General features: G+C 43.9%; 2 protein-coding genes across 2 annotated transcripts; one reads left to right on the forward strand and one right to left on the reverse strand.

The window, feature by feature from the left end:
* Nucleotides 1-30,827: 30,827 nt before the first annotated feature.
* LOC115083250 (histone deacetylase 4-like) lies at nucleotides 30,828-426,428 on the forward strand. Its single transcript, XM_029587058.1, has 7 exons — nucleotides 30,828-30,914; nucleotides 31,485-31,624; nucleotides 109,586-109,704; nucleotides 311,443-311,576; nucleotides 333,177-333,261; nucleotides 379,945-380,098; nucleotides 422,653-426,428. Exons 1-7 carry the CDS (start codon nucleotides 30,828-30,830, stop codon nucleotides 422,690-422,692), a joined length of 759 nt encoding a protein of 252 aa, XP_029442918.1. The 3' UTR covers nucleotides 422,693-426,428.
* Nucleotides 426,429-526,233: 99,805 nt separating this feature from the next.
* Nucleotides 526,234-528,300, reverse strand: TWIST1 (twist family bHLH transcription factor 1). The gene is made up of 2 exons (XM_029589043.1): nucleotides 527,426-528,300; nucleotides 526,234-526,916 (listed from the first exon to the last, which is right to left on the reverse strand). Exon 1 carries the CDS (start codon nucleotides 528,119-528,121, stop codon nucleotides 527,501-527,503), a length of 621 nt encoding a protein of 206 aa, XP_029444903.1. The 5' UTR covers nucleotides 528,122-528,300; the 3' UTR covers nucleotides 526,234-526,916; nucleotides 527,426-527,500.
* Nucleotides 528,301-576,716: the final 48,416 nt, after the last annotated feature.

Raw genomic sequence — 576,716 nt, forward strand, 5'->3', positions numbered from 1 at the left:
ATTTATTGATTTTAAGAGATAGATAGACTCCTCCCTATGAACTTGATTTTGCAAACTTCCTGAAATGTGTAAATGGCAGAATATCTGGAAATATTCAATATATGACTTTGTCCTTCATGTTGCAGAAAATACAGTTCAAGCTGACACATAGATTCACTCATGCATGTGTATTTTTGCACACCCCAGAATGGAGATCAATGTGAAGGAAGATAATTTTTAATCAAATTCTATTTTGTTTTTATATTATTTTGGCAGTTTTGAAGCAACATTAAAATGCATAGTTTACTCATTAGTAATATGAGTAAGTACTTTCCTTGTCTTTCACTGTCAGTGGTATTTATGTACAACAGATTAAATATTCCCAATCCTGTTTGCTTTAGTTTCTCTAGTGAAACAGTACCTTTTAAAATGTGACGTCTGGGTTCATGTTTTCATTGATTTGAATGTATGACCAAACCTCATGATTGTACTTTATTAGATGAGAGAAATGGGAATCCACTGAAAGTGGTATACAGAATTATACATGGTTAGTTTTACTGTATGGATAATTCCTAACCCAAACATTACTAATTCAAATAAAAAGCCCTGACCATATAAACCTACAAACTGAAAAATGATCCTAAGAAGAATTATTCAATGGAAAGATATATCCTTTTGGATTCCAAAGAGGGTAATCATTATGACTGTATTTTTCCCCATGGTATAGAGGTTTCCATGCTACAAGTTTCTTGTAGCTAAATGTCTGCTTTTATTGATCCCTGAAAACCACAATACTTATTTGGAAAGAAATTATTCTTTTACAGTGCTTTTCTAAAAGACTGTCGTTCAAAACATATTTCTTATTTAGGTATGGTTGTCTTCCTACTAGCTTTATGTGCCACTGATCTTTCATAAGCTTTTCGTGAGTTAATGACGCTTGTGCTTTAGTGATGAGACGGGTTTGTCATGATATTCTGTTTACTTAATATATGTTGTTATATACGGTATTCACAATAAGCACAGTAGTGAAGTGTGCTAATATTTCAAGAAGGTGACAGTACTTGAAAACAATGTCCTAGTTATCCACAGCAAAGGAAGAGTATGAGCAGCTGAAATGCAAGATTCTGCACACTGAGACACCAATATGCTTAGTGGCAGCCTTTGTCTATTTGCCACCTCAGGAAAATTTAGCAATGGGGTGAGTGGGAGGAAGGAAGCTGAGTTCAGGCTCACTTGGAGGCTCCCCCCACGCTGCAGTATGCCACTGGCTTCTCCTCTCCTGCAGGAGTAGCATGATCCCAAACCCAAATTAATTTGCATGTGCTCTGAACATCTCTTGCAAGTAGCACAGTCCACAGTGAATAGACATCAACAAGCAAAGATCCTGCTACCAAATTCTTGGGGTGTGCATGGCAAAAATATTCATTGTGTGTTGTTATGTCATTTCATTTCAAATTTCTGTTGTCTAGAATGTTTCTATAAGCAATATAAACAATATTTCATTATTTTTGTATTGTTTTGCATGGGAAATGATAAAAAAAATAATATAACAAATATTGTTGATATTTTCTAGCTCTGCACATAATAGGCTTAGAACACATTTCAGAAACACACAGCATTCTATTAAAAGAGGACTTTTTCCTATTCTGTGTTAACAGAAAACATTATTGAATAGACCTACTGGGTGTAAAACCAGAAACACCAAGTTATAAAGTCATCAGCAAGAGACCCCACTGTGCAGCACCTCCTTTCTTTTTTTTTTCTAATTTAATCTTTATTGAGTTCCCATTTTCAAAAAGGAGAAACAAAGGAATGTATGTTTTATCCATAACAATAAGACCATGATATTCAACATGAATAAAATATTCTAAACACAAAATCATTATCAAGTTCACATTTAAAGTGTTGCGCTGGAGGTGGACCCTTGGACTGGCGCTGGATAGGTATGGCCCTCTGGGGAGGCCCAGAGGGCGCCTGCTGCCAGGAGGCAGAGCACATGAGGAGACAGAGGCAAGCTGGAACGTCACCAATAAAGGCCTGGGGGCTCCGCGGGTTAAGCCCTTGGATTCCTGGGCTGTCTGGGCTTAGGTGAACCTCGGGAGTAGCAAAGAGAGAGTCCGAGTGAAGCACAAGGGTCAAAGCCAGGGTATCCATCCAACAGTGATCAGAGACAAACTGAGGTCAGTTCCAGGTATCAGTCCAAGCAAGGTCAGAGACAAGCCGAGGTCAGTTCCAGGTATCAGTCCAAGTGAGGTCAGAGACAAGCCGAGGTCAGTTCCAGGTATCAATCTGAGAGAAGTATGACCTGGGTTGAAGAACACAGAGAAGGAGATGGGAACGAAGGAACACAGGAACAGGTGTTGGAACAGAGGAAGGATCACGGGAGCACAGAAATGAGCGTAGGAACACTGGAACAAACACAGGAAAGCACAGGATGGCAACTAACACACTCAGTGTGATGACCCGTTGCCGAGGCAAGGAATTGAAGACTGAGCCCTGCCTTTAAGCAGGGCTCAGATGACGTCATCAGGAGGCGCCGCAGCCTGATTTCCCACCACAGCCCCTACAAAGGACTGCACCTGGGGCAGGGCCGAGGAGGCTGAGACCATGGAGTCCTGACAGGAACCACACCGCGAGGCCTGGGAGCTGGAAGGAGCCGAAGGTGCGGGCGCCGGATGTCTGGGGCGCAGGTGACTCGCTGCAGCAGCTGGAGAGGGGGGACCTGGACCAACGGAAGGGTGAGGGAGATGAGCAGGCCTGGCAGTGGCCCTAGCGCAGCCAGGGCGCACAACAGTACCCCCACTCTAGGCCTCCCCCTTCTCGGTTGAGGCTTCTCAGGATGAGAGCAATGGAAATCCTATAAGAGATTTTTGTTGAGGATGTTGTGGGAGGGCTCCCAGGAATTTTCCTTGGAACCGAACCCCTCCCAAGATAGGAGGTACTCCCAGCACCTCCTCTGCCGTCTGATGTCCAGGACCTCCTTTACTCGGAGAGTGGTGTCAGATTCAGCAGAAACTTGGGTTGGAGTTGGCGGATTTTGTGAGGGCCATGATAGGACAAGAGGCATGAGGAGGGACACGTGGAACGTGTTTTGTATCCCTAGACTTGGAGGAAGTCGGATCTGGTACGTCATGGCTCTGACTCATCGTAGTACCGTGAAGGGCCTCACTAACTTGGGCCCCAGTATCTGTGAAGGCAGACGTAGGTGAATGTGCTTGGTGCTAAGCCATACCTTCTGACCTGGAAGGAACATGGGGGTAGTGCGGCGATGAGCGTCAGTAATTCTTCTGCACCACTCGGCAGCTTGACCCAGTCGTTCCGAGACTTGTTCCCAAAGGCGTTGAATGGACTGGGCCGTAGCTTGCGCTGCTGGAGAGGGTACGGACAATGGAACTGGAAGCGGCAGATGAGGCTGCTGACCGTACGCAATGTGGAATGGAGCACTTCGTGTGGTGGCTGCAACATGGGCGTTATGGGCGAATTCCGCCCACAGAAGGAGATCAGCCCAATTATCTTGCTGGTTGTTCACATAGGAGTGCAGGAAGGTATTTAGGTATTGGTTGGTTCGTTCGGTTTGGCCATTTGCCTGAGAGTGATAAGCGGATGTGAGATTGAAGGTGATATTGAACTTGCGACACAATGATCTCCAGTACCTTGCTGTGAACTGCGGTTCTCGGTCCAATACGATCTCCTGAGGGAGTCCATGGAGCTGAAAGATGTGAGTTAGGAAGAAGTGCCCCAATTCAGGCGCGGAAGGCAGGCCAGGCAGTGGAACGAAGTGGGCAATCTTGGATAAATGGTCTATGGTGACCGAAATCACAGTGTTCCCCTTGAAGTCAGTAGCTATGTTGGTCCAGGGTTCGGTGGGCTCAGGGAGTGGCTGGAGGAGACCCCACGAGCGCCCTGTAGGCATCTTCTGCTGGGCGCAGTTAGTACAATAGTTGACGTAGTCCCAGGAGTCTTTTACCATGCTGGGCCACCAGTAATACCTTCGGAGCATCTCAAGAGTCCGGGCCCAGCCTAGATGGCTGGCGAGTCTAGAGTCATGGGCCCAGCACAGAACTCACTCCCGGAGATGACAAGGAACCACTGTCTTACCCGGTAGCTGCAAGACAGATGCATGCTGGATCTATAATATGGGTTGGTCCCTCGGGGTTATCCTCCGGATCGACCGAGCAGGAAAGTGCGTCGGCCCAGAGATTCTTGGATGATGGCCGGTAGCGCAACTCAAAGTGTATTCGTGCGAAGAAGATAGCCCAGCGGGCCTGTCGGGCATTCAGTAGCTGGGCCTCCTTAAGGTGTTCTAAATTCTTGTGATCCATGTAGATGGTAAATTTATGTTGGGCCCCCTCGAGTCAGGGGCGCCACTCTTGGAGGGCCAGCTTCATGGCCAAGAGCTCACGATCCCCGATCATATAGTTGCATTCGGCGAGTGAAAACTTATGCGAATAGAAGGTGCAGGGGACCCCTTTTGCGGAATAGTGGCTTAGATCTGCCCCTGCTCCAATGGCGGACATGTCAGCCTCTACAATAAAGGGCGGTCTGGATCCAGATGGCAGAGACATGAGCCAGTACGGAAGGCATCCTTGAGGGCCTGGAATGCAGACTCGGGATGTAGAAGGTCTGATGAAACTCTTGGCCAGATTATCTTTGACATAGTCCAACATGGCCTGGGTCTCAGGGAGCGAGAGCGGGTAAGTCCTCCCCTTGGGAGGTGAGGTACCAGGCAATAGTTCGATTGGACAGTTGAACTTCCAGAGAGGTGGTAAGATGTCAGGCTTGTTGCTTAGAGAAGACATCTTGGTATTCAGCGTAGGCCCAAGGTAGGCCCGGAAGAGTCGTGGTTGTTAAGACCGGCACAGGCGGGGCTACCCGCCGCAAACAATGCTTTTGGCACCAAGGGCCCCATTCGGTGAGCTGGAGCAACTCCCAGTCGAACTGGGGGTAGTGCTGTTGGAGCCAGGGTAAGCCGAGAACGATGGGGTGCATTGACCGCTTTAGAACCAAGAGGGAGATCTCTTAAGAACATAAGAACATAAGAAATTGCCATGCTGGGACAGACCAAGGGTCCATCAAGCCCAGCATCCTGTTTCCAACAGAGGCCAAAAACCAGGCCACAAGAACCTGGCAATTACCCAAACACTAAGAAGAACCCATGCTACTGATGCAATTAATACCAGTGGCTATTCCCTAAGTATAATTGATTAATAGTCATTAATGGACTTCTCCTCCAAGAACTTATCCAAACCTTTTTTGAACCCAGCTACACTAACTGCACTAACTACCTTCTCTGGCAACAAATTCCAGAGCTTTATTGTGCGTTGAGTGAAAAAGAATTTTCTCCGATTAGTCTTAAATGTGTTACTTGCTAACTTCATGGAATGCCCCCTAGTCCTTCTATTATTCGAAAGTGTAAATAACCGAGTCACATCTACTCGTTCAAGACCTCTCATGATCTTAAAGACCTCTATCATTTCCCCCCTCAGCCGTCTCTTCTCCAAGCTGAACAGCCCTAACCTCTTCAGCCTTTCCTCATAGGGGAGCTGTTCCATCCCCTTTATCATTTTGGTTGCCCTTCTCTGTACCTTCTCCATCGCAACTATATCTTTTTTGAGATGTGGCGACCAGAATTGTACACAGTATTCAAGGTGCGGTCTCACCATGGAGCGATACAGAGGCATTATGACATTTTCCGTTCTATTAACCATTCCCTTCCTAATAATTCCTAACATTCTATTTGCTTTTTTGACTGCTGCAGCACACTGAGCCGACGATTTTAAAGTATTATCCACTATGATGCCTAGATCTTTTTCCTGGGTGGTAGCTCCTAACATGGAACCTAACATCGTGTAACTACAGCAAGGTTATTTTTCCCTATGTGCATCACCTTGCACTTGTCCACATTAAATTTCATCTGCCATTTGGATGCCCAATCTTCCAGTCTTGCAAGGTCCTCCTGTAATGTATCACAGTCTGCCTGTGATTTAACTACTCTGAATAATTTTGTATCATTCGCAAATTTGATAACCTCACTCGTCGTATTCCTTTCCAGATCATTTATATATATATTGAAAAGCACCGGTCCCAATACAGATCCCTGAGGTACTCCACTGTTTACCCTTTTCCACTGAGAATATTGACCATTTAATCCTACTCTCTGTTTCCTGTCTTTTAACCAGTTTGTAATCCACAAAAGGACATCGCCTCCTATCCCATGGCTTTTTAGTTTTCGTAGAAGCCTCTCATGAGGGACTTTGTCAAACGCCTTCTGAAAATCCAAATACACTACATCTACTGGTTCACCTTTATCCACATGTTTATTAACCCCTTCAAAAAAATGAAGCAGATTTGTTAGGCAAGTCTTCCCTTGGGTAAATCCATGTTGACTGTGTCCCATTAAATCATGTCTTTCTATATGCTCTACAATTTTGATCTTGAGAATAGTTTCCACTATTTTCCCGGCACTGAAGTCAGGCTCACTGGTCTATAATTACCCGGATCGCCCCTGGAGCCTTTTTTAAATATTGGGGTTACATTGGCCACCCTCCAGTCTTCAGGTACAATGGATGATTTTAATGATAGGTTACAAATTTTAACTAATAGATCAGAAATTTCATTTTTGAGTTCCTTCAGAACCCTAGGATGCATACCATCCGGTCCAGGTGATTTGCTACTCTTTAGTTTGTCAATCTGGCCTACTACATCTTCCAGGTTCACAGTGATTTCGTTCAGTTCATCTGAGTCATCACCCCTGAAAACCATCTCCGGAACTGGTATCTCCCCAACATCCTCATTAGTAAACACGGAGGCAAATAATTCATTTAGTCTTTCTGCAATGGCCTTATCTTCCCTAAGAGCCCCTTTAACCCCTCTGTCATCTAATGGTCCAACCGACTCCCTCACAGGTTTCTTGCTTTGGATATATTTTAAAAAGTTTTTATTATGAGTTTTTGCCTCTATGGCCAACTTCATTTCAAATTCTCTCTTCGCCTGTCTTATCAATGTTTTATACTTACCTTGACAATGCTTATGTTTTATCCTATTTTCTTCGTGGAGAGTGCCCACGGTCAGTCGGATGGCTAGGGTGATGTGGGCGATGCAGTCTGGTAAGGGTTCTCCATGGATGGAGGCGATCTGCAGCGGAACCTCAAGAGGTTGGGTAGGAATATGGAATAACGTGACTAACTCTTTGAGGATAAAATTCTCACTAGCCCCAGTATCAATGAGGCCGGTTGTCGCAAACGTGTTGGCCTCCCGGGAGAGGGAGACTGGAAGGAGAGGGCCGGTAACAGTAGTGCCTAAGCGTGAAAACCCCACTGGGCTTAGGCTTTGGAGTTTCTCCGGATGCACCAATCAAGACTGGATATGGTGGCCTGTACCCCCACAGTAGAGGCAGAGACCAAACTTCTGCCTTCGGAGGCATTCCTCAGGAGTAAGACGACCATGACTGATCTGCATCGGTTCATCCGTCAGCGGAGGTACCACCGGTTGTGCCTTTGCTGGTCTGGGGCTAACGGACCGAGGTGGTTCCAGGGCCGCTCGTCATATGGTCCTTACCTCTCGATGCTGTTCCCACAGATGGTGGTCAATCCGCCCAACCGAGGTGATGAGGTCTTCCAGTTATGCAAGAATCTCCCGAGCTGCCAGTTCATCCTTAAGAGGAGATGACAGCCCCTCGAGATAAAATGCCTGCAGGCAAACCTCCTGCCATAACAGTTCCGTCGCCAGGGTCCGGAACTCAATGGTGTACTCAGTGAGAGAGTGGGACCCCTGGCAGAGATGGAGGAGACTATGTCCGGTGACTGCCTGCCGGCCTGGGTCATCGAAGGTGCTTCGGAACATAGAAATAAAGTGAGGGAGCTCCTTTAGTAGGGAGTCAGAATGCTCCAAGAGCAAAGAGGCCCATGCCAGGGCTCTCCCCTCCAGACGTGAGAGGATGAAGGTGACCTTCGTTACTTTGTCCGGAAACAAAGAAGGTTGCAGCGCAAACTGCATGTAACACTGGTTCACAAACTCCTGGCAGAGATGTGGATCCCAATTGTACCGGGGAGGAGCCAGGAGGGCCAGCAAAGCTCGCGAAGGCGGGGAATCAGAAGGAGCGCTACCAATAGCCATAGGTTTGGCCATTCTAGAAGTCATTTCCAATCATAACTGAACTTTCTCCACCAAGGTGGTCAATGCCTCGATGAAGCACTGCTGCTCCTGAATACGTGTAGCCAGGCCCGGAATAGCCTGCAAGATGAACAACTCCACTGAGTCCATACCCTCGGCAACCTGTTGCACTGGAGGTGGACCCTTGGCCTGGCGCAAGATAGGTACGGCCCTCTGGGGAGGCCCAGAGGGTGCCTGCCACCAGGAGGCAGAGCACATGAGAAGAAAGAGGCAAGCTGGAACTTCACCAATAACAGCCCGGGGGCTCCACGGGTTAAGCCCTTGGATTCCTGGGCTGCCTAGGCTTAGGTGGGCCTTGGAAGTAGCAAAGAGAGAGTCCGAGTGAAGCGCAAGGGTCAAAGCCAAGGTATATATTCAACAGTGGTCAGAGACAAGCCGAGGTCAGTTCCAGGTATCAGTCCAAGCGTGGTCAGAGACAAGCTGAGGTCAGTTCCAGGTATCAGTCCGAGAGAAGTACGACCTGGGTTGAAGAACGTAGAGAAGGAGACGGGAACGAAGGAACACAGGAACAGGCGATGGAATAGAGGAAGGACCACGGGAACACAGGAACGAGCACAGGAACACTGGAACAAATGCAGGAAAGCACAGGACGGCAACTAACACACACAGAGTGTGGCGACCCGTTGCTGAGGCAAGGAATTGAAGACTGAGCCCTGCCTTTAAGCAGGGCTCACGTGACATCATCAGGAGGTGCCGCAGCCCAATTTCCCACCACAGCCCCTACACAGGACCCAGTGGGGCATGCGTGCGCACCTGGGGGCGTGGCCGAGGAGGCCGAGACCATGGAGTCCCGACGTGAATCACGCCGCGAGGCCTGGGAGCTGGAAGGAGCCGAAGGTGTGGGCGCCGGACATCGCGGGTGCAGGTGACTTGCCACGGCAGCTGGAGAGGGGGGGACCTGGACCCAAGGAAGGGCGAAGGAGGTGAGCAGGCAGTGGCCCTAGCGCAGCCGGGGCGACCAACATAAAGGGAAGAAGTAAGAAAATTAAAAGAAAATAACCAAAAAAGGAAAAAAGATTTATAAAGAGCTCTCTATTACTATACGCTAACTACTCCAACCATATTTAAATCTAAGACAGATCTCCAGTCAGAGTCCTTTCTCTCTTATTAGAAATAAAAGTATCCAGATGAAGTGGGTCAAAAAATACAAACATTATTTTGGTAAGTGATAAAAAAACACATCCTGGAAACGTAAGAAAGAAGACGGCCCCAAGAACCAACACCTTCTGCTTTATTAAAAAGAATTGTTTCCTCCAAAGTTGAGTCACCCAGGAAACTTCTGGGAAACCCTTTATTTTGTAACTACAAAAAATAAAATCTTTATTCTTGAAATTCTTTGGAAAAATGAGATCCCTATCCTTATCAAGATTAAAGGAAACAATTAATGTAGCTCTACTGGGGATAAAATTCAATGAAGCTTCAAGAAAAGTAGACACTCCAGGACTTGCCATCAATGATTCATTTGGAACACTATTGTCTAAACTCACTGCCTTTTGCAAAGGCAGGTAATACATTTTTGAGACTATTGGTATTTTATTCTCAGGTATAGCCAGAGTTTCAATAAGGTTTTTCTTAAACGTTTCCAAAGGAGCCAACAATCATCTAATAGAAAAATTTAAAAAGAAATACAAGTTCCTTGATCGTACACAATTTTCCAAAATTTCCAAATGATTATGTACAATTGTACTATCCTTGATAGACTTGATGGACTTCTCCTTCAGGAACTTGTCCAAGCCTTTTTTTAAACTCAGATAAGCTAACTGCCTTAATCACATACTCTGCAATAATGACAACTGAAGGTTAAGTGTAGACACTCCAGGACTTGCCATCAATAAAGCTAGAAGTCAGAAGAATGCTGGGCTGTATAGAGAGGGGAATAACCAGTAAGAAAAAGGAGGTGATAATGCCCTTGTACAGGTCCTTGGTGAGGACCTGTTCAGTTCTGGAGATAGTATCTCAAAAGGGACAGAGACAGGATTGAGGCGGTCCAGAGAAGGGTGAAAAATGGTGTGTGTGTGTGTGGGGTGGGGGGGGGGGGGGTGGGTATCTCCATAAAATGACTTATGAGGAGAGGTTGAAGGAACTAAATATGTAAACCCTGGAGGAGAGGAGGTGCAGGGAAGATATGATACAGACCTTCAGATACCTGAAAGGTTTTACTGATGTACATTCAACAAACCTTCTCCATTGGAAAGAAATCAGTAGAACTAGGGGTCACATAATGAAACTCCAGGGAGGATGACTTAGAACCAATGTCAGGAAATATTTCTTCATGAAGAGGGTCGTGGATGCCTGGAATGGCCTTCTGGAGGAGGTGGTGAAGACAAAAATGGTGAAAAATTCCAAAGGGGCATGGGATAAACCCTGTGGATCTTGAAAGGCTAGAGGATGGAAATGAAAAAAAGAGTGCATGGGGGTAACTTGCTAGTGTGGCAGCTACTATCCTTAACCATTAAGCCTTCATAGTGTTGATGCAACTCCATTATTACTCTCTATTTTAACAGCAAGGGGGAAAGAGGAAAAGGGGAATTAGATTCAGACAGCAACCAATAAGGGCATTGAATTTTACTGTCTGGTAAAACAAATAAGCATGGGTCTAACTTGCTGATGTGGCTGTTACTACTGTTAACCAATAAGCCTTATACTTTTGATGCAACTACAACATTGCTGTCTGCTTCAACGGCAAGAGGTGATGGGGAATTGGACTCAAATAGCAACCAAGAAGGCCCATGATTTTGATGGTCTTGGAAATTAAGTATGGGGGTGACTTGTATGGTGCGGCAGATGCTACCGTAAGCTTGCTGGGTAGACTGGAAGGACCATTTGGTCCTTTTCAGCTGTCATTTCTATGTTTCTATGGCAAAGAACTTTCAAGTCCTTTTAGGCGTGTTTTTTGTTCCTGAAGTCTGGATCAAGTTTCAGAGGTAAATTTACAAAATTGAGAGAGAATAAGAGTCATACATTTGTTGAGCTTTGCAACAATCCTCCAAATATCTGCTATTATAACATCAATGGACTCCTGAATATCATTATCAAAACCAATATTGGTTAAAATAACTTTTGGCAATGGAAGCCCAGCAGGCAAATGAGGAGAAGTACTAATAGGATCTGGCACTACAACCTGAGGGGGAACGACCAAGGAGATCCCCCCCAACACCACCCTCAACAATCAGAGAAACAGCCCATCCATGATAGAAGGTAGCCTGAAACTTCCCACTTATAACAGGCTGTCCTATTGGCTGTAGTGGAGACTGGCAAACACCAGGACTTAATGAGACTCCTGAAGCAGAAGTCTCAGCACTCCTATACCTTAAAATATCATCAGCCATAGGACCTTGAACACTCCTTGGTGCTGGTAAACATGTCAAAAGCTTGCTTTTTCTCTTCTTCCTCATCTGGCAGTAGGGGCATGCCCCTTTGGCGTATAGCTTTGGCTGTGCACCGGCAGCTGTGCACTGCAGCAGTCACATTTAAATAGCGACAAGTGCCTCTGGCTGGTGACCTCACTTCGGGTAGCCAGGGACAGGGAGGAGCTATGCATGTGACAGTTCGAGCTGGCACTTGCTCTGATGTTACTTGCACCAGGTCAGGTCCCACAGCATTGCTCCCAGTTAATATAGTAATTCTCTTCAGCACCTTCCCCCACTCCTGTACCACAGCAGCTGCATTTAAAGAGCAAAAAGCGGCACTGGTTGATGACCTCACTTCGGGTAGCCAAAGAGGTGATAGTTCCTCCTTCCTTTTGTATTTCCAGTTCAATAAAAACATCAGAACATAAGAATTGCCATTCTAGGTCAGACCAAGGGTCCATCAAGCCCAGTATCCTTTTTCCAACAGTGGACAAGCCAGGTTACAAGTACCTGGCAGAATGCCAAACAGTAGATCACATGCTGCTAATAGCCAGGGATAAACAGTAGGGATGTGAATCGTTTTTGAACGATTAAAATTATCGTCAGATAATTTTAAAATCGTCCAAAATCGTTAGATACGCGATGTAATACAAATGCCCCCGATTTATCGTCAGGGGCATTTGTATTGTATCGTTAAATAGGGCGCGGGAAAACCGGCACACCAAAAAAACCCTAAAACCTACCCGAACCTTTAAAACAAACCCCCCACCCTCCCGAACCCCCCCCCCCAAAATGTTTTAAATTACCTGGGGTCCAGTGGGGGGGTCCAGTGGGGGGGTCCCGACGCGATCTCCTCCCGCTCTCTGGCCACTGCTGCGTTGAGAAATGGCGCCGGTGGCCCTTTGCCCTTATCATGTGACCATCGCCCGTATGACATAGTGAGGGCAAAGGTAGCACCGGCGCCATTTTGAAGATTGGCAATACGGCCTGCGTGCAGGAAGTCGCTCCCGGACCCCCGCTGGACTTTTGGCAAGTCTTGTGGGTGTCAGGAGGCCCCCCCCCCCAAGCTGGCCAAAAGTCCCTGGGGGTCCAGCGGGGGTCCGGGGGCGATCTCCCGCACACGTGACGTCGGGAGCCAGGAAACAAAATGGCGCCGGCGCTACCTTTGCCCTGTCACATGATAAGGGCAAAGGGCCACCGGCGCCATTTTTCAACACAGCGGTGGCCAGAGAGCGGGAGGAGATCACGTTGGGACCCCCCCACTGGGCCCCAGGTAATTTAAAACATTTTGGGGGGGTTCGGGAGGGTGGGGGATTTGTTTTAAAGGTTCGGGTGGGTTTTAGGGTTTTTTTTGGTGTGCCGGTTTTTTCGCCCTCCCCCGATTTACGATTTTTAACGATTTTTAGGAAAAAAAAAAACTTGACGATCAGATTTCCCTCCCCCCAGCCAAAATCGATCGTTAAGACGATCGATTACACGATTCACACCTCTAATAAACAGTAGCTTTTCTCAAGTCTATCTGGTTAATAAGAGTTTATGGACTTCTCCTCCAAGAACTTGCCAAACCTTTTTCCAGAGCTTAATTGTGTATTGAGTAAAAATGAATTTTCTACCATTTGTTTTAAATTAGCCACTTACTAACCTTATGGAGTGGCCCCTAGTTTTTGTCTTATTTGAAGACATAAATAACCAATTCACATTTACCTATTCTATTCCACTCATGATTTCATAGAGCTCTATCATATCCCCCCTCAGCCTTCTCTTCTCCAAGTTGAGGTACCATAAACTCTTTACACCTGGGAGAATTCTGCGCACAAAAATTTGAAATTCTGAATTCAAAACTGTAAAATTCTGCACACAAAAATGTAAAATTCTGCATATTTTATATTGGTTAAAATAACACAACATACATCACAGTCTTTGAGTATACTCATATTAATTTAAAATGTAATTCAGAAAAGATATAACTAAAAAATACAGAGTTTTAAATATTTTGAGCAGAATTTTCCTAGAATTCTGAAAGAGTGTCCCTTCTATCTCTCTCCCTATTCCTCTGTCCAGACCTCTTTCACTCTGCCCTCTCAGACCTTAAATCCTCCACCCTGCAATATCTCTCCCCCCTCCAAACTCAACTCCTTCCACTCTATTTCCAAACCCTAGCTCTCTACTCTCACACTTTGATGCCTTTCTCATAAAGCTCCCAACACAGGCTCCCTTTGTCCCTCTCATACAAACACACACACCTTCACAAGGCTCCCTCTCTCTCTTGCACATATATACACCCACACACACCCCACTAGCACATAGGCTCCCTCTCTCACATACAAACACATGCAATCCCTCTCGTACACACACACACACATGATCCTAATCTTTCACTCATACACACTCCCATACCATCTCTTCTCGCATGCGCACTCCCTCACACAGGCTCCCTCTCTCTATCTCTAACACAAACACACACACACAGGCACCCTCACATGCACACTTCCTCTTTCTCACACTGTCTCACGAGCTCAGCTTTCTTGCCTCTCACACAGGGCCTTCTCTATTGCCATGCCTGCTGATCTTCTCCACAATTGGGATGGGCTCTGCTCATGGCCCTGTTGCCTTCCTTTGGCTTCAGCTGTTAGCAGGACGAGCTTTGCTCGTGGCACTGCTGCCTCCATTGACTTTGGCTGCAAGACGGCTGGGTTCTGCTCGCAGCCTACCAGGCATCTTCAAATTCTACATGAAAAAATTAATTCTGTATAGAAGGGGACTTCTATGCAAATTCCTTGCTGCACACTGGCTGCAGATTTCAAAATATTTTCCACAACAACACCCAGATTCTTTTCTAGGCTGTAATTCCTAATATGGAACCTAACATCATGAAACTACAGTGTAGGTTGCTTTTCCCTATGTGAATCACTTTGCATTTGCCCACAATAAATTTAATCTGCCATTTGGATGCCTTGCAAAGTCTTCCTGCAATTTCTCAAATCTGCTTGTGATTTCACTACTCAGAATAATTATGTGTCATCTGCAAATCTTATCATCTTATTCATATTTCCCTTTTCCAGATCTTTTATAAATATATTTAAAAGTTCCAGTCCTTGTTCATATTCCTAAGGCACTCCGCTGTTTACCTTTCTCCACTTAGAAAGTTGACCATTTAGTCCTTCTCTCTGTTTCTTATCTTTTGACCAACTTGTAATCCACAATAGGTCATTGCCTCCTTTCCAATGACTTTTTATTTTTCTCAGGAGATCTCACCTTTTGTCAAACACCTTCTGAAAACCAATACACTATATCCACTGGATCACCATTATCCATATGTTTATTAACCCCCTTCAAAAAACTGTAGCAGACTGGTAAGACAAGACTTCCCTTGTGTAAATCCATGCTGTTTATCCCAGTAAACTATGCCTTTCTGTACATTCTGTGATTTTGTTCATTAGAATAATTTCTATGATTTTTCCTGGCACTGATATCAGGTTCAGTGGTCTATAGTTTTCCAGATCACCCCTGGAGCCCTTTGTAAATATTGATGTCACATCAACCATCCTTCAGTCTTCAGGTACAATGGACAATGTTAATGATAGGTTAAAAATTATTAGTAACAGATCTTCAATTTCATTTTTTAGTTCTTTCATAACTCATTATAAACCATTTGGTCCAGGTGATTTGCTATTCTTTAGTTTGTCAATTCGCCCTAGTATATCATCCAGATTCACTGTGATTTGTTTTTGTTCCTTCTAATCATCATCATTAAATACAGTTTCCAGTGTAGGTATCTTCCCAACAGTTTCCAGTGTAGGTATCTTCCCAACATATTTTTTCCTCATGTATCTGTTCTCACCCCTCCCTACCCCCTCCTTTGTCGCAATCACCCCCACCCCTCCCTCCCTTAGTTATCAACTTATTTACTCTGTTACTATTGTTTGTTACACACTGTTCCTTGTAAAGGCTTTGCCTATATATTTTTTGGTTTGTAAGTTATCTGTAAACCGGCACGATGTGCAAACGGCTGTCAGTATATAAAATTAAATAAATAAAATAAATAAATAAATAAAACATAAGAAGTTGTCATACTGGGTCAGACCAAGGGTCCATGAAGCCCAGCATCCTGTTTCCACCAGTAGCCAATCCAGGATACAAGTACCTGGCAAGTACCCATACATTAAATAGATCCTATGCTACTAATGATGATAATAAGCAGTGGCTATTTCCTAAGTCAACTTGACTAATAGCAGTTTATGGTCTTCTCCTCCAAGAACTTGTCCAAACCTTCATTAAATCCAGATAAGCATACTTCCTTAACCTGGCAACAAATTTCCAAGATTAATTATGCATTGAGTGAAAAAGAATTTGTCACTCAATGCATGTTAAGTAAATTCATACACATCTCTGTATTCAGCTGGTAATGATACAGTCTTTACATATTTACACTTAAGGTTAAAAAATAACTTGGGGGAGACCAAGATGGGTGCCAACTGAGAAGTGCTGCAGGAGCTCCCTCTGTCTGTATTACCTTATCTGGATTTAACCTGCTTTACAATACCTCATACTAAGCAGAAGCAAAGCTGAAGGAACTGGAAGAACATTACTAGTTCTCCCTCTCTGGACTCACATCAACCCGGATTGAGAATATTTTTGCAGTAATGCCAGTAACGAGTCCAGGAACGATGGTCACTGTGGGGACTGACAGAGGGCAAACACTGCCCCACTAGCTGAAGAGATCTCCTTAAGCCCCGGAGTGCTGATTACACAATCTTCCCCTTATTGTGTACTGCGGGGTGCTCAGACTTCTTACCAGCCTCTTCTGAGGTGAATCGGAGAGTGCCAATTTTGGAGGGAGTGGCTGCAGAGGAAGTTGGGAGCCTTGTTCCATCAGCTGTGGCGATGATCCCAGATGTTGCCAGAGAGGAGTGCCCTGTATCTGGGGCAATTGGAGCAGGAGGCTTCCTGGCTACGGCCTTGATATCAGCCTCATACGATGCTTATGGTGATGACATTGCATTGAGTGCAGGTGGTGCAGCGTTGGATAACCCGGCTTTGAAAATGGGACTTATTAAACCTCTTGTGATCATACTAGATCAGTGGTTCTCAACCCTGTCCTGGGGACCCCCCGAGCCAGTCGGGTTTTCAGGATATCCACAATGAATATGCATGAGAGAAAATTTGCATGTTATGGAGGCAGTGTATGCAAATTTTCTCTCATGCATATTCATTGTGGATATCCTGAAAACCCGACTGGCTGGGGGGGTCCCCAGGACAGGGTTGAGAACCACTGTACTAGATGCTGTTTAGAATGCATTGGGATCACGTGACACTTCTATTTCTTCTTTAACCAAGATTACTTTGCATACCAACTATCATATTTTGGCTAATGAAATATCGATTTCTTCTTGTATGACTAAAATAGAAACTATGGATATTCGGGTTGGTTCTATCAAGAAAGTTCACAATCTGAACAGATATACTCTAAAAAGCTTGAAAACATAGAGAATTCTTTGAGGAGCTTTAAGGGTTCTAAATTTTCCCTTTATAAAAATATCTCCTTTAGATTTGTCCTGGAATTATATTTCTCATGTTCTTGAAATTACAGCGGTAGCAATGCAGGTAGTAACCAAGGCATATTACTTGCCACAACTCGAAGAAGGAGCTGGTGGAAATCAGCCACAAGTATCTACTCTTGATCTTATGGACATTCTTGAATCTTCACAAGAGACTGAGATTTCCAAAAGAGGGACTCTGCTGGTATCTTTTGCCTTTCTGTCTGATAGAAATAATGTTCTCAGGTTTTTCTTTCATAATAGATTGCTTTTGTTCTATGGCCAGAAATTATGGATTTATCCTGATGTTACTAGAACAACCGGACATCATAGCAAACATTTTCTTTCTATACAATCTGAGGTGTTATCTAAGGGGGCCCAATTTATTTTGCAATATCCATGTAAGTGCCTTATAAGACACCTTAATGTAAATTATGTATTCTTTGAACCCTCACAACTTCGGCCATTCCTCAACTCGCATGCCCAAAGACATTCTTTTGCAGAATCAGCCATTTAGAAATATAAGCTGGTGTTTGTCTTCTTATTATTCTTTTTACCTTATTTTCATGTTAATTATTCACTCGTTTTCTTCTTGATCTACCCCCCTTTTTTTCCTTTTCTTTTTTTTTTCTATTTGAGGAATGTATAGATGTTTTTTTCTTATTTGTACTTTAGCTTTGTGTTATACTTTTTGTCTTGCATACCTCCTATTTTCTGGAACCAGGGATTCTTGTGTTTATGTGAAAATGTATGAAAAAAAAAAGATAACTTCTGCACTATATCTTGCTCAGCCAGTGGAACTGCCAGATGTGTATATATATGTAACCCCAACTATGATACATAAAATAAATCTTGATCCTTTAATTGATCACTAGGTTTCTTTGAAAATGGTAGGGCAGATGGTGTAATAGGCTGGGTTCATAGCTTGTTTTATACTAGACAGAGAAACATTCTCATCTGTGGTTGAACAGAAACTCCCTGCCTACCACTTCTCCTAAGTGAAATGGTTTCTTTAAGGCTAAAACCAGTTCACAGGCATTTCCAACTTAGGTGGACTCAAACACTGGAGAAAAACACAAAAATTAGGTTATCTTCAACAAGTTTCGCTTTCACAGTAAACAAAATGGACAATTGTAAAAATGCATGTCTTAGCAGCACCACAAATTCCTCTATTATAAGACATTCCTTTCTGACATAATTCTACACCATTCATCATAAGAAAATTCAGTCATTTATTCAGTTCTTCACAGCTGAGGCTTCCAAAAAGCAGGTTGTTTACTCCCAGGGGCTCTTCGCAAATAAACTAGATCTTAAGCCTAGGTGTAGAGTATTGGATTTACTCCCTCCATAAAGGAAAAAGAGACTTCCACTGGCATGCTCAACAGGGAGCAAGCAACAACTAAGAACTCACAGCTGAGAAAAAAATCAGACAAAATGGCACGCGTTCACTGCAAGTCTCATCCTTTATATTACTAAATGTCACTGCTGGCATCAGAGCTTAAAGGTAAAAACCCCATATACACACATTATTGCTGAGTCCATTGTTCAATGTTAAGGAAGTTTTTTAGATAGCGGTTAAGCGGTTTAAATAAAATTTGAAGATGGACCATTTGGGACCAGCATCACATATACTTTACTAGCTGAAAACCCCAAAACATTTGTGATTAAATTAGTATTTCCATCAAAATATCACTTTCTCTTACTGCTGTTCGTCCCTCTTCTACAGCTCCTCCCATCACCCATGTCACCCTTCCCTTCATGTAATCCTCTTCCCCTTACCCCTCTTCATCATTCATCCCTCTCCCCTCTTTTACCTCTTAATCGATTCCCCTCCCCTTCTCTTTTTCTCTCACTTTTCACCCCATCACCCTTACCACAAGGGCAACCAGTTTCCTCTGCTGCCTCTGTCTTGGGCTATTTGCCCGTACTAGATTTGTGGCCTCTTGCCTTGACATCATTCACACTCTGAGTTCAGCCCATGCTGCCAGTGGAGCATGCTAATGCAGTGCATGAAAGCTGACCATGTCTCTGACCCAGCAGCCTTCACCACTGGTAGATACCATTTCCATGCTCCAGACTACTTCTTCCAGTGCTAATGCAGCTCAGCTGTTGCTGTTTCATCTGTCCCACCTTTTCTCCAGCTCTAATCACCTTTCAGTAATAAGCTAAGATTATGAAATAATAATTGTTATCAATATAGACAGCTTTCATGGCAAAGATTTTTCCAGCATTGTCAGCAAACATATTCATGATAAATTTGTTATGATAATAATCTTGTATCTGTCCAGGAATTGTGAGGCTGCAATATCAGCAGTGGCCCAAAAGGTGTCAGTATCATCTGTTATAACAGGGTTACTGCAATATATGGCCCATGGACCAGAATGTGGCCCACCAAATGTTATTATGTGGCCCATGGACTGCTGAGAAAGAATGGCAAGCTGAATGCTATTGTAAACCACATCCTCTGTGCATGAGTCAACATTCTCATTGTGAACCTGTCCTCGACCTTGAGCCTTGGTACGCATTCAAAATATGTCCCTCTTTATTTTGTTTCAGGCTGGGCCCCTGTCATGGTTGCACCATCTGTCCCCATGCAGCCCAAACTTGCCACTGCTTTTCTCTCTTCTTTTTAGACAGCTCTATCAGTGGGCTCCCCTCCTCTTAAATAACTAATTGCTACACTGACTTGGCTTAGTAGGATGGGGAAGTAAGAGAAAATGGCAGAGTGCAGCTGTTCTTTACAGTTCCTCTGAGCCTCATAAAGTAAATAAATAAAAAAAGGTTGCTTGACAAACAGGGAGACTGCTGCAGATATCTTAATTCCTCTTAAAGTGACAGCACTCTGTCGCCAATGTTGGCGTACATACCCAACAATTATCCTATTTTTCTTTACATTTTTTTAAACTTGTGAGGTGGCTCTGCTAATGTTTTGATGCACAAGATTAGGAGAACCAATCTATTAGTTTCCATGTGTAAATGAGAAACTTCTTCTAGTTGTTTTCCAATCACTAGAAGAAAGCACATGATCATGGCAAGACTCTCATCTCCCCTATCCCCTCTGGAAAAAGGAGAAAAAGAGGATGATCATAGCTCCAAAGGTCTTTGTTTGGGTCCAAATTGATATGATTTTATAAACCTCCATCATATCCCCCCTTAGTCATCTCTTCTCCAAGCTGAACAGCCCTAACCTCTTTTGTCTTTCCTGATAGGGGAGCCGTTGCATCCCCTTTATCATTTTGGTTGCCTTTCTATATACTTTCTCCAGTGCAATTATATCTTTTTTGAGATGCAGCAAAAAGAAATGAACATAGTACTCAAGGTGCAGTCTCACAATGCTGCAAGAGTCATTATGACATTCTCTGTTTTATTCACCATTCCCTTCCTAATAATTGCTAACATTCTGTTTGCTTTTTTGACCACTACAGCACATTGAGCCAACAAATTCAATGTATTGTCCACTATGACACCTACATGTTTCCTGAGTGATAACTCCTAATATGAAACCCCAAATCGTGTAATTACAACATGAGTTATTTTTCCCTAAATATATTACCTTGCACTTGTCCACATTAAATTTATCTGCCATTTGAATGCCAGTCACTCAGTCTCTCAAGGTCCTCCTGCAATTTATCACAATTTGCTTGTGATTTAACTATCCTGAATGATTTTGTGTCATCTGCAAATTTGATCACCTCATTCGTCATTCCCCTTTCTAGATCAAATATATAGATCCCTACACAAAAAGTACAGGCTAGCAGAACACTTCACCTAAGTCACACATATAGAACATAGACAGATCCTCACCAAATACAGAATAGAGAGGACATAAACTATAAATATAAACATGCAGACAAAAATGAACTGAAAACCGCAACAAAGCCAAACAAGCAGTACAACAATGGAAAAAGAAAAACGTCACAATTCCTTATAAAACATAGAATAAAAACACATATAAATTATAATACTAAAACCATACTAATAAAAAGATTATTTCAAAACAGCTGATGAATAGAGAGAGCATCCAACAATCAAAAATTGAAAGAATTTTAAAATTTTCCTGATACCTATAAAATATTTTAAAACAGCAGACACATGAAATACCATCCAATAATTGAAAAGAATAAAGCATTAAAAAAAAATTATCCTGCTCTCCATATGTAGGAACTGTTGATTCCAGTCACCCTGAGATTGTTGTGAATTAGTCAGATGTGGTGACCTGCACAAACTTTTTTCTCTGTTTCATATATAGAGACCCTGTAACACACATGTTCATTCTTATACACACTCTCTCATATACTCACACATACAAATCTGACACTCACACATGCTGACTCACTGACTTGTTCACACACATACACTTATTGTTTGCACACATGCTCTAACGCCCATACACATACATGCTCACCGACTTTCACATTTGTTCTCTTTCTCATACTCACATACTGACTCATGCTCTCTCTCATCCTTACACACACACTCACTTGTTCACTGACACGTGCTGTCATGCTCATATGCATGCGCACAGTTGCACATGCTCACTGAATCATGCATTCTCACAGCACTCACTGACTCACACACACTCACTTTCTGTCAAAAAATACACATTCATTTACTCAGGAGTTTTCTCAATCTCTCTTTTCTCCTCTCTGAATAAATTTAAAAAAAAAGTTTTTACTTACATTGGTGGTCAGGGGGACCCAAGCAGGGACCCAAGATCCAAGTTGCGACGCAGAGTCAGCGACCGCGTTGGTGTTGGGCCTGCTGCAACAAGGATGACAGCAGGAGAGGCAGGGGTGATGGCAGCCAGCAGCGGCAGTGGCACTTCGGCCGCAGAAGGGCAGACCATGTCGGCAGCGGTTCCGACTGCTAAGGGGCTGGCTGCATCGGCAGCGGGTCCGACCGCGGGCCGGGGAGCAACCAAGCCGGCGTCCCACCAACGAAAGGTGAGAGGCCGCTCTTGGGCATATCCAGCGGTGACAATGCAACAATGGCCTAGTGACTGAGAGCAGGGTTGGCCTGCTCACTGTCTTCAGTTGGCTGCCGGCAGAAGCTTGTCGGCAGAGCTGCCTGTTGATTAGCCTGAAGACAGGGTGAGGCGGCCGGGGATAGAGGGTTTTGAAGGGCAATTTGTGCTGCCTCAAAATTTTGCTGCCTGAAGCGACTGCTTTACCCTGCCTCATTATACTGTAGAATCACCCCTGCACAAACCTGTTCAGTATACCACATGACAAAGCAGACAAATGTATTTCCAAATTTTAAAGTTTCAGTTCTTGCCCGTTATAGAGGTTGAATATTTTTATGAGGTACTCAGCAAATACCTCATCTGTTCAGGCAATATCTTTTTTTTTTTTTGTACTAAGCTGGATATTTATTGCTGCATGCTCCATTCAGGCCAAAAATAATTTGGGTGAAATGTGTCCATATGGCCTACATATTTTTACTAATTTCCATCTGAGTGAGAGCAAGCGAGAGAGAGATACTATGGGACAGTAACATCACAAGCCAAAAACAGGTCATAATTTTTAGGTTGACTATTTGGAACTGGTACAGAATCAGTAGTAGTTTCCCACACTGCACAGTACCTAGAGATTACGGTATTAGCAAGAACATTCCTTCTCTTAAGTAGAGCTGTGCCCAGGGAATAAATGTAGTGTAACTCAAGGGACAAAAGTTGTAATGATCATAGCACATCACTGTGATAATCTTCTCTGCAACCGTATTAGGTGGTATCTAACTGCGCCTATTGAACACAGGCCATATTAACAGAGTTGAACTGAAATGTGCACGACATGCTGACAATTTTTAAATCTTTAGTGCTATACTGCTGGTAATGAGGCTGAATGATCCTGTTCTTTTTAAATGCATGTTTTGGAAAGAATGCACTAGTATAATATTTTTTATTCAGTGAGGTATTACATCATGGTTTCACAACCCTGAAGAGACTGAAATGTGTCAACATCAGTTCTGCAACTAGTTAATAAAAGTTTTGCATCCTCATATCTCTCTTTAGGACTGCATATTAGTGGTAACCCTTGTGTCAAGGGGTCATCCCAGTTACGGTGATGGGTTTTTTTCAAGGTGGTCAATCCGATGATGTAGTAGACTTGCATGTGCAATACCACTCAAAATGAGGATCACCAATCCTTTCTGTAATGCATAATGTCCTGTGCTAAGACCCAGGAATAAGACCATACCTCTGCCAAAGCTGTAGTTTCAACACAGGTCTGCTTTGTTTACACAGGCAGATATTTGCCGGTTGCTTTTCAGAAGAGCAGTAAGTGACACAATTCTCAGGTAATGTGCAGAGCAAATCAGAGGTTTAAATTTTTCACATCCTATAGCAGTGGTTCCCAACCCTGTCCTGGGGACCCCCCAGCCAGTTGGGTTTTCAGGATATCAGATGAATATGCATGAGAGAAAATGTGCATGTTATGGAGGCAGTGCATGGAAATTTTCTCTCATGCATATTCATTTTGGATATCCTGAAAACTCGACTGGCTGGGGGGTCCCCAGGACAGGGTTGGGAACCACTGTCCTACAGAGATCATAGTGTAAGGGTACTGTGTGCACTGCTCACCTGCTGCCAGCAGAGATTCCCATTGGGTCATGTTACCTGCTGCTCAGTCCTCAAAGCCCTATGGCTTGGAGGTCCTGCTGGTGGTCACATTTCCTGCATTACCACAGTTTAAAAGCTGTCTTCACAGTAAATACCTCATTCAGTTTGGAGTCTTTCCACATCTTGTGGCCCTGATACTCTGTTTGCCTTAGTCTTAGCTTTGCTATTCTGTTTTGCCATAGCCTTGACTTGTTGTTCTATTGCCTTGTTGTATCTAGTTTGGTTCTTGTCTGTTTGTGTATTTGTATCTTACTGGCCCTAGTATTATAGCCTTCCACTTTGTCTGTGTTCTTTTGCAGCTTGCCTGTTTAGGCCCTATTATTGTGGCCTTCAGTTTTTTTTATTGTTCTGGTCTTGTCATGCACTTCCTTGTCCTGTCTGTTTTTGTTTGTGGGCACCCTTTTGTTCCCTGTTCTGTTTGCAACCAGACCTGTGTTTGTGGGTGTCCCACTTCTTGGTCCGGCGCTACCTTTGCCCTCACTATGTCATAGAGGCTGACGGTCGGCCCCTGTGACATTGTGAGGGCAAAGGTAGCGCCGGCGCCATTTTGAATACTGGCAATACGGCCCAAGTGCAGGAGGTCGCTCCCGGACCCCCGCTGGACTTTTGGCAAGTCTTGTGGGGGTAAGGAGGCCCCCCCCAAGCTGGCCAAAAGTCCCTGGGGGTCCAGCGGGGGTCCGGGAACGATCTCCTGCACTCAGGCCATATTGCCAATATTTAAAATGGCGCCGGCGCTACCTTTGCCCTGTCACATGGTAAGGGCAAAGGGCCATCGGCGCCATTTTATTTTAGCGCAGCTGATGGCCTGGGAATGGGAGATCGCTGCCCGCGGCCCCCTTGGACCACCAGGTATGTGTAAAAAGTTTTTGGGGGGGGGGTTGGGAGAATGGGGGAGGTTAAGGGGGTCATTTTAAAGGGTCGGGTGGGGGGTTTTTTTATCGGGCCATCGGCACCATTTATATTAGTGGCAGCCAAAATGGCGCCGATTACCCGAGAGTGGGAGATCGCGCCGGGACCCCCCCACTGGACCACCAGGTAATTTAAAACATTTTGGGGGGGTTCGGGAGGGTGGGGGATTTGTTTTAAAGGGTCGGGGTGGGTTTAGGGGTTGTTTTGGTGTGCCGGTTTTCCCGCCCTCCCCCGATTTACGATTTTTTACGATATATCGGGGGAATTTCTATAGTATCGCGACTCTAACGATTTTTGACGATTTAAAATTATCTGACGATTTTTTTTAAATCATCAAAAAACGATTCACATCCCTAGTTTTCTACAATCTGTGGAATAGGGGAATGCAGACATGGAGAGGAGTCAATTAAGATTCCCAGATTCCTAGCCTGATGGGAAATAGGAATATTGTAATTGTCAAAGAAAATAAAATACAGTTATCTTGCAAAAATGTTCACATGCTTGTGCGTTTTTCATATTCTGCCATAAAAAAAAAAAATTCCAGTAGAAATTTGTTTCACTGCATAATTATAGATCCCGAATATCTGAATAGAAAAATTTAACAGTCAAAAATAAGTGAAAACATGATAATCATTTTGACAGTGAATTATTTTATTCAAACATTATTGCATTTCAACCTGCTTGCCCACAAATCCCAGTTCTTCTGCCCCTACCCAGCACCAGTTTATCACTCAGCCCTGGAATCTCTCTCCCTTAGCCATAGTTTGCTCTGCCCTGAATCCCAGTTCCCATCCCACCAACAACAGTCTGCAGCTGTAGCTAACAGGGAGGGCGCCCTGTCAGAATAGTTACAATGTTTTACCATTAAGCAGAGCGACTCAGGATGAATTTGATGGCAGTGCTCAAGGGCTGGCTCTAGGACAAATGATGCCCTGTAAAAAAAAAAAAAAATCATTGCTGGTACCCCATCTCCCCAACTGATCACTGCTCCTCGGGGGCAAAGGGTAAGAAGGTCAGATGGGGGGGGGGGAGGGAGGGAGAAGGGTGAACAATCCCCCCTTTCAAGACTGGCATGGATTAGCAACGCTGGGCACACTTTCTTTCTCCTGCTGACCTCAGCACTCTCTCCATTCCCCCCAACTACTTCGGTGCTGGTCATAGAACTACATATTCTCCAGATATAGAAATACTGCAACTACAGAATTAAAAAGACATTTTTTTCATTTTCTATCAATCATGTATGCCTGGATTACACATCACCAGCAGAACTGAGCCAAAAAATCTCCAACACAAATTTCAAATTTTGTCTAAATAACCAAGTATAGCACACCCCTAGACTATGCATACCTTGGCCTGACATTAACTGTGTCTGGCACCTTGGCTAACAGACATTACAAGAAAAACTCCTAAGGGCCCTATATGTAATAAAGAAAGCCCTGACCATTTCTAGCCAGCTAGCAAAATTATTTTTTAAATCACTTGACAGCATTGAATCAACAATTTTAGAAGATGGATACAAGATATTATTCAGATGATATTTAATACCTCATAGATTACACAAAATATACTCGCAGGTGTCAGTTAACTGTTGGAGACAAATACAGAATAAAGAGACCATAAAGCATAAATAAAAATGTGCAGAGAAAAACTGAACCGGAAATTGCAACAAGCCAGATGCTATGCAGAGCAACATGACCGTTCCTCATAAAACATCAAACAATAAAATCAAGAAATATAAATCATAATCATAATAGTAAAACCATAATAATAAAAATAATAAATATTTCAAAACATCTGATGAATAGAGCATTCAATAATTTAAAAAATGTTATAAATTGCCCAAAACACCAATAAAATATTTCAAAACAGCAAACATCACATAATACCCAATAATTAAAAGTAAGCACTAAAAGATTTCTCCATACCTGGGATCTTTTGATTTCCAGTCACCCTGAAAGTATCATGCATAGGGGGAGAGGGGATGCATAAACTTTATTCTCTCACCTACTCCCTCTTCTCATACACATACTTATACTCTTACACACATTCCTTCTCTCTCACATACACAGGCTCTCAAACCTTCCCATATATATTCAAACACACATGCACAGGCTCACACACACACACACACACACACATACACACACACACAAATGCACTTATACATAGTCATTCTCTCTCTCACATACACTCACACACACACACACACACACACACAGGCTCTCATTGACTCACACACACAAACACACACACAATTTCTCAAGGTCTTCCTATCTCTTCAGGCTGAGGTGGGATGGGGTCTACTGTGGCCTTACCAGGTCTTTCTTTGCACAGTGGCATAATAGGTGATGCTTGTGGTGCCCAGGGAGACTGCCCAGTGCATTCTACCCAAAGGCCAGTACTGCTCGCTCACCAGTCACTGTCACCTCCTCCACCCAGATCAGTCTCTCTCACTCACCAGTCACTATCACTTCCTCCCCAACCTATATCTATGTAGATCCCTGGAAATGGGAGTGGTGCTACAGGATTTGAGAAGAGCAGTTGTGATCCTGCTTCATAAAAGTGTAGCAGAGAGGAGGCTGGAAACTACAAGCTGGCTAGCCTCAGTTCGGTGGTGGGAAAATTAATGGAGACATTGATGAAGGAAAGGATAGTAAACTTTCTACAATCAGGTGGGTTGCTGGACCTAAGGCAGTATGGATTCACCAGGGTAAGGTCCTGTCAGACAAATCTGATTAATTTTTCTGATCGGGTGACTAGAGAATTGGATCGAAGAATAGCACTCAATGTGATCTACTGGTATTTCAGCAAAGCTTTTGATACGGTCCCACAAAGGAGGCTTCTAAATAAAATGAGAAGCTTGGGAATGAGAGGCAAGGTTGTGGCATGGATTACAAATTGGTTGATTGATAGGAGACAGTGTGCAATGGTAAATGGTACCTACTCTCAAGAAAGAACCGTGTTAGGTGGAGTGCCAATACTGGGACGTGTTAGATGGAGTGCCAATACTGGGACGGTTCTATTCAATATCTTTGTGAGCGACATTACGGAAGGGATAGAAGGTAATGTTTTCTATTTGTGGATGATACTAAGATCTGCAACAGAGTGGACATGCCTGAAGGAATAGAGAGAATGAAAAGCAATTTATGAAAGCTTGGTCAAAGTTTTGGAAGCTGGGATTCAATATCAAGAAGTGCAGAGTCATGTATCTGGGATGCAGTATTCAAAAAGAGCTGTATTTGATGGGGGTGTGAAGTGCTATTGTGTATTGCATAAGAGAGAGATCTTGGGATAACAGTGTCTGGTGATCCAAAGATGGTGAAGCAATGTAACAAGGTGATAGCTAAAGCAAGAAGAATGCCGGGCTGCATAATGTTACGCCCGTTGTTCGCAGATGGCTGCGACCACTTCTGCTCACCTCTCTTTTCTATTCAATGACTCCATTGGAGAGAGTGACAGCCTCCGCTAGCTGCTGCTGACCCACCTGGCATTCCCAGGACAGCATGGGCGCTGCCGGCTGCCATCTTGACTCTAGGATCACATAGGCACGCGCGCACAGGTCAGGTTAAGCACTGCTTTTCGGGAACCTCAGGGGCATCCCCCGCTGATGATTTCTCCACTCCTGGATACTTAAGCCAACCAAACCTGACCACTGATGACTTGGCAATGAATTCCCTCATTGCTGATTCCACACCTCACACTACGGACTTCTGTTCCAGCTCTTACTCTGGCGAGACACCCTTGGGTACCTGCTCCTCGTGGGCCCTTTCTTGTCTCTGGCTATCCGCTCCTCGGAGGGCCTTCTGCCTTGGGCTGTCGCTCTATCCTGCACCCCAAGACTACTGCTGGAATGCACCTTGCTGTGAGTACTCTCAATCCTTGGAGTACTTCCTATCTCCGGTGTACCCTGTGTTGTGGGACACTACCACATTCACCTGCACAGGATCTCCTACGAGCACCTCATCCTATTGACCTCCTCCATTCCATCATCTGTGGGAATCCTATGGCGTACCCTGCACTGCGGGCCATTACCATTCCTGATCTACGAGAGGAACTACTCTGGTGTACCCTGAGCTTCAGGCTACTACCAAGCCATCTCTACGAGAGGACCTTATCGGTGTACCCCCACTCTGCAGACCATTATCAGATTGCTATTAGGAGGTATTCCCTCTGGGTTTAGCCCATCTCATGAACATTGTGCTTGTCTCTTGCACTGCCCACTTCTCAGGCAGTCACTCTCTCTCTAATAAAGATTCTATTCCACAGCTGTGTCTGAAGCCTGCTGAGACCTCGCCTCCCAATGGTGAGACTCACAAGGCTCCTCCCTGTGGGTGGTACCATCGCTCCTGTCGGCCCAGGGGCCCACAAACATACAAAACCCTAACAGATTGCCAAGTCATGGACCCGGCACAGGTCTTGGTGATACAGGCCACCCCTGGCCTGGCCCAACATATTACAGAACAGCAAAAGGTACTAGGACTTTGGCTAACGCCATTAATCAGCTAAGTATTTGGCTGGACGCTGCCTCAACGCCTGCCAAGCCTATTCCTGCTCCACAGGTGTCCTCATCCCGGCCTTCAGTGCCCTTATCAGCACCTCCTCGTTTTGCAGGTGACCCCTCCTCCTGTAGGGGTTTTCTGAATCTATGTAACATGCACTTCGCCTTACGACCTGCAAGTTTTCCTGATGTAGCTGCCAAAATTACATATATTCTGTCTCTCCTGGATGGAAAGGCTTTGGCTTGGGCATCACCCCTTTGGGAACAGATGGATCCAATACTCAATGACCTGCTGGGCTTTCTTGCTCTATTTCGCTCAGTATTTAATGACCCCGGTCGCAAGACCATCGCTGGATCCACACTCCTGCATTTGCAACAAAGTAACCGGTCGCTGACCGAGTATGTCATTGAGTTCAAGACTCTTTCCTCTGAATTATGCTGGGACCTGGACTGTCTGCGTGCCATATTCCTTGAGGGATTAAGTTCGAGCATCAAGGATGAATTAGCTGCATGAGAACTCCCTGCAACTTTGGACTCTCTTATCGACCTCACTGCATTGATCATCGGATATGAGAGCGATCACATGAGGTTAAAGGATCCAAGAAAGTTTTGTCAAGTGCTTCCCGCATCCGCTCAACATCTACCATCCAGATACCCGGTGTCGAGAAGGAAGAACCAGTACAATTGGGGAATAGTCATCTATCTACTAAAGAGAAGTGTCATAGACAAAAATCAGGCCTCTGAATGTGTTGTGGCCAATCAGGTCTTACCGTACCCTCCTGCCCTATCTGTATGGGAAACTCTATGGCCTAGGATCTGCTGGAGGACTCCCCCTAGGTCTAACAGCACCATCTCCTCCACTAACATTGCCCATCTCTATCAACTCGGACTCCTTGGAGTTTCACACATTGGCGCTTATGGATTCCGGGGCCGGTGGTAACTTTATAATGAGACAACTCGTGGAACACCTACAAATCCCCACTGTCCAGACACCTACTCCGCTGCTCTTGTCATCTATCCATGCTTAGCCACTACCAGGCGAAGTCACCCGATCCATGGCCCCAATCCAACTTCGCACTGGGTCGATGCACATGGAGACCATCTCATTCTTGGTTCTAGACAAGGCCATACAGCCCGTGGAGCTTGAACTGCCTTGGTTGCAAGTGCACACACCCCAATTCGATTGGGGTACATTACAGTTGTCTCGCTGGGGTGATTCTTGCCATGGGAAGTTTTTGAAGACAGTTTCTCCTGTGCCCTGTCTCACTACTACTACCTCCCTTCCGGGCCTTCCACCACAGTACTCTTCTTTTGAAGATGTATTTTCCAAGAAAGCCGCTGACACCCTGCCACTGCATCGCTCTTTCGACTGCACCATAAACTTAATACCAAACTCCGAGCCTCCCAGATGAAGGGTCTACCCACTTTCTCTGACCGAGACCAACTCCATGACCGAGTATATAAAAGAAAACTTGGCGAAAGGCTTTATTCGACCTTCTAAGTCCCCTGCGGGGGCCAGATTCTTCTTTGTAGGAAAAAAAGATGGCTCTCTCCGGCCATGCATAGACTACCGTGGCCTCAATGAAATCACTCAGAAGGATCGTTACCCACTGCCTTTAATATCAGATCTTTTTGACAGACTCCAAAGGGCCAAGATTTTTACTAAATTGGACCTTAGAGGAGCCTACAATTTAGTGAGGATATGCCGGGGCGACGAATGAAAAACAGCTTTTAACACCCGCGAAGACCACTTTGAGTATTTAGTCATGCCGTATGGCTTCTGCAACGCCCTGGCAGTTTATCAAAACATGATGAACGAAAGCTTCAGAGACATGCTGAACACCTGCGTAGTGGTATATCTGGACAACATTTTGGTTTTCTCTCAAAATTTCAGAGCCACCACTTAGATGTCACAAACGTCTTACAATGCCTAAGAGACAACCAGTTAAATGGTAAACTGGAGAAGTGCTCCTTTCACCAGGAGTCAGTTCCCTTCTTGGGCTACGTAGTTTCTAGTCAAGGGTTCAAGATGGATCCAAAAAAGACTAACAGCATTCGAGATTGGCCCCAACCCACAGGCCTCGAGGCCTTTTGAAGATTCCTGGAGTTCACCAGTTACTACAGATCGTTCATCAAGAACTACTCTACGCTAACCGCACCATTCACAGCTATGACTGTGAATTATTAGGAGCCAACCCTTCACAGTGGTCCTATTAGGAGCCAACCCTTCACAGTGGTCCCCTGAAGCCGTGACAGCCTTCCAAGAACTTAAGGAGGCATTTTTGCAAGAGCTATGCCTATGCCACCCAGATCCCCGACGACCTTTCATTGTCGATGTAGACGCATCAGACGTTGGGGTTGGCGTGGTCCTCAGCCAATACTCCGCCAATAACACATTACACCCATGCTCCTTTTTCTTCCAGCTATTCTCCCCCGCGGAGCACAACTATGGGATAGGAGACAAAGATCTGTTAGCGGTTAAGTTGGCCTTCAAGGAATGGCGCCTCTGGCTTGAAGGAGCACAGCATCAAATCACGGTCTACACCGACCACAAGAACCTCAAGTACCTGCACCACGCTCAACGCTTGAATCACAGACAAGTTCGGTGGTCTCTATTCTTTACCCGATTCTATTTCATCTTGCGATACCGGCCAGCAAACAAGAAAATCCGAGCTGATGCTCTTTCTCGATCATTCACCATGGAAGATGTTCCTGACACACCATGCCACATCATTGACCCAGCAAGGGTCCTCCTCACAGCCACACACACAGTGCCATCTGGGAATACTGTGGTCCCCCAATCATTCAGAAGGAAGATCCTTAGATGGGCACATGACTCTCTACTTACAGGCCACCCTGGACAGGCTAGGACGCTCTCCTCTCTACAAACATACTATTGGTGGCCCTCTATGAGAAAAGATGTCCAAACTTACGTAGAGTTATGTCCTACCTGAGCCCATCAAAAGCCACTGTCTGGCTGCCTGTTACAGTTTTGGCTGCAGTGCAACCGCCTCACCACCAGGGGTCCGTCTAGTGCTGGCTTTCCGGACAGGCCCAGTCCATCTTATCTGTCCACTCTGTGCTCTGGGTGTGTCCTTATAACCCTGCCTGACAGTTGCCTCGGTGCTTCGGCATCGAGCTCACCTGGGCTCCCTGCTCTAGCCTTGCGCGGCCTTCGGGCCTTTCCTTGCCTTGCGCGGCCTTCGGGCCTTTCCTTGCCTTGTGCGGCCTTCGGGCCTCCTTCCTCGCTGTTCTCATCTGGCCTACGGGCCTTCTGACCTGCCTCCTCTGCTTACGGTGTGTGGCCTACGGGCCTTCTGTGTATGTGTGGCCTACGGGCCTTCTGACCTGCTTGCCCTGACTACGGTGTGTGGCCTACGGGCCTTCTGACCTGCTTGCCCTGACTACGGTGTGTGGCCTACGGGCCTTCTGTGTATGTGTGGCCTACGGGCCTTCTGACCTGCCTGCTCTACTTATGGTGTGTGGCCTACGGGCCTTCTGTGTGTGTGTGGCCTACGGGCCTTCTGACCTGCCCTGCTCTGCTTATGGTGTGTGGCCTACGGGCCTTCTGTCTGTGTGTGTGGAGCCTACGGGCCTTCTGACCTGCCTTGCCCCGCTTATGGTGTATGGCCTACGGGCCTTCTGTGTGTGTGTGGCCTACGGGCCTTCTGACCTGCCCTGCTCTGCTTATGGTGTGTGGCCTACGGGCCTTCTGTCTGTGTGTGTGGAGCCTACGGGCCTTCTGACCTGCCTTGCCCCGCTTATGGTGTGTGGCCTACGGGCCTTCTGTGTGTGTGTGTGGCCTACGGGCCTTCTGACCTGCCTTGCCCCGCTTATGGTGTGTGGCCTACGGGCCTTCTGTGTGTGTGTGGCCTACGGGCCTTCTGACCTGCCTTGCCCTGCTTACTGTGCCCTGACCCAGCCTGAACTTAGACTCTGCTCATTGCCGCCTGCCCTGACCCAGCCTGAAATTAGACTCTGCTCATTGCCGCCTGCCCTGACCCAGCCTGAACTTAGACTCTGCTCATTGCCGCCTGCCCTGACCCAGCCTGAACTTAGACTCTGCTCCTTGCCGCCTGCTCTGACCCAGCCTGAACTAGACACTGCTTATTGCTGCCTGCCTTGACCCAGCCTGGAACCAGACACTGTTTCTAGCTTCCTGTCTCTCTCCACCTGGAGCCACCCTGCTGGGTGGTGTTCACGCCTCCTGACCGGAGCCCAAGCGTAACAGTATGCCGAAGCCATCAAATTTCCAGGGGAAGAGATAGGTCTGTGTCCTGCCGGTGAGTCAACTTTTTCACTAATTCAAGATGCCTCCTTCTTTAAAGTTTTATACCTGCAATTCCTGTCAGACTTTGAATTATCCAAGCTATCAGAACTGTCTAGCCTGTGAACTTGTTGGTCAGGAACACTGGTCATGCAATAATTGCAACAAGAAAAATGTCTCTGTCTATCAGGAATGTTTGAACTGTCTGGCTCCTAAACCAAGGTGGTGGAAATGCTCCTGTCTTCCGTGTTTGTTACCACCAGGCAAACCCTGCCCCCGGTGTTCTGCTCTAGGACCAGCTGTGCCATTAAAAAAAGCTATCAGCTCTCCTAACCAGTATTCTGTTTCTGGCTCAACTAAAACAGACATTTTTGCTGGCAGTTTGTGGATAGAAAAACCCAGGACTTACCTGGCCAAGAAGGCTTCTGTGACACCAGTGCTAGAGCCTCGGGAACAGGTTTCTCTCAAACGGAGAGAGTTGATTAACTCTAGCAGGGCTCTGCTGCCCACAGCTGCTGTTGAGACACTAACGAGCACATTCCCTAGACGTCCTAGAACTGCCTGTGCCTTCTCTAAACTGCTCCTCCAGAAACAAAATAAGGAGCCTCAGAGTGTGGCTCGAGGTATCAAGCCCACAGCAGTGCTACTTGAGTCTTCTATGTGCACTGCTTCAAACCTTGCTGCTCTGCCATCTGAGCCTGTTTCATCACCCCAGGGGGGGGCCAAGCCTGCTGCATCACCCCAGGAGGGGGCCAAGCCTGCTACATCGCCCCAGGAGGGGGCCAAGCCTGCTGCATCGCCCCAAGAGGGGGCCAAGCCTGCTGCATCGCCCCAAGAGGGGGCCAAGCCTGCTGCATCGCCCCAGGAGGGGGCCAAGCCTGCTACATCGCCCCAAGAGGGGGCCAAGCCTGCTGCCTCGCCCCAAGAGGGGGCCAAGCCTGCTGCCTCGCCCCAAGAGGGGGCCAAGCCTGCTGCCTCGCCCCAAGAGGGGGCCAAGCCTGCTGCCTCGCCCAAGAGGGGGCCAAGCCTGCTGCATCGCCCCAGGAGGGGGCCAAGCCTGCTGCCTCGCCCCAAGAGGGGGCCAAGCCTGCTGCCTCGCCCCAAGAGGGGGCCAAGCCTGCTGCCTCGCCCCAAGAGGGGGCCAAGCCTGCTGCCTCGCCCCAAGAAGGGGCCAAGCCTGCTGCATCGCCCCAGGAGGGGGCCAAGCCTGCTGCATCGCCCCAGGAGGGGGCCAAGCCTGCTACATCGCCCCAGGAGGGGGCCAAGCCTGCTGCATCGCCCCAGGAGGGGGCCAAGCCTGCTGCATCGCCCCAGGAGGGGGCCAAGCCTGCTGCATCGCCCCAGGAGGGGGCCAAGCCTGCTACATTGCCCCAGGAGGGGGCCAAGCCTGCTGCATCGCCCCAAGAGGGGGCCAAGCCTGCTGCATCGCCCCAAGAGGGGGCCAAGCCTGCTACATTGCCCCAGGAGGGGGCCAAGCCTGCTGCATCGCCCCAAGAGGGGGCCAAGCCTGCTTCATCGCCCCGAGATGGGTCCGATCCTGCTACAACGCCCGGAGAGGTGTTCCAGCCTGCTGTTTCATCCCGAGAGGGGCCCGAACCTGCTGCACTACCCCAAGAAGAGCCTGCTAAACCGGTCCTGCTGCCACCCCCGGAGGGGCTCAAACCGGTACCACTAACAGACTTTCTAACTCAGCCATCTGAGCCTGTTGAATTGCTCCAGCTGTTGTTGCCCTCGGAGGGGCCAGATCTCATCTTTGAGTACCCCCTGCTAAGATGGGACCCAGGAGGAGGGGGAGGCCTTGAGGAGGGGGTACTGTTACAGTTTTGGCTGCAGTGCAACCGCCTCACCACCAGGGGTCCCTCTAGTGCTGGCTTTCCGGACAGGCCCAGTCCATCTTATCTGTCCACTCTGTGCTCTGGGTGTGTCCTTATAACCCTGCCTGACAGTTGCCTCGGTGCTTCGGCATCGAGCTCACCTGGGTTCCCTGCTCTAGCCTTGCGCGGCCTTCGGGCCTTTCCTTGCCTTGCGCGGCCTTCGGGCCTTTCCTTGCCTTGCGCGGCCTTCGGGCCTCCTTCCTCGCTGTTCTCATCTGGCCTACGGGCCTTCTGACCTGCCTGCTCTGCTTACGGTGTGTGGCCTATGGGCCTTCTGTGTATGTGTGGCCTATGGGCCTTCTGACCTGCTTGCCCTGACTACGGTGTGTGGCCTACGGGCCTTCTGACCTGCTTGCCCTGACTACGGTGTGTGGCCTACGGGCCTTCTGTGTATGTGTGGCCTACGGGCCTTCTGACCTGCCTGCTCTACTTATGGTGTGTGGCCTACGGGCCTTCTGTGTGTGTGTGGCCTACGGGCCTTCTGACCTGCCCTGCTCTGCTTATGGTGTGTGGCCTACGGGCCTTCTGTCTGTGTGTGTGGAGCCTACGGGCCTTCTGACCTGCCTTGCCCCGCTTATGGTGTGTGGCCTACGGGCCTTCTGTGTGTGTGTGTGGCCTACGGGCCTTCTGACCTGCCTTGCCCCGCTTATGGTGTGTGGCCTACGGGCCTTCTGTGTGTGTGTTGCCTACGGGCCTTCTGACCTGCCTTGCCCTGCTTACTGTGCCCTGACCCAGCCTGAACTTAGACTCTGCTCATTGCCGCCTGCCCTGACCCAGCCTGAACTTAGACTCTGCTCATTGCCGCCTGCCCTGACCCAGCCTGAACTTAGACTCTGCTCATTGCCGCCTGCCCTGACCCAGCCTGAACTTAGACTCTGCTCCTTGCCGCCTGCTCTGACCCAGCCTGAACTAGACACTGCTTATTGCTGCCTGCCTTGACCCAGCCTGGAACCAGACACTGTTTCTAGCTTCCTGTCTCTCTCCACCTGGAGCCACCCTGCTGGGTGGTGTTCACACCTCCTGACCGGAGCCCAAGCGTAACACTGCCCCTCGGGACTCCTTCAACCGCTTCCTGCTCCAAGTGAACCATGGATGTATATAGCCACGGACTTCAACGTGGATTTACCTCCATCCAGTGGCAATAACACGATCTAGGTTACTGTAGACTGCTTTTCAAAGATGGCTCACTTCATGGCTCCTCCTGGTCTTCCCTCTGCACCAGAATTAGCAAAGTTATTCATCCGTCATATTTTTCGCCTTCACGGACTCCCAAGACACATCCTATCAGATCATGGAGTTCAGTTTACGGCAAAATTTTAGAGATCGCTATGCAAGAAATTTGACATATCTCTGGACCTCATATCTGCCTGCCATCCACAGGCTAATGGTCAGACAGAGAGAACGAATCGGTCCTTAAAGCAGTTCCTCCGGGCATATGTGAACACTAGGCAGAGCAATTGGTCTGATCTTCTTCCATAGGCCGAGTTTGCCTTAAAATCTCACCAGTCTGCCTCTACTGGTTCATCACCTTTTCAGATCATCTATGGACATCAACCTCTGCCACCTCTACCTTTACCACTGTCGGTGTCATCTCCAGCGGCACAGGTATCTGCACAAGAGCTGCACCAACTCTGGGAGCATACGAAACTACTACTGTAGCAAGCCGGTCTGGTTGCCGCATCTCAAAGAAGATATGGTTGCACTGGAGAGGGTACAGAGAGGGGCGACCAAAATGACAGAGGGGATGGAAAGGCTGGAGAGGTTAGTGCCATTCAGCTTGGAGAAGAGATGGCTGAGGAGGGATATGATGGAGGTCTAAAAAATAATGAGAGGTTTAGAATTGGTAATGTGAAACAGCACGTTTAAAACAATTCAGAGACAATTATTTTTCATTCAACGCATACTTAAGTTCAGAAATTCATTGCCAGAGGATGTGGTTAAGGCAGTTAGCTATTCGGGGTTTAAAAAAGATTTGGACAATTCCTGGAGAAGTCCATAAACTGTTATTAGTCAAATTGACTTAGGGAATAGCCACTGCTATTACTGGCATTAGTAGCATGGGATCTATTTAATGTTTGGGTATTTGCCAGGTACTTGTAATCTGGTTTGGCCACTGCTGGAAACAGGATGCTGGTCCCGACTTTTATGGTCTGGGGAACTGATAAGCACAGGGCTAACCTGCACAAAGCAGAAGTTACTATCCTTAACAGAAGGCATGGGATTACTACTTTTAACCAATAAGCCTTGATGCTTTTGATGCAACTACAACATCTCGCTCGGCTTTGACAGCTGAGGGGGGAGGAGGGCAGAGAAATTGGATTCAGACAACAACCAAAACAGGTCCTAACTTTAACAATTTGTGGTACTGATAAGCAGACATAAGAGAAAAAGAACAGCACTGCTTTTAATTCCAAGTCCATAAGCAAACTACATCAAGCAGCACTGTCTGAATTTTCAAGAAGGCTCATCAACCAGAAAAATATTGCTAGCAATACATTTTTTATGGGTTATCATATGGCTTGTGGATAACTGCATGGAGCACCAGTTACCACCCTTAAGAGAAACATACCATAAGAAGCTTGCTGGGCAGACTGGATGGACCATTTAGTCCTTTTCTGCTGTCATTGTTATGTTACAATGTATAGTTACCAGTTAGTCCCTGCCTGCACCTGCTCATTACTCAGTAAGACTATAAACTTGAATGAGCCATAGACTTGAATGGGAAACATAAATGAAGGAGCTAAACATTTTAGTTTACATTTTTCTGCATCTCCATTGTGTTTTAAGTCTATAAATTAAACAAAAATGGACTTATTTAGAGATGTGCGTCATTTTTAGCTTTCGGGTTGGGTACTTCTTGGAAAACTTTGTTTTCCAATGGTTCTTTTTTTTTTTCGGCAAAACAATCCAGAAAAAAAACCCCACCCCAACCCTTCAAATTTACTTAATGACAGCCCCCCCCCCCACCATCCCAATCCCCCCCCCCCAAGATTTACTAAAAGCCCTGGTGGTCCAGCGGGGTCCCAGGAGCGATCTCTCCCTCTCGGGCCGTCGGCTGCCACTAACAACCAAGCAACCAGTCTCTCACTCATTTCCTTAATATTATTCAATGCCCAATCCCTCCAGAAGAAAACACATATCCTACATGACTTCCTAACGGATTCTAAACCAGAAATCTGTGCAATAACTGAAACCTGGTTTAAACAGCATGACACGCCCCTTAACAACCAGCTCCTGATCGACAGTTACGACCTCTTCTCAATTCCACGCAAAAAGAAAAGAGGTGGTGGTCTACTTTTGGTGGTAAAAAAAGAGCTCAAACTTATATCCCAGAAATGTGACCTCCCCCCCCCCCAGTACGAAATTGGCTATTTCAAATCTGATTCGCTTCAAATTTGTCTCATCTACACCCCCCCAGGTATCCTAGAGAAAGACTCCTCCCCCCTCATTGAATTCTTTGCCAATGCCCTCTCCCCTGACCTACCCACGATTCTCCTTGGTGACTTTAACCTACATGTAGATGATTGCCCACAATCTCCAGCCTGTGAAACCTTCATTTCCTCACTGGAAGCCATGGGATACAAACAAATCGTCCACTCCTCTATCCACAAAGCTGGACACACTCTTGATCTCATTTTCATCAACTCCACAATCAATATCATCATTCCCCCATCATGTTTGGCAGTACCATGGTCGGATCACTCCCTGATCCAAACCACCCTCTCACTACCGCAAGCATCACTCAACAAGACAGCGCAACCTATCACGTTCAAATATCGCAAAACCTGTACAGTGGATACTCTCTCTCAAGCCTGCTCTGACATAGACAACCAGCTTGACCTCTCCTCTACAGACAATGCCTTCTCCTCCTGGGTCGACCTTACCCGCAACATTGCAAACAAACTTTGCCCTTTAACAACTAAATCTCTCAATCCGCACAACCGGAATAAAAAACCCTGGTTCACACCCGACCTCAGAGTGCTCAAGATGCAGATGAGAGCTGCTGAAAGGTGTTGGCGTAAACACCCCTCCCCTGCCTCCAAGAATAACTACTACCAACACATGCACAAGTATAGAAGCTCCATACTCCTCACCAAACGTGAATACTATTCTAGAAAGATACACGGCCTACAATACAACCCCAAAGCTTTTTTCTCAATGGTTGCTGACCTCACCAACTCCACCCACACACAGCCTGCAACAACTACCTCCAAGAACCGTTGCAATGAATTAGCTCACTTCTTTAGAGATAAAATCTCTTCCTTCACTGCAAAATTCTCTCACAGCACCAACAATGTCTCTTTTCCAATCATCAACTCTGCAGCTACCCTTTCCTCTTTTGATTCATTGTCCTCTCTGGAAATAGAGAACATCTTAAAAAAGATGAAACCATCCTCTCATCCCTCCAAAACTATCCCCTCCAAACTCCTCCTATCTATTCCCAAAGTAATTGCTAAACCACTATCCAACATCATCAACTGTTCCTTGGAGCAAGGCACAGTCCCTAATTTTCTCAAACGTGCAGTAGTTAAACCCCTACTCAAAAAACCTAATCTTGATCCTTCCACCCTGTCCAATTTCAGGCCGGTTTCCAACCTACCCCTCCTAGCTAAAATCCTCGAAAGACTCGTAAACTCACGCCTTTCTCTCCACCTTGAACAACACAACATTCTACCCTCAACTCAATACGGTTTCAGGAAGCATCTTAGTACTGAAACACTCCTACACTCACTTACTGACACCATCATCAAAGGAACTGATTCAGGCTCTTCATATCTGATCGCTATGCTAGACATATCGGCAGCGTTTGACACTGTCAATCACTCTATCCTTCTCAACATCCTCAGTACTATTGGAATTGCTGGAAACGCTCTCTCCTGGATACAATCCTACTTACAAAACCACCTTTTCACTGTCCTATGTGATAACACAGAATCTGAACCTATCAGTCTCCCCCAATGTGTCCCCCAGGGCTCCTCCCTCTCCTCTACCCTCTTCAACATTTACTTGCTTCCCCTTACCACTCTCCTCACCAATCTGCATATCAAGCACTTTATATATGCAGATGACGTGCAAATTATTTTTCCTTTCTCTGATTCCCTCCAAACTGCCCTACAAAACTGGGAATCCTGCCTTTCCTCCATTAACCAACTCCTCACAGACATGCATCTCGCTCTCAACCCCCAAAAAACTGAGCTCCTTATCATTTCCAACAAGCATCCACCGCCAGCAATCCCCCTCTCACACGCATCGACATCTTTCTCATCTCACACTCGCAACCTTGGTGTCATCATTGATAACCAACTCTCTTTCAAGCCCTTCATCAACGCTATCATCCGAGACTGCTATTTCAAATTCCAAACGATTAAAAAACTCAGACCACTACTACACTTCTCTGACTTTCGAACAGTTCTCCAGTCTATTATCTTTTCTAAAATAGACTACTGTAACGCCCTCCTCCTTGGCCTCCCCTCAACATATACTAAACCTTTACAACTGTTACAAAACACTGCTGCACGTCTCCTCACCAACTCCACAAAAAGGGACCACATCACACCAACACATTGAACTTCACTGGCTCCCTATACAATCACGTATATTATACAAAGCCCTCTCACTCATACATAAAAGCCTGACTAATGAAAACCTCAACTGGATTACCCCCCCCCTACTTCCACGCACCTCAATCAGACCCCCCCCCCCCCCGCCCTCCAAGGAACCCTCCGCACCCCGACAATCAAAACCATCAAACTTTAACTCTACCATGAACAGAGCATTCTCCCTTGCTGGCCCCACCTTATGGAACTCACTACCCCCTGATATACGCACTGAGATCTCGACACCTAAATTAAAAAAAAAACTAAAAACCTGGTTGTTCATACAGGCCTACCCACATGCTCCCCCTCCCAATGAAGAAGACCCTACAACAGGATAGCGATAGGATAACCCCTTGCATCGGACTCTCACCTCCCTTACTGATTTCTGCTTCTCCCTCTATCCCTATAGCCAACTCCTTGTAGCTCATGACCCACCCCCCCCATCCCTTTGTATGCCCTCCTTTGTTTCTCCTTTGTTTCTCTCTCCTACACCCTCTTATACCTCCGTTATGCTGTTTTTTCTCCGACCCATCCTTTTTAGGATCTCTGACTTACGCAGCTCCTCTCGGCTGTTTACCCTCTCTCATGACAACGTTGTATAGTTTAAGGTTTATTGTTGTGATAGCATTATGACCCCCCATCATAATTGCTCTTTTTAAGATATTTTTTATCAATTTAGTTTCTAAAATACCCTGTTTATACTCTGTTCTTATATACACCTATACCCATGGTTTTGTTGCTTAGATCTATTAATTATACGTATATCTCATGTATATTTGTTTTCATATTTTGTCTATTGTTCTCTGTAAGGGTGATGCCCACAAGTTATTAGCTGTATGTTAACCGATACGATGTGCAAACGGCTATCGGTATATAAAAAACTCCAAATAAATAAATAAATACATAAATAAATAAATAAATAATGAAAATGGCGCCAGTGGCCCTTTGCCCTTACCATGTGACAGGGGCTACCAGTGCCATTGGTCGGCCCCCTGTCACATGGAAGAAGCAATGGATGGCCCGCACCATTTTATAAGATGGCGCCGGCCATCCATTGCTCCTACCATGTGACAGGGGCCGACCAATGGCACTGGTAGCCCCTGTCACATCGTAAGGGCAAAGCACCATGGCGCTATTTTGATTCCTGGCAGGCCCGACAGCCCGAGAGTGGGAGATCACTCCCGGGACCCCCGCTGGACCACCAGGGCTTTCAGTAAGTCTTGGGGGGGATCGGGATGGTGGGGGGGTTGCCATGAAGTAAATTTGAAGGGTTGGGTTGGTTTTTTTTTTTTTTTAATAAATGTGCCCCTCCCCCCCCTCACGCTAACCCGAAAAATTATTTTTCCCCGAAATTTTGGGGAAAGCCCGATTGTTTTTCGGGTCCTCCAATCCATGCTGAATTTGACAATTTCGTTGAAATTTTCCAATTCGGTAAAAATGAATGCACATAAGGCATTTTAGCCATTTATTTCAAATGAATGCACATGCCTACTATGGATTTTATAGCAATTTTCAAAGAGAAAGTATACATGTCCTTTGCTTTGAAAATTAATTATTCCAATAAATCTATCCACACATATTTATATTTACACCTGCCAAGATGTACATACTGTTTTTCAAGAAAAAAAATATTGAACATACTTTTGAAAATCTAGAAATCCTTGTGAAGAGAATTTACCATCCCATCCATTTACAAAACTGTGAAGTTATTTCCCAGACAAGCCAAATAAAAATTAATGGAAAATTTGGGTGTATCACCTGAAGATTAAATTACTCTTTAATAAATTCTCTAGGATCAAAAGTTTCTCTTATTGATCATTTTTTATATGTCTCTATATGATCCCTTCTGTTTATATCAGTCATAAATTAGATTTTGGAAGATTCTACTAGTAAGTGTGACCTTTGATTGGGAGAGTTCTGAATTATTTTCTTTCAACTTGGCAATTATGTTCCTTAGTGGATAAGCAAGGATGTCCAAAATCTTCCTTCTCCTGGAAATTAGCCAGTGAACTCACAAACCCATTTATTATTTTCTGGCCCAGGAAGAAAGATTCCCACTCCCAAGCACACATCAAGCATTATTTCTCCTTTCCATCACTAGTTCCTCCTCTTTCTTCTGTCAAGCACGCATTACAATAGCACAACCAGCTGCTCTCATGCCAGTGGGTGAGTCACTAAATTATCCTTCCTATTGTACTTCTGAATTTGGTAAGCAGCTGGAAAAAGTATTTGATGATTTTTGCTATTTTTGAAAGTACCACATCAAAAATAGCATCCACTAAACATAACCTATAAAGTAATTGTTTTCAATAACTTTATAAAGAGTTCATTAAAAAGTTGGATAAACTAGAATGCATATTTTAATGTAACCACAACTTGTTAAACAAAACTAGATTTTTTTTTTCCTTTATATATTTACAAGGAACCAGCATTTCTTATTTAAAAGAATTATTACATCAGTATGCCGTTGTTATGTTCTATTGATAATCAGTGCTGATATAACAATTCTATAATTATGAATTAGAATATTAATATAAACACTCTATGGGTTTGTGTGATATACTCAAAAGTAAGCTGCAGAAAGCAGAAGTTGAAGACATGGAGGGTGTAGTCTTGGCTTGCCACCATTATCATAGCGACGGACTGGGCTTCCCTTTGCCTGCCTCCAAGCCTATGATGAAAGTACTGGCCTAGGAGTTGGGGGAGGTGGTGAGGAAACGGGTAATATTGCCTCTTTTTTCCCTCCCGCCTTTTCAGTTTACTTTCTGGGCTTGGTTCTTGTGGGAATTTCAAATCAAACAGGGGTCTGAGTGACCCCTGGTTGGTTGGAATCTCACAGGGTCAGATTGGAAGAGTGCATTCAAACCCCTTTTTAAATTGTGCTGCCCACGTTTTGGTTCCCCTGTTTTATTTGATATTTTGATTTCATGTTCTACAGTCGAGTAGAGGGTGACCTGAGCCCTAGTTTATTTTCTTATATAATCTCATTGTTTTTATGCTGAGCAAGTAGCACTGTTCATGTTTTTTGCTGGAGGAGGGGGGAGAAGAACTGCTATATTTAGGTAGCGGCAGATAGGTGTGGTCACCAACTTGGCTGCTGGACCTCATCCATTGGTATGCGGCAGGAATCTTGGGGTGTGGCGGTGGTTCGTTAGTACAGCTTTGGAAGCCGAGGTTCGCTGTTGGTGTTTTACTGCTGTGATTAAGTGGTGACAACCCTGAGGCTGTGAGGACTGAGTGGGTGATTTGGTTTCTCTTGGGTTGTTATGGTTTATATTACGTACGGGCTCGGGTTGTGTTCATGTCTTGCAGACAATAAACTGAGGCCTTGTATAAATCCATTAAGTAGTGTAGTGTGTTTTTCTTAAGGGGTTGGTTTGATAGGAGGAAGGCCAAAGTTTCCCACAGGCTTATGTTAACATTTACCATTATAGTATAACAAAATTATTATATTCTGCTGTAAGAATTTCAGTGCAGTTGACTATGATTTCATTTTTATTCCCATCTGAATTGCATTCACTCAGTTTGGTCCATAATTTGGATTGTCTTCTTAATGGTACCCCAATTCAAATTCTGTGCTATATTTATTTTCCTATTTATTATCCCCTGAAAGGGACCTCTTATTACTACTTCTCACTGGACTTTCACCAAAAATCCATCATGTAGTATGTCCAGTATTCTCCATTATTTATCCCATGTTCTCTCCCATATACAGGTTAAGTATTGCAATATCCTCTATGTAATAGCAAGATCTCTAATTACTACTTCTATTCGACTATTGGGCCATGATTAGAGCTGTACTTGGTTCATCCTCTGCCAAAGTACTGCTACTATTAGTTCTGTATCACCCCAGTTCCAACTGACCCAACCTGCAGGAGCCATAACCAGTGATACATATAGGTCTCCCACATGACAATCCAGCGCGAGGTACTAGGATGTTGAACTGACTCATTTTCTAAACAAAATATGTACATGAAAGTTCCAACTCCACCCCAATCCTGCCCCCCAGAATGATTCTCTCCAGAAAATTTCTCTTTGAAAATTCATGCAGGTGGAGAGAAACAGATACTCCGTACCCGCATAATTTGTACCAGTCTTTATTTTACCTCATTGCATGCAGGGACTTGTAAATATGATTGTCCCATTGATTTTGCTAAGAAAATCAGAAATATAAATGCATACGTACACTGAGTAAAAGAAAGACTAGATTAGTCTGTTCCTTTAAACAGAGAGCAAAGTGCAACCCTACCAGCAGGTGAGGGATAATGTGAAACAAGGCTGAGTAAGTGTGCATGTGTAAGTGTATGGGAGGAGTAACTTGAAGGTGAGAAGAAAAGTGTCTGCTGGGGAAGGTACCTCAGAGGGAGGGGAACTGAGGCTGCCAATGAAGTAGTGGTAGAAGGAAGGGGTGGGAAGGGCTTGAAATGCAAGGGAAACAGGTAGGAAGGGGGAATGAGGAAAGCCTCCAAGATAATGGAGGAATGGGGAGAGAAGCTAGTGCGGAGTAGAGCAGGCTGAGCCAAAGATTAGAGTGGGGAGTGTAGCAGGCCAGGGTGTGATCAGGAATGGAACAGATTGGGGATAGAGGGAAAATGGTGAATTAGGTGGGCTGGGAGGTAGGGATATGCAGAAGCAAACATTTCTTTAATTTTCAAAGGAAAATTTCATGGGGTATTATCCTATGACATTTAGCCGGCAGACCCCATGGTCAGTTGGAAAATTATTCTACATATAAGGTTTAATACTCTTATTTCCATTTGTTTTGCTTCACACACAAAAAAAAATTATATTATTTGTTCATTTGTTTCCCATTAAAGTCAATGGGGAAAACAATGTAGCTTATTTTGTGCTCCCAAATCATTTCCAAGGAAACCTGTGGTAGACATTATCAAAATGGTGAAGGGTACGCCAGCACATCAAGACTATATTAACATAGCACCAAAAATGGCAATAATTGTGGAATGAATAGCCCAAGAACCCCTAATGGGGTAAAATGGTACCAGCAGTGGCAGAATTTCTACAAGGCATTGAAACAAAAAAAGAGCAGCAGCAAGAATGGCAAGAATATCCCATGGCTCAAAAAGAGGGGCAAAGGACACCAACAAAAGTGGTTTGAACCCTATAAGGCTGAACAAAAGTGGCAAAGGGGCATCATATGTAATATGAACAGCTCGAAGCATCATGAAGTAGGAACAAAGCACCAAAACTGGTAGGAAAAACAGCCAAGCCATGAAGACTCCAAAGCACCAAGAGAGGTGCAAAACAGCCAACCCCAGTGGGAAGAATACCACAACGCTCCAAATGAGTGGCAAAGTGCACCAAACAGATTCTCTTGGATAAGCCAGAGGAAATCCCTGGAAGAAACTTTGTGTTATTTCCGTATGGAATCCTTAAGTGAAGGAAATGACTTTTTAGGTTTGGAGTTGGTTATCCCCTTTACTGTATATAATCTCAGCCCTGACAGTATAATCTACATCCTCTGCCAATTTACTGAAAGCTAAGATTCTACTGACTAAAGGTCCCAAATTCTCTTTGGCTACTAACTGTTCAAAATCCTGTAATTCAGGAAATCTAAGGCACAATTATTTTTCTGAATCAATTTTTGCAAATATTGCCTATATTACCTCAGAAGCAGTAATAATGGAGGCGTGCAGTCCTAGTTTTGGGTGGTGCATTTCTTCTTTATACCACTGCTTTTTGCTGTGGTGTAAATGCTAAATACTGATGAACCAGTTGTCAATAAGAACTGTAAGAGAAGGGAGTGTAAAGAAAACATTCAAGAAAGCATGAAACCATGAAAGATAACAAGAAAAGGTCTGTGTAAAGCATATGATTGCCATGGCAAGACCAAAAATCGACAAGAATCATAAGGGAAATGAACTTTGAAAGAACCTCAAAGACAGATGGAACAGAGGAGGAACCACCCAAAGGTAGCAACTGTGGTTCTGAGCAGAAGCAGCAGTGCTGGAAAATAAAATCAGAATTGGAAGGCACATAGAAATGTAGCAAGAATAATTGCAGTAAGGCCCCAAGATATACAGTGAGGGCTGAAGTAGCATATTAGTGTGTATAATTATGACTTTTATGAGAGAAAAATACTGTCATATAGTTATAGCTTTGAGTCACTAAGAAACAGTTTTGCTTCATGCTTACAAGGTCTTCATGCACACAGGTAGTCATCCTCCCTTCTCCCCCTGCCCATCTTCACACAATTACCCCACCTTCTCCCCCTGCTTCTGCTAGAAGCAGTCAATGGCCCTTTTCACACAATTCTCCTACTTTTTTCCCCTGCTTCTGCTTAAAGCATCTCATGCTCCCCTTCATACAATTTGCCTACCTTTTCCCTCCACCATGGGGATTCCCCCATTGCCCCGCTTCACATAGTTCTCCCCGTTCTTTAGCCACAAGAAGCCTGCTAGTTTCAAGGTCACAAACAGGGCAGGTTGTGTTAGGTTTAAAGACAATATAGTGATTATAAGCTGTGGACAAAAAGACAAGAAGTCCACCATTTTTAGAGTACATGCACAGAAAATTTTTCTTATCAGTAGTTTGGCAATTTTTCTAAAAAGGCTTCACAAAGACATCTAGACAGAGTATCTCCTATCCCAAGGGGCACAGCTTCACCCAGTACCTCAAACTTTAGATAGATTCCCTGCAGAGAACTCATGAAAGGAGTGTCCAAACAAGAACTCATTTGGCTGATTCACCTGCCGGGGGCAAGGAGACACCCTTTTCAGGAAAGGTGACAGCTTCTACTAGGCTCTTGCATAGAATTATGCCCTAATAACTGGGGAAATTATGTTTGCTTATTGTGCTGGTATATTTATTTTGCTTTATTATTTGTCTCAGGTGTTCTCATATGTACCTGCTTTGTGCATATGTTATAGAGGAAAATATAGCTTCTTTATTTCACAAAAGAAATAATAATAATCAATGCTGTTATTTTTTTAATCTGACCATGTGATATAGAGCACAGGGAAAATACTCCACCCTGAAAGACCCTACAACAAGCAGGAAGAATAACAGCATCAAAAGCCCATGGTACAAAGAGGTGCAAAGTGTAACAGGTGTGGCATGAAGGCCCATGGGTCCATGAGTGGTGCAGCAAGTGTGCATAGCACCAAACTGTCAGGGAAAGACCAAGAGTCAGCAAGTACTATAAGGAAAGTGATTTTGGAAATATCCTTAAAGACAACCTTAGTAAAAGGTACTAAGAGTAGCTTGGAACAGCAAAAGCAGCAGCAGCCTTGACACTGGCAATTAATATTACAAATGGAAGGTACAGAGCAATGAAAGAGTGAAGAATAGCACTGCTTATCAAGCAGAGTTAGAATGCTGAGCAGTGGTACTCATTGTCTACTGGTTGGCTATGTCTATGTAGAGTACTACAGTTGTACATACAAAGTACAGCCAGTAACTCTCACAGTTTGTGCAAAAAAGTCTCTCATAAACTATGTGTCTCCCACACTGTGTATCTGTACTGATTCCTTCTGCACATACATTAAGAGATAGAAGAAACAGACAAATATTAGGCTGGTATTCACTTCAATCTGCCTCTGAAGTTAATAGTAGGTGCAGATTAGAAGACAAAACAGCAGCATACAGAACGAAAAAGAAATACAGGGATGGCAGTATGGGAAATCACAAACAGAGCAAAGGCATCAAAACATCCAAGGCATACTGAATAGGGTATGGCAAACAGTACAGAGGCATCAAAATCACCCAGGCATAGAGTGTTATACATCACAAACAACATGGAGGCATCAAAACTCCCAAGTCATAAAGTATGAAGTATCAAAACCAGCATGGATGTATTAAAACCTCCAAGGTTTAGAGTGTACAGATCTGCAAACAGTGCAAAGCATCAAAACCTCCAAGGTATAGAATGCAGAGTATCACAAACAACAGAGGTATCATAACCCCTAAAGTACAGAGTGTGATGTCTTACAAATACCATGGAGTATCAAAAACCCCAAGGCTATAGAGTGGGGTTATACAAACAATGCAGGTGCAGGAAAGCCCCTAACGCAAGAGAGGCAAAATGGAAACACTGCATGAGAACATGTAAATTTTGTTTCCACCCTTACATCATTTCATATTGAATTTGCTTTGTTATGTCTCCTAAAAGAAAAGGAAAGATAAGGGTTTTTCCTTCTTTCTCCTCAAACCTGTTCAATCAGAAACATATCACCACTTACATGACTGCTGGAGCTAATCTGACCAAGGAGGAATTCCCTATTGTGAGCTGCACCAAGGGAGCATTGCACTTGCCAAGGGAAGATGTGTTCCTCAGCCCTCTTGATGTGTGTTTGCCACCAGCTGAGAGAGTTGGGCAAAAATGCGAGCTGTCCCTGTCACATTTGGATAACCTCACCAATGCATCGCGGGCAGAGAGAACTCGCATAAATACACCGCTGGAGTTGAGAGTATTCACTATTCTATCATGGCTGGAGAGTGCAGAGAATTCGGAGGCATCGCTTTCTTCTGCTGGTGAGCCACCTATGCTTAAGAACATAAGAAGTTGCCATACAGGGTCAGACCAAGGGACCATCAAGCCCAGCATCCTGTTTCCAACAGTGGCCAACCTGGGTTACAAGTACCTGGCAAGTACCCAAAACTTGAAGTAGATCCCACTGTCTAATGCCAGTAATGTAGTGGCTTTTCCCTAAGTCAACTTGATTAATAGCAATTAATGGATTTCTCCTTCAAGAACTTATCAATCCTTTATTAAACCCAACTATCCTAACTGCCCTAACTGCATCCTCTGGCAACAAATTCCAGAACTTAATTGTGCATTGAATGAACAATATTTTTTTTCAATTAGTTTTAATTGTGCTATCTGCTAACTTTATGGAGTGCCCCTTAGTCTTTCTATTATCCAAAAGAGTAAATAACTGATTCACATTTACCTGTTCTAGACCTCTCATGATTTTATAGACCTCTATCATATCTCCCCTCAGCCATCTCTTTTCCAAGCTCAGTAGCCCTAACCTATTTAGCCTTTCCTCATAGGGGAGAAATTCCATCCATTTTATCATTTTTGTTGCCCTTTTCTGTACTTTCTCCAGTACAATTATATCTTTTTTGAGATGCGGCGAACAAAATTGTACACAGTACTAAAGCTAAAGGTGCAGTCTCACCGTGGAGCAATACAGAGGCATTAAGAAATTTTCCATTTTATTCACTATTTCCTTCCTAATAATTACAAAATTCTATTTGCTTTTTTGACTGTCACAGCACACTGAGCTGACGATTTTAATGTATTATCCACTATGATGCCTACATTTTTTTCTTAGGTGGTAATTCCTAATATAGAACCTAACATTGTGTAACTACAGCATGGGTTATTTTTCCCTATATGCCTCACCTTGCACTTACGCACATTAAATTTAATCTGCTATTTGGATGCCCAGTCTTCCAGTCTCACAAGGTCCTCCTAGAATATATCAAAATCCGTTTGTGATTTAACTAATCTGAATAATTTTGTATCATCTGCAAATTTAATTACCTTACTTGTCAGATTCCTTTCCAGATCATTTATAAACATTTTGAAAAGCACAGGTCCAAGTACAGATCCCTAAGGCACTCCACTATTTACTCTTTTCCACTGAGAAAACTAACCATTAATCCTACTCTCTGTATCCTATCTTTAAACAAGTTTGTAATTCACAAAAGTGCATCACCTCTTATCTATAACTTTTTAATTTACTTAGAAGCCTTGTCAAATGTCTTCTGAAAATCCAAACACACTACATCTACTTGTTCAACTTTATCCACATGTTTATTAACCCCTTCAAAAAAATGAAGCAGATTTGTAAGGCAAGACTTCCCTTGGTTAAATCCATGCTGACTGTGTTGCATTAAACCATGTCTCTCTATATGCATTGTGATTTTGATCTTTAGAATAGCTTTTATTATTTTTCCCGGGACTGAAGTTAGGCTTACTGGTTAGCCCTTTATCATCTACCCAGATTGGCCAACTTTGTTTCCTGGGTGAGTTTCAACTTTCCCCAGTTAAACAGGCTGTCGTGACACTAGAAGTATTTTGAGATCTTATAGCTGGCATTAGTTCATCTATAAAGGATTGCTCTGCAAAAATTATTTTACTTTCTCTTCATTTAGAGCCAACTGTTAAAATTCATGAGGAACAGATTTCTGGCATTAAATCCAAAATCCAGTCCTTGGAGTCAGCTATTAAGGACATTTGTGCCTTTGATGCTTCTGTCTCTAAAGACAGGCTTTTTCTATCTTGGAGAATTGAAGCTATTGAAAACTGGAACCGGCATTTCAGTTTAAGATTGGTTAAATTTCCTATATATTTGGGGGAACTTCCTATTTCTTTGAAGAAATATTTCCTGTAAATTTTATCTTTCCCTGAAGATCAAGTTCCCTCTATTAACAAAGCTTCCTTCTTCCCCAACCCTACTTGTTCTAGGACCTTGAGGCCTGGTCAGCCTTCAGATGCTGTGCATCCATTTAATCTGTCTGCATTTCTTGAAAGTTTTGGACCAGAAATGATTGAACGTTCTACTTTACTTGTTTCTCTTATTTTTGAGCAGGATAAAGGGAAAATTACGAAGTCATTCTTTTGCCATATTAATGCTTTGTTTTATGGTAAGGCAGTAAAAATCTTCCCTGATAGCTCACATTCCACATAAGATAGAAGATGTGTTTTTCTTTCTATGAGACAGGACACAAAAGTTATTACAGTCTCTTTCCTCTTATAGTATCCATGTTGATGCACTATCATAATGATTTTTATATACATTTTGTCCCTTACGAATTAAGGTCCGTTCTTGATGCAAAGAAATCTCTTGCCATTTTGCTTTCTAGTTAGACACAATATAAATAATTTGGGTAGCTGTCTATGTTAAAACCAATACTCCATTATTCTTTTTTTCTTTTTGTCTCCTTTGTATTTCATCTCTCTGATGTTTTATTATAGTAACAAAGGCTTGGGGTTCCCAGTTAATAATATTATTTTTCCTATATTGTTATGTAATATTTTCCTTTTCCTTTTGAGACCTCAATGTTTTCAAAGTACTTGTACTTTGAAAACATTGAGGTCTCATTGTATTAATGAAAAATGAGGTCATTGTATTAATGAAAAAATGTATAAATAAAGACTTTAAAAAAAACCCCTAAGGCTTATATTGTGGAGAATCACAAACAGCACAGAGGTATCAAAACTCTCAAGTTGTAGAGTGAAATGTATCACAAACAACAAAGATGTGCTAGGCAGAGTGACAGCAAAACTTCCAAGATGCTTTCAGTCATCCTGTAACTTACATGGAAATTCTGGGAAAACCAGCAATGGCAGATTGATTTTCAAGAAGAACTTCTTTCTTATCAAGTCTGGCACCAGCCTTGAATGATGAGGGCTCACAATGTGCCCTGCCATTGAGAAGACATGTTAGCTAGGCATGCTGGCTAGTGAGCAGGAAAGATAATGCTGAGCCACTTTGGGCTGGTCTGGGCAGACCACAGACTTGTGTAGACAATGTGCCAGCAGATGTGTGGCCATGTCCTCAATAGCTGTTAGATAGCATGTTACAAAAATGTATGCTGATGTCTGCTTTGCTAGGGTGGTGCAAGTGTTCTTTTGCCAGCTGCTTTAGTTATTGCCAACCTCAAGAGAGACAGTACTGTGGGGGCAATGTGGTTCTGACATTTAGAAGTGAGGGAGTAATAGCTGACAGGATGCTGATCATATTCATACTACATTTTTGGGGTGACCATCCCATTGTTTCCTGTGCTACATCTCCACTGTGACTCTGGCACTCCCATTCATTCATCTTAGCTACCAGTTTCACCTCTATGTAATAGAGATGCTAGGACCAGAGGTCAAGACTCCCTTTTACCAACTGGTCACAAACTTTGGCAAGAATGTAATTTTCTATCAGAGCTTTCAGTCTTTCTTGCACCTGTAGTTGCAGGGATTCTACAAGCTGAAACAGCTCTGCTTTTATTCCCTGTTGTTAATGAAAGCCCTCTAACTTGTCTGTCATAAAATGTATTATGAAAATAATCCTGTGCATGGTGGCATGTCTGGCAATCAAATCTTCTTTGGTATCCTTGAAGGTCTTCAGGATTTGTACCAACTACCTCATCACTTCCTAATCATGAAACCCCAGGGGGTGATCCACACCTATCACAGTTTCCAGAAACATATCATGAAGGGATATCTGCTGCTGCACCAATCTCAGCAGAATCAGATAGGTAGAATTTCAGCTGATACGAACACCTTGAATCAGCCACTTATGAAGCCTTCAAATTCTTTACTGCTTCTCATGAAGAAGCTTCCCACCCTCATGCCACAATGCAAATGACCCGCTATTTTCCTGAACCCCTCTTTCAGGTCCTTCTGGCCTGGACTCCCATGCTTCTTTGGCCCCAGCCCCAGGGCATTCCTCACTGAAAGGTGCAACAAATTTTGCAAAGCAATGGATCTCCTAATAGCCCCTTCCACTGCTTTTATCATATTTTCCCACTTATCTGCACAGAAAAAAAAGGATGAACACCCCTACCTCTCCAGTCTAGCTGCCAGCCATCCAAAATCTTTCTTATCACTGTTAGGATTTTGCATAAAGGTTGGTATCCATTACCTGTGGTGTGCAGTACAGCCCACCTGCGCTCTGATGCCTAGTCCCCACTAGAGCTCCTGCCTGCCCCCGCCTCAGTCACCTATCACCAATGTGCTCTCTGGGAGAGGTAAGCATGTGTTTCATTCACTCATGTCCTGACATCACTGGTGAAATGCATTGCTATAATCTGGTATGGTTGTAGACCCTGGGTCGTAGTGAGAGCTGTCTCCACCCCCACAGGGAGGAGCCCTGTGGGGACTTACCACGATAGATGTGGCCTCAGCTGAGATGGACACAGATAGTAACAAGACTTTATTAGACTGGAAAGTAGGTGAAGTACCCATCGAGTGGGAAAGAAGACACAGTCCAGAGTAGTGAGGTAGCTCTGTGATGATATCCCTGGTAGTGGCCTGCGGAGCGGAGTACGCTGGGGAACTCCTCCTTCAAGAATACACTTCTCAGGGTAGATCTGGTAGTGGCCCACAGTGTGGGGTACACCGAGAATCAGCATTGTAGATGGTAAGAGAAGTTCAGGAGGACAGCAGAGCTAGGTAGATGAAGGTATTCAATCTGAAGTGTAGAAGATGGTTGCTGAGGCAAGCACGGTAGTGGCCCAAGACATGGGGTACACCGGAGGTTCTGTAAGCAAGATGGTATCAAACGTGAAGTGTACTCACAAAGCTGAACAAGGCTGAGTCCCAATCTAGAGTAGATGGATTCTCCAGGCAGGAAGGCCCTCCGAGGAGCAGATAGCCAGAATGTGACAAGGCCCCTGAGGAGTGGGTACCTATAGTGTCCAAGTCCCGGAGTTCAGGAACAGTTCAGAGTAACAAATAGTGATGCGTCTCCAAGTGGAGTGGAATTCAGCAGGAAGGAGGTGCTTGCTAACTCGTAGGAAGCATAAGCAGGATAGCTTAAATACACTGGCGGGTGACGTCATGCAGTGGGGACGCCCCCGAGGTTCCCGCCATGATGTGTATAAGAGAGGGCCTGGCGCGGGTGCACCCTAGGTAATCCCTGATTCAAGATGGCAGACGAGATCACCCACGTCATCCCGGGGACACAGAGGAAGGAGGTGTTTGCAATCAGAGGCTGCCATTCTTCCAAGAATCGCTGGTGTATGGAAAAGAGAGGTGAGCAACAGAGGTCATAGCCATATGCAACCGACAGGCGCACCAGTACCTCCCTTCTTAGGGCCCCTCCCAGGGGGTTTCGGCTTCTTGGATGAGTTAGGTGAAATTGTCGAAGTAAATCCTTGTCAAGAATGTTATTAGCAGGCTCCCAACTATTTTCTTTGGGCCCATATCCTTCCCAGGATATGAGGTACTCTCATTGCTTTCCACATTTACGTACATCAAGAATGTCATTGACGTGATGTCCTCTTCGGCAGTAAGAGGTTGCAGATCCAGAGTCTTTTTTGAAAACTCAGGGAGCATGAATGGCTTCAAGAGAGATACTGGAGAAGGTTTTCATGGGCAATCATTCAGATGGACTGAATTAAATCACGGTGAACCTAGAAGATGTGGTAGACCTGACTGACAAACTGAAGAGTAGTAAATCACCTGGACTGGATGGTATATACCCCAGAGTTCTGAAGGAACTAAAAAATGAAATTTCAGACCTATTAGTAAAAATGTGTAACCTATCATTAAAATCATCCATTGTACCTGAAGACTGGAGGATAGCTAATGTAACCCCAATATTTAAAAAGGGCTCCAGGGGCGATCCGGGAAACTACAGACCGGTAAGCCTGACTTCAGTGCCAGGAAAAATAGTGGAAAGTGTTCTAAACATCAAAATCACAGAAATAGAAAGACATGGTTTAATGGAACAAAGTCAGCATGGCTTTACCCAAGGCAAGTCTTGCCTCACAAATCTGCTTCACTTTTTTGAAGGAGTTAATAAACATGTGGATAAAGGTGAACCAGTAGATGTAGTATACTAAGGATTTTCAGAAGGCGTTTGACATAGTTCCTGATGAGAGGCTTCTAGGAAAAGTAAAAAGTCATGGGATAGGTGGCGATGTCCTTTCATGGATTGCAAACTGGCTAAAAGACAGGAAACAGAGAGTAGGATTAAATGGACAATTTTCACAGTGGAAGGGAGTGGGCAGTGGAGTGCCTCAGGGATCTGTATTGGGACGCATACTTTTCAATATATTTATAAATGATTTGGGAAGAAATATGACGAGTGAGATAATCAAATTTGCAGATGATACAAAATTGTTCAGAGTAGTTAAATCACAAGCAGATTGTGATAAATTGCAGGAAGACCTTGTAAGACTGGAAAATTGGGCATCAAAATGGCAGATGAAATTTAATGTGGATAAGTGCAAGGTGATGCATATAGGGAAAAATAACCCATGCTATAGTTACATAATGTTAGGTTCCATATTAGGTGCTACAACCCAAGAAAAAGATCTAGGCGTCATAGTGGATAACACATTGAAGTCATCAGTTGAGTGTGCTGCAGCAGTTAAAAAAGCAAACAGAATGTTGGGAATTATTAGAAAAGGAATGGTGAATAAAACAGAAAATGTTATAATGCCTCTGTATCACTCCATGGTGAGACCGCACCTTGAATACTGTGTACAATTCTGGTTGCCGCATCTCAAAAAAGATATAATTGCGATGGAGAAGGTACAGAAAAGGGCTACCAAAATGATAAGGGGAATGGAACAGCTCCCCTATGAGGAAAGACTAAAGAGGTTAGGACTTTTCAGCTTGGAGAAGAGACGGCTGAGGGGGGATATGATAGAGGTGTTTAAAATCATGAGAGGTCTAGAATGGGTAGATGTTAATCAGTTATTTACTCTTTTGGATAATACAAAGACTAGGGGGCACTCCATGAAGATTAGCATGTGGCACATATAAAAATAATCAGAGAACGTTCTTTTTTACTCAACGCACAATTAAACTCTGGAATTTGTTGCCAGAGGATGTGGTTTGTGCAGTTAGTATAGCTGTGCTTAAAAAAGGATTGGATAAGTTCTTGGAGGAAAAGTCCATTACCTGCTATTAATTAAGTTGACTTAGATAATAACCACCGCTATTGCTAGCAACGGTAACATGGAATAGACCTAGTTTTTGGGTACTTGCCAGGTTCTTGTGGCCTGGATTGGCCACTGTTGGAAACAGGATGCTGGCTTGGTGGATCCTTGGTCTGACCCAGTATGGCATGTTCTTAAGTTCTTATGACCTTCAGTATTGCCTCTTCTAGCCTTCTTCACAATGCATACTCTTAGCTAAATCCTGCTTACATGGGCATGTTCTTATGTTCTTATGGGTAGTCACAGTCTGTAAGTTACCGGTCTCAGGTGGCGGAGTATGGTAAAAGGCCCAATGTAGAGTGGAGCGAATCGAACAGATGGCAGCTTGAGATGGATGTACTTGGTACTGAGCCATGCCTTGTCTCCTGGTTGAAATTGAGGTGCTGCTCTGTGATGAGCCTCGTAACATTTCTTGGTCTGTAGTCCTGCCTTTTGTAAAAGGCCTTTGGTTTGTTCCCAAAGCTGATGAAGTTCTTCAGCCGAGGCCTGGGCCGAAGGAGATGAAACCGACAAGCGTATTGGTAACGGAGGTAATGGCTGACGGCCATACACTATTTGGAAAGGTGTTGATCCAGTAGCGGCTAATGGGTGTGAATTCCATGGCGGACTTGGCCCAGGGGAGCAACTCTACCCAGTAACTTTGTCTGGCGTTGATGTAGGAGTGGAGGAACTGTTTAAGTGTATGGTTCATTCTTTCGGTTTGACCATTCAATTGTGGATGGTATGCTGATGTTAGGTCTGAAGAAATATTGAATTTCTTACAAAGGTTTCTCCAGAACTTAGCCATGAACTGTACACCTCTATCCGAGAGGATATTCTTCGGCCTGCCGTGCAGGCAAAATATATGCCATATAAACAGCTTTGCCAATTCTGGGGCAGATGGTAGCCTGGGTAATGCCACGAAGTGTGCCATTTTCGAGAAGCGGTCTACTGTGACCCATATGGTGTTGTTTCCACTGGACACTGGGAGGTCAACGACAAAATCCGTCGCGATGTGCATCCAAGATTCCTCTGGAGCTGGTAAGGGCTGGAGAAGGCCCCAAGGGTGACCAGCCGGAGGCTTTTGTCTTGCGCAGGTGGTGCAAGATTCAATGTATGCTGGTACGTCCTCCTTCATCGAAGCCACCAATAATATCTCTGTAAAGTGGATAGCATATGGAGTTACCCAGGCTGACCGGCTAATCGGGAATCATGAGCCCATTTCAGAAGTTTCTTTCTCAGGATCTGAGGTACCACCGTCTTCCCAGCTGGAACGGAATGGGTAGCGGCCAGAATCACCTTCTCGGGATTGATGATATGGCGAGATTCATCCGGGACATCCTCTGAAGTGGAGTGTGAGAGAGCATCTGCACGGGTATTCTCGTCAGCAGATCGGTACTTGAGCAGAAAGTCAAACCGATTAAAAAACAAAGACCATCGGGCTTGTCTATGATTCAGTCACTGCACATGACGCAGATATTCCAAATTTTTGTGGTCTGTGTATACAGTTATCTGATGTTGTGCCCCCTCGAGCCATGGCACCACTCTTCGAATGCTAGCTTGATAGCCAACAGCTCTTTATCTCCTATACCATAATTTCTCTCAGCTGGAGAAAAATGCCTGGAAAAAAAAAGAACAAAGGTGCAGTGTATGGGAATCACTGTTCTGGCTAAGAACGGCTCCAACTCCGACATCAGAGGCATCAACCTCGACTATAAACGGTCGTCAAGGGTCTGGGTGGCGAAGGCAAGGTTTTTTGAGAAAAGCCTCTTTGAGGGTTTGAAAGGCAGCGACAGCTTCTGGAGACCTCTGTGAAGGGTTGGCTCCCTTCTTAGTCATGGCAGTAAGTGGTGCAGTCAAGGTAGAGTAGTGGTGGATGAATGTGTGATAATAATTGATGAAGCCGAGAAATCGGCGGAGTGCTTTGAGACCAGTAGGTTGAGGCCAGTCCTGTATGCTTATGGTCTTTTGTGGATCCATTTGGAAGCCCCTTCTGGACACCACGTAACACAAAAAGGGAACTGACTCTTGATGGAAGGCACACTTTTCAAGCTTAACGTAGAGACGGTTATCCTGTAGTCTCTGCAGGACTCTGGCAACATGTATTTGATGACTCTGTAAATCTTGGGAGAAAATTAGTATGTCGTCTAAATACACAACCACACATTGGTATAGCATATCTTGCAGGATATCATTCATCATATTTTGGAATATGGCCGGAGCGTTACACAGGCCAAAGGGCATGACCAAGTACTCGAAATGGCCATCGCGAGTATTAAAGGCCATCTTCCACTCGTCTCCTTGATGAATGTGGACCAGATTGTATGCCCCTGTTAGGTCCAGCTTCATAAAAATGTTGGCTCCCTGGAGTTTGTCGAATAACTCTGAAATCAGAGGTAAAGGGTATCGGTCCTTTATGGTGATTTCGTTAAGTCCTCTGTAGTCTATACATGGGCGAAAGGATCCATCCTTCTTGCCGACGAAAAAGAATCCAGCTCCGGTAGGTGACTTAGAAGGCTGAATAAATCCTTTTTGCAAATTTTCTTGAATATAGGCCAACATGGCCTCAGTCTCTGATAGAGAAAGTGGGTACACCCTTCCTCTAGGGGGCTCTGAGACAGGCTTTAAATTAATAGTACAGTCAAAGGACCGGTGTGGTGGCAATACATTGGCTGCCTTTTTAGAAAACACGTCTTGATAGGATGAGTGCTGTGGCGGCAAACCTGAGAGAGAAGTAGTGGTAGACATGCAGGGTGTAGGTGTTACTCTCTTCAAGCATCTTCATGACAAGTCGCTCCCCACTGAGATAGTTCCAGAGTGCTCCAGTCAAACTGGGGTGTGTGGTCTTGCAGCCATGGGAGGCCAAGTACTACTGGATGAATGGCTTTGTCAAGGACCAAAAATGAGATGGTCTCAGTATGAAGAGAACCAGTGCGCAGGCATATTGGTTGCATGGTGTAGGAAACCTCTCCTGGTAGTGGCTCGCCGTGTATAGAGGAGAGAAGCAGCGGAGTAGGGGTTGGCACGATAGGAATCCATAGGTGCTTTACAAGCCTTTTAAGTATAAAATTACCACCGGCTCCGTAATCTACAAGTGCCAGAGTTTGGAATTCAAGAGTCCCGGAAATGATTGAGACTGGGAGAGTCAGTGGAGGAGAGGAGTAAGACCTTGGAAGAGTCCTCCAAAGGATCCTAGGTCTGTGTGTTTCCTGGACAGATGGGACAGGATTGAACCACATGGCCAGGTTGTCCGCAGTACATTCAGAGACCTAATCTCTTACGGTAGCGTCTCTCCTTGGCGGTAAAGTAGCTGCGGCCTAATTGCATAGGTTAATCTTCTTCAGTGATAGGTGTTGCTTGTGAGTTCCTATTCCCTGATGGATGTTCCTTAGGACTCTTTATCTCCTGTGAATGTTCACGCAGGTGGCGATCAATTGTCCCTGCAAGGTCAATGAGAGAGTCCAAAGTGTCAGGTAATTCACATACTGCTAATTCATCCTTGATGCGGGAGTTAAGGCCCTCTAGGAAAATCACACGTAGGCAGCCCAGGTCCCAGTGAAGCTCTGAAGATAGGGTCTTAAATTCGATAACGTAGTCCGGAAGTGGCTTGGCTCCTTGTTGGAGATGTAAAAGAGCAGATCCAGCGACTGTCTTGTGAGCTGGCTCATCAAATATAGACTTGAAGAGAGCAAGAAAACCTGGCAAGTCGCTGAGGATGGAGTCATTGCATTCCCAGAGAGGTAAAGCCTAGGCCAAGGCTTTCCCATCTAAAAGAGACAGGATATACGTAGTCTTGGCTACTATATTAGGGAAGTAAGTAGGTTGTAGAGAGAAGTGCATACAGCACTGGTTGAGAAAACCCCTACACAATAGGGAATCTCCTGAGAAGCGAGTGGGGGCTGGTAAAGGTACTGCAGCTCATACAGAAACCACTTGCGGCGAAGCATCTTTATCAGACATAGTAGAAATGTTCAGTCAGGAATTCAACTGATTAAAAGCATTAGCCAATGTCTCAAAGGTCCTCTGTTGTTCAGCAATATGTTGCCCTCAATATGTCATATGGGTCGTATGACATAGTGAGGGCAAAGGTAGCGCCGGCGCCATTTTGAATATTGGCAATACGGCGCGAGTGCAGGAGGTCGCTCCCGGACCCCCGCTGGACTTTTGGCAAGTCTTGTAGGGGTCAGGAGGCCCCCCCAAGCTGGCCAAAAGTCCCTGGGGGTCCAGCGGGGGTCTGGGAGCGATCTCCTGCACTCGTGACGTCGGGTGACAGGAACCAAAATGGCGCCGGCGCTACCTTTGCCCTGTCATATGGTAAGGGCAAAGGGCCACCGGCGCCATTTCTATTAACGCAGCCATGGCCCGAGAGCAGGAGATCACGGGAGATCGCGCCGGGCCCCCCCCCCACTGGACCCCAGGTAATTTAAAACATTTTTGGGGGGTTCGGGAGGTTGGGGGGTTTGATTTAAAGGGTCGGGGTGGGTTTTAGGGTTGTTTTGGTGTGCCAGTTTTCCCACCCTTCCCCCTCCCTCGATTTATGATTTTTTGACGATAAATCAGGGGAATTGCTATTATATCGCGGCTCTAACGATTTTTGACGATTTAAAATATATCTGACGATTGTTTTAAATCGTCAAAAAACGATTCACATCCCTAATCCCTGGTAGTGGCCTGCGGAGCGGGGTACGCCGGGAAACTCCTCCTTTAAGGATACACTTCTCAGGGTAGATCCGGTAGTGGCCCGCAGCGCGGGGTATGCCGAGAATCAGCATTATAGATAGTAAGAGAAGTGCAGGAGGACAGCAGAGCTAGGTAGATGAAGGTATTCAATCTGAAGTGTAGAAGATGGTTGCTGAGGCAAGCATGGCAGTGACCAGAGACACGGGGTACACCGGAGGTTCCGTCAGCAAGATTGTATCAAACATGAAGTGTACTTCCAAGGCTGAACAAGGCTGAGTCCCAATCTAGAGTAGATGAATTCTCCAGGCAAGAAGGCCCTCCGAGGAGTGGATAGCCAGAACACTTCAAGGCCCCCGAGGAGTGGGTACCTATAGTGTCCAAGTCCTGGAGTTCAGGAACAGTTCAGAGTAGTGAATAGCGAAGCGTCTCCAAGTGGAGTGGAATTCAGCAGGAAGGAAGTCCTTGCTAACTCGTAGGAAGCATCGGCCGGATAGCTTAAATACACTGGCGGGTGACATCATGCAGAGGGGATGCCCCCGAGGTTCCCGCCCTGATGTTGATAAGAGAGGGCCTGGCGGGCACGTGCGTGCATGCCCTAGCTAATCCCTGATTCAAGATGGCAGATGGGATCACCCACGCTGTCCCGGGGACGCCGGGGAAGACTGCATTTGCAAGCGGAAGCCGCCATTCTTTCAAGAATTGCTGGTGCAGGGAAAAAAGGGGTGAGCAACAGGTGTTGCTGCTGGCATTATTTATTTATTTTATTTTGACATTTTATATACCATTGTTCCATGTACAGATCACAATGGTTTACTATAGTAACATTCATAGCTATAAATCTGCATTAGAGTTGAGGTTGAGGATTCACCATCAGGAAAAGGCCCAGGGGTATTATTCACACTCTCTACCTGCACTACCTGATCTTTCTGAGAGTTGCTCTCAACACTCAGTATTATCTACCTCTCCCACCTCTTCATTGGTTACTACTAATTGGATTTCCCAAATTCTTTTTGATTACTAGCTCTTTGATATCTTCTGATTCAAGGATTCTAAGACACAATTCTCCCTTAAAATTAATTTTTGAAATTATTATAATTATTATAATTATTTCAGAAGCAGTAATTATGCTGGTTTTGGGCATTATGCTTCTGCTGCCCTTGTCCTGCTGTCAGCCTCAGATGGCTCTTCCACCTTTTGTCCATGCTCTAAAGCAAATGGAAATGCATAGGCAATGGTGGCATATGTTCTCCCGATTTAATATCTTATAGTTTGAGTCAGCTTCCTCTCTTGGTTTTCTGCAGCTAAAAAAAGTACCTTTAAATTTAGGGACAAGACTCCCGTTTTCCCTCTGCTACTACTGCTTTTGTTTCTGAGAGGCTGGGTTGGCTGGTCTGGCTCTGCAGGAACTCCCAATTCTCTACTCCTGCCATTTTTATACCCATTGTCATCTCTTCCTCTCCCCTTTGCTTGAAGTTGCATCATGGAATTGGAAATCACTACTGGGGGGAGTTTGATATCACAGTATGCTTTATTGATATTGTGGAACTCAAAAGTATCACTCTAATACTGACGGAGTTGATATACTGAGTTCAGTTCAGTGCCTAGCAAGCACAGTGTCAATTTGACAAGCAGAATTAGCTGCTTGCTAATGGTACAAACTCATTGTTTCTCTTTCTAGGGCTTTCTCTCACAGTGTGTGTAAAATTGTCTCTTTGACACCTATACACATACACACATATACAGTGTATGTATGTGCACTGCTGACTAACTCCTTTCTCACACACAATGAAAAACTGCCAGAAAGAGAATAAACTGAAAAGGCTAGCAAGGCTGTGCTTCTGTTCCCTGCAGTCTGTCCGCAGATAAACAGTTTGGTGCACTGTGCAGAGTCAGATAGACACAAAAATCACTTCTGTTATCTGCTTCTGTACCTCCTGTCCTCTATCCTACCCCAGTGATCAGACAGAAAGCTGTGCCTCTGTTTCTCATACACAGTGAGAGCCCTGTGACTGCAGCAGTGAAGGTAACAAAAAGCCCTTTGCTGATGCTAAAATTATTCTCCTTTTTTAAAGCTTGTTTTTTTACTAGGTATGTGAATTGTGTGATCGATCGTCTTAACGATCGGTTTTGGCTGGGGGGGGAGGGAAATCTGATCGTCATGGGTTTTTTTGTTAAAAAATCGTCAAATCGTAAATCGGCGGGAAAACCAGCACACCAAAACAACCCTAAAACCTACCCTGACCCTTTAAAACAAATCCCCCACCCTCCCGAACCCCCCCAAAATGTTTTAAATTACATGGGGTCTAGTGGGGGGGGTCCCGGCGCGATCTCCCGCTCTCAGGCCACGGCTGCATTAATAGAAATGGCGCCGGTGGCCCTTTGCCCTCACCATATGACAGGGCAAAGGTAGCGCAGGCGCCATTTTGGTTCCTGTCACCCGACGTCACGAGTGCAGGAGATCGCTCCCAGATCCCCGCTGGACCCCCAGGGACTTTTGGCCAGCTTGGGGGGGGCTCCTGACCCCCACAAGACTTGCCTAATGTCCAGCAGGGATCCGGGAGCGACCTCCTGCACTCGGGCCTTATTGCCAATATTCAAAATGGTGCCGGCGCTACCTTTGCCCTCACTATGTCATACGACCCGCAGCCGTGGCCCGAAAGCGGGAGATCGTGTCGGGACCCCCCACTGGACCCCAGGTAATTTAAAACATTTTGGGGGGGTTCGGGAGGGTGGGGGATTTGTTTTAAAGGGTCGGGGTGGGTTTTAGGGTTGTTTTGGTGTGCTGGTTTTCCCGCCCTCCCCCTCCCCCGATTTACGATTTTTTGACGATAAATCGGGGGAATTGCTATTGTATCGCGGCTCTAACGATTTTTGACGATTTAAAATATATCTGACGATTGTTTTAAATCGTCAAAAAACGATTCACATCCCTATTTTTTACTATATCTGAGAGCTTCTTCAATGAATGACATTCCCTATGAAATTCAGCAGAGAAAATGGAGTTTCTTTGCACATACTCAGACCTTTCAGTGGGAGGACATCAGTGTTACTTTATCCAGAATCTAGGAATAGGCTAGTTTTTAAAAATGCTTCACATTCATTGGTCCTCCATCCTGTCTACTTGCCCACTTTTCCTGCCTCAGCTCCAACATGGTTGTTATCTTATGTAGGCATTGATAGGTTGTTATAAATGCCAATCTCACTGTAGCACTTTTCAGTGTGCCATAGAGTTGAATGGTAAATATAAACTATTGAAAAAAAAAGTTTGCTTAGGTTTATGGGTATCCTCCATTCATTTCAGGGGTCCACAAAGGAAATTAAAATGGTCTAATTTGCTACATTTTACTCATTTGTTTCAAATGCATATACATCCCTACTGGGATGGATTAAGCCTCCTGCCTCCTAAATATAGAAGTCTAACTATGCTTTTGATGGTGTGCTGCCTTTACTAGTTCTTTCGATGAAGAGTTTTAATACTTTTTCATGAAAACTTTTATTTTTATTTTCTTAATGCTGTCCAAATGTGTTGTGCTCAGGGGTCAACCCTGGTTCTGAGGCAGTGGAGAACTGCCTCCTGGTAGGGACCAGGAGGTAACTGCCCCCAGGGGGTGGAGCACTGGAGGAGACAGAGGCTAGGAAGAGCCTCACCACTGGAAGTCCAAGGTTCCCCCGGGAGGAGCCCGTAGGGACCCGAGCCACTTGGACTTAGGTGGGCATCCCAGGGTATCCTGGGAGAGTGGGAGTCCGGTGTGCCCACAGAGGCGGAGCACAGTCAAGTTCGAGACTGGAGGTCAGGTGGAACAAGGAGGACCAGAATAGCATAGGCAAGGCTAGGAACAGATCCAGAATCTGTAGACGAGGTCGAACAGGCAGAGAGTCCAGAAGTCAGTCCAAGGAATGGTCAACAAAGCAGAGGTCAGATACTGAAGGTCAGACGAGGTCACAGGCGAGCTGGGGTCAGAAGGCAGGCAGCATGAAGGTGAGCAGGCCCATGCGCGGGACGGGCGCGAGCGGGGCACGTAACAAAATGTTCCCTTGAAAAAGACATGAAGGCATGCTGAAATATAACTGTATCAGGGGGTTTTGTAGTCATATGTAAACTGGACAGAATGGATAGGCCAATAGATTTATTTCTGTTATCTTCTATGATGTTACTATGTTTTTTGTGATATATTTAATAAATATTGGGAAGCAATAATTACTCAAATTTGAACACTTTTATAGGCTATATACATACTATTGAAGTTTAGTTTTTCTTAAAAGTTGACTATTAGTAATCAGCAGTTTGATTTGCATATTTTTAATCATGCCTTGTGTTCTTTTGATCTTTCTTTATATATCATGTTTTCTGCCAAATTGCTTCTTTCAACAGAAAGTTAAAACAAACCACATGGCTTTAAAATGAGAGACAATTCATGAGATAGTGGAGGAGAAACAGACTGGATGGGGTGAGCAGGTGTAACGGGAGAAAGAGCTGCAGAGAAGGCAGGAATGGAGATGTGACGGGTCACAGAGAAGAGAGGAGGAAAGTAAAAAGAGGCACTTTGGAGAATGAGATGGGGAGTCCAGGTTCACAAGGAGGGAAATGAGCTGAATTTGGAAACTGGCAGGGTAAAGATGGATTGGCAAGGGGAAGGGAAGAAAAGGCTTTAGAAGGATAATTCACAAAGTTTTTCCCACAGGTAAACAGTTTTTACCCATGCAAACGACCATGCTGAAAATTGCCTCCTCACACTGTGGGTACTTTTACCCCTGTCAAAAAAGGAATAAAGAGTGGGTAGAGTAGAGTTGGGGAAGGGAAATTAAGGTCATGGCTTTCATTTTGAAAGTCCCATGGATACATTTATATCTGCTTCAAAGCAGGTGTAAATATATGCAGATAGTAAATAGCTACACTCTCCCCGCTGACTAAATTTTCAAAGGAGATTCCCCTGCAGGGTTTCCCTTTGAAAGTTTCTTATAGTGCTGTAGATACAATATATTTTAAGGAAGGCAGGCCCCACATTTAATTTAAAAATTGTCCCCGTCTAGAGAGGAAGGGAGAGATCAGCAGGGTTGGCATTGGATCGAGAGGCTGAAAAACAGTAAAGATGGGCTAAGTGGGAAGTGATAATCTTGGTAAGGAGGAGGAGATGGGTAAGAGAGATAAGCTGATGTATTGAGAATAGAAACTTAGAGCAGATAGCGAGAAATGCAAACCAAAAACAGAAAAGGGACAAAATAATATAAATTACAAAAGAAAGATATAATGGAAAAAGAAAAACAATGGAATAAATTGGATGCATATAACAAACGTGGGACAGCTATCTTACAAAATAAAAATACCGTAGAGTTGGAAATAATTTATTATACAACTGAAATAAAACAAGGTTTACTAATGCTATTATGTTGAAAAGGTATTTTACATTTTTTGAATAAGGTGAACATTGGACTGCAGCATGCAAGATTGTACGTATAGAGACTGTGGGCAGATTAAAGTTTACAGCAAATACCTTTGCAGCTTTCTTCAAGAATAAAAATCACCAAAATTCAGAAGGGTTTTTCACCTCTTGATCCCCTGAGTATTGCAGTGACTGAATTAGAGGGATTGAGGGTCTATAATCTTTCTACCCCATACCGAGTAAATTTTCTTCTTTGAATATTACCTCATTAACTGAAATCGATCCTTATGGTACCCCGCTTAACTCCATTCTCTCTTCAGAGAGAGTTCCATTTACCAACACACATTGTTTTCTGTCCTTCAACCAGTTTGCAATCCAGGCCACCACCTCGACACTCACTCCTAAGCTTCTCATTTTATTCACCAGTCTCCTGTGCGGGACCATATCAAAAGCTTTGCTGAAATCCAAGTAGATGACATCGAGTGCCCTTCCTTGATCCAGTTCCTTGGTTACCCAGTCAAAAAAGTCAATCAGATTTGTCTGACAGGATCTTCCCCTGGTGAATCCATGCTGCCTCTGGTCCAGCAATTCTCCTGACTGTAGATAGTTCACTATTCTCTCTTTCAACAGTGACTCCATTACTTTTCCCACCACCGAAGTGAGGCTAACCGGTCTGTAGTTACTAGCCTCTTCTCTGTTCCCACTGTTGTGAACAGGACCACCACCGCTCTTCTCCAATCACTCGGCACCACTCCCGTTTCTAGGGATCTATTGAACAGGTCACACAGCGGACCCGCCAGCACATCTCGGAGCTCTCTCAGATATGACTGATGAATTTCTCTCATTTGTGTCAATGAAAGGTACCAACAAATCAGCTCCTCTTTTTGATACCTTTCTTTGATTCAAATGATAGAAATTCATCAGTCATATCAAATTAGCAGTTAATTCTCCCAAACCCACCCCACTCCCCTAAATCGACCTGAGTTGAAAGTTTCCGTTACCTACTGCATTTCGCGCTAGCAGACTCTCATTTCCATTAACTCTTTCCTCTTCCATACTAAATGTTAAATTTGCATACTAACGTGTTGTGATATTTATCGCTAGCATTAGCTCCCTAATGCATTCTGATGAATGACCCGGTTAGATGGTTACCTTTGAATATATGCCTCATTATATTCACCTATCAAGCACCACTAATATTATGGAATGCTTTACCATTTGCTATTAGGATAAAACCAAATTATCTGAAATTCAGAAAACTGATTAAGGCACAGTTCTTTAGTCAAACATTCAATGCTAGATAACAGGCTTCTAAGATTGTATTTTTCTCCCAGCACTGAGCCATTCCCGTGTGTTTTTCTTCCTACAGGGCAGTACAGTTTTCAGCACAGTCTTTTGCTATAGTTGTGCAGTTCCAATATTAGATTAAGTTTTTGTATTTTGCAAGCTATTTCTTTATTAATTGTGTTGCAGTTGGACACTGCTGGAGAGATGGTGGACCCTTGGGCCGGCCTACCTAGGGAGACAGGGTAGGCCGGGGGGCGGAGCCACAAGCAGGAGGTGTTCACCCGGGAACCAGGGACCCCCCGGGAGGAGCCCGTAGAGCACCGGGTCCCCGGGACTCGGAATAGAGACAGAAAGTCCAGGGGCTGTGATAGGCTTAGGCCGGGACCAAAGCAAGCAAGGGGACCGGCTATACAGGGCCGAGGGCCGGCTGAAGGCTGGGCAGCGGGCGGCTGCAGAGTCTGTAGCAAACCGGATGCTGAAGCAGGCTGTAGGCTGAAGCGGAGTCTGTAGCAAACCGGAGGCTGAAGCAGGCTGTAGGCTGAAGCGGAGTCGGTAGCAAACCGGAGGCTGAAGCAGGCTGTAGGCTGAAGCGGAGTCGGAAGCAGGCCGGAGTCAGAGGCTGGCTGCAGGCTGAAGCGGTGTCAGAAGCAAACCGGAGTCGGGGCAGGCAGCAGGCTGAAGCGGAGTCAGAGGCAAACCGGAGTCGGGGCAGGCAGCAGGCTGAAGCGGAGTCAGAGGCAAACCAGAGTTGGAGGCAGGCAGCAGGAAGAAGCGGAGTCAGAGGCAAACCGGAGTCGGAACAGGCAGCAGGAAGAAGCGGAGTTAGAGGCAAACCGGAGTTGGAGGCAGGCAGCAGGAAGAAGCGGAGTCAGAAGCAAACCGGAGTCGGGGCAGGCAGCAGGAAGAAGCGGAGTTAGAGGCAAACCGGAGTTGGAGGCAGGCAGCAGGAAGAAGCGGAGTCAGAGGCAAACCGGAGTCGGAACAGGCAGCAGGCTGAAGCGGAGTCAGAGGCAAACCGGAGTTGGAGGCAGGCAGCAGGAAGAAGCGGAGTCAGAGGCAAACCGAAGTCGGAACAGGCAGCAGGCTGAAGTGGAGTCGGAAGCAAACCGGAGTCAGAAGCAGGCAACGTGGAGACCACCAGGAACGCAACTAAGAACAACTATGGAGTTGTGAACCTCAATGCAAGGCGATGAGAGAGAGTTTGAGCGCCAGTTATATCGGGACTTGGGCATGACGTCAGCAGCACGGGCGGGGCCAGGCTTCCGGGAGCTGAGCGCTCAAGATGGACGTCCTCGCGCGCGCGCGCGAGACTGAAGGGAAGCAGGCACGTAATGGCGGCCGCCACGTGGAGTGAGAGACGCCCCCGGGGTCCGGAGCGGGCGGAATGCAGTGATCCCTGAAGCGGAGGTAGGCGGGTTTGGGCCCTAACCGGAGGGAAGCGGTAGAGACCGCAACAAATTGATGTATGTGTGTGCTAAATTGTTGTTTAATTATGTATGTTTTTCAACAAGTGAACTTCCTTGATTATTGTATAAAACAGGTATATCAAATTAAATAAACTAAGCTAAACTAGGTTAGAAACACACACATACACACACCCAAAATTAACCACTGGGAAAATAAATGAGAGGGCACACTGGTGAGCATCATAAAATACCCAGCCCAAAGAGGAAAAGAAAAAACAATCCTTCTTACTGTTTCTTTTATAGCAATAAACTCCTTAGGGATTTTTAAAAGAATGTTCTTCAGTATGGCAACAGCCTTAAATGCACAAAGAACTAAGAACATGGCTACACGCTATTACATATAAGATCGTAAACCAGCTTTTATGCATTTGCCTAAAAAGGGAAAACCCAGTATTACTGCCGTCATACTTTATCCCAGTAAGTCATAAAGAAATGGGCTTCATGCTGAGTATTTTGGACAATTATTTATAAAAATGGTTTGTAGAACTTCACTTGCTCAAGGAACTAATGAGAAAACATCATTCCCAGTCCCTCCAAAATAAACTCGAATATTCTGACAATTAGTATTATAAAACATCTAAAAACCAATGAATTTAGAGGAATCTATTCCATCTCTTCCAAATGAGTTCCTCTGTCTGTTTTCTTTTCAGTGAAAGCCTTGGCCAACATTAGAAATGCACACATTTCTTCAAAATAGATTTGTTGAATTCTCAAGTGCTCAATGACTTAGAGGGTTACTCCTCAGTTTGTGTTAGGGCCTTATCGTGGGCTTTATGGCCCTAAGGCCCATGATAATGCCATAACACATGTGATGCACAATGAGGTGCATACACAAATTTAAAAAATTTAGTCAAATGGGAGAAGTTTATGAAAATGAGGGGTGCTTAACATTGTTTGCGATAGCATAACACATGCTATCATGGGATTTAACTCAGCAGTAACTACACCTTTTTTCCTGGTGTTATACCCAAAATGGTATTTGCGATAAATCTCACATATCCCATTTTGGGGAGAGAGAGAGATAGAAAGCCTCTGGGGAGGAACACTTATTAGGCAACTTTTTATACCGCTTAAGATAAGCTATTCTGAACTCGGGATGAGGTTTTGCTGTGGACTAGGTTTTGGGGGGGTGGTTTTACATGCACAGTCAGAGGTACAAACAGCACAGTTACCATCAGTGAAGATTTGATGTGATTTGGAGTGATAACAGGTACACAAAGATGAGATTTGTACAATGTACTTTTGACCTAGTTTGATGCACTCTCTACCTAGCTACTATCAATCTACATCGAGAGTACAATGTACAAATCTAATCTTTGTATACCTTTCATCACTTGAAATCATATAAAATCTTCACTGATGTCTACTGTGCTGTTCATATTTCTGACTGTGCATGTAAAATTACCCCCCAAATCCTAGCCCTCCACCAAAAATCTAGGTGCCCCTCTTAGTTTACGTATATGAGAACCTGATAAAGAGTCTCTGACTCTCTCCCTTTCTCTCTCTCTCTCTCTCACTCCTGGAAAATATCATGCTCCTTTTTTTTTTTAATCACAGGCGCTATTCTCGCAAAATCTATGATGAATTTAGCTCTTAGTTTTCTGAACCCTTTTGAAGAATCTGAAACACATCTGAAGAATTTAAAGTAGATGTCACAAGATTTTTGGATCTCCTTCAGATTTTTCATACTACTAAAATCTATTTTTCTAAACCTGCTTCAAAATTTTTACATAGCTGTCAAATTTTCCCCAGATCTGATGGTTAAAATTTGACAGATTTCCCCAGCGGATGTGGTGAAAATCTGAGAATTTCATGAAATTCAAACCAGGCTGAAATCTGCCTAATTCAAGCTTGTATACCTGAGGTCAACATATATCTTTATTTTAGCAAAATCTGACTTGTCCTTGTATGTATTTGTGTATGTATATATAAAAACACACATATTGCTTCATAGGAAAAGGAAAATTAGACATCTATGGCTCAAGACATAGATTATCAATGTTCCTTTAAGTAGCAAAATATAGGGGTAGATTTTCAGACGAGCGCGAATAGCCTACTTTTGTTTGCGCTCCAGGCGCAAACAAAAGTATGCTGGATTTTAGTAGATACGCGCGTAGTCGCGTGTATCGGCTAAAATCCTGGATCGGCGCGCGCAAGGCTATCGATTTCGTATAGCCTGCGCGCGCCGAGCCGCGCAGCCTACCCCCGTTCCCTCCTAGGCCGCTCCGAAATCGGAGCGGCCTAGAAGGGAACTTTCCTTTGCCCTCCCCTCACCTTCCCCTCCCTTCCCTACCTAACCCACCCGCCCGGCCCTGTCTAAACCCCCATCCTACCTTTGTCGGGGGATTTACGCCTCCCGGAGGGAGGCGTAAATCCCCGCGCGCGAGCGGGACTCCTGCGCGCCGGGCCGCGACCTGGGGGCGGGTACGGAGGGCGCGGCCACGCCCCCGGACCGCCCCGGGCCGTAGCCACGCCCCCGTACCCGCCCCCAAAACGCTGCCGACACGCCCCCGCAACACCGCGCGCTCCGGCCCCGCCCCGCCTCCCGACACGCCCACTCCGAAAACCCCGGGACTTACGCGAGTCCCGGGGTTCTGCGCGCGCCGGTGCGCCTATGTAAAATAGGCTCACCGGCGCGCAGGGCCCTGCTCGCGTAAATCCGCCCGGTTTTGGGCGGATTTACGCGAGCAGGGCTCTGAAAATCCGCCCCTAAGGGGTAGATTTTCAGACGAGCGCGAACAGCCTACTTTTGTTTGCGCTCCAGGCGCAAACAAAAGTACGCTGGATTTTAGTAGATACGCATGTAGTCGCGCGTATCGGCTAAAATCCTGGATCGGCGCGCGCAAGGCTATCGATTTCGTATAGCCTGCGCGCGCCGAGCCGCGCAGCCTACCCCCGTTCCCTCCTAGGCCGCTCCGAAATCGGAGCGGCCTAGAAGGGAACTTTCCTTTGCCCTCCCCTCACCTTCCTCTCCCTTCCCCTACCTAACCCACCCGCCCGGCCCTGTCTAAACCCCCATCCTACCTTTGTCGGGGGATTTACGCCTCCCGGAGGGAGGCATAAATCCCCGCGCGCCAGCGGGCCTCCTGCGCGCCGAGCCGCGACCTGGGGGCGGGTACGGAGGGTGCGGCCACGCCCCCGGGCCGTAGCCACGCCCCCGTACCCGCCCCCAAAACGCTGCCGACACACCCCCACAACGCCGCGCGCTCCGGCCCCGCCCCCGACACGCCTCCCGACACGCCCACTCCGAAAACCCCGGGACTTACGCGAGTCCCGGGGTTCTGCGCGTGCCGTTGAGCCTATGTAAAATAGGCTCACCGGCGCGCAGGGCCCTGCTCGCGTAAATCCGCCCGGTTTTGGGCGGATTTACGCGAGCAGGGCTCTGAAAATCCGCCCCATAGTGTTTTGCTATAGAAGTTTTTAAATAGATAATTGCCTGTGCTTATTTTATCCTCTGCTTTTTCAGACAAGCCTAAAGAATGATCAGCACACAGGGTGGATGTTTTATTCCTAACATTATGCATTTTGATTGCTAATAATGTAGTTCGAGAGCAACCCCTTTTGTAACAGAACTTAGGAAAATCTCTCACACAATGCCAACACTATTATTCATTTCAAAGAAAACCATTAAAATGATATTAAGCACACAAAAATAAGCTACAAAAGCCAATAAATTCAGTTCTGGGTGTCTCACCGCCCTTATCCCAGTGATATCTTGGCATTGCATCCAGTAAAAACATTAATATAGGAACAAATATTTACTACCATGAAAAATGACAAGAACTATTGCCAAAATACATTTGGGGCTTTCATAACTTGGGGCTTTTGCTCCTATATAAAATTCTAATACTAAACGGGATGGGATTTACAGCTCACTAATGCCTGAGGAATGTCCTCTCAGCTCTCAAAAACGCTGCATAGGGTCTCTGCTCTACGTGCCTCAGTTATGGCAGACCTTTCATAAGGACAATGTTTTCTCAGGGAGGAAGAGGATGCATGTAAGGCTATGGATTACCCTGGAAATTAAGCCCTTCCTACACCTTGTTGTTTTAAGGACAATGCTAAATGGGGTGAATTTTTAAAGAGTTACATGCATAAAAATTAGCACATATGTACATAAGTATTATCTATTTACTGATTTAAGAACATTTATAAACTACCTTATAAACTGGAACAATCTCTTAAAGCGATGAACATCTAACAGAGCATTTAGACATCAAAATAATAGAATGCTTAAGCAAAAGAATAGTAAGAAGAAGGACAATAAAACAGCACTCTTAAATTCAGTCATGTGATGATGACCTGGATGTCGATTGGCACTAAGACAAGATTGGTGGTCACCTGAATTCTTCAGGCCCTATATAAAATAGCATCTACTCACATACATGCTATTTTATTTTATTAAAATCAAACAATCAAAATGTGTGTATGTTTTGCTTTTGCGTTCACATATAAATGCGTAAAATGGGGGCGATCTAGAGGAGTTCCAGGGCAGGGCCAATATTTACATGTGTAAGTTGCTATTTTAGAAGACACACACATAGATTTGCCAGCGTACTTGCATTATTTTATAGCTTCTACATATCTGGCATATGTAATATTAAACATTTTAATACTGGCTGGGTGGGAGGTCTGGGTGAACTGTGTGGGGGAGACTAGAGTTCAGGCTGAAAAACCAGGAGGATCTTGACGATCTGGAGAAGGAGTAAAACTGGCAATGTTAATTACAAGCATGCTTTAAAATATACTAAATTGCATGCATAAATCAGGAATTACATAAGTCCCACTTGATTTTCACATGTATAACATACATGTGTATACTGTTTAAATAGGTAGAAAAAGTGCATATGTTCAATGGGGTAGATTTTCAGACGAGCGCGAATAGCCTACTTTTGTTTGCGCTCCAGGCGCAAACAAAAGTACGCTGGATTTTAGTAGATACGCGCGTAGTTGCGCGTATTGGCTAAAATCCTGGATCGGCGCGCGCAAGGCTATCGATTTCGTATAGCCTGCGCGCGCCGAGCCGCGCAGCCTACCCCCGTTCCCTCCTAGGCCGCTCCGAAATCGGAGCGGCCTAGAAGGGAACTTTCCTTTGCCCTCCCCTCACCTTCCCCTCCCTTCCCCTACCTAACCCACCCGCCCGGCCCTGTCTAAACCCCCATCCTACCTTTGTCGGGGGATTTACGCCTCCCGGAGGGAGGCGTAAATCCCCGCGCGCGAGCGGGACTCCTGCGCGCCGGGCCGCGACCTGGGGGCGGTTACGGAGGGTGCGGCCACGCCCCCGGGCCGTAGCCACGCCCCCGTACCCGCCCCCAAAACGCTGCCGACACGCCCCCGAAACGCTGCGACGACCGGGCCCGCCCCCCGACACGCCCCCGACACGCCCCCCTCCGAGAACCCCGGGACTTACGCGAGTCCCGGGGCTCTGCGCGCGCCGGGAGGCCTATGTAAAATAGGCTTCCCAGCGCGCAGGGCCCTGCTCGCGTAAATCCGTCCGGTTTTGGGCGGATTTATGCGAGCAGGGCTCTGAAAATCCGCCCCAATGTGTTTAAGCATACATGTGCGTATACTATGGGGGTCATTTTCAAAGGAGTTACGCATGTAAATGTGACATACTATCGTAGCAATTTTCAAAAGCTATTTACTCGAGTAAAGTGCACTTACTTGAGTAAATCCTATGGACAATTCAATGGCATATATTGTAGCAATTTTGAAAAGCCCACTTACTTGAGTAAAGTGTATTTACTCGAGCAAAAACCAGTTTTGCTCGAGTAAATGCTTTTTAAAATCTACCCCATTGTGAGGTAGAGATATGTTTATTTTATAATGTGTGTATGTGATACGCGCGGGTTATAAAATACTATTGTAAATCTACACACGGCCATATATGCACATATATGCTGCCGTGCGCAGTTGTTATCCTCCCTATCTTAAAGAAAACATTTGCATTACAAATCTGAATACATTTCTTGATGTCTTGCCTTTGTATTTTGGGGGTTGATTTTCAGAGCCATTTACGCATATAAAACCTGGTTTTATATATGTAAATGACTCTTACAAAGTAGACCTGATTACACATGTACTTTTATGTGAACTACAGAGATACATTCCAGGGGTCAGCATTGGAACTTACATGCATACATTCTATTTTTAAAAGTGTGCACATAAATTAATCCACACAAGTTCTGCCTTCCAAAGAGGAGCTGTGTTTTACATAAATTAATCTTTGTAAACACTGGGCCATTTATCTAAGTGTTTTCAAAACAAACTAATGCACAAAGGTTTCCTTTTTAAATGCTGGCTAAAGTCTGCACATACAAGTTGCATGGAGACTTTCACCCTACCTGCACAGTTATAAAATTATTCTCTCTGGGGCGGATTTTAAAAGGGTTACGCATGTAAGTTACACGCTTTACCCTTAAAACCCCACCCTGTGCGCGCCGAGCCTATTTTGCATAGGCTCAGCGGCGCGCGCAAGCCCCAGGACGTGTGTATGTCCCAGGGCTTGCAAAAATGGGTGGGGTGGGGCAGTGGGCGTGGCTGAAGTCTGGGGGTATGTTCGGGGGCGTGGCGGTGGTCCGGGGGTGTGACCGAGTGCCCCGACACTGCGGCCTGTGTTGGGGCCTGCCGCACCGGCAGACAGCCGACACGCGTAAGTTGCGCCTGCCAGAGGCAGGCATAACTCAATAAAATAAGATAGGGGGGATTTAGGTAGGGCTGGGGGGTGGGTTAGATAGGGGAAGGGAGGGAAAGGTGGGGGGGAACAAAAAAATGTTCCCTCCAAGGCCGCTCCAATTTCAGAGTGGCCTTGGAGGGAACGGGGAAAGCCATCGGGCCTCCCTTAGGGCTCGGCGCGCGCAAGGTGCACGTGTGCACCCCCTTACGCACGCCGACCCCGGGTAGCGCTGGGTAGCACGCACAAATGTACCCCGTGCACGTAATTTTAAAAATATGCCCCTCTGTGTATAACTTTTATTTTCTAGACTACTTGCATTTGAATGAAAATCAAGACTACGATTTACCAAACCTATCCTGGCAACCACACAGCTAAACTGGTTTTCAGGATATTGGCAATGAATATGCTTGAGATAAATTTGTATATACAAGATAGCCAATGTATACAAATTCATTATGGATATCCTGAAAACCCAACTGGCTGTTGTCCTGCTCTGACATAACATTATCATCAATAAGAATAAGCTCTTTGAGGCAAAAGTATTGTAATTCTGTGAATTATCTGATACAATATTGTGTAAAAATTGGTTGTTGTATTACTAATAATTCTTATTATTTAGGGTGTGATGAGTCACCTCAATCTTAACACAGTATCATCAGCATTATCAATTTGCATTACCAAGACACCATGGTTTTAAAGTCAGATAATGTAGCTCTGGATTATTGAAATTGATGGGAAATGTGACTAGGTACAATATCTGCATGTTCAGTCAGACATCGATACAATGTCAGTATTTGGGTATACAGTATTTCAATAACTGTATTTTCATCAGTGCCACTGTTTATCATTATCTCCAAAATGTATTGCCATTAAGAATAAAGTATATTAAGTTTTGGGCATAGTCTCATTTTCAAGTCATCTATGTTCATTTTTCTATGATATTATTATTATTATTATTATTTTATTTTTATACCGTCAATCTGGAAATTCAAACTTATTTATTTAGCATTTTTATATACCGACTTTCCAATAACAGAATTACTGATCAATTTGGTTTACATTCTGAACAATAACAGTGACAAGTAAATGTCTTACAATGAACAGGTCAAAATAACTTGGATTAAGATATATGGGGTTAATAACATAATTCAAAGATACGGTGCCTAATGTAGGCTAAATAGACAGGTGATAGGTATAAATTTAGGTTTTGATATTAGACTGCCAAAGTTCATGTGATTTCTAGAGGGTTACCACGGAAGGGATCAATGGCAGGGATATTCCGCATTTTGATGTTATGGGAAAGCTTTGTGGAATAACCAAGTCTTGAGTCTTTTTTTAAATGTCGTGGAGCATTGCACTTGGCGGTTTACAATATGTAAAGGAAGTATTTTATCTGTTGTGTTGTTGCATCTTTTACATAAGGGAGCATTAATTAGCTTATGATAAGACCATGGTATTATTTTTAGGTCGAGGTAGTTTAATACAATTGAGTCCTTGTTTTTGAATATCAGATCTAGACTTTGTCCTGCCTTATGTGTACTTTCCATATCCACTTGATCCTATCCCAGGGCATTCATAGATTCTAGGAAGGTTTCTCATGCTAAAGATCTAGGGATTTTATCAACATCTACGTTGAAGTCTCCTAAGATTATGGCAGGTTGATGATTAGGTATAGATTTCACACTAATTCTATTAAAGGGGAGCTATTGCACTGTTACAGACTGAGCAGGCAATAGGTTAAACAAAGGCTTAATTGTTCAGCATTCAGAATAATTGCTTCAAAAGGAGGCACAATGGAGAATTTCACAGATGAGAAACTGAGATCTTTGTTTGATATCACCATCAAGCCTCCGCCTCTACCACCTATCCTAGGGACTGATAAGACATTATAATGTGACTGGTTGATCTGATTTACTAAAACTGTATCACTTGTTTTTAGCCATGTTTCTGTAATACAGCACATATAAGGGTTCAAATCATCTAATAATCATTAGTTATATGAATCGTTTTTACTTTGGATTATGCATTTATCAAAAATAACAAAATAATCATGCAGGATGTTAGACAGTTATGCTGACTCGGGGGAATGTCTTTCTTTTGTTGCCTGTGCATTCCGAAAGTTTTCCTCTGTTTGCTTTTCAATTTCCTGGGAAGTTCCATCTCATGTGCATATTTTGAAACCTTCAGTACATTTATACATTGGGTACTGGTTCAGGTGTACGGGTTCCATTGTATTGTATACTATTTGGATGATTTTGTGTTTGTGGGTCCGGCAGCTTCAGAGTCCTGTGCTGAGGTGCTAGAGGCTTTTCTTCAGGTAGCAGAGTTGTTTGGAATTTCAATTGTGAAAGTGAAGACAGAGGAGTTAGTTTTGCATTTAGTTTTTTTGGGTATAGAGTTGGATTCTGTGTCCATGACTTTGCTGTTGCCGGAGGCTAAAGTGGCAGGAGTTAATGAATCAGGGTCTGCCAGCTAGTAAGCTCACATTATATCAGTTCAGTCACTGCTAGGAAATCTGAATTTTGCTTGTAGGGTGATTCCTATGGGGCGCATATTTTTGCACCATATATCTGCAGCATTCACATTACACGGTGTACGAAGAAGGATCTTGGAATTTGGGCAGCATTTTTAGTCACATTTATATGCATTTCAGTTTGGCAGGAGGAGATGTTTTCCAATTGGGAGTTGCAGCATTTTTCAGATGAAGGGCAGGGTGTGGGCTTTGGGGCATACTTTCAAGGTTCCTGGTGCATGGCTGCATGGTGGGTGCTACTAGGAACATCACCTTTTAGGAATTATTTACTATAGTAGTGTCATTAGTGGTGTGGTGCACCAGATCATGGAATCAGAAGGTGCAATAATTTGGGAGTAGTACAGGTGATTAAGTCAGCTGTGAGAGCACACTTTGCAGGTCTGCAAAGTGTGCTCTCACAGCTGTCTTGCCACAAGAATTTGTTTTGCAACATTTTCAGCTTAATGCAACCTTTAGCTTACAATAACAGATTTTTTTTTCTCGTTGTAAGTGGGAGCAGTTCTAGAAGCTGGTGCCTGAGGCGGCTCATGACGGAGCAGTCATTCCAGATTTCCTATGGAAGTTTGGTATCCAGAAGTGTGGATGTTGCTGTGAGCTTCATTATCTCCTTCTACTTGGGCTGCATATACCAGTGGGAGTAGGAAGATTGTAACTTTTTATTTTCTAAGGGGTGGTCGTGGGGTCTTTTATCAGATGATTTCTTGATGGATTATGTCACTCAGGTGAAAATGGTGGGTTTGTCCAGAGTGACAGCAGTGAGTCACATTTATGGTTTTTCATTCTTTATGAAAGCACATGACTGGGGGTATCCAGCCAGTTGTTTCTTGGTGAAGCACTTATTGGCAGGATGGTCCAGAGGTCTGTCAGTGACAGATGGGAGGCAATCCATTACACCTGAAGTTTTGCTTCAGCTTTGGAATGCTTTGCTGTTTGTGTGTTGTCAGTTTATGAGGCCTGTTTATTTCAGGTGGCATTTATGTTAGCTGTTTTCGAGGCCTTCAGGATCACTGAATTGGTCAAGAAGGCAACAGTTGTACAGGTTCCATTGGGCTTATTACTGGAGCATGTGATGCTAGATAGGGATACGGTTCGCCTACACATTCACTGTTCTAAAACCGATCAAGTCGGTTATGACATGTCATTGACTCTAAAAGCTCTAGCAGGTTTTGCAACATGTCTCATCCAGAATATATGGGCATATTTCGGACATTACTGTCCAAAGGGGGGGGGGGATGAACAATTTTTGGTTCATGTGAATAAAATCCCGCTTACCAAATATCAGTTTCTTGTGGTGCTACGTTGGGAAGTAGGTTTGGAGGAGGGGTGTTTCGGGACTCACTCGTTCTGAACTGGTGCTGCTACTTCGACAGATGTTTTGAGTTTGCCAGAAGGGGTCATTCAGTGAATTAACCACTAGACATCTGAGGCTTTCCGTACTTATATTAGGATAGGGGAAAAAAGCTAAGTGGGCAAATGGGGTACTGAGTAATGTTCTTTGTTTCTTAGGTTTTCAAGGTTGGAGCAGGATTGTCTTAATCATTGCTCACTCGTATATATTTATTTATTTCTCAGCTTTTCTATACCGCATAACAGAAAAATCTGGTCAGAGTGATTTACAATATAATAAAGAACAATATACAATCATATAAAAATATTAAAACATCCTTTTAAAAAACTTGCCATCTTAAAACCATATTGCTTTTACAATTTAAAACAGCCATGCCTTTACTTTCTTTCTAAATGTTAAATAATTTCTCTCCAACTTGATTTCCAGTGGTGCTAAATTCCAGAGTGCCGGCCCACAAATTGAGAACATCTTCCTTCAAAAACCCTCTGTTTTCATCACTTTAACCCCTGAGGTTATGAAAAGAGGGCCATTTGCTGAATGTAAATTAGTTAAAGAACCTGCTCCCTCATTATAATTCATTTTAAACCTTAAAGTAATGATCTTAACCTTTATTCTTGTATCAATAGGGGGCTAGTGCAGCTCCTTTAACAAAGGTTCTTACACTGACCCTTCTTGGATACCCATACACCAATCTCATTGTCATATTTTGCATTACTTACAGTCACTTCATGATTGCTCCCACCCTATCAATAACCTATTACAGTAATCAAATATGGGGCTGAATAACAATTCGAAAAGCCCCAAATTTAATTCTCCTGAGTTATTTTAATTTCATAAAAATCCTCCACACTGTCAGGGAAATCTGGGCTTCAATGGACAATCTATCATCCAATTGGATACCCAAATTGCAAACATTCAAAGTGTTTCAACATTTAATTTTCCTACCCCCAACTGTAGAGGTTTTTCTAATTCTGTAGCTGTAAAAATCATCCACTCAGTTTTACCCTCACCTCAAAACTAATTTATTTTCTGTCAACCAATCCATTAAACTCTTTCTTCAACCCTTCTTGTTCCTTAACCAACGATCTCTCTGGGACTCTTCCAAGGGGACACAATATTTTGACATCATCTGCAGAGATAAATCCCTTAAAGCCCAACATTTGAATTATTCGTCCCAAAGGTTGTACAAACATGTTAAATAGTAATGGCAACAACAGGGATCTCTGTGGAAGTCCACACTCTAAACAATAAGGAGTGGACTTCTTCCCCTTTATGCATACTTCCAACATCCTGTCCCTCAAGAAAGAGGAAATCCAATCTAAAATTTTTCATCCAAAGCCTAGTTCCCCACATCATATTACTAAATTTCTATGGTCTATCAAGTCAAAAACACTTGATAGATCCAACTGCAACAACCCAACCATCTCGCCCTTATCCAAATTTCTACAAATAAAATCCTGTACCACTACCAACATTGTCTCTGTATTATAACCAGTGCGAAACTGACTGGCATTCATCTAATAACTTATTCTCTTGCACCAATTCAGACAATTGAATGGTTACAATCTTTTCAATAACCTTCCTTAAAAAATTGATTTTTTTTGTCACTGGGCAGTAACTTGCACAGTTTTCATTATTCAACCCTTTCCTTTTTAAAAGTGGATGTAATTCTATTTTCTTCAATGCTACTTTAAATATTGCTTCCCTGACAGGCAGCTTTTAAAAGCGCTGCTCGCAAAACCAGCCCCATACATGTGTATGTGGAATAGGGATGTGAATCCCTATTGGGATTCACATCCCTGTCACATCGGAGGGATTCACATACCTGTCACATGGGAGGGAGCACTGGATGGCAGGCGCCATCCAGTGCTCCTTCCCATGTGACAGGGGCTGGCCAATGGCACGGATACCCTGTAATATGGTAAGGGCAAAGGCCATCGGCGCCATTTTTATTAGTGGCAGCCGACGGCCCGAGAGCAGGAGATCGCTCCTGGGACCCCCACTGGACCACCAGGTACCTATAAAATGTTTTTGGGGGGGTCAGGAGGGGGGGAAGCAAAGGAATTAGTTTTAAAGGGTCGGGGTGGGTTTTTGTTTATCGGCTCGGGCGCAGCCGATAAACAAAACCGAGATCGGGCCCGATGAAAAAAAACCCACATGTGAATCGGAACCCGAATCCGAACCGATTCTGGTTCCGATTCACATCTCTAATGTGGAACTTGCATAAGCAAAGCAAATTATAAGAAGCCAGGAAATACATACATCAAGAATAAGGAGGCAGAAAAGGAATGGGGCATGGGCAATCCCAAGACTTACACGCGTAACCCCAAATTTTGCAAAGGTTGATCATGGTGTGTGTTGGCATATTACCTGCATAACTTTACTGCTGGTCCTGATGAGGAGCGAGAGAGAGAGAGAGAGAGAGAAGATATAACACTAGATATCTCCCACTGTAAGAGGGGCACTTTCAATTCAGGGTAGGTTTTGGGAGGGGACAGTGTTACATTGGTCTGCCTAGGACACAAGGGTCTGTAGACCCTTTTAACACCACCACCCCCAAAACCCATCCTGAGTTGAAAGTGCCCCTCTTAAAGTAGAATATGCATAGAGTGTCATAGTCTCTCACTCTCTCTCTCATTTGAGTGTAAAGGCTGCATACATACACACATCAGGGATATTTTAAATGATATAAAATTAAGTGTATTTCTGCTCGCATGACAATGGGCACATGTGTGCTCCTTTTAAAATTTATGAGCCAGTAAGGAGCCATTTACAAACTTTTGTAACACCCTTTTTAACTGAATAGGGAAATTTTTCACTAAAACTGACGGGCAAGAGTCAAAACTACAATTAGTAGCATTCAGATTTTTCAAACTACCACAAAGTTCTCGTTGGGTCATCTCCTCAAATGCCTCAACTCCAACCCAATGATTCACTAACAGTGATTCCTTCTCCAATCTATTTATCTCCCTAACCAAAAGGGTATCTATAATCATTTAACCCTTCAATTTTGCTTTTCCAGAACTGAGCAAAAGTATTGCAATTTAACTTTTCTGGGATAATCTCCCATGGTACACAATGCCTTCCCAATAATTACTGTGAAATCTGAAATATTTCATTTGGATTATTCCCTGAAGCCTCAATATGATACTCATAGTAATCTTTTTTATCACTTTAATTTTTGCAGAGTATTTATTAGCAATTTTTCACCAGGTTAATTTATTAATCCAATTGTGTGACTTGATCCATACCTTTTCTTCCTCTTCACCAATTTCCACAGCTCCTTTAGTTCCGTAGTAAACCAAGGCGCCTTACCTTTTAACCTCATGCTCCTTCTCTTAATTTGGGCAACTACAATGAGGTTTTCAACTTTTCTACCATAATATCTACTCGTATGTAGTGTGGGTGCAGACACATGCTCAGCATAATCCTTATGGCCTGCAATTGGGCCTAGCACTTCAGGGCGAGAACGTGTACTGTTTTGGGAGATGAGGGATGCATTGGGACCAGCTGTTGTCATTCTTCCAGGAGCAGATGACGAGTTGGGCCTGGCCAGACATCTTGCTGCTACATCTGGGAAGGAATGATTTGGGAACTTGGGATGGTGGCAGTTGATCAATGCAGTTCGCAAAGATGTATTTATGTTGCAGATGCCAGGGATGAAAATTTATTGGTCAGATATCATTCCAAGGCCGGCTTTAGTTAATCATACTAATTGGGGATAGGGGAGGGCTAAAATGAATCATCAAACTGGATCATGGCTTTGCTTGCAGAGGGGAGGACATATAAAACTTCTTGGTCTTGAGATATGTGGCATGGATTGTTTTGATCTGAGGGTGTCCACTTGTCGGAGGCTGGGCAAGACCTCTTAAAAATAATTTTCAGAAGGCTTTGGAAGATGTACTGTGAGGAATTCTTAGGCCACAACATTGGGGGAAGGGGGGGGGGGGGGAGGAATGCAAACATTGTTACTGTTGTGTGCTTGTGGCGGAAGACCTGAGCAGATGGTGTGCTGGGTGTGGGACAACCACATGGGGGTGTGGGGTCAGGCTGCTTGGCTGCAATGGAACCTTGTGGGTTCAGGGTGATTGTGAAGTTCCTTGCTGGGTTCTGGTGGGAGCCTCATTGTTGTGACAGCCAATGCTGCTGGATGTCTGCAGGCTGGGTGGCCTGGGGTTGGTGCATTTTGCTGGGACATGGCAGATGCCCACAGGGGCAATTTAAGGAATAGCTGTGTTGTGTTCTTCTCAGGTACATATTTTGTGTGTGTTTCATTAATAAAGCTGCAGCCTTGTGATTCCCAAATATGTGTCTGGATCTTCATTCATAATAGGTAGGTGGGTGTGTGAAATTTAAAGGCAGGAGAAGGGGTAGAGGCCATGTATGTGTTCAGCTGCCCATATTATTTTTCTTTTTATAGTGTGAAAAATAATATTTTCAATATTTATCTCATGTATTTATGAAAAGCTTTCCTTATAAATGACTTATCTTTGTATCTTACAATATGCCAATGGAAGAAAATGTTATGTCAAAAAAACACTGAGGTGCACATTTCATTCACAGCTAAATCAGGGAGGTTGTGCCAAAGTTAATTAACTCCTGCACAAAGACCCCAGCGAATGATGTCACTTGGTGAAGAAGAATTGAAGAAAGAAAATGCTAAAGTGGAGCTCAAGGGTTGGACCTGACCTGGGACAGAGACCCATGCATCTGGACCCTGGCGTAGGCCTTGAAGATGAGACCCAGTCTCCGGCCCATGCTGGGGTGTTGAATCTGGGATCAGGCCCTGGCCATAGCATTGGGTCTGGGTCTGGGGCCCTGGCCTATCCCAAGCCCCGAGCCCCAGGCATCAGGTCTGGGTCAAGGTTGCTGTCAGGCCTGTGTCCAGGCTGAGGTCCTGATGTCAGAACTGGGCCAGGATGCAGCATTGGATATGGTAAGTATTGGGGGGGGGGGGGGGGGGGGTCAGGTCCCTGGAGGCAGTGCTTGCAATTTTACCTCCTGCATATTCATTGTGGATATCCTGAAAACCTGACTAGCTGGTGGATCCTCAAAGACAAGTTTGGGAACCACTGGTCTAGTGGGATCTTGAACCAATCTCTTATCTGATCTGATAATTGTCTATGCACCTCATTGACATAATCTTGCTGATCCTGTAACACACTGCATCACCATTGTCGTCGGATTTTAGAACAATCAAAGGGTCTGTGGATAAATTCTCTAGAGCTATTTGTTCTCTTTTGATAAATTAGATGAAAAATAGTTATTCTCAGATTCCTCACTTATCATATCCTTCAGGACAAACTTGACAAAATAGGGTGCATTGGATCTGGTGGCACCCATGTAGAATGGTTTCTTACTATAGATGTAGAAAAATCATCAAAAACTTTCCATGAGAAATATAACTTTAATGAACGTGAACATATTAATCTATTAAAGTCCATTCTAAATTGAAAGGGTTTATATGAAGTCTTTAGAAATGAAAATTTATTCTATTGGACAGGTATAAGAAGGTAATGGCCTAGAAGCAAGAGGAGGCCTGCTTAGTGTGAGGGATATACAGACATGTATCACAAGAGATTTGGGCCAGAGTACTAGTCAAGAAGACCAGAGAGATAAGAAAGGCAGCCCATGAATATATTTATAAGTGAATTCCAGAAGTTTGACTAGTATATAGAATCTGGCATTGGGCTGGTGAAGTGAAGCTAAGAGCGAGGAATCATGCGTAAGAATGATATTCCTCATCAGGAAAAAAAACCAGCATGAAGTAGAAGGCAACAGGCATCAAAGTCCAAAGAAATACAGAGAATAGCAAAGATAATGGTAGAGAGAGCAGAAATATGGGAATAAGAAGAGAAATAGAGATAGAGATAGAGTGACTCCTAGGTTCTGAAAAGAGTTAGAGAAGGTGTGTGAGAGAGAGAGAGAGAGAGAGAGAGACAGATAGATATTGAACTGTTAGATGAGGAATATCATCAGAGGCAGAGACACAGATGATTTCAGTCTTATATGAATTGAACAATAAAAAATCTGGAGTGTGGGTCTGGCCAGTTGCTCAGTAAGTAGTGCTAAGCACTGTCACATGAAGGATCTGGGTTTAATTCCTGAATCAGGTCTTCTGAGATGTTGCAGAGGCAGCATTCACAACCTGGTGGGAGGAACTCCCAGTCATTTTTGAACAGTGACACCTTGTGAATTGATTATGAGCTCTAGATTGCAGGATTCTGGAAGGCACCCTAAAACATGACCTGTTGCCCCTAGTTTGGGACTGTCACTGAACGACTGGTCTAAGTGAGTTGTTGGAGGTATATAAAATGGGAGCGTGGGAGGGACAGGACTGTGTCCAGGAAGAGACTGTAGACAGACAAGAAAAAAGCTTGCATGACATAGAGGAAAAATAGTAAGAAAATGAAAGAGATCTGCATAGCATTGTCAAATGAGTGGGGAATACCCAAAGGAGAAGAATAGCACAGCCAAGCTGTGTGTTTAATCAAGGAAGAGTTGTGGACTGAAGACAGATCCTTCTGGAACAACAATAGAAAGTGAAGCAAGTTCAGAGTAAGATTGAGTTATTAGAAAGGATCTTAAAGATAGAAAGAAAAGAACTTTTTGTAGACCCAACCACGAGAGTGGTATCGCGAACATTTTAATACTGACAGAAAAGTTGAGTCGAATGATGATAGTAGGGAAGTATGAAAGAATAGCCTTGTTGCACTATTTTATAAAAGCAAACACCTGAAGAATCAAGGAAAAGAAGAGTTTCAGTCCACAGGCAATCCAAACTTCCAGCAAGACAGGTTATATTGCATCAGAAATCTGGGAAACCAATTAAGACCACTTGTGGTGTCAAAAAGTATGCAACAGGAAATTACTCTATGAGTTCTGTGTATGCAGGCAATCTCATGTCATATAATGGCACCAAGGGAGCAAGTGAACCACTAAGACGTGAATCTGGTAGAACTCAAGACACAGGTTGTGCAAATGCCACTAGAAATGGGCATGTGGCCAAGAATGATTGATAGGAACTGGAGGATGACCTAGGATATGTCTCTTTATCTGTGGCAAAGACAAAAGCAAAAAAAAAATAAGACAAAATACAGTTTTAAAAAAACCTCCAAATACAACTTAGCGGCAAGAGGCATTCATGATTAACTGTTCAACATGATTAATGAAGTAGACATTGTATCCCATATTTCTCATAGACAGGTCACACAAAGGCCTGCATTTTTATATATGTATTGGATAAAAGTCATGAGACTGTTTATCTGTTCAAAGGCATCTGAAAATCTTTACCCATATGCTGATCTTGCTATTCTTTCAAAGAAGAATCAGGAAGACAATTTGTATATTCATTGTGGCCATTGATCTTTGAAGCCTGATGTCTGTGCGTGTGGGAATTACATCTAAACATGAAAAAAAGAAAATAAAAGACAGCAAGGTAGGTAGAGCTCTGACAACTTCAATGAGCGAGGCAGACTTCCCAATAGTATCTAAAGGTGCCAGCTCAATGTCCCCACGATTAGTCCGCTATTAGACTGCAACTGATGTTACAGACATACTTAAACTTTTATCTCTCTATGCTGAGCTTTATAGCTGTTTTCTTAGGCAGCAAAATGTGTCAACTTTTCATTTTTATGTTTAAAATTACAATGGCTTGACTGTCCTCCTAGCTGAGTCAAGTATCTGTTAGTATAAGAGGTTTGCACTGTTGCGTAACTCCTTGATTTATTAGGTTATGCATTTTCCTGTTATCTGCTAAAATGTTTTCCTCGCTGAGTAGTATATAAGTGGCTCAGTTACAGAAACACTTCAGCCGTGGCACAGCACGCTTGCCAGCATCTGACAAACTGAACTATTGAATCTACGTTCCAGGCCTGTCCCGCTCTGATCTCCCACTCGAGCACTTTAAAAATAATGTGGCACCTGGCACCTGCTGCTTGAAAGCATAAAGAAAGAGAAGGGAAGGCACAGAGGAGAAACAAGGCAAGGACACTGAAGAAAAGTGAAAGCAGGGGCTATGAAACAGGGAAAAAAAAAAAAAAAAGGATTCTCTTTCAGCATAATGCACCATGTCTTGCATTCTTCTCTTTTTCCCTGCTCTCCTCCATGCCCTCGCTATCCCATCAGCGTTGTGTGTTTTTATTTGGATTTTTAAGTGTGAAAAATGGAAGTAATTCTAAGATGACTAATTTCATGCAGCTCAACACATACTTTTCTCCCAGACAATACTTTATTTCTGTGCCTGGAACATGGTATAAGCACATGGCTCTGGCAAGTCAGCATGGATATGGACAGATGCATTGGCAGGAAGAAAGGCTGCTGAAATGTGTGTGTGAGTGAGTGAGTGTGTGTGTGTGTGGGGGGGAGGGGCGATTATTAAAAAATTATATACATGGCCAAACAAACCCTACTGACATGCAGTTATACATTGACTTTTTCGAATTGAGATTGTAGAGCTCCTGAGTCCCTTTCAGTTTTCCCACAGATCCCATAATAAAATGGAAATTATCATTGTACCGTTACCTCTGAGTCCTTGGTGTCTCATATGCTTCACTGACAAACACATATGAAAATCAGCTGGCAGGAGTTCAGGTCCCCTTTATACTCGCATATGTGCAATTCACAGAAAAGTCATCTGCTTTCTTACAGTTCAGTGTCTCATACTCTTGCACCTTACAAACCACAGCTAGTATCACTGTCTATTCCATATCCAAATATCTACATACAGTGTATCAGAAAGAATTACTGCAGTTTTCTCTTTACAACTTTTCTAATGCCTTGACTCCTTACAAACAGCAGGGGGAGCTGTGCAGTTTTCCAACATGACTAATTTACAGTGACACTGGCTGCAGTGGCAGAATCCTTATTTACTTGGTACAGTAGAAAGAAATCTGGTATATTGTGACTGCTAAATCAAAACTATTAGCAGGCAGTAGCTATTGCTTTCGTCCTTTTTCATCTGGAAAAGTAATTTTGATGTGGAATACTGTAGCTGTCCAGCAGGCTGAAGGAACTGTACTTCCAAACATAAAATAATTTGAAAGCTCTTAAGAGAAAAAGATTTAGGTGAGCTAAAAGGCAAGTTTTTTTTTTTAATGTCCTATTGAAACTCATTGGGGCCAAAGAAAGTCCAAGTTGTAGAAAGTAGAGGGCTAGTTTTGTGCCAAATAGGTGCAATAGTCTCCATTAACATTTCAACATTCTCAAGAGGGTGGTTTGGAAGGGAAATATGGGAAATACCTTAATCTTCAATTGTAAGCATTGTACTATGGAAAACTTATGGAGGCAAGCATTATACATATAGTATAGTACAGGAATGTGCAGAGGAAAATTTTTCATTTGGTTCATTCATTCATTCATTCATTCATTCTGTGGGACACCTAGATAAATTTCATTAGTTTCAAATGAAAAAAAAACTTGTTTTATTAGTATCATTCATATTTTGTTTCCCATTAAAGTCAGTGAGGGAAGCAATGCAGCCTATTTTGAGCTCCCAAACTGGGATTTTCTAATCATTTCTAAAGAAACTGGTGGGCAGACATTATCAGAAGGGTGAAAGCATGAGTATGTTAACGTGGCACAAAAAGTGGCATGAATAGTATAAGACACTGTAAGGGGACAGAACGTAAACCACCAGTGGCATGAGTTCTCCAAGGCACTGTTAGAGGAGCAGAGAAGTAGCTCCTCTGCTACAAAAGATGGCAACCTCGAAGGCTGCATGAGAGGCAAAATGACACTAAGAATGGCATCAACATCCTAAGCTACCATGAATGAAGAAGAAAAGGCAGGAAAATCCCCAAGTGACCGATAAAATGATAAAGTAGCACAAAGAATGGCATCAGAACACCAAGACTCCTAAAGTGTAGGATTAAGGGTGTAGCAGTAAGGCAGAGTGGTATGGGAGATGTCTTGTCTTCCTGTTGAAGCACTTGCCACTTGTTAGATTTAGTACAAGAGAATGATCTGTCATCAGTATTGTTTTTGTAATCTAAGTTTTTATTACATTCCCTAATTGAAATCAATCGATGCTGGGTAGAATTTTGGGATTCCTGTGAAATTTGCTTTCTGATTGACACATTTTTTCACAATCAGAACATGGACGTAGTCTCTCTTCAGTGTGATTTTCCTGGTTATTTGTAAGGTTTCTTTTATTAAGAAAGTTTTTCCCATATTCTGTAGACAGAATTTGGAATATGTTTATTTTTTGGTGTTGCATTGGTCTTTTTTTCCTAGTGAAACCTTTACCATATTCAAAACATGTAAAACGTATCACCACGGGAAATTTCTGGCCAATGGCCAATGACCAATGATCTGGCCAATGGCACCGATAGCCCCTGTCACATGGTAAGGGCAAAGGGACATCAGTGCCATTTTGTTTACTGGCAGCCAACATCCCGAGAGGGGGAGATCACTCCCGGGACCCACACTGAAACACCAGGGACTTTAGGCAAGTTTTTGGGAGGTCAGGAGGGTGGGAGATTGTAAGTAATTAAATCTGAAGGATTGGGGTGGGTTTGGGGTTTTTTTAATGTGCCCTTCCCCCCCCCCCCCCAAAAGTGATAAGAAAACCACACAAAATTTCATGGATTTTCTTATCGTTTTGGGGACCCCCCTCACCCCGAACATGATGAAATAGGAAATATTGTCTATATTTCCTATTTTGTCGCAAATGAATGCACATCCCTAAACATTTATGCATCTTGTGGCTGCATTTTTTACTAATGACTGAAGATTTTGGGGAAAATACATGCAAATGGCATAGCCATGGGTGACCTGGTTAGGCTATGACCGACCCACTTTAGGATCTGCCCAGAGGCAGGCGTAACTTCAACGATAACGGTAGGGGGGGTTAGATAGGGCTGGGGGGTGGGCTAGATAGGGGAAGGAAGGGGAAGGTGGGGGTGTGGAAGGAAAGTTCCCTCCGAGGCCGCTCCGATTTCGGAGCGGCCTCAGAGGGAACGGAGGAAACCTGCACAGCTCGGCGCACACAAATTGAACAATTGTGCATCCCCTTGCGTGCGCCGACCCTGGATTTTATAACATGCGCACGGTAGCGCACGCATGTTATAGAATCGGGCGTAGATTTGTTCGTGCCGGGTTGCACGAACAAATCTACGCCCGCGTGCAGGTTTGAAGATCTGCCCCATAGGCTCTTACTCTCACATGCTCTTATATGCAGTCTCCTATTCCTAAAGCACACACAGATGCTCTTGCTCTCACTGTCACATGCTTTTTCTCACTTGCAGCTTCCCATTCCCACACATATAGACTCCCACTTTCACATGCTGTCTCTCTCAATCAGCTCCCATTCCTCTCCACCGATACACACAGGTTCTCACTCTTATATGCTGTCACACATGCAGGCTCACACTTCCATAGTAACATAAACACACACACATTAATATTTTAGATGGTGCTTGCCTCTTGCCCCCAGACAGTGCTACAGAACATCACTTCATTTCCTCTATGGTGGTCTGCCACTTTGGATGTATGGCTGAGGACTGCTGGCTTTCCACCTGATTGCTGGAAGGGGCCATATAATCAGTTTTGGGAAAAGCCTTCTCATTTTCAACCCTTTTACATAAGACTTGCCATATTGGGTCAGACAAAGGGTCCATCAAGCCCGATATCCTGTTTCCAGTAGTTGCCAAGCCATGTCAAAAGTATCTGGCAGGATCCATAATAGATAGATCCCATGCTGCTAACAACCAAGGCTAAGCAGTGGCTTTCCCCAAGACTATCTGGTGAATAACTGTCATGGGTCACCTCTGATGTCACTCACAGGAGGGTATTCCAGCGCCACACTGTCCCCAGTCTCTCCCTTTTACAGGGATCTCCACTGCTGGGCTTAGCTGCCCTTCTCTTCTCCAGACCCTGCTGTGGGCCTCCAGGCCTCTGCAGAGCCTGCCCTTGTGCTAGGAAACTGCCTGGCAGTCAGTCCAGCCAAGCTCCCAATGAATAAACACAAAAACAGTTCGTGGTCAAAATGTATCAGTCTTTTACTTTTCTACACTCCCACTGCCAACCGCAGAAGGACCCCAAAACTCCCCCTTGCATAGGGACACACCGTCTGGCTCCTCCAGCCAACAAACCGCTCTGCCTGGGAGTTGCACAACCCGCCCCAACTCCCCTCCAGTTGTGCAGCAGGTTGCGGCCTTCCCACTCCAATAAACAGAAAAACACGATGTAGCCAAACTAAAGTAAAAATGTTCCCCAAAACACATTAAATTCCCCCTCCTTCAGTGGTATCACTCACTCCGTTTCCATGCTGGAGTCCGAGGGTTCTTCCGCTGAGGAATCAATGTCCATCTCCTCCTCATTCCCTGAGGAGCTCTGATTTTAAGGCCACACAAACCACTCTGGCACTGCTTCCTCCTCTACCACCATTGGTTTGGATGTGTCCAATCCACTGGAGCTCAGCTCAGCTGCCTGATCAGCATCTTCTATTGCCCATTGGCTCAGCTGTGCCTCTGTGAACCTGGGAGCTGTAGTTCTTCTGCGGCATTCAGGCACCCCCTGCTGCCTAACTTGGGTCTTGGTTCTCCCAGCCTTAATCCAGCCCAGGTTTTTCTGCCCCTGAGCTGGTTGAACTTCATCACATAACATTTATGGATTTTTTCCCTCAAGAACTTTTCCAAACCTTTTATAAACCCAGCTAAGCTAACTGCCTATATCACATTCTCTGGCAATGAATTCCAGATGTTGAAAGTACAGTCTCCTCCTTATGTCTTACTAAGAGGTGGTGGATGATCTGCTTTCTGCCAGAAAATATTCAACTAGAAGATTGCATGGTTTCAAATGGAAAAGGTTCTCATTTTGATGTATGTAGGAACAACTAACTGGATCCTGTTAGATGTCGGGGTGTTTTAACCAGTCCAGGAACAAACAAGACTCAAAAACAAGGCAGATCCATCGGTGAGGCACCACCGTCGGGCACATGGCCTTGCATTCTGTTAGATGTCGGGGTGTTTTAGTGTGCCCATGGGCCTCAGCCCGACCCCAGACAGATCCAGGACCGGACCGAGGGTTGATGGCGTGTTCCACCATGGCTGACGGTCTTACCCTCCGCCAGGCCTGCAAGCTCCCATGGCCAACAACAGATGATATTGGTAATTGAATTGTACTCCAACCATTCCGAGCCCTTTCGGACCTGCTGCATGGAACAGCATGGAGCAGCAGGCCTGGCCTGAGGATGAGGGCAGACGGGCCTTGACACGAAGACATAACAGCAGACTCGATGCAACAGCATCGTGGATGAGGACTTGACACCAAAGCTGATGCGAAGACATCACGGACCGATGGTCGATGCGACGGCATCCTGGACAAGGGTCGATGCGACGACATCAGGAACAAGACATGATACCAAGAGTGATGCAACAGCATCCAGGATGAGACGAGGAACTATCGAAGTCCAGACGAGACGAGAAGCTGGGCGTAAGGACATTGGCACTGTCTCTCAGGGTGCCCTACTCAGCCCACCCGCGGGACTGAGTTGCGGACCACCCTGTCCCACTGCACTCCCTACACAGCCCAAGGATGCTGGTCACGGACCACGCTGGGAGCGGGACAAGCACAGGGAAGGATCCAGTCGAAGCAGAACTCCAACGATGGAGCCGATGTCGTCCGAAGCTCCACCAATGGCTGGCAGGACATGACAGCTCAGGAGCACAGGACACCAGTCCACCTGCAGGCTAGTCCCCACTCGGGAAAGACGTCATCCGAGGGACTACCGGCCTACAGGACCAAAAGGCTCAGGAGCATTGACAAAACAGCAAAGGGCAGGACATCGAGGAACCAGGAACAACAGGAAGCGGAGGATCAAGACGAGACACCAGGACACCTGGACGAGGACCTCAGGCATGAAGACTAAACTTGATATGGCATGGCGTGACTTGATGTGACAACAACAAGAACTCCATGGAGAAGACAAAGAAGACCTGATGGAGCTCTGGCAGGCAGGAGCCTCCAGAGTGAAGCAACTCCGATGCAAGGCCAAGACTGACTGACAGAGCAGCCCTTTATAGGGCTGAAGCAGGAAGTCCCATGAAAGGTGGGGCCAGCACACGTCCTGTGTCTGGCCCTTTAAATGTAGCAGAGAGGCGCGGCCACGTGCCTAGAGGAAGCAGGAGAGGTGTGCAGGACCGCGGACAGCGGTGCTCTCCTGCACGCTGCGTCGGCAAAGCAGGGGAGGCAGGCTGGATACAGGCAAGCCCCGGGGCAGCCTCCAGGCTGCCCAACGAGGACCCCATCGATGGCATTGTGGCACCCAGCTGCAGGGGCAAGCTGATGATAGTGGCCTGCCACGGGGGCAGGCTTCGGGGCGGCCTTCGGACCGGAGAAGGAAACACAGTCCGCTGCTCCAGCCGCATGATAAAGACAAGGCCGTGGTTCTGTGCCACGAGGGAGGCCCCTGACGTCAGTGGCTCCATGCCGCGAGGAACGCCGGCAGCGCGAAGGGTGGCCTCATGCCGCGTGTTGAAAATGTCGGCGGCTCCGTGCCACTCTGAAACGCCGACGACGGCTGAGGTAAGCGAAGCCTGCTCGCGGGGGACACCGCGGGCAGGAGTATTCATAACAGATCCTTTCTTCTTTAGCCCAAGGGACTGGCTTCAGTTTCCTACTCTCATCCTTAGGCCTTATCAGCTCTTCAAAGTTTATCTCACTCTCAGTTAGAGATGTGAATCGTGTCCTCGATCGTCTTAACGATCTATTTCGGCTGGGAGGGGGAGGGAATCGTATTGTTGCCGTTTGGGTGTGTAAACTATCGTGAAAATCGTTAAAATCGTGAGCCGACACACTAAAACCCCCTAAAACCCACCCCGACCCTTTAAATTAAATCCCCCACCCTCCCGAACCCCCCCCCCAAATGCTTTAAATTACCTGGGGATCCAGCGGTGGTCCAGAACGGCGGCAGTCCGGAACGGCCCCCTCAATTGAATCCTGTTGTCTTCAGCCGGCGCCATTTTGCAAAATGGCCACCGCAAAATGGCAGCGGCCATAGACAAAAACGATTCGATGCAGGAGGTCGTTCCGGACCCTGCTGGACTTTTGGCAAGTCTTGTGGGGGTCAGGAGGCCCCCCCAAGCTGGCCAAAAGTTTCTGGGAGTCCAGCGGGGTTCAGGAAGCGATTTCTTGCCGCGAATCGTTTTCCGTACGGAAAATGGCGCCGGCAGGAGATCGACTGCAGGAGGTCGTTCAGCGGGGGTTCCGGACCGCCGCTGAATGACCTCCTGCAGTCGATCTCCTGCCGGCGCCATTTTCCGTACGGAAAATGATTCGCGGCAAGAAATCGCTTCCTGAACCCCGCTGGACTCCCAGGAACTTTTGGCCAGCTTGGGGAGGCCTCCTGACCCCCACAAGACTTGCCAAAAGTCCAGCGGGGGTCCAGAACGACCTCCTGCGTCGAATCGTTTTTGTCTATGGCGCCGCCATTTTGCGGCGGCCATTTTGCAAAATGGCGCCGGCTGAAGACAACAGGATTCAATTGAGGGGGCCGTTCCGGACCGCCGCCGTTCTGGACCACCGCTGGATCCCCAGGTAATTTAAAGCATTTGGGGGGGTTCGGGAGGGTGGGGGATTTAATTTAAAGGGTCGGGGTGGGTTTTAGGGGGTTTTAGTGTGCCGGTTTTCCTGCCCTCCCCCTTCCCCCGATTTACAATTTTTTAACGATAAATCGGGGGAATTGGTATTGTATCGTGGCCCTAACGATTTTTGACGATTTAAAATATATCGGACGATATTTTAAATCATCAAAAAACGATTCACATCCCTACTCTCAGTGCCATTGTGGCATATCACCAGCAGATGCAAGTGGCTCTAATCTATCTCCACCCTTTGGTATCAAAATTCATGTAAGACTGTGGCATGTAAAACCTCTGGTCAGTAAACCTCCAGTGCCTTGGGACTTCAATTTAGTACTAGCTCAACTCATAAAACCTCCTTTTGAACCTCTCAAGTCAGTGGACTTGACATTTCTCACCTGGAAAGTCTTTGATCTTGTGGTCTTCACTTTGGTACAAAGAGTAAATGAATTACAAGCTATGATAGTAACTTTTAAACTGGCACGTGAGTGCACATGTGTGCATTCATCAGCCCACTCCCAGGGACCGACCATTTTATAACATATGGCCATATATGTGTACATGTTATAAAATAGCCTGACCATGCACAGTTTTAAGTGGACACGCATCTATGTGTGCAAATGTCACTTCATAAGTGGATGGATTTTAAAAGACATGCACGCTAATGCCATTTCCAGTTTTCCCAGTGCGTTCTCAGTTTGCCCAGGTAAGGAATAGGACTTCCAAACCCTCCTAGTTTAATAGCCTCCCTTCTCTCCTGTTAGCCCGGACCCTTAAAACTATGCCAATCTGTCTATTTATTTTTATTTTATAACTTACATGCTATCCATAGCAGAAGAAAAGATACATGGTAGGAGATCCTGGTGCATGTCTGTGCGCATAAGTATTTACTCACTAATTTCAAGTTAAAATCCAGATACATCCATGCCCCGCCCCTTTTTTGGAACTTTTCATTTGTGTTTACAGCAGCAAGTATGTGTGAATCCAGGCGGCTTTTAAAATGTGCTTTTTAAAATGTGCACGCTGGCCCAACTTGTGCATGTATCTCCTGGTTTTGGTTGCACAGGGGCTTTTAAAATTCACCTTTATGGTTTTATATTCACCATAAATTCTTTTTTTTTTTGGAGTAGTTCTATGAACTCACCCCATGTTCCTTCTGAAAATGGTGTCTGTGTTCCTCATTTATTAAGCTATCCTGCTACCTACATTCTTTCCGAGACCACATGCACACAATTGGTCCTGATTTTAAAAAGCATTTACATACTTAAAATTGGGTTTTACCCATGTAAATGCACTTTAGTTGTGTAAGTGGACTTTTGAAAATTGCTATATTATATGTCATTGAATTGTCCATAGGATATTCATGTGTAAGTGCAATTTATAGGCTTCCAAGATAGTATTTTTAAACAATGTCCCTGCCTGATGTAAACTCTTAACCTTTGCAGTGCTCCTTTCAGTTTCATCCTAACCATTTTCTTAATTTTATCAAATTCTTCCTTTTGAAAGTTAAATGTTATCACAGTAGATTTCCTTATCGTTCGCTCTCCAGTTATCAAGTCCTATTGTCCTTGATTAGACACTTGATAGTGGCTGGTGGAAGATTTGATTTCCTCCATTCCATAGCTCCTGACATTTCACTGTTGTCCTGGAAACTGGAGACTATGAGTGATCCTTGAAAGACTGAATTCCCTGTATACTATTCTGTTTACTTGAAAGTGGATTCTTGTTTATCATTAGCTCTATTGCCTGATTCATTTATTCTGTAAGAGGTAAAGATGTGGTTTGTGTAAAAATTGCCCTTTTAATTAGTCTTCATTATTTTAAGTCCATGAAGATGTTATTGATTGATAAGATACAATTGACTTCTAAATAAAGTCTGTTTTGAAGTTTTATTCCTAATTGCTACATGCTATTCTTTTTCTTTGACATGCCCTTATTGATTAGACCTTAACAGATACCTAAATTATTTCCATGGCTCTGGAGGCAATGATCAGATAAAGATGTTGTTCCTTTCCAAGTTTCATTGCTAATGTCTAATTAATTTCATATTTCTCTTTAAGTTTGCAAATACTGTAGACTTGGTTACTGTCCTGATAACCAGTTAGTTTTACAATAGTAGCTTGAGAATGCTGTATTTTCCCCATTGATTGCTATAGAGTCAGGAGATGTAATTATTTATCTTCAACAAAGTCAATAATTTCCTTTCTCTCAGAAAATATATATGCAAATATTTGATAAAAGTCTCTTGTTTTCACATAATACTCTACTTTCAAGGATTTATAACCAAGAAGCACCATAGTCCAAAGGTTCAAAATCATAAATGCTTTTCTATCAAAAGGGATAAATTTCAGTAAGACAGTCAATTGGAGAAATAACAGATCTGGGAGGAGTCAGAAATCTGAAAGGAGGTCACATGAGTTTTCTTGCTAAGTAACAGGCCAATACAGTACAGTGCGCTCCAATGGAGTGTACTGTTAACCCGCCACTGGATGTGTGTTTTCCTTTACCGCTTATTCTGTAAGGGGCCAAAAACGTGTGTCCAATCCGCCGAACCTAATAGCGCCCGCAACATGCAAATGCAGTTGATGACCCTATTAGGTATTCCCGCGCAATTCAGAAAGTAAAATGTGCAGCCAAGCCACACATTTTACTTTCAGAAATTAGTGCCTACCCAAAGGTAGGCGCTAATTTCTTCGGGCACCGGGAAAGTGCACAGAAAAGCAGTAAAAACTAGGGATGTGAATCGTTTTAGGACGATTAAAATTATCGTCCGATAATTTTAATATCGTCTTAAACCATTATGGAACACAATACAATACAGATTCTAACGATTTATCGTTATAAATCGTTAGAATCGTGAGCCGGCACACTAAAACCCCCTAAAACCCACCCCCGACCCTTTAAATTAAATCCCCCACCCTCCCGAACCCCCCCAAATAACTTAAATAACCTGCGGGTCCAGCGGCGGTCCGGAACGGCAGCGGTCCGGAACGGGCTCCTGCTCCTGCATCTTGTCGTCTTCGGCCGGCGCCATTTTCCAAAATGGCGCCGAAAAATGGCGGCGGCCATAGACGAAAAAGATTGGACGGCAGGAGGTCCTTCCGGACCCCCGCTGGACTTTTGGCAAGTCTCGTGGGGGTCAGGAGGCCCCCCACAAGCTGGCCAAAAGTTCCTGGAGGTCCAGCGGGGGTCAGGGAGCGATTTCCCGCCGCGAATCGTTTTCGTACGGAAAATGGCGCCGGCAGGAGATCGACTGCAGGAGGTCGTTACCTCCTGCAGTCGATCTCCTGCCGGCGCCATTTTCCGTACGGAAAATGGCGCCGGCCATACGCGTATGGCCGGCGCCATTTTCCGTACGAAAACGATTCGCGGCGGGAAATCGCTCCCTGACCCCCGCTGGACCTCCAGGAACTTTTGGCCAGCTTGTGGGGGGCCTCCTGACCCCCACGAGACTTGCCAAAAGTCCAGCGGGGGTCCGGAAGGACCTCCTGCCGTCCAATCTTTTTCGTCTATGGCCGCCGCCATTTTTCGGCGCCATTTTGGAAAATGGCGCCGGCCGAAGACGACAAGATGCAGGAGCAGGAGCCCGTTCCGGACCGCTGCCGTTCCGGACCGCCGCTGGACCCGCAGGTTATTTAAGTTATTTGGGGGTGGGGGATTTAATTTAAAGGGTCGGGGGTGGGTTTTAGGGGGTTTTAATGTGCCGGTTTTTCGATTTTTCGATTTTTTTGATTTTTTTAACGATTTTCACGATTTTTCACGATATTTTACCCCCCCAAACGGCAACAATACGATTCCCTCCCCCTCCCAGCCGAAATTGATCGTTAAGACGATCGAGGACACGATTCACATCCCTAGTAAAAACTGCTTTTCTGTGCACCCTCCAACTTAATATCATGGCGATATTAAGTTAGAGGTTCCGAAACTTTCCAAAAGTAAAAAAAAAAAGAAAAAAAAATTGAAGTCGGCCGGCGGCTGTTGGGTCAAAAACCGGACGCTCAATTTTGCCGGTGTCCGGTTTCCGAGCCCGTGGCTGTCAGCGGGCTTGAGAACCGATGCTGGCAAAATTGAGTGTCGTCTATCAAACCTGCTCACAGCCGCTGCTCCGGTCCAAAAGGAGGCGCTATGGGTGGGCTAGTGTCCCTAGCGCCTCCTTTTGCCCGTTTCTATTGCCGGGCCTCATTTGAATACAGAATCGTGTGCACAGGAGAGCGGGCGTTTGCCCGCTCTCCCGCGGACTTTACTGAATCGGCCCGTAACTAAGGACCTTCATTTGTGGGTTTAATTTTTGTTTTCTGGGAATTTATCAGGGTTTATTACGACAAGACCAAAAATGAGAAAATCAGTGGGAAAATGTGACTCATTATTCTTCTGGGTAAATATAGGAGTTTATTTTGGTGGATAAAAGCCAGGTCAAAAAAACAATATTAAACATATTTTCCCATTTATCCACTCAGCTGCATTCCTATGTCTCATTCCCTAGCATGTCCCTTTCTCTCCCGACACTCCTGAGAATCTCCCTTTCTCCCAGACCCATTACAACAGCATTTCTTCTCACTAGTGGTGGCTCCAGATTTCTCTCTTCTTCAGCATCATATTTACTGAGGCTCCCATACTCTGCAATACTGCACTTCTGCTTTTGTGTGGGGGCAGGGAGCCTGTCAGGAAATGCTTCTGATAGGAATGGCCCACATCAAATGCTGTATTGGCATCACCAAGAAGAATTTAATTTGGTTTGATGGGAGGAGGGAAAGCAGGTGTTCGCTCTCCAGTGCCACATCAATGTCACTGGAGATCAAGTGCTTTCATTGCAAAGGAGGCCTTGAGACACTGCATCTACTAGAGATGTGAATTGTGTGCCCGATCGTTTTAACGATCAGGTTCGGATGGAGAGAGAAAAAAAATCAGATTGTTAGAGATGTGAATTGGAATCGGTTCCGATTCCAATTCACATCGTTAATTTTTTAGTGAGGCCTGAGCAGATAAAAAAAAACCCACCCCGACCCTTTACAAATGACCCCTTTGCTCTCCCACCCTCCCGACCCCCCCAAAAACCTTTTACATGTACCTGGTGGTCTAGCGGGGGGTCCAGGAGCCATCCCTTCAATCATACCCTCGGTGCCGGTGCTGGACTGGTTTGAAAATGGCGTCTATCGCCTTTGCCCTCACTTTGTCACAGGGAGTGATGGTCGCTCCCTGTGACATAGTGAGGGCAAAGGCAATCAGCGCCATTTTCAAACCAGTCCAGCACCGGCACCGAGGGTATGATTGAAGGGATGGCTCCCGGACCCCCCGTAAGACCACCAGGTACATGTAAAAGGTTTTTGGAAGGGTCGGGAGGGTGGGACAAGCAAAGGGGTAATTTGTAAAGGGTCGGGGTGGGTTTTTTTTATATCGGGCCATCGGCGCCATTTTTTATCAGTGGTAGCCAAAATGGCGCCGATGGCCCGAGAGCGGGAGATCGCGCCGGGACTGGCTTGGGGAAGAACCTCCTAGTATGACACATTTGAAGAATCAGATTCATGCTATGTGTATTAATGAAAAATATATTGAAACTTTGGACTTGATGAAAAGAAGAACGTTCCTGCTGACCTGGGACACTTACCTGCAATCCCTTCCGCTGAGGACGAGAAGCCAAATTCTAAATGACTATAGTGTTTCCAAGCGGGTGACACTCACATAATAATTGTTTTCTGATGCATGCAGGGGAGGGGGGGGGGTTGTTTGGGGTGTGGGGGGGTTGGTTCTGGTATCATGTTTCACATTGTACTAGTTCTTATAGCGGACTCTGGGAAGTGTACACCAGTGTTGGCTATGCTGTTAATGTTGTTAAAATGGAAAATTCATTAAAAAGTTTGAAACCTAAGAATGTTCTTAAAACACTGAGCTAGTGTCAGCTCACAAAAAGACCGTCTTCTTAATTCAAGACATTTAAAAGATAAGTTTCACAAAGTTTTAATTGCTTTAAAAAGAATCTAAAAAAATTTGAATTGTTGACCAATGATTATACTTGATCTTGCACTAAGATAGTAGATATATATGATATATGTTCTAGAGCTATTAGCTTTTCTTTTTCATCCACTTGTCTTTGGAACTCCTTAACTCTAAACATTCATCTTCAGAAAGAATTCTTAAAATTTAGGAAAGCAATTAATTCTTACTTGTTTGTACAAGTTTTTCACATCTGGGTAATATCTAAACTTGCTTGTACATGCCAACCACATTTGTTTACATTTGGCCCGATTTCCTGCTTTTCTGGTTATATTTTATTCTTTTGTATTGTTTTACTCATTTTATTTTTTATCTTATTTTTTTATATTGACCTGACTATAGGTTTTATTTTATCATTTTGTTATATTATGTTTTGCCTTTTTAATCTTTTTTATATGTTCTATGTTATATATTTGCTAGTTTTAAATTGTTAGTTTTGCTCATTTTAATTGTACATCGTTTTGTCTTACATTTGTAATTAATTATGATTAATCAAGTAAGAATAAATATAAACATAGGTTGCCCTTGCACAATCCAAGTAGCCACTTATCTAGCAGGCAAAATCATATGGGCTAGGCCATACAATTGAACGCTCAGTGTATGCTCCTAAGGAAGACAGCAAAAGGTAAAGAAGAAGTTTATTACTGGGGGGGGGGGCTTCCCAGTCTTTTGCATCGAGTGTCACATGTATGAATTTTTACCCACCAGTGAGAAGTTGTACATTGCATGCGATGCAAAGAGCTCCTGGCTCTCAGAGAACGAGTCCGATCTTTGGAGGCTAGAGTGGCAGACCTGAAGGAGCTGAGGCAGACAGAGAGGTATGAGACCTTCAGGGACATAGTAGCCAAATACCAACTTCAGACTGGCAGCCCTGGTGCAGCCTTGGAGGAAGAAGGTCTCATGATTGGAGAGCATCAACCTGGTGCAGCAGGAAAGGATCCTGTAGCAAGGACCTGCTCTCCAGGTGATGCACTATCCTTTCGTACCGAGGATATCTCCCCAAGGCCTACTGCCCAGGAGGGAAGGGTTAGGTCGGCCGTCATAGTAGGTGATTCGATTATTAGGAATGGGTGGCTGGTGGGCATGAGGATCACCTGGTAACATGCCTACCTGGTGCGAAGGTGGCGGACCTCACGCGTCACCTAGATAGGATTTTAGACAGTGCTGGGGAGGAGCCGGCTGTCGTGGTACATGTGGGCACCAACGACATAGGAAAATGTGGCAGGGAGGTTCTGGAAGCCAAATTTAGATTCTTAGGTAGAAAACTTAAATCAGAACCTCCAGGGTAGCATTCTCTGAAATGCTCCCTGTTCCACGCATAGGTCACCAGGGGCAGGCAGAGCTTTGGTGTCTCAATGCGTGGATGAGACGATGGTGCAAGTAAGAGGGATTCAGTTTTGTTAGGAACTGGGGAACCTTTTGGGGAAGGGGGAGTCTCTTCCGAAGGGATGGGCTCCACCTTAACCAGGGTGGAACCAGACTGCTGGTGCTAACCTTTAAAAAGGAGATAGAGCAGCTTTTAAACTAGAACAAAGGGGAAAGCCGACAGTCGCTCAGCAGCGCATGGTTCAGAGAGCGGTATCTTCAAAGGATACTAATGATGCATTAGAATTAGGGCATCCCGACAGTGAGGTTCCAATAATAAGAAAAGTAGTCCAAGTGCCTGTAACTAAAAACTCACCTGAGCTAAAAAAATTCTAACTTATCCCTATCAATTAAAAAGCAAAATGAAAATACAAACAAAAAACAAACTTTGAAATGTTTGTATGCTAATGCCAGAAGTCTAAGAAGTAAGATGGGAGAAATAGAATGTATAGCATGTTGCAGTCCAGGAAATTGCAGACCAGGAGTGAACCCTTGGGCCGAACTACCCCAAGATAGGGCAGGTCGGGCGGCGGAGCCACAGGCAGAGGTCTTCACCCGGGAACCAGGAACCCCCCAGGAGGAGCCCGTAGGGTCCTAGATCCTTGGGACTTAGGAGCACAGTGTAAGTCTCTATAGTAGCAGAAGGCCTGGGCAGAGAGTAAGGTACGGTAGTCCAGTAGACTGAGGCTAGTGGGGTCCAGCGGTGCTGGAGCAGAAGGTGAGCAGATACAGAGTCTTTAGCGTGCTGTGCACTGAAGCAAGCTGTGAGCAGGAACGGAGTCTGTAGCGTGCTGTGAGCTGGAGCAAGCTGTGAGCAGGAACGGAGTCTGTAGCGTGCTGTGAGCTGGAGCAAGCCATGAGCAGGAAAGGAGACGAACCCAAGTCAAGCTGGCAGCCGGCTGGAGCGGAACCAGGCACGAGCAAGGTCGGTGGCCTGCGGCGAGCAGAAGCGGAGTCAGGAACAGGCTGAAGTCAATGGCAGGTGGCAGACAGAAGCGGAGTCAGGAACAGGCTGAAGTCAATGGCAGGTGGCAGGCAGAAGCAGAGTCAGGAACAGGCTGAAGTCAATGGCAGGCGGCAGGCAGAAGCGGAGTCAGGAACGAGCTGAAGTCAAGTCAGGAACGTGGAACAAGTGAAGCGCAACTTAGAACTACTATCCAGTAGTGACCCTCGTTGCAAGGCAATGAGATGGAAACCGAACGCCGGTTAAATCGGGCTTGGGGCGCGGCGTCGTTAACCCGGGCGGGGCCCAACTTCCGGTGGCTGTGCGTCCATAGTGCGTGTCCTCACGCGCGCGCGTGGCGGCAGGGAGATGAGCCGGCAATGGCGGATGTCCTGAAGGGTCAGCAGAGCCGCGAGAGTGGCATTTCCACCACTGTAGGTAAGCGCAGTGCAGAGCGGGTAGAGGGGAAGCGGTGGAGACCGCAACATAGCAGTGAATGATGACATAGACTTAATTGGCATCTCAGAGAAATGGTGGAAGGAGGACAACCAATGGGACAGTGCTATAACGGGGTACAAATTATATCACAATGACAGAGAGGAGCACCCAGGAGGCGGTGTGGCGCTTTATGTCCGGGATGGCATAGAGTCCAACAGGATAAACATCCTGCATGAGACTAAATGCACAATTGAATCTTTATGGGTAGAAATCCCTTGTGTGTCGGGGAAGACTATAGTGGTAGGAGTATACTACCATCCACCTGGTCAAGATGATGAGACTGACAGTGAAATGCTAAGAGAAATTAGGGAAGCTAACCAAATTGGTAGTGCAGTAATAATGGGAGACTTCAATTACCCCAACATTGACTTGGTAAATGTATCATCGGGACACGCTACAGAGATAAAGTTCCTGGATGGAATAAATGATAGCTTTATGGAGAAATTGGTTCAGGAACCGACGAGAGAGGGGACAATTTTAGATCTAATTCTCAGTGGAGCACAAGATTTGGTGAGAGAGGTAACGGTGGTGGGGCCGCTTGGCAATAGTGATCATAATATGATCAAATTTGAATTAGCGACTGGAAGGGGAATAGTAAGCAAATCCACGGCTCTCGTGCTAAACTTTCAAAAGGGAAACTTTGATAAAATGAGAAAAATAGTTAGAAAAAAACTGAAAGGAGCAGCTACAAAAGTAAAAAGTGTGCAAGAGGCGTGGTCATTGTTAAAAAATACCATCCTAGAAGCACAATCCAGATGTATTCCACACATTTAAGAAAGATGGAAAGCAGGCAAAACGATTACCGGCATGATTAAAAGGGGAGGTGAAAGAAGCTATTTTAGCCAAAAGATCTTCATTCAAAAATTGGAAGAAGGATCCAACAGAGGAAAATAGGAAAATGCATAAACGTTGGCAAGTTAAATGTAAGACATTGATAAGACAAGCTATGAGAGAATTTGAAAAGAAGTTGGCCATAGAGGCAAAAACTCACAGTAAAAACGTTTTTAAATATATCCGAAGCAGAAAGCCTGTGAGGGAGTCAGTTGGACCATTAGATGATCAAGGGGTTAAAGGGGCACTTAGAGAAGATAAGGCCATCGCGGAAAGATTAAATGATTTCTTTTCTTCGGTGTTTACTGAAGAGGATGTTGGGGAGGTACCCATACCGGAGAAGGTTTTCATGGATGATTCAGATGGACTGAACCAAATCACGGTGAACCTAGAAGATGTGGTAGACCTCATTGACAAACTGAAGAATAGTAAATCACCTGGACCGAATGATATACACCCCAGAGTTCTGAAGGAACTAAAAAATGAAATTTCAGACCTATTAGTAAAAATTTGTAACCTATCATTAAAATCATCCATTGACCTTTTCCCTTAAAATGGGTCGATAAAGATATGAAGTACCTGGGTATACGACTCACAAGAGAGGTCCAGCATCTACATAAAGCTAATATAGATCCCTTGTACCAAAACATGTCTAATAAGTTGCAGGGATGGCGGAGTTTGCCCTTATCTCTTACGGGAAGGATCTTCTTGTTAAAGATGATGGAATTACCAAAATGGATATATGTGATGCAACAGCTTCCCATCTGGTTAACAAAAGCGGAGGTCCTACGCATTCATAGATTGGTAAGGAACTTTTTATGGGGGACGCATAAGCCACGATTGCCGCTGTCCACACTAATGCTGTCACGGGAACAAGGAGGTTTGGCATGCCCCAATTGGCGGGACTATAACCTTACCTGTATACTGCGGCATATTTATGATTGGATTAATGACACTAGTACATACTCCCCGACGCAGTTTATAAAGGATTGGATGTCTCCCCATAGGCCTCTGAACATCTTACAGATCCCGGGGAGGGATGTTCCCGATAGGCTTAAACAAAGCTTGGTAGTCCTCTCGGGTAGGGGGGCTTGGAGATACTTATGCCGGACGAAGTTGAAGATGGAGGGTACTATTACTCCATATCTTTCTTTTGTAGGAAACTCCCAGTTCCCAAGTGGACTAACATATCAGGTGTTCAAGAGATGGGAAACTCAGGGGCTAGACACCATACAGTGTTGTCTACATCCTAAAACACTAGTCTTAAAAAGTTTCCAAGAACTGAGGGACCAACTTGGCTTGGTCTCTCAGGACTTCTTTGCCTATCTGCAGATTAGGCATTATATGCTTTCCTTGAAGCATATATCTGCAGATTTCCTTAAGGGTCAGGACCTTAAGTCGTTCTTTATCACTATGGGGCGTAAACCAAACTCGAGTGGGACTTTCTCTCGAATATTGAAGGGAATAGGGAATACAAAGGCCATTGAGGGAATCCAGGACAAATGGACAAAGCGGGTGAATCTTTCCTTAACGACCGAAGATATCAAAGTCTGTATAGATAGCAACCATAAGTTGACTGAAAATGTAATTCTACGAGAGGTTCGCTATAAAGTGATGCATTGTATGTACATGTCGAAAACTCAGATGTATGCAGCTAAAATGTGTGATTCTGTTAAATGTCTAAAATGTGGGACTTCTGATGGAACCTTAATTCATCTACTATGGGAATGTGAAGGGATAACACAATTTTGGAACTCAATTTTGTTGATCGTTGGTGGGATCCTAGGGGTTGCCATCCCCAGGGACCCGTATTTCTGCCTCCTGGGGCTACCGCATAGAGCCATGGACATAGGGGATAATGTGGATGAATCATTTGCAAAAAAGGCAATGGTGATTGGCCTACAGACTATCCTGGCTAAGTGGATTGTGGAGGATAAGCCAGAGCAGTCACAATGGCAGACTAGGATGGTGAACCTCATGTGTTTCGAATATTTGTCGGCACGGAGGGCAACAAACAAACGTCTGGCCCTATGGGAGACGACTTGGCATAGATATAGGGACAGTCTGCCATCGTCCATACAAGCTGCGATTAAGCTTCAACTATACATGGATTACAAGGAATCTACTCGAGAGTCATGAGGATCCTGATGCATCTCGCCAGTTCTCACGACCTGGATACCCTATCTTCCATATTTTGGACTTATGATCCCTATTACTGCTGATCCAGACTTACTTTTCAGATTTGCTGGGGGGGTGAAAGGGGGGAGGGTGGGGGAAGGGTGGGTATGAAAAGTTGTTTTCTTATCTGTGATATGAGGCTTCTTGTACGTGTTGTAGTTATTATAAAATCTTAATAAAGAAATTATACAAAAAAAAAATCATCCATTGTACCTGAAGACTGGAGGATAGCTAATGTAACCCCTATATTTAAAAAGGGCTCCAGGGGAGATCCGGGAAATTACAGCCCGGTTAGCCTGACTACAGTACCAGGAAAAATAGTGGAAAGTGTTCTAAACATCAAAATCACAGAACATATAGAAAGACATGGTTTAATGGAACAAAGTCAGCATGGCTTTACCCAAGGCAAGTCTTGCCTCACAAATCTGCTTCACTTTTTTGAAGGAGTTAATAAACATGTGGATAAAGGTGAACTGGTAGATGTAGTGTACTTGGATTTTCAGAAGGCATTTGACAGAGTTTCTCATGAGGCTTCTAGGAAAAGTAAAAAGTCATGGGATAGGTGGCGATGTCCTTTCATGGATTACAAACTGGCTAAAAGACAGGAAACAGAGAGTAGGATTAAATGGACAATTTTCTCAGTGGAAGGGAGTGGGCAGTGGAGTGCCTCAGGGATCTGTACTGGGACCCTTACTTTTCAATATATTTATAAATGATCTGGAAAGAAATACGACGAGTGAGGTAATCAAATTTGCAGATGATACAAAATTGTTCAGAGTAGTTAAATCACAAGCAGATTGTGATAAATTGCAGGAAGACCTTGTGAGGCTGGAAAATTGGGCATCTAAATGGCAGATGAAATTTAATGTGGACAAGTGCAAGGTGATGCATATAGGGAAAAATAACCCATGCTATAGTTAGTTACACAATGTTAGGTTCCATATTAGGTTCTACTACCCAAGAAAGAGATCTAGGCGTCATAGTGGATAATAGGGGTGTGCATTCGTTTTGAACTTATATGTAAAACGCTACTTTTTTTTTTTTAACTTAAAAAAGTGATGAGGCGAAAACGATCGGATTTCCAACTTATTCAACATAGCTATGTTGAATACGTTGGAAATCGCGATCGTTGATCCTAAATAAAAATTTAAACCCCTCACCCTCCTTAATCCCCCCCGAGACTTACCAAAACTCCCTGGTGGTCCAGCGGGGAGTCAGGAAGCCATTCCTCTATTCCTTTGCGAGGAGCACGTGATGTCCGCGTCACGTCGGAGTGACGCGGCCGTCACGTGGTCCACCGCGGTTCCGCTCCTGAACCCCTCGTTGGACACAAACGGAACTTTTGGACAGCTTGGGGAGGTCAGGAGGCCCCCCCAAGCTGGCCAAAAGTTCCGGAACCGCAGTGGACCACGTGACGGCCGCATCACGTCGGAGTGACGCGGCCGTCATGTGGTCCACCGCGGTTCCGCTCCCGGACCCCTCGTTGGACGCAAACGGAACTTTTGGACAGCTTGGGGAGGTCAGGAGGCCCCCCCAAGCTGGCCAAAAGTTCCGTTTGCGTCCAACAAGGGGTCCGGGAGCGGAACCGCGGTGGACCACATGACGGCCGCGTCACTCCGACGTGACGCGGACGTCACGTGCTCCTCGCAAAGGAATAGAGGAATGGCTTCCTGACTCCCCGCTGGACCACCAGGGAATTTTGGTAAGTCTTGGGGGGTGATTAAGGAGGGTGAGTGGTTTAAATTTTTATTTAGGGAACCGGTGCACGTATGGACATAGACTCAACTTATGGAATTCTCCATATGTCCATATTGACTGAAATTGACCCCCCTTTTCGACTTATGGACTTATGAACATAAACTTTTTGTCTGCACATCCCTAGTGGATAACATATTGAAATCATCGGTTCAGTGTGCTGCAGGACAGCAATGGCGTCTCCCCCGCGGGGACGCCCAGGTTCCGACTCCACTTCGTTCCCAGCTGTGACAGACCCTCGAGGTAAGGGCCGGTTCTCGAGCCTCGTGGACCGGACCGCAACACTGATAATAAATATAAACAGACCGTGTTTTACTGGTCCGGATTTCCAGAACAACATCACAATAACTAAGGCATCGGATACTCAATGGACCAGATTTTAGTACCTACGCATGGACGTAGATTTGTGCGTGCAACCCGGCACGCACAAATCTACGCCCGATTTTATAACATGAAAAACCAAAGTGAAAGAGACAGAGAAGCCACGGGTAAACGCAAAAAGCAAAAATTTGAGTCTGTAACTGAGGGAGAATAATTAATTGATAAAGAAAGGAAATTAAATACATTTTTTGTGTATGGTTTATGATTTTAATTGGCAAGTTTTTTGCTATCATGCCATGCAGTTCTTTCCTTGTGACCAAGTGTATCTTTTATTCTGTAGGACTGTTGTTATGCCCATTGCCAATGAGTTTGTTCCAGAAATTGTCCTGGTATCAGCTGGATTTGATGCAATTGAAGGTCATGACTCTCCTCTAGGTGGATACAAAGTAACAGCTAAATGTAAGTAAACAAAAAATATAATGCATATTGCATAATTCAAGGCTATGCAACAGGTAACTTGGATTTCATACAGTGCCAATCAGTGGAACAGTAATTATCAGAAGCATAGCTGAGTACTATTGTGATAAATATATTACTAATCGGTCCACCTAATGAGTATTTCAGGACAGGTACTAATAGAATTAACAGATTTTCAAATCTAATATTATGCAAAAACTCTTATCTTAAAGTCCACCTATTTTTTATCTTCCAACTGTCACTAATGAGCCACTTACAATGGGGCCAATGTAATAAACCATGCTAAGTCTACTATGTTTTAGCGCAGGTTTTTCAGTGCCAACATTGCCCATGTATGTAATAAGGGCTTTAACAGTGAAAAAAACAATTGAAAATATCACAGCAAGCTGTGCAGGTGCATGCAAATTGCAGGTAATAGCCTAATTAGTACTCGATACATAATATTAATTTATTCACGCTTTCACTCTCTGCCGATTGGTCCTGCCACTGTCACATGTCAATAAAAGGACCAATCCCTTTTCAGAAAGCGGGCCTTTTACAGTTCTGAAAGAGGCTTGTTCACTGACGTATCAGTGGAAGGACCAATTGGAGGTCAGTGAGGGAAAAGCTCTGCCGAGAGGGGTCTTCTCTGGCAGTGGTTCCCGGTTGGGGAGGGGGGATTGGGTTTCAGAGTTGCAAGGGACTTTTTTTATTCAGAGAAGAATAATAGGATATGAGGAGGTTGACCAGTCTAATGGACTAGATCTGCTGGACAATTAAGGTGTGAGAGAGAGGGAGGGAGGGAGGGAGGGATGACCGACAGGACCAACAGAACCTCGAGAGCCTGGCCAGACAGGCCAAAGTTGGGAGCAATTCGATGAGCTGGGGAAGGAGGGAGGACTTACTGGGTATATCGGGGCAATTTTTTTTTATTAATGTGGGTTGGCATGCAAATAGACCAAGAATAAAAAACAAGACATTCTTTTTCAGTTTAGCACGCTTTTTTTTATGCCTGGTCTATTTGTATGCCATTAGTTTACTGTATATCCCATGGACACTACTCATTTTAGACCATCTGTAAAATTAACACCTGTGCTACAAGTTAATTCTGATTTTGGACAGGTTTTATTACATCGGAAGCAGGAAGCAGCAGATATGGTATCAGTTCCAGGCTACTGTCAATAATACTGGAGGGGCACACAGGTAGAAGAACTCAAATACAAACTGAGAGATATTACATGGTATTCTAAGTAGCTTGTGAAATGGCAGGATGAAGTATCATGCCTGAGGCTTACCTTCTCCCCAGAACGACTAACTTCCCTGGAGGAGATGGTACATTACACGATTGCTGAACACTGTCCAAAATCTGGAAACAGAATTCAGCTTTCATTCTGGTGGGAAACAAATCTTCCAAGAATAGGGGGTATTTTTCAAAAGGATTTACACACTATTATAGTAATTTCCTATGGACAATTCAATGGCATGCATTGTAGCAATTTTCAAAAGCCCACTTACACGGGTAAAGTGCATTCACACGTGTAAAACCCAATTTTAAGCATTTAAATGCTTTTGAAAATCAGGCCCAAAATGCATAGCTGTATCATAAACATCATTAGTAAAACTCTTCCTAATGCTACATTCAGACTTGCAAAGTACGGTTCTAAAGTAAATTATTTAAAGCATTGCTTTTCATGAAAATAGGTAAAGCATCTTTCCAAATGGGGATATACAAAAATAAGTGCAACACAAAAGATGTAACAACAGAACCAGATGCAAACTTCAATACATAAGATACATTTTATTTATCATAGTGGAGGCAGCAAATATATAGTTAAGCTCATCAATCATTGCAGATGAGAGATAAAGTGAGTATAACAGATGATTAGGCCTATTAATCATCAATAATATTATTTTCTGTATATTCAAGAAAAGGTCATATCATAAAAACATGACAATTCAGTTTTATTACATTTTAAGAATGTGCCACACTTCACAATGCCAATTTGGGGAGTAGCAATACATTTCCACCTGAATGCAATAGCTATTTAGGCTACTAGTAATAAAAAAAATGAGCTGTATTGGCTCCCAGGAGCAGAAACCAACAGACTTATGTTTTTCCATGGTGGGCGTCAATCTAAAACTCTTCACCTGGACTTAAGGTCTAGCTTCTTTTTGGAAGAACCTTTGGAAGGAATCACAGTGACACCACCATAGAGAACAGTGTCATTTGGACGTCTCATTATTTATCATAACTTCTGATTAGAGTAAGTGCCTGATTTTCGGATAGATGAACTGTGCTAGGATTATACCAGAAGTGAATCCCATGTGCTAAAGGAGTATGTTGCGTGACTAGGTATTTTTGTTCTTTATGCTACCTTCTGGCTGCTTTGCTGTGCAGTTGGAACAGTGTTTTGGGGGGTTTTTTTTCAGTGTATATAATACATTTTGGCAATATTACAACCACCAACATGATTCTGAACTGAGCTCTTTGTCCCGGGGTTTGGGCTCACCAGAGGCGGTAGACCCTGTGAGATGTTTTGTTCCTGAAGAAGCAAAAGAACTGAGGAGCTTGTCTGTTCCTTCTTTGTCCAGCAAAGAAGAAAAATCCTCCGATTCCAGTCCACTATATCATCTGATCAGCCATTTTTTAAGAACCTACTCAACAGGGTGCAGAATCTTAAATCCTTGGCACCATTGTTTCAATGCTATGTACCCCTGCTGGCAGACAGTTACACTGTAATAAAATGTCCAGGCATGTATCAGAAGTTGTACCCTTTTCATACCTCATTGTTACTGCTTATGGGGATCTGCTACAGAAGTGTTCCTTTTCTTCACTATTCCTTAAATTTGGAATCCCATATACATGGATTTCCCAATTTCAGTTGTAAATCTTATGGGACATGGAAGAGAAAAAAAAATGTTACAGGTAGAACTGTGCTGCCAGAGAATTCTTGAATCAGTACTTTCAACACAAAAATAAATTCTGTTCAAGCAGAACTTTCAATAGTAAAGTAAATGAGAAAATAACATTTTACATGTGTGAATCTTCTGTTGTCCCATACCAGCACTACACTTTATCACTTTCCGGCCCCTAGTTCTAATCCTCAGTGGTGCTACATTCGGAAGAGCCAATCAGCGGACATTCTATAGGATGCAAACACGTAGTTTTGAAATAAAGCAATGCCATGGGGCTTGTATTATATCTTAACTATGCGTGCAAAGCTCTCTGAAACTTGCAGAGAACAGTGGCCTGTTTTGCTTTACTATGGTGAATGCGAGGAATGTGCGATAAACACTTCTGTACAACTATGCCTAGCACATTTCTTAAAAGAATCACATTTTAATAGCCTATAAACTTTTTCCACAAAAAAAGTTATCATTTAATGGGTAGCATGCATCTTGCAACCTCTCTTAAACCTTTTTCTGATGCTTGTACAGCTTCAACTGTTACAGTGTAAAACAGTTTTCACCACTCTTTGACTCTGGGCAGCTGCAGTAGTGATGCTGAAGAGCTGGTTACCTGCTTATCCATTTTTATTCCTTATTCTGATTCATGACCTGGTCATTTCCTATGAGAGGAAAAATGCAATTTTTATTTTCTTTTTTTCCAGTGTAAAAATCATGGGATCCAGCCTGTGACACATTGTTTCCTTTCAATCTGATGCTATTGGAATGGTTTAAAAAAAAAAGTCTTAGGGGTTGCAAAAAAGCCTATTAGGAAGGCCATTTCTGGCCACTTTTGAAAAACCAGTGTTGGCAATCCCTACCTAGGCATATCTCAAACCACTATCACCCCTCTTACCTCTTCCTTACAATTACTCTCAGAAGTATATACTATTCTAAGCTCCCCTCTGCACATGCACTCACACACGTGCCCTCCTCTATGCACAGCATTAAACCTAGGAAAGCCGACAAAGGATGCCAAATCCCAAGACAAAATAAAGAAGAACATGTATTCATTGAAAATACATTTCTTTTGGCAAGATCATTTTTATTCTGTGGCTAGGATTGATTCCTTTTTTTTTTTCCTAGGGCGAGGTAGAAATAAGAGCACCAGGTTTCTGGAACCTGTGAGTGAGGTGAGGTGATTAAACTGTTGCTCCTGGAAGACAGCATGAATATGTCTTGGCAAGGCTGAAAAAGAACCACAAGGACAGTTATCTAGGATGCTTCAGAAAGGTGCGGGTGCTAAGCAGGAAAGAAAACAAAACAGTTCATATAGCTCCACCTCTTCACCTCCAGAGCAGACCCTAGGCCTAGGGAATTCACGCATGCATGCCTGTGTGCGGACATGGACCCTCTGGACAGGCTGTTCTGCACAGTCAGGGGAAAATAAAGAAGGTGGTAACAAAAGAAAAAAACAAACTCTGATACAGGAGGACAACAGTTACACTAAGAAGCACGAACAAAACAATGCAATGGCAGAATGAACAGAAAGAGAGAAGACATACAATGTAATCAAGAAAACCAAAGACGAGCGACATGACAGACACTATGCAGGGAACACAGCTAGCATATGAAAGAGAACTGTGCCCAAGACACAGATACATACACACTTTGATGTACAGAGAAATAGTTATGGAGGCCCATATTCAGCAAGCCCTTTAGTTGACAAGTTATCCAGCTACAGTTAGCCGGATAACTTGTTCCATACATTCAGCTGGATAAATGTCCAGCTGAATATACTTGCTGAAATCCAGATAACTTAAAAATCTAACCAGCTATGTTTGAATATAGTCATTTAGGTTTTTAGGCTATCTGGCTGGATGCAGCCGGATAACTTGCTACTTACCCAGATATCTTCAAAACATATCCAGATAAATGGTACTGCTATTTAGAGCAAAAAAAAAAAAAAAGTAAAGATATAAAAGGGCCTGTGGCTGATCAACGATATCTCTAATTAAATATATTCTGACCACGTCAGGCCACGCCTCTTCCACCCCCAACCCCATCAAAATATTTAAAAAGCTAATAGAACTCGCTGATCCTGCACCTGCCCCCTCCTTTCCCTGTTTATTAATAAGAAACTTATCTGGTCTATCCCTCCCCCCATACCCACATGACCTACCCACCCACAGGCAGTAGATACAGATCTATCTGCTCCCCCCTCCCCCCGATACTCCAGCCGGGAGCAAGGGACCTAGATCTCTGCTCCCGGGGCTTCCAATGCAGCCTCTGAGTGGCTGCCCTCCAAGCATAAGCTACCCAGGTGCCTCTGTCTTTCCTACCAAGAGAAAATCCTCATCCTCCACACCAGAGCTGCCAGTCCTTCTTCTTCTGCCCCCACCCCCCAAACCTCAGCTCTCAGGAGTCTCTCTCATCTCCGATGCCCTTGTGTAGCTCTCATCCCTTGCCACTTCCTTCTGTGTCCGAGGCCTCCGAGATCCCACTCAGCATAGATTGAATGCCCCTGCACTGAAGCACCAGATTAGATACCCAAGGAATCTCCCCAAAAGTAGTGGATATCCCAGGAAGAAACAATATATGTTCTATGCACATAGATTACCTTTCACCTGTTAATAAATACATCCTCACCTTTGTAACAGAGAGTTCCTTTCATATACAGCCTGGTGCGTCTGGCACTGTATCTCCTCTCATTTCTCCTCTCCCGTATCATTTGCCTTCTTCCCTCCTCTTCTTCATCATTGGGCAGGTCTTGGATTTTGGTCAGGTGACAGAGCATGCAGCAGGCTAAAATTATGTCAGAGACCTTCTTTGGGGTGAAGAGAAAATATCCTCCCTCATCTGTCCAAAGAGGAGAAATGTGTTTTGAGTAAGCCAACAGTTCTCTCAGTCACAGTCCTGGTCTGCCTGTGGGTCCTATAAGTAGCATTCGGCTGCTGCAGTCTGTGGGTGTATCAGAGGGATCATGAGCCAGGTTTTGAGTGGATAACCCCTATTATATGTTGGAGAGAAGACAGAGAAGAGAAGAGTGAGATATTCTGAACAGGTTTTCTGTGATGCTGGCCGATGGTAGAGTTTGAAGTGGCCCTCCTTGGGCAAGGCAGTAAAACCTCCTAGAGACAGTGGGAGACAAAAGGACAGAGCTTAGGTGCAGGGTCATTGTAGTGAGAGCAGCATACATGGCTAGAAGCCATCCCACAGTAATGTGGCCAGCTTAGAAATGGTTCCTGACTCTCAGAGGACGTAGGCATCATGACAGGACCTCCAGAAACCCAGGTTGTACATCCATGATGATCCCCTTGGCAGTGCAGACCACCTGCATGTTGAGGGACTAGAAGCCCTTGCTGTTGCAGAACATGTTCTTGCTGCCTGAAGATGGCCTAATGGGCATGAGTGTGCAATTGATAGACCCCCTACACCACGGGGAAACATGCAGTTTGGTAGAAATAATCAGTCATCATTTGGAGTTGTTGATGTGTGCTATGTGGGAACGATATATATACTGATGTTTTCCTGAGAAACTCAGTCAGAGACTGATCTATATACAGGGAAGTGGCTGACTAGCTTATTCCAGCTATGACCCCTGGGGGTATCTGGAAGATGCCAGTGGCAAAAAAGGACAGGGCTCTAGTGACCTTGAGGTGTACTGGGAAGGTGTGGCCTCTCTGAGTGGAAGGACACAGGTCCCGCTTTTAATGCTGGCATAGCTGTAGTATTGCTTCCTTGTTGAATCTGAACCTGTGTAAGACTTGCTCCTCAGATAGGCCAAAATACTGTGACTTGATCCTGTATATTCAATCTAAGGGGGGCCTCGTAGGGAGCTACATTTGTGGAGCAGCTAATGGCCACTGTCCCGGGCGGCCTCTGTCTCGCCCTGCCCCTCCCCCCCCGTCCCGCCCCTTTGAAGAGGCCTGGCACTTGTGCACGTACTGGGGTTTACGCGCGTGGCTGGGCCCCTTTTATAATTCGCCCGACGTGCACAAGGCCCGGCCACGCACATAAACCTCAGGATTTACACACGCAAGCCTTTTAAAATCCGGGCGTAAGTTTCAAAGGAGTTTTAATCCTCATGACTCTCTCTCCTTCCATAAAAAGCAGTCATTTCACACTGGTACACTTTCAGTATTGAACAGAAAAAAGATTTAAAAAGTTGTTGCTTTTTTTTACTTTGCACTTCTTCAGATATCCTTAGCTAACATTGCATTGCACTGTAGGTTGCGCCAACATGTACGTTTTTACCCTCCCAAGTGAAGGGCTGCAACTGGGATCCTATCCAGCGAGTCACTTTCAACAGACTATCACCTTCTGCCCATGAATTAAATACTCTAGGTTTTGGTTTTTTTTACTTTTTTCTATAGGATCAATTGCTTCATCAACTGACTAATACATAGAACCTAATCAGAAACTCCCAATATAATCTCTTCTCTTACTTCCCATTTGACTACCTGAAGTTCTGCTCCTTCTTGCATTGATTGAACTAACTTGCAGCTGAATCTGTCTGTCAGGCTACAAGTAATGCACAAATTGGAAATCCTCGTGGAAACACAAGTGTTCATGTGTCATGTTTGCCTGTCTGGCAGGCTATACATGGGAATTTGGAGGCAGATGTTTGGGCATTGGCCACTCTCATTATGGTAGCTGGATTATTACAAAAGTCAGTGGGAAGGGAGGGGTGCTAAGTATGAGCTGGATTGGGGATCTTGTGTGTTCATTTTCCCGGGGTGGTTTATAGATAAGGAGGATGATAGGGACTGCCCTGGATATCTATGGATTATAGGCAGTGATGTTCTTTGGCTAGAAGCTGGGATGTATCCTTGCAATGGCTGGGAGCACTGGTCAGTCTTTTTCTGCCATTATCTACTATGTCAGGGTGGCCAACTGAAGTCCTCAAGAGCCACAAACAGGCCTGGTTTTCAGGATATCCATAATGAATATGCAAGAGGTAGATCTGCATACGCTGCCTACATTGTATGCAATATATATCCCATGCATATTCAATATGGATATTCTGAAAATGAACCCTATTAGTGGCTCTTGAGGACTGGAGTTCTTTCTTTAACAGGAACTGAGGAACTCTGCATTTAGTATCAGGGATGTGAGTATACACTAAATCAAAATAAAACAAAAAAAAATACAAAAGCACATCCTTATTCACTTCTATTCACAGAAAATATCTCCCCACTTATCTTTAAGATCCCAGGGAAAATCTGATATTTTCCCTCAAAGATCTAAGTCTTCTACTGGGCAATCACACTCCTAAGAAAATCTGAAGGATGGACTGGCTTATACCAATTCCTTTTCGTCAATGTCCCTGTGGCAGAGCGTGCCAGAGAAGCCCTTGGCACACCTTAAAGGAAGGATCTGGCCTCAGTGTACCTTAAGGCAAGGTGTTCTGGGTGCAGGGTGAACTCCTCTGAGCAGGGATAAAGTGGAGGTTCTGAAGAGAGCAAAGGAGGCCCGGGGAAGACATGGGAGGGCAGCCCCAGCTGCTTTATTGATGTGTTTGTGAAGTACTGCAAGGTAAGCAATCTAAAATTCATGGTTATTGCTGTGAAGAATAAAGTTTGTGCAAAGAAGAGTCAGGGTCCTGAATGTGTTTGGCCTATGATAGGCTGTAAACCAGTTGTGCTATACCACATATAGGGGGGCCGATGCAATACAGTGCGCCTATTTAACGCGCGTCCAATGCGGAGTGAATGACTTAGCACTCATCACATGCAAATGCATGTGAAAGAGGCTATTACTCATTCACTCCAAATGCAAAAAATTAAATGTGCATCTCAGACGCACATTTATCTCTGGAGCAGGCGTTAATAGCTGAGCCCATTGAAAAGAAGTACAGAAAAGCAGAAAAAACTGCTTTTCTGTACATTTAAAAGTTAAAAAAAAAAAAACTCAGCCAGCCGCAATAAGAAGACTGTCACTGATATGCTTGGTGTCGGTTTTCATAACTGGCAGACTGCAGTTATGAAAACAGACACCGAGTTTATCATCATCGGTGTTCATAACCGGCAGACCGCCGGTAACCGCGGGGGTCGCGTTAGCAAGGAGGCGTTAGGGTCATGACCCTAGCACCTCCTTGCGAATGCGACCCCCTAATTATAATCTAGCATGGCACCCTCCCTTGCGGGCGCCATGCGCACATTAAAAAGCGGGTGCTGACTTTTCAGCGCCCGCTTTCCGTGCTTTTTTTTTTTTTACATAGGATCATGGTGTCAGGTCGGGGATTTTTCTGCTCTACGGAACTGTCTAGGCAGCCCAAGCCTCCAGGAAGAGGAATGTGTGAAAATCTGTTGGCTCTAAAACAATTATACAGAGCAGAGACTGGTATTAGAGGAATCTGAGTGATATAGCAGCTCGTGCTTTTCCCAGAGAAGGAAAAAAAATCACAGAAGAAAGGAAAGTGACACTTTTTTCCTTAAATTGAAAAATCTGGGCCTCACGAGGCACTGGCCAGATATATGCAGTGTGGAAAGTTCACACAGAGAAGATAATTTACCAGGGGCCTTGTTGCAGTCACAGTCTAAACCTTTGGAGTTAAAATGGGCTAAGGAAGGTAGTTCTGCCTAGGTAGTTACTATACAAAAGTCAGTAAGTGCTGGACAAGCAAGGGTTTTGGTTTTTTTTTGTGTGTTGCCTTTTCCCTTTCTGAAATAAAAGAAAGAGATTTTCTGCTGTGCATTCCTGTACAGGGCAGAGCCCTTAACACAACTTTGCTGCTGCCTTATTGCTTCCCCTGAAGGGAACGAGAAAAGTTTGTACCTATGGGAGAAGATATGACGGCTGGCTCAGCACAAAAATTAAAAATGGACAACTGCCTTGAAACCATCCTGGAGGAACAAAGGCAGTTACAAGGGAGGTTCCTAAAGCACCAGCTTTCCCGTGCTAAGGATAAAAGGAAGCTTGAAGCACAGTTTGCTCTTATCGCCTCCTGTGCAAAGGAGAGCTTGCATTACCCGGAAGCAGGGGAAGTGCAGGAACCCTGAGACTCACCTGATTGGGGTTGTACTCTTCAGGAACATAAAGACTGGGAGATACATAAAGAAGAGAAGGACAGTTTGACCAAGGCTGACCAGGGTTATCCCAGGGAGTGGCCCAATGAAGGTGATACAGGGAGCCCTGCCCGTGGGCCATAACGGAGCACTGGCAATAGCTCAGAGAGCCACTGCAGAGAAGCCAGTTGGAGGCACTGCAGGGAATGCAGAGAAAGACGCTGTGGGGAGCTAAGAGGTGCCACGGAGAGCCCAGGGAGTGGTGCCACGGAGAGCCCAGTGGGGGCCACCGAGACATGAGAGAGAGGTGCCGAAGGGAACCTGAGAGAAGGGCAGCGGAAATAACAGATGGCACTACTGCAAGAGCTGCTGGAAACCCCTATGAAGGTGGAAAAGACTGTGCAAGTCCCCATTATGGCGATATTGCTTGCACTCTTTGGTATTGTCTGGGCACTTGTGGGGTTCCCCTGAAGAGGGACAGGTCTCAGATGAGCAAATTACTTGAAAGAGGGACTAAACCAACCATCAGAAGGAGGGAGCATGTGGTTCAAGGCTTAAGGGATCATGAACCTTCTACCAGTTACCTGGGTTCAGGGGGTGTGACCTGGACGAGCCATTTTCAGAGTAACAGAAGGCAGAATTCATGGAGGATTTCTCCCCTGTTCGAGATGTGACTTATGAACTGAACAGTGTTGAGAGCAAAACTCTGGGAGTACCAAAGGCTGAAAAGGTGTCTGGATGCGAGCCCAGAGGATGTGGGAAAAATTCCAAAACATAGAAAATGCAAAACAGAGATCCCCGGGGGTGGGGGGGGGGGCATGCTAGTTTCCCAATGGCCCAAAAGAAAAACTGGGATTACACAGGGAGCCTTTAGCAAAGATCCCAAAAGGGCAAATAAAGGGCTTAAAATACGAGAGACCCTATGAGTTAGGGGCTCAGAACAAGAGTGAGCAGGTCCTAAGGTCATAGCCCTAGAAGGAGCAGTCGCTTAACCTAAGAGGGTTGAACTGAGGGGGAGGATATGTGGCAAGGAGTGCCAGAGAAACCCTCAGGACACCTTAACGGACAAGTTCCTGAACTCTGATCCCAGTCCACCTTAAGGCAAGGTATTCTGGGTGCAGGGAGGTTCCTCTGAGCAGGAATACAGTATAGGTTCAAAGGAGAGCAAAGGAGGCCTAGGAAGAGGTGGAGAAGGCAGCTCTAGCTAAATACTGCTTTGTTGACATTGTATTTGAAGTACTGCAAGGAAAACAGTCTGAAGTTTGTTTATTGCTGTGAATAATAAAGTTTGTGCAAAGAAGAACCAGAGCCCTGCATGTGTTTGCTCTCTGGCAAGACTGTAAGCTACTCATGCTATACCACAGTCCCAAAAAGAGACTCAGAGCATGTAGGAAAAAGAGCCACCATAGATTCTCCAAGGCCCCCTCAAATGCCAAACACTTTGGGGTGGATTTTATAATTTTGCGCGAGCGCGTACTTTTGTTTGCGCACCAGGAGCGAACAAAAGTACGCTGGATTTTATAAGATACGCACGTAGCCGCGCGTATCTTATAAAATCTGGGGTCGGCGCGCGCAAGGGGGTGCACATTTGTGCAACCTGCACGCGCCGAGCCCAGCACGCGCTGCCTGTTCCCTCCGAGGCCGCTCCGAACTTTCCTTCGCCCTCCCCCCATCTTCCCCTCCCTTCCCCTACCTAACCCACCCCTCCGACCCTATCTAAACCCCAGCCCCCTTACCTTTGTTGGGAGATTTACGCCTGCTGAAAACAGATGTAAATCTGCGCGTGCCAGCGGGCTGCTGGCGCACCATCACCCAACCCAGGGGCTGGTCCAGAGGCCTCGACCATGCCCCCGGGCTCGCGCCACGCCGCCAGGCCCGCCCCCGAAACGCCGCATCATGCCCCCGAAATGCCACGTCATTTACGGAACGGCCCCGACACGCCCCTTTAACGAAACCCCGGGACTTACGCGCGTCTGCGGCCTATGCAAAATAGGCGCGCGGGCGCGCGAGGGCCCTGCACGCATAAATCCATCCGGATTTACGCGCACAGGGCATTTAAAATCCGGCCGTCTGTCAAGATGCCGGGTCCCACGTTTACCAAGTTGGGTTGAGCCAAGCCCAGCCATGATCTCTCCAGATCCTTTCGATCTGCACCCATCTTCCCCCAGAGCATTCAGCCAGAGCTTGGGGTCCACACTGGACCCTACTTAATTCTTCCTTGGGAGTCCTAGGAGAAGAAAGGTACAGAAGTGATCCCCACACTCTTGTGCCACACTGTGACTCTTTAAAATTGCACCTGATACTGAAAGCAGCACCATAGTAACATCAAAATAGTGCTGTTCTTAGTGCCACCTAGAGCCATTTTCTTGTATAGCTGTACAAAGTATTCGCAGACTTTAGACATATCCGGGCTGTTATGAAATGACCCTCCCTACATAAATCCCCCCAAATTTAGGAATGTCTAAGACCTAAACCTCTATAAAATTAAAAGTACTAACTGTGATGGGGAGAGAAAGGCCCTCCAAGGAATTTGCTTGGTGAACCAGTAAGGGATTGAAAAGACCGTGTTCAGGAAAACTGTAAGCTGAGCACCTGCCACATGGAACTCCAGGGATGCAGCTGCTATCATCTCTTCAGTCAGGCAGACAAGAAACAAAAATCATGTGATGAGAATGTCTTGAAAAGCCATAACCTAACAACAAGGGTGGCACAGCAGAGGGATTTAAAGGTACCATAACAATTTCATACCTTTTACCACAGCTGACAGAGATAATTGAATAATGGAGACAATGAAGAACAGCCTATATAATAAGCCTAATAGGTGGGACAGGACTCCTTTTTGATGTGGCATAGCCAATCCAGATTTGTCTTTGATGTAAACACCTGTGGCTCTGTGAGTGACCCTCCTCTTTTATGAGCTCTGCAGAAGACATTTAATCATATGGAGTAAAATCTTTGTTCTATATACTGATTGAAAAGGCCAAAAGGGAATGCTTACTAGGTTTCACCTGACCAAGTTTCTTATCTCCCAGCTGCATGAACAGTTATGTGGATGCCTGGACTCTCATGCAGCCTCACTATTTATTTATTTATTTATTTATTTATTTATTTATGCATGCCATTTATGAATCGCAGATCTTCAGTGGACTCAAAATAATTACTTTCTTGTGGAAGTAATGGTAATGGTGATGACTGCACTTTGTTGCCTGACTACTGATTCATTTCAGAGTGTAAAACTCAACTGGCATCAGTCAGTCAATCATCTGTCTCCAGATATATAAGGTTGTTTATGGATGCCATGGTTGTCTGCATGCCTGACTACATACAATAAACATGCATTCAGCAGGATATGTAGGGGACAGAAAAGGGGCTTCTATGAGACAATTCACTTCCAATTGGTTATTGGAGCTATTGACTGAATTCACGTGGGTTTGCTTCCTCTAAGGCTCCAGAAAGTAATCTTTGGAACTGTAAACATTAGCAGAGTCTACATTCCAGGCGTGACTTCTGTAGTGATAGGATATGATAGCCCTGTTTCTCAGGTCCTGCCATGATGTCCATTTTTTTTTAATTTATGCATTTCCAAAAATAGTTACAAGACATAAACCTTGAAAGAAAAAAAGGAAATTGAAAGACACAAGTATACAAAAACCCCTAAAAACCTATGATCAGATCACTGCCATACAATCATTTCAATTTCCAATCTAAGTCCTCAGACAATGTGGAAATCTAATACACAACCCAAGGAAATAATATAAAAAAATAATGAGGAGAAAAAGATCAATATTTAAGCAGCACTACTACATGATAGAGAACTAATTACCAAAGATTTGGGATTGAGAAGTTTCAGAGGATCCAAACATTGCGGTTTTGTCACTCAAGAATTGGGTCAATTGCGGAAGGTGATAAAAAACATAAGAACTACCCTGATACTTAAGCATTTAGAAGGAAACTTGAGAAAAAAAAATTCCCCACTTGTTGAACCTTAGAGCGCATAAGGAGACATTGCTTCCATTTTTTCTGAGTCTTCTAGAAACATCAGGAAATACTTTCATTTTAAATTGCAAAAAAGTTCCCAATCTATGTCAAAAGAAAAGTCTTAATAGCCAGTCTTTATCAGGTTCAAGAACAAATGAAACAATCAATGTAGCTGGGCCAGCCATTTCATTATCTGAGGTCTCAAGCAAAGCAAATACATCCAAACTAGGACTTGTAATGGGAACTAAAGGCACTTGAACATCCCCATTGGCTTCTTAGAAATAGGAGGAATAGCATGCTCAGGTACATGTAAAATCTCAATTAAATATCTCCTAAACATCTCCTTTGGAAAAATTAAAGGCAATTTAGGAAAATCAACATATCTGAGATTTTTATTCCTCACTATGGGTCGGATTTTCAAAGGGTTACGCGTGTAAATCCGGAGGATTACACGCGTAACCGGGTTTATGTATGCCGGGCTTACTTTCAAAAGGCCTGGAGATGCGCGTAAAGCCCCGGGCCGCGTGTAAGTCCCGGGGCTTTACTAAAGGGGTGGGGAGGGGTGGGAAGGGGGTGGGAAGGGGTGGGTCATAGGTGGGGTCAGATGCTTCAGGCACAGTGGCCATTTGCCGCTGTGCCAGGGATCGCACGCCTGCAGTTGGCCGGCGTGCGCAACTTACTTCAGCCCCAGGGCTGAAGTAAGTTTTAAAACAAAAGACAGAAAAGGTAGGGGGAAGGGAAGGTGGGGTGGGGGGTAGGGAATGGGGAAGGCAGCACGGCTCAAAGCAGGCTCGGCACGCGCAAGGTGCACAAATGTGCACCCCCTTGCACGCGCCGACCCAAGATTTTATAACATGCGCGCGCCTGCACGCACATGTTATAAAATTGGGCGTACATGTGTGTGCACGCACATGATGCCCACATGCACCTTTTAAAATCTACCCCTATATTTTCAAAATTTTCCATTTTTGAAGCGAGATTTGAATTCTCTTTAATAATTGCCTCCTGGGTTATCTTAACTACATTCATATCAGTTCGTATCAAACCCAGTTGCTGACCCAGGTCCATTGAAGTATTTTCCAATACTTGAATTCACTTATCCAAATCCACACAGTTTTTAACCAAAGGGGATAATTGCTGACAAATAGAATTCCACAAGTTCACAATGGCATTCCAGATAGACGCAAGAGAAAAAGAAGAATGTCTTTTCACAGACAAGGATGGCTCAAATTGCAATTGTAGCTGACTCAACAATCCTGCATCGGAGCCTCTGTCTCTCCCCAGTCCTTCAGCTCCAGCAAAATCTTCACCTGGGTGTCCATAGACGATATTACCAGTAATTGCTGCAGAGCCTTCACCACTCCCCGCCAAGAGCACCACGCTGGCTTCTTCATCCAGCAATGCTCCACATGGTGCCCAGGAGGCTTGAACTGCAGCGGGATTCAGGGAAGGGTTCTCTCCGCCAGGCACAAAGGTGAAAGTGAGCCTGGGGGAGAAGGGAGCTCAAATCCCCTCCCACTCATCCAACAGCTGACTTCCAGGCATCGACTTACTGTGGACAACGTGGGCATTGGGCCCATCGAGAGATGCGTCAGGTGGGCTGCAGGGTAAGACCCAGGCTTCGGCTTCCTCTTTCTGCCCATAGCAAGTAAAAAGAGAAAGAAAGGCAAAAGTGAGGGCAAAAATGCTTGAGAGAGATTCCATGTTGCCGTCTAAAGGACATCAATCTTGGATCTCTCCATGATGACCATTTATTAAAGCAACTCTCTCTGCATAAGTATGTTTCATTGTTTGTGACTAGAAAACAAGAATTCTGTTGATATGCATGGGAGTGAATGAGTGCTGTGGAGGAAAGTATTAAGTGAGTATTGTCAGTGATCTGGTGTCCTTGTTATTGTGTACTTGTAGATGATAAGGTTATCCTCTTTGCCTTGGTTTCAGGCATGGAGTTGACCATCTTCTGACTTTGCAGAGTGCTAGAACATAGAAACATAGAAACATAGAAATGACGGCAGAAGAAGACCAAACGGCCCATCCAGTCTGCCCAGCAAGCTTCACATTTTTTTCTCACACTTATCTGTTTCTCTTAGCTCTTTGGTTCTATTTCCCTTCCACCCCCACCATTAATATAGAGAGCAGTGATGGAGCTGCAACCAAGTGAAATATCAAGCTTGATTAGTTACGGGTAGTAGGGGAAGTAACCGCCGCAATAAGCAAGCTACACCCATGCTTATTTGTTTTACCCAGACTGTGTTATTCAGCCCTTATTGGTTGTTTTTCTTCTCCCCTGCTGTTGAAGCAGGGAGCTATGCTGGATATGCTTGTAGTATCAGTTTTTCTTCTCCCCTGCCGTTGAAGCAGGATATGCATTGAAAGTGAAGTATCAGGCTTATTTGGAACAGTGACCATTTGTCTCTTAGTGTGGACAGAATAAAGAAAAAATGTAACCCCAATATTAAAAAAGGGCTCCAGGGGCGATCCGGGAAACTTTAGGCCAGTGAACCTGACTTAGTGCAAGGAAAAATAGTGGAAACTATTCTAAAGATCAAAATCATAAAGCATATAGAAAGACATGGTTTAATGGAACAAAGTCAGCATGGATTTACCCAAGAGAAGTCTTGCCTCACAAATCTGCTTCATTTTTTTGAAGGGGTTAATAAACATGTGGATAAAGGTGAACCGGTAGATGTAGTGTATTTGGATTTTCAGAAGGCGTCTGACAAAGTTCCTCATGAGAGGCTTCTAGGAAAAGTAAAAAGTCATGGGATAGGAGGCGATGTCCTTTCGTGGATTACAAACTGGCTAAAAGACAGGAAACAGAGAGTAGGATTAAATGGACAATATTCTCAGAGGAAAAGGGTAAACAGTGGAGTGCCTCAGGGATCTGTACTTGGACCGGTGCTTTTCAATATATTTATAAATGATCTGGAAAGGAATAAGATGAGTAAGGTTATCAAATTTGCGGATGATACAAAATTATTCAGAGTAGTTAAATCACAAGCGGATTATGATAGATTACAGGAGGACCTTGGAAGACTGAGCATCCAAATGGCAGATGAAATTTAATGTGGACAAGTGCAAGGTGTTGCACATAGGGAAAAATAACTTATGCTATAGTTACACAATGTTAGGTTCCCTGTTAGGAGTTGCCACCCAGGAAAAAGATCTAGGCATCATAGAGGATAATACAATGAAATCATTTTCTCACTGTGCTGCGGAAGTCAAAAAAGCAAACAGAATGTTAGGAATTATTAGGAAGGGAATGGAGAATAAAACAGAAAATGTCATAATGCCTCTGTATCGCACCATGGTGAGACCGCATCTTGAATACTGTGTACAATTCTGGTCGCCACATCTCAAAAAAGATATAGTTGCAATGGAGAAGGTACAGAGAAGGGCAACCAAAACGATAAAGGGGAATGGAACAGCTCCCCTATGAGGAAAGGCTGAAGAGGTTAGGACTTTTCAGCTTGGAGAAGAGACGGCTGAGGGGGGATATGATAGAGGTGTTAAAAATCATGAGGTCTAGAATGGGTAGATGTGACTCGGTTATTTACTCTTTCAGATAATAGGAGGTCTAGGAGGCACTCCATGAAGTTAGCATGTGGCACATTTATAAATAATCGGAGAAAATTCTTTTTTCACTCAACGCACAATTAAGCTCTGGAATTTGTTGCCAGAGGATGTGGTTAGTGCAGTTAGTGTAGCTGGGTTTGAAAAAGGTTTGGTTAAGTTCCTGGAGGAGAAGTCCATTAACTGCTATTAATCAAGCTGACTTAGGGAATATCCACTGCTATTACTGGCATCAGTAGCATGGGATCTACTTAGTGTTTGGGTACTTGCCAGGTACTTGTAGCCTGGATTGGCCACTAAGGATGTGAATCATTTTTCTGACGATTGAAAATATCAGACGATATTTTCAAACTCGTCAAATATCAGGGGGTCCCCGAAAGCGATAGGAGACCCCCGCTGGTACTCTGCTTGCTGCAGCTTACCAGGGGGGGGCAGAGGAAGTGATTCTGCTACTCTGCTCAGAAGTAGGAGGAAAGATACATGCCACCATGGGCACAATGGCACAGTGCAATGTGCTGGTAGGAGGAGCGGCTAAAAGCTCTGGGAAACTCCCACCTCTGATAAACTGAGGTGACCCAGAAGGGGGCGGGTCATGATGCACGATGGCAAAAAAAAGGGACAAAGGAAAAGAAAATCAAATAAATAAAAATTAAATTAAAGCACAGGAAGGGAGGCACTAAAGCAGCTGGGGGACCCTGAGCAAGTCCTACCCCTGAGAAAGCCCAGAAGTGCCAGCTAGCACTGCAGTACAAGGGGTCAAAAACAAGGAGTAGCCTAGTGGTAATAGCAGTGGGCTATGAACCAGGAGACCAGGGTTCAAATTTCACTGTCACTCCTTGTGACAGGTACAAAATTAGGGGGGTTATCACATGCAATAGGATGTAAATGACCGAGAGGGGAGGAGTTGCCGGCAGTAGCGTGGCAAATAGCACTTTTATGGTGGCACTATTTGTGTGAAAGGGTGCAGCCGGCCACACTGCGGCCGGCGAAATTGCATTGCTGTGGTGCGAACGGCTGCGGCCTTTTGCAGGCCCGCCCCCTTCTCCCTTGCCTCCTTTTTTGCGGGATATACCTACAGTACCTGAATGTAATCCACTTTGAAGTACTGAAAAAAGTGCAAAAAGTGGAATATAAATATAAATTAATTAATTAAAATAAATTAAAATAGAAAGCAAAGAAAACAAAGGGAACATTTCCAGAAGTAAAGGGCCCTAGGAAAGCCCCTGGTGTGCCTTTAGGAATTTCAAGAACACTGGAGGTGGATTACAGCACTGGCAAATATAATTTGTATAAATGAATGGGCAGTTACAGTGTTGGGGTGCCCTGCATAAGCTCCCATTACCTGTATTAATGTGTTGGGGTATATATGTTTGGCCAGGGGAAGCACATATACAAAGGCTCTAGTGTATGCAGGGATTCAATTCCAGGTTTTACCACTTGCAGCTCACCTAACTGAAGATTGCCATAGCAAGCATATCAGCACAAGGAATAGCCTTGTAGTTAAGAGAAGTGAATCGCTTGTGGAAGGACACAAGGGGAGTAAATTGACCAGCCCCTAGGATTTTAGGGGGACATCTCACCTACTTGAAAAAAAGGGCTCCTCCCTGCAGGATGCTTCAGCTCCACCTCAATCTAAGGGTCCACAAATTCAGCAATGCCCCTCACCTCTAGTCTGCTGCATCTCCGGTGCTGCATCCAAAGAACATGGCCAAACTTCCTGCAGCTCTGGACTCCTCTTATAGATCTTCTGGCCGGGACTTCCTGTGGTGCTGGCTGATGACATCATAGCCTGCATGAATTTTTTTATCCCTGCCCACCCCAACTAAAGAAAGCTATTGCTGTCCTTGAGTGCGAGCACAAGAAATAGATCTACTTTCTGAGATCTCATGGGTCTTTGCATCTCTAATTTCACTGTCAAGAGACTGGGTGCTGCTCTTGATGCATCTTGGCCTGACTCAGCATGGCATTTTTATGCTATTATATTCTTAAAACTGCTCTTTGCTTAGGTCTTGAATGTAAGCGTATCTGTACCTTGCATTAACCTTCCTCCCTCATGAAATCTTTGGGGAAAAGTGGATATTGGGAAGTTGGAATATATAATAAAATGGTCCTAGCTGGCCCCGAGACTGGTGCCATTTTGATGTTACTATGGCACCAATCCTAGGGCTGGTTGGCACCATTTGAAAGGGACAACCGAGATGAGTGGGAATTCTTCCTGCACCTTTCACCAAGCAAGACCCCCATGGACAGGGTAAGTGGGGGCCGGAGTGGTTCCTGCCCTCTGCACCTTTTTCAGGAAGGCAGGAGGGGCTCAGGAAAGCCCCGTTTCATTTTGGTTTTTTAATGTTTACTTCTGTAAAGAAACCAAACCCAAAAAAAACCCATTAAATGACACAAAACCCAGAACCTCTTTACCGCCCCTGAAAAAAAATGAAACTGAGGTCTGTACACCCCTAATATTCAGTGGAGTGTTGCCATTTAGGAGCACTTCTAAGTATAGCTAGATAAGTTTTATCTGACTAAGTAGGACTTTATTTGACTAACTTTAGGACTACTCTCCAGCATGACCAGACTCTGAATACTGGAGTTAGCTGGATATGTTATCAGGCTAACTTACCTCCACCCTGGTATGCCTTCATCTTATCTTTTAATAAACAGCCAGATAAATTGGATCTATTCAGAGTATCAGGAATTTAAAACCTATGGTTTGTCTGGCTAGGTCCTGAACTTACTCGGACATACCATCTGAATATTAACCTTAAAATGTCCAGACAGAAAAGGTAGCAAAAAAAAAAAAAAGTATTGTATTTTCAGTTTAGTAAATTGAATGTGTCAACTTTAGGGATGTAGTACATCTATTTTTTATTTTAAAGAAGTATAGCCTCCACATAGGATTCTCTTTGGTGAATGCAGACATACTGTATACAATATTAAAAAAACAAATCAGGATATCCTTGTATTTTGCACACTACAGGAAGAAGTGCATTTATGTTTCTCCTTTTCTGGCATTTCACTGCATGCGGTCTGCCTTCTTGGGGTTTCCAGTTCAGTTTTTGCTTGCATGTTTCTGTTTCAAATTTATGGTCACTTATTCTGTATTTCTTGATGGTCTGTGGATGACATCATCATGGTTTAAAGACACATACAGGTCCATATTCAAAGCCATTTAGATGGATAACTTACAAGCTATCCATCTAAATGGCAAGTTTTGGCATATTCATCAACTTATCTGGCTAAATTATAACTGGATAAAAAAGCCATTTCTGGGAGGAGTTAAGTTATCTGGCTAACTTAACCATTTTTTAATTATATCCAATTAAAGGGGTCATTTTCCAAAGGTTTCACACGCGAAAAGGGACTTTTCGTGTGCGATACTTAGATTGGGGTGAAAGTGGAGGAGTTGGGGCAGCACCAGGGTGAACGCTGTGAAGACTTCGCTGATGGCGAGAAGGTAAGGAATCTTATCACTGTCAGTAACGTGGCCAATAGCACCACCTTTCACGGTGGCGCTATTGGTTTCAAAAGCCGGCAGCAATAGCCCCCAGTTACCACTGGATTTTCTAAGTTCTGTGAACTTAGAAAATCCAGGCCTAAGGCCTGGATTTATCAAAATGTGATAAGTATCGCATGCAATAGCAAAAGGGGTGTTTTATGCTAATATACAGTTTATCGCAATTTGTGCTAATTACCTATGCGAAGAGCTAAGTTAGTGCAAATTGTGATAACATTTTCAGACTTTGTGATACGTGCCATACCTGTTGTATTTCCTGCATTCAACCACTGGAGGACCATTGTTAATGGTCCCAGGGAGCTCAGACACACGAGAGAAAAAGAGAGAGGGAGGGAGAGAGAGCGAGAGAAAGAAGGAGGCCTTTGGCTGTTTCTCTCAAAACCCCTATTAAAATTGGTATATGACCCTGTCGGGTTGTGTGCCCCCAACTCCCTAATACCCACATATCTAACAACAAAATATTCTGGGGTCTGCAGGTACCCCTTCCTTCCACTCCAGTTTATATTAGGGATGTGCAGAGGGATGCCATATGTTGCATTCAGGATTCGGATTCGTCGGGTAGCAGATACGTTGCTTTCGGCAAGGGGACCCCTGATACTTTTATATGTTAATTCTTATTCATCCCGGCTAAAATTAAATTAACTACAACCCTCCCCCCACCCTCCTGACCCCCCCCCCCCCCCAAGACTTGCCAAAGCTCCCTGGTGGTCCAGCAGGGGGTCCGGGAGCCATCTCCTGCACTCACATCCTCGGCTGCCGGTATTCAAAATGGCGCCGATAGCCTTTGACCTACTATGTCACAGGGGCTACCGATGCCATTGGTCAGCCCCTGTCACATGGTAGGAGCAATGGATGGCCATTTCGCTTCCCCACGAATACAACGAATATGTCCCTATATGTTGTGGATTGCCAATTCATAGGGAATGAATGCACACCCCTAGTTTATATATCTATAGGTATATCTATGTATATCTCTATATATTCACATACACATATGTGCTTCTGTCACACATCCTCCTACCACCCACAGTATGAAGTGGGTTCATAGTTATCTGGCTGCCTGTAGCCAGATAACTTTAGGCAAGTATATTCAACAGAATGTTTCTCCAGCTGAATATATAGGACAAGTTATCTGGCTAACTTTAACCGGATAACTTGTCCTCTAATCAGCTTACTGAATATTGGCTTCATACTTTTTTTCAACCCCTATTGCTTAACAAGGTAAATATCACTAATCAATTGGATGGAGATCTGGTAGAGGTTAAGAATCTCAACTATAGAGACCTACAATAATGTATACTTATAGATTTCTAGTGAAAACTGCCCAGCGTTGCTTGGGTTGTCTGATCCTTAACAACTGTGAATTTATAAATCAAGCAAAGGTGAAAATGATAGTAATTGTTTTATTTTGTTAAGTAATTAACAGCAAGCATATAGAAACATAGGGAACCGCCTCCCAATCTGGGATCTTCATCACGATGACTGGATTAAACATACATCAAAAAATAGAAAGGATGAGAGAAAAGGACCAAATGGTCCATCCGGTCTGCCCAGTATCTGCCGCGCCGTGCAGGTTACCCCCACGCTTATCAGTTTCCCAAACCGTAAGAGTCAGGGCCCTCGTTGGTTACTGTCTGAATCCAATTCCCTGTTACCCCTTGCCCTTACTGAGGGAGGGAATATAAAAGAGGGTGTGTGTGTGGGGGGGGGGGGGGGGGGGAATATCTAGATAGCTGCATTGTAGGCTCTTGATATCAGGCTCCCACCTCCCACCCCCAGTTCCAACTGAGCTAGAACCCTCAAACCGTTGAGACAAAATAAATACAATTACAAATATAAGGCCCCCCCCCCCAAGCATTTAATAGTGTCCCTGCTCATGGTGTTGTGTGCTGTATGTTCAGGGTGAGGGTGCACTTGTTCATGCGGCCAGAGCTGACAGATTTCCTGGCTACTGCTCTGCTTCTAACTGTGACAGTGCTCCCCTCCCCGCAAGGTACAACTGATTTCTTTTTTCAGTTTTACTTGTTCTTTCTCCCCACAAATTGCTATGAAGTTCTGCATCTTAAATGCTTATATTAAAATTAAATACTTGTTGCGTTGCAGCCTTAGCTTAAGCTGACATTATGACATAGTGCTAGTACCACTTCGTTCCAGATGTTGGTATTATCAGATGGCTGGCTTTGATTATTGGGAAAGAGATGTCATACCTATTGTAATGATGAAGATAATGTATTATATTATTTGGAGTGGGGCTTAATATAAAAAAAAAAATCTCACAAAAGGGATTTTACATGACTTTTTAGATACGCAGGCACTCTTATCTAAGATCTTGTTTCAAATAAAGGATCTGTTTGCCAAGCCTGGCATGTCATTGATCTCAAAAACTGACTCACTAGAAATGTAAGGCACGAGCATCAAATCATGACTTCCATCTCTTTTCTTATCCTCTTCCCTTTCAAAATCATCCACTGGGAGAAATGTTATTTAACACAAGCACTATATCCTGCAGACCTATCAAAATTAGCACATCATTTGCTGATGGACATTAAAAATCTGTCTAATTTTGAGCCAGGTACATAAATTTAATTTAAGCTATAATTTGCCAGCTACCAATATATAATTTGATTGCCTTCCTTTTTTTTTTCATATTTTACCCCTTTGGAATAATACAAAATCTTGCTGGGTTCTTGCTTAGATAAATAAAGGAGTTAAATTACAAAGAGTTTGAACCCATAGTGACAAAGCATGTGCAAGCAAGGAAAATGCAAATTTAATGATTTCCAGGTACTCCTCATGCTTGGACAATGCTTTCAAGACTTGTTAGTTTTGGACGGATGCTTTCAGACACATCACTTTAGGCTTCTCGTCCATTCAGAGCTCTGCCAATACTGACCACAAATTAACTACAACTTTTACTACATCAGATCTTGTGCAAATCTCGACTTCTAAGCTTGTCCTCTTGTTATTGCTATTCATTGAGGGAGTGACCTTGTCTTGGATGTGTAAACTCAGTCAGAACAGGAAATGCTCAAAGCTGATTATAGAAATAAGTTAGCAATGAAGGAAGGGATCATGACCAGCAATTGTATATGCAATCATAAATTCCAGTTTTAATCTGGGTATTCATCCATGGACAAGGATTTTTATTAAGAATAATAGTGAGAATTCATTACATTTTTTTGGAAAAATTACAAAATTCTCAAGTTGACTTCTTTTTACCGAGATTAAGTAAGTTTCTATTATTGTGACTAGCAAAATAACAGGATTGTAGGCAGGTTTTATGATTGTAATGATATTTCTGAATGCTAAAATATTTGTTTTATTCTTATAGTATTGTAAACATAGGCATCTATATTCAAAGTGTTTTGCTTCGAGACTTAATTCGGCAGACAGCAGGTTTTTAAAATCCCTCAGGGTTCTGTGCTCCTGACTTATCTGACTAAGAAATTAGAATACACATCTTAGCAATGAACAAAGTCCACATCAGGAGACAGTAGCTTCCCAAAAACAAGCAAAACCATCACTATTCAGTGGACCTATCTAAAATAAAAGTTTCCAAATGTGCTGGATCAAAGAAAATAAATTTATCCCCCTGGTGCTCAACTAGGGTTGCCAACCTTCCAGATTTCTTTCTGACTGTCCGGATGTTTGCTTTCATGTCCAGAAGCCAAAAGGAAGGCTAAAATGTCCAGAAACAGTTCAGATTTTAGTTCTCCGAGATTTCTTAAATTTTTGATGGGAGAGGTGGTGAAGGCGCTATCTGGTCTTCCTTCGCTGTAGAGGGAGCTTCACATCAGGACTGGGGGGAGGGGCAGTGGTAGCAGGGTAGTCCATTCTGCGTTCTCTTCATTTTCTGTACCCGGGGCTTCTTTTTGCTGCTGCAGGCATGCTGTGGCTGGTAGTGCGTTCAGCTGCCCACCATCAGCTAAAGGAAAAGGAGGGGGACGGGGACGACTCTCAACACTATCGGAATAGAGCAAGCAAAAAACACCCAAAGAAAAGAAGAACCCCCACAGGGCTGTCAGCAGACCCCATCCTGCTGGTAGATTGAAGAAGAGAAGACACCTGCTGTAGCTGTCAGCCAGAAGAAAGAAAAAGAGAAAGGCCCCGCAGAGCCATTGGCGGACTCCAATCTCGCCAATGACCTGAAGAAGAGGAAAAGCCCTACAAGCATGTCAGCCTAAAACAAAGGACATCCCTGTCAGGTTGCAGCAAAGGAGAGGCCACGCAGGCCCGTTGGCACGCCCTATCCTGCCGTCAACCTAAGAAGAAAAGAGGCCTGGCGCCGGCAAAGCTATCGGCTAGAAGAAAGAGAAAGGCCCCGTAGAGCAGTCGACGGATCCCATCCTGCCAAGAACCGAAAGAAAAGGAGGAGTCCGGACTGAGTTTGTATATGCGAGAGAGAGAGTACATGGGTTTGTGCATGAGAGAGAGAAAGAGGGCATGAGTGGCTAGGTTTGTGTGTCTGTGAGAAAGAGAGTAGCTGCATAGGTTGGTGGATATGTGTGAGTGACCATGTGCTTATATGACAGAGAAGAAAGTTTGTTGCTCTTCCCTCCACTCACTAATCTATGACAATCTCAGGGTGAGTGGAAATCAAAAGCTACCTGATATGGAGAGTGGGGGATTTTTAAAAGCCTTATTAGTTTTAATTATTGAGTGTTGTTTGATGTGTCTGCTGGTTTGAAATATTTTGTTGGTGTTTGGTTAATATTTTAAAAATGTTATATGAGTTTTTAATTATTGGATGTTATTCTATTTGTCAGCTATTTTGAAATATTTATTCTTTTGATTTATATGGTTTTCTAATTTTGCTTGATATTTTATATTTCTTTATTTTATTGTTTGATGTTTTATGAGCATGGTGATGTTTGCTTTTTCTATATTTACTCTGCATATAGGGGTAGATTTTCAAAGGGGTTGCGCGCATAAGGTACGCGCACAATCCCCGAAAACCTACCCCTGCTTCCCCCTGCACTCGCCGAGCCTATCTTGCATAGGCTCAGCGGCACATGCAAGCCCTGGGACACGCGTAAGTCTGAGGCTTCGAATAAGAATCTGGCTGGGGGCTTGTCCGGGGGCATGGCGGCGTGCCGGGGCATGTCTGTGGGCATGGTGGTGGTCCATGGGCGGTCTGTGGGCGGGGCCGGAGGTGTGACAGTGGGCCAGGGCAGGGCCGAGTGCTCCGGCATAATGGCCTGTGCTGGGGCAGGGAGCCAGCGGCACGCACAAGTTACACCTACCAGAGACAGGCATAACTCCACGAAATAAGGTGGGGGGGGATTTAGGGCTGGAGGGTGGGTTAGATAGGGGAAGGGAAGGAAAGGTGGGGGGGACAAAAAAAAAGTTCCCTCCTAGGCCGCTCCGATTTCGGAGCAGCCTCGAAGGGAATGGAGGCAGGCTGCTCGGCTCGGCGCACACAGGTTGCACAATTGTGCACCCCCCTGCGCACGCCGACCCTGGATTTTATAACATACGCGCAGCAGTGTGCGCATGTTATAAAATCACGCCGGGTTGTGCGAACAAATCTGCGCCCTCGCGTAAGTTTAAAGATTTGCCCCATAGGGTTTGGCTTTTGGTTTCCATTTCAGTTTTTTCTGCACATTTCTATTTATGCTTTATGGTCTCTTTATTCTATATTTAATGAGGTCTGTGTTCTACTAGCATGTAGTTTCTGTGTAGATATCTATAGCAGCTTGGTTTGTTCTGTTTTCCTGAGATGAGATACATTGGTATTTTAAGGACTGCAGTGTTGTCTTTTCATAGGTAGGGTTTAAGTTTGAGTGCTGGCAATTAATGCTGTTTTGCTATGGGAGGTTTATTACACTATAATTGAAAATGTTTACTCATGGCTTTCTGAGGGCCAAGCCCACACCAAACATACTTTACAATAGGCTTAATACCATATGGCTTCCAAGTGTATTTGTATTTATTTTTTTATTTTTTTTGCAGGGATTTTTGGTTGACACCACAGCTGTCTATATAAATATAATATACATGTTATTTTAAGTAATATTTTTACCTCAGAAGAGTGTACTTTGAATGTCCTTTTTTATGTAATATCTGTTATAAATGCATCATTTTTAATTGTGTGTGGAGAGGGCCATTGGGGGGGTTGCAGGGGGCTGAAGGCTGCAAGTTTCACCTAGGATGCCTAATACCTTGCACCATTTCTGATCGTGAACCACACATAGAAAAGTGCATGTGGAGAGAAAGAGGAGACCATAGCAGCACCCAGAGCCACACACAGGCAGAGAGAGGAATCAGAGGCATCAGGAGACTAGGAACTGGGCAAGAGATCAGAGATATATTCCCCAAATTGTTCAGCCTAGCAGTCTGACTGTGTTTACTGTATTAATGCAAGGAAAATGCTATCTGCCTCCCATAGTACAGTGGAGAAACTCACAGAGAGTCCAAAAGAATACAGACTTATACCCTAGACACAACGCATGAAAATCTCACTATTTGCTCTTAAATCTCACTCATTAGGATGGTCTACCCTTGGCACCTCTGGGGATGGGTTTAGTGTGTGGGCTGGGATCAGCCTTCCCTGTGCTCACAACTCTTTCTAATGGGCCTTTTTTGTTTTGTTCTCCCACCACTGAGAAGGGACCATGGGAGTGAGGGCGAGCGTAGTTCTGGCCCTTGTGAATGATTAATTAATAATAAAACCATCTCCTGAAGGCTGCTTGAATATTGAAATGCAAGCCAACAGTAGACTAAGCTATTTTTTAAAAAATGTTGTTGGTTTGGTTTCACTAATATGATGTTTTATATTTCGTGATTTTGTTGTTTGATGTCTTATGAAGAACAGGCAGATTTCTGGTTTTCCATTATTGCACTGGATAACAAGTTTGGCTTGTTGCATTTTCTAGTACAATTTTTGTTTGCACATTTCTATTTATAGTTATGTTCCCTTTATTCTGAATTTGATGAGTATCTGTGTTCTGCATGTTTGAGGGGTGGCCAACTGACATATTGCACGTTGCATACACTGGATATGAATCCAGTGAGTCTCCTAGAGAGTAGGGGTGCTGAGAAGAGGTAGCAATGAGAAAAGAAGGGGACTGCTGTAGGTTGTGGAAGGGCCGAAAGCAAGCAAGAACTTTACAAAGTGATACAGCAGTGCTAGGGCAGAGCGGCACTCACTGAGTGAGTCTATGAGCAGCACCATAACAGCAGAATGTGAGTGTGTGTGTCTGAGAGGCTGAGCATGTGTATGTCTGTGGGAGTCTTTCTGGCCAATGCTAAGTGTCTTTTCCATTACTATGTGGCATTAAAAAGGTTAAAAAAAAAGGTTAAAAAAGTAAAAAAAATACTTTGAAGAATGAACAGTTAAACATCTTGAAATATTTATGACAAACCCTATGATTAAAATATTTTTGAGTGGTCCATTACGTGTCACCTGGGTATTGAAAGTATCACCCTATATGTGAACAGAAAATAATGCATAGTCATTTTTGGACATTGGCTCTTCAATGAGGGTTTTCTCATTTCTCCAATAATACTGGCATTTCATATGATGTGGTTTTTTTTCATAAAAGGTGTTATATTTTTACCACAGATATATCCAGTTTCTTTCACAGGTCTATGTAATTATCAGCTTGAAGAACTGCTGATACTGAGGTCATTTTCAGCATACAAAAGCTCATATACTCGGAAAGACAAGGACTTTCTCAAGAAAATATAAAAAGGATGGTTGCACTGTTTTTCAGTTCAAAACAAATGTGACATTTTACAGTTAACAGTTTGTAACTTTTTAAGTCTTGATTTTTGTACTTGGTAAATTTTGTACTTGTACATAGTTTAAATATTGTTTAAAAACAATGTGAAAGGTTAGCAATAAAAAAATTAACTTTTTTACAGAGTGAGAAGTGTAAATCTTTATGCAAACTTACTGCACACAATCTGCCTCAGACTTTAACTCTTGCCACAGGAAATGAGGGGGGAAGCTTACGTCATGTGTGCCACTGGATCTGTCCCCACCCTGCTCCAAAACAGATTGGCCTTCCCAAGCTCCCCCATCCCTGGAATATTTGGGCCTTCCAAATCCCCTTGGCTAATCAGGTCTTCTCTCCTCCTCCTTCCCCACCATATCATCATTTTAATAAGGGCCTTCTGGGCCTGCAAATCCCCTTCTACACTCAGAACCACACTTAAATGCTCATAATCGCCCTTCACCCCACGACAAATCATAAATGGTACCACTGACACACTGACCTGGATACTGAGTGTCAGTGGTGTCATTTTGGATTTGGCAACACAGCCAATAGGAAGGAAACTAGTATCTTGCAGTCAAAGATTAGAGGTACACCTATGAGCATCTAAATAGGGATCTGGTGTTGGGTGGGGGAGTTTGTGGGCCTGAAAGGCCCTTAGATCTGAGGAGAGCCAGGACGGTGCAATTTAGATCCAGAGGGAGGCTGAGAAGGCTTCACTATTATGGGGTGAGTGTGGAATGGACAGGAAGGTCCAACTTCCAAACTTAGATTTGGAGGATGTAGGGGGAGGAAGGGGAATGTCTGATTATGCTGGAGGGCTGGGAAGGCCCTATCTGTTTCTGGTGAGTGGGTGACTCTATTGCTAACCAGCCCTTTCATTTTAAGCCAGTTAGCATGGAGAAACCCTAATATGCAGGGTGCAGCCTTAGTTACCGTGTTCAACCTTTATGCAGCCATGGTAACTCTATCACATTCCGTATTTTGTTACTTTCATACATAAGGCAATAAAGTCTGATATAATGCCAGCATTAAATCTAGTAGGAGCCCATACCTGGGAATCTCCAGATTTGACCCGGAGACTCCAGAATTCCAAAGGAATTGATGGGTCTCTGTGTCAACACTACAAAACTCCGGGTTCTGGTGCTGCTGCTACTTCTGCAGTTCAAGCTCATGAATGAGCCTGGAAGAGGAAGTCACTTGGGCCTGCATGGGAGGGAAGAAGGCAGAGCATCAGGCCCATGCTGGAAGGAGCAGGGGAGCATGGGGCACGGAAAGCAGCAGAGCATAAATAGGCTCACAGTGGAAAAATGAACAGGGGGAGTGTTGGGGCACGCTGAGCCAGAAGAAAGGGGCAGCACTGGCCCAAGCAATAGGAAGTAGAGATGTGCATTGGGTGCCCGATTGTTTCCGCTTTCGGTTTCGTGTAGCCTCAGGAAAAGTTTGTATTCCCCCGGATCAGCATTTTTTTTTCCTGTATAGAATCGTTTCCAGTTTAGCGCGCAGTAACAGGAGTTAGCGCGTGCTAGCTCCCGTTAGTGCGGGCTAACACAAACCCGTTAGCATGCCCCCCATTTAATTATTTACAATTATTTACCAAAAAAAACCCCAAACCCACCCCAACCCTTCAGATCTAATTATTTATAATCCCCCACCCTCCCGACCCCTCCAAAACGTGCCTAAGGTCCCTGGTGGTCCAGCAGGGGGTCCCGGGAGCGATCTCCCACTCTTGGGCCATCGGCTGCCAGTAAACAAAATGGTGCAGATGGCCCTTTGCCCTTACCATGTGACAGGGGCTATCGGTGCCATTGGCCGGTCCCTGTCACATGGTAGGAGCAATGTACGGCCCGCGCCATTTTTTAAGATGGTGCTGGCCCGCACCATTTTTTAAGATGGCACCGGCCGTCCATTGCTCTTACCATGTGACAGGGGCCGGCCAATGGCACCGATAGCCCCTGTCACATGGTAAGGGCAAAGGGCCATCTGCTCCATTTTGTTTACTGGCAGCCAACAGCCTGAGAGCGGGAGATTGCTCCCGGGACCCCTGCTGGATCACCAGGGATTTTAGGCAAGTTTTTGGGGGGTCGGGAGGGTAGGGGATTGTAAATAATTAGATCTGAAGGTTTGGGGTGGTTTGGGGTTTGTTCTTTCTGTGTGCCCTTTCCTCCCTCCCAAAAAAAAAAAACCCGATAAGAAAACCACACGAAATTTCGTGGGGTTTTCCTATCATTTTCGGGAACTCCCGATACATGACGGAAAAGGAAATATCGTACGATATTTCTTTTCATCATAAAAACGATGCACATCCCTAGTAGGAAGATATAGTAATCTCTTGGGCCACATAGGCTTAAAGGGCTGCTGCTACAGGTGGGTTCATACTCCAGAGAAAGGGAGAGCCAAGGGAGAGAGAGAGAGAGGTGTATGAAAATGAGCATGTATATATGAGTAAACATGTATGTATGAGTAAACATGTTTGTATGAGGGAGTAAGTGAACGTGTATGAGGGAGTGAGTCTGTGAATGGGCATGTATTTGTGGGAATGAGTAAGTGGGCTTGTGTCTGTGGAAGAGAGAAAAGTAGGCATGTGTATGTGTAGAAGAAAAGTGAGAGTGGGCATGTGTGTGAGTGAGTATGTGCATGAAAATGTGTATGTATCAGCGTGTGATAATGGGCATGCATTTGTGCAAGTGTGTTAGCGTGTGCTATATCCTTTCCAACCAGCTTCCTTCCAAATCTCCCCCCCCCCCCGCTAATCCTAATATATGAATTTCTTTTATCCAAAACAGATATTATATGTAAAAAAAAATCAGGGACTTCAGCCTGTGTTCTGTCATGAAGAAAAATAACTGTTATCCAAGACTTGGCACAGAACAGAGATCACACCCAGTGCCTCTGCTTCTTCTTGCCTTGCATACAAGCAAGTTGTTTGCAGATGCAGCCATAGCTGATCAGCAATGTTGTTCTATATCTCTTTGGAGCTATTCTGGCAGTGGTGATACTGGCAGAAAAGGAGCACAAAGATTGATAATAGTGTTACGAGCATAGGTCCTGGTGAGGCCCATTATCCAAAAACATACATGCTTTAGAGAAAAGTGTTGGAAAAATAAATCCAGCAGTGAAAAGGAAGAGCTATGAATGTGCCACCTATTCAGCAGAAAATGGAGATGCTTTAAAAACTTGATCATAGAGCAAGTGTTGCTAACCTCCAGCAAGAGTATGTTTTTTGCAAATGACAAGCTGTGATTCAAAGGCACAGAATTAACGGTAATGGCTAAATTCAAAACATTCCGAGGGCCTCAGAATTCTGATTTGGACAGCATGCTGTATGAGTAACAGTGAGGGTGTGCCTGTGTCTGGAGTTATCTTAGTAGGAAAGGCCAAGAGTTTTTCATGTAGAAATGAAGATTGATAGTGAATGTGACTGGTTGACCAGGGAACGTTGCAAAAATGTTGGACTCCCAGAAAACTGCAAGATTGTGTTGCTGCTGGACGACACTAACACTCACCCAGCTGCCCAAACATTGGTGACACTCATTATTTTTGACACCTATTTGTCACCCAACTGTTTCATTTTGATTCAGCTTATGTATCAAGGAATCATCAGGATCACAAAATGCCAATACCACAGAGGATTTGTGAAAAAGCTTAGGAATTGTGAAGGATCAAAGATGCAGTTTGATGTAATACTGTTGCCTGAGATGTTGTCCTGTCTCAAACTCTGAAAAAGGCATGGGAAAATCTGTGACCTTCTACCATTTTCGTATAGATAGAGGATGATGATGTTGATTTTGAAGGTTCAAGTTAATATAGGGAAAACCTGACATTGGTGAACTAATCTGATATGCTCACTAGGGGTATGCAGCCAAAAAAAAAAAAATCATATCATTTATTTCATTTCATTAATTTTTTTCCCACTCTCATTTTTTCTTTTGTTTTTAGCATGCTTTAATTTTGAGTTAGTGCGCACTACCTCGCATTAGTGCCACTAACTCAAAATTAGTGCACACTAAAAATGTCTGTCTATGTGGTCAGTAATTTTGTTTTTAAGAATGGCTTCTACCATTTTGCCTGGCACTGATGTCAGGCTCACTGGTCTATTGTTTCCTGAATCATCCCTGAAGACTGTTTAACAAAATGGTGTCACATTGGCCACTCTCCAGTCTTCTGGTACCGTGGCTGTTTTAAATGATAAGTTGCAAATCACCAGAGACAGGTTTGCAATTTCATTTTTGAGTTCCTTCAAAACTCTGAGATGAATACTATTCAGTCCCAGTGATTTGTTATTGTTTCATCTGTCAAGCTGAGTTATTAGTTCTCCAGTTTCACAGTGATATCATCTAGTCGCTCAGAGTCATCAAAAAAAATGTTTCTGGTGTGGGCATGACCTCGACATCCTCCTTAGTAAAGAGAATTATTCCTGTACTACTGGGTTTTTTTTTATTTTTGATCATACGCAGTTTTGTAATTACTAGCAACATTATAGTCTCAGCCTTGCACTTGTTTTTCCTAGAAAAAAACCTCAATATGTTAGATAAAAGATGCTGAAATACAAGCCTTTAGAACATTTTGAACTGATATAAGGTTAGTTTACATTCCATCTAAGATTATAGAAACATATCTAGAACTAGAACAAAGACCAGGACAATTGACATTCGATCTAAAATTATAGAAAATATTCTTAGAACAAGCACAAGGTTGCTAATGCTGACAAATTCCAAGAAAACATTTACATATGAGACAAGGATTAATTAACTTGGAGAATGAAAGCAAATTACCTTACAGCCAATCAGATTATTTGTTTATAATAGCCAATCAAAGAAATTTTGACAACTGAAATTCTGTATAATGCTGTGTTACCAGTAAAATCATTTGAGAAGGAGTTTATGCTAATGTCTTGCTTGGCACTCTTCCTCTCCATAAGGTACCTAATTATTTAGGGGTAGATTTTAAAAGGGAGTGCGTGGGTGTACATGTGCGCGTGCTACCCGGTGCGCACATGTTATAAAATCCATACAAGGTGGTGCACAATTGTGCAACTTGCACGCGCAGAGCCTGCTCCAAGCCACGCTGCCTTCCCCCATTCCCAACCCCCCCACCCCACCTTCCGTTCCCTTCCCCTATCTCCCCCTACCTCCCCTGCCCTTTCCTCCCTACCTTTGTTGATTTCTTTTATTGTTGCAAAACTTACTTCAGCGCAATCCCAAGCACAGCGGCAAATGACCGCTGTGCCTGGAGCCTCTGGCCCTGTCCCACTCAGCCCCGGGACTGCCCACACCCCTCCCCTTTTTGCAAGCCCCGAGACTTACACATGTCCTGGGGCTTTACACTCGTTGCTGGGCCTTTTTAAAATAGGCCCGGTGCATGTAACCTTTTTAAAATCTGGCCCTTAATTTTTAAGTTTTATATTATATCAGTTAATAAAAACTTTCTCTACAGCTAGTGGCTTTAATAATTCTTATTTTCAATAAACACAACATTGGAAATGGACACAAATAGTTTTCTAAAGGGGGACCATTGTGGATAACTTGGGTTGAAAGGCGCCCTGCCACCAGGCACCCTCGAACTGAATGCCCCCCCACCATCTTCGGGCACCTAAAAGCACCTCTCCACCGCCATGAAAAGGAAACAGGAGAAAAACATCATAAAAAAGGAACAGTGATGATAGGGAGAGAAACGATCTGAAGCCCCGCCCCCTGACATCACCGAGGGCAACACAGACGGTTGAAAGGCGCCCTGCCACCAGGCGCCATGCCCTGAAGGGGCGCGATAAAGGGGCCCTCCCCTTTGTGCACCCCTTCGTGCAATCCGTAGTGCATGTTCCAACTAATATCTTTGCAATTGATTGTCTCTTTTTTATTTAGTATGCTTCCTGGTATGCCTTTTGTTCAATTGTTAAAATTTATTTATTTATTTAAAAACCTTTCTATACCGTTGCTAAGTTAAATACCATCACAACGGTTTACAAGTAGGCACATATTTAATGTGGGTGAAAGTGTACTATAGAACATTCTAACAGGTGCCGTCAAAGGTTCGGTTACAATATATCGTTAAACATAGACATTTCTTGCATTTTGAAATTTTGTAAACCGTTATGATGGCTTTACCGAATGACGGTATATAAAACTCAAAAATAAATAAATAAATAAATAAAACTTAGGAAAGTGAGTTGGGGTGATGGGCCCTCTGTTAAGAAAATACTCTGGTTATTCCAGGCCTACAGAGAATCTGGGTTTAGAAACTTGATATGGAATGATGGTGATGAAGAAAGGTAAGAGATAACTGGGAAAGTGATATTGCCTGCATGCAAGGAGTGTAAGTGCAGTGAGGATATACTTGCTGCAGGAGTAGCATATGATGGTATAATTGTTGCTGAGGTGATGCCTATTATAAAAATAGATAATCAAAGGGCTTTAAAGGGATTTTAAGGGGAGCCAAAGACAAGCAAGGCAAGGGGGTGAAACAAATGCAGCCACCAGAAGGGGCCATGGACATCAGGCTCCAAGACTCTGGAAGTGTCAGTATCGCACAGTAAAATTTAGGTGTGGCAAGGCAAAGCCATGATGCTAGTGAGCCTGGATGTTTAAGGTGTGAACCAATGGTTCATGTCACCGAAGCCTATCCTTTTGCATAGGCTGAGGCAGGAACATGGGTATTCAGGGAATACTAGGATGCAGGCTGCCTTACTTGTGGCCAGTGTGGGCAGCAGTGTCCTTATGAGGAGGTGATACATAGGATCTGATAAGGCAAATGTTGCAGAACCTGAAACTTGGACGAACCCCCAGGGGCGGATTGGCCTATCGGGGGGATCGGGCATCCCCCTGTGGGCCGGTCGCACTAGTCACATGGTCTGCCGAGCGCGGCCGTGACAGAGCCACGCTCGGCAGACCACGTGGTATCTCCTGGGCCGGCCTGAGCTGCAAATCCCTGGGCCGGTCATCATCGGGAATCCGCCCCTGATGAACCCTGTTGTGAAAAGGGAATGAGATCCTAAAAGACAGTTTTTATTACCTGATCTGTGGGGAAAAGAGCCATAGGGTGGGCTTATGTCCCAAGGATCTGCTGATGGTGGGGTATACAAAGATGGTGGGGAGGAGAGGTCCCTGAAGTACCTCAGCAAACAAGTAGTGAGTGTACAAATATCTTCCTCTAATGTGTGTTTTGTGGTGAGAATAGTTATGAGGAGAAGATCTGCCTTTCTGATAAAGAACAGAATAAGGAGCCTTTTGGCACAGGGAAAGAAGTGAAAGGTGAGATGGTGTGTCCCTTGGGAGATCCTGAGAGAGAACACAGAAAATATAGGAGGGGAATAAGAGAATTTTTTAGCCAGGTTGAGCTAACTTCACAGAAGCCAGATGATGCCTTTACACAACAGAAGGATGTCCCCCTGGACATTGAACAGAAGTGTAAGAACAGAAAAGAAACAGAGAAAGATTTTATTTATATATTTATTTAAAAGGAATTTATATCCCGCACCCATCGAGGTTCGGGGCAGGTTACAAAGAGACATCCATAATATTTATCACAAACACAATATCAGTTAAAATAAATCAATAGGACATAAAATCTATATAAATAAAAATGTTAAATAGTTTGGACAAAATCGCTAATCTCAGAAACCACTGAACCGATTGCTTTCAAATTTGGACACAACCTTCATTTCGCATACAGGAAGGTTCTTCTTTACTTACATTACAGATATGTCACACCTGTGACAGGTGAAATAGGTTTAAAAATTGTTTCCAGAAAACAGCGACATCTGCTGGACGTAAGCGCCATCTGTTACACCTTACACTAACACACGCTACACTAATCATTTCGCCAGTCCAGGTCCACATTTCACTTCCATTTTAACACATTCGCACACTTTTTTCGCCGGAAGATAACTATTTCCTTTACAGATAAAATACACCCACCACCCTCCTCACGCCCCCCACACACATGCCAAATTGATTTACTTCCCAAGCCTCCCAACACACACAAAACCACCCTCCTCACACCCCCCACACACATGCCAAATGTATTTACTTCCCAGGCCCTCACAACACACACAAAACCTGACAGAAGTCCGGGAGGCTCCAGCGGGGGGCCAGGACCGGTCTGGGACACATCTCCTGCACTACGGCCGTCGACTGCCAGCAATCAACATGGCGCCGATGGCCCTTTCCCTTACTATGCCACTCGGGGACACCAATGGTGGCAGTAGTCCATGTGACATAGTAAGGGCGAGGGCCCCTCAGCGCCATTTTCAGGACTGGCAGCCGGCAGTCCTTTGCCCTTACTATGTCAGAGGACCTACCGCTGCCATTGCTCCACCCCACTGACATAGTAAGGGCAAAGGGCCGTCGGAACCCGTTTCAGTGCTCGTAGCCGACGGACCAACACCAATACTTCGCTCCCGGACCGCTCCTGAACGCCCGCTCCACCGATTGACATTTTTATCAGGTCTCGGGGGGTCTGGAGGGTGGGGGGTGGTAATGAATTTATTGCGAACATCTTGGGGAGGGGTCACGAGGGGGGGCAGGTTTCATTCATTCAGCAACTCTGGGGGGGCAGGGGGGCTACTGTTTTTCTCAGGGCTGGGGTGGAGGGGCAGGAGAGTGTGGGGTGGTTAGTTTAAGAGAACTTTTCTCATAGACACAAATACATACACTAAACTTGCACAATCTCGGGAACGCACCAAAATAGCCCTCCCCAGACCACAAAACAAATTTGGAAGTGCAAATTTGGTTAGGCACTCCCCTATTTGGCTACATAACACGCACAGACAATTTTAATTTCTCAGGTCTTGGGAGGGGGCAGGAGGGTGGGGGGTTATTATTTGATTTAAAGGGTTGGGATTGGGGGGTTTTTTTGGGGTGGGGGGGTTCCCACAGAAATAGAAAGACTAAGGTTTTCTGATCTGAAGGGTAGGCAGTAGGCGGGGGAGGTGACTGTGAGGGGAGGGAGAATGAGGGGGAGGTGAGTGTCAGGGGAGGGAGAATGAGGGGAGAGGTGAGTGTCAGGGGAGTGAGGGAGTGGGGACAGGGGAGGGAAGGGGGGTGAGTGACCAAGGGGGAGGAGGATGAGTGATTGAGGTAAATGAGCAAGGGGAAGGGGGAAGGAGGGTAAAGAACCTGACTCTGCCTCTGCAACGTGTGGCCGGGTACCGCTAGTATAAAATAAGACAAAATAAAACAGAAAAGAAACATAAAAATTCATAACAACATAAGAAATTGCCATACTGGGTCAGACCAAGGGTCCATCAAACCCAGAATTCTGTTTCCAACAGTGTCCAATCCAGGCTATAAGTACCTGGCAAGTACCCAAAAATTAAGGGCCAGATTTTATAACATGCACGCGGGCGTAGATTTGTTCGCGCAACCTGGTGCGAACAAATCTATGCCCGATTTTATAACATGTGCGCACAGCCGCGCACATGTTATAAAATCCAGGGTCGGCGTGCGCAAGGGGGTACACAATTGTGCAACTTTCGCGCGCCGGGCCGAGCAGCCTTCCTCCATTCCCTCTGTTCCCTCCGCCCCCCCCCCCCCCGCACCTTCCCCTCCCTTCCCCTATCTAACCCGCCCCCCAGCCCTAACTAAACCCCCCCCCGACCTTTATCGAAGAAGTTACGCCTGCCTCCGGGCAGGCGTAACTTGCGCGTGCCGGCTCTCCACCCTCCGGCCCGGTGGCTATTCCGGAGGCCTTGGTCCCGCCCACGTCCCTGTCCCCGGAATACCCATTTCTTCAAGCCCTGGGCTTACGCGCGTCCCTGGGCTTGTGCACGTCGCCGAGCCTATGCAAGATAGGCTTGGCGCACGCAGGGGGAGGCAGGGGTAGGTTTTCGTGGGTTACGCGCGTATCTTCTGCGCATAACCCTTTGAAAATCTACCCCTAAGTATATCCCACGCTACTGATGCTAGTAATAGCAGTGGCTATTTTCTAAGTCAACTTGATTAATAGAGGGTAATAGATTTCTCCTCCAAGAACTTATCCAAACCTTTTTTAAACCCAGCTACACTAACTGCACTAACCACATCCCCTGACAACAAATTCCAGAGTTTAATTGTGCGTTGAGTGAAAAACAAATTTTCTTCGACTAGTTTTAAATGTGCTACATGCTAACTTCATGGAGTGCCCCCTAGGCCTTCTATTATCCAAAAAGAGTAAATAACCGAGTCACATTTACCCATTCTAGACCTCTCATGATTATAAAGACCTCTATCATATCCCCCCTCAGCTGTCTCCAAGCTGATCAGCCCTATCCTCTTTAGTCTTTCCTCATATGGGAGCAGTTCTATCCTCTTTATCATTTTGGTCACCCTTCTCTGTAATTTCTTCATCAAAATTAGATCTTTCTTGAGAAGCGGCGACCAGAATTGTACAAAGTATTCAAGGTGCAGTCTCACCATGGAGAGATACAGAGGCATTATGACATCCTCCGTTTTGTTAACCATTCCCTTCCTAATAATTCCTAACATTGTTTGCTTTTTTTGACTGCCATAGCACACTGAGCCGATGATTTCAATGTATTATTCACTATGATGCCTAGATCTCTTTCCTGGGCGGAAGCTCCAAATATGGAACCTAACATTTTGTAACTATAGCATGGGTTATTTTACCCTATATGCAACACCTTGCACTTGTCCACATTACATTTCATCTGCTATTTGGATGCCCAATTTTCCAGTCTCACAAGGTTCTCCTGCAATTTATCACAATCCGCTTGTGATTTAACTACTCTGAATAATTTTGTATCATCTGCAAATTTGATTACCTCACTCATCGTATTCCTTTCCAGATCATTTATAAATATACAAGCCGTTAAGCCCGTTAAAACGGGCTACATCCCTCTGTCTCTCACCTCCCCCTCATTCTCTCTCCCCTACCTCCCTCATTCTCTCTCCCCTACCTCCCTCCCACCCACTCACCCACTCCTCCCCAGCCTCCCTCTCCTCTCACTCAGTCCCTCCCTCCCACTCAGTCTCACTCACTCCCTCCCCCTCTCTCCCTCACACTCAGTCCCACTCACTCTCCCTCAGTCCCACTCCCTCCCTCCCTCTCCCTCAGTCCCGCTCACTCCCCCTCACTCAGTCCCTCCCCCTCACTCAATCACTCCCTCCCACTCTCTCTCTTCGTCCCTCCCACTTAGTCCGTCCGTCCCTCCCTCCCTCCCTCCCTCTCTCTCTCTCCTCCCTCCCTCGCTACTGGCCGCTGCCGCTACCGCTGCCGCTACCGCCGCCGCCCGCCACCGCCGCCACTGCCGCCCGCCGCTACCGCCTCCGCTGCCGCCCGCTACCGCCGCCGCCGCCCGCCCCCGCTGCCGCTACCGCCGCCGCCCGCTACCGCTACCGCCGCCGCTGCCGCCCGCTACCGCCGCCGCTACCGCCCGCTACCGCTGCCCGCTGCCGCTGCTACCACCGCTGCCGCCATGTTTTTTGGTTTTTTTTTACGCTGCCTAAGACTGACGTGCTCGCCCGCACATGCGCAGTAGAGCTGCTCTCTACTGCGCATTTGTGGGCACGTCGGTGAAGCTTCATTTATCTAGTTAGATTGGTCATAGTGCAGATTATTAAGGCATTCCACTGTATACCCTTTTCCACTGAGAAAATTGTCCATTTAATCCTACTCTCTGTTTCCTGTCTTTTAACCAGTTTGTAATCCATGAAAGGACATCGCCTCCTATCCCATGACTTTTTACTTTTCTTAGAAGCCTCTCATGAGGATCATTGCCAAATGCCTTCTAAAAATCCAAATACACTACATCCACTGGTTCACCTATTTCTACATGTTTATTAACCCCTTCAAAAAAGTGAAGCAGATTTGTGAGGCAAGACTTGCCTTGAGTAAAGCCATGCTGACTTTGTTCCATTAAACCATGTCTTTCTATATGTTCTGTGATTTTGATCTTTAGAACACTTTCCACTATTTTTCCTGACACTGAAGTCAGGCTAACCGGTCTGTAGTTTCCCAGATCGCCCCTGGAGCCCTTTTTAAATATTGGGGTTACATTACCTACCCTCCAGTCTTCAGGTACAATGGATGATTTTAATGATAGGTTACAAATTTTAACTAATAGATATGAAATTTCATTTTTTAGTACCTTCAGACCCTGGGGGGTATACCGTCCAGTCCAGGTGATTTACTACAGTTTGTCAATCAGGACTACCACATCTTCTAGGTTCACATGATTTGGTTCAGTTCATCTGAACAATTACGCATGAAAACCTTCTCTGGAACGGGTAACTCCCCAACATCCTCTTCAGTAAACACCGAAGCAAAGAAATTGTTTAATCTTTCTGCAATGGCCTTATCTTCTCTAAGTGCCCCTTTAACCCCTTGATCATCTAATTGTCCAACTGACTCCCTCGCAGACTTTCTGCTTGGGATATATTTTAAAAAGTTTTTACTGTGAGTTTTTGCCTCTACGGCCAACTTCTTTTCAAATTCTCTCTTAGCCTGTCTTATCAATGACTTACATTTAACTTGCCAACGCTTATGCATTATCTTATTTTCTTCTGTTGGATCCTTCTTCCAATTTTTGAATGAAGATCTTTTGGCTAAAATAGCCTTCTTCACCTCACCTTTTAACCATGCTGGAAATCATTTAGTCTTCCTTCTACCTTTCTTACTGTGTGGAATACTAGACTGTTCTAGGATGATATTTTTTAACAATGTCCATGCCTCTTGCACATTTTTTACCTTTGTAGTTGCTCCTTTCAGTTTTTTCTATTTTTCTCATTTTATCAAAGTTTTCCTTTTGAAACTTTAGTGCTAGAGCCTTAGATTAACTTACTGTCCTCCTTCCAGTCATTAATTCAAATTTTATCATATTATGATCACTATTGCCAAGCAGCCCCACCTCTCTCACCAAATCCTGTGCTCCATTAAGAATTAGATGTAAAATTGCTCCCTCTCTTGTCTGTTCCAGAACCAATTGCTCCATAAAACTGTCATTTATTCCATCCAGGAACTTTATCTCTCTAGCAAGTCCTGATGTTACATTTACCCAGTCAATATTGGGGTAATTGAAATCTCACAAAACAAACGTCGCATAAATTATAATTTTTTTAATATTTTTTTTAATGTGCATAGAGTTTATCTAGAACAGTGGACCATCATAACACCCTTGGTTATTTAGGCAGTAAGCACATTTAATCGGAAGTTCATCTTTTCAATACAAAATCTAGGAGCATTTTTGCCTACAAAGCACGATAGCGCTGGAGATAATAGCGCAGCGGCACAGGATACAAAGGTCAGAAGCGCAGCGGCGCTCCGCACAAGTAAGGCAATTCCGTCTTTAAATATACTGCAAAAGATTTCAAAAGATTTTATTAATTACAAAAGAGAAAAAGAAAAAAAGAGAATATTTAATTAAAGAAGAAAAAAGACATTTAATGGACCGATGATTAAACATGACCCTGTAAGGTTAAAAGTGTGGCTTACTGCCTAAATAACCAAGGGTGTTATGATGGTCCACTGTTCTAGATAAACTCTATGCACATTAAAAAAAATTAAAAAAATTATAATTTATGCGACGTTTGTTTTGTGAGACAAGTGTAGTTCGTTGCACTTAATTAACTGTTTTCATATAGTGGTAATTGAAATCTCCCATTATTACTGCACTACCAATTTGGTTAGCTTCCCTAATTTCTCTTAGCATTTTACTGTCCACCTAACCATCTTAGCCAGGTGGATGGTAGCATACTCCTATCACCATACTTTTCCCCAACACACAAGGGATTTCTACCCATAAAGATTTGATTGTGCCTTTAGTCTCATGCAGGATCTTTATCCTGTTGGACTCTATGCCATCCCGGACATAAAGCACCACTCTACCTCCCAGATGCTCCTTTCTGTCATTGCCATATAATTTGTACCCCGGTATAGCACTGTCCCATTGGTTATCCTCTTTCCACCATGTCTCTGAGATGTCAAATAAGTCTATGTCAACATTCACTGCTATACATTCTAATTCTCCCATCTTATTTCTTAGACTTCTGGCATCAGAATTCAAACATTTCAAAGTGTGTTTTTTGTTTGTATGTTCAGTCTGCTTTCTAATTGATAGGGATAAATTGGAATCTTTTAGCTCAGGTGAGTTTTAAATTACAGGTACTTGGACTATTTTTCTTATTATTGGAACCTCACTGTTGGGATGCCCTAATTCTAAAGCATCATTAGTATCCTTTGAAGATACCTCCCTCCGAACCATGCACTGCTAAGCGACTGTCGGCTTTCCCCTTTGTTCTAGTTTAAAAGCTGCTCTATCTCCTTTTTAAAGGTTAGCACCAACAGCTTGTTTCCACCCTTGTTAAGGTGGAAACCCATCCCTTCGGAAAAGACTCCCCCTTCCCCAAAAGGTTCCCCAGTAGGGATGTGAATCGGGCTTCGGACGATTAAAAATATCGTACGATATTTTCAAAATCGTCATAAATCGGGGGCTCCCCCAAAACGATAGGAAAACCCCACAAAATTGTTCGTGGGGGTTCTCTTATCATTTTGGGGGAGGGCGACAAAAATGGCACACAAAAATAACCCCTAAACCCACCCCGATCCTTTAAAACTAATCCCTTAGCTTCCCCAACCCTCCCGATTCCCCCAAAAACGTTTTACAGATACCTGGTGGTCCAGTGGGGGTCCTAGGAGCGATCTCCCACTCCTGGGCCGTCGGCTGCCACTAATCAAAATGGCGCCGACGGCCCTTTGCCCTTACCATGTGACAGGGTATCCGTGCCATTGGCCGGCCCCTGTCACATGGAGGGCGCATTGGATGGCCGGCGCCATCTTTAAAAATGGCTGGGTAGCACGCACAAATGTACCCCGCACGCGCAAAATTTAAAATCGGCCCCATAATGAATACACTATACTGTGTGATAACTGTGATAACACACAATATTTTTCCTGTCATTAACTTTGTATGCAGCCTGAAATATGCCAGATTATTTTCACATGGCAATGTTAGTAAGTCATCTATAGTGGTTTAACAAATTTAGCACACTTTAGTATATCCATCCCGTTATATCCTTGTCTCTGCCTCTAGGTCTGGAATGCCTTATTTTAAGCTTCTTACCATTCACACAGAACCTGCTGTCTAATTATTGTTTGTAAATGTATTTTGGATGAAAAAATACTTTTAAAATATAGAGCAGTAACACTCATAGCTGAAAGTCACCTAAAAGCGTAATTGCTTTCTTTACTATTTTTATCATAATTAAGTATTAATTTAAGAGAGGCAGTATAAAACGTATATGATTATCCAATGAATCATATAAATGGAAGTTCCAATCCACTTTCCATATAGAATAGATTTTTGAAACATGTAACCGAAAATTGATTGGCACCCCCTAGATAAATGTACAAACCAAACTTATATACGTGCCTAATTGTAAACCGTTGTAATGGTGTATTACTAAACGACAGTATAGAAAAGTTTCTAAATAAATAAATAAATAGACCCTGACTGAAAGTATTTCTTTCCTTTTCTAGAAACGTATAGCTCATCTAATACTAGTTTATCCTTTAGGAGGTTCCCACTGTTCATGCCCGAGGTCCCTGCTGTTTGTGGTGTTTATTATTAGCCAAGCCGACCATCATCCTGTGATCTGAGAGCACCTGAGGTGAAAGGCCTGCAGTGACTGCTGAACACCCTCTCATTTGCAATTTAGTAATCCCTGTAACATTATCCTTATGTAAAGTACTTTCATCCTATTACCTTACCAAGCTTAATTAGAATAATGTCTAAATTAATCCCTCTATGCCTCATGGAAGTTTAGTTCATAAATAAACACTTTAGACAGCCACCAGCCAGTAATTGGTAGCTATTAGCTGGCTGCATAAGAGCTGTGGAATGTCAATTAAAATATCCTACCTAGTGTAGGGTATTTTGGAGAATGGCATCTACCTTCAGAACAACATTTACTTGAAGAATGTGTTAATTTTTAGTGCTTTGAATCCCCTTTCTAACCCGCTCCCTGAATCCGAAACAGGAAATCCACATTATGGTCAAAAATTAATTTGACAGTTGCTGTAGCAATGGAAATAAACATATTTTCAGCCATTTTAAATGTGACTCATTGAATAACATATCTAATAAATAGTGACAGGGGTCCAAACCATTTTGGCATTTGCTTGCCATTTCTTATTTTACTTGAGTCAGCAGCTTAATTATTTGGATTATCAACTTCTTCTAGTACAGTGTGCACATCTCAGTGATTGACACATTTTATGGCTTTACCCATGCAAGAGATGTCTGCTACAGAACACCCAGTAGTTGCCAGAGCAACATTTTGCTAGTACATTTGCTGGATTTGGGGGGGTTTACACTATATTTGTGTTTCCATTAATACAAAATTCTATTATATATCAGAGGTTAAAGCTTGCAGACAGCCAGGGCTAGAGATACGTGAAAAATATTTGCTACCAGAGCAACTGGAAAACCTAGTCCTTTCATCTTTGTGGAAAAATGTACAAAAAAATGCCTGCTTCTGCATATTTTTTTCACTGTAGAATTTAATGGGAAATGACTTTAACGTGACAGATAAAAGTAAAAAAAATATATATGTAGCCTGTGCTAAGCTATAAAAAAAATGATACTTTATGAATCCATAATTAAAACATTGCAGAAACAGCTTTCAACAGGAGAGGTGGATAAAGTGTTCCCAGTAACTCTTTGCATAAAAAAAAATGCTTTTGTTCAAAAATTAGCCACTAGCCAGTAACACATGTAAACTATCTTTTATATGCCAGCCAACTAATTAACATCTTAATTAATTTATTTTGTCCAGACCACAGTTCCTGCCATACCAACAGACCCTGATACCACATGAAAACTTACTTGGAACCACAATGCAGCCTGGCAGGACTGCAAATATGGAAAGCTAAATATGCATGGATTTTCTGTCCTGAGCCAACCACAGCTGGCCCTCCTGCCCCTTGTACCCCTCTAGGCCCTCCAGGATTTATCATAAGGGCATCCTTGAATCCAGATGATGGCACTTCTAGAAAGTAAGAGGCAGAATGCCCTGATATAGGTTCTGGATTAGCAACAGGATCTTTATAGCATCTAGGATGGTCTGAAGAATACAATAAAAGAGAACACTCTCGTTAGTTAAAAGTATGGAAAGGGCACAACACAGCATTTCTCCCTTTCACCCTGGCAATGGCAGCACATATTGAACCCATCGATAATGTGTGAGAACACTATACTTCACACCAATTTTTATATAGGAGAAGACATGGAAACTTATTGAAGCTGACAGGAGGACCCACCAGGGATCTCTTCTATTTCTCAGTCTGGGGGACCAGCTAGAGGAAGGAATGCAGCATTTGCTGCTATGGCAGCAGTGGTGCTGGCCAGTGCTGCTTTCCTGATTCATAGACATTGGGGCCGATACAATATTTGACCACAGAAAACAGGTGCTCAGTGTTGAGCGCCCGCTTTCCTAATGCACGCCCAGGCATCTCTCCTGGGTGCACGATACAATATTTAAATGAGGGGGTCGCGCTACCAAGGAGGCACTAGGGACAATTGCATGCCCCTAGCACCTCCTTGGCAGTGGGCATCCAGGAGAGGTTGGCTGTCAGTGGGTTAGGAAAACAGACACTTAATTTTACGAGTGTTGTTTTCCTAACCAGAGCATAGCAATGAGTTAGGAAAATGGACACCGGTTAATTGAGAGTCCATTTCCCTAACCTAACTGCCTGCAATTTTTTTTTTTTTAATTTCTTTTTGGGCTGCTAAAAATGTGCGGGTCTGGCACACATTTTTTTTTACATCAGGGGTGAATATCTAATAGCCTTGTCAACATGCATTTAGATGTGCTAATCCCCTTGGGGCAGATTTTCAAAGGGTTACGTGCGTAACCCCGAAAACCCGCTTCTGCTCGCACTAAGCCTATTTTGCATAGGCTCAGCGACATGCGCAAGCCCCGGGACACGCGTTTGTCCTGGGGCTTGAAAAACATGGGCGGGGAGTGGGTGGGCTGGGGCGGGGCGGGACAGAGGCCTCCTGCACGGCGGTCATGCCGGCGGCTCGTGTGCCGGCTGGTGCGCAACTTACGCCTGCCCAGAGGCAGGCGCAACTTCGCCAACAAAGGTGAGGGGGGGTTTAGAGAAGGCTGGGGGGCAGGGAAGGGAGGGGAAGGTGGGGGAGGGCAGAAGGAAAGTCCCCTCCGAGGCCGCTCTGATTTCGGTGCAGCCTCAGAGGGAACAGGGAAAGCCATTGGGGCTCCCCTAGTGCTCGGCGCGCAAGGTGCACAAGTGTGCACCCCCTTGCACGCACCGACCCTGGATTTTATAACATGCGCACGGCTACGCGCGCATGTTATAAAAGTGAGCATAGATTTCTGCGCGCCGGGTTCCACACACAAATCTACGCCCACGCGTAGGTTTAAAAACCTGGCCCTTATAGCCTAAGGGACTGTGGGCACACGTTCAAATCGCGCATCCAACCACGGGTTAAACAGTGCGCTCGGCTGAGTGCACTGTTTTGCTTCGGCCCCAGTAAGTGTGAGCACTTGATGACTGCCTTTTTATAGTGTCTAGTGCCATTGCTAGGATAACCTCTCAGACGTTTAAAGGGACCACATGATTTATGCTGTCTTTGAACAACAGACATGCTTCTTCTGCTTCTTTGTGACAAGTTCCCAGGAGACATTCAAAATGGGACAGAGCATGTGCCCACAGATGTGCCCATTAGGGATTTGCATTCGTTCAGGAAAATTAGGCAATTTCAACCAAATTAACTAATTCGTCCTGTTTCGGGGACAATGAATACCAAACGAAGTTTTCCTGAAATTTCGGGAAAAATTAATTTTTGGGTTAGTGCACACTAACGGGAGTTAGAGTGCGCTAACTGCCCGTTAGCGCACGCTAAATCCCGTTAACGCGCACTAAGCGCGCACTAACCTGAAATTTGGGTCCCCCAAATTTCAAAGGCCCAAACCGCGGGAAATACAATATTTCCCGCAGTGGGCTGAAAAGTGCCCATTGCTTTTCTAATTGTATGGTTATTAACATAACTGATGTCAGGAATTTCCATGCAAAGCAGAGAAGATGCAGCTAAGCTTTAGAGGTCACTATCCTAGTGTGGGTGATGTTCCAGGATCCTTGCAGGAAAAGCATCAATAAAGGCAACACAACCTTGTATTATTATACACCTCCACAGGAAAATGATATGGAAAATGTAGCATCACATTTAGGGGTGGATTTTAAATGGGTTACCTGCTTAATATTTATTTATTTATCGGGTTTTATATACCGTCATTCGAATTCATCATTATAAATCCATCATAACGATTTACAAATATGAAGATATAATATAATATAATATACACGTGTAACCCTTTTAAAATCCTCCTGCGTGCGCCAAGCCTATTTTGCATAGGCCCGCTGACGCACGCAAAGCCCCGGCACACACATAAGTCCAGGAGCTTGAAAAAAGGGGCGGGGAGTGGGCGGGGCTGGAGCCTGCAGGCACAACGGCCATTTGCCACTGTACCCGGGGTGGCAGGCTGGCCGGCGGCCAGCACGCACAGCCTATGCCTGCCCAGAGGCAGGCGCAACTTATAGGATAAAGGTAAGGGGGGGTTTAGGTAGGGCTGGGAAGCGGGTTAGGTAGGGGAAGGGAGGGGAAGGTGCGGGGAAGATGCGGGGGGTGGAAGGAAAGTTCCCTCGGAGGGAATGGAGGAAGGCTGGGCGGCTTGGCACACGCAAGTTGCACAATTGTGCACCCCCTTGTGCGTGCCGACCCTGAATTTTATAACATGCACGCGGCTGCATGTGCATGTTATAAAATTGGGCGTACATTTTAAAATCTGGCCCATAGGATAAAGGTAAGGGGGGTTTTAGGTAGGGCTGGGGGGGGCGGGTTAGGTAGAGGAAGGGAGGGGAAGCTGGGGAGGGAGCGGAAGGAAAGTTCCCTCCGAGGCCGCTCCGATTTATGAGAGGCCTTGGAGGGAATGGAGGAAGGCTGCGCGGCTCAGCACGCGCAATTTGCACAATTGTGCACCTCCTAGCGTGCACCGACCCTGGATTTTATAACATGTGCACACATGTTATAAAATCGGGCACCTTACTACCCTTACTACCCTTACTCAAAAAAAAATCTCTTGCATGGTTAATGCAACCCCAACATTGCTCTCTGCTTCAACGGCAAAGGGAAATGTGGAAAAGAGTATTTGCATTCAGATAACAACCAAAAAGGACTGAACTTCACAATCTGGGTAAATAAATAAGCATGGGGGGTAGCTTGCTTATTACGGCGGTTACTACCCTAAACCAATTAAGCTTGATACATCACTTTGAATGCATACCCAGCATTGCTCTCTGCTTCTACGGCAGGGGGTAATATGGAAAAAAGGATTAGCATTCAGACAACAACCAACAAGGACTAAACTTCATAATATGGGTAAACAAATAAGCGTGGGGGTAGCTTGCTTATTACGGCGGTTACTACCCTAAATCAATTAAGCCTGATACATCACTTTGAATACATATACAGTGCTGCTCTCTGCTTCTATGGCAGGGGGAAAAAAGTGGAAAACAGGATTTACATTCAGGCAACAACCAACAAGGACTGAACTTCACAATCTGGGGAAACAATCATGGGGGTAGTTGCTTATTATGGTGGTTAATACCCTAAACCAATTAAGCCTGATACATCACTTTGAAAGCATATACAGCATTGCTAACTGCATCAACGGTGGGGGGAAGTGAGGAAAACAGGATTTACATTCAGACATCATCCAACAAGGCATCAATCTGTGCAATCTGGGTAAACAAGCATCGGGGTAACTTGTTTGATGTGGCGGTTACAACCCTTAACCATAAGCCTTATGCTCACCTTTGATGGAACTCCAACATTACTCTCTGCATCAATGACAGGGGATAGCAGGAAATTTTAATCAAACAGTTACCAACAAGAGCCCTGAAGTTGGTGGTTGGTGAAACAGATAAGTATGGGAAAATAAGAGTGGAAGCTTGCTGGGCAGACTAGATGGGCCAATTGGTCTTTTTCTGCCGTCATTTCTTTGTTTCTACGTTTCTATAATAGCAGGTAATGGACTTCTCCTCCAAGAACTTATCCAATCCTTTTCTAAACACAGCTATACTAACTGCACTAACCACATCCTCTGGCAACAAATTCCAGAGTTTAATTGTGCATTAGTGAAAAAGAACTTTTTCCGATTAATTTTAAATGTGCCACATGCTAACTTCATGGAGTGCCCCCTAGTCTTTCTATTATCTGAAAGAGTAAATAACCAATTCATATCTACCCATTCTAGACCTCTCGTGATTTTAAACCCCTCTATCATATACCCTCTCAGCTATTTCTTCTCCAAGATGAAAAGTCCTATCCTCTTTAGTCTTTCCTCATAGGAGAGCTTTTCCAGTCCCCTTTTTATTTTGGTCACCCTTCTCTGTACCTTCTCCATCGCAATTATATCTTTTTTGAGATGTGGCGACCAGAATTGTACACAGTAATCAAGGTGCGGTCTCACCATGGAGCGAAACAGAGGCATTATGACATTTTCCATTTTATTCACCATTCCCTTTTTAATAATTCCCAACATTCTATTTGCTTTTTTGACTGCCGCAGCACACTGAACCAACAATTTCAATGTGTTATCCACTATGACGCCTAGATCTCTTTCTTGGGTGGTAGCACCTAATATGGAACCTAACATTTTGTAACTATAGCATGGGTTATTTTACCCTATATGCATCACCTTGCACTTATCCACATTAAATTTCATCTGCCATTTTGATGCCCAGTTTTCCAGTCTCAGAAGGTCTTCCTGCAATTTATCACAATCTGCTTGTGATTTAACTACTCTGAACAATTTTGTATCATCTGCAAATTTGATTACCTCACTCGTCGTATTTCTTTCCAGATCATTTATAAATATATTGAAAAGTACAGGTCCCAATACAGATCCCTGAGGCACTCCATTGCCCACTCCCTTTTACTGAGAAAATTGTCCATTTAATCCTACTCTCTGTTTCCTTTCTTTTAGCCAGTTTGCAATCCACGAAAGGACATCGTCACCTATCCCATGACTTTTTACTTTTCCTAGAAGCCTCTCATGAGGTTTCTAGGAAAAGTAGTTAGTGCGCTGTAAGTTGTATTAGGGTGCACGAACTAACCTGTTAGTGTGCACTAATGGGCTTTATTGCGCATTAACATCTAGCTAGTGCGCACTATCTCGTTTGTTGTACTGCACACTAATATGGAGATAGTGCACAGTAACTGGTTGTTAGTGCGCAGTAAGGCCCATTAGTGCGAACTAACGAACTTTGTTGAGAATTGCCGAAAAAAAAAAAGGAACTGTGGGAAACCGAAATTTCCTGGGGAGCGCCCGAACCAAAATGTTTAAACGAAGCACATCTCTATAAATTAGTACCTTCAAAATAAAAGCTTCCCTAAAATTAAGGAAGAAATCTGTTTCGTGGATCTCAGATGTTTTGAAGAACTTGAAGCATGAATGTAGGAAACTTAAGCATGTGTAGCGGAAGTCAAGAAATAGTGTAGATAGGCTGGAATATAAAAAGCAAGCCATGATCTATATTAAGACTATTCGAGAAACTAAGAACATTTTGATCTAAGTCAATTGATAATGCAATTGATAGACCCAAAGAGTTGTTTTCACTGGTAAAACAGGTTTTGGCCTAGGAATATTGTTCCTTCTCGTTAACATACACTACTGATTTGTGTAATCAATTTCCACAGCCTTCTTCGAGACAAGATTTCTAAGATAATTAAAGATTTTGAGTCTATGACAAACTCAGTCCAGCCTGAGAGGAATATATGATATCTTTAGAAAAATGAGGCAAAAGTAGTGCCATCTGATATAAACTGCCAGTTCATTCCAGTAAATGAACCTTTTGGCCCAGGTAAACATTACTGTGAAGCTGATCCATGTCTCTCATTTTTTAATCAGGGAGCAAGACTTCATGTAACAGAGAGTGGTAAACCTTGTTAATGCCTCTCTCCGTGAAGGCTTTTTTTCTCAGCTTCTTTAAGAGAACTTTAATTCACCTTTGCATTTTAAAAAAGGGTCTTCTTTGGACCCTCAACAAAAAGAAAATTGCCAGTTAAATTCAAACGTCATATATTGGAAAGCTGGTAGAAAAAGTTGTTTCATTTCAGCTTCTAGATTTTTTGGCAGAGTCAAAACTACTAGATATTTACCAGTCAGGCTTTCAAGCCTGCAGTGGTATCCAGGAGACATTGTTAGTGTCCATTTACATGATCTGCATCAGCACTTAAACAAGGGGGTGTGGCACAGAAATGAGCTGTCAAGGCTTTTTTTTCTCTTTATGAGGCAAATTTTCAAAGGGTTACGTGCGTAACCCCGAGAATCTGCTCCTGCACGAGCAGAGCCTATTTTGCATAGGCCCAGCAATGCGCGCAAGCCCCAGGATGCGCGTATGTCATGGGGCTTGAAAAAGGGGGTGAGCAGTGGGCGGGGCGGTCCAGGGGCGGGGCAGGGCCAGAGCTTCCAGGCATAGCGGATTTCGGAGTGGCCTCGGAGGGAACGGAGGAAGGCTGCATGGCTCGGTGCGTGCAAGTTGCACAGTTGTGCACCCCATGTGCGCTCCGACCCTGGATCTTATAACATGCACGCGGCTGTGCGCACATGTTATAAAATCGGGCGAACATTTGTGCGTGCCGTGTTGTGTGCACAAATGTACGCCCGCGCATACCTTTTAAAATCTGGCCCTTTATTTATAGTGCAAACAAACCAACAGTTTTCCATATTCATAATTCCAACTCAGACAGGTCAGCCATCTTGAAGGGGCAGCCTTTCCCTTTTTACACACATTCAATCTACAAGCTATTCTCTCCTAGTGTCTGGGGCCTCTTTGCTTTCGGTCTCAGCCCACGTTATATCCCTGGCCCAAAGGACACAGTCTGAACCCAGCATTCCCTGTCTTAAGTCGGACAAGGCCAGATAGCTGGGTCCAGTTCTTATGCTTTTTCATAGGGGGGAGGGAACTGTTACACTGATATGTTAGATTTTTCCTCCACTTTTAATACTATCACTCTTAAACTGCTTATTGACAGATTGAAGACTGTGGGTCTTCGAGATCCTGTTTTGATAGATTGCAGCAAGTAGTTATTGGAAACTGCCACTCTGATCCCTGGAAGCTTTTTTTGTGGTGTCCCACAGGAATCTATTTTATTGCCATTCTTGTTTAACTTGTGCATCAAGTCTTCTGAGAGATCTTCCAATGATTAGAAGTAAAGTACCATGTTTTAGTGGATGATGTACAAGTTTGCTTTCCTTATCGTGTTTTGGATCCAGGGATAATGGGTGAAATAAATGATTGACTCAGGTTTCATGCTGGCTCCAGGAACATAAGATGAAATTAAACACTTATTTAGATATTTATTTTTAAATATTTATGGCTCACTCTGTCTCAGAACCTTGCCAAGTTCAAAATCAGTGAAATTTCAGATAGGCAGGACAGATATTCCAATGTATTTATGCATTTCATTAACTGATTACCGGTTAAGAATTTAGGTGTCACATTAGATTCTAAATTAACTCTGACACAAATCATATAGCCTCTGTGACAACATCTACTTATGGTATCTCGAAGCTTATTCGACAACTTTGATCATTTTTGTAGCTAGATGATTTAATAAAACTTACAGTAGCCCTTCTTATGGCAAAACTAGATTACTATAATATAATTTTGGTTGGTTTACCTCAGAAATCTTTAAAACAGCTGCAGGTAGAACAAAATATAACAGCTTTTAGACATCTCATGTCTAATTTTAGAGATTAATTTCTACTTGAAAAGATTTATGTTTTGTACTTTTATACATTTAAGGTGAGGCAGTAACACAATAAATGACACCAGATAAAGACCAAGTGACCCACCCATTCTGCCCAGCAAGGTGCTCAGGGTTGTAACTGCCACTCAATGTAAGTTACCCCCATTCATAAAAGTTATCACATGTTACCCCAGTGCTTCATTTTTATCATCTTGCAACAAGGGATCTTCTGTGTTAATCCCATGCCCTTTTGAATCCATCACTGTTTTTGTCTTCACTACGTTCTCTGGTAGGACAATACAGTCCTGAAAAATATTTACATTATTCCTGAGTCTAGCCCCTGGAGTTTCATGTCATAACCTTTAGTTTTACTGCTTTCTTTCTTCTGAAAAAGTTATGTCTCTTATGCATTTTTAATACCTTTCAGATATTTAAAATTCTGTGTCATATCCCCCTGTCTCTCTTCTCTAAGTTATACATATGTAGGTCTTCAAGTCTCCTCTACCAAGTCTTTTAATGTAGAATCCATACCATTTTGGTTGCTTTTTTCTGGGCTGCTTCTGTCCTCTCCCTTTTCTTTTTGAGATATGGCCTCCAGAATTAAACACAGTACTCCAAGAGAGGCCTCATCACTTCCTTGTTCATGCTAGTTATGCTTTTCTCAATGCCGCCTAGCATCACTCTGGCCCTTGTCACATTGCTTCCCTATCTTCATATCATCAGATACAATCACCCCACAGTGTCTCTACTGATTTGTGTTCATGAGTTTCTCTTGCCCCCCCCCCCCCAATCGTATATGTGTTGGTTGGTCTTATTAGATCAGAATTACATTCAGCAACACTTCTCCAATATATTAAATCTGAAATGATTCCCCGAGGTTTACGGATTAATCTGGAACCTTCTATTTATGCAGACAATGATGAATTTGTTAATACATGGATTTCCATTTTAAATAAATGTTCACTCGACATAATGTTCCTATTGGTAGAAACTACAAATAAGTTGTCTGAATCAGTACGCACCGCTTGTAAAGAAGCAAAGTCTTATCTACAATAACATGAGCCGTTGGAAGATTATGATAAGAAATTGCATGAACACAATCAAGCTATGGAAAAATTTAGGATGGATTTAAAACAAAATAAGATTCTTAAATATAAAAGAGATGAGAAAAATTATTCTATGAGGGTATATTTATCCCTGGCAATGTCGGGCTAATAATCAATCTAAGAAGGTTGCCTTTGCAGATTCATCAGAAGATTCTTCTTCCTCCGGTTCCAATGATGATCAGTTACAGACAGGAAGTTCTCATAATTCAAATATAGGATGGGGTAATTACTGATCTGCACACAGATTTCAAGGCCAACATTTTTTCCGATATCCGCGCCAGACAACATGGTCCAACATGGATCATCGTCCACAGACTCGGTCTCAGAGTCGCAATTTAACAAAATTAATCACATTTGTCTTTATCTGAAGAACAATTGAGTGTTTTGAATAAGGGTCTCTTCTTTATTCCATACCACCATCATGATGCCTTCAGGTATAGATGTGATTTACACAGATTCTTTAGAAAATTACAAGTAACCCTGTTCTTTGCACAATGGGATTAGTTCTTTGACCTTTCGATCGTTAATCCTAAATCTAACTGGCTTCCACCTGGAACTATAGATCCATATATTAAAACTTTTATGGATTTAGTATTAGTAGATTTACAGGTTGTGGAAAGAGAAAAGAGTAAACCATGGTATAATTTGACAAAAATGAAATATTCTGCTCTACAGTTATTGAAGAATGATCATACAATCATCATAAAAAAGACAGATAACGGAGGATCTGTAGTGATACAAGACAGAGATAAATACATTTCCAAAGTCCTGGTTCATTTACAAGATCCAAGTAATTACAATATTTTGTCTACAGATCCTACGTTGGAACTATAATCCATGATTGAAGAATTGGTCGAAGAGGGAAAAGCACAAGGCTTTTTGACTTCAAAGGAGGCTAGGTTTCTTTTGGTCAAATTTCCTATTTCTCCAACTATATATATGATTCCAAAGATTCTCAAAAATTCAGTTGACCCTCCGGGGAGACAGATAGTCACCACCAGAGGATCGCTTTTAGAACCATTATCCACTTTTGTGGAACATTTTTTATACCCTTATGTGCCTCAAGCTCGTTCATATTGCAAAGACACTAAGGGGCAGATTTTCAAAGGGTTACGCGGGTAAGTTACACGTGTAACCCCGAGAATCACCTCCTGCATGCGCCGAGCCTATTTTGCATAGGCCTGGCGACGAGCGCAAACCCCAGGATGTGCGTATGTCCCAGGGCTTGAAAAAGGGGGCGTGGGTGGGGCGGGGCAGAGCTGGAGCCTCCAGGCAGAGCGGCCATTTGCTGCTGTGCTTGGGATCACGGGCCAGCCATCGGCCGGCACGCGCAACCTACACCTGCCCAGAGGCAGGCGCAACTTCTAAGTTAAAGGTAAGGGGGGGTTTAGGAAGGGCTGGGGGCAGGTTAGGTAGGGGAAGGGAGGGGAAGGTGGGGGGTGAAAGGAAAGTTCCCTCCGAGGCTGCTCCGATTTTGGAGCGGCCTCTGAGGGAACAGAGAAAGGCTGCGTGGCTCGGCACACGAAAGTTGCACAATTGTGCACCCCCTTGCGCGTGCCAACCCTGGATTTTATAACATGCGCACAGCTGCATGCACATGTTATAGAATTGGGCGTAGATCTGTGCGTGCCGGGTTGCGTGCACAAATCTATGCCCACTTGTAACTCTTAATATCCGGCCCTAAATATATGCTTACGAAATTACAGACCATTTCCAACATATGGCAAGCATTTTTAGTTACAATGGACATACAAGCTTTGTACACAAACATACCTCAAGAGGCAGCCTTGGAGATAGTTAAACAGATGCTAGATAAGAGACCATGTCCACAGCATATACCTACAGAATTTCTCTTTTCTTTAGCTCAATTAGCTTTTCGGGAAAATGTTTTCAGTTTCCAGGGGATTTGATACAAGCAGGTGCAGGGAACCGCCATAGGAGCCACCATGGCACCTAGTCTGGCAAATTTGTATGTAATGGCATTTGAAGAATAATTTTTATATAATTCCTCTCAGTTTCAGCATGTCTCTTTTTGGACCAGATATATTGACGACATATTCTTATGGCATTCTGATGAGACAAGTTTGGTACAATTTAATCATTGGATTAATACTCTGGATGTTCATTTGCAGATCACCATGTCATCTCACTTTCACTGTATTAAGTTTTTGGATATTTTGATTACTAAAGATGATGATTCTTTAGTTACTAACATTTACAGAAAACCTTGTGAAAGTAATGCTTTGTTACATTTCACCAGCTTTCATCCTTTCCATCTACGAAAAAATTTGCCTGCCAGCCAGTTTTTACATCTTCGACGTCTCTGTAGTACTAAGCAGGAGTTTAAAGTGCAATCTGAAGTGCCACTAATGCCACTAATGCAGAACGACAGTGGCATCAGTTCAAACACAAACACCACTAGTTTGCACCCTCTCTTATTCTGTTAAAGCAACTACTATAGCAGCGTTGATTTTACAACATTGGCTGGTGTTAAAAATTCATAGTCTTCGCGGATAGACCAATTATTGCATATAGTCGGGGTAAAAATATTGGTGATTACCTTGTGCATTCCTTTTTGAAACCTGTTCCAATGGTTGAAGAGATCAGACAATGTGGGCATTGTTCATGCCAGAATTGCAGTTTGTATGATCAAGCAATCTCGGGCACACATTGGATTGACACACAAGGAATCAAACATATAAGGGCAGATTTTAAGAGCCCTGCTCGCGTAAATCCGCCCGGATTTACACGAGCAGGGCCTTGCGCGCCGGTGCGCCTATGTTCCATAGGCCTACCTGCGCGCGCAGAGCCCCGGGACTCGCGTAAGTCCCGGGGTTTTTCGAGGGGGGCGTGTCGGGGGCGTGTCGGGGGCGGGGCCGAATGGTGCTGCGTTTTCGGGGCGGGACGCGGTGTTTCGGGGGCGGGCCCGGGGGCGTGGTTTCGGCACGGGGCGGTCCGGGGGCGTGGCCGCGCCCTCCGGAACCGCCCCCCAGGTCCCGTCTCGGCGCGCTAGAGGCCCGCTGGCACGCAGGGATTTACTTCTCCCTCTGGGAGGCGTAAATCCCCCGACAAAGGTAGGGGGGGGTTCTAGATAGGGCCGGGGGGGTGGGTTAGATAGAGGAAAGGAGGGGAAGGGGAGGGAACGGCGGCAGGCTGCGCGGCTCGGCGCACGCCGGCTACACGAAATCGGCAGCCTTGCGCGCACCGATCCAGGATTTTAGCGGATACGCGCGTATCTACTAAAATCCAGCGTACTTTTGTTTGCGCCTGATGCGCCAACAAAAGTACGCTAAGGTGCGCTTTTTGAAAATCTACCCCCATAGCTTATGATTACACGGACTGTTCTTCCAGTCATGTAGTGTATTTAATCGTTTGCCCATGTAACCTATACTATAGGCAGACGAGAGTGTGAGAATGTAGGGATGGCTTCTGGACTCACCGCTGGACCACCAGGGAGTTTTTGGTAAGTCTTTGGGGTGGGTCAGGAGGGTGGGGGGTTTAAATTTTTATTTAGGAGGCTGAATAAAACAGAAATCTGTTTAATACGTGGGGAGTCGCGATGCGTTTCGCCTCCCCACGTATTTAACAGATAGGAAAAAATAAGTTGCAGATTACAAATACGTGGAAAACGGATGCACATCCCTACTCAATGGTGGTAGCGAATTGGAGGCTTGAAATACCCAGAGGAATTGACGTCATGTGGTGGGGACACCCCCGAGGTTCCTGCCATGACATGTATTTGAGCGTAGGAGAGGTGTGTGCGCACGCCCTAGAAGGCCACGGGAGAGAGCATGGTGGCCTGGAATGCCCATGCTAGACTGGAGACACCGAGGCCCTCAGCACTCGGCACCGGAGGCAGCCATCTTGCCCAAAGAGGAGGAAAAGGGAAGAAAAGATGTAAAGCAGAGCAGTTGCAGCCAACTGCGACCGATGGACTCAACAGTAACCCCCTTCAAAGGGCCCCCTCCAAGACCTCTTCCAGGTGGTCTGGGTTTTCGTGGGTGTGCCAGGTGGAATTGACGAAGCATCTCCTTATCTGTAATGTTGACCAGTGGTTCCCAGGAGTTCTCTTCTGGACCATAGTTCTCCCATGAGATGAGATTTTCCCATGTCTTGCCTCTTTTATGTACATCAAGGATGTCATCCACGGCATATTCAATGTCATCTTCAGTATCCAGACTGGTAGGTTCTGGGGTTTTCCTGGAGAATTCGGAGAGCATCACTGGCTTTAATAGAGATACATGGAATGCATTATGTATCTTCATTGATGGAGGTAGTTTTAGACTGTACGTCAAATTCCCTAATTGCCGAAGGATGGCAAAGGGTCCTACATAGCGAGGTGCAAATCTTGCTGAAGGAAGCTTAAGTCGAAGGTACTTGGTACTTAACCAGACTTTGTCTCTGGGCTGAAACTGTGGTGCCTTTTGATGATGAGCATCATAAGTTCTTTTTGCCTTTAGTCCAGCTTTGAGGAGAAGCTCCTTCATTTGCCTCCATAGTTGAGATAATTCTGATGCAGTAGACTGGGCAGCAGGAGAGGCTACTGTCAATGGAATTGGCAGAGGAGATAATGGTTGTCTTCCGTAGACAAGCTGGAAGCAGGAAGCAGGTTGCTGTAGCAGGATGCAAATTAATGGCAAATTCTGCCCAAAGACAGTAGTTCAGCCCAGTCGTTCTGTCTAGAACTGACATAGGATCGCAGAAATTGTTTCAGCGTTCTATTCATCCTCATCAGTTTGACCATATAGACTGAGGATGGTAGGCAGAGGTTAATCCAAGGCGATGTCAAATTTTGACATAATGCTCTCCAAAACTTTGCAGTAAATTGTACTCCTCTGTCAGATAGGATATGGCTAGGCATCCCATGATAGGCGGACGATGTGTTTAATGAAGAGTTTTGCTAACTCTGTAGCAGAAGGCAATCCTGGTAGTGCTACCAAAAATGTTGCCATTTTGGGAGAAGCGGTCAACTGTGACCCAAATGGTGTCATTTCTGTTGGATTGAAGTCAGGTCCACAATGAAATTGGTTGCTAGATGCATCCATGGTTCATCCGGCAATGGTAGAGGCTGTAATAGGCCCCAAGGATGCCCGGGTGGTGGTTTTGTTGGCACAAACAGCGCAGGAGCCACATATGCTTGTACGTTCCTTTTTCATGGTTGGCCACCAATAGTATCTCTGTACCATAGCCAGTGTACGACTCTGTCCCGGATGGCCTACCAGATGGGGATTGTGAGCCCACTTCAACAGTTTTTTCCTTAAACTTCTGATGACCACCGTCTTCCTGGTGGGTACTGTGTGGGTGGCTGTGAGGACCACTCTTTCAGGATTAATGATGTGATGGGGTTCATCCGGCACATCCTGAGGGGAGAAGGATCATGAAAGGGCATCAGCCCAAGTGTTCTTTTCTCCTGGACGATACTTCAGAAGGAAGTAAAATCTGTTGAAAAACAGAGACCATCTTGTTTGACAGTGATTGAGTCATTGAGGATGTTGAAGGTACTCCAGATTCTTGTGATTGGTGTACACTACAATTTGGTGTTGTGCACCTTCCAGCCAAGGACACCATTCTTCAAAAGCCAGCTTGATTGCGAGTAACTACTTGTCTCCTATCCCATAATTTCTCTCGGCAGGCAAGAATCACCTTGAGAAGAAGGAACAAGGATGGAGTACATTGGATTTGCTGTACTGACTTAGAACCACCCCTACACCAATGTCTGATGGTTCGACCTCCACGACGGTGTGGGTCAGGGTGGCAGAGACACGGCTTCTTCTGAAAAGCCTCTTTGAGCATCAGAAAGGCTGATATGGCTTCTGGAGACCAATTGGCAGTGTTGGCTCCCTTCTTCATCATAGCAGTTAGAGGGACTGTCAATGACAAGTAGTTTTTAATAAAGGACCGGTAGTAATTGGTGAAGTCCAAGAAGCGACGCAGTGCCTTTAGGCCTGTAGGTTGAGGCCAGTCCTGGATACTTTCTAATTTCTTGGGGTCCATTTGAAACCCATTCTTAGACACAATATATCCCAGGAAGGGTACGGACTCTTTGTGGAATTCACGCTTTTCAAGTTTGTGTATAAGTGGTATTCACACAGGCGTCTTAGGACTTTCTTGACATCCTCTTGATGAGTTTGCAGATCTTGCGGAAAAGATCAGTATTTCATCGAGATACATTATCAATGTGTGGTAGTCTAAGTCCCTTAAGATGTTGTTCATCATATTTTGAAAGACTGCGGGTGTGTTACTTAAACCGAAGGGCATGACGAGGTATTCAAAGTGTCCATCATGGGTGTTAAAAGAAGTCTTCCATTTGTCTCCTTCTTGAATATGCACCAAGTTGTAAGCTCCCTTAAGATCCAATTTGGAGAATATTTTGGCTCCATGGAGCCTATCGAACAGTTCAGAAATTAAGGGCAGGGGGTACCTGTCCTTGATAGTAATCTCATTCAGACACCTGTAGTCAATGCAGGGGCGTAAGGTGCCATCTTTCTTTCCTATGAAAAATAAGCCTGCACCGGCAGGAGATTTGGAGGGTCTGATGAATCCCTTTTGTAGATTTTCTTGTATGTATGTAGACATTGCTTTAGTTTCGGTTACTGACAGAAGATAAGCTCTTCCTTTGGGAGGTTCTGAATTAGGTTTCAGATTTATGGCACCTGGAACGCCCATGCTAGACTGGAGATGCCGAGGCCCTTGGCATTCGGCACCGGAGGCAGCCATCTTGCCCAAAGAGGAGGAAAAGGGAAGAAAAGAGGTAAGGCAGAGCAGTTGCAGCCATCTGCGACCGACGGACGCAACAAGGGCAAAGCCTCAGACTTCCATCATCTGAGGCTGCAGTAGATTGTCTCAGCCTTGGCCTATGCAATGCTGAGGCTTCAGCCTAGTCCTAGACCCGATGCCTGGGCCTTGGCCAGAGCCCAGACCTAGGCCCAATACTGCAGCCTGGCCCAGAGTCAAGACCCGACGCTGGAACCTCGGCCAGACCCAGGTCTGATTCCGCCACCCGACCTGGAAGCCAGGCCATGATGCAGGGGCTTCAGCCTGGACCCAGGCCCATACCTCAGAACCCAAGCCTGGAAGTTCCGCTTCACTTATCCTTCTTCCCAAAGCACAATGATGGTGTCCGCTAGGGTCACGCCAGTGGATGGTGCCATTTAGATGTACAGCAATTGTATGGTAATTGTCACAATTACTGTACATCAAAATGGCACTGTTTGCTTGATAAATGTGCTAGAGTTAATTAACACTGGCATAATCCCAGTGGACGAGGTCATGGTTTTTTGGGAAGAGGAAAGAAGAAATGTGAAGAGGAGCTTCCAGGCCTGGGCTCCATGGCCTGGGCCTGACCCTGGGATGAAGCCCAGGCATTGGGTCCTGGCTGAGGCTCTGGCATCGGGCCTGGGTCTGGGCCTAGACCATGGTGTCAGGACCCAACCTCCAGGCTGGGTTGCGGCATTGGGCCTGGGTCTGTACCGAGGCCCCAAAATTGGGATCCGACATCCAGGTCAGGTCTCAGTGTTGGGCATTGGCCTGGGTCCTAGCCAAGGTCAAGGCCCCCGGTGTCACGACCTGGCCTCTGGGTCAGTTTGTGGCATGGGCCTGGGTCTGGGCCAATGCTCTGGTGTCAGGACCTGGCCTTTGTCAGTTACCCAACATATCAGGTAAGGTTTTTTGGGGGTTTTGTTTTTTAATTTTCAGGAGTCTCGGACGAGGCCCCATCTTCGGGCCTTGGCCGAAACCCCGACATCGCATTTGGGCCTAGGCCGTGTTACTTGCTTTGGGCTTTGGCCTAAGCAAGAGTGGGCAGCTGGCACCTCATCCTAGACCTGAAGCCTAGAGCATACATGCAGACCCTGCTTTGGGTCTTGGCCTATGCCGCAGGTGAAGGCCCAGATTCAGGACTAGAACTAGGCCTGATGCATTTGTTTAAAACAAAACAAATGAATAAGGTTTTTTTCACTTGAGGACCCCCTGATTAATTTTGGGGCTCCCCAAATGAATCTAATTAGCCTTATTTGTTGTGTTTTACACTTTTGTTGTAAACGAATACAGATCCATAATAAACATATGATACCAACTCATAAGAAATTGGCATTACAAAGGGAGTGCAATTGTGAAAGATCACATCTTGATAGCTGTTTCTGATTGAATCGTAACTGCCAAGCCTTAATCCTCAAGCTTTCTTAAGATCATTTCTCATTCTGTCTACTCCCTCAGGGTTGTCCTCTCTGTTACAGATCTTAGTATCATCTGTCAAAAGATAAACATTTCCTTCTAACCCTTCCACAATATTGTTAACAAAAATATTGAACAGAACTGGCACCAGTACTGGTTTGAATGTCTCTAACATATTCTATCTCTCCTATCCTCTAAGGCATATACTGTATATTTTATTCCTTAAGACTTATTTCATAGGGATGTTACTTGGTACAGCCTCTGTACCATTTTGCCAGCCCTTCTCTGGAACATCTGTTCCCTGATATGACCTCCAGAATTGGACACAATACTCCAGGTGAGATCTCACCAATCTTCTGAACAGTGTCATTATCACTTCCTTTTGTCTACTGGTTATATCTTTCCCCATGCATTCTATTTATTTATTTATTTAAAACATTTAGATTTTGCCTATATTGACTCTGTCATTCTAAGCAGATTCCAATTAAAACATAGTACAGCAAGCAAACATAAAACAATACACTAAAGCAATGCACAAAGAATACAAAAAACTAACCATAAATACTCTGCTAGCTAAGCAAATACTGCTGGAATGCTTCCTTAAACAAAAAGGTTTTCAGTGCCTTAGGTTAAGACGTTATAAGACCAAATTTTCTCTGTCAAGTTGTTCCACAACATAGGGCCATTAATAGAGGTTGAGCACCTCCTTGGTTTTTTTTTTCTGGAGATACTTCATGAAAATGGCCATTAGCAGACCATTGCAGTCTTCCAGGGACATAGCTCTTCCTTCGCATTCCTCTGGCCTTGGCCACCACCTTGCTATATTGTTTCACTACTTGCCACTGTGTCTCCTGCTTGGGGCAAATCAGTATCACACCCACTATCTTCTTGTACTTTCCTTTAGCTTTCTGTGCTCCAAATGCAGAATTCTGAACTTTTTTTAAATTTAAATTTTGTTGCCAAGCACTCAATCACACTTTGAACTTTTCTTAGATAACTCCTCACTATCAGGCCAATTCAGTAAAGTCCACGGGAGAGCGGACGAACACCCGCTCTCCCGGCGCACGCACCGGCCACTCGCCAGTGCGCGTGATTCAGTATTTAAATTAGGTGGTGCGGTAGAAACAGGCAAAAGGAGGCGCTAGGGACACTAGCGCATCCCTAGCGCCTCCTTTTAGCACGGAGCGGCGGCTGTCAGCGGGTTTGACAGCCGATGCTCAATTTTGCTGGCGTCGGTTCTCGAGCCCACTGACAGCCACGGGCTTGGAAACTGGACACCGGCAAAATTGAGTGTCCGGTTTTCGACCCGACAGCAACCGGCCCATTTTAAATTTTTTTTTCTTTAACTTTTTTTACTCTTCTGGACCTCCGACTTAATATCGCCATGATTTTAAGTCAGAGGGTGCACAGAAAAGCAGTTTTTACTGCTTTTCTGTGCACTTTCCCAGTGCCGGCAGAAACTAGCGCCTAACTTTGGGTAGGCGCTAATTTCTTAAAGTAAAATGTGCGGCTTGGCTGCACATTTTACATTCAGTATCACGCGGGCATACCTAATAGCGCTCTCAACATGCATTTGCATGTTGAGAGCGCTATTAGGTGCCACGGGTTGGACACACATTTTCCTCCCCTTACTGAATAAGGGGTAAGGGAAAACGCGCGTCCAAGGGCAGGTTAACAGTGCGCTCCGTCGGAGCACACTGTACTGTATCGGCCTGTATATCTACTTTATCAGAGGTATCCATTCTGTTTCGACAAAAATATAAACTTTTCCTGCTAACTACTCTGCAGTATTGCTTAAGATATGAAATAGAATTAGCCCAGGACTGATCCCTGAGAATTAGCCCAGGACTGATCCCTGAGGAACCCTTATTTTCTTGAAGTAAACTCCATTTAATAGTACCCTCCATTATCTAAAACTTTCCACTTCTTCTACTGCTACTATCACTACTATTTATTTATTTGTTTGTTACATTTATTTCATGCACCCTCCAATGGTTTGGGGGGAGGTAGAATACTACATGCATAAAAAAATACAATAAAAACCATAAGACAATAAGACTGTACCAAAGAATCGACAAAACAAATCAAAGCATCTAGACTATTTGCTTGCTAAAGGCTCTAAAAGTGATATAAGGGAATAGGGAAACAGCATAAGGGGTTGAATGGCCCTAGGTCGGCTAGTCAAATGGCATCTTCAAAAGGGCCTTAGATTCCTTAATGCTGCAAAATTCTAAGGGTAAGGAGTTCCACATTAGAGGACCTGAGTTGAAAAGGCCCTTTCACAGGCCTCGGATAGATGTGCAACACTGGAGGATGGGATGTCAAGAAGGTTCTGAATAGATGAACAGAGGGTACGTGTTGGAGTGTACATTTTTAATGTAGCTTTAATCCAAGGAGGGGTAACTTTATGCAGCAGATTATTGCTAGCTTATATTAGATTCTCCAATGTATGGGGAACCAATATAATAAAAACAAGACAGGAGTAATGTGCTCATGTATTCTGGTGTCTGTGAGGACTTATCATTTCTATAGCTCTACACAACATAGATAGCACTATACAAAAACATCTAAGAGATAGGTTCTTGTGCAGACATCCACCTTAGGTCCTGCCCCTAGACTATTCAGTTTATTTATTAGTCTTCTATATGGGATAGCATCAATAAATTTACTAACATCCACATCCAGTGCATTTCCAAAATCTAATTCTCTGATAACCCAATAAAATAAATTGATATATGTCTGATATGATCAACCTCTGAGTGGAGAGTGAAATTTAAAATCTTGATACTTATTTACAAACCTCTCAATAACATTGATGTCACTTGGATCAATTCCATTCTAGGGAGCTATACCCTATAAGCCAATATTCCTTGCAGTTCACAATCAAGGTCCTGAAACCAGTGTTTCACATATCACTGCTTCAGGGGACCTGTACAAAGAGGAAATGATGTATATTGGCATATAAAGACAAGCTAAGTATTCTTTTCTGTTTTCAAGACTAAAAGAAACATCTTGGATTTGCACCAAGGGGATATATATTGTTTTGTCATTAAATTAAAATGCAAAAAGAAAATTTGAACTGCAAATGATGGTGAGTTTGAGAGGTTTTAAGTTGTTTTGACTGCTGAAACTCTTGTTTGATGCCACTTATTCATAAGAAAAAAGAGAAACAAAGAAAATGTGATTTTTTGAAGTCTTGATACCTTCTTTTGTGTTACATTTTATACTATTGGGACTGGATTTTAAGATTTAGGCGTGGGCGTAGATTTGTGCGCGCAACCTGGCGCACACAAATCTACGCCCGATTTTAAAACATGCGCGCGCAGCCGTGCACATGTTATAAAATCCGGGGTCGGCGCGCAAGGAGGTGCGCACTTGTGCACTTTGCGTGCGCCGAACCGCATAGCCTTCCTCCGTTCCCTCTGCCCCCCACCTTCCCCTCCCTTCCCCTACCTAACCCGCCCCCAGCCCTATCTAACGCCCCCCCTTACCTTTAACTTAGAAGTTGTGTTTGCCTCCAGGCAGGCGTAGGTTGCGCGTGCCGGCTGATGGCTGGCCTGCGATCCTGGGCACAGCGGCAAACGGGATCTACAGGCCGCTGTGCCTGGAGGCTCCGGCCCTGCCCCGTCCCACCCACACCCCGACCCCTTTTTCAAGCCACAGGACATACGCGCGTCCTGGGCTTGCGCGCGTCGCCAGGCCTATGCAAAATAGGCTCGGCACGCGCAGGATGGGTTTTAAAGGGTTACGCGTGTATATTACGTGCATAAGCCTTTTAAAATCCGCCCTTTGGTGAATAGGTTTTTTTTCTCTTGTTGTTTCTTAGTTCTATCAAACTTACACGGTCATTTATCAAATCACGATAACTACCGCATCGCGGCCATAAAACTTAAATGAGGGAAAGGGGAGGGGTTAGGGTAGGGTTTGGGCCTGGTTGCTCGACGGGCGATAATGTTTAACACATTATCGCCGGCAGTAGCACCAGGAATAATTACACCTTTTGCAGGGGTGCTTTGGGGGCAATAGTGTGCGGCGCGGCCGCAACTGCGGTGGGCAAAAATGTACCGCCACGAGGCAGCCGGATGCACCCTATCTCCCCCTACCCCTTTTTTCTCGTGACTCATCATTCCGCTATAGTTATAGCGGAATGATGAATCCCAGGTTTAGTAGCATAGTACAAAGACTTGCAGACATTAGCAGTAAGAGCATTAGCAATCTATCCTTTGGGCAGAAGAGATTCTGAGCACTCTGTGAGCTATAAATGAAAACGTCTTGCATTCTAAAGTTAGAGGGAAAATTCAGTGTTAGTGAAAGATGTTGAAAAAGTCCCAGAAATGTGTATTCTCTAGACAAAAGAATTGTTTGATCTTTTGCAGTATTGGTGCACTGGGATTATAACTTCTTTTTGGGAATTTCTCAAGCCTTTATTAGATGAGCATGATTTATTTCTTAGAACTTCAGTTTTCTCTGTAATAAATAGAAATGTACCACAAGAATGTGCATAGTTGTGCCAATGGGAAAATTTCCTAACATATTGTCCAAGACTTAAAAAAAAAACAAAAAAACCTTAAAACAAGGCATTGACAATGACATGGAGGTGGAACAATTGTTTGTGTATCTCTAGGACTGTTGTACTTCTACATTATTTAGAAAAGATGCTTTAGACAAAAGCAATGCATTTCATTATATTTATAGGATGACAGCATGAAACTTTTGTTTTGAGCTCAAAATTCCATTTCTTGTGGCATTTTGTGTCTGGTATTTAAGGCAGATTGTAACCTTCAGATCTTATCTCTGAGCTGTTAAAATAAACAACCAGTTATGCTTTTATGATGGGTATTTCTAAAACTAACAGGGGATTAGAAGATATTAGCTAGAGTTTGTGGTTCCCTGCTGGACTATCAAGGGTTCCATGGAATTTTGTCCCAAATATTTCACAAAGAAAACACCTCTTATCTAAAGTGCTATTCTCACATTGGCCCCATGGTCGTGGACTTCAAAAGCTGACCACAGGGAGGGCCAGGAAAGCAGTAACTCTCAATGGAAAGGGACATGTCTATATTGGGACAGACAGGGTAAAAGGTAAGGCATATCTGAAGTTTGCTGCTGTGTTTTTAACCACCTGGGGTGACTAAGGGCCATCTGTCTTTTGGCCTGTTAACACATATTTTTTTTTACTGGTACAATAGCATTATTTTCTAAGTTTGCTTCCTTTTGAGCCTAAAAAGCAGGTCTATTATATATGCTTCTTAGCTAAGAAGTGATCATTAACAATTTATCTGTTTGGGGGTTAATGTTCAAAGGGACTTCTGCATGTAAAACATTATTTTGTGCACTGAAGTGGTCTTTTATAAAATTCCCTGCCTGATGCACAAGTAAACTTGCATGCGCATGTTACATTATTATATAAGATTACCTGGACTAGCAGAAGTGCTCCTGATGGCAGAGTTGGGCAGAGGTTTGGATTTTATAAAATACAGCAGAATGCATATAAGTTTTCAAGAAAAATCTGTGCACATCAAATAGCAGGTGCTGCTTAGGCGGGAGCATTTTCAATTAGACTAGACTTATGCATGCAAATCCACTTTGAGTGGTTTTGCTAACTATCCTATGCAGGCTGTTTGAAAATTACCCTCATTGTGCTTTATTTACACCATTAAAAAAAAACCCCAAATGAAGCCAAGATTTGGATCTTTTGGATTTAATTACTTGCATTTCCAAACCCATGCTCAAGGCAAGTTACAGTTCAGGTACAGTCGAAGGCTCTCGATCTAAACTTGTTCCTGAGGCAATGGAGAATGAAGTGACTTACCCAAGGACATAAGGCATGTCCATGTGAGAAGTGAGATTTCAACACTGGCTTCCCTGGTTCTTGGTTCATGGCTAAAACAAAACAAAAAAAAAACTTCTTATTCCTCCAATAACAACAAAAAACAACTCCAAAATTTGTGATCAAAGACTCAGTCTCACGTTGCTAAATATTTATAAAATGCGGTTCTTCATTCTTCTTATTTGGGAGATTTTTATACTCCGTGCGTGTCAAAGATCAAAATGTCAGCAGTTATATCTGTTATTATATCAGTTGTTATATTGTAACCTTGTCTTCTGCAGAGGAGATGAGTGGCACCCATTGCCCCTTTTCTTCCTATTTCCACACGGCCCATTTTTTTTTTTTTAAATCCATATTTCTTTAGTCTGTGCAGTACACAGATATTACCCCACTGCCTTACGCAACATTTCTTTTATGATCCAGGAAAGACATGCTTTACAAAAGAACAACATAAAAATTGTGAAATTCTATTACCCTTTTGTCAAAAAGGGACAACAGCCAGATTTGTAGTACTTGCATGTGTAAAGCTAAGCACATATTGTTATTGGGTTTTTTTTTTTTTTTTTCTTTTACTTTGCTAGTCCTTCCTAGCTGGCTCAATTTGAAGTACACTTGTAAAATCCACATCTGTAATCTGATTCTTCCCTAACCTTTCAGACTTACCCCTAATAGCAGCAATTCTGAAACACAAAAAGAGAAAGTGACTTTTTGACCACCAGTTTAGGGATCTCTGAGAATGGCACATTAGATAGCCATTGGATGCTAACACAGTATCAATTCCTCTTTAAAAGCAGGGACTTGCAAAAAGGTTTCAAATTTGAACCAGGTGGATTTCAGCCTACTTTGAGTTAGAAAAAAATAAATATGCAGAATTACCCAAGATCCACAGGAAAACTCTGAAAGTTGGGTTTTTTTGTTTTTTTTTTTGCTCTCTGGTAAACCCAACAAAATATGCCACAGATAGAGGAAATCAGATGATTTGGGGAAAATCTGCCATGGATTTCTGTGAATTTTCTGCAGACTTTGCAAACAACTGCAGCCTTTATTCGAAAAATGTTGCAAACCAATTGATGAATGCCTACATTTTTTGAGGTTTCGATGGATTAGTTTATGAACCTCCTCTGAGAAATTTCATACATCCCAGTTTTAAAAAATCTGTTCACTGTAAATCTGTGGGTTGTTTTTTTTTCTGGTTCATTCGCATATAAAGTGCCCATTAAGAGACTCATTCTGCCTTTCAGTTAATCAAGTACTGGTTTAAACTGAAGAGCAATTGGCAAATTTGAAAATGATCAATGATGACTGTTGATTTTCTTAAGGCCTGTGACATTGGTGTGGGACAAAGATTACCTCTGAGAAAACACTTAGGGAGTCCTGGGCAGTTTTAATAGCTTTGAGTGAAATCCAACACCAGGCAGGCTGTCTCAGTCCCCTTTGAACTTGATGCATCACATGGACATGAGGCTGTTATATTCCCTGATTAGTTATGTGGTGCCAGACTCTTAGTGGCACCTAATGAAGATAAGTGTTTACCCTGCCCTTTTAAAGAGAATGGGAAATTATCTGCTTGACCAAATTGAAAACTTTACTGCAGGCCTAATAAAGTTGAGTGCAAAAGATATAATGTTAGCTTGTGACTCGTGAATTGAACCAGTCCAAACTATTTCTGCTTACTCATATCCACCATGTGAAAAATATTACAATTTCATACTAAAAGACATTTGGATTCTCTGGTATATGTATGTAGTACCTTAACTGATGCATTTCCATATTAAGTTCTTCAAGGGACATACATACCTCAAGGTGATGCATTCAGTAAACTTATCATCTGCTGCTAGTTTGCAAGACTTTATTTGTATTAATTTAAAAATACAAAACTTATATATGTTTTCTGTTTTCTAGCACACAGCTGAAGTGGCTTTATAAAGCCAAGAACACTGCATAACTTAAAATACTTTTTTATCTTGAAAATTTTACTCCCCATATCTTAAGTGATGGTACTTAATTTACCCAGAGATTACAGGTCCATGGGTCCTTTGTAGCCATGGATCTGCAGGCTTATTTTCAAAGGGAAACTCCCTTTGGACTTCCCCTTTGAAAATGGCACCCGGGGTAGATACTTCCTTTGGGACCCCCTCCCAGATTTACTTCTCCTTCCCTCCTCCCCCCATTCACGTCTCGGTCCCTCCTCTCCCCCCCCCCTCCCCGTGATCTCCAGTTCCCCTCTCCCTCACAAAGGCGTTCTCTCTCTCTCTCTCTCTTGCACACACCTGCACGGAGGCTCCCTCCATTTCTATCTCTCTCACACACAAACATGCGCCGTCACTCCCATACACAAATACACACACACACACAGACAGACTCTAAAACACACGTAGACACAAACACACTCTCTCTCACTTCCTACCCCGCTCCCCATCAGAAGCACAGCAGCAGTTTCCTCCTTCAGCCCCTGCAAAAGAGGGGCATTCTTCATTTTTCTGGGGGCGGCATTGGGTCTGTTGCGACTCTACGTCCTGCATCTGCAGTGGGGAGGGTGGGGGGCAGCGCTGTTGCTCTTTCTCCTGTTTCGGGCCGCGACTACATGACCTTTCCTTCTTCCTGCCCGTGCGGACCCACCACTTCCTCTTCTGGGCTGCAGGGGGCGGGTAGAAGAAAAGGCTATGCGGTTGCCGGCTCCAGACTTGTGGTGCTCTAGGCGACCACCCAGTGCTCCCACCGCTCACGGCCCGGAGGCCACCCTCTTCTTCTAGTGCGAGTGGGATGGGTTCCTCTTGCAGCCGCCGACCTCCTGGCTGTCACCCGGGGCACCCCTGCACCCCCCCCCCCCCCTTAGTACGCCACTGGGTAGTGGGCCTGTGCCATGAGGATTCTTTACCTTGTGCACATTACAGATGCAACGTACCCAGAGTAAAGTATGCACAAGGATTTCAAAATGAAAACCCTGTGCATACTTAGGGGCACTGCCCCCTTTCCCTGCATAAGTGTGTGTGTGTATGTGTGTGTGTGTGTGTGTGTGTGTGTGTATGTGTGTGTATGTGTGTGTGTGTGTATATGTGTGTGTGTGTGTGTGTGTGTGTATGTGTGTGCAATTTTCAGAAGGTATTTTTCCGCAAGTAAACATTTGTTTACCTAAGGAAAACCATTTGGAAATGTACCCCTATATTATACCAATGTATGGCAACTTGCCATATATGAGGAGGCCACTGAAGATCCACATGATTTAGCAGGATAAGTATTTATTCAGCTATCTTGGGGCAGGCAATGGGCGGATTGAGGTAGGGCTACTTATCCAGTTACCTTAACCAGATGTACTGATATTCTGACTTAAATAAAGTTATACCTGCTCGATAGCAGGTCTAAAGTTAGCCAGATATCATTTATATGGTTAACTGGAATTTATCCGGGTATATTCAGTGGCATAGCTGTGCTGCTGAATATCCCTTCTAAGTTAGCCAGATAAGTTATAACCAGCTAACTTACAGTGTCATTCATCAAATCACGTTAGGGCCTCATCGCGCAATAAAAGGGGTCTAACACGTGATAAATGCACGATCTTTATCCCATTGTACGTTTGTAAGCAAATATTATAATGAGTATGCAAAATGTAGCTTTTTATGCAAATTAGGGACTCATACTGCATGTAGCGAAAATTTTATGTACACTAATGGGAATTTAACGTCAGAAATAACAACATCTTTTTTTTGGCGGTAGAGGGGGGAAAGTTTTTATTGTGGGATAGCCGCCGTTATCACTGGTCATGGCTCTTATGGCGGCTATTATCATAAGTGATAGAATGAGGGCTTTTCTCACACACTCCTACATAGTCCTACTGGGCCAAAAAAATAACCTTTTCTTACCTGGTCTGTCTTCCTAAATCTTCTATGTTAAGGAGAAGAGGAATAATTGCATGATACAGGTGATTCACTGGCCCACTTATGTGATGGAAGTGGGATTTGCACACACACACATACATTTCAAATAGGGTGCACATGTACGTGTTTTCAGCCTATCTGATACCGTGCATGCATATATGCGCCTATGTTATAATGGTGGCTGCCATTGTATTACATAGGCACATGTAGGCACTCATAGTACCAGATAGGCTGAAAGCACCTACATGTGCACCCTATTTGAAATATATGTGCACAAATGAGCGCAAATCCTGCTTCCATCATGTAAGTGGGGGGATGTTAAGGATGGGATAAGGGGTCACGTGGATTTGTTCTGGGCTGCAAGGGAGGGTGGTTAAGAGGAAAGATGAAGGTGAAAATGGCAAAGGTTTTATTGTTTTTCTGATTTGCCTTTGGAGTGCATAAGAGACAGTGCACTTTGGAGGTTTGTATATTTTGTAACGTTAGTTCAAAGTTTTACACTATAAGGGACATGCGCCAACTCCATTGCCAGTTTCACCAGTTTGTTCCCAGTTGAGTTTGCCCAGGCTAGATATTGGACTTCCAAATCCCACTAGTTTGGCTTCCTTTCCCACTGCTAACCCCAACCCATAATATCCCACTGACTAGCCTAGATTTTTTTCTTTTCTGATTTACATGCCATCCATAACAATAGTAATGTTAAGAGGCAGGGGACCTCAGCACGCACCTATCCATGTAAGTATATACATACATATCAATTGACCTCCTCTCACACACCTACACCCCACCCCTTTCTCAATACTTTCACATGTGCGCATAGTGGGAACACGCATACTCGGATGGCTTTGAAAACCCATTCTGCACATACCGACCTGACTTGTGCGCATATCCACCGTTTTGAACATGCGACACACTAATGAATCGCATACTGCAGTACTGCATCCCTCGATTCAAAAAATTATTGTGGGTTACGATTTTTACCTACGTGATAAGGAATGTCAACAATTTTCCTAACTACGTCCATTTTCTAAGCACAGCGGCTAACATATTCCCTCGATAAATATAGCAATTTGATGAATGTAGGCCTTAGATAGCTGGATATCTTTGAATATTGGGCCCAAACTTTTCATATAAATATAAAATATATGTACTTGCTTTGTAGAAATGATTGCAATTGTGTTTTTCTAACAAAGCACACTTTCAGGAAAGGATTAAAAAATTATCAATTTATCTCATACCTATTAATATAGCTATGCTGTACACATAGAAATTACTCTAGGACCTATAGGGTAACTGCCAGCATTAAATGTCATGAGCAAGGGCATATAATAGAATTATCTTGGTAATTATCCCAAGCCCCCTACCAAGGGGATTATCATTTTTAGATAATGAAGATGTAAATAAAGCAAATTATATTCTTGTTTTTCAGAATCTAAAAAAAATCCCAAAACACTTCAGTTGTGTACTAGTAGGCTTCTTCTCGCTGACTATTATTGCTCACTAATTTTAGTGGATGATTGGTTGGTGGAAAATTATCTTTCAAAAAAATATATAAATATATGGTTTTAATCAAAAGGATTCATTTGAACATGCTGTTAGAGCTCTTTCATTTTCAATTCTTTTTTTTACAAAACCACAAGAAGCTTTTGCTCACTAATATACTCAAATAAAAGTGGAATGCTGCATAATGGGGGATGGGGAGGGTGGTAGGAAGGTGGAGAGGGAGGGTAGAAATAAACAACAGAGTTTAGAAGGAAGACATTTGATGTCAAGCTGTCTGTCACGCAGTGAAGCTTCCCCACAAAGGGGGAAGGTTTTAAAAATTGCATAACAATTTGTGAATCAAGAGAACAAAAGCACAGTTTTATGATTGTTGTTAGGAGTTTTAATTTTCTTCAGCATTTGTTCCATGGTCGCAAAGAAAGCCAAGACTTCAAAAGCAAAGGCCATGTGTTATGAATCAGGACTTTAGCCCTGATGTACAACAGTCAGGGAGAAAAAAAAATAGTAAATAATTGTGATGCCCACTTCAAAAAGTGTTTTACAGTAGTTTTAAACTCGCTTAAATCCTAAGAGCATCATCATAAAAGGGCACTTCCTTAGCAGTTCTGGTTTCCCTAGGTATTGCAAAGAGCCATGCCAGGAGCTGGATATTGTTAGAATATTTAGGGCCACCTGTAGAATGACTAATTTGCTGAGAATACACCGCCTACATATAATGGACAAAAGTAAAAAAGAAAGAAAGAAATGGGTTCTGGAGTGATTTGTTTGTAAGTGTAAGAGGCTAGATGTGAAATATAAAAAAATGCAATTCTAGCCATATTATTAATGCTTAGGACTCAGGTGATTGCCATCTATCACTGTGGTATGTGCAAGGACTGCTTAAATTGCAGGTCTGGCAAATGATCCACTTACTGCATGTCATGAATTGAATTCCTCTGTATTTCAGCTGCTAATTCATTTAAGGCATGAGTCACCAAAATTCATTTTTACCTTAGGAGACCAAATAGAAGGGGGGAAAAAAATGAACTGCAACTGCTTGAGAAGCAAATATTAATACGGCACCTCCCAACTCCCCTTTCCTCCCCCCCCCCCAAAAAAAAAAAAAAAAAAAGAAAAACCCCAGATATTTATGGCTGTAGGAGGGGCAGTCATTTTAGATACTTCATTAGTACTGTCTACTTCACCAACAGACCTGCACCCAAACCCCCCTTCAGCCACATGCATATAGCTCTCTCATTTATCTTCTGCAGCTCTCCGGGGGCACACACTTACTTCTGCTCTGTGCTGGCTTGTGTCTGAGCTGGTGCCTGAGCCAGTTCTTTCCTGTAGGACCAACTTTGACATCTTTAAAAGGCTTTCATTGCTGATAGGTTTCCAGCCCTTTTCTTTTACTCTTTCCCAGCATCTTTAACAAAGCATGCCTGTTTAAATGTTTACATGCAAACGTTCCTTTTACAGGGACAGGAAGACTGTTCCAACAAGGGATTGCACTGCTCACTTTTTTAAAAAAATGTTTTACCGTACCCTACTTTTTACATTAGTCTGCAAAACAATTATATCGCACTTCTAGTCTAAGCATCTTTTACCACTTTATCCCCCACCCACAGAATCTTTCAGTTACTCCTCAGGCACCAACTTTGGTTTGCTACACCATTTCCACATTTAAACAAACACTTTAACCTCTCATCGTCCCAACATATTTATATATACACACAATAATTTCACTGAATGGGCCAGAGCATATCAGTCCTCTTACAGTTGTTGTAACAGAATATGAAAAAAGGAAAATCAATATATATCCAACAATCAAATATATCAAATATCTGTATTAGCATGATAAGAAAACCAAAATAATTAAACACCAATATGAAGATCTCCAAATGGGTTTACTTTGCACATCACTTTGAAAAGGAGGAAAAACTTCAGATGCCCGATCTCAGCAATAACTGCCTTTAATCAGGGAATTTTTGGCACCATCATTAGAAAAAGTTTCCTTAATAAAAATGGTATGTGTAATTATTTGTTTTTTTACTTTTCTGATATGTATTTTTTAGGGAGCAGCATCATTCTTTAAAACATTTTAGACAAGTGTCACAACTTGATTGTGAATCCTATATTGGCCCAACATTTTGTATTAAAGGACTTAATTTAAAATGAAATGTCCTTGCGCCTATTCAGCTCCAACTTCAGATTCCCATCAGACGCTGTCAGCATTTCACTCCATCAAGGCTGCATCAGGGAGAAACTCTCAAAACGACACTTGGTATCAATTGTGCAAACTTCTAAACACTACATTTCTTGCTTGTGCTGGCTTCAGTGCTTGAAAAAACGGCTGCATTGTAGCCAGCACAAACAAGAAACGTAAGGCCAAATTATAAAATGGCTGCATGCTTAAAAATCAAGACTTGTGTGTGTGGCCGGGCCCTGCGTGTGCCGCACGCATTTTCACTCTTCTTTGCTGCCGCTGCTCGCATCCCCTAATGGTCAGTGCCCTAGGCCCAGGCCTAGATCGCCCGACGCCTATTGCTTCTGCCCACCCTGGGCAAGTGGCACCCAGGCTGTCTAAAAACTCTTCTAGCAGAACCGCTTTGGCTACCTCCACCCAGTCTTCCCTTCCGGGCGCAGCCACTTCCAAGCAAAATCTTTAAGTCTGTGGAATAGGTTCCTTGGGTTTTCCCCAGCTTGCAGAACTTCCCACAGAAACTGCTCTCGGTAGGCTTCTGGGGTGAGTCCTACTCTCTCTATAATAAGAACATAAGAACATGCCATGCTGGGTCAGACCAAGGGTCCATCAAGCCCAGCAACCTGTTTCCAACAGTGGACAATCCAGGCCATAAGAACCTGGCAAGTACCCAAAAACTAAGTCTATTCCATGTTACTGTTGCTAGTAATAGCAGTGGCTATTTTCTAAGTCAACTTAATTAATAGCAGGTAATGGACTTCTCCTCCAAGAACTTATCCAATCCTTTTTTAAACACAGCTATACTAACTGCACTAACCACATCCTCTGGCAACAAATTCCAGAGTTTAATTGTGCGTTGAGTGAAAAGAACTTTCACCGATTAGTTTTAAATGTGCCACACGCTAACTTCATGGAGTGCCCCCTAGTCTTTCTACTATCTGAAAGAGTAAATAACCAATTCACATCTACCCGTTCTAGACCTCTCATGATTTTAAACATCTCTATCATATCCCCCCCTCAGCCGTCTCTTCTCCAAGCTGAAAAGTACTAACCTCTTTAATCTTTCCTCATAGGGGAGCTGTTCCATTCCCCTTATCATTTTGGTCGCCCTTCTCTGTACCTTCTCCATCGCAATTATATCTCTTTAAGGTCTTGACTTCTTGGTATGTGGTCCTCCCTTCTGGATTGACTATATGGAAGGCATCCTGACTACTGCCAATGAGTAGATTCCACAGATAGGTAGGCCATCAATTTTCTGCCCAGTCTGTCAGTTGAGCTGCATTTTTAAAGTTTTTCAGGAAACAATTTGGTGTCTTCCCCTGGGGTCATCTTAAGTAGTATTGTTGACAAGAGATGTGGCATGGTAACAGTGGTCTATACAACCTGTGCTACCTGAGTTAGCATTGTGTTTGCTGCTGGTAAATTTGAGTTTGTAGGGCATTCTGCAATTGCTGCTGCCCTATAGCAAGGATCTGGATTCCCTGCATCCATACTGTATATTTCTCTGGGGACCTAGAGAAAAGAAACACAAAAAATACCTGCTGGCCTGTCTGGCCCTTACTTATTCCTTGAACCCTGACTGCACATGTGTGGATAGACCCCTTGGCCTGCTAGGCTGGATAAGTGGAACTGTGAGGCCCCAGAAAAAGGATTCTGTAGGGGTTATTTTGTTCTCTTCTGCTGTGGCTATGGGCTTCTGCCTGTGCTTAAGCAAGAGATCCCACTGCTGCCACCATATGTGGTAATGTGTGAGCAGTTGTGGTTTGCAAAACAGCCAGTGGAATAAAGGAGGCAGACTCTGGCTGTTTCCTTATATACAATTTTATTTACAAAAACAGAAAAAATAAACAGCTTCCAAAGGCTGCTTCCTTCAGCAGTCCTTTCCTTGTAGTTCCAAAAGCATCAAATATAAGTCATCTGGTGATACTCTGGCTTTCTGCCTGTTTCTTTAACCCTTCTGGGCCCTGAGTGCTTATAGTATGGTGAGATGAGGGGAGCCTCCCTTCACCAAGAATCCCTTGTGGGGCTGATTCTTATGGAGGATCGGGCTAGATAGCTTCAGCCAGTCCCTTAAGGTGGTTTGAGGGAGTTTCCTGTATACTCCCTCACAGTATGTATTTGTTACTGCCTCTCCTGTTTCATGGCCCTTTTTGCTGATATGTTTCATTGAGTTGAAGAATGTTTGTTTACACAATGCATGTGTGAAAGCTTCCTTGGAAATTGTATTTTCCTCCTGGCTGCTATGAAATAGTGATGTGAAGAACTAGTGGTTTTACTCAGTCCTCTGCCATCTCCTTAATAGATAGCATGTGTAATTCTTTTTTAAAGGATTGGCTATTTCTAAGGGTCTATAAAAGAATTTGTATTTCGGGGCTAATTCCTCTGCCACTTCCTCAATCTTTTGGGTCCCAAGGAATGGGTTATTTTCTGTCAGGGTGAAAGATGTCCTTCCAGGCAGTGAAGTGAGATCCCTCCTGTTGTGTGCTATCATGCTGGATTACAGTGATGGTGCTGCAGGGAACAGGCAGGAAACAGCTTGAGTATTCAAATTAACTTTACTGTGGTTTCTCCAAACTAAATGAATGTCCACTCAAGTGATTAAATTATTCTGATTTACAACTGGGCTCACATTGGGGTATTTACATTTTGGACTACTCTTTTCTTTCCTGGTACTACTTCTGGGATGATGCTTAACTGTCCCGATGTGAATGGGCAATTGCTCCAGTTAGGCAATGAAATCCTAGTTATGAGGGGGAACTCCTTCATCCCCCAAAAAATCACACCTGATGTTCACATAAGTCCAGTTCTGCAAAGCTCCAGCCTGTGTCTTGTGTCCCAAAGGGTGGAGATCCAGATGAGGGTCTCCAAAATATCTTGACTCATTTCTCTGGACTCCTCTTAATGTGACCTCTCTTTGGGAAAGGTCTGATTTTGAAAGAAACCAGGCTATTATAGCCCAGCCCCAATGTGAGGAACAGTGGTAGAAACTTCCTCACAAATCAAAAAGGTGACAAAAACACTTTCAAAATCCCAGTTTCCTCTAAGTTGATGAGTTCTGCACCCCCTTCCCTAACAGGGAGGGAAGCTCACAGATCTTCAAACCTCTGATCTTCAGATACGGAGCTTGTCCCTCCCCTGGAATTAGCCAGGGTCTAACAAAAAATCTAAACATCTGCTGACAAAAGTACCTTTATCAAAAAATCTCTTCCCTTGCTGGAGGCAGATCCTAACAGGCCAGGGATGCACTGAAAGGAATCCTTCTGCCAGCACCAAGTTCTAGGCCAAAGGCCTAACTCAAAATCTAGCTCCTCATGCCTCAAAATCCAAAACCAAATTACTACACTTTCTAAATTCCTAACCCCTCCTTCTGGACTGGGACATAACCATCACAGCAATCCTCTAGGGAAGGTGCTGTTAGGAATAGTATCTCCCTCCTAGCTGGCTAACTCAAGGGCAAGGATCTAAGACTATCTAGTGGAGACCAGGGGGTCTCTACACATGATCATCTAACATCCCTTAGAACATGCTATATGAATGAGGCACATATTGGAGATAATTTTCAAAAGGATTTGTGTAAATGTAGCATATAGAGTAGCAATTATCAAAAGAGTAAAGTCCAATTACATGTAACCCTTTTGAAAATTCATTGAAATTTCAAAGGAGTTATGCATGTAAAAGTAGCCATTTTCAAAAGCCCTTTTAGGCAATTAAAGTCCATTTATGTGCGTAAAAACCCATTTTCACGCATGAAAATCCTTTTGAGATTTACCTCCATAGTATAGAAAAGATGTCATCATGTTTCTATGAGATAGGCTGCTTTTTTAATGAGATGTTAGCCTAAGAATGACTGTAGTTTACTATCCAGCTAGCATTTTCACAAGCACCCTAATGCCTCTCTTTTGACTAATAATCTGTTTAGTGCAGTATACCGTTGTGAGTAAATGGTATGATGGGAGTGGTGGAGTATAGCATGAATCCTCAGAGTTTTATAATGCACAGATGTGTTGCTTATAAAATGAATATACTAATAAATGTGAACTGCATCTGCTATTGGAATGAGGCCAATGGAAGTATAGATTGTGCATGAGATCCCTTTGTATTCTTGTATTCTTCAAATGTGAGATTTGCCTACCTATTTATAATAGCCATTGTAACATTATTCTAAATATAAATGTGTTTTGCGCACCCTGAATATGAAGACTTGTGATTTTTCCTTTTTTCACACTGAATACTATGGCATATGATCTCACGGGATGGACAATTTTCAAAGCCATTAAGAAGGGTAAATATGAATGTGTACGTATAAATTGGCAGTGTGAAAATTACTCTCCCTCAATAGGGCTAAAAGGATAGGCAGAATTCCACATGTTTAGATAGAGGAAAATAACATGCTTCGGTTGTGTTTTGCAAGTCTATGCACATAATTTTTCATGAAAAATAAGTACTCGCTCAAAAATCAAGTACAAATGTCCAAGTGAAAATCCATGTGTTAAATTCTCTTTGAAAAGTGATGTAAAGCCTAGAGATAAGATGTGCCTGCAGACTTTGTCCCAATAACAGTTTGAAAATTTCTCCTAAGAGGTTTGGAGCACTTGTACATGCAAGCGCCTATGTATTAAGCTAGGCTAAAATATTCCGTTAATGTGCTGATCATAATGCAGACAGCAGCCAATTTAACTCCTAATGTAAAGTCTTTAGTACTTGCAGTGCTAAAAGCATAATCCAGTATAAGGTCTGTCGGTGCCAGTTTGAATTTGACACCCGTGAGAGGCAAAAGGGAACTAACTCTCTCCTGCCTCATTCTTCCTAGAAACTCTGTCAGAAAGGGAATGCATGGGGGTGGTTGTGGGGTCCCCTGCGGGATACTTATAGAGAGGTTGGGTCTGCACTGGGGGAGGAGCTGGGATCTTGTCTGTAGGGTGCAGCTTCTGCATTGAGGGTCCTCCTTTCTCAGTGGTTTGGGAATTGAGACTAGTAGGTGGGAGAAATTCACTGGAGAAGGGTCTTGTCAAGTAATGTGGGAGACCTTCACCAGGGAACTCTTTCAAGGGCTGGGGTCTTGACTAAGGGGTGGGAGAAACCAGTATGGGGCTCATGACTTGGGGGGTGAGGGTTTGACAGAGAAGATCTTCACAAGGGTTGATCTTTATTTCAAAGATCAGGATCCTGTGGAGGGGGGGGGCTTAGGGTTGGGATCATGGCACAGAGTTAATTTAAAAATGTTTGTTAGGCCACATTATGCCTGTAGTAACAATAACATGAACTAACCTGAACTAATGCACTAACATTTGTTAAATAAAACAGTGTTGACATACAATAAAAAGTGAGTTTAACATAAGCGAATGCCTGCATTAATCTTAACACACTTTAGTACATAGACCCTGTATTTCCATAGTAGATGACAGTTGATTAGGACCATTTGTCCCAACTACTCTACCTAATTCTTGTTGCCTAAGAATATCCGAAAGCTTTACATTAGTTTCATATTGCTTGACTTAGCACAAAGATGAGCACACTTTGCCCTGGGGGCCATTTCCAAGTTGGTGGAGCCCTTTCATCCATCCCACTTGGTTTTTTTTATAAATTTGCCTTCTTACTGGTTCATTGATGCTTTAGTGTAATGCCTGTGCTGAAAACGTTGATAGGAGGTGGAAGGCCTCAAAGCTATGGAGTCAGTGTAAGTAGGAGCATTGTTTTTTTCTGCCCTTTTTCCCTTACCTCCTCATGCCCTGCTCATAGGATCTAGAGCAGCTGCTTCTTCAGCTACAGTGCCATTGCCTCTGCTCTACTCTTCCTGTTCCTGCTGCAATCATGTGGTTCATCGAGTTAGCAGTTTGAATCATGTGACGATGTCTCTACGGAGCACTGCCTGGTTCAGACAGCTAATGAGCGAACCACGTGGCTGCAGCAGGAACAGAAGGTGGAGAGCAGAGGCTCCGGCATTGCGGCAAGATTAGAAGTATAAGCCGGACGTGAGGGAGTGCCAGCAGTGGAGCTGTGGGAATTTCTGTAACAAATCTGGAATCGGTTGTGTCACAGTCTTCTCCTTACCCTCACCCTGGTTCCCTTTTTTATTCTAGGGGGATGTCCCCCTCGCCCAGCCCTGGAGTATGCAAAATGACAAATGTCACGCCAGGGGAAAAAGTTTGTCCCTCTTTGGTCTGGCTGGCTCAAATGTGGTGTTAAAGGCCTTATACTATGGGAGGGCTGGTGCAAGGGCAATAGGCACCCTAAGTGAACTTCCAGCCTTGAAATAACTTTCAGGCCACTTGGCCTGCCTCTGAGATTTTGATAATTAAACTCAATACATAATGACCCAAAACAATCCTGTAAAACACTCTCTTTTAAATATTAAACTTTGTTTCATTTACTTATTTATTAATTTATAGCCTGAAGGTGAATTATAGCAAATTTTAATCAGACAATTGTATCTGAAGCAACTTTACAGATGGACTAAAATTTACAGTTAGAATAGCATTGGGAGCCCAGTGGTGCATAATTTTAAAATCCTTAATCTGAATAGTTAGGTCAGGAGATTGAGGTTCTCTGCAAGGAAATCCTGGCTGAAAAGCCATGCCTTAGCTTTTTTTTTTTTTTTCCTGAAAATGAGGAACACGGCTCAATTAATTTGTAGGGGTAGTGATACCTTGTTCCAGATTTTTTTATTTTTTTATTTTATTTTTATTGAGTTATAACATTTAAACACAAATGCAATAATCCAAGAATTTCCAGAAAACTATTACCAATTACAATTTTCAATACATAATACATTTATAATCTAGCCCACATCTAGGGGGAAAAGGGAGTTCCTTTCTACTGCATGTCATCTTTCTTATGCAACCTTTTCTCCTAAACAAATACTTACTATTTTTGAGATTTATATTTAAGAATCGCTCCAAGTGTGTGGGATCTGTAAAAATAAACGTATTATTCTGAAACATTATATGACATTTGCAGGGAAATTTTAAGAAGAAACTTGCTCCTAAATCAAGAGCCTGTTTCTTAAAGGAAAGAAACTGTTTCCTGCGCACTTGTGTTGCACGAGAAACATCTGGAAATACTAATATGTTTTGCCCGCAAAATATAAAATCCTTATTTTGAAAATATTTTGAGAAAAATAAGTCTTTATCCTTTTTTAAAGAAAAGGAAATCAATAATGTAGCTCTAGTTTGAATATTGTCCATAGAGTCCTCCAAAAAAGTGGAGACTCCAGGACTATTCAAACTGTCTATACCTCCCTCTTGAGCTTGGAGCAATCTTTTAGTAGGCAAATAATATAAGTTTGACAAAACAGGAATTTTTCCAATTTCAAAGGATATTATCTCTAAGACATATGTACTAAATAATTCGATAGCTGACATTAATCTCGATTTGGAAAAATTCAATAATCTTAAATTGAACGACCTTAGTTTGTTCTCAAGAACTTCAATTTGATTATGTAGCATCAAATTATCTTTAATAAATGTGGTATTAGTGTGGCATACATAAAATTAACTTGAGGGTTTAACACTGCTACTGCTTACTCAAGTTTTGTAGTTCTAGTTTCTAGATCTTCAAATTTAGTTCTTACTTGCACAGAAAATCATGTACTTATAAAACAGACCTAGATAGTTTTTTTGTATCAATTTTTACAGAAAACCTCCATACGTCTAATAAAGCTACATTTTCTGGTTCAACATCATTTCTACCTCCCTCATTTGTTAAATAAGCAATTATCATTGGATATGGTACCAAATTATTATTAGCAGTTGCACTATCCCCTTGCATTACATGAATCGGATGTCTATTCCCTTCTGCAGTAGACTCATTTCCTTCTTGGGCCTGAGTCACTAACAGAGGGTTTTCAACAATATTTGCCACATTATTACCCTCCCTGAATGGTTGTAAGGGGGGTTCGTGGACCTGGGGCTTAAGGAAACCCCTAACTTGGAATTTCCTTCTATATCACCCCCTACCACAGACTCAGCCATATGTATTATATGGTCATCCATGGGTCCTTGTATCCTCGACAATGGAGTGGTTGGTGAGGAAGTCCATGTCTTAGATTTACGTTTCCTTCCCATAATCAAGAAAAAAGAAAAAAAATAACCAGGGGCGCGCCCCTTTGGCGCGCGGCTTCGGCTGCGCACCGGCAGCTGCGCGCCGCAGGGCCCTCACTTTATGCTGTCCCAGGGCACCTGTTGATGACATCACAAGAGGGCCATCCTCCAAGCCCAGACTTCCATTCTCCCTCGACCAGGAATTAGCAGTTCTTTTTGCTCTCTCTCTCAATGCTTCAGAGTGTCTGGTCTTGGGGTTCCCAGCAGGTAGGCGGTTCTCACCTTCTCCCCAGCCTCCTCACTGCAGGGCCTTCACTTTATGCTGTCCCGGGGCACCTGTTGATGACATCACAAGGGGCTGTCCTGCCGGCCCGGACTTCCCTTCTCCCTCAACCAGGAATTAGCAGTTCTTTTTGTTCTCTCTCTCAATGCTTCAGAGCGTCTGGTCTCGGGGTTCCCAGCAGGTAGGCGGTTCTCACCTTCTCCCCAAAAAGGACCAAACAGACTGGTACCATATTCAGATATTGTGCCATTAAACATACCTTATATGCAAAACCACATTCAAACAGTTGACACAGCAAGGAGAGCGGGCGGTGAAGACAGACCCAAACATTTAAAGAGCGGCACAATATCTGAATATGGTACCAGTCTGTTTGGTCCTTTTTGTTAATAATATTATTAATATTTTTTGTGTTTCAGTTGTTTAAAATATTTATCATCTACTGTCCCTCCCAACGCAGCCTTTTGGCAAAACATGGGGTCCATGTCAGGGGATCCTATTGAGAACTGTTATGTTTGACAGATGAGCAATGGAGTTGTCGTTTAGATTTGCTTTTTACAAATCTATTTAAGTCTGGACCTCCTCAATTTCTTTGCATCTCCTTGGGTGTTTGGATATCTTTTAATTAGTTAGCCAGCTAACTATAGCCAGTTAACTTTAGGACAGCTTTTTGACTCAACCAGACATAGCTGGCTAAGTCATCTGGCTAACTCTGAATATTGGAATTAGCCGGTTAACTTAGCCAGTTAACTCAGCTCCTCCCAGTTATGCCCCTGGACTGCCCCTAACTTATCTGGCTAAATTATAGCTTCCTAACTTATTTCTCAATTACAATTTAGCCAGACAAAGACTGAATATAGCCGGGTAAGCCATTTAGATGGATAAGTATTACATTATCCTTCTAAATGGCTTTTGAATATAGGCCTCTTAGTTGATGTGTATAAATATTATTATTATTCATGCTAAACCTTTTGGGCCCACATGATCAGATTAGCACATTTTTTAAAACTCTCGGGGCCTGATATTCAAAGATATCCAGTTATCTAAATTATCTGGATATTATGGCTATGCTGTTGAATATAACCGGATAAGTTCTAGTTGTCCGAATAAGTTATATCCAGATAACTTTAGACCTGCTTTCAAGCCCCTATCCACCCATTTCCCACCCATTGACTATCCAGTTATCTACTCAACTGGATAAGTCACTTATCCGGTTAAGTGGCGGCCACTGAACATAGCCAGATATTCAGCGGCCACCACTTATCTGACAAAGCAGCATTTCAGTATTGGCCTCATAATGTATTAGGATACCATTAACTCACTACATTGGAAGTTTAGTATCTTTTTTAGCACATGAGAAAAGAAAATATGTACTTATGCCTTGTTATATCAGCCCTAACAGGCCAATACAGTAATCTGGGCATTAAGAAACTGTGCGCTGGTTTTTAGTGCACATTTTTAATGTGCAGATTCTTTTTTTTTTTTTACTCCTGATGAAGTAAGCTAATAAAATGCAAATGCATCGGGAGTTAATAAAAATGAGTTTAGAGTAACGTGCGTTGGGAACAGGTCCAACACACACATTTTAACTTTGGAAGAGTGTGGGGGGGGGGGGGGAAGCATCCCTGACAAGCCATAAGTGATAGCAGCCTGCTTCCAGATAGCCGGATAAGTCTGTACTTATCCAGCTATCTGGCACAGGTAACCGCTACTTAGCTGCTGTGCTGGCCAGATGCAGTCTCTCTGTATCAGAAAGTTGTGCTTAATGCCCTCTTTTGCATGGTATTTCTAAGTGAGGGTGCTAAGCAGTACACCCATTTAGAAATGCACATTTTCTGTGCACAAAACTCCTTGCTGTTTTGGCAGTAAGTTTTTCATGCAGAAAATGCGCTTTGAAATGCAGGCAGAAAGGAGCATTTGGCTGAAGCAATGGATTGGAGTAATGACTTGTCCAAGGTCATAAGGAGAATCACCAGGTTCTGAGTAATGGTTTACATGATTCTCAGCCTTCTGCTCTAACCACTAGGCTGCTTCTCCAGGTAGAGCACAGAGAGAGCACAAATAGAGACTGCTGTTACAGGGAGAGCACAAATACAGAATAAATGAACACAAATAAGAAACACAACTGAGCTGACAAAAATTGAATTCTTCTTTGCTCTGCTGTCCACTCCGGGTTCAGCCCTCTCCTTCTGTTCCTTGCATGCTTTCTGGAAGTAGGAAGCAGAGGGCTGTTCCCTGTTACCTGAGATTCATGGCCAAGAGTCATAGGCGCAGAGTACTATGTGCTAATGCAGTGGGCCCTCTAATATGCAGGGCTCAGGGCAGCTGCTCCTTTTGCCCATAGGTAAAGGTGACTGAATAGATTTCATCATTGACACACAGCTTCCAAACCTGCGACCATTCTTAATTATTAATTCAGGACTCCACCCACTCCAGGTGCATCTAGCCTGTAAATAGACATATTTTTTCCTCGTTGAGGCAGTGTTGTGATTGAAGTGTGCACAAACATTTTTAACTTCTTGCCTTTCGCAAAAAAAGCTAATAGACGTGAGTTCAGCATAGCAAAGAGTGATTTGATAGCAGCACAAATGGTTGCAGAAGGTTGCTCACCCAACTTGTCTTTCAACGAGTTTGAAGTGAATTCCATTCGACACATTTAAGGCACTTCCAGCTTACTGGAGGGAAACTTACACGAGGATTGCAGTGGTTCTGTAGACTGTCACAGGATTAACTACAGATCTTGAGTTACTGTCTGCTAAACTTTCTCTCCTGCAATATAATCAGACTCACATGTCCATCACATCTGGACCACAGAGCATCTCAAGATGCTTATTTCCTGGCACTGCTAGATTTTTTTTTCTTTTATTATGAAGCACAATAAAATAGTTTGTACTGTCGCATGTTTGCAAAGATTTATCTAATTATCTAATTATTTAATTATTTTTTTTTATTTATTTAAATCTTTTCTATACCGTCGTTCGGCAGGGACCGTCACAACGGTTTACAATAAGGCACATAAAACTGATAAAAGTAATGATACTAAAATGTGTCAGTTTACAAAGGTGCCATAGGGTTCGGTACATAGTTTGTTATAAATGTTTAATTGTTACATGTGATGAATCATGTCCAGGTCATTCTCAGCTTTGGGTACAAAACTATCTTTAAACTTGTAACTTTAGTGATGCGTTATTTAATAAAAAAAACTACACCCTTAGTTGATCCTGCAGTGCGTGTGTGGGTGTTTGATTGTTCGTGCTTTGCCCTGCCCTGGCATTTTATTCTATTCCCTCTTCTCTTTTTTAAACACTTGTTTTAAGAGCCAGGTCTTTAAATTTCTCCGGCAAGGGTTTACCATTAACCGAGGACAATTCTCAAAGCCATTCACCAAAGTAAAGAGCAATTTACCAGGTACTTGACCTGTTTGAAAATCACCCTTGCTCAAGTCAACTAAAAAAGTATATGTGGGGCTTCCACTAGCATGCGTATGCTTGTAGCCGGATTGAGGGGAGACCATTTTGGGGGCGAGTTTTGGTTGGCATGAGAAAATAACATGCAAAGACTGGATTTTCAATATGCAATGTGTAATTTTCTGTGAAAGTTGTTTCTGCAGGAACTTTGCACCCATTGTACTTTTCATAGGGAATGTGGGCACATACTTGCCCTTTTGAAAATTGATCATGGCTGCAAAGGACCCATGGACTTTTCCTGCAGGTAGAGTTTGGATGGGAAGTGCGAATCATGGGTTGGAAAATCAAATTGACGTGGCACCCCAAACAATGCCCGGAGGAATGTCTCCCCCTAAAAGCAGTGAAACGTGCCCACATTATAAAACAATTTGTACCCTTTGCCCTTCATTGACGGGACAGTCTGGGTGTATTATTCCTTTTAAAAACACCTAGATTCTTTTGAATTATCTTTGATAGGTACCAGGTCTGTGGGTGCAAAGAATCAGTGAACATGAACCAAGATAGATAGCTTGATAATTACCCCCATAACAAAATATGAGTTATGCAGTACACCTGACTGAAGCAGCGATGCAAGTTGTGCTGCAGAAAATTTTAGATCACTTCATATTCTTGTGCAGCTGTAACAGTGAACTAGAAAAAGTGTTTTTTTTAAATAAGAGGGTTTTTTCTTTAAATAAGGCAAATACACTATGTATAACATCTGCTTTGTCTGAAAAACTACCCTATGTTGATAGAAATTCTACATAGAAAGATCTGAAAGTCATATAAAAGCAAATCTATATATTGAATTAATAAAGGATCATATATCTTTTTACATGGATTGTTTTTTTAGTTACGGACAGAGCTGTAATATGCCTAATACCTGCTGCTGCCTGCTGCTTCAAGGGGAGAGTGAGAGAAAGCATGTGTGTATGTGTAAGAGTGAGAGAGAGCATGTGTGTGGGAGAGAGAGAGCATGTGTGTGTAGTTGTGCAGGAGAGAAAGAGAAACAGCATGTGTATGGGGGAGAGAAAGAGAGAGCATGTGTTTATGTGTGTGGGAGAGTGAGTGGGAGAATGTAGGTATTTATTTATTTATTTATTTGTTGAGTTTTATATACTGTTATTCGGTTGAGCCATCATAACGGTTTACAAAAATATACATTTTTCTTATCAATTGTGTAACAGAAAAGCAATATGAATGTTAAACATATTCGTAGCAGTTGAGCAACAGCAAAAACCATTTGAACAATATCAGAAATAAGCATATCAAGTCCAGAGAGCATTATTAGGTTGGATGGGAAGGGTATGCAGGTTCAGGGAGAAGAGAATGAATTAAGAGGTTTACAATTGAGAGTTCAGTTGAGAGTTGGGATGATTAGACGTCTGAAAGTCAGTGAGGAATTTGTGGAACATTTAGTGTTTTTAGGTCCTTTTTGAAGGTATGTGTGTGGGAGAGTGAGAGAGTGAGAGAATGTGGGTATGTGTGTGGGCGAGTGAGAGAGAATGTCGGTATGTGTGTGGGAGAGAGAGCATGTGTGTGGGAGAGTGAGAGAGGAACCATGTGTGTATATGTGTAGGAGAGTGAGAGAGAAGGCATATGTGTATCTGTGTGGTACAGTGAGAGAGAGAGCATATGTGTATGTGTGTGGGAGAGAGATAGTGTATATGGGTATGTGTGTGTGTGAGAGAAAGAGCATGTGCGTATATGAGAGTGAGCAAGAGTATTTGTGTGAGATAAAGAGAGAGCACATGTGAGTGTGTGGAAGAGAGATAGAGAGCATATGTGTGGGAGAGTGAGAGAGAGCATGTCTATATGAGAATGAAATAGAGCATGTGTGTGCACAGCAACCCCATTTCGTTTCTGTTAATCCATGACAATTTCAGGGCTTCTTGAACTCAGAAAGTTCCCAGGTATGGATAAGGGGGTATCTTTTAAAATCCTTATTAGTTTTAATTGTTGGGTGTTATTTGATATGTTTGTTTTGAAATATTTTATTAGTGTTTGGAAAATTTGTATATGAGTTTTTAATTATTGAATGTTATTCTATTCATTAGTTTTGAATTTTTCTTTTTATTGGTTTACTAATTGTATTGTTTTATGAGGAATGGTAATACTTCTGCTTTTCCATTATTGTAGTGCATATAGATTTTGGCTTGCAGGGTTGACGCTAGCTTCTGCACTGCCATGTGTATAGAGTCCTCGCCGCTACCCCCATGCCACTGCGGCCCCCCCTCTGCACTGCCCTTCCCACCGCCATGCCACCTTCATCCGTGGTGGCACGGGTGGCCCTCTGTTTCTTTGGCTGCCGGAAGAGGATATGAGCTGGGGGCCAAAGGAGAGAGCGCCGCAGCCAGAAGGGGATATGAGCTCATACTCTCTTCCAGCAGTTCATACCCTCTTCCAGTGGTGACACTTACTCCATCATCTGCTGATGACAACCCACTGATCAGCCGGCCAACCACCTCCCCGGGTGTGCCGCTTGTGCAACTACACGGTTTGTACACCTGGTTGTGCCGGGCCTGTTGGCTTGTTATGGTTTCCAGTTCAGTTTTTGTCTGTACATTTCTATTTATTCTTTATGGGCTCTCTATACTGTATTTGAGGTATTCCAATAGTGTATAGTTTCAATGTAGGGATCTATTGCAGCTTGGCTTGTTCTGTTTTCCTAATAGGAGATGTATTACTATTTTAGGCCTGGTGTAATATCTGCAGTGTTAACTTTCATAGGTAGAGTTGTTGCTGTTTGAGTGCTGTTAGTTAGTGTTATTTCGATATAGAAAGTTTATTGCATTGTAATTCTGTTTTCTCGTGGCTCTCTGAGGTTCAATCCCATGCCCAAGATGCATTACAGTAGGCCTAATACTATATGGGCTCCAAGTGTCTCTTGTTTTTTTGTGGGATTTTCTGGTAGAAACCACAACAGTGCATGTAAATATAATACACATATTGGAAGTGATATTTTTACCTCAGAAGACTGTGCTTTGAAAGTCCTTTTTCATGTAAAATCTGTTATTATAAATGCACAATAATTAAATGTATGAGAGGAGGGGTGATGGGGTGGGGGGTGGGGTGAAAGGCTGTAAGTTTTTCCTAAGGCGCCTAATACCCTTGCACCAGCTGTGAGCATTTGACAGAGTCTCCCAGCTTATGGTGTCATGTGTTGAGTAATGGGTGAAGGTGCAGTTTTTCACTTGGTCATAGGCACCACATTGCCAAGCTATGGCTCTGGTTACGGACTGCATCCACTTTATTAAAAAACTGAGAGGTTAATGTACTAACTCGCAGTATTTACAATGGGTTCCCAACTGATTTGTACAATTTTGTGCAAATTTTGCAAACTTTCTCATAAAATGTTCTGCATTCCTAAACACAGCAATGCATGAGACATTTTGCAGTCTGGTGGCCCCCAGATTGGGGCTGCACAATTCAGATGAGGGTGCCCCCAAAGTGAAAGACTCTCTCTGGTGGGCCAGTGACCTACCCATGATCCTCAATCCCCTTATGAGGCAAAAAGTGCCATAGCAGCAAGGTTGTTACAATCTCCAACACCAATCCCTGCCCCATTGGTACCATATAAAAATAATTTAAAAAAAATTGTGAGTTCCCTTCCCCATGTATCTCCCCTAGTCTTCCCCATGCTTACCCACTTACTTTGGGGGGGAGGGGCTTCTGAGGAGCAACACTACTCACTGCTGCCTGCCGGCCACCATTATAGCACAGGCTGACAGGCAGACCGGGATGCGGGAGGAACCGGGGTACAGATTTAGTGACTATACATTTTTAAAATAAACTCTTCATGAACATTTACAACTGCAAAGTACATTCTTTGGCATTTATGTGCATTTGTGAGTGTTTTTGTGAAATTTCTCATGCAAAAAAAGTTTTGCAGCTTGGTACGTCTGTCTCTGAGATACTTGTCACCTTCCAGGCTCAGAAACAGATCAGCAGATCCAGTTCTTCTTTGATTGAGACATTTTCCTTGCCAATGGTCCTCGTGTCTGGTGAGCTATGAGCAAGGTCCCTGGATACCTGCAGCAGCTCAGGAGTGGTAGAAAATGATGCCACATGTTTTAGCATTTCTTGAAATTCTTTAACATATTATCATACATTTACATTCAATTTTTCATTATTGCAATATCCACAAAAAAAGATTTAATTGAAAAGCTTTCAATGATTATTTTCTTTTGGAAAATAAAATAAATAGCATCTCAATCTTTATGTGTTCCTCGATAATTTCTTTGTTGTACTTTCTATGTTTCTTTTCTTTTTAATTATTTTTTCCTCTTTTTTATTCCTGAAACTCCCTCTCTCTTTATTTTTTTATGCTGGGATCTTTTATTGTAATCTGTCTTCCATCTGACTTTCCTCACAGCTCTCTTAATTTAACCTCCCCGTCCCTCTCCTAAAGTCTATTCTCTCCGCTGCCTCTCTCCCCTTTTTATTTCAGGTTTCTCTCTTTTTACTTCCCACTACAATCTTTCCTCTCTTTCTCCCTTCCACTCTCTCTCTCTCTCTTCCTCTCCAATTTCTTTCTTGCCTTCCTCCCTTTCAATACGTATTGACGGCCCTTTGCCCATTCATACTGCATGAAGTGGCTGTGTGGCTCCATTTGCTAACTGTTTTTTCTTGTATGATGTTGGCAGTATTTCTGTGTTCTTGCACTTCACAGTTCAGAGTGAGAACAAGGAGAGGCTGCTGGAGCCGTGTGGTATAGCAATAGTAAAGAGAGCCGCAGGGCTGCAGCAGATGGCTTATACCACAGTTGCCACCGCAAGAGGCTGATTCTGCAGCAGCTGCTACGGCCAAGGACTCATGGCAAACTGGGAACTCTGGCTTTGTGAAAGATCGGGTTTAAAATAATAACAAAGTAGATGACAGCAGATAGAGGCCAGTTGGCCCTTCCAGTCTGCCCAGTTAAATAAACTGTAAATTAAATAGATTTGTTTTGACTTATGGTCAATTATTAATTTCAACTCCGTTTCCAACTAACTCACAGTGTGAAGAGAGGCAAATCCTTTTATTGCCTTCTGCCTTCATTTACTCTTTCTCTTTGAGCATGCATTTAATATTAAACTTACACTTTCTTTCCTTTCTCATTTGGAAACTATAAGGTAGATAAAGCCCTCAGGTTGCATGCAAGTTTCTGTAATATAAATTGAATACTTTCTTGGGGTTTCTACTTGGTTTAAATGCATTTCGATAACAATGGACGGATCTAAAGGTTGTGATTCATGAGCCATTCGGATTCTGATCCATAAACCCTTTTGGGTTTTGGAGGTCTACCCAGAGAGTCATAAGTCATGATGTGTTGTTCACAAATCATAATTCATGTTTTCTGAATCATTTACAGGAAATTTTATGTGACTAATTTAAAGAATGGCAGAACTTTTGAACTTTTTAAAGTAGACATATGACATCTGCAAGCTAAGGAGTAGAAACAGCACTTATTCTGATTCTTTCTGAGCTTTTCAGGAAATACAAAGTAACACACTAGTTTTGGAATGTAGTCTGTGATCATCCCAACTAACAATGCACAATGGGGTAGATCTTAAAAAAGTACGCTGGATTTTATAAGATACGTGCGTAGCTGCATGTATCTTATAAAATCCGGGGTCAGCGCGCGCAAGGAGGTGCACATTTGTGCAGCCTGTGCGCACCGAGCCCAGCGCGTGCTGCCTGTTCCCTCCGAGGCCTCTCCGATTTCGGAGCGGCCTCGGAGGGAACTTTCCTTCACCCTCCCCCCACCTTCCCCCTCCCTTCCCCTACCTAACCCACCCCCCCGGCCCTATCTAACCCCCCCTACCTTTGTCGGCAAAGTTACGCCTGCTGAAAGCAGGCGTAACTTTGCGCGCGCCGGCCGGCAGCCCCGCTCCGTTTTCCGGTCCCGGGGGCTGGTCCGGAGGCCTTGACCACACCCCCGGGCTGGCGCCATGCCCCCAGGCCCGCCCCCGAAACGCCGCGGCATGCCCCAAAACGCCGTGTAGGTTTCAGGAACGCCCCCAACACGCCCCCTCCCCGCCCCTTTTCCAAAGCCCCGGGACTTACGCACATCCTGGAGCTTTACACGCGCCGGCGGCCTATGCAAAATAGGCGCGCCGGCGCGCAAGGGCCCTGCGCGCGTAAATCAGGAAAGATTTACGTGCACAGGCCTTTTAAAATCCGCCCCAATTTATTTTATTTTGTGATCCAATTTATTTTTCGATTTTATTGTAATTTGAAGATGGATTCTGATTTTCCTAAGGGAAAACCAGTTCTATTCAATTGTGACCTTTTGATGCTGTCAAAAAAAGATGAATGTTTCAAGTTTACATTCTGTTTACTGACATTGCTTGAAGAATGGACTGTAAGAGTCATGAAAGCTTGTATCTTTAAACTATTAGGGGCCAATGAAAAACAGTGCGTTCAGCCGAGCACGTTATTTAACCCACTTTTGGACGCACATCTTGTGTATACAGTCCCTGCTGCTACCCCTATGCTGCTACATCACTTTTACCCACAGCAGCATGGACGGCCCTCTGTTTCTTCGGCCGCCGGAGAGGATATGAGCTCATATCCTCTTCTGGGGGCCAAAGAAGGAGAGCTAATAGCACTCATTGCAAAAAAAAAATTGTGCTGGACCTCCACATTTTTACGCTCAGAAATTAACGCCTCCCCAGAGCAGGCGTTAATTTCTGAATAGCCCAAAAAGTTGTACAGAAAAGCAGAAAATACTGCTTTTCTGTACATCCTCCGACTTAATATCATGGCGATATTAAGTCGGAGGAACCAAAAGTTTAAAAAGTTAAAAAAAAAAAAAGTATACGGATGCTCAGTTAACGAGCGTTCATTTTCCTAACCTGTGGCTGTGCATCGGTTAGGAAAATGGACGCTCGTAAAATTTAGTGTCCAGTTTCCTAACCTGCAGACTGCTGACCTCTCCTGTGTGCCTGCTGCCAAGGAAGCACTAGGGGCACACAATCGACCCTAGCGCCTCCTTGGCAGTACGACCCCTAATTTAAATATTGCATGTTGCCCTCAGGAGAAGTGCCTGGGCACACATTAGGAAAGCAGGTGCTCAACATTGAGCGCCTACCTTCGGCGCACTTTTATTGCATTGGCCCCTTAATTGTTAGCCTTACAAAGGAATCATCTTTACTCAATTACTTTGCTTGTTTTTGTTTAGCTACTTTTATTTTTGACAGGGTATGGTGGTTCTCCCATCTTGCTTTCTGATACATGGAAGTTATCACAATTTACTGCACAGATCTGAAGCTGAAATGCATTTTGACAAATATTCACAAAGTTCAAGGTGTTGCCTGATAAAAGAACTTTAATATTCCTGTCAGCCAGTATTGTTTGGAATGCATTTGCCTTATAGAATTTCCATCTCTCCTCAATTACACAATTGATTTTCATTTACTGAATTTTATATGTGGTAGGATAAGACTGTATTTGCTTTCATTTTTTTGTTTATCTAATTATTCAAATATTTATGGAAGCACTCTAAACCCAGTAACTGATTTCCTCTACCTCATGCTCTTCTCTTTTCAATGCAAGTTGCATTTTTAGGATATTAACATAAACTTTCAAGTTCAAAATGAACAATCAGTCCATAAAAATAAGGAACTAATTGACAAAGAATTGCATAGCGACAGTTATGAAAGGACAATCTTTGTAAGAGTTTTGCCACTGGTAAATGAAGAAATCCCTGTGAAATAAAATAAAATAATATATCATTTATTCACTGGAAATACTGAATTAATTCATCAGGATTGATCAGTTTAGGTCACATTTAAGGACTGGATAAAAGTAATGCAAAAAGACAAAAAGTCTGAAAGTCAGTTTGCTTGCATTTGTTTGAAACAACACATTTATTTCCTGTAAATTTAGGAAGAAAAATATTATCACAGCAAAAACCTGCAAAAAGATAATGCAGGCATCCGGGACATCGCTCGTTCGCATCCACCCCCGTTCACACCTTGAATAAATGCAACTGACAACAAACTTTGGGTTAACTGGGCCGCAGCTTTAATAACTTGGAGGTCCGAGCCATTGAATTAACATAACATTTTAACAACATCTCCGACCATCGTCCGCCACTCCTCTAGCAGGACGATCCCCCGCCAGCCATACGGCTCGTTCCTCGACCCTTCCCGGGTTCCGGCCCCCGCCATCTGCCAGCAAGGAGCCAACCCGGCGGCCCCCGCCGCTGGCGAGCAAGAGGCCAGGCCAGGGGACTCCCGCCACTGACGAGCAAGGAGCCAGACCAGGGGACTCCCACCACTGACGAGCAAGGAATCCACATCCGACAACTATCCCAGTTGTCCACCGTTCATTAATTACCACATAATTACATCTTACTCATTATGCTATACAAGCTGTACCGGCTCGGGCCATCCGCCAACTGCGACAAACAAGAAAACAACAAGTACAAACCAAACAAATTAGAAAAGGGTGGGTGGGAGGGAAAACAGTCGACCGGCTCTCAGGGCAGTCGCGGCGAAGTGAAACCAACGCCGCCCTGCCCCGAGACTCCACCCCCTCAAGATCCCCCTCTGGGCTTCCCACCAATTACGGCCTGCCAACACCGCAGCCGTGCCTTGCCTACCCCTCCTCCTTACTCCACGCCCTCTGCTACTTCCCCTGACCCCTGCCTGACCTAACTGCCTCCCTTATGTGCTCCCCCCCCCCCCCCGCTTTACCCTGCTCCCGACGCGCGCCTGAGCCTACATTATCCTGGCCAGCTGTGCACGGGGCCCAGCTGACCTTCCATAATGCAGGCATCCGGGACATCGCTCGTTCGCATCCACCCCCATTCACACCTTGAATAAATGCAACTGACAACAAACTTTGGGTTAACTGGGCCGCAGCTTTAATAACTTGGAGGTCCGAGCCATTGAATTAACATAACATTTTAACAACATCTCCGACCATCGTCCGCCACTCCTCTAGCAGGACGATCCCCCGCCAGCCATACGGCTCGTTCCTCGACCCTTCCCGGGTTCCGGCCCCCGCCATCTGCCAGCAAGGAGCCAACCCGGCGGCCCCCGCCGCTGGCGAGCAAGGGGCCAGGCCAGGGGACTCCCGCCACTGACGAGCAAGGAGCCAGACCAGGGGACTCCCGCCACTGACGAGCAAGGAATCCACATCCGACAACTATCCCAGTTGTCCACCGTTCATTAATTACCACATAATTACATCTTACTCATTATGCTATACAAGCTGTACCGGCTCGGGCCATCCGCCACAGACACGGGCATACATGTCCCGTGCCCCCCAAAGATGCGGCCCAACTACAAGGGAAATACCGTCTCCAAGGCCTCCTGAATTGAATTAAGGAATAAGTCCATTCCGATAAAGGACAGATGTACTCCATCCTTGCCAAAAAGTCCCGTGGCCGACCCCCAAGACCAATCATACTTAATATGCCGCCCGCCCCGGAAAACCAGCCACGAGCCAATCTGCTGGTTCGCCTTGGATCTGCTCCTGCGCCAAATTACCTTATCCAATTCAGCCGGCCTGGCGATAATATCCGACCAAAGCAAAACAGTGGACGGCAACAGCAGAGACACCAACATCAGATCCTGACGGACCATACTGATGAACTGCCGTCCCGTCATTTTGCCCCAGTCATTCCCTCCCAAATGAATTACCAACGCCCTAGGGGCACCGAGCCGCTCCAAACCCTCCCGCACGCAAGGAAGCAGCTCGGCCCACACCATACCCCGACGCCCCAACCAGTGCAAAGCAACCCCCCGCGTCTGTAAGTCCAGATGCGGCCCGTATGGCCGTCCGCAGGCATGCCTGTGCGCCCAATAGGTGAAAGAGTGCCCAAGGATCCACCCAGCATGTCCTGCAGACTCCGCACCTGGAAGGAAAAACAGAGTTAGACCCGTTCAAAACTGCCCCTGACCCGGACGCACATAACTGCGGAACGAGTCCGAACGCCACCGCCCAATCCTACGAATCACCTCCCCGGACAAGCCAGCGGAGTCCGCGGCAGTCGCCGCCCCAATCCGAAAGGAATGGGTCCCAAAACGACCAACATCCAAGCCCAATGACGACAACGCCGAACGCAGAACCACCTCAAACTGATACTTAGTCAGCGGGCGCAGGTTCTCATGAATCAAAAACTGCGCCGGCCCCGACGCCCGCCCCCGGCAATAATGCACCGCGTTGTCCACCGGGCACGATGGCAATTCCGGCACAGCACACAACACCACAGACAACCCCTTACCCTGCTGATCCGTCTTGGACCGCGGTATACAAATGGACACCGAACGATTAGTAACCGTCACATGCCTGGCCAATAAACCCGGAAAATCCGCACTGGTTGCGGACCGAGCCACCAACTCGCTAATCCGAAAAGCCCCGAAAAAGGCAAAAACAAACGCCACTCGGAAAAGACCCGTTGCGTAACAAGAAAAACATATACTCGGCAACGCAGCCAGCAATCGCAACAAAATATCATGCGTGATCGGGAGACGTTTGTCTACTCTCCTGCCCACCGCCTTAGCCCAACCGGCCAACACACGCTGAACCACAAACCTTCCCGAAGGAAAACCCCAGCCATGCGCCCTCATAAAGAAGGAAAAACCAGACAACTGCCGAGCCACCGCCGCTGTAGAAAAACCGGCCGCCTTACTGTGCTCCAGGAAGCGAAGAAGGGCAACATCCGAAACAGGGCCCCCACCCCATCCCGCCGCAGACAACACACCCGAAACCTTCCGAGCACCTCCCACGTAACTTGCCCACGTTGAAGGGGCTAGTGAAGCCCGCAGCATTCTCCAGGCTTCGGGGAACCCAAGCTCCAGAGGAAAGACGGTACCACTGCTCCGGAAGGATCCGCATCCGGGGCCAACTCTCGAAATCGCTCCCACTGGAAACGAGAAAGAGAGTCAGCCACACCGTTAGCAACCCCCGGCACATGACGGGCCCAAACTGTCACATTGCACGACATACAACGCAGCACCAACTCCCTCAACAAGTCAGACACCCGGAGGCACCTAGCAGCCCGCCGATTGATAACCTCCACCACGCCCATGTTATCACACCAAAACACAACCCTCTTGTCTCTCAAACTATCCCCCCAATGTGCAAGGCAACCACAATCGGGAAAAGCTCAAGAAACGTAATATTCCTTGTAGTACCAGACACCACCCAATCCTCCGGCCACGCCGCCGCGCACCACGCCCCATGAAAGTAGGCACCAAACCGAAAGAGCCCGCCGCGTCCGTAAACAACTCCAGGTCGTGGTTGGACAGCGGATCCTCCTGCCAGAACGCAATCCCGTTAAACCCAACCAAAAACCGATCCCACACCAGCAAATCTTCCTTCATCGAGCTGGTCACACGAACCCTGTAATGCTTCTTCCCCACCCCCGCCGTGGCCCTAGTCAACCGTCTCAGAAAAACCCGACCCATCGGAATCACCCGACACGCAAAATTGAGACTCCCCACCAGCGATTGCAGCTCGACAAGCATTAACTTGGGCCGACGCAACGCGGAGCTCACCAGACCCCGCAAACGCTCAACCTTCTCCAGGGGCAAATGCGACTCCATCGCGACCGAGTCCACCTCAATCCCCAAAAACACCAAAGTAGTGCAAGGCCCTTCCGTCTTGTCCCCCGCAAGAGGAATCCCAAATTCCAGAGCGACCGCCTGGAAACAGTGCAACAACTCCGCACATGCGTCCGTGTCCGCAGCACCCACCAGCAAAAAATCATCTAAATAATGAACAATGTTTGAAGACCCCGAGCGGCACTCCACCACCCAATGCAAAAAGGAGCTAAACGCCTCAAAATAAGCACACGCTATGGAGCAACCCATTGGCATGCACATATCAAAATAAAAGCCCCGCTGGAAACGAAAACCCAACAAACGAAAATTCTCAGGATCTACGGGCAACAATCGGAAAGCCGCCTCGATGTCAACCTTCGCCAGCAGCGCACCCTGGCCACAACGGAAAATCACCCGGACGGCCGAATCGAATGAAGCATAACACACCCTGCACAATTCCTTGGGAATAGCGTCGTTCACAGAGCCCCCTTCAGGAAAGGACAAGTTATGAATCAAACGATACTTACCCGGCTCCCGTTTAGGCACCACCGCCAATGGGGAAAGCACCAAGTCCGGAAACGGGGGCTCCGCAAAAGGACCCGCGATACGACCCAAACAATCTCTGCCTGCAATTTAGCCCGCACTACGTGAGGCAAACGGGTCACCGAAGGACAACGCAACCCCCCTCCCACTGGCCCCCCCCCCGAACACGGGATCCGAAACCCCCGTGTAAAACCCCGCAACAACACTTCCGCCATCCCTGCCATCGGGTACCCCTGCAACCACGGACGCATCGCTTCTATGCGGACAGGAGTGGCCGCCCTACCGAAACAGTTACTTACCTGCCCCTTTCGGCCCAGGAACGGGCCCCGAGCCATCTCCCGGCTTCCTAACACATTTGAACGCGGGGTGCCCCCCACCACAAGACGCGCACGCGTGCCGGAATTTGCAGTCCGTAAACATGCATTGGGATCTGTTGAACCGCCAACAGACGTCACTGCCCCCCGCACCAGCCTTCCCCGCACTAGCCGCGGGGGAACCCCGGACGAAATGGCCGAAAAGAAGCTACCCCCTGCGATGCACCCACCCCCAAACCCCCCCCCCCCGGGGACTTTGGAGGCCATTTGCGTCAACCACAAGCCGACATCCTGCGTACCCCAGGACATAAACCGGTTTTCTTCCATCCGGTCCCGGAAGCGCTCGTCGTAGTTTAGCCACAACCAGCCTTCATAGGTCTTACTAGCAGCCAAAATCGCATCCCCGTAAGCCAACAGAGGCCCATACTGCGAAGGGTCATAGTGACCAATCACGCTCGCCAGCCTCAAAAACGAACGCATCCAGTTATGGATATTCCGCGCAATCGGCACCCGCGACCCAGGAAAGCGCCCACTTTTGTCCCGTTTCTTCTTGTCCTTCCTCCTCCCCCGACGCCCCTCCAGCAGCTTAAAAATATCAACGAACCTACGGCGCCGTATCTTCTTCCGGACCGCCCGGGGCACCTCCTCCCATAATTCCGTAAGCGCGACCAAGGCCGGGGTACCCCGCACCGCCCCCCCGGACCTAGAAGCCGCCTTCACCGACCCCGCAGAGTCAGACAAGGAGGTCGAGGATGACGAAGAAGAAGACGAAGACCCCGACGAACTATCCCGTGCGCGCCGCCGTTTTGACTTGGACGTCTTCGCACGAACCTTCCTCGCCCGACCCCCCCCATCCTTCGGGTCAACCTCGCCATCCATGGGCTGCCGAACCCCCCCACCGACGTCCACTTCCACCCCATCCCCCCCGGGGTGTCCCCCCTCAGATCCCTCGCGAACACCTGCGGTGGGAAAGAAGACCAACTCACCCGGCGTCCTCCGATCCACTGCAAGCAAGCCTGGCGCTGCAGCCAGGGGCCTAGGCGCCCGTCCCTCCTCACCGGGTGGCGCATTCCGCCAAGCCTCCTGCCTCGACGACCCAGGCTCTTCCCACTCCGCACCCGTCAAGTCCTGCTGAGGAACACAAACAGGGACAGGAGAGACCAGCCCAAGCTCCCCGACCTCACCCGCCGCCCGTCCAGGACCAAGAACAGGAACCGCGGCTCCCGCCCCCGACTCCCCGCGCCCCGAACCAGGCCCAGACCGAGGAACAAAGTCCCCAGACCGACCCCTACCCCCACTGGAGCCTCGAGGGGAAAGGGAACCCACTGTGCCGGGCGGGAAAACAAGGGAATCCCGCATCCCCAACTCCCCGCCATTCACGCTCCACGCTGCCCCCCCCCGGCCTGCAACAGGCCCCTCCCGGGCCATCGGACCCCGCTCCCCCAGCCATGCAACAGATGGCTGGCCCGACGCCCCCCCCCCAGGCCATCAAGTCCTCCCGCCCCTCCTGCCAACCCAGCTCCCCGAAGCCCCCCCTCGCATCAGCCCGAGGCCACCCCGCCAGCCACCCCTCAGGGACATCCCCACCAAGGGAAACGGCATGCGAAGGCGGCCCAGAAGCTGCACGCCGACCTACCCCGCTCCGCCTCAGTGCCCTTGCCGGCCCCGCCAAGCCGCTACCCCCGGCTACACCCCCCGCAGCACCACCAGCCGACCCCAAGCCCTGCCCAGGACCTGCACACCCCACACCGCCAGCTACGCTCCACGCCAGCTCGGGAAACCGCGCCCCCCGTCCTCTCCCCCTGCCCGGCGCCCGCGATCGCGACCTGGAAGCCCGCACACTACCGGCGCCACGCCCTGCCCTCCCACGACCAGGACCGCCGTCCCGCCGCGGACTCAGCCTCACCCCGTCGCCGACACCCCCACCCTCCACCGCCAGCAGCCCCCCAACTCCGGCCACCCCGAGCGGCACAGGACTCACCCAATCCGCCGCAAAGGGGACGGACACGAGCTCCCGTCGCGGCAAGTCACCGCCCTCCTCCAGCTCCCCGGGCACAGAGGCAGCTTCCTCCGACTCCATCAGACCCGGCGCGAATGCCTTCAACACGAAGGCCCGGAGAGCCGTCCAAAGTCAGCAGAGCCCACCGCTCCAATCCTTCCAGCTGCCCACAAAATTATCACTTGCCTTGTTTTATTTTTATTTTATATATATTTTTTTTTTTTAAAGCGCAGCCAGAAAGAAAAAACAGTCGACCGGCTCTCAGGGTAGTCGCGGCGAAGTGAAACCAACGCCGCCCTGCCCCGAGACTCCGCCCCCTCAAGATCCCCCTCTGGGCTTCCCACCAATTACGGCCTGCCAACACCGCAGCCGTGCCTTGCCTACCCCTCCTCCTTACTCCACGCCCTCTGCTACTTCCCCTGACCCCTGCCTGACCTAACTGCCTCCCTTATGTGCTCCCCCCCCCCCCCCCCCCCCCCCCCCCCCGCTTTACCCTGCTCCCGACGCGCGCCTGAGCCTACATTATCCTGGCCAGCTGTGCACGGGGCCCAGCTGACCTTCCAAGACCATTCTAGGACTTCTTTCTTTATTACTTTTATAGACTGTGTTCCCGACTTCAAACAAACCATCCAAGGCAGTTTACAAGTTAAAAATAAAACATAAAACACCAACAAACACAGGCATCATAAAGATAAAAACAACATAGTCTATAAAAACAACACAAAGCATTCGGCTCATCATCACCATAAAACTCTATCCTCCTACCGTGAAATTCTTAGCTCACCAACAACTTTGCTTAAAGGTAACATCCTTCCCCAAATATCCACCATCTTATCACTCACAAAAAACCCCATAGAAAACACACCTCATTCCTTCAACAGCCCCCATTCTATTCCCTTCTGAAAGAAAAACTCAGTTCAGTTGCTTCTGAGAAATAGCCTATCCTACAGGCCAAAATCCAGTTATCTGAATTAGTTTCCTACCAGGGTTATACCAAGAGGAATAACCAAGTCTTAAACTTTTTTTTAAAAGGATAGAAAATGTTTCCCATGGCAGAGTTCCAAAGTATCAGAGCAGAAAGAGAAAATTGTGAGCTCTCACTCATGTCTTCTTTTGACCAACATTTACTAAATTTAAGATTTGGACAAAATTCTGCAATACATTTTGTAGAAGTTTTTGCTTGCCTATTATTTTCTATGCAAAGTTTTGTCCATTCTTTTTTTTTGCCCTAAAGTTTTCCAGATCGTTAAACCTGTCCTTTGGTGTTCTCTTGTAGGTTAAAATCTTGGTGTCAATGCACCCGAATTTGGGATTAAGAAAAATTTATGATCAATAAATATTTGGAGAATAACTTTCAGACATCTGCATGTGGCAGCATATATATGTGTATGTAGCCTCACGCATATTTGCTATAGTATTTTATAATATGCATATATGATATGTGAGTGTTTTATAAAATACATGTAATTCTGCAATGCCACATATCCTCGTACATAGGCTTATGCGTGAATACATGCAATTCATTGAAACCATGTATATCAATGGATTGAACACTTGTACTTTACCCACCTATTTTAAATATTTATGAGCATATATTTTATGTGTGAAAGTAAATTAGCACTTACTCGTAGAAGTACCAAATTACACGCGTCAATCAGCTAATTTTAAAACATACACACATCAAGCAACTTATCCAATTGACAAATTAGTCCAATCCTTCTCCAGATCATCAAGACCCTCCTGGTTCTTCAGCCTGAACTCCCCCCCCCCCCCCATTCCATCCAGACCTCCCACCCAGTCAGTACTACACAATAAACATGTTTATTATCATTTATGTCAGAAAATTGGCAGGTGTAAAAATACATGTTGGAAAATGTACACTAGTAAGTGTCTTTTAATATAGAAATGTATGCACATAACATTTAGCCATGCCCTGGAATACCCTTAGACCACCCATTTTTCCACACATATATTTATGTGCAGAAGTAGACATATACACATATTTTTTACTTTTATAAAATACAGAACACACTAGTAGACGTGACTTATATGTGCATATGCTATATTTTACATGTGCAACATTTTACATATTCACCTTTTAGAGAATTTAATGAATAAAGATAATGTAGATCAGAGGTGTTGCATTTCTCAGAAAAAACTGTTTAATCTCTCAATATTTGCATTTTTAGACTGTTCTCTTCTTTGTTTTGTACACTGCTTGAACAGCTTGATTACAATGTACATGAATGTCATTATCCCAGTCTGGATATATAGGGTTACCATCTACTTGTATTTTCCTTTACTAAAAATCTTAGCAACAATACAAAGAAAGTAAGCCTCAACTGTAAAAAAAACAAAAATAATATATAAAAGAAAACAAATATAGAAATGGATTAAACATTCAAATTCTATCATCATACAATTTTGGAATGCACAAATCCAGACTTAAACTAAACAGCAATGGGAGCCCTTAATCCAGATCTCAAAACCACTTTCCTTCAAAAAGTAAGAGATAACAGATCACAATTTGCAGATGAAGTGCACCCCTCTTGGACCACTGCTCTATTCAGCTTCCATATCCGTATGATATGGATAGCTGACTCTTTTTAAAAAAGGAATGCCGTAGGCATAGTTTGCTTGCTTAGTTTAAAGAGCGGGAAGGGTAAGAAGTAGGGAGGTCATACAAGTAAGGGGAGGGCAGAAAGGACCAATTCAGCACCAGAACCTGGAGAATTATGGGGAGCATCCCCCTCCCAGGCCTCTCCTTTCCCAAACTATGCCTATGAAGGCAAGTTTCTCCAATTGTTTTAAAATAAAGAGGAAAGAGATGGCATATTTACTAGAGATGTGAATCGGAACCGGAATCGGTTCGGTTCCGGTTCCAATTCAAATCATGCATTTTTTTTCGTCCGGCCCGATCGTTTGTTTTTTTATCGGCTGTGCCCGATCCAATAAACAAAAAACCCACCCCAACCCTTTAAAGCCGCTCCCTTAGCCTCCACCACCCTCCCGACCCCCCCAAAAACATTTTAAAATTACCTGGTGGTCCAGCGGGGGTCCCGGGAGTGTTCTCTCACACTCGGGCTGTCAGCTGATAAACAAAAAACCCACCCCGACCCTTTAAAACCACTCCCTTAGCCTCCACCACCCCCCCCCCCCCCCCCCCCCCCAAAACATTTTAAAATTACCTGGTGGTCCAGTGGGCCCTGGAAGCGATCTCCCGCTCTTGGGCCGTCGGCTGCCACTAATAAAAATGGCGCCGATGGCCCTTTGCCCTTACCATGTGACAGGGTAACCGTGCCATTGGCCGGCCCCTGTCACATGGTAGGAGCACTGGACGGCCGGTGCCATCTTTAAAAATGGCGCGGGCCATCCAGTGGACGCCCGGCGCCATCTTTAAAAATGGCACGGCCATTTCATTAGTGGCAGCCGACGGCCCGAGAGTGGGAGATCGCTCCCGGGGCCCACCGGACCACCAGGTAACTTTAAAACATTTTTTGGGGGGTCGGGAGGGTGGTGGAGGCTAAGGGAGAGGTGTTAAAGGGTCGGAGTGGGTTTTTTGTTTATCGGCCGACAGCCCGAGAGCGAGAGATCGCTCCTGGGACCCCCGCTGGACCACCAGGTAATTTTAAAATGTTTTTTTGGGGGGGGTCGGGAGAGTGGTGGAGGCTAAGGGATCGGTTTTAAAGGGTCAGGGTGGGTTTTTAGGTTGTGTCCTAACTCCCGTTAGTGTGCACTAACCCGATTAACGATTTTTTCACGATAAATCAGTGGAATTTCTATTGTATCGCACTCTTTAACGATTAATGACGATTTTAAAAATATCGGTCGATATTTTAAATCATCAAAAAATGATTCACATCCCTAATATTTACTAATTTCTTATCATATACAATATTATATCTTGTGGCCACTAATAAATGGTAAACTAGCTATATCTGCCTACTTGCCCTAGGCTTGATTTTATTTATGCCCTAATAATAAGTAAGTTCAGAGGATATAAAACAGGGGGAAAAATCCCCAAGTTATTTTGAATGAAGGTTCATGGCATTATATCCCAGCCCTGGTTCCGAATGAGCTGAAATCCCAAAGGAATAGGTGGAACCTAAATCAAAAGTATCTTTCTTTTGTTTTCATTTTTGCTGCTGGACTCAGAAGAATAGCAAACTTTAGGTGTCATTTATCAAATTGCTTTATGGTGTTTTCGCATGTGTTAAGGCATGGTGCAATGCTAATTTGGAAAAGGGGGGGGGGGGGAGAGTTTGGGGTGTGATTTCTGGCCAAGTGAGCTGGCTTTGCAAATCACGAAGCCATATCACACAGTTTTAACGCGGGAAATAACTACATCTTTTTCATTTGTGTTAAGCTGTGTGATATGGCTTTATCGCACTTTGTGATGTTTTTGCAAATAGCCTTTTCAGTATTTTAAGCTGTTGGGGAGAGAGAGAGAGCGAGAGAGATAGTAGCTATAAGGCCCTTATAGTACTTAGGTATTTATACCTCTATATGAGGCCCACCTAGTAACTTGAGGTGAGGTTTAAGTAGTAGTGTAGGGGTTAGGGGCCCCTTTGACATTCAGAGTAAGACGTACTAACAGAACAGTACACTCTTGTGAAGATTTGATGACCTTCGGAGTGAGGAAACTCACGCAAAGATGAGATTTGTACAATGTTCTCTCAACCTAGCTTGATGTTTCCATCTTTGCGTGAGATTCCTCACTCCGAAGGTCATCAAATCTTCACAAGAGTGTACTGTTCTGTTTGTACGTCTCATTCTGAATGTCAAAGGGGCCCCTAACCCCTACACTACTACTTAAACCTCACCTCGAGTTACTAGGTGGGCCTCATATAGAGGTATAAATACTAAGTACTATAAGGCCCATATAGCTAGTCTCTCTCTTTCTCTCTCTCTCTCTCTCTCTCCCCCCTCCCCCCCCCCTTGTGGTTATAGGTAGGAATTGCAACAATTGTGGTACTTAGTGCTAAGATAGTGCACTTTGTGATAAATAGGCTATTACCATAAAACACACCATTTTTCCTATCATATGCAATATTTACTGCATTTTGATAAATCTAGGCCTTTGTGTGCTTGCAGTTGGATTGTGCCTACTTTTCAAATCTTTTGTTCCCACCTTGATTCGGAGCCCCAGTTTCTTGGGGCTTTCATTTCACATGGCACAGTCTGAGTAACCAAGTCTGCCTTAGAACTATAAATAAGGAAGGCAATTTTCAACTGTCATATTACCTGTGCAAATTCTTCACCACTCTTTTAAAAAAAAAATCCAGATTTCTCCATGTGCATTATGCATAAAATTGCTATTTCTGTGTATGGCCAGATCGAAAAACAAAATATGAAAAGTGACCACCATCCAAGATGAAGGGAATCCTTTATTCAATTTACAAATTTTAAAATTAGATTGCCCTCATTTTAAAATTTGTAAATTGAATAAAGGATTCCCTTCATCTTAGACGGCAGTCTCTTTCATCTTTTGTGCTTTCGGCAATATGAGATCATCTTCCGCTTTGTGTTGTTGGACTGACCAGATCGAAAAACAAGACAACTTTGCATCCTGTCCTTGCATTAGAAGAACATAGTAAAAGACTATTTCCCCAGGTAAACAGGCCATCTGAAAATTGCCCACCTTCTATTTGAGTAAAAGTACATGCAGTCTTCCATAACACGTGGGCTTTTACTCACATTTCTGTGAAGGTGCTCCTGGGGTGGAGTTACGTTGGGGATGGTAAACAACACATAGTTTTGGTCAACAGGAAAAGCAGACGAAAACCTCTTGATACTTTTTATTTGGGAAATTTTCAAAAGGAAAGTGTGATTCAGAATCTGTGGGAAAAAGTACACACAGACCTTTTACCTGCTCACAAATTTTGAAAATTGTTCCCAAAACAGCTGTAGAGCTATCCGGTGCTGGACTATCAAGTTTGTCCAGGAACAGGCACAGTGTTGGTAAGATTTCCATGGCCAAGTCAACCAAAGAAGAGAATGATCAAGGCTAGGGGGGTACTTGGGAACAAGTGGTTGAAGAAAAGGATGATAGGTTTCCTTTGGCTCTTCCAGCCAAAAAAGAAGTGAAGATCCTTAGGCTCCACTAGCAAAATGAGAAAATGTTAACAGGGATGGTGGGGATCCCCAGCAGCCACAACTTAATAAGAAGAGAAACGGGGCTTCCAGAATTTCTCAGGCCCGACCAGCTAAATGAGAAGGATAGCAGGTCTAATGTGAATCCCTAGGTGCTTCCAGCCTACTGTTCAGTAGTTCTTGCAGAGTTCCCCAGGCCCTCACAGCAGATGACAAGCAGGGCTGGCAGAATTCTCCAGGTCTCCTGATTTTCAAGTAGATATTCATTTGACAGTAAGCTGCAAAGACAGAAGCAGTGTGGAAGCACCTCAGATGTGCCTTTAGTAAAAAATCTTGGGTGGCCACTAACACATCCCTGGAATACAGGTCATCCCTGAACTATAATACTATATGCAGGCAACTCAATAAATAGATAACTCTATACTATTTAAACTTAGTGTAACTGAGCTTTTCTTCACTGACCTGATGAAGAGGACAACTCTCAAAAGCTATTCACAATCAGGCCGATACAGTACAGTTAACCTGTCATTGGACGTGCGTTTTCCCTTACCAAGCCGCACATTTTACTTTCAGAAATTAGCGCCTACCCAAAGGTAGGTGCTAATTTCTTTCGGCACTGGGAAAGTGTACAGAAAAGCAGTAAAAACTGCTTTTCTGTGCACCCTCCAACTTAATATCATGACAATATTAAGTCGGAGGTCCCGAAGAGTAAAAAAAAGAAAAAAAAAAAGAAAAAAAAAATTTTGAAGTCATCCGGCGGCTGTCGGGTCGAAAACCGGATGCTCAATTTTTCTGGCGTCCAGTTTCCGAGCCCATGGCTGTCAGCGGGATCGAGAACCAAAGCCAGCAAAACTGAGCGTCGGCCGCCACTCCTGTCAAAAAGGAGGCGCTAGGGACGTGCTAGCACGTCCCTAGCGCCTCCTTTTGCCCGTTTCTACCGCCAGGCCTCATTTGAATACTGTATTGCGCGCACAGGCGAGTGGCCTGTGCGTGCACCAGGAGAGTGTGTTATGGCCGCCCGCCGCGGCAGCGCGCGACCGGGGCCAACTGTCATGGCGGCCGGTCGCGGCGGCCCGCGGTCGGGACCCGGCACTCACCCTCCGCATCGGACCTCCAGGGGGACTCCTGCGGGTGCAGGGAGCCTCAGACGCTGTTCCCCACGCGGCCAGGGCCGACAGGCGGCCGGCCGCAGGCTCCTGACTCCCTCCGTGGCTCCGCCCCCTTCCCGGACTGCCTAGGGCCGCGCGCGCGGCTGAAGACTATTCTTAAAGGGGCCACGACAGGAAGTGTCGTGGCTCCCTTTTGCAGCACTTCCCCTGGATTCGGTATTTAACGGCAAGGTCTGTCCCTCAGACCTTGCCTTGGTATCGAGGTTAGTTTGGATCTGCGCTTTTGGTTCCTGGTTCTTCGTCCTGCTCCTGCTTTGCCTTCCCTGCTGCTTGATTCTTTTGGTTTGGACTTCGGATTGGATTTGGACCCCTCTTGGACTCTGACTTCGGATTGGACTTGGATCTCGCTTTGGACTTTGATTCGGACTGGCTTTGGACCTCGCACTGGACCTTCGACCCTTGGACTGGCTTTGGACCACGATCTGGCTTTTGAACCCTGGACTGGCTGCGGACTACGGTTGTGTACCGACTCTGGGACCGGCTTGTTGGATTTTCCCTACTCCCCACAGAGACCTTCTTACGACCTGCTGGAGGCGCCAGCCGTCTGGAAATCACGACCTGCAGGAGGCGCCTGCATCCAGACCACCTTCTGTCTTCTGTGTGTCGCCTAAGTCCCAGCGGCTGTGATCCTACGGGCTCCTCCTGGGGGTTTCACGTGCTTCCAGGGCGAAGTTCGAGCCACGTCGTCCACAGGCCTCGCCATCTGACGGTAGTAGTCATCGAGGAGTTTCCGTCCTGTATCTACCGCAGAAACAAGGGTCCACGAACCAGCTCGTAACAGAATACCAAGGCCATGGATCCGGCAGAGGCCTCAGCCCGGCAGGCTATTCCTGGCATAGCCCAGAAGGTTATGGAACAACAGCGCATCTTGGAATCCATGGCAGCATCCTTGGAGAGACTGAACGCCAGGATGGACGCTATGGCCATTGCTCAGGCTACCCCGCCACCTGTGATTCCGGTGGTACCAAGTAATACCCGGCATATGATTACTCTACCTACCCCTCCGCGATATGCCGGTGATTCTCGTTCCTGTCAGGGGTTTCTCGACCAGTGCAGTATGCATTTCCAGCTACAAGCTTCCTTATTTCCAGATGACATCACCAAGACCACATACATTTTATCATTACTGGAGGGTAAAGCCCTTGCGTGGGCTTCTCCATACTGGCGACGTTCAGATCCAGTCCTCCGAGACCTGTCCAAATTCCTAGAACTATTTCAAGCAGTATTCGACGATCCTGGAAGGCAAGTGGTCGCGGGCTCCAAACTTCTACAGCTCAGACAAGGAGGAAGACCATTGGCCGACTATGTCATTGAATTTAGGACATTGGCATCCGAACTCCACTGGGAAGAGAATTGTCTTCGATCTATTTTTCTGGAAGGACTGTCACCCAGAATAAAGGATGAAATGGCCGCCCGGGAATTACCTCAACCCTTGGACTCTATCATCGAGTTAGTAACCCGAATTGACCGGCGTCTTCAAGAGAGAGCAAGAGAAGCATCTAGCACGAGGAGACACATTCCGGGGACTGCAGCTAATAGCCCGGTTCCGGTTTCCCACACCTCTAATAAACCTGAAGGATCCACTGAAGAGCCCATGCAGTTGGGTCGGGGTCCACTTTCTCCAGAAGAAAGACTGAGACGCAGGAAAGCAGGGCTTTGCCTGTACTGTGGAGAAGCAGGTCATCTGATTGCCCGATGTCCCACGCGTCCGGGAAACTTCAAAGCCTAGGCTCCATCGGGGGAGTTACCCTAGGCATCACCTCTCCGGCTCCCCCACTCACGCTGCATGTTTCCTTGGGGTTTGACAACCATCGATTCTCCGCATTAGCTCTAGTGGATTCAGGAGCTGGCGGGAATTTTATTCTTCAAGATGTGGTCCAACAACTACACATTCCTACGTGCTTATGTCCTAAGCCGTTGATTATCTCTTCCATCCATGGAGATCCCCTGCCGGGGAGGATAACTCATCACACCGTTCCGATGGACTGCCACATTTCTCCTAACCACTCTGAAAGTATTTCATTCTATGTCATTCAGAGGGCTATTCACCCCATAGTCCTGGGCATCCCTTGGTTGCAGCAGCACAATCCACAGTTCGACTGGACTTCTATGGCTCTGATCGGTTGGGGGTCCCAATTGTCAGAAAACATGTATCCCTGTACCCAATTCATCGCATAGTTTCATCTGTACCTCCCGATTAGAGGGGTCTGCCCTCTCAATATAAGCAATTTTCTGATGTCTTCTCCAAAAAGGCTGCGGATATTTTACCTCCCCATCGTGAATATGACTGTGGCATCAACCTGATCCCCGGGTACCACTCCGCCCCGGGGAAGAGTTTATCCATTATCAGCTTCCAGAGTCCCAAGCTATGTCTGAATATATTCGGGACAATTTACGGAAGGGATTCATCAGACGCTCCAAATCTCCTGCTGGAGCTGGGTTCTTTTTCGTGGGAAAAAAAGATGGAACTCTACGTCCATGTATAGACTTTCGTGGGCTAAATGCTATTACCATAAAAGACCGGTATCCGCTACCACTCATAGCAGAGCTTTTTGATCGTTTACACGGAGCCCAAATTTTCTCGAAACTTGACCTCCGAGGAGCTTATAATCTCGTCCGAATCCGAAATGGGGATGAGTGGAAAACCGCTTTTAACACAAGAGATGGACATTATGAATATCTAGTCATGCCGTTTGGGTTAACCAATGCTCCAGCAGTATTTCAACATTTCATTAACGAGATATTCAGGGATCTGTTATACGTATGTGTGGTCGTTTATCTGGATGATATCTTAATTTTCTCTCAGAATTTACAGGTGCATCGACAACACGTTATCCTAGTATTACAACGTTTAAGAGAGAATCACCTCTATGCCAAGCTCGAAAAATGCATCTTTGAACAAGAATCCTTACCATTTTTGGGGTACATAATCTCGAAAGAAGGCTTTCAGATGGACCCTTCCAAATTAAGATGTATACAGGATTGGCCTCAACCTACTGGACTACAGGCCTTGCAACGTTTCCTCGGTTTTTCTAACTATTACCGTAGTTTCATCCTGAACTACTCCAGACTAGCAGCACCTCTCACGGCCCTTACTCGCAAAGGCGTTAATAACAAAGTTTGGCCTCCTGAAGCCGAGGAGGCATTTCGGGCACTCAAGGACTCTTTCTCAAGAAGCCATGCTTGCGACACCCAGATCCTAGACGACCGTTTGTAGTTGAAGTTGATGCTTCTGCTGAAGGGGTAGGGGCCGTCTTGAGTCAAAACGTTCTCACGGGAACTTCTCATCCCTGCTCTTATTATTCTCGGAAATTTTCCACAGCCGAACGAAATTATTCTATTGGAGACAGGGAACTGCTCGCCATTAAACTGGCTTTTGAAGAGTGGCGGCAGTGGCTGGAGGGAGCGCAGCACCGGATTACAGTTTTCACAGACCATAAAAATCTGGTTTATCTTCAACAAGCCCAACGTTTGAACCCTCGTCAGGCCCGATGGGCTTTGTTTTTCACACGATTTGACTTTGAACTACGGTATCGTCCGGCTAGCAAGAATATTAAAGCAGATGCACTGTCCCGCTCATTTTTGGAAGAGGATACAGAGGAACCTATCCAACATATTATTGACCCAGCTCGTGTCTGCTTGGCCGCAACATTCACGGTACCACCTGGGAAAACGGTGGTGCCTAAGAGACTACGAAACAAGGTGTTGGCTTGGGGACATGACTCGCTGCTATCTGGGCATCCTGGACAAGCCCGGACGCAGGCATGTATTCAGCGATATTATTGGTGGCCGGGTATGGGTAAAGACATTCGCGCATATGTGGCATCCTGTCCAACTTGTGCACAACATAAAGTTCCTACAGGAAGACCGCACGGACTCTTGCAGCCATTGCCAATTCCTTCGAGACCATGGACACACATCTCGACGGATTTCATTGTGGAATTACCATCCTCGGAAGGCAACACTGTTATATGGGTAGTAGTGGATCGTTTTTCCAAAATGGCCCACTTCATTCCTCTACCCTCTCTTCCGTCTGCTCCCCGGCTAGCTCAGTTGTTTATGCGCCATATCTTCAGATTTCACGGACTTCCACTTCACATTGTTTCGGATCGGGGACCTCAGTTCACTGCTCATTACTGGCGTAACCTTTGTAAAAAATTTCGTATTTCCCTGGACTTTACAACCGCGTTTCACCCGCAAGCCAATGGTCAGGCGGAACGCACAAATCGGGGTTTGAAGCAATTTTTACGCCTATATGTCAATTCCTGTCAAGATGATTGGGCAACGCTTCTGTCTTGGGCTGAGTTTTCACACAACTCCCACGCTTGTGTATCTACGGGAGCGTCTCCTTTTCAGATCGTCTTCGGCCGGCAGCCCCGACCTCCCTTGCCGCTCCCGTTACCGGTTCCTTCCCCGGCGGCTCAACTTACGGCGGCTCAGATAAAACAGCTTTGGATCCGTACCCAGCGGCTGCTCCGTCGGGCAGCTCTTCTGGCCAAGAAATTTGCCGATAAGCACCGGACGCCCGGACCTCAAATCCGTCCTGGCGATAAGGTATGGTTGAGCACCCGACACATCCGCCTCCGTGTTCCCTCCATGAGATTGGCTCCGCGTTACATTGGGCCCTTTCCGGTGCTTCGCCAACTGGGACCTGTGACTTATCAGCTCCGATTACCTACGACTTTACGCATCCATAATTCCTTCCACGTGTCTCTTTTGAAACCTGTGGTCCTCACCTGGCCTTCTCGGAAACTGCCTGGGGTACCTCAGCTTCAGTCTGCAGATGAGTCCATCTACAGGGTACACGAGGTACTGGATGTTCGGAAACGTGGCAAGACATGGGAGTACCTTCTCTCTTGGGAAGGATTCGGGCCTGAGGAGAATTCTTGGGAGCCTGCTAAGAACATCTTGGACAAATCGCTTCTTCATACCTTTCACTCCGAACATCCGACTAAGCCCAAGCCTTCTCGGGGGAGGCTAGGGGAGGGGGTACTGTTATGGCCGCCCGCCGCGGCAGCGCCGCGGACCGGGGCCAACTGTCATGGCGGCCGGTCGCGGCGGCCCGCGGTCGGGACCGGCACTCACCCTCCGCATCGGACCTCCAGGGGGACTCCTGCGGGTGCAGGGAGCCTCAGACGCTGTTCCCCACGCGGCCAGGGCCGACAGGCGGCCGGCCGCAGGCTCCTGACTCCCTCCGTGGCCCCGCCCCCTTCCCGGACTGCCTAGGGCCGCGCGCGCGGCTGAAGCCTATTCTTAAAGGGGCCACGACAGGAAGTGTCGTGGCTCCCTTTTGCAGCACTTCCCCTGGATTCGGTATTTAACGGCAAGGTCTGTCCCTCAGACCTTGCCTTGGTATCGAGGTTAGTTTGGATCTGCGCTTTTGGTTCCTGGTTCTTCGTCCTGCTCCTGCTTTGCCTTCCCTGCTGCTTGATTCTTTTGGTTTGGACTTCGGATTGGATTTGGACCCCTCTTGGACTCTGACTTCGGATTGGACTTGGATCTCGCTTTGGACTTTGATTCGGACTGGCTTTGGACCTCGCACTGGACCTTCGACCCTTGGACTGGCTTTGGACCACGATCTGGCTTTTGAACCCTGGACTGGCTGCGGACTACGGTTTGTTGTACCGACTCTGGGACCGGCTTGTTGGATTTTCCCTACTCCCCACAGAGACCTTCTTACGACCTGCTGGAGGCGCCAGCCGTCTGGAAATCACGACCTGCAGGAGGCGCCTGCATCCAGACCACCTTCTGTCTTCTGTGTGTCGCCTAAGTCCCAGCGGCTGTGATCCTACGGGCTCCTCCTGGGGGTTTCACGTGCTTCCAGGGCGAAGTTCGAGCCACGTCGTCCACAGGCCTCGCCATCTGACGGTAGTAGTCATCGAGGAGTTTCCGTCCTGTATCTACCGCAGAAACAAGGGTCCACGAACCAGCTCGTAACAGAGTGGACATTCGCCCGCTCTCCCGCGGACTTTACTGAATCGGCCTGAATGTTAGTCCAATGAAAACGTATCATCTGCTCTAGAATTTGTTTGTTGACCCTTAATTCTACATATAACAGCAATACTAAGCATTACAACATTTAAAGACTGACTTTCTCGGCCTCCCTTCCTCTCTCAGAAGCATGGGTACAAATTGAACAGGGTCTACAAGTCTCTGCAGCTGCTCCTCCTCCTGACCCCCCCCCCCCCGCCCCCCATACTTCCTGATTACAAATGAAGCATGCACTATGAAAGAACAGCAGCTGAAATAAAAAGGCACACATGCCCTCCTTGTCCCCACCCTGTTGTCTTGATTCTAATCTACCTAGAGTACTGTGCCCCAAGGACCTGAGAAAAGGGGGAGATTGAGATAAACATTGTAGTGGGGTGATAGAGAAGAAACTGAGGAAGAAGGGAAAGATGGAAAGGAACCTTGGGAGGAGGAGGAGGAGGGGATGAATGGAGAAAATCTTAAGGGAAAGAAGGAGAGAGATAATACAAGGGCAAGGGCGCCATTACAACAGTGGACCCCTGAGCTGAGATGAGGTTGACACTACCTGAAGAGAAGATTCACTAGGTCCTCATCGTCGGGAGGTGGATCACGGAGCTGTGGTGATTCGGACCCAAGGCAGGGGTAAATAACAGAGTCTGGTGTGTAGTCCAAGGATGGAGACAGGAGGCAGGCAGCAGAATCCAGAAAACAGTCCATGGGTCGAGACAGGTGGCGGGCAGCAGAATCCGGTGAACAGTCCAAGAAGAGTTGAGACAGGCAGCAGACAGCAGTATCCAGAAAACAGTCCAAGAGTCGAGGCCAGAAATCAGTCTGAGGGAGACAGGACCAGGACGTCAGGGAGCAACGGAGAGAACGGGACCAGGAAGCAGGAAAACATGGTCAGGAAGAACACCAGGGCAGGAACACAAAGCAGAACATGGAATAAGGAACACAAGCAGCACAAGTAGCTTCCTGAGGAGATGACCTGTTGCAGAGGCAAGGCTGAGGAGCAGGGACTAGGTTTAAGTAGTGGCTACTTGATGACATCAAATGGGACCCATGGGAAATTTTCCTGCCGCGGTCCCTTTAAGAGCTTGAGAGAAACGCACCCACATACCTAAGCTGCTGCCAGCTGTCGGATGCTGGCGGCATTCCTTGCTATGGTGAAGAGGCGCAACGGCAATGGAGGTTTCCTGCTGCCGAGGAGAAGGAGGGAACAGTCCCGAAGCCCTGACAGGTGAGGGAAGCCGGCCATGGAGTCCCGTGGCCAGTGAGTACAACAGGGAGATGAAGAGCACCCCTCGTGTGGGGGCAGGAGGAGAAGAAGAAAAACCTTTAAGCTTTTGAGGAAGATATAAAGAGAAACATTGGGTGGGGAGGAGGAAGAAAAGATGGATAGGTCGTGAGGAATTGAAAATGAACTTAAAGTGATGGGAGATGGAGAGATATCTGACAGAGAAGGGTAGATAGGTAATACCCAGGGGAAAAGAGTGAGGAAAATAGAAATAGGAGGAGATAAATAAAGAAGATCCTATCAGGGAGGTGGATGGCAAATTATCTGAAAGGAGAAGAGAAAGATTGAGAAAGAGAGAGAAGAAGAAAGATGAAGAAAAGGTGAGAGTGAGAATGGGAAAGGAGTAGGGGTGACAATCATTCACCACATCAGCTTCATTCCATTTTATAAAAAAATATCCTAGATTTGTCCATGTGTTTTATGTTTGAAATGTCTATTACTTTGTATTGCCAGAATGAAAAACAAGACAGTTATGCATACTATTATTGCTTTAGAAGTATACAGTAAATTTCCATTAAAAAGCAGGGTGTTCTGTTACTCTTATATAAAGCAGGATGCCTAGGCCACTCTAGAAATGTTGGTAATACTGGTAATGTGCAAGGTAAGTGTAAGTCCTGGGCAGGATAGAACCAAAGTGCTGAAACCAGGGGCACACAGAAATAAGATAAGACCCAATATGCAACCAATTCTCCAGGATAGCTTCTACTTCTGAGCAGGGCCGGTGCAAGGGGATTAGAAGCCCTAGGCACCTTCTGCCTTGCGACCGCCCCCACCCTCCCCCATCGCACCACCCCCTCATTGTGCTGCCCCCACCCGTTCATGCTGCCACCCCTATTAGAGGGCAACAGCAAAGAGGTTTGCTACCCCCCCTCGTCACAGTACCCCACCCGGTCATGCCGCTACTACCTCAGTCCGCCACCACCCCCATTAGGGTGTACGAGCCATGTGGGGCCACAAGCAGTGATGCCGCAGCAGCAAAGAGGAGTGGAGATTGGCACCGCCGCTCTCAGCCCCACATGGTTCATGCCCCATAATGGTTGGCGCCCTAGGCCTAGGCCTAGTTCGCCTAGAGATTCCGCTGGCCCTGCTTCTGAGGTCTAGGGTCCCTGTGGGGAAAGTGTAATTTCAAGGCCCTTTTGCATTCTCCAAAGTACACAGCCCTTTTCCCAGTCTCCGTAGACAGCACTGATAATCTCCACAGTCTTTAACAACAAAAATCACACTGAGAGGCAATATGGTTGTCATGACTGGAGGTCTAGCTAGGACTGGGAGAACACAGGGACAGCAGAGGACTTCTAGACAGGGCAGTGCATAGTCTTTTTCATGGTCTAACCATCTCCCCTGCAGGTTGAGCCTTTGGGTTCTGTTGACCAGCAGAACTTAGCTGGAACTGGAACACAGCACCAGCTGGAAGCTGCAACAAGGCACCGACTGGGAACTGAAACAAGGCACCAGCTGTAGGCTGAAACAAGGTACAGGCTGTAGCTGGAGGCATGGACTGTGCAGGACAAGGCAAGGCCTGGGCTGGAGACAGGGAGCATAGAGACATGATAAGGCAAAGCCTGAGATGGAGACAAGGAGTATACAGGACAAGATAAAGCAGGGCCTGGGCTGGAGATGTGGACTGGATTGGACAGGACAGAGACTGGACTTGGCAGGATAAGATAAGACTAGACAAGGACAGGACTAGGACTAGACAGAGCAAGCAACAATAAACATGAAGGCCCAAACTGGGCATTAGGCTGGACTAAGCAAACCTAGTAGGCTTGAGGGCTGCAAGGCAGGACAGTGAGGTCCAGGAAGCCCCTGAGCAAGGTAGGAAGGCTCAGAAGGCCACAGAACAAGGCAGGAAGTCTGGGAAGGCCACATGACAAGGCAAACAGCCAAGGTAGGCCACACAGCAAGGCAGGAGGCCAAGATAGGTCACAAGGCAAGGCAGGAAAACTAGGTAAGTGTTGTGGATCTGTTACAGATTTGCTAGGGAGTTAGCAATCTATTGTAGATCTGATGTATTTCTGTTGCTCGAGTAGCAATCTGTTATGGAGAAGATGCTTGATGGGAGGAGCAATCAGATAGGAGGAGCAATCTATAGAGAAGGCTCTGTGTAGTGGGCTCCAGGAGAGGGAGGAGTCAGCAATCTTGTAGTGTCTCAGATATCATCTTACTAAGGAGTAGCAATCTGTAATGAATCTGATATAGTTGTAGGTGGATCCCTGGGCCGATGGCAGATGACCACGCTCTCAGGAAGATACCCCGAGAGGGACCACCAGCTAGGCTGGAGTATGGAGACAGACACACATTAGTTCTTTCATTAAACAGGTTATTAGAAACCACCAGAGGTGGCAGTAGTGAGCTGATATGCCCGACAGGGCTGTAGTCCCTCAGGTACTGGAACAATGATCCCAGGATGGCTGAGCTGTTGAGAAACTGTAGAAAGTGAGTAGGCAGAGTAGGCAGAGTTCATGAATAGAACTAGATGACAAAACTCACATAAGGTCTCAAGGAAGCTCAGGAACTGGGAAGGATTAGGCCCTCAAGGAGCGAGTACCTGGTTCCAGGGAAAGCTCTGAGAGAGCGATGGTAACTCATATTTGTTTGTAGCAGTGATAGCTTCCAGGCAGAAGAGAATCTTCAGAGTGTCCAGGAACATGGGCCCTCGAGGAGCGAGTACCGGTTCCTATCTGTAATCTGAAAATAAAGAAAGAGCGAGGCCCCCGAGGAGCGGGTACCTCTGGTAAGTCCGAGGAGGCAGAGTAGCTTGGATAGGGAACCCTCGTCCGTAACCTTATCCCTTCCTTGCTAACTCGATTTGTTAGCGTTTTCAAAGACCTTTAAATATTGGAAGCAGATGATGTCATCTCAGGGGGACGCCACTGAGGTTCATGCTCTTGCTGGTACAAGAGTCAGGACGCGTGTGTGCGCGCGCCCTAGGTATCAGGACAAGATGGCGGAGTTGCAGCATCGAGCCGGTCCTGGGACGCCGGGGTGAGATGGCATGGAGACGCCGTGGTAACCAGCTGTCCATCAGACCCAGAGGGAGTCGCCACAGAGGAAAGAGGGCAGAGTGAGGATGTCGAGCAACGATGGACGCAACAGTAAGGATATACAGTTAATGGAGCTGAGATGACTTGATGAAGAGGCAAGGAGGGAATGGACAGCTGGGTTAAGTAGGGCTGAAATCCACCTCATGGGATCAGCAAGAAAATGGCTAGAGCAGCTGTGAGGAAGGCTCGCTGATGACCTCTGTTGGCGAGGAGGCTGCGTAACAAGCAGAATTGTGACAATGGTTTCGAACTTCTTTACTGAGAGTTGAATAATGACTGAATATTCTTTATAGCACTTAGATTTTAATAAAAGTTGATTAACAATGATGAAGAAAGATTAATAAACTTGTGATCTCACTCATTCTAGCAAAGTCTCTGATTTTATGAAACCCAATACCCTTAAATATTGATCTCATTCTCCATTCTCTGTACTCAGGCTGACAAAGGATGAAAGCCAACTTCACAGTTTCAAATTTATCTTTGTCCTCTCCCCACTGTGAGGTGGTTAGAATTCAGTCCCAATTCCTTATCAGAATAAAACAAGTCCCAATTTTCATACCTTTCCTGTAGTATTCTCAAACATCTTAGATCTCCTTCTGAAAGTACCAGTGAGCACTCTCCTCTCAAATGCAGCACACTTGAGTTGGCAGCCACACAGCTCTTATATAGCATCTTCAGATCCTTCTCTCTTGCAATGGACAGGAACTCATTTCACCTCTTGTGAAACTTCATTCCTCCGTATATTCCTAGGTGAAAGATGCTTCTTCTCTTAATAGATTGGAATCTGATTTCATGGTAGCAAGGGCACTCAGTTCCAATTAGAACAAAAATTGACTTTGACTCAAAACAAGGGGAAAACAAACAAGAAACAGGAAGGGTGGGAAAAACTTTCTTACCTAAAAAATGAGGAAATAATCACTCAGAAAAACAACTCAAAGTTGAAACTCCTCTGCATCAGGTCACTGAGAGGTGTATTCCCTGGAGGAGTGATAGAACACTGCAGAATCTTCCCTACCCCTGATCTAACCTCCCACAGGGAAAATCTTAAAAATGGATAAAAAAGAATTAGGTCAGTCTAACAGATCTACTTTAAAGAGCAAAATAGTAAATCCCTCTCCAATATGTTAGCAAAATTAACAGAGAGAAGACGAGAGTTCCTGCCTTCAGGAAATCTAACAAAAAATACACACTCTCTCCACAGACGAACATTCTCTCTTTCATGACTGGACGGGATACTTGTACTGACTCTGATCAGGGCATACCACCTGCTGGCAGGATATGCCTCTTTATATTTTACATGTTAACAAAAGACGTATCACCGACTGGTTTAATTTCTCTACACTACTCCTTCCCTCTCCCATCCTATCCTACCCTTCCTCTCCCTTGACCCTCCCCCATCCCAGAACCCACAGCCCCGTAGCCCTCCTATGTAATCCTATTGTTAATTCCCTCTTCTCCCTCACCTACCCCTCCTGGTATGCTGTTCTACCATAACAAATTATCCCCCCTTAATCTCACACTAGAACCACACTAGTTCCGTTTACCCATCACTTTTCGGAAATAACTCTGAACTTTTTCTCTAAAGCTGATTTCATTTCATTTCGATTTCGCCTCCACTTTAATATTTGCTCTTTATTCTTTTAATTATTTATTTTGGTCTTTATATCCAATTTAATGTTTTGTTCATTATTTGCATCACATATTAGCAGCTTGTATTTAAATCCTGTATTTATCTTCCCAGATCCCAGTTCTGTTTAACCCCTTGTTCTATGTAATGCTTTTATGCAATACCCGTTTCACTGTAAACCGATGTGATATGTAATTTTGACATGAACGTCGGTATAGAAAAGTTCAAAATAAATAAATAAATAAATGGTGCCTGATGATTATATGCTGCTAGAGCACACCATCTGCAGTTCCCACATGGGGGAATCAAACTCACACCTCTGCTTCACTAAACCTCTCTGAACCTCCCCAGCTAGTTAGTACCTTTCTTTTCTTCTGGTGAGGAAACCATGGGTCCTTACACAATAATTCCATAATTCCAACATTTGAATGAAGGCTGCAGAAACAATAGAAGCATAGAAACATGATGACAAAAAAAAAAAAATTACGACTTATCCATCTACACAAATTTCTCAGCTGTATATTTCCTATCACTCCCTCTTTGTTTATCCTATGCTTTCTTGAATTCAGATACTGTCCTTGTCTCTATCACCTCCACAGAGAGGCTGTTCCTATCTGTAAATACATATTTCCTTATATTACACCTGAGTCTATCCCTCTTTTACCTTCATCCAATGAAACTCATTCTAAACCCTCCTTTTCTTTGAAAGAGGCTTTCTTCCTCTGCAAGGAAAATTTTGCATGGAAAATTTGGAAGTTTTTAAATGTTTCTATCCTATCTCCTTTATCATGCCTTTCCTCCGAATATGCATATTTAGATCTTTCAATCTATCCTCATATGCTTTAGAATGAAGACAATGGATCATTTTTATAACCACCCTCTAGACCGACTTCAACCAGTTTATATCCTTCTGAAGATTCAGTATTTAGAACTTTTATACAGTATTCTAAATGAGGCCTCACCAGGGACTTATACAAGGGCAATATTACCTCTTTTTTGTGCTGACCATTACCCTTCCTATGCACCCAAGCTTCTTTCTGGCTTTTGCTGTCACCTTATTCACCTTGTCCAACTTAGGATCATCAGTTTCAGTGACCCCCAGATCCCGCTGTTCTTTCATACTTAGAAGAATTTAACCCCTCAGTGTACCTCTCCTATAGATTTTTGCATCCTAAATGAATAATTCTGCATTTTTAGCATTAAATCTTAGCTGCCAGACTCTAGACCATTCCTTAAACTTCATTGGACCCCCTCCTCATATTTTCCATAGCTTCCTGCTTTCTACCCTGTTGCAGATTTTGGTTTCATTGGCAAAAAATAGACCTTTCCTGATAAACCTTCCTCAATGTTGCTCACAAAAATGTTTTAAAAAATATAAAAAGCAGTCCTTGAAACATCATCCCATAGTCCAGGAAGCCAAAATGCCCTCACTGGCACTATATACACAGCTATTCATTCATCTCCATAATGCGAGCTTCCTTGCCTTGGCTCATATGATGGAGGAGAATACCACCTGTGCACCTCTGTCCCAGAGCCATGAAGTCATTTTTGATAAATTCTGTGTGGTACTTAGCAGAATCATGTGTGCCCATATGAATGAGTAGCATCAGCAAGTAATCAGTAGGCTTGAGGATTTTTGGCAATTCCTTCATAATGTCTTGGATTTTGACAACCGGCAGACAGCATACTTCCTTGGACGACATGTCTGGTTTGCAGATTGATGCCTCCATGTGCCTCAGAAGTGAGTCACCAATCACCATTATCTTCAGCCTCTTAGGTGCAGTGATTGTTGAGCCTGCAGCTTTGAGGTTTGCATGTTTCAATTTCTCCTCATCCTGGGATGGTTCCTTTTCCTTTGCTTACAAAGCTGCATACCATTTCTTCAGCTTGAGGGAAATCTGAGTCATGGTGTAGTGCAGGGGTGGGCAATTCCAGTCCTCGAGGGCCACAAACCTGTCGAGGTTTTAGGATATCCTAATGAATATGCATGACATAGATTTGCATACAACTGAGGCAGAGTGCATGCAAATCTCTCTCATGCATATTCATTAGGGATATCCTGAAAACCAGACTGGTTTGTGGCCCTCGAGGACCGGAAGTGCCCACCCTTGGTGTAGAGTCTAGTAGCTAGCTTTAGTATCTGGGTCCAACTGTCATCTTGTGATCTAGTTTTATCTTTCCCTCTGAATTTTCCATCCTGATTCCTTTCATCAATGTAGCCCTCATTCTTACAGATGCTTCTCAGACTTCTCACCTCTTCTCTGTATTCTTCCATCTATTTCCTGAGAGAGTTGATCTGCAGACATCTTTCATACTGAGCCAGTTCCTACCTGTGGATCAGGACATCTCCCTGTACAATAGAAGTAGTAACAATAGTGTCAGCTTTGGTGATATGATGTTTCCCAGCCATCTTTCAACTGTTGGGAACTTCTGGTACCAATTTGCCTTTATTTTCCATAAAGTTTTAAAAATAAACATGCAGCATTTTTGATTATATGAAGAGCAAGTATCAAAACCATTTCCACTGATAAAGCAGTTTTTTTGAAAATTGACCACTCTGTATCCATTTACTTCTATGCTGCGAGGCCTTCTCAGGAGCAGGTTAGGGCAGGGAAGGCAACAACAGCAGAATTTTGGCAATAATCATAGCAAAACTGCATGCGTGGTTGTGCTTTGATTATTGATGCATTAAGTGTTGTCAGTTTAATTATTGTTCCAAAAGAGATACTGGTGAGACAGCTAGATTTCACAACTTTTACATTAATGTCAGTGGAAGGTCAGCTGGAGTTAGTTGGAGAGAGTTTTCTCTGAAAAGTCAGATGATGATACAAAGTGGAAGAGAGGAGTGATGCCAGCAGGATCCAAGAGAAGGTATGGAAAAAAGGAAAAGAGAGCGTGCAAGAGAGAGACAATATAGGTAAGAAAGAAGAAGTTGGTAAAGGGAAAGAGTTGTTTGGGAAAAGAAGAAACAATAAGTCGAGAGATGATTAAGAGAGAGATAAAAAGAGAAAGTGAGAAAATTGTGTAGGGAGAAAGTAAAAGAGAAAGTTGCATGGAAAGAGAACGAAAGAAAAGTACAGGAGAGAGAGATGAGAGAGAGAGTGTTGGGGATAAAAAGAGATGATTTAATTTAGTTATTTGCACCCTAGTTTCTTTAAAAAAAACAAAAAACTATCCATAGCAGGTAATTTAAAATCATCAATAAAACACGGTTACAGCAGTGTGATTCATGAAACATATCAAATACAATCTAAAACCATTTAACATTCAAGATAATTCAAGGTGCATGCATGTTATAAAATCAGGGGTCAGCGTGCACAAGGGGGTGCACAATTGTGCACCCTGTATGCGCCGACGCCCACGGCCTTCACCCATTCCCTCCCAGGCCGATTCCTAACCCCCTAACCTAACCTCCCTTCCCCTAACCCCCCCCCCCCCGACCTTTATTTTACCTCTGCACGCGTTCCTCCAACACAGCAGCAAATGGCCGCTGTGCCAGAGGTCTCTGGCCCCGCCCCACCCCCCGGACTGCCTCACTCCCTCCCCACCCTTTTATCGAGGTCCTGGGACATACGCACATCCCAGGGCTTTATGCGTGTCTCCGGGTCTTTATTAAATAGGCCCGGCGCGCGTAACCCCACCTAAGCGCATAAATGGATTGTGACAGTGTCTCTCCATGAATTTTTATTTTTCACCCCTACTATAAATTTAATAACTCACTAACCATCACTGCATACTTCTGCCATAAAGTCTGCTGAAACTAAGGATAAGAAGTACAAAACGTGCTCATTTTTCAATCACCATGCTGACTTATTTAAACATGGTCAAAACTATGCAATCAAATTCAATAGTAATCAATGACAGAAAGAATAAATAAAATAAACCCTGAATATATTTATTCTAGATTAAAAAAATATATCATAGTTATAAGGAAGATAAAAAGAACGCTAGAGATTACTTACGTATGCAGAAATCCCAAAACTGAAAAAAAAAGTTCTCAATATCTTTCATTCTGGTAAATTAATAACTGGCTAAACAAAAGATAACACAGACCCACCCAATATAATATACAAGAACCAGGGTAAATGTACAACATTAATTAATATACAATATCTATACAAAAAAACTATATTTAATAAATGTAATTCAGAATAAATAATCAATATATTTCATAAGTTAAATACAAAACAAAATACAAAAATACATTTAATTATCAAAAAACATTTTTAAAAAAGTCAAATTAACACTAAAGAAAATCAAAATTTACCCTCCATATGAAGTAGCTATCATAAAATCAAAACAAATTAATATCGTATTGATATACTGCCAACCTGGCTTACTCAAAAAAGATTGCTCATCCATTTTTTAACTCTTCACGAAAGAATTCTGTACTCCAGAAAAAACAATAATCTTAGAAGACTTTAATCTGCACATAAACGTTTCACCAAGATCTCCCGCTTGTGACGTTTTCCTTGATGCAATGGAAGCCTTAGTATGGACACAACACATCTTTGATGCCACACACAAAGCTGGCAACACACTTGATTTAATATTCACAAATCCTAATTACTATAATATAAGTACTAAACACAAGACAATTCCATGGTCTGACCTCCATCTAATCAAGGCTGATCTAATATATAAAAATCTAATAACTAAAAACATTCAGAAAGAAAATTAAAATAGATACACTAACTTAAACATTAGAGCTCAAAATTAATTAATTAAAACTGAACACCTGCTACGATGCATTTAATTCATGGGAAAATATGATCATTGAAATTGCAGATAAACATAGTCCCATACAAACAAAAACTATAAACAAAAATAAAGAAAATCAGAAAAAATGGAACCCCTGGTATACTGAAAAACTGAAAGATTCTAAAAAACTATTAAGAAATCTAGAAAAAGATGGTGAAAAAACCCTACTGATGTATCATTTAGAGGATACAAATCTCAATTATCCCACTATAGAACACAAATGAAGAAATCAAAAAAATATTACACAAAAAAATACATGGAATAATTTTTGACTCAAAACTTCTGTTTGAAACAGTTAAGACTCTAATCAAAGACCCTTCTTCATATCATACAATGAACATCATTTTTACAAAAACTTCATGTAATGATTATGCAACAGCACTAACAGAAAAAATTAAGATGCTGAATCAACAAATCACTTATTCCTACCTTCTAATAGGAACAGAAAATCTATCTGTACACGATAAATGGTTTTGACTCAAACAAATCATACTGCCTAATCTTAATTGGGGGACCCTCCTGACTCCCACAAGACTTGCCAAAAGTCCAGCGGGGTTCCGGGAGCGACCTCCTGCACTCTGGCCGTCAGATGCCAGTACTCAAAATGCCAGTACTGTGACATAGTAACATTTAAAAACATTTAAAAAGTAACATTTAATAACATTTAAAAAGAAATTAAAGACTTGGCTGTTCTGCCGAGCCTTCACCGACACCAGCCCAACAGCCTGACTTATAACTGTTCTAGCTATCATGCATATAAACTAGCACTAAATCATGTATATAAATTATTATGAGGACATTTACAAATTACCTTGAGTACTGCCCCTTGCCTCCCTCATATACTCCAATGTATATTATACTCTTTCTTCGTACCTCTTCTCATTTCCTACTCCAAGTTAACACATCCTGGTTATAATGTAACTTTATACTCCTTCAAACTGTCTCTATTTTTTGGTTGGTTATAGTTTCTACTTGTTCGATGTAAACCGAGTTGATTTGATTTGTATCAAGAAAGTCAGTATATAAAAAGCCTTTAAATAAATAAATAAATAGTGAGGGCAAAGGCGATCGGCGCCATTTTGAATACTGGCAGGCGATCGCCTTTGCCCTCACTATGTCGGTGCCATTTTGAGTACTGGCATCTGAAGGCCGGAGTGCAGGAGGTCGCTCCCGGACCCCTGCTGGACTTTTGGAAAGTCTTGTGGGGGTCAGGAGGGTCTCCCAAGACTTGCCAAAAGTCCCTGGTGGTCCAGCGGGGGTCCAGGAGTAACCTCCTGCACTCGGACCGTCGGCTGCCAGTAATCAAAATGGCGCCGATTAGCCTTTGCCCATACTGTGTCACAGGGGCTACCAGTGCCATTGGTCAGCCCCTGTTACATGGTAGGCGCACAAGATGGCACCGATGGCCATGTGACAGGGGCTGACCAATGGCACTGGTAGCCCCTGTGACATAGTAGGTCAAAGGCTATAGGCGCCATTTTGAAATCAGCACCAAGGGTGTGAGTGCAGGGGATGGCTCCCAGACCCCCCGCTGGACCACCAGGGACTTTTGGTAAGTCTTGGGAGGGTCAGGAGGTTGGGGGTTATAGTTATTTTAATTTTAGCGGGGGAACAAATTGAAATGGACGTATTAACGAATCGGGGCACCATATGGCCAAATGCAATGTATCTGCCCCCAAGACTTGCCAAAAGTCCCTGGTGGTCCAGCGGGGGTCTGGGAGAGACCTCCTGCACTCGGACCGTCGGCTGCCAGTAATCAAATTGTGCTGATAGCCTTTGCAACCCAAGTGCGAGGGAGATCTAAGGGTACAAATTGATGAAAATCTTACAATGAAAGCCCATACAAGCAAACTAATTTGATCTGACTTCTATAAGCTGTGGATTTTGAGCTGATTGAAACCTCTTCTAAGCACAAATGATTTCAGTTTTACAATCTCTCATTTTCTGAAACCTCGACTACTGTAATTCATTACTTCTAGGCCTTCTGTCTAGTCACTTAAGACCCCTGCAACTTCTGCAAAATGCTGCAGCTAGACTATTATCTGGAGCAAGAAAATTTGACCACATCACCCCAGTTCTGATGGCTCTACAATGGTTTCTAGTACAGTCTAGAATATATTATAAAGTTCTATTTATAATACACAACAACATTAACCTTAACAATAATGATCTGCTAGGAATAACATTTAAACCTCACATCCCCCGACGAACTCTCAGATCACAGAACAAAGGTCTCCTAGAAATTCTGAACTTGAGAAGCTCTCATCTTACACTAACTAGAGAGAGAGAGTGATCTTAATCACTGGCCCAAAACTATGGAATTCCATGCCAGAAGAAATTTGAACACTAACTGATAAAAAAAAATTCAAGAGACTTAAAAACTTGGCTATTCAAAAATGCCTTATGTTTGACTGAAACACACAATTCCCCATGACTCAGATAACATTATTATTTATTTATTTATTTATTTAATTTTATATACCGGCAACCGTTTGCACATCGTGCCGGTTTACAAGTAACTTGCAACAAAAGATATATAGGCGTAGCCTTTACAGAGAACGGTGTATAACATAAACGCAGTAACAGAATAAATAACTGAATAACTAATAAATAACTAAATAACTAAAGGGAGGGATGGAGGGGGGTAGTCGAGACAAATGGGGGGGCAGGGGGAGGGTGCAAAAAGACACAGGGATAGGATATGAGTTGGGATTCGAGGGAGAAATATGTACACTTGTTATATACAAAATTGTATGAGTCATTAGAAGGGGAGGGTATTGGGTGTAGGACCTGAACGGGGGATGTTGGAGAGAGATGAGGGTTGGGCTAGCATGTTAGTTGGTGGAGCTGATGAGGAAAGGGGGTAAGCTTGGAGGAAAAGCCAGGTTTTGAGTTTCTTTTTGAAAGTAGGTGTGGAGGTTTCGGTACGTAGGTCAAGAGGCATAGAGTTCCAGAGGGAGGGGCCTGCAAGGGAAAGGGCTCTATTGGTGGTGGAGATTAGTCTAGTGGATTTTATGGAGGGAGGGATAAGGGTTCCACGGCGGGAAGCACGGGTGGGTCTTGTGGAGGTACGAGGGAGGAAGGGTGGATTTAGCCAGTTGTAGTGTTCGTTAGTAATACTTTTGTGGATGAGGGTGAGGGTCTTGTAAATAATTCGTGAGTGAATGGGAAGCCAGTGGAGATCAATGAGGGTGGGAGTGATGTGGTCTCTCTTATTGACATTGGTGAGGATGCGAGCAGTAGCGTTTTGGAGGAGTTGTAGAGGTTTGATGTGGGTAGAAGGGAGTCCAAGTAGGAGAGCATTACAGTAGTCAATCTTTGAAAAAATTATGGATTGGAGTACTGTACGGAAATCGGAAAAGTAGAGAAGGGGTTTGAGTTTTTTGAGAGTTTGAAGTTTGAAATAGCAGCTGCTAAGGATAGATTTGATATATGGTTTGAAGGTTAGTTGGTTATCAAGTATAACACCCAGGTTTCTTGTGTCAGAGAGAAGGTTGGGGGAATGTAGGGTGGAGAGAGTGGGTGTGGCTGCATGTCTAGAGGAGACGAGGAGGAGCTCGGTTTTTTGCGGATTGAGGGCTAGGTGCATGTCAGTGAGGAGCTGGTTTATTGAGGCGAGAATGGTGTTCCAGTTTTGGATAGCAGTGAGAACAGAGTTTTTGAAAGGGATGAGGATTTGCACATCATCCGCATAGATGAAATGTGTGATACCAAGGTTGGAGAGGAGGTTTGTAAGGGGGAGCATGTAAATATTGAATAAGGTGGAAGAGAGGGAGGATCCTTGGGGTACGCCACAGTCGAGATTAACAGGAGGGGATGTAAAATTGTCTGTGAGGACTGTGTAGGTACGGTTTTGGAGGAAGGACTTTATCCAAGAAAGAGCAGTACCTGAAATTCCTATACTGATGAGGGTGTTGATGAGAATGTTGTGGTTTACGGTGTCGAAAGCGGCGGAAATATCTAGCATGGCAATGAGGTAGGAGTTACCGGCATCCATTCCTTTGATGATTGTATCTGTAAGGGAGAGGAGTAGGGATTCCGTGCTAAGGTGTTTTCGGAAACCGTATTGTGTTGGTAGGAGTATATTGGATTGTTCTAGGTATTCAGAGAGACGGGAGTTTACTAGTTTCTCAATGACTTTGGAGAGGAAAGGGAGATTGGAGATAGGACGGAGGTTAGATAGATTGGAGGGATCAAGGGAGGGTTTTTTTAGAATGGGTTTGACCACAGCTTGTTTCAGTGAGTTAGGGACCAGGCCGTGTTCTAGGGAGCAGTTCACGATTTTGGAGAGTGTGGTGGCTATTGTTTTAGGAATAGCGAGGAGAAGTTTAGTTGGGATGGTTTCCGAGGGATGGGAGGAAGGTCTCATCTTTTTTAAGATGTTCTCTATTTCTAGAGTTGAGGAGGGTTCAAACGAAGGGAGGATGGTGGCTGTGTGTGGGGTGGGGGGGGTTATGCTGTTGGTGTTTAGGGGGGTTTTTGGTATTAGGGGTGAACTTGGCAGTGATGTTGGATATTTTGTTCTTAAAGAAGAGGGCAATTTCATTGCATCGGGTCTGTGTGGAGGGGACTTGGGGTGTAGACATGTTGGGTTTGGTAAGGTTTGAGACTAGGGTGAATAGTGCCTTTGGGTTGAATTGGAGGTGGTGAATTTTTTTAGCATAATATTCTTTTTTGGTTGTTTGAATGGCGTTTCTATATGTGTGCATGAGTTGGTAATAGGTGGTTTTTGTGGCAGGAGAGGGGTGTTTGCGCCAGTGTCTTTCAGCTGCTCTAAGCTGGATTTTTTGGGTTTTGAGCGTATGGGTGTACCAGGGTTTTTTGGATGCTTTGGTTTGTGTGATTGTTTTTCGAATGATTGGGCATAGGTTGTTGGCGATTTTTTGGGTAGCTTCTGTCCAGGAGGATATGGCACTATCTGCTGACTCCAGGTCAATGTGATTTGGGATGTTGGAGCAAGCCGTTGCTAGGGTGTCTAGGGGGCAGGTTTTACGAAGTTGGAAGGATTTTGGCTGAGGGGGAGAAGATATGGATGGGGTTTGTAGAGAGAGGGTTGTATTGATAATGGAGTGGTCAGACCAGGGGACAGGGAGGCATGTTGGGTGGTGGATGACGTTGATGAGTGAGTTGGTGAAAATAAGGTCGAGGGTATGACCGGCTTTGTGGGTTGGGGAGTGGATAAGTTGGGTGAGGCCCATTGAGTCTAAGGATGAGATGAAGGCTTCGCATGGTGGGGATTGTGGAGTGGAATCGACATGGAGGTTAAAATCGCCAAGGATTATCGTGGGGATGTCGGGGGAGAGAGAGACGGTAAGGAATTCGATGAGGGGGGGGGGGGTCTTTTTCTAGAAGACCAGGAGGGGTATAGATTAGGCAGATTTGTAGAGATTGCGATTTGAAAAGGCCTACTTCGTATTGCTTGGGAATATTGCAGGTTTGTGGGGTGAGCTTGAATTCTCTTTTAGCTATGAGGAGTAGGCCCCCTCCTCTTTTCTTTTTGCGGGGAATAGAGAAAATGTCATAGGTTTCAGTCGGGAGTTGGTTAATGAGGGGGGTGTCACAGGGTTTAAACCAGGTTTCAGTTACTGCGAAAATTTCTGGTTTGGAGTCAGTTAAAATATCGTGGAGGAGGTGAGTTTTTTGCTTCAGGGATTGGGCGTTAATGAGAAGGAGAGAAATGAGGGAGAGGGTGAGGGCTTGAGAGTTAGGAGATATGGGGATGGGGGTTAGACGCCTTTTTTGAGTGTTGTGTTGGCTGTAGGGGGGGAGGGATAGCTTTGAGGGGTATCTGAATAGGTAATTGGGGGGACAGAGGTAGTCATGTGGAGGCATTATTGGATGGGGGGCAAGTAAATGTGTGTTGGGGAGAGAGATAGGTTGTGCAATGAGGGCACAGTAATGCTATTGAGTAGATTAGTGCGATTGAGAACAGATGATTGCAAGTAGTTAAAGAGATGCAGTTTGGCCGATTAATGCAGTTGACAGCAGCTGGGTGCAAGTGAACAGATGAATGCAATGGAACAGATGCAGTAGAACAATTGAATGCAATAGAACAGTTAAATACAATAGAACAGTTGAATGCAATTGAACAGTTGAATACAATTGAACAGATGAGTGCAATAGAACAGATGAGTGCAATAGAACAGTTGAATGCAATAGAACAGTTGAATGCAATAGAACAGTTGAATGCAATAGAACAGTTGAATGCAATAGAACAGTTGAATGCAATAGAACAGTTGAATGCAATTGAACAGATGAGTGCAATAGAACAGATGAGTGCACTGGAGGTAGATGAATGCAGGTAAGCTGATGAATGCAAGTGAACAGAGAAATGCAATAGTACAGGGAGGGTAGGCAATTAGGTAGCGTAGGTAATGAGATGCGGATACTGTAAAGTCATTTCCCCGAGACAGTCATTTGAAGGAGACACACTTACGTATTATGCGCTTGAGGTGAAGGTAAAGTGTGTTGGGGAATTTATCTGGAGGAGCGGTCTATGTTCTGTCTTTCGTGAGCGTAGATTCTCTTGGGGCGTTTTCTTGTTTTCGAGATGACAGGTGCGGTGGCTCCAGGCTGGGTCCTCTTGGCTTTAGTCGCGTTACTGGGTACAGGTTGGGAGGTATGAGAGGCTGCTGCTCGGGATGAGCGAGGGACGACACGAAGGGGCGAAACAAAGGGGCAGGCCCCTTTGTTGCGCTCCTTCGTGCACGCGACGCCCGGCGCGCGACGCCTGGGAGAGAGTCTGTTTAAATACGCCGCCGGTCGCGTATCCCCCCCTTACTAACCCTTTAACCCTGCTTTGTTTCTATATTAGAAGTCTACCATTATATTACTTCTGTTTCTATCATTGTCTGTCCACCTTATAATACTCATTTTATTTATGAATGTTTTACCTGTAAACCGCTGTGATTTAGGGCCTCATTTTCCACGCCACTCGCACGCGATAAGGGACCTTTCACACACAAAAAGTCCCTTATCGCGTGTCCAGGATGGGGGCGGAGTCGGGGGCGGAGTCGGCCCCGGAAGAGGAGGAGTTGGGGTGTCACCGGGGCTGACTCTGCGCCAACGCCACAGACAGCGAAAAGGTAGGTGCCTTTTCGCATCAGCTTTCGCTCCCAATAGCTACACCTCCTATGGTGGCACTATTGGGTGCGAAACCGGCAGCGATCACACCGCGACGGTGCGATCGCTGCCAGCTAGCACAGGCCCTCCCCCCATTTCGGCCTCCTGCCCCTCTTCTTCTAAAATATCGCAGGCCTGCAATACTTTATAAAATGAGGCCCTTAGTGATTCTCACTTGGAATGATGGTATATAAAACATTTAAATAAATAAATAAATAGATAAATAAATACATAAATACATAAATATTTCTTCCCTCTGACTTCCCACAACCACATCAAAAACACATAAACCCAACCATGCATAACTATTCAAACCTATCCTGTACAAGACCACACAAACTAATATAAAATAGCACCTTAAAAACACTTTTCCCAAATATCACACAATTATGCACCCATTCAATAAACTAATACAATAAAAAAACAAAAAATCAATTAATATCTATCCTCAGTCCTTGCAGTAACCCTCCAAACAGGCAGAACATGGAACAAATTAGTAACAAATTTGAAAAATAAGTAATTTCCCAACAGATCACTAAACAGCATACTTCAAACCCAAAGTTTCTTTCACAGGCTACTTAATGGAGAGTAATTTTCAAAGCAGTATCTCAGATACTTCTTTCAAATTCCAGGCACTTCCTCAAATGCTGGATTAACTTGGATACTTCCTTCAATCTTAAAGCTCTACTCCAAGTGCCAACAACTTCCAGAGTTACTGACCAGAGAGAGTTGCTCTTCAAATGCTATCAACTTCAAGCCCTGACCAGCACTTTAAAACCATCTTTCATGTGTTCATTATGTTAGCAGTTGTTGTGTACATGAAAGATGAGTGCTCTGTTAACAAAAAATATATTTAGGTATTTTTGTTTTCAGTTTTTATTTTATTTTTACTGCAAATTTATCATTGTATTTACAAAAAGAATATAAATGGGCAAATCTGTGGAAAAAAACTTGTCATTTTTCCAGATAAATATAATTTTTATTCTTATTTAACAAATATTGATAAATTCTCAGGAAAAATAAAATAAAATATGAAAATGAAGGTCCCTAAATATAGTGCAAGTTTATATAAAGTAGACTTTTCAGGCTGTAGTCCACCCTTCCTAGCAGGATACCCTGAAAGTTTGAAGTTTCGGGACTTGGAGAAAGTGTTTCACAAAACATATATATGCATTTGGAAGGCAACCTTGCTTTTCTTCAAAGCAGGGAATAAGCTGTTCTATAAGCATCAATCTATACTAACTGTAGCCCAACAGTGAAGGGGTTATTAATTATTACCAATATGAATGTATTTAGTTAGGACACGTAGTCTGATGACGCAGGAAATCATGTAAAAAAAAATGTGACCGAGTTAATTTTAGATGCTGTTGTTGGAAGGATATCAATGAAAATTAATCAACGAGTCATGAAAGAACCACAAGGATATAGTGCAGAACATTGGTGGGTAGAATCTTGGCAGCAAACATTGCAAAAGTTATAATGAGAGGAAAACACATTCTCAACTAAATTAAAGAGTAATGGCATAACTAACTTGTAAATAAGGATTAAAGGCAAGCCTGTAGGTCTATGACAATGATTGCAAGGACTCTGAGTTTCTTGCTGTAATTTATTTTAATTTGTAGAATTCCAAATAGTTCAGGGAGATGGCTGGTTCTTTGCAAATGAAAATAGCAATTGAGTAAGTGTTGTACTGAGAGATCTGAATAATTCACAATAAACCAGTCACCAAAATAGCATTCATTAGAGATTCAAATAGAAAGATATCAATGCAATTCGCAATTAAAGGCAAAAAGGCACAAATATCATAAGTGGAAAAAATTGCAAAGGGGCCATCATAACATCCATACGATTACGTGCCATTCAATTCTCCAGCACAAAATGCCCAGGCCATAGCTAATGAAATGTCCCATCATTATTAATTTTTTAAATATTTAAATGCAAATTAAAAAAGGAGACTTCCCTTAGTGGTTAGCACTATCCACAGCAGCCCTTGTTCAAAATGCAATCGCACCCGACATAACATTGTTTCATCCAGCACTGCATCGGGGGCACTCAAGGCAGCATCTTTCTTCATCAATGTCCATCTCCTAGTTGTCCTCTGTGCAGAACTGCGCTGGTGCCGGGTCCACCTCCATCTCCTCCAGACTGGGCTGTTGGGTTGCATTCACTTTTTCGACTCTCTTTTTGTCTTGTAATTCACAATAAAGAAAGACAGGGACAGGTGTTTCTAGTAGAAGACTTAGGAAGGGTCTTGGGTTGCAAACATTTCCTTCTCCCAACCAGCATCATCTAAAAAGGTAAAAAAAAAAAAAGAAAAAGATATTTCCTGTAAAATGGTGGTTAAGGAATATGCTTAATGTAACTTTAGTGTTCTAAAGATCAAAATCACAGAGCATATAGAAAGACATGGTTTTAATAGAACAAAGTCAGCATGGCTTTACCCAAGGCAAGTCTTGCCTCACAAATCTGCTTCACTTTTTTTTGAAGGAGTTAATAAACATGTGGATAAAGGTGAACCTATAGATGTAGTGTATTTGGATTTTCAGAAGGTGTTTGACAAAGTTCCTCATGAGGAGCTTCTGGGAAAAGTAAAAAGTCATGGGATAGGTGGCGATGTCCTTTCGTGGATTACAAACTGACTAAAAAGACAGGAAACAGAGAGTAGGATTAAATGGTCAATTATCTCAGTGGAAGGGAGTGGGCAATGGTAGGGATGGTGAATAAGACGGAAAATGTCATAATGCCTCTGTATCACTCCATGGTGAGACCATACCTTGAATACTGTCTACAATTCTGAAACAGAGAAGGGTGACCAAATTGATAAAGGGGATGGAACAGCTCCCCTCTGAGGAAAGACTAAAAAGGTTAGGACTGTTCAGCTTGGAGAAGAGATGGCTGAGGGGAGATATGATAGAGGTCTTTAAGATCATGAAAGGTCTAGAACAGGTAAATGTAAATTGGTTATTTACTCTTTTGGATAATAGAAGGACTAGGGGGCACTCCATGAAGTTAGCATGTAGCACATTTAAAACTAATCAGATAAAGTTCTTTTTCACTCAATGCACAATTAAATTCTGGAATTTGTTGCCAGGGGATGTGGTTAGTGTAGTTAGTGGAGCTGGGTTTAAAAAAGGATTGGACAAGTTCTTGGAGGAGAAGTCCATTATCTGCTATTAATTAAGTTGACTTAGAAAATAGCCACTGCTATTACTAGCAACAATAACATGGGATAGACTTAGTTTTTGGGTACTTGCCAGGTTCTTATGGCCTGGATTGGACACTGTTGAAACAGGATGCTGGGCTTCATGGACCTTTGGTCTGACCCAGTATGGCATGTTCTTATGTTCAGTTCCAAGAAAGAATCTATCTCATTTTTACAGCCTCACATGGCACAGCTTCAAGTAGCTTCAAGTGAAAAGTGTTTCCTCAAGTTTGTTCTGAAGAGCTGGCCTCTACCTTGAATGTACAAAGGGCAGAGCTTCTCAAACATATCCTTTTGCACTAATAGCCAGACAGGGTTTCAGGCTATGCATGCATCGGAGACCCAGTATTTGTAAATGTTTTTTTCCTGCTTATACACTGTGGATAGCCTGAAACCCTGACTAGCTGTGGGGGTCACTAGGGCAGTTTGGGAAGCCCTGCCATAGGTTGAAAACTTAAGGCTCAGCTCACATAAAACCATGATTTACAAACGTTTCCAACAAAAATTATTCAACAACTTTGATGAATAAAAATAATAACAGCCTATGTTATGACTCAGAGGTCCTGCATACTTTAGAAAGATAAAATAAACCCCTTTACCATGCTTTCCTGGACTGACATCTGCTCAGAATGGCATAATGCACATCCTTTGCTCGTCCAGCCAGGGCATTGCCACAACACAGAATAAGTATTATAGTAACTTTTCCTTCAATAACAGTGAGTAGTATATTTACTTCATTTATATGATCGCTTAAAATATTAATATCAATATTTTGTGGATAGCTGATTTGCTGTATGTTTGAAAGAGAGTAATGAATGTGTAGCTTATGGGTTGTTTAATGTTTATAGCTTATAATATTCTCATATCATAAGCATAATATTTAAATTTTGTCCTTCTTTCCATGTTTGTCAGATACATTTAAAACCCAAAACCCTTATGATGGTATTGGGTATTAGCAGAGTCTATCTGCTTCAACGGTACAATCAGCGCTGAGACTCGGTTGAGAATCAGGAGGCATGTGAAGTCCATCGTTTTCAGCTCAGTGCATCAGGGCTTTGCGGCAGGTGTTTCTTCACGGTGAAAGGTGTTTCTACATCTGCAGGTGCATTGCTGGAAGACTGGAGAGTAACTTGGTTGTCTGAGGCCGGCAGACTGGGGCCTCTCTGCACGTGCTCAAATGCCAGACATTTTGCCTGCATGTATGAGAGAACAGGCTGAATCGGGGTAGAGAAGAAAAGAGACTCCCCTCCTCCTTTATAACCAGTCGATTGAAACTCCGCTGGCATTCTAGATAGCACAGACACCCCTGAGGAAGCCTTGGGCGAGGAGTCAGAGGATTCCGAGTCCTCTTCCTCAAAATTTGTACTTCTTCTGCACAAAGCCTTCTTTAAAAAAAAAAAAAGAAGAAGCAGGAGGCAAGAGATCCTGTCCACGGGTGTCCCAGAGCAAAGCAAAGGTTGGGAGATTGAACCCTCAGGGGGATCAAGAGGAATGCCCTGTTTGCTTAGCTTGAAAGGACAGTCTGGGAGTGGGTTGGAGGACTCACAAGACTCCAAAGGGACAGGAGGGAATTTCTCGATGGTAATCCAGATATGGATTTCTCAGACCCCGATCATGTGCCAGTGGCAGAAGAGGATGGCCTGGAGTGGTCAGACTTTTTCGGAAGGAGGAATTGAGGCCGCTGATCCCTTATATATTGAAAGAACTAGGCATTAAGATCCCTTAGAAAGAATCTGCTCCAAAGAGGGTGGACCTTGTCATGGAGCGTTTGTGGGGAATGGCAAAGGCATTTCTCTTCCATAGAACGGCGAAAAAGTTGTTGGTAAGGGAGTGGAATACTCCGGAGGCTGTACTAAAGGTTGGAAAAGCGATTTCAAAGGTGTACCCCTTACCTGAGGAGGTGTTGGAACTCCTGATGCTCCCTAAAGTGGATGCTTTGGTTTCAGCAGTGACCAAGAAGACCACCATTCTGGTGGCTGGGACCGCAGCTTTAAAGGACATGCAGGTTTGGAAGTTGGAGATCCACCTTAAGAGGATGTTTGAGGTCTCAGCCTTGGGCATCCGTGCAGCATTTTGCAGTAGTATTTTGCAGTGAGCCTATATACGCTGGGTACAGCAGTTGCAGGCAAAGGGTAGGGGCCGTCAGCCCCTACCCTTTGCCTGCAACTGTTAAGCAGGAGGTCACCTGGAGAATTCCATAAGTTGAGTCTATGTCCATACGTTAAGCAGGAGGTCACCTGGAGATGGGAGTGGCTGTTAAGCAGGAGGTCACCTGGAGATGGCTGTTAAGCAGGAGGTCACCTGGAGATGGGAGTGGCTTATGTGTCAGACTCATTGTATGATTAAATTTGTATGTCTGCTAGGATTATGGTCTCAGTGGTGTCAACCCAAAGAGTTCTGTGGCTTTGGAACTAGTCAGCGGTTGTCTGGTCCAAGTCACAGATAAGTAATCTGTTATTGGTGAAGAACTGGAACAACTGGTGAAACACCTGGGAGAGTTGAAGGGGAATAAATTGCCTGAAAATAAGCCAAAGGGGAGTAGGATGAGCTTTCCTTCTCAATCGTAATTTTGTGATGAATGAAGATATTGTCCCAATAAGGGCTCTTCCTCATCTCAGAAGCAAAGTTCTAACAAGATGCAGTCCTTTAGAGGCCCACATGCATCTGAACATGAATGCAGCAGTCAAGGGGCCGGAGGAAGTAAACCTGCACAATGAAGTAAGGCTGGTCCCCCTCTTTGCTAGAAGTTGTAGGAGAGAGACTAGCCCTCTTTTACAAAGAGTAGACCAAGATCACAATGGATCAGTGGGTTCTGAAAGTGAAAAGAGATGGCTACTTATTAGGATTTGCTTGTTCAGTCCAAGAGGCCTATATGATTTCCCATTACGTATCCCCCATCAAAAGAGAGGTGGTTTACACCAAACTGGATCAATTTCGACATCTGGAAGCGATAGTTCTCATACCACAGGGGGAACAGGGAAGAGGAATAAATTCCATCTATTTTGGAGGTCCAAGGAAGAAGGGACCTATTGACCCGTTCTAGATTTGAAAAAAGTAAATGCAGCTCTAAGGGTGCAATGGTTTCGAATAGAAACCTTGCGATCAGCGATAGCGGTGGTGATTAAGGGGGAGTGCCTGTATTTAACAGAAACTTATCTGCACATCCCTATCAGGGATGAACATCAGAAGCTCCTCCAATTCATAGCCCTGGGGGAACATTTTCAGTTTTGTCTCCTCTCATTTGGGCTAGCGACGGCACCGCAAACCTTCACCAAAGTGATGGGGGATAGTAGCCGTAGCCTTGAGGAAGGAAGGTGTCTTAGTCAACTCTTATCTGGTCAACTTGCTCATTAAAGCGAAGCTGGTGACTCATTGTTAACAGTTAGTGAAGCAAGTCATTCAGAGGCTACAATCTCTGGGCTGGTGGGTGGTGAACTTGGCAAAGTGCACTCTGGTTTCAACTCAGACTTGGAGTATCTGGGAGCCTGGTTTGACACCAAACTAGGCAAGGTGTTTCTCATGGCAGACAGGGTGACAAAGTTACAGACCAGGTCCATCACAGATTGCAACTTTCAGTGCAACTTTCAGTGAGATTATTTACAGATCTTGGGTTCTATGGCTTCTATGTTACAGCTAATATCTAGTAGGGGTGTGCATTCGTTTTGAACTTAAATGTAAAACGCAACTTTTTTTTTTTTTAACTTAAAAAAGTGATGAGGCGAAAACGATCAGATTTCCAACTTATTCAACATAGCTATGTTGAATAAGTTGGAAATCGTGATCGCTTCGGGGGACCCTCGTTGCACCCAAAAGGAACTTTTGGCCAGCTTGGGGGGGCCTCCTGACCCCCCCTGGGTCAGGAGGCCCCCCCAAGCTGGAGGGGGGGGATCACGTGACCCCCAAGCAGGATCACGTCACCCCCCAAGCAGGAGGCGGGGAATCACGTGACGCCGCGTCACTCCGACGTGACGCCGACGTCACGTGCTTCTCGCAAAGGAGTTCAGAAATGGCGTCCTGACTCCCTGCTGTACCACCAGGGAGTTTTGGTAAGTCTTGGGGGGGGGATTAAGGAGGGTGAGGGGTTTAAATTTTTATTTGCACGTATGGACATAGACTCAACTTATGGAATTCTCCATATGTCCATATTGACCGCAAACGGGACCCCCTTTCGACTTATGGACTTATGAACATAAACTTTTGCTCTGCACATCCCTAGTATCTAGGGTGTTCGCACACATGAGACCACTTCAGAAGGCACTTTGGTCTCGCTGGACCCCACAGTCTGAGGACTTCCAGCTCTTGCTACCACTTCAGGGGGAATCCAGGTCCTGTATCTCATGGTGGCTTTCTTGGGTTAGTTTAGAGCAGGGGTGGACCTTGAAGTCCCGGATTGGATGGTTGCAACCACCAATGCCAGTCTGAAGGGTTGGGGGCCATTTGCCAAGGGCAAATGGCTAAGGATTGGTTGTGTCTGTCAGTTACTTAGAGACCAGGAATATTTGCATGGCATTGCTCTTCTTTTTACCATGGTGTGTGGTCGGGCAGTTCAGGTCCTATTGGACAATGCGACAGCAGTGGCATACATCAATCTCTAAGGGGGAACCAATAATCATTTGGTGTCTTAAGAGGCCCATAAATGTTTCAGTTGGGTGGAACAACACCTGGTGGATCTTGTGGCATCCCATGTGGCTGAGGTAGACAATGTTCAGGTTAACTTCCTCAGCCAGTGTTGCATTCGTGGACCCTTGGACCATGGTAGGGTTGACACAATCTACTGGGAGGAGCCCTGCAGGTCCCCACCATCAGCAAGTGGACCCGAATGAAGTAGATGCCCAATTGGAGCTTCTCCTTTATTAGCCCTTGTTCCCTCTGGTTGAGCCTTTTGGGTGCCAGGGCCAGCAGGTCTTAGGTGGGGGCCTCTGCTGATTGTGGCTAGATTTGTTGAGGTATCTGGGTTGATGAAAATGGAGACAAGGCAAAACCGGAGATGGGCTATGATCAGTGGCAGACAAAACTATACAGAAGCAGGCTTTAATTAGTGGCAGGCAAAGGTCAAGCGAGTCTGAGACCAAGCTGAGGTCAATACCAGGTATCCATCCAAAGGGAAAGAAGGATGGATAGGCAGGGCAGGCAGGCAAGGAGCAGAATAGGAGTGCAATGAGGAAGAACCTGAAGACCTGAAGAGATGAAGACAAAGATGATGGTCTGAAGACAGACACAGGAACTGAAGAACTGAAGACGGACACAGGAGCAAACTTGCACTGTTGCTGAGGTGTCTTGCTATTGGAAGTCTTCCCTTTTATATGGCAACGTAGACAACATCATTTATAGGGGCCATGGGGACCTTTCTCGTTGCGGTTCCTTTAAAGGGGAAGAAGTGACGTGCACACCTAGGGAGGGAGCACAACGCAGGAATCAGCAGCAGCATCTTGCTGCATCACAGACTGATGGTCAACTCAGCAGAATTTGATGTTGGCATCCTGCCACATGTGCTGGTGGCATCCTGCCATCACTCAGGCTGGCTCAGAAGTGAGAGTGACGGACCTTGGGGCAGATTCTGGATCACCAATCACCACAGCCGGCAGGCGTTAAACCCAGTGGAATGGGGGATGTCAGCAGAAGTAAGTGCTTTCATTCAAGCCAGGTGGGGCAGCCACAGTTGAATTTGATGGCATCACAGTAAAATGTCAAGGTGCACCGCTTTTTCAGTCACATGTGAGAGGTTGGATCAGAGGGGATAAACGCTCTGGTCCTCACATTTTCCTCCATGGCCCCTGATAGGAAGTGTGTTACAGCATGTCAAGAAGCATCCATGAAAGGTGATTCACATAGCTCCAAAGTGGTCATGTCAGTCTTGGTTCGCAGATCTGGTAAATCTTTCAGTTGACAGTCCCTTAAGGCTTGCGCATCTACAAAGATTGCTTCATCAGGGACCATTCATCTTGGAACAGGCAGATTGCTTTTATCTTGCAGCTTGGCTTTTGAGAGAAATTGCTTACAGATTAAGTGATATTCAGAAGAGGTCATTACCACTTTGCTTCACGCTAAGGGACCTTCCACCTCCCTGGCTTATGTCAGGGTATAGAGAGTGTTTGAAGCATGGTGGTTCAAAGAGAAAGTGGAGCCTACTCATGCTTCAGTCTCATATTTTGGCCTTTTTGAAGAATGATCTTGGGAAAGCCTTGCTTATAATTCCCTTAGAATTCAGGTGGCAGCCTTAGGTTGTTTTGGGGGGTATCCTTAACTTCACAGCCAAATATGGTTAATTTCCTCAGATGGGTAAAGAATTTGAGTCCTTCTTGTTGGAAAATGTGTCCTTTGTGGAATCTTAACCTGTTACTGAGGTTACTCTGTAGTCCCACATTTGAGCCGTTGAGACAGACGGTAGTGATTTGATAGGCCAAGAGGATTTTGGAACTTCAGGCCTTATCATGTCGAGATCCATTTCTTCAGTTTTCTGAGGACGGAATGTCATTGGGCATGGTTCACTCCTTTTTGCCAAAGGTAGTTTCCACATTTCACCTTGGGCAGATGATAGAACTCTCAATGTTTTGGAAGTTGAATTTGGTGGATCCGCATGCAAGGGAGCTCTGTTTGCTGGATGTTCAGCAAGCCTTGTTACATTATCTCAAGATTACCAATGGGTTCCAGTGATCTGATCACCTCCTCATTTTATTTAGTGGAGCGAAGAAAGGTTGTAAACCTGCCAAGGCTACAATTGCGTGGTGACTGAAGGAAGCAATTATGTCGGTATATATTTGTAAAGGACAACTGATTCCTGAAGGGTTACGGGTGCACTCTATGATGGCACAGGCAGCCACCTGGGCAGTCTGTCAGTTGGTTTCTCATCCCTTATTGGCATACATTATTTAAAAGATAGTGGCAGTAATGTATGCCAATAAGGGATAGTAACAACATACTGATGAGACTTTGCAACTAACAATCTACATATCAACAACCAAAGGCAATGCAGGGGTGGTAGTGAATATGAGGATGTCCGCCTGGTCACAAGCAACAGCAGGCCTCATCACTTTCTGCTCATAGGCAGTGTGTACTCTCTATACTCCACAGCTCCTTGACTCCTCTGTTATCACACTGACTTTCCTGCACGACACTGTGTTATAGGAGGCAGCAAGTACACTGAGGCCCATATTCATTAGGCTGGGTAGTGGCCAAGTTATCTGGCTGCAGTCAGCAGTAGAACCTGTCCCATTTATTCAGCAGCATAAATGTTCCACACTATCTACGCACCATAAAGTTATGCAGCTACATATAGCTGAGTGACTGTAGGCCTAATCGGGCAGCATGTAAATATGACTGAATAAGTTTAAACTGATTTGGCATTGTTTGTATGGCTGGCTCACTGTCTACTTACCAGGCTATCTTCTATAGATATCTGGGCAAGTAGCACTCCTCACAGAAAAACATTATATAAAATGGTGGTCCTTGCAGGCCTCCTGGCCCGCCCCCCCCCCCCCCCCCCAGGTTTCCTCAACCCGCTACCCAGACCCCTCCCACAAAGCCTTTATCATATGAACAGCACCATGCTGGGATTGGCCCTCCCCCTTTCCTCCATCCCTGTTAAAGATTACAAGTAGAATTTATATACTGCCCCCCCCTATGCCCCCCCCTAATCACCACCTCCTCTTGGTACCTGACCCTCTCCCACCCACCCACCCAGTACCTAAACAAATAGGCCCACTTAAGATGCTGGGTGGGAGAGTGCCAGGTTGGGGGGTGGGGGGGAGGTTGAATATGTGACATGATTCATTTAGAGGATTACCTTTTGACTTCTCCATCTAAATGGTTTTTGATTATGGACCTTGGTATTATTTAGTAGGATAGAGAAGGTGGTGTAGAATATACCCACTAGTCCAAGCTATCTGTGATGCAGGCAAGACACATATGCTTTCTATGTATTCCACAGCAGCTGTGATGGGTGTACAGTTCAGCTATACTGGAACACACAAAAATCTGTAGCTACAGGCGTGCTATGCCCACATTCTATACCTGCATTGCACAAGTGAAGCTAGGGCTAATTGGAACAGCAGGACAGACAGTGGGAATTATGTGTGAGTCCCACCACCCATTTGCCAAGCAATGGTGTTTTGCCATGGGCTGCTAAGTCACATCCAAGCAGCACCTTTCTGATCTGCTCACCTACAGCTCATCAGTATGCATGATGCATCAGCAGAGTGTACATGTAAAGTAAGGTGTTCATTAGTAACCTCCCCCACGAGGGTACATTTTACTGTACATGGGCCTTCTGTGCTGAAAAGCCATAGAATGCTTGTAAACTTTCTTGGGAAGGTTTACTTACAAGGACAGGAACAAAGTACAGTAGCTGATGTCTAGGCTTGGCCATGTACACGGAAAAATTACCAAAGTGTTAGGTGTACATCTTAACTGGAGATGTCCTCCACCACATCTATGCCTCTTAAACTACTGTGGTCCTGATGGAGTATATATTCAATACTTGTGGGTCAAGTCAAGGCCTTGGAAACAATGACACCCACAGTCCCTTTATGCAAATTGAGTAGTGGTAGCTTCCAAGCCAAGGTAAAGATATCATTGTGTAACTGTGTACATATTCAGAGAACAGGCAGGCACGCGTGTATATATGTTAGGGATGAGAATGTCAGGTTGTGTGTGTCTAGCTCTCTGCCACTTAGGGTGTGTGGGCTCAGTGTGTACCAAACTGCTTGCTATCTGCCTCTAGGGAATTGCATATATGCATTGCAAATGGACTCCTTTGGGCAACTTGAGTATCATCACAATGGTTCTTTACAGGCAGTGGGGAGCTGCCTGGTCACAATCCCTCATGTATATATGTGTGTGTTTTTTCCTGTATCATTAATACATCTCTGCTAATCACAATGCAGCCAAACTGCTTCACGTTGGTGGAAAGGACCTATTTGTTTGATATTAATATTGCATACAAGATTCCATTGACACATATACATAGGTATATGGGCTGCAAGTGAGCACTCAGAAACCAATGATCCCTCACACCCTGATTGCCAGAGAGCAACACAGATACCCAGACATACTAAGAGTGACAGTAACTGAGACACAAACACACCCAACACCCAGACCCTCTAAAAACATAGCAAGCCAGAAAGGCCACAGGCACAGTGACCTGCACATATCACACATACAGACCAGTGCAGAGATGTGGTGGCAACCCAAGGCACTGGTGGAGCAGTTCTTGAACCCTCATATTGGGGCCGATGTAATAAGGTGCGCTGAAGCTGCCAGGGATTTGTGTACACCTGTACGCATGTTTGTCCCCATGTTTTCCCGCGCAAAGCCCTATACGGGAATGTAATAAGGGTTTTGAGCGCGGGGGAAAAAAGCACTTACGAGCACACTTACTGACCCGCAGTTTTTCCTGCGTGAATGCATGCTAACAGCATGCAAAGGAGGCGATTAGCTAATCATAGGCAATGCAGGGAGCCGCGCTAATGCTAGTGTGGTCTTTTTAATGCGGGTTTTTTACAGCCATAGTCAGGGCACGAGTTAAGTGTCAGCGCCGACTCGGGGGGGGGGGCCTATGTCGGCATCCGAGCGTCCTGAAAACCACCTAGCTGAGCGCCTATCCTGGCGTCCGAGTGACCAGCTTAGCTAGGCGCTTTTCTCAGTGTCGGAATGGCCAGCTTAGGTAGGAGCTTCCCTACGTGCTTTTCTCAACGTCCGAGCGGGCAGATTTGCAACCAACTGAGCGCCTAGCTCAGCACCCGAGCAGCCAGATACATGGCCAGAGCTCAGCGCCTGAGCGGCAAGATTGCTAATTAGCTAGGCACCTTTCTGGGCGCCCGATTATATAGATTTGCGACCAAGTAAGCGCCTAGCTCAGCGCTTGAGCAGCAAGATTAGCTCGGCGCTTTTCTGGGTGCCTGATTGTATAGATTCATGACCAACTAAGCGCCTAGCTCAGCACCTGAGTGGCAACATTTGCTAGGCACCTTTCTGGGCCCCCAGAGCGTTCATATTCGCTCCCAGCTGAGTGCCTATGTCGGCACCCGAGCATCCAGATTGGTGCCCAACTGAGCACCTATCTCGTTGCAATGCCAGTGTGAATTAGCATCCATGAAAATATTTGCCATGTTTTCTGCGGCACAGTTATTTGAAATATTAAAAATACTTTCCAGGGTCATACTTTCAATTAATAGGGAGAGACCCGTTCGCTTGCTCACTTTTATGCGCGTATTATCGACGTGGGTTTTGAGCGTGGATGCAGCCACTTATTAGATAGGCCCTTACCATGCTTAGGTACGCATGCAAATCCTTTGCATGATTTATTTTTTTTACATCCCGTGGAAGCAGCATCTTCAGCTGCAAGCGGTAGTCAAAACCTGCACTCATAATTAGCACCTGTTTTGCTGTGGGTCCTATTACATCGGCCCCATTGTGAACTGATACTTAGCTGCTGATACAGCAAGCAGTTTCTCATATAAAAACAACAACAACTGTAATGTATGTTCATATTTGCGCCCTACCATGTGAACTCTATACAAATGAGGCCATTTTGTTTCACATTGTAACACAGCAAGCCTCTCTGGATGCACACAGATCCAGTTCATGTAAGAGCTTAAAAATTTAGGTGCAAGGTATGTATTACATTTCCAGTACAGCTATAATGTCACTTAACCTACCAGACCACAAGATTACACACTCAGCAGCTACTTTGCCTCCTAAGTATGTAGGTCTCTGCCTCTGTTGCGCAGTTCACAACCTACATTCTGGGAATTATCAAGATGTGGCTACATAGTGGCTTTAACAGCCCCATCTGAAGACTATTTCACACGCAGCGGGCAAAGTGGCACAAGATGTCAGAACTGTTACACTGCCAATGTTCTAACCCCCTCTTGGCTGATTTAACAGGATCAGGCCGAGATGGAATCTAAAGTGACAATGTGTGATAGCTTTTTCTCAAGGATTACACATGGCCATACCTGTTGCTTCCATCATAAAGGGTGGAAGCACTACTTGCTTGTGGATAAAGGCCATTGTGTGCTAAATAAAGTGCACACACACTGTGCACATTGTGATTTATGCATGGGCAAGCTAAGGAGGAAGTCACCATGACATATTCCCCCCCCCCCCCCCTCCACACACACACTTTATCAAAGAGCTGTTTACAAACTCCCTCCTGTACTTTAGTAACCTACAAAAGATATTTCTTTCCTTTCCTGCCCTGTTCATCATGAAGCATCAATGAAGTCTGGGCCAAGCTTGTCCCTACCTGCAAATTAGGTAGTCAGAGACATGGCTACTCCTCGAAGATTTTGTAGACCAGGAAGTCTGACAGACATCTTTTCAAAGCAAATATACTAGCAGAGTCTTTCTTGTAACACACATGGCCACCTCCAGGCCTCGGAGGCAAAAATGCTTTTATGTAAAGAAAAAAAATCAATGTTTGTGCAGAGAATATTTTTTATTTTATTTTATTTATTTAGATTTAAATCATTCATTCCACATGATATCTGAGTAAGCTTTTAGGCTAGGCAATCATCACAGTGGCAATCCTGAGAAAGAAGCTTGCTGTTGGCTCATGAGGTCATTAGTTGACAACACCTCTTGCCTTATTGCTATACACAGAGCTAATGATGAACAGTAGTGCAGCAAACCTGTCTTTCTACCTCTATCCACAAGGACAATATGCTCAATCACCACAGAAGCCACATCCTATAAGAGTGCCACTAAGCTATGTTGGCCAGATGTTATGTCATTACATGACCTTTTCCTTCTCCTGTGTGCCAGCCATATGGAAAACAAAGGGACACAGATCCGTATACACCTGTAAGCATGAGCCTCTGCTTGAAGATGATGATGATGATGATGATAGTCTGTTCCCCCTGGAGTCCAGAGCCATTGTCTTTTAAGGGTAGCCACATATTATAAAAGGACAATAACATATGCCAGCAATCGGACCCAAACAACAACTCTGCAGATTTTCTCTCTACCAACAGAATTCAGGGCTATATGCATAACCGAGCTGCAGAGGGAAAGGTCCTTGCTGAACCGTGATATTAGATTATTTCTCTATGGCTACCTGTTCCAAAAGACATTTTTTTTACAGCTTCTTCCAATGATTAGCCTTTGGTTCAATGAGCAGAACCGTTTTTATTGCACAAATGGGTGCCATTATTGTCGAATTAAAATAAATTATAGCCTATATAGTAGCTAATGACATACTTTCATTATGTTGCCTCACTAGGCCTAGGTGGTTTCAGTTACACACTGACCCTGACAGAGAAATGTTCACAAAAAGGAATATGTACACATGAGACGTAAGAATCATTCACCTGTGCTGCCTTCCATGCAATGGTAGGAAATAAATGATGAATAACAGGCAAAGTAGTGTTGTTATAACACATTGCCAAAGCTGGCTGCCAGCCTGTGTGCTCTCCCTGGATGTGCAGAGGACATCCCGGATCATCAGGTACATCTGAAACAAGGTCAACTGGGATGCCATAGCGTTGAGCAAGATTATGAAATACATAACAGACAAGTACTAACTCTGCTACTCTGTCTGGGCCATCTAGTAGAGCTCTTACTGTTTTGTCCAAACAGCAAGATTGACTTTTTAAATCTCCTAAGGTGCATTCAGTGACACAACGGGTGGAATATAAAGCCTCGTTGTACCTCCTCTCTGCTGGCGTTTTGGGAATAGCAACAGGTTAAGGAGCCAGGTCCTTCAGCCATATTCCGAATACTGTGTGCAATTCTGGTTGCCACATCTTAAAAAAGATATAGTTGCACTGGAGAAAATACAAAGGACAACCAAAATGATAAAGGGCATGGAATGGCTCTCCTATGAGGAAAGGCTAAAGAGGTTAGGGCTGTTCAGCTTGGAGAAGAGATGGCTGAGGTAGGATATGACAGAGGTCTACAAATTCATGAAAGGACTTGGATGGGTAAATGTGAAATGGTTATTTACTCTTTCAGATAAGGATATAAGAACATAAGAAATTGTCATTATGGGTCAGACCAAGGGTCCATCAAGCACAGCATACGTTTCCAACAGTTGCTAATCCTGCCTACAAGTACCTGGCATATATCCAAAAACTAAGCAGATCCCATGCTACTGATGCCAGTAATAGCAGTGGCTATTCCCTAACGGGCGGATTTTAAATGCCCTGCGGGCGTAAATCTGGCTGGATTTACGCGCGCAGGGCCCTCGCACGCCGGTGCGCCTATTTTGCATAGGCCGCCGGCGCGCGCAGAGCCCCGGGACGCACGTAAGTCCCGGTGCTTTCTAAAAGGGGCGGGAGGGGGCGTGTCTAAAATGACACGGCGTTTTGGGGCATGACGCGACATTGCAGGGGCGGGGCCGGGGCATGGCACTGGCCCGGGGACATGGTCGAGGCCTCCGGACCAGCCCCCGGGTCGGGTGATCGCACGCCAGCAGCCCGCTGGCGCGCGTAGATTTACGTCTGCTTTTAGCAGGCGTAAATCGTGGAACAAAGGTAAGGGGGGGGTAGATAGGGCCAGGGGGGTGGGTTAGGTAGGGGAAGGGAGGGGGGATGGCGAAGGAAAGTTCCCTCCTAGGCCGCTCTGATTTCGGAGCGGCCTCGCAGGGAACAGGCAGCGCCCGCTGGGCTCGGCGCACGCAGGTTGCACAAATGTGCACCCCCTTGCGTGCGCCGACTCCGGATTTTATAAGATAAGCGCGGCTACGCGCGTATCTTATAAAATCCAGCGTACTTTTGTTCGCGCCTGCTGCGCGAACAAAAGTACGCGATCACGCAAATTTAGAAAATCTACCCCTAAGAGAACTGAATTAATAGCAGTTAATGAACTTCTCCTCCAAGAACTTATCCAAACCTTTTTTAAACCCAGCTCACTAACTGCACTAACCACATCCTCTGGCAAAAAATTCCAGAGCTTAATTGTGTGCTGAGTGAAAAAGAATTTTCTCCAATTAGTTTTAAATGTGCTACTTGTTAACTTCATGGAGTTCCCCCTAGTCTTTCTATTATTTGAAAGAGTAAATAACCGATTCACTTTTACTCATTCTAGACCTCTCATGATTTTAAAAATCTCTATCATATCCACCCTCAGCAGTCTCTTCTCCAAGCTGAACATCCCTAATCTCTTTAGCCTTTCCTCATAGGGGAGCCATTCCATTCCTTTATCATTTTGGTGGCCCTTCTCTGTACCTTATCCAGTGCAACTATATCTTTTTTAAAATGCAGCGACCAGAACTGTATTCACTACTTAAGGTGCACTCTCACCATGGAGCGATACAGAGGCATTTTGACATTTTCCGTTTTATTTACCATTCCCTTCCTAATAATTTCTAACATTCTGTTTGCTTTTTTGACTGCCGCAGCACACTGAGTCAATGATATCGATGTATTATCCACTATGATGCCTAGACCTAACATTGCGTAACTACTGTATGGGTTATTTTTCCCTATATACATTGCCTTGAATTTGTCCACATTAAGTTTCATCTGCCAATTTGATGCCCAGTCTTCTAGTCTCGCAAGGTCCTCCTGCAGTTTATCACAATCTGCTTATGATTTAACTAGTCTGAATAATTTTGTATCATCTGCAAATTTGATAACCTCATTTGTCGTATTCCTTTCCAGATCATTTATAAATACATTGAAAAGCAGCAGTCCAAGTACAGATCCCTATGGCATTCTACTTTTTACCCTTTTCCACTGAGAAAATTGACTATTTAATCCTACTCTCTGTTTTCTGTCTTTCAACCAGTTTGTAATCCACGAAAGGACATCACCTTCTATCCCATGACTTTTTAGTTTTCTTAGAAACCTCTCATGAAGGACTTTGTCAAACACATTCTAAAAATCCAAATATACTACATCTACCAGTTTACCTTTATCCACATGTTTATTAACCTCTTCAAAGAAATGAAGCAGATTTGTGAGGCAAGACTTCCCTTGGGTAAATCCATGCTGTGTTCCTTTAAACCATGTCTTTCTATATGCTCCATGATTTTGATCTTTAGAATAGTTTCCACCAATTTTCCTGGTACTGTAGTCAGGCTAACTGGTCTATAATTTCCCGGATGCCCCTGGAGCCCTTTTTAAATATTGGGGTTACATTAGCTATCCTCCAGTCTTCAGGTACAATGGATGACTTTAAAGATAGATTACAAATTTTAACCAATAGATTTGAAATTTCATTTTTTAGTTCCTTCAGAACCCTCAGATGCATACCATCTGGTCCAAGTGATTTGCTACTCTTTAGTTTGTCAATCTGGCCTTCTTCATCTTCCAGGTTCACAGTGATTTGGTTAAGTTCATCTGACTCATCACCCTTGAAAACCGTCTCTGGAACTGGTATCTCCCCAACATCCTCATTAGTAAACACAGAAGCAAAAAATTCAGTTAGTTGTTCTGCAATGGCCTTATCTTCCCTAAGAGCCCCTTAACCCCTTGGTCATCAAAAAGCCCAACCGATTGCCTCACAGGTTTCTTGCTTCTGATATCTTTAAAAAGTTTTTATTTTGTTTTGCCTCTACGATCAACTTCATTTCAAATTCTTTCTTAGCCTGTCTTATCAATGTTTTACACTCAACTTGTCAATGCTTATGCTTTTTCTAATTTTCTTCAGATTGATCCTTCTTCCAATTTTTGAAGGTTGTTTTTTTTTTGGCTAAAATAGCCTCTTTCACTTCACCTTTTAACCATGTGAGTAATCATTTTGCCTTCCTTCTACCTTTCTTAATGCATGGAATTCATCTGGATTGTGCTTCTAAGTTTGTATTTTTAAACAATATCCATTAAAGATGGTGCCGGCCATCCATTACTCCTACTTTGTGACAGGGGCCGGCCAATGGCACGGATACCCTGTCACATGGTAAGGGCAAAGGGCCATCTGTGCTATTTTTATTAGTGGCAGCCGATGGTCTGAGAGCGGGAGATCGCTCCCGGGGCCACCAGGTAATTTAAAATGTTTTGGGTGGGGGAAGCTAAGGGAGATGTTTTAAAGGTCGGGGTGGGTTTAGGGATTGTTTTTGTGTGCCATTTTTCCCGCCCTCCCCCAAAACGATAAAAGAACCCCACGAACAATTTTGTAGGGTTTTCCTATTGGTTTCGGGGAGCCCCCGATTTCTGACGACTTTGAAAATATCGTACAATATTTTCAATCATCAGAAATATGATTCATATCCCTATCACAGACCACTTGCACATTGATGGAATGGAAGAGCTTACGGTTACGGTAGATCTCCTCACTGTGACGGGGTGGGATGACGGCTATGTGAATGCAGTCTATAGCTCCCAGAATATATGGAAAGTTTGTTAGGGCATAAAAACCTCTCTTCAAGTCCAGCAAGTATTGCCTTACACGAGAGAATTGTATGTAATGATGAATGTGGCGGCGTACAGCTCTTATGACCTGGCCCAGACAATGAGAAAAAGAGATTTGTGACATGCCCCCAATGCCCCCAACTATTGTTTGGAATGAGCAAGATGCCATAAAATGCAGCAAGGACAAAAGTTTGGTGAGACTAGGTATAGTGTGGGCCCCTACTGTGAATGGATCCAGCTGCCTTCTTAGTTCTTGATATAAATCCATGATAGCCTGAGAGCTCAGGCGAAACCTCTTAAACATGTAGTTCTCCGGTTTTCCCAGCAATGTACTGCAGGGATGAAAAACGCATTCCCTGTACCGCCAGGGTGCCCACCTGCATGGCAAGTCCTGACGTGAGCCATCCCACTCCACTAGCGGGGCTTGCAGCTCTGGTTCCGATGCAGGTACATCCCTAGGAGGTGTTTGAACCTCCCTTCCCTGTTATTGTTGTTGTTGTTGAGCTACCTGAAGCATCCAGTGTCCCACTACTAGTACAATTCTGTAAGGGAAGTGGACCCTTGAGCTGCGACTAGGTTGGTACTTCCACCAGGAGAGGGCCCCTGGTAGTTCTTGTCGACGGAAGGCGGAACAGGTACTGATGGCCCCACTGGAGCTTCGCCTATACTATCCCTCGTTCCCTGCAGGTTGAGCCCTTGGGTACCGGGGCTGGCAGGACTCAGGCTGGGGCCTCTCATGGAGAGAGTCCTGAGGAAGAAGCAAAGGGGGCATCAGGCTGGCTGGAGTCAAGGCAGACAGAGAACAGGCAGAGTCAGGAACAGGCCAGAGGTCAGAACAGGCAGCAGGCAGGATGAAGATGAAGATGAAGAAACAGGCTGGAGGTCAGGGCAGGCGGAGGTCACTCAGTCAGAATACCAGGCAGAGGTCACTCAGAGTCTGATTATGAGGTGGAGGTCAGGCAGGCGGAGGTCACACAGAGTTGGATTACCAGGCAGAGGTCGGGCAGGCAGAAGACAGTCCAAAAGGGCAAAAAGCAGAAAGGCAGGCATGGACGCTGGTACAGGAATCAGGCAGGAAGGCTGGAACAGGAATCATACTGGATCACACTAGTAGGACCCATTGCTGAGGCAAAGGGGATGAGGCAGGGCTGGGTATAAGTATCTGAGGCATCTGACGTCATCCCTGTGTGCCGAGGGGACTTTTCCCGCCGCTGGGCCTTTAAATCTGGTGGTGTGGCGCACGCACACACCTAGGGAGTCAGGCCCAGAGCAGCACGTCGGCGACGTGGGGTTGCCGCTAGAGTAGGCCACAGTCATGGCCTCTGCTGGGGAAAGGCAGCCGAGTTTAGTGTGGGTCTCCCGACGGTGAGGGGGCCTGACCGGAGTCCTCTATGGATGGGGACCCTAAAAACTTCCACCTATAATTCTGGCTTTTGGAAGAAAAGGCAGGCAAGAAAAGGTGTTTTTATTGGCTCATCAGGGCTGTGTAGGTATGTTAGAGAGAAGACCTCATTTTATCGCTTGCAATAATTTCCTCTATTCTGCAATAACTGCTGCTATGGCACTCACCTCCATGCAACCTTTGAGATATTTAAATAACTATATCACATCTCCCCTATCTCGCCTTTCCTCTAGAGTATACATGTTTACATCTTTAACTCTATCCCCTTATTCTATAGAATGAAGAGCAATGACCATTATAGTACCTACCCTCTGGACCAACTCCAACCGATTTATATCCTTTTGAAGTTGTGGTCTCCAAAATTGTACACAGTATTGCAAAGGTGGTCTCACCGCATACAGGGCAATATCACCTCCCTTTTTCTGCTGACCATTCCTCTCCCTGTGTAGCCAAGCATCTTTCTGGATTTTGCTGTCACTTTATCCACCTGTATGGCTATCAGATACAATCATCCCCAGATCCCAATGTTTTTTTGTGAATAGAAGAATTTCACCTCCCTTATTTATCTATTTATTTATTTATTTTTTAGATTTTTATATTCCACTTTCCGCACTTTTTTCAGTGCTTCAAAGCGGATTACATTCAGGTACGTAGGTATTTTCCTATCCCCAGAGGGCTTACAATCTTATGGGGTCATGCATCAAAGGGCGAAACATTAAATAAAAGGCGGATCATATAGGTTAAAAACAATATACAAAATAGATTAAATTTAAAATAACAAGTGCACTGTGTAAGTGCACTTTACACACATAAATGGCTTTTGAAAATTGCTACAATAGTATGTTACATTTATATGCTTAACTCATTTGAAAATTCACCTATGTGCATTTACTATAGAACCCGAGTGTACTACAGTCTGAGTGTGGATTCCCTACGTGTACACAGAAGCTAAAATCTCCAGAGAATGTACCTTTTCTGTTGCAGCTCCAGATCTTAGGAACTCTTTTTTTGGCTATTTTGTCAGCTATTTTTGGCCACTTTTTGGCTTTTTTTGGCTATTCCAAAAAGCCTACCCTGACAACAGTTAATTCCACTTCACCTCCAACGACCACTACCAAACAGATCCCTAACCCACACATATCCTACAATGATGACACTTAATAGTCAAATTAATCGGTAGCTATTCTACTGCCACAAAAAATAACATGTTTTGTTTCTAAAATGTTACAATTATATTCTCTACAATACTATAACTCGCTGCAGTTTCTAAAATGTTACAATTCTATTCACTATAATATTATAATTCTCTGTAGTTTTTCATCATCCCAATGTAAAGATAGTGTGACCTGCAATCACACCATCTCACTAATAATTATGTAAACCAATGTGATACCCTCGGGTAAATATCGGTATATAAAAACAAATAAATAGTCTTGAAGCTGTGCAACTGCCTTAGGTTTCTGCAGTCTAAATGCATTGCTCAGTCTGCATTAAATCTTAGCTGCTAAACTCTAGACCAGTGATGGCAAACTCCAGTCCTCGAGTGCCATATACAGGCCAAGTTTTCAGGATAACTACAGTGAATATGCATGAGAAAGATTTGCCTCCATTGTATGCAAATCTTTCTCATGTATATTCAATGTGGATATCCTGAAAAGCTGGTCTCTTTGTGGCTGTCGAGGACTGGAGTTCACCATCACGGCTCTAGACCATTCCTTGAGCTTCACTAGATCCCTCCTTATGTTTTCCATGCCTTCCTGGCTGTCCACCCTGTTGCAGATTTTAGTATCATTAGCAAAAAGACAAACCTTTCCTGACAACCCTTCCATAATGTCGTTCATGAAAATGTTGAAAAGAACTGGTCCAAGGGCAAATCCTTGAGGCACACCACTAGTAACACTCCCCTTCTCATAAACTCTGTATACCAAAACCCTTTATCACCTCCCATTCAGTTTCTAACCCAGTGACTCTAGGGCCCATACCAAGGATGCTCAATTTATTTATGTCACCTTTGCAGAATATTGTTAAAGGCCTTACTGAAATCCAAGTACATTACATCTAGCACTCTTCCTTGGTCCAACTCTCTAGCCACCCAGTCAAAGACATTGATCTACCTCTAGTAAAACCATGCTGACTCAGATCTTGTAATCTAATGGATTCCAGAAACAGTACTATCCTGTTTTACCAGTGATACCATTAATTTGCTCACCACAGAGATCAGGCTAACTGACCTGTAATTCCCAGCCTCCTTTTTACTTCCACATTTATGAATAGGAACCTCATCCACCCGTTTCCAGTCCTCCTGAACTACTCCTGACTCTAAAGAAGCATTGAAAAGGTCAGCCAGCAGAGCTGCCAAGACTGCTCCAAGTTTTGTTAGTAACCTTGGATAGATCCTATCCAGTCCATTTCCTTATCTCCCTTAAGTTTAGTTAGCTCCAGTTGAGATTTACCTCACTTCCAATCTTTATTTATGGGCCAATACTGTAAGGTGCGCTTGGCTGAGCAGTGTTTAACAAGCGCGTCCACTACCCCTTATACTGTAAAGGGTTTAGCGCATCAAAAATGCACGGCCAACACCCCTCCACCCCCCCCCCCCCTGGAAACTAATAGCGCTCATAACATGCAAATACATGTTGATGAGACTATTAGTTATTCACCCGGATACTGAAAGTAAAATGAGCAGCCTGAAAAACGTGTACAGAGAAAAATGCTTTTCTGTAGACACTCCGACTTAATATCCTAGCGATATTAAGTCAGAGGAACCAAAAATGTTAAAAGAAAATAATAAAAAATAAAAAAATAAATGTGCCGGCCGGTCAGGTTAGGAGAACGAATGCTCAATTTTACCGGCATCTGTTTTCCTAACCTATGGCTGTCAGCGGGTTCGGAAAACTGTCGTTTGTAAAATTGAGCGTTGGTTTCCTGAAACTGCTGACAGCCAACTCTCTTGGGTTGCCACTAATAAGGAGGTGCTAGGGATGAGCTATTGTCCCTAGCTCGTCCCTAGCGCCTAGTGTGACCCCCTTGTTTAAATACAGGATTGCGTGCCCAGGAGAGGTAGTTGGGCGCGCGATGGGAGAGTGAGCGCTCAACACAGAGTGCCTGTTCTCCCGTGATTCTTATTGAATTGACCTGTTAATGTGGTACTGCTTCTGGCCCTTCTACAGAAACACTGAACAGAAATACTTGTTAAGCAATTTCACTTTTTCCCCATCAAATTCTACATATTACTTAATCTTCGCCTCTAAGTCTCACAATGCCACCTTTCTACTTCTCCCCCTGTTTTACCATATTTGCTATTTTTCTTCTGTTTGAATGTTTTCATTTCTGACTACTTTCCCAGCCTCGTTTAGTTTTTTCAGAAATTGTCAACTGTCTTCCTCTTTTTGTGATCTCTTGAATGCTAACCTTTTCTTCCTTACCATTGTAGATACTTATTTAGAAAACAATAGGGGCCTCTTTTTCCTCTTCCCTTTATTTACTTTCCTAACAAAAAGGTTAGTTGCCCTTATATCATCTCTTTTTAGTTTTGCCCACTGTTCCTTTCCCTAGATTTTCTCATCCAGCTAACGACTTCTTGAGACACTCCTCCATTTTAACAAAGTTAGTTTTCCTGAAGTCTTGGACCCTCTCCTTTGAATTAATCTTCAACTCCTGCATTCTATTACTGAGCCACACCATCCAATGATTGCTGGATCCCAGGTGATTGTCAACTACAACATCAGAGATACTGTCTCCATTGGCAAGCACAAGGTCCAGTCTCATCCCCTCCTGTGTGGGTTCTGTTACCAGTTGACAGAATTCAACAATTCTCATTGCAGAGAATCCAGGGTTCCCTGCTTCTAGAAGACAAAGAAGCTGGGATATCCCAATCAACATCCATCAGATTGAATTTCCCTACTAATAGTGCCTAGAGATGTGCATTTGTTTAAAATAAAAATGCAAAACACAACAAATCAGGCTAATTAGTTCCATTCGGAGGGCCCTGAAATTAATGGGGTGCCCCTCAAATGAATCAAACCTTATTTGTTCCATTTGTTTTAAAATAATGCATGGAGCCTAGGTCTAGGCCAGAAGCCATGGCCTCGCCTAACGCATAGATTGTGGCCCAAAGCAAGGGCCATGGCCTATGCCCGAATGAGACACTGGTGCTTCAGCCTTGGCCCAAAGCCGGGGCCTCACCTAGAGCATAAGCCGAGGCCTAAAGCAGGGGCTGTGGCCTAGGCCCAAGTGAAAAGCTGGGGTCTCAGTAGAAACACAAGCCAAGGTCAGAGCCCGGCTAAGACCACTCAAAAAAAAAATTACCTGATCCATCAGGCATCCGAAGAAAGCCAGGTTACTACCCTTAAGAGAAACATGTGGGTAATTGCACGGAGCGGCATTTACTACCCTTAAGAGAAACATGGGGATAACCCGCATGGAGTGGCAGTTACTACCTTGGTAAGTTTGCTGGGCAGACTAGATGGACCATTTTGGTCTTTTTCTGCCGAGATTACTATGTTACTATGACCTAAGCCAGAGCACGGTTCCAGGCTCGATGCTGTGACCTGACCCGGAGGCCAGGTCCTGATGCCAGGGCCTAGGCCCAGACTCAGGCCAGATGCCAGGGCTTCGGCCAGGAGTCTGAGTCCCTCGCCCAGGGTCAGGTCCAGCCCTCAGAGGCCACACCTGGAAGATCCTCTTCTTTGGTCTTCTTTCTTCGGTGCTTGAAAGCCAAATGACACCACCCTCTGGGGTCATGCTGGAATTAATTAACTCCAGTCCATTCACCCCAGTGGACAGTGCCATTTTGATGTGCCAAAGAAAGAAGAGGACCCAAGAAAAACAGCTCCTAGGCTTGAGTTCCAAGGCCTGAGATTGACCCTGCATTGAGGCCCAAGCATCAAGAACAAGCCTCCTGGCCGAGGCCCTGGCATCAGGACCTGAACTCTGCATTGGTCCTGGGTCCAGGCTAAGGCTCCAGCATCAGGACCCGGCCTCCGGGTCAGGTCACGGCATCGGACCTAGGCCCAGGCCCCAGGCAAGGCTGAGGCCCTGTCATTGGGACCCAGTCTCCTGGTTGGCTCATGGTGTAAGGCCTGAGCTTGAGGCTCAGGTGTTGGGATCCAGTCTCCAGGCTAGGGTGTGGCATCAGGCCTGGGTCCAGGCTTTGGCCTAGGCCGAGAGCCAATACAAAGGCATCAGTCCTGAGTAGGCCAAGATGACCTAACGTGGCCTTGGCCTATGTATGCTCGAGACTTTGGCCTAGTCCTAGCCAATGGATCCACACCGGACCAAGTGAGTGGGGGCTAGGGGTGAACCTGGCCCCAGTATTTTTCTGGGAGGGTGGGAAGGAGATCTCATTTTCCTTTTCTAGTCATTTTTGGGTTGTTTTTTTTTATTGTTTGACTCATTTATTTTCACATGAATGAAACGAATCAAGTAATTCACAAAGCAAAATTCTTGGGAAAAGACTCCTGAAAACAAACCGAAAACAAAAACCAAATTTTCCCCCCAGCACATCCCTAATAGCACCTGCCCTTTCATAGCAATTTTGTGAATATCCTCCATTATATCTTTAGCTATTTCTTCTGTCTGTGATGGATGTCTGTATATTATATCAATATAAAGAAATGTTCCATTCCTTCTTTCCAGATTAACCCACAGTGCCTCCTCCTTACCTCATAACCCCTGCAATTCTATTGCTTTAATATTTTTTATATATAGTGCCATGACTCCTTCCTTCCTTCCTACCTGGCCCTTCTAAGTAGATTTTAGCCCTGTATCCTAGTCATGGTTCTCCATGAACAAATCTGCATGACAGCAATTGCATCTAAATCAGCTTCCTCCATGACCACCTCTAGATCTGGGACTTTATTTCTCATACTATGAGCATTAGTGTACATAGCTTTCCAGATATTGTCATTTTGTCGCATTTCTTTACAAATATTTAATACTTTACTTACCCATCCCCAATGATCCTACCTTAAAGCCCTCTCAGTAGATTTACCAATCTGTAATGAAAGATGCTACACCCCTTCTTCAACAGGTAAACCCCATCTCTGCTCAGCAATCCTTGAAATATCATCCCATTCAAGTCTAAGGCCCATTAAAAAGTGACCTGTGTGAGATAGCAGCTAGGCTGGAGCTGAGGCTGGAGAGATAGGCAAGTAGACTGGACAGAGGACCAATCAAGGTTTAGCATTTTTTTCTAACTAGCCTATAGCAGATATCTGGATCAAGGAACATTGATGTCTTCCAACTGAAGGCTCAAAGCATGTGCAGAGAACTGTATTTTTTCTTTTGGATTTCAGAAGAAAAGCTTGTCTTTTCAGAAGCTCTCTTAGAGACAAAGAAAAGCTTTAAAAAAAATCAGAAGAGTTTTGCATTGGCATAAGGGATTTTTCTTATCTTCACTGCAGTCACAGTGTTCTCACTGTGAGATAGAGACAGAGGCATTGCTTTCTGTCTGTTCACTGTGGCAGTTAAAAGGACTGGAGATATTGAAGCAAAAAACAGTTGAATTTTTTTATTTTATTTTTGGGTGGGGGGTATCTGACCGCACAGTGCTCTGCATTGCTTATCTGTAGACAGATTATAGTGAAGAGAAGTGCAGCCTTGCCAGTTGTTTCAGTTTATTCTTTCTGACAGTTTTTTGGGTGTATACAAAATGAGTCAGTCAGCAGTGCACACATATACACTGTGAATAAATGCATGAGAGAGAGACATTTCTGCACACACTGGCGCTGATGTATTAAGGGGTGCTTATGTTAGTGCAGGTTTTTACTCCTGTTTTTGTGCACATTTTTCAGATGTACGTCAACTCTGGTATGTAACAGGGATTTTAACTCCTAAAAAATGCACATTTAAACAGGTTTAAAAACCCACACTAAGATTAGCACAGGTGCATGCAAATCCTCTGCAAAAGAAGGCATTAGTTATTCTTCAGCAAGGCAGGGAGGAACAATAAAGGGCAGGCAGCTTAAAGCACAGTTTCTTAACACTGGAAATTTAACTCCTGGGTCAGAGTAATTAAAACGTAACTCATGTTTTGGTTGCCATTTTATATTATTGCTGTGCCCAGGGTGGACTGTAGTGTCTTACTGTTTCTACCACAATAAACACAGCAACTGAATAATTTTGGTCACCAGAAATGTGAGTTTACTCCACCTTGGACCAAGGAGTTTAAATTTTGGTGCTCTCGGTGAGGGCACCTACAATTTAATAGTATACTGGCACTGTGCATCCATCTCTGGCATACTGTTTAACTATAGATGCCCACCCCAGGGAGCTTACTGTTCAGCTAGCTGTTAAGTGCCCACTCCAAAGAACAAATTCTTGCATCCAAGGTCCTTTTGGCAGAAAATGGCAGGTAAAATCAAAGCATAAGCTGCCTAGGGTGGGTTACTACAGCTAGCTTAACAAAGCATAAATGCTCTGGCAGGAGGGGGGCACCTAAAGCTGAACAGGATGCCAAAGTCAGATGCACAGTGCCAAAGTGCAACCTGTTCAGCTGAAGGTGCCTGCCCCAGAGAGCTTATGATTTGATTTTACTTGCCGTGTCTTGCCAAAATGGCATTGCATGTGAGATTGGTGCTGTGCTTCTAAACTTGTGTACACATTCTCTCATTCAAGGCCCTTTTAGTAAGGAATGGCAAGTAATATAAAAGAATAAGCTCTCTGGGGATCCCACCTACAGCTAGATGAACAAAGTATAGTTTGTCTAGGTGAGCACCAAAAGCTGAACAGTACACACGTTTGATGACCAGCTGTTCAGGAAAACAAAGAAAACCTGTGACTGGTGCCTGCCTCCTAGATCTGAAGAGGAATAAACTCACATTTCTGGTGGCAAATGTTGTCTATTGTGCAGACTGCAGTACTCCACCTCGGACCCAGGAGGATTTGCATTTCCAATGTAGGCAGGCACCTACAACTGAACAGTACTTCAAAATTGGGATGCACAACACCACTTTCATATCATTCAGCTGGAGGTGCCGTCCCAAGAGAGTTTATGTTTTGTTCAGCTGCAAGTGCAAGCCCCAGAGTGCTTATGCCTTCTTTGATAGGTGGTAAACTCACATTTCTGGTGTCCAAAGTTATTCTATTGCTGTACCAAGTCTGATAGAAAGACAGTACCACATGAGCATAGCAACAGAATATCAGGGCCACCAGAAATGTGAATTAACATTTAGTCCACCTCAGGCCAAGGAATTAATTTGAAAATCCACATATTTAATTTTTATTTATTTATTTATTTTAAAATCGTATATTCCACACATTTCCAATTGTTCACGGTGGATAACAAATTAAGGGCCGGATTTTAAAAGGGTTACGCGCATAAGTTATGCGCGTAACCCTCTTAAAAGACCCCTGCATGTGCCGAGCCTATTTTGCATAGGCTCGGCGGTGTGCGCAAGCCCCGGGACGCGCGTAAGTCCCGGGGCTTTGCAAAGGGGGCGTGTCAGGCGTGTAGGGTGGGCGGCGCAAATTTCGGGGTGGGGCGGGAGGCGTGTCGGGAGCGTGACATGCCCGAGGGCATGGTCGAAGCCTCCGGACCAGCCTCCGGGTCGGGTGATGGCGCGCCAGAAGCCCGCTGGTGCGCGCAGATTTACGCCTGCCTCTTGCAGGCGTAAATCTGCCGACAATGGTAAGGGGGGGTTTAGATAGGGCCAGGGGGGTGGGTTAGGTAGGGGAAGGGAGGGGAAGGTGAGGGGAGGTGGAAGGAAAGTTCCCTCCGAGGCCGCTCCGATTTCAGAGCGGCCTCGGAGGGAACAGGCAGCGCGCGCCGTGCTCATTGCACGCAGGTTGCACAAATGTGCTCCCCATTGCGCGCGCCGACCCCGGATTTTATAAGATACGTGCGGCTACGCGCATATCTTATAAAATCCAGCGTACTTTTGTTCGCGCGCGCGCTGCTTTTGAAAATGTACCCCCTAAGCACTTAATTGCATTAAACCAGGAGTACAGAAATAAACAATTAGAGTTGGAAGGAGTGAGACCAAAATGGACTTGCATGCAAGATTGTGCCCAAGTTAGGATGCCCAGTGCCAGTCTTGCATGCAAGTCCATTTTGCCATGTGAAATCAAAGAATAAGCTCTCTGAAACAGGCAACTACAGCCATTTGAGATACACAGCACCAAAGTGTGTGCTGTTCAGCTGGAAGTACCTTCCCAAAAAAGATTATGCTTTATTCAGCTATAGTTGCCTTGCCTAGAGATCGTACCCTTTGATTTCACTTGGCATGCCTTGTCTAAATGGCCTTGAATATGAGATAGTGCCCAAGTCAGAATGCCCAGTGCCAATTTTGCATGCAAGTTCATTTTGGTCAGTTCAAGCACTTACCTCTTCACTCCTGTTATAAAGCACTTTTTAAAGCTCTTTTCTGCATTAGTGCAGATTTTTCAGTTTAGCTCATAGTTTAGTGCACATTTTTCATTTAACATGCATTTTTATCTCCCGTTTGATTGGCATCCCATTAGCTTATTGCATCCTGTGGGGAACCATTTTTAACACACGCAAATTAAGTAAAACCTCCACTACAGTTTCACTCCAATTTTAGTGTGGGTTTTATTACATTAGTCCCATTGTGAGGGATAATCCTAGAAAACCAGAAACTTAGTTTGTGTCATTCATTAGCAAGCTGCTAACTGTGCCTGGCAAGTTGGCTAAACATTGAGGTGAACTCAGTCTGTTAACTTGATTAAGTGTGTGTAACAAACACTCAGTCAGTATTAGAGTGGTACTGGTTAGTGGTATAGTATCAATAAAGTATATTGTGACATCAAAACCCCCAGTAATGACTTCCAATTCCATCATGCTACCGGAAAGAAAGGGGAGAGGAGAGAATGACAGTGGGCAAAAACTTAGCAAGGGCAGAGAATTGGGTGTTCCTGCAGAGCCAGCCCAGCCCGTCAGAATTGCAAGCAGTACTAGCAGTGATATAAAAAAGAAGTCCTGCCCCTAAACTTAAAAGAGACTTTTCTAGCTATAGAAAGCTGGGAGTGGAAGCCAGCTCAAACCATAAGAAATTTAAATTGTGAAAACATGTGACACCACTGTCTGCTCCTCTTCCTCTTGCTTTGGAGCAGGGGGAAAAGGTGGGAGAGTTATCTGATTTTGGCATTACTAGGGTAGGGACAAAGACAAGGGCAGGAAAAGAACAATACCCAAAACCAGCAGCATGCTCCTCCGTCCATGATCACTGCTTTTGAGGTAATGGAACCAGTAATTTTTTTTAAACTAATTCTCTGAATCTGAAGATATTGAAGAGTTAGTAGCTGAAGAGAATTTGACAGCTTTAAATAGTAGCATCTTAGCTTCTAGTGAGGGAACGGGGGAGACAGATGATACTAACAGTATTGGGAAGAGCAGGCAGAGTAATAGAAAATTGTTCATCTTGAAAATCAATCTGCCTTTTCTGGAATTTCCATGTGAGCACCAGGATAACTGAAAGCATTTTGGGGGTTTTGGTGCCACTCTACCTTAGTGCAATAACCCTTATACTGCAAGTTAGGTGTCCTGCTGCCACAACCCTGATATAACTACCTTGTGATTCTTGCTGTCAGTCAGTCTTGCTGTCATATCCTGGACTCTACACCTTGAGGATTTTGCTGCCACTCTGTTTTGCTGCTATACTCTTTATCCTACATCTTGAGGATCTTCCTGCCACTCAGCATTGCTACAATACCAAATCATTTACATCTTCAGGGCTTTGCTGCCACTCTGCCTTGCTGCCATTCCTTGGACTCTACATTTGGTCACTGCTTTGCAGTTCTCATGTTGCCTTGGGGTGTTCATGCCACTCTTTGTGTTGTTTTTTCCTATTATTGGTGCCTTGAGACTTTTTTCTAAATCACACTATAACCAGCACCACAGCCTTATATAGGAATAAATATCTCAAGACACAATTCCTCAAACCTTGCACCTCAACAAACACAAACGCTGCGCGGAAACATTATCATCACTGGAATTGTGACATCAAAGTTCAATCATTTTTATGATCAAATTAGTGCTTTTGAGATGTTTTCTGCCACCTTTGCTGCTTTGTTCCCCCTTCAGGAAGCCTTAGGACATTCATGCCACTCTTAATGCCACTTAGCCCCTCTTGTGCTGCCTTTGGGAGCCCATGCCATTGTTGTTGGTTCCCTCTTTTGAAGATATGGGATGTTCTTGCCAATTTTGATGCTTCTTCACTTCTCTCACAGTGCCTTGAAGAACTCCTGCCACTGCTGGTACCCCTTTTGTCCCATTATAGTACCTTAGGCTATTCATTCCATTTTTTATGCTACTTTGCCAAAGTCTGGGTGCCTTGGAGTTCTCATCCCTCTTTTAATGATGTCTACCCACAAGTTTTATTAGAATTCATTAGAAAACCCTAATTTTGGAGCTCAAAATAGGTTGTATTGCTTCCCCCATTGTCTTTAATGGAAAACAAACAACAAATGGAACAAATAAACAAGATATTTTCATTTGAAATGTACCAAATGAATGGAGGTAACCTATGAAAGAATAAACAAACCAAAACTAACATTTTTCCTCTGCACATCTCTACTAACTTTTCCTTCTAGTAGTAGCTTTTCTGCAATATCAGTCACAAAGATATTGAACAGAACCAACCCCAGTACTGATCCTTGAGGCATTCCACGCCTTGCATTTCCTTCTTCAGACATACCAGACAGAATAGTATCTTGGCTATAAAAGGGTGGATCTTCGTAATCCATTCCTTGAGGATAAGTTGTAGTGCGACTAGTAAAGCTTTTTTCAAAAAGATCTTATCGTATTCCTTGAGTTGTTCCAGTGGTCCTTTGATTAGCCGCAGGAGGCAAAGTTCAGGTGATCGAGATATATTTTTCTGCAGGATGATTCCCAAAGTTCCAGTCACATCATCCCAGTATTTGGCAAGTTTGGAACAGCCCCATAATGAGTGCAGCATCATTCCCTTTTCCAAGTTACATTTCAAACATATATCTGTTTCACACATCTTAGCAATAAACATTCTAGACCTAGACATGTACATACAGCGGAGAACTTTATATCCTGCTTTCTGCAGAGTAACATTTTCCGTGACCTGCCCCGTATCTCTCAGAATCTGGGATATTTCTTTCGTAGTTATACCTATCTCTGTATGTATGGACCATGTATCTTTTATGGTTGTCAGGACATTTGCCGCAGGTAATGTACGAATAGCACGGGAAAAAAATCGAACAGGAGTTTTGTATTTTTCCAACTGGTGTAAAAAACGATCTTAGTGTTAGAGATTGAGTCCCCCAAGGTGTTCCGACTTTTTAAAGTAAGGTGTCTAGGTAATGTCTGGCCTGTAGATATGCGTAAAAATCTTTGGAGACCAGGCCGTAATTATCTTGCAGGTCCTTGAAACTCCTTACATGAGCATGGGAATCATCCCATAGCTGACCCACTTTAGTTAATCCCGCCACTCCCCATTTCTGAAAGACCTTGCTAGTAATCCCCACCATAAATTGTGGATTGCCTCTAAAAGTAATATAGGGTGAAATGCTCCTCTCTATATGTAATTTAGTTCTGCATAAGTAGTCCCATGCCCTCCTACACGATTGAATTAGCAGGCTTTTTTTAATAGGAGCCGGAACCTCAGCAGTGCATAAGTGCAGGAGGTTCTCCGGGTAATATGGCTCTAACCCATCCAATATAAACTCATATGGTGAATACAAGCTAGTACCCATGAACCAGTCTTGTATATGTCTCAATAAGCATGCTAAATTATAGTCCCTCCAATTTGGACATGAAAGCCCCCCGTGCTCATATGGGAACATCAAGGATCTTAGGGTCACTCTTGCCCTCTTGCCCCCCATATATATTGGTTCAAGAGCTTATGAACTTGCTGAATTTCCTTTTTGGTCAGCCAAAATGGAATATTTTGTAAGACATATAACCAACGGGGCAGTTCCACCATTCTCAATAAATTTATCTTTCCCATCAGCGATAATGGCAGTTTGGACCAGATACCCAATCGATGTTCCATATGTTTGAGGAGTAGCCCTATGTTAGCTTCTTTAAATTGGTCTACCTTCCTTGTCAGATGAAGGCCCAAAGTGGAACAATAAGTTGAACATCCTCAGCATATATCCAATAGGATATTCTAGATTAGAGATGTGAATCGTGTGATCGATCGTCTTAACGATCGATTTTGGCTGGGGGGGAGGGAATCTGATCGTCGCGGTTTTGTTTTTTTTTTTAAATTGTTTAAATCGTAAATCGGGGGAGGGCGGGAAAACCGGCACACTAAAACAACCCTAAAACCCACCCCGACCCTTTAAAATAAATCCCCCACCCTCCCGAACCCCCCAAAATGTTTTAAATTACCTGGGATCCAGTGGGGGGGTCCCGGTGTGATCTTCCACTCTCGGGCCACGGCTGCGATAATAGAAATGGCGCCGGCGCCATTTTGGTTCCTGTCCCCCGACATCACGAGCGCAGGAGATCGCTCCCGGACCCCCGCTGGACCCCCAGGGACTTTTGGACAGCTTGGGGGGGCCTCCTGAACCCCACAAGACTTGCCAAAAGTCCAGCGGGGGTCTGGGAGCGACCTCCTGCACTCGGGCCGTATTGCCCAGCGCCATTTTGCAATACGGCCCGAGTGCAGGAGGTCGCTCCCGGACCCCCGCTGGACTTTTGGCAAGTCTTGTGGGAGTCAGGAGGCCCCCCCAAGCTGGCCAAAAGTCCCTGGGGGTCCAGCGGGGGTCCGGGAGCGATCTCCTACGCTCGTGACATCGGGGGACAGGATGTCAAAGGTAGGGCAAAGATAGCGCCAGCGCCATTTCTATTAACGCAGCCGTGGCCCGAGAGTGGAAGATCACACCGGGACCCCCCCACTGGACCCCAGGTAATTTAAAACATTTTGGGGGGTTCGGGAGGGTGGGGGATTTATTTTAAAGGGTCGGGGTGTTTTTAGGGTTGTTTTAGTGTGCCGGTTTTCCCGCCCTCCCGCTTCCCCTCCCCCTCCCCCGAATTACGATTTTTGATGATAAATCAGGGAAATTCCTATTGTATCGCGCCTCTAACGATTTTTGATGATTTAAAATATATCGGACAATATTTTAAATCATCAAAAAACGATTCATATCCCTATTCTAGATATCTGCAGTTAGACCCAGGTTTAGGCACAGGCAACATAAGTAACTGCCTGGGGTGCTAAATTATGAAGGCATCAAATAGCTAGCTACTATGCCCCAAAATTTTGGAACAAGATACTATACTCATACACCTTGAGCCTACCTACCATACCATTAGGAAAAAAGTCAATGCTTGGCTATTCGACCAGGTATTCCCCTCATATCCTACTATGACAAAGACAGTGTTAGAGACTCCCTTCTATCACTGGCTACCTGAAATTAACCACGAGACCACTTCATCATCCACTGCCTGGCTAACTTACTTTACTATGCCTTTTTCTATCTTGGCTCCCTAATCCTCCTGGTAGACCTCAGTTTGTTACTAAATCTTGACCAATTACAAATCTCTTCCTACTTCTGTCTATACCTGAATATAACCCACCTTCATGTTTGTCCGTACATTACTATGACGCAAATGTAATGAGTATGCATTATAAATTTAATTGTGATCCACTTTGAGACTAACTTGGAAAAGGCAGAATATCAAATGTTTATAAATAAACAAAATATCCAGGCCAGAGAAGATCCTGCTTCTACTTGCCTTGGATCAGTGTGCTGGCACAACTTCAAAGGAGTGCCTCTGTAGATTCTGCTTATGGGCACCAAAGTCATAAATTTGTCTCTGTCTGCAGTGCAAAATAGTTTTACATTTATTCTATGTCTCTTTATTATAGAGATTATTGTTTCTTGATCATTTATTTCTTATGAGTCTTGTATGTTATATCCACCAAAGAAGCCCATAGTTGAAAATAGCCATTGGAGGCCCACTCTCCGTGCCCTTATGAATAATTAAATTTTGTGGGTAAAGCAGCTATCAACTGTAACGATAAAACCATTGATTGCTGAACTCTGACTTGCCCTATCTCTCCAGGCATGCAGAAATTCCTTGTTATCACTATCTCTTCTTTTCTTGATGTTGCTGCAAATTTTTCTCTAATCTCTGCATGCAAAACATCCATTTGGTTTATTGTCTGTAGTCTACCCCTACCAGGAAGTCTTTCCAGTTTTATCCAGTCTCCATCTATACAAAGTATTTTTTCTAACCTCGGCCAGACCTGCTTTCCATGGGCTCTAGAAGTTAAATATTTACAGATTTGAGAAGTTATACAGTGTCCCAGATAGCATCTTATTTCTGCTCCTATTATGCAATACTGCTGGTCACTGATCAGACATGGGTCTTAGAAGACAAAGGTATAAACTGTAAGTTATGTTTACAAACTTGCTTATCCCTTGATTCAAGGACAGCTAATAATATTGTTTCTTCCTTGTGTTCCCATTTCTACAGATTGAGGGGTTATAACATTTCATGTATGCAAGAGAACAGAATAGTGACCAAAAATGTTCCACATGAGCTGAACACACTAGCGATATAGAATAACTTTTAAATCTCTGGGGCTGATGCAATAAAGTGCTCCCAGTCTAGCGCAAAGGTTAACAAGCAGTTGGATGCGCGTTTTGGATGCACTAGACTAACACCAGATGCAATAGGGGATTAGTAAATCCAATATGCGCATCCAAACAACCATGTAGCCAATAGCGCTCATCACATGTAAATTCCATATAGATGAGGCTAATAGCTATTACCCCTTGATGAAGAAAATTGCTGGATGCCCAACGCATACTTTTTAATGCAGTAAATTTAACTCCAGCTCCAGAGCTGGCATTAAATCAATCCACGAGTCAAGGGCTCAGGAGAAATTTAAAAAATAGTGTCCTGTGTGATTCCTAACACCTACTGCTTGCGGTGTTTAAGAATAAAAGTATAAAGGTAAATTTTCAAAGGAATTACGCATGTAAATATAACATACTACTGTAGCAATTTTCAAAAGCAATTTACCTTTGTTAAGTGCTCTTAATGTGGTAAACCCCAATGACAATTCAATGGCATATATTGTAGCAATTTTCAAAAGCCCACTTACATGGGTAAAATGCGTTTATACGCGTAAAACCCAGTTTTAAGCATGTACTTGCTTTAGAAAATCTGGTCCATAATGTAACAGCTTGATGAAAAAATATTTCTGGATGCATACGGGTAGATTTTAAAAAATTGCTCGTTTGCGTACTTTTGTTTGTGCACCAGGTGCAAACAAAAGTACGCTGGATTTTATAAGATACGCGCATAGCCGTGCGTATCGTCTAAAATCCTGGATTGGCGCGCGCAAGGCTGCCGATTTTGGGCAGCCTGCGCGCGCCGAGCCGCACAGCCTGCCTCCGTTCCCTCTGAGGCCGCTCCAAAATCGGAGCGGCCTCGGAGGGAACTTACTTTCGCCCTCCCCTCACCTTCCCCTCCCTTCCCCTACCTAACCCACCCCCCCCACCTTTATCCATGGATTTACGCCTGCCGGAGGCAGACGTAAACCCGCATGCGCCAGCGGGCTGCTGGCGTGCCGAGACCTGAAACGGGGGCTGTTCCGGAGGGCGCGGCCTCGTCCCCGGAACGCCCCCGGGCCAGCGCCATGCCCCGGGCCTGCCCCCAAACTCCGCACCACGCCCCTAAATGCGGTGTCACTCGGCAACGCCCCGACATGCCCCCAACACGCCCCTTTTCAGAAACCCCGGGACTCGCGTAAGTCCCGGGGCTCTGTGCGCACCGGCGGCCTATGCAAAATAGGCGCGCTGGCGCAGGAGGGCCCTGCTCGCGTAAATCCAGCCGGATTTACGCGAGCAGGGGGTTTAAAATCCGCCCCATAATGTACACATACAATAGACAAGCTCCAGGCCAATTTCACCTCTTGCTATTGTGCGTGTATATTTGGCATCCAGAAGTCAACCTGAAGCAGGATAAAACGGACGCTTTTATTGAGTGCCCGTTGCAATTGTGGGCGCCTGATTCATTTGAGCTCTAGAGACACATAATTCTTCCCTAGCGCATCCTTTTTAACACAGCAGCTCATTAAAATATAGCATCAGGCGCCTAGGAGAGGTGGCTGTGCACCCATTAGGAAAACAAGCACTCAATAGAAGCGCCTGTTTTAATGCGCATCTTATTGCATCGGCCTGTCTGTGTTTCTGTCAGACAGCTGCTAAATGTAAGAGAGGGAATCAGACATGCTGCACTTACATAATCAGTGAAAAATAAACTCTGTGCACACCTAATCATAGCAATGCAAAAGCTATCCACAAAATTCAAATAAATCTGCTAAATGACCACAATTATTTTGCATATCAGGCAAAATCTTATGGTAGCACATTCAGGGGTAGATTTTTAAAAACAGCGCGATCGCGTACTTTTGTTTGCGCAGCAGGCGCAAACAAAAGTACGCTGGATTTTATAAGATACGTGCATAGCCGCGCGTATCCTCTAAAATCCTGGATCGGCACGCGCAAGGCTGCCGATTTTGGGCAGCTGGCGCACGCTGAGCCACGCAGCCTGCCTCCGTTCCCTTCCTCTACCTAACCCACCCCCCCAGCCGTATCTAAACCCCCCCTTACCTTTGTCCGTAGATTTACGCCTGCGAGAAGCAGACGTAAATCTATGCGCCGTCCTCCGACCCGGGGGCTGGTCCGGAGGCCTGGACCACGCCCCCGGGCCGGCACCACGCCCCCGGTCCTGCCCCCGAAACACCGCGCCCCGCCCCCGAAACGCAGCGTCATCGGGTCCCGCCCCCAACACGCCCCAACACGCCCCCTTCCAAAAACCCCGGGACCTACGCACGTCCCAGGGCTCTGCGCGCGCTGGCGGCCTATGGAAAATAGGCGAGCCGGCACGCAAGGCCCTGCTCGCATAAATCCTGGCGGATTTACGCGAGCAAGGCTTTTAAAATCCGCCCGTCACAGTTTAATATATGGGGTGACTACAGACTGCTACATTAATAGACTGCAATAGTGGAAGAGGGGGTTAAAGTGGTTTATCTCATTTTTTTTTCTTTGTTTTATTGGTAATTTTTTTCCACTGGTATAATTTGAAGTGCAAGACATGCATGGCATCACTTTCTGGGAGCAGAGTTAAAGCCCTTAGTAAAGGTACCACTTAAGCAGCCTAGGAAGCACATTATGGAAGTATAAACCTTAGAAAGTCCCTACAGACATTAGGATATTGTGTAATGCGCAGCACTAATCTGAATGGGAAACCTTAAAAGATGTAGCTATGGGTGTATAGACTTGGCAATTTAAAGGCTAAGGTGTCATTCTCTTCCTCTCTCTGCATCAACTTGAAAGCCAGGAATCAGCTGGAATCCATTAGCAAGCTCCTGGAGAAGATCAAAACATATGTTCATGGTTTACTGTTCTGATATCAAACAGATATCCTTATTTCAAATTTGTGTATCATGCAACACTTTGCTTGAAGCCAAGATATGAGCAGATAGTTTGGAGATCTGTCTTTCATTCACTTTGCCATGTTAAACTCCCAAATTTGATAGCAATTGACTTTTGCCTTAAAAAATGTTATCTAATTTTATTGCGGCTCAAAATGAGATGTACCAAATGTAATCGTATTGATCTTAATTTGTACCTATGTTGATGGAAAATAATGTTTTTCATGCATGCTTTAATATACATCTTTCATGACTAAGAAAAAATAACTATACTGTAACTATAATTTATGGGGCTACACTAGATGTGGGCTCAATTAATTGGGTCTTCCAGCAGCTGGGCCTACAGGATTGCTATTTCCCATTTGTTTACATCTCAAAACAAAATGTGTTCTTTTCTTTTTTTTTTTACCAGTAGAGGTGCTATGCTAATTAAACACAATCATTTGTTGTTTGCAGCCATAAACCTTTCTCAAAGATACACATGAAAGCCCTGCACTCTTAAGTACCATAGAAAGGCTATCTCTGTTATGTGGTCTTGACATGGTCAGGAGAGGCTCATGGTGCTGCCTACTGTGAGTTATGGTGCTCTGCTCTATCTCTGCAGAAGGTAACGTCTGCGTGAACGGCTTCTCACCATCTGCGCTAATTGGAGCCAGCTTTGAAGCAGAAATCTGAGGAGCAGTCACGCTGTCGACTTTTTTGCAGAGCCTGAATCTATTCCATGCCGCCACGTGCTCAGTAACATTCTTTCTACAGACTTGAACTTGACTTTGAATTCAAATTTGTGTTCAATGGGAAGAAATTATAGCAGCTTTATTCAGTCGGCAGCACGAATTATTGTATCTATTTGAAAAAAAAATACAACACATACATTTTGGATCTTGGAAAATATTCAGTATATAACACAGCATGCAAAATATTTGGTGAAATTCCTGGAACTGACAAAAATTAAAGCTGCAGGACCAGTGAAAAAAAAAAGAGAAATCTGTTTGTAGTTTCCCTTTTTCTCTGTTTTTTGTAGTTAATTCCTGAGGAGATAGTAGTATTTGAAATGCTTGAAAGCTTGTCCAATTTAATTAGTCCCCAGCATTATAAATCTATGCTGCATTTATGTTTATGTGAAACTCATTCAGGCCCCAGATTGATGCACGTAAAGTGTAATTACAGCACAATCAGTGAAGAAGCAGAATCATGGATTGAGGTTTTCAAAGAATTGGCTATAGTCATAATAATAAAAATGTACAAATAATATATAAAAATAAATTGTTTTTTAAAAAAGAAAAGTCAACCTAGAAATGTATTTTTTATTTTTATTTATATTATTTCAGAAGATTTATATCCTGCATCTACAAGGTTTGAAGCGGGTTACAATATAAATATCCATATATTTAACTAAACAATGTATCAATGAAACCAAGAAAAGCAATTTTTTATTCTAAATCCGATTGGACTGCTGCTTGTCAACTATTTGAATCACAAGAAATAAGGACATGAAGCAAAGTGGAATCATTCTATCCACAGAGCTAAATGGCAAATGCAAATTCTAGAATTCAATTACTGACAGCACACTTCAGAACTTTCTCTGTTTTATTATTTATTGAAAATACAACACCCATCCCCCAAACATCTCAATAACATTTTCAATTAAATCATTCTATTGACAAGCAATTATTGCAATGCCTGAGGACATTTTTAAGCAGAAATATACAAGTAAAATTTAAAAGCCCTGCGCACGTGAATTACGGGGGTTACGCGCGTGGCCGGGCCCTGCGTGCGCTCTGAGCATTTTTGGAAGGTCCCATTTCGCGCCAAAGTGCCTTTGAAAAGAGGCCGGCTGGGGGGGTGTGGTGTGGGCGGGGAGGAGAAGGGCGAGGCAGGGGCGGACAGGGACAGCGCCATTTGATGATGTCCCGGGGAAGTGTGCACTGGCAGCCGGCAAGTTCGCAGAGATTACTTCTGCTCCCGAGGAGCCGTAAGTAATCAAACAAAAAAAAAAACCATAGGTAGCTAGGAAGGGGTTAGGGAAGGAGAGGGAAAAGGATAGGAAGGTTAGGTAGGGTACAGGGACCTGGAGAAGCCTTACGCCCGTCGCCGCACATGGCTTTTAAAATTCCCCCCCCCCCCCGGCTGCACGCGGAGGAGGCCACCCTCCCACACATGCCCGTGCAGATGTTAAAATCCACGCGCATGTGCATGAGGATATCACCTTTTATAACATGCGCGCACCAACGCGTGTGAGGGTCTTAAAATCAACTACATAGGGCACAGAATTTTCAACCAGATCAGCGACACGGTTGGCTATAAACATATTGGTCATTGTTTAAGGAAGGTGGCATATAAATATAATAGCATAATATAATTAGCAGTACAAGGTGGGGTATGTATTATTCCAATTATGATACATCCCTTATTCTCATTGCTATTCCAACCCACTCCAATCCCATTATACATTTTTATTCCCATTGTTATTCCAATACATATGCCAGCTCTGCTTTCAACCAGTGTCCTTAAAATTCTGAACATGCACTAAGTGCCAATGAAATATCAAGGTGTAAAAACGGATGTCCATACTGGAAGCCCATTTTTTCAACATGCGCACATCCACCTCTCCTGGGCATCCAGTGCAAATATCAGATGAGCTGCCGTGCTAAAAAGGATAAATTATGCGTCCCTATTGCATCCTTAAAAGCAGAAAGGCAGGCGATCTAAAAAAGCCATTAGAAAAACAAAAGGATTAGATGCCAAGGTCTTTTTCAATACTTTATTGAAGTGTAGACGTGTCTAAATTAATACAGCCCGACTCTGGCCGAGTTTTGCTGCCCTCACAGTGGCTGCCTCAGGGACTATAAATAAATCATACAAAACACTGGGCCTGATTTTAAAAAGCATTTACTCGAGTAAAACAGGGTTTTACTCGAGTAAATGCACTTTACTTGAGTAAGTGGGCTTTTGAAAATTGCTATAATATATGCCATTGAATTGTCCATAGGATTTATTTTTTATTTATTTATTTATTTAAGGGTTTTTTATATACCGGGGCACGTTAAAAACATCACCTCGGTTCACAATGTAACATAACATAGCAACAGGCTTTACAATAATTACTTGTGTAATTATTTTTTTACAATAATTTACTTGTGTAAGTGCACTTTACTCCAGTAAATGGCTTTTGGAAATTGCTACAATAGTAGTTACATTTACATGCGTAACTCCTTTTGAAAATTACCCCCACTGTGTTTAATAGAAATAGAACAGAAATAAAATAATTAATAAATAATTAAATATTACCAAAATACAAATAAATATTAAAAATGAAATATTACAAATCTAAAAATTAAAAATTGAAAATGGTGACATTTGAGATGAAACTATATTTAAAATCCTTATGGTTGCAATTTACTTATATCAAAAACAAACTTCATTAAAAGAATTACTATTTAAATTTTTTTGCAATATAATCTTCTACTTAATGTCCAGAGTTTATTGGCAACTATGAATATAATTTACTAATTCAATAATTTTACCTTGGATATATATGTTTTGGACTCAGGTTAGCTGATCAAGCTGTTAGCTTGTATATCAATATTGTTTGTACAAACATAATCCGCAATAGCATTGAATCTGTAAAAATGTACATTATGGGCCAGATTTTCAAAGGGGTACATGCGTAAGATACGCACGTACCCCGCGAAAACCTGCCTGAAGTTCCCCCTGCACGCGCTGAGCCTATGTTGAGTAGGTTCGGCGGCACGAGCAAGCCCCGGGACGCGCATAAGTCCTGGGGCTTTCCTGGGGGGGTGGGTCAGGGGCGTTGTTGCGGCGCGTCATTTGGGGGCGGGGCCGCAGGCGTGGTTCCGGCCCGGGGTGTTTCGGGGGCGTGGCTGAGGCCTCCAAAATGGCTCCCAGGCCTGGAAATCGCACGCCGGCAGCCAGCCCGGTGCGCGCAAGTTACGCCTGCCTTGGGCAGGTGTAACTTGTGCAACAAAGGTGGGGGGGTTTAGGTAGGGCTTGGGGCGTGCACAGTCTTGCGCACGCCGATCCCAAATTTTAACAGATATGTGTAGCTACGTGCGTATCTATTAAAATCCCGCATACTCTTGTTTGCGCCTGGTGGGCAAACAAAAGTACGCGTGGGCGCACATTTGTAAAATCTACCCCTATATTGTTACTAGTCATGTATCTGCATATGGTTCAATATGAATGTTTATTTATTTGAAAAATATGTAAACAAAAATTGTCTCCATTTGTATGAACTAACCTTCTCTTTTCAAATGTAAATCATAATCTTGTGTATATGATGCATGTATTGCTCCTAAATAAAAAAACATTGATCATCAAAAGTTATTTGTGGCAAGACTCTATTATTAAATAAAATGCTTATTTCAAAGTTGCCTACCTATGAATATATATGAGTAAATGAATAGATAAATAAAAAAAAATGTCTATAAATAAACTAATGAGTGAAGAGTTTGATTTAATAAATTAACTATGCTTGTACTCCTTAAATGAAAAATGGATGTCCCAATTCTGCAGTGGTAAGCGCGGGTAGTGAAAACAATGAGACACAAACAAAATATGACTAATTAATGCAGCATGTTTAAACACAATAAGAGGGGCTAAAGTGGTATAGGCCTGGATTTATCAAAATGCGATAAGTATTGCATGCGATAGCAAAAGGGGTGTGGTTTATGCTAATATACAGTTTATTGTAATAATTACCTATGTGAAGAGCTAAGCTAGCACACATCGGGGCCAATTTTAATTCCTACGCGCGGGGTACATTTGTGCGCACTAATGTACACCCGATTTTATAACATGCATGTGCAAGGGGGTGGACACATGTGCCGAGCTCCGATGGCTTTCCCCGTTCCCTCTAAGGCTGCTCCAAAATCAGAGCAGCCTCGGAGGGAACCTTTTTTTGGATCCTCCCACCTTTCCCTATCTAACCCACCCCCCCGGCCCTACCTTGTTTAATGGAGTTACGCCTGCCTCTCGCAGGAGTACTATTATGAAAAGTTAGTCATATTACTTTTTAAAGCCCAGCGATATAGTGTGCATAATTCAGAGCAAACAATGTAATCTAAAAGGAAATTTTTACAAGAAAATTTGACTCATATAGTTAACTCAGAATCATTACTTAACCAGTGTGCACAACTTGTCAGAAAATCCATAATATTAGTTATAAGAATAAAATTACCGGCAACAACTAACTAAGCTGAATAAATCTTTATTTACCTTGCGCTTCACGTTCGGATTGTGGTCTCCACTCGTAACGACAAACATTAAAGCCCTAAAACTGAACTATTTTTAAAGTGGAGTTTGGCACCAAAAAAGCTGTCAATCATTTCACCGACTACAGAAAGGGAAAAAAGCAGAACAAACTAAAAATTATGAAATATAAATCTCTCAACTAAAGAGGCTCACTTATAGTGTTTTCAACAATCAATATTTCTTATTTTATTTTTCTATTTTGCATTTTAACTTTTTTACATTTAAGTCAGGAAATTGGCACGAAAAATACCTGTCAGTCATGCTGGAGGTGTGTCTGTGACGTATCATTCCAAGACGATGTGTACTGTGTGTAAATGTAATCCTATGAGTTGTCTCTAGAACTTGTTAATAAACCAAAGAACGGTATATGTTAATATATTAAAAAATAACAAGACAAATGGAATTATAGAATTGAAAATGTGATCTTAATAATATTGGGGTAGATTTTCAAAGGGTTGCACGTGTAAGATACGCTCGCAACCCCCAAAAACCTCCCCCTGCCTCCCCCTGCCCGCGCTGAACCTATCTTGCATAGGCTCGGCGGCGAATACAAGCCCCAGGACGCGCATAATTCCTGGGGCTTGAAAAAATGAGCGTTCCGGGGGCAGGGCCATGTGTGGGGTGCCAGCCCAGGGGGGCGTTACAGGGGCAGGACCATCCACCGGGCCAGGGGATGGAGAGCCGGCGCGCGCAAGTTACGCCTGCCCGGAGGCAGGCATAACTTCTTCAACAAAGGTCGGGGGGGGGGGTTTAGTTAGGGCTGGGGGGCAGTTAGATAGGGGAAGGGAGGGGAAGGTGCGGGTGGGGGGGCAGAAGGAAAGTTCCCTCCGAGACCGCTCCGATTTTGGAGCGGCCTCGGAGGGAACGGAGGAAGGCTGCTCGGCTCGGCGCTCGCAAGTTGCACAATTGTGCACCCCCTTGCGCGCGCCGACCCTGGATTTTATAACATGTGCTCGGCTATGCACGCATGTTATAAAATCGGGCATAGATTTGTTCTTGCTGGGTTGCGTGAACAAATCTACACCCGCGCGCATGTTATAAAATCTGGGATTATAATTAAATATTGCGGGTACTTAAAAAACATATAAAACCTGGTCCAAAAGTAAAAAATGCTAAGGTACAAAAAACAGAACAATTTATTAAAAAATGGAGAACACTAATATTCACTAATATTCATAAAATGTACCAATATACCTATAAAAAATTATAAAACATATTGGGCCAGATTTTATAACATGCGCGCGGGTGTAGATTTGTTCGCGCAACCCAGCACGAACAAATCTACGCCTGATTTTATAACATGCGCACAGGGGGGTGCACAATTGTGCAACCTGCACGAGCTGAGCAGCCTGCCTTCGTTCCCTCCTAGGCCGCTCCGAAATCGGAGCGGCCTATCGGAATGGCCTCGGAAGGAACTTTCCTTCCGCCTCCGCCCACCTTCCCCTCCCTTCCCCTATCTAACCCACCCCCCAGCCCTTCCTAAATCCTCCTCCTAACCTTTATCGAAGAAGTTACGCCTGCCTCTGGGCAGGCATAACTTGCGCACACCTGCTCTCCCTGTGCTGGAGGCCTCGGTCTCGCCCCCGGCACGGCCCGGGAACGGTGTACCACCCATGGCCCTGTCCCCGGAATGCCCCCTTTTGCAAGCCCTGGGACTTGCGCGCACCGCCGAGCCTATGCAAGATAGTCACGGCACGCTCAGGGGGAGGCAGGGGTAGGTTTTCGGGGGTTGCGCGCATATCTTAAGCGCGCAACCTTTTGAAAATCTACCCCATTAATTGCAAAAAATAAATACGTAGATTAAAACTGTAAAGATAAAAATATTTAAGGACATAACATTTATAAAAGAACAGAGTAATCAATTTCAGATTTCAAACCATTAGGTTTCATAGTGTCAAATTCATATATATACTTTTGTTCTAATTGTAGTAACAAACGGTCTAAATTACTTCCTCTCCAACTTAATGTAGGTTTCTGAATGACACAAAATTTATAATCATTAAATTTATGGTTATATTGTACAGAATGTTCTACTAATGGTTTAAAGCTACACTACGGTTGATATTACTTACTTTTGTGCTCTATTATCCTGTTATTAAATTATCTGATTGTTTTCCCTACATAGAATTTATTGCATGGACAAATCATTACATATATTACCCCCTTACTCTTACAATTTGTAAAAGTGTTGAGTTTAAAACTCCTCTGCTGCCCTGGTGTAGTCAACTGATCTATTTTCAAGTTAACGTTACAAACAAAACATTTCCCACATGGGTGGTGGCCTGGTGGCCTGCTATCTTGAACTGAATTTTGAGGTAAAGCCAACGGAGCTAATATGTCTCTTAAATTTTTGTCACGTTTGTTGGCCACCATCAGTTCTCTATCTTTAAAAATTGATAATACCTGAATGATCGGCCAGAATTTCTTCAGAATGCTGATGATATCATGTGACATATGTGAGTAAGTGATCGGATATACTATGCGATCTGTTGTTTTTCTCTTTCTTTGTAAGTAGATCTAATCTTTTGTGTTTTAATACTTTTTTATAACCACTCTCTGTATGTCTAATTGGATATTCATTTTCCTTAAACCTTTCTATGAAAGATCGAGTCAGTAGCACAAAGTCTCCGTAATCTTAAAAATTGGAGTATGGCAGGTTCTTCAACAATGACTTGTTGTGACAATTCTTGTAGTGCAATAATTTGTTTGGGTCCATCGGCTTTGGGGTAGATTTTAAAAGAAGCGCGATCAGCCTACTTTTGCTTGCGCATCAGACTCAAGCAAAAGTACGCTGGATTTTAGTAGATACGCGCGGAGCCGCGCGTATCCACTAAAATCCTGGATCGGCGCGCGCAAGGCTATCGATTTTGTATAGCCTGCGCGCGCCGAGCCGCGCTGCCTCCCCCGTTCCCTCCAAGGCCGCTCCGAAATCGGAGCGGCCTTGGAGGGAACTTTCCTTTGCCCTCCCCTCACCTTCCCCTCCCTTCCCCTACCTAACCCACCCGCCCGGCCCTGTCTACACCCCCCCCTTACCTTTGTCGGGGGATTTACGCTTCCCGGAGGGAGACGTAAATCCCCGCGCGCCAGCGGGCCTGCTGCGCGCCGGGCCGCAACCTGGGGGCGGGTACGGAGGGCGCAGCCACGCCCCCGGGCCGTAGCCACGCCCCGTACCCGCCCCCAAAACGCTGCCGACACGCCCCCGGAACGCCGCGACGACCGGGCCCGCCCCCGACACGCCCCCGACACGCCCCCCTCCGAGAACCCCGGGACTTACGCGAGTCCCGGGGCTCTGCGCGCGCCGGGAGGCCTATGTAAAATAGGCTTCCCGGCGCGCAGGGCCCTGCTCGCCTAAATCCGCCCGGTTTTGGGCGGATTTAGGCGAGCAGGGCTCTGAAAATCTACCCCTTTCTGTAGATATCTGTAGTGAACAGGCAATCAACTTTACTAACTTGGATATCTAAGAATGGAATGGATTCTTTGTTGTGACTCATGGTGAATCTCAAATTTTGATCACAAATTTTGATCTAAAGTGAAAACTGAAAAATCTTTCCAGAGATTTTAAACTCCCTTTCCATAACAAAAAAACATCATCAATGAATCTTTTCCATAGTATAATGTTATCCTTAAATTCATGTACCGTTAAAAAATCTCAAATTTGGCTACATACAGGTTAACTACCGATGGGGCCATTGTAGACCCCATGGCCACTCCTAATGTAACCGTCTTAAAAAGTCAGAAAGGAGGCCCAGACAACTGATCCGTAAAGATAGACTTTTATAGCCAGCAAAATGCAGCTAAGACAGTGGCTTAGTACAACTGCATGCCCCTCCCCACTCGGAGCAGGCTCTTATGCATTCTACAATTCTTATCTGTTATGATCTGTTGAAACATTGTTTTATTGAAACAGAAAAAAATTTTTGCCAGTGCTATTTCCGCTAATTTAATCATAAATTTTCTGGGAATCCGTTTATTTATTTATTTAAGGCTTTTATATACCGACTTTCTTGATACAAATCAAATCAACTTGGTTTACATCGAACAAAGCGGTTAACCGTAACCAATTAACAAGAGACATAGATTGAAGAAGCAAAAAAGTTACATTATAACAGGGGCGCAAAAACTGGGGATAGGAAATAAAGAGGGGAGAGCAGAGATGAGATAATTAACTTTTTACAGAGGATGGTGTGGGAGGGAGGCAAAAGGAGCCCACCACAATATAACGTATATGAGTACTCAGGGGTAGATTTTAAAAAAGTGCGCCTTTGCGTACTTTTGTTGGCGCACCAGGCGCAAACAAAAGTACGCTGGATTTTAGTAGATACGCGCGTAGCCGCGCGTATCTGCTAAAATCCAGGATCAGCGCGCGCAAGGCTGCCGATTTTGTGCAGCCGGCGCGCGCCGAGCCACGCAGCCTGCCTCCGTTCCCTCCAAGGCCGCTCCAAAATCGGAGTGGCCTCGGAGGGAACTCGCTTTCGCCCTCCCCTCACCTTCCCCTCCCTTCCTCTATCTAACTCACCCCCCCGGCCCTATCTAAACCCCCCCCCTACCTTTGTCAGGGGATTTACGCCTCCCGGAGGGAGAAGTAAATCCCCGCGCGCCAGCGGGCCGCTAGCGTGCCGAGACGCGACCTGGGGGCGGTTCCGGAGGGCGCGGCCACGCCCCGGACTGCCCCGGGCCGAAACCACGCCCCTGGGCCCGCCCCTGAAACGTTGTGTCCCGCCCCCAAAACGCTGCGCCGATCGGCCCCGCCCCCGGCACGCCCCCTCGAAAAACCCTGGGACTTACGCGAGTCCCGGGGCTCTGCGAGCGCCGGCAGGCCTATGGAAAATAGGCGCGCCGGCGCACAAGGCCCTGCTCGCGTAAATCCGGGCGGATTTACGCGAGCAGGGCCCTGTTTGTTTGAATGGTGCACCGCTTTGATTGGAGGAACGTGTAAGGATCCTTTGTAAGCTTCCCTTAAGGGTCTGGTCATGGAGTGAAGTTTGAGAGGGTGTAGCAGGTCAAGAGGGGTCTGATTGTGTATGCTTTTGTGAATAATTGTAAGAGATTTATGGAGAATCCTAAAGTTTACTGGGAGCCAATGAAGATCTTTTAGTATAGGAGAGATGTGTTCTCTCCGATTGGTATTCGTCAGGATTCTCGTTTGTGTATAGTGTGTTTCTCTAATTGATGAGTAATAATTTCTAATGCTGCTAATTGGGGATTTTAGTGTATAGAGCCTCTATATCTAATGCCACCATTATAGTCTCATTAGTCAAACCTTCAATTGTTTCTAGAGTATTAATAAAATATGATGAATCACGTATATAAGAAGGTGTCTCTGATACTTTGGATTTAAGGAAGGTATCTATGAAAGTGGAGAGAGGTTCCAGTAGTGATCCTATAGCAGAAACTATCGGTCTTCCTGGTGGATCTGTGATCAATTTATGTACCTTAGGTAATACATATAAGGTTGGTATGATAGGATTATCTACTTTGAGAATGTGCAGTTCTTTGTTGGTCAAAAATCCTCTATCACTTACTATTAATAACAAATCATCAAGTTCCTTTTTGATGGTGATAGTTGGATTACTATTCAATTTGTGATAGCAAGATCGATCTGAGACTTGTCGTTCGATCTCTTTAATAAATTTACTGGTATCCATTATTACTATTGATCTACCTTTGTCAGCCGGTTTGATCATTATGTTTAGGTCATTTCTTAAATTTTGTATCGCATCTTTCTCTTTTTTGGTAATATTAAAAAATATTTTACTAGTTCCTTTGTTTTCAAGTTTCTGTATTTCTTGTAGAATCAAAGTTTCATATGTATGTATTACTGGATTTAACAACTCCTGGGGGTATCCATGTGCTGGTTTTTTTTACTATTATCGTATCTACATACTCTGATTTGGTCTTTGAAAAAAATTCAATAATCTTTAGTTTACGTGTGAATTTAAATAATTCAACCCTAGTACGGAATGAATTATAGGAAGGGGTCGGGATGAATGACAAATCTTTATTCAATGTACTGATTTCATCATCACTAAGAATCCTTGATGATATATTTATAATTCTATTTGTATTAATAGTTTCTAGTTCTGAAATCTCCGATCTTGATTTTTCTGAAATCAGTTGTTAAAACTTCCTTTCCTTCCTCTCCCTCTCCCCCTCCATTCTCCTCTTCCTCTGAAAAAAGAAGTTGATGGTTTAGATTCAATTACTTCATCTCTAACTTAATCCTTCCTCCAGAATATTCCTATCTCGTGTATTCTTGTGAATGGTCTGTCTTTTATGCCAGTGGTAAATAAAGGAGCTGATGGATCAATGTCTAAATCAGTGTTACTCCGTACACGTTTGGCATTTCTATCTGTGTTAGGACTGTCAGGATGCCTTTTATCATTTCTTTCCTCTCTGTCATTTGCTTTTTCAATCACATTTCTAGCATAATCATTGTTCTTGTATAACTGCTTATTAGAATATTGCCAAGAATAAACGCAATTATTTCTATAATCAGTCTCATCACGTTTGAATTTCTCAAACTTGGTGGTTTTCAATTCCTTCATACAAATAGAGACAATTTTTGTTTACATATTTGTCAAATAAATAAACATTCATATTGAACCATATGCAGATACATGACTAGTAACAATATAATGTACATTTTTACAGATTCAATGCTATTGCAGATTATGTTTGTACAAACAATATTGATATACAAGCCAACAGCTTGATCAGCTAACCTGAGTCCAAAACATATATATCCAAGGTAAAATTATTGAATTAGTAAATTATATTCATAGTTGCCAATAAACCCTGGACATTACATAGAAGATTATATTGCAAACAATTTTAAATAGTAATTCTTTTAATGAAGTTTGTTTTTGATATAGGTAAATTGCAACTGTAAGGATTTTAAATATAGTTTCATCTCAAATGTCACCATTTTCAGTTTTTAATTTTTAGATTTTTAATAGTTTTAATGTTTATTTGGATTTTGGTAATATTTAATTATTTATTAATTATTTTATTTCTGTTCTATTTCTATTAAACACAGGTACATGTGCGTACAATTTTAAAAGGATGCGTGTTTGTGTGCAGAAATGCCGCTTCTACCGAATAAGTGGGGGGATTTTGTGCGCTGACCCCAAAGGCAGTTTTCCTAGTTCTTTCCCAGTTTGCACAATCTGGGGTAGATTTTATAAAACAGCGTGAGCGCGTACTTTTGTTGGCGCACCAGGCGCAAACAAAAGTACGCTGGATTTTAGTAGATACGCGCGTAGCCGCGCGTATCTGCTAAAATCCTGGATCGGCGCGCGCAAGGCTGCCGATTTTGGGCAGCCGGCGCACACCGAGCCGCGCAGCCTGTCTCCGTTCCCTCCGAGGCCGCTCCGAAATCGGAGCGGCCTCGGAGGGAACTCCCTTTCGCCCCTCCCCTCACCTTCCCCTCCCTTCCTCTACCTAACCCACCCCCCGGCCCTATCTAAACCCCCCCCTACCTTTATCCCTGGATTTACGCCTCCCGGAGGGAGACGTAAATCCACACGCGCCAGCGGGCTGCTGGCGCGTGGAGACGCGATCCGGGGGCGGTTCCGGAGGGCGCGGCCATGCCCCCGGACCGCCCCGGCCTGAAACCACACCCCCGGGCCCGCCCACAAAACGCCGCGCCAATCGGCCCCGCCCTGACACGCCCCCGGCACGCCCCCTCGAAAAGGGGGCGTGTCGGGGGCGTGAGTCACGTAAGTCCTGGGCGTAAATCCGCCCAGGACTTACGCGAGTCCCGGGGCTCTGCGCGCGCCGGCGGGCCTATGGAAAATAGGCGCGCAGGCGCGCAAGGCCCTGCTCGCATAAATCCGGGCGGATTTACGCGAGCAGGGCTTTTAAAATCCGCCCCTTTAGGAATAGGACTTGCGACCCTCCCTAATTTTATAGCCACTCTTCCCCCCAGTTAGCCCCAATCCTCAAAACCCTGCTGATTAGCCTATATTTTTTTGTTTTATGACTTCCAAACCATCCATAGCAGTAGTAAAATTATGCGACAGGGGACTTTGGCGTGGACCTGTGCGTTTATGTATTTGCACACGCATTTCTTAGACAGCCCTGACATGCCCACACCCCGCCTGTTTTTGGCAACTTTTAATTTGTGGGCACAGCGGGAGATATGCACATGCTCGTGCAGCTTTTAAAATCTGCTCGGCACGCCCCTGCCCCACATATTTGTTTATCTCCTGGTTTTGGCACACGTAGGGCTTTTAAAATTCACCTTTTACTTTTTAAACTAAAAACGTATGCATTTGTCACCATCTCCACTCCCCTTCCCCCTCCCTGGTATACCTCAGGTCATGCAAAATTACACTTGGAAACAGGTTGCATACATACTTTTGAGCTATCAGAGCCATAGCCAGTTTTATAATAACCATTTACGTGCATAAAACTGGTTTGAATATTACCCCTAAAGGGGTCGATTTTAAGACCCACGTGTGGTTCCTGGCGCCCGCACATGGACAAACCAATTTTATAACATGCACATGTCATAAAATATTATATCCACACCCAGTTTTATAATCAGCATATGCCCCATTCTATCCCCAATTTTTTTTTTAATACTTACTGCTCCTCTGGAGCAGAAGTATTTATTTAGATTTTTTTTATATATTCTGCTTTTTGCAGCACTTCAAAGTGGATTACATTGAGGTACTGTAGGGATTTCCTTATCCTCTGAGGGCTTACAATCTAAGGCCTGGATTTATCAAAATGCACTAAATACTGCATGCATTAGGAAAAGGGGTGTGTTTTATGGTAATAGGCAGTTTATCACAAAGTGTGCTATCCTAGCATTTCACATAGGTATTACTGCAAACTGTGATAACTTTTTCACACTTTGTGGTAAGTACTAGAGATGTGAATCGTGTCCTCGATCGTCTTAACGATCGATTTCGGCTGGGAGGAGGAGGGAATCGTATTGTTATCGTTTGGGTGGTTAAAATATCGTGAAAATCGTGAAAATCGTGAGCCGGCACACTAAAACCCCCTAAAACCCACCCCAACCCTTTAAATTAAATCCCCCACCCTCCTGAACCCCCCTCCAATGCCTTAAATTACCTGGGGGTCCAGCGGCGGTCCGGAACGGCCTCCTGCAATAGAATCGTGTTGTCCTCAGCCAGCGCCATTTTTCAAAATGGCGGCGCAAAATGGCGGCGGCCATAGACCAACACGATTCGACTGCAGGAGGTCGTTCTGGACCCCCGCTGGACTTTTGGCAAGTCTTGTGGGGGTCAGGAGGCCCCCCCAAGCTGGCCAAAAGTCCCTGGGGGTCCAGCAGGGGTCCGGAAAACGATCTCCTGCCGCGAATCGTTTTCCGTACGGAAAATGGCGCCGGCAGGAGATCGACTGCAGGAGGTCATTCAGCGGGGGACCGGACGATATTTTAAATTGTCAAAAAATGATTCACATCCCTAGTAAGTACCACAGTTGTTGCAATTCCTACCTATAACCACTGAGAGAGAGAGAGAGAGAGACAGAGACAGAGACTGACTAGCTATAATGCCCTCATACTAGATAGGTATTTATACCTCTATAGGAGGCCCACCTAGCTACTCGAGGTGAGGTTTAGGTGTTAGTGTAGGGGTTAGGGGCCACTTTGACATGCAGAGTGCAACATACGAACAGAACAGTGCACTCTTGTGAAAATTTGATGACCTTTGAAGTGAGAAAACTCACCCAAAGATGAGATTTGTGCAATGTTCTCTCAACCTAGCTTGATGTTACCCAGGTAGAGAGTCCATCAATTGCGAAGCCAGCCTACTTGGCCAGAAATCCCAACCCAAACTCCTCCCCTTTTCCTAATTTACATCGCACCATGCTTTATGATGTTTTCGCATGTGTTACAGGCACATTTCCCATGCAAAAACACCATATAGCACGTTAATAAATGACCCCCTAAGTTTGTACCTGAACCAATGTATTGTAAAGTAACTTTTTCAAGGTCCCAAGGAGCAACAGTTACTTGAACCCTAGTCTCCTGGTTTGTAGCCCACTGCTTTAACCACTAAGCTACTCTACTGCTGCTGCATCTAATGCCTCTATCCTTGCCCTCCCCACTATGACCATGCCCCACCCCTTTTAGCAGGCCTGGCACTTCTGCACATATCAGGAGTTACACGCATGGCCAGGCCCGTTCTAAAATGCGCTGGCGCATGCAAGGCCCGGCCACACATGTAACCCCTGATTTTACCGCGCGCAAGGCTTTGAAAAATCAGGCTTTAATGTACATCTCTTTGAATTTAAAATTTGATGTGAGTTTTTTTCTACATATAAATTCTTGGCTTAATATGGCACCAGCTCCTCGCAACTCTCCTCTCACTGGATGATGGAAATCTGAAGCTAAAAATGTTGTGTGAATGGGCACAAATCCTGCTTTAAGGGATAAAAGATGGCTAACAACTGTCGACTGGACTCCATTTTGTTTGTATTGTAAAACCTCATCCATATAGTGGGTGACCTTGGACTCTGGAGGGCAAAGGAAGTGGGGTTTATGGTCATTGCAGTGTGCTATAGGAAGACCTGGGCCCAGCAATCTTTCACCCCGGCAGCAAACGCGGCAAGCAACACAGGGTTCAGTTTGTTAGCCTTGGGTGGTGGTATGAGTGACACAGTTACTGTATTTAGTAATTGGTTGGTGGCATAATGACAGTAGCAGGGTCTTTTCAAAATTTTCTGTGGCATTCATTTCAGATTTTATCTGTGGTACCATTGAGAAGCAGAAAGAAAGATCAGGTCCCCAGGTGGTCAGTTGAGGAGATCAGTCATGCTCAAGCAAGGCAGGCTAATAAAGGGAATGGATTTCGTATTCATATGACCTGCCATGACACAAACTTGTACTGTGCAATAAACATAGGATATTGGATCTTAAGCCTATTGCTTCAGGCATGCTTGCATGTACCTCATCGATTACAATTCTGTACATTTGATTTGAAAAATATGTTAATAATCTGCAGTCATTATCACCAATGCTGGAGTCCCTCAAGGTATTTATTATGAGAAACAGCATTAGGAGGGCCGGGAGCCTGGCGTAGGGCAGAATACTGGGCTGTTGCTGCCCATGTTATGTGAGTGATGAGATTTTCCCATTCCCATTAATATGCATATATTTCACATTGTATCATTTTAAGAAATGGGGTAGCGGGGTTCTATGAATCACGGAAAACATTCCTCCAGTAAGGAATATGTCTTCCTTTCAGTAGAGAATAATCTATTATGCTTCAGCAAAATCTACTGACAAAAAGAACCACCTAGGGGAATGCGTTAATTGTGCATCACTAGTGAAAAGTAAACTTTGTTACCTGTCATGATATACCTGTTACAGGGAAAGGTAAATCTAAGACTAGCACTATTGTCTGCCATAAGCACAACACAAGAGAAAGCAAAATGGCAATGCAAGAGATATTTATCACATTTGTCTGTACAGACTGTGTTATTATAATATAATATTAGCATCGGGACTGGGAGTAATTTACTATATATTTAAGGACCTCTATGCTCAGCTTGTATTTCTTTTTCTTGATAAATTCTCATTGTTTACATATCATAACAAACAAGAAAGGGAAAAAAATCAGTGGAAAAAAGGAGTCATCTTTTTCTCCCACTGATGTTCTCCTATTTTTGTTTGTTATAATAAATACTGAGAAATTCCCTGGCAAAAATAAAAACCGATAATGAAGGTACCTATTATATAATTCAATTCAAAATTAGGAGTAACAAAATACAGGTCCAAGTATTATGAGTAAAATATTTTAAATGTCGGCTCCAAGTAGATTGTGGCCTGGGAGCCAGGTATTGCAGAATGTAGGAAAAGCTTTCAGACACTGGGCATGGGCCAAAGCTTGCCCCTTAGGCCCAGTACAGGCTGATATTTTACTAAGGCTCTGGAGATTACTTCTGCTTTCCATAATTCCCTGGGGATTTTTCCCACTTGCTTATTACTTTGTTTTCCTTAGTTGGTATGAATGCGCATACTGTGGGGTACATTTTAAGACCTGCGCACGCGTGTCCATGTGCGCGCGCTACCCGGCGTGCACACATGGACACGCAATTTTATAACATGAGGGCGCAGGCACGCGCATGTTATAAAATCGAGGGCCGGCGCACGAAAGGGGGTGCACAATTGTGTACCTTGCGTGTGCCGAGCCCATGCTGAGCCGTGCTGCCTTCCCCCGTTCCCTACCCCCCACCCCACCTTCCCTTCCTTTCCCGTAACTCCCCCGCCCTTTCCCCCCTACCTTTTTCGTCTTTTTTCTTTTATTTCAAAACTTACTGCAGCCCTGGGGCTGAAGTAATTTGCGCGCTCCGGCTGAGTGCCGGCGCGCGATCCCTGGCACAGCGGCAAATGGCCACTGTGCCGGGAGCCTCTGATCCTGCCCCACCCCTCAGACCACCCTACCCTGCCCCCTCCCCACCCCTTTTTGCAAGCCCCGGGACTTACACGCGTTCCGGGGGCTTTACGCACAACACCAGGCATTTCGGAAATAGGACCGGCGCGTGTATGACCGGTTATGCGTGTAATCTTTTGAAAATCTGCCCCTGTGGGTTTAATTTTTAGACTGGCTGAAAATCTGCACAATTTGGGGGTAGTTTGTGCCTGCGGACTTTGCACTCATTTTCAAAGTATGGGTGTGCTATCACTTTGAAAATGGACTAAGGCAAGAACCCACACATTTACACCTTTCTATTTTGTGTGTGGTTAATTTTTCTGATGAAAAATATGTGCATACATTGGAATTTTTCAAAAGTGTGTGAGTAATTCCATACACTCCCCCAAGAACATCTGCCCTTACTGTGAGGAAAAATACCCAGTTAATGGCATTATGCACAAAGGGGTAGATTTTCAAAGGGTTACGCGCATAAGATACGCCGGCCGAGGCCTCCGGAACAGCCACCGGGCCGGGAGATGGAGAACCGGCATGCGGCAGGCGTAACTTCTTCAATAAAGGTCAGGGAGGGTTTTAGTTAGGGCTGGGGGGCGGGTTAGATAGGAGAAGGGAGGGGAAGGTGCGGGGGCGGTGGAAGGAAAGTTCCCTCTGAGGCCGCTCCGAAATTGGAGCGGCCTCAGAGGGAACAGAGGAAGGCTGCTCGGCTCGGCGCACGCAAGTTGCACAATTGTGCACCCCCTTGCGCGCACCGACCCTAGATTTTATAACATGTGCACGGCTGCACGCGCATGTTATAAAATCGGGCGTAGATTTGTGCGCGCTGGGTTGTGCGAACAATTCTACGCCCACGCGCATGTTATAAAATCTGGCCCATAATTTGTGTACATATAGGGGCAGATTTTAAAACCCCTGCGCGCGCCTATTTTGCATAGGCCGCGGGCGCGCGCGTAGAGCCCCGGGACGCGCGTAAGTCCCGGGGCTTTCGAAACGGGGAGGGAGGGGGCGTGTCCGGGGGCGTTCCCGAAACGACGCGTCGTTTCGGGGGTGGGCCACGGCGTTTCGGGGGCGGGCCCGGGGGCGTGGCGCCGGCCCAGGGGCGTGGTCGAGGCCTCCAGACCACGCCCCCGGGACCGGAGGACGGAGTGGGGCTGCCGGCAACGCGCGCAAAGTTACGCCTGCTTTCAGCAGGCGTAACTTTGCCGACAAAGGTAAGGGGGGTTTAGATAGGGCCGGGGGGGTGGGTTAGGTAGGGGAAGGGAGGGGAAGGGAGGGCGAAGAAAAGTTCCCTCCGAGGCCGCTCCGATTTCGGAGCGGCCTCGGAGGGAACAGGCAGGCCGCGCTGGGCTCGGCGCGCGCAGGTTGCACAAATGTGCACCCCCTTGCGCGCGCCGACCCTGGATTTTATAAAATACGCGCGTATCTTATAAAATTTGGTGTACTTTTGTTCGCGCCGGTGGCGCGAACAAAAGTACCAGCGCGCGTATTGTTTTAAAATCCGCCCCCTGGGATGGACAATTTCCTAAAAGCCCAATTCAGTAGGTAAAACAGATATTGCATTACCAGATTTCTTTATGAAAAAAAGGTATGACAAAGGATTAACTTTTTTTTTTAGTTAAAACTGAGCTAAAGTTGACAGAGTATGCAAGTTTAATCATAGCAACAGCTATGACAGGCACAGCAATTTCATTTATTTCTCCCTTCCTGCTCTTCTGTGCTCTTTCCTGAGTAACTGTATTGAAAGAAAGGTCCATGGCATCTATTGTCATGCTTATAATATCAGAATTTCCCATTGATCTATTATCTAATAATTGTTTTGGCTGCCCTTCAATATTGTTATGAGAAAGAAAAAAATATTACCATGCTAATGAAGATCAACTAGTGTTTTAATAACTCTGTGTGATTTCCCAGGCTGCTTTGATGCTCGGCAACAGCAGATTCTTACAAAACTCTTTGGCACTACAGAGTTTGATGGTTGTTTGTGCAGACCTGCAAAGAAGTACATAGAGGGGCGGATTTTAAAAGGCGCACGAATAGCCTACTTTTGTTTGCGCTCCAGGCGCAAACAAAAGTACGCTGGATTTTAGTAGATAAGCGCGGAGCCGCGCGTATCTGCTAAAAACCTGGATCGGCGCATGCAAGGCTATCGATTTTGTATAGCCGGCGCGCGCCGAGCCGCGCAGCCTACCCCCGTTCCCTCCAAGGCCGCTCCGAAATCGGAGCAGCCTTGGAGGGAATCCTCTAACGCCCTCCCCTCACCTTCCCCTCCCTTCCTCTACCTAACCCACCCCCCCGGCCCTGTCTACACCCCCCCCCTTACCTTTCTCCGGGGATTTACGCCTCCCGGAGGGAGAAGTAAATCCCCGCGCGCGAGCGGGCCTCCTGCGCGCCGGGCCGCGACCTGGGGGCGGGTACGGAGGGCGTGGCCACGCCCCCGGACCGCCCCGGGCCGTAGCCACGCCCCCGTACCCGCTCCCAAAACGCTGCCGACACGCCCCCGAAACGCCGCGACGACCGGGCCCGCCCCCGACACGCCCCCCTCGGAGAACCCCGGGACCTTACGCGAGTCCCGGGGCTCTGCGCGCGCCGGGAGGCCTATGTAAAATAGGCTTCCCGGCGCGCAGGGCCCTGTTCGCGTAAATCCGCCCGGTTTTGGGCGGATTTACGCGAGCAGGGCTCTGAAAATCCGCCCCAGAGTAAATAGCAAAGTTAAAATTTCCTCATCAGGGACAGGAAAAACACAGAAATTAACTTTGTGCACTGTCTATCAAAAATACTGGCTATCACAAGACAGAACACTGACTTCACTCACAGACAAGTCAGGACATTCTGGGTTATAAGGTGTTGAGCAGTAGCTGTGAACTTCTGCAAAATTTTACAAACAGCTTAAAGGTGAACTTTAAAAACTCAATGCAGGTGGAAATTAGGGGCTACGCGAATATGTTGGCCGGTGTGCGCACCAAACAGATTTTAAAAGCCTCCCGGATATGCACATTAATGCTGCTGCGTGCACAGATTTATTTTTATTTATTTATTTATTTTTAATTTTTATATACCGAAGTTCTTGTAAGAACTACAAATCACTCCGGTTTACATAAAATGATGAACTGCCCAAAAGAGAAAGGGGGCTTTACATGGAACCATAGAACAGGTGGTACAATATAATATATACACAATTTAACTATTTAACGTAGAAATAATGACATGTTAAAGCTACAATATAGATACAATAAAAATATGATGAACTTTTGGACTCAAAGATTGGTTTAACAGTTGCAGAGTCCTGATAGTAGGACTTGGTGAGGTGTCCATAATTTGGGGATACCTAATATTTAGGAAGTCCTCTTGTCTAAGTATCATTGAGAATCTGGGAAGGCTTGTTGGAAAAGCCAGGTCTTCAGTCTTTTTTTGAACTCTTGATGACTGGGTTCTAGTCTTAGATCTGGGGGGAGAGCGTTCCACTGGTGGGGGCCTGCTGAAGATAGTGCTCGTTTGCTCAATGTTGATTTTACTTGTGGGACATGCAGTGTTCCTTTGTATGCGCTTCTAATTGGTCTGGACGACGTATGCGGTTGAAGTTGAGAGCTTAGCATGATAGGAGCCAGTTTGTATGTTGCTTTATGGACGATTGTGAGTATCTTATAGAGTATCCTGTGTTTGATAGGAAGCCAATGTAAGTTACGCAGGAATGGGGTGATATGATCTTTTTTGTTAGAACTGGTGAGGATTCTAGCAGCGGAATTCTGTACCATCTGTAATGGTTTGATGGTGTTGATGGGTAGACCTAGCAGAAGGGAGTTGCAATAGTCGAGCTTAGATAATATGATAGATTGCAGTACTAGCCTGAAGTCGGAGAAGTAAAGGAGGGGTTTAAGTTTTTTGAGGACTTGCAGTTTGTAAAAGCAGTCCTTTGTGGTAGTGTTTACGAACTTTTTTTTTTTTTTTTTTCCAAAAAGGGGTGAGCCGTGGGCATGGACTTGGTAAGGCATGGGCTTTCTGGGATTTTACCATGAAATTTGCACGTAAATACTTACGCGCACTGGCACTCACTGGGGTCCCCAGCCACGAAACCTTATCTCTGGTATGGATAATGTGTAAGTTAGAAAACAAAAAAATCTAGATAGATCAGCGGGCTTTTAAAGGTCAATGCTAACAGGGGGGATGGAAGGCTATTAAACTAGGGGGGTTTGGAAGTTGTTACTCTTAACTGGGCAAACTGGGAGCAAACTGGTAAAACATGCAGTGGCATTGGCATGCGTGCCTTTTAAAATTCCCTACTTACATGGTAGACGCGGCATTTGCACACATAGGTGTGCGTCCACTTAAAATTGAGCACACGTGTGTGCAGTCAGACTATTTTATAACATGTATGCATTTATGTGTGTATGCTCTAAAATTGCCACGTCCCAGGGCGCGGGCCGACAAACAAAGGCACCTGTGGGCCCGCTCGCCGATTTGAAAGTTACCATCCCTCTGCATAATAAATATATAAAAGTACTCCTGTTGACAAAGAGGCGTGAACTGGGGATTTTCAGGTCAATTATGACTTGCTTGGGCTATTTGGATCACAGATGAGCTGATCCATATCTTCTTATCAGAGCTGTGGGAAAAGTCAATTTTTCACTGACTTTAACAGTCAGTGTGTTCTCTCAAAAATGTCATCATGATTTTAAAAAACTGACAATTTTCAGGAACACTGCAGATTTCTACTTTTGTGGAAGGGAGTGATAGATAACATTTAACATTCTACCCTAATAAAACATCATTAAGCTTTGAAACTCCGAGTGATCCCCAGGTCAGGTTGAGCAGAAAATGTTCTGCGTAGAGCCAAACCAGTATTGTACTAGATTCAGGTCGATGGAGCTGATCCTTTCCTGCCTCCATGAATTCAGTCTGAACCCAAGGGTACATACTAAACTCAAACAGCAATATAAATATTTGACAATACTCCTTCGTCTCGGCGTTGTTAGTTGCTTTGGGAGACATATACAGTGTTTTGTGTAAATGTGCATCAGAAGCACCACTCGTTGCACGATTATTGGTTTGTATCATGGTTTCATTCAATAAATAATTTAAACTTTTAAAAAAAATATGCAGCTACTGACTTTAGTGCTAAACTGCTATTTTCGCATATGATTTTATTAACCTGCATTTGATTGTTTAGCAGCTCCCACTCTGCGTGCCTAATTACTGTTACCCTACCACCGCCAGCATTAATGCTATCCAGCCTTCATTTATAATTTAAGAAGTGCTGTTTGAGTTCTCAGAATAAAAAGTTGCTTTTGGTCTTACTCCCCTTAAATGTGCACACAGCAGCTCATCCTCCAGCTGCTGCTGCTCCTGCTGCTGGTGTATCTCATTTTCAAAATCACATGTGGAACTTGCAGGCTGAATTGAAATGAATCCTCTAGGTAAAAGAAAGTGGAAATTGGCTAAAGATCAAAGGTTATCCTCATTCCACTCCTTCCTTCACTATTATTATCCTGCCTAAATTCAGTCTGTTTTTCTGCTTCGGGTGGGGGGTGAATTCAAATAAGAGATTTAGGGTTTTATCTGTTTTTCAGCCAACATGTAATTCAAACCATCTGGCTATGACTCTGCACGAGTCAAGATTGCAGTTCTTTAAGGATGAGGTAGTGCAGTGGTTTGAACATAAGCCTTTTTCACTCCTGGGGTTCTGAGTTCAAATCTGGCCTTAGGTCAAAATTAAACAGAGTTGGGGAAGTTCAGTCCAGCCCTTGGTGGATACTTGACCACATTATGGAATATTGTCTGTATAAAAATGGCACCACATAACTGACAGTCTGAGGACTGAACGAGGTGTCCTAAAGCAAAGTTGTATGGGGATACTGGTATAGTGACTGTCCTTACAGCAGTAAGTCTTTTTCTCCTTACTATGGTAATTTCACAATTTATTTATTAGTTAAGTTTGCCATCATATAAATTAAAAAAAATGTTCTTGCAATGTTTAGCAATATGCTATATATCTTCCCTTTATAAATAGATATTATAGTGAAAACTATTAAGAGCTGTGTTCTAAAGTGTGATCATACAATAAAGCAATAAATGGTATAGCATAAATCATCAAAAGACCTCCACTTCAACTGTATATTTTTCTTGAGGTTGAGTGGAGAATATAGAGATAAATTAATAATGATCCTCCTCCCCCCTCTATTAATAAGAACACATAAAGGGATGCTCAAAAATAGTAAATGACCTTCATAATAGGCATCATTGAATAGTGTAACCACTTATTACTCTGCCTTATATATAATAATCAGTCATTGCCATGATCACTATCATGACAGACAGACAAGAATCATCATGACATATCATGATGACATGTCATGATATGTCATGATGACATATCATGGCAGACAGGAAATATCATGACATATCAGACAGGAATCCTGCCTACTGACTTTAAAAACAAAACTCAAGACATGGTTATTTGAACAAGCTTTCCCCTAACCAAGGCCAGTATTTTGCCATCATAGCCATAGTTTAATTTAGTTACTGTTTTTGTTCTCTCTCCTCTTTGTTCCCCTTCTGCTTATAACCTACCCAGTTTTATCTCCCTGTTTTATTGTGACTTTCCGCTCCTTCTGGTTATGGTTAAAGTTATTACGCTTTTGTTCCATGTAAACCGATTTGATTTGATCTGTATCATGAAAGTCGGTATAGAAAAGTTTTAAATAAATAAATAAATAAATCATCAAACATGTAAGTGCAAAAAAATATTTTTTTTTTGGAATTTTTCTATTGCGAATAAAATATCCAGTCTTTGGAAAATGTGTGAAAACATTTATAACTCAGTCTTGAAATCGTCAAAATTCACAAGACTTATCTTATTCAGTTGTAGATTTAGCTTGTGTATCCGTTTCCTTCTTCTTGTATATCTTTTTCTTAAAGTTGAAATCACATGTTCATATGTTCCAGCCCAACACGGGATCACCTTTCAAACTTAAACAAGTTCTTCATCAAGGGGCTATAATGCATCTACAAAACAATAAGTTCTTTAAATAGAAGGGGTTCTGAATAAAGTTTTAACAAAATTTCTACAGCGTTTTCAGCACAAAGCAATGTTCTTTTCCAGAAGTGGTAACTGGAAAGGAGCATAACCAATGTGGTTTTTAAATGGACAGAGTTGTCACTCAAAATGACACCAGACACAATGTATCGGAAGAAACACGTATTTATAAAAATCCACGCATTTTTGATCACTTTGGACATTAGAACGCTATACACGAATATCCCTCAAAATCAAGCTCTTGCAGTTATTCAGCAGGTCTTAGACACCCGACTATGACCTCATTTGATACCTACCGATTTTTTAATGTCGCTAGCTAGCCACTTTGGCATTATGTGAGAACTGTTTTGTTTTTGACGACATTTTTTACAAACAGATTCATGGCACCGCAATGGGTGCCACAATGGCTTCAAATGTAGCCAACTTATAGATGGCAGCTTTTGAGGACAACACTTGTATTCAGCGCCAGTATTCCAGCATGTATCCCTGTGGGTGAGACACATTGATGACATGCTTTTTCTTGTGGCAAGCTGATGAAGCGTTTACTTTTATTTGGAGATTGGATCAATACTTTGGATGAGAATCTACATTTTACAAAGACATATCATCTTTGTAACATTAATTTTTTGGACATATTTATTTACAAGCATGAGGATTCTCTCAGTATTAGCATATATAGAAAACCTAGTGATAAAAACAAACTATCACACTTTAATAGTAAGTAGGACAGTTTTTGTGATTGCATTGTTTATGTTCCATCAAGGCAGATTTCATTATACAAGCTGAGATACTGTTTAGAAAATTACTCAGATGAGGGTATCCTTATTACCTTATTAAACACGTGTATAAGAGAGCATATAATGCAGAGCGACAGTGGCTTCTATTAGACAATGTTACAAATGATGAAAGGGTTCATATGGTGTGTAAGTATAGTGAAATATTCTTCCAAATCTTCATCCATTACCTCCCTAATACATCATTATTGGCCAATATTACAAATTTATCCTGTTTTTCTCTGAAACCCCATGCGTAGCTTACAGCCATGGGAAGAATATTAGAGATTATTTAGTACATGCTTGCATGTATCGGCCGTCCACACAAGATAATCAATATCAGGTTGGACAATCGACTTGCCAGAACTATTCATTGTGTGATGAAGCTATCACCAGTCCTGTTTGGCAAGACAACACAGGAGAACAGTTTCAAGCATATGAATATATGAACTGTACCATGTCCAATATTATTTATATGATTTTATGTCCTTGTGCCAAATTGTACGTGGGAAGAACCAAACGCTCCATTCGTAAGCGGTTAATTGAACATAGAAGTTGTTTGCAAACTCAAAAACTACAAGCTCCCAGTGTATCACATTGTATTCAATTTTCACATCAATTCCAGGATCTGAAGTGGTGGGTCATAGAGAAGGTTCCTCTGAACCCTCGGGGGAGAGATCCCAAAACACTTCTAAATTTATTTATTTATTTATTTATTTATTTGTAGAGTTTTATATACCATTATTCGGTAGAGCCATCATAACGGTTTACAAAATATGCAATTATCAAACAAAATATGCAATTAGCATACAATCAAATGGAGTTAATATGGTAGTTGGGAACAGTAGAGTATTGTGAACAGTAAACATTTTTTCTTAGTAATTGAATAACAGAATAGTGAGGAGAACATTTTCAATGAACTTAATGAATCAAGTGAGAGAGCAGGGAGGGGTGAAAAAGGAGGGTACATCAGGAGAGCATGAAGAGGAAGATAGATTATGCTTGCGAGTTCTGTTGAGGGCTGGGATGATCAGGTGTCAGATAGTTAGAATAGAGTTTGCGAAATAAAAATGTTTTTAGGTCTTTTTTAAATGTTTTCAGGATGTGCTGGGTCCTCAGTTCTTTGGGTAGGGTGTTCCAAATTTTGGGGGAGGCAATGGAAAATGCTCTTTCTCTTGTAGTTGAAAGATGAGCGTCTCTTAAGGTGGGGATGTTTAAGAATCCTGCGTTGTTAGAGCGTAGGTTTCTTTGTGGGTTTTGGGGGGTTATGTTTAAGCCTTTTAGTCCATGAAGATCATCATTTAGGATTTTATGAATGATGGTCATTGATTTGTAGGTAATTCGTGCAGAAATAGGTAGCCAGTGAAGAGAAGATAAAATGGGTGTTATGTGTTTGTTTCTTTTTTTTCCTGTAAGGATTCTGGCAGCTGAATTCTGCAGTATTTGGAGTGGTTTGAGGGATGATGAAGGGATTCCAATAAGTAATGAGTTGCAGTAATCGAAGGTGGAGAAAATAAGCAGCTGCAGGATGGTTCTGAAGTCAGAAGGGTTGAGAAATGGCTTTATATGTCTTAGGGTTAGTAGCTTGTGGTATCCTTCTTTCGTTTTATTTACTATGTGGGATTTGAAAGAGAGATCAGCATCGATGGTAACTCCAAGGTTCCTGGTATGGGTGGTAGGGATTATCGTTATCATTTGTTTATCTAGTATTGTCAGGGGTGGCGGAGTTGGATTGGGTTTTTTATCCATGAGTATGATTTCAGTTTTGTCAAAGTTGATTATGAAAATTATGATTATTATGATTATCATATTTATGATTATAATCATATCATTATAATTATGATTATTGAAAGAACAACGGTGTATTTTCTGCTTAGATACTGTTCACTCTCATGGATTAAAGAGTGCATTTGAGTGGTCTTCTTTATTATAACTAATGCATGGATTTTTATAAATATGTGTTTCTTCCGATGCATTGCGTCTGATGTCATTTTGAGTGGATACGTGTGTATCTCTCACTTCCCTGAACAAATCATAAAAATCAAAAAAGGGGTGGGGAAAGGGTGGGGTCTAGGCATGGAATGGGTGGGCCATGTCTGTAAAATAAAGTCATCACATGAGTATTTATACACACACGCGCACTCCGGGGTCCCCTACTGTGGAACTTTACTTCTGCTCTGGACGGTGTATAAGTCATGTAACAAAACAAATTAAGCTTATTAGTGGGGTTTTAAGGGTTGGGGCTAATAGTGTAAAAGGGAGGCAAGTTAGCTAGAGGGATTAGGAAGTCCTCTCCTTTACTGGGGCGAACTGGGAGCAAACTTGGAAAAAGGGCTATTGTGTCAGCACGTGGAGCAACTAAAATTCCCCCCACTTACACGCTCGAGGTGGCATTTGAGTGCACATGCGCATGCCAATATAAAATTAGGTGCACATGTACACCTGTATAGATGATTTTATAAAATTGCTGCGCTCGTGTGCGCGCACCAGCAATCATGCGTGCATGTGCGCCTGCGCGCGGGTCTTAAGATTCACCCGTTAGGTGATAGTGAGTGCAGATTGTGTAAGGGATTTAAGCCCACACCTGACAGGATAACTTATTTTACTAGTGTGGAACCTCTTGTGGTGGTCTGGCTGCAGCAGCAAAGGGAAAGGGAGACAGAAGAAAAAGAGGAAGGAGCACATGAACATCAAGAGAAATAGGAGGAGAAGCCTCAGCAAATTCCACTGCAGAGAAGGCCTCACAGGGAGCACAGAGCCAGGATTCTTAGGTCCTTGCCCACTCTGCTGGGCCTTCAACCTGCTCTGGTTCAGGATAGCTTTCAGCCATTCCTGCGCGGCATTGTGCCAGGTGGAACAATTCATTTCCTTTTAGACCAAATATATGCCAGCAACTCTCATGAGTATTTCATGTGGCTGTCCTGAGAACCAGACCTGTTGGTGGTTCTCATCGACCAGATTTAGGGACCTCTGAGACAGAATGCACATTAAAATGCAAATAACTTATTGAAGTATAGTAATGTAGAAGACCCACAACCAGATACACTTACTGACATTACAGTAGAGATGGTTGAGATTTGATTTGCTAAGCTCATTTTGAGCTTAGCAAATCAAGCTTGAAAACTTTCCAAGCCACATTTTTACCTATGGCTCCAGAAAAGTGTGGGAATCTCTTAGGCAGGAAAAATCTAGCAATATAGTACATTGATGAGAGAGTTTGGTTCAGTTTGCCTAGCCACCATCCAAGATAACTATGATCAAATCACTTGTGCTCATATTGAGTTCCTCTAGGAAATGGCTTAGGACCATGCTGGCATGGGTATTATTAAGATCAAGAACAGAGATGACAGAACCAGACAATTAGTGTCATATCTATAAAAAAAAAATCAGGTAAATACTGAGATCTGAGCTAAAATTGAAATATGCACCTAACATAGAATGCATTGAATTTCAATTCTCTATCTGTTTTCTTTCTTTGCAAGAAGTGTAAACATCAGGTATATTGCTGAATTTCATATTATGTAGCTCTTATGTACTAGAAGTCATCATCCATTTTATATCTGTGGGAAAAATACTTAATATATACATCTTTCCATCCTTCTTTAATATTTATATTATGTGTCTGAACATTAGGTTTTGGTCACCTGATCAAGCAATTGTTACGACTGGCAAATGGACGGGTGGTGCTAGCCCTGGAAGGCGGACATGACCTTACTGCCATCTGTGATGCATCAGAAGCCTGCGTAAATGCCCTTCTTGGAAATAAGGTGAATTATTAAACTGGTATCCAAGATTTTGTTGTATTTTATTACCATGTGCAATATGACCTTCTACTTTATTCGCATAAGAAATGGAAACTCAGATTTGTCTTATTTGCATCCACTGTAAGCATTGATTTTTAACATCAACAGCTTCTGAAAACATATCTAACCATGAAAATATGTTATTATTCACTAGCATAAATATAAGGATGTTTTGAAGCATTGTTTCAACAAATAGAGAAACTGAATCTATTTAATTTGTAGAGATATTCCTAGATTTCTTTTGATATACTTTTTTTTTTTGCCAGGAATTTCAAAGGGTTTAACTGGCTAAATTCAGGAGTTAGACAATTAAATCTCTGCTTATGAATATTTCCCTCACTAGCAGCTAAATCTAGTTCCAGCAGTAGCCAGCTAACCCCTAGATTCATCAAGCCGTGACGTTTTCTCCCAGGAGGGTCCCACTATCGCAGGGGGTGTCGCCGCAATAGTGGAGCCCCTCACCCAATAAACATATCGTGGCTCGAAGGCACGTTCTTTTGTGTCACGGCCAAACACCATGACACAAAAGAACACGATTAGAGGCTCTCTTACGCGATGGCATCCCCAATCTCACTGGACTGCCATCGTCTTAAAGGGCTGCTGGCTGCCAAAAAAATAAACCGCAGGAAAACAGGGAGGTTGAGCGGGAGTCATTGCTGAACCCTGTTTGAATTCCAGCCCGCCAGATGAGGCAGCCCTGATTCCCCCAAAATAAAAAGTTTAAAGTATGCATGCTGAGGCGGCAGTGGCCCTCCCCTCAATGTTCAAGCCCCCACCACCCTGTCCCCCCCCTATGGAGCAGCCTCCCTTCCCCCTGCCTCCTGGCCCCCGATGGACAAGTCCACCACTCCTGCCCCCTCTCCAGAGATGCCGTAGCTTACCATCGATCCCGTGTCGGGGACACCCTTGCAACCCATCCCGATCGACGCCATTTTCCAAAATTGCACCGACCTCACCTTCCCCCAGCCATGTGACTGGGGTAAAGTCCAGGGATCAGAATCAGGCCATGGGATAGACAATAAAGTAGGGGGTCTCATGAGGGCGTGGGGAGGGGGGCTTGTCCATTGAGGACTGGGGTGGGGAGAGAGGGGCTTTTGGGGCTGGGAGTCGGTGGCTTTTCCATTGGGGTGGGGAGGGGCTTTAACTGTCGGGGTCCTGGGGTGGGGGAGGTGGGACTGCATCATCAGGGGTTCAGGGGGCTGGGAGTGGGGGGGCCTGAACATTGGGGGTCCACTGCCACCACTGTCACTGTGCACATACTGTAAACTTTTATTTTTGGGGAGTCTGGCCCGCTTTGATCACCGGTTCCAGGTTGAAATGGGGGTCAACAATGACCGCCACTCAAACTTCCCATTTGGCCGTATTTTTTTTCCCCTGCCAGTTTAAATGTGCAGCAGGGTCCCGCCACACAGTGATCTCTAACCAGGGAGGTGTTGTTATTTTATTGTGGCTGACCACCTTGTCAGTTGGCAGCAATAAAATATTTGTATTGAATTGAACAGTAGTGACCTTCTTTGCATGCATTTGCATTATTCATGCAAATCATTGTAATAGAGGGGAGTATCTGAGTGGGGACATGCATAATATCGCATGTCCCTAACGCGACTTCATGTATGACCCTGTAAATTACGATAAGTTGTAGCTAACTATATTAAGGCTAATTTTCAACCAAACATCTAGCCAATTAGTTTTAGCTGTAAATCAGCTTTGCAAAACTTTGGCTAGCTAAATTGGGTGCACTGGCTCTTAGGGATCAGTGGACTAAAGGGTAATATATATGCTAAGGTCATTTAATTTGCAGAAAATACAGCTTGCTAGATATTAAGATGTTAACTTTCAAACCAGTGTGCATGCGCACATGTGCATGAACGCGTTGGCCCGTGCCCGGTGACACGGCTATTTTATAACTTGCGCAAGTATACACGCGTCATAAAATAGCCTGGCCGAACGCAGCAGTGCGGCAAATTTTAGTTAGGAAAATGCCACTTCTAACGTGTAAATAGAAGGATTTTGAAAGGGGCGTGCGCTGACGTTATTCCCAGTTTTACCAGTTCATTTCCAGTACACCCAGCCAAGAGGTAGGTCCTTCAAACCCCTCTAGTCTAAGAGCCTTCACGCCCCCCAAGTTAGCCCTGACCCTTAACACCCCACAGATCTGCCTAGTTCTCTTCACTTTTTAACTTACATGGCATCCCTAGCAGGAGTTAAATTATACGGCAGGGGCCTTGGCAAGTGCCGCATCAGATAAGGTATTTCCCACACATCTCCGGTTCTCGCCCTGAAATGCCCACGCCCCGCCCAGTCCACGCCCACGGCCCACTCCTTCATGAAAACTTCCGAGATGTGAGCAATCCGGAGATTACGCGTATCTCGGCAGCTTTTAAAATCCGCTCGGCACGCCTGCGCCCGCCATATTTGCGCATCCACTAATGAATGTGCAGGTTGGGCTTTTAAATTGCACCTTTAAGGCCCTAAGGTGCACGTCCAACTGGAATCAGAGGATGTTGGTAAGAATATGCCAAATTTAGCACTTCCCCACATGTAAATGAGGACATGTTAGATGTAAATTGGGCTTTACCTGGTGCACAGTAAATACAGTAGTGATGTGTGCTCATTCCACCCATTATTTATTTTGGATCTGCTAAAGCTTTGAAGTTAACACATGCCTTGGACCAGGTGTTAACCTTTTAGCACAAACATTGTGCCTCAAAATCCCTGGTCCTAATCTGGCTCAAAGTGAAAGGGCTGGTTAGCACACGGGATTTCCCCCCTAACCCCCATTTCCCAAGCAGCCACACTCCTACGAGCACTCCACACGCACTCAATCTAGGCAAGCTCCCCCTGTACAAGCCCCTTCAACAAGACTAAACCCTTATGAAAACAACCCAGCCCTTGAAGATAACATCCCCCTTCTCAATGCAACACTCCTTCATAAAGGCCAGTTCCCCCACATGAAGTCTCACGCTCCTCAAGGCTGGCTTTCTTCTTAATCAAGTTCAGAATGCCCCCCCCCCACCCACCCACACACACCCACCCCCCTCCATGTTAAATCCTTCCAATCCTGAATGGTCCTGATATTCACAGTCTGAAGGGAAGTAAGAGCCCTCTGCCAGCACCCCTATGTTCTGTCAAATGAAACCATCCAGCAGTGCTTCACCTCTGTCACATGACAGTGGTGAAGAACTGATTGGTGGTGCCATTTCACATCCCTCTTCTTAGTAAAGATTGAGACTTTCCAGAATGATAAAGAATCATAAAAGAGGGGGGTGTGAGGGGTGTCCGGGGCCAAGCATGGTCTTGATCAGAATGTAGGTGGTGCAGCCTTGAGAGGGTGCAGTTTTCCTGGCAGGGGTTGGGGGAGCAATCCTGCCTTCATGAGGCATGTTGCTTTGAGGGAGGAGTCCAGTCTTCTTGGAAACCTTTTTGGGGGGGGGTTGACTTTAAAGAGTAGCTTGCCTTGATTAAAGTGATGCCTGGATGAGGATGGAATTGGGACTGGTTAGCACAGGAAATTTTGAGATACAGTGTATACCTACTAACATTTTGGGTTAGTGTGCATGCTGATTTTGCATGACCAAAAATGCTTGATTTTAGTGGGCGCAAAAAATCTTTAGCATATCCTACATTAAGGGGACCTTTTTAGTCCCCACAGATAGCTTACAGACCCGCAGATACATTAGTCTGCCAGGCAGTTTTGAAAAGCTGTGAAAATCCGGCAGCAGGTCAGTGACACTGGGATATTTTATTCCACTGTTTAGCAGCTGCAAAGTATATATGTCCATGGGGATTTTAAATTGAAATTTATGCCTATACCATAGAGGGCCTTTCCTAACCCCATCCCCAGTACCACCTCTTTTTCCCACTGTTGACAGTCTTTCTATTTTTCCTCCACTAGCTGCGGGGGAAGGGAAGGATTTTTCCATGGGTAGACATCTGATTGCCTATGGAAAACCAAACTTGTTCCATAAATCGGGTTTTAGCATGCACATTTACATTTTTTCTGATGTAAATGTTAAAAATGGTTATCATGAACATTAATGCATGGGCCTCTATGTCATGTAAAACAAATATATTTCCAAGGGTCTTCACAGAGTTCTGTATGTCTTAGTGAGGATCCTCCTTTGTTTACCTTTTCCAAGGTTACTTGTACAATAACACTGATTGCAAACCATCCACTAAGCTCTGTGCTCTCTCACCTCACATTTTTTTCTCTCTCACACCTTGTAATTTGCTTCAATATTCAGCAGCGATCAGACTTGAAAATATATATTTCTTTGACAGGGAATTTCTCAGTATTTATTGTAACAAACAAAAGCGGCAAAAAATCAATGGGAAAAAGTTGCCTGATGTTTTCCACTGATTTTCTCCCATTTTTGTTTGTTATAATAAACATTGATGGGTGAATTTTAAATGGGCCGCACATGTAAAAAACGGAGATTACTATTATGCTCCGCTGGCTGCGAGCGCTAGGGGTGAGATGTGTGCCCCTTGCGGTAAGACGGACCTCGTCTAGGGTTGGAGGTGACCAGGCCTCTTCCGACCTGCATGCCTGAATGAGGCCAACCACGCAAGTTTGGTCTCTGAGTGGTCCTCCGACTACTCCCTGCCCTTTCGGACCTGCTGCAGGGAACAGCACAGGCGGCAGGCCAGACAAGAGACGAGGGCGGACAAGAGCTGAAGCTTGAAGGCTGAGACAAAGGCTTCAGGACTCAGGAGAAGAACACAAGGCATCGACATCCAGAAAGGCGAGCAGATGGAAACTCCAGTCATAGAATGCATCTTGAGACTAGAGTAGGTAGAGTCTCAAAGCAACAGAAATGTCCGAAGCAAGGATGACTCTTACGGACCTTGGGAAATCCAGACGAGACGAAAAGGACTTGGAAGACTTAGACGAAGACAAGTGGGCACTGTTCCTCAGGGTGCCCTACACACTGTTCCTCAGGACGGACCCAATGGGCTGGTCATGGACCACCCTGTCCTCTACACATCCTACACAGCCTAAGGAGGCTGGTCACGGACCACGCGGGAGTGGGGCAGGCTCAGGAAAGGAATCCAACTGACCGAGGCTCCAATGACCAGAAACAGGAACCGGACGGAACGGATTTACCCTCAGGGTGGCCATCTGGAGGACTGGTATCAAGAATAGGGCACTGCGTGCAGGAAGATCACAACACTCCCGGTATCAGGGATAGGGCACTGCATGCAGGAAGATCACAACACTCCCGGTATCAGGGATAGGGCACTGCGTGCAGGAAGATCACAACACCCCCGGTATCAGGGATAGGGCACTGCGTGCAGGAAGATCACAACACTCCCGGTATCAGGGATAGGGCACAAGTTCTAGTCACAATGACTGATCACATTACTTTTTTTGTCAAGCTACCAACCGTTTCCATTTCCCATCCCCCCAACCATCACCTCAGTGGGAACCTTGGTAACATCAATAAATAAGAGGGCAGCCAGCCAATAGGAAAACATATTCATTCCTAACTGACCTGAAAAGTGTCAATTTGTATCATTTTCTGTTAGTGCGCACTAACAATGGTTAGTGCGCACTAACTCCCGTTAGTGCGCACTAACTCCCGTTAGTGTGCACTAACCCGATTAACAATTTTTTAACGATAAATTGGGGGAATTCCTATTGTATCGTGTTCTTTAACGATTTATGATGATTTTTAAATTATCGGACGATAATTTTAATCATTGAAAAATGATTCACATCCCTAATTTTTAACTCTAGACAACTCTAGAGCTTAGAAAGCATCATTCTTCAGATCCTAAGGTGGGCTCCAGGTTAACCTAATTGCTTGATTCTGAGGACCGTTGTGGGAGCCGGACCATGTCCTATACAAGACCCATCCTTATGGCTTTTGAAGATGGCCTGGAAACACAGGGCATATGTACTCTGATAATGTTTGGTGAGACAGAGAGTCCTTCCTATGCCTTTTATCTTCATATTAGAGCTTCTGTTTCAGAGCAGAAGCAGGATAAGCCTTTTCTCTCATCCGGATTAAGATTTTGTTCACTGTTCTACTATGCAAGATACAGTTCTATGATTGTGTTCTTTCCCCTGTAGAGGACAGCATTCCAGAGTACCTATATTATCTTGATGGAATGAAATGATTGCTAGTGAGAATGCACTGCTAATGATGGTAACATTGTTCAAATTAAATGGTGCCTTGTTAACACAATCTAAGATCTTACCATTACAGAAGACAACAGATCTTAAGTTGGATTAATTTTGTGTTACGGGGAGGGTCATTTTCAAACAGCCCACATAGGCTAAAGTCTGCAGGTACTATCTATCCGCAGATTTTAGCCCAAATTGTCAAAGTAGATTTATGTGCATACATCTGCTTTGAAAATTGCAGGTGTATACAGAACCAGTGTCAATAGACATGCACAAAGTTATACTTGCTTAGGAGCAGACGTGATGTTGTGCATGTATAAATACAAATATTTTTGAAAATCAAAAGTGTTTATGAACATTTACCAATCGCACGTTCTAATGCTCAAGGAGATTTACAATAAAAATATAAAAAAATGCAATCATAATTATACATAAAAATCTAAAAACTACATATAATCATAAACATATAAATGACAGGTTCACAGCTGCAGATTACAACTATCATCCTTGTGATTTAGAGCTCCCGCTCCTGAATAGCAGCCGCACAATAACATACAACTCATTTAACTCCCGACTGATCAATTCTCTGCTTAAAAAATAGCTGTGCAATCTGTGTCTCTAAACTAGCATCACACAACTACTCTCCCATACCAAATGCCTATTGGAATAACCAAATTTTCAAATATTTCTTAAAAGTCGCACAGTTTAATACAGTTCTAAGTGATTCAGGCATCAAATTCCAGAGGATGGGCCAGCAGTTGAAAAGGCTTGCTCCCTCACTAAACTCAGATGGGCTGAATTAATGTCAGCTACCTCCAGTAAACCCCTATGTGCAGATCGTAATGGGTGGGAAGGGGTATTAGTTTGTAATGGAGCCCCTAAACATGAAAAACCCTCAAAATGCAAAATCATAAAGATCAGTGTAAGATGCTTGATGTGCATTCCATATTTTATAGGAAACTAATAGAGATCTGCCAAAGTAAGAGTAATATGCTCAAATCGACTACGTCTACTTAAAACCCGAGCCACAGAAAAGTATGTAAAATGCATGTAAAGTATTCTTAGGGAGTCCCAGCATCAAAGAACTGCAGTAATCCTCACCTGCAATTAGCATTCGGGGTTATTTTCTAAAGGCTTGTCACACGCGATACGGCCATATCGCATGCGATAGAGGCTTATCACATGCGAAAAGGGCCTTTTCACATGCGATATCATGCAAATTAGGGGGAGGGGACGGAGTGGGTGGTGTTGTCGCTGCCGGCGATAACTTTACCAACATTATCGTCGGCACTCCGAATAGCACCACCTTTCACAGTGGCACTATTCGGTGCAAAAGCCAGCAGCTGGCACACCGCAGTGGTGTGAAGGCTGCGGGCTTTTGCAGGCCTGCCCCTCCCTTCACCCCCCGCCCCCGTTTTTGCTGGATTCATCATTCAGCGATGAATGTTGAATCCAGGCCATTGTTTGCAACACAGTATGAAAAGCAGCCACATCTAACAATGACTTTAGGCGGCGAAAGTATGCACAATTTGAATTGCCCGACCTTTATAAGTTTATTGGTATGTGCCTTCAAAGAAAGCCTTTGGTTCAAAATAACTCTCAGATTATGATTTATGATTTTAATGATATGACCATGGAAGCTTAAAGATGGAAGCTCATCAGATGTTGAGACCCTACTCAACATGATAAGGTCTGTTTTAGCAGCATTCATCAATAATTTATTCTGGAAAAGCCATCGCTGAATAACACCCAAATGTGTTTCTAATGATTTCAAGGCTTCAGCAATCGATGGAGTTATGGGTATAAAGAAATGAGTATTGTGTGCATATCTGCTAAAACTCAGACCCAGCCCTGCCAGCATTTCACAAAATGTTAACAAATATATCTTAAATAAAGTCACTGACTGGGCTGAACCCCGAGGAACTCTGGGCTTAACAGGCTACCATGCCGATGCGATACTGCCAGTCTGGACCTGCTGACACCGACCAGCCAAAGCAAGATGAAAGCCAAAGCAACACGGTTCCCCCTAATCCCTGTCTCTTCCAGACGCATTGATATGCAGGCAAATCATGTCCCGGCCCCCAACTCCACCTCCACCTCATGCCCCGGAATGCAGAAAAAAAATAGTGCAAAAGCGCTTTTACTAGTATGTTTTTGTGCTTCCACCCCCCCGGTAATTTTTAAAAGACCATTGAAAATGACCCCCCTGGTTCTCAGTCTCAAAATGTTGTTAATTACAAGCGGTCCTTGTAATAGAGCCTGCGTGAGCTCTCTTACATTTTATTGAAGTTGACAATACACATTAAAAATAGTAATGGGCACAGATGAGCGATTCAGTGTCTCTGCTTCTCCTACCTACTTATTATAATCATACTTTGCTCAAAATTCCCTGCTAATTTTTGCTCAGCCCAGCAGCAGCAGTAGTAAATATCTTGATTCTCCCCTATCTTATTATATTTTGGATAAAACATGGTCTGTGCAGTTGAATGTCTTTCCATTCAAGTCTGCACTACAGACATTATTTATTACTGCTTTTTTTCTGGAAGGAGGCCTGATTTACTTACTGAGGCTTTTCTCTCATTCTGTTTCTATTGGGGGGGGGGGGAGGTTTTAGTAAATCAGACCGAGAATGGGAGAAAAGATTAAGTAAATCAGGTCTTAAGTTCCACGGCCAGCTAAACGCCAAAGACTAGCCAAGGAAAAATGAAAAAAAAAACGGCTCCTTTAAGTACCATGTATTATGATTTAAAGATGCATTCCTTCATCAAGGCACTTCTTTATAAGTGATTAATAGGGCAATTATAACTTATTATCTAGCACTTGAGTTTCACAAATAATGGGAAACAGTGGAGCCACATTTTAGAGCATTGGCAGAGATCAGCATTGCTTTCTAAGCCCGGCATGTGCAATCGGACTCAAATTAGGCAGGTCAGGAAAGGCCCTTGTTAGGTACTCTGCAGTTTGTCAGATGTATTTATTCATGTGCTGAAGATTAGAATTCATAAACACTTTGCAGTTTTTCAAACATAATTTTTTTTCCCTCTGTTGTTTTTGGCCAGTGCATGTCAATAGGGCAATAGGCTGCTTCGCATGTCCTATTATCAGCAGAATAACAAGTATAACAAAACAGCGACTGTGGAGTGAGCAGGGAAATCCAGGTTTCATGGGGAGCCAGTCAGACGCAGACTGGCTGACTAAAAGAGCATTCTCCCCTTTCAACAGCTTTGCCTTTGAGCTCTGCTAAGAAAAAAAAAAAAAAACATCAACTCCTTTAAAAAGACCAATGCGTAGAAAACACCCCCAAAATATGCTGCATGAAAAATATCTATTCAGCAAAACCTCTTTTACTTTCCTCTTCCTAAAGATGAAGGAAGCCAGTTTGAAAACATTGTGCTGCTGGCTAGCTATTTTTGCATTATTAATTTGAGCATGGCAGAGGAAATTCCTGCATGTAACTGTTGTTTTTGAAGACAAACCAAAAAACCCATTTAGAAGATCTCTTTTCCTTGGAAAAGCTCTCGACATTTGAATTAGTTAGCGGCCCAATTGCTGTGTGTGTGCTGAATGTTCTTGAAAGCCCTCAGAGAAGTGTTATAAACATTCATTTGGAGTGCCTCAATGCGAACGTGTTAGAGGGAATCCAAAGAACATTACCATTTTTTTTCCTTTCTGTATTAATCAAGCGTGGGTAGGATAAACTCTCCGTGGCAGATCAATGTGTTTTCAGAGAGAGCATGTAAAAAAAAAAAAAAAGAAAGAAAGAAAAGCACCCACTTTTAATTCATTAACATCTGTGCTTTTGTGCAGCCCACAGAAAAGTGATTCTATGTTTTATTCCGCACATGCAAAACCAATTAGAAGCATCCTGGGGTGCTTCCTAGGGGGGGAAATCTTGTCAGAGAGGTGAGAAAAGATTAAGCAGTTGGATTCCATCTGAATCCAAAAGGAAAACATCTAAATCCATCCTACAGGTAAAGAAGGCAAAGCTTGAACCAGGAGAACTGGTTGTATAACGCAGTAGAAAAGCAATCTTTTCTAGCTGGATTTAGAGAGCGCCCACTTTGTAGGCACCTGAAAAAACAAAAAGACATACCCAATTCAAGAGAAAAAAAAAAAAAAGACTAAACTGGAAGCTTTTTGAGATGCAGCGTTTCTGGTATAGAAATTTCTGTCCTCCGGTTGTACAGAATTCATACATTAAGACCTCATAATAGGATCTATAGCATATAACTCCTTCATAGCCTTTTACATAATCATAAGTCAGTCATGTTTTTTAGAATTTTTATTTTTATTAATTCTAAAAAACATGACTACTTGACCTATGATTATGTGAAAGGCTATGAAGTCACTTATAAGCTGGTAGAGCCTATAATTGTCCAAGAGATAGTATCCACAGACTGTACACCAATGCAGGCAGTTAAAAAAATTACTGTGTGAAAACGGGCTAGATGCATTTTTCTAGAGATAGAAAGGGACTCATGCTCTAAAGTTTGCATGCACGCTAAAGAAGGTTTACTGCACATGCTAAATAAGTAAATAGAGTACCTTGACTAAGGAGCCAATTTTTAAAGGGTTTATTTATTTTACATTAAACTCATGCCTTTTTATTGATAGCTGAAGATGAGGAGAAACATGCAGGTACAGTAAGTAGTACTCTGTCCCCAGAGGGATTTCAATCTAAGGGGTATTTTTTTTTAAGGGCTGAACCCTCTCAAAAACCCACCGCATAGCTAAAATTGTTGTCTTTGGTTTATTCAAGACCTATCTACTATCGTGCAGCCACCCAGAAATTATACATAAGCAGAAATTCAATCAGTCAGTTGTGCCATCCAGATCATTCTCCACTGGAACCAAGATCTGAATGCCATCGGCATAAATATACCGATGACAACATCCAGCTCTCTAAAAAGCTTTGTTAAAAATTGCATAAAGATATTAAACAATAGCGGTAATAGGGAAGAATCCCAAGGTACTCCTTTTTCAACTAGGAACATTCTTCTCTTATTTGAATCATCTGAAATCCAATCCACCCTACCTATTCCATACAATCCTACCTGTTGACTTCTATTAGTAAGAATATCATGATCCATCAAATCATGTGAGAACTAGTGTGGTATGCTTTCCTCCACATGCTATTTATCGTGATTTTTGAAGCCTAAAATCTAATACCTGCTTGGAGAAGTTGTTAAATGTTAACATGTCTGTAGGCTTTGGTTATTAAGACTGTGGAGGGGCTTTGGCATTAGGGTCTAGTCCAAACACAGAGCCCTGTCACCCATACCCCTGCCACAAAGATTCAGGTGCTTCTACATTGCATTCACCCCTTAAACCCCACCCTAAAACCCCTCCAGTCCAGAGTGCAAGGGGTATCCTATCCCCCTGACCCCCTGATTTCCACTACCTGGCACAAAGGACAAGGAGCCTCTATGCCCTGCTTGATCAACTCCCCACCCTAACTCAAGGTGTAGGAGCCTCTATATCTCAATGTCCCCACACACACACACCCAACCCTGACCCCCACCTGAAGAGCAAGGGGCTGCCATGCCCCAATCCCCCTCCCTCCCCTGTCAGATGCTTGTATGTCTACCCCTTCAAACAATTGCAAAGGGCAATGGAGTCAAGAGTGAGACTGATGCTCTCCTATCTTACTGCCACTAACTTCCAAAACAGTGAAGGCTAACCTCTTACTTTTGCACACATCTGCAGTGCAAAGGAGTATGAAAAGTCAGTCAGATTGCCAGAGTCAGCCAGCGTTCTGCTCTCTTATGTTACCATCTAGGGTTGATGGGCAATGGGATTGTGGGGGCCAGAGTATTTGGGCATAGATGCCCTTTTAATATGGGTAGGAGCAAGGTAGTGGGATATTATGACACAGAAGCTTCTTGTGTTTTGAGTTGGGGGCGGAGGGGAACAGAGCATAGAGGTCCCTCACATTTTTGTGGTGGTGGTGGTGGTGGGGTTTGATAAGGGTGCACATGCCCCTTGTGCTTTGTGTCGAAGGGGTGGAGTGGAGAGAATAATTGGGGTATGGAGGATCCTTGCACTTTGTTTCATGAGAGGGGTAACGGGTAAGGATGATTAGGGTATAGAGACATCTTTTACTATATGTTGGGGTTTGGGGAGGATATCATGGCATGGAGGCTACTTGTACTTTTTGTCTGGGGCGTGAGAGGTCATCAGGGCACAGATGCCCCCAATTAGGAGGTGGATGGTGGGGTGGACATGAGGGCATAGAGGACCATTGCAATCTGAGTCAAGGTGGAATTAGGGAAGGGCATCAACAGGACAAAAAGACCCCTTATGATCTGTGTCAGGGGAGGCAATGTAGGTGGAGGAGGGGGAATGCTGAGCTGTCATTTGGAAGAGGAAGTGATGGGCAATGAAATCCACCTACTAACAAGCCCTTTCACTTTGGGCCATTTGGCATGGGGGATTTCAAGATTCACAGAGGCACAGAGGCCCCTTGTGCTTTGTTTTGGGAGAGGGGGGTGATCAGGGTATGATTGCCCCTTGTACTGTTCATAGGGAATGGAGTGAGACTTCAAGGAATGGAGACCCCTCACACTCTGTGTTGCAGTATGGAGAAATATTGAAGCATGAAAGCTTCCTGTGCATTGTCTCAGGTGACTTGCCCAGGACACAGAGATCCCATGCATTTTGTGTCAAGAAATGGGGTGGCATGAAGAGGTGATCAGGACACAGAACTTTATTGTACTTTGAGTTGGGGCAATGAGTGGGAATGACCAGGGCACCGAAGACTCTTGCACTTTGTGGGTGATCAGGGTAAGGAGACCACTTGTACTTTGAGACAGGGGTGAGGAGTGAAGAAAACATCAGGGCTCAGAGGCCACATGCATTTTGAGTCAGTGAGTGGGGCATGGAGGCCTTTTGCACTTTGTGGCATGCACTTGCTATAGTGGCAGCACTTTAGTGGATATGCAAAAGTATTTAGTGTGTTGTCCTTTAAGAGATGTTTCAGGGTGCACATTACATTTCTGCTTTGTGCATGCTAAAACGTTTTTTTATCATGTGTTTTAGTGCTGACCCAAAATGGAAAAAAAAACCCCTTTACTACATCTGGCCCATAGTGTGTAACCATATGTCCCTTGCATATATAGCCCTAACAACTTTAAATAGGGTTTGTAGTAGGGAAGGTTGAGTTGGCAATGTCCAAACTTGAATTTTGGTTTAGGTGGGTGCATTTCATTTTTAGCTAACTCAGATTTGCCAGGCTTGATATGGTCTGGCTCATATTTATTTGCAATACAAGGCTGACACACAGTTCAACAGTTATGATGTAGAGGGAGACAGAAAGATTTTTATTGAATCAGAGTCAATTTGTATCTCAGGTGCTCCTATGCACAGGATCTTCAGTGCTTTCCTCCACTGTAAGAACAACGACGGAGGAAGTGGCAGGGGGGGGGGGGGGTGGGGTGATCAGCAGCCAGAATATTACATGCCTCCTCCACTCTGACACAAGAACAATGGAAGAGGGTCTGGTGGTCCCAAAATCACCTCCACTCTCATCCTCGTCTAGGGCCCCTTCCATCCCCTGGCCACTTCCTACCCTTTGTGAGGAAGGCCAAATGAAGGTTGGAGCAGAAAGGAGAGTGACTCTGTCCTTCTCCGTTGAAGCCAATTTACAATTTATCACCATCTGATTTATCCCCAACCCTACCTCACTTCCTCCCTGTCTCATGCTCTCCTTCTGCTCCATGTCTCTTCTTTTTCTCTTTCTCTTCCTACCTCACATCCCCTTTCTCTCTCCCTGCCCCGCATTCGCCTCTCTCCCTATGCCCAGCATCCCCCATTTCCCATTTTCTCCAAACCAATGTCCCCCTCTCTCTGACTCTGTCTTAGTTCCTTTCTCTCTTGCCCCTTCCCAGTATCCTCCCACTCTACCTCCCCTTGCCCAGAATCTACTATCTCTCTGCCTTGATCTCTCTCTCCCATGCCACCTAGCATCCACCCCCCCACTCCTGCCCTGCCTAGTAGACTGAAAATCCCCTGACACCCTGATATCTTTGTATACGATCCCGCTTCTTAACAGTGGTGACTGACAATGGGGTCAAGTTTCATAGCCTTAACCACGTTGATTAATTCAGAAAGGCGATATATTAAGAGAACAAAATAAAATAAAATAAATTGCATAGTTTCAAATTTCATGGGTTCTTTTTCAGGGAGTTTTTGCACCAGTTTTCAAAGTAAATGTTTGTGCATAACTTTACTTTGAAAATCGTCCAAGCACAAAGTACCTATTGAGATCTACACTTGTTTTTTTACTGCAGATTATATTTTCCAGTCAAATCCACGTGTGTAATTTTGAAAATCCAAAACTCCTGAAACCTCACCCCTCTCCGGGAACATTTCCGCTAATGTACAGGCAAAAGTGCCTGGGTTGAGGAGATATGCACTTAATTTCACTCATATACAGGGTGGCCAAATTTCAGACAGGCAACTTATGCAGGTAAAATGCTTTATTACTTGCGGAAATCCCTTAGAAAATTGCCCTCACAGCGGCAGGAAAATCACTGCTCCTTCTAGCAGAGGAACAGCTGGAGCAGTTCCTCTGCTCCAGCACAATACACAGCTCTCCTCTTGAGCCCCACATCCTTACTTCAGCAGTTCCAGGCAGGCTGGCAATATCTTAAGCACATGGACTCATAATCCTGTGCTGCTGCTTCCCTCTCAGTACTGCTTTCCTGTTGAAGGTGGGAGGAGTAACAAACAGCCACCCAGAACGGCACAAACACACTGGCAGCTGAGCTGCAGGAGCCTGTCTCTCAGCTTTATTTTGGGATGTTTGGCCACTGAAGCTGAGAAAGGCATAGGAGGAAGAGAAAGGAAGCTCTGACCTACACGCCTCTCAAGGCAGGGAGCTCCTACACACGAGCCTATATGGCCTGCTGGAAAATTCGGCCCTGCTTGAATGAAGCCACTCTTCCAACCAATCTCTGACTTTTATATCAGCTTTAAATCATGTGTCTGGCTCAAACTTTTCAAATCGGTATATACAGTATTTCCCACAAAATAGAGAGGAAATGCTTGCTAAACAAAAGATGTTAATGACCATTCAATGCAGAACATAAACAGCAGCAAATAAGCTTGAAATGACCCCTAATTTAAAATCCACATCAGAGTGAGTTACATTTAAATTATAATCAGCTCAAAGTTTTCTGTATCATGCACCTTGAATATTATCGGCCAAATTTTAAATGCCCGGCACGCAAAAAAATCAGTACTTATGCACGTGGCCGGGCCCTGCACACATTTTCAAAAGGGCCTGGCCACCGCGTAAGTGCCAATATGCGCCCAATTGCCTGGCCCTGAAAAACGGGCGGGCCAGGGGGTGTGGTCTGGGCAGGGAGGGGTGGGACGGGGACAGGCCGGGACAGCGGTCATTAGCCACTGTCCTGGGGAAGCGTGCGCCATAAATTACTTTTGCTCCTGAGGAGAAGTAAGTAATAAAATAAAAAAATTGAGGAAAGGTAGGTTAGGTTTAGGGGGTGGGAAGGAGAGGGGAAAGGGAAGGAAGGTTAGGCAGGGGGTTAGGGAAGTTCCCTCCCAGTCCGCTCCTTAATTGGAGCGGACTGGGAGGGCCCTAGGGAAGGGCCAATTGCGTCGCTGCACTTAATTTGCAAACTTTCACCCCCCTTGCACGTGCTGCCCGCACATGTGCACACGGATTATAAAATTGATGCACCTGTGCGCATGGCCAATGGATTTCTAACATGTGCACGCCAGTGCATGCATGATATAAAATCAGTGTGTCCATGTGCGCGCTCCAGGAACCGCGCACACATGGACTCATGCATGCATCTTTTAAAATTGACCCAATTGTGTACTTTCTGGCAGGGCCGACGCAAGGGTATTAGGCACCCTAGGCAAACCTTACAGTCTGGCACCCCCCTCCCCATACACAATTTTAAATTATGCATTTATAACATATTTTACATGAAAAATGACATTCTGAGGTAAAATTAATATACAGGTTGTGATAATTTCATGCACTGTTGTGATGCCAACAAGAAAACTTCACATCTTGGAATTCATATGGCATCATACCTATTATGATATATTTCGGCATGGTTATCCCGTATCAACACAATACTATCTGCCAACACTCAAAGAATAACAACCCTACCTATGAAAAAGAATACTAAAAATATTACACCAGAATCTAAAATATCAATACACCTCCTATCAGGAAAACAGAACAGGCTAAGCTACTACAGATCCCTACAAAGAAACCACATGCTAAAAGAATGCTTCATCTCAGTCTTTGCATGCAGAACACCAAATACAGAATAAAGCCACATAATGTATAAATAGAAATGTGCAGACAAAAACTGAACTGTAAAACGCATCATGCCAGACTTTATACAGTGTAACAATGAAAAAACAGAAATTTCACCATTCCTTGTGAAACAAATCAATAAAATAAAGATATATAAATCATTAATCATAATTATAAAATCATACAAATAAAATAATTTCAAAACAGCTGATGAATAGAATATCCAATAATTAAAGACATGCAAATTTTGAAAGCTTTACCAAACACCAATAAAATATTTCAAACAGCAGACACATCACATCACAATAATTAAAATGATAGTCAATCAAGAAAAATGAACTTAAAAAGCCACCTTTACTTAATGGGACACAGTCATCATGGATTTACCCAAAGGAAGTCTTGCCTAACAAATCTGCTTCATTTTTTTGAAGGGGTTAATAAACATGTGGATAAAGGTGAACCGGTAGATGTAGTGTATTTGGATTTTCAGAAGGCGTTTGACAAAGTCCCTCATGAGAGGCTTCTACGAAAACTAAAAAGTCATGGGATAGGAGGCAATGTCCTTTCGTGGATTACAAATTGGTTAAAAGACAGGAAACAGAGAGTAGGATTAAATGGTCAATATTCTCAGTGGAAAAGGGTAAACAGTGGAGTACCTCAGGGATCTGTATTGGGACCGGTGCTTTTCAATATATATATATAAATGATCTGGAAAGGAATATGACGAGTGAGGTTATCAAATTTGCAGTCTGCCTGTGATTTAACTACTCTGAATAATTTTGAATAATTATTTTTTGAATAATTTTGAATAATTATTCAGAGTAGTTAAATCACAGGCAGACTGTGATACATTACAGGAGGACCTTGCAAGACTGGAAGATTGGGCATCCAAATGGCAGATGAAATTTAATGTGGACAAGTGCAAGTTGTTGCACATAGGGAAAAATAACCCTTGCTGTAGTTACATGATGTTAGTTTCCATGTTAGGAGCTACCACCCAGGAAAAAGATCTAGGCATCATAGTGGATAATACTTTAAAATCGTCGGCTCAGTGTGCTGCAGCAGTCAAAAAAGCAAATAGAATGTTAGGAATTATTAGGAAGGGAATGGTTAATAGAACGGAAAATGTCATAATGCCTCTGTATCGCTCCATGGTGAGACCGCACCTTGACTACTGTGTACAATTCTGGTCGCCGCATCTCAAAAAAGATATAGTTGCGATGGAGAAGGTACAGAGAAGGGCAACCAAAATGATAAAGGGGATGGAACAGCTCCCCTATGAGGAAAGGCTGAAGAGGTTAGGGCTGTTCAGCTTGGAGAAGAGACGGCTGAGGGGGGATATGATAGAGGTCTTTAAGATCATGAGAGGTCTTGAACGAGTAGATGTGACTCGGTTATTTACACTTTCGAATAATAGAAGGACTAGGGGCATTCCATGAAGTTAGCAAGTAGCACATTTAAGACTAATCAGAGAAAATTATTTTTCACTCAACGCACAATAAAGCTCTGGAATTTGTTGCCAGAGAAGGTAGTTAGTGCAGTTAGTGTAGCTGGGTTCAAAAAAGGTTTGGATAAGTTCTTGGAGGAGAAGTCCATTAATGGCTATTAATCAATTATACTTAGGGAATAGCCACTGCTATTAATTGCATCAGTAGCATGGGTTCTTCTTAGTGTTTGGGTAATTGCCAGGTTCTTGTGGCCTGGTTTTTGGCCTCTGTTGGAAACAGGATGCTGGGCTTGATGAACCCTTGGTCTGTCCCAGCATGGCAATTTCTTATGTTCTTATGTTCTCTCCAGCAGTTCTCCTACTCCTTTCCCTTGAAGACCATACCAGAAGCAGCAGTAGCTGCTGAAGCTGTCCTCACAGACCTCTTCCTTAGGGACCACAACCAGTCTCTTCTCTCTCTCACACACACACCAGTCACACCCTCAGGACGAGTTTCTGTCTCTCACACACCAATCTCTCCCCAACCAGTCTCTCTCTCTCTCACACACACAAACACACACACACCAGTCATCTCCCTGATCAGCCTTTCTCACACATACGCACATCACCTCTCTGACCAGTCTCTCTCAATCACACATGCTATCGCTCTCTCTTACTTACACACAGGCTTTCAATCACACACATGTTCTATCTCACTTACAAACAGGCTCAATCACACACATGCCCTCTCTCACAGCCATAAGCCAGCCAAAAACATGCTCCATCTCTCTCGCGCACACACATTGACGCACAGAAACACCCTCCCTGACTCACATATACACCACACACATACAGATGCACCCTCCCTGTCTCATATACATATTACACTCTCACAGAAGCACCTTGCTTTCAGACTTGCAGCATTTTTCACTTTTACTAAAAGTGAAAGTGATGCTCCCAACCGTTAAATAAGAAAACCACATTCCATCAAAAGGCGAAATGACACCCTTCCTTCAGGTTCTGTCCTCCCAAGGGACAGCCACCCACACAGTACAGCTTCTCTTGTTTTACGCTTCCAGGCAATAAAGCAAGTGTCTTTCTTCAAACTATCAGTCGTATGATTATTCATGTGGGAGATATGGAACAGAAAGACATCCTTGGTCGGCTTCCCTTTTAAATGGGAAGATTCACGTCTTAGTCATTTAAATATATACATTTTCTAAGGCTTAAAAAAAAAAAAAGCAAAACCATTTCAGATTCTATTCTAGTCTTCATGCTAAAATTATGCTTAAAAAAAAACAAAAAAAAAAAACCAAACCCCACCTGGCATCAGTATCTTAAATTTGTGATTTTGCTGAGATGAACATTTTAAATACTTTAATATTTTTTTTGCTTTAGTATTTGTCTCTACCCACTTTAAGTTAAATTTTATTTTCCAGAAGAGGGATGCTTAAAATTTAGTAATTTTATCTTTCATCCAACTTTTCAAAAGTTCAGGTATATGTATTATCATATTTCATTTTTTTTAAACTGGCAGATTCCTTGCTCACATACACACACTCTCACAGAAAGAAGATCAGCGCCGAGACTTAGGGGGCACCACAGCAGGCAGCCAGCGCCCGACTTGCCCTGCCTCCCCCTGAGTGTCACCCTCCCGACACCCCCCTAGTGGTCCAGCGGAGGTCCTGGGAGCGATCTGCTGCTCCCGGGGCCTCGGCTGCCACTAAGCAAAATGGTGCCGTTGGCTTTCAGCCCCTACCATGTGACAGGGGCTACCGGTGCCATTGGTTGACCCCTGTCACATGATAGGGGTTGAAGGTAACCGGCGCCATTTTGCTTAGTGGCAGCCGAGGCTGCCGCTCCCGGGACCTCCGCTGGGCCACTAGGGGGGTGTCGGCAGGGTGGCACTGGCGGGGAGGCAGGGCGAGTCGGGAGCTGGCTGCCTGCCGCGGCGCCCCCTAAATCTCAGCACTTGGTCTCCATCTAGGCGAGTCGAAGGCTGGCAGAATTTTGAAAGGGCACTTTTTGCCCTTTCAAAATTCTGCTGACTGCCACGGCGCCCCCTACGTCTCGGTGCCCTAGGCACAGGCCTAGCTCGCCTAGTGGTTCCGCCGGCCCTGCTTTCTGGTTGCCTGAAATAAAAATGATAATAGTGGAACTAGAAACGCTGCAGAGAAGAGCAAAAAAGTGATTGCAGGAATGGAACAGTCCTCTTATGAAAAAAGGTTAAACAAACTAGATCAGCATGGAAACGAGATGATTGCGAGGGGATATGACAGAGGTTTATGAATTCATGAGTGGCGTGGATCAGGTATAAGGGAGATAGTTATATTTACCCTTTCAAAATTTTGTAAGAAAAGGAGAGACTTCATGAAACTAACAGGTAGCAGATGAAAACAAATCATAGAAAATATTTTTTTTTTAATCAATGCACAACCATGCTGTGGGATTTGTTGCGAGGGGAAGTGGCCGAGGCTGGGTTTAAAAGGGGTTTATGCAAGTCCCAGGAGGTAAAGCCCATAAACTATTATTAGCCAGGTAGACATGAGAAATCCACTGCTTGCTTATCCCTGGGAGTGAGCAACAAGGAATGGATGTACTACCGGTATTTGGAATCTGTTAGATACTTGTGACCCAGATTAGTCACTGTCGGAGACGGGATGCTGGGCTCCATGAACTCCGAATGGCATATTTTATGTTCTTATGAATCGGTTGTGGCTTTGCTAACAGGAGTTGACGTGCAGCCCCCCTTTTTCCCCCAGCCCATAGAGGGTTTGGGTTCTGATATGAACTGGCTTGCCCGTCCCTAGATTATAATTTGATCAGAATGTTTAACCGATGGCATTGATGATGTCATCTGTCCGTTCAAGCAATTAAGAAGAAAAGTTGAGAGAGGTGCATCGGAGTAAGATTCTTCTAGAATGGAAACATTGGAAGAATGTTCTATTTCGGGACTCAGTAAGGAGTGTCCCTCCTGTACAGCAGGAACTGTCAACAAGTTAACAGGTTAAGCTTTGCCTTTTTACTGGTTAGCAGTCAGAATTGTGTGTGCTGCCCAAATGCGTGAGCACCTAGACATGGAGCAAACCTGAGAATAAATGGAGTTCTTCAAAGTGCTATGGAATCCCTCAACAAATATCACAATTGTTACTAGTGGACATTGCATGGAATATGCTGCTCACGCTGTAGCTAAGAACACGGTGTGAATGGAAGCAGCTGCATGTTTTATGGTTTTCCGCTGCAAAATGTTTTGTTCTAAGCGGCAAGAGCTAGTTCAATACTGTAGTCACATCCTGTCAAAATAAGGAAGGCTATAAGGCACATTGCTGTTTTAATACAGATCCAGCAGCAGCTTGGTTCGTAGTGGCCAGCTGCACATTCACAAGCAAAGGGGAATTTGATTTTGTTTCCCAGGATCATACAAAAATCACACAAATAACCCCTCGGTTTTCCGTAACTGTCATGCAAACACCTGCTTCGGTGGATCATCTTTTCATTAGTGCTGCAGCCCCTCAAAAGCCTCTAGGACTTCAATTTTATCGCACAGAATTGCAAAATTAAAATTAGACTCCTAGCACCGAGAGCAGCGGTATAGCAAGTCAGTAGTTCTAGTGCAAAGGGACTTTTTTTTTTCCTTTCAGTTAGCTTTGCTTCCATGTGGCTTATTGTAAGTTCCTGATACTTTGTTTATACTCTGTTTTATTCTTCCAGCTGGAGCCGCTCCCGGAAGACTGCTTGCATCTAACACCAAATCTGAATGGAGTGTCTTCGCTGAAAAAGGTTACAGATATTCAGAGTATGTATTCATTGTTTATAGATAGATAGATATACCGTATATACACACACAAAATAATTGTTTTTGCTGGGGCCCTGTTCTTAAAAAAAATGTTCTGACACATTTACAAAGTGCAGGAAAACCCCAAGAATTGCTTGTTTTTTTGTAAGGCTAGCAGTCATGTAAGTTGAAGATTGTTCAGGTTTGTAAAGGTTATCATCAAACTAGAAACAGATTTGCTAGCAGATAGTGTAGAGGTACTTGCAATAATGACGTGTGGATAGGGACGAAACAGAATTAAGCAAGGGAGATTTTAGCCTGGCTCAATTCCACAAAAATTCAGCGGATTTCCTATGATCTCTACAACAAAAATAACAATACAAAATTCATTTGAATTTCTTTCTATGGATCTGGCGCAATCACTGGAAACCTAATCTATGCAATCTATGTTAGTAGATTCTGCATGGCTCCATAGTAGCCTTTGATAGGCACTGCCCTGATTTTTTGCTTATGGGGTTATTTTTAAAGGTTTGCCAATTGATTTGACAAACTCGTGGATTCTGTGTGTAACCCCCATCTTGGTCCTGTCCTAAGAAGGAGGGGGAAAACAGTCAATATTGAGGCTAAATCATCTCTGTCCCAAATGCAGGTCCTCCACTGGGTGAAAGAATAAAACCTCCAAGGTCCTGGGCATCAGAGACATAGCTAACCTATGGCTAATATTGCTTTGGCCTTAGGTGCCACTTCCAGAAAGGCATCATGACAGTGCTGATTGTGCAGCCCTCAGGGGGAAAAAACAACAAGAAGGGAGGGGCTGGATTAGGGAGCAGAATAGCTCTTCTTTGGTCTGTTCTGCTCTGTCCACTTCAAATTTTCCCTCTCCCAGAACTGAATTTAGGATTACGGTGCAGAGGGCCAAAGAAAGAGAAATCAGATCATGGGAAAGGGGTTGTCCACCTTGGAAATCTGTAAACAGCAGAGAGACGATGGGTCTCAGTTTTCGAGTCCATTCAAAATTTGTTACCCTAGGCATATGTCTTTGTTGCGCTTTCCTAAATTCAGCTCTGTCATCTCCATTCCTGTTCTCTGCAAGATAGGAGGGGAGGGACTAGATTAAGGAACAGAGTGGCTCTTTTTTTTTTTTTTTCTACTCTGTCTGCTCCTCTGCCTCAACCAGTCCCTTCTCTTCCCAACCCTGCAGGCTGCCTCTTAGAGGAAGGCCTGGAGCAGGAAGCACAGGGCTGTTCTCTGCTGAAATTTCTTGCACAAGCCCTGTGTGCCTATTGCTATGAAGTGCTGGAGTTGGTCCTAGGTCCAGGGAAAGAGGAGATTCCAGGGGTCATCCCTGGAGGGTGGAAGATAGAGATGATGTATGTGAGAGAGCATGTATATATTTATTTATTTATTTATTTATATAATTTATATACCGGAGGTTCCTGTATAATATACATATCACCCCGGTTTACAAGGAACAGTAACTATCGCTACATTTAGCGGTTTACATAGAACAGAATTAGGAAAAACGTTTTTACAGTTGAACAAATGAAGTAAGCAAGTTTTTCCATTGAACAAACGAAGTGAACAAGTTTTAACACATATTCATGTGTAGTGGGGGTTGCAAGTGGAAGAGAGAAAGCTGATGCACACATCCTCTTCCCCGATTCACGCTGAATCTCAGGGTGACCACAACTCTAAAATCCTAGTACAGTACTATCTGTAGATAGATAAGGGTAGAGAAAGTGGTCAGAGGAAAGGCTTGTTGTTTCAGACTATATAAACACCGTGCACTGGAAATGTATCAAGGCCTGGAAGAATCAACAGAAGTGGGTTAAATTAAGATTCCATTCATAAAAAGAAAAGAAAAAATAGAGAATGGGTTAGAAAACTAACCAGAAGGAGAAACATATAGCTGATAAGACATGTTGAACTTGTGGCAAACAAAGAAATCCAGTTAGAGACTAAGCAGTGAAAAGTGTTTAGAAAGCAGGTAAGTGTGTCAGATGTGTGGGGAGAGCAGCCTGTTGTACAAAGGGCTTTAGCTAACAGGAACCCCAGGCCTTATAGTAAGATGTGTCCTTGGTATAGTATTGTTATGGAATGGCATGGCAGATTTGCTATAAAGGTTCTCGGTGTTTTTGGCATGGTTTTATGGTATATTGCAATGTGCCTGGAGAGAGAGTTTGCTTTGCTGTTAATGAGATCTAATACCTAATTAGTTTAATATAATAAAAAATCATATTCAGTAAAAGCAATGAAGACATGACATCATTATGACTTAAATAAATGCACACACTCCTTTTTCAAGCTTACCTCAAAACAAGGTAGAGATTACTAATTTATTAATTAGTTGGGTAGAAGTTATGAGTCAGTTCCGGTAGAGGTAAAGTATCACATTCATACAGACCTAAGGGTTACATTTTTAGGACCAGGAACACACTTGTGTCTAGTTATAGGTTATAAATAATAATAGCATTATGTTTAAAACTTTAAAAAAAAACCCTCAAAACATTTAACAGAGTTTTCTGGCTTGGGGGGTTGTGTGTTGAGTAGAGGGTCAGGGCACACTTTTCACTTGGCCATAGCTGTTAAATTGCCTGAATATGACATTGCTTGACGTTTTATATAATCTCGTCTTCTAAATGCAAATAAAGAAGATGGACACTGTGATGATGGTCCGCATAAAACTTTACTGAAGTAGTGGTTCAACATGGATAATATTGGACCTGGTACAAGTCTCGCAGGTTATCTACATTGTGCAATTAAAAGCAGTAAATATTTGAATCTCTTTTCCCTTAATATCTACTTCACGGTCCCTTCTTTCTCTTGGGATAGAACATGAACATGCCTTGGGCAAACTAGGAAGGGTTCCTCCTATTAGGGATGTGCAGGCCCAACAATTTTGTTTCTTTTTTTTTTTGCTTGTTTTTTTTCTTGGAGGTTTTTTAATCTGAAAATCTTTCTGTTTAATATTTATGTCATTTTGGTATCTTCATTGAAACTTAATAAATATTTAAAACACCCCAAAAAGAAAAAAAATTGTAAGGAGCCCCTGAGAGCCCTCGACATCTTGCCCCCTGTCACTGAGATGATGCTGAGTGCCGGGAACCAACCCAGCCCCCACTTATCCCTCCTGTAGGGTCAATTACAAAGTAAAAGGGGCAACAATGATGCCCATTCACTTCAGGTCCCATCCATGTAGTTTTCATAATGGCGCGATCAGCTCTGAGACTGGCCCCATAATGACATTAAATGGTGATAGTCTCAGGGCTGGCGGGTTCCATTTTCTTGAACAGCCATGTTTTCAATAGAAGATCTGAGTTCTAGAAGTACCACCCTAGGTGGAGTCCTCCCCATAGTAAATATTCTGGAGGAGAAGTTAGAGTTTTTTTGTGAGTAAGAGGTAATGAAAGCAGAGGTGATGCAATGTGTGGACTCCTTGAAGCAGTAGATGAAAAAGAAACTGAAACCACAAACAGAAAACAATGCATAAGATCAAAAAAACTCATTGTGCTGGGTGACTCTGTCATCAGAGGCACTAATTTGGGAATTCTTTTAGAGGGAACACTACAATTATAAGCCTCCCAGGATTATCAGCCAGCAGAAATGCTATTCAAATAGTCAAAGTGATCAAAGAAGAAAGCAAAGACTCTAAAGTTGATATTATCATCCATCTGGGAACCAATGACCTTGCTAGAAACAGCATCCAAGAGTAAAGTGAGATTTCCAGTTTCTAGTGAAGCAGATTATCCACATGGCGACAACCATTGCCTTTTCAGAAGTGTTACCTGTTCATGGAAAAGGGAAGGAGAGGCTAAGCCACATTAATAACTTCATTGCATGGCTCAAATCCTGGTGTAAGGAACAAAGTTTTGGATTTATTGGGGGCTGGGGCCACATATGGAACAGTAAAAAGCTCTTTGTCAAAGATGGCTTACATCTGTCTGTGGCAGGAAAAAGGATCCTAAGAGATAAAAATCCTATGTCATAAGGCATTTAAACTAGATGCCGGGGGGTGGCAGAAAGAAGTTAGAATGTCACCCCCCAAATACTAATGCAATGGAAAAGGGTGAAGTGGATAACAAAACTCAACAAAATAAGTCACAAAAGGAGTCCAAGAAAAGCAGGAACCTGAACGAGAAAAGCTGGAAATCTATGAGCACAAATGCTCGTAGTTTGGGCAATAAAATCCCAGATCTGCAAGCCCTAATGGTGGAGGCGGACTTGGACGTTGTTGCTGTCACAGAGACGTGGTTCATGGAATCTCATGTTTGGGATACGGCAATACCGGGCTATAACTTGTTAAGGAAGGACAGAGAGAATAGGAAAGGAGGAGATCGCTCCCGGGACCCCCACTGGACCACCAGGTACTTTAGGAAAGTTTTGGGGAGGGTCGGAAGGGTGGGGGATTCTAAATAATTAGGTTTTTTTTTTCTATGTGCCCTTTCTTCCCCTCTCCCCCCAAAAATGATAAGAAAACCACTCGAAAATTTCATGGGGTTTTCCTATCGCTTTCATGGACCCCCCAGTACTTGACAGATTAGAAAATAACATATGATATCTTTATCCATCAGAAAAACGATGCACATCCCTAATAAAAACTAATATACAGATAGAGGAGAAAAGATCTGTAATTAAGAGAGAAAAGAGCAAAGACTGAGGTGTGTGATTTGCCATATTCCATTGTGCCATTCAACGAAACTAAATCAGTAAAGCATTATTTTGGACACTGCCTATGTGGTCCAAGTATGGTTTGTTTGGTACACAATGCACAACTCACAGCAGAATGAGGGAGCTCCATCACTGCTTACTAGTTACCCCATACTGGGACTGGAGAGGACTCCTTTGGACTCCTAGGACCTACACCTTGGGATGGGAGGAGAAATAAGAGATAGCCAAGGTCCCTGCTTCGAAGAGCTTACAAATAATATCCCCCCTTGACTTGTACATTAAGGAGGGGTTACACATACATGCTAGCCTCAGTTTGTGGCCCACAGGTGAAAGGAAGTTTCTTATATGAAGGAAATACTGATGGCTAGTGTCACGGATGTGGGCCCTTGGGCTGTGGTTTGGTTGATGCAGGCTAGCAGGTGAATTTACTAGGCCCATGCTGACAGCTGGTAGACTCGCTCCTACCAGGACTGGATCAGGGGTTTCACCTATACCAGCCCCGTTCCCCGCAGGTTGAGCCCTTGGATTCTAGGGGATGGCAGGACTTAGATGAGAGTCCTATAAGGAGCAGTCAGATGAAATTGAGTCTTGGGCAAAGGTCAGGGCAGGCAACGAGCAAACAGTATTCAGGTCCAGGCCAAGGTTGTGGCAGGCAGCAGGCAGGCAGGTCAAGGTCCAAGCTGAGGTCAGGGCAGATGGCAGTCCAGAAGAGAAGTCAAAGACCATAGCAAGGATCAGATCAAGGAGTCAGTCAGAAACAGGCAGACAAGACAAAACAAGACATAGGGACCAAGTCACAAGCAAAACAGAAAGGGCAAGGTTCTGCCTCTACTCTGGCTGTCTTTGAGGTTCTTTCCAAATTCCCTTATGGTACTTTGTGATTCTTGGTCTTGCTGTAGCAATCCAATGCTTTGCACATTTGCTGCACTACTCATGGACCTTTGGGCACTTCATGCCACTCATTAAGCCACTATGCCCCTCTTTTGGGGTCTTGGATTTTTTATGCCATTCCTCTTCATGTCATAGCCTGTTGATTCCACTCTTCTTGCTATGCCACTCTGCATTTACCATTTGTAATTTTAATCTCCAGTGATGCTGCCGCTCCAAGTCTCTCTTGGTACCTTTGGGTGACTGTCTCTGCTCCAGCTGCTTTCAAGGTTCTTTTCAAATTCTCTAAAGGTATTTGTTGACAACTGGTTTTGCTGCGACAATCTACTTTACAAGACCATACCAAGTTACCTTTAACAGTTTCATGCCCTCTTGGACTATTTCTTCATACTCCCTTCCCTTAAGGGTCTTACTGACCTTTGGTCTCATCTAGTATTTAGCCTTTAATGGATTATATAACAGCAAAGGAGAAGACTAACTCCAAGCCTGAACCCCCAGAATCTTTCCCAAATGATGCCATAAGAAGGAAACCATCCTGCTGTCATTAAATGTTTTTATGTATGTTACTTGTAATCAACTGAGATTTGCGGCTCAATGGCATATAAATTGTTCAAATAAATAAATAAAAACATCAAACCTCCTTCATTGATTTTCTCTGGCTTCTCTCCTTCCCAGGGATAGTAAGTTCTCTCTCTTCTAGCTTCTAGATGGTTTGATTAGTCTTTTGCCTTATCTAGATGCACTATAGGCCTCCTCCAGAAATTTCTTCTGGCTTCTTCCTGCCCAGGTCTTTGTACCAGTTTCTTAGTGCCCTCTGCTCCTCATTTGAAGCCCTGCATTCTTGGTGTCACTTTGCCCTTCTCATGCTGCATTGGGGTGTTCATTACACTGTTGTTGCTGCTCTTTGCCTATCGTTTGGAGCTTTAGTGTATTCTGGCCATTCTTGTTGCTGCTTTACTCCTCTCTCAGTGCCTTGGAGAGCTCCTGCTACTGTTGGTACTGTTTTGCCCCTTTGCAGTGCTTTGGGCTATTTGTGCCACTTTTGGTGTCACAGACTTGGGGCCTTGGAATGCTCTTCCACTTTCTAACACCTTGCTGGGCAAACTGGTTGGATCATTTTGGTTTTTATCTGCCCATCATGTACTATGTTACCAATGATGGTTTTATCTTTAAGTTTCACAAGAATTGATTACAAAACCCCAATTTTGGAGTCCAAAATAGGCTGCATTGCTTTCCTCATTGACTTTAATGGAAAATGAATTAACAGTAGAACAAATAAACCAAAACAAATTTTCATCTGAAATGAACCAAACAAATATTTATGACCTGTGAAATGAATAAATCAACCAAAATATAATTTTTGCTTCTATTCATCCTGAGTGTAGGATTCATCTTTTGGAATTTCCACCAGCTGGCCCATTGAAAGTATACCACCATACCTTTCAACATCAGGAACTACTGCTAGAGGTGCTCGCCTCCATCTTGGAGACCATTGTGGTCACACATTGCAAAAAAGAGTGAGGATAATACTCCAAATGTTTCCTGAATCCAAAGACAATGGGAGAACTTTTTCATCGTAGTGCGTAGGACCTTGAATAAATACTTAATGAAAGAAAAGTTCAAGATGATTTCCCTAGGCTCCCTAATTCCTTTTCTTCTAAAAAGGGATTGGTTAATGCTTTTGGGATTTAAAGCATTGATTATACATACAGAAACATCCAAGTCATATGAAGTATTTCAGATTTGTACTACTACTACTACTACTTAACATTTCTACAGTGCTACTTGATGTACACAGCACTATACAAACAACACACAAGAAATATTCCCTGCTCAATAGAGATTACAATCTTATCAAGACAAATATACAGGTAAAAAGTCAATGGTTAAAATGAGTTAAGGAGGCTGAAGATGGACCATGAGGCTTAATATTTAAAAGCAGTCTCAAAAAGGTGGTTTTTAGATGGGATTTAAAGAAGATGAGATCATGATTCACCACCTCAGGAAATCAATTCCAAGCACATGGTGTAGCCAGGTAGAAAGCACAGAGTCAGGAATTTGCTGTAGAAGAGAGGAGCATAAATAGGAATAGGGATGTGAATCGTGTCCTCGATCGTCTTAACGATCGATTTCGGCTGGGAGGGGGAGGGAATCGTATTGTTGCCGTTTGGGGGGGTAAAATATCGTGAAAAATCGTGAAAAATCGTTAAAAAATCGAAAAATCGAAAAATCGAAAAACCGGCACATTAAAACCCCCTAAAACCCACCCCCGACCCTTTAAATTAAATCCCCCACCCCCAAATAACTTAAATAACCTGCGGGTCCAGCGGCGGTCCGGAACGGCAGCGGTCCGGAACGGGCTCCTGCTCCTGCATCTTGTCGTCTTCGGCCGGCGCCATTTTCCAAAATGGCGCCGAAAAATGGCGGCGGCCATAGACGAAAAAGATTGGACGGCAGGAGGTCCTTCCGGACCCCCGCTGGACTTTTGGCAAGTCTCGTGGGGGTCAGGAGGCCCCCCACAAGCTGGCCAAAAGTTCCTGGAGGTCCAGCGGGGGTCAGGGAGCGATTTCCCGCCGCGAATCGTTTTCGTACGGAAAATGGCGCCGGCAGGAGATCGACTGCAGGAGGTCGTTCAGCGAGGCGCCGGAACCCTCGCTGAACGACCTCCTGCAGTCGATCTCCTGCCGGCGCCATTTTCCGTACGAAAACGATTCGCGGCGGGAAATCGCTCCCTGACCCCCGCTGGACCTCCAGGAACTTTTGGCCAGCTTGTGGGGGGCCTCCTGACCCCCACGAGACTTGTCAAAAGTCCAGCGGGGGTCCGGAAGGACCTCCTGCCGTCCAATCTTTTTCGTTTATGGCCGCCGCCATTTTTCGGCGCCATTTTGGAAAATGGCGCCGGCCGAAGACGACAAGATGCAGGAGCAGGAGCCCGTTCCGGACCGCTGCCGTTCCGGACCGCCGCTGGACCCGCAGGTTATTTAAGTTATTTGGGGGGGGTTCGGGAGGGTGGGGGATTTAATTTAAAGGGTCGGGGGTGGGTTTTAGGGGGTTTTAGTGTGCCGGCTCACGATTCTAACGATTTATAACGATAAATCGTTAGAATCTGTATTGTATTGTGTTCCATAACGGTTTAAGACGATATTAAAATTATCGGACGATAATTTTAATCGTCCTAAAACGATTCACATCCCTAAATAGGAATGACTTGTTTGATGAGCGGCGTGCAAGAGGAGGGGTATAGAGAAAGATAAGAGAGAAGAGGTAGTGAAGAGCTGTAGAGGGAAGGCACTTGAACTGTATGCATGAACAGATAGGAATCCAATGCAGTGACTTCAGAAGAGGGTTATATGATGTAGTGACTTTGGTGAAAGATAAGTCGCACAGTTGAATTTAGGATAGATTGTAGTAGAGAGAGAGAGATGACTCACTGGAAGACCTGTGAGGAGCAGATTGCAATAGTCTAAGCAAGAGGTGATGAGAGAGTGGCCAATGGTTCTGATAGTGTGTTCAGAAAGGAAGAGGTGGATTTTGGTAATGTTATAGAGACAGGAACAGCACTTTTTAGCAGTTTTGGATAGTGTAGAGAAGAATAGAGAAAAGTTAAAGATGACTCCTAGGTTACAGGCTGAGGGGACTGGGAAGATGACCATGCTATCCACAGAAATAGAGAAAGGAGGAAGATGGAAGGTAGGCTTGGGGGAAAGATAATGTGCTCAGTCTTAGCCATGTTGAGTTTAAGTTGGTGGTGGGCATCCAGGCAGCAATATTAGCCAAGCAGGATGAGATCTGGGATAAGATATCTGATGAAATTTCTGGTGTAGAGAGTATTGCGAGTAACATAAGCATGAGCCCTTCTTGCCTTGGTGTAATTGACTAAAAGTCAGGAGCAGTGCCGTAAGGTCTGTGTTGACAGCGGGCAAACGGGTCTTTGCACAGGCCAGACTAAGAGAAAGTCCAGACATCTGTAACTATGGACAAGGCCAAAGGGTAGGCTGAAGTCTGTGACTTAGGCTGATGAGGAAGACAGACTGAAGGCTGTGGCTGAGACTGAAGACAAAGAAAGATGGAAGGATGTGGCTGAGGCTATTCACCTTTTTCCATTGGGAAAATTTACCATTTAGCTTTCCTCTCTGTTTTCTATCTTTTAACCAGTTGGCAATCCATAATAGGACAATGCTGTGGCTGAAGCATGAAGGCAAGACAGACAACCTTTGCTGAGGTGTTGAGAAAATGTCTCAGGTAGCCTTATATAGGAGAAGATTGATAATATCATCAGAGTGTGCCATGGTGGCTTTCCCGCCTTGGACCCTTTAAATCTGGCAGCATCTGCACACATGTGCGCTAGGGAGGCCTGAGGTATCCTGCCATGTTGGAGTCAGTATATGTGTCCAGCTACATTGGGATTGCCGGCATTATTTGGTTGAGTGCAGCCACTCACAAGGCTGTCCACAAGCGGCAAATGTAAAAGTATCCCCTCCTCTAAGCCCCCTCCTCAAGCTTCTTATCTTCAGCTTCTGGGGTGATGTCGAAGATACATCTTTACCATCGGGGGAACACAGGTGTTTCATCATGATGTCCAGGGATACTTTTGTGGTTGAACTGAAGAAGCATCCGCTGACTGATATTGTTCTACAGACAAGTATCCTTCGGCATGGGAAAGACATGATTTGTAGGTGCCGAGATTATCGTGTTGAATGAGGACAGCTCCTGCTATCTTGGCAATGGCTTCTACCTCCATGGCGATGGTCTTCAGAGGTTTAGGATGGTCAGAAGAATTGCAAGATGCCAGGACTCCTGGTCGTGCCTCATAACATAAGCTGGAACAGGATGCATTCTGGAGCAGTAGGTCTGGTACTTCAGGCAAGGTGTTCCTGAGTAGAATCCCTGGAGATAAAGACAAGGCGGAAAAATGTTCCTGGCAGGATGGACCCCAGTAGTTGAATTGTAAGGTGCTCCAATCAATGGACAGTTGATCTAGTCTGAACCAGGATTACCCTGGCAAGAACAAGACAAGTACAAGAGGACTGGATGCCTTAGGTAGCCTCTAAAACTGAAGGTTTTCTTGATGAGATCCTATCTGCATGGTAATAGGCAAGGAGGCCACAGTTACACAACCAGGTAATGGTTTTTCAAGGGATTGTCAAGCTAGTAGTAGGGCACTCACATTGGCATAACAGTGAGTCCTGAATAAAGTTGCCCCCAGCTCTTTCAAGGCTTCAGTTTGAACTGAGTGTTTTCCAAAGGTGAGAGACACCGGATTAACTGTAGGGAGGACACGGGCTGTTGAAAAAATCCCTCCCATCTAGACTTCTCTTTAGGAAGCTTCTGGTCTCTCAGAGCAATGGTTAATGAAATGTCCCTGCGCTGCACAGTAGAGGCAGAGATTGTGCAGTCTTCGCCTCTGTTTTTCATCTACTGAGAGTTGTATACTACCCAATTGCATGGATTATTCAATGGCAACAACTATTGCTGGTTCTGGAGTGGACTTCAGAGATTTCAGAGGCTTAGGGTCCACAGGAATGGTCCAATGGGAGGCCTTCCTCTCTTGAGCTTGTTCATGAAATCTCAGATCTATTCAAAAAGCCCAGATGATAAGTGCTTCTAGGGACGAGGGAAGATCCTGAGCTGCTAGTTCGTTTTTAATTCTCCCGGATAATCCTTGCCAAAAAATGGCAGTTTGGCTATCTTCACCCCAACCAATTCAGAAGTCAAGGTACAAATTCCACTGCATATTCACCCACTGAGAAGATGCCTTGAAGAATACAAAGAAGTTCTGTGGCAGCAGATGAGACACACCTGGGTTGGTCTAAGATCAGGCAAAACTGTTGTGTGAAGTTATCCAAATTCCTGAGAAGCAGGTCATCTTTTTACCACAAGGGAGAGTCCCAGGCAAGAGCGGGACCGTCCAACAAGGAAAGGATATACATAATCTTGACATGATCAGAAAAAAATGAGCAGGCTGTAACTCAAAATACATCTTGAAAACATTGAGGAACCCTCTGCTACACCAGAAAAACATGGCTATCCTTCTGATTATCTGTTACACTTTGTGATCTAGTCCCATTATCTAACATTCATGAAGGAGATGCTAGTAGCTAGGGTGTGAAGATGAGTGTCAGAGGCAGAGACACAGTAGAGATATCGCAAGAACATCCCTGTCAGCTACCACTTCCTCCCCCATAGCCATATTGCCCACAAAGAAAAATATCTTCTGTCACAAGCCATAGCTAAAGTAGCTGGCAAGAGAGACCCTCAGCCCACCCTAGCAAAGGAGACCCCAGCACAAATTTCAATGATTCACTATCTCACAGACCCCATCGAGGATATGGACACAGATGTACTGGCATATTGGACACACAACTGCACAGTCTGCCTAGACCTAGCCAAGGTGGCTCAGTGGTATCTTCCTTCCCACCAACCAGCATTCCCAGTGAACATACCTTCTCAAAGCCCTCATTTCTCAAAGCAGGCAGCAGAATTGATAGAAAAGCTGGTCTTTTTGAAAATCAATTTGCCTTTTCTTGGGTTTTCAAAATTTCCATGAAAGTGGCAAAATGACTGAAAGCACTTTGAAGGCCTTGATGATACTCTGTCTACCTGCCATGCCCCAGATGTACCACCTTAGGTGTTTTACTGCTACTGTGCCAGCTTGCCTTGCCCCATTATACCACCCTAGGGGTTTTGCTCTATTGCTCTGCCTACCTGCCTTGTCCCACATATATCACCTAGGAGTGTTAATATTTTGCTCTGCCTAAATGCCAGTCCTCAGATATACCACTTTAGGGGTCTTACTGCTACCGTGCTACCTACCTGCCATGACCCAGATGTACCACCTTAGGGGTAATTCTGCAATTGCTCTGTTTATATGCCAGGACCCAGATATACAACCTTATATGTTTTACTGCTGCTGCTCTACCAGATGTACCAGCTCAGGAGTCTTGATGCCACTTGTATACCCATTAAGCCCTTAATATACCACCTTAAGGGTCTTGCTGCTTTTTCTCTACCTACTTGACATACCCCAGATGTACCACCTTAGGGATCTTGCTGCTTATCTGCCATGCCCCAGATTTACCAACTTAGGTGTTTTACTGCTACTGTGCCAGCTTGCCTTGCCCCATTATACCACCCTAGGGGTTTTGCTCTATTGCTCTGCCTACCTGCCTTGTCCCACATATATCACCTAGGAGTGTTAATATTTTGCTCTGCCTAAATGCCAGTCCTCAGATATACCACTTTAGGGGTCTTACTGCTACCGTGCTACCTACCTGCCATGACCCAGATGTACCACCTTAGGGGTAATTCTGCAATTGCTCTGTTTATATGCCAGGACCCAGATATACAACCTTATATGTTTTACTGCTGCTGCTCTACCAGATGTACCAGCTCAGGAGTCTTGATGCCACTTGTATACCCATTAAGCCCTTAATATACCACCTTAAGGGTCTTGCTGCTTTTTCTCTACCTACTTGACATACCCCAGATGTACCACCTTAGGGATCTTGCTGCTTATCTGCCATGCCCCAGATTTACCAACTTAAGTGTTTTTCTGCCAGATGCCTACCTGTTATTCCCTTTATATACTCCACTTTAGAGGTATTACTGCTACCATTCTATCTTCCTGAATTGTCCCAGATGTACCATAGAAGTTCTACTGCTATCACTGCCTATCTGCCATGCCCCTGACATACCACCTTAAGGGTCATGCTGTTTAAATGCATATCCACCATGTTTATTATGTAGCAGCATAGGAGCTTTGGTGACTTTGTGTTGTTTGCTGTGTGGATCTCAGTCTAGTTCTCCCACCCTGTTTGTTCGGATGTTGGTTTTACTAGGGTGTTTTGTCCCCAGAAAACAAAATCTGAAAAAAGAAAGAAAATACAAGTTACTCCTCCTACTCCACTTTTTTTTATGGTTCTTCATTTTGTTCTACCCCCTACATTTCCAGCCCTTTTTCTCCTACTCTGTTTGTTTGCTTTTTTATACTAGAGTGTTTTATGCTTAGAAAAAAAGTTTCTCCTATCTTTCCACCTTTTTTATGGCTTTCTATCTTGCTTTCAAGGCCTGTCTATGCCTTTGTTCTGGTTGTACTTCCTCGAGCTTTATGCCTTGGTACTTTTAGACACTTTTGTGTTGTTTGTGATTTTCCTCATTTCATACCTTAATGGTTTAGACACCTTTGTGCTATTTGTAATTCACTACACTCCGTGCCTTTGTGGTTTAGACACCTTTGAGCTCTTTGTGATTCACCACACTCCATGCCTTGGTCATTTAGACACATTTGTGCAGTTTGTGATATACCACAGTCATGATATGGGGGATTTGACCTCTCTCTGCTGTTTAAAACTACCTACACCATACACCTTGGGGGTTATGATATATATGTGATATCTGTGATTCCCCGCAATATATACCTTGGAGATTTTGATACCTCTGTGCTGTTTGAGATTCCTTGTACTGTACACCTTGGGGGATTTGATGTCGTTTTACTGTTTGTGATTTCATGGACTATGTGTTGGGGTCAGTACTCATCCACATGTATTAGCTCTACAATCACATTTATTCAAGTAACAGATGGAACCATATCTAATTTAATGAGTGATTCACAGTTTCACTGTACTGGCCAGGTTTACATAGCACATTCAATGCTCAATCATTACAGTCTGACAGAAGCATATGCTAATAAACTGGTAGGATCTACCATATTCTTTCTAATTAGACAGGCATCTCCCACTACAGGTGTTTTTGAGTTTCTGTTCAAATCCCCTTCCCTTATATTACTTTCTAACTCTTGGTCTTGCCCAGGCCATTGTTTTCTTTGCATGTACGCTGCACTATACCTTGGACTTTTATACCATTCTTCCTCCACCTCAGCTCTAGAAGTACAACCAGAGCCTGATTTAAGATTATAGTGCTCATAGGCAGAATATTGGGGATAGGAGATTTCAACCACAGAAATGAAAGAGCAGCGGGGCAGTCTGTTTTGGGGGTGCCTTCAGAATTTGGCACATAGGCACTTGCCTATGTTATCTATACCTAAATCCTGACCTGGGTATGCCTTGGGGATTTTACAGCTACTCTTCCACTACATAGTGTTGCTCCTACCATTACAATTTTTAATAATGACCACTACCACTGCTGCCACCTCCACTGGTATTGGTATTTTCTTCCTCTTTTCTTGCTGTCTATGAGGTTCATTCCAAACCCCCTTCCCCTAGTGTACTTGTCAATCTTGGTCTTGCTCTGGCCATCTGTTGCTTTTCATGCTTGATGCACCACTCCTCAGGCCCTATTTAACAGAAGCATATGCTAATATGCATATCCTTCTGCGGAGACAGGCATCCACCATTCTGGCTGCTTTTCAGCTTTTGTCAAATCCCTTTCCCTTACAGTTCTTGCTGCTTCTTGGTCTTCTCCTAACCATCCAATGCTTTACACAGGCCTTACCCACTCAGTTATCTTTAACAGTTTTATTCCCTCTTGGACATTTTTTTCAAACTCCATTCCCTTATAGTTTTTATGATTACTGGTCTCATTTTGTATTTAGCCTTTGATGCATTATACCACAGGAAAAGGCAGTAGCTGCAGAAGTACAGCAACTAGAACCAGGACTTTGCTCCTCTTTGATTATTGCTTCGAAGGTAATGGAAGCAGTAGGGATGTGAATCGTTTTCCATATCGTCTTAACAATAGAAATCGTGTGGCAGGGCAAGAAAATCGTCTTAGGCACGATTTTTTAGTTAAAAAATCGTTAAAAATCGTTTTTTCCGATTAGTGCGCACTAACTCGAGTTAGTGCGCACTAACGGGAGTTAGTGCGCACTAACTCCCGCCCTTATGTGACAACAACTCCCGCCCTTATGTGACAACAACATTCAGCCTAGCCATTTCTCTGAAGTGCCCCAAGTGGCTTGGAAAACTGAAATTCCACATCACAGAACACAAGAATTATAGTAAGCCAGCCTCGCACTAACTGAAAATGATACAATTTGACACTTTTCAGGTCAGTTAAGGTCAGTTTAGGAATGAATATGTATTCCTATTGGCTGCCCTCTTATTTATTCATGTTACCAAGTTTCCTACTGACAGTATATGGGGGATGGGAAATGGAAACAGTTGGTAGCTTGACAAAACAAGTAATGTGATCAGTCAATGTGACTAGAACTTGTGCCCTAACCCTGATACCAGGGGTATTGTGATCTTCCTGCACACAGTGCCCTATCCCTATTAATACCAGGAGTGTTGTGATCTTCCTGCACACAGTGCCCTATCCCTAATACCAGGGGTGTTGTGATCTTCCTGCACACAGTGCCCTATTCCTGATACTGGGGGTGTTGTGATCTTCCTGCACACAGTGCCCTATTCCTGATACCGGGGGTGTTGTGATCTTCTTGCACACATCCCGATATCAGGGATAGGGCACTGCATGCAGGAAGATCACAACACTCCTGGTATTAATAGGGATAGGGCACTGCATGCAGGAAGATCACAACACTCCTGGTATTAATAGGGATAGGGCACTGCATGCAGGAAGATCACAACACCCCTGGTATCAGGGATAGGGCACTGTGTGCAGGAAGATCACAATACCCCGGAGGAGTGAGGGTCAGGCAGCGCCCCCCTGTCTGTGAAGCCAGCCTCTCACTAGTAATGCAGGGAGGGAGCTGTCTCAGACTTCACCATCCTCCCCCCCCCCTCACCCACACACCATTCACTAGCTGGGACATGGGGGAAGTCAGGAGTGAGGGTCAGGCAGCTCCCCCCTGTCTGTGAAGCCAGCCTCTCACTAGTAATGCAGGGAGGGAGCTGTCTCAGACTTCACCATCCTCCCCCCCCCTCACCCACACACCATTCACTAGCTGGGACATGGGGGAAGTCAGGAGTGAGGGTCAGGCAGCTCCCCCCTGTCTGCGAAGCCAGCCTCTCACTAGTAATGCAGGGAGGGAGCTGTCTCAGACTTCACCATCCTCCCCCCCCCCTCACCCACACACCATTCACTAGCTGGGACATGGGGGAAGTCAGGAGTGAGGGTCAGGCAGCTCCCCCCTGTCTGTGAAGCCAGCCTCTCACTAGTAATGCAGGGAGGGAGCTGTCTCAGACTTCACCATCCTCCCCCCCCCCCCCTTACCCCCACACCATTCACTAGCTGGGACATGGGGGAAGTCAGGAGTGAGGGTCAGGCAGCTCCCCCCTGTCTGTGAAGCCAGCCTCTCACTAGTAATGCAGGGAGGGAGCTGTCTCAGACTTCACCATCCAACCCCCCCCCCCCCTCACCCACACACCATTCACTAGCTGGGACATGGGGGAAGTCAGGAGTGAGGGACAGGCAGCTCCCCCCTGTCTGTGAAGCCAGCCTCTCACTAGTAATGCAGGGAGGGAGCTGTCTCAGACTTCACCATCCTCCCCCCCCCCTCACCCACACACCATTCACTAGCTGGGACATGGGGGAAGTCAGGAGTGAGGGTCAGGCAGCTCCCCCCTGTCTGTGAAGCCAGCCTCTCACTAGTAATGCAGGGAGGGAGCTGTCTCAGACTTCACCACCCCCCCCCCCCCCCCCTCACCCACACACCATTCACTAGCTGGGACATGGGGGAAGTCAGGAGTGAGGGTCAGGCAGCTCCCCCCTGTCTGCGAAGCCAGCCTCTCACTAGTAATGCAGGGAGGGAGCTGTCTCAGACTTCACCATCCTCCCCCCCCCCCCCCTCACCCACACACCATTCACTAGCTGGGACATGGGGGAAGTCAGGAGTGAGGGTCAGGCAGCTCCCCCCTGTCTGTGAAGCCAGCCTCTCACTAGTAATGCAGGGAGGGAGCTGTCTCAGACTGGTATCAGGGTTAGGGCACTGTGTGCAGGAAGATCACAACACTCCTGGTATTAATAGGGATAGGGCACTGTAAGAGATGACTGTAGTAGATTGAATAAAGATCTGATGTTTCTGCTCTCCTCACACCAAACAAAAACAACACACAAGCAGAGAAGCCCTTCTTACAAAGCTGAGCTAGTGAGTTAAGTAGGAGGAAAAGTAAACATACTGGTGCCAGTGTGGCTACTTAAAAAATACACTTACCAACAATCAATTACATATATTTGAACTGTGTACAGTTCCAGCCAGGACCACCTTTCTAAAATGCACAGTGATTGGCAAATTCAACATGCACTAGCATTTCAGGTGCCTGCTAACAAAAATAATAAACAAACAAGTTCTAGTCACGTGAGTGCTGATCATTACATTACTTTTTTTGTCAAGCTTCCAACTGTTTCCATTTCACATCCCCCCAACCATATTGGTAACATCAATAGATAAGAGCACAGCCAGCCAATAGGAATACATACATACATATTCATTCCTAAGTGACCTTTACTGACCTGGGAAGTGTGAACACTTTGTTTCATTTTCTGTTGGTGTTCGTTAGTTTCCAGTTCCATTTCCCATCCCCCCAACCATCACCTCAGTGGTAACCTTGGTAACATCAATAGATAAGAGGGCAGCCAGCCAATAGGAACACATATTCATTCCTAACTGACCTTCAGTGACCTGGAAAGTGTTTATTTGTATCATTTTCAGTTAGTGCGCACTAACTCGATTTAGTGCGCACTAACACGATTTAACGATTTTTAACGATAAATCGTTAGAATTTCTATTGTATCGTGTTCTATAACGATTTAAGACGATATAAACATTATCGGACGATAATTTTAATCGTTGAAAAACGATTCACATCCCTAGGAAGCAGTATTTACAAAAACTTATTCAAAAAAGAATCATGTCCTGGATTCCCTGAATCACAGGATATTAAACAGCTAGTGGCTAAAGAACATTTGGTGCTTCTAGACAATAGAATCCAAGTCTATGATGAAGAGCAACTTCAAAACCAAACTTCAGCTAATGATATTCTATGAAAATAACATCAGGCCTCCTCCTGGGATTTCTTCTGGCTTCTCTCTGCCTAGGGCTTTCTACCAATTTGGTTGGTGTCATTTTCCCCTCATTTGGGCTCTGGAGTGTTCTTGCTACTCTGGTTGGCTCCTTTGCACCTCTCATGATGCTTTGGGTTCTTCATGCTATTCTTTCATATGTTTTCTCTGGCTTGGAATGTTTTGTGCCTCTTTTGATGCTTTGTTCCTCCTTTATTGTGTCTTGAGCTCTTCATGCCATACATGGTACCACTTTGTCCCTCTTGTACATCCTTGGGGTATTCATGACATTGTGTTAGTGCCCTTTGCTCTACTTTTGAAGTCCTATGTTGATCTGGTCAGTCTTGCTGATGTTTGCCTCTCTGAATATGCCTTGGAGAATTATTGCCACTGCTGGTACCATTGTGCCCCACTGTGGGTTCTTGAGCTAGTCATGCCACTTTTGGTGCCACACTGACATAGGGCCTCATTTTCAAAGCAGTTTACCGCGTGCGATAAATTTGCAAATCGCGTTAACAGCTGTTAACGCGATTTGCGAATTAGTAATTTGGTATTCAGGGGGCGGAGCATATGCAAAGCAGGAACCAGTTTATCGTGTGCGGCGAAACAGCCGCAGTGTTAGCGCGGCTAATAACTACAACCCTCAAATTTGCGGTATGGACTGCGCTACAGCCCAGTAAAGGATTATCGCGGTGAGAGAGAGAGAGAGAGAGAGAGAGAGAGAGAGAGAGAGAGAGAGAGAGAGAGAGAGAGAGAGAGAGAGAGAGAGAGAGAGAGAGAGAGAGAGAGAGAGAGAGAGCGCCTTACTATAGTGCCTATGCCCTAGATAGGTATTTTAACCCCTATGGGAGGGCCACCTACTAACTCGGGGTGGGGATTAGGTATGAGCGTCGGGGGTTGGGGGCCACTTTTGCATTCCACATGAGACCTACGGAAAGAACAGTGGTCTGTAGTGAAGATTTGCTGGCCGTCGGAGTGAGGAAACTCACTCCAAGAGGAGATTTGGGCTACGTTCTCTCCACCTAGCTTGTTGTTGCCCAGGTAGAGTGTCCATCAAGCTAGGTGGAGAGAACGTAGCCCAAATCTCCTCTTGGAGTGAGTTTCCTCACTCCGATGGCCAGCAAATCTTCACTAGAGACCACTGTTCTTTCCGTAGGTCTCATGTGGAATGCGAAAGTGGCCCCCAACCCCCGACGCTCATACCTAATCCCCACCCCGAGTTAGTAGGTGGCCCTCCCATAGGGGTTAAAATACCTGTCTAGGGCATAGGCACTATAGTAAGGCGCTCTCTCTCTCTCTCTCTCTCTCTCTCTCTCTCTCTCTCTCTCTCTCTCTCTCTCTCTCTCTCTCTCTCTCTCTCTCTCTCTCTCTCTCTCTCTCTCTCTCTCTCCTGAAATGGGCTATTGTGGACTGTGATGATTGAAGTGCAAATATTGTGCACGGTGATGAAACACTGAAAGAATCATCACACACTGGGAAAACATTGCGTGCAGTGCTAATGGCGAAAACATCGCCGCACGTGATGTTTCCCCACTGCACGAAAGAAGCCTCATTTGCATTGGTAACACCCCCTAATGCGTTACCAATGCGATATTGGAAAATGAGGCCCATAGTCTTGATGCATTGGCATGCTTTTAACCTTATGATGATGTCTACTCACCAATTTCATAAAAATGATTAAAAATTTCCAGTTTAGGAGCCCAAAATAGGCTGCATTGCTTCCCCCATTAACTATAATGGTAAACAAATAAACAAAATAAACAAATTACATTTTTTTTTCATTTGAAACTAATGAAACAAATGGAGGTACCCTATCAAACAAATGAAAGAACCACAATAAAATATGTTTCCTCTATACATTCCTAAAATCCACAAAGGTGAACAAGCTATACTGCAGGAGAGTGAACTGAAGCTCTTAGACAGTTTATTCAGCTGGTTGTTTCTTTTGTCCCAAATAGACCTGGAATTGCTGTAGCTAAATGCACACTGTCTGGATAGTAGACTACATTTCTTTCTGCTATGCCTGAGCTGTCTTGACTCTCAAAGAGTTTCTCAAGGTGATCTAAGGTCAGTTTCCATGGATGAGATCTTCAAGCTGAGATATAGAGTTCAATCCTCACATTCACATTTCATTACTGTTTGGCTAGGAACTCCCAACACAGTAGGTTTGGTCAATCATAAGAACATAACATTTGCCAAGCTGGGTCAGACCATCAAGTCTAGCATCCTATTTCCAACAGTGACCAATCCAGGCCACAAGTACCTGTCAGGATCCCTAAGATTGCTCATCCAAGGGACAAGAGGTGGTCCACTTTAATAATGGTTTATAAACTTTTCTTCCAGGAACTTGTCCAAACCTTTTCTAAACCTTACTATATAACAGCTTTTACCACATCCTCCAGCAATGAATTCCAGAGTTTAATTATGCATTGAATAAAAAAGTATTTTCTCCTATTTGTCTTAAATGTATCACTTAGTATCTTCATTGCAAGTTCTCTGGTCTTTGTACTTTTTTAAAGCATAACCAATCAATTACCGTTTACCCATTCTAATCCACTCATTATTTTATAAACCTCTATCATATCTCCCCTTAGTCATCTCTTCTCCAAGCAGAAGAGCTAACCTTTTTAGCCTTTCCTCATAGTGGAATCATTCCATCCCCTTTATCATTTTGGTCGCCCTTCTCAGTACATTTTCTAATTTTGCTACATCTTTTTTGAGATGCAATGATTAGAACTGACTCAGTCCTGGTCATGACATCTGTCCTGAAAGATTTATTTTAGGTTTTGAATCCAATTGCATTCCCCCCGGGACAGTTATTTTTATTTCCAGGTTGCTTTCTTAAAAAAAAAATATTCAATATAGCCTGTTGCCAACAATATTATTATTGCTCCTTAGGTCACTCTTCATATTATATTTTCTCTTTTTGTTTGAAGGCAACTTGTAGCTAGGGATTCCCCGACCTGTGAGGACTTTCTTCATCCTGGTTATCCTTAGAGGAAATGAAAGTTACTTGCCTGTAGCAGGCATTCTCCAAGGACAGCAGGATGTAGGACCTCACAGAACTCATCCACCTTTCCTAGGATTAGACTTCTTTATTTAGCTTAAAGAACTGAGAGAGTCCCTGTGCAATGCCCATGATTTAGAATGAGCCTGAACATGCTCAGTAGAGCTCAAAAAATTCTAAAAGCTATAAAGACAGTGATACCAGCTGGGCTTTGTCTGATGCCATCATCTAACTGTGAGGACTTCTATCAGACTGTCTTCAAAGAACACCTGCTACAGATAAGTAACTTTCATTGAACTGTACTGAATCTAAGAACCCAAGCATATCACAGCATTTTCTATGCAATTAGGAAGTTCCAGTTTATCACAGTACTTCCTCTTTAAATCTAAAAATATTTTCTCTAGAATAGTTATACAATATTGCTGTACTGGGCAGACACACTGTAACACCTGTTTATGTACCAGTTCATTTTGCAGACATATTTGAACATACGCAGGTATATATATATATTTTTTTTTTATTTTTTTTTATTTTTTTTGTGGGATCAAGAGTGTTTTCTTTGTTTCTCTTTTTAGTAATAATTTATTGCAGGTTTTAAGCAGTATTATAATTACAGAGCTCACCTCAGACAAAGCTAAGTCAGCATAGCAAGAATACAAGCTTCACAAAAAATGTTCCTACAGCTATAACAGGACAAAAGTCTAAGCAGAAACAGAAATACACAACTCTGTTAAATAAAATGATATGCTAAAATCATTGAACAGAAACAGGTTGAGTTATGAGAAAAAGAGAAATAAAAGATTGTAAATATACTAGTAGTAGAAAAGATCAGACATGATGTGAGTGATATTTTAAAAAATCAAGATGAAGTACTTTAAAGACCTGGGGGTTTGAAGGATTAAAACACCATCGAGGTGGTTTCATGTGTATTCTGGAAGGCTGCTCAAGAAAGGAAAAGCATGAAAACCAAATATGTTGGAATTTAACCTATTACACCTAATTTACAGTGATGACACTGTTCTAGTGCTGTTGAGTGTCTGTAACAGAACAGATCAAGAAACCCATACAAACGTTATACATACAGCATATAGGCAAACATTGGAAGACGATGCACTGGCAGTCAGCCGAAGAATTGTGTGAGAGAAGATCCCTCTTAAAGTGTTGATAAATAGTGGCACTTGAAACTTCTTAGCATAGGTCATTCGTACCAGTCAGTTCTTCCTCCCCCTCTCCTGCCCTTCCAAATCAAAATGACATTTGGTAAACAGTGACTGCAGCTTTATTAGGTTGACTAACATAGCATTTCTCAGGGTTGATAAATGGAGGTACTTGGAAAATGAAAGAGTTATTTAGATCTGAGAGATTTAGTGTTCTTGCTCTCTCTCTCTCTCTCTCTCTTTCTCTCTAGAGATGCAGTTACACTTTAAAAACAAAATTAAAACTTATATTTTATGATTCCTTTGGATACCCCAGCATTACCCCCACCACCACTCAATATAATTATTTCATGAGTTTGGGTTGTGGTTCAGGTGTTGACTGAATGCTGTCAACCACAGTAGCTTCTCTGAATATACCCAGGCCTGGATTTGCCAATAGGTGCACTAGGCCTGTGCTTAGGCAGCAAAAATCTGGGGGTCAGCAGACCAGCTCAGTAGCTTACCTAAAGTATTTCGCACCCAGGGCAGATACTTCCTTTGGCAGCCCCCTCCCCTCCCCCCGCCTTATATATAATTTTAAAATTTCCTAAACCAATAAAATATTTCAAAACAGCAGGCAAATCAAGTAATACCCAATAATTAAAACTAATAAGGATTTTTAAAATCTACCGCTTTCCATATCCTTCATCCTAAAATTGCTTTAGAATGGGCATACACATGCACAGGCGCACACACACACACACAATATGCTTCCTGTCAAACATACACACACATACATGCTTGGTGAGAGACAGAGGGAGCTTGTATGTGTGTGTGTGTGTGTGTGTGTGTGTGTGTGTGTGTGACAGAGACACACACAAAAACTTTCTCTGTACCTCTCTCTCACACACACACACATACACTCACACACACACACCATGCTTCCTCTGTATCTCTCTCGCACGCTAACACACATATATACGTCCACGCTTGGTGAAAGACAGAGGGAGCTTGTGTGTATGTGAGAGAGAGATACACATACAAACTTTCTCTGTACCTCTCTCTCACACACACACACACACACACAGACATGTGTCCTCCTCTCTTTCACACACACATGCTTCTTCTGTGTCTCTCTCACATGCTATCACACACACATATGCTTCCTTTGGCTCTCTCACACACTAACACTCTTATACAAAAAAACTGAACTGGAAACCACAAGAAGCCAGATTCTGTATGCAGTGCAACAATGGAAAAGCAGAAAATTACTGTTCCTCAAAACAATACAATCAAGAATATAAATCAATCAGAATAGTAAAACCATACTAAAAAGTATACTGGAAGATATTACCTTAAAGGATATTTGGAGGATTGTCAAGAGAATTGATAACTCTCTAGTAAAATCTGTGAATGATCTCTGTACTTTTTCAGCAGCAACAGTCGCTAAGCTAGCAAATTTAGATGCTAAAATGGAAATCCTTGAAACTCAATCTTCTCTCAATCAAGGGACTATAGCATCTTCTCAGATCTCAATATCCTTAATACAAAATGCATGGCCAGCTATTGTTAAAGATAATTTGAATTTATATTATCAATTTCAGCTGTTGGAAAATCAAATGAGATTTAAAACTTTGAGAATTTTCAATTTTCCTAAATCTTGCTTGTGTTCTGGGAATGAGCTCTTTTTTTTTTAAATTTATTTATTTATCATATTTTATTTATTTTATTTATTTTAAACAGTTTTATATACCGACAACCGGTTGCACATCGTGTCGGTTTACATGTAACTTACTAACCAAGGTATATATAGGCATTGCCTTTACAAGGAACAGAATACAATCACACATGGTAACAATTTTGTAAAGATTTTAAAAAATCTTTACAAGAAAATTTGTGTTACAAATAGAAAAGAGAATATTAATTTTCCAATCTATTATCTTATAACATAAGACCAACCATAAAGTACATCCAACTTTTCTAGTAGTCCACTATAATAAAAAAAATGCTGATTTATCAATTAGTATTCCCATTAAATAAGGAAATAAACAACACAATTACAATACACATTATTGTTGTCAAGCAGTAACTGTAACGGTATTTATGATATTTAGGGACACCCATTCCTAATATAGAGGTATAGTCAGACCTAACTTATTTCTCAGAAATGTTATCACTTAAAAAGAAGGATAATTGAGATGGATAATAGAAAATGTATGAGACTCCTTTATATTTTATGCAACATTTACAAGGATATTTTAATAAAAATATCCCCCCAATCTGGACTACCTTAGCTCTTAATAATAAAAATTGTTGCCTTCTTTTCTGTGTAGATTTTGAAACATCTGGATAAATTCTAACCTTCAATTTATAAAATTCCTCAAGTCTATATTTAAAGAATAATCTTAAAGTCCAATCTCTGTCAGGTTCTAGGACAAAAGACACTATCAGTGTCGCTGCCTGAACCAATTCAGAGTTGGAGATCTCTAAAATATTTGATAAATCCAAGGATAAAGTATCCATTACTTGTCTGCCTTCCTGATTAGAATTTAAATTTTCTTGTTTTTTATATGGCATTAAATACGCTTTTACTAGCGGAGGCATCATTTCCTCTGATACCTTCAATATTTCTACCATATATTTTTTTAACATAACCTTTGCTGTTATATGGGGTAATTTGGGGAAATTAATAAATCTTAAATTCCTCCTCCTATTAACATTTTCTAAATTTTCAACTTTTATCTGTAACATTCTATTCTCTGCTATTATTGAATCTTGCATTGGTTTCCACTTAGAAATATCCAGCTTTACACTTTTAATATATTTAGATGTAACTTCTTTAGGCCATTTGGCCTCCCATATATATAAGCTTATTAAGGCTCATTCCTACCCCAGTTCACTTACAGGACTTTACTTGGTCTGGGCAGCGGATTTCCTACACCATCCGAGTCAGACTGCTTGGACTTATGTTTGGCGTGTGTCCACACACATTTCTTTATCCTCTAGTCTGACTCAAACTTCCTTTTTTCTGTTACATAGAGCAGCTTGGACCCCATGGAAACTACATAGAGTGGGTCTCCTCCCCTCTAATAATTGTTGGTCGTGTAACGGGGTCTCTGGTTCTCTTTCACATATGCTCTATTATTGCCCATTGGTTTTCCTTTTTTGGGAACAAGTATGGAAAATTACTTCTGACATTCTCCAAATTTCTCAACCACTCTCTTACTCAATAATCATTCTACAGGGGGCAGACAATTCTTTACAACTTACACTTGAATCCCGTAAACTGCTAGACTTTTTGCTTCTGGTTGCTATTCATAAGCATAGTGAAAGGTTGTCTGAACACCTTTGGTGGAACTCAGTCTGCATGTTTAGTAAATACGAACAGGCCATGGCGGTCAAATCTCATCGTTTGGGTAAGTGGTGCAGGGTGTGGAAGCCTCTTAATGATTACATACAACTTCGATAAGGTGTGGTGGTGCTCTCTGTCCTTCTTCTTTTCCTTATTTTGCTAATACAATAGAATTGGATTATTAGGTTAATGACCTAATCTCTCTCTTCTTCTCTCTTTTTCTCCTTCTCTCTCACTAGTCCTCTCCATATCGCCCTTTGGGTTGTATCTTCTCTTCTTCCCTTTTTTAACTTCCCTTATTCTTTTTTTTTTTTCCTTTTTTTCTCCTATATATTGCATTATATATCTCCAACATTTATGCCTTCAGTATTAAGATTATTATTGAATACTTTGATTTATACCAAAAATATGGGGATATTTTACCTACTTTCCTGTTAACAGGTGATATCATGTATATGTTTGACGTGTGTTGTTTACATGTTAACTTTTCTTGTTCGTTAATAAAAATATTTCAACAAAAAAAAAAAGATGTAACTTCTTTAAATTTTTCCAAATCACATACTCTCTCTTGTATTTTATTAACTTTCCCCACAATAGGATTTATCTGTGCAGACATTGACAGAGTCAGTCCAGCAATCGCTTCCCAAATTGTGTCCAATGTAATTGACTCAGGTTTTACCAAAACCGGGGGGGTAAATTCTTTAAGAAAAGGATCTCCTACTTCATCAATTTCCTTCTGCATTAACTGTTTCATCTGACTGTCTTCCTCTAGGAATGGGCGTATCATAATCAGTCTTCCCTCTCCAGATTCTCCAAGACTTGCTGACCCTGCACCCGATGTTTCATTCGCGCCTTCTGCTTGTGAAGCACCGGGCAGCACTTCTTGAGCTCTAAAGAGTGCCGGATTCGAAGGTGGCTCCCTGTAAATCGGGGATAATGTTGTTGAATGGTCTGGAGATGTGGACGCTTGAAATCTTGCGACCACATCCTTCAACTGCGACCCTTCCGATTTAACACCTCGTTGCACATGAGCATCCATAGGTCCTGAAACTTGAGACATTGGAGAGATAGCAGGGTCTAATCTCTCTTTAGCTCGTCATTTTCTAGCTGCATGTGGCATTATTAAACATATAACCATATATCATGGGGCCCACTTACTACTTAACCACTCTTGTTTATCAGCATCAAATAAGTTTTAGAGGGCTTTTGGAGGGATAAAGATACTTATATCCAGTGAAAGTCCATAATGATTTACTAATATATACGTTACTCACTTTTTTGTCCATCAATGAAACTTCCACAGTTTTAAAACAAAGCCGCGAGCCCCTTTGGTGACATGCCGCAAAAGAGGTGAAATGTAAAGAGCTCTCCGTCGATGGAAAATGACGTCAGCACGTCACCACGTCCCAGCTGATCCCCGTCGGGGCCAGTAATTACCTGCACCCCCGGAAGGCCACTGGGTCTGTTCTTCACAGTCTTTCTCCTCTCAACCCCCATTTCAGGCCAGAAAAGAGGTGAAATTTAAAGAGTTCTCCGTCGATGGAAAATGACGTCAGCACGTCGCCACATCCCAGCTGATCCCCGTCGGGGCCGGTAATTACCTGCACCCCTGGAAGGCCACTGGGTCTGTTCTTCACAGTCTTTCTCCTCTCAACCCCTCTGGGAATGAGCTCTTTAAATGATATATTATTGAAGTACTTCATTTTATGTCTGATAAAGTTTTTCTTTTATCAAATTGTTATTGTTTACCTAATTTTAAGAGAGTTCTGGGGGATAGTGAGGAAGCCTCAGATATTTTGGCTCCCTTATCTAACCCTGATTTTTCCCAGTTTCTGCAGGATGACTCTGTTACATCTAGGGCCACCCTGCTGGTTTCTTTTTCCCCAGAAACTGATAGAGAACTTATATTTCAGCAGGATTTTAAATAGAAAAAAGTACATTTTTGTGGCCAAAATGTTTGTATCTTTCCTGATGTTTCTAGGGAAACACAGGTAAAAAGGAAGTCCTTTATGCAACTGAATCAAGTGCTCACTTTAAGGGCAACTTTTTTCCTAAAATTTCCTTACAAATGTTTGATAACATATCAGGGAAATAAGTATACCTTTTTAGATCCAATACATTTGCAAACCTTTATTACTGATAAGATTCAGTAATGTAATTATTAGGGAGGTTGTTATTTGCCTATTCAGTTTGCCTTTCCTTGTGATAGGTTACTTCCCCATATAATCTGGACTTGATTAGATTACTTAGAAGGATTGTATATGAAGAGGGTTTTTTTGTTTGTTTCTTATATTCCTCAATTTTTGTGTCATGTAATTTTTGACATAAAATTTAATAATGTATACATTAAAAAAAAAATTAAGGATTTAAAAAATCTTCCTCTCTCCATACCTGTACCCTAAGATTGTCATACACCCAAACACAGAAACACAAACCAAATATGCTCCCTCTGTCTCACACATAACCTCTGTCTCACACATACCCATTTGATGAGAGACAGAGGGGGCTTGCATGTGTTATGTATGAGTTCTTAATTACTGGATGTTATTCTATTTGTCATCTTTTTGGCAATACTATTTGTATTAGTATGGCTTATTATGATTGATTTATTTTTCTTATTTCTTTCTTTCTTTCTTTTGGTATTTTATATCCATCTTTCCAAAATAAGATACCAACGGTTTACAAAATCAGCTTTTCATTACTGGGTCAACATTCCCATTCTGTTTCAAAGTTCATATTCTAGGTCAGTATAACAGCAAATACATTTTCTAGGTCATATTTATACATAATCTAGTTTATCTCAACAGCAAATGTATATTCTGGGTTGATACATCAACTTCAAATACAATGTAGCTAGGGTGCTTTGATATAGGAGTATAACTTATGATTTCCATTTCATTATCCTTCATGTAATACTCAGTATACATTTAACATCACTCAATACTTATTGCTCAATCTCTTAGCATAATCTAAGGTTCTGATAGTTAAGTTATCAGCATATTGGAACTTTACGTTAGTTCTTATGCATTTCTAAAGAGCCATGTTTTCAGTTTTCATTTGAAACTTTCTTTCTGTTATCAGGCGTAGAGACTCTGGAAGAGAGTTCCATAGTTTAAGGCCCACTATGGAAAACATTCTGTCTCTTATTTGCTTTAGGTGTGGGTTCCATGTTGTAGGCACCTTTAGAGGTCCTTTGTTTTGTGATCTTAGGTATCTCTGAGGGGTGTATGGTTGAAGTGTCACTTCCTTTTAAACATGGGTTAATGTTGTTAATAATATTAAAAATTAGAGTTAATACTTTATAATGAATTATGGATTGTACAGGAAGCCAGTGCATTGCTATCATTGAGGGGATGATGTTGTCAAATTTCCTTGTCCCTAATAAGAGTCTAGCTGAGGCATTTTGTAGTAACTGTAGCGGTTTTATTAGTCCTGAGGGTATGCCTTCTAATAGGGAGTTGCAGTAATCTCTGTTTGAAAATATTAATGTTTGTAAAACAGTGAGGAAGTCATGGATTGTTAGCAATGGTTTCAGCTGGTGTAGTATTCTCAGCTTGATGTATCTTGCTTTAATTAATTTACTCATATGCTTTTTCATTGAAAAGTTCTCATCGATCTGTATTCCTAGGTCTCGTAATTGATCTGAGGGTGTAGTGTTAAAATTTCCTAGGTCTAAGGTTGGTGGTTTGGTTATCATGGAATTTCTTCTTAACCATATAATTTCAGTTTTTTTGTGTTTAGAGTTAGCTTCAGCTGGAATAGTTTTTGTTGTATTGCCTTCATGTAGGAGGACAGGTTCAAAGCAGTTTTTTCATATGATTTGTCAAATGGTATGTAGAATTATATGTTGTCTGCATACAGGAAGAAGTTGATTCCTATTTTCACTAGTAATGTACATTAGGGATGTATATTCGTTTGCGACTAAATAGGAAGTATAGACGATATTTCCTATTTCATCGTGTTTCGGGGGGTGCCGAAACAATAGGAAAACCCACAAAGTGTCGTGTGGTTTTCTTATCATTTTTTGGGGGGAGAAAGGGCACATAAAGAAAAACCAAACCCACCTCAACCCTCAAATTTAATTAATTGCAACTCCCCACTCTACCGACCCCCCAAGACTTGCCCGACCCCCCCCCCCCTCCAAGACTTATCAAAAGTCCCTGGTAGTCCAGCGGGGTCCTGGGAACTATCTCACCCTCTCAGGCCATTGGCTGCCACTAATCAAAATGGCGCTGATGGCCCTTTGCCCTTACCAGGAGCTATGGGTGCCATTGGCCGGCCCCTGTCACATGATAGGAGCAATGGATGGCCCGCACCATTTTGTAAGATGGCACCGGCCGTCCATTGCTCCTACCATGTGACAGAGGCCAGCCAATGGCACAGATAGCCCCTGTCATATGGTAAGGGCAAAGGGCCACTGGTGTCATTTTGTTTACAAGCAGCTGATGGCCTGAGAGTGGGAGATCGCTCCCGGGACCCCCGCTGGACCACCAGGGACTTTAGAAAGTTTTGGAGGGGTCAGGAGGGTGGGGGGTTGTAATTAATTAAATCTGAAGGGTTGAGGTGGTTTTTGGGGTTTTTTTTGGTTCAGGACAGCCGAAAAAAAATCGGCCCAAACCACAGGAAATGAAATTTCCCGCAGCAGGCCGATAACGAAGGCCAAACCAAAAGGTTTGGCCGAATCACATCCCTAATGTACATAGAGGTAGCATATGAATGTTGAATAGTGTAGCCGAGAGTGCTGATCCCTAGGGGACACCTCTATTGATTGGGATGTGTCTAATTGATATGGAATGATCCATCTGCTAGGAAGGAAGAGAACCACTTGATGACCTTTCAGTCTATTCCAATTTTTCTCAACTGATCGCACAGCAGGGTGTGATCTATGGTGTTGCTATAAAATCAATTAGTTCCAGCATATAGGATTCATCATTAAACTCCTGTAGTACTGGGTCGGTTAAGGAAATCAGTAGTGTTTCTGTTGAGCGATCTTTTCTGAAACAAATTGGTTTGGGTATAGAATAATATGGTATTCTTGGTAGCTTTCTAATTGTGATAACACTGCTTTTTCTAGGACTTTAGTGATGAAAGGCAGTTGGATATTGGTCGATAATTGTCCCAATCATGAATTCTGCTAGTTTTATTTTTGAAGATTGGTTTAATCACTGCTTGTTTTGCTCTATCTGGGACCAATCCTTCTGATAGCGAGTAGCTGATCATAGTTGTGATTGTTGGAGTTATTACACTGTGTACTGTTTTCAGGGAACTTGCATGGATTGGGTCCAGTGGGTGGGTAGCAGATTTAATTTTTGTAATGATTTGGTTAATTCTCAAGTTTTGATACTGTGTCGAATGCATTCCATTTTTCTTCCCATGTTTTTCTTCCTGTTCTTTTGTTGGTAAGCAGGTGTAGAATTGTGTTTTCAACCTATTGATTTTGTCTTGCAACGATGTGACAAATTAATTGCAGGAGTTTTTTGTAAAGTTGTGGTTATTCAAGATGGATGTAGATGGGTCCTTGATTAGGTTTTTAACTGTTTTGAAGAGTAATTTAGAATTAAATATTACACCATGGATCTGTTTAATATAATATTCTTTTTTTGCTTTATTTATTTGTTCACAGTATTTTGTTAATAGGGATTTGTATTTTTCTAGGGATTCCGTAGATTGGCAATCCACCATTGCTTTTCAGATTTTCTAAGGGTTTGTTTACTGTGTCTTAGCTCCTCACTATACCAAGGTTTCTTATGTTTAGAGGTGTTGCATTCTTTTTGGACTGAGCATAAGGTATCGGCTACTTCATTGACAATTTTATCCCAGGAGTCAAAAGCTGAAGAGGCATTTCTTGATTTTATTGTTTGATTTATGAGGATTGGTGATGTTTCTGTTTATCCAGTGCTTCATAATATACAGAGTCTAGCTTGTTGGAATTTCCAGTTCAGTTTCTATCTACATATTTCTATTTACACTTTATGGTCTCTTTATTCTGTGTTTGGTGAGGATCTGTCTGTGTTCTGCATGTGTAAGTGGGATGAGGTATTCTGCTAGCATGTATAGGTTCTATATAGGAATTTAGAGCAGACTGGTTTGTTCTGCTTTCCTAATAGGAGGTGTTTTAGGGTCCATTGTAATATTTGCCTTTCCATAGGGTTGTTCCTGTTTGAGTGCTTGCAGTTACTGCTGTTTTGGTATGGGATTTTTAATATATTGTTGCCTGTCCAAGGGCCAAACCCACACCTATCACGCATTACAATAGGCTTAGTACTATATGGGTTCTTTTTTTGCAGGGTTTTCTGGTTGGCACAACAGCAGTGCATGTTTTTCTATACAAGAAACTGGTACCAGCTACAAGGCCCAGCTGGCATCAATTTTATGTATTGGTAGGTGGAGAAGGAACACCTGGGGATCATTCCTGCACAATTTAGAAATTTTAGACCTGTGGATGGGGTAAAATGGGTTCTGGGAAGTGTGTTAATATTCATAGTTTTGATTGCCGGAGGGAGCAAAGCTTTTTTTCGGCGGTGGAAGGGGGATTGGGACAGAGCATGAGACTGACAGTTTTTATTGCATGTTGAAATGACAGGAGTCGGATGGCACCGTATAGTCTAAACAATTTTTTATAGCATGAGCTTTCGAGGATAGTCCACTTCATCAGATGCTTTGTGTGTTGATTATTGGGGAAAACATTATTGGGGGGGGGGGGGGCGTTTAGCACAACAATTTTTTGCACAGGGTAGAAAAATGCTAGCACTGGCCTTGGGTGCAGGACAAGTGGATGCAAGTTACAAGCAATGTGAAGTGAATAGAATGCTAATCACAGGTATTACTGATAGGGATGTGAATCGTTTTTTGACGATTTAAAATATCGTCCGATATATTTTAAATCGTCAAAAATCGTTAGGGCCACGATACAATAGGAATTCCCCCGATTTATCGTCAAAAATCGTAAATCGGGGGAAGGGGGAGGGCGGAAAAACCAGCACACTAAAACAACCCTAAAACCCACCCCGACCCTTTAAAATAAATCCCCCACCCTCCCAAACCCCCCCAAAATGCCTTAAATTACCTGGGGTCCAGAGCGGGGGACCCGGTGTGATCTTTTACTCTCGGGCCTGCGGTGCGTTGTAGAAATGGCGCCGGCGCTACCTTTGCCCTGTCATATGACAGGTCAAAGGTAGCACCGGCACCATTTTGTTTTTTGTCCCCCGACGTCAGGAGCGTAGGAGATCGCTCCCGGACCCCCGCTGGACCCCCAGGGACTTTTGGCCAGCTTGGGGGGGCCTCCTGACCCCCACAAGACTTGCCAAAAGTCCAGCGGGGGTCCGGGAGCGACCTCCTGCACTCGAATCGTTTTGCCGTACAAAATGGCGCCGGCCATACGGCGTATGGCCGGCGCCATTTTGTACGGCAAAACAACGTCAGGAGCATAGGAGATCGCTCCCGGACCCCCGCTGGACCCCCAGGGACTTTTGGCCAGCTTGGGGGGGCCTCCTGACCCCCACAAGACTTGCCAAAAGTCCAGCGGGGGTCCGGGAGCGACCTCCTGCACTCGAATCGTTTTGCCGTACAAAATGGCGCCGGCCATACGGCGTATGGCCGGCACCATTTTGTACGGCAAAACGACGTCAGGAGCGTAGGAGATCGCTCCCGGACCCCCGTTGGACCCCCAGGGACTTTTGGCCAGCTTGGGGGGGCCTCCTGACTCCCACAAGACTTGCCAAAAGTCCAGCGGGTGTCCGGAACGACCTCCTGCAGTCAAAACGTTTTGCCATACGGCTGGCGCCATTTTGTGCAAAATGCCGCCGGCCGTACGGCAACACGATTTGACTGCAGGAGGTCATTCCCGGACCCCTGCTGGACCCCCAGGGACTTTTGGCCAGCTTGGGGGGGCCTCCTGACCCCACAAGACTTGCCAAAAGTCCAGCGGGTGTCCGGAACGACCTCCTGCAGTCGAAACGTTTTGCCGTACGGCCATATGACAGGGCAAAGGTAGCGCCGGCGCCATTTCTACAATGCACCACAGGCCCGAGAGTAAAATATCACACCGGGACCCCCGCTCTGAACCCCAGGTAATTTAAAGCATTTTGGGGGGGTTCGGGAGGGTGGGGGATTTATTTTTAAGGGTCGGCGTGGGTTTTAGGGATGTTTTAGTGTGCCAGTTTTCCCGCCCTCCCCCGATTTACGATTTACATGATATTTACAAAAACAAAACCGCGACGATCCGATTCCCTCCCCCCCCAGCCGAAATCGATCGTTAAGACGATCGATCACACGATTCACATCTCTAATTACTGATCTTTATCCCAGCTGATATACTGATAAGAAAGATGGCCATGGAGTCCATCCCTGCTCCTCAGTCTTGTCAGAGCTTCCCTCATCTGCAAATACATAGGCTGAGTATCTTCCACTAACTGAAACAGCTTAATCAAATCAACAAATAACTCCATGCTATCTCCCCTCCATAGCTGCCAGAAGAATAGAAGGCCAAATTTCTGCCAATTAGCCATGGCCAGACAAAAGGAACAGTACAATAGATATGGATTCTTAGCCAATGGCAACACTGGGGAACCCTCTCCCCTTGGAATTCCCACTTGCTTACAAGCCTTCTTCCAGTAATGCACCATATGGGCAATTAAGGAATTAGTCCCTTGAGATCCTCCTGGCAATTACCAAGAGAGAGGGCAATGTCAGAAGCAGAACAATTCAGTTCCCTCCATGTGGGTCCTTTCCCCTTGAAACCACCCACTGGAGACCTCCAAGTTAAACCACTCTCGTACCCACTCCAACCGTGCTGCTCAGTAATAACTTGAAAAGCTGGTAATCCCATGCCCCCCTGTGATTTGGACCTATACAACACCTCCCTCAAAATACATGCTACCTTGTTATGCCAACTGAAACTCCCTACCTGTCTATTCAAAGTTATAAAGACAGACTGAGGCACATTGCATGGAAGATATTGGAACAAATACATCAGCTTAGGCAAAATACATCTTAATCAAATTTATTTGCCCCAACCAGGAAATGTATAAATCGGTCCAATCTTTGAGATCCTTTCTAATAGTCACCAGAAGTGGTGAATAGTTTAAGTGAAATAATTATCTGAAGCCAGAGGTAAACCAAATGGCCAAATATGTGAACCCATGAGACATATACATAAAATGCCACAAACTCCTAGGCAGCAAGGTCAATCCCCAAAAATAAAGAGTTCTGATTTTGTGAAGTTGATTTGATAACCTGAAAATGCTCCATACTCAACCAATATCCACAATAAGGTAGGGCCAGAAACATCCAAGTGCATCAGATATACCAAGATGTTATCTGCATATAGAGATACTTTATGTTGAACCTCTTCCATTTTGACCCCCTGAATCCTTGGGTGCTCCTGAATCACCTGAGTGAGAGGCTCAATAGTAATGTCAAATAAGAGAGAAGATAGGGGACATCCTTGTCGAGTTCCACTTGCCACCAAATTAGAAGTGTTAAGCTACAAATTGACCCAAATATATGTCCTAGGGCAAGTATACAAAGCTCACACCCATTTATTAAATTCCTCTGGGATCCCAAACCTCTCCAAGGCTTGAAATAAATATGACTACTAGATCCTGTCAAAACCTTAATGGCATCCAAGGGCAACATTGCCCTTTCAATTCTACATATCTTAACCATGTAGAGAATATTAAAGAGCCTTCTGGTGTTGTCTACAGACCAGTGCCCTTTTATAAATCCTATTTGATCCCGATGAATATATGTCACATCACTCCCTCTAGACACAACTGTAGTATTTTTGCCAATATTTTGACATGAGTATTAAGCAGAGAAATGGATCAGTAGGAGTCCACCTTTCTTTTTATATAATAAAGAAAGATGAGCGTCATTTAACTCTAATGGATTCTGGGGAATCTTCTATAAAATTGAAGAGCTCTTTTAGTCTGGCCAACAATAAATATTAAACTTCTTAAAAAAATCAATATGTAGCCATCCGGGCCCAGAATGTTACCCGACGGTAAACCTCTGATAGCTTTCTGTACCTTAGCCACATTAATGGGGGTCTTAAGATCCTCTACCATGGACTGTGGCATCAAAGGAAGTCGAGGACCCTGAAGAAATGTCCCTGCTTCCTTAGTTGGCAGGGGTGGGCAGTTATGGAAATGTAAATGATGGTCAATTTTCTTCTGTGTCTTTGGGTGGGATCGACATTGTTCATTACATCTCTGGGTGTTGGATTTTGTGCTTAAGGAAGTATATTAGCTTCATTCTGTAATTATTTATACAGTCTCTTGAATTCTGTCTGTTAAAATAAACAGTTATAAAAAAAAAATAAAGCAATAACACTAAAATTTGATATATTGGCTCTATTTGTTTTAGTGTATTCTGCTTTAAAAAGTATTTCTGTTGTCTTCCATAGCATAAGTTTGCTTTGCCTTTTCACTTTATCCTATTATAGTTTTGTCAAAAGAAAAAAATACAGTATTGAAAGGGATGATATTTTGCTATTGCAGAGGGAAGGGAATCAGGGTACTGAGAATACATGAATTATATAGGAGTTGGCAGCTCCCCTGCACTCTCACTGTCTTATTTGCACTGTGGGGAAGTATCAAAATGATGGCTGCTAAATATACTTCACTAAGTAAAAGTTCAGGTTATTTCCAGCAGTGAATGTGGGATTTTTTTTTCTTTATAGGGCAAAAGATGGATATCATTCACTGTCAAAGGGCCTGGATTTTAAAAACACATCTGCTCCCAAACTATAAACACCCACAATTAAGTGAGCATAAATAAATATAACCTCTGAATTATGGGGTTTGAATTCCATGCATATTGCATAACCTGAGTTTTGTATACAAGTGCCAGAGAAAATTATTGACTGACCATTGAGGGGGTAGAATTTGGAATCATCCACATTGCTCCAAATATATGCAGGTATTTTGTACCCACATATTTGGTGGCAAATTTTCAAAGGGAAACTACCCACATAGTTTTCCTTAGTAAACTATTCAAGGGATGCATGGGTTAAAAGGACTTGTGGTATATTTGCCCTTGCTTTTTCTGCAGAATGCACAGCAGGAGCTTAACAACATGTGCAGTTTTGAAAATCAGATCTAGTGCATTGGTTTCCTCCTCTCCATACCAGAACACACCTCTGGGAACACCTTACAATCTGGCTAAAAATATGAGCACTGTAAAAGCCCGGGCATTCTTTAAGAAGGGAGTGAGGAAGAGACACGGGCTAATTTATCAAAATAAATATCTTGTCAGCCTGGTATATAACTTTGAGAAGTGTCCAACTGACTCTTTTCATTGTTGTTGTTTTATAGAGCCTAGGATCTATATAAAAAAAAAAAAAACATTGGTAATCTAGATATTGTTGTGTTATTTGCCAGAACTAGTCTTTGGGCTGGTGTTATATTCCCTGTTCCACAGTCAGAGTGCTCAGGGATCTGGACAAAAGCCAGCCTTCTAACACCTAATCGTAGCTCAGAGGATATATAGTATAATCTCAAATCTTTTGCACAAAACAATGTTCCCCTTGTTCATACGTCTGTGCACGGTAACTATTCTACCAGCTACTAGAAGGGAAGTAACCATTGATCTGTTATACTACTTACTGGGTGAAGCCTGCCTTGTTTTCACCACTTTTTTGGATAGTTTGCCAGAGTAATTGATGTTGGTACTTTGTGAATGATATTACCACAATTTCTGTCAAATGAAAGTAGCTACAGTTGTTGATGGCTGCCTGAACTCTATTCCAGGACCTTGTAGGAATTGAATAGCACATTCACATAGACATTAACTCTAGAATTATTTTTGGCATGTGTCTTCTCCTGTAAGCTCTGCTACTTAGTGATTATACCATTTTAATTACTAGGAGATATTGCATGATAGTTTTTTCAAAACAGGACATTAAATCCTTAATAAAAACCTAAATACAAATTTGAGAATAAAACATATACTTACATGTACAAAAATCATGTTAAAATTGGCCTGGCAAAGCACATTACCTGTCAATTCTAACATGGGAGTTACATTGGGCTTTAATGCCCAATTAATAAATACAGCAGTTAAAATGACCACATTAAACTGAATGCATCCATTTAATGTGGACACATTCCACATTGTTCCCTGCTGTCTAGGAAAAGTGATCAATTATTCTGGGCTACAGGAGACACAGCAGAAGGAGTTGGGGGATCCTTACCAACATGGGCGTTCTCTACTTCTCCATATTAAACACGAGGCCTGCAGGCATCAGCGGAAGACTGATAGTGATCTGGGCCTCTGGGCAATAAGGGCCATAAGCCCCTCATTGAACTCTAACTACCAATCCGAGTCTAGGGGAGAGTGCTGTGGGCCCTCAGGCACTGCCCTACTGCATAGATGGTCAGTGTGTCCCTGGCAGGAATTAACATCCCCTCCCCCCCCCCCCCCCCCCCACACACACACACTCATAAAACATTAAATCAGGCCTCCAGGAACCCTGTCTTTGTATTCTCACTCTCAAAACAAATCACACTGATATATGGACTCAACACCCCCCCCCCTCCCCCCCAATAATCACACACATGCTAGGTTTAAAAATCATGGTTCATGGATGGGCATGTGCTTTGATGTGCATGTCAGATTTTCAGTGATACCATTTTGAACTGGATCTCTCTTGCAGCAGAAGGTAAACTAGCACTTTCTTGCTGGTTAAGATTTAGAGGACTTGTTGAAGGGGTGAGTGGGTTCTGGAAGGGTGGCTCGCCTCAAGATCATTTATGATGCTCAGGGACCTAAAAGCCTTTTTGGGAGTAATTTCAAACAACTCACTTAAACTAGGAGGCTAAAATGCACTCACGTTATACCAAGGTTCAAAGTGGACTTAACGTGCATCAGTCCGCATTGAAACTAATCCCTTTAAAATTACCTGCATGAAATTTCAACTGCTATTATATGAACGGAAAATTTGGAGGAAAACGTATGCACTTAGCTTTGAAAATTGAAAAGCATGCAGGCCCAAACCCTCCCTAACTCCTCACCACAGAACACCTCCCCTCAGCCCAGATACACTTTTGCACAAACAAGGCATACACTTATAAGTTTACCCATCTGTTGAGCAGGACATTTCGTAGAAAGTTCTTTCTCTAGGTAAAACACTACCCGTGTATTGGAGAGTAGACCTGTATGTATCACAGGGAGACGTCCTGGGTCATGGAAGGGGCAGGGGTTCAGGTCCATAGGCCCATACATTTTTTTCAGGAGATGGTGGGGCCTGGAAGGCCAATTTATTTATTTTATTTATGTATTTATTTATTTATTTACTTTTATATACCGGTGTTCAATTTTACATATCACATCGGTTTACATTTAAACAAAATTTGCAGGAACTTATGCGTTACCTTTGTCAAATACATTAAACATTTAAATATGGGGATTGTTAACAAGGGATATAAAAGAACATGGGGAATGGCTAACACTACGGGATGCACAATTAGATGTTTTGGGGATGGAGGAGGGCACAGAGGTGTCCTTAACTTTACAGCGCTAGAGAAATCCACAGAAAAAAAAAATTCAGTTTGGTTCATTCACTCATTTTATCCTTTTCTTTGGCCCAGTTTTTTCAGTTTGATTCACTTGTTTTGGTAGTTTATGTGCATAAATATTGTTTTGTTTGCATAAAATCTATTTTATGCATTAAACAATGTACACATACAAACTACTGAAACAAATGAAAACAAATGCAGAGCCCTACAATAACAGCACAACCAATGTTGATACTTAATGAGACCATTAACTTTTTTTAAGTTTAGTGCTACCATCAAGGATCCTGTGGCAATGTTTTTGCACATGTAAATAGCATGCATTAATGTTCTTAGTACATAAAAATGTTCAATAGAAGCCATAAAGAAGGTAGCACTAAAACTTTTAGATAAAAATAAAAACATTTTTATTTCGTGAAGCCTTCAAACATCTAATTGTATTTTACTGGGCCTATTTGCTTCATAAATCTCTTGATTTTATTGTTGATTATGCAATATTCTATATTACTGATTGTCAGTTTTGTGTTGGTGATCTAGTATTGTCATGCTTTTTCATGATTGTTTTTAGTATAAATGTTTGTAATCTGTAAGCTGCTTTGATTCTATGATAAAGCAACCTATAAATCCTAAATTAAAAGAAAAATTGTATAAGCACAGAATAGGGTAAATTGTGACTTCAATAAGGCTAATAGGGGTTTCTGTCCAGGGCTTGAACTGAGGGGGGAACAAGGGACATACAGTTCCCTTAAGGAAGATAAAGACAGAGCCTCTGTTCCACCAATAAATAAAATGGACTAGATTCCACCAATGTTTTTGAGCATCAGGAGGTGCTGCACTGAAGAGTCTGTTTATGTAGAGCTGTTTGCTGGCCAGAAAAGAACTGGAAAGGAGACTCCACAATAGAGATGTGCATTCATTTTGAAACAAAAGTGTAAAATGTGTTGAATGAACCCATTTTTGTTTAGATTTTGAACTGCTGGTAACTATCTCTAGTCCATCATCTCCAAGATCCCTCTGGATGGCTCTACAAGGCAACTAAAAGTAATCACCAGTTTCTCTGTGTCTTCCATCAATGAGTAGCCTCTATTAAATTAGGAGGCTAAAATGCACTCACGTTACACCAAGGTTCAAAGTGGACTTAACGTGCATCAGTCCGCATTGAAAAATAATCCCTTTAAAATTACCTATTTTAGATAGCTCATCTGATTCTAACCTGAGGAATCCTCATCCTTGCTGTCATCTGGAAGATCTCTTACAACTATTTAACTCCTCGAATAAAGTATCACCATGACAAGTTCCTCTTGAGAGCAGTCTTTTCATCTTTGGAAGTCTATGCAAAAATACAGACTTTTCTGACAGATAATCTTGACCGAGTCAAAGGGGCTTCTCTTACCATCCGGCCTTGTCAATGCCTGGAATCAATAACCTTGAAGTTCCTCCCACTTGTCTATCTCTGCCATATACCATCTATCTTCAAGAGGAATTCCATGCCTCCACGATCAGTTCGCCATCCTTGGCAATATTTAAGGGATTCCTTGTTCCACTGGGCATTCCTCGTACCCATGCCTACCAAAGGGCATGTGGGAACTTGCAGGTTTATCTATCCATTCTCCAGTGGTATCACTTTCACATCCAAAACTCCAGTTTGATGTTCAATTGGTCTTCATCATTGTTACCACCAAAAGAATGATGTGTGTGTGCTTTCTACTTCCATCTTGATCAACTAAGAACCAAGTACCGAACTATGCTCCAAGATGTGACCATTCATCTGTGCTTTTTGTTCAACCCGGACGCCTTGTTTTCAAATTCCTCCCACCCTGAACTGCTAGAATCTGAGATGCTGCCTTGCTGTCCTGCAATTCCCATATCCTGCTAGATCTGTGCCTTCAGTGTCTGTCTATGTCTTCTTGAGTCCTGATCTTCCATATCTTCAGCTCCATGTTTTCCAGCCTTGAATTCATCATCGCCTCAGTTCTTCATCAAGAAGTTTCAGCTTCATTTCATCGACCCCCTCTGTTGTAGAAACAGACCTGGGGAGGGGTTCTTTTGAGGAGGGGGTACTGTTACGTTGCTGCTTGCGGCTAGGCCACAAGCAACCTCTCACCTTTTCACTGCCAGCCTTCCAATCCTTGCAGCCCGGAGGCTGCCGACATCTCCCCCACTGCTGCTGCCGTTCCGCAGCAGGCCACTGCCATCGTCGCCACTGCCGCTTGTCCTCTTCACGGCCTGGGGCCGTCCCTGCTCCTTCTTTGCGGCTAGGTCACCACCGCCGCTTCCTTCATCCGCAGCCTGGAGGCTGCCGCCAGTACCATCTTTTCCGTGGCCAGAAGGCCGCCATTGATGCTCCTCTTTGTGGCCTGGAGGCCGCCGACGACTCCGCTACTCCTCCTGCGGCCTAGGTGCCGCCTTCTCTGGCTCTTCGCAGCTAGGCTGCCACCAACATTCCTCTTCGGTGGCCTGGAGGCCGACCCCAACTTCTCAGGTTCTTTGTGGCCTAGAGGCTGCCTCCGACGTCCTCTTCCACAGTCTGGTGGCCGCTCCATAGCTCCTCTTCATGCGGCAGGGAGACGCCAACTATCTTCTACCTTCGTGGCAGGGAGCTGCTCATGTCGGGGCCTGCTTCCTCTTCATTCAGCAGGGCTTCGTTCTCCATGGTCCTGCCCCTTCCTAGGCGTGTGGCTGTGTCTCCTCTCTTTATTTAAAGGGCCAGAAGTGGGCCAGAAGTGAGGACATCAGCTCTTCCTGCTGATGTCCTCTAAGCATTTCCTCTTCAGCCCTATAAAGAGGGCCTTCCTTCATTCAGTTTTCATCTTCGAAAGGAGTTGGTCATGGAGTCAGACCTCTCCTGGATCTTCAGTTCCAGCTCTTCGTCCCAGGAGTCTTCCGTGATCCTTCTTCACTTCTTCAAGGCACTCTGCTCCTGATTGGTCCTCCTTGTTTTCGTCCATGGTTCCTGAACCTCTGTCGTCATCTTCGTTCCATGTTCTGGTCTTTCGACGGATCCTGTCCTCTTGTCTCCAGATGTCCAGATGTTCCTGTGTCTTCTGATGTCCAGATGTCTTCCTGTCTCCGGATGTCCTGATGTCCCCTTGTCTTTTGATGTCCAGACATCTCTGTCCTTAGATGTCCTCATCTGTCATGTTCCAGATATCCCTGAGGTCCTCCTCTCTAGAGGTCCCTGATGTCCAGATGCCTAGATGTCCTGATGTCCTGAGGTTCTGGTGTCCTTTCGTATCCAGTGTCCTATGTTCCAGCCCTGATGTCCCGAGTCCTGATCCTGAAGTACTGTCAGTTCCTAGCTCCAGGTCAAGCTTTGCCTCGCCCCGGTCCTCATCTCCAGCCGACCTTCCTGGAGTAAATCCGTATCTATCCAGTGTCTGAGTCTGGTGGCTGGAGCCCTTTTCCAGTTGGATCTGTCCTCGATCACTTCCCAGACTCCTCCTCGTTCTAAGCCTCAGTCCTGTGCTTCTTCCACTCTCTGCATGGTCCGTGACCAGACTCTTCAGTTTGTATAAGTCACGCAATGGGACAGGGTAGTCCATGACCAGTCAATGTCGGTTGAGTAGGGCGCCCTGAGGGGCAGCACCTGTCTAAGACTCCGAGTATTCCGAGTCTTTATCCTTGCCGGAATCTTTCCAAATTCCAAGTCCTCATCGGAGTATCTGGAAACTCACCTGACTCTCTAGAATCCACCTCTGATCTTCATCCACATCTGAGCATCTTGTGTCTGAGTTCCAAGCCACCTCATGTCCTCATCTCATCTGAGTTCCAAGCCACCTCATGTCCTTGTCCCATCTGAGTTCATTTCTCTCCTTATGTCCTCGTCTCATCCAAGTTCCAAGCATCCTCATCTTGTCTGAGCTCCCAAGTTCCAAGCATCCTCATCTCGTCTGAGCTCCCAAGTACCAAGCATCTTCATCTCGTCTGAGCTCCCAGGTACCAAGTGTCCTCATCTTGTCTGAGTCTCCAAGTGTCCATGTCTCATCTGAGTCCCAAGCTCCACATGTCTTCATCTCATCTGAGCCTCCAAGCTTCCTCGTCTTGTTCAAGTCTTCAGCCTAGTCCAAGGCCGAGGTCCCATCTTGTTCCAAGTTCCAGTACCATCGCCTGTCCTTGACCTCTGTCCATCCTGCCGCATCTGATGCTCCCCAGTGGCAGGTCCAAAATGGCTATCGAGTGACAGTAGGGCTACACCAGAGACCAGCATTGCATTGTTGGGTCCCTACCAGTGCATGCAGGTTCGGCAGAGGTTAGGGCTCGGTGGCCAGTCTGCTCTTCCCATGTTTGGACATGTCTTGCCTGCCACTGCGCTTCTACGGAGCTTCTCTCTGCAGTTGTGTTGTGGTCCAAGGGCACACATCTCCCTGGAATTGGGAGCACTCCCTAGCGCTCCCTCAACATTAGACGTTCTCATGAGGGACTTTGTCAAATGCCTTCTAAAAATCCAAACACTCTACCAGTTCACCTCTATCCACATGTTTATTAATCCTGTGAAAAAAATGAAGCAGATTTGTGAGGCAAGTCTTCCCTTGGGTCAATCCATACTGACTGTGTTTCATTAAACCATGTCTTTTTATATGCTCTGTGTTTTGATCTTTAGAATAGTTTCCACTATTTTTCCTGGCACTGGTCAGGCTTACTGGTCTAGATCGCCCTTGGAGCCCTTTTTAAATATTGCGGTTACATTGGCCACCCTCTAGTCTTCAGGTACAATGGATGATTTTAATGATAGGTTACAAATTTTAACTAAAGGCCTAAAATTTCATTTTTGAGTTTCTACAGAACCCTGGGGTGCATACCATCAAGTCCAGGTGATTTGCTACTCTTTAGTTTGTCAATCTGACCTACTACATCTTCCAGGTTCAATGATTTTGTTCAGTTTATCTGACTCATCACCCTTGAAAACCATCTCCAGAACCAGTATCTCCCCAACATCCTCATTAGTAAACACAGAAGCAAAGAATTAATTTAGTCTTTCTGCAATGGCCTTATCTTCCCTAAGAACCCCTTTAACCCCTTGGTCATCTAATGGTCCAACTGACTCCCTCACAGGTTTCTTGCTTCTAATATATTTTAAAAACTTTTTATTGTGAGTTTTTACCTCTAAGGCCAACTTCATTTCAAATTCTCTCTTACCCTGCCTTATCAATGCTTTATACTTAACTTGTCAATGCTTATGGTTTTCCTATTTTCTTCAGATGGATCCTTCTTCTAATTTTTGAAGGGTGTTTTTTTGGCTAAAATAACCTCTTTCACCTCACCTTTTAACCATGCTGATAATCATTTTACCTTCCCTCTACCTTTCTTAATGCATGGAATACATCTGGACTGTGCTTCTAAGATTGTTTTTTTAATCAATGTCCACACCTATTGTACACTTTTAACCTTTGCAGCTGCACCTTTCAGGTTTTTTTGTTATAACTATTTTCCTCATTTTATTAAATTTTCCCTTTTGAAAATGTAGTATTAGAGCTGTAGATTTACATATGGTCCCCCTTCCAGTCATTAGTTCAAATTTGATCTTGTTATGATCACAATTGCCAAGTGGCCCCACCACCATTACCTCTCTCACCAAATCCTGTGTTCTACTACAACTTAAATGTAAAATAGTTTCCTCTCTCGTTGGTTCCTGAACCAATTGCTCCATGAAGCAGTTGTTTATTCCATCCAGGAACTTTATGTCTCTAGCATATCCTGATGTTACAAATTGGTTAGCTTCCCTGATTTCTCTTAGCATTTCATCTGTCTGATCATTTTGGCCAGATGGATGGAAGAATACTCCTATCACTATGCTCTTAGCCAACACACATGGGATTTCTACCCATATGTTAATTTTCTACCACTTGAATATGTTCTATATATAAGAAAAGGAGGGCAGGCCTAACCAGCCCCACTACACCCTTTCCTTCTGACAAGAAAGAAGCAAGGGAAAGGGAAATCTGTGGGTTCCCATCCTATTGCCGGTGAGCCATCAGCAGAAAGGTCAGAAGGTACTCTGTCAACAGGGTCAGGAGGTGCCCATGGGGCCCTCTTTCAACCCGCTGGCATCTAGCAGGAGGTTTGATGGGTTCTTGTGGGTCCCTCAGTTAGCCTGCTATTCTCTGATAGAAGGGTTTTTTTTAGTCCCCGAGCTATTCTGCTTGTCTCCAGAGGAGGATGGGGATGCCTGTGGATCTGTAATCAACCTGTTTATCTCTAGCAGAATGACTGGAGGAAGAGGGTGCCTGCAGGTTGTAAATTAGATATGCAAAAACTCTTATTTGATAATTTTACAATCCTAAATCAATAATTTGGTTCATCATGGGAAATGTTTGTCCTGCTAATATTTAGCATTTTTCCATAATATTTTTCACATATTCCACTAAATAACATTAACTTTATTGAATATTTTGTTGTTATTTAATTGTACTAATATACTGTGAATAGCATTTATGTGGTTGAAGAGAATAAACTTTCTAGGGAGTTCTCATTTATAAACTGGAGGCTGAAGTCTTTCTGATGCTTTATCCCCCTTGCTGTAGCTTTGCACCAGGAACAAAAATCCCTCCTTTATAACTAATGACTGTGCTCCGGCATCAACCAGGGAGTTGCATTAAAGTGTTAAATAAATTATTATTCTAGTACACGCCCAGAGGTTGGAGGCAAAAGAACATCCAGGACTAACAAACTCGACTTGATCTGGCAGCACGCAAGCGTTCAGTTCATGCCTGACGTTTCTCTTGCTTTCCCTAAGCTGCTACGGCACTTTTGAGCAAAATCTCAACAGTAACACCGTCCGCCCTGCCATTCATTTCTGAAGTGTTTTCCTTGTACTTTTGCCCTTCTTAAGTTTCAGCCATGCCTTTCAAGCTTCAGCATCAAAGGTTGTGTTTTCCCAAGTGCCAGCAGCACACAGGGCTCCCCTGCAGTCCCCTACCTACCCCTTCAGCTGGAAACAACCAAAGCCTCCCAATGGGAAGTTGCTTAGTAAGTTTATTAACTTTCCAAGGCAGAAGCGCAAAGGACACACTGTTGTAGTAAGAAGTCTTTCCAGCTCTGCCCATTCCAGGAACCAGAAGCACACATGGGCAGCTTGAAATCCTGAATCCTGCTGCGTCCAGTGATTCTAAACTCAAAGCCATGCTTGGTACATTAAGAAGTAATTACTATGCTTTGCCAATGGCCACCGTGCTAGCTGGAGTTCCCATCAGTTATTGTGCTTTTCTTTTTTCTTCTTTCCAGGCAAGTACTGGAAGTCGGTGGAGAGGTATTCTGCGCCAGCAGGCAGCTGCCTTGCTGACACTCAGAAAGGAGAAAGAGAGGAGACGGAGGCTGTCTCTGCCATGGCCTTGCTGTCAGTAGACGTTCGACAGTCCTTTCCTCAGGAAGACATCAGGTCTGTACGTCTGTCTGCCACACTCGGGATTTATGGTACATGGAAGGGCAAGGGTCGCTGCCTTCTGATAATAAGATTGAAATATGCGGATTTAAACATAAAACTGAAAAGAGCAGCTACAGCCATTAGAAACCATTATAACAACACAGATAGAAAATGATATTATTCATTACATCAATAACAAAAATGAAAAATGCCCCCAAATATCTTACATTATATGCCATGAAAAAACATTGTTTTTCACTAATGTTATCTTGTAAATGTGAGCCATATCAGACAACTGCCTTCACCTCTCCAAGCCGAAACTGAAGCTCAAGTTGCAAATTACTGAATATAGGTCAAGAACCATGAATTGTTCTGATTGCTTCTATACCATAATTAGCCATTTTTAATAATGATGGAATATCACATGGAATAGTAATGACAATAGGAAGCTATGAATTTGTATCAGTGATCGACTGCAACTGCTAGAAAGAGTGGGAGGAAATTATGGCAGAGCCTCCCTCTGTGATGAAAGGACCTGCAAATGCACGTGCAGGCCATTTTCTCCAGGATGTTGTGTCCACACTGTTTGAAAGGAAACAGTGCACACAGGTACTTTCTAACCCTACCACAAATGGAGCTGAGCTGGCCTCTTGGCGTTATGGATCCCAGCATGTGAAGGTAAGCTAAAAGCTTCCACTCAGCAAAGCCTTGAGATGCTTTGGAAGTTATTGCCAAAAAAGGTGGGAGCCTGAAAACCATCAAGGACAATTTTTTTTCTGTGTGTGTTCAAAGCTTTTTAAATTTTCTTTTATTTTAAGAATTTGTGAATGTTTCTTATATTGACATTAATGTTTGGGAATGTTGTCCTTTGAAAAAAAAGGCTTTCTTTATGATTTTTATTTTGGGGGAGGGGTAATTTTGTAGCATTATACATAAGATAGACAGCTAATATACACATAAGTTATGGTACATTTATGTATTTCTCACAGGACAAGCAGGATGGTAGTCCTCACATATGGGTGACATTATCAGGATGGAGCCCAATCACGGAAAACTTCTGTCAAAGTTTCCAGAACTTTGACTGGCCCCTACTGGGCATGCCCAGCATGGCACTACCCTGCAGCCAGCAGGGGTCCCCCTTCAGTCTTTTTTTTCCACGCAGCAGTAGCCTCGCGGTAAAGGAGCTCTGAAGAGATTCCTGACAGGAATTTTCCTCACGGAATTATTAAAAGTTAAAACTGCCCCACAGGGGTCCCTCCTCTAACTTTCTCTGACCACGGTACTTCGGTAAGTTTTTAACCATTTTTCCGTCGATTACCGTCAAGTTGGCCCTCGCGGCTACTGGCCGTTGACTGTACCGCGGCTCGATTTTTTTCAATGGCCATGGCGTCGGGGTTCCGTTGGTGCCTGGACTGTACTCACACCATGTCTATCACAGACTCTCATAAAGTCTGAGTAATGTGTTTAGGCCGTGAGCATGATGTCCTGATTTGCACCAAATATGCCCTAATGACACCAAAAGTTTGCAAGGCCAGAATGGAGAAGATGGAACTCCTCTTTCGTGCTCAAATCCCGACTCCGTCCATTGCATCGATGTCATCGGAACCGGCACTGTTGACTTTGCGCCAGCATCATCCACCGACCGGTGACCGACCACCACTGATGACTTCACGGCCATCGACACCCTCTACTCTCCCTCAGGATTGAGGAGATTGTAGGGAGAAACATCGCCATCGACACCGTAAGACTCGGACCATCCAGGGAGCGAAATCATCGACCTCGCCATCGTCCGAGCCACTGTCGAAAAAGCCCCATCCAGGAAAGGCATCGTCCATTCCTGTGACCGGGTCACTGAAGCAACCCACACCCGATCGGGGTTCAGGAGCCGCGACTCTGCCTGTAACGGTGGTCCCTCCGGCTATGCCTCTGCCTCCTTCTGTTTCGGAGCCAGGGCTGCTTGCTCCAGGTCTCCGAGACGAAGTGGACCTGCTGGTTCAGGAGGCCATTGACAAGGCGATGCAACGTCTTCAGGTTCCTCCTGCACCGACACCGGCACCAACTGTGGAACCCACCATCGACCCGACCGGCAGTGCTGGCACCGCTGCTATCCAGGATGGAGGCACTGATGGCCGCCTTTCCACCGATGGATCCCGGGTCTCTGATGGCTTCGATGCCCTCCCTGTTGACAGCATCATCGGGAGGATAAACACCGTTCCGCATTCCTCCATTGGGAGTTTTGCCTCAGCCATCGATGTCAATATGTCCCTCGCCACTGATTCATCCATCGGTGCCGATACGTCTGAGGGCACCACCAATTCGTCCATCGATGCCTTCGATGCCTGAATCGATGCCTTCGATGCCTGCACCGGTGCCTTCGATGTCTTCATCAGTGCCTCCGGTAATTCCTCCGATTCTTTCGGAGCCTAGACTGGGACCCTCAGGTATCCAACCTCCTCTACTTCCTAGAGGGAAGTCTGCTGATCCTTATGATACTTGGGGTGATGATACCTCATCAGACACCGATGACTTACCTTCACCACCTTCACCCACTGAGAGTAGAAAGTGTTCTAAATTTTTTGCGAAGGAAATGTCTGAATTGGTTCCTTTTCAACTACAGACAGAACAAGATGATAGGCACCAGATGATGGAGCTACTCCAATTCCTGATCACCTCTATTCCCATCCATCAGGTCCTTCTTGATCTCCTCAAAAAGAACTGGGAAAATCCTGGATCAGTTGCTCCAGTACACAGAAAGGCTGACATCACTTATTTAGTTCAGTCAGCCCCAGGCTTTCAAAAATCACAGCTTGATCACCACTCGGTTGTGGTAGAGTCTGCACAAAAGAGGGTAAAAAGGTCAAAACCTCCCTCGTCTACCCCTCCTGGTAAGGAACAGAAATTCCTGGACAACATTGGTCGACGAGTATTCCAAGGGGCCATGCTCATCTCCCGAATTGCTGCCTATCAGTTTTATATGACCCAATATAACAGGGTCATCTTTAAGCAGATACAGGTCTTCTCAGACTCCCTGCCTTAGCAATTCCAAGACCAACTACAAACCCTTGTAAGCAAAGGTTTTGAGGCAGGCAAGCATGAGATCAGAACATCTTATGACATTTTTGACACCTCTACCAGAGTGTCTGCAGCGGCTATTTCGGTGAGACGGTGGGCCTGGCTCAAGTCTTCTGACCTTCGCCCAGAAGTGCAAGACCAGTTGTCCAACCTACCATGTGTAGGAGATAATGTATTCGGTGAGCAGATCCAATGCACGGTGGATGAATTAAAAGACCATCATGAGACCCTAAAACAGCTCTCTTCGATGCCTTCCAACTTCTCCTCAAAGCAGCCCTTTAGAAAGGACTCTAAGAAGTTGTTCTACCATCCAAGGAAGTCCTACCTGCCACCAGCCAGATCCCATGCTACGAGACCGTATCAAAAACCTCAGTCTCACCAAACCCGAAAACAAAAACCATAAACAGCTCCCCAGCCAGGGCCTGCTTCCGGTTTTTGACTTTCACTTAGAGAGCAGCAGCCAGATTCCTCTGTCGCACATACCAGTTGGAGAGCGACTGTGCCACTTTCACAACATGTGGCATTCAGTCACAACCGAACAATGGGTATTGGAAATCATTGCTCTGGGTTACCATCTGAACTTTCTTGCCCTACCACCGGACTCCCCACCTCTACAGATGTGGAGAACATCCAACCACTCCATCCTTCTGGATCAAGAGGTTTCTCTCCTTCTCCAGTCAAGAGCAATATAACCTGTTCCATACTCTCAGCAAGGCCTAGGGTTCTATTCCCGGTACTTCTTAATCCCCCAAAAATCGGGAGGTGTCCGTCCTATTCTAGACCTATGGGCACTCAACAAGTACCTTCAACGAGAAAAGTTCAAGATGGTCACCTTGGGATCGCTTCTACCTCTTCTACAAAAAGGAGACTGGCTCTGCTCTCTGGACCTCCAGGATGCATACACCCACATTGCGATAACTCCAGCTCATCGCAAGTACCTGAGGTTTCTAGGAGGCATCAAGCACTATCAATAACGAGTGCTTCCGTTCGGCCTAGCATCTGCACCACGAGTCTTTACAAAATGCCTCGTAGTCGTTGCAGCTTTCCTCAGGAAACAAGGTGTTCACGTCTACCCCTATATGGACGACTGGTTAATCAGGGCTCTGACTCAGCAAGCTGCTCTATTGTCCCTAAATCTAACCCTTCACACTCTAGTTTTGTTAGGATTTCTCGTCAATTACGAAAAATCCTATTTAGTCCCATTTCAAACCTTGTCGTTCATTGGGGCAGACTTGGACACCTTGCAGGCAAAGGCTTTCCTGCCTTGACAATGAACGCTAACTCTTGTGTCTCTCGCTCTCCAGCTGCAGTCTCAGCAAGCTGCGACCGCTCGCCAATTTCTTGTCCTTCTGGGACACATGGTTTCCTCAGTCTATGTCACACCAATGGCCCTCTTAGCCATGAGACTCATGCATTGGACTCTGAGGTCTCAATGTATTCAAGCTACTCAGCCTCTGTCGACCATTGTCCACATCACCGACTCACTCCGTCTGTCTCTCGCCTGGTGGAAAAATCAGACCAATCTCCTCCAAGGATTGCCTTTTCAGACTTCGAATCCTCAAGTCATTCTCACCAACGACGCTTTCAACCTCGGGTGGGGAGCCCACATAGCCGATCTACAGACACAAGGCTCTTGGTCTCCAGAGGAGGCCAAACATCAAATTTCCTGGAGCTTCAAGCAATAAGATATGCTCTCAGGGTTTTTCAGGATCGCCTGTCAAATCAGGTCATCCTAATTCAGATGGACAACCAGGTGGCCATGTGGTACATCAACAAACAGGGAGGCACAGGCTCCTTCCTTCTGTGTCAGGAAGCTGCGCAGATATGGGCGAAAGCCCTCTCCCATTCGATGTACCTCAGGGCCACCTACTTGCCGGGCGTGGACAATGTGCTAGCAGACAAGCTGAGTCGCGTCTTCCAATCGCACGAGTGGTCACTCAACCGCTCCGCAGCGAACTCCATCTTCCAACAATGGGGATATCCTCAGATAGACCTCTTTGCGTCCCCTCAGAACCACAAAGTGGACAATTACTGCTCCCTCATACGCAGCGAACTCTCTCAGCCCAGAGACGCATTCTCTCTCTCATGGGCAACCGGCCTGATTTATGCATTCCCTCCACTTCCACTTCTCTTGAAGACTCTCATGAAGTTACGTCAGGACAAGGGAACAATGATCCTGATAGCACCTCACTGGCCACGCCAAGTGTGGTTTCCCATTCTTCAGGATCTCTCCATCCATAGGCACATTCCCTTGGGAAAGGACCCGCTTCTGATCACTCAAAACAACGGGTGCCTATGTCATCCCAATCTTCAAGCCTTGTCCCTGACGGCATGGATGTTGAAAGGTTAATCTTTCAGCCATTTAACCTTTCCGATCCAGTTTCCCGTGTCTTGATTGCTTCACGGAACCCTTCCACAAGAAAATCTTACTCTTATAAATGGAAAAGGTTCACATCATGGTGCTCTTCTCAGTCCCTTGATCCCTTTTCTGTCCAATCTCGAAGTTTTTGGACTATCTCTGGCATCTGTCAGAGTCAGGTCTAAAGATATCTTCCATTAGAATGCATGTCAGTGCAGTGGCTGCCTTCCATAAAGGTGTCGGGGATGTCCCTATATCAGTTCAGCCCCTTGTAACATGCTTTTTGAAGGGCTTGCTTCTTATCAAGCCCCCATTACGTCCTCCAGCCCCTTCTTGGGACCTTAACCTGGTTCTCGGTCGGCTCATGAAACCACCATTTGAGCCTCTTCACTCCTTCACTAAAATATCTCACGTAGAAAGTGATATTCTTTTTGGATATCACTTCAGCTCGCAGGGTTAGTGAGTTACATGCCCTAGTTACCTATCCGCCTCACACTAAACTCCTGAAGGACCAGGCGGTACTCCGCACTCACCCTAAATTTTTACCTAAGGTAGTTTCAGATTTTCATCTCAATCAATTCATAATACTACCTACCTTTTTTCCCAGGCCCCATTCCAACCCAGGAGAACAGGCTCTGCATACCCTTGACTGTAAACGGGCTCTAGATTTGTATCTAGACTGTACAGTTGCCCACAGGAAGAGCACTCAATTGTTCATCTCTTTCCACCCTAACAAATTAGGGCAACCTGTGGGTAAGCAGACTCTCTCCTCCTGGTTGGTGGACTGCAAATCCTTTTGCTATCAGCAAGCGGGCATTCCTTTTCAAGACTGTGTTAAAGCATACTCTGTGAGGGCCATGGCGACTTCAGTAGCACATCTGCAATCGGTGCCACTTCCTGACATTTGCAGAGCTGCCACCTGGAGTTCTCTCCATACTTTTACAGCCCACTATTGCTTGGACAAAGCCGGAAGACAAGATTCCATCTTCGGCCAATCTGTCCTGTGTAACCTGTTTCCAACGTGACATACCAACACCCCTCCGCCTGCCCGGAGGGGTTCAGGATGCCCTCTACCAAATTCCACCCCAGTTGTTGTGCCTGTTGCATACCTTTGGGTATATTTGGTGCATGTTCGGATATCCTCAGCTCGGTACTCATCCATATGTGAGGACTGCCATCCTGCTTGTCGTGTGAGAAAGCAAATGTTGCTTACCTGTAACAGGTGTTCTCACAGGACAGCAGGATGTTAGTCCTCACGAAACCCACCCACCACCCCGCGGGATTGGGTTCGTAATGTTTTGTTATTTTATTTTTTGGCACTGCCTGTAGCTTTCAAATAAGACTGAAGGGGGACCCCTGCTGGCCGCAGGGTTAGTGCCATACTGGGCATGCCCGGTAGGGGCCAGTCAAAGTTCTGGAAACTTTGACAGAAGTTTTCCGTGATTGGGCTCCATCCTGATGATGGCACCCATATGTGAGGACTAACATCCTGCTGTCCTGTGAGAACACCTGTTACAGGTAAGCAACATTTGCTATCTTTGAGTAACAATCTTGCTCCAGGCAGTGATCTGTTCTGAACATTGGGGGAGGGGGAGGGGATAGGGTAGTCCAGAGTAATGGAAGGGGTGAGACAATTTCAGATGTGACCATGGAAGGGAGGTGAAGGCCAGGGGTACCAATGGCAACGTTTTAAATGAAACCGGGAAAGGTGGGGGGGGGGGGAGAGATTGTGCTTCTTTTGGGGCTGCTGGGCCTAACAGGGCTATTTACATTTAAGGGGGGAGGGGAAGCAGGTCTAACGTTATCCGGCTAACTTAGGCCTGGATTCATCATTCTTTGCAGAATTCTTTGCAGAATGATGCATCCTGCGAAAACAGGGGGGGGGCCTGCGAAAGCCCACAGCCTTCGCACCATGGCAGTGCGCTGGCTGCTGGCTTTCATACCGAGTAGCGCCACCGTGAAAGGTGGTGCTATTTGGCGCGCTACTGCTGACGATAACGTTACTAACATTATCGCCGGCAGCGAAGACACCCCCGACTCCGCCCCTTCCCCGCCCCAACTCCTCCCCTCCCCCTAATTTGCATTCTATCACATGTGAAAAGGCCCTTTTCACATGCAATATGGCCTTATCGTGTGCCTTAGGGCCCTAACGCACACGATAAAGCTTTAGAAAATAACCCCCTTAATTGGATATATCCGGTATTCAGTTAGGTTAGTCAGATATCTCAGCCCCTCCCTAGAATGCCCCTGAAATTCCCCTTTTTTACATGGCTAAATTATAGCTGGATAAGTAGTTATTCAGCTATAATTTAGCCAGATAAGAGACTGAATATGCTGTATAAGCCATTTAGATCGATAACTTGTGAGTTATCGATCTAAATGGCTTTTTAATATTGACTTCGTATATGCGTATATCTCTTACAAAATAGTAACTGCCATATAATAAATGAATGATGGTCAATAAAGACCAAATGGTCCATCCAGTCTATCCAGCAAGGTTATCCCTATGTGTACTTCTGAACCCTGCTCCGGAACGCCCTAGCCTGACCCTTTCTATCTTTGCTAAAATGTACACGTGAAATGGATAAAACATGCATACTCTCTATATTTATAAAATTGTATATGCACGTGTGCATGATATTTATGTGCGTATATGTGATTTTTCACTCATTACCTGTTTGAAAATTTTCAGCACAAGTGTATATATATTTGCAATTTTATGCACACGATGGCCATGTAAATTTCTAAAGAGCGATTTCTGTGAGAAAATCACTTCTTTACCCACGGAAACCGTTTGAAAATGATCCTCCCTGAGGCTGCTTCTGTTGTACAACTCTTTTTAACTGATGAGGAAGGCCTTACATAAGCCAGAAATTCCAGTTCCCTCATCTAGCCTGTAAAGCTTTCCCTAGGATTCACTACCCTCAGACAGTTGAAAAGGGTGAGAAAAGAAAGATAAGACCATATCAGGAAGGATACCAGATCTTTTAGCAGGACTAACTTGTCTTGTGAGCTGAAGGAGTTAATTTAAATCATACACTGTAAGTGACCAGAAGCAAAAATAGGTCCAAAGCAGTATTTGGAAGATGCCTATTCTCAGTTAAGTATTATAAGAAGGTACAGAACAGGGAAACTTAAAAAAATATCAGAGTTCAAAATGGAAGAAGTGAGTGAAAGAAAAACTTGATAGGAAACTTTTGCCAGCTATGTTGGAGAATATATTGGTGTTTGGAGTGAGATGAGTCATTTTCACTCAGATTTTGGGCAAAGCTGCTCTTTTCCTGGCCAACTCATATCTGACTCATTTACCACTCGTGAATAAAGGATAAAATGCTCTGGGCTGAGCACCATTATAAGTATTTGTATCTTTTTTTTTCTTTTCTTCTAGTAATATTTTTTGTTTTTCAAGTGAGAAAGCAGAAGAGTGCGTCCTTTGGTTTGAAGGACAAGGTTACGTTTGGTGTGGACTCCCATTGATGCCGCCCACTGAGTTGTTTCTGGCAGGCTCTTCTCACCTCCCTGCTTCCTGGACATTTCCTAGAATCTGGCTTAATAGAAGGTCTAGGAGTAGGGAAAAGGAGAGGCGATATAAGGAGGGAATGTCAGAATGGGAAGTTGCCTTTTGATTTTGCTGGCAGTTTCTCCTACCCCACTAAACTGCAGCCAACAGTTTACTGGCACTAACTGTTGACTGCCACTTACTGGACTATGAACGATAGATAGATGGAACATATATTTTCACATTGCTACAGGTTTACACAGAATAAAGGGCATGAAATCAGTCCAGGAGTTTTCCACTGAGAGCGATCCAGAAGGAGACTATGAGAGGAAGTGAATCAAAGGGTAGGATAAAAATACAGGTTAGATGATAGAAACAGAGTAAACAGGTCACATTCTTGCAAGCTGAGCAGTACATTTTCAAAGGGGTTTCATGCATAAAATTTGCATATATGCACATAGCATGTACTTACGGATATGCTATTTTATAGATCTTGATAATACACGCATATTTTCCATTTTGCACATACATTTTACCGTTGGAAAAACGGGGCGAGATAGGGGCATTCCGGGTCGGGGTTCAGAAGTATGCGTAATAGTTGTTATTTTGTAAGAGATATACATGTATACACTACCAAACTTATTTGGATATTTCACACCTGCTGATTGACTGGCCCACGTGAAATCAGACTTGTCTTTTGTCTGCAGTTTTTGGGTGGGAGGTCTGGGTGAACTGGTAGGAGTTCAGAGTGACGTGCTAGAGGGTTTAGGAGATGGACTGGGTGAACTGGTGATTCCAAGTATGCATGCCAGTATTTTTTGAAAACAGTACATATGTATATTTTATAAAACATCTGCCTCCATGTATAAAGTGGGGTTATTACCAGTACTTATATTTTCATATGCACCTAAAATATATGCACATGTTTATAAAATAGATAAAGTATGCTTTTTCTTGCATAGGAAATATTCACGCAGACTGAAACATATGCATGCATCTTCAATACAGAACTACATGGTATTTTATATACTGTACAGCGCCCACTGCACAATTTATAAAATACTAGCATTAATCTCCATGCGTCCATTTATGTGCCGTGGATGGGTTTGGAAGTTAGAATCCCTGCAGATGACCTTAGTTCACATACTTTATGCAAATTTTCAAGGAAAAGCTATCCAAATTGTTTCTCTTGGAAAATTAGCAGGTTTAAGTGCTGCTAGATAAAAACAGGCACCTACTTTACACCAACTGTTCATGTGGGCAGCTGTGGGGGTGGAGGGCAAAATCGTGCATTAGTACATTTGAAGACTGAATGTATGCCCTCAAGACGCTCAGAAGAACTAAAAGTGCATGCATTGTGGAACCTGCCCACATTTTAGTGGTATTTGAGAGAGGCAGTTTTCAGTCAGGGCATTTTACACATGCAAATAGTTATTTACCTGATTAAATGGCCTTAAAATATACTCTCCACTTTGGTTTAGGTTAAAGAAAGACCAGAGGTCCATCAAGTTCAGACTTTTTCTGATTGTCTAATAGTTCTTTCTAAGGTAATCCAAAGGAAGGCAAAAACTAATGCATCTATAACCAGTTCTGCAGTAATAACAAAAATAATATTGACTCAGACCCTTAGATTTGGCTATCAGCTCAGCAGGGCCAATGCAAGGGTATTATTTATTTATTTATTTATTTATTAACTTTTATTTACCGACATTCGTGAAGCACATCATGCCGGTTTACAATGAACTCAAGGAGGAAAATTACAATAAAACAATAGAGCAATAAAACAAGGGAGGAGGGTGGGGAAGGAGGAAACGGAGGGGTGGGAGAGGGAGGGGATAGGGGGATGGGAAAGGCAGAACTGATAGAAGAAGTAAGAAACAAAATAGAGGAAAACTATATACAGTTGACAATATGTACGATATTACGATCAACTTATGTAGAGCTAAGGAGGTATTGAGAGACTGGCTGTATTATCTGAACGATGGTATTCACTTAAATATAACGTAATTTGGGGGTGGTTAAAAGGATTTAGAGGCGGTATGGAGGAAACAGGGGTAACTGGGGTAACATGGAGGGTAGTAGAGGGGCAGAGGGTGTGTTGGGCGGGGAGGGGGTACAGGGGGTAGAAGGTCGAGCCGGGAGGAGCTGAAAAGGGAGAAAATTTAAGTTTGGTTTGTATCGGGGTAGGCCTGTCGGAAAAGCCATGTCTTGATTCCTTTCTTGAATTTGTGAAGTGAAGTCTCTAGGCGTAGGAAGGTGGGGAGGAAGTTCCAGAGGGTGGGACCAGCGACGGAGAAGGCTCTCCCTCTGGTGAGAGATGAGTGCGCTGATTTGAGGGATGGGGTGTGGAGGGTGCCTGTAAGGGCGGTTCTTGTGGAGCAGTCAGAGGAACGGTATTAGCACCCCAGGCAAACCTTACAGCCTGGTGCTTCCTCCCCCCACTTCCGCACACAAAATTTAAAATTATACATTTATAACGACAGATTTTACATAAAAAATGACATTCTGAGGTAAAAATAATATACACATTGTTATGATAGTTACATGCACTGCTGTGGTGCCAACCAGAAAACTGCAACTTGGAACTCATATGCATTAGACCTATTGAAACATGTTGGGTGTGCCACATATTTATAAAATTTCTACCCTGCCCAAATTACCAAAATCTATTCTGTGCGGTTCCCAGAGTAACATACATAATCATAGACAAAAAATACAAAAATCAGAATTAAAATACCTAAAACATTCTTACAACTAAATTAATTAAAAGGTTTCTGATACAGGAAAGCTTTAACCTGCTTTCGAAACAGTTTATAATCGTGCATCTGCCAAATACTTGCTGGGAGCTTATTCCAGAGAACTGGAGCCGCCCACAAAAAGACCCTGTTCCTTGTTTCTTGCAATTTGGCCATTCTATTCCCAGATACATTTAATAAAAAAGTACTTTCTGACCTCAATCAAATTGTGAAAATAATGGTCAACATAAAAATATCACAAAAAAGCAGAGTCAAAAGAATGAGCGCAAAAACTGTAAACCAGAGACAAAGAGCGCACAAGCAAAGAATATCAACAATATAATAGTCCAATATGCAAAGTTCCCAATATATGAATTAAGGTAATATTATTGGAGACACAGCTGATGGGGTGATGTTGGACCTTCATACCACTCACACACGTTATTATGCCAGCGTTGTCAATGGGTCATGTGGCGCACGCATGTTATAAAATGCCAGGTCGGCGCGCAAGAGGGGATCAACTTTAGCAATTACTTGCGGCAACGCATCTGGGCCTTCCCCAGTTCCCTCCAGTCCGCTCCAGTTAAGGATTGGGAGAGAACTTCCCAGGTCCCTAGCCTAACCTCTTCCCCTTCCCCTATCCTAACTAGCCCGAATTTTTATATTTCACCTTTTGCTCCTGCCGGCACGCGATTCCACGGCACAGTGGCAAATGGCCGCTGTGCTGGGCACCTCTAGCCCCACCCCACCCTGCCCTCGGACCGCCCCACCCTCGGACCACCCCTTTTTCAAGGCCCGGGACTTACACGCATCCAGGGGTTTACACGCTTGGCTGGGCTGTTTGAAAATTGGCCCGGCACATGTAAGGCCTGGCCATGCGTGTAAACCCCGGAATTTACATGCGCCAGGGTTTGAAAATCTACCCCTATATGCATTATATTTTTTTGATTTTTACTTGCAAATAAAAAAATGGGAAAAAAAGCTACGTCCCTTGCTTAAACAGCATAACAGAGCCAAATTGAAAGACACCGGGTTGAAAGGCACCCTGAGTCCACCCAACACAACTTCGTGTTTCGGTTTCTGCTTCAGGGGTGAGGAGGATACAGCGGTAGGGATGTGAATCGTGTCCTCGATCGTCTTAACGATCGATTTCGGCTGGGAGGGGGAGGGAATCGTATTGTTGCCGTTTGGGGGGGTAAAATATCGTGAAAAAATCGTTAAAAATCGTTAAAAAATCGAAAAATCGAAAAACCGGCACATTAAAACCCCCTAAAACCCACCCCCGACCCTTTAAATTAAATCCCCCACCCTCCCGAACCCCCCCCAAATAACTTAAATAACCTGCGGGTCGTTAAAAATCGAAAAATCGAAAAACCGGCACATTAAAACCCCCTAAAACCCACCCCCGACCCTTTAAATTAAATCCCCCACCCTCCCGAACCCCTCCCAAATAACTTAAATAACCTGCGGGTCCAGCGGCGGTCCGGAACGGCAGCGGTCCGGAACGGGCTCCTGCTCCTGAATCTTGTCGTCTTCAGCCGGCGCCATTTTCCAAAATGGCGCCGAAAAATGGCGGCGGCCATAGACGAAAAAGATTGGACGGCAGGAGGTCCTTCCGGACCCCCGCTGGACTTTTGGCAAGTCTCGTGGGGGTCAGGAGGCCCCCCACAAGCTGGCCAAAAGTTCCTGGAGGTCCAGCGGGGGTCAGGGAGCGATTTCCCGCCGCGAATCGTTTTCGTACGGAAAATGGCGCCGGCAGGAGATCGACTGCAGGAGGTCGTTCAGCGAGGCGCCGGAACCCTCGCTGAACGACCTCCTGCAGTCGATCTCCTGCCGGCGCCATTTTCCGTACGGAAAATGGCGCCGGCCATACGCGTATGGCTGGCGCCATTTTCCGTACGAAAACGATTCGCGGCGGGAAATCGCTCCCTGACCCCCGCTGGACCTCCAGGAACTTTTGGCCAGCTTGTGGGGGGCCTCCTGACCCCCACGAGAATTGCCAAAAGTCCAGCGGGGGTCCGGAAGGACCTCCTGCCGTCCAATCTTTTTCGTCTATGGCCGCCGCCATTTTTCGGCGCCATTTTGGAAAATGGCGCCGGCTGAAGACGACAAGATTCAGAAGCAGGAGCCCGTTCCGGACCGCTGCCGTTCCGGACCGCCGCTGGACCCGCAGGTTATTTAAGTTATTGGGGGGGGGTTCGGGAGGGTGGGGGATTTAATTTAAAGGGTCGGGGGTGGGTTTTAGGGGGTTTTAGTGTGCCGGCTCACGATTCTAACGATTTATAACGATAAATCGTTAGAATCTGTATTGTATTGTGTTCCATAACGGTTTAAGACGATATTAAAATTATCGGACGATAATTTTAATCGTCCTAAAACGATTCACATCCCTATGGTGTCGACTTTAATTTCTCAAAAGGTAAAATCCAAAATGAGTGCATTCAAATGGCAGCATATAAAGACTTACAAGTATGCAGAGACAAAATATTCATACATCCGAGTGACCGCTGTGCCAGCTTTCAGACACCATGGCACAGACAAAGAGGCATTTTAAAGGAATGGCAAACGTAATGATTGATGTGTGCACTCCAGAGCTGACCAGATTTTCTGTGGGAGTGAATACAGTATCATTGGCTTCTTTGACCAGATCCTGATTAAGTGCTTTTTAGGTGAACTAAAGGACTTCCAGATTGCTTGCTATTGATCTCTGGGAATGTAACCTGGATTTTAGTAACCATATTGGTCCTGGAATGAATGGGGAACTTTGCAGGACTTGATACCTTTTAAAGTACCAAAAACAGATATTATATTGTGTAAACTAGGTAAATTGATAAACTCATTCACAGACTCTTTAACTTTATCTGCCACTCTCCTATGCCCATGGCATGAGAAAAGATTTGCTGCAAACACGTGGGATGTCAAAAACATTCTATAAACTGAATAAATAGATGTTATATAATGTATTATGCATTTGCTATACAATCAATATAAGAAAACATATGGGAAAAGATTTGCAATACTTTTTATATTTCAATTTCAAAAACATCATAAATGTTTACAAAAAAAAAAATCCTTCCATAGGTTTCAGAAACTTTGATAACATTTCTGTTGCAAAAGGTCAAAGTCTGGCCTTCTACCAAAACATTAAAATGAGGCTTAATTTATGCTCACCTGGCTTTTCACCCAGCTGTGGTCTTCTGATCTGGGTTCCACAACTGACTCATTCATCCTGCCTTCAAATAGTTATTGACTGTGGTTTAGGACTACTCAGAAGTGCAAATACAACAGAATGCCAAGTTACCATTTCATTGAGTTAGAGACTGATCAAAAACAAATTTCTTGATGAATCACAAAGGAAAACATAAGCAACCAGAAGATGAAAATAGAAACAATTAAACAGCCACAGTGCAATGAAACCTGTTTAGCTAAAGAAAGGCATGCAAGCCAATCCTTCCTTTTCCCAAATAGGGTCATAATTAAGTGACTACATTATGGAAGGGCTGGGGGAGCCTGTCTTGCTGGGCCCATGATAATATGGGCGCCAGCCGGGCTCCTCCGGTCGGATGCTGGAGGGATGGGTGGGCGAGGGAGAGAGCCGGGACGCACGTCCTTGCACTCCGCCCCCCCCCCCTCCTCCCATGCGATGATGTACCTGTGATGCGGCGGGGCCGACACACCCGACCTGAGGGCTGTGGTTGGTCGGCCTGGCTGTGTCACTGGGTGTTTGAATGGAATATAAAAAGGGGTGGAGTCATTGGGCCCACCCCTTTTTTGATGCGAGCAGCCAGCCTGATCCCCTCCCTCCCTCCCCTTTTTTTTTAGGTGTTATGGGGCTGGTTTGTCGCAGCTTGGGGGGGGTTATGCGGAGTGACCAAAGCCAGGACTCAGTTGGGGTGGGGTTCAGAGTAAGGAACCCGCTAGGTGACGGGCTTTCTTGTCTCTGGCTTCAGCTGCGTGTGACTGGGTTCAGTCTCGTTCTGGGAACCCCCTGCTGGGGGCTGTGGTGGGGGTCCCGATTAGTGGCGGGATGCTGCTGGTTTGTGCAGGTTTGGTGGCCTGCGGAGGGGTCATTGTGCTGAGATGCGGTAGATGACCCCGGGATGGGAATTTGGAGTGTTAAGTTGGCTCTGGTGGTTATTGTATCAATAAAGCTGCGGCCTTGTTTGAATTCCAGAAGGTTATTTGTGTGTTATTATATCATAAGACTGTAAGGAGCTGAGGGGAGGGGACCATCAGTGCTGGCTGCCCATATTATTTCAGAATCTAAATAAAAGGTTTGGCAACTTTTATCACACTACAGTTCACCCAAGTTGTCTTCTCGTTGATCTACTGAACCTTTGAAAAGACACTTGCAGTGCTTGACATTTATAATTTAACATGAACCAGTGTAAGATTTTTATTAGAATCACGTTTAAAATAATTTAGTGCATCATTTATACAAGGATTTAGGAGGATAATTTTCAAAGACATGCGCGGGGGTTGTGCACATAAAATCAGCATATATGTGTAACCCTTCCTGGAATGTTTAGTCCCGAGAGCACACAATCATATTTATAACCTCTGGGGCTGCTCCAGCTAGCTGGCTCCTTCCCAGCTCAACTCTTGATCCTAGGGGAAGATTCTTTCTATGGAGGGAGACTCTAGTCTATGGCCCAGTGTGTCCCTTGTGTGTATTTGTAGCTGTTGTATCCTCTGGAGGGAGATGCTTACAGTCCAGTGTTTTCCTGAACACCCAGCCCCGTGTCCTGGTCCCAAATTAGTGGAGATCCGGATGGGGTCTCCTCGCTCTTCCTTGACTCCATTAAGCTGATATGAAAGGTGACTCCTCAGGTTGAAACGTCTTTGGTGGGGAGAACTTGCTGATCCAGCCAGGCTCCCAGAGAAGAGAGGTGGCTTAAAACCTCTTCACAACAAAAAAATGTATTTTCCTTCTTGAAAAGAACAGGATACATTTCTGCAGTCAAACATCTCACTCAGAAAGATCTGTCACTGATCTTGCCCACCTAGGAAATAGACTGGTGCTCATGGATCTTCAGTCCTCTGGCTTGAGAGCCAATGTCAGAGGGGGTGTCCAGTCACATATGCACATAAGTAGGTACTGTGCATGGAAAACAAATTTTCAGAAAAGTAATAATACCCCCAGTATGTCAGTGCCTCTTGGAAAAGTATGTGCACCCAAAAAGGCATTTTGAGGTTGTTCCAGGGCGGGATTTTATGCATTTATGCATTTTATAAATGGAGCATGCATGTATATCATCAAACGTGCGTGCATGTGTAGAGATCCTGTTAGCTCCCTACTTGGATGTACCATTGGTATAGGGAGGAGACATAGCAATAATGTGGGTGTTTGGTTTCCCCATGTAGAAGCAAGTTATTGGTAGGTTCTTCTGGTATATAAAGCCAGACCACCATCTTAAGAGTATGGATTTCTTAGTTTTATTTTTGCAGAAGCAGCCAACTCTGACTTTTCTTTAATTTTTCAGATTTGAGTTAATGCCTCCTTGGAGCCTTTAAGTTGTATGGGAGTTTCTTTCCCCCCTCCCAATCCATTTTGTATTTTTAAATGTATTTGTTTAAGTTCTGAGTACCCATTAACTAGGGACTCAACTAAATTAATTTCTTTCTTACTCTAACATCAAATGGGAGAGATTCCTTCAAAAAAGATTAATCTAAGATCATCAAGATCTGAGGAGAAGAATGACTCTCAGCCATCCAGAGGAGAAGAAAAAAAAAGAGGGGAGAAAAGGTGTAAGAATGGACCCCCAACAACGCCCAATATCATATACTGGAGATTTGGAGAGAAGGAGGAATGGGAGTATCACTTTGATACTTACAGAGAGAACAGGAGAATGTCTGGTCTCATTCAGATACTGGGAGGAGGAAGATGTAAATTCATAGGAGAAGACATCATGGTGGAGGTAGACGATAAATGATTGTGTTGAAAGGTATTTCACATTGGATAGGGATGTGCAGAGGGATGCCATACATTGCATTTGGAATTCGTATTCGTCGGGGGGCAGATACGTTGCATTCAGCAAGGGGGGCCCCCGATATGTACATGCATTAATTCTTATTCGTTTCCCAGCTAAAATTGAATTAAGTACAACCCCCACCCTCCTGACCCCCCCAGACTTACCAAAACTCCCTGGTGGTCCAGTGGGGGGTCCGGGAGCCATCTCCTGCACTCACACCTTCAGCTGCCGGTATTCAAAATGGCATCGATAGCCTTTGACCTTCTATGTCACAGGGGCTACCGGTGCCATTGGTCAGCCCCTGTCACATGGTAGGAGCCCAAGATGTGCGTTGAGTGAAAACGAACTTACTCCGATTAGTTTTAAATGTGCCACATGCTAACTTCATAGAGTGCCCCCTAGTCCTTCTATTATCCGATAGAGTAAATAATTGATTCACATCTACCTGTTCTAGCATAAGTTTCAAGTCTGTGAGCAGAAGCACCAATTGTCAAGGCTTCAGCCTTACAAGCTTAATTTTAGGTTGTACCTACTTACGCGTGAATGTGCTGAGTTATGCATGCAATCGAAAATTACCCTCCTTATGTTCTACAGATTCAAAATAGGAACTTTTTCCTGAAAGTGCTAAATTTAAGGATAGATAAAAGTTCTGCAATGCTTGCTGCAGGGTTTGCTTGCACAATTATTTTTTCTGTGAAACATTTTCCCTTTCAGAAGTGATAGAAAAGGAAATCCTTGGACTTAAATGTGAGCTACTTCAAAACTGATTAGTCGATTTGTTGCATTCTTTTTGCACAAAACTTAAATCTGTCCTAAAGGGCTCAAGTTTTTAAAATGTTGCTGCTTAAATTTGGCTTGGCTGCATATGTTACCTGACCAATTTTTTGACCAGCTGTCAAATTTGTAATAACTTCCAAATTCAATGGATGGAAACGTATACAGATTGCAAATGGTAGTTTTAGAGGTGTCTTTGCAAACTGAATGAGTGTTCCACACTTGCAGATGAATCAAATTTTGCTCTGAGCAAAACTTGGTCCAGTTTTGCCTCAGAGTGTTTCGCGTTGAAAATCCTGGGATCATTTCAATAGATATGAAGCAATGTTCTTGCTACTGAAGTGATCCTTGGTTGCATCTAGCTGAAAAATATCTAAAGTCATAACTCTGACTTTTAAAAAATGTACTGAAAGGGCGTGGTCTTATGTGCCTAAATGACTGTCATAGAATTGCCCAGGGCTCGGTGTGCGTAACAGTACGTGCATAACCTGATTTTCTGTGAGCCTTTACACGCACTGGGGAGAGGCATTCCTGGGAGAGGGGAGGGGGCAGAGTTGGGAATTATGCACATACTTTTGTGCTTTCAAAAGTATGCGTTTTATTTCACATTTTTATTTCTCTATCACGCCTTCGATAGAGAAGGCATAATTTTGTATGAGTGAGTTGGTATGCACAACTGCCCACTGACACAGGAATTTTCAAAGCAAACTTATTCACCTAAATTCACTTTGAAAATTCAGTATAAAGTCTAGACAAAAAGGATCATGCAGACTTTACTCCTACCCAAACAGTTAAAAAAATTACACTCAAAGGGCCAGATTTTGTAACCTATGCGCGGGCATACATTTGTGCGCGCAACCCACACGCAGCCATGCGCATGTTATAAAATCCGGGGTCAGTGCACGCTGGGGTCAGTGCGCCGAGCCCTAGGGAGCCCAGATGGCTTTCCTTGTTTTCCCTCCGAGGGAACTTTCCTTCCGCCCCCCACCTTCCTCTCTCTTCCCCTATCTAACCTGCCCCCCAGCCCTATCTAAATCCCCTCCTACCTTTGTTTTATTATTTACGCCTGCCTTCAGGCGTATATTACGCACGTCACCTTTTAAAATTTGCCCCAAAATGTGTAAGACAAAGAAAGAGGAAATCTACTTTTATATCTTTGCTTATCAACCGAAATGAATACAGCATAAAAAAATAGGCTAGGCTCATATACAAATACAATTTTATATCTGAAAATAATAATGCACATACCAAAAAGGAAAAGAAAGTTAATATAAAGGTATATCAAATACATTTAAGTAGATTAGTTTATTTATTGTGTATGTGAGAGACCACCTAAGACAGGGCTTCCCAAACCTGTCCTGGGGACATCACAGCCAGTTGGGTTTTCAGGATAGCCAAAATGAATATGCATGAGATAGATTTGCATATCATGGAGACTCGCAATGGGCAAATTTATCTCATGCTTATTCATTTTGGATATCCTGAAAACCCAACTGGCTGTGATGTCCCCAGGACAGGTTTGGGAAGCCCTGACCTAGGTCCTTCACTAGCTAAATTGTCTATAGCTTAAACCCTAGGCTAGGAGGGAGTACCTTGCAGACCATCTCCTGCAGGCACCTCCATAGACACTCGCCTGGATTGATCAGCTGGCTCATTAAAGCAGGCTGTGCACACTAAAAATTGTGGGAATTAGGTTTAGTTTTTGAGTTGGAGTTTTGAGAGGAGTTAGGTGTTTTGTTCCCCATTGTGATCCCCCCCCCCCCCCAAGTGTGATCCAGGAAAAGAGACTCAGGAAGGGATTGTGTTGAAAAGAGTCGAAGAGGAATTTTGTGAGAGCTGTTCTTTTTTTTCTTCTGGGAGCTTGGACCTACCTAAGGAGGATCATTACCCCTGCCCTGGAAGGTGAGGATAAAGTGTTGTGATTCCTTGCCACTCAGCTAAGGAGGGACAGAGTGACCTGACAGAGAAGAAGAGAAAAGTATTTTGCAAAGAGTAAAGAGTTTTGTTCTGGCGTTTTTGGGAGGAATTCTTTTATTATTAGTTACTGCTTACTGAGAAGGAGGAGAGATTTTTGGATTTTGAATAGTCTTTGGGATGTGTTATCACCAGAAGTCCAAGAACACCATCAGACTGAGAGAGGGAGAGAGATAAAGAGATCCAAGTCCACACTGGAAGCTCAGCTTCTAACATCTTGAGGCTTGGGTTTTGCCTAAGATCTGCCACATTAAGGGCACTGACCCAGCTCTTAGAACTGAGGGAAGAGGTACCCTTGCACTGTTTATTTTTTTATGAGAAGATAAATTGAAGAATGTTGTTGTGAATTGGGCTTCAAGTATTTTTCGTTGCAGTAAATTTTTGTTGAACTCTCCACCAGAGTGTCCAGCATCTTCATTCAGAGACAGAGGTGGCCTAACGCCAGGACTCGAGGTTGAATGCTCCTCCCCTCCAGATAGAACCCTGACACCTCAGGCCCTTCAGTGGACTGAATGGTGCGAGAAAGGAGAAAGACAGAGACTTGAAAGAAAAATGGCCTTGGGGACAACAGTGTGACCCTGCATTCTGGAAGGTTACTGGAAAGAGAGGGTTACATGCATTTAGCTCAAACCTTTTCATTGGTAACCTAACAGATAAATCAGTCACTGAAAAAGAGAGGATTGTCTAAAACAGGGGTGGCCAACTCCAGTCCTGGACAGCCACATACAGGCCTGGTTTTCAGGATATCCATAATGAATATGCATGAGATACATTTGCATGCACTGCCATAGTATGCATATCTATTTCATGCATATTCATTGTGGATATCCTGAAAAAATAAGTCTGTTTGTGGCTTTCCAGGACCGGAGATGGCCACCCCTGATCTAGAATATTAAATTCCCATAGGGGTTAAAAAAAGTAAACATGTTTGTAGTTGTGTTAGAGGTACATTTGTTTTAAATTATTCTGCGCTACTGAATTATTTCGGCATGTGCAACTTAACTTTCAACACTGAAAAGTACCTATCAATTTTTCTCATCTTGCTGTTGACATTAGAATTTTTGCTGTCATTGTATGAACCACAAACCTGACCAATAGCTCCCTCCATAAAAGGATAATGTATCTGGTGAATGCAGCTGACTATTGATTGAATCATTGGCAGTGATTTTTTGCTGTACAGTTTGCATTGTTTGTTTTTAATAGAAAAAAATGCATACCACACGTTTTTTAAATTACTGCCCAAAGTATAATTTCTATATGTTATATTGCAAAGACTGACACATTCCCAAATATAGGTAACAGGGACTGGTCAAATGACCAATACATGCAATTATGTGGGAAACTGAGGTTCAACCACAACCTTGGATCACATCTTGGGCTCACCGAAGTTAGGATCAACAGCTTCTGTGGAAATGGAGAGTCAAATTAAATTCTTACAGAAAATTGTGCAAATGGTCAGTGACAGTTTTGAAAGAGTTGAGGAACTAAGAGCCAGGCAAGTGTTTGGGATCTGCTTCCCCCTGCCTTCCCTTTTCCTTCCATGACAGTGAACTACTGAAGGAATGATGGATTGCCCAGAGCTGAGAGCAGAAATTCTCAGGGCAACAGTGTGTGGTGCTGCAGCTAGTTTCCATAAATCTGGGAACCAAAGAATAATAGAAGCCACAGCAGGGTCAGTACCAAATGTAACCCTAATCCAAGTTCACCTAAAAGAGTGAGAGGACAAAGTCAATTCTGTGGCTAAGTCCCGAACTCATTCTATCAGTCCCAAATTACAGATCATCTGTTGGGAGGAGGGGAAGGATAACCCTCCAAGACCCTGGGCACTGTGTTTGTTACCTTCTTCTGTGTGCTGGTAAAGAAGCTGGACAGTATGGTGGTATTTCAGCATAAAACTTTACTGAAGAAAGTATTCAGCCGGAATACATGGCATTGTATACAAGTCTTCTGGATAATCTTCATAAACACAATTTAAAAGCAGTAAATCTGTAGTCCTGTAATCTATTCCTCTGGGTCCCTTCTCTCTCCTTAAATGCAATAAGCTGCTCTGGGCAAACTAGAAAATGCCTTCCTCTCCACTTAGGGATAGCCGCTGCAATGCCTGAGATCCACTGCTTGCTCCTGAACTTTCCAGTTTTCTCCTCTTCTTCTCTCATGTACCTTTTGGGCAGCTCCTTAGCTGTTTTCTGTTAGTGGGAACCCAAGTGCTAGCTCATTTCCACCTCTCACCTCCCAGACACAGTGTCACTGGGTATCTCCTCCTTTGAATTGCCGGATTAACAACAGAATCCCTCAGGCTGGAAAACATCTCGATAACATAAAAAAAAAAAAAACAAACAAAAAACCCCAGGAATGAAGTAGGAGTGGATGTAGGAACCGCACATAAGTATGAAATCATCCCTCCCGCAGAAACTGCATGCCGAAACATGGCTATGTCAGGGAACCACAAGGTCTGAAGTTTACACAGGACACAGTGGGGCAGATTTTCAAAGACCTACGTGCGTAAATCCAGGAGGATTTACGCACGTAGGGGGGTTACGTGCGCCGGGCCTATTTTCAAAAGGCCTGGCAGTGCGTGTAAAGCCACGGAACGCGCGTATGTCCCAGGGCTTTTCTGAATGGGCGGGCAGGGGGTGGGACGGGGGCAGGTCAGATGGGATGGGAGCATGGTGGGTGGTCCGGAGGCATGGCTGGGTGGTCCGGGGATGGTCCGGGAGGCGTAGCCAAGGATCGGCACAGAGTGAGAGTACTAACAAAAGCTAAGCATTGCCTATTATAAATCATATATGAGAATGGCAAGGCAGCTTTGAATGTTACTTTTAATCATCTAGAGCAAAGCTTTCTGTGAAGATGCCTTTGAAACATTATGATGCTACTGGATGATCTCATAAACCTGATCACTAATGGGGTCATTTATCAAAGGCTTATCGCACATGATACGGCTGTATCGCGTGCGATAAGCCTCTATCGTACGTGAAAAGGCCCTTTTTGCGTGCGACATAGCATGCAAATTAGGGGGAGGGGAGGAGTCAGGGAGGGGAGGAGTCAGGGCGGGGAGGGAGCAGAGTCGGCTGTGTCTTTGCTGCCGGCGATAACGTTACCAACGTTGTCGTCGGCAGTAGCGCGCCGAATAGCACCACCTTTCACGGTGGCGCTGTTCGATGCAAAAGCCACCACCGCAGTGGTGTGAAGGCTGCGGGCTTTCGCAGACCCACCCCCGCGCCTCCCCATTTTCGCTGGATTCAGCATTCAGCGATGAATGATGAATCCAGGCCTAAGTTGGCATTTCAATTAGACTCTGCTTCGCAGCACTTTGAATACAGAAATCAATCATACATGTTAAAAATGTAAGAAAAAAACTTTACTTGGTTTCCTGTTTTTAATATGAGAAAATTAGTTGAATATTTTATGTGGAATAGAAAATATTAACCTTAAAATAAAACAATTTTGTTTCCGCACAATAACTTGCCTGTTTCTTGGTTCTGCTGCTCCTACTTTTGATTCTATGCCTAGGTCTTTGTTCTTTTTCACCCTAATCAGGGATAGATTTTGGATTTTGCAGCCCCTAGACGCTTTTGGTGCTTTCACTCTCCCCCCTCCCCATCTTCTGTAAGGATATGTTACAAAGTAGCACAGGCCTGCTATTTGCTGAATAAGATTCAGCAAAGCTGGAAGATGGTAAATTTTAGCCAGCCTGCTGCCCTTAAATGTTTGCCACCCTAGGCACAGACATAATGGGTGCCTATTCACAAATTCAGGGCTGACCCTAATATTAAAGGTGTAAATTTTTATATTTTTTTAAATTATAAGCACACCCTTTTTTAAGAGTAGCCTTCCCTGAGTCCATATTTCAGTTGAACATGTTATATTCATAAATCACGTGTCATTGTAAATCCACAATTACTATAACACACCACCTTACTTGGGTTTATAAAAACTGGAACAGCTAAGCTGGAAAAACTATCATAAACTTTAAGCAAAGCAGCAACAGCTCTGTGAATCAGAAACATTCAAAAGGAAAAGACCAGCCTTAAATATTATGCTTGCTTTAATCATCAACTGAATTTTCAAAAGATTTTTTTTTTTTGCCAGCACTATGATGCAAAATATTAGTAGGCCTGAGTATGTGTCTGTATGTTAGATACAACTAAAAAGATTAGACCCTGTCCTTTTGTTATGTGTTAGTGGCATAAGTGTCTGTACTCCAGTTCTAAAGGGTTAACAATATTCTACACATCTTTTGTGCCATTAGTACATAAGACTTGTCATATTCGGTCAGACCAAAGGTCCATCAAGCCCAGTATCTTGTTTCCAACAGTGGCCAAGCCAGGTCACAGTAACCTGGCAGAATCCCAAGGGGTAGATATATTCCAGGCCGCTTATCCCAAGAAAAGCAGTGGATTTCTGCAACTCTACCTAAATAGTGGTTAATGGACTTCTCCAGGAACCTGTCCAAACCTTTTTTAAATACAGCTAATAGCTTTCACCACATTTTCTGGCAACAAATTCCAGAGCTTAAATATGTTGAGTAAAAAAATATTTTCTATTAATAGTTTTAAATGTATTCATCATGTGACCCTGGTCTTTGTACTTTTCAAAAGTGTAAACAACTGATTAATGTTTACCTGTTCCATTCCACTCATGATTTTATAGACCTCTATAATATCTCCCCTCAGCCTACTCTTCTCCAAACTGAAGAGTCCTAACTAGGGATGTGCATTCGTTTAATTCATTTAATTTGTTTCATACATTTCCCATTACATGTCAATTAGATGTGCATTCGTTTCATATGTTTCATACGTTTCATATTACATGCTTGTATAGGAAACTGATTAAACGAATGCACATCCCTAGTCCTAACCTCTTTAGCCTTTCTTTACTAAACAGTGATAAACAGTATATGAAGTTGTGGAATGGTGAAATAGACTGAGCCATGTTGAACACCCACCCAGACATTAGCAATAAGAATAGACTAATCAGAAACAGCGCAACCTGCTCTTTTGTATTTACTTTAAATGGGGCTGTTTATTAAATGTTGATGCATTTTGCAGGTATTTTCAATGCAACTATCAGTTATCTGCAAAATAAGATTTATATTAATATACATCCTTACAGAGATATATATATATATATACATATATATAAATTGGTATGTATATCTATTTTTCCTACCCATCTAAAATAAAATATCATGTTTGATTGATTTATTTATTTTTATTTCATTAAAGTATTATTTTTTCCATGACTTTGTTACATATTTTATTTAGTTTCAAGTTGTAAGCACAAATGAAATAAAGTATAAAAAGAATAATAAAAAATAAAATTTAACATTTTTTGGTATAAAATCAAATAAAAAAATTAGTCTGTAATCTGCAAACAGACCATATACTTCTTACTTTTCTCAAAGAAGAAAGACATGTAAAGGAGAATTTTTTTTATTGAAATTTCACAAATTATTAACAAGTATACAAGCTTATAGTAACATACATGAGAGATAATGAAAATTATAAAGAACAGTATACCTTTCATGTAATATTAAAGAAATAAAGGAGGGTACCAAGATGAAAGAAAAAGGAAGGAGCAACTTAAAAGAAAATGTTAATGAAATGAGAGGCAGCGCATAATACCATAAATACAAAGCTGTTAGTCAAAATTTATATAGAATCAACCATTGATGAGCATCCAAATATGAACGTAAATGAGTTGGATCAAAATATACATGTTTAACACCATGATAAGTAATAATACATTGGCAAGGAAATTGAAGGATAAATTTAGCACCCATAGCCAAGTCCTCAAGATGTATTAAAAGAAACTTTTTCCTGCGTTCCTGAGTAGAACGAGTAATATCTGGAAAAATCCACATTTGTTGTCTAAAAAAGATGTCTGTCTATAACGGAAAAAAGATCTTAATATCAAGTCTCTATCATGGGGAAAAACACAAGATAAGAAAAGAGTCCCACGTCGAGAAATTGTAATATCATTAGGGGATTCCAAAAACTGAGTTAAGTCCAAGTCTGGTTCAGAGGTATTATCAGATGAATTTAAATTTGAAGACCTTGACATGTAAACTTTAGCAAAAGTAGGCATTAGGGGCAGATTTTAAAAGCCCTACGCGCACTGAGCCTATTTTGCATAGGCCTGGCGATGCGTGCAAAGCCCCAGGACGCGCTTATGTCCTGGGCTTGAAAAAAGGGGCGGGGAATGGGTGGTCCGGGGCGGGCAGGGGTGTACATGGGCATGGCCAGAGGCCTCCGTAGGACCACTAGACTGGGGGATCGCGCACCGGCACATGGCTGGCACGCGCAACCTATGCCTGTCCAGAGGCAGGCGCAACTTGTAAAACAAAGGTTGGGGGGCAGGTTTAGGTAGGGCTGGGGGGCGGGTTAGGTAGGGGAAGGTGGGGGGGCAGAAGGATAGTTTCCTCCGAGGCCCTTCCGATTTTGGAGCAGCCTCAGAGGGAATGGGGAAAGCCATCGGGGCTCCCCTAGGGCTCGGCACGCACAAGGTGCACTAGTGTGCACCCCCTTGCATGCACCAACCCCGGATTTTATAACATGCGCGCACAATAAAGCTCTGGAATTTATTGCCAGAGGATGTGGTTAGTGCAGTTAGTGTAGCTGGGTTCAAAAAAGATTTGGATAAGTTCTTGGAGGAGAAGTCCATTAATGGCTATTAATCAAGTTTACTTAGGGAATAGCCACTGCTATTACTGGCATCAGTAGCATGGGATCTTCTTAGTGCTGGGTAATTGCCAGGTTCTTGTGGCCTGGTTTTGGCCTCTGTTGGAAACAGGATGCTGGGCTTGATGGACCCTTGGTCTGACCCAGCATGGCAATTTCTTATGTTCTTTTGTTCTTATGTTCTTACCATGTATCTCACCTGTTTCCAATGTAAGAAGGTGCTACACTTTTCAAAATAATCACATGATATAGAGCAACCCATTGGCATGCACTTATCAAACTAAAAACCTAACAATGTCAAACTGTCAGAGTGCATGGGGAGCAAGTGAATGCTGATTTTATGTCTGCTTAGACCTTTGGCATGCCTGTGCCACATTTTCTATGACCTCAATGCTATTAAATGAATCATATTGCACAGATCAGTTCCAGGGAGAAATAAAATCAATGGCTGACTCCCAAGCCCGGTAAGAAAGTTTATGAATCAATCTGTATTTATCTGGCTTGATCTTCAGAACCACTGCAAAAGAGCACAGGATCATGTGTGTGCCACCAACATGGCCAAATCTTATAGCTGGATTTATCAAATTGCTGTAAATATTGCATGCAATAGAAAAAGGGGTGTGTTTATTCCTAATTATCACAATGCACACTACATATAGGCCCGAATTTTAAAATGCATATGCGTGCCGGGCCTATTTTAGAAAGGCCCGGCCATGCGTGTAATTTCCCAGGATGCGTATTTGTCCCGGGGCTTTGAAAAAGGGGTGGGGTGGGTGTGCCAGCAGGCTGACGGCGTGTGCAACCTGCGCCTGCCTGGAGACAGGCACAAAAGGTAAGATAAAGGTTGGGAGGAAGGGGTCTAGGTGAGGGTTAGAGGGCAGAAGGGGAAGGGAGGTTAGGTAAGGGGGTTGGGAAGTTCACTCCCAGGCCGCTCCAAAATCAGAACAGCCTGGGAGGGAAAAGGGAAGGCCACGGGCATTGATTGTGCACCCACCCCACTCACATTATGAGAGAGAGAGAGAGATTATTTACAAAGTGCTTGGAGCAGTAAGCTATTTATATCTCTATAGGAGGCCCATCTAGTAACTCAAGGTGAGGTTTAAGTAGTAGTGTAGGGGTTAGGGGCCACTTTTACATGCAGAGTGAGATATACGAACAGAACAGTACACTCTTGTGAAGATTTGATGTCCTTCGGAGTGAGAAAACTCAAACAAAGATGAGATTTGTACAATGTTCTCTCACCCTAGTTTAACACAATTGAAAAATGTGTAGTTATTTTCAGCGATATTGTGCGTTATGGCTTCGCAAAGTGTGAAGCCAGCCTACTTTTTCAGAAATCCCACCCTGGACTCCTCTCCAATCCCTCCCCTTTTAAAAATTTGCATCATACCATGCGTTATGGCGCTTATTGCATGCAGTAAGGCATTTTTCACATGCAAAAATGCCATAATGTGATTTGAAAAATGACCCTATTAACTTGGTTGTCAGCTTCAGCTGGATGACATTCACAAAGTGTGAAGCAGAATTAACATTCAAGGCAGAGGGGTGAATGACATAATTCCAAATAGGGGATCCTGAACTCATGTTTGAAACCTTGTAATAGAATCTCATCCAGATCTATATTAAGATATGCTACAAGGTGGCATTCCATAGTGCTCCATTACACTGGCCAAAGGCAAAGTAACTATTGACCTGCACCACTCAGTCCTTTTTTTCCAGCATTGAGAGGCAAGGAAGAAGTTAATGCAATTAGTACAGATATACTTGCATTTGAAATGCTGGGCTAAGCACCTGTTCTGTTGAAATGCCAACATGCATCCGACATGGCGGAGTTGTTCCTCGCTTGGGCCAGGGTGTTGATGGGACTTCAAAAGGGGTGACTATGGGCCTGGAACTCAAAAGGTCTTTTGGTAGTGTATGTCAGTCTCAGTTCTACATCATGTGAGCATGAAGACATACCAAAGCAGTCTGCTGTTTTCTTCCTGAATTGCTCATCGTAGTTGATCCAAGCAAAGGACCACATAAGCATTAGGGAAGTGCATTCGTTTGCAACAAAATAGGAAATAGAGACGATATTTCCTATTTCATCGTGGTTCTGGGGGGTCAATGAAATGATAGGAAAACCCACGAAATTTCGTGTGGTTTTCTTATTGTTTTTGGGGAGGGGAGAAAGGGCACATAAAAACAACCCCCCCCCCAAACCCACCCCAACCCTTCAAATGTAATTAATTGCAAACCCCCCACCCTCCCAACCCCCCAAGACTTGCCAGACCTCCCCCCCCCACCAATACTTACTGAAAGTCCCTTGTGGTCCAGCAGGATCCCAGGAGCGATATTCTCCTCTCGGGCCGTCGGCTGCCACCAATCAAAATGGCGCCGATAGCCCTTTGCCCTTACCATGTGACAGGGGCTATCGGTGCCATTGGTTGGCCCCTGTCACATGATAGGAGCAATAGACGGCCAGTGCCATCTTACTTGCATTGGTCTTGCCAGGTCCGGAAATATTTTATTTTTTTTATTTATTTATTTATAACTTTTTTTATACCGAAGTTCAGGTAACAGAATTACTAATCTCTCCGGTTTACATTATAACAAGTAGAAAACAATGACAACATATGTCTTACAATGAACAAGGGAGTGAACAACTTGGATAATATAACATAACATAACTAGGAACAGTAGCAGAATGCACTATTAGAGCGAAACTAGCGCATGGGGAGGGAGGTTTGCTAATGGGGGGGGAGGAGGAAGGAAGGTTGTTCGTGGAGGGGGGAAGGAGGGGGAAATTTCTTATTGATGAGTAAAAACATGAGCATAGGTTCTGGACGTCAACAGTATGAAAACAGTCTATGGGAGCTGTGGAAGACTAAGTAAGTTAAGGGAATGCTTGACAGACTGACCATAATATTGTACATAATATTGTACATTTAAATTTTACATTTAAATTTTTGAAATATGTTCTCATTATAAAGTCTTGTTCTTTAATTTCAGGGTTTGAATTTTCTAGATACTGGGTTAAATTAAGGAAATCAGGCCGATTCTCTATTACATTTTGTGATAAGACCAGTTCTCTGCACTAGAAAACTGATCTTCTTTACAGGAGGTATTTGACTTGAAGCAATTTTAAGGCCTCTTGAAGGTAATTTTTGAAAGTTACAATAGGTAATTCACCCAGAATCTTTAAAAAATTCAGTAATCTCATACTTAAATGTCTTAAATAATTCTCTACCGATTCCAGTCTCCTAGAGGAGCTTAACGAGTCCCGGACAAGTCCTGCAGCAGTATCCTGTAATTTTTTAATATCAGTCTTTATGGACTGAGTAGCCTGCATTTGCTCCTGCAATGCTTGTTGGTGTTCGTTTGCTACAGAGTCCAACTTTTTTCCCAGTACCTCCACTCGACAGGACTGTTCTCTGAACACCTTAAACATACCTGCCATCAAGTCCCAAAGTGAGTCCAGCGTGACAACCTCCAGTTTAATAATCTCCTCAGTCTGTAAGCTGGTTACTTCGGGCTCCCTCTCCACATCTCTTTCTTCTCCCGCAGGGAGACCAATTCCACCACCTCCTCCTCTCTCCGCGGTGTCCTCAGATCGCTCGGGTCCGAGTTCAGGCAGCTCTTCCGGGTAAACGCCAGCATTCCCGGCCGACTGAGGCTGTATGATGACATCATCATCCTTCGCCTCTGCAGCGATAGCAATACCCAGTGAGGAAGCCAAGGGAGGTTGGCTGGGATCGGGCGGGCTCAGTGATACTTTCATGGGTGACAACATTCCTCCTCCTCCCATGGCGCCAATGGGGCTGGAAGCCCACGAATGCTGTGTAGGAACAGCAAACTCCGATATCAATCTCTGCTCTGAGGGAAGAGTGGGCTCAGCGGGGCAAACCTTTATCTTCCCTTTCTGCTTATGTGGCATCTTTTTTTTGAAAATTTTAGGAAACCGAAACAGGAGCAGCATTGAGGACGTCTGTTCAAGTCGCCATCTTGAACTCCCTCTTTTTTTTTTTTTTTTTTTTAATCTGAAGGGTTGGAGCGGGGTTTGGGCATCGTTTTGGGGGGGAAGATGAAATATATTCGGCCCGAACCGCGGGAAAACAAAATTTCCCACAGCGGACCGATAACGAAGGCCGAACCAAAAGGTTTGGCCGAATCACATCTCTAATAAGCATTAGAGATGTGAATCGTGTGATCGATCGCCTTAACGATCGATTTCGGCTGGGGGGGGAGGGAATCGGATCGTCGCAGTTTTGTTTTTTTAAATATCGTGTAAATCGGGGGAGGGCGGGAAAACCGGCACACTAAAACATCCCTAAAACCCACCCCGACCCTTTAAAATAAATCCCCCACCCTCCCGAAACCCCCCCCCAAAATGTCTTAAATTACCTGGGGTCCAGTGGGAGGGCGGGAAAACCGGCACACTAAAACATCACTAAAACCCACCCCAACCCTTTAAAATAAATCCCCCACCCTCCCGTACGGCCGGCGCCATTTTTCATTACGGCAACACGATTCGAGTGCAGGAGGTCGTTCCCGGACCACCGCTGGACTTTTGGCAAGTCTTGTGGGGGTCAGGAGGCCCCCCCAAGCTGGCCAAAAGTCCCTGGGGATCCAGCGGGGGTCTGGGAGCGATCTCCTACGCTCGTGACGTCGGGGGACAGGAACCAAAATGGCACCGGCGCTACCTTTGCCCTGTCATATGACAGTGGCCCGAGAGTGGAAGTTCACAACGGGACCCCCCCCCACTGGACCCCAGGTAATTTAAGACATTTTGGGTGGGTTCGGGAGGGTGGGGGATTTATTTTAAAGGGTCAGGGTGGGTTTTAGTGATATTTTAGTGTGCCGGTTTTTCCCGCCCTCCCCCTTCCCCCGATTTACGATTTTTGACGATAAATCGGGGGAATTCCTATTAAATATCGCCTCTAACGATTTTTGACGATTTAAAATATATCGGACGATATTTTAAATCGTCAAAAAACGATTCACATCCCTAATAAGCATATGCTGGGCAGGGTTTGCCCTGCCAAGGATGGATTCCAATCTTGTGAATGACCTAACCCGTGAGTTAATATTCCTTGGGACCTTCCTACTCCTGCTGGGAGGGTCACACTGTTTCTTTTTCCTCTTACCACTTACCCACCTTTTACATCCTTCCAACAGACTGAAAATGTGTAGGTATTGCCTATGCCCTATTCAGTGTCTCAAGGATTAGGGAACCCCTGGCCAAAGTTGCTTTGAACTGCTTTGCAATGGAAGCCTGCCTTTGCTGCTGGGATCCAATCCTCTCTCCTGACCAAGCGCATCTAGTCCTTCCTTGCATGTCTGTCTTACCAGGAGGCCCAAGGAGATTCATGCTGACCTGTAATCAAGTCGACGCACCCATCCCTTCATTGATAATGCCCTTTCTGGACACAGCCACCTTGCAACTGGATGCGCAGTGTGCAGGGGTCACAAACTTGAGTAGATGGAGCATGATTGCTTTGTTGTCGTGGGTCTGTGGGGTTTTGTGACTCTTTTATTTTATGGAATTTGTGCAAGTCTAGGCATAAAGGGAAGCCTCTCATTATTTTTGTTAATGCCCAATTGATTAAATGGCTGCATAAATCCCCCCAATTGCTGCTGCCAGAGAAATGTCCACAGCAATTAGGGGAAGGAAGGATTTGGTGGGAATTTTGTCCAATGAGGGCCCACCTCAGGCATCCCAGTACACACGTTGCAACTACTGGACTGGTCTCTGGAGCCTAAAGAAATGTAATGTTATGGCACAGGAAACATGAGGAAGAGGCTTCCGGTCACAGGACAACCTCTTTCGTTTTTATATTGATTCCCCCCCCCTCACCCCTGCCTTCTTTGAATGGTCCGATCAGGCACAGCACCAAAGCAGAGGATGGGGAGGAGGGGGTTGCCCATGCCATCTCCTCCTTTCAGAGGGAAAGTCAGCGGCTGGGGGAGTGGGAAGACTGGCAATCAATGCAGCCTAGAGTGAAAGTCATGCCCCCCTTCCCACCCCCAAATGTGCACAAAGTGCATGGTCCCATCTTCCAGAAACCTTGGACGTGAAGTGTGCCAGCCATGGTAGCAGGACGCCATTCAGTCCCATAGCACTGCCCCTCCCCCCCCCCCCCCCCCCCCATAGTGGGCGGTGCAGCTACATACTACCAGAGGTAAGCCTGAGGGTTTTTTCCGCTTTCTCTCCTATGCAGGTGCAAGGTCACCCTGTTACCGCTGGTGCCCACACACTTGGCACAGTACTGGCCATTAATGAAAGCTTAACATACATTAAACACTTAAGAACATAAGAACATGCCATACTGGGTCAGACCATGGGTCCATCAAGCCCAGCATCCTGTTTCCAACAGTGGCCAATCCAGGCCATAAGAACCTGGCAAGTACCCAAAAACTAAGTCTATTCCATGTTACCGTTGCTAGTAATAGCAGTGGCTATTTTCTAAGTCAACTCAATTAATAGCAGGTAATGGACTTCTCCTCCAAGAACTTATCCAATCCTTTTTTAAACACAACTATACTAACTGCACTAACCACATCCTCTGGCAACAAATTCCAGAGTTTAATTGTGCGTTGAGTGAAAAAGAACTTTCTCCGATTAGTTTTAAATGTGCCACATGCTAACTTCATGGGGTGCCCCCTAGTCTTTCTACTATCTGAAAGAATAAATAACCGATTCACATCTACCCATTCTAGCCCTCTCATGATTTCAAAGACCTCTATCATATCCCCCCTCAGCCGTCTCTTCTCCAAGCTGAACAGCCTTTCCTCATAGGGGAGCTGTTCCATCCCCTTTATCATTTTGGTTGCCCTTCTCTGTACCTTTTCCATCACAACTATATCTTTTTTGAGATGCGGCAACCAGAATTGTACACAGTATTCAAGGTGGGGTCTCACCATGGAGCGATACAGAGGCATTATGACATTTTCCGTTTTATTCACCATTCCCTTTCTAATAATTCCCAACATTCTGTTTGCTTTTTTGACTGCCGCAGCACACTGAGCTGATGATTTCAATGTGTTATCCACTTTGATACCTAGATCTCTTTCTTGGGTGGTAGCACCTAATATGGAACCTAACATTGTGTAACAATAGCATGGGTTATTTTTCCCTATATGCATCACCTTTCACTTATCCACATTAAATTTCATCTGCCATTTCTATGCCTAATTTTCCAGTCTCACAAGGTCTTCCTGCAATTTATCACAATCTGCTTGTGATTTAACTACTCTGAACAATTTTGTGTCATCTGCAAATTTGATTACCTCACTTGTCGTATTTCTTTCCAGATCATTTATAAATATATTGAAAAGTAAAGGTCCCAATATAGATCCCTGAGGCACTCCACTGCCCACTCCCTTCCACTGAGAAAATTGTCCATTTAATACTACTCTCTGTTTCCTGTCTTTTAGCCAGTTTGTGTTATCTAATACAGGCTTTAATGAATGCTAATGCACACTCTATGCTAATTAGGTAAAAAGAATCACATTTATAAAAACAAATAGTGCATTTTACCTATGTTAAAATGTGCAAAAGCTAACACAGACACATTAATACAAAAAAACATAACTACACCTTGGGGATATACAGTTAAGTTTTTGTGATAACTTCCACTTTATTGCACTAAATTTAGCATGGATATATTAGCATAAAATGTATTTGTATATCATTAACATGGCCCATTAACTAGAGCTAATTAACAAAGATTAATGGCCAGAGTTAATGCCCTATGTTTGCAGTCAACTGAATCCATGTGGCTTTTGGGATAGTGTAGCATTTGGGATAGTTAAGATTAAATAGTTAATTCCCCTATTGTTTTGAAAAAAAATGTATAGTATTTGTTAGATAATATACTCTTTAAAACACTTAAAACATAAACACTTAAAACATAAACATAAACATAAACATAAACACTTAAAACATAAACATAAACAAGAAAAACTGATGCTTCACGCATATCCTGCATAGCTTCAACGACAGGGGTGAAGAAAAAAAAGGATTCGCAATCACAAAGCGAGGAGTAGCTGGCTTGTTACGGCGGTTACTACCCCAACCAAATGTGCCTGATACTTCACTTTCAATGCATATCCAGCATGGCTCTCTGCTTCTACAGCAGGGGAGAAGAAAAAAAAAAAAAAAACCAACAAGAGCTGTACAACATAGTCTAGGTAAAACAAATAAGCATGGGTGTAGCTTGCTTATCGCGGCGGTTACTGCCCCTACTACCCCTAACTAATCAAGCTAGATATTTCACTTGCATGCAGCTCCATCACTGCTCTCTACATTAATGGTGGGGGTGGAAGGGGAATAGAACAAGGAGCTAAGAGAAACAGATAAGAATGAGAGAAAAAATGTGTGAGGCTTGCTGGGCAGACTGGATGGGCCATTCGGTCTTCTTCTGCCGTCATTTCTATGTTTCTATGTTTCTATGTTTCTATAACAATTTTTCTAATTGGTAGTCATGGGGGATTTTTACATCTTTTTGTTTTGTGGGTTTTTTTTAAGAGTTAGCAGGGTATCAGTTACCCTTTATTTGGAAGTATTTTATTTCAGAAACGTATGCAGAAACCTCAAAAAATCAAAAGGCAGAGGTGTAAAATTTCAAAAACATAAGTATACTTCTGACTTAGATATTTGGAATACTTTGACTTCAGGAGCTCAAGAATGTAATAAAACACACGAGTCCTGGGATTTAAAACCAGACAGAAGACACATTTTCCTTTCTGGAACCTTTTTCTTGGCATGGTCCCCGCTCTTGCTCTTCCTTGTGTTTAAGAGTAATTGACACCCTAACGTTCTTTTGAAGCAGAGCCAGGAAGGTGCAATTATCTATGATGAGATTCAGAAATATCTCAGATTCCTGGCTGTTTACTTTATTTTGCTTTTCTATTAGAGATTCTACTTTTTAAATGCAGAATCATTTTTACAGTTTCAACTGAATAAAATATTTTTGCAAAGATAATTTAGGGGGTAATTTTGTAACATTGCACATAAGCAAGCTGGCAAAGATGCATGTAAGTTACAGCATGTAAGATACAGTAATTATCAAAGTGGACTTTGAAAATTCATTCAGCAAAACTGCACACACACAATTACACTTGATTTGCCAAAAAAATATGCATACATAGAGGTAAATTTTAAGAGCCACGCGCAGGCGCACATATGCATGCTTTTGCTGGTGCGCGCCAATGGCTGCGGACATTTTATAACAAATGAGCATATATGCGTACATGTTATAAAATAGCCTGGATGTGAATACATGTGTGCACCAGTTTATATGCACATACGCATGTGTGTGCAAATGCCATCTGGACCGTGTAAGTAGGGGGCATTTAATTAGATACCCATGCCAACACTAAAGCCCATTTAAGAACAAAAGAACATAAAAATTGCCATACTGGGTCAGACTAAGGGTCCATCAAGCCCAGTATCCTGCTTCCAACAGTGGCCAATCCAAGAAACAAGTACCTGGAAAGTATCCAAATATTAAATATATCTCAAGCTTCTTTTGCTTATTAATTAATAGCAGTTTATGGATTTTTCCTCTAGGAAGTTATCTAAACCTTTTTTAAACCCAGTTACACTAACTGCTGTAACCACATCCTCTGGCAATGAATTCCAGAGGTTAACTATGCGCTGAGGGGAAGATTTTAATAGGTGTGCACGTGTCCATGTGTGTGTGTTACCCAGCACGCACACATGGACGCGCCGATATTATAACATGCGCATGCCCCCTAGTCCTTCTATTATCTGAGTGAGTAAATAACCAATTTACATTAATTTTTTCAAGTCCTTTAATGATTTTGTAGACCTCTATCATATCTCCCCTTACTCATCTCTTCTCCAAACTGTACGATCCTAACTTTCTTATCCTTACCTCATAAGGCAGCCATTCCATGCCACTTATCATTTTGATCGCCCTTCTCTGCACTTTCTCCAGTGCCACTATATCTTTTTTGAGATGCGGCGACCAGAATTGTACAAAGTATTCAAGGTGCGGTCTCACCATGGAGCGATACAGAGGCATTATGACATGCATAGTTTTATTTGCCATTCCCTTCCTAATAATTCCTAATACTCTGTTTTCTTTTTTGATTGCCACTGCACACTGAGCTGATGATTTCTTTTTTTTAATTCTTTATTTATAATTTTCAAACAAAATACAAACATTATCAACTGTTTGCATCAGAAATACATGATATGGTAAGATTTTGATAACAAAATAAAAGAGAAAAAACATAAATTTGGTAACAATTTAACAATCCTTTACCTATACCATTAACATATCAAGCTCAAAATGGAGATTATTATACCAGGTGATAGAAAAGGGGAGTTTTAATCAAAAAAATAATTCTAGCAAAGGCATTAGCATAAACCAGCACTTCTCTTTTTTGTCTTTCTACTCATTAGACACTGGGGATGAGGTTGGTAACCTTCTTTCTGCAAGAAAAGTTTTTAACTGATCAGGCATAAAAAATATATAAATATCTTCCTGTTTTTTAATCAGACATTTACAAGGGTACCGTAATGTAAATGAAAACCCCAGGGAGATAACCTCTTGTCGAAAGGCTAGAAAGGCCTTCCTCCTAATCTGTGTGGATTGTACTAAGTCTGGGAATATTTTAACAGCTTTTTCAAAATACTCAGTAGGATATTTGTTAAAATATCTTTTCATAATTTGATTTATATCTTCAGAAGAGGAAAAAGTAACCAATAAATTACCCCATTCTATAACTTGTGCTGATGAGTCTTCCAAGAAATTGGTGAGATCACCCTGGAAAGGTAATTCAGATATATTTCTGGGCTTGGGTAGAAAATAACAATTATTTACTACAGGAATGTTTTCTGAAACAAAGCCAAGCTTGTCTATAAGAAACTTTTTTACTGTAATCAAAGGAACTTCCCCTACAATTCTGGGAAAGTTGAGAAATCTTAAATTAAGACGCTTAGCGTTGTTTTCTAAAGATTCAATTCTCCTGGTCATTATCTCCCTATCCTTCACCACTGCAGCATTAAAATTTTGTACTGTTTTTTCCCGCTCTTCCAATTTTTTAATTCTTTCTGTTGTTTCTTTTATTTGTTTCTGTGTCATAAGATAATCTCTTTGATTACCAGTACTTAATGCATCCACTTTTTTTTCTAAGCCTTTAATATTAGACATCATACCAGCCATCATGTCCCATAATATGTCTAAAGTGACCACTTCAGGACGAGTTAGGAGTTCTAAGGTTTTACCACCAGTTAGATGTTTCTCTAACCCTTCTGAGAGAGAGGACGTTAGTCCATCTACATTCTCTTCTGGGATAGAACCAGTGCCAAAAACAGCTCCTTCTGCTATCAATCCTTTATCACGGGTTAATTTTACTCCCGCTTCAGGTATGGTAGCGCTGTAATTTAGGTTTTCACCTTCTGGAGTCTCCTCACTAACTCTCTGTGCTGGAGGTAATCTGAAGTGGGGACTCAAGGACGCCTCCTCTGCCAGGCTAGGTAGCTCTCCCCGGCTACCTGGCACATCAGTCTCCTCGGTTCCTTGTTTTCTAAGTGCAGGAGAGATTAAAAAGTGACTGATCTCCTGCTGAATAGGAGACGGGAAGGGAAGGGAGGGGAAAACCCTAACCTTCCCTTTACGCTTAGGAGGCATAATTGGATTCCTATAATCTATTTAATACCAATTCAAGGGAGAGCAATCACTTCGTCTCTAACTATGCTGCCAATTTAAACCAACAGGTATAAATATTGAGGGAAAGACACAAATAATCAAACATATTACCTCAAGAAATATGACAATCTACATATTATATGAAACAAGCAAGTTTTAGGGAGGAGGACTACCTTAGGCGAATCCCTGTGAAGCCTGGCAAAGCCCAGCGCGCGCCCCTTAGGCGCGCATGGTTTTGGTGGCGCGCCGGCGTCTGCTGTGCGCCGCAATTAGGACGATGATATAGGCCGCTTCCGGGTCCCGCCTCCTGCCTCCTGCTCCACCCCTCGACGTCACAGCTCACAGCAGCTGGCGATTACCGTCAGGGAAAGCTCCAAGCGCTTACCCCCGGGTCAAACAGCTGCTGGTAATGAGGTAGGGAACAAAGTTCTTTCTCCTCTCGCTCTCGAGCTGATGATTTCAATGTATTATCCACTATGACGCCTAGATCTCTTTCCTGGGTGGTGACTACTAAGGTAGAACCTAACATTGTGTAACTAACTACAGCAAGGTTTATTTTTCCCTATATGCATCACTTTGCACTTGTCCACGTTAAATTTAATCTGCCATTTGGAAGCTCAATCTTCTAGTCTCACAAAATCCTCCTGCAATTTATCACACTCTGCTTGAGATTTAACTACTCTGCATAATTTTGTGTCATCTGGAAATTTGATCACCTCACTCCTCTTACCCCTTTCCAGATCATTTATAAATACATTAAAAAGTTCTGGAATAAGTACAGATCCCTAAGGCACCCCACTGTTTACCTTTTTCCAATGTGACGATGACCATTTAATCCTACTCTCTGTTTCCTGTCTTTTAACCAGTTTGTAATCCATGAAAGGACATCGCCTCCTATCCCATGACTTTTTCATTTTCTTAGAAGCCGCTCATGCGAGACTTTGTCGAACGCTTTCTGAAAATCCAAATACACCACATCTACCTTTTCACCTTTGTCCACATGTTTATTCACCCCTTCAAAAAAAATATAGGAGATTTGTGAGGCAATTTACCCAGTTTGTTCCCAGTTCACTAAATTAACCAATCGCCCTTCCTAACCCCCACCATTAGTTTGTCTACCTTTTACCCTGTTAGGCCAAACTCTCTAAACCTTGCTATGTAGCCTATATTTTTTTATTTTCTTACTTACACGCCATGCATAGCAGAAATAAAGTTATGCGGTAGGGGACCCTGGTGCACGCTTGTGCGCGTAAATACATACACGCAGAATTAATTCCTCAGCCCTGGCCCCCCATGCTCCACCCATGCCCCCACCCTTTTTCCAGAAAACCCTTTTGTGCACGTAACAGGAGTTACGCGCGTTGTCGCAGGCCTTTTTCAATCTGTGCAATGCGCACCATCCGAGACACGCGCATATCTCTCCTGGTTTTGGCGAGCACAAGACTTTTAAAATCAACCAGATACTTTTTAGAATCGAAAAGTGTGTATCTAAGTCCCAACTCCTTCCAGACTCCACCCCCTACAATGCCTCTCCCTGTGTGCACACAGTGTCTATGGGCCAGATTTTCAAAAGGTTACACGCACCGAGCCTATTTTGCATAGGCCCGGCGATGCATGCAAGCCCCTGGACGCACGTATGTCCCGGGGCTTTGTGAAAGAGGTGGGGCGGGGCTGGGGCAGGGTGGGACCGAGGCCTCCAGCACAGTGGCCGTGCCGGGGGATCACGCGCTGGCACTTGGCCGGCATGCGCAACCTACACATGCCCAGAGGCAGGTGCAACTTATTAAACAAAGGTTGGAGGGGTTTAGATAGGGCTGGGGGGCAAGTTAGGTAGGGGAAGGGAGGGGAAGGTGGGGGGCGGAGGGAACGGGAAAAGCCATCGGGGCTCCCTTAGGGCTCAGCGCTCGCAAGGTGCACTAGTGTGCATCCCCTTGTGCGTGCTGACCCCGGATTTTATAACATGCACGCAGTTGCGCAGGGATGTTATAAAATTGGGCGTACATTTGTGTGCGCCGGGTAGTGCACACAGATGTACCCCGCGTGCGTAGGTTTTAAAATCTGGTCCTATGTGTTTAATTTTAGATACATATCAGTTGCACAGTTTTCTATATTTTCTAAAGCACTACTTTATCAACAGAATTCCTTTGGAACATTATCCTCATAGTGCACCTCAGAAAAGTTCAGCGCTGCTAAAATAGAAACACTTGTCTTGAATTTGCAGGCATGAAAAATGGCTTCACGTTTAGGGGATAATTTAAAAATGAATTTCTGAGCACAAAACAGTGTGTTACATGCAGAAAGAGGGGTTTCAATAAGTTGCCCATCCAATGTGTGGGGAAATTTATGTGTGCACGTAGTTTTCATACATACATTTACCCAGACTGTGGGAGGGTGTGAAGCGGAGTTTTCATTTAATTTTAGAAAGTGTGCACGTAAGTTTGCATGGGAAGCAAATGTAATGTATGCAGGCACTTTCGGTGGGGTAATTTTCTAAAACACTACTTGCTCGCACTACATGCTTGCAAATTCCCTTTGAAAATGGATGTAATGTTTATGTGTATTAGTTTACTGTTTATTTTTTAATAATATTTGATATACCACCATATCACTATAGCATCTAAGCAGTTATTAAGAAGTAACCTTCTTAATAACTCCGCTAGTGCATATGGCAGTTCTGTCACCACTGCATATCTCATGGATTATTATCGTGGGAACATGTTTGTTTCAATGTCTCTGACGTCATGTCAAAATTCACTTGAATATGAAGGGAAATCACAACATTTTGAAGTACTTGCAAGCTAAATTTTGCAGCTTTGCATCCAAACGATTCATGTCACACTGCCACCATACTTGTGCATATCTACAGAATGGTCAATCCACTATTAGACTTCTAACCTTTAGGCTAATTGGGCTGGCCAAGACTCATGTGCAATGAGATTATTTCATTTTATTTTTTATTTTACTAAAAATGTATATACCATCAATGCATAGCCCAAGGTGGTTAACAAAATGAACATACATAAAACAAATGCACACAGTACCTGAATGTAATCCACTTTGAAGTGCCAGAAAAAGCAAAATATAAATCAAATAAGTAAATAGATGAAAATGAAACAAATCTACACATACGACTGCTTTAGAGCAAGACAAAAAACCTCCAGAAATTCAGAAAGCCCAGATCACAATGAATATACTAAGCAAAACAGATGGGTTTTCAAATTTGTTTTAAATGTCTTTACACAGCTCATTACTCACAGTTCGAAGGGAAGAAAAATGCTTGATAAACGTATACTATATACCAAAATATTTTAGTGAAAATGGTGAGCTGCTGTTTGGGTTTAGATTTCAGCAGGCACTAGTTCGGATCTGAAACAAAAGAAACAAAAGCATAGCATTGATAAGCTATCTGTAGCCAATAGTGTACTAGAATCCTTGACCCATTAATAGCGTCTATTAGTTCAAGATGAATGCCATTTTAGCCATTATCATGGTTGAAAAAAAAAATCTTAACCTCCTTTAAAAAAAAAAAAAAAGCAGTCTTCACAAGAATTTTGAGAAACCAGACGCAAAATGTGTACATTTCTGAACCCAAAAGTTATAAAATATTCTGACATGTTTCAATATAAACAGGAACATTTAAAATGATTGCTTGGGCCTAAGAAGTTTTTCCGCTTGACATTTGCTTATACTTCCTAGGAATGAAACTCTATTTATGGATAACTGAGTACACAAATAAACATTCAAGAGAGCTGAGAAATCAGCTTTGATTATGCATGAAAATCTACAATGTCATTGTGTACTCTTGTGCTGTATTCTGATTGCCTGTTTATTTTTACAGAACTGCTGGCGAGCCCATGGAAGAAGAGCCAGCCTTGTGAAGTGCCAAGTCCTCCCTGATATTTCCTGTGTGTGACATCATTGTGTATCCCCCAAAGGCACCCTCAGACATGTCTTGTCTGCTGCCTGGGTGGCACAGATCAGATGGAACATAAACACTGGGGCACAAAGCTCTGAACAGCAGCTTCACTTGTTCCTTGGATGGACTTGAAAGGGCCCTGAAGATTCCTAAATGTAACCGCTACAATTCTTAAGTTACAGTAAATTCAGTCTTGGGAGAAAGAGCCTAGAGCGTTATTTTAATGTGCTGTGTGATCCACTCACCAACAGCAAATATGTAATAGAAATATCAAAGTATTTTAAGCTGATTAATGATACTGTGGAGAATTGCAACCTTTCATGAAAAGTCCCTGAAACTGTTTTAATATTCTTTTAACTTGCTCTTTTTTCACATGATGTAATATATATGTTTTATTTGATTTGCGTTCCGTTTCAAGCATAATGTAATAATGGATTCCAAAAAATACCTTTTTTTTTTGTTTGCCAATTTCCTCCTGTTAATTTTGGTCTTCCAGCTCACTTGGAACTGGCCTTTACTGGACCATGAGCCTGCATTTTTAACTGGTTACTTTCAATCCCATTTCATAACCTCTCCTCCCCCCCCATCTAACCTCAGCCAGGAGTCACAGACTGAAGCTCTCTCAGGAACCTGTATGTGTATATCCTGAATTTGGTCACTAGGTGTCACCATTGTGCAATGGTTGAGATTCCCTTCCCTAAGGGCTGTGCATGTTGCCTCATAGGACATCCAATATTTTAAAATACTTCACTAAATTTTTGTTGGTAGAGTTAAGGTATGTAAATGTTGATGAGAGCCTTTTGCTATTAGAAAGTGCATTACTGCCCCCCAAAGATATTCTTTGCTTGGAGAATTATGTTTTAATTTCCTAAGTTTTGAAAGAAAGAATACCCTATCTTTTATTAAGTGAATTGATTCAAAATCAACAACAGCAAAATCAAGACTTTCCAAAATGAAAAAATGTGCAGCTTGTAAGCAGGGCTGAATCTCCCAGAGTGCTGTAATATATATGGTTGAGAATAACTCTAAGTACTGTATAAACTGCATGCAGCTAGGATGCTGAATAATAACTGAGAAATATAATTTAAATGTGATCGCCCCTCCTTGAGAAGGTGGTCACACTTCCCAGCCTTGCCTGGCATAGACCCACTTGTGCAGGGTTAGGGGAACATGGATTCAGTGACAGGGGGACTCTCACTCAGCAAAACAGTTCGCACGCAAGGTGTTCTAAAAAAAGAAATAGATTTTACTTAGAATTCAAGTCAGCAGGCACAAAATTAACCCAAGTACACAGTCCCAGAGCAAAAATCCAAACAGTTCTTCATATTATCAAAATTATATCTGCAGACACAGTTCTTATGCTGCTTAAGTCACTTCCAATTTCACACTGGACTTCTTTATTACTCTTAAGCAAGGCCAAGAATCTCAGTCTTCAGACCTTCCCAAGGATATAAAAAAGAATCCTCTGCTTGTACCAAAATTACTCACAGATGGCAGGCTTGGCCAGAAACAAATCCTCTCCTTTTTCCTCAGGGTTGAATCTTCCTGTTTTAAACCCTTTGCCCTTATATGAGAGACCTCTTCTCCTGCGAATCATCTAGAAATCCAACACCAAGCACAGCACCTCTGCTGCCTCTCTTTCCAGTCTCCCTCCAAGATGAACATCTATTAACCCAACGCAAGCCCTTTGTCTCCTCGTGACTCGTGGAGTCACCCTTTACAGAAGTCCTACACTGATCCACCAATGAGGGGATGGACCACCATGCCACGCTAAGGTGATGGTGCTCCCCAAAAACCTTCCAATTCTGATGAATAGTGAAACCAGAAGGGTGTTACATATGAATAATGATGTACGAACATCTTTATTTTTTAACTTTTATTTATAAGAATTTCAAATTGCATAATCAAGATAATGAACATTTGAAAAGAGGTTCATGAGTTAAACTGGCAAAAATCCATGGGTTTGTTGTGTCGGTTCAAGAGAGAGACCCATTGATACCAAACTGCAGGCAAATTCACAGAAATCTGTCACAACTTTGAACAAAATCCAGTGTGGGTTTCTGTATGACCTCCCTGAGTTCCTATGGAAATTTCCAGTGGAATCTGTGAATTTTGTCAAAATTGAACCAGGATACATTTCAGATATGACTGCGGAAAGTTTGCACATCTCCACTTAAATACAAGAAGCGGCTTCTGCATTCATCATCCACTCTTTTACTACTCAATTGGAAGGACAACCAGCTTGCTGGTGACTTTGCTTTGATCCAGCTTTCTAATTTTGGTTCCAGTTTGAGTGCCGTATTCCATGGCAGGGACTGGACATAGCGATCTGATGTCGTTCTAAGCCTATTGCTAAAAGTGAAAATATGTCTTTTTAACATGATCCTTTCTAGGAATATCAGGAAGGCAACAGAGAAATGAGCGCTGAGCTTGGAATGTGTCAGATTGTCTCTTTTAGTCCCCATATTATGCAAGCAGTCTCTACTCAGGCTGAAGCAAAACAAAGGAAGACTGAGTAAAAGCCAAGTCACCAGCAAATCCATATCTCAATATTTGGGCTGAGCAGAGATTTAAGAATGTGAACTAGGGATGGGAGAACATCTCCCAGCCTACAATGAATCCAGGCTCATATCAACCAACGTTTGACTCAGAGTTAATCAAGTCTGCTTTGGCCTGATTCATGTTAAGTATCTGCAGATTCAAACTATTTGAAATGTTTTTAAGTTAAACATTCAAATATTTTTAAATGTAAGTGCAAACCTGCATCCAAAGCCAAGTCAAAGAGATCTAAGTTGGCTCTGGTGAACCAAGTCGTAGTCTGTTCTGGTTTAACTCTGGTTGTCCTCACCACCCTCCTAATTCAGATGGGATTTGGACTGGTTTTAGATTCATTAAAAACCAATTCACCCATTCCTAATATAAGGTGAAATTAAGATATACATTTATTTTTATTTTATTTACTTTTATTTATGTTATTTATATACTGTCTTTCCATATGAGAACAAAGCGGTTTATAGTTAAAAACATACATAGTATATAGACACAGCAATACAATTAATAAAACATTACATGTTACTGCTCTGATCATAATTAAGTTGGAAAAGCCATTCTAAACAGCCATGTTTTTAACTCTTTTTTAAAACTTTTAAAATCTGTACATCTTCTCAAATTGTCAGGCTTTGAATTCCAGAATTTAGTGCTGGCTATAGAGATTGTTCTTTCTCTGCCTTCTGCTAAATGAGTGCTATGTACCGAGGCATCTCCTCTAATAGACCCTTTATTTGAAGATCTACGTGCTTGTTGTAGAATGTAGAAAAATGTAAGGTTGCACCAAGCCTGACAGTGTTTTTGTTTGAAAGAATCTTGTGAATTAGTGTGAAAACTTTGTATTGAATGTGGTAGTGAACTGGCAGCCAGTCTAATGAATATAATACGGGTGTAATGTGATCACATTTTTTAACTCGTTAGAAGACGAGCTGCAGTGTTTTGTAAAATTTGTTTAGATCTGAGGGCGCTGTTAGGAAGGCCTAGAAATAGAGAATTACAATACCTAAAATTTGAAAAAATGAGGGCTTACAAAATGGACCTAAAAACTCATCAGGTTCTAATAACACTAGGCAACAATGAAAGTGTTACTGACCTAAAAAGGTCCTACTCTGTAGTATCTTGATGTGCTGAACACGAATATGACCATGAAAAGTTTTTATTGGCTCTCGTTTTGAAGATATTTAATATAGTTCACTTTCTATGTTTAGTCATGTAACTTTATCCAGTAGGACTGTAAATAAGCCTAGAATGATGTAATATTGCATCATATTACATAATACCATCATGCACACATCATCCAGAGTTTATTACATCATTTTCTGATGCAATGCAGTTCTACTGCTATGCTGCTGCTGAGTAAGCTGACGTCAGCAGTGTACTATATGAAGCCCAGTCAGAAAGGGTGAGCATTTGAAATATTCATGCTGGCTGACTACTGCTGGACACTCCGCAGAGATGCTCCCGAACAGGTGTACTAGAGACAAGCAAAGAAATCTAAGACGTAGTCTATGACTTCATTTTTCAAACGGTATTAACCGTAGGTCTCCTACTATTGGCATACAGTTCAAGATGTAATTATATTATTGCATATTACAAAAAAACTAGAGCCAATTTTGCATTTTCACAGTCACATTCATGTTTAGCACATGGAAATGTATAAGAATTGACTAATTTCATTTCAGTAACATGACTTTTGTGAAAATGTGTTGCCCAGTGTAATGGTTTGAGTCTTTTGAGAAGTTATATTTTGAAATACCCTTGTTTAATAATAGAGCATATATGATTACTCATGGAGTACTTATACTGTATAAATATATATATATATATATATATATATATATATAAAACCGATACCATCACCACCTTGAGATGGTATCACTGTACAGGTGGAGTTAGCATTGCCATCTGAATCCAGCTTTCCAGGAGAGGCTGTTCCCACTGCCTACAGGGATTGGTAGTCTTGCTTTTCAACAGGAAATCAATAGGGACACCAGAACTGCAAGTCCATGTAGGCAGTAGGGTAAAACCAAAACTAGAAGAACCTGTTCTTACAGTCTGGAACAAATTGTCAACCCCAGGTGGACTTCATTCTGTAAAGTTTGCAACCTGTTCAGCTTTGTTAATGATTCAAATGCTCTGAATCATTATGTACCCTGGTAAAAAAAAAAAACAACTGAGTTTGATCCTCTGACTTATTTGAAATTCAAAAAGTGTCTTGATGACACTTTTCTAATTCAACACACATGGATGCTAGCATTATAATCTGTTTCCTGTTTGTGCTATTTTTGCTCTGGTCCAAAGTTTGTGACACACTGAGCAGCAAAAGCACCCCTGCTGCTTTCAGAAACGCTGGCGCAAAACTGGTGCACACCATTAATAAATGAGCTGCATGTTTCTTGAGGAGGTCTGAGCTGAATGTTTATTCTGGTACCCTAGATCCTTTATTGTTGTTTAGAGCCTTTTCTTGTGAAAAGGAAACATCACAGAAGTTACCGCCATCAACCTTGAAAGCCATCATGTATAGATTTGCCTTTAATTGCTCTGGAAGGTTTGAACTATTCACAAGGCCGCCTTACTATCAGGGAAGTTAAAGGAAATAGGGCATTTATTCCACTTTTTCTTTTCTTTTCATATTGCATTTTTTATGTATTGAGTGCTTTCCACCTAAAGAACCATAGGGCAATGTGTAACCAGAAAGTATTACAATTCCAGTATTTAATATCTGCATGACTTCTAAGACCAACTTTATTTTTTTTTAATATATTTTCCTAGCTCAAAAGGATATATTGAAGCCATAAGTGAAGATTGTCATGCTTTATTCAGAAATCTGAAAGCAGCCTTAATTAAAACAAGGTTGTAAGGAAGGCTATACTATGAAAGATATGGGGCAATATGGTTTCAGTTAGAGAGGACTCAAACCTGTAAATCAAAGATGAAAGATTTCACTCAACTAGAATTATATAATTCTCTTTTGTTATATAGTTAGACTGTATTTTTCTTGCATTTGGGTTTGTTTAGGATTAGCATTTTAATTTTTGAAGACTTTTATTACGTAGACAAAAAAAAAAAGCGGAGACAGCTGAAAATTATAGAAACCTGGAGCTTTTCTTTGAAATAGAAAATCTGATAGGGAATGCCGTTCTGTTGTATATACAGAAAAGGATGTTAATAAACTGTTAATAAAATCCTATTTATCTGTCCCCACACTCCGGCCTCCGTTCTGCAAAATTCCTGAGCTACATAAGCAGTAGACTATCTGGAGATATTTGACCTGTGGCTATTTCCTCTTTTGCTGTAAAATAGATGAGTGGGTCACCTCAGGAGAAAATGAACTATTCTGTGGAGATATATTTCTCTTCATAATTTTTTGCACGCCTCCAAACTTTGCAGACTAGAAGGCTCACTCTTGAACTGGGACTGCAAGACCACCTTACCTTTACTGTAAGTTAAAGCAGTTTCCACCTGAATACTGCAGTAACATATTTCAAGCACCAGTACCAGCTAGGTGTGGTTAGAGCAGTGGCCTACGGACCGGGAGACCAGGGTTCAAGTCCCACTGTTGCTCCTTGTGACCCTGAAAAAGTCACTTTACCCTCCATTGCCTCAGATGCAAAATTAGATTGTAAGCTCTCTGGGGATAGGGAAACACTTTCAGTACCTGAATGTAATCTGCTTTGAAGTGCTAAAAATGGAATATAAAAATCTAAAATAAATAAACTAGCAGTTTGCTTCTTTCATGGCTCCATTGCGGAGGTGCATATTAATGATAAAGGGAAACCAATATACCTTAAATAGTAAGGGCCAAATTTTAAAAAGGTTACGCGCGCCGGGCCTATTTTAAAAAGGCCCGGCGATGCGTGTAAAGCCCTGGGACACGTGTAACTCCCGGGGATTTACAAAAGGGGCGGTCCGGGGGTGGGGTAGGGCCAGAGGCCTCCAACACAGCGGCCATTGCCGCTGTGTCGAAGGACTTGCGCCTGCCCAGAGGCAGGCGCAAAAGGTAAAATAAAAATTTTGGGGGGTTAGAGTAGGACTAGGGGGGGGAAGGCTAGGGGAAGGGGTGGGAAGGTCAGGTTAGGGGGAGGGAATGGGGGAAGGCAGCGTGGCTCAGAGCACGCAAGGTGCACAATTGTTCACTCCCTTGTGCGCGCCGACCCCGGATTTTATAACATGTGCGCGCACGCTTCTTTTAAAATCTACCCCTAAGGGCGTACTCTTAATTACAATTTTAAAGTGAGAATAAAATCAGATTTTAAATTCAGATTTTAAGGTGTCAGCAAGCCAGACAGCGTGTTCAACTGGAATTGAACTGCCCGGTCTTTTCTATCATCCACCTTGGTCGTTTGTGTCTCGTGCTCAAATAAATCAAAAATAACAGGCAACCAAGGAAAGGCCATTAAGGCCATTTGGAAAAAAGAGGTCTTCCTGTTTACTGTAATTAAATATATATATAGATATATAGATATATTTGCTAGTAAGGCGTGTGTCTTAATTATGCTTTGATTGTAGATCACTGCAATACTTTCTTTATGGGCATTTTCAGACCAGCAGCACGCTTCAGGTTGGCTGTATTCAAATGTATTCAGACTGCTTTTAGAAATGACTTTCCTCGACTTGTTGAAGTGGTATTGAGGCTGAAATTGAAACCCCTTTTTCCTCTCAGTCACCTTCAGAGGCTGCAGACGTGGTTAGTTACACTGCTACAGCTCCAGGATCAATCACGGCCCTCCAGGGATCGCCAATGGGGACCAGAGCCATCTCTGGGAGGCCCAAGGGAAGACTTACCAAAATAACAAAGACCAATGTCCATGCCAATTGTTGGTCCCAAATACGAAAAATTTATTTTAAATCCAAATGTAAAACATTTCTTCACAGGAGAAATCTTCAATCAAGTCTCAGGATTCAGACCAAAATTCAAACAAGATCAGCAGAAACCTCCCCTCTTCAAATAACTTTCTTTGAAGAAGGAATGACACATACTCCAAGTTAGCCCCAAGGCTTTTGGGGTAACATAGGTCAGGAAACTTCGTTCCTCGAGCTTCCCCCAGCAAGGACAGTACCCTTTGACTTTAGAGCTCCTCCTTCTAGATGGCTGTAGGAATCCTTTCAAAGTTCTCAAATAATGTACAAACACTTTTGCCTCAGAAATCTTTACACTCCCAATAGTTCCTCAGACTTCTCTGTTTCAACTCCCCCTAAGATGCCTGGAAAAGCATCTTAAATAACCTTTCCTCAATAACCCCCCCCCCCACACACACACACACATACACACACACAGAGCATGTACCTCCTATTATTACCTCCTACCTTATCTACACCACTACTTCACACTTCTCCAGCACCAAATTCTCATAGCTCCCTATAATCACCCTCCCCTAACAGGAAAGATGAGTGCAAAGCATCAGGCCCTGCAGTTTGCAGAGCTCTCTGTCCTTTAAATGACCTCAAAGAGAGCAGGAACCTTCTAAACACACTCCTTACTGGCCCTGGAGAGTGGAACCCTCTGGAAATCTTTAGCACATTGCCTGGTGACCCTAGTCAGGGCTACACATAGATGGTATAGAATTATTAGTATTCTCTCTGGTGAAAGGTCAGTAGGTAGGGCACAAAGCTAGTTAAACACAGATAGTATGACAAAGACAGGTTGAAGGTACAATCTGTTGGATGTATCCTATAGACATGATGATAAACCAGATAAATATTATACAAAATGGAAACATCATAATTTTCTTTTTTAATTAAACTTGTATGGGATACACAACAGTCCTGGGAGACATTTCAGAGTGAAATGGAGCATATGGGTGCTTCTTTTGAAATAAACAGTGCATTTTGCAAAGAGTGGTTACATCTGTTGATATTTACTTCACACTAATTTCTAAACTTTACAAAAGCAATTCTCCTCAGGGGACACTGCTAGAATCACATCTATGCATTCATTTATCTTGCATTTCTAATCAATTATTTTCTTACTGGCATTCCAGTGTAATATATTGCTTGCAAGTGAGTTCAAAGCATTTAAACATTTTCAGGTGATCCAGGCAGAAAACTCAGGAGCATTGAACTAGTTTGTTTCATCCATGCAAAAACTCTGTGTATCCAGAGATTTCTGCCTAGATCAGAGTGGAGTTGCAAAGAAGAACATAGTGTAAGTGACCCATTATTTTTATCTGACTACAAACAATGTCACTGCCTAGGTTTATGGTGAAGTTAGAAATTTTCAGTTCCTCAATACACTGCTAGAATTAGCTTTCAGATTATATCAGAGTATTCTATTATAGGATTCTAGCTTCTCCTAACAGAAATTGTTAAACCTAATAAGTCTGTTTGCAGAAATCCTAATCCAAGCTAGAGGAATATGTTTTTTGCTTGTTTAGTTTGTCCTAGCAGCTTCCTCCTGCTTCTTTGGACTTCCATCTCAACTAAAATCAGCCTTTAGGCAGCAATGTTGCCTTTAGCCTTAATTTGCTGCTTATTCTACAACTCACCACCTAACCCCATCATTGTAATGAAGGTCTTTAATCAGCATCCATAGACTGCTGCTCCTCTAGAATCTAGTACCCGAATAAACTAAGCCTGTCCAGTAGGTGTCACTGTTCAGCAATGACGGTGCCTCCCTTCCCATAGAGAAAGTGAAGCCCAGGGAGCAGTAGCTGGGGCTATGAATCAAACCTGGGTCATCCATAGGGCAGGGCACAGCTCTGCCATTGAGCCAGCAGGCCAACCCCTAATTCCTGCCATGAATTCATACCAACTATTGGGGCCTATGTATTAACCAGCATTAAAACTGGCAGGTGTGTTCGCTGGCAGCTTTAATACCTACAGTATATCGGGCTTTAATGTGCTGCATGGGGGAAGGGTAAAAAAAAATTGCAGACTTTGGAGGGTGAGTATGAGGGTAAGGTTGAGACTTTTATTTCCTGGGAAGGGACCCAGAAGTCCTTGTTACAATGGGGGAGGGGAAGGCAGGTGGGGGTCTTCAGGTCCAGAGCAATGTGGGTTGCAAAGGCTTTTCAAGTGAACTGCACCTCCTGAGAAAAGCATAGCCCACCCAGTATCCAATCCATCATTAATACCTAATGCAATTCTTTAAACCTTTCTCTTTTTTCATTAGTCATTTAAATGTGTGTTACTGTTGCTGATAAACAACTGACAGTAATGACAGTTCACATGTAAATAGCGTGTGCTAAAGTGCTTGGTTCACCAGTGTTAACTAATGCCCATGTTAATGCATGTTTAATGAGGACATTGTGATTAGCACCCGTTAGCACATAGGAGCATGGGAACCATCCTACAGCCTACCATGTCGTTCATATATATTATAGTACACAGTACTACTGCTCAAATTCAAGAAATATATTTTGTTAAAGGGTCATAATTAAAAACACTTTGCTTCTAAAATTAAAAAAAAAATTCCATCCACTAGCCTTAATTAAAAACACTTTTATTTATTTTTAAGATCTGTGATGTAAAAGGGGCTACAATTGCCAGCACTGAAGCAAATAATTGAGCAATTTCAACCGCTGGTTAGGACAAAGAATTTTTAAATGTATATTAATAAAAGAATGTTTTTGGTTACAGCTAACAATCTGCAGATTTTAATTTCTAGCTGGACTAAGTGAAAGAACGAATGTATTGTTAAAAAAAAGAATACCCTCTGAACAGATCACCCTGAACATGGGAAGGTTTTGATTTTTCAAAATTTTGCACCTTTCCCGGTGTGCTGTATCTGATCTTGACACCATTAGAATTTGAGAGCAATTTTCACAGCCATTTCTGCAGCTGAAGCAGTGTTTTTGAAAATTGTCCAGCCTGGGTGCGGGCAGAAGCTGTCCTTGTGCCCTCAATGTGCCGGTGGCATTCCTGGGGTGAGGTCAGGTGGGGAGAGGTTACTACATGCATGGTTTGGGATTTTCTATAGTTTTGGTTGGGAAAAGTATCTGCAGAGAAAGCAGGTGCGAATCTCCGCCAGTCCTTTTCCTTGCGCAGTTTTCAAAGTAAAAGGCACACGAGTCTTTTCAGATATATGGGTAGCATGAAAATTGCCCCCAAAAGATGAATTTTAAAAGCCTTGCGCACGCCAGAGCCAGAGATACGCGCACAAATCGGGCCGGCCCCTGCCGAGCAGATTTTAATAAGCCGCCTGTGCATGCGCCTATCTCCCGCTACGCTCAGGAGTCAAAAGTTTTTTAAAAAGGGGCTGAGCATGGGCCTGTCAGGGAAGACCAAGAGATGTGCACATGAATACTTATTGGGTAAATATTTAATTGACAGTGCACGCAAATTCTGGCAGATGCGTGCGTGGCCGGGCTGTACGTGCACCAAGCGCATTTTAGAAACGGCACAGCCACGCACGCATCCGCCGGTACCCGCAGAAGTGCCAGCAGAGCCAAAAGGGCTGGGCTGGAGTGGGGGCAGGGTGGGGAGGCTGGTCGAGACAACGCCATTAGATGCTGTCCCAGGGAAGCCGGCAGGCAGCACTTACTACTTCTCTGAAGAGGAAATAAGTACTACAACAACCAAAAAAGGATAGGTAGGGTAGGTTACGGTTCAGGGAGAGGAGGTGAAAAGGGAGGCAGAGTAGGTAGGGTGATAGGGAAGTCCCCTCCAGTCTGCTCCTTAATTGGAGCAAACTGGGAGGAAACTGGGAAGGGGGCCGATCGCGTTGCCGTGCGTATTTATTTTTTAAATCTCCCCCCTGCATGCGCAGCGATGCAGCATGTTATAAAATTGATGCATCTTTTAAAATCTAGCTTTATGTGCACAGGTGCGTGTCAGGGCGCCCTGTTGCATAACTGTACTACTGTTCTGGATGGCATATAAGTAATAAAATAAAAAAACTGTAGGCTAGTCAGTGGGATTTTAAGGACTGGGGCTAACAGGAGGAAAGGGGGACTGTTAAACTAGGGAGGTTGGGAAATCCTGTTCCTTAACCTGGCAAACTGGGAATGAATTGGTGAAACTGTCAATGACGTGGATATATGCCCTTTTAAAATCCCCCCATTTACATGGTGGAAGCAGGATTTACACGCACATGCACGCCCTCACTTAGAATTGCATGCACATGTGCGTGTGCTAAGCCTATTTTATAACATCTGGGCATATATACATGTATATAAGAGGCTGCATATCTGGAAGCTGTTGCGCTCTTACCTCCGTGGCCCGAGCCGCTATTGCGCTGGCATGGCAGGAGCTGTGCCGGGATCTCCCACATGGCAGGAGGCAGTCAATATTCTTCTTCACTGCGGCAGGAGCCGCGGACTTCAGGGGCCTTCTGCTCGGCACGGAGCCGCCGCCCACCATTCCACGGCAGGCCTCCAGCCTACTCCTCGGCGACAGAACGCCGCCTTGCTCCACCCTCCTGAGTGGCAGGATGCCACCACTTCAGCGACGGGGCCTGCATGGCCCAGCTCTGGCTCCTCCTTCCTCAGCTGGACCACTGTCCAGGGTCCTGCTGCTACTCCCGCTTCCTCTCTTTAGGCGCGGGGCCGTGCCTTCTTCCTGGATTTCAAGGGACAGTGAGGAATGGCCCTCCTGGCTCCACCTGCTGATGTCATCTGGGAGTCGTCTCTTCTGCCTTTCAAAAGGGCTTTACCGTCATTCCAACTTTGCCTTTGCAAGGTGTAAGTCCTCCTTAGGACTCCACATCTTCCAGCTCTTCCTAGGCACTCTGTTCCTTGTGGGTTCCCGAGTCTTCGTCTAGATGTTCTTCGTTCCTTGATCTCTTGTCTTTGTCTTTGTTCCAGATGTTCTCCTGATGTCTTCTGTATCCAGATGTTCCGTTCCAGTCCAGAGGTTACTGAGGTTCCGTCTTCATAAGAACATAAGAACATAAGAACATAAGAAAATGCCATACTGGGTCAGACCAAGGGTCCATCAAGCCCAGCATCCTGCTTCCAACAGTGGCCAATCCAGGCCACAAGAAACTGGCAAGTACCCAAAAACGAAGTCGCGGACCTGTCCCTCGTGGTCCACGACCAGCCCTGCTGTGCTGGTAGGGCGCATAGTGGCCAAGTGGTCTGCGGCCACTGCCCACTGGGGTGTGTAGGACACTGGTGGGATTCCTCCATCTCATGGACCAAAGATCCTCATCGTCCATCTGTTGGATCTCCTTCTCTGTGGCAGTTCAAGCAGCTGAGGACCCCAGTTCTTATTCTCCCTGCACAGGATTTTGTCTCACTGTTCCTACACCGGGTTTAGTCTCGGTGTTCCTGGCTCTGAGTTCCATCTCTCAGCTTTATCCTGGCTCCGAGTTCCGTCTCTGAGCTTTATCCTTCTTTTCATATCCTGCCTGGTTCTTCAGAGTACTTGTACCTGCTTCTACCTCAATCCATCTGAGTTTCATCTCAGATCTTCATCCTCAATCCATCTGAGATTCGTCTCGGATCTTCATCCTCAATCCATCTGAGTTTCTCTTGAATCTTCATCCTCAATCCATCTGAGTTTCATCTTGGATCTTGATCCTCAACCCATCTAAGTTTTGTCTCGGATCTTCATCCTCAACCCATCTGAGTTTCGTCTCGGATCTTCACCCTCACATCTTGAACTCTAATGTAATTGAGTCGATGTCAGCCTTGCTGCTTCATCTCCAATGTGGTCTGTGACCATCCCGGCTGGGGTTTGTAGGGCGCGTGGCATCGCAGCACTCCTTCCAAGTCTTCCTCCAAGCCTGAGTCTTCATCTACTTCCAAACCTGAGTCTTCATCTGCTTCCAAGCCTGAGTCTTCGTCTACGTCCTACGTCTGAGTCTTGTCTTGCATCAGATGTCCTCTGTCCGACCTGCTGCTTCCCAACACTTCCCAGCGGCAGTCCGAAAGGACTTAGAACAATCAGAGGACCATTCAGAGGCCACCATAGCATTGGTGGTCTCAAGGAATTGTGCAGGTTCAGTTGAGAGTCAAGGACGTCTCACCGCAAGGGCACTCATCTCTTGTCCCACACTGGGGAGCACCCCCTGGCACCCCCTTCCATCAGCAGTGCAACAGGTTGCAAAGGCCATGTGCCCTGTGGGATATCCTTGTCCCGGGTCTTGTCTCTGGATTTATTCGAACACAAGAATTTTTCGTTCCTTGATCTATTGTCTTCGTCCTTGTTCCACATGTTCTCCTGGTGTCTTCTGTATCCTGATGTTCCGTTCCAGTCCAGAGGTTTCTGAGGTTCCGTCTTCTCGTCCCTCATGGTCTGTGACCAGCATGACTGGGTTGTAGGTTGCCTAGTGGCCCAGTGGTCTGCGACCACCCCACTGGGGTGTGTAGGGCACTGGTGGGATTCCTCCATCTCACAGACCAAAGATTCATATCATCCATCTGTTGGATCTCCTTCTCTGTGGCAGTTCAAGCAGCTGAGGACCCCAGTTCTTATTCTTCCTGCACTGGGTTTTGTCTCAGTGTTCCTACACCGGGTTTTGTCTCAGTGTCCCTGGCTCCGAGTTTCATCTCCGAGCTTCATCCTGGCTCCAAGTTCCATCTTAGAGCTTCATCCTTCTTCTCATATCCTGCCTGGGTCTTTGGAGTACTTGTACCTGCTTCTACCTCAATCCATCTGAGCTTCGTCTCGGATCTTCATCCTCAACCCAACTGAGTTTTGTCTCAGATCTTCATCCTCAACCCATCTGAGTTTTTTTCTCAGACCTTCACCCTCACATCTTGAACTCTAATATAATTGAGTCGATGTCAGCCTTACTGCTTCATCTCCAACGTAGTCCGTGACCATCCCGGCTGGGGTATGTAGGGCGCATGGCGTCGCAGCACTCCTTCCAAGTCTTCCTCCAAGCCTGAGTCTTCGTCTACTTCCAAACCTGAGTCTTTGTCTACTTCCAAGCCTGAGTCTTCGTCTACTTCCTACGTCTGAGTCTTGTCCTGTGTCAGATGTCCTCTGTCCGACCTGCTGCTTCCCATCGCTTCCCAGCAGCAGTCAGAAAGGGCATGGAATGGTTGGAGGACCATTCAGAAACCACCATTGCGTTGGTGGTCTCAAGGAAGCATGCAGGTTCAGTCGAGGGTCAGGGACGTCTCACCACAAGAGCACACATCTCTTGTCCCATGCTAGGGAGCGCACCCTGGCGCCCCCTTCCATCCGCAGCGCAACAGAAGCGAGCTGGAAAACATGCACATATGCGCCCCCCTCCGCACGTCTGTTTCACTGAGTACCATATTGTACGGTGAGTAAGAAATTTTACTAATAAATTACAGGCACACTATATTATAAGGAAGGAAAGGCAAAGTGACTGTGATCTGTCCCATACACATGAGCTCTCATTGAGTCAACCTGGCTCAGATTCCTGTTGGATTTTCTGAAACAGTTCTGACTTGGTTTGTATCAGAATCAAAAACTTTTAAGCCATTTATATTTGTTGAGCTCATCAATTCAGATTTTCCATTGGCTTTAATTTTTAATGTGGATTGTTTTTGGTTCCTCCGACTTAATGTCACTAGGATATAAACTCATAGGGTGTACAGAAAAGCAGTATTTTCTGCTTTTTTGTAACTTTTTCGGGCTGTTCAGAAATTAATGCCTGCCCTTAGGCAGGCATTAATTTCTGAGCATAAAATGTGTGGATCAGCCGCACATTTTTTTTCAGTATCCTGGGTGAATTGCTAATAGCCTCATCCACATGCATTTGTGTTGGGGAGTTGGACGCATGTTTTTGATGCAGTAAACCCCTTACTGTATAAGGAGTAGTGAACGAGCGTCAAACATGTGCCCAACTGCTCGTAAAACAGTGCGCTCAGCCGAGAGCACTTTACGGTATTGGCCTGTATATTTTCACACACCGTTACCATCCTCTCTTCCCCATTCTCTCTTCTGCCTTCCCATCTCCCATCTGCCTCTTCACCTTCCTCTCCCTCCATCTCCCCATTGACTTTCCTCTCATCTTATATTTTCCCTCTCCACACTTCTCTTTTCCCCCATTTCCCACTGAGCTCTGTGAATCAGTGGGCTATAAGTTTTATGCATAAATAAATACATTTCTACCATGTTCTTTTCTCCTCCCTCTCACCACAGGAGTCAGAGCAATGCACATCCCTAGTATACATATTTAGGTTCTTCAATCTCTCCTCATAAGTCATTCGATGAAGACCATTCACCTTTTTGGTCGCCCTTCTCTGAACTGCCTCCATCCTGTCTCTGTCTCTTCGGAGATACGGTCTCCAGAACTGAGCACAGTACTCCAGGTGAGGCCTCACCAAGGACCTGTACAAGGGGATAATCACTTCCCTTTTCTTACTCGATATGCCTCTCTCTATGCAGCCCAGCATTCTTCTAGCTTTAGCTATCGCCTTGTCACATTGTTTCGCCGACTTCAGATCGTTAGACACTATCACCCCAAGGTCTCTCTCCTGCTCCATGCATATCAGCCCTTCATCCCCCCTCCCCCCCCATCGAATACATTTCTTTCGGACTTCCACACCCTAAATGCATGACTCTGCATTTCTTGGCATTGAATCTCAGCTGCCATATAACTTTGACCAGTCTTCCAGCTTCCTTAAATCCCATCTCATTTTCTCCACTCCTTCTGGCGTGTCCACTCTGTTGCAGATCTTAGTATCATCCGCAAATAGACAAATCTTACCTTCTATTTCATCCGCGATATCGCTCACGAAGATATTGAACAGGACCGGTCCCAACACCGACCCTTGCGACACTCCGCTCATCACCGCTCTCTTTTTAGAGTAAGTTCCATTTACCATCACACATTGTCTTTTGTCCTTCAACCAGTTTGCTATCCAGGCCACCACCTTGGCCCTCACTCCTAAGCTTCTCGTTTTATTGACAAGCCTCCTGTGCAGGACCGTATCAAAAGCAAGAGTATACACTCATGGTTCCCTTTACACCTCATCCTCCCCCTGTGATATGCTGCCTTTCTAAACAAGAAGGGTTGAGAAGAGGGAGAAGCAGGATCAGTTAGGGAAGCCAGGATATTGTCGCCTCCTCTTCCAATCTGTAGTCAACATTCTTCTTACCAGGAATTCAAAGAAAATTAAAGTACAAGCCACATTCTGGTAGGATTTCTTCTTCTAGCCACAGTTGTTCCTCCTCCTCTGACTGGGGCCCAGTGGCATGTGGTGACATTTACAGGAGGGGATTCAGTCTCACTCTCTCAGCTCCACTGCCCTCCCATCCCCCCTCTCCATTCACAAGCAGTCTCGCTCCCTCAGCACTCTCTCCCCTTCCACTCGGGCCCCCCTAGGCTTCCAGCAGTCTTGCTCTCTCAACCCCTTCTCCTCAAGACACAAAAGACACTTGGAACTTATATGGTGTTTGGCTACTGTAATATGTATTGGGTGTGGGCTTGGGCCTCAGAAAGCCATGAATAAACAATTAAAATATAGCAAACCTCCCCTACCAAAAGAGTAACAACAACCTGCATTCAAACACTAACAACCCTGCCTATGAAAAAGCAACATTACAAATATAACATCAGGCCCTACAACACCAATGCACCATCTATTAAAAAAACAGTACGAGCCTAAAAATACCATTAAAATAAAAAATGTCTATACCTAAAAATATTGTACAAAATCTTTTAAAACTACATAGGTCCTTTCTTTAGATATTAGATCAGAAACATACACATCTAAAGACAAGTCCTATATTGACTGAATAGCTTATGTACAGTATTTTTGGATAATACTTATAGATCCAACAAAAGTTATAACATCCTGCCAAGAATACAGTTTACCTCAAGAAACAAATCTGCCATATTAAAACAACACTAACTCCTAGTAACCTATAGCAACAACTCTACCCTGGAAAGAGCAGCACTGCAAATATTACATCAGGCTCTAGAAAACCAGTATATCTGCTATTGAAGCAGAACAAGCTGTAATACTATACACCCCTATACAAGAAGTATACACTAGCAGAATCCCTCACCTCAGTCACACATATCAATCACAGACCACAAATTAGAAATAGAAATATGCAAACAAAACTGAACTGGAAACTCCAAGGTCAGATTCTGCAATGCAAAATTGTAAAACTAAAAACATCACCAGTCCCCAACATTGCTGTCCCCTGCCCTTACCCATCCTCTCCAGATGTTGCTGATCCTAGGCCAGAACCAGGCCAAAGGTGCCCCCTATCCTCTGACCAGCACATCCCTGACTGCCCTTCCCCCATCCTCTTCCAATTATCCCCATTACCACAATCTTCCGCTGAACTCCTCTCTTCCCCACCCTCTTCTTTCCCCCCACTATATCCCTGAGGAGTCCCCTGTCTCCCAACTTCTTCCCCATCTTCCTAAGCTTCCTCTTTTCTATTCTCTCTGCTTCCCGCTGTCTTCCCAACATCCCTTTGAGTCCCCCCTCTCCTAAGAAACTCACCCATTCATCACCCTGACCATTTTCCCAGCATGCCTCTCTCTCTTTTTCTCCCCCCCCTCCCCCATCTTGTAATTTACCTCCTCACTTCCCTGCACAGGAACCTGAGCATCCTCATTTCCCCCTTTTCCTGTCTCCCAGGCTTCAGTATCTCTCTCTCCTTCTTACTGGTGCCCTATGGCTTCTTTGGGCCTGCCAGACCAGTGTGGATGAGATGGCAGCGGAAGAAGACAGCACTCTCTGTCTTGAACAGGCCACTCGGCCTGGGCCATGATCGCGATGGCAATAAGAGGTGGCCATTCTTCAGGCCAGGCCCTCTGCAAACCCAAGTGACTGTTCTTTGAGGCCGGGCTGCTGAACAAAGGCAGGAGGAGACAGAAGTAGCTGTGGCAGCAGCGGCTGCAGTGACATTAAACTGCCACCGCATGCACCTCTCTCCCATCTTCATTCTGAGTTTGTGCAGAAGATGCGGAAGCCACACGGGCCAATCGGAAGCAGGAGTGCAGGCTCCGCCTCCCAAGTTCATTCCCTTCCACTCGGATGTTATACAAAATGGGGAAACTGGACAGCTGGCAACACTATTGGAAAGTGGGGCATAGGCTGCTGTTTCCATGTAGCAAACTGCAGTTGAAATATAAAATTACAAAAAAAAAAAAAAAAAAAGCAACTCGATTAGGGCTAGGGATTCACTGAATCCTTTGAAGGCCCTGTCCATATGCTACTGCTGGGGCCAATGTGGGATGGATAGAAGTAACTTCTTATTTATTTATTTATTTATTTATTTATTTATTTATTTTATTTAAAATATTTGCTATACCATCATTTAGTAATGCACCATCACAACATTACATAGGTTTACATAGAGGCACATATATTTAGTTTGGTTACAAAAAGTATCTATGAAAGTGCCATTACAGTGTCGGTACATGTTTATTTAATATAAGGTATAAGATAGGTGACATGGATCTAGTCCATTTATATGATTAATAGGGTAATCATACAAGAATTGTGCTTAAACCGGAGTTCTCTAACATTATCTTTTGAGTATAAAAATAAAAAATGTGAGACCATGCATCTAGGTAACCTTGTTCTGTGTTTCTTATTCTCCATTCTCATTGTAAAATGCTTTCCTGAATAGCCATGCTTTTAAACTTTTTTGAAGAGTTTTGGATCACTCTGTATTCTTGTCTCTAGTGGCAATGTGTTCCATAATGTTGGACCAGCCAAGGATAGTGCTCTCTCTCTAACTTGTGTTAGCTTCACTGTCTTTACCAAGGGGATGGTTAGTAGAGTAGAGCTTTATTGGCTGATCTCAGATTTCTCTGGGGTATGTGTAAGCCTAGTGCTGTGTTTAACCATTCAGCTTTTTCTTCATTGATTAGTTTGTGAATTATGCATAGTGTTTTATATTGCACTCTCTGCTCTATTGGTAACCAGTGTAGTTCGGCCAGTGTTTGAGTGATGTGGTCTCTTTTGCTCTTGCCAGTGAGTATTCTGACAGCAGAGTTTTGTAGGACTTGTAGTGGTCTTATTGTTGAGTACGGTAATCCCAGAAATAGTGTGTTACAGTAATCTGTACTTGTGAAAATCAGTGCTTGAAGGACTGTCCTGAAGTGCTTCTGGGTTAGTAGCGGTTTCAGCCTCCTGAGGACCATAAGTTTGGCGTAGCCTTCTCTGACTTTCAGTGATATGTGTTGTTTAAGGCTAAGTTCTGTGTCAATTGACAATTATTATTCCTAGGTTTCAAGCTTTCTCGGCTATATCCACTTTCTGATCATTTTTAAGTTTGATATGGTTTTGAATCAGTTCCATGTTTTTCCGTTCTAGGTGTATAAACTTTATCAGACACCAATGCATGCTGTCACACGCAAATAAAAAATGTACTGGGACCAGTGAGAAAAATAGCCTTTGCATATTCTAAGTAAATTGGCTACTTTAGAGGATCATTACAGGTACATTTACATTTTCAGAGAGGACCACAAGGTAAGCGCAATGAGGAAAACAATGTTGTCTTCTAAAACATGCAATTGGTGACAACATTATCTAGTAAAAGGTACTAATCTCAACACTTCTTAACTTAAAAGAAAGTACATACAAATTTTATATACATACAAATGTCTATTCTTTTTTTTAATTTAAAAAGTGTACAGAGAACATTTCCCTCATGACTCACGCTATTCTTGGTGATGATCTACAGGAATAAAGAAGTAGGAGGAATGTCAACCAATAAGACATAACAATAAATGGAGGCTCATACTGAGCGCCTGTTTTTCTAAAACGCGTGCAGCCACACCCTCTGTGCACCCAATGCAATATTCAAATGAGAAATAATTCGGAGTGGCACACAAAAACGGCGTGCTAGGGAGAAATGTGTGTTTCTGCTGCTCAAAAGTTTATTGCATTGGGGCATGGACATCTAAATTGTGCAATCCTAACAAAAGTGCATCATTTACATGAAGTTATGGAAATCTGCAATGCCTAAGAACATAAGAAGTTACCCTAGCGAGTCAGACAAGGGTCCATCAAGCTCAGCAATCTTTTTCCAACAATTGGCCAATCCAGATTAAATCTACCTGGCAAGTACCCCAAAATTAAATAGATCCCATGCTACTGATGCCGGTAATAAGCAGAGGCTATTCCCTAAGGGTGAATTTTAAAAGGCACACGCAGGCATCCATCTGAGCGCGGTTCCCAGCACGCACACATAGACACACCAATTTTATAATATGCGCACGTCAAAGCGCACATGTTATAAAATCGGCTACCTGCGCACACAGACACACCCAATTTCATATCGATGCGCGCAAGGAGGGGTAATTTTGAAGCGCATGGTGATGCAATCAAGCCTTCCCCAGTTCCCTCCCAGTCCACTCCAATAAAGGAATGGACTGGGAGGGAACTTCCCTTGCCCCTTTTTCACTCCCCACCCCGACCCTAAAACCTACCTAACTACCCTATTTTTTTTTTTTTTTTTTTCGAATTTACCTGCTCAAAGGTGTAACAGTAAGTTCCGTGCACTGGCCAGCGGCCGGCAGGCGCTTAACTGGGACAGCGCCTAAAGGCATCCTCATTAGTAAACACTGGAGGAAAGAATTCATTTACGGCCTGATTTTCAATGGCCTGTGCACTTAGAAAACGGGTTACACATGCGGCGCGGCCTTGTGCGCGCTGCATGCATTTGAAAAGGGGCCCGGCCGTACGCGTAACCCTTGTTAAGTGCACAAGAGCCAGGCCAAAGAAAAGGGGTGGTCCAGGGGCAGGGAGGGGCAGGACCAGTACAGCGGCCATTTACCACTGTTCCGGGGAAGCGCGCACCGGCGACAGCCGGCGCGTGCAAGTTGCTTCTGCTCCGGAGGAACAGCAACTTAAAAAACAAAAAAAACCCCTGAAGGTAGGTAACATTTAGGGGGTGGGGAGGAGAGGGGAAGGGGAATGGAGATTAGGGTAGGTGGTAGGGAAGCTCCCTCCAGGTCCGCTCCTTAATTGGAGCAGACTGGGATGGAACTGGGGAAGGCTGCGATGCGTCTCTGCGCGAAACTTGCCAAATTCAACCCCCACCCTTGCGTACGCCGCCCCTGATTTTATAACATGCAAGCATGGATGCGCGCATGTAGTTTTTAAAAAATCTACCCCTTAGTCTTTCTGCAATTACCTTATCTTCCCTAAATGCCCATTTACCCTTGAATCATAGAACGGTCCAGCTGACTCTCTTGCAGGCTTCCTGCTTCAGATATATTTTAAAAAGTTTTTATTATGAGTTTTTGCTCTACAGCCAAATTATCTTAGTCTGTCTTTTCAATATTTTACATTTAACTTGCCAATGCTTATGCTTTTTCCTATTTTCTTCAGATGGATCCTCCTTCCACTTTTTGAAGGAAAGTCTTTTGGCTAAAATAGCCTCTTTCACCTCCCCTTTTAACCATACTGGCAATCAGTTGCCCTTCTTTCCACTTTTCTTAATGTACAGAATACATCAGGACTGTGCCTCTAAGAGTGCATTTTTACCAATGTCCATGGCTGTTGTACATTCTTCACCTTTGTGGGTGCACCTTTCAGTTTTTTTTCTATTTTCCTCATTTTATCAGTTTCCCTTTTGAAAGTTTAGTGCTAGATCTGTAGATTTACTTATTGTCCCCTTTCAGAAACCCACACACAAAAAAAAATATACCCCACTATTTCATCTTTCCCCCAATCTTTTTAAGTCCTAAAATTTCCCAAAGCAATACTTATTGATCCTTTTCCACTAGCAGCAAAATGAACACCATTGTTTACCAGTAGGAAAGGAATCACCCATGCTTTTTTTTGTGTCCTTTAGTTAATCATCATGCTCTGCTCCACTACTGCTTTATACAATTTTCTATTTTTTGTTCTAATCCCAAATAACTATATTTTTTACTAATTTCTCTAAAGAACTCTACTCTATAAGGAGTACATTTATTGCAATACAGAGGACCAAATTTTTTATGTTTCTCATGAGACCTTGACGTGAATAAATTTTACTCCACCTCCAGAGCTGGAGTCAATTTTCCCATGTAAAAAAAAAAAATGTGCGATGTGCGTGCTTTCCTGCATCGGGTAGTAATAGCTAATGTCTACATTTACGAGGAGTTTAAATTTGTTGGGCACTTTCTGGGACGTTTGTTAGGATGCATGTTGCAGATGCATTAATCTCCTTACTGCATCAGGGGCTATTATTGTGCGCACAAAACGTGTGTTTAACCGCAAGTAAGCCCATGTGCTAGCCTAGAAACGCCTTACTGCAATGGCCTGTTAGTTGGCTGACACCCCCTGTGTGCATCTAATGTTCATACCCAGTAAAAGTTAACTTTCACATTAAGATGTGTGGGAAAACTGCATACGCCTAAACCCTTTAAGAGCTGCTTCTAATCCAGGTTTAGACTATTTTATAATGTTAATCACTTTTTACATTTCCATATTAAAATAGTACTATACTTTCACCTAAAATATGTGCTTTAGATATAGTGTTTCACAAACAAAGTTGAAACATTCCAGTTCTTCTTATGGGAACCAGATCTTACCTCTGTCATTTAAAACATTGTGGCAATCCTCTGTAATTAAATATTTCATTTAGTAATTAAAATCTAGGGGTATACACATCAATTATCTTTATTTTATTTAGTTTCATGGTGGGTTATGGAGGTTTTTATTTTGTTTTATTTTTATTTATGTTATTTTATTTAATTTTATTTTCCATTTGTGTTTGAAAAATGCAAACTGTGCATGTAAAATTAATGTAATTTTGCACATGCTATTTGCATTTTACATGTACAATTTGCAAACTGCATGCATAAAATAGAAATCAAAACAAAATAAAAGCAAATTTCTTTGGGTACTTCTTTTCATTTCATTCTATAAATGATATGAAATGAACCAGCCCGTTTCATTGCATTTTCATTTTATGTCAAAATGGATGTGCATTCCTACTAAAAACCAATCTGAAGTCAGAAATTGATTAACATAATTTAGCCCCATCTGACTAGCAACTATCAAATACTTTGACTTTTTAATCTAGTCTTCTTTTTCAAATTCATAATTACCCACTTTGGATCTGACAAGTAGCACCCTTACATGTAGACTGAGTAAAGGTTTTATTTGATGGCATTTTACTTGGGGGGGGGGAGGGGGAAGAAAACATAGTAAACACTTTTGGTTCTAATACAAAGTTTAAGAAGAACTATAATTGGCAAAGGGTTTTCAAATAGTAAACACTAATGTACATTGATTCCTCATCACGGTTCTGCTGCATAGAGCTCTCACTTTGGGATCGATGCTCTAAAACATGACTTCAAAATATTTTGAATGAAAAAGCTAAAATTTCACATGCATGTTAAAATGCTACTTGGAAGCCCATGTAGTGACTTTTAGCTTGTGGCTACAAAAAAATAGCATCAGAGCAATCGCTTACAATTTGTCTACATGCACATGACAGATCACAAATTCTCCCATGCTAACCAACCCAAAGTGAAGGGGCTGCTTAGCATGGGGTGCTTTTCGTACCTCCCTTGACTCCCCAATATATGCCTAGGGGCCCCCTGAAGGCCCCGACACCCACAGCAAAGACCTTCTCCCACATCAAAATCCCTCCAATATCAAGCTCCCCACAACACAAAGCCTTTACACGCCTCACAGCCCAAAACATCCCCAAATGGAATGCAGCCCCCAAGATTCCAAAGTAGTCCTGGCACCCACCAACCCCATTCCCCCAAAGCAATGATGAGTCTCACCTCAGAATCCAGCCCCTTTCTACCTCTATAGAATATTGTCTTATTTTTCCAAAGGGTCCTCATCCAGAGGGCTGTGACAGCCCTCCCACCAGGAGTGCCGAGACATAGACTGATGATAGGATAGCTCTCAAGTCCCTCTGGCCCTTCAAACAGGGAACCTCTGGAAACGTTAGTCAATATTATGGAGAAGTGGAAAGGAGATGGGTTTTTGGGAGGGGGCACATCACTTCTATGAGAAGATGGGATCATGGGGCCTAAGAAGGGTTGAGTATTGCTTCTGAAGGGTCATGGTTTAGGGAGCCCAGCACTGTTTGGATTGGGTTAGGAAGGTACCAGAACTACCCTGGTGTGTGTGCAGTGGACATACATTTTTGGGGGGATACCATGATGTGTATGTGGGGTGCTGGCCTAGATTGTGGGGGGGGGGGACTGCAATGTATGTGGAGGGATTTGCTGTTTTGAAGATGCACTCTTGATCAGAGTGGTGGAAGAGAAGAAATTCCCCTTGCTAACTAATCTTTTCACTTCAGACCAATTAACATGAAGGATTTTGAGAGATAGCCTACTGAAAATGTAAAACCTGGCTCAAGGCAGGCAGTACATTTTTGGATTTAGTGGGAGCACAGGAAATAGCAGGTAGAGCCGAACATACAATGCTATTTCCATGTGCCCACTAAAGCCTAATTAGAATATGCTTTTCATTTACATGTAGGTAGCTGTAAGTATTAGCACTGACCAAGAAATGTCATTGCGGACTCATTAGCATGCACAGTCAGGGATCACAATAAGTCTGCAGAGTGGTTAAATGTAATTCAGTAAATTTACTTGATTATCTTTAGCCAAATATTCAACAGCATATACCCAGATAATCTTATTTATTTATTTGTCCATATAATTTGGATTTTTCACTAAGTGGATTACAAATAACAATAAATACCTATAAGCGACTGAATATCCAGCTAAATGTACCTGCTCAAAATCTGAGCAGATAGATTTAGACCAACTTTTTGTACTGCTGGACTTGTGCAGGTAAATTTTGCTGGTTAATGATGAAGATCACTCTAACATGCTAAACTGAAAAAGCTGTCCTGAGAGCTCTCCAACCTGCACCTTTTTAACCTGGCTAAATCTGTGTTTTGTGGTTTTACCCAGCAAAAATGTAGCTGGCTAAATAGGCTGGGTATTTAACTAATTTGATTTTTTCCTGAAAACCCTAGTTTTAGCTGGGTTAATCATTTGACGAGCATGCTATTTTTTTGTGCAAGCTAAACAGCTATAGCATGCACAGTCATTTTTAGTACATAGACCCCCCTCATGTGTCTCATGAAAGATTGTAGCAATCTGTAGCGGCACATTTTCATTTTGCATCATTTTAGGTGTGAAACAAAGGAAAAACAAGATTTCCTTTTGTTTGCTTTTTTCCATCATAGTGCACTCAAACCACAAGGAAAGTCATTTTAAAAGCCATTTCCACAAGTAAAATAGTGCTTTACCTGTGGAAACTGACTTTTTAAAAATGTTTTGCCAAAGATGCAGGTAAAATTGCACAAAGTACCTCAATTTGTGCACTTTTAATGGAGAAACATTCCTGGGGAAGAAGACAGGGCGGGGTTTGGAATTGTATGCATGTTTTTGAATTTTCATAAGTATGCATATATTTTTCCTTGGAAAAAGCTACCCACGAAAATGATAAAGTATGAACGTGCATGGACAGTTTTTCTGAGATCATTTCCAAATATATGCGCATGTGGGGAGGTTATAGAGGATGTCAAGGGACATGAGAACCCTGCTGCTCACAAAGGGGGCTGTGTTAAAACTCTACAAAGGGGATTTTGGAGAGAGTTCCAAGATACCCCTTTTGCAGTTTACATTCAGACAGGATGCATATTTATAAATTTTCAAGTCCATGTGCAGCAGTCTGCTGCAAAATGCTTCAAGCATTTGATTTTGGGTGACCTCGAGAGTCTTGCTAAGATAAAGCAGTTCCTAAATATTGTAAACAACAGCCAGAGAAAGCTGAGCTAGCAGTGCACGCAGTGCTGATGTCATCATTCGTAGCAGGGTGTGCTTTTTCTGTTCCAGTCTCCGAGCTCTCCATTCACTACATTTGCAGGACTGGAACATAAGCATTTATCAAAGCTTGATTTGCTTGAAGAAACCCAAACTGGGGCACAGCATGACCTGAACCACAAACATTTTCCCTTAAGTTTAAGGTCCTCAAAATGCTTCTTCTGGATATTCCATGTCAGGACAGCACATCAGTAATGTAGGATTCTACTAAGTGCCCTACTGTGGTAAAAAATAAAAATACTATCTCTATAGGCATGCCCATCATAATGAGGAAACATCTCACAGATTGTATGTGTATATCCCTATGTTATTTTGATCATTGCAATATTAAGTATAATTTTAAACATCTGCCCAACCTCAACTATTAAAAGAGAAGATGAAGCAGCCAAATATTTTGAAATGGAAAAAAACAAACAATGTTTACTGCAGTTATGATCCATTTCTTAGAGTAAACTTGTTTCTCTGTTGACAGCATTCCTACTTCTTGTCTGGCCTAGACACACCATTTCAAATGTTTCCCTAATCGATGTTTGATTGATATTCTGTATAAAAGAGTTTATTGTGCTCTGTGCACTGAAGGTTTCATAAATATTCATTGATCTGTTTTGCCTGTTCGGTAATCATCTACCCACGATGATTGTTATCATCTAGAATACTAAGGAAATTATTAGCTGCTAAACCTGTGAAGTCATTGCAAATGTGCAAAAAAGTAAATCTAGAGTAGGAGATAAATAATGAGGCAGTAAAAAAAACTAAACAACTGGTGATACGTTTTTGTATCTGAAAGCATTAAATAGATATGGTATATAATATTATGCACCATAAAATTGTTCTACGCAGATATGTAATATTTGGCATAGTGTGAAGTATTGTTCCAACAAGTTGTACAAACTTCTCTAGTTTCTGCGTTTGTATCATTCTTTAGTTATGGTCTTGTCTCACTGGGAATAAAATATATTATTTGAAATAAAGTTGTTTGTTGTTCTATTTTATTTCATGGAAAAAAGTTATCTTTCTTAAAAAGTTGTTCAGTGTTCAGTAGTGCCTCAGGGGTAGATTTTCAGACATACGCGCAGGTGTAGATTTGTTCGCACAACCCGGTGCGAACAAATCTACGCCCAATTTTATAACCTACGCGCGCAGCCGCCCGGCACGGCTGCAATGCCGGAGGACTCAGGAACGCCCCCAGCCTGCCACCACGCCCCCGACCCTGCCCCCGGACCGCCCATTTCTGAAAGCCCCGGGACATACTCGCGTCCCGGGGCTTGCGTACGCCGCCGAGCCTATGCAAGATAGGCTCGGCTCGCGCAGGGGCAGATTGGGGCAGTTTTTCAGGGGTTGCTCGCTTATCTTACGCGCGTAACCCTTTGAAAATCTACCCCTCAGTGTTTAACAGAGTCTGATGAATATGCTGTACACTAATAGGTGAATTTCCATAAAGACATACAAGTGTAAATGTAACTACTATTGTAGCAATTTTCAAAAGCCATTTACCCATGTAAATTGCACTTAGGAAGTTAAATCCTATGAACAATTCTATGGCCTATATTGTAGCAATTTTCAAAAGCTCACTTACAGGAGTAAATTGCATTTATACATGTAAAAGCCAATATTAAAAGGTTGGCATGCACCAAAATCAGGAGATGTATGCACAAGTAGGGCTCACGCATCCACCAAATTTTAAAAGCCACCCAGACGTATCTCCCACTGTACACAAATCTCACTTGATTTCAAAAAGGAGAGTGGTTCAAGGCATGGCCAAGTGATGTGCACGTAAATACTTATGTGCCCCGGCGCACGACCAGGTCCACAGCTGTGTAAGTTTACTTCTGCTATAGAGCAAAAAGTTAGATTGTAATAAACAGACATTTTGGAGGGATTTAAAGGGTCTGGGGTAACTGGGGAGAGTGCAGGTGATTAAACAAGGGGAGTTTGGGGGACCTAGCTCTTAACTGGGTGAACTGGTAGATGAACTGGTGAAACTGATCATGGCGTGGATGCGCATCCATTATAGAATACCCTGACTTATGCAGCAGAATCGGGATTTGTGCACCTAAAATTGGGCACACATTAGTTTGCGGCCATGCTATTTTATAATGTGTGCATACATATATGCACAAGTTATAAAATGGCCACCCGTGACAAAGTGTGCCCGCATGCTGGTTTGAAAGTTACTGTCAGGGATGATAACTTTAATACTAGTGCATGGGGACATATGTGCATGCCTTTGCGAGACATGAACATTTGATAACATATGCACACATAATTTTAATGGATGTGTGCATGTGTGCACAAATCCTGTGTCTACTGCGTAAGTTGGGGCAATTTTACAAGGGATGCGTTCCTACGCCATGGGTAACTTTCCAAGTTTGTTCCCAGTTCACCAGGTTTAGGGATAGGACTTGCAAACCTCCCTAATTTTAGAGCCACCTTTCCAACTTTCCGCCCTGTTAGCCCTGACCCTTAAAACCCTGCTGCCTGGCCTACATTTTTTTATTTTACTACTTACATGGCATCCATAGCAGAAATAAATTTACGCAGCAGAGAATCCCAGCACCCAGCTGTGCACGTATTTACGTGCATATCTCTTGACCTTCCCTTGACATGTCCTTGCCCCGCCTAGATTATGCCCACTTCCTGCCCATTTTGGGGACTTTTTTATTTGTGTGCATTAGGGTGGCCCTTATTTTTCAACTTTTGAAATTCTTTGCTCCCAACTACTATCTTGCGCCAAGATATGGATAATTGTTCCTTGCCAAATTTCAGCTCAATTGAAAACTATTTTAAGGTGACCCCCCCCCAAAGGCCTTAAAGTTTCACATTTCACCGAAAATTAGTATTTCTTATTTAAAACTTTTGTATTTCATTTTCAAACGTTGTTTGGGAAAATAAAAGTCAAGCATAATCGAAAGACAATTTTATTTATAACTACTTTCTTCATACAGATATTTACATGAAATAAACATTAGCCAAGATACTGAGCAAAAATTGAAACCAAAAGAAAAATACATACGTCGCAAAATAACATCTAAAATGGAAATATTAACAATAAAAATGTAATAAGATACCAGATTTTACTGCTTCATTAGGCCAGTTTTGATAGCATCTGGGTACTTTTCTCTGTGTTTACTAACAATCTGCACAATGTATTACTTTCCTTCTTCGTTCTTGGTCAGAATGTTCTGATATTCTTGGATTAGCTTCACTCCTCTCTCAGCCACGTCGTTAACTACTACATTGCTTTTCAATGTTTCCAACCCACATTGGACGTTGACATCATCTTTTCAAGTACATGGGCAGTTTTTTTTTTTAAATTTGTATTTACTGAAAACTTTGAGAAGCACATCTTCGATTCTGAGGAAATAAAATCATAGAAGTGTTTTTCTTTTAAACAGTTGAGGTCCTTACAACTAACAATGTGTCATTTTATTTGATTTTCTGCATCGCTGTCTTCTGTAGTCATCATTATATTAGCCATTTTTTGCTTTGGGGCAGATTTTAAAAGCCCTACGTGCGTAAATCCAGCTGGATTTACACGCATAGGGGGGTTACACCCCGAGTCTATTTTGCATAGGCCCGGTGACGGGAGCAAGCCCCGGGATGTGGTTATGTCCTGGGGCTTGAAAAGCGGGGTAGGGTGTGGGCGGTCCAGGGCGGGGAGGGGGCATGGCCAGAGGCCTCCATAGCGCCTCTAGGGCGGGGGATCCCGTGCAATCTATGCCTGCCCAGAGGCAGGCACAACTTGCATAACCAAGGTATGGGGGGAAGTTTAGGTAGGGCTGGTGGGCAGGTTAGGTAGGGGAAGGGAGGGAAAGGTGGGGGGGGGGCGCGGAGGGAACAGGGAAAGCCAGCGGGGCTCCTCTAGGGCTCAGCACGCGCAATGTGCACAAGTGTGCACCGCCTTGCGCGCGCCAACACTGTTGCGGTTCTGGCCGCAAGCGCCGCGACCAGACCCTTACCTCCATGCTCCTGGACCTACTCCCACTTCTGGAGGCCTGGTTTGTGCCCTGTTCAGTGGTGTCCCCGCGGGGGCCGCGCTGCCGGGAAGCTTCCCATGGACGCCCTACTTCTAGGCGCGTGCACATGCCACTTGGACGCTTTTCTAGGCCGTTTCCCGCCAGAGGTGACTCCGCCCAGTTCCTGACGTCAGACGCCGCGGCCTTGATAAGTCGGCCGCGGACACTCAGTCTTTGCCTTGGCTTACCTCCTGGTTCCCTGTTGCGTCATGCCCCGGAGTGAGTTGCCTTGCTACTCGCCCCGTTCCTGCTTGCCTGCTACAAAACCTGCTTGGTTCCTGCTTGCCTGCTACAGTTCCTGCCTGGTTCCAGTACCCGAGCCGTGTTACAGTACTCATCTACTGTCCTAGTCTGATTCCAGTTCCCAGTCCTGATCAACAACTCGCCTGTCCCAGCGGCCGGGCCCCTACGGGTTCCTCCCGAGGGAGTACCAGCTTCCAGGGTGAAGAGCACCTCTACGTCCTGCCTGAACATCTGCCTCCCGGCCTGCCACATACTAGAGACATTGACCACCATTCCCAGTCTCCTGAAGGTCGGCCTAAGGGTCCACTAAACTGAGACTTCTCCATAACAAACCCCGGATTTTATAACATGTGCTTGGCTGCGCGTGCATGTTATAAAACTGGGCGTAGATTTGTGCGTGCCAGGTTGCGCACACAAATCTATGCCCGCTCGTAGGTACTAAAATCTAGCCCTTAATGTCTAGTGGAACTTCATAATCAAAGAATGTGAATGCCGCAGTTTCTGGTGATAGATACCATAAATGGTTTGCTAATTTTTTCACGGCAGCACTACTGATTTCTGGATCTACATCCTTTTTCAGTAAAAAATTTAAATCTAGATATGGAGTTTTCAGAGCCAGCACTGCTAGGAACCAGGCTCGTAAATAAAATCTGATAAGAAAAATGTATGTTCTTCTGATTGAATCGTTCTCTTTTTTGGTCAGTTTAAACTGATCTTGGAATAAATATATTTTAAAGGCATAAATAGCCTTTGCCATCCACCAAGCATGGCTCACAGCTCCAGGAACGCGATATATAAAAATATTGATTTTGTTAAAGTCAGAAACTTCAGGACCTTTGGGGGCCATTTTAATAATATCTGATTGAGCTGAAATTTTACAGAGAGTACTGTTTCACGGATTGGAACAATTTTGAGGGTTGGGAGATGAAAAATATTGCAGTTCACAAAATCATATACAACTAAGGGCCACCCTAGTGCGCATACCAGGAGATATGCACGTACATGGGCACCTAATGAAATCTGATCAGCGTGCGCTGGCCCAACTTATACGCATATCTCCCAGCTTTGGTGCCCAAGGAGCTTTTAAAATTTACCCATAAGTATGTAAATGCTTTTGAAAATCAAGTCCCCTAGCACGTAAATGGGCTTTTGAAAATTGCTACAATAGTATGTTACATTTACATGTGTAACTCCCTTTGAAACATTCACCTGTATGAGTTTTACATGTGTAAATGTACTTTACCTGTGTAAGTAGGCTTTTGAAAGTTGCTACTATATACTCCATTGAATTGTCCATAGGATATTCACCTATGAGTACACTTTATGGGACAGATTTTAAAAGGGTTACGCGCATAAGGTTCGCACATAACCCTTTTAAAACCCCCCTGCGCACACGGAGCCTATTTTGCATAGGCTCAGCGGCACGCGCAAGTCCCGGGGCTTCGCAAGGGAGGTGTGTCGGGGCGAGTCGGGTGGGCGGCGTGAATTTTGGGGTGTTCCAGGGGCGTGTCAGGGGCATGGTGCCGGCCCAGGGGCATGGTCGAGGCCTCTGGACCAGCCCCCGGGTCGGGCGATGGCGCGCTAGCAGCCTGCTGGCGCGCGCAGAGTTACGCCGGCTGGAGGCAGGCGTAACTTTAACAACAAAGGTAGGGGGTAGGTTTAGATAGGGCCGGGGGGGTGGGTTAGGTACGGGAAGGGAGGGGAAGGTGTGTGGGGGTAGAAGGAACGTTCCCTCCGAGGCCGCTTCGATTTCGGCGCGGCCTCAGAGGGAACGGGCAGCGCGCGCAGGGCTCGGTGTGCACAAGTTGCACAAATGTGCACCCTCTTGCGCGTGCCGACCCCAGAGTTTATAAGATACGCGCAGCTATGCGCGTATCTTATAAAATCCGGCGTACTTTTGTTCGCGCGCGCTTAGATTTATAAAATCTACCCCCCCATGTGTAAATGGCTTTTGAAAATAGCTACAATAGTATGCTACATTTACACGTGTAACTCCTTTTAAAATTACCTCCATACAGGTTAATTTATTCTCGTATTTTATGAACTGCGTAGCAGGAGCAGGGCAGTTTATAAAATATTGCATGCTTATTCTCTGAAAGTACATACATATATTTCCTCTACAACAAATTGTAAGCACTTACTTTTCCTACGTGTTTTATAAACATATACATGTGTATTTTAGATACATTAAAAAAAAATAGAACATGTACATGTGAAATCATGTATTATAAAGTATGTGCATATAAATACTTTCTTGTCTGCATATATGAAATCATCAGTTAATTGATATCTCTGCCAATTCACCCTGTTCATCACCAGTTCACCCAGACCTCCCACCCAATAGATGTCTGACTTCAATTGCACTAGTTAATTTGTGGATATAAAATTCCACCATAAAAGGTGTAGTTATTCGTCGCGAAACTGGCAGAGGAGGAGTCAGGGCGGCCCTGGTGCCACCCCGACTCCTCCTCTTCCGGGGCCAACTCCACCCCGACTCCACCTCGAGCTAGCTATCGCACGCGAAAAGTCCCTTTTCGCATGTGATAGCGTTAGAGAATGACATCCTAAGTTAGAAAATGTATATGCAAATATCACATATAAAATAGCAACTTACACATGTACTTCTTGACCCCACCTCAGACTTTGCTAGACTGCCTCTTTTTGGCGCCAGTGAATGTGCATGTGAAATCAAAAATACAAGCATACCTTTGATGCTTATACAATACCATATATGTGAATACAAGCTATTCAGCATTTATGCTAATTTTCCATGAATTACCCCTTTAAAAATTTACTAATAATATTGGTACAATACCAGTGCTGTACACTGAGCCTCATGCATTGCCAGCACTTACATCAAGGCTCATACGATGACTGTCCTGCTTGCTAAAAATGGTTCATAATGGAATGAGGATCATTGTCTGGAAATTCTACCACTAATCCATATAGTGGTTGTAGGCTAGTTTCCTTATAGTTAGCTTATTTCCAAGAGGGTAGTTTTTCTTTTTGATGATATTCTTTATTGCATTACTTCACCCCATAGCTATGACTTTTTTCCTAGTTGATACTTCACACCTGAACATATGTAGAATATATCTGGCTGTAATAGATACCACAATAGGGCTGTGCATTCATTTAAAATGAAAGTGGAAAATGCGACGAATAAGGCAAATTTTTTTCATTTGGGGAACCCCACCTAAATAAGTGGCCCCCAGAATGAAATGAACTTTATTCGTTCATTTTGTTTTAAACTAATGTATCGGGCCTAGGTGAGGCCCAAAGTTGAAGCCTCACCTAGGTTATAGAACAAGGCCCAAAACAGGGGCCGCAGCCTATGCCCGAGAATGATGCCAGGGCATCAACCTAGGCCCAAACCCAGGGCCTCGCCTAGGCCATACGCTGAGGCCCAAAGCAGGGGCCAGTGCCTAGGCCTGAGCGTGACACCAGGGTCTTGGTGAAGGCACAGACCAATGGCAGAGCCTCGGCCGAAACCCTTGAAAATTAAAAAAATAAACAATATTTACCCGATCCATTGGGTGATCCATTGAAAGGCAGGTCCTGATGCTGGGGCCTCAGCCTAGGCCAGAGCCTGAGCACAGGCCCGATGCTGCGACCTGTCTCGGATGTGGGTACCAAAAACTGGGCTTAGGCCTAGACCAGAACCCAAGCCCAAACCCAAACCCAAACCCAATGCCACGACCCAACCCAGTGGTGGGTCCCAATGCTGGAGCCTCCACCCAGACCCAATCCTAGGCTGAGGCATCATGGCACAGCCTTCTGCTCGGGTCACGGCATTGGGCCTAGGTCTGGGCTGAGGCCCTGGCATCGGGACCCAGCCTCCAGGTTGGATCACAGCGTTGGGCCTGGGCTCAGGCTCTAGCCTTGGCCAAGGCCCCAGCATCGGGCCCAGCCTCTGGGCCAGTCCATGGTATTGGGCCTGGGTCTAGGCTCCAGCCTAGGCAGAGGCATCAGCTTTAAGTAGGCTGAATCAGCAGTGACCTACTGCGATCTTGGCCTACGCAAGTCCAAGGTTCCAGCCTAGTCCTAGACCCCACTGGACCAGGTATGTGGGAGACGGGGGGTCGGGGATCTTGGCCCCAGCATTTTTCCGGGAGGGTGGGAGGGAGACCTAGTTTTCATTTTTTGGCCATTTTTGGGGAGGTTAATTTTTTGATTCATTTTTTTTCACATGAATGAAAGGAATCAAGCAATCCACGAAACAAATTTGTGGGGGGAAAACCTTCTGAAGATGAACCAAAAATAAAAACATATTTTTTTCCCCTTGCACATCCCTATTCCATAATAAAGTCTCAATATCACTGTTTGCTGTTTGAAGAGACCATGTACACATTCTCAGTAAGAAATACTTTCCAAAGAGTGAACATGTGAAACACTAGTGAGTCCTCCTACATACTTTTCAAACATGAACAGTCAAATAAAAGTTTCTCTCTTGTTTCTCTCTCTCTCTAACATTACTGCACTCCTCCTCAGGGTAAGTCTTGTCATATTATTTCTGTTTCATGATACTCCAAATGAACAAGTTATCAAAGATTATATACCATGCCATATTTCTCTGTTTATAAGAAATTCTTGAACAGTTCTTAAAGCCAAATTTGTATTGACTTCCAGGCAAGTCATAAGGTTAAATGAGAGGAAAACAATGTCTATTATTTTTGAATACAAAAGTTTCCTGAGTACATTTCTAACATACACTGAATTAATATTCTATTAATGTAATCATTTTAAGACTACAAAAATAGAATTAAAGCCAGATGTAGTAAGCATTTCTCCCATAACCATGTGGAGGGTAATTTTCAAAGCTATCTGTGTAGGTAATAAATACTGATTTACCAGGATAAAGTGACTATTTTAAAAATGACCCTCCTCCATGGGTTTCATCATGCCCGTGCTTTGAAATGCACTAACAAGAAGCATTCCTTTGGATGCATTTAGGTCAGAAAGTAAAACAATGCATGCACTTGGCATTTTCAAAAGTTTGTCTACTACTTTTCCACCACCTGCACGAATGGCGGGCCCAGGGTATGCAGGTGCTTTCAGCAGGCATGCTGTGAGACTGCTAATTTTCAATGGGGTCCAGCGTGTCTCCCTTTAAAAATTGTCCATAATGTACCGAAGCTAAAAATACTTGGGGCTATTGAAAATTGCCACCAAAGTGGGAGAAATCTTCTAGTGCCTCAGGCCCTTAGGAAATTAGCCAGCCTAAAGCTTTGTTTTTTAATTATGTCTTTACTTTCCCAAGTATGATGGCTAGGGACAACCATTGTTTAAACTTAAATACATCAGTTGAGAGCAGAATGATATATTGCTTCTTTATGAATCTACATTTTTTTTCTTCTTGGTTTTATTGAATCTGCTACCCTGCAACATTTGAAAGATGTTATAGTGTTTCTTGAAGTAATAGTCCTAGCAGAAAAAAGCCAGACAATCGAACATAATTATTTTAGCTATGATAAATGTAAATGGCTAGTCGAGAGTGCTCGTATAGGGGAAACCTTGTGTGCATATCAAAGCATGGAAAAGTAATGAAAAACAAACAAGGACAACAACAACAAAAAAAAACAAAAAACAACAACATAATTCATCAAAATGGAATTGGCATTTGAAATAGTATGCAACACTAATCTTTATTCAAAGCAAAAGTACAGCTCAAGGAAAAAAATTGGAAATATCAATCACAAGTACTAAGAGTTATTCCAACTCTTAGTACTTGTGATTGATATTTCCAATTTTTAAGATATTTAAGATAGACTAGGACTGAGAGTGGCAAGTAGGAACTGCAGTTGTATTGATGATGCGAGAGATGGAATTTCCAGACAGATTGGCCCGATGTCATCACAGAAGCCTTATGGTACAGTGTTGACATTGTACAAGTCTTGTTGATGATCTATGCTTGCATTTCTCCTTTACCTCCACACCTAAACATCACCATCTGAAGCTAATGCGCATCTAAATCAGGGTGATTCCTCTCTGCTCCATGATGGCCACAAACAGATCTGGTTTTCAGGATATTCATGATGAATCTCATCATATGTATTTGCACATAATTAGGGATCCATGTAAGGATCTGTCATTCTAGCCCATTAAAATTGCCTATTAATGCAGGATAGTGTGCTGATTTTAAAACATATTGGACATAATATATGTGTGTTATAAGGTCCAAATGGATTGGGCATTAACCTGAACATTAAGCACAAAAAAGTACTAGAGTGCACAAATGCAGCAGGCAGTGATTTACAGTAACCGTGAGCAGACATTTTGAGGCTTTTCAACCTTACTTCACATGCTAACATCAAGGTTTGTATGTGCTCAATGCCATTTCCTGTCATCTTCTATCAGAGGCCTGATGTCATTAAAGCAACCTTGCATGTCTGCAAAAGAATAACGAGGTGTACACATTATATAATGAGGCTGATAATGAATTCCACAGCTTGGAGCCAGTCAGATACCCAAATGCTTCAGTATGGACCTAATTTTCAAAAGCATTTACACTCTTAAAAATGGGTTCTACATGTGTACATTCACTTTACATGTTTAAGTGGACTTTTGAAAATTGCTACAATATATGCCATTGAATTGTCCATAGGATTTACCTGTTTAAGTTTACTTTACATGCATAAATGGATTTTGAATATTGCTACAATTGAATATTACATGTACATGCATAATTCCTTTGAAAATTCACCCGTTTATGATTATTAACACCCAAATCTCTGTTTGTTATTCATTTTCTTGCACAGCCTCTGCTCATGTTTTGAATCTCATTTTATGTCTTCACCTGGTCTTCCCAAGTTCACCTAGGCCTCCTTTCTAGTCTGAAACTGACAAAATTAATCCAATTATTTTTTATGTTATTTTGTTCATATGAACATAAGAAGTTGACATACTGGCTCAGACTGAGGGTCTATCAAACTCAGCATTCTGTTTCTAACAGTGGCTAATCCAGGATATAACTACCTGGCAAATAAATACCCAAACAGTAAATAAATCCCATTCTACTAATGCCAATAATAAGAGGTCAATTTGATTAATAACAGTTCATGGACTTCTCCAAGAACTTGTCCAAACTATTTTTAAAGCCAGCTATGCTAACTGACTTCACCATGAATTCTAGAACTTATTTGTGTGTTGAGTGAAAAAAAAAATTCTCCGATTTGTTTTAAATGTGCTACTTGCTAACATCAAGGTGTGCCCCCTAGTCCTTGTATTATCCAAAAGAGTAAATAACCAATTCACATTTACCCATTCTAGTCCTCACATGATTTTATAGACCTCTATCATATCCCCTCAGCAGTCTTTTCTCCAAGCTAAACATGTTATGAGGTGCGCTAGCTGAACACACATTCTTTTAACCCTGGAAACTTTATGCCTGGTCAAAAGTAAAGTTTCCAGCATTGCTATCTGGTGATGGAACTGCAAAAATAAAAAGATTTTCCTGAGGCTGGCCAGATTGCTGGATAAGTATTATTGCTAACCAACCAACTAATGTACTGGTATAAACTATAAAGCACCTTATTACCGAACAAACTTTTGTTAGACCCTCTATTCACGAGTAGGCATAGAGCAGACCATCTCGTTTTTTATAAGGGGTCTTAATTACTTTAATTTTCAATTCATCAATTTTTTTCTTTTTCAAATTATTGTAAAAATAGTCCCGACCAAAATTCATAGGAAAAATTTCCAATTGATAAATCAAAAGCTAATGATAGTATACAGATACTCATCCACAATGAATAGGTCCCAAACAGAAGCGTGCAGGAAGTCGTTCCCGGACCCCCGCTGGACTTTTGGCAAGTCTTGTGGGGGTCAGGAGGCCCCCCCAAGCTGGCCAAAGGTCCCTGGGGGTCCAGCGGGGGTCCGGGAGCGATCTCCTACGCTCCTGACGTCGGGGGACAAAAAAACAAAATGGCACCGGCGCTACCTTTGCCCTGTCATATGACAAGGCAAAGGTAGCGCCGGCGCCATTTCTACAACGCACCGGAGGTCCGAGAGTAAAGGATCACAGCGGGACCCTTCCTCTGGACCCCAGGTAATTTAAGGCATTTTGGGGGGGGTTCGGGAGGGTGGGGGATTTATTTTAAAGGGTCGGAGTGGGTTTTAGGGATGTTTTAGTGTGACGGTTTTCGATTTACATGATTTACACGATATTTAAAAAACCCAAACTGCGACAATCCGATTCCCTCCCCCTCCCAGCCGAAATCGATCGTTAAGACGATCGATCACACGATTCACATCTCTAATATTTACACAATGTTAGGTTCTATATTAGGTGCTACAACCCAAGAAAGAGATCTAGGTGTCATAGTGGATAACACATTGAAATCATCGGTACAGTGTGCTGCGGCAGTCAAAAAAGTAAACAGAATGGGGCAGATCTTTAAAACTGCGCGCGGGCATAGATTTGTTTGCGCAATTCGGCACGAACAAATCTACGCCTGATTTTATAACATGTGCACACTGCAGCTCGCATGTTACAAAATCCAGGGTCGGTGCACGCAAGGGGGTGCACAATTGTGCAACTTGCGCGCGCCGAGCCACGCAGCTTTCCTCTGTTCCCTCTGAGGCCGATCCGAAATCGGAGCGGCCTCGGAGGGAACTTTCCTTCCACCCCACCGCACCTTCCCCTCCCTTCCCCTATCTAACCTGCCCCCCAGCCCTATCTAAAACCCCCTCCTTACCTTTAACGGGAAAGTTACGCCTGAATCCGGGCAGGCGTAACTTGCACGCACCGGCTGGCTGCCGGCACGCCATCCCCCGGCGTGATGGCTGTTCCAGAGACCTCGGTCCTGCCACCAGAATGCCCCTGGGCTGGTTCTCCGCCCACGGCCCCACCCTGGAACGCCCCTTTTTTGAAGCCCCGGGTCATACGCGCGTCCCAGGGCTTGCGCTTGCCACCGAGCCTATGCAAGATAGGCTCGGCGCACACAGGGGCAGCTTGGGGCAGCTTTTCCTGGGTTATGTGCATATGTTACGCACGTAACCCTTTGAAAATCTGCCCCAATGTTGGGAATTATTAGAAAGGGAATGGTGAATAAAATGGAAATATCATAATGCCTCTGTATCGCTCCATGGTGAGACCACACCTTGAATACTGTGTACAATTCTGGTCACTGCATCTCAAAAAAGATATAGTTGTGATGGAGAAGGTACAGAGAAGGGCGACCAAAATGATAAAGGGGATGGAACAGCTCCCCTATGAGGAAAGACTAAAGAGGTTAGGGCTGCTCATCTTGGAGAAGAGACGGCTGAGGGGGGATATGATAGAGGTGTTTAAAATCATGAGAGGTCTAGAATGGGTAGATGTGAATCAGTTATTTAATCTTTCAGAAAATAGAAAGACTAGGGGGCACTCCATGAAGTTAGCATGTAGCACATTTAAAACTAATCGGAGAAAGTTCTTTTTCACTCAACGCACAATTAAACTCTGGAATTTGTTGCTAGAGGATGTGGTTAGTGCAGTTAGTATAGCTGGTGCAGGGACAAAAAGGAGCAGACTCAGTGGAGGGAAGCAGCAATGGAGGATGAAGGGGAACTAGGGCAGCAGCTGAAGTCAGTGCATGGCTCCCAGTTTTGCTCTGAACAGTGTCTAGGCTAGATCTTTCAAGAACCTATTGATTCATATAAATCATGTTTGGGATTTGAAGATTTAGGGGAAGGGGCTATTAATAGTCTGGTAAATGAGGAAGGTTAAAAAAGCTTGGTTACTATTTTGATATCCAGTGAGTTACTATACCCAGATAGCATAGTTATAGATTTTCTTGCTGAGGCCAAGTAGTTGAGACCTATCAGTGAGAAACGTATGTGTTTAAGTCTGCCAGCCCTTTCACAGCATTTCTCCAGCACTGGCTCACTTCCTCATCCACCCTCAAACCTAACCCAAACCCAGCAGTAGTTCTCAAGGATCCAGAGAAAAGATCCCACAGGAAAGCACAAATGTGGAGACCCTTTAATGCTATGGAGGATCAGTGGTTTGCATAAGAACATAAGAAATTGCCATGCTGGGTCAGACCAAGGGTCCATCAAGCCCAGCATCCTGTTTCCAACAGAGGCCAAACCAGGCCACAAGAACCTGGCAATTACCCAAACACTAAGAAGATCCCATGCTACTGATGCAATTAATAGCAGTGGCTATTCCCTAAGTAAACTTGATTAATAGCCGTTAATGGACTTCTCCTCCAAGAACTTATCCAAACCTTTTTTGAACCCAGCTACACTAACTGCACTAACCACATCCTCTGGCAACAAATTCCAGAGCTTTATTGTGCGTTGAGTGAAAAAGAATTTTCTCCGATTGGTCTTAAATGTGCTACTTGCTAACTTCAAGGAATGCCCCCTAGTCCTTCTATTATTCGAAAGTGTAAATAACCGAGTCACATCTACTCGTTCAAGACCTCTCATGATCTTAAAGACCTCTATCATATCCCCCCTCAGCCGTCTCTTCTCCAATTTGAACAGTCCTAACCTCTTCAGCCTTTCCTCATAGGGGAGCTGTTCCATCCCCTTTAACATTTTGGTTGCCCTTCTCTGTACCTTCTCCATTGCAACTATATCTTTTTTGAGATGTGGCGACCAGAATTGTACACAGTATTCAAGATGCGGTCTCACCATGGAGCGATACAGAAGCATTTTGACATTTTCCATTCTATTAACCATTCCCTTCCTAATAATTCTTAACATTCTATTTGCTTTTTTGACTGCTGCAGCACACTGAGCCAACAATTTTAAAGTATTATCCACTATGATGCCTAGATCTTTTTCCTGGGCGGTAGCTCCTAATATGGAACCTAACATCGTGTAACTTGTTACGCTAGGGCTCCGGTCAGGAGTCGTGAACACCACCCAGCAGGGTGGCTCCAGGTGGAGAGAGACAGGAAGCTAGAAACAGTGTCAGGTTCCAGGCTGGGTCAGGGCAGGCAGCAAGTAACAGAGTCTGGGTTCAGGCTGGGTTAGGGCAGGCGGCAAGTAGCAGTGTCTAAGTACAGGCTGGGTCAGGGCAGGCAGCAGTCAGCAGTGTCTAAGTACAGGCTGGGTCAGGGCAGGCGGCAGTCAGCAGTGTCTGGGTCCAGGCTGGGTCAGGGCACAGTAAGCAGGGCAAGGCAGGTCAGAAGGCCCGTAGGCCACACACACACACACAGAAGGCCCGTAGGCCACACACCAATAGCGGGGCAAGGTAGGTCAGAAGGCCCATAGGCCACACACACACAGAAGGCCCGTAGGCCACACACCATAAGCGGGGCAAGGCAGGTCAGAAGGCCCGTAGGCCACACACATACACACAGAAGGCCCGTAGGCCACACACCATAAGCGGGGCAAGGCAGGTCAGAAGGCCTGTAGGCCATACACATACACACAGAAGGCCCGTAGGCCACACACCATAAGCGGGGCAAGGCAGGTCAGAAGGCCCGTAGGCCACACACACACACAGGCAGAAGGCCCGTAGGCCACACACCGTAAGCAGAGCAGGCAGGTCAGAAGGCCCGTAGGCCACACATACACAGAAGGCCCGTAGGCCACACACCGTAGTCAGGGCAAGCAGGTCAGAAGGCCCGTAGGCCACATATACACAGAAGGCCCGTAGGCCACACACCGTAAGCAGAGCAGGCAGGTCAGAAGGCCCGTAGGCCAGGTAAGAAAAGCGAGGAAGAAGGCCCGAAGGCCACACAGGGCAAGGCAAGGAAAGGCCCGAAGGCCGCGCAGGGCTAGAGCAGGGAGCCCAGGTGAGCTCGATGCCGAAGCACCGAGGGAACTGTCAGGCAGGGTTATAAGGGCCAACCCAGAACATGGAGTGGACAGGGGAGATGGCCTGGGCTTGTCAGGAGAGCCAGCACTAGAGGGGCCCCTGGTGGTGAGGCGGTTGCACTGCAGCCAAAACTGTAACATAACTACAGCAAGGGTTATTTTTCCCTATATGCAACACCTTGAACTTGTCCACATTAAATTTCATCTGCCATTTGGATGCCCAATCTACCAGTCTTGCAAGGTCCTCCTGTAATGTATCACAGTCTGCTTGTGATTTAACTACTCTGAATAATTTTGTATCATTCGCAAATTTGATAACCTCACTCGTCGTATTCCTTTCCAGATCATTTATATATATATTGAAAAGCACCAGTCCAAGTACAGATCCCTGAGGCACTCCACTGTTTACCCTTTTCCACTGAGAAAATTGACCAATTAATCCTACTCTCTGTTTCCTGTCTTCTAACCAGTTTGTAATCCATGAAAGGACATCGCCTCCTATCCCATGACTTTTTAGTTTTTGTAGAAGCCTCTCATGAGGGACTTTGTCAAACTCCTTCTGAAAATCCAAAAATACTATATCTACCGGTTCACTTTATCCACATGTTTATTAACCCCTTCAAAAAAAATGAAGCAGATTTGTTAGGCAAGACTTCCCTTGGGTAAATCCATGTTGACTATGATCCATTAAATCATGCTTTCTATATGCTCTACGATTTTGATCTTGAGAATAGTTTCTACTATTTTTCCCGGCACTGAAGTCAGGCTCACTGGTCTATAGTTACCTGGATCGTCCCTGGAGCCTTTTTTAAATATTGGGGTTACATTGGCCACCCTCCAGTCTTCAGGTACAATGGATGATTTTAATGATAGGTTACAGAAGACAATCAGTAGAGGAAAGATACAAACAAAATATTTTGTTTCACTTTTTATTTCATTTGTTTTGTGCCTTTTTATTTATGCTCCTTCATTTCATTTTGTATTGTTTCTTTCATTTTAGGAATTGATATTCTAAGGGATCTGGCCAGCGAAGTAAAGACTTGGCCAGAAAGGACAAACCCTCTGAAAATTGAGCTAACCAGCTAAATTTAACCCCCTAAATTTCACTATGAAGAAAGTTAGGTGGTTAGGGCTGGTTTTCAGTGCAAGCCCTCTAACTTGGCCAGACAAATCTAGGCAAATGCTACCCAAATTTGGCTGACTAATCTACCTCCCTCCCTCTTTTCCAGTGGTGTATTTTAAAATAATGTTGCTTGCCACCCCACCCCACTTTCCTCCCTCCTATCATCCAAGAAATAAGTGTCTACAGGCCAGTGTTAACCTGTTCTTCTCTCTCCCTGCTGTCAATGATAAAGAGAAAAAAAACCCAAAAGGCCAGGGGCAGGGAGATGAGGTTAAAGGGCATTAATTTATTTTTCGAAATATGGTGGCAGGCAGTGCATTGGAGTTTTCTGGAGTGCAGGAAGGGAGGTATGGTCATTTATTAAGCTGTGGCATTTTCCCCCAGAGTAGGAAATATCACGGAGTTTACTAAACTATGGAGCTTGGTGCCACAGTGTAGGAAACCATGTGGTATGTTCCTCAATGGTAAAATACTGCAGGGAAAAAATTATTGTGGGTTAGTAGCCCCTTCAGCTCAGGGCTGCCATCATGTTAAAGGGCCAGACCTGCCTGATCACACTCCACCCCCCCCCCCCCCCAAACTTGTGGATACCCCCAGGGTCTTGTGAGACTCCTATCTCATCCTCATGCTGCCCTATTTAAAATATCCCCCTTGGCATTCAACTCCCCCCAGCCATTGTAACCCCCACCCACATCCCAGCCTACCCTAGCCTGCTCAACCCCCTACCTCCAGTCATACCTTGAAAAACTTGATGGCCCAGTGAAGTCTTCAGTACCTCCTAGGCTCTAAGTCCTTATGCTATTTGAAGAAAAATGGCACCAGCCAGCTGTAGTTCAACTTATAATGCATAAGTTGAAATGGGGCAGCTGGCACTATTTTTCTTCAGAACCCTAAGGGCCTGGGTCCTAGGGGACGCACTAGGCCCCTCTTGGCTACCAGGTTTTTCAAAATATGATTGGGGAGTGATAGGTGGGAAAATAGGTTTTGAAGGTCTGTGAAAGGGAGCAAAATTGACATGTCGTCACTTTCAGTTGCTGACCAGACTGTCTATAACCATGCTTTGAGTCTATATTAGAGCAAGGTAAATGAAGAAAGAAAGCCTCTATGTATAAATCCAGCAGGCTTCTGATTACAACTCACATGAATTATTCTGTGTGGTTTCCCAACTTACTAACTGCAAAACATATTCATTACTAAGAGCAAATAGTTTCAATGATCATCTGATCCTGAGTCTTTTGCCAGTTTCAAGTCAAGATTAGGGATGTTTGTATGAAATCTATTATTCCTTCTACCACCTCTTTAGACCTCAGTCTAGGAGGACTTTAAGTATGTATCAAGGAGTGAGATCGCTAGCACAGTAAAACCTATGAATTCTGCCACTAGCCAATTAAATTATAGAAACATAGAAACATAGAAATGACAGCAGAATAAGACCAAACGGCCCATCCATATATCTTGTGATATATTAGCCACTTTAAAGATTTTGGCTGACAACAACAGTGCCTCTCAAGCAAGCTTATATTGTTAATACATAATTAGATAAGGGTCATCTGCCCATCTCGCTTAAGCGTGTCAGTTCGACCCACTGCTAAAATATCCTAAATTGTACAAATCTAACTTGGCAGCTATCAACCAATTTCCTCAGTCTTCTTCATTGCTAAAGCCATTGAGGTGTAAGTCTTTAAGCAATTTCATGACTTTTTGGACACTTATGGTATTCTAGATATATTCCAGTTTGGATTTCATCCAAAATATAGCACTGAGACATTGAGATTATGTCCTGCCTTGATGACTGACATTGCAGGCTTGATACTTGTTCTAAACGTGTGTGGTCTGCCATTGATATTCTTGATCATGGTATTTTGTTGGTATGTCTGACTGAGACTGGGATTGCTGGGACATTTCTTGCCTGGTTTAAGTCTTATCTATCTGACCAATTGCAACAGGTGTCATATAAATAAATTCCAGACTTCTGCATGGTACCTATTATCCACTGGTATTCCCCAGGGTTCATTACTCTCTGCTACCTTATTCAACATGTATCTTATGCCAATTTGTAAACTTTAACCAGTTTGGCTTTGTACTATAGGATATATGCTGACGAACCTAATTTTTCTTTCCCATAATATCTGACAATAACACCACACTTGTGCTGATTACTATCTCAAGGCTATTCAAGCTTGGCTAACAAGTAATAGGTTAGCCCTTAATATTGTCAAAACTGAGATTATCAGGATTGGCAGCATTACAGCACTACACTTTCTATCATTTGAGGGTGCCACCATACCTATTGTGAGGGAAGTTTGGAATCTCTGAATTACTTTTGATCAAGAACTATCCTTTCATTTATTTATTTATTTATTTACTTGCTTACTTACATTTATTGACTGCTTATTGCCAAAGCTCCAAGCAATTTCCAAATTGAACATACATAATAAAAACCCCAGTCAAATCTGTTATTCGGAATTCAAATTTTTTATACTGTGTATGCTTTGCAAATTGAAATAATTTCTTAAGTTGGATGATTTTCTAACCACTTTACAATCTTTGGTCCAGACTGGACTTGACTATTGCAACACTATTTATCTAGGTCTCCTGTCTTCAGCTTTATGTGCCTTGCAGGTTATTCAAAATTCAGCAGCATGTGCCCTTACTGGCTCCTCCCAGTTTGATCACATTACACCTACTCTTGCTTCACTGCACCGGCTGCTGGTTGAAGCAAGAATATCATTTAAAATGTTAACTCTAATTCAACAAGTGCTTAATAATGAAGCTCCCCAGTGTGTCAGCTTATTTCTTAAAATATATAGGCCACAAAGGAACCTCTGTTAATTTGGTCAATGCCTACTGGATGCTCCCACAATTCATGCGGTTTGGCTTGTTGAGTCTCATAAAAAGATGTTTGCAGTAGCACGTCCAATGCTATGGAACAATTTGCTGGTTTATTTCAGATTAGTGCCATGTATTAAGATCTTTAAAATGAACTGAAGGCCCATCTGTTCAAGAATTCTTTTTGTCCATACTGTTTGTTGGCCTAATCTATTTTGTCATTTTTCATCCATATTGTGATCTGAGCAGAATCTGTCATTCATAATGTACTTTTATATTATGAATGTTTTTTTTATTGTAAACTATTTTAAATTTTAGGCAATACAATACATTAAACAGTTTAACAAATAAATAAAATAAAGGGGATTGGAAAGGGTCTGCACTGCATTTATTTATATGTACAATTTTTAAAGAGCAGTGGGCCACCTCTAAGGGTGGCAGGGTGGGACAGGGGTCAAGATCCATGTGGGGTTCTACAGTTTGTGGGGATAGGTATTCATTCGGGTCTCTCTGGGCCTTTAATTTCCAGCCCCAGAAATATCTGGACCCTCATTGACATCCCAAGGCGCCTGAGAAAAGTTAGCTACATTTTCTGAGTTGTAGCTAACATTCATTACAATAACATGGCTTGAGATTTTTTCAGGCAAGCTGAATGATTTTATTTATATTAAATTGCCTAGTAATGAGATGCTTTGTGTGCATTTATAAATAATATCTATAAAACCCAGCATATTATGATACCAGCATTAGGGGGGGAAAAATAACAAGTGGTATGTAAAATTCTTGTGATATAGCCACTTTAAATATCTTAGATGACAACATAATTTACTAAAGCTTTTTTCTGGTTCTATGTCTATGAGTGAAAGCTTCAAAAATAAGACACTAAGGGGGTCATTTTCCAAGGAGTTACCGCAGGAGATAATTCCGCAAGGAGTTGGGGTGGAGCATATGTAAAGTAAGAAAGAGTTAGCACAGCCCTTTCATTTGTGGTACAGGTTTATTGCAGGAGAGAGAGAGAGAGAGAGAGAGAGAGAGAGAGAGAGAGAGAGAGAGAGAGAGAGAGAGAGAGAGAGAGAGAGAGAGAGAGAGAGAGAGAGAGAGAGAGAGAGAGAGAGAGACTTGATATAGTGTCTCTTCCCTAGACAGGTATTTGTATCCCTGTGAGAGGCCCACCTAGTAACTCGAGGTGGGGATTAGGTATTAGTGTAGGGGGTTGGGGCCACTTTCACATTCAACGTGAGACGTACAAACAGAACAGTGGTCTCTTGTGAAGATTTGATGGCCTTCGGAGTGGGGAAACTCACTCCAAGATGAGATTTGGACAATGTTCTCTCCACCTAGCTTGTTGGAGAGAACATTGTCCAAATCTCATCTTGGAGTGAGTTTCCCCACTCCGAAGGCCATCAAATCTTCACAAGAGACCACTGCTCTGTTCATACGTCTCACGTTGAATGTGAAAGTGGCCCCCAACCCCCTACACTAATACCTAATCCCCCTTAATGCGTTACCAAAGCGATATTGGTAAATGAGGCCCTAAGAGGTATATTTACTAAGCCATGATAAACATTTAACACATGTAAAAACAGTGCTTACCATGTGATATACGCTTATCACACAATATTATACCCTAAAAGCAACCCTGTAATTAAATGAGCTGCTTTGCATGCACAAAATTTTCATATCTAAATGTATGCACGTGTTAGCAGCAAAGAATGGTTAACACCATGTTAAAAGATGGTGGCTTCTGGCTGGGAGCCTAGGAGGCACTCTGGGCCCCACTAGACTACCAGGTATATATTTTAAGGTATGGAAGGGATTCGATCAAGGGGGAAGGTCCCTTTTTTGAGAAGGCAGCAGGGCATCATCACACAACTTTTGATTTCTTCTTTTTTTTTTTTTTACTTTTTCCCCTGTTGGCCTGCTCTAGAGGCAGCAGCGGGTTGATCGGGGTGAGGGGGGAATATTACATATTGGGGTTATTTTGGGCTGGCATGGCCCTTTTAGATTATAGCATCCCCATGTGAAGGGGGCCTCCATTGTGCATTTTTTCCCTTTCCCCGCAATGTTTTTTCTCTCAGATTTTTTTTTCGCTAGAAACAATATTGTGGGGAAGCTGCTACGCTATTTTACTGCAGAGAGGAAGAATACCAGGGGAATGTCGCTTCGCATCATAAAATACTGCAGCTTAATAAATGACCCCCTAAGGGGGTTATTTTTCAAAGTGTTATCGCGATATGGCCCTAATGCACTTGATAAGGCCATATCGCATGTGAAAAGGACTTTTTCACATGTGATATAATGCAAATTAGCTGGAGGGGAGGAGTTGGGGTGGGGAGGGGGAGGAGTCGGCCACGGCACCCGGCGATAATGTGAGGAACATTATCGCCAGCAGTAGCACTGCGAATAGCGCCACCTTTTACGGTGGCGCTATTCGCACGAAAGGCTGCAGCCGACTTCACTGCAGCCAGCAAAATCACACCTCCGCTGTGCGAACAGCTGCTGCCTTTCACAGGCCCCGCCCCCTTTTTGTGGGATTCATCATTCTGCGAAGAATGACGAATACAGCCCTAAGTTTGATAAATTTAGCTGCTCAAATTTTGATCAACTAGATTTGTCTGAACTGCTTAGGCTCATCCTAAAATTGTCTCCAAAGATAATTGGCTAAAACCTGCTCAGTGGACTGCTGAATGTTTATCTCTTTGTGAGCAGTATTTGCTTATAAACCGATTATAAATTGTGCAAATTTTCTTACATGTTATCTTTTCACTCCAGATGCAGAAGAGCTCCTGCAAAAATAAAGCTTTGTTTTACCATTTTATCGTTTGTGTGTTCACTGACTTTGCTTAAGAAATGTGTGCAAAATACAGAGTGAGATAAGTCTATGGAGAAGTAATTGTGAATATGAATGGTATGAAAACTTATAGTAGTTTGGCAAGAGTCTTCACTCTAATTTTCCCTCCCTCCCTCCGGGAGAACAGTTGGCTGCATGTTAAAATCAGAATACCACAGCAGGGAAATAGATTTATTTTTGTGTACCTTCTGCCAAAGCATTGCTGTCACTGGTCAAAGCAAAACATCATATCCTCCCCAAAAGCAACTGTGATGGGGAAATACCAGTGACGGGTCGCTATAGAGGGAAGGAGGTCACAGTCAGATTACCAAATTCTTCATCGGGGAGTCAACTCTGCAAATGCTGTTTCAGGATGAGTGTCTTCACCTCTGGCCCTAGGATCCCAAGAAATCTGAAAAGGAAACAACATCCTATCCCAACTAGGAGAAGTGAGTAATGGTTACACTCTAGGGATGTACTACATTCATTTTGAAATGACATGAAAAATACAATAAAACAGGCTGTTTTGAGGAACAAAATGCTATGATCACATAATTCCTGTTTTTTTTTTTCCTCCCTCCACTGGTTGTCAGTCTAGTGGTGGATCCAATTTAAATTGGCTCTACTGCTTCATAAATCGTTAAGTTGCTCCTCCTCACCTTGAATTAGTGTGATGCTCCCTATGTATAACCCACTCCATGTCTGTGACTGAAACGGCCTCGGCCACAGGTGCCACCCACCAGGGGTGTTGTTGCATGAAAACCATCAGCCTCCTCCTGCATCCCTGGCAGTGAAAAGCCCCTCAGCCCACGAAAAGCATTGGCTTCCCCCTACCGGCGAAGTGAACAGCAGTATGGTTCATGAAGCTGTGCAAACCACCATCAGCTTCCTCTTCCCTCTTCCTGCCCCAGCAAGTCAGAGCAGCGCAGCCCACAGAGCCACAAAAAGCATCAGCCTCCTCCTCCCTACACACCCCCCTCCCCCCAACCTAGTAGTAAAAAGCAGTTCAGTCCACGGGGCTGTGAAAACCATCAATACCCTTCATCTTCTCCCTGGCCCAGCAGTGAAGAACAGCATGGCCCACAGGGCCAGGAAGAGCACCCGTCTCCTCCTTCCTACCCCCCTGCTATGGTAGTGAAGAGCAGTGCGGCCTGCAGGGCCCTGAAAAAGCATTGGTCACCTCCTCCTTCTTCATTGCTCAGCAATGAGGAGTAGGATGCCCCATGAAGTCTGAAGGAACATCAGCCTCCTCACCCTGCCCCATCAATGAAAAACAGTGTGGGCCCAAGAGACGGCAAGAAGCATTGGCCTTTCTCCCTATGCTGTAACACACCAAGGGCTAGAAGAGAAAGAAAACCTAAGAGTGCGCGTGTGTGTGCGCGCGTATGTGTGTGTGTGTATGTACATGACTGAGCATGTGAGAGAATGCTATGACTAGGTGTGAATGATTGAGCATGTGAGAGGTTGCTATAAGTATGTGTCTAAATGACTGAGTATATGAAAGAGCACATGAGCGTGTGTGGGAAGGAAGGTAGGTATGATTGTATGCGTATGATTGGGCATGTGAGACAGCGTAAGAGTATGTGAGAGAGAGAGCATAATTTTGTTTGTTTCTTTATTAAAATTTCTTGATCGCTTTGTGCGTTTGCTCTAAGCAATTTACATAGTAACAAACTAATATAACTAACAAATGGAAATTAACAAATAATATAAAAATAAAACAACAATCAAAATCACAGGTAGACAATCCTAAACCAACTTAAAACAAGAAAATTTGCTTGCAAAATCAGGAAAGCCTATGGAGTTGTTAATCTCTAACCTGTGCCTAAAAAGTCCCCATGGCTATGTAGCTCATAATGCAGGAGACACTACTGAATACTTACAGGCTCTACATAATTAAATGCTTTCTTCAGCAGGAAAACCTTTAAGGCTGTTTTAAATTTCTTTGGGCATTCTTTAAGACTCAAGGATGCAGGTATGAAATTCCATAAATCAGGAGCAGCTACAGAAAAATCACAGTCTCTTGTGGATTCTAATTTAGCTGTTTTTATTGAAGGCACCTTCTTGAGTTGGTTGGTAACTGCATAACAGTAAGTTTGCCCAGGGCAAAGAAAGAGTACTGAGCAATTTATGGGTCATGATTAGTATTTTTGAATATACTCTAAAATGCACCAGAAGCCATCTAAGAAGAATAAGAGTAGGAGAAATATGATCAGTGTGTTATATTTACCAATTAAATGTGCAGTTGAGTTAAGAAGGAACTGAAGAGGTTTCAGAATTGACTCAGGAAGTCCAAGGTATATGGCATTACAACAGTCAATCAGGCCGGGTCAGCAGCCATTAGGCACCTCGCCTTCTCCTAGGTTGGGAAACTATAAGACATCGGGAGGACAGTGAGCAGACAGTATCCAGATCCAAGGCAAAGATCAAGGCAGACAATGAGCAGACAGTATCTAGGTCCAGACAAAGGGTCAGGGTAGGCAACAATCCAGGAGTGAGATCGGAATCCAAAGCAGAGGTAGGAAAAGGGGAATCAGGCCAGGACAAACAAAACAGGCAAGACAGAACACAGGGAAAACAAAACAAGGCAAGGAGGATTGGGCAAGACACAGAGAGACAGTACAAGGCAGGAATAATGTAAAGAGGCAGGGCACATGGACAAAAGGCAGGACACACAGAAGCACTTCAGCAACTCACACTGCAAGGAAGGAAGACCTGTTGCTGAGGCGCCGGATGGGGGTAGGGCTTGTGTCTAAATATCCAACCGGCATCATCACAGCATAAGAGAGCCATTTTCCTGCCACAGAGCCAGTAAAAGCTTATGTGTGCCTAGAGGAGGTGCTGGGAGAAGAAGGCATGGCAGGTTCCTGGCTGCTGGGAGGCCCATGGCATTGGAGAGTGAGCATGGTTGGTTGTGGGGCCTCTTCCGATGTTACCTCCATTGAGGCCTAACTGGCCTCAACTGGCCTAACTGGTGATGCTTTGCTGAAGCTGGATTCCAGTCAGCATGGTGTCCTCGGCTTGTGCAGGTGGACATGGGGGATCCTCAGGTAGATCTGGAAGTATGTCTATTAGGATACCATGGCATACAGCAATATTATGGAATACATAGCAGAGCAGCACTATCTCCACATCTCTGGGTGGGGCATACATTAAAGCTCCCCCTGTTTTGTCCAAACAGAAAAATATACTTTTGAGCAGTCTGAAGGTACATTCTATGACACAGCAAGTAGAACATAAGGCTTTGTTGTATCTTGTCTCTGTTGGCATGTTGGAAATAGCAATGGCGGTGAGAAGCCAGGTCCTGCAACTGTATCCTGATTCTCCTGTGATAAAGAGAGAATGGTTGCATCATTCACACCACCATGATTTTGTGATATTGCTGCCAACCTACAGCATGCTATGGCCTGGATTCATCATTCTTTTGCAGAATGATGAATCCTGCGAAAAGGGGGGCGGGGGATCGAAGTGGGGACGGTCCTGCGAAAGCCCACAGCCTTTGCACCACCGCAGTGTCTTCACTACTAGCTTTCGCACCGAATAGCACCACCGTGAAAGGTGGTGCTATTGGGTGCACTACTGGCGACGATAACGTTACTTACCTTATCGCTGCCAGCGAAGACACCGCCGGGTCCGCCCTCTCACCTCCCCAACTACTCCCCTCGCCACCCCAACTCCGCCCCGACTTGAATTCGCATGCTATCACATGCGAAAAGGGCCTTTTTGCGTGCGATAAGCCTTTAGTAAATAACCCCATATTTTAGTAGAAATTAAGCTCTAGCTGAGCATGAACCTTAAAAGCCTCTTTCCCATTCCAAAGTCCATGCCTCCTTTTTCTGTAACACTATATGAACACTGTATCACTTGCTTATGCTTTGTCAGATCATTCAGAATGGGAAACTGCATCTGGGGTTCCTACCAAATGGGTACATATCGCTCACAAAAATGCTATTGCTATCCATTTCTAGCACTCCTCTAACACTGAATCAGTACATCACAGCTGCCACACATGTCATAGCAGAAAGCCATCAACTTTGCGGTCTGAATGTGCATGTCCCTGGCTATTCTGCAGTATGTCCTTCAGAGATACACATTTGCTGACCTGACACAGTGAGTATGCTAGGGCCAAAATGCACAGCCCCCTGCTTCTGTTTTACCTGTGTGATGGTCAAGACAAACTGTGACTAATTTCTTGACTGACCGATCACTAACAGGGCACACCTGATCCGGGAGCTCCTGCAGTGTGGACACTAAAAGGTTGTGAATAACATGTGAGATTTCATTTGCTCCAAACGGGAGGATTTAAAAAGGCAGTTGTTTAAAGTGAACCCGTGGAATGGCTGGTCACACAAAAAACTTTGTGGCAAGCGCATTGTTTGGGCACACAACACTAGCAGGCCTCTCCAGCATGGAGAGAGAAAGCTGGCCCTGGCTTGTCGGCTTATAGACCTAGCTGTACAAGTCAGTTGTCATGTAACTGATGGTATCACATCTGTGACAGCCCCCAGTGTCAGGGCCGATGACTGGAAACACATAGCCAGAGAGGGAATAGAGAAAGAAGCATCGTTCTTACCTAGGAGCCAAATGCCTCTGTAGAGACCATCTTCAAAATTGTCTAAGAGGGCTGATTGCCCAAGTACAAAGGAATCCTGTGTGGCTCCCAGGTACCTGGCAACCACGTCAAGGATGTGCATTAGAGCATCACAGACCACTTGAATGTTGATGGCATGGAAGAGCGTTCTGTTGCGGTACATCTTCTCCCCATCATGGGGTGGAATGATGGCCCATGTGAGTGCAGTCGATAGCTCCCAGAACATTAGGAAAGTTGGGAATGGCATAAAACCCTCGCTTCAATTCCATCAAGCCCTGCCTGTCACGAGGGAATGCTATGTAGCAATTAATGTGTTCACAAACAGCTGTTATGGCCTGGCTCAGACAGTAGGAAAAAGAGGTAAAGGACATTACCCTGATGACCCCGACTGTCATTTGGACTGTCATTTGAGATGCAGGGTAGACAATAGTTTGGTGAGGCCCAGTATAGCATGGGGCCTTTTCGTTACTGGATCCAGACCCCCTCTGAGTTCTTCATATAATTCCATGATAACTTGAGAACTGAGGCGATACCTGCTAACCACATGTTCCTCTGGCATGCCCAGCAATGTGGTTCGTGGAGGAAAGATACGCTCTCTGTATCGCCACCCATGCCCTCCTGCATTGCAAGCACTACCATAGGCCCCAACACTCTCCCGGTGGGGCCAGTGGCTGTGGCTCCAGTACAGGGCAGTGGCGTAGCCAGAATTGATTTTTTGGGTGGGCACAAGGTTAACATGGGTGGGCTGTAGGCATGCAGGTCTACTAGTTGTTTTTTTACTGATAAATAATGCCAAATTATGCAGCATAGCATTCACTAGGGATGTGAATCGTGTCCTCGATCGTCTTAACGATCGATTTCGGCTGGGAGGGGGAGGGAATTGTATTGTTGCCGTTTGGGGGGGTAAAATATCGTGAAAAATCGTTAAAAATCGTTAAAAATCGAAAAATCGAAAAACCGGCACATTAAAACCCCCTAAAACCCACCCCCGACCCTTTAAATTAAATCCCCCACCCTCCCGAACCCCCCCCCAAATAACTTAAATAACCTGCGGGTCCAGCGGCGGTCCGGAACGGCAGCGGTCCAGAACGGGCTCCTGCTCTGAATCTTGTCGTCTTCAGCCGGCGCCATTTTCCAAAATGGCGCCGAAAAATGGCGGCGGCCATAGACGAAAAAGATTGGACGGCAGGAGGTCCTTCCGGACCCCCGCTGGACTTTTGGCAAGTCTCGTGGGGGTCAGGAGGCCCCCCACAAGCTGGCCAAAAGTTCCTGGAGGTCCAGCAGGGGTCAGGGAGCGATTTCCCGCCGCGAATCGTTTTCGTACGGAAAATGGCACCGGCAGGAGATCGACTGCAGGAGGTCGTTCAGCGAGGCGCCGGAACCCTCGCTGAACGACCTCCTGCAGTCGATCTCCTGCCGGCGCCATTTTCCGTACGAAAACGATTCGCGGCGGGAAATCGCTCCCTGACCCCCGCTGGACCTCCAGGAACTTTTGGCCAGCTTGTGGGGGGCCTCCTGACCCCCACGAGACTTGCCAAAAGTCCAGCGGGGGTCCGGAAGGACCTCCTGCCGTCCAATCTTTTTCGTCTATGGCCGCCACCATTTTTCGGCGCCATTTTGGAAAATGGCGCCGGCTGAAGACGACAAGATTCAGAGCAGGAGCCCGTTCCGGACCGCTGCCGTTCCGGACCGCCGCTGGACCCGCAGGTTATTTAAGTTATTTGGGGGGAGGTTCGGGAGGGTGGGGGATTTAATTTAAAGGGTCGGGAGTGGGTTTTAGGGGGTTTTAGTGTGCCGGCTCACGATTCTAACGATTTATAACGATAAATTGTTAGAATCTGTATTGTATTGTGTTCCATAACGGTTTAAGACGATATTAAAATTATCGGACGATAATTTTAATCGTCCTAAAACGATTCACATCCCTAGCATTCACATCTACGCCTAAGTATGATGTTTACTTAATGATACAAACATAATTCACGGTGATTTGTGGTACTTTAGCCTTCTTATTATTATGATTTTATACACGGCTCCTACCTGTCCATAAATTTTGAGAGAGCGGTTGTGCTGCTTATATTTAAATTGCTAACATCTCAAAATATAGATATATATTTTTACCTTTGTTGTCTGATCTTTGTATTTTTCTAATCAGTTGGTCCTGGTCTCTTTTTCCCATTTTTTCCCTTATAGCTCATTTCCTAATTCCTTTTCAGTGTCTTTCTTGTATTACTGTCTTCTTCCCTTCCACACACACACACACATACACGCTTTCTCTCACAGACTCACACACTCAAGCTCTCACTCTCATATGCTCTCCCCCCCCCCCCAAGCTCACATTCAAGTTCTCACTTTCTCACCCCTCCCCAGGCTTATATTCTTATGCACACACAGGCGCACATCCAGGCACCCATTCTCACCCACACACATAAACCCAGACTCCCATTCTCACCCACAAACCCATGCTCCCAGTCTCACCCACACATATTCAAGCTCCCATTCTCATCCATACATATACACATTTAAGGTACTATTCTCACCCGCACATACACACATTCAAGCACCCATTCTTATCCACATATTCAAGCTTCCATTCTCACCCACCCACACAAACCCAGGCTCTCATTCTCACCCATATATACACACATTCAAGCTCCCATTATCACCCACCCACAAACCCAGGCTCCCATTCTCAACCACACATACACACATTCGAGCTCCCATTCACCCACATATTCAAGCTTCCATTCTCACCCACATACACACCCAGGCTCCAGTTTTCACCCACACACACTCCCATTCTCATCCACACATACACATTCAAGCACGTGCACAGCTTCCGCTTTCTCCCCCAGAGCAGGAAGATCAGCTGCCTCTCCTGCTGCCACCGGACTCCTGCTATCTTCGGGCATCCAAACTTCCTGTCGGGGGGGGGGTAGCGGAAGCGCAGCGCACAACGTCCGCTTCCTCCCTCCCCCCCCCAAGCAGGAAGATCGGTGGGCAGTACGGCCCGACGCCCGAAGATAGCAGGAGGCCGGTGGCAGCAGGAGAAGAGGCAGCTGATCTTCCTGCTTTGTGGGGAGAAAGCGGAAGCTGTGCGCGGCACTTCCGCTCCCCCAAACAGGAAATTCGGCGGGCCGTTTGGTCCAAAGATAGCAGGAGGCCGGTGGCAGCAGGAGAGGCAGCTGATCTTCCTGCATTGGGGGGAGGAAGCGGAAGCTGCGCGCGGCGCTTCCGCTCTCCCCCCCGAACAGGAAGACCGGTTGGCCATACGGCCTCAGCAGCGCTTCCCCATGTGTGCCGTGATGGCGCGTGAGGCGTGGGTTCTCTTGTTCGCTGTCACGGGGATGGGATCCCGCAACAGCCTTGCAGTTCCGGTGCCAGTTGGGTGGGCCTGGGTCTAAGTTGGGTGGGCACCTGCCCACCCAGGCCCACCCGTGGCTACGCCACTGGTACAGGGACTTCCCTAGAAGGGGTTTGAACTTCGCTTGCCAGTTCTTGTTGTTCCCTTGTTGTTCTTGTTGTTGTTGGCGACAAGCATCCTGAGGCAGCCAATATCCTACTGCAAGTAAATTTCCCCCTAACACTGTAACTTTGGGAAGATGGGTCAGGTAAGGAAAGGTGTTTTTATTGGCCCAGGAGAGCTTGGTAGGTGTGTCTGATAGAAGGCTTCATTTTATCGCTCATCCATATTTTGTTAGCCTCTTTCCTCCTCACCCCGAGGATCCATGTTAATGTTAATGTTACTGTTATTTCTCACTATTCTATCTTTGTTACCCCCTCCCAGTTTTGATTCCCCTGTTAAAATATAATTTCCAAACTTAACCAGTTTTTGATGTAAACCGGCATGATGTCCACAACTAATGCCGGTATATAAAAATGTTTAAATAAATAAAGAAATAAATAAATAAATAAATAAAATAAATTATAATAGCCGTGATCTGCGATAACAGCCGCTGTTGCAAGATAAAAACTTTTTTGCCCCCTAACGCCAAAAAAAAGGTGTTGTTATTTCTGATGTTGAATCCTACATTATTGTGTGTTAAATCACCACAAAATGCAGTAAGATACCCTAATTTGCCTTAACTCCTCCCATTTGTATACTTGATATTAATTATGCGTTTAACGTGTGTTCGACGCCATTGAATGCACGTTAGGGCTTCAACAAGATTTGAAAAATGACCCTATTAGTTTGTACCTAAGACAATGAAGGTAAAAAATGAAGGCCCAAGGTCACAAGCAGTGCCAGTGGAATTTGAGCCCTGGCTTCCATATTCTCAGCCCACTGTCCCCATCACTAGGCTCTTCCTCCACTCCTATTTACCACTGTAAAGCATGTGAGGGGATTTCAAAAGGATAAACACTGTGGGGTAGATTTTAAAAATTTGCGCGATCGCGTACTTTTGGGCGCGAACAAAAGTACGCTGGATTTTATAAGATACGCGCATAGCCGCGCGTATCTTATAAAATCCGGGGTTGGCGCGCGCAAGGGGGTGCACATTTGTGCAACCTGCGCGCGCCGAGCCCAGCGCGCGCTGCCTGTTCCCTCCGAGGCTGCTCCGAAATCAGAGCGGCCTTGGAGGGAACTTTCCTTCGCCCTCCCCCGCACCTTCCCTTCCCCTACCTAACCAACACCCCCCCTACCTTTGTCGGCAAAGTTACGCCTGCTGAAAGCAGGCGTAACTTTGCGCGTGCCGGCCGGCAGCCCCGCTCCGTGTTCCCGTCCCGGGGGCTGGTCCGGAGGCCGCGGCCATGCCCCCGGACCAAAACCACGCCCGTGTCGCCGCCCCTGAAACGCTGCGACACGCCCCCAAAACGCCACGTCGCTCCGGGCACGCCCCCGACATGCCCCCGCCCTGCCCCTTTTACAAAGCCCCGGGACTTACGCGCGTCCTGGGGCTCTGCGCGCGCCGGCGGCCTATGCAAGATAGGCGCGCCGGCGCGCAGGGCATTTAAAATCCGCCCCTGTGAGTTTCTGCTCACTGTGCATTCCCCCTGTCCCAGGCTCCATCCTTTTCTGACATGGATAAAGCAGCACTGGTACTTTTTCCCTGCAAAGAGGGGGGAGGGGGGGCAATTTCCAAGAAACAATTTTACCCGGCCAACTGCTTCATTCACATGGGCTAAAATAATTTGAAAATTGTCCTCGTACTATTTTGTCAGCTCCTTCTTTGAATATTGATATTTGGAAATAATTTAAAACAAATTGTTGCATCCATCACATAAGATTAGCTAACACTGTGAGGACTTTTACAGGTACACACCAATGCTTCACACCAGAACTGGCCTTTTATAAACTTGCCCACTCGATATGGGGGTAAACTTGCATGCATGTGTCAGGTCCCTGCAGCAATTTACCTACACTGATCAGCGGCATTCATGGGGATGGGGGAAGGGTTTGCACATATTCCCATACTTTTGCATTTTCAATAGAATATGCTTAAAATTTACCCCCAAATTTAGCAGGTGTAATTGTGTATGTGAAGATTCCATGGCAAATTTTCCTATGAGAAAGTATGCACGTACACATAATCACCTCCTTTCCCTTTAAAGATTGGTGTAACTTATGCACATAATATCCATCTGATTTATGCAATCAGTTACCAGATTGCCCCTTGTGAGGGTAATTTTGTAACAGACTGCAGAAGTTAGACAGAAAAGACATGCATGAGTTACACTAGTTTTCAAAGCAGATTTCCGTGCAGATCTCCACTTTTGAAATGTATCCCCGCAATTTATCCACATACTCTTACACCTGCTATTTAGCGCCTGGAGATTTTGGGGGAAAATGTATATGCATTCATTTGAATTTTCCAACATATACGTAAAAGCACAATCCCCTACCCATCCCCATCCCCAGGAATGCCTCTGCTCAGTACCAGTAAACTGATGCATGAACATGACACATGCATGCAAGTTTATAAAAGGCCAGTTCTGGGTATAAAGCATAGGTCCCCTTTGAAAGTTATTCTCACAACTCAGCCCCCCCAGAAATGCCTCTGCTCAGACTGGGTAAACATATATGCTAAGAGTTTATCCGCATATCAGGCAGGCAAGTTTTAAAAAGCCTATTTCTGTCGGTAAAATACTGTGTTACCAGCAAATTTCTTTCGAAAATTGCTTTCCTTATGTCTTGATTTCTTTTTTCATCTTCTCATTTCTAATTTAAATTTGAGCGTAGATGCAACTCAACCAAAGCAGTATTTTCCTGGAAAGAGTCTGTTTCCATATGTGCAGTCTCTACTTAAAATCCATCATCTAAATTATTGACTGGAGTTCAAGAACATCCATAGGATTATCTTCAATTTATCCATCAGGCTGCCATTCCCAATTGGTGACTCTAAGGCACTTTCCAGATGAAAACTTCCAAGTCAGGTTTTATCTGAGAAACAGCCAGAAGAAAAAAATTAAATAAAATAAAATGAAAGCTTTCAGTTAAGAAAAATCATACATTTGTGATTTAGAATTGTGAATTTCTCCTTTTTTTTTTTTTTTTTGTAAGAATTTAGATATTTCTCTGGCGTGGGTACAGCTGGAGCTGACTTCCATTGAATTCTAAATCCTGCCTTGGGATGGCGTCTTCTATGGCCTCTTCAGCACAGGAATGAAGCCGGGATATGCTCGAATCCTCATGTGGTTCTTGATTGCACTGCAGCACTTGATCAAAAGGGCCGTACTTGAATGTGCCTGATTGTGTTGCTTGCTCTACTCAGTGGCAATTTACTTAAATACGATACTCTGCAGGAGAACTGTTTCAAAGCAAAAAGGCACAACAGGCAGTTTATCATTTCCATGCGAGGTATGTAGGGGGGTGTTCTACTTAGAAAACTTGCACACACCGGCTAAGAGTTCTCAAGAAGAGTTCCACACAATGGTACAAAATGCAAGAATCAGTGTCTGTGCAAAGCAAACATTTTGCGTGAACCTGATGGCTAGTCTAATAAAAGTCATCAATGGTGGCAGCATGGAAGCCAAGGGAGCAAGATGAAAGGGAATAACTTCACATCTGCCAAAAAGAATGAGAGACGCAGGCAGTCAGAGTTATGTCCAATTCTAAATCACTTAATAAGTGTGCAAACCCACAACTGGCTGTGAATTTCACATAGACAGACAGGCAAAGAAATCTCACAGATCGTTGTATCACAATGTGTACACATAAGAAAACAGGACATTTCTGCAGGATACTCCCATGGCCTTTTCAGGTAACTGTTGTAGAAAAGGAATACAAATATTTTTCAAAATATTCTTAGAAAAAGAGGCAAAAAAAATAGCTTTTGCTGAATTATGCTATATATGTAAAAGGGGTATCAATTTTTTCAAATGAGTTCACAAACTTTGCCTTCACCACAATTAATAAAAGAAAGAGTGAAGGGAAAAATAACAAAAAAGATACAAATAAAAACAATAGACAGTTTTACTAGCTAAAGAGATAGGGCCTGATTTTCAAAGCCTTTACATGCTTAAAACTGGGATTTGAATGTGTAAATGCACTTTGATTGGGCTTTTGAAAATTGGTACACGTTAAGTGCGCTAACGTGGGTAAATGGCTTTTGAAAATTGCTGATAGTATGCTACATTTACATGAGTATCTCCTTTGGAAATTCACCTGATGGAAAATAATTTTCTAAGTATAGCAATTTTCAACAGTTCATTTATGCATGTGAAATCCATTTACACGCTTAAAACCTGTTGACAATTCAGCCCTATGAAGCAAATTTTCAAAGAAGTTACATGTAAAAGTAGCAATTTTCAAAAGCCCATTTGTGTGCATAAAACCTTTTGAAAACCACCTCCATATTGCATTAGGTTAGGGACTAATTTACTTTGGCCTTTGGAGGGTGAATACTGGAAAACGTTCAGGTTTTGATGAATAACAAGTGTCAGAAAAGGATATATTCTGCATAGATACGCAACAAAAAATATATACAGTATATATTTGTTGCAACTTAAAAAATTATTAGGAGTGTGCATGCAAGAAACATTTTGTTTTCTATTTATTTTGTTTGTTTTTCATTTAATTGAATTTCAGGGGTTGGTTTTTTTTCATTTTAGAATGCCTAAAACAAAAACAACAAAACAAAACGTCATATTTTTTTTGTGTGTGTCATTTCAGATTGGAAACGATATAGATCAAAGCAACAAATTGTGTTGTTGCTTCCATGTCATTTTCAAATGACAACATATCCCTCCAAATTAATTTTGAGAGCTTCTGGGAGGAGGATCTGCTCTATAGTTTTTCAATTAATATTCTCCACAGACCCCACAATCACCTAGTCACCCAAACACATATACATCTCTTTCTCATCTCCAAGGTTTTCAAATTTATTCAGGACAGAGTTAAACTCACGTGTCCTTTCCTAAATGCTTAGTTCAATAGGGGTGTGCATTCGTTTTGAACGCATATGTAAAACGCAACTTTTTTTTTTTTTTAAACTTAAAAAAGTGATGATGCGCAACGCATCGCGATTTTCAACCTATTCAACATAGCTATGTTGAATACGTTGAACCTAAATAAACACTTAAACCCCCCCACCCTCCTGACCCCCCCCCCCCCAAGACTTACCAAAACTCCCTGGTGGTCCAGCGGGGAGTCAGGAAGCCATCCCTGTATTCCTTTGCGAGGAGCACATGACGTCGGCATCATGTCGGAGTGACGCGGACGTCACGTGCTCCTCGGCGCCTCCGCTCCGGGACCCCCGTCGGGGTAGGTCACTGGTTCTACCTGGTGTGTAACTAGGAACAGTCTAATATAGTGAGGTACAAGTCTCATGGAGGGCATATGAAAATGGATGTGGTGGGTGATCAGCCATACTTTTTCCTGGGGTTTGAATTGAGGTGCCGGTCATCAATGTGCGTAGGTTGCTTTCTTTGCCCTTTATGCAGCCTCTTTGAGCATGTCCTCAGTGTGGATCCAGAGATTCTGAAGATCTTGCACAGTTAATTGGGCTATAGGTGAGGGTACAGACAATGGTACCGGGAGCAAGGTTAATGGCTGCCTTCCATACATTATCTGGAATGGGGAGACCCCAGTGGTGGTACTGATGTGAAAATTCTGCGAAAATTCTGCCCATGGGAGAAGGGGCACCCAGTTATTTTGGTGCTGATTGGTGTAGGCGCTAAAGAAGGTTTTCAGAGTCCGATTGGTCCATTCTGTTTGACTATTGGCCTATGGGTGATAGGCAGTGGTATAATCCAGTGTGATATTGTATTTCTGACAAAGGGAGCACCGATATTTGGCAGTGAACTGTGCGCCTCTATCCAAAGTAATATGTTTCGGTAGGCCATGCAGACAGAAGATGTGAGTGACGAACAGGTGGGCCAACTCAGGTGTGGAGGGAAGCCCTGGGAAGGAAACAAAGTGAGCCATTTTTGAAAATCATTCAATAATGACCCAAATAGTGCTGCTGCCATTAGAGAGGGGAAGGTCCACCACAAAGTCAGTGGACAAGTGGGTCCAGGTTCCTTGGGGGCTGGCAGTGGCTGTAACAGCCCCCAAGGTCGTCCAACCATTGTTTTTTCTGGGCACAGGTAGGACAAGAGTCCACATAGGCCTTGTCATCTCATGGCATCCAAGGCCACCAATAGTACCATTGGAGTAGTGCGAGAGTTCAGGCCTGTCCAGGGTGACTGGCAACTAGGGAGTCATGGGACCATTTTAGTACCTTTAGTTGAAGACGATGTACAATGACCATCTTCCCTGGGGGGACGGTCACAGAGGATGCCAGGAGGATGCAAGCTGGGTGTATTATGTGCCATGGAGGATCAGGTATATCTTCATTCTCGAAGGATTGGGAGAAGGCATTCACCCGAGTGTTCTTAGAAACGGGATGATATTGTATCTCCAAATAAAAGCGTGTGAAAAACAAGGACCATCTAGCCTGTCAGGTATTCAGATGTGCTTGGTGGAGATGTTCCAAATTTTTATGGTCCGTGTATATTGTAATCCGGTGTTGTGTACCCTCCAATCACTGTTGCTACTCCTCAAGTACCAACTTGATGGCTAGTAACTCCTTGTCTCCAATTCTATCATTGTGCTCAGGGGGTGTGAATTTCCGTGAGAAGAAGGAGCAAAAGTGGAGTGTTGGCTTAAGATAGCTGTAAATGCCAGAAGCAGAGTCGTCATCCTCCAGGATGAATGAGAGAGCCATGACAGGATGATGGAGGCATGGTTCTTGAAGAAAGGCCTTCTTTAACTCGAGAAACACCACAATCACTTCTGGCAGCCAGGCTTTGGTATTGGCTCCTTTCTTGGGGAGTACTGTGACAGAGGCTGCGATCCTGGAGTAATGCAGAATGAAATGTCGGTAATAGTTTGCAAAGCCCAAAAATCTGCAAAGCACAAAATCCTGAAGGTTGGAGCTAGTCCTGGATGCTCTGGATCTTTTCCCAATCCATGTGGAAGCCGTGCCTGGAGACGATGTATCCAAGAAAAGGTAGGTTCTTCTCAAAAACACATTTCTCTAGTTTGGCATACAATTTATTCACCCGTAATTGCTTAAGGTCCTGATGGACATGGTGGCGGTGTGAGGTGAGATCCTTAGAGAAGCGAGCATATCATCATAAGAACATAAGAACATGCCATACTGGGTCAGACCAAGGGTCCATCAAGCCCAGCATCCTTTTTCCAACAGTGGCCAATCCAGGCCATAAGAACCTGGCAAGTACCCAAAAACTAAGTCTATTCCATGTTACCATTGCTAATGGCAGTGGCTATTCTCTAAGTGAACTTAATAGCAGGTAATGGACTTCTCCTCCAAGAACTTATCCAATCCTTTTTTAAACACAGCTACACTAACTGCACTAACCACATCCTCTGGCAACAAATTCCAGAGTTTTATTGTGCGTTAAGTGAAAAAGAATTTTCTCCGATTAGTCTTAAATGTGCTACTTGCTAACTTCATGGAATGCCCCCTAGTCCTTCTATTATCCGAAAGTGTAAATAACTGATTCACATCTTTTTCCTGCAAGACAGTCTTGATAGATGATGCTCACATGCATGGCACACTGAACGCATAACTCAAACAGGGATAAATGTAAACATATACTCTGCATTCACAGGAACCCTCCTGATCCTCAACAATCGGTGCAGAGCAGAACTAAGACATTCCCTGTACAACTCACCTTAGAAAGAAGATATTCCGATTCTGGTGTCAGCTCAGGAGCAGCAACACAAACGTCCTCTACTACCAGGGGCATTGTAAAATACAAAACCTGAAGAAAAAAAAAAAGCAAAAAATACTCAGCACATATGCAGCAAACCTGCCATACCATAGCAGCACTAACACCGAGGACTCAAACAGCAATAGCCCTAGCTAAAAAAAGGCAGTAGTGCACCACCAATGCATGTCCTGTTGAGAAAACAAAACAAATAATACTGATACAAATGCCTATGTGCTAGTAAAATACCTCACTTGGTCACACACACAGAACCGACCTTCACCAAGTACAGAACAAAGACCACAAATTACAAATGTGGAGACAAAATCTGGAATAGAAACCCTAAAAAGCTCCTCTGCATGCAGTAAAAAACTGGAGAATTAGAGAGAAAAATCATTTCCTCCAACAAGATAGAGGAAATGCACACATTCCCAAAACTGACATATATTAGCTCTTCCACTCTGTCAACACCCCCCATGACCCTATCATCCCTCACCTCTCCCTATTACTCCCCTTCAATCATTCCCTCACCCTCACATCCCTACCCAGCATTCCTGACCTCCTCTCCTGCATCCTCGTCCCTGTGCTCTCTCTTCTTGACTCACCCTGCCCCTTCCTTCCCTCTCTCTTCCTCTCTGACCCCCTGTTTCCCACCCCTTCCGGTTCACACCCTCCCTGTCTTTCACCTATAACCCTGCCCACATCTCCAACCTCCTTTCCCTCACCCCCAACAGGGCGAAGAGAGCATCAGTAGCATCACTTCCAGGCCCAATAGGGAAAGATACAATTGGTCCCATCAGGCCCAGAAGATCAGGAGTTGGCAGAGTCTCTCTCCGATCTGTGTGAAGGAGGAAGCGGCCTACCAGTGGGCTAGAAAGAGGAAAAGAAAGTGAGAGTAACAAATCTACTGTCAAGGCTGATAAAGAAGAAGGCAACCAACTCCCGCCCGAGCTGATGAGGAGAGAGCCCCGCACCCCCCCCCCCCCCTTGCCGGATCTCACAACACACCAGTGTGTCCCGCTCACCTGCTGGGAACCACTGCCCTGTGCTGCACTGGAGAGCAGACAATGTAATACAGAAATACAGAACAACTAATAAGCTATTTAATCAACACTGCATCTGATGCCAATGCTACAAACAGCACCTCCAGCACTGGCCTCATCCATGCTAGCTAGAAATCGGTGGGAAAGTATGGCTAACTAACCGAACGGGAAGCCTGCAAAACTGTTCCAATGCAGAGAATGTCGCAAGGCGAGCCTTGAACCCTGAGGAAAAAAAAATAGTTTTTCAAAGCTGTGATAATTAAATAAAAAGAAATCACCCAAATTTGTCCATCTTTAGCAGCAGCTGTAAACTAGGAGCAAATCTTTAAGCAGGGCCCTCTTCTCCCTTGGAAATGTCAGTGGATTGCATGGAGAGATTTGCTCTCACCTTGCAGTTCCTAGTCAAACAATTATTGCTTCATGCTCCTTCCTTTCCATATGTAAAAAAAAAAAAAGACTAAAGACTTGGCTCTTCACCCTAGCCTATGCCTAATTCAGACGTAATCATTCCTTCATACTTGTTGCACACCCATAGACTTAAACTCATAATATTCTAGGCTCTTTTAATCGCCTGTTACATGTATTGACTACCAAGTTATACTAACTCTGTTACTCAAGGATTTTAATTCATTACGAATTTATTGTTTATATCCCAGTTCTTATCTCCTGTTCTTTGTAAGACTCTAGTCAGTCATTTCATCTGTTGTCTGTAAACCGAAGTGCTTAGTGATTCTATCTCTAGAACCTCGGTATATAAAAAATGTTAAATAAATAAATAAATAAATGTATGGGAAGTACAGAAACAAGGCATGAAGAATGCAAAAGGCAAAGCAGCTGCATTAGCCTCCATGTAAAAAGACAATGCTGTTTTCTTGTTTCAAGGCAATAGCGCAGTAAATACAGTCTCACTGTTAATGCCAGTGCTAACCTGTTAGCAGCACTGAGACTATCATGTAAATTAATTTAATAACCTGCTAACATATAGAGAGTTGTGGGCTATGATTCACTATTCAGCAACCATGTGGCTCATTTATTAAAGCTCTGCACCACGTTTGGTTTTGTGTAAAAATTGCTTCAGTTTGCACCACTGTTTTCCCCCATTGAACATTATGGAGTTTTTGTGTTCTTGTTGATGATAAATCTGGTACAAATTGTTAACTGTGACCCCTTTGCTCTGGAATAAAGACCCTTGAAGGAGTAGAGAAAATAAGAAGTGATCTAAGGAAGCTTGAAGGGTGGTCAAAAGGTTGGCAATGCCAAAAAGTGCCGAGGCGTGCATTTGGGATGTAGAAATGCAAAGGAGCTGCATGGGGGCGAGAGACCGATGTGGACAGACAGGGAAAGTGTTTGATGATCGGAAGGCCACAAAGAGAGTGGCATGGTAGTGACTACGCCAGAGGGATGCTCGGCTGCAAAAACAGGAGGTGATAATGCCCCTGTGCAGGTCACTGGTGAGGCTTCATGTGGATTAATGTGTTCAATTCTGGAGGCTGAATCGGAAAAGGATAGGGAGAGGATAGAAGGGGTCCAGAAAAAGGCAACCAAAATAGTGCAGGGCCTGCATCAGACAGACTGAGAGGAGGCATGAGACCCTAAACATGTATACCCTAAAGGAGAGGAGAAACATGGGGGATATGATACAGACGTTTAAATGTCTGAGAGGTATTAAAAATGCACAAGGAGCAAACTTTTTCCAGTGGAAAAGAAGCTGTAGAACTGCAGGGTGATAGACTCAGAAAAAAATATCAGTAAATACTTTTTCATGGAAGGGGTGCTGGATAACTGAAATGCCCTCCCAGAGGAAGTAGGGAGGACAAAAATGCTGACAGAATTCAAAAAGTTGTGGAATAAACACAGAGGATCCCTAATGGCAGGAGGATAGAAATGAAGCACAGGATATAAATGTGGTAACTTTTCTGAATGTGAGCAATCTGCATGGACTTGCAGTTACAACCCTGAGCAAGGAGGTGAGGAGGTAACCTATATGGAACAACAGTTTCAACCCTGAATAAGGAGGTGAGGAGGTAACCTGCAGGGAGCGGCAGTTACAACCCCGAGCAAGGAGGTGAGGAGGTAACCTGCAGGGAGTGGCAGTTACAACCCCGAGCAAGGAGGTGAGGAGGTAACCTGCATGGAGCAACAGTTTCAACCCTGAATAAGGAGGTGAGGAGGTAACCTGCAGGGAGCAGCAGTTACAACCCTGAATAAGGAGGTGAGGAGGTAACCTGCATGGAGCAACAGTTTCAACCCTGAATAAGGAGGTGAGGAGGTAACCTGTATGGAACAACAGTTTCAACCCTGAATAAGGAGGTGAGGAGGTAACCTGCAGGGAGCGGCAGTTACAACCCTGAGCAAGGAGGTGAGGAGGTAACCTGCAGGGAGCAGCAGTTACAACCCCGAGCAAGGAGGTGAGGAGGTAACCTGCAGGGAGCGGCAGTTACAACCCTGAACAAGGAGGTGAGGAGGTAACCTGCAGGGAGCGGCAGTTACAACCCTGAACAAGGAGGTGAGGAGGTAACCTGCATGGAGCGACAGTTACAACCCTGAACATGGAGGTGAGGAGGTAACCTACAGGGAGCGGCAGTTACAACCCCGAGCAAGGAGGTGAGGAGGTAACCTGCATGGAGCAACAGTTTCAACCCTGAATAAGGAGGTGAGGAGGTAACCTGCATGGAGTGACAGTTACAACCCTGAACAAGGAGGTGAGGAGGTAACCTGCATGGAGTGACAGTTACAACCCTGAACAAGGAGGTGAGGAGGTAACCTGCATGGAGCGACAGTTACAACCCCGAGCAAGGAGGTGAGGAGGTAACCTGCATGGAGCAACAGTTTCAACCCTGAATAAGGAGGTGAGGAGGTAACCTGAAGGGAGCAGCAGTTACAACCCCGAGCAAGGAGGTGAGGAGGTAACCTGCAGGGAGCGGCAGTTACAACCCCGAGCAAGGAGGTGAGGAGGTAACCTGCATGGAGCAACAGTTTCAACCCTGAATAAGGAGGTGAGGAGGTAACCTGCAGGGAACAGCAGTTACAACTCTGAACAAGGAGGTGAGGAGGTAAGCTGCAGGGAGTGGCAGTTACAATCCTGAACAAGGAGGTGCGAGGTAACCTGCAGGGAGCAGCAGATACAACCCTAAACAAGGAGGTGAGGAGGTAACCTGCAGGGAGCAGCAGTTACAACCCTGATCAAGGAGGTGCGAGGTAACCTGCAGGGAGTGGCAGTTACAATCCTGAACAAGGAGGTGAGGAGGTAACCTGTATGGAGCAACAGTTTCAATCCTGAATAAGGAGGTGAGGAGGTAACCTGCAGGGAGTGGCAGTTACAACCCTGAACAAGGAGGTGCGAGGTAACCTGCAGGGAGCAGCAGTTACAATCCTGAACAAGGAGGTGAGGAGGTAACCTGTATGGAGCAACAGTTTCAATCCTGAATAAGGAGGTGAGGAGGTAACCTGCAGGGAGTGGCAGTTACAACCCTGAACAAGGAGGTGCGAGGTAACCTGCAGGGAGCAGCAGTTACAACCCTGAACAAGGAGGTGAGGAGGTAACCTGCAGGGAGCGGCAGTTACAACCCTGAAGAAGGAGGTGCGAGGTAACCTGCAGGGAGCAGCAGTTACAACCCTGAACAAGGAGGTGCGAGGTAACCTGCAGTGAGCAGCAGTTACAACCCTGAACAAGGAGGTGCGAGGTAACCTGCAGTGAGCAGCAGTTACAACCCTGAACAAGGAGGTAAGGAGGTAACCTGCACGGAGCGACAGTTACAACCCTGAACAAGGAGGTGCGAGGTAACCTGCAGGGAGCAGCAGTTACAACCCTGAACAAGGAGATGAGGAGGTAACCTGCAGGGAGCAGCAGTTACAACCCTGAACAAGGAGGTAACCTGTATGATAACCTGTAGAGAGGGGGATAACCTGCACAAAAGCAGCAGTTACAGCCCTGACCACCTTGCTGGGCAGACAGGATGAACCATTTGGTTTTTATCTGCTGTCATTTACTTTGTTATGGTGGTAATTTAGAAAGTTTTGGTGGGAAATTCTCCTGCTTTGGAAGCAAACCTCATTATTGACTTTGCCTTGCTTTACAGGAAGGGAATATTGGCTTGCTGTTCCACTGAATGTATTTTATTCATGTACCAAAAACTAGTATTCATGAGGACCCTTTAATCAATATTGTACCTAAGTTGTCCATATAATTTTGACTTCAGTACTGGACTGGTTAGAACATGATTGAAAGTTAATTAGCAGTTCATTTTACATACTCTGTATGTCTTTTTCTAATGGCTCCTATTAGATATGATGGAATGTTTGATAGCTGGTAGTATTTATTCATTACTGTGCTTCATAAAGGTATTAGTCATCAACCCTGCGATCTAACTTTCCTTTTCTAGGTGTACTTCAAAGACAGGTTTAAAGTACTGTAACCTTTACTGGAGGAGTAGTTCTCTGGAGTATTTCTGTTTCTTGTTTTGCTTTGTGGTTACTAACCACAGGAGAAAATTTGTCTCTTTACATATGCTGGAAATAATTTACTGGCCCTGGAAATATATATAAGGTGCATCAGTACGTAACTGCAGGGAAATATTTTAACAACTTTTCTGCTGACTTGGAGTCTGGCCAGAGAATGGGAATTGTTTGAATTAACTCATGGCTTTGCTTGCACTGCTAATGATTTATTATTTACGGGGGGGGGGAGGGGGGGATACAAGCAGAGGGGAACGGTTTTTACTTTGCTTCTTTTTAACTTGCATTCGGGGTGCAGTCGTTTTTCTACTCTGAAATAAGTTTTAAGCAGTGAAGCAAGTCATTTTATATAAAAAAAATAAATCCTACAGTATATTAATATCATGTCTACTTAAAATCAGATTGGTTTCACAATTAACTAGCATAAATCATGTTCTCTGAAGGCAAAGGTGTAATGAAGTTACTTAAATGTAGTTCTTTGATCAAAATAGGAAAGGTTTAACTTTGCACATCTATTTTGTGTCTCAGGGACATATAGATAGATAGATAGATAGATAGATAGATAGATAGATATAGATATACCGTAGATATAGATATAACATATTGCATATTCCTACATATTGGTATATGAAAATTACCATTAACTAATAAAGTAAAATTTGAACTGAAAAAAGAACTAAGGCCCAAATTCTGAAAAACAAAACAGAATCTGTGAGTAAAATGTATTTGTAGAAATGTTTTAAAAGTTCCAGCAATTACAAATATTTCTATTATGAGATCAAAAAAGGGCCATGTGCGTGCCATGCATCGGAACAGTGTTGAATAACTGCAGTCCTTAACTCGTGGCTGTGGAATATAATTTTTCCCACATTAAAGCATCTCCTTCCCTCATTATCTTTTATAGTATATAGATCTCAGCTCCCGCCACCCCTTCCCACACACACATATACAATGACATCATACACTACTGGAAAGAGGAGGAAGAATGGGGGAGCCTGAAAGCACAATTCCCAACTACTGATGTAAGCACAGAGAAAGACCATGAAGTCATAATAGTTTGCCAGTAATTCAGGCCCCAAAAGGGGGATTTTCTTAATTTTCTGCCTGAAGCCCAGACTGATAAGTTGCTTGAGAAGGGCAGATCCCAAGGCAGTTCATCTTCTCAAACACACAGAACAGTCTCAAGAAGCTCCTAGAAAGTTCATAATAGTTTTGCAACCTAAAAATTCAAAATACTTCCACAGTGTGTTTAGTTTTAACCACATTTAGAGTAGGAGGTCCTGGTGGTGTGTTTAGAAATTATAAGGTAAAAAACATTTCTCACTGCTTCAGAATTAAGAGGGTAATGTTGTAGCATCGCAGATAATATCTATGGAAATTCTCTTCCAAAGGTATTCCAGTTTCAAAGGGCACTTACATGCATAAATTCCCTTTGAAAATTATCCCACTGAAAGTAATCCACTGTTTTAAGTGCCTACTGCCTAAATGGCTTATAAAATTACCCAGCAAAAGGCCTGTCATTCCTACATCCAGCCTATCCCCTGCTAGGCATCCACGCGCATGTATTCCCCCAAAGATGCAACTCTTCACAGGCAATGTGTTCACTGTAGGAATGTACAGAAAAAGTTTAGGCTCAGTTCATTTGTCAGCCTGTTTTATGGCTAAATTTTGTTTCCGGGTATTTTTTAATTTTTTTGCTTTATTTAGATTTTTCACTTTGACAAATAGCATACACTATTTAAAAATATTATTTCCCGAAAAAAAAAAATTTAAACATTTTGGAGTTTTCAGGAGACCTTTCTAATTTGTTTTAGATTTAAGGACATGAAACAAAAATGGCCTCGTATGGATTAGAATGCACATTCATTTTAAACGAATGAACATCTCTCATTCACAGTCCCTTGTTGGGAGAGACAGCTCTGTTCTATAGAATGCAGCATTCTATGTTTGTCAATAATTCCGAACTAAGGGGGTCATTTACCAAGCAGATCGCACGCAATAAGGGACGTTTCGCACGCAAAAAGTCCCTTATCGCGTGTGATACCAAGATGGGGGCGGAGTCGGGGCAGCGTCAGCCCCGGAAGAGGGCTGATGCCGCGAAGACTTCGCCGACAGAGAAAGGTACGCTTGTTTATCGCTGTCAGTTTCGCACCGAATAGCTACACCTTTTATGGTGTAGTTATTTGGTGCGACGCCGGCAGCAATCGCACCGCGGAGGTGCGATCGCTGCCGGCTATTGCAGGACCACCCCTCCTCCCATTTCGCCCCCTGTTACCGCGGGATTCACTATGCCTTGCGGCATTAGTAAATCCAGCCCTAAGTGTCAGGCAGAAGCCCTGCTTCCCGGCAAAATTAGTCATCTCTGATGCAGAGATTTCAAAACACTGCCAATGTCAGTGTTGACTTAAGATAAATTACCTCTTTTACCTGCAAGGATAAAAATTAGCTTTAAAAAAAATGGACTAGTGCTTGATATTAGTTGTCCAATGATTGTAAAACTACATCACAACATCATCACAACATTATGAGTTTGCAAGAGGCACACTATATGATGGTCACTGCGTAAAGAATTGTTAATTAATTACAGTGGGATTTTTTTTCATCATGTGGGATTCCTTATTATACTTTACTATATTTATTTTTTAACACTCAAGGCTGTTTATTACATTATAAAGGGGACAATATTCAGCCTGTCTCCTTACTTTTGCTTTTAAAGTATTCCTGGACATTTGCACCTGTTTTTGTCTGCAGGTCATTTTTTTCATGTAAAATAATGTGTGCAGAATTCAAATTGCAATCTTGACCTAAACATACCATCAAGAACTCTTCCGCTAAATGCAGTTAAAAATGTGCATGTTGTGCAACACGATGCATCGCTTTATAATGATAAAGATTGCTGGGCTAAATTTCTAATAGGGCCCCTAATCACAATGTTATGTTGATATTTTCAGCCTACAAGATACTAAAGAGTTTAAAACTCTGGTTATGTAAGTAAACATATATGGGGGTCAATATTCAAAAAACATCTGTGACAGCTAATTTAGACCTAGATTTATCATTTTGCTATAAATATAGGAAAAACTAGCGCCCACGATAAAAAAAAAAAAAGGTAATTTTTGAGATACCACTTGCAAGCTGGGAAATGTCCAGACAGATGTTTACCAAAAATGGTGAGAATGTGAGAGAGAGAAAGAGAGCAAAACTCTTTATAAGGCTCTTATATACGTAACTATTTATAACACTTTAGGAGGGGCAATTACTAACTTGAGGTGAGATTTTGGTGGTGGCCTAGGTTTTGGCAGGCAGTTTTGCATGCACAGAGATACAAACAGCACAGTACACATCAGTGAAGATTTGATGTGATTTGGAGTGAGGAAAGGTACACAAGATGAGATTTGTACATTGTACTCTCGACCTAGCTTGATAGCAGCTAGGTAGAGAGTGCATCAAACTAGATCAAGAATATATTGTTGACTAATGTGTGTTCCTTCACAGAGGTTATCTCTCTCTCTCCTCTCCTCCCCTCCCCTCACTCCCTCCCCTTTCCTGCCCAAAAAGAGATTTGAAATTTTTAGTGCAAATCCATTTTCGGGCATATCACACAGCATAACACCAGGAAAAAAGGTGTAGTTATTTCCGGCATTAAAGCCTGCAATAACATGTGTTATGCTATGACACCCCTCATTTTAATTTACTCCACCCTTCCAATCAAACTTCTCCCATTCGGAAAACATTTTAAAATTTGCATACGCATCTCGCAATGCGTTATTGTGGGCGTTATGCCGTTATGCCATTATGCCGTGACATGGCTCTAACGTGATTTGATAAATGACCTGTTATTCAGCTAAAATTAGCCGGTCAAGTTATCCTAGATATTCAGTGGGATAAATGTCTGGCTGAACATCCCCAAATAAAATTATTCAGCTAGTTTTAGCAGGATATCTTTAAACATAACCAACCATCTTTTGAATATCGCTGGTTAAGTTTAAAGTTATCCAGCTATAGATAGCCGGATAATTTTAGCTTTACCTTATGAAATTCGAAAGAATACAACTGGTTAAGTGGAGATAGCCATGAACTTGGAAGCCCAATTCCCAGCCCCCAACTCAATGAAAAAGTGCCCTGTTAGGCTGAACCCCCATCTCATCCCCCAAAAGCCTCCACATCTTATTTAAAAATAAAAGTATGCCAGGTAACTTATGCTTTCAGCATTGCTGTCATGAAACATCACTAGCTATCTGGACTGCAGGATACCTTGATCCCAACACTGAAATAGGTTGACGAATGTACTAGATGGGTGAGAGGGAGGGTTAGGGCTGGAAGTAGGGAGTGGGGGGAAGAGAGTGATAGGACTGGGCCTTCATTTAAAAGTGAGCTTAACCGGTGGGGGCAATGAGGGGGGTAGGCTGGCATCATACCAGCAAACTTATTTTTAAATGAGACTTGTGGAGTTTGAAGAGTGGGGTTTGGGCTTGACCAGATAAGGCAATTTTTTTTTTCATTGAGTAGGGGCTGGAAACTGGGCTGCCAAGACTGCACTCAATATTTCTGTAAAGGCCATTGCCACATAACTGGCTATATGCTTTTAAAAATAGCCACAGATAAAGTTATCTGGTTACTTGTTAGCCAGATAACTTTAATTAGGGATATTTAATATCCAGGATAACTTGTCTGGCTAATTTTAGCCAGTTAAGGGCTAGATTCATCAAACTATTGTATGTGAAAGGAAGAGGGTTGTGTTTTATGATAATAGCCTAGTTATCACAATGTGTGCTATCTTAGCACTTTGCACAGGTATTACTGCAGAATGTGATAACATTTTTGCACTTTGTGGCAATACCACAATTATTGCAACTCCTATCTGCAACCACTGAGAGAGAGAGAGAGAGAGAGAACCAATCCATAAGGCCCTTCTAGTAGTAAGCTATTTATATCGCTATAGGAGGCCCACCTAGTAACGCGAGATGAGGTTTAGGTTGTAGTGTAGGGGGTTAGACTCTCTACTTGGGTAACATCAAGGAGGTTGAGAGAACATTGTACAAATCTTCACAAGAGAGCACTGTTCTGTTCGTATGTCTCACTCTGCATGTCAAAGTGGCCCCTAACCCCTACACCACTACCTAAACCTCACCTCGAGTTACTAGGTGGGTCTCCTATAATAGCATAAATAGCTGCTTACTATGGTGCCACCCCCAGAGGTGCTCTCTCTTTCTATCTCTCTCTCTCTCTCCATCTCTCTCCGTCTCTCTTGCTCTCTCTCCTCCCACATCTCAGGGCCCTCCTCCATTCCTTCCCCAGCCTAAAAATGCCCAAAAATCACAATTTACATTATGGGCATATCACACAGCTTAATGCCAATGAAAAAGGTGTAGTTATTTTCGGCATTAAAACTGTGTGATATGGCTTCGCAAAGTGCAAAACCAGCCCACTTTTCCAAAAATCCCGCCCCCCTCCTCTTTTAAAAATTAGCATTGCACCATGCGTTATGGTGCTTTTCGGATGCGTTAAGGCATTTTCCGCATTCCAATATATATGTTCCAGCTCACAAGCCCTATATTGAATTTCTGTTGACATTACTGCTGCTGCTCTTTAAGATCTCATCCAGCAGCAATTTCCTTCTACCACCACCCTCACCAATACCACCGCTGGTTATTGGCTGTGCAGCAGTGTGGAACGAGGAACTTAAAAAATATATTTCTTGGAGGAATCGTGATTCGTAGCCACTCTGCTTAATGGAAGCAATTTTGTTCTCCTTAGAAAATGTTGCAACAGCTCAGCCCAGCCCAGCTCTGTAGGGCAGGCTCTGAAAAAGCTGACTCTGATGGCTCCCCTGCCGCCTGACCTCCCGAGTGTGCCGCCCCATGCAATTGCATGGTATGCACACCTGGTAGCACCGGACCTGGCACTAGGACCCACCACCACTCTTATTTTAATCCCCCGAATTATCCCATGAATCCTTCTCCCTAATAAAAGTCTCCAAACCTCTGCTTATAGGGTTCTCTAAACACCTCCATGATCAGGCTTGCAGAGACCAGGATGGGTAACATGGAAACCCCATTAACTACTGGTCTCTAAGCTCTAATGATCCACATCCCATGCAAGTTGAAATACCCACTTGCACTATACGAGGACATTGATTATAAAATAGATCCTCTGGAATGTGACTAGCTTCTCTTTACTGCCATTTCTTACCCCTTCCAGGCAGATGTCATGGGAGTAGCCATCACTGCTCCATTGATGGGAAAGATTTTCAAAGGATTTATGCGTGTAGGGGGGTTACACGCACCAGCCTATTTTCAAAAGGCCCCGCGGCGCATGTAAAGCCCCGGGAAGCATGTAAGTCCCAGGGCTTGAAAAAATGGGCGGTCCGGGGGCGTGGCGGGGGCATGGCCAGAGGCCTCTGCAGGGCTGCTGGGCCAGGGGATCGCGCGCCGGCAGTCGGCCGGTGCGCGCAAGTTACCCCTGCCTCTGGCAAGCGTAACTTGTGAGATAAAGGTACGGGGGTTTTTTGGGGGGAGGTTGGGGGCGGGACAAGTAGGGAAAGGGAGGGAAAGGTGGGGGAGGGAATGGGGAAAGCCAGCTGGTCTTCCCCAGGGCTCAGGGCGCACAAGGTGCACTAGTGTGCACCCCCTTGCACGCGCCGACCCCTGATTTTATAACATGCGCGCGGCTGCACATTTTAAAATCTACCCCACAGTGTATTACCAAATCATCATTTCTCTTCCCTTCATGGCAGGCCAGACTCTCAGTGTGGGGGAACCCAATTGAATAGCACATGTCTGGAGCTGGGATGCTATGCAGCGATGACTGTGCAAGCCATCTCATCCCATCCCATCCCATCCCATCCTTGCACACAACTGGAGGTGACACCCAGACCTGATTCAGAGGCTACACTGCAAGCCATGCATTGGCAATCTGAGCAGCCATTTTACACAAGGCAAAGTAGATGATCAACAGCTCCTTCTCCATCCCCTGGTGACAAGTGAATGGCCCCCACCAGAGAAAAAGTTGAAATCCTCCAATGCAGGCATGGTGTGTAGTCTATCCCATGTTAGCCAACCTCCTTCCGAATCCCACTGCGCGCAGCACCCTCTGATAGACCTCTCTTAGCCTGTGAAGCCCCCTACATCGAAACATTGCCGAGAGGTCAAATAAAACGCGCTGATGCTAGCCACCATAGGGAAACAAAAGGAAAGGAATCAGCTCACACTCCTCCTTTTTTTCCAATGCTGGGGATTCTCCCTCCCAATTAGTTTATACAGCATGTGCCAGCCTTCCCTTGCCCCCTTTACCCTAGTGAAAATCATTCTGAGGGAGGCAGTGAGAGTCTGAGCCCAGTGCCAGGTTATTCCCAGCAGCCACAGACCCATCTTGGCTGCCTCTCCAGTACTCTCAGGAAAATAGAGTGGGTGAGTAGCCTACCTAGTGGGTAGAGCAGCGGGCTTTAAACAGGGAAACCAGCGGGCAAAGCCCACTGCTGCTCCTTGTCACTTTACCCTCCTCCATTGCCTCACGTACAAGCTTAGATGGTGAGAGTGCTAGGAAGAGAGAAATATCTACAGTACCTGAATGTAAATCTGCTTTAAAGTGGAATATAAAAATCAGATAAATAAATGCATAGCAGTGCAAGTTTAATTGTTTAGCACTGAAACTTTGTACTATCCAGCGCTCTCTTAAAGAAACACAGTGCTATTCAGTCCCAGAGTCCACTAATAGTTTAGGACAATGGGGCTTGTGTACAATTGGTTTCGCCCGGGAGTTAAAGGGATAACACCTCTCACGCTGGGTTTAGAGGGCAATATGTAAGAAGCTGCAGTTTGTGACCTGATTGCCTGCGCTACTGGTGCACCTTGATTTTAATATTAAAGCTAAGCAGACTGAGCAAGCTAGTTAATACAGTTTAGAAAATTAAATTGCACCTGTTGAGCCTCTTTCCATTCCAAATGTAATGCTGATGAAAGAGGAAAATCTGGTTGCAAAGGTTTAAAAATGACCTCTTCTTTGACATTTTTTTTAAGTGTGAGGTTTGACTTAGAATAGTTTTGTAGGCTTCTGATCTTTTTAGAAATGAATAAGGGACATATTAGGGATGTGCTAATGTGATTTGTTTTGATTAGCTTGCACTGAATGCACTTAGCATGCACTAAAAAAATGTCAGTGGAGAAAGGAGGCTCGAGGATCCAAGATGGCGACACTCAGCGAGTAGGGATGCGTTGGAGCTCTGCTGCACTTTGGACTTACCTGATTTCCTAACCCAATGCCACCAAAAAGAAAGGGAAAGATAAGGGTTTACCCTTCAATCCCTCCTCCATCGCCAATTATGCAGCAAGAAATCACACAATTCCTAAACTCGACAACTACATCTCCGCAAGTTGAGGAACCCATTGTGCCAGGAGCGGAGAGAGCCGTCCCGACACCGGAGGAAACTTCACTGAGTCCAGACCTAAGGCAGCCGCCGACGCAGAGACCAGGGCTGCTGTTGCAGCACAGACCGCTGAGTGAGGGTACTGTTTCCGGGGCAGCAGAGCAGACATCGCTGACGAGTGCTGCTAATACAGCGTTTTTACCAGCGGGCGTCCCGGAGGACCCGATCGGCGAGAGAAGCTCGAGATCAGGGCTGGAAGAAGGGACTCTGGGGGTAAGTACAGCTGGGAATAACCTCCATATATCCCAAGAATCCCCCCCCCAGAGTTTAAACCCCTAGTGATTCCAAGCCGCCCTGAAAACGTCACAATGGTTGAGCTATGGGACTTAATGGCAGGAATGGCTAATGCCATGAACAATTTAAGTGTAAAGGTTGAGAGTTTGGTGACCCAAAATACTCAATTTTCAACTGCACTACAATCAAAATTTGAAATGGTTACTACAAAAGTCACAGTTCTAGAAGCTAAGGAAACAGAAAATCTTAATTTCAAGGCTTCTGTGGCAAAAGATCGAAATGCAATAGCTAAGAGAGTGGAAATGCTGGAAAATGCTTCTCGGCACTTGAACATTAGAATTCTGAATTTCCCCAGAATTATTGGGGAAACTCCCTTTGCCACTTTAAAAAAATTCTTTCAAGAGATGTTAGGTTTTGAAGATGGGAATTCTCCAGCCATAAATAAATGCTATTTCCTTCCCAATGCAAGCACAACGATAACGACAAACAGATTAAACCTGCAAGAAAATCTTACAGAAATTATTGAGAACTCTTCTATTGAAATATTGTATAGAAACACTTTGTTGGTTTCATTAATCTCAACTGCAGATGTCCAAAATGTAATGAAAAATTACTTCAGAAAATTTCCTCTTTTTCATTTTTCAATGAAAATATAAAGATATTTCCAGACCTATCTTCAACCACACAATCTAAGCATAGAGCTTTTTTAGCACTACGACAACAAACAATTTCCTTGGGCTTTAACTTCAAATTAAAATTTTCTTGTAAATGTGTGTTGAGGAAGGGAGAGGAAGTGAATATGTTTTTCGATGCAGAACAATTAAAAAATTTTCTGGCATCAAAACCTCCTGCCACTTCTTCTCCCATAGTTAATTAATTAAATATTGAGTAGTTGGAAGTCATGGTAAAGCCTTATGTTTAAATTATTGCTTTGTTATATCTCTCTGTAATTTTCTGGATCACTTAAGTTTACTATATTTTTTTTGGTTAAAGGAAAGGTTTTCCTAAGAGTAAATTATATTCATGTTTTCTTTGTTGATAAATAATTGATATTTGAATATCTTTCCATGTTTTCTGCTTTGCAAAATTTAGTTTTTGTAATTGTGATAAAATTGATAATAAAGAATTAAAAAAAAAACATTTCAGTGCATGGTAAATTGTTTTAGCACTCACTAAAATTATTTAGCAAGCAAAAACAAAAAGAAAGACAAAATAACATGAAATAAAACAACAACAACAACAACAAAATAAATCAATAAAATAGTATCCCTGGAAGACATGTATTTCCCACCAGGCTTTAATCTGGGTGTTGAGAGAGGCCAAAGCAGGCCAGTATATAAGCCAGCACTAGAACATACTGTGAGGAAATAGTGCTCAAATGTGCTGCATATGACTATTTATCTCTCCACTTACAAGGCGCAGCTGTGCCCATTTTAATGTTGAGGCAATGCACCCGGCCCTCATTTGGATCACGAGTGTCAGCAGCTTTGCTACACAGTATAGTAAAGCTCTTGCATCACATACAAAGCGACTCAATGCAATGTGAAAAAAGCAGTCATTTACTGAAGAAGCAAAGGGATTGAGAGAGTTTCTTTTTAGACATGGGCACAGAGATATGAATCTCTCACACTGTATCCTTGTAACTAGTCAGCAATGGGGTCTCAACAGTTATAAATTTTCATTGTTTCTCAATTCCACCTTCCTTGCACATCTCATATCGGCTTTTATCAGATGCATACAAAGATGGAAAGAAGGACTTATGGGCCGATACAGTAAAAATCGCTGGAGAGCGGGCAAGCGCCCTCTCTCCCGGCAAGCGCACAGGACACTCTCCTGTGCGCGCGATACACTAAAGTAATTTATTTAAATTAGGGTCCATGGCAAAAAGAGGCGCTAGGGACACTAGAGCGTCCCTAGCACCTCTTTTTGGACAGGAGCGGTGGCTGTCAGCGGGTTTGACAGCCGACGCTCAATTTTGCCGGCGTCGGTTCTCGAGCCCGCTGACAGCCACGGGTTTGGAAACCGGACGCCGGCAAAATTGAGCACCCGGTTTTCAACCCGCGAGCTGCGGGCCTATTTTACATTTTTTTTTTTTAACTTTTTTTAACTTTTGGGGCCTCCGACTTAATATCGCCATGATATTAAGTCGGAGGGTGCACAGAAAAGCAGTTTTTACTGCTTTTCTGTGCACTTCCCTGGTGCTAATTTCTTAAACTAAAATGTGCGGCTTGGCTGCACATTTTACTTTCTGTATCATGCGGGAATACCTAATAGGGCCATCAACATGCATTTACATGTTGCGGGCGCTATTAGGTTCGGGGGGGTTGGACACGCGTTTTCGACGCGCTATTACCCCTTACTGAATAAGGGGTAAAGTTAGCGCGTCGGAAACGCGCGTCCAATCGCAGGTTAACAGTGAGCTCCACCAGCACACTGTACTGTATCGGCCTGTAAGTGATCTGATCTTTCACTGTCATTCACATCTGTTTCAGAACCTTGTCCTTGTAAACTTATAAGCTCTCAAACAGGCAATGCCTTATTAAAAGAGGAGCTAGGATTTTGCAGCACCTAACGCATGCACCTAAAGCATGCAATTCACATTGAGCTGGGGAGTGCTCAGCCGAGCCCCAACCCAGCAATGCTGGTCGCAGATCCTTGACACCGAAGCCACTAGCAGAGATCCTTCAGAGGACCTCTTGATTAGCTAATAGTGCTCGCCAAATAACAGGGATTGTCCAGGAATATGGTTTGTTCACCCCTAGTGGCTCTGTTTTTTCTTCACGAAGCTGGAAGCGGGTTGCACAGACAAGTTCTAGACCATGCTCTTCTGAGTTGCATTTGCACTAGCATTCTTTGGAGCCTTGAGAGTTAGTGAGTTTACAGCACTATTGCAGAATGCTTCACAACTACTTGACTTACTGTGGGAGGAAGTCAACATCTTGAACGGCACCTTATACCTAAGATTAACAGTCCAGTCCAAACCTGATCAAGGGGCCCACAGTCAAGTCATCACATTAACAGCAGTTAGAGGTTTGGTGACATGTGCGGTTGCAGCAGTAACCCTATACATAACGCTATGCCCAAAAAGGGGATGGTCTATTTTTTGCTTCACCGTGATAAATCCCCATAAAGCCATTACCAGTTTTCGGCAGTTTTCAAGAGAACCCTCATGGAAGCAGAGCTTCAGAGAGAATGTTTCGGTGCTCACTCATTCCTCATTGGAGCTGCTTCCAGTGGTGGTATCCCACAGGCTGTTATACAGCGGATGGGTCAATGGAAGTCAGGAGCTTATGCGTCATACGTTAGGCACAACAATGGTTCCCTTGCGCAGGTGCTGTGTTGGGCGCGTGCTAATGTTTAAGTTCTCCTTTCACTTACAGCTGCCAACTGATGTCATTCTACATGGATAGTTGGCCACTCATTCATCACACATACCCAAAAAAGGGCCATGAGTGGGAAATTTGAGCTGGACTATCAAATGCCTGGGTCAAGGAGGCATGTGATGGCATCAACTCTGGCCCATGCTGCAGTTGGGAAGTACGAGTCCAACAGCAGGCCAATTAGGGAAGACCTAGCATTAGAGTCTAAGTCCCTACCCTAGACCGGTCAGCAGCGATGACATCCAAGTATACTCTGATGCATCAGGAGGCATTGGTTTTTGAGTTATGTCAAAGGAGCTTGGTGTGCAGCCCGCTGGCCAGACCACTGGATAGCGGATTGCCCAACCAGGAACATCACATTTCCTGAGCTGTCTTCCTATTGTAGTCGCCATGCACATCTGGGGTGAGGTGCTTGGTTGTCAATTGGTGGTTTATGGTGTGCAATGCAGTGGTGGTCTGGTCAGTGAACGAGCAGACTTCTGCTGATTGCGCATGAACTTTGTGGTGCAAGTGAGGCATGTTCTTGGAATGTGCGGTGAGAAGACGGATTCTCTCTCTCGGCGGAGTCTCTCTCTCACTGCAAATGGTCACAATTAGGTGGCGAGCGACACAAGTGGTGCTGATCGGCAGAGAAATGCCCAGCTGGCATGGTCCTTTGAAACCGGACGACGCACAAAATGCTGCGAAGATCACCCGCTCCATCCATATGGAGTGACTACATTCGCAGCTACAATAAAGTGGGGCATGCTTCATTGTGAACAGCTGGTCTGGTCAACGGGTTCCAGGGGATCTCTTGATTAGCTGCATAGTACATGCTAAACAGCAGGGACCATCGAGGAACATGGTACATTCGCACCTAGCCACTCTGGCATTCTTCACGAAACTAGAAATAAGCTGTGCAAATCAGTATGTCATGGTCAAAGGGGTATTGTGGGGTCTTGCCAAGGAGCCCTTGCCACGCCATGACACACAGAGACCACTGACCCATGACCATTTGTTACTGCCTCTTAGCTCTACTCGCGAAGACCAATAACCCATGACCTCTGGCTACTGCTTTGGAGCATTCTGCCCGTGGCACTAGTGGACGAGTTCAAGACTACGCTGTTCCAGATTGCCTTTGTGCAGTCCTTGGAGCCTTGTGTGTTAGCAAGCTACAGAGCCATTGAGGAATGCTTCATAGCTGTGAGGCCTGCTGTGGGAGGACGTCAGCATCTCAAATAGCATGCCGTGAAGAGGACTGAGGCAGTCCAGGAGTGATCCTAATGTCAGGCTCAGGAATTAGGCCTTGACAGATTGACAGCCGAACAAGTCTGTGAGGCTCTCTGGAGGGTCCTGCTACACGGTGGCATAGGAGCCACCACTTGGTTTTGTCCATGGATACCTGGGAGAGGAGCTCCAGCAGGACTTGCTGCAGGCTGAGACCTCTCCGGTGTTGGCGGTCATGACGCCTGTCCAGGGGCTCACAGAGAGCAAGACCCCATGGTTCCGCTTGGGTGGAGAGTGTCAGAATTATCAGCACCTGCCTAGCGGCAAGAGTAGCCATTATTGGCAGGACTCAGAGCCTAAATTAGACTCTCCTGTTAGGATACTCCAACAAATGGCTGCGGCCATTTCCTCCAAGTTATGTAACACATTTCCCTTGTGTGTGTGACTGGAGGCATTCAGCTAGGCTGGGTGGGGGTGTTGTTGAACCATGGGTGTCCGGGCTGCCCAGTCAATTAAAAGAAGAGCTAGGATTTTGCAGCAAGCTAAAGCATGTAATTCAAGCAAAAGCATCTTTACGTGTCCATGTCGCAAAGCAAGGAAAAGATGTGCAGCAGAATTCACGGGGCTTGCACTAGCACATAGGGCATGTGCAGTGCCAGAAGGGGAGGCTTTTCCAGCATGAGCTATCAGTTTTGCTCCTGGTTTCCACTGGCAGTAAAATGGCAGCATCAAAACAGTATTCTTGCCATCTGCTCGCCTTGGTAAATCTTATGATGCTTCATTTTTGTGGTCATACCGCCCCTTGGCATTCATTTAAATGCAATTAGTGGTTGCTGTGCCTAGATTTAAATAAGCTAATCATGGTGCAAGGCAGCCCATTACACTGAATGCAGTTTGCCACTGCTAAAAGATACATTGGTAAATCCATTTATCCTCTGCTCATAAACTCTTAACAAGAGATTAGCGCCAGCACTAAGCTTTAATGAATAAGCCCCTACATCTTTATTAAATTTTAACAAACAATCCCATTGGCCCAAATCATTTCTTATATGCAAGGAATGACAAATGATATGGACAATAGTGTACAAGTCCATATAGCATGTCTAGATAGTTATCAGAAGAAAACAGTGAACGAAGATTTGTCATGAATTGCTGTTCAAGGAAATGCTTGCTTGTAATGAAAACTTTTTTACTATTTCTCAGAATAGTTTTTGATGAAAAACAGCAAAGCGGTCTCCGAAAACCAATTGATGTTGAGAACAATAGAAAAATAAAATATTTACCAAGAATCTCCCAAGGCACAGCACCAAAGCTGTTACCACAGGAGCTCCGATACTGAAGCCATGAAGGTGCATGAAAAGAAAAAGCAGAAATGATGGGAGGCTTGCAAAAAGCATCGGGATATTATCAAAGAGAACCTGCTGCTCAGATGTCCCTGGGGCTCCTGAAGCTGGCATTCCTGGGTTGTGGGCTAGCCACAGGTGAGGGGTGAACGCTCGCAAGCTGAATGGGTGGTGAGGGATAATTTGAAAAAAAAAAGTCCTCTCATATGGAAGGTAATTTTAGAAGAAGTTACACATGCTAATGTAACATACTATTGTAGCAATTTTAAGAAGCTATTTATATGCATAAAAGTGTACTTATTTGGGAATATCCTATGGACAATGCTATGGCAGATATTGTAGCAATTTTCAAAAGCCGAGTTATGTGGGTAAAGGGCATTTACATGTGTAAAGCCCAGTTTTAATGTGCGTGAATGCTTTTTAAAATCAGGGCCCGTAATGCCTAAATGCTTTGGAGCACTGGTGAAGCAAGGACAAGGAGGGCAGCTGTCCCAGCACTTAGTAAATGTATGATAGCTTCCTTTGCGAGGCTTCGAGAAAGGAGGGGAAACAGGAGGGCCCCTGCATGGAGGCATTTGGTTCAAGTTTTGCTCCCATACTTTGCATATCTTATTTAAATTGAAACAGTATGCATACTGTAGTAGTAGTTGTCTTTCTCTTTGTAGTGCTGGACTTCTGAGTTAAATATCTAAAGGTATTTTTAAACTGCATAGCTTGAACTCACAGTAAATTAAACTTGGTGGGGGGGGGAGGGTACCAAGGTACCAATGGGTGCTGAATTTTGGGCACTATCTGCAGTTTTGCGTGCGCACTAATCTTCTACTGGCGTTCACTTGTAAATGAGTCAAGAAGAAAAACAGCCACGCATACTTTTGCTACAAAGTTTTTCTCAGAGTCTTTAACTACGCCTCACTGAAGTAAACTTTTTTTTTTTTTTTATATATTTTTTAGAAAAAGGCTTGACTATGCAAATTTCCCTGAGTACTTTTACTACATATGTGCTAAACATTGATGAGCTGCTTTGCATAATTTTACACCACAAAAGCTCATTAACTATTAATTTAAATACAATTTGTAAACATAAAACTATGCTTGAAATGTCACCATTTTGCAAAGGGAATACATTTTCCAAAGGCCGCTTTGCATTCTAAAATAGCTAATAGTGCACAGTTTTGCAAATAACGCTCACTATTTGCTGTTTTAGGATGTGAAAAAGACTTTGTGAAATACGTTTCCCCTTTGCACATCGAGCTCTGACTATAATAAGGCAGAAGTATCATTTCTGCTACCTGACCAGCGGTGTCATTTACCTTCCTTATCAGACAAGATCCCCTGGGAAATCACAATTATGCATTTGCCATAGGCATAAATGTTTGAATTGTAAATGCCCTTGAAGACGTGTCGCTCATCAGAAAGAACATGTATCTGCCTATCAATAAATATGTAGAGGCTGAAAATGCTACCAGCCCAGTGTTGGAGTTTTTATTGTTTTGTTTTAGAGGTGTGCAGGCCAAAAACTGTTTCATGTCAAGTCGAGTCACGTCATTTGGGGGTCGATGTTCATTTTTGTTAATCTTTTTTCAATGTTTATATTTCAGAACGAGTGTGCGGGGAGGGGAAGAGGTTTCTATTGTTTCATTTTGAAAACGACAAGAAACGGCATTGACAATGTCATTGACATTCCATGTCATGTCAAACGACTGGAGCAGTCCTTCACAAAAATAACAAACCTTTAAAAAGTGAAAAAACTAACAAAAGTCACCATGGATGCATGCAAAATGTTTTTGCTAAAAATAAGATGTGATTCATTAAATAATATGACCATCATGCATATAAGGACACTGACCATGTACTCAGGTACTAGTATATGCTCAAAGTGTTTTCATTACCTTTTATTTGCATTCAAAAAAAATATGCTTTGTAAGACTGATGATAATACACAGGCAATTTGAAGAGATACTACCTATAGTACATGGCATGGTCAGCATCATACGATTCAAATGAATGCAGATGACTTTTTATATACAATCTACAGGAACATTTTATGCTGGGAAAGAGAACCAGTAGTACGAATGGAAATTCAGTTCACATGCTGTTATAAAAAAAATGAATTAAAGGCATATATTCTCTCTATATGCATGTGCACGATTTGTAAAAGTATAGAGTCAGTTTATATATACGTGAAACTTACTATATATATATAAAAGGGTTGTTTTTTGTCTATTGGGAAATGCCTTAAGTTGAAAGGATATTTGGTTCAGGCTTATGAAAAAGTAAAAGAAATATCTTATAAAACGTTTTTGTTTTTTACATTTTGTGAATTTTTTTTCAAAGGGAATTTTCATAGGGAAAAAAAAATCTTTCCAAATTAATTCAGGTAGAATTATTTATTTATTTTTATTTAACACTTTTCTATACCGACCTTCATGGTAGAGACCATATCAGGTCGGTTCACATCGAATAGGAGAACTGAACCAAGAACAGTAACCAAAACAAAAGGTTGAACGTGAAAAAGCAAAGTTACATTTAACAGGGAAATTAAACTTGGAGGCATAGACTGCTGGAAGGAAGGAAAGGCTAGAGATAGCGGAGAAATTATTAGTATAAACAGAGCAGTCAGGAGGCTCTTATTCTGGGCTTAGGGGTAATATGGAAATCCATTGCTCCTAAAGGAATTAATAGTCTAGAATCTCCCAAAGAGGCTTTGGATTGCATTCTCAGTCTTGAGGTGAGAAGAGAACAGTGTCAAGGACACATTTCTTACCTTCTAATCAGATTTTTCCCACTTTCTTCATGGTCATCGTGCTAGTCAAGATTCTAGAGCATATGTGAATTATTCTATAGAATCCATAATGGTTAATATTGCTCAGGATGGGACGTTATGATCCCTTGAGAATGGTGTACTGTCTACCAGCAATCTTTTCACCTCCATCTTATGAGTGAGTCTGCCCATAACTGTGTCATACATCCAAGCATAGTGATGAGAGCAATTTGAACATAATCAAATACCTTCAATTATAAACTGTACAACTGTATCTTTATTTGTTTTTAATTTAATTGTATTTATATTCTGCTTTTCAGTACTTCAAAGCAGATTACATTTGTGTGCTGTAGATATTTTATTCACAGTAACCCTGATTTTTCCCTGCAATATTTGCTTGCTTGCTAAATGGTACATACATTCCTGGCAGCCAGCCATAAACTGGATTCACTGATGATTTTTTTTCCACCCCCAAGCTGCAAAAAAGGAGGATTCCCTTACTGAACAAGGCTCATTGTTTTTTTAATGGAATACGGTAGATTACACACAGTTAAAATTGTGATGCATATATTTCAAACAATTAAGTGCAGATACCCTAAAGGCATAGAATGAATTTTATACAAATTCTAAATACTCAGTCAACAGTGTTATCAACACGTTCCTGTTGCAGCTGAAGGAACATTTCCACATACCTCCGTTCAATGAAACACACCACCCTGCTTACTGAGTCCCGGGTTTATAATGCTAAAAATGGCATGCCAACTAGTTTTATGAAATGTATTCACTTGGAACTAATATGGTATGTAGTTTGCCCTTTACAGAGCAAAATGCATTTTACAATGTGTTGTATTAATTAGGTCTAGCAGCAATTGAATGAGAAAAACAGAAACAGGGCAATGGTGTCTGTTTGCATTTAAAAACCTACTCCTTGACGTGTATTCTACATTCTTCAGAGTTACCTAGTTTAAGTTGCTAAACTAAGATTTACGGATCACTATTAAATCTTAATTTTTTTTCTTCAGCTATGAACAGCTTTCTCACTTGCGAAAATATGAACACCTTCATAAATCTCTGCCATGGCTGAGACATTTGAATTTAAAAATAAACAAGAATATAAAATGTAATAAGAATAAAATAAATATGAATTAGCCATATCCTCATGTACATTTCCATATTCCTCTTAATGTTTACTAAGTTATAAACATTTTTGTGGATTTCCTTAACAAATATTTTATTTTATTACTTAAGCAGGTAAAACTCCACAGATCTCTGATAAAGAATGCAGAACTGCAATGCAGAATACAATTTTAGAAGCTAAAAATGGCAATTATTAATATTTACTTAGCGCACACCTTTTCATTGGTAGCTCAAGATGAGCTACATTCCGGTTCTAGATGAAAAGAAAGGGTAGTAGGAATATGCTATTTACACTTTTTCCTATTTTTTTTTTGTTCCAGTAGTAAATCACATTTTCTCTTGTCCTAATGCTGTGCAATTCTTTTTGAGGCAGTTGCACAAAATGCTTTATTTTATTTTTGCACTTTCATATGACATGCAAATCACTTTGGGGATATCTTGCATGTGTTAAAATTTGTGCAGTAAAGCTTTTACTGTGGGAAAATCCTACTCCCTCTCTTAGAGATGCAGTGACGTTTCTCTGGATGAGAGGTCTGCAGTTACATGTGCACATGTTAACCTGTTGTGGTTTTGCCATGGGTTCCCTAGGCAATGCAGCTGATTCACGTGGTTACACTGCTTATTATTACCTATTTTTTTCATAGACTGTGTACTGATGTTCGTGATAGCCAAACATGGACTAAAAAGGCAAATATTGGGCACATAACCTCAGAGATGTCGCAGCGGGCACACGTTAACATATTTCCACGCTGGCACTGCTGACCACATGGGCCTCTAAATGCTGCATCAATACCACAGGACAGAAGTGTGCCCACCCATTCTATTTCACCAGCTAAATTCAGGGTCACAGAGGGTACTTCTTCAATTTTGTGTCTAAGGCAACCAAAAATATTTACTAAAAAAGGACAGATGCGTGTTCTGAAAGACATGGTGGGGGAGAGGAGCAGAGGAGGATTCATAGATTTGAAAGGGATAAAAGCTGTGGGAGTGGGAGCTTAGGGCTAACTAAAAGGCAGTTATCTGTGCAGTCCACCATCAGTTAGATTAGTGTGCAAAATATTCCGTGTAATTAAACATATACCGCATACTTCAATATATTTATGCAAATACATTTTCATTATATCAGTAGAACTTCTATTTTGTCATCTCGATTTAAAGTTAAATTAGTGTTTATTATTTAGTTCAGTCACCATGTGACTTTTCTCCCATTCTCTGCTTATGGCAAGAATCCTTACTGTATACCAGGGGTGGCCAACCCAGTCCTCGAGAGTCACAAACAGGCCAGATTTTCAGGAGATCCACAATGAATATGCATGAGATAGAGCTGCATACAATGGAGACCGTAAATGCAAATCTATCTCATGCATATTCATTGTGGATCTCCTGAAAATCTGGCCTGTTTGTGGCTCTCAATGACCGGAGTTGGCCACCCCTGCTACATATGCATATTATGCTATCTTGCTAAATCAAAAAATTGTAAAACAGTTTAGCAAATGTCTTGGTTGTGATTATTTGATTTGCATGTGTGAGTTTAGTGAAATATTCACTGCTAATTCATGACACGATTGAAACAAAGAGAGGGGCAGATAATGGGCAGTGATTCCAGAAAAAAAGAGATGAGGTACACAGGTAGAGCAAGGCCAGCAAAATATTTGAGCATGGATCTTACTTTCTACAGATTTGCACTAAGCAGAGATAAATGTCTTATTAAATAAGGCCCTAAGGGTCCTATCCTAATGCTGCCCCAAAAAAACCCTCAGCTGCTCCAAGCATGCTGAATATAATCATATAGGCTAAAAACATACCTTCTGATTCTGGGGGAATAACTTCTGTCCACAAATCTGTCATTAGAAAAGGTGAACTTGTGCACAATATTTCTCCTTCCTAGCAGGTTTAGGACTTGATCAGGATGGATTTCAATTTCAGCTCCGAGTACTGCTTTTGGAGGGCAAGCTCTGTAGCAGCAGATATGAAAGCGTATTGTTCCGTTTTCTTCGTGTATCAATACTTAGTATCATGTATCTTCACCTTCTAAGTGCTCCCATATGTTTCAGAATCAATTCACTTTTTATTGACAGCTGGGCCTGGTCTCAAAGATGAATACACTTCTACTGCTAAACATCTGATAGGTTTGAAGTTTGTGGGGAAGATTTTCTTATTATTACTCGCTTGAATATTCATCAAGTGCAGGAAAACCCACGAGCCAAAACATTTGAAGTGTTTGGTTAGTGAGGGGGAGGGGAATGAGGGGGGGAATGAAAAAAATGAAGTTGCTTTCCTAACCAGCATATAATCTGCCGTGCTCAGAAAAATCAGAACAGCTAATGCCTGCCGTGTTTGTCTCTCACCTAAACCCCCTTCTTTCAAAACAAGTGCGAGCCGATCTGACAAATTATTTAATCTTGGTGGGAACAGGGGATCGTGTCATCTTTTTGTAATGAAAAGCAGTTTCTTTCCGTCGGCGTCGTCCTACCAGTGCTCTCTGCATTCCTGCCTGCCATTTTTATTCGGCATAAAGCTAACACTTCAGAGCAAATGACTGCTCAATTACCCAAGCCCCTTTCAACTGTGGCCTGAAAAAAAAAATTGAATCCAGACAAAAATAAACTAAAGAAGGCTTTCCGGGCACTTCCATAGATTCTAAAATTCTTAAGGGCTCGTTTAGAAAGCTTGGATGCAAGAAGCTTGGGCCACAGCACGGAGCAGACCAAGTATGCGCCAAGGTGCAAAGCCAGCGCTCCGGAAATGTAAATGGCAGGGCAGCCACAAATGAGGAGTGGTGTGCGCCGCTCCGGGGGGACTTTTATCCAAGCCTGGAGAGGGGGGCGCTGCTCCTTCTATGGACTGAAGAGTGGCTCCAGGTGCAATCTTGGTGCCTCGCCTTGACAGCTCCTCAAAGGCATGAAGGGCAGGACGGACGGACAGATGCGCACGGTCTCTCCCTTCAGCGCGGAGAATGCAGAAAAGAGGGGAGGCCGAGGCTGAGGCTGGCGTTTATTTAGAGACTGCGCCGAGTCTCTGCCCCGCGTGCAAAGCCTCTAATGCACCTCGAATGTGGACAAGGTTTGCAAAGCCACCCCCCCCCCCCCCAAACTGTGAAGCAAAAACTGAGGGCATTAAAAAAAGAAAAAAAAATGAAAACGTGCCCAAATCTGCACCTGCTGTTCAGCAGCACTGCACCTGGAGCATGGAACGGCCTACGCAGCAGACGGGATTTTATTTTTTTTCTTTTCTTATTCTGAAGCTTATTGAACTGCTGGGGAAGGTTTGCGTCCTCACGCACTCCCGCAAATCATTGTAGTTCCATGAGAAACAGCGCTTTTCACTTTCACTAAAAAAAAAATAAAGCACAATCTTCATCCCTAAAGGTTTTAGCGCTGCTTTATAAATATATTTAATTAAAAAAAAAAAAACCTTGGGGGGTGGGGGGTGTCTGTTTTCAGCCTGTAGCCTGCGTTAATTCTTGTTATTTACCACGGCTCCCAGAATTTCTGATAGGGGGCTATTCATTCACAGCTTGATAAATAAACCTGTTCATGTCAGCATTGACACTTTGTTAAAAAAAAAAAAAAAAATTCCTTTGCATTTTGCTCGTTATTTTTCTGCAGTTGATAGTTCACAGCTCCAATTTACATTTCAAGAGCTAAAGTTAAAATGTTTTCGAGGGGTCGTCCGGCCATGGGCACACTCAGCGCCTCATTTACTAAGCATTCTTCCCAGAGACACGAGAATGGGAGAAAAGCCTTAGTAAATCAGGCCGGTAGTCTTCGCGTTCCTTTTCCTCGCGCTATGCTTTTAGATTGGCTGAGACACGTTTACAAAAACCATCCTGGAATCAACTTCATGGACTTTGAGAGCCCGGTAAAAACGAAAACGCCCCTCTACCACATCGGAGCTGCGGGGTTGCAGAAGGCTCCTTTTGTCTTGCCCCCCTGGCCTTCCTGGGAGGGGCGCAGGTTCGCTATTGCATGACATTCGTTTTCCCGTGTACCCAGAGGAGTACGTGGGAAGCTGTTTCTATCTAGCAAACAGCTGACCATTCTCTCATCTCTCTTTTGATGTTTATTTTAAGAAATCTGACTGACTGCCTCTCTCTCCTAAAGGTTGCTAATTAGAACAATGCACTGGGGTCTGGCCACAGCATTTTCTGGAATTCACACTCTGCAAAAAAAAAAAAAAGCACCTCCCAACGTTTCTTAACACTTTAAGTAGTCGCTCCTGAAGTGCTTATTAAATTAGTTGCAAGAAAAACAAAGCGGAGAAAAAACATATATACATTGTTTATTTGACTTGATCAGGGAAACCAGAGAAGTCGTAAATTCGGTCTTCATTTTCTAGAATCAGGTTAGATTAAACCTAAATTGAATTATTGGCTGTAAAATATGTTTATTCCCTAGGAAGGAAAAACAATGAATAAACAAGACAGTGGCAAGAAACTTTTCTACAGTATATGCTTCCATCATACCTTTGCACAATACTAGTGTGCCATGGTATTAATAAGGAGCAGGCTACGTTTATGCAACACAGCGCATCACCTTTTTTGTTTTAATCTAGGTTTTAACAGAAGGGAAGCTGTAGGCTGTGTACTACCACAGACGGGCGATACCCATCCACACAGACCTCCATTTTCAAAAGTGAGCAAAAGGAAGGATGAACCTTTGAGATAGTCGCCCATTTTCTGCGCGTCTATTTATTGATCGGCTTGCAAATTCTAAACCCAAGCAGGCATAGGCACTAAGAAAACTTCCCACTTTTAACAAGAAAATAAAGAGTGAGATGCGTTTGTAAAGGGCACAAATAAGCTAAGTTTGGTACCTGGCAGACTTTGAGGATTTGTTTTGCTGCCTTTCAAAGAACCGATCCCAGAAAGTTAAATCCTTACAGAGGAATTCAAAACTTTTTAGGGGAGACAAATAATAAACACACACCGAGCCAAACCACAGCCTGGATCGGAGAAAAAAATTATGGACTATCCCATGTCACTAAGTGAAAAAAGAAACTCGGCGTTACAAAACTAACAAAGTATGCACTGTGAACAATGTTTTGCCTTCCCTGTCTCCTTGACAGCAGGTTGAATCTGTATTTAGGAATTCTAGGCTTCATTTGTTAAACACTTTCTCTCATTTTTATCTGGGGGTGGGGGAGAATCGGGCACTTGGCTCATTGAAAACTTGCCATTGGCAGCCCTGACAGATAGGGGACTCATCTACGACTCCTTAGCCCCGGCCCTAAGGGGTTAGCACTGTCATCGCCCCTCTCCAAAGCCTGGAGGCTCCTATCGCCGTTTTCCCGGATTCGTTGTCCCGTTATTTCTACCCTCTCCATGCCTAGGGAACTGAAGATGCACGTGTAAATGGTACGCAAATGAATTGCACGTCTATGAGATACGAAAATGAAATAAAAGCGCCTATCTCGGCTTGGGGGGGGGGGGGTGGAGGCTCTCTCTCTCTCTACAGCTGCTGAAAATCGGGGGATGGGGATGTGGTCGCATTGCTTTTTATTTGTTTTAAATTTCTCAACTCTGACTTTTATTTTATAGAGGTTTGGGTTTTTTTATTGTTGTTTTAGTTTTTGTTTTTTTATGCTTGCTCTACAAATCAGTTCCGAGTGGGACAGTTTTGGAGGCTTCCTATCCTAACCGATTCATGATGGGTGGGAAAAGGCTCTCTTCCCAGCTGAGACCGATGCCAAAGCCATTTAGACTAAACTCTTATTAGTTTAAATAACGCCTCAATAGCGTTGGATCCTGAGGCCCAGAGACCAAATCAGCCCCAAAGTCGTCAGTGCTCTTGCTTTGCTCTCCTGGCAACCTGTTGGTGGAAGAACAGGCTGAGGGCATCGCTGATACTGAAAGCAGATTTCTATCTCAGGGGTCTAAAAAGAGGTTTGGCATCTGGAAGTGTCACAACGAAGCCCCTTTATCATAAATCATCATCCTGAAAAGCACTGAAATCGGACGAGAGTTTGGAGAGCCCGAATTCTTTCTCCCCAAATTCCTGGATCAAAGACCTGAACATCCCCAACCATAAACACTTACTATACTGTAAGGGACCTATGAAATGTGGGGGCACAAAGGAGCAGCTAAGAAAAACAGGTTCACCGTGCAACCCTGGAAGTCACAGATACCCCAGATCTCCGAGCGCAGAACCGCAGCCCTGCCACCCCAGAAAAGCCGACGCACAAATCATCTTCTTTTGAAGTTTAATATGTTACAGGACGTTTTACCATTTTATGCCGTACGATCATCGAGTCTTTCTATAGGCGACTGCATTATTATTATTATTATTATTATTATTATTATTATTATTATTATTAATAAAGGCTTTTATATACCGACTTTCTTGATACAAATCAAATCAACTCGGTTTACATCGAACTATGTTATATGTTATATTTCTTTTCTAAATACAAATCCTACACAAACAAATACAAAGCGCCATGGATAACAGATCCAACGGCTGCCACCGCCTCTAGGACACATTTCTGGTCCCTGAGATATGACGTGGGATCGGTTTCTATTGTCATTCTAATGACTACAGAAACCGAACATATAGAACATACTATATAAAATATAGAACATAACACTCTCTATGTATATATAATAATATAATATATATATATAGTATGTTCTATATGTCCGCTAAGAATTTGACATTGTATATATATAGTATATAGTATATGTAATGTATATAGTATATAAAATATAGAACATGTTCACTCTATAGTATGTTCTATATGTCTGCTAAGAATTTGACATTGTATATATATATATATATATAGTATATGTAATGTATATAGTATATAAAATATAGAAGATAACACTCTCTATGTATATATAATAATATAATATATATATAGTATGTTCTATATGTCCACTAAGAATTTGACATTGTATATATATATATATATATATATATATATATATATATATATATATATATATATATATATATATATATATAGTATATGTAATGTATATAGTATATAAAATATAGAACATATTCACTCTCTAGACATATAATTGTATAATGTTCATAGTATGTTCTATATTTCATTTCTGCTGTCCATATCTCAACCGAATTATGTACAGCATTATAGTTGTGACTGTTTTATAGTGTGATGCTAATTGTGTTTCCTATGTTGAAGCTCAGTTTCTTTGAGGATACATACAACTGAGCAAACAGCGCGGGCACATTTATAGCTCTCACTCAAGCTAATTTGCTCAGGGCAAGAGGTTAGGTTACCATTATAGGTCTTGCAACTAATAACGGATCATTTATATTTCAATATCTGCTCAAAACCGTTCATGAACGGTACAGATTCTTTGAGGCTACCTATTGATAATCCATGCAAGTGAACTAGGCTGATGGGGGTGGGAGGCGGAATAAAAGTGAAACAAAGAAGCCAGCTTCACAGATCTTGATAAGAAAACACGTGTCCTTCACTATTGGAAATCAATTTCGCATGGCGATTTATGGAGCGCTTTGATCAAATCCGCTTTTTAAACTGTTTCAAATACAGGCGAAAGCATCTGCTTAAGATGGACACGCAGACACCCCCCCCCCTCCCCCCATGCTATAATACCTCTTCCTGTGCTTATGGGAGAGGCAAGTGCTTTGTAATAAAGATTTAGAGGGTAATTTTCAAAGGAGTTATGTGCATAATTGTAACAGATTATCCTAACAATTTTCAAAAGCCATTTATTCAGGTAAAGTGCACTTATTCAAACAAATCGTATGGACACTTCAATAGCATATATTGGCCCTCTATAAATTGCTTAAATAATAATAAAAAAAAACCCCGTGTCAGAATCACTGCTAAACCTAAAATATTCTATACATCCCTTATTAGTGTGCCATAACCTCAGCGTTTTCCGACGAAGATCATTTTTACTGGAAGCATTTATTTAGAGCTCAGGGAGTTTAGGACAAAAATGTTTTATATTCCCGGAAACAGTCATAGCAATGCTACTGAAAGCAGACACCCATCAAGTGAGGGGAAACTTACAAAAGGCTTGCTATTATTATGATTTTTTTTTCTTATTTGGTGGTATTTTACAAATAAATACACAAACAGAAAGCTCTGTCTTCTTTCTGAGAAATGTCCTCAGATCCTAGGTCCAGTTGGCACTCCCCTCATTATTCACAGGTTAGGCGGACCTTTGGAGCACCTCTTACAGCCGGAAGAGTCTGACCCTAGATAAAGATTAGAATACGAATGCTAGCAGTAAATTGCTTTGCAAAGAAACCCTTCGCTCTTCCGGCCGGCTTCAATGTGGAGAGCTGGCTGCGCTTGGATGAGGCAGGCTGAAACTCTTCTGAGGCAGTAGGTGCTCTTCCAGACCTGGAGAAGAGCGAGCTGATCCCCGAGGTTTCCTTGGTGGGAAGCGTGGCAGAGGCACCGGGAAGCACAAACACTCAAATAGGCCTGGAGGCCCAATGGTTAGAAACCTTCCCTTTCAAGTTTTATTTTATTTTGCCTGAGAATTTCAACGTTAGAACAGAAAAAGTGTGGGGGGGGGGGGGGGGGGAGACGACTTTGCTACTGATTTTTCTCCAGTGTATTATATCAAAGTCGTTTTTCCACTGATTTTTGTTGTTGTTGTTGTTGCTGTTCTAACGTTGTAATTCCCAGGCAAAATAAAATTAAAACTGAACAGGAACGTGCCTACCAATCGTCTTTCAGGCGGAGAAAAACCTTTTCCAGGTCTTTGGGAAGTAAATGTGAAGCGCAGCAACGCGATAAACCCGGTTCCCGAGATTCCCTAGTACTACTGACCTAACCGCCTGTTTAAAATGAGCGCTTATTTAGCTCCTACATCAACAACCCCCTCTGGACAAGACATCGCTCTGTCACTAAGCACGTTGCATAGCTCCAGGGCTGCTGTACCTTGCATGAAAAAGAAAATCCACAAAAAGTACAGGCTTACTTAGGGGGTAGAAGGGAAGCAAACCGAATAGACAATAGGGATTTGTGTGATTCCTCCTATATCATTATTTGCATGTAGGAACTTGGCTTTTACTTTCCCTGTTTTGCAGCTTGTGGGAGGATAGCAGAATCAAAAATTAAAGATAAACTGGATGCAGAAACAGACAATGTACTTAATACAGCAATTCACATGGACCGAAAACCTGTCAATTTAAAGGCAGCGCCATGTGCTTTAGGAACCGCTGAGAGATTTTTAGATTGCATGCAATGCCTACGGGAAACTGACCCTACGAATCTGGTCCGTGAAGGTGTGAAATTGTCAGGCCTGGTCTCTGATGTCATCAGTAACAAATACTTGACATGGGAGGACATTTACTAACGGACCAATCGGAGCTAGAAGAATCTATTAATGTCAGTAATAATCCATGCTGTGTGTGTGTGTGTGTGTGTAAAGTAGCACAAAAAGATCAAAGACGACTTTGCAATTGGCTCCGCACATCCCCGCCCCCGCACACCCATGCACCCTACCTGCACTGAATCATCGGTGACAGTCCCACGCATGACTCGCTCTGCAAACCCTTCCAGATGCTTCAATCCGATCGATATTAGTTTTAATGCACCTTTTAATCTATTTCCGAAAGTTCGCCTGAGTGTCAGCCACTTCCACACTATTTAACCCCTCCCCCTCTTTATGAAATGTCAGGGGCAATAGCGACGATATCCCTGTCAAATATATAGATTGATGACAAAAAAAAAAAAAATAATAATTGAAAATAAAGTGCAATCATTGTATCTAACAGAATGCAATTTTTAGCCGAGACGTGCACCTTGCTGATAGTTGTTTTTTTTTTTCCCCCGACGTCTGGTCCAGGTTACCTGACTTGTCGGCTAAGGGCAGCCTGGTAAAACGCTGTTTGGAGAGCTCCGCTCAGCCCAGCCCCCCGGGCGAGCAGGCTCCGGGAGCGTCCCCGCCCGTCCATGCATCTTCGCGGGCTGGCATCTGTCAGAAGGGAGGGGGGGGGGGGGGAGGGCAGGCATCCCTTCCCCTCGTCTCACCGTCCCAGCCCCCCCTCCAAGGCCGAGCAATTGATTCGTCTCAGCAGTGCCCCCGATCCTCCGCGATCCGATTCTCGCCTGAGGATCAAACAACGCTGGAAAAAGATGAGAAAGGAGGGTCAAGAAGTAAGAAGTCATTTCTCTCCCCCCCCCCCTCCCCACTGCCCCGAACTCCCCTCCCCCCCCCCCTTCACCTCCAAAATAAAAACAAATAAATACCATCCATGAGCGCCAACCTTTCTTTTTAGCCGGAATTAAATAAACAATAAAATAATAATAGTAAAAAAAGAAAAAGAAAAACAAAACAAAACCCCACAGAAAAAGCTGTTAAAGACTGAGAAGAGTGATTTTTACGGGGATTTCTTCCCTCGCAGGCTCTGCAGGCTTTGCTCCGGAAGGCGTGGCCGCTGGGCTTTCCATGTTGCACATCTGTTCGCTTCACGTGACATTTTTAAGAAAAGTGCTAACATCTGGCCAAAATAAATCCCATTCAGGTACCTGCTTAACTTTTCACATGTCAGAATCTTTTAACCACTCAAGTTCATTTCCCCCCCCCCCCCCCCCCCCCCCCCTACCTTTGGTTGTATTCCCACTTCCCTAGTATTTTTTTATTTTTTTTTACAGCTGTTTGTTTCTGCCCTGTCAAAAAAATGCATCTGAAAGATTACATAACAAAGTGCATTTCGGGGCACATTTTGCACATACCCCTCTCTTATCCTCTGCTCACGGCTGAGCACTAGCAATTTTATTTTTTTTTAATAATTATTATTGCCATAGGGGTTTAAAAGTGCACGATCTCCAAACCAAGGTCAATATTTTAGTTCTAATGAGACTACCGTCTACAAACAGTTGAAGCCCGTTTCCCTTAATGTACTCTGCGCACGGAAAGAGGCGCTGAGATGCTTTATCACAACTGTTTCAGTGCCACCACAATGTTCCTTATACCCCCAGGAATTTAGATGCAGAGCCATAGAAATATTTCCGTTATTTTTTCTCCCTGGAAACCGCTTTCCCTTTCCATCTACAATGACTTTTCTCGCGTTTTCATCGCCAAACTCTGGGTACAGGATCTTGGTGCTGATTCTGGGTCTCTCTCTCTCTCTCTTTTTTTTTTTTTTGGTTTTCTTTTTGGTTTTGTTTGAACTAACAAACAAGCAAAAAAGATTTCGTGCAAGTGATTGTAACCTGCTCCACCTTCAAGTGACCTGCCAAATGCTCAGTCCTAGTTTATAGACATCTGGGAATTCCATACATGCCTCCAACTCCGATTACACACCTTCTTCAAAGGGCCCGGGCTTTGATTTGCGAAGAACACTGAAGTGTACCCAGTCCTAAGGCCCCCTCCCCCATCTCGGGCCAGTTGTTGATGTTAAATAGGCCCCCGCGAACGTAGTTACCTCCCCCACCCCGAGGACATCCTGCAATGCACTAATATTCCAAAGAAACTAAAAAAAAACCAAAAACCAAACAAACAAAAAAACAAACCAAGGTGACTGCCTGGAAAATAATGAATGACCGTATTGCATGTTTTTCACACAATGCACCGATCTGGCGGGGCCCAGCCGCGGGGGATATCCGGGCAGATTCCCTCCGTGGGTCACAACTTCAGAGCGGGCGGCTCCCAAACTCTTTTAGCATCCAAGTCGTTGTGCTCTCCGCCCCGTTTCAGTCTTGCTAAAAAGCAGATTCAGCCGTCTTACCGGACCAGCCATCCTGACTGCAAAGTAACGGCAGAGGTCTTTGATTCCCCCCCCCCCCCCCCCCCCATTCTGCGTGCATTTTATTTGATTTGATTTTTTTTCTGGAGGTGTTTTATTTAGCGCTTTGCAACGTCTTGGTGCCAGCGACCGTGCCAGGCTGCCTCCCCGGCTCCTGCTCTCCAGCCCCGATCCCACATGCCAGACGCCCTGCTTTCTAGGGGTCCCCCCCCCCCCCCTGTTTTCTTTCCCAGGCAGACTTCCTCGTGTTCACCCGCGCCACAGGTGAACTCCTTCGCGTTATTCAATTCTGCTTGCATTTCCGTAACATTTGTTCCACTGCACGTTTGTTTGTTTTTCTTAAAATTACAGATGCAGGGAAAACCGCCTTACATCATGAGAGCTGGACAAACGCTCACTTTGAAGGCTTCTTGGGCAGGACTTCAAGTGAAATCATATGCCTGAGAAGAATTTGATACTGGACTGGAGAAAATAACTATTCTGACTTCGCCAAACCGTGGAATGCGCAAAATGCTCCACTTTCTAATAGAAGGCCAAGAGTCTCCCAAAATCCTCATTTTTTCGCAAGGCACTGTAGATCCTCCAGATTGGTGAACCTATTGCTCTTTGCTTAGTCGCAAAAAAAGGTCTTTATTATCTTTTTTTTTTGTAAACATAATTGTTTTCTGTTCCTTGTCTCGCCTATACTGCTATAACAAACATATGTAATCTTTTCTATGTATTCCCATGATAGTGAAAACATTTTTAACGTCCTCTATGGAATGCCCAATTGAAGTATTATGTTTCTTCAAACATGTGAGCAACTTTTAATAAGCGCCACTGGATGCACAGTCAGCAGACATGGCCTCTTGGAGCCCCAAAGTGAACTGGACTGAGCCTTCCTACTCCGAATTCCAACAGGCCATGTAAGCGCCTATCTATAAATATATAAACTCCAATGAAGCTGACACTAGTTTCATCCGTTTTGGCTCAAGTGCGAGAGCCCTGGCCCACAGAATCAGCAACCAGAAAGTAGTGAAGTGGCCTACACTCCTCTTCCAAGAACATGGTGGTCCTTTTTTTTTTTTTTTTATGCTTCAGAGTGAATCCGAGAAGTAAGGGGAAACTAACAATGATCTGAAGGTTGGGGGTTATTTTTGTTTTTAATTCTTTTTTTTTATAAGTACTGGTAAGGTCACTTATGCTGTACACATCATTGTAAACTGAATGCAATAATACAAAATGCCATAAACTGCCTTTTAAATTGTAAATAAACACAGCTGCATAATGCGTTCCCTTAATTCCAAGAAGATAAGCGGTGTTATATAAGCAGTAATGCTATTCCTTTCAAATGAAGGCGTTCAGTGATACTACCTTCTTTCCAAGCCTTCACCCTGCCCTGTGCCCCTGGGAAACATCCTTAGAAAGCAGCACCCCAATCATTCTCCTTCTGCATTTCTCCTTCACCTTAAGGAGTTTTCTTCTAACGTCACCACTTCCTTACTGCTAAACCCTTAATTCGAGCGAATCAACATGCCCTTGTGCCTTTCCAACCATACCAGAAATCAAAGCAATTGTCGCCTAAAACATTTATTTCATTATAAAACACCTTTCTAGGCGTGATCTGGGCTGTTACCGTCTCCTTGCTGCTGATTTTCAGGAGACTGCAGATATCAAACAGAAAGGCCGAAGTACCCGAGCCTGATCTTGTGCAAACCTCAGACGTGTGCATTTCTTTGGATAGATCAGCGTAAGAGAGAATTACTGGGTATTCTAGCTTTTTGTTTTCTGCCTGATGGTGGACCGCTAAAACTCAAATCTCGTTTCCAAAACCGTCCCTAATCCATTAATATCAACACAAACTGTAGAGATTGCGCAGTGTCCTAACACATGCACACTGTGTTACATTCATCTTAGCTGCATTTGTAATATACGACAAAGAATGGATATAGAAAGTAAATGTACATTTAGACAATAAAAGTAATGGAACTAAGCAATTGTTTTGGATAAACATGTTATACTGGGTTCATTCGCTGCCTACTTCTGGGCACATTGCATTTGCAGTTTACATTCTCAGTTGTCTCAGTTATTACCTTTTAAAAAACGGAACACAAAAGGTAATCACGTTTCCCGATATGTTCAAGCGATGTGAATTGAAGCCTACATTATTGGGGGGTGGAAAAAAAAAAGCTTTGCCTTTCCAATATTTTGTTTCGCTCCGCCTTATCAAATTAGGACTTAGAAAATAACAACCCAACCTGCACAACTGCTTAGAAGACTTTAAAAAAAATAAAAAATAAAAAAGAATGTGAAGGCACGGCGGAAGACGTTTAAGTTTCCGCCGTGCTGCTTTCATGAATTACCTTTGCTAACTTAAACCAGGAGTTCGATTTCTATTTGCAACCCACGCATGTTTAAGCATCTAAACCAAAGACGAAAAACATTTCTGAAGCAGTTAAGCAAATGCATATTAAGTGGGCCGAAAAATAACTATACACTACTGTGATTTCAGTAAGTGACCGAACAGCAATTGAACGATATTTCTAACCCTAGCAAAATCCGTTACAAAAATCCCAAAATGCAGTTCCTGTCCTTCCACCCCACTCCCGTTTCACTTTTTTTTTTTTAAAGGTTGACGTTATCTTTTCCTCGCTCCAGTTAATTAACTTTACATTTCCTTCTATTTTTTTTTTAGGAGTACCATAAGCTCTGTGACACAAACAACTAAGTGCTACATTTTACACTCGGCCCCTCACACCTGTGAGAGACACTTTTTTTTTATTTATAAAGATTAAAGCTCTGCTGCTGATTGATTACTAAAAACAATCGTGCCTATCACCAATCTCTTAATTTGGCATTAGAAAAAAAAAAGTCTAACTGCTGAGGGAAAAGAAAAACCTTGAAGAAAAAAAATCAGCAGAGAAAGAGAGGAAGCATAAAGCTGTCTCTCTGAATAACATATGTGGGTCTGTCAGTAGCTAGTTTATTTGAGTTTTTGCCCCGTTTGTTTATATTAGTTCTCCTCTCTCCTGGGTGTCTTTACAGGCAAACAAGCAGGTATTTATCTCCAGTTTAACCCTGTGGCTTCATATGAACCAAACTTTTCCGGGTTCTAAAAGTTTCAATCATATTTATTTATTGCAGAAAAATATACAAAGTTATTTACAAAAGAACCATAAAAATATGAATGCATTTAGACACCGGATCTAGTTGCATTTTTTTTTAAAACATGGGTCATCAATAAATAAATAAAATGTCATTTTATTTTTCTCAAAGAAAGGATAAAAAAAAAAGTAACGAGATTCGTTTGAACATGGCAGTTTATGAGCCCAGATTCAAACAAACAACAACAAAAAAGTTTTTAATCTATAGAGAATTTTAGTTGTTTTTTTTTAAGACCGTTCAAGACTGGAGAAAGTCCACAATGTCTTTTCCTCTTAGTGGCTTCAATAGGACTGCTGGGAATGCATGCAAGCAAAACAAAACAAAAATAACATAAAAAGGGAAAATTCCAACATTCTTCGTCAAAAATTAAAAAAAAAAATTGTCCAGACTTGAATCAGAATGCAGAGATATATGGAACGGATAATGCAGCCGCCCTGTTGGGTGATCAGTGGCCAAGGCCCCTGCTACCACTTTCTCTCTGTAAGTGCTCCCCACGCCCTGTCTCTGGGTTTGGCCATATCATTCCCTCTTAATTTCCAAGAAAATCCTCCAGTTTCCTTTTTGACTTGGTATCCAGCTTCAGAGTTTCTCGATTGTTCATTTCCTTCTTATTTGGAAACAAAGTCATCTGAAAAACACATAAACAAACGAACGAAACAGAGGGGAATAAATATATAAGTATGCAACTGTGAAATAATAAAAGAAAAAAATAAATAAATAATAGACGTACTGTGTTGTAATAGTTTTTACAATTTTACGCCACAAAGAAACCCGTAAAAAAACTAAACAAAACAAAACAAAACCCAAAACAGTAGGAAACCAGAAGGCGCAAAAGAAAGATATATATTTGGAAATGTACAAGAATGAGGGAAACGATCGATCGGTGAAATAAAAAAAAAAAAAACAAAAACGAAACAGAAGAAGAAAAAGGCAACCCCAAGGAAAAACAGCAACAGAAAAGACATGTCAGCTAGGAAAGTTAGCTATATAAAAAAAAAAAAAAGTTTCCTTCTGCCGAGCAGGGTGGTCAACCAGTTCCCTAGGCTTCTGAGTCTAGAAAGGGAGAAAGCGGGCCGCCCCCCCCCCCCCGACCTAACCCCGGTGGAAGCTTTCCCAGGCGCTCTCTGGCTCACTTACCTGCAAGCTCGCCGTCCTCCTTGCCCCTTTCGCGGTGGGGGGGGGAGGGGGGGGGGAGACCGGCGGCGGCGGCGGCTAGTGGGAGGCGGACATGGACCAGGCGCCCTCCATCCTCCAGACGGAGAAGGCGTAGCTCAGGCGCTCGTGGGCCACATAGCTGCAGCTTGCCATTTTGGAGTCCAGCTCGTCGCTCTGCAGCACCTGGTAGAGGAAGTCGATGTAGCGCGCGGCCAGCTTGAGGGTCTGGATCTTGCTCAGCTTGTCCGAGGGCAGGGTGGGGATGATCTTGCGCAGGGCGGCGAAGGCTTCGTTCAGGGACTGCGTCCGCTGGCGCTCGCGCACGTTGGCCATGACGCGCTGGGTCTGCAGCTCCTCGTACGACTGCGGGCTGCTGCCCGTGCTGCTGCTGCCGCCGCCCCCGCCGCCGCCGCCGCCGCTCGCCTTCTTGCCCCGCTTGCCCGTGCCGGGGCTCTCGGGCTCGTCGGCGGGCTTCCTGCCGGTGGCCGATCGCCTCTTCCTGCCCCCTCCTCCTCCTCCTCCTCCTCCTCGCTTGCTGCCCTGCTCCTGCTGCTGCTGTTGCTGCGGCTGCTGCTGCTGCGGGTGGTGCTGGTGCTGGTGGTAGCGGTCGAGCTCTTCCTCGCTGTTGCTCACGCTGTCGGCGGGGGAGACTGGAGAGCTCGACTCTTCCTGCATCATTTTCCCCCCTGCAGCCGACCGGAGGAGGGGAGGGGGGGGGAGGGCCCCCGATCCCAGCAGCCGGGTCCCGGGCGATCGGCGCCTGCAAGAGGGGGTAGAGAGACCTCCGTCACGGGGGCAAGTGGGGGGAGGGGAAGGGGGGGGGCGCACCAGTCTTTAAAAAAAAAAAAGAAAATCTCTCTCTATTGATTCATTTTCCCCCCCACCCAGCCCCGATCCGCTTTTTTTTTTTTTTTCCAGGGCAAGAACGTGCTCCCTGGCTCGATGCAGCCTCAGCAGGCTCTTATAGTTGTGGCCGGCCCGAGGTTTGGGGGGAAGCCGTTCATTGGCTGCCCGTGAAGACGTCAGGAGGAGGGAGTTGAACTTTAAAAAAAAAAAAAAATCTTTACTTTTATAAGAAAGTTTCCGCTTTGACCAAAAAAAAAAAAAAAAGGAAAAGTTAAAAAAAAAAAACCCTTGAATTTTTTTTACAAAACCGATTTGTTTTGTTCCACTGACTTGCTCTATAAGAGCCCGAGCAGCGTTGAATCCGATCTTATTTTAGGGGGTTGGTGGATGACTTACTGCACTAATAATATTCTCCCGAGCGGAGGTTTTCCAGGCTTTCCCGCCTCGCTCCATTATTTTGTCGTTGCAGTTTGAAAGTGTGATGAGTCCAAAGGAGTCATGAATGGGCAATGCTAAACCCTTCCACGTGTATTCCGCCGAGCACCCCTGCGCTCTCCTGCCCCAGCGCTCGTGAGGACGAGTGCCGGGATCCCTCGCTCTGCCTGTCAGGGAACCATGGGGGGGGGGGGGGGAAACAGTATCAATCAATACATTTCATGTGCCTGTCATTGTCATGTACCTGCACTAATCCAGACCTTCCAGACCCTTGAGGGGAAAATTCCCCAGAGGCACATGCAGGCAGCCTAAGACACCCCCTCCTTAAACTCCGTGTAACCCTGCTTTTATTCACTGACCTGAGGAAGGGTGGATCACGCCCAGCAAGCTCCTCACAGATGTATTAATTAATACGACATAAAAATATATATATAGTATCCCCCTAACCAAAGTGGGCTAACAGGGCAGCCACAATTTCTTGGTGGGAAATGTCTCCAGAATGCTAACATTAACACCCCGAAATAAGGGAACCCTACAGGGGCTAGTGAACTACGTGAACCGCCTCCAAGGAATTGGACCTGGTAAAAGGAGACACACACGGTTCCCAGAAGGTTTCTGCTTTTGTTAAATGTGTGGACTATTTCAAATCGATATCAAAATAGAAACTGTTCTAGTCTATACAAATTTAAGATTCTTTTTTTTCGTCTCCCTAAGACAGGACAGACTTGCAATGACTGGGATACAGGAGACACACCACTTATAGTGTGATTTCATATATAGTAAAGAATGATTTTGTTTCAAATATTAAAGAAAGGACACGATGCAGTTTTTTTTTGTATCTCATATTTTAGGGGTGTCCTTATAAGGTGCACTTAGTAATTTACAGACAATGTGATTATAAATAATAGGAGCAGAACAATCTCTCTAATGAGAATAAATAATAAATTGATGATGAATATGAATATTCTGTAGAAAGGAATCTTAAACTTATCAAAAGTCTGCTCACTTACCATTAATGAAGTTAACAGTAAGCAAGCTACTCTTGGAGAAACAGGGAATATCATAAATTGCTTTCTCTTTTTAAATCTACATTTTGTCACAAATATGATTTTAAGATAATAATAATTACGGATAAGATCAAGTTATTTCAAGTGCACTTGGTCACTTCTTGGTTATAGCTCTTCTAGTGATGGATGGGGTGAATGTAGTGACCGCATCGTCTATAGCCTTGTGATGTGCATAATAACTTCATAATTACTACCTCTGGGTACGGCGTTGGGGTTGATTTAAAATGCACTCTTTCTCGTTGCAGCATTTTCTTATATAAACTTAATACGAATATCATAACCGGATCTTTCAGCCTAAGGAAGCAAGCCGCAAGCTAGAATAACAATCATTCTCCTACATCAAACAGAGTCAAGTAAGTTCAGCCACGAAGTCCAGAAGGTCTTCCTTTGCAGCGCTAAATTAGAGCCCACGTTTCATTTTGAAGATGGCAAGTCTTGGAAATGAACGGTAATGGTTTTTGCACGTAGGCTGAGCTTTTTGCTGTAGTGTATGTATACACAGGGGCAGAACCAGAATCTGCCCTGCTGTCACTGCTGTAGCACATAGGTAGATACTTCGAGGGAAGTCAATTAATTCTCGTCTAACAATATGTAAGGTCTTCTGAACATCTTTAAACCAATCGTTTCAGTTTGGGATAGAAAGGATTTAACATGTTCAGGGTGGAGAATCTCACTGATCAGCTGCAGCCCATCTCCCCGCCTCAGACCCCTCTCATCGTCTGCTGGTTTATTCGCGGGAGAAACGAACTAACTATCATTTTAAGACTCGGGCAGGACTTGGGGAAACAACTGGGACTATTCGAGATGGACAGTTTCTTTTCTTTGCTGTCTCTGTGTGTGTGTGTTTTTTGTTCCCCTTCTTGATGCTTTTGTGCAGATCAATGTTAAGTGGCGATGGGCTTCCAGCAGCTGAAGATCTGGATAGGAATTCCGCAAAATGGTGCAGATTATGTGGGGATAGGGAAGACCAGCAAGACTCAGAGAGAAATGGATGGCCATGGAGTGAGGAGGAAATGTGCTCGATCATAATAAGTCCCTGGTGAGAAAAAAAACAAAACACAAAGCAAAGAGAGGAGAGGAGAGGAGAGGAGAGGGCAGAGCGCAAAAGAAGAGCACGCGTGCTTTCTTGGACACGGATGAGGCTGAAACGCTCCGATGCTCCCAAATCCTCTAACCTTGTAACTGCTTTCTGGACAAGTGGCCCCATTGCCCATCAGATCATTGGATGCATTGGATTCTCGCTGAAGTTCCTTTTCATACAATATGGCGCACGGTGATGGTAGAAGCGCATCGCCCAATCTAAATTGCTGTATATTATTTAGATTTATTTTCCCCAAACAGCACTTCGTCAGATTGTATTCGAAATCTCAAATAAAACCTTTATGCTGTCATATTTCTCTCGCCTTCTTTGTGTTCACGTGCTTTCTGAGCAGCCCGACGGGCTTTGGTGCCAGTTTCGTTAATCCGATCTCTTCTTCTGCACCCAAACGGGACCCTAGGTATTCTCCACATAGCAAACAGAGAGCGGATTTGTTCTAATCAACACAGAACTATAGTAATAAAACAATGTAGATTTAAAAAAAAAAAAATCAAGTCAGATAATTGGTTTTACTTCACCGACAACAAAAATGATCGATTGATCGATCGATTAATCTGTGTAGCTGGAGGGGCTTGTCACTTGTTTAAGAAACTGACAGCCACCAGTAAAGTTTTGCAGTATTTCTAATGACCACAAGGGGACACGCGCCCCTACGGAACCTTTTTAAGAAGTATGCAGAATCCCGAAGGAAGCTTTTACGTCTTCCTTTAAACGCCTTTAAAAGTAATCTATACAAGTTCTTCCCTTCCTGTTTATGCGCCACTGTCTAGCCCAGGTCTTTCCTTACAAAAAAAAAAAAAAAAAAACCTTTTTCAATCCATTAAAATAATCTTAAATCATTCGTGACAGTTACGTTTAGGTTCGCTTTTGAGTTCTCCATTCTCCGCCACTGCTTTCGAAGGCGGACTAGATTTGGTTGCCTGCTGTTTCAGCTCAACGGGGTGATGGGAAATGAATCAGAGATAGGTTTGACTGTCGGGTTGCAAGCTCCAGTAAAGATGCTGTAGCTGGCAGTAATCTGCCATTTCTCCCCCCACCCCCGTGGAGTAGGTAAATGTAAAATGTGCAGAATCAGAGGGTACAGTGCACGAGTTTGATGGTGTCCTCCTGTCCTGGTCCCTGCCTTTCGTCTTGCATGGTAATAAATATTCCAAAGTTTGATCTGTTAACTTGGATTCAGGCCATATTTTTTTCTTTGCACGAAGGAAATGAGTAATCTCATTTCAAAAGTTGTATTTATTTTTTCTCAGTGGTAAAAATAGCATTTTTCTTTAAATTGCTGAGCAATAGTAAAATTATGTGACCTTAGAAGAATAGTCAATAACCACGAATGGAGCCGATGGGAAATTTGCAGTTTATTATACTGAAGATAGTTGGCTTATTTCTTTCAACAACAAAGGCTAGTTAATAGGCCAATTCTTATTTTCAACTTTGGATTTAAAATAGGGCTCTGGTTAAAAGAAAGTGTATTACAAAAATAATTTCTGGGTGCTAAATTAAACCAATGGGTTGATTGACTTCTTGGGCGTCATATCTGTTTAGCACAGCAATAAAAACATTCGCTTTTACAAGAACCATTAGTGCACAGTGAAACCGTTCACGAGCATCTGGCTGAGTTCTGAATGCTAATGTATTTATATATGCAATTGTATAGTGAGGAGGAGAGTGGGATTAACATTGCTTTTCTTCAGCTGAAGCTTGAAATAAGTTACAAGAAAAGACTACCTGTTGCATTCTATGCAGCATTTCAAAATTAAAACTAAGATGAAATGTTCACCCCAGAGCTGTTCAATATTCCACTGAGTCTTTTTTTTTTTTAATTCAGCAGCTCCCAGGGGCATTGTGGCTCAAAGATGAAGGTCATATGCAAGGGATGACACTGTAAAAGTTTGCCCACAGGCCTCTAAGGCATAACACATTATTCCACACTTCTCTGTGGAAAACAAAAAGACACCGATACAGTAAAAGTCACAGGAGAGCGGGCGAGCATCCACTCTCCTGGCGCGTGCACAGGCCACTCTCCTGTGTGCGCGATTCAGTAAAAAAAAATATTCAAATTAGGGCCCGCGGTAAAAAGAGGCGCTAGGGACACTAGCACGTCCCTAGTGCCTCTTTTTTGACAGGAGCGGTGGCTGTCAGCGAGTGTTGTGACTTTACCGCTGAACCGGGTGGGTGGTAATTGTTTGGCTCATCATCGCAGCGTCCGGGAAGTTTACCGGCGCTACGTGTTATGATGACCCGTGGCTTTTGACGTCCTTGACGTCGGGAGGTGTGCACGCACATGCGAACGCATGCGGGGTATGTGTGCGTGCATATCATCTCAGGGACACTATCATCTCAGGGACACTTGTCGCTGTCTGTCTGTTCTGATTGCTGGTATGTTGCTGTTATGTACTGTTAGAATTCTCAAGAGGCTTGTGTTCTTAGAATTCTCATCTTATGTTTGTTCCTTATATGCTCTGCAGGGAAGCGTTTGGTTGTCTTGGCAACTGTCTTCAACCGTGAATGCCTCACTGCAGCTAGAGCTCTGCCTTTATTTAGCCTTGTTTGAATATTACCTGTTTCTTCCATGTATTCACTTGTTTGAAAGTCTAGTGCTTTGTTCCTGAACTATGTTATTTGAATAAATACCTTTTTGAGGTTTAACTACGTGGTCAAATCATATCATCTCTAAGGTCAGTTTCAAAGACTGTTGTTTTCAATCCATCTTCTGACTTATCTATCATAAGTCAGACCAAGAGTCCACACACTGAGGGTTAACAGATTGCCAAGACCATGGACTCGATGGATTTATCTGGACTTCAGGCCATTCCAGGATTAGCTCAGCGGATTCAACAGCAACAACAGGGATTAGATATTTTAGCAGCAACAGTAGAATGTTTAGCAAATCGTCAGGATTCTTCTGCTGCTTCAACTAGTTCTTCACTTACTGTGAATACTGCTTCAAATTCTCTAACTCCCATTTCTATGCCTCCTCCGCCCAGATATGCTGGTGATGTAAAACAGTGTCGAGGATTTTTGAATTTATGTTTTATGAGGTTTGCCTTACAACCTAATCAATTTTCATCGGATCAAATCAAGACTACATATATTATGTCCTTGTTGGATGGCAGAGCTTTGGCTTGGGCATCTCCTTTGTGGGAGAGAGGAGATCCATTACTGGGAGATTTGCAATTATTTGTTCGGACTTTTAGACAGATTTTTGACGAACCTGCACGTCAATCTACAGCTGCAACTGAAATTTTAAATTTAAAACAAGGTTCTCGTCCTTTAGTGGATTATGTAGTTGAATTTAGAACTTTAGCCACTGAATTGGGATGGCGAGAGGACAGTTTACGCAGCATTTTCTTGGAAGGATTATCTTCTCGTGTAAAGGATGAATTGGCAGCTAGGGATCTTCCTGATAATTTGGAGGAACTGATTGATCTCTCGGGACGAATTGATCGACGCATTCAACAAAGACTTCGTGAAATAAAACCTTTTAGGAAGCAAGTTTCTTTGGTTCCGTCCTTTTCTCGTCCATTGCTTCCATCAACTGAAAATTCTACCACTCGTGCTGAGGAACCAATGCAATTAGGAAGAAGCTCTCTCACTCCTGAAGAAAGAAGAAGACGTCGTTCTTTGGGTCTTTGCTTTTATTGTGGGAGTAAAGATCATATGTTAGCACAATGTAAAGTAAAGCCGGGAAACACTCAAGTCTAGGAATTTCAGGGGAGCTGTTCCTAGGCTGCACTACGTCTGCTCCTCTACTTTTACTTCCAGTAACTTTGGAAGGAGTTGAAAGAAATGAAGAGTCTTTTTCAATTCAGGCATTTATAGATTCTGGATCTGGAGGAAATTTTATTTTAATGGATGTGGTTAGAAAATTACAGATTCCATTGATACTTCAAATTCCACCTATTCGAATATCCTCCATTCATGGAACTCCATTACCTGGTATTATTACACATAAAACTGTCCCAGTGAATTTACGAACTGGAATACTGCATAAAGAAAAGATTTCTTTTTATGTGTTAGAAAAATCCATTCATCCATTAGTTTTAGGAATGCCTTGGCTACAAAAACATTCACCATCCATTTCATGGGATACTTTACAAATAACTGCTTGGAGTAAAAGATGTTTTAAAACTTGTTTGCTTGATAGACCTCAAGTAAAGGTTCAGTTATGTAATGTCTCATGGACTTTACCTTCACAATATATGAACTTTGCTGATGTATTTTCAAAGGAAAAAGCAGATATTCTTCCAGAACATAGGACTTTTGATTGCGCTATAGATTTAATTCCTGGTGCTATTCCTCCTCGTGGAAGAGTATATCCATTATCATTACCTGAGACACAAGCAATGTCTAAATATATACAAGAAAATCTTGACAAGGGGTTTATTCGTCCATCTACCTCTCCAGCAGGAGCTGGTTTTTTCTTTGTGGCGAAAAAAGATGGATCTCTTCGACCTTGCATTGACTATCGTGGACTTAATTCAATTACTCGTAAGGATAGATATCCTTTACCTTTAATTACTGAACTCTTGGATCGTTTACAGGGAGCTAAAATTTTCACTAAGCTTGATTTAAGAGGAGCATACAATTTGGTTAGAATTAAGCCTGGTGATGAATGGAAAACAGCTTTTAATACTCGGGATGGACATTATGAATATCTAGTAATGCCATTCGGATTATGTAATGCTCCCGCAGTATTTCAAAATCTTATGAACGAAATTCTAAGAGATTTACTTTATTCTTCAGTGATCGTCTACTTAGATGATGTTCTTATCTATTCTAAGGATATTACTAAACATCGTTTCCATGTACGTCAAGTTTTACAAAGACTTCGTGAACATCATCTGTATGCTAAATTAGAAAAATGTCTTTTTGAAAAGGAATCTTTGCCTTTTTTGGGATATATAGTTTCCACTACTGGTATTCACATGGATCCAGAAAAGGTTTCTGCTATTCGTGATTGGCCTCAACCTGTGGGTCTGAGAGCACTTCAACGATTTTTGGGATTTGCCAATTTTTATCGTAATTTTATTCCTCATTATTCCTCACGTGTGGCACCTTTAACAGCATTAACAAAGAAGGGAGCCAATGTTAAGGATTGGTCAGCAGAGACTATCAAAGCATTCCAAGACTTAAAACTAGCATTTTTGGATGGTAGTTGTTTACATCATCCGGATCCCACTAGGCCTTTTGTAGTGGAGGTGGATGCTTCTGATGTGGCTGTGGGAGCGGTACTCAGTCAAATATCTAGCAACGGAGCATCGTTACCATGTTCATATTTTTCCAAAAAATTTTCTTCTTCTGAAAAGAATTACAGTATTGGAGATAAAGAACTATTGGCTATTAAAATGGCTTTCGAAGAATGGAGGCAATGGTTAGAGGGAGCTTTACATCAAGTGATAGTGTATACGGATCATAAGAATTTGGAATATTTGTGTCAAGCACAACGTTTGAATCCAAGACAGGCACGATGGTCTCTATTTTTTAGTCGCTTTAATTTTTTATTAAAGTATCGTCCTGCTACAAAAAATATCAGAGCTGATGCTCTTTCACGTAGCTGTGAAGTGGAAGATTCAGACAATATGCCACAATTTATTATTGACCCTGCTAAAATCTTAATTGCAAGTAATAATCTTTCTTGTGATGGTAAAATGGTAGTACCTTCACGACTGCGGAAACAAGTTCTTTCATGGGGCCATGAGTCCTTAACTGCCGGGCATCCTGGGAGGCTTCGAACATTAGAATTAATTTCCCGATATTATTGGTGGCCAAATGTTAAATTGGATGTAAGAAGGTATGTGGAATCTTGTCCTACGTGTGCAAAACAAAAACCATTGCCAGGACGACCATGGGGATTATTACAGCCTTTACCCATTCCAGTGGAGCCATGGACTCACCTTTCCACTGATTTTATTGTGGATTTACCTTTATCTGAGGGAAAACAAGTTATATGGGTCACTGTAGACAGGTTTTCTAAGATGGCCCATTTTGTAGCACTCAAAAAGCTTCCTTCTGCACCAGAACTAGCACAACTTTTCACTAAACACATCTTTCGATTACACGGTTTACCACAACATATAAATTCAGACCGAGGAACACAGTTTACGGCAAGATTTTGGAGGGCTTTATGCAAAAAATTCAATATTCAATTGGATTTTACTACAGCGTATCATCCTCAAGGTAATGGTCAAGCAGAAAGAGTTAACAGATCGTTAAAGACGTATTTACGATCATTTATAAGTGAAAGACAGGATAATTGGGTGTCCTTGTTGCATTGGGCGGAATTTTCTTACAATCATCACGTTCATTCAGCTTCAGGGTTTTCACCTTTTCAGATTGTTTATGGAAAACAATTGAAACCCCCATTACCTCTCTCATTAATGGTTAATTCACCTGCAGCTCAATCTACTGCATTACAACTAAAATCACTCTGGGATGCTACACGAGATAATTTAATTCGGGCAACTTCTACAGCTAAGAAAACTACAGATAAACATCGTAGAGTAGCACCTATTTTTCAACCGGGAGAAAAGGTATGGCTAAGTACTCGAAATATACGCCTTAAACTTCCATCAATGCGTTTAGCTCCGAGATTTATTGGTCCATTTGTAATTGTGGAACGCATTGGAATGGTTTCTTATCGGCTGAAACTTCCATCTAACCTTCGAATACATAATGTTTTCCATGTTTCGCTACTAAAGCCATTTATTTATTCTAAGTTCCATAGTAATACATTGAAAACTATTAGTACTGCTGCAGATGCGGATATTATTTACCAAGTGCATGAAATTCTTGATGTACGTTTTCATCAACGACGCTGGGAATATCTGATTTCATGGGAAGGTTTTGGACCCGAAGAGAACACGTGGGAACCAGCTTCCAATATACTGGACAAATCTTTGTTATGTCAGTATCATCTGGACAATCCAAATAAACCCAGACCTTCTGGGAGAGGACGTAAGAAGGGGGGTACTGTTGTGACTTTACCGCTGAACCGGGTGGGTGGTAATTGTTTGGCTCATCATCGCAGCGTCCGGGAAGTTTACCGGCGCTACGTGTTATGATGACCCGTGGCTTTTGACGTCCTTGACGTCGGGAGGTGTGCACGCACATGCGAACGCATGCGGGGTATGTGTGCGTGCATATCATCTCAGGGACACTATCATCTCAGGGACACTTGTCGCTGTCTGTCTGTTCTGATTGCTGGTATGTTGCTGTTATGTACTGTTAGAATTCTCAAGAGGCTTGTGTTCTTAGAATTCTCATCTTATGTTTGTTCCTTATATGCTCTGCAGGGAAGCGTTTGGTTGTCTTGGCAACTGTCTTCAACCGTGAATGCCTCACTGCAGCTAGAGCTCTGCCTTTATTTAGCCTTGTTTGAATATTACCTGTTTCTTCCATGTATTCACTTGTTTGAAAGTCTAGTGCTTTGTTCCTGAACTATGTTATTTGAATAAATACCTTTTTGAGGTTTAACTACGTGGTCAAATCATATCATCTCTAAGGTCAGTTTCAAAGACTGTTGTTTTCAATCCATCTTCTGACTTATCTATCATAAGTCAGACCAAGAGTCCACACACTGAGGGTTAACAGCGAGTTTGACAGCCGACACTCAATTTTGCCGGCGTCGGTTCTCAAACCCTCTAACAGCCAAGGGTTCGGAAACCGGACACCAGCAAAATTGAGCGTCCAGTTTACAACCCGCAAGCCGGGGGCTGATTTTAAATTTTTTTTATTTTTAGTTATTTTTTACTTTTTGGACCTCCGACTTAATATTGCCATGATATTAAGTCGGAGGATGTACAGAAAAGCAGTTTTTACTGCTTTTCTCTACCCTTTCCCGGTGCTGGCAGAAATTAATGCCTACCTTTGGGTAGCCACTAATTTCTGAAAGTAAAATGTGCGGCTTGGCTGCACATTTTACTTACTGAATTGCTCTGGAATAACTAATAGGGCCATCAACATGCATTTGCATGTTGCAGGCACTATTAGTTTCGGGTTGGCCGTGCATTTTCGACCCACTATTACCCCTTACTGAATAAAGGGTAAAGCTAGCGCGTCAAAAACACGCAGCCAAACGGAGCACACTGTACTGAATCGGCCTGATATTTTGGGGGCTTCCTACCCAAATCCACATTTATTTACATAACAACAGGTGTTCAAGCATTGTTGAACACCTCACAATGTAGAATGCACAGTGTTTTAACAACAATATGCCTAAAGGGTCACTCCACAAATTAATGGCATGATTGTCATAATTATTGTTGTCTTTGCTGGGGGGATCTGGTCAAAGACCTTTGCAGGTGTTTTTAGGTTTGAGATTGAACTGAGTGTCATTGTCCACCCACCAGCTAATAATTTATAGAGTGAGGCTCTCCTTATGAACAAATTCCTTTATGGAGTGCTTCTCCCTCCACCTCCCACACACATGCACACATACCCCAGTATCCAACAGTTGCCTGCATACTGCACCACTGGGGGAAATGGACAGCCCTGGCCCCAACACTTAGGGATATTCTATTCTATTGTTGAAACTTTCGAGTTTGTAAAAGAACCCTCAGATATTAATATGTAGTCTATTCAAATTTGCATATCGTGGGCACATGATACATGGGTAAAGACCTTCTCAAATGGATTTAATACTCTCCTAATGTCTATCACTTGTAAGTGATAGACATTAGGAGTGCTTAATAAATGTTTTGTTCTTCTGGGAGTCCTATCCAACATTGGATCAATTATGCAGTTAAGTATGATTGGATATGACCTCAGAGATAAAATATTTATTGTCATTACAATAAAAAAAAGTATGGTCTCTAACAGGCTGATATAGTACAGTGCACTCGGCTGAGTGCACCGTTTACCACACAATTGACCACGTGTTTTCGAAGCGCGTCTATTATCCCTTATACTGTAAGGGGTTTAGTGCATTGAAAACATATAGCCAACCCCCCCAAAAAACTAATAATGCTCATCACATGTAAATGCATGTTGATGAGGCTATTAGTTAGTCCCTGGGATACTGAAAGTAAAATGAGCAACCTGGAAAAGTGTACAGAAAAGCAAAAAATACAGCTTTTCTGTACACCCTCCGACTTCAAATCCTAGCAATATTAAGTTGGAGGAACCAAACAACTGGAATAGCTGAAGACCTTGGAACAGACGAGACCTTGGAACTTGGAACAGACAAGACGAAGTCTTGGAGCTTGGAACAGACGAGACGAGGTTCTTGGAGCTTAGAACAGGCGAGATGAGGACTTGGAGCTTGGAACAGATGAGACAAGGTCTTGGAGCTTGGAACAGATGAGATGAGGGAGCTTGGAACAGAAGAGACAAGGACTTGGATCTTGGAACAGACGAGACGGGCGAGCACAGTCCCTCAGGTGCCCTACACAGCCTGAAGGCCGGTCGCGGACCACATGGGGAGCGGACGAGCTCAGGAGAAGACACAAGGAGGGATTGAGCAACCCCTGGGTCCTCTGAGGTCAAAACAAGGGACCTTGAGGACCGGAACCTCCAATCAAAACAGGAACCTCCAGAGACGTGGATTACTCAGAACCAGGAACATCAGGACTGGAACATCAGGATACTGCAGAGATCATCAGGATCAGGATACGAAGACATCAATGAATCCAGGCAGGAACAAGCCAGAGAAGACCTAGGGAGAACTGATCCCTTGCCAAGGTGAAGACAGACTGAGCGAAGAGTCCTTTTGTAGGCTGAAGAGGCAACTCCCTGGGAGGAATTCCATAAGGGCCACACCTGTGATGGCCCTTTAAATCAGGGAAGAAGCCACAGGCCCACCACTAGGAGGAAAGGGGCAGGACTCTGGACAGCGGCCATGCTGCCGCTGTGCAGTGCAGAGCCAAGAGGAGACGGAGCAGGCCTCAGGGCAGGCCAGACGAGGGAGAAACGGCATCCAGCCGTGTCAAGAGAGTAGAGGAGCAGCTTCTTGCTGGGCTTGATGGACCCTTGGTCTGACCCAGCATGACAATTTATTATGTTCTTATGTTTTTGCCACAGGAAACATTGTGAATGCGGCCTCCACACTGTGGAGGTGAATGGCAGTGTCAGCGGCTCCCAGGCTGCGAAGGAAGGCCCAGCACGGCTTTTGGCGTGCCGGCAAGATGGTGGCTATTCCGCAAGGTCTCAGCGTCGGCTGCTCAGATGAGGCCCCGGCTTCAGCTGCGGCCTCCCGGCAAAAGGTAAGAGCCTGCTCGTGGTGCTGCCGCGAGCAGGATCGCAACACCGGCTGTACTAACCACCCAGGGTTTAGCCAGTTAACATTTTATCTGCATAAAATGTTAGGCAGAAAAGTCAGGGCAGGGCGAGACCATTCTGTTGCGCTGGAAGTGGACTCTTGGCCAGATTCAGGATTGGTATGGCCCTCCAGTCGGACCTGGAGAGCACCTGCCACCAGGAGGAGGAGCACAGGAGGAGACAGAGGCTCGCTGGAGCTTCGCCAATAGCAACCCGGGGTTCCCTCAGGTTGAGCCCTTGGTTACCCAGGCTGCCTAGTCTTAGGTGGGCCTCGCAGGGTCTCCTAGAAAGGAAGTGCAGGGGAGTGCCCACCACGAATAAGGGTGCATGGTCGATGTCCAAGCAGGAATGTCCAGAGGTCACAGGAGGCCAGAAGAGAGTGTCAGAGAGGATAGCGAGGATCAAGGCCAGAGTATCAGTCCAGAATGGTCAGCCAAAGCAGGGGTCAGTACCTGTAGTCAATCCAGGAGTAGTCAGGTCAGGCAGAGGTCACATTCCAGGCAGCGATCAAGTGTAGTCAGTGGACAGGCAGTGGTCGGTTCCAGGCAGCAATCAGGAATAGTCAGGAGCAAGCAAAGGTCAGTACCATGAGATAAGTTCAAAGGGTACTACCAGGGATGAAGAGACGAAGGAACAGGAGACGCTGGAACAGGAGACACAGGAGACGCTGGAACAGGAGACGCTGAAACAGGAGACACAGGAGACACTGGAACAGGAGACGCTGGAACAGGAAACACAGGAGACGCTGGAACAGGAGATACTGGAACAAGAAATACTGGAACAAGAGACACTGGAACAAGAGACACTGGAACAGGCAAACTAGAGACACTGGAGTGTAAAGACCCGATTGCCAAGGCAAGGAAGTGGTGTCTGGCCACTTCCTTAAGTCCTGCTGTCAATCAGGGCGCGCCGCGGAGCTGGGATCCACCCCTGGCCCTTTAAGAGGCTGGGTGGCCTGCGCGCGCGCGCCTAGGGGTGGGGCTGATGCCTCGGAGGACGGCGAGCCCCACCGTGAGGCCTGGACGGGAGACTGAGAGAGGGGAAACCAGGGACGCTGTGAACTGGCTGCGGCTGTGGAGGAGGAGAGCCCGGAGCTTGTGGACGGGAGAGAAAGGTGAGCAGTCCTGGCCGCAGAGTGGATGTGGCCGGGAAGTGCAACACATTCCTGGGCAGAGTCAGCTGTTCATCTAATTTAGCCAGATAAATGCTGTTATTCAGTGTTTTACAGCTAATTTATAGATGGATAACTTTAGGACCGCATGAAAGCAGTTCTAAAGTTAGGTGGATATATTTATCTTAGAAATATTTAACTTAGAAATAGCCGTAGATATTATTTATTTATTTATTTATTTATGTATTTATGTATTTATTTTATTTATTGATTTTTATATACCGATATTAGTGGGGACATCATATCGGTTTACATCAAAACATACAGAATGGAAAATACATAGAACAGGGTGATGGGGAGGGAGCAAAGGAACTATGAGATTAGGTATGAAAAGTACATAGGAGTGAGGCTACTCGAGTACAGCTGAGAGCCAGAAGATTAACATTAGGTATAAATATGTGATCACAACTTTGTACATGGGTTCAGGGTGTATTGGCAGGGGGGGGGGGGTATTATTGCTGGTAGGCTTGTTTGAAAAGCCAGGTTTTTAAGTTGGCTCTAAATTTAGAGGTGCAGGTCTCGAGCCGGAGGTTGGAGGGTAAGGAATTCCAGAGTGTGGGGCCAGCAATAGATAGGGCTCAGTCCCTTGTGGAGGTAAGGTGTGCTTTTTTTAGTGAGGGAACGTGGAGGGTTCCATTATTGGAGGCTCTGGTGGATTTGTTCGAAGGTATGGAGCGGAATGGGTCGACGAGCCAATTTGAGTTGTGTGTGTGAATAGCTTTGTGGGTCAGTGTTAGGGTTTTATATAGAATGCGAGAGGGGATTGGGAGCCAGTGCAAGTTCTTGAGGAGGGGTGTGATATGGTCATATTTGCGGGCGTTAGAGATGGTTCTCGCTACTGCATTCTGCAGCATTTGGAGGGGTTTTATTGATGAATAGGGGAGGCCTAGGAAGAGGGAACTGCAGTAGTCCATTTTTGCTGAGAGGGTGACTTGGGTGACAGTGCGAAAATCATTGGCATGAAGTAAGGGTTTTAGTTTCTTCAGTAAGCTGAGTTTGAAGAAACCATCCTTAAGGATTAGATTGATATGTTTTTTAGGTTCAGCTGTTGGTCGATCTGAACCCCAAGGTTTCGTGCACTGGGCTGCCTAGTGAAAATGTCATAGGCAGGATCATTTGTGATGGCAGGTTTGGGGGGTGTGAAATGAGTAGTTCCGTTTTGGATGTGTTTAGAGCTACGTGAAGGTCAGAGAGGAGAGCATTAATGGATGCAAGACAATATTTCCAGAAGTCCAATGCGTTTGTCAGAGTATCCTGGATAGGTATGATGATTTGCACATTGTCAGCGTATAGGAAGAATTTGAGGCCGAGGTCGGATAGAAGTTGGCAGAGGGGGGTAAGGTATATGTTGAAGAGGGTGGAGGAGAGGGAGGAGCCCTGGGGGACTCCCTGGGAGAGAGCGTAATATGCGGATTCAGAATTGCCTATTTTAACTGAGAATTTTCTATTTGTGAGGTATGATGTGAACCATTGGAGTGCAGTGCCAGAGAGGCCGATGTAGGCTAGGCGGGTGAGGAGGAGCTTATGGCTTATAGTTTCAAAGGCGACTGGGATGTCCAAGAGGGCTAGTATGTAACAACATCCTTGGTCCATACCTCTGAGAAGGATGTCGGTAAGGGAGAGGAGGGCTTCTGTGTTAAGGTGCTTACGGAAGCTGAATTGGGAGGAGTGTAAGATCTTGTTTTCTTCCAGATAGTCTGATAGTTGAGTGTTGACTTCATTTTCCATTATTTTCAAAATGAAAGGGAAATTGGAAATGGGGTGAAGGTTTGCTGGGTCCTTCGGGTCTAAGGATGGTGTTTTTAGGAGGGGTTTGACTGCAGCATGCTTGAGGGAGGCTGGGACAAGGCCTGATGATAGTGAGCAGTTGATGTCAGCCAAAGGTTTGGCAATGGTGTCAGGTATTGTAAGGAGGACTTTGGTGGGGACGGTATCAGAAGGGTGGGTGGCTGGTCTAATCTTTTTGAGGATTGAGGCTATTTCCAGGGAGGATGTAAGGTCAAGGCTGTTGAGGGAAGCAGTAGCTAGGCATGGGCCTTGGGAAAGGGGTTGAGGGTCTGGGGTGAATCTGAGAAGGATGTTTGCTATTTTGTTGTGAAAGTATCGTGCCAGTTCTTCACATTTGCTGCCTGCCTCTTTGTCAGAGATGATTGACAGGGCTGGCTTTGTAAGTTCAGTGACATAGGAGAAGAGGGCTTTAGGGTTCTATATGTAATCGTGAAGTTTTTTGGCGTGGAAATCGTGTTTGGCATTGAGGATGGACATTCTGTAATGATGTAATGCTGATTTGAATGAGGATGTCTTATGTGACGATGGGTCTTTACGCCAGGCTCTTTCCTTTTGTCTGAGATTGTTTTTCAAGCGTTTTAGGTCAGTCGTGTACCATGGTTTTGTATTTTTGGTGGAGGGGTTCAGCTCGCGTGTGGTAATGGGGCATAGTTTATTTGCAATGTTGAGGGTGAGGGTGTTCCATGAGTTTATTGCGTCATCAGGATTGGAGCAGTTGAGGTTGGACAGGGCTTTAGACATGGCAGAGTCGAGATCCTCACTGGGGCAGGATTTTCTGAATGTGATGGTGTTGATGGCGGGAGGGTGTGATGATGGTGTCTTGATAGTGAGGGAGGTTTTGATAAGGGTGTAGTCTGACCAGGGAACCGGTGTGCATGAGGGAGTGTTGGAGGAGTGGATTAAGGAGTTAATGAATAGCAGGTCAAGGGTGTGACCTGCTTTGTGGGTGGGGGAGGAGATGGTTTGCTTGTAACCAATTGTGTCAAGTGAGTTGAGAAAGGCTTCGCAAGATGAGGAGAGGGGGGAGGCGTCAACGTGGAGGTTAAAATCTCCTAAAATGATGGCTGGGACATCTATGTTGATGTTGTCATTGATGAATTCGATAAGGGGGGAAGGGTTTAGCTCTAGGAGGCTGGGGGGGGGGGGGGAGGGCGTAAACAAGGCAGACTTGTAATTCTTGAGATTTGTAGAGCCCTATCTCCAGTCGGGGGGGTTTCAATGTTGATAGGCTTGAGATTTAGATGCTTCTTAACTGCTAGGAGGAGGCCTCTGCCTCGTATCTTGGGTCTGGGAGTGTTGAAGATGTCGTAAATGTGATTAGGGAGCTGATTGAGAAGGGCAATGTCAGAGGCCTTGAGCCAGGTCTCTGTGATAGCGCATACATCTGGCTCACAGTCAGTTAATAGGTCATCGAGGATGATGGTTTTTTTGGAAAGTGATTGAGCATTGAAGAGAATTATGGAGAGGGTTGCAAGTCCTATGAGTTGGGTAAGTGGGGAGATGAGAATGGGGTGGGAGTGGGAGCTTACTGGGGGGGGGGGCGGGGGGGTGGTCTATGGGAGGGGTAGTGAATGCATGGGATAGGGAAACTTATGTAAATTGTCATTGTATGATTGGTAGGATGGGTGGCCGAGGAGAGGGATAAAAATGTCTGTAGGGATTTAACAGCAGGAGGGGTGTGGCACCGTAGGGTGGTAGGAGGTGCTGAGGGTGTTAGGGAAGTGCGGGTATTGAAGCACAGTGAGTAGAAAAATGAGCGAAAGGGCAGAGATTGCAATTATTATGAGAAGCTGAGCTGTACAATAGATGCTGAGTTCATTTACAGGATAGAAACAGTAAATAAAGTACATAGAGTAGTGCTGAGTAGGCAGTAGGTGGATATGCAGTCAGAAAGAAGGAGGCGGTGTTGCATAAACTTTGCCAACTATATTAGTCCAGTGTTGGAAGGGCTTGGTGGAGACGGCAGAGTAGAGAAAGCAGGCAGGGGAGCACAAAGGGGCACGGCACAAGGCACACGGCGCCTTCGGGCTCAGTTCGTCACGCGTTGGATGACCTCAGGGGGGGCGGGCTCACCAGCGATAGCAGGTCGGGTGCAGAAGGCAGCAATGGAGGGTTGGAGTCAGCGTGGTCAGCCCACTTTAGCGCTCTTGATCCCAGTCGATCGGACCCGACTGTGCAGAGCTCTGCCTCCCACGAGATGGGCAAGGCAGCGGGCCGGGTAAGAGAGCGAGAGCAGCCTTCGGGCCGCATTTTAAGTCGCAGTTTGTCGCGCGTTGGATGACCACAGGGGGGCGGGCTCACCAGCGGTAGCAGGTCGGGTGCAGAAGGCAGAGATGGAGGGCTGGAGTCAGCGTGGTCAGCCCGCTTTAGCGTTCTTGATCCCGGTGGATCGGCGCTGACCGCGCAGAGCTCTGCCTCCCATGAGGTGGGCAAGGCATCGTGGCCGTGCTGCTGAATCTCCTTGCAAAGTAAAGCAACTTTGCAATCTGGCCAGCAGCTGAATATGGACATCTCCATGAACAAATCAGATCTCATTCCCTATTGTAACCCTGTTCCGTACATGACTGCTTTTAAGATTTCAGAGAAATTACAGGACAGAAATATAATTGTAAAATTAAGTTTTTACTCTTAAAGTTTTGAACTAATACAGTCCAAACAAGAAAGCATTGCACAGCTTATAATTTTAAATCTAGCAAAAAGTACGGGAGAACAATTTTTACAGTAATTTCCATGGGTTAACATAGGGATGCAAGACCAGCAGCTTGCACCCCCCTAACCCCCCCTCCCTTCACAAAACACATGAACATCGATATGGCTTTAAACAACAAGGCCGCAGTTTATTATAAAACACAACCCAAGCCCACAATTTATTATACATAACACCAAAACATAATCCCCCGCCCCCACCTCCATCTTGCCCCCTTCACTTACCACTGTGTCTCAATGGTAAGACTACTTAAACGCTCCCCCATCTCTTACCCCGCCACGGCACCAGTGAGGGTAAGCATGTGGCCTGAGCATCGCCCCCCCCCCCCCTTGCTCTTTAGACCTTCCCGTGTAGCAGCCCCAACTACACGAGCATTTCCCCCCCCCTCCAATGTCCTTCGCAATCCAATACAATACATTACAAATTCGGGCTCGGGTTTTTCGATTCCACTGCGACATGCAAAATCACCAACACATAAACCCTTTGAACAACATAGTTATAGGGAGGGAGGGAGGGAAGCAGAAATCTGCCGCTTGCTTCGCTGCTGATACCTCACTGCCTAGCTTTGCGCCGAAATCTTTGTTTTCACTGCCTGACAACCAATGGCAATGCACCATTTGAAATTGTTGCCGTTGCCATCGGTTACCTCGCTCCTCCAGCCCCCACCCCTCCCATCCTATGCTCCCTGCGCTTGTGCCCATGTTAACTTCGGCGGCACGAGACAAGCTCACTCCGCCTTCTCTAACACAGGGAAGCAAGACCAGCAGCTTGCACCCCCCTACCCCCCCCCTCCTTCACAAAACACATGAACATCAATATGGCTTTAAACAACTAGGCCGCAGTTTATTATAAAACACAACCCGAGCCCAGGAAAATCTCTCCCTGCAAACTCGCTTGTGGAGCTTCAGTCCTGAAGATGTCCCACTTGAAACGAGAAAGATCATCGGCAATCAGATTCCTGTTACTAGGCACATGCCTCTCTCTTATAGTTACATTCCATTTCAAGCATAAGAAAACCAGTTCCCTAAGCAGCATCGACACCCTTAAACACTTCGCCAACTGCTTGTTAACTACCTGAACCACCCCTAAATTATCACACCACCACACCACTTTTTTATTCTGCAACCCCGTTCCCCAAATTGTCAATGCCGCAATTATAGGGAAAAGCTCCGGGAATGTTATATTTCTCGTCAACCCCTCCGACACCCACTCATCCGGCCATCTTTCCGCGCACCACTGTCCCTGAAAATATAAACCGAAACCACTCGCCCCGGCTGCATCAGAATATAATTCCAGGTCCTCGTTTGATACTTCCGTGTCTTGCATCATATAAACTCTGTTAAAGGAATCTAAAAAACCCTCCCAAAACCCCAGTTCCGCCTTTACCGCTTTGGTAACCCGAATGAAATGATGCCCTGCCTTTGCTCCCACAGTTCTAGCTGACAGTCTACGGATAAACGCCTGCCCCATAGGTATAACTCGGCATGCAAAATTCAGGGAACCGATCAAAGATTGCATCTGCCTCAGGGTCACCTTGACCGCCCCACATACCTCTCTCACCAATTCTCTTAACTGAATTACCTTATCAGACGGCAACCACGACTCCATGTCCACTGAATCCAATTCGATTCCTAAGAAAAAAAGCCTGGTGACTGGCCCTTCAGTTGTATCTTTTGCAATGGGCACTCCGAAAGACTTAGCTACCTCCAAGAAACCTGTTAACTGACACTGACATACGTTCGACTCACCTGGCCCCACAAACAAGACATCATCTAAATAATGTAACATGTCAGTACAACCATTATTAGGGATGTGAATCGTTTTTTGACGATTTAAAAAATTGTCCGATATTTTTTAAATTGTCAAAAATCATTAGAGTGCGTGATACAATATACATTTTCCCGATTTATCGTGAAAAATAGTTACTCCCGTTAGTGTCCACTAACGGGAGTTATTTGGGGGGAGGGCGGGAAAACCGGCACACCAAAACAACCCCTAAACCCACCCCGACTCTATAAAACTAATCCCTTACCTTCCCCCACCCTCCCGAACCCCCCCAAAAATTTTTACGAGTACCTGGTGATCCAGTGGGGGCACGGGGACCGATCTCCCGCTCTCGGGCCATCGGTGCCATTTTGGCTGCCACTCAAAAATGGCGCCGATGGCCCGATAAAAAAAACAACCACCTGACCCTTTAAAATGACCCCTTAGCTTCCCCCACCCTCCCGATCCCCCCCAAAACATTTTAAAATTACCTGGTGGTCCAGTGGTGGTCTCGGGAGTGATCTCCCATTCTCGGGCTGTCGGCTGCCACTCATAAAGATGGCGCCGATGGCCCTTTGCCCTTACCATGTGACAGGGTATCCGTGCCATTGGCTGGCCCCTGTCACATGGTAGGAGCACTGGATACCCTTTACGATGGCGGCGGCCATCTTTAAAGATGGCGCCGGCCATCCAGTGCCCCTACCATGTGACAGGGGCCGCTCGAGCTCGAAGCAAAGAAGACGAGCTGGAAGAACTACTAACCCATGACCTCTTTTTCTTCCTATGGGATACTCTAGTTTCGCGCGCTTCCCACCCGCTGTTCTTACCTAATCCTGCTTCCGTTACTCCTCTTCCCGGAAATTCCGATGCACCACTGCTCAGCACATCCACTGTACGCTCCGTTGACGTCTTCCCTATGGGCCCCGATTCATCCCTCCATCGGTTACCTCGCTCCTCCAGCCCCCACCCCTCCCATCCTATGCTCCCTGCGTTTGTGCCCATGTTAACTTCGGCGACACGAGACAAGCTTGCTCCGCCTTCTCTAAACAATGTTTTATCCATGGAAATGGGCTTTTTGCAAATCTCACTCCCTCTGTGCAGGTAAATTTATGTACGTTCTTTCATAACACATGTAAACACATGTAAACACATGTAACACCTGTAAACATATGTAAACACATGTAACACATACTTTTACTGAATGAATGTACGCCCAGGCATTCAAAAAGTATTATTTATTAATGTTTCTGATGTTTTAGTTCATAAAGGCACTGTTTTTCAAGGATTCTTAATCAGAGTATAGTGCAATTAAATCCATAATCTAATATAAAGAGATAAAAGAATGTCACAAAGCTGCAAGAAGGATCAATGTGATGTCCTGATCATTAATTATCAGATTTTTGTAGCTCAAAATGGGAGCTTGGGGTTTGATTCCTGGCGCAGACCTCCTCAGGCCTGCTAATAATCTTCACATTTTGAGAGGAATTAAAACAAAACAAACTTCAGAACAGGATGCTAGGCAGCACGCCTTTGCAAATGTGGATAGTTCACCATAATGGACTGGGTTCCCTGTAAAACTTAATAGCTTGCCAAAGAGCAGTCTTGTAAGCAGCTCTAAATGAAGTTGCATTCTGTTTTCCTGGCTATAGACAGGTAACTGCAGTGAATTGCAATTCTATGGAATAAAGGAGAAAATCAGAAGGCAACTGATATAATACATAATGCCTCAGTGATGACCTGGAGACAAAAACAATAAGAATAGAGGACTGACAGATGTGTATCGGCAGAAAAAAGGGGTGGGAAAAAAAACAAAGAGAGAGGGAGAGGGAGAGGGAGAGAGAGAGAGAAAAAGTGTTATAATATATTATACTACCAAAGAGCTTTCTAAACAGCTCTACAACTGACGAGCAAAATGATATGGTAGAGCATAACATATGATCATGGTCACATACCAGAGGAAGACAATGTGTTTATTCTTATGCTGTATATCCACAGAAACTTACTAAATGGAAGAGAGTCTAATTGATCTCTTAGCTTAAAAGTGATTATTTCCAATGTGGGCTGCCAATTTTTGTGAATGAATGATCAGCATAAGCATTCTAGTGAAATGTCAAATATTAAAAACTCAGCTTTTAGCTTGTTCAAGACAGAAAATCCCAGTCTATAAGGATTGATCCCTTATTTATATCTCTAAGGATAGTTTCTTTTCTAGGGTGAGTGTCAGTTATAATTTATGAAATGTTTAAAAAAAAAAAAGAGGTTTGCAATTAGATGTACAATCTACAAAGGGTTTGATTCCTCCAGAATATTCTTGACTTTTAGATGGTGGATGGAGAAAGATATTTGATATTTTCCAAATATCATGTAAGACTGACTAGGCCTCACTATATGCTAACGTTTAGAATGGGAAGATTTTTGGGTGTAGATTTGTTTTTGATTGCTAGTTAGGGTTCATCCCCTACAGGGTGGGTCTTGTCCAACATCTATATAAATAACTCCCATGAGTCATTGGGAGGAGTCATTGACCTGGGAGCAAAAGGTGAGACAGAAAAGGACTGTGGCTCTCCATGCTCCAGGAAGGGAAAAGGCTGTTTGCTTTTCTGCTCCACTGAGGAAGTGGATTATTCTCTCATACTGGTTGGAGGAGGTACAGGAGGGACTCATCTACCCACAGTTCTCTGGAAGGCATTAGTTTCAAGTCCCAGAGATAAAGTATTTTGTCAGATGCTAAAGACACCAACTAGGTAGTGTTCAGTTTGTCAAGAGCACTAAGTTCCACACAGGGCTCTAAGGATTAAAGATATCCATTGGGAACAAGAGGAAGTTCCAGTTTCCAGTCAATTTTTACTCATGTAGGGGTGACAATAGTTATTTTTATGCAAATAGGCTGTTGAAACTTTAAAAACGATCTTTTCTTATTTTTGTCTTCGGTAAAACTTGCTTTTGATTTTGGAATAGCACCCTTTGTGTGTGGACTATTTCTTGAGAGCATGTGTACAGTGATGGAGGTATAATATATAATCATCTATCTAGTTAGAATGAATAGACAGAAGATAAAATGTTAACAGAAATTAGAGAAGCTAACACACAAGCAACACAGTGTTAATGGAAAATTTCAATGACACCAATATTGACTAGATAAATGTCACAACAGGATATGCTGGGAAAGTAAAGTTTGTGGATGAAATAAATGTCTGCTTCGTGGAGTAACTGGTCAGGAGGAGCTATTTTAGCTGGCAGGGGGAGCTATTTTAAACCTAATTCTTAATGGAATGCATAATTTGGTGAAAGAGAGAATGATAGTTCGGCCACTTGAAATAGCGATCATAATGCGATCAAATTTGAGCTAATAACTGGAGACTATGATAAAATGAGGGAAACAGAAAAGAAAAAAACCTAAAAAGGTCCAACTGCAAATATTAAGAGATCCATATTCACCACCACTTAGCCAGGTAAATTTTGATTTACCTGGCTAAGTGGTGGCACTGAATATATGCTCGAGATCAATAGCCGCCACTTAGCCGGATAACTAATTATTCGGCTAAGTGGCGGATAGGGATCAGCAGAAGGAAAACATTTGTTCTATTTTATTTTGTTTCAAAATGTTTGTGTGGATCTCAATTCATTTCTTTAGTTTCAAAATGAAAAAAAAAATCATTTTTTAGTTTGATTTGTTTTTAGTTTGCCATTAAAGTCAATGGGGGAAGCATTATAGCATATATTGGGCTCCACACTTAGGTTTTCTAAAACTTGTGAGAAGAAATCAACAGAAGGGAGGAAGAACTCCAAGGATTCTAGAAAGACTATGGATACTGGATAGTGGCACCAAAAGTGGCATGAATAGCCTAAGATTCCGTAAAGAGGCAACGGGGGGGACCAGCATTAGCAGGAGTTCTCCAAATCATTGTGAGAAGAACCAAAAAGTAGCAAAAGTGGGAAGAACACCTCAAGGCTCCAAAAGAGGCCACCAGCAACAGTGACATGAACTCCTGATGGCATCTGAAGTGGCAAACTGGCACCAAAAGTGGCATCAGCTTCATAAGGCAGCACGAAAGGGGAATGAAGCAGAAAAGGTGGCAGAAAAAAACTCAAAGCAAACACTGATAAAAGGGGCAAGCAGCAGAAAGAGTGACTTCAAAGCAACATGAGAGATGCAAAGCAGCCCACCAGACTGGCAAGAGTAATTCCAGGTGTAAGGTCTGGGATATGATAGCAAGGTTCAGTGGCACAAAGATCTCCAAGTTGCAGAGTGGAATTTGGATTTCTTATGAAATGAGTTTTCTAAATGAGGCTGATATAACATTTGATGGGGCTAGGGTGCAATATAATTCGTACTCTGTTATCACAGTGTCCCATTGTAATTCCTCCTTCCATCAGGTCTCTGAGATGCCAATTATATCTACATCTTCATCCAGTGCTATACGCTCTAACTCTCCCATCTTATTTTTTAGACTTCCAGCATTTATGTACAGACATTTCAAAGTATGTTTTTTGTTTGTATTAACAACCTGTTCTTCAGTTGACAGGGGTAATTTGGAATCTTTCTGAAGATTTACTTAAAGACACTTGGTCCACTTTGCCATTTTTTGTAACCTCTCCACTGGGATGCCCTATTCTCCCTGTTCTCTACGATGGTAACTTTTAACAGGCTCACGGGCATACATGTGCACACGTTTGTTGGCCCACGCTCAAGGTCGTGGCCATTTTATAATATACGCACGTATTTGCACGCATGTTATAAAATAGCCTGACGGTGCGCATATCTGTGTGCAATTTTAAATGTACACGTGCCTATGTGCACAAACGCCACTTCTACTGCATAAGTGGGGGGATTTTAAAAGACACGCACGCCGACACCATTACATGGCTGCTCAAACCAGTCCTTGGGGCCTCCCCCCCAACCAATCAGGTTTTCAGGATATTTCAAATGAATATGCATGAGATTTATTTGCATGCAATATTTCCTATTAATGCAAATGTTTCTCATGCATATCCATGAGGGATTTCCTGAAAACCTGACTGGCTGCGAGGGTCCAAGGACTGATTTGAGCAATCCTGAGTTATATGGATAGCAAACTTGTTCTGTGGCCAGTAGATAGCAATGGTACACCCCAGGATATTCAATGCATTCTGCAGGTATGCACCTGTTAATAATTCTGACTATATGTGAATTAGGGATGTGCATTTGTTTTGAATGAATGCGTAATCCGCAACATATAGGTCCCTATTCGTTGCATTCGTGGGGTTCCAAAACATATGGCGAACCCCCACGAATGCAACGTATCACTAACGAATAAAACCCCCACCCTCCTGACCCTCCCAAGACTTGCCAAAAGTCCCTGGTGGTCCAGCGGGGGTCCTGGAGCGATCTCCTGCACTCAGGCCATCGGCTGCCGGTATTCAAAATGGCGCCAATAGTCTTTGCCCTTACTATGTCACAGGGGCTACCAGTGCCATTGGTTGGCCCCTGTCACATGGTGCACATAATGTGAATATAAACTTCAGCAAAGCCAGGTTGAAATCTTTTAAACTTATATGGCTAACTTTGGAGGCATATTCAACAGTGCTGCTGCCAGTAGCGTGCCCAATAGCACCACCTTTCACTGTGGCGCTATTGGGTGCGAAAGCCGGTAGCAATAACACAGTGCTGGTGTGATCGCTGCCGGCTTTCACAGGCCCGCCCCCCATTACCACCAGATTCTCTAAGGTCTGCGACCTTAGAAAATCCAGGACTTAGCTGGCTAGAATTTAGCAGGATAAAGGCTAAATAAGACGGGTAAGCTATTTAGATGGATAACTATTACATTATCCATCTAAATGGCTTTTGAATATTGACCTTATTAATTTCTCCTCTACATTTCCCTGATATTGATGTGTCCCATTCATCTATTTTTTCCATTTTTCTCCTCTGCCTCTCTGTCCTCTCCTAGCTAGATTTCATCCCTTCTTCTCACTCTCACCAATTCTTCCTGTCCCAATTATTAATCTCCTACTGTTCCCTCTAGTATTACCAGTCTCCACCTATCTGACTCCCTTGTAGCTCCTCATAACACTCACTTCCCTTTTGGATTTTTCAACCCCCCTTCCCTCAAATCAATCCCTTTCAAATTCTCTGCAACTATTTCTTCTCATTTTTCTCAATCATTCTCTTTCCTTCTCACATAAGTTCTCCCTCTCCTCCAGTTACCCTCATGCAAATCCTCCCATCACTCAGCACAATCTCTTTACTTTCCCCTCCTGACTATTGTTCCCCCCCTTGCACATTACCATCTTTGTTCTTACTTCTCCATCTCCCTATCCCACCTCTCTGTTTCTTACCTCATTTTTTCCCAGTACTCAAGTTTCTTTTCACCTCTTGTTTACATACCTTCTCTCCATTTTCCATTCTCACCCACCCCAGCTATCCTCTTCTTTCTTTCTTCTTCAGCAAGCTCTCCCCACCCTTCATACCCTACCTCTGTTTCTTATCCTCTTCTCCCATCTCCAGCCATGTCGCTCACTCCCTGCTCATACTCTCCATCCAAGCATTGAGTTTCTGTTCTCCTGAGTCCCCACATGGTCTCTAAGTCTCTGCTTTTTCCTGCCATTTCTCTCTGCCTTCCAATCTCTGGGGTTCCTCTCTCCAATGAAACTCTAGAGTTTGTTACTGAACTAGTCAAACTTCAAAAGCTAATGAGGAGTGGAGACGATGAGCGGTATACAGTAATAGGTACAGACCACAGTAGTAGGTAGTATAGCGCTGGTTATGTTCATGGAACCTTGTCTTACAGAGCTCAATCGAAGAAACTTAACAAGGAATGAATTTTAACATATTAATTGTTTATTCACAGTTGCTTGAAGAGAACAGATTTTTGGTCCGAGTTTATCGGTGGCCATTTTCATTACTGGCAGATGGCCGGTTATGAAAATCGAAGCTGAGTTTACCGGCATCGGTCTTCATAACCGGCAGCCACAGCAGGTCGCATTAGCAAGGCGGCGCTAGGGTCGCGCAGCGACCCTAGCGCCTCCTTCTAGCATGACCCCCTAATTTATATATTGCATGGTGCCCCTCTTGCAGGCGCCATGTGTGCGTTAAGAAAGCAGGCGCTGAAAAGTCAGCGCCTGCTTTCCGCGAAGATGATTACATTGGCCCCTAAGTAAGGTAAACTTCAAACAACTTTCTGAATAGTGTGTTTGTGAAGAACTAACTAAACGTAAAGTAGATAAGGTGATGGGGTCAGATTAGATAAATCAAAGGGTACTAAGTGAACTTAGAGCTGTCCTGGCAGGTCTGCTGGCTGACCTTTTTCAATGTTTCTTTGGGAGTAGTTCCAGAGCACTGGAGACAGGTTGATGTGGTTCCTATTCATAAAAGTGAAGCTAGGAATAGGCTGGAAACTATGTGTCAGTTAGTCTGACCTCTATGGTGAGAAAATTAATGGAATCCCTTCTAAAAAAAGAGGATAATGCAGTTTTTGGAATCCATTGGCGATGGTTGCAGCAATCAGCCAGTCAAAGGAAGCAATGGCAGGAAACCCATGGCAGGGCCCCATAGGTAGGAGTATTCAGGGATAAACAATTTGTTTTTGTTTTTTGGTTTGCTTTTGGGAGGTTTTTTCCAGATTCATTTTGGTTCCTGGAATGTTTGATTCATTTCATTTGTGTGAAAAAAACCAAAGCAAATATTAAAAAAAAAAGAAGAAAACAAAAATGAGGCCTCCTATCCCTACCACCCATCCTCCGGCATGGAAAATGCCAGGGCCAGGCCCCCATTTACCCAGAATAGTGGGGATTTGCCTGTGAGGCCTAGGCCCCAGCTGAAGCCTCAGTCTTGCTTAGGTCGACTCCTAGGTAGGTTGCTGTAACCTCGGCCCTAGTCTAGTCTGGAGTCTAGGCCTGATGCCATGACCCAGTCAAGATCCCAGGCCCAATGCTGCAACCCAGCCCGGAGGCAAAGTCTTGATGCCATACAATGCTGTACATCAAAATGGCACCATCCACTGGGGTGAATGCGCTGGAGTTAATTGACTCCAGCATGACCCCAGCGGATGGTGTCAATTGACGATAGAAAGTCTAAGAAAGAATATGCAGAAGAAGAGCTCCGAGGCCTCAGCTTTGGGCCTGGGCTTTACCCTGGACCGAGGTCCAGGCATCGGGACCAGGTCTTTGAGCTGAGCCATGGTGAGCTCTAGACTAGGCATTGTCCAGGCAGGGTTGAAGAATCAGGCCTAGTTCTGGGCCGAGGCCCCCAGCATCTGAACCCAGCCTCTAGGTTGGGCCGCATTTTCAGGCCTGGGCCCAGGCTCCGGTCTAGGTCAAGGCATTGGCCTTGAAAAGGCCAAGCATGCAGTGTCCTACCACAGCCTAGGCCTAGGCCAAGGACCAGGCATTAGGAACTGGCCTCTGGTGTCAATTCTGGGTCTGGGTTGAGGCCCTGGTTTTGAGACCTGGTCGCTGGGCTGGGCCACAGCATCAGGCCTGGGCTCTGATGCACATGCATGTTATAAAGTCCATTGACTTTGTGCACATATGCACCAGATTTTATAATCTGTGCGCGAATGTGCGGGTGGCATGTGCGGGGGGAGGGCTAATTTTGTAAAAGTATGCATGGCGATGAAATTGGGCCTTCCCGTATTCCTCCCAGTCAACTTCAATTTAGGAACGAACTGAGAGGGAACTTCCCTACCCCCCCTACCTAAACCCCCTCCCTCTTCCCTTCTCCTCCCCACCCCATAAACCCTAACTTTTTGGGGGGTTTTCCTTTGTTTTTCAATTTCCTTCAGCTCCTGAGCTGAAGTAATTTACGCACTCCGGCCAACTGTCAGCGCACGCTTCCCCAGGACAGTGGCTAATGGTCGCTGTCCCAGCCGGCCTCTGTCTAGCCTCCCCCCCCCCCCCCCGCCCCCTATCCTGCTCCCTTTTCAGGGCCTGGCAGTTATGAGCGTATTGTCATGCACGTGGCTGGGCCCTTTAGAAAATGTGCGCGCGGGGCCTGGTCTCGCACATAAATGTCAATATTTGCGCACATGGCCGATTTAAAATTTGGCCATTAAAACAGTTTTTAAATACTTGTTAAATAAGAAGGTTTTCAGTGCTTTTTTAAATAACCTAGGATCTTTCAGTTTTCTAATTTTGTTGGCCAAAGAATTTCAAAGAGTCAGACCCGCTGTCGAGAAAGCTCTTTTCCTGTTTTCAACAAGAAGTGCCATTTTAGGGGAGGGAATATCCATCAGATTTTGATTTGCTGAATGGAGTGATCTTACTGGGCTGTGAATTTTCATAATGGCATTTATCCATGGGGAGTATACATTGTTAATGAGTGAGTGAATAATTGTAGCCAGATTATTCTGAACTCGGAACGCTATCGGCAACCAGTGAAGCTGATGTAATACTGGAGTAATGTGTTCATGGATTGGTGTATTAGTTAATAAATGGGCAGCAGAATTTTGAGTAATATGTAAAGGACAAATAATGTAATTAGGCAGACAAATGATTAATGAATTGCAATAGTCCATACTAGAAAACAACAGCACCTGTAAAACGGTATGGAAATCTGTAGTGTTGAGGAATGATTTAAGATGTCATAGTAAATTCAGTTTGTGATATGTTATGTGTATTAAACTTTTGACCTGAGCATTTATACTCAATGCAGATCAGTTTGGATGCCAAGATTTCATACAGTTTCAGTCACTGGAATACGTTGGCCTTTGAGAGAGAGTTTGGATGTAACATTGCACAGAGGGAATCTTATTAGATGTATTATTTCAGTTTTCTGAATATTTAATGCTAATTTGTTTTGGTTTAGCCAGTTTTGGATAACAATAAAATAACTGGTCAAAGCCTGTTCAGTTTGAGCCCAAGTCAATTTAATTGGGAAAAAAAATTGTATGTCATTTTTATTTGGTTTATAGTGAAATCCCAGACACCAATATTCTGCATAAAAGTGACATGTAGATGTTGTACAACGCTGCAGATAAGGCAGAAGCCTTGAGGTACCCCAGAAATTACTACCTGCCAGGACGAGATGTGGGATTCCACTTTAACTTGTATAGACTGATTTGAAAGAAATAAAGTGAACCATGCTAAGATGTGTCCAGATAATCCTAGTGCCCTCAATCAAGATAGTAAAATGCCATGGTCAATTGTATTGAAGGCTGCAGAGATGTCAAGCAAAGCCATAATGAATGATGTACCATGTTCAAAGACTCATCTAATTGTGTCAAAGCTGGACAACAAGAGTAATTCTGTACTGTGATATTTGCGGAAACCAAACTGATACTGATCCAGCACATTATCGAAATCAATGAAAGAATTCATTTCTTTGAGAACTGACATTTCAAGAATTTTAGCTATGTATGATAAAGATGATATTGGATGATAATTAGACGGAGCAGCAGGATCGGCATTAGATTTTTTTAAGGGTAGGTTGGACTACTGCTCTCTTAAGAGAGTCTGGTATGAAGCCTTCTTTTGAGTGAGCATTAATCAGCAGCATAAGAAAATTAGCAATTTCAAGTTTTATTGGTTTCAATAATGTTGTGGAGCAGGGATTTGGTGAGCATGAAGAGGAGTTCATATTCAAAATACATTTAATTATGTCTGATTCCGTTATTGTATTAAATTCATCTCAGGGTGTATTATCAGGACAGTATTCATCATTTATAGGTGCAGTTCTGGAACTTCTAACTCTATTGATTTTGTCAATTAAATGCCTTGCAAACATTTCAGTAGTATTCAAGCCTGAATGAGTTGCTGGAAACCACCAAATTAGGGGTAGGTTTTATGATCTGGTTAACTGAGTGGTATAGTTCAGTGAGTTTATTTATTTTCATGCAGTAATGAGACTTACTGTATGGACACTACGTTACTGCATGGAAACAACAAATTTTTAAAAAAAGAACACCCCCCCCCCCCCCCCCCCCGATCCATTCTAGCCAAGAAATGGGCACAAAAATGACCCTATCAGAAACCAAAACAACAACAACAAAAAAATAGTACCACTTGTAGTATATAATAACAGGATCTGCAGGTAATTGTATTTGTTGATCTTAACATGGCCAAACAGGTGGATAAAGTGACTTAAAAAGCCAGAAAGATGCTTGTCCGCATAAGGAGAGAAATGGTCAGCAGAAAAATGGAGGTGATATTGTTCCCTTATAGGACCCTAGTAAGACCTCAATTGGAATATTATGTACAATTCTGGAGATAACACCTTCAAAACAATATAAACAGGATGGTGTCAGCTAGTTCAGAGGGTGGCTTCCAAAATGGTCAGTGGTCTTCATTCTAAAGCATATGGCAATAGACCTAAAGACTTAAACATGTATACCCTAGAGAAAAGGCGAGATAAGGGAGATATGATAGAGACATCTAAATAACTCAGAGGTCAGAGGTGAGCCTCTTTCAACAGAAATAAGGTTGTAGAATGATGGGTCATGTGATGAGGGTGAAAGGGGGTAGACTCAGGAGTAATCTTAGGACATATTTCTTTACAGAGAAGGTAGATACATGGAATGGCCTCCCAGTAGAAGTGGTGGAGGCAGAAACAGCATTTGAATTCAAGAAAGCATGGGATAAATAAAGGGAGTGAAGGGAATTATAAAACTAAATTAATTGCGTAGATGGACAGACTAGATGGGCCATACGGTCTTTTTCTACCATCATATTTTTATGTTTCTATGTTTCTAAGAAGGGCTCAAGCTGGTATAACCCTCCATTGGTTGCCTGGGCATAGAAGCATGGGCACTGGCTTGGGCAGAGAGAAAATGCCTGGAAAGGGGAGCTGCTGTCATCTCATCTGGTCCCGATCATCCTGGACATAGGTTGGATGCTGCTGCTTTTAGTCCAGACTGCAGCAATAGCAGATGCATCCCAGCTGGGCAAGGGGTGGGTGGTGGGGATAGAGGGCTGAATCAACCAATGCCACAGCCCTCCTCCTGTGGCCGGCTGTCAACAACCAGCACATGGCCTGATCCTGAGTGCGAGCGGTGGAGAAGGAACATCACCATGGAAGCACTCCAGATAATTAAGGGGATGTTTCCAAATGAGTACAAGCCAGGTGAGAATTCTTCGCTGTCTAACCTTCTGAAACAGCGTCACAAGATTTGCTGCACTTTGGGGAAAGTAAGCAGGAGTGAGCAGCTCTCCAGCTCTGCATCCTGAATGGTTAATAATATACCCACATTTATTTTCCCTCTCACCCTTCCCTCCATAACCTCAAATTTTGAATCCCCTGCGATTGGCTGCTGTCATCCTTATCTCACCTGTCAATCAGTTTGATTGATCGTGTACCCATTATACTACTCCCTGTCTAAGGGCTTCAAGAGGGGTCCCTGCCCAGCTTAAGGAGCTCCAGTGTGGGACCCCCCCCCACCCTCCCTCGCAGCCCATCACTAAAGAAAGGCAGCAATGTTTGGCCGCCACTGTTTAAGAGGAATAGCTTGTTCTGTCTCTGCCCCTTTCCTTGTCCCAAAAGCAACAACTCTCTTTCTCCACCAGCAGTCTTGATTCCTTCTCTTAATGGCATTGACCATTTGCACTCCTGAGCAAGGCGGGCACGCACAAGGACAATACCATCTTTTCCTTAGCTCTGAATAGTACAAGGCCCAGGCCTTTGCAGAACAATTATTAGAATACGACAAGAAAGATTTTATGAATGTTATTTGGGATAATGTAAGTATTAAGGTAGGGCCACAGCATCTTTTAAAAAGTGATTACTTATACCCTCAGTGGGCCAAAACTCCTAAAAGTGGCTTTGGCATGGAAATCTGCAGCCATGCTTTAAAAATTTAAGGAGGTTTTTAAAATTTATTGGCGGTATATTTTGATAGAGTAAAAGAATAAGGCCTAGGTTTCCTATTTTTCCCAAAGTGTAAATAAATTTCAAAAGTGTCAAAATCACTCCCAGATGAACTAAAGGGAGTTCTGCAGCTGCAACAGTGCTGAAGTCCAGATTTACATCAGCCTCAGGCAGGAGTAAATATATTCAGGTCAGAAGGCTGCCAGAGGTGAATTTATATGTATTTAAATGAATAAGCTTTTGCTGGCATGACTGTGGACAGAAAAGAAGGTGGAAATTGAGCATCTGTGCTGTTTGCTCATCCTTCAAGCTCTAAATATCTTCTTTTGAGCCAAAGCAAATGTTTTTTTTTGGGTGCAATTGCCAAATATCTTCCAAATATCCCCTTTTTGACATTTGCTATTTGACTTTTTTTGCTCTTTTTGCCCTCTGTAGGCCCAAATTAATTTGGGTGAATCAAGCATTATAACAATGTAAATCATGCATTTGTTCTGTCTTCCGTCGTTGCACATAGAATTAAACTTAGACAAACAATAACATATAAGTCATTCCTCACAAATATGTGGAATTGTATTCCGAAACTACCAAATGATGTTATATCTTTTTAAATTTCAGCATTTGGTGGGCAATAATCAAAAGTTATTTTATGTGGGTAAACAATTTACCCACATAAACCCAAGATATGAATATTACCTTACTTCCCCACCTCCTCCCCCAGTGTGTGTAAATATACCAGAGCTTTTTACAGAGAGCATAATTTTACCTGAATGTAAAAAGGGCAAGAATAAGTTGAGGGAGTAAAAATATGCATGGAGATTTCGTTTTCAATCCTCAGCATGTACTTTTGTGTGTGTACTTCAAGGCAGGGGCAAACTGCGAGGGGAGAAGAGTGCCCGTGTTCCCCTAACGGCCTGCATTTTGAAAGGGAAACTCTACAGGTCCTGCCACTACAAGTACTCAAGGGCTTGCAAGCTTCAGATAGGGGCTGATGCAATAAGCTGTACTGAGCCTAATGGGGGGAGGGGGTTTACTCCGGTTTTAGTGCGGGTTTTTCGGCGCTAACTTTACTCATTCATGTAAAAAGATTTATACAACCAAACAAAAACCCATGTGAAGAAACTCATGGTATGCTTAAATCGCATGTAAAAGTGAGTATCAGGTAGGGATGTGCATTGTTTTTCTGATGGATGAAAATATCGTACGCTATTTTCAAATCCGTCAAGTATCGGGGGGTTCCCGAAAGTGATAGGAAAACCCCACAAAATTTTTGTGGGGTTTTCTTATCATCTTGGGGGGGGGGGGGGGGGGCGAAGAAAGGGCACATAGAAAAAAAACCAAACCCAAACCCACACTTAGGGTCGGATTTTAAATGCCCTGCGCGCGTAAATCCGGCTGTATTTATGCGCGCAGGGCCCTCACGCGCCGGCGCACCTATTTTGCATAGGCCGCCAGCGCGCGCACAGCCCCAGGATGCGCGTAAGCCCCGGGGCTTCGGAAAAGGGGCGGGGAGGGGGCGTGACCGGGGGCGTGACCGGGGGTCAAAGGGGTGGTTCGGGGCGGGACCGGGGGCATGGCGCCGGCCCGGGGGCGTGGTCGAGGCCTCCGGACTAGCCCCTGGGTCAGGTGATGGTGCACCAGCAGCCCGCTGGCGCGCGCAGATTTACATCTGTTTTCAGCAGGCGTAAATCTGCCAACAAAGGTAGGGGGGGGGGTTTAGATAGGGCCCGGGGGTGGGTTAGGTAGGGGAAGGGAGGGGAAGGTGCAGGGGGGTGGAAGGAAAGTTCCCTCCGAGGCCGTTCCGATTTTGGAGCGGCCTCGGAGGGAACGGAGGCAGGCTGCGCGGCTCGGCGCGCGCAGGCTGCCGATTTTGGGCAGCCTTGCGCAAGCCGACCCCGGATTTTAATGGATACGTGCGGCTACACGCGTATCTATTGAAATCCAGCGTACTTTTGTTCGTGCCTGGTGCGCGAACAAAAGTATGTGCTCGCACAAATTTTTAAAATCTGCCTCTTACCCTTTAAATCTAATTATTTAGAATCCCCCACTCTTCTGACCCCCCAAAAACTTTCCTAAAGTACCTGGTGGTCCAGCGGGGGTCCTGGGAGCGATCTCCTGCTCTCGGGCCGTCAGCTGCCACTAATCAAAATGGCACCAATGGCCCTTTGCCCTTAACATGTGACTGTAGTGACAAGTAGTGGCCAGTATGGACCAGTCAATGTTTACAAGGTATTTCAGCCATGTACTAAGGGCCATGATGAAATGGGCCAGGGAGTTCAAATGGCCATAGCAGCTTATGGAGTGGCAGGAGATGAAGTGCACTTTCTTTCATATAGCAGGCATGCTGAATATAATGGGGCAATTGATTTCACCCATGTTACTCTCACACCCCTCCTCACCCCTCACCCCCCCCCCCCCCCCCCCACACACACACACAGGAGAAAAATGGAATACTGTAACAAGTGCAGGCTTTCTGGTATATGGTGTCAAAGTGCATGCTATTCTGCTACATATGTAAGTTCTCTGGGGTGGGAGATGAGCAGCAAATTAATGGATTGCTCTATTTCCAATTTTTTTCAGGAGATGTTGGTTATGCCTGAAAGCCATAACTGCTCACGCCATGTGTTATAGCAGAAATCTGCTATAACGAGGAACACCCAAGAACCAGGATGGTCATAGAATATACATTTAGGGGTAGATTTTAAAAGGTTGCACTGGCATACATGTGCACATGCTACCTGCCGCACGCACATGTACACACGATTTTATAACATGCGTGCGCAATTGTGCACCTTGCGTGCGCCGAGCCGTGCTGCCTTTCCCTGTTCCCTCCTCCTGAGAGGGAACTTCCCTTCCCGCTAGCCTGACCTTCCCACCCCTTCCCCTAACCTTTCCCCAGCCTAGCCCTACTCTAACCCCCCTAAAAGTTTTATCCTACCTTTTGCGCCTGCCTCCTGGCAGGTGTAAGTTGCGCATGCCGGCAGGCTGCCTGCACACGATCACTCGACACAGTGGCAATGGCCACTGTGTTGAAGGCCTCTGGCCCTGCCCCCAGACTGCCCCATCCCGCCCCCACTCCGCCCCCTCCTCACCCCTTTTTGCAAGCCCTGGGACTTACATGCGTCCCGGGGCTTTATACGTGTCACCGGGCCTTTTTAAAATAGGCCCGGTGCACACATAAACTTTTTAAAATCTGGCCCTTAGACTTTTGAAAAGCCAGTTCTGCTGCCTTGATCACTCTGGAGGAGCACTGCAGTATTCATTGGAGAACATAGCGACTTTATTGCGGTGTGCTGTATGCTCCATAACCGCAGAGGCACCGGAGGGGCAAATCTTTGCCTAGACCTCCTCAATACCACCAGATATTGTGACGTTTTTACCTGGTGAAGTTTCAGCAAGCCATTCCTGCTCTTCAAGCAACTTTCCCGTGCTACAGTGACCCAGCTTTGGCTGGAAACGCCCCCGATTCAACACATCATCAAGGGGAGATGCTGATTTAAACCGCGGAGGTACCGGAGGCGTCGCGTGATGAAGGAGCGAGACAAAGGGGCATGCCCCTTTGCGAGCCCCTTAGCGAGACCTGGATGAAGCTGCCAAGACATTACAATTACAATATGGAGATCCACACCATAACCGGTCAGGGACGGTATAGTTCTTCTTTTAATTTTCATAATTCATCTTATAAGTCTAAGAGCATTAATAGGCAATGTTTACGTCCTATTACACCTCTGATAGCAGCATATTCTGTTTTATTCACAGCATTGACGGTTATGTATTGTAATGCTCAGTCTATCAGACAAAAACCCCCTATCTTCGCAGATATCATAAATGACAAGAAACCTGACTTTCTATTAATAACTGAGTCTTGGTTAGCGGAATCAGACACGGTAATTTTAAATAGTTTATGCTCGAAAGATTATGTTGCTTTTTCCTTGTCTAGAGTAAAACGTAAAGGAGGAGGAATTGTTGCGCTTATAAAAGCATCCATTAATCCGATTAAGAAAATAATAGTAGATACAGATGCATTTGAAATGCTTATAATTACAACATCCTCACTAAATATAATTATTATGTATTGTCCCCCTACAACATTGGAAACTTACTTGTCAAATTTTTTAGAACTTTTTACTACACTGGATCTGAATTTTGAAAATACTATTTTAATAGGTGATTTTTATATACATGTAAATGTATTAAATAAATCCATTAATACTATTTCATTTCTGGAAGCCATGAAGGGTATGGGTTGGCATCAATGAATTTCTAAGCCTACTCATTAAAAAGGTAATACATTAGATCTAGTATTTTACAACCCTACAATTCCCCTGGATAAAGTTAAGAATGAAGAAGTACCTTGGTCTAACCATCATTTTCCAATATCACATTAGGGGGCGTTTCCAATGCAAATGAGGCTTCTTTCGTGCAGCAGGAAAACATCACGTGCGGTGATGTTTTCGCCATGGGTTATTGCAGTTTGGAGAGAGAGAGAGAGAGAGAGAGAGAGAGAGAGAGAGAGAGAGAGAGAGAGAGAGAGAGAGAGAGAGAGAGAGAGAGAGAGAGAGAGAGAGAGACTTACTATAGTGCCTATGCCCTAGACAGGTATTTGTAACCCTATGGGAGGGCCACCTACTAACTCGGGGTGGGGATTAGGTATGAGCGTCGGGGGTTGGGGGCCACTTTCGCATTCCACATGAGACGTACGGAAAGAACAGTGGTCCCTAGTGAAGATTTGCTGGCCGTCAGAGTGAGGACGCTCACTCCAAGAAGAGGTTTGGGCAATGTTTCACTCATTCAGTAAATATAAAAAAACAAGACAGGGTAAATAATTCAAAAAAAGTTATAGATATTAGAAGAAAGTTTACAAATGAGGAATTCCTCACAGTATTTACTGACAAATTATCCACAATACTGCAAGATGATATAGAAAAAACAGTTGAGTGCTGGAATAATTCTATTAGTGATACATTAAACACAATAGCTCCATTAAAATCTATTACAATACATAAGAAGAAAGTAAAAAATCCCTGGTTTACGGACGCACTACGTAACCTAAAAACATCATTAAGAAAAAAGGAGCGTCTGTGGAGAAAATATAAAAATTATCAGACAAAAAGCAGTTATTTTGCGATTTTAAGAATGTACAGACATGAGGTTAATGCAGAAAAAAAGAAATTTTACGCTAATAAAATCAATTTAGCTAATAAAAATCCTCATGTACTATTCAATATTGTTAAATCATTAGTATCTTCTGAGTCCAGAACTATCCGAAATTGATAATAGCACTTGCGATAAAATAGCTTTATTTTTTCAGTCAAAAATCAAAAACATTACAACTGAATTTCAGAATTTGCCTTATCCTGTTTATTCAGACCAAACTCCAGCTTACAACTGGAGTTCTTTTGATAAAATCTCGATAGAGACAGTTCAAAAAATAATTAGCAAACAGAAGCCGTCAAATTCTCCTCTAAATCCTTGTTCTGGTGTTATCTTTAAAGATTTAGGTGACCACTGTCCTGATCTAATTTGCTCAATCATAAATCAAACTTTAGAAATGGGAATTTTTCCTCATCAATTGAAACAAGCTTCTATCACACCCATCCAAAAGAAAAAATCATCTTCAGCTTTAGATCTCTCAAATCTTAGACCAATTGCTACTCTGACATCTTTGTCAAAAACTATAGAATCCTCGGTCCTGTATCAGCTGAGATACACCCAGATCAACACGGATTTAGAAAGGGTTATTCAACAGAAACCCTTTTACTTTCTTCGTTTGATACATATGTAAGAGGATTTGACTCAAATACAGACTTTCTATTAATTCTATTAGATATCTCCACAGCGTTTGATACGCTTGATCATAAGATTCTTCTATCTAGGCTCCAAATGATAGGTTTACAAAATACAGTATTAAACTGGTTTAATAGCTATTTCTCGAACTGTTGCTGGCAAGTAAATTTTAAAGGTAAATCCTCACAAACTTACACTCAAACTACTGGGGTCCCACATGGGTTCTCTTTGTCACCAGTGTTGTTTAACATCTATCTTCTCCCACTGTGCCAGATATTATCTACATTGGATGTCCAATTTAAGATCTATGCGGACGATATACAACTTTTCGTCCCTATCAATCATCTTGGACAGAGACCATCTGTGACGGGGTCTATGTCCCAAACCAGAACCGTCAGGTAAAGACCCAGGAACCAAAGATTCAGAAGAAGGGGGGAAGGAAAATAGGGCAACACCCGGCTAGAGACGTCCCTTGGTTCCTTCCCCCTGAGGTCCCTGAGATCCAGAGGAACCACAGGTGTGGGAAATTAAGGGTGGAGCTGGTGAGGCCAATCCATGGTTTCAGGGGGAGGGCCAAAGTGAGGAGGGGCCGTTCCGAGCCAACCAGCTGCGAGTGGAGGAGGAGTCTCTGGAGGATAAAAAGGATGGCCTGGGAGAGCAGTCTCAGTCTCCTGCTGGGGACTGAGGAGGAAGGAATGGGCTGCTCTGGGAAACTTGGATACTGGATATCCCTGATGGTGTGAAGGACTGCAACCACTATTTCAAGGAAGGTGAGCGCGGGGACTTCTGTTGGTTTTGGGCTTACGATAAAGACACTTTATCTAGAGAACTGCCAAGCGGCTGGTTGTATCCTGGGATGAGAAAAACCATCCCAAGAGATACGGTGGGTGGTGGCAGTTAGGCCCAGCAGGGCCAAACTTTTGAACATTGGATTTGTTGTTTAAAAATGGACTTTTGAAGCTAGACCAGAAACTGAGTTGCTAGCTCAGTGGGGAAGGCATCTGCCTCCCATCCAGGTGGAGGAGGTTCAAACCCCACCTAAGGACTTTGTAAAGAAAAGTAACTTTAACAACTATTTGAGTTCCTGAGTGACCAGGGCAGCTCATTCAGGGATTGGACCCTGGAATGGACTCAATTAACACAGTGCAGACAGGTGAGAGTGTCACACTATGTAAAGACAATTGAGCTAAGCCATAGTCAGCTCAAGCTCAATTCTAAAAAAACAGAGCTGCTTCTAAGTGTGATCGAGAATCCTACAAACTGCCCACCATCTTCGGTCATACTAGGTACAGAGGTTATTGAAATTAAAAGAGTAGCTCGTAACCTAGGAATACAATTAGACACTAATTTATCCTTAACACATCTTATTTCTCATTTAGTTAAGAATTCATTCTTTAAACTGCAGACTTTAAAAAGATTAAAACCACTACTATTCAAATCGGATTTTCAAATGGTTCTTCAATCTCTTATTTTTTCAGGATTGGACTATTGTAATAGTCTCTTTTTGGGTTTACCTGACTCTACTTTAAGACCTTTGCAACAGATTCAGAATTCTGCTGCTTGATTACTGACAGGATCGCCCATGAGACACCATATTTCCCCTATTTTGTTTAGTTTGCATTGGCTTCCTATCAAATTCTGGGTGAAATACAAAGTATTATCGTTAATCCATTCATTAATACATGATCCGGATTCAACTTGGCTCTGTACTACATTACGGTTATATAAACCAACTAGAAATCTTAGATCTGCTACCAAGTATCTACTTGATGTTCCTACAGTTAGGCTGGCCAGATTAAATATAACTAGAGAGAGCGTTTTTGGTGGCAGGACCCCTACTTTGGAACTCTCTTCCTAATACACTAAGAATAATCACTAATCATAATGAATTCAAGAAGGTATTAAAAACCTACCTATTTAAGATGGCCTTTGCAGGACATGATGAAACTAATCTTTAATCTTAAAGATTTTTATACCGCTTGTGGCTACCTAATATTCCCATTACTTTTGCTCTTGCTGCAGCTAACCATGTGAAAACCTTGGGATCTTTTGATTAACTCTAGTTTTTTTACTTTTACTTGTTTTTGTAAAATTAGAATAGTTATGTTAAAGAATTAGGGTTTATAAGTACATATTGTATTTTTTTTCTATCCATTACTTTACTTTGTTTATTTTTATATTTTTTATTTGTTTTTTACCTGCGTAGTTTATTAATTAGATTTTATTTTCCTTTTTTGTTTTCTTTTATATTTGAATTTGTGAACCCTCTTGGTCAGATTTTATCTGTGAAAGTTGGTATAGAAATGTTTTTAAATAAATCATCCTTCATCTGGATATGGATATGAATCTAAGTCCAGAGCCAGATTTGTTCACCCTTGCAATAGACGGAGATAGTATGGCCAGGAGGAATGAGCTCCGCTGCAAGATCATAGCAGTCTATACTGGTATGATTTTATCTATGATGGGGGAGGGAGAATTGACATGGCATAAGGTACACCCCTTTTTGGTATCGCATGCGATATTGGAAAATGAGGCCCTATGTTATTTACTAAGCATTCAGTAACCTCTCATTTGTATATGACTATACGTAAATCTGGGCCAGATATGATGTTTCTTTATTTGCATATGTGGGCTTGCAAAGTTTTGCATACTCACACTATTGTCCTATAAGATCACTTTACCATGCACATTAAGACCTCATTGCATAGCACATTATTTTTAAGTTGCACAAGTGGGCTTTACTGACCATGTTAAATTTTATTTTATATAATATGTATTAATTCCTAAGACAGCAATGGATACAACACGGTTATGCTAAGGAAGAATTTAAAAGGGTCTTTTGGTTGAGACCAGGTGTGGTTGTTATTTAATACTCACTATCACTGTTGCTTAATTTTTGAATGTCAGATTTGGAAATGCCACAACATATTCTTCTGTTTACTCTACACATTTTCTTAAGTATCTTTCTTTTGCTGCAGTTGTAAAACTAGATCCGAATGAGTAATCAACTAATTTACCAAGCCTTGATTATTTTGTCTGCTCTTTGAAAGCTTAGAAATGTTGTTATTTCAATGTGTTTTTATTTAGATCTCCTTGCTGGTTTACATGTCCAAATACTTAATAGTAACGTGATAGTTTGATGGAATCATGCTATAAACCCCAAACTGCTTTCAGAAGAGAAAGAGGATATAAACAAAGCATTCTACAAGCAACAGCTAAATTATATTTGCTCAGACTGCTCCAAGACTGAACCTCTTTATTTTCTTTTCCTAATAGTAAATGAGGCTAACAAAACTAAAATTAAGCAACAATACATCACCAGTGCCTACTAGGAAAGCCTAAGGTGCATATATGCCGATAATTTTCCTGTTACTGGAGGCTGAATGGTTACAATGATTTGAATAATATTAAAATCTATTTAAACACAGCACTGCAGTATTCTGTGGCAAAATGCCAACTGACATCCTGCTCAGGATGCTTTACTTTCAGAATAGGTATTTACAATATCCTGCATACCTACTCAACTCCATTACAGAAATAAAAAGCTGTTATCCTTCTATAACAAGGAAAGCTGTCCCCATGATAAATGTGCAATTAGATCATCAAGTTCCAAGGCACAAATTACAATTTAGAATAAGACTGAATAAAATGGATGGGTGGAACAAAGAGTTCAGAGGTGTTAGTATAAGAGATGCCACAAGAGAGTCAATATAGAATGCAGAAATAAGTAGCTATGTGCAATGTTTAGTAGGGATGTGCAGCCAAAAACTTTTTCGTTGCATTCGTGATACGTATTCGTCGGGGGTCATTTCCGTTGCATTCGGACGTATGGCGCCCCCAATACGTTGATATGTGAATTCATTTTCCGGTTCCCATTAAAGTCAATGGGGGAAGGATTTCCAGCCTATTTTTGGCTGCAGAATTGGGGTTTGATTATCAATTTGATGAAACTTCTGGGGAGCAATCATCACAACAACAAAAGAGCTCCAAGGTACTTAACTGTGGCAAAGTGGCACCAAAGTGGCATGAATAGCCTAAGGCACTGTAAAGGTGCTAAGGGGTACCAGAAGTGGCAAGAGTGTCAAAAACACACCACAGCTTCAATAGAGAGCACCGATAACAGATGCATGAACCCTCAAAGGCAGCACGACAGGCAAAGTGGCAAAACAAGTGGCAATGACATCCTACAGCACAATGAAGGGGAACATAGCAAGCAGAAAGACTAGCACCAACACACTGAGGAACCATGATAGTGGCAATAACACCACAAGGAGTTGAGTGACTCATCTGGTGATTGGCAGCAAGGCAGAGTGGCAGAAAGTTGATAGGGGCAAGACAGGCTGGCAGAGCCAAGGTAGTCAGTTCCCTGTGGTTTGATAAGGGAAAGACAAGATGAGGCTCAGCATGTGGTGGGACTGTCAACTGTGCATACTGTGCACCCGACCCGGCTTGAAACAGGGACCCGGACCAGGGAGTCTAACACGAGTGCTAGGACCTGAAACATGATGAACTATGCCTGGGTGGAGTGGAGCAACTGCGGGTGCCAATTTTGGTGGTAGCAGCAAATATTCAAACAAGAGCCCTGGGGAGAGTTCCCTTTCCTATGAGCAGGAAAGGGCTCCCTAGAATGGGTTCGCCCCTAAACAGCGATTCAACATGGGACAGAGGGCAGATACAGGCAGGCTACACACGGGACCCAGAGGGACTGTAGTGTGAGAATAACCTTGACAAAAGACAGGTAGGCCGGAAAGCAGTCAGAGTACAGCTTTGCAAAGAAAGAGGCTGATTTCAAAATGGAACAGCGGTTCAACATGGGTCAGAGGGTAGAAACAGGCAGGCTACACCCGGGGAGAGTTCCCTTTCCTATGAGCATCAAAGGGCTCCCTAGAATGGGTTCGCCCCAAAAGTGGGGGGTTTCCATTGGGGTCCAGTGGGCTCTCGCTGGTCTTTTAAAATCAGGCTGGCTGTACCCGGGATTCCCAGGGAGGGTAGTGTGAGAATATCCTTGACAAAAGACAGGTAGGCCGGAAAGCAGTCAGAGTACAGCTTTGCATAGAAAGAGGCTGATTTCAAAATGGAACAGCGGTTCAACATGGGTCAGAGGGTAGAAACAGGCAGGCTACACCCGGGGAGAGTTCCCTTTCCTACAAGCAGGAAAGGGCTCCCTAGAATGGGTTCGCCCCTAAACAGCAGTTCAACATGGGACAGAGGGCAGATACAGGCAGGCTATACACGAGACCCCGAGGGACTGTAGTGTAGGGATGTGAATCGTTTTTGAACGATTAAAATTATCGTCAGATAATTTTAAAATCGTCCTAAATCGTTAGAGTGCACGATACAATACAAATGCCCCCGATTTATCGTCAGGGGCATTCGTATTGTATCGTTAAATAGGGCACGGGAATTATTTGGGGGAGGGCGGGAAAACCGGCACCCCTAAACCCACCCTGACCCTTTAAAACCAATTCCTTACCCTCCCCCACCCTCCCGAACCCCCCCAAAATGTTAAATTACCTGGTGGTCCAGTGGGGGGGGGGGCGGGGGTGTGTCCCGGCGCAATGGCCCGATAAAAAAAAAAAACCCCACCTAACCCTTTAAATCGACCCCACCCTCCCAACCCCCCCCCAAAACCTTTTAAAATTACCTGGTGGTCCAGGGGGGCCTCGGGGAGAGATTTCCCGTTCCCAGGCATCAGCTGTTCTAAAAAAAAAATGGCACCGATGCCCCTTTGCCCTTACCATGTGACAGGGTATCCGTGCCATTGGCCAGCCCCTGTCACATGGTAGGAGCATTGGATGGCCGACGCCATCTTTAAAGATGGCGCCGGGCATCTTTACTCATCAGCCCCTATTATAGAGTATAGTATAGGGGCTGATGAGTAAAGATGGCCGGCGCCATCTTTAAAGATGGCGCCGGCCATCCAGTGCTCCTACCATGTGACAGGGGCCGGCCAATGGCACGGATACCCTGTCACATGGTAAGGGCAAAGGGGCATCGGCACCATTTTTTTTTAGAACAGCTGATGCCTGGGAACGGGAAATCTCTCCCCAAGGCCCCCCTGGATCTCTCCCCGAGGCCCCCCTGGACTTCCAGGTAATTTTAAAAGGTTTTGGGGGGGTTGGGAGGGTGGGGTCGATTTAAAGGGTCGGGTGGTTTTTTTTTTTTTTTTTTTTTTTTTTTTTTTTTAGCGTCGCAGGCCTCCCTAAAAAAAAAAAAATTAGCGATCAGATTCCGCCCCCCCCCCCCCAGCCGAATCTGATCGTTAAGACGATCTGGCACACGATTCACATCTCTACTGTAGTGTGAGAATAACCTTGACAAAAGACAGGTAGGCCGGAAAGCAGTCAGAGTACTGCTTGGCATAGAAAGAGGCTGATTTCAAAATGGAAGAAACGACCGGAGGTAAAACACTAATAGAAATGTCTTCATCAAGTGAAGTAAAATCCCAAATGCCAGCTGTTGTTTTAGTAGAAACAGAGGCTTTGAAGAACCTTTTGGGAGTGCAACCCAAATGGGTGGTAAACTCCATCTAAGGCTAAATACCGGCATGAGACCGATTGTCGACAAGTACCGTAAGGGAACGTTGAAAAGTACTTTGAAGGGAGAGTTCAAGAGGGCGTGAAACTGTTAAGAGGTAAATGGGTGTGTTCCGTGCAGTCCGCCCGGAGGATTCAACCCGGCGGGACGGTCAGTCGGACCGGGGTTTGGCGGATCCCCCACCCCAGTCTTCCTGGCATTTTGGTGATATGAAAATTGAATATACAAACGAGAATTGTCAAGGCCAAAGCAGAGGAGGTTACCATGTAAACACAGTGGTTCAATATGGGTCGGAGGTGAGAAACAGGCAGGCTATACCCGGGATCCCCAGGGTGTAAGAATATCCTTGACAAAAGACCTGGGGGTCCAGCGGCACGTGTTTTAGTGTGCCGCTGGACCCCCAGGTAAGTTAAGGCATTTGGGGGGGGGGGGGGTTCGGGAGGGTGGGGGATTTAATTTAAAGGGTCGGGGGTGGGTTTTAGGCTGTTTTAGTGTGCCGGTTTTCCTGCCCTCCCCCTTCCCCCGATTTACGATTTTTTGACGATAAATCGGGGGAATTGGTATTGTATCGTGGCCCTAACGATTTTTGACTATTTAAAATATATCGGACGATATTTTAAATCGTCAAAAAACGATTCACATCCCTAATAAACATGTCTTCATCAAGTGAAATCCCTAATGCCTGCTGTTTTAGTAGAAAAACAGAGGCTTTGAAGAACTTTACTATTCCAAAGCTAAGAAGAAGTATTAATAAAGTGTGCTTGGCACCTAGCAACACAGATAGAAAAGAGTACATACAGAGAAAGTATACTTTAGAAGAATCAAGATTTGATATGTGTTATCATCTGCACTCTTCCTGGCATTTTGGTGATATGAAACTTGAATATACATATGACAATTGTCAAGGCGGAGGAGGTTACCAAGTAAACAAACAGTGGTTCAACATGGGACAGTAGAAACAGGCAGGCTACACCCGGGGAGAGTTCCCGTTCCTATGAGCAGGAAAGGTCTCCCGAGAATGGGTTCACCCCTAAACAGCAGTTCAACATGGGTCAACAGGTCCTAAGAGATAGGCTGCAACACCAGGGAGAGTTCCCTTTCCAAAGAGCAGGAAAGGACTTCCTTGGAATGGGTTGGCCCCTAAAGTGGAGCACGAGCCTTCAAAGCGTGGTGACAGGGAGCAGGGTGCCATGTGAACAGCGGTTCAACATGGGTCAACAGGTCCTAAGAGATAGGCTGCAACACCAGGGAGAGTTCCCTTTCCCAAGAGCAGGAAAGGACTTGCTTGGAATGGATTGGCCACTAGAGTGTATAATGGTACAAATTGTTCAGATTAAATCATTTGCAAACAGATCATGACTTCATAAACAAGACGAAGGAAGTTCTCTTCTCTGCCCTAAAACTAAAGAAAACTCTTTGTTTTATTTAAGGATCAATGCTGTGAAGGAGTACTAGTTTTAATTGCCAGAGACTGAGGTTTCCCTTTGCAACGAGAGTTCAGCCATTAGGATTAGACATAAGGCCTGGACAGACAGGCAGAGCAATCGAGGTCAAACACTTGTAGAAACATGCGGCCTGGACGGACAGGCAGAGCAGTCGAGGACAGAAGTCAATCCCACCTAGGGACATAAGGCCTGGACGGACAGGCAGAGCAGTCGAGGACAGAAGTCAATCCCACCTAGGGACATAAGGCCTGGACGGACAGGCAGAGCAGTCGAGGACAGAAGTCAATCCCTCCTAGGGACATAAGGCCTGGACGGACAGGCAGAGCAATCGAGGTCAAACACTTGTAGGAACATAAGGCCTGGACTGACAGGCAAAGCAGTTGAGGACAGAAGTCAATCCCACCTAGGGACATAAGGCCTGGACGGACAGGCAGAGCAATCGAGGTCAAACACTTGTAGGAACATAAGGCCTGGATGGACAGGCAGAGCAATCGAGGTCAAACACTTGTAGGAACATAAGACCTGGACTGACAAGCAAAGCAGTCGAGGACAGAAGTCCATCCCACCTAGGGACATAAGGCCTGGATGAACAGGCAGAGCAATCGAGGTCAAACACATGTAGCAACATAAGGCCTGGACGGACAGGCACAGCAAGCAAGGTCAAACATTTGTAGGAACATAAGGCCTGGATGGACAGGCACAGCAATCGAGGTCAAACACTTGTAGGAACATAAGGACTGGACAGTTGACGGTCAGGCACAGCGTTTGAGGTCAGGCCCTTGTAGGGATGTACAGACAGGGCAGTGGATGGTCAGGCACAGCGTTTCATGTCAGGTACATGTGCTGCAGTGCTTATATTCTCTGGAGCATAGGAGGCAATTGGAGCTGCTGCAAGGCTTTGAATTGCTTTTATTCATCTTGCCATTCACAGGGAAAATTTGGAAACCCAAGCAAAGGCAGGTTTACTTTCAAAAACACTAGCATTTCCAGCAACTCTGGTGCCAGCCTTGAGCGGTGAGGGCTCATGATATCCCCTGTCATTGAAAAGACATATTCACTGGGCACACTGGTTGGTGGAGATGACAGATATCGCTGAGCCACTTTGGCTAGGTGTGGCCAGACAGTGGACTTGTATGCCCAATATGCCAGCAGATCTGTCTGCATTTTCTCTATCGGCTCTGAGAGATACCATGTCACTGACAGCTGTGCTGGTGTCTCCTTTGCTTGGGCGAGCTCAGAGTCACTCATGCCAGCTGCTTTCTCTCTCGCCCGTTGCACAAATGATGAATCTTTATGGGCAACATGCCTTGGGTGTTCTGATATGGAGGAGGAGGTGCTATCTGTCGCTGACACAGTGCTGCTCCTTCTTGGGCTAGCAGCACAAATCTCTGACGTGCCTGCTGTTTCCACCTCTGCTTCAAGCCTAATCTGTCTCCACCTATGGTGCTCCTGTTCATGGACGTTTGCTAACAGCAGCTCCTTCACAGATGACAGACAATTGGACTGTAGGGCGAGTTTCCCTTTCACACGGGGATCACAGACTGAGGCGAGCATGTATATGTGGTCGTCTGTTAAAGGCCTTAATCTGTCTTTCACTT

The sequence above is a fragment of the Rhinatrema bivittatum genome, chromosome 2, assembly GCF_901001135.1.
Source record: "Rhinatrema bivittatum chromosome 2, aRhiBiv1.1, whole genome shotgun sequence".
Classification (NCBI taxonomy): Eukaryota; Metazoa; Chordata; class Amphibia; order Gymnophiona; family Rhinatrematidae; genus Rhinatrema; species Rhinatrema bivittatum.

What these genes read in the sequence shown, in the direction of transcription:
- LOC115083250 (XM_029587058.1), top strand. Translation starts at nt 30,828, where the DNA reads ATGCCGTATGGCTTCTGCAACGCCCTGGCAGTTTATCAAAACATGATG. An exon ending in ATGCCCTTCTTGGAAATAAG is followed by an intron (nt 311,577 to 333,176) that starts GTGAATTATTAA and finishes TTATTCTTCCAG; the next exon opens with CTGGAGCCGCTCCCGGAAGA. An exon ending in TTTCCTCAGGAAGACATCAG is followed by an intron (nt 380,099 to 422,652) that starts GTCTGTACGTCT and finishes TTATTTTTACAG; the next exon opens with AACTGCTGGCGAGCCCATGG.
- TWIST1 (XM_029589043.1), bottom strand. Translation starts at nt 528,121, where the DNA reads ATGATGCAGGAAGAGTCGAGCTCTCCAGTCTCCCCCGCCGACAGCGTG.